The 576,716-nt window shown below is 42.5% G+C and overlaps 8 protein-coding genes and 1 long non-coding RNA gene across 38 annotated transcripts; 6 read left to right on the top strand and 3 right to left on the bottom strand.

The window, feature by feature from the left end:
• Positions 1-66,222: 66,222 nt before the first annotated feature.
• On the bottom strand, positions 66,223-95,908 carry LOC108584898. Its single transcript, XR_001900479.3, has 7 exons — positions 93,992-95,908; positions 91,299-91,602; positions 80,382-80,592; positions 76,264-76,389; positions 73,899-74,451; positions 67,361-67,527; positions 66,223-67,184 (listed from the first exon to the last, which is right to left on the bottom strand). It is a non-coding gene; the product is annotated as an uncharacterized LOC108584898 (long non-coding RNA).
• Positions 95,909-120,269: 24,361 nt separating this feature from the next.
• On the top strand, positions 120,270-132,559 carry ATP5PO (ATP synthase peripheral stalk subunit OSCP). The gene is given in 7 exon segments (NM_001168788.1): positions 120,270-120,305; positions 121,496-121,546; positions 123,296-123,406; positions 126,795-126,924; positions 128,578-128,690; positions 132,066-132,152; positions 132,446-132,559. Coding segments are annotated over 7 exon segments (642 nt in total).
• Positions 132,560-146,003: 13,444 nt separating this feature from the next.
• Positions 146,004-389,926, bottom strand: ITSN1 (intersectin 1). Of its 11 annotated transcripts, XM_009202312.4 has the most exons (40): positions 389,664-389,926; positions 316,120-316,179; positions 313,709-313,801; positions 312,335-312,398; positions 300,288-300,445; positions 285,238-285,417; positions 283,665-283,761; positions 280,460-280,560; positions 274,604-274,667; positions 270,023-270,160; positions 268,198-268,313; positions 263,698-263,960; positions 261,707-261,856; positions 261,475-261,615; positions 255,308-255,395; positions 254,716-254,855; positions 242,296-242,423; positions 239,104-239,333; positions 236,788-236,909; positions 234,294-234,308; positions 226,030-226,277; positions 223,234-223,393; positions 218,825-219,030; positions 217,671-217,753; positions 213,358-213,524; positions 210,145-210,190; positions 207,286-207,407; positions 202,615-202,732; positions 200,069-200,260; positions 179,459-179,580; positions 177,525-177,631; positions 171,200-171,383; positions 169,231-169,329; positions 160,974-161,141; positions 153,709-153,921; positions 152,524-152,645; positions 151,068-151,150; positions 150,667-150,750; positions 149,727-149,900; positions 146,004-148,050 (listed from the first exon to the last, which is right to left on the bottom strand). In XM_009202312.4, exons 2-40 carry the CDS (start codon positions 316,145-316,147, stop codon positions 147,902-147,904), a joined length of 5,163 nt encoding a protein of 1,720 aa, XP_009200576.1. In that variant the 5' UTR covers positions 316,148-316,179; positions 389,664-389,926; the 3' UTR covers positions 146,004-147,901.
• Positions 389,927-390,600: 674 nt separating this feature from the next.
• Positions 390,601-443,675, top strand: CRYZL1 (crystallin zeta like 1). 4 transcript variants are annotated; one of them, XM_021935093.2, is made up of 13 exons: positions 390,601-390,699; positions 400,195-400,266; positions 407,398-407,475; positions 410,686-410,758; positions 416,265-416,309; positions 419,435-419,503; positions 430,166-430,299; positions 431,352-431,463; positions 434,466-434,564; positions 435,998-436,119; positions 437,553-437,658; positions 441,824-441,869; positions 443,097-443,675. In XM_021935093.2, the coding sequence occupies exons 2-13, from the start codon at positions 400,201-400,203 to the stop codon at positions 443,194-443,196; spliced, it is 1,050 nt and encodes a 349-aa protein (XP_021790785.1). In that variant the 5' UTR covers positions 390,601-390,699; positions 400,195-400,200; the 3' UTR covers positions 443,197-443,675. The 4 variants fall into 4 exon arrangements, with proteins under 4 accessions (XP_021790785.1, XP_021790786.1, XP_021790787.1 ...); XM_021935094.2 differs by having other exon boundaries at positions 441,820-441,869; positions 443,097-443,555; XM_021935095.1 differs by lacking the exons at positions 441,824-441,869; positions 443,097-443,675 and adding an exon at positions 437,777-437,836.
• Positions 443,676-443,798: 123 nt separating this feature from the next.
• Positions 443,799-472,998, top strand: DONSON (downstream neighbor of SON). 2 transcript variants are annotated; one of them, XM_031664849.1, is made up of 11 exons: positions 443,799-444,694; positions 445,384-445,464; positions 446,820-447,023; positions 448,816-448,994; positions 449,910-450,088; positions 451,014-451,095; positions 451,208-451,312; positions 451,764-451,962; positions 453,300-453,512; positions 454,427-454,572; positions 472,184-472,998. In XM_031664849.1, the coding sequence occupies exons 1-10, from the start codon at positions 444,380-444,382 to the stop codon at positions 454,562-454,564; spliced, it is 1,695 nt and encodes a 564-aa protein (XP_031520709.1). In that variant the 5' UTR covers positions 443,799-444,379; the 3' UTR covers positions 454,565-454,572; positions 472,184-472,998. The 2 variants fall into 2 exon arrangements, with proteins under 2 accessions (XP_031520709.1, NP_001162257.1); NM_001168786.1 differs by lacking the exon at positions 472,184-472,998 and having other exon boundaries at positions 444,380-444,694; positions 454,427-454,564.
• Positions 456,402-488,914, bottom strand: SON (SON DNA binding protein; the record flags this gene model as incomplete). Its single annotated transcript, NM_001169043.1, is given in 13 exon segments — positions 456,402-456,461; positions 456,936-457,051; positions 457,164-457,235; positions 459,352-459,499; positions 463,705-463,821; positions 465,843-465,953; positions 473,364-473,552; positions 473,757-473,903; positions 475,817-475,977; positions 477,748-481,474; positions 481,477-483,365; positions 485,636-485,802; positions 488,838-488,914. Coding segments are annotated over 13 exon segments (6,981 nt in total), but the record flags the coding sequence as incomplete, so codon positions are not given.
• Positions 488,505-528,583, top strand: GART (phosphoribosylglycinamide formyltransferase, phosphoribosylglycinamide synthetase, phosphoribosylaminoimidazole synthetase). Of its 9 annotated transcripts, none has more exons than XM_009202304.4 (22): positions 488,505-488,594; positions 492,634-492,819; positions 496,747-496,842; positions 497,312-497,486; positions 499,249-499,360; positions 500,490-500,558; positions 501,163-501,288; positions 503,002-503,089; positions 503,323-503,408; positions 503,593-503,761; positions 506,957-507,188; positions 509,733-509,827; positions 510,764-510,873; positions 511,210-511,408; positions 514,137-514,388; positions 514,609-514,761; positions 520,512-520,718; positions 521,722-521,859; positions 525,814-525,944; positions 526,217-526,358; positions 527,405-527,520; positions 527,617-528,583. In XM_009202304.4, exons 2-22 carry the CDS (start codon positions 492,675-492,677, stop codon positions 527,806-527,808), a joined length of 3,033 nt encoding a protein of 1,010 aa, XP_009200568.2. In that variant the 5' UTR covers positions 488,505-488,594; positions 492,634-492,674; the 3' UTR covers positions 527,809-528,583.
• Positions 528,584-536,556: 7,973 nt separating this feature from the next.
• Positions 536,557-541,307, top strand: DNAJC28 (DnaJ heat shock protein family (Hsp40) member C28). 6 transcript variants are annotated; one of them, XM_021935117.2, is made up of 2 exons: positions 536,557-537,128; positions 539,655-541,307. In XM_021935117.2, exon 2 carries the CDS (start codon positions 539,686-539,688, stop codon positions 540,856-540,858), a length of 1,173 nt encoding a protein of 390 aa, XP_021790809.1. In that variant the 5' UTR covers positions 536,557-537,128; positions 539,655-539,685; the 3' UTR covers positions 540,859-541,307. The 6 variants fall into 6 exon arrangements, with proteins under 6 accessions (XP_021790809.1, XP_009200564.1, XP_009200563.1 ...); XM_009202300.4 differs by having other exon boundaries at positions 536,558-537,316; XM_009202299.4 differs by lacking the exon at positions 536,557-537,128 and adding an exon at positions 537,251-537,668.
• Positions 541,308-547,844: 6,537 nt separating this feature from the next.
• Positions 547,845-576,345, top strand: TMEM50B (transmembrane protein 50B). 3 transcript variants are annotated; one of them, XM_021935091.2, is made up of 8 exons: positions 547,901-548,018; positions 554,851-554,977; positions 557,222-557,361; positions 559,034-559,146; positions 561,051-561,118; positions 565,903-565,995; positions 570,953-571,010; positions 576,183-576,345. In XM_021935091.2, the coding sequence occupies exons 3-8, from the start codon at positions 557,263-557,265 to the stop codon at positions 576,226-576,228; spliced, it is 477 nt and encodes a 158-aa protein (XP_021790783.1). In that variant the 5' UTR covers positions 547,901-548,018; positions 554,851-554,977; positions 557,222-557,262; the 3' UTR covers positions 576,229-576,345. The 3 variants fall into 3 exon arrangements, with proteins under 3 accessions (XP_021790782.1, XP_021790783.1, NP_001162256.1); XM_021935090.2 differs by lacking the exon at positions 554,851-554,977 and having other exon boundaries at positions 547,845-548,018; NM_001168785.1 differs by lacking the exons at positions 547,901-548,018; positions 554,851-554,977 and having other exon boundaries at positions 557,263-557,361; positions 576,183-576,228.
• The last annotated feature ends 371 nt before the right edge of the window (positions 576,346-576,716 follow it).

Genomic DNA, 576,716 nt, shown 5'->3' with positions numbered 1-576,716 from the left:
TCTATTTTGATAAGTATTGAGTTTTTCAAGGAACGTCCCATTTCATTTTTGCATAAAGTTTCATGATCTCTGCACTCCAGCCTGGGCAACAGAGCGAGACTCTGTCTCAAAAAATAATAATAAATAATTAAATTGTGTGGTTAGGCGTGGTGACTCACGCCCGTAATCCCAGCACTTTGGGAAGCCAAGGCAGGTGGATCACTTGAGGTCAGGAGTTCAAGACCAGCCTGCCCAACATGGTGAAATCCCGTCTCTACTAAAAATACAAAAATTAGCTGGGCGTGGTGGTGCATGCCTGTAATCCCAGCTACTTGGGAGGCTGAGGTAGGAGAATTGCTTGAACCCAGGTGGAGGTTGCAGTGAGCTGAGATCATGCCACTGCACTCCAGCCTGGGCAACAGAGCGAGACTGTGTCTAAAAAAAAAAAAAAAAAAAAATAGAGTGTTAATATATGTACATAGTAAAAGTGAAACTATGAAGTTACAGTGTATTTATAAAAACTGTAGAGAAGGAAACAAGAAAATGAAATTAAAATAGAGAAGAAAACTACTTTTAGCAGGACCTAAGAAAAACCCCACCTTTTGCTACAAAGTCTGATGAATATTGTCCAGATACAGTGCAACATGCACTAACTTGAAGACAACTCCAGGAGCCCCTATACAATTCTACGGTGAACAAGTCTAGTGCAATGGGACAGGTAAACCGATTTGGAGAGCCACTGGAAATAGAAAAACATAAAGACGTTGGGAATACTGCAGAAAACATGAGGAAACTTTCAAAAATTCCTGGTTTTCATCCTTATTTATTTTTCCGAAGATTTTACATTCAAAATGCAACTTGCTATGCACATGGAGAATATCTCTCAGAAAAAAAATTCTAAAGTACATCAAAGTGACTTCAATGAGGGCACTGAATAGCAAAATGAACACTTCTGAAATTCAATGTACAAATAACTTTTAAAAATTCTCCAAAATTGCAAACCAAAGAAATAGACATTTTAAGACTAAGATATGAGACATGAGGCATAATCTAAGAGAGTCAGCCACTTAAGTGAGTTTCAGTAGACAATAATGTCACTTGGAAGAGAAGCCATAATGCAAAAAATAATAAAAGAAAGTTTCCTTTCACTAAAGGAAACATCAAAAGGACCCACCAAACACTAGGCAGGAATACTAAAGAAGACAGCCAATAAAACATGTCGTGGTGAAATTCCTCAATCTTGAAGATGAAGAGAAAGTTCTATACACTTCCAAACAAAAACAAAGGACTACGTATTGAGAACAACATTGACCAAACTTCCCAGTCAAACTGTGATTCATGTGTGATTGTAAAAGGGAGACAGGTTTGGACACATAAGATGAAGATCACATGTTTCTTCTGAAGAAGTTACTTAAACTTCTGAAAAGTTCTGAAGTTACTGAAGTTAAAGTTCAGAAGTTAAACTTCTTCTAAAGAAGATTACATATAAAGATGAAGACCCCATGTTTCTTCTGAAGAAGTTACTTAAAGAGTAATCCAATAGAAATGCATCAGAGTAAGAATAACCAGAAAGGGAAGGTTTTGTGTATTCTAAATATAATATTAGGTTGGTGCAAAAGTAATGGCAAAAACCATTATTTTAATGGCAAAAACTGCACTTACTTTTGCACCAACCTGATAGCTAACATTTATTGAGCATTTACTATGGATCAAGCATGTGATAATCAAAGGAAAAGACTTGGAATACAGGAAAGTAGAACATTCATTATTTTTTACCCTTTCTAAGAGTAACCAAATAATAAAAGAAGAAACAGAATGAAGACATCAAGGAAAAAAGTCTAGTGTGTAATTGTAGTAATAATAGCCAACATTTATTGTGGATTTACTCTGATTCAAGTACTATTCTGAACAACTCTAGATATAGTATCTCATTTAATCACTCCAGTATCACCTTGGAGTAGGTACTATTTTTATCCCTATTACACAGATTAGAAAACTTAGATATAAGAATAATTTGGCCAGATGCAGTGGCCCATGCCTGTAATCCCAGCACTTTGGGAGGCTGAGGTGGGTGGATCACCTGAGGTGAGGAGTTTGAGACCAGCCTGGCCAATATGACAAAACCCCATCTCTATTGAAAGTACAAAAATTAGCCAGGTGGTGGTGTGTGCCTGTACTCCCAGCTACTTGGGAGGCTGAGGCAGGAGAATTGCTTGAACCTAGGAGGCGGAGGTTGCAGTGAGCTGAGATCGCACCACTGCACTCCAGCCTGGGCCACACAGCAAGACTCTGTCTCAAAACAAACAAACAAACAAAGAAAAACAATAGGAAGACCAGTGTGGCTGGAGTGAAGATAATCCAAAGAAAACAGTGAGAAGTTAAATGAGAGTGGTGCCCAGGAACCAGATCGCCTAAGGTCTGCAGACCCCGTGTGATAAGAAACTATAGTAAGGATCACTTGGTCTTCAATTAGGAGACAAGATTATAGGGAGGTAAGAAGGAAAGAATCAAGACTGGTTAAGAGCCTACTGTGGTATTCCACGGAGGTTGCCATCAGCCGAAATTGTGCCATTGCACTCCAGCCTGGGCAACAAAACTGAAAATCCGTCTTAAAAAAAAAAAAAAAAAAAAAAAAGAGCCTACTGTGGTATTCCAGAAGTGTGGTGGTGCTCTGGGCCAGGACAGTATTCGTGAGGAACTGGAGATGTACTCTGAAGGTAGAACCAACAGGATTGAATTTGGGAAGCATGAGAGAAAGAGAGGATTCAAGTTTGATTTTAAAGTTTTCGACCTGAGTAACTGGATGCATAGGTGCCATTCACAAAGATGGAGAATGCTGGAGGAAGATCAAGTCTGGGGACAGAATCAAGAGTTTGATTTTGAACATGTTATGTTTGAGATGCCTATTGGACATCCAAGTGAACATATCAAGTTGACAGGTGGAATTTAGGAGAGAGGTTAACACTGGAGATATAAATTTGAGAATTATCTGCAAAGGGTGGTGGTCAAGGCCATGGGACCAGATGAGATCACCCAAGGTGTCAGATAACTGAAAAGAGAACCAGTGTGAGGACTCAGTGTTGGGCACGCCAATATTTAGGGGTGACGAACAGGAGGACAACCAAGCAAAAGAGAATGAGAGGGAGCCTCCAAGAGGTAAAAGAACACTGAGATTATGCGATATCACAGAAGCTACAGAAGTGGCTTTAAGAAACCAATACAAAAACCTCATTGACAGAGTAGTTGTACCATTTAATTTAAAATTGTTTAAACGAGGCTTAAAATAGAAGACATAATGTTTTTAAAAGTCCTAAACAGTCTGAGAGGTAGTTTGAGGTAGTAGTTAAGAGCTTGGGAAAAATAAGATAATGCTTATAAAACAAACATGATACATGGTACTTAACATTCAACAAGTAATAATTACAGATTCTTTTCATCATCATCATCATCAACAAAATCTAGATTGTAGAGAGGTGACTAGGAGAATGAAAGCATGTTAAGTTTCTTGTGTTGCAGAGATGATAGAAGGGAAGGAGGGTTACATATGCTGTTTCAACCTTGATGTCAATAGAGAAATGTAGATTAAAATAGATTTGTTAAAAATTTAATAATATCTGGGCCGGGCGCGGTGGCTCAAGCCTGTAATCCCAGCACTTTGGGAGGCCGAGACGGGCGGATCACGAGGTCAGGAGATCGAGACCATCCTGGCTAACACAGTGAAACCCCATCTCTACTAAAAAAATACAAAAAAAAACTAGCCGGGCGAGGTGGTGGGCGCCTGTAGTCCCAGCTACTCGGGAGGCTGAGGCAGGAGAATGGCGTAGACCCGGGAGGCGGAGCTGGCAGTGAGCTGAGATCCGGCCACTGCACTCCAGCCTGGGCGACAGAGCAAGACTCTGTCTCAAAACAAAAAACAAAAAAAAAAAAAAAAAAAATTAATAATATCTGATAGAATATATTGTCTTTTATTTAAAAAATACTTCATATTAAAAATTCAGATAGAGTCATATACTGTAAAATTCACCTTTTAAAGTTTACGATTTAATACATTTTAATATATTCACCAAGTTGTACAAGCATTATCATTATCTCATTTTAATCGCCACAGAAAGAACCTCCACACCCATTAGCAGTCATCTCCCATTTTCTTCTCTCCCCACGCCCAGGTCCTGGCAGCCACAAATCTTTCTGTATCTATGGATTTGCCTCTTCTAGACATTTTATATACAATAGTTCCCCTGTTATCCACGCTTTCCATTTTCTGTGGTTTCAGTTACCCATGGTCAATCATGATCAGAAAATATTAAGTAGAAAATTCCAGAAGTACAGAATTCATACACTTTACATTGCATACCATTCTGAGTAGCATGATTAAATTTTGCACTGTCACCCCTGGGACGTGAATCATCCTTGGTCCGGCATATCCATACTGCATACACTACCTGCTTGTTAGTGACTTAGTAGCCATCTTGGTTATCAGATTGAAAAACATCGTGTACATAGGGTTAGGTACTATGTGTAGTTCCAGGCATCCAGTGGGGGTCTTGGAATGCAGAAAAGGGGCGAGGGGCTACTGTAAATGGAATCATACAGTATGTGGCTGCTGATGTCTGGCTTCTTTAATTTAGCACAATGTTTTTAAGGTGCATTCCTGTTGTATCATGAATCAGTATTTCATTCCTTTTTATGGCTGAAAAATGTTCCATTAGATAGGTACACCACCTTTTGTTTGTCAGTTCACTAGTTGATGAACATTTGGATTGTTTTTATTTTCTAGCTATTATGAATAATGTAGCTATGAACATTCACATACAAGGTTTCTTGTGGGCAAATGTCATTTCTTTTGAGTGTGTCCCTAGGAGTGGAACAACTGAGTCATATGAAAACTCTATGTTTAACTTTTTGAGGAACTGTCAAACTCTTTTCCAAAGCAGCTGCACAGTTTTCTATTCCTACTAGTAATGTATGGAGGGTTCAGCTTCTCCATATCTTTGGCAACACTTGTTATTGACTGTCTTTGATTATAGCCATTCTAGTGAATGTGACGTGATATCTCACTGTGGTTTTAACTTCCATGTCCCTATGACTAATGATATTGAGCATCTATTCATGTGCTCGTTAGCCATTTGTATATCTTTACTGGAAAAATATGTATTCAACTATCATGTCCACTTTTAAACTGGGTTGTCTTTTTATTGTTAAGTTGTAATAGTCCTTTATATTCTAAAGGGAAGGAGAAAACGCTTCCCCCATCACCCTCTGAAGGTTTGCTGAAAATAAACTGACAAAGGCAGATTAATAGAAGAAAAAGGCATACAGATGTATTTTAACACAGCACAGTGGAATTGCAGGAGAATAATTACCCAGTAACCAAAAGGGATACAAATGCTTATATATCCTTCTTCATAGAGAAAAAAAACACAGGGAAATGTGGATGATTTGAGGGATAGTAAATGATTTTTAGGAGAAATGAATGGGCCTAATGCTCAGGCAATGGTTAGTAAATAGTTTTCTTTGGAAATTTAATGGGACAGAGAGCAGACAGTGGTTTGGGACAAAGTTCGTCTGGTGTTTAATTTTCAGTCTCTTCCTCCGTGTTATGAGTTTTAATCTTCTCTAGTTAAATTTCAGGGAAGGCAATTGTGTTTCTCTTCAGTAGGTTCAGTTTCTAGGTAGATAAGGGAAATTCAGTGAACAACTACATTCTGTGCTTTGACAGAGACAGAGGATTAATGAGGTGCAGGGACCAGGGAGGTCAGAGAGACCTTGAGAGCTGCTCCATGTCAAAGTGCCCTGTTTGGGGGTAATGTTTTCTGAGCCCCAATAATATATTTTGGATACTAGACCCTTATCAGATATGTGATTCAACAATATTTTCTCCCACTCTGAGACTTGTCTTTTTCCTTTCTTGATCGTGTACTTCGAAGCACAAATTTTTAAAATTTTGATGAGGTCCAATGTATCTATTTTTTCTTTGATTGCTTATGCTTTTAGTGTCATAGCCAAGAAACTTGCTTAATTAAAGGTAATGATGATTTACATCTCTGCTCTCTCCTAAGCGTCTTACAGCAAAGTCTTTGATCCATTTTGAGTTAAATTTTGTATATGGTGTAAGGTAAGGGGTCCAATTTCTTCTTTTGTGCATGTGGATATCCAGTTATCTCAGCACCATTTGTTGAAAAGACTATTTTTCCCCCCATTGAATGTCTTGGCACTATTGTTGAAAATCAATTGACTATAAATGTATGGGTTTATTTATGGACTCTTAGTTCTATTCCATTGTCTATGTCTATCCTTAGGTCAGAACCGCACAGTCTTGATTACTGTAGCTTATGTTTTCAAATTGGGAAATGTGAGTCCTCCAACTTTGTTATTCTTTTTCAGGATTGTTTTAGCTATTATGGATCCCTTGCATTTATATAGGAATTTTAGAATCAGCTTCTCAATTTCTAAAACAAAACAAAACAAAACAAAACCCAGCATCTGGAATTTTTATAGCGATTTCAATTTGGAGAAAATTGTCATCTTCCAGTCCATGAACACAGGAATGTCTTTCCATTTATGTAGATCTTCTTTAATTTCTTTCACCAATGTTTGATAGTTTTCAGTTAAAAGTCTTACACTTCTTTCATTAAATTTATTCCTAAACATTTTTGGATGCTAAGTGGAATTGTTTTCTTAATTTCATTTTTGTGTTGTTCACTGCTAGCTTACAGAAATAAAATTGATTTTCGTATATTGATCTTGTGTTTTGTGGATTCCTTAGGATTTTCTGTATATGAGACATTTTTCCCCATATAAGCCATAGTTGCCTTCAGTTTTTTGGGGGTTTTTAAAAAACATATTTAACAGAGCTGATTTAAGTCTTTGTATAGAAAACCCAATGTCTGTGCCCTCTTGGGGACAGTTTCTATTGAGGGTCTTTTTCCCTGCATATGAGACAGACTCTCTTGTTTCTTGGCATGTTTCATAATTTTTGGTAAAAACTAGACATTTAAAACGATATAACATAGCAACTCCAGAAATCAGATTTTGCCCTGGGTTTGTTGTTGTTACTGTTTAATTGGTATTGTTTGGTTGGAGGGTTGATGACGTTCCTGAACTAATTCTATAAAGGGTATATTCTTTGTTTTGTGTGGCCAGTGAAGTCTCTGACCAGTTAGCTTAGTGGTCATTTAGTGATTCAGCAAAGATTTCCTTAGATGGCCAGAACCAATAAGACTCTCAGTCTTTGCCAAGAACTTCTGTGTGTGTTTCCTTCAGCATCCAGTCAAGCACCTTACAGCTCCATCTTAGCCTTCACTTCCTGCTTGAGCAGAGGCTCAAGGCTGGCCAGAGGTGAGAGTTAGGGTCTTCCTGGATATTTCCTGGGCACACACAAGCACTGGGTGTCCACACAGTCCTACACATTTGTATGGCTTTCTATATTCCCAGGAAGATTGTTAGAACTTTTTAAAGCCCGCACTCCCTCCAAGGACATCCCATTCCTCTGCTTTTTCTTGTACATTTTTTGGTGAGCCCATTTTCTATCCCGCTTGTTATCCACTACCTCAGTCAGCTGTGAGGTTCAATAATTGACCCTACTCTCAAGGCTGCTTTTATTTGTGCTGGATGAGCTCTAAGTCAGCTTAAATAAAACCAGCCTTGCAAGTAGTGTGACCAGAGAGGTCAAATAATGACAATTCTCTGAGAATGGGCCTTGAGGAGCTCTACGCCCTTCCAGTGACTGCTGGGCTTTGCCTGTGGTCACAGGTTGTTTTGCAGGCTGTTGGATTTCAAGGCTAATGTGGTGCTGGGGAGGGTGGACATGGGAATACGGCAAGTTAAAGTGCCACAAAGCTCCCTGTTCTCACCAAGATTCTGCTGTTTTCTTAAATAAATGTTTCCCAGACTGCTGCAAGCCTTTGGTTAATTTCCAAAGTTCTGAAAACATTGATTCTGACATTTTTTGATAACATTCTTATTGCTTTTATGGAGGAGGGACTTTTCGGAGATCCTTATTTGCCATTTTGGCTGATGTCCTAGAATACAATTTTAATGGAAACTTTCAACCCTCTAGAAGTGCACCGTGTAGTGTAGCAGCCACTACTAGTACATGTGGCTTTCAAACCCTTGAAATGTGGCTGGTGTGAGCTAAGATATGCTCTAAGTGTAAAACACACACTGGCTTTCAAAATACAAAATATATATATATATATCTCCATATATATAATATATATACATATAATATATATCCACATATAATATATATACATATAATATATATAGCCATAATTTTTACTCTGAATATATTTTGAAATGATAATATTCTGGTTATATTAGATCCAGTAAAATGTATGGTTAAAATTAATCTGGGACCTGACGCAGTAGCTCCCACTGTATCCTAGCACTTTGGGAAGTTGAGGCAGGAGGATTGCTCGAGCCCAGGAATTCGAGACCAGCCTAGGAAACATAGTGAGACCCTGTCTCTATAAAATAATAACAATGAATTTTTTAAAACTAATTTTGCTTCTTTAAACCTTTTTTAATGTGTGTGGTAAGCAGGATTCTAAGATGATCCCCAATGAGTCATGCCTTCATGGCTGCTAGAAAAGTTTAAATCACAAATGTGGTCGTGATATATTTCTACTGGACAGGGTTGATCCAGGGGGAAAAAAATACAAAGCAAACTATTAATCTGTTAAAATGAAACAAAATTAAATCCATTAAAAATTAGAAAGAAACAACAAGCAAGAATAAGAAACAGAAAATATCAAACATGATTATAGGAATGAGATTAAACATATTGTTTGTTAGATTCCATACAGTGTGGAATGCTTGAAGATGTCAACACGATGAGCATTGTGTTAGACTGATTCCTGGGGAACATCTGAGTTGGAGGTTTGCAGGCTGGCGTTTTACTGGGAAAGGCCTTCAGGTACAATAAATACCTGAGGGAATGAGGGCACCAAGAGGGGACAGAAAGAGAAATCAAACTGAGATGCATGTGGAACGGGGCGGGGGGGGGTCTCAGCTGATCCCACAGGAAACACAGGAAACTCTGGAGCTGAGGAGCTTTTCAGAGGGAAGACTGAGCCTCTGTACTCCACATTGGCCAAATCTTGGATGTGAATTGTCCTCTGGAGAGAAGGTGTAACCTGGCCAATGGCAAATCCTGAGAAAGGGCTTAGCTGTGACCCATCGCCAGTCAGCTTCCTGATAGCCGGGGAATGAGTGCCTTCACTCTGAAGCAGCATCTTGCAGCACACCACGTCATCTGCTACAGAAGTTGTCTGCCATATAGTAAGTGAAAAGAAGCAGATTGTAGACACTATATGGTAAGCATTAAAATATAGGTTGATATTTAGGCATTAGAAAGGCCAGAAAAGGAGCACATGAAATCATTAATGAAGGTTCCCTTGGGGAGGATGAGGGGAAGGTTAGTGGTGGCTGAGATGGAGAAGAATATATCACATCAGGTGTTCAAATATTTTATATTGATCACATATTACCGGGAAAATAAATTACTGAAACTAATGTGAGGTTTCCAGTATGGGCATGCCTATGGTGATCAACTGTGGGTTCAGGATTGAAAACCTCAGAATTAGAATTGCTTTCTGAATTTTGCCTTCAATGTTTCCCTAGACTCTACAAATAGACAACAACCCCGGGCAGTTCTGACATTCATGAGAATTATGCCGCCATCACTAAATTCCTCCTGGGCCCGATGGCATCTGCCTCATTGTACAAACTTCATCTTTTTAAAGTCACATATCTACTTATTTTATCTGGTTGAGTTATTCCAGTAACTTTCTTGGCACCGGAAAAAGAGATAGCAAATATTAATTCTGCTCTTTTTATCATGTCAACGGAGTTTCTTCTCAACACTTGGTTTTCTCAGTCACCTAAACAAAAATAGCAGTTAGGGCCTCCTTTCATCCTGAAAGAGTCATGGGGAATTTTCCAGGGAAAGGAAGGCATGGCATCTGCCACCCCCTTGTTGGGAGAGGATTTGTTTTAATTGTCCCATAATCTGGGGTGTCAACTACTCAGCAATCAGTGTAATAACAGAAACTAACCAATTAGAATGGACACGAGCCCTTGGGGAGGTTGGAAGGTATCCAGGCAGTGGGTATTTGACAACCAGTATGAAAGTAGTTTAATATTTTAACTGGTCAAGATGTACCTGCCAAACACCAGTGCAAATGCAGGCACATGGTAGGTGAGAGAATGGGTTGATGAAGCTCATTGAGTGAACGAATGGCTCCAAATTGGCCTAAAACTCCACCATACTTAACCTCTGGAACATGTCGGCTGGATAGGAAAGCACGCCACGAATTCATCTGGTTCTGACTCGCCCACTTCTTCCCATGACCCAGCCTGAGTCACCGGCATCTGTAGGTTTATCACAGCACTCCACTCCAGGAAAGACAAAGGTACACAAAACAGAGGAACAGCCATCTCCCCTTGATTGAAAGTCCGTGTGTGTTCCAGTCTTCTCCAGAACACCAAGAGTGGGAGGCAGGAAAAGGATGGTGGGTTTTTTATTACACTTTGAAATGCCACCAGACTTGTGGTAAATTGAAACATTGTTTTAAGGAATTATAGGTATTTCCAGGCAGGAGAAATATGAGCTCCATTCGATCACAGTAATGTTGACTTTAACTAGGCTTCCTTGGGCAGAAATCTAAAATCAACATGGACAAATGGATGCTCTAAAACATCTAACTGTGGGCAGGGTACTGAAGATTTGTCCATGCCTCTGCTTTTTTATTTAAATGTGAAAAATTACACAAGTCACATTTTTCTCTCTCATTTGACCTCTGCCCTTAGTCCCCCCTCACAGCCTAAATCAGGTGATGAGACTCTCCAAGGTCCAAACTCTCTACTAGGTCCAACCTCCCCGCTGGTTACAACCTTCCCACTGGGTACCAGTCTCCCAGAGTGCAGCAAACTCCCTACTGGGTACCAAACTCCCCACTGGGTACAACCTCCCCCTGGGTGCCACCTCCCCACTGGTACCAATCTCCCCAGGAGGGTACAACCACCCCCCCGGGGAAAACCTTCCTCTGAAACCAGTCTCTCCAATGGGTACAACCTTCCCCTGGGGTAAACCTTCCTCCTGGTACCAATCTTTCCAATGGGTACAACCTTCCCCTGGGGAAAACCTTCCCCCTGGTATCAGTCTCTCCAATGGGTACAACCTTCCTCCTGGGTAAAACTTTCCCCCTGGTACCAATCTTTCCAATGGGTACAACCTCCCCACTGGATACAACCTCCCCAGTGGGTGCCAATCTCCCCAGTAAGTACTAATTTTCCCACTGGGTACCGTCATCCTCCCCGGATACCAACGTCCCTGCTGAGCACACCCTCCCCCTTGGGCGCAGCCTCCCCACTGGGTACCATCCTCCTTCCTAACAACCTCCTCACCGAGTCCCCACCTCGTCAGTGGGACTTCCACCTCCACATTAGTACAACCACCTCTCTGTATACCACCCACCTTGCTGGGTGCTAATCTCACTGGGTACCATTTTCTGCTAAAGACGAGTACTCTCATGTTGCCTGAATGAGTGTTACCCTCCCAACCAACAGCAAGAATCACCTGTATCTATAAGCCCATCGACAGTTGACAAAGCACCTTCATTCTCGTGTTCCCCTTTGACCTTTGATCCTCACCACTGCCTGGGATTCATATTCATACTCTTACCATTTTACTGAAATACCCTGTTCTTTTCATGATGCTATGCTGCACCATGGTACCCATGGGGTGTTGACATCTGTGCAAACTGGCTCAACCTGAGAGGACAAGCCCATGCCCATACCCCCTGCTGCTGTCATATCCCGGAACCACAGGGTTCAGGGTCTCTGGGTGCCTAGCTTGGAAGGCGATGGGGAAATGTAGGCGCTTGAAAGAAGTTGCACTGCTGTTTCTCTACCTACCTTCCAAGTATGGTGACAAGAGAAAGCGGTGATGTAGTTCGAGCATGTATTGTCATGCCTGGCACAACAAATGTCTGGGGCTGGTATGAGTCCAATACAGAAGGACACCTGGGAGAAAAGCCTCCTTTACACCCAGGGCAGCACTTTCATGCCAAGGTGGGTTAACTGAGTAGTTCCACCTCTTGCTTGGCATGAAGGCTGAGGGCTTGTCCAAATAATTTCTTTTGCAAAGTAATGCACTGAGCCTCCCATGATGTCTCCATGTCTGTGCAAACTCTTTCTAAACCTGCAGAGGACCAGGCATGTGCCTATACCGCATACTGTGCCCACATTCCAGAGCTCTTACATCTGCACAGCAGGGAGAGGACTTGTACCACCGTGTGCAAAGAGGGCTCCCAGGCCAACATCCGGCCAGGCCTGGCATGGGAACCCGTTCAGTCACTGCGAAAGACGCTGTCATTGAGCTCGACTTCAGGACTCACAAATGGATGGGTCCAGCCCCACTGATCTTGTACAAGACAACAGTCCTTGGCTTCAAAGGACCACTGGAGTCTTTAGTTTCCAGCACTCTCAGTGTGGCTAGTGGTCCACGAGAGTACATCAGGATTTCCATACAGGCTCAGTAGTTTCAGATGATGTCCACAATATAACACAGCTCATATGGAAGGAGGTGTGCTTGGTGAGCTATGCAAGGTATTACTACACAGGTATTATAAACGGAAGGAGATGAGAGGAGCTGATACGCCATTTTGTTTTGAGATATCTATGATCTGAACAAGTTTGAGAAGTTTGAGGGGTAAGGGGGACAAACCAGCTGATTTCCAGATTCCAGACCCTCTTTCAGGGGTCAAAGCTTGGCTCACCAAAATAGCATCTGGAAAACAACCATCTCTTTGTTCTTGAGCTTAACCTCAGAAGACTTCTGGAATCTAGTAGGATCTGAATTGGAAGGGGACCTGGTAAATTTTCTTTAGGTGAAAAAAAAGCAAAAATAACAAAACAGCTCCCTGTAACAGCCCCACCCCGGACCCCCTACCCCATTGCCCACCAAAAAAAAAAAAAGTAGCAGAAAAACAAAACCAAACAGATCCAAGGAGATTTTCCTCTTTCTCCCTGCTTCCTTTTCTTTGAGTGTTTTATCAACTACTGCAGTGGGTGGCATCTGAGCTACTGGTGTTTTTCTACTTAGAGGAGGAAAAAAATTCCATTAACTGAAGAATAATATGGTTGACTGCCCCACACGGCAGAGGCATGCAGCACACTGCAGACTTGTTTTCTGTGTCGCTTTCAGGACTCTGAGGTCTAGACTCACTGGCTCCTGTTCCCTGGGTTGTCCAGGTCCTTTCCCACCGGGAAAGGACAGTGCACGCTGAGGGGAAACACAGGGACACGGGAGGGAAGAAGAGGATGAGAGCGGTGTATCAGGTGAACCATTTCTTGCTCAAGAAAGAAAATAAAGAAAAACTAATCTAGGCACAAATCTGTGCTAGAGCTCATGCTAAGACTCTGGAAGTATAGTCAGGGTCTAGAATCATCCAGAACACGCCCACGGACTGACTCCCACCAGTCCCTTACCCTTTGGGGTGAATGACCCTAACCTTCCTGTTTTGTCTATGTGCATGTGTTTTGTTGTTGTTGTTTTGTTTCTTTGTTTTTTGTTTTTTGAGACGGAGTGTCACTCTGTCGCCCAGGCTGGAGTGCAGTGGCACGATCTCGGCTCACCACAAGCTCCGCCTTGCAGGTTCACACCATTCTCCTGCCTCAGCCTCCTGAGTAGCTGGGACTACAGGCACCCACCACCACATCCGGCTAATTTTTTGTATTTTTAGGAGAGATGAGGCTTCACCGTGTTAGGCAGGATGGTCTCGATCTCCTGACCCCATGATCGCCCACCTCGGCCTCCCAAAGTATTAGGATTACAGGCATGAGCCATGGCACCCGGCCGTGTGCATGTGTTTTTTAAGATGGTCAGGTCTCATACTGTTAAGTATAAAATGGTAAAACCAATTGAGAAAACTGAAAGTTTCTTATACAGTTAAACACATACCTACTGTATGCCTCTGAAATTCCATTCCTAGGTATATTTACCCAAGAGAAATGAAAGCATATGTCCACACACGTACTTGCATAAGAATGTTCCTAGCAGCTCTATTCAGAATAGTTCCAGACACCAAATAACCCCCATGTATCAACAGGTGCATGGATAAACAAATTGTGTTTAAAATTATATTAGTTTCCTATTGTCACTGTAACAAATTACCACAAAATTAGTGACTTAAAACAGGCTAGGCATAGTGGCTCATGTCTGTAATTTCAGCACTTTGGGAGGCTGAGACAGGTGGATCACCTGAGGTTAGGAGTTCGAGACCAGCCTGGCCTGATGAAACCCTGTCTCTACTAAAAATACAAAAATTAGCTGAGCACGGTGGTGGGCACCTGTAAACCCAGCTACTCAGGAGACTGAGGCAGAGAATCCCTTGAGCTGGGAGGCAGAGGTTGCAGTGAGCTGAGATCGTGCCACTGCACTCCATCCAGCCTGGGAGGCTCTGTCTCCAACAACAACAACAGCAACAAAAACAGTACAAATTTATTCTTTTTCAGTTCTAGAGGTCAGAAGTCTAAATTCAATTTCACTGGGCTAAAGTCAAGGTGTTGGCGGGGCCAGTTCCCTCTGGAGGCTCTAGGAAAGAATCTATTTCCTGGCCTTTCCATCTTCTGGCGGCCCCCTACGCTCCTCCAGTCTCTGCCTCTGTGGCCACATTGTGTACTCTTCTTCTGTAGTCAGTCTTCCTTGGCCTCCCTCTTACTTGTGATGACATCTAGGGCCCGCCTGAATAATCTGAGCTAATCCTTCATCTCGAGATCTTTAATTCAGTCGACGTCTGCAAAATCTCTTTGGCAGCATAACATTCACAGGTTCCAGGATTAAGACCTGTATATCTTTGGAGCCATCATTCAGGAATATACTGACTAGGAATAAAAAGGAATGAGCTGTGATACACACAACATAGATGAAGCTCAAAATAGAATGTGGAGCCAAAGAAGCCAGACCGAAAAAATAAAAAAAAAAAAGAGGCCAGCCATATGATTTCACTGAGATGAAGTTCTAGAACAGGTAAAACTAATCTATGTTGATAGAGATCAGAACACCGGTTGTCTAGGGGCAGGTGATTTACTGGAAGGGAACACAGAGAACTTTCTGGGGTGATGGGAATACTCTCTATCTTGATGATCTTGATGGGAGGGTTGATTACAGGGGTGTATACATTTATCAAAACTCAGGGAACTGTGTGCATTTCATTATATGTAAATTTTTCTCCAATGGGAAAAAAGTGTTGGGGGAAAAGTAAGTAACAACAAACAAAACAGAGAGAGAGAGAGAGAGAAGGGGAGGGAGGAGAAGGAGAAGGTAGTGGTGGAGGGAGGCGGGGGAAAAAAAAGCAAAGCTCAATCTATTTGAGGAACACACTGCACATTGTACATTTTCCTCTCTTATTACGGAAGGAGCTTTGACACAGAGGAGGGAAGGACTGGACTCTAACCTGCTTGAGGTCAGCTATTCCCCAGCCCCTTCCAGCACTTAAGGCACCTAAACCCATTAGCCCACCTTAGATAAATGTACAAAACAAGACACCCAAGGGGAAACTTGAAATGTATTGAACACTTCCTTCCTCCCACTAGAAGTGAGAAAATCATCATGTTTTTAATTTATCAGCTGTTTCCACTTTTCACACTCCCTTCTAGAATCCACACATATTCCTGTGTATTTTTTAGAGTGTTGTTATCATGGCAGAGGGATCACTTATCTTCTGCCTTTTTCATTTAACATCAGACAGACACATTTTCCCATTTTGCTAGGGAGGCTTCATAAACAACCCTTTGGACCATTGGATGGTATTTCACCAAGTTGATTGGTCTGTTATCATTTACTTAGCTTTTTCTGTCGTATGGACACTTAGGCTATTTCCTTTTATTTCCCCCATGGAAAAATAATACAGTGACAACTATGTGCACACACATGCTTTTGTTCTTTTTTTTAAAAAAAATTATTTAAGACATGAATACTGAAATAAGAAATAAATAAGGGGAAAAGGAAGTAGCAAAGAAACCCCTATCATAGAATTTAGAGTTCAAGACACCTCCAGAATACCTGGTGTAAAACCCTAATTGTATAGAAGAGGAAACTGAGACCGGGGCGTGTTTGAATTCACACCCCCAAGGTCACAGTGTGGCTAAGTCACAGACCTGCAACTCAACTGAGGACTTCTGAGTGAGGGCAGCGCTCTGTAATCCAAACAAAATAAGCACAAGCCCCGCCGTCTGCCTCACCTGCACAGCCAACGCCAACAGGAACGAATTACTGCTGTCTAACCTTGTCATAAAACTGTGTCGCCCAGCTCAGCTGTGAGAGAAATCACTTCAGCTAAAAAGAACAGTTGGTCAAGCCCGTAATGCTAGCATGAGATTCGATTTTAAGCCATCCTTTAGCTCAGCTGCAAAGATAAATACCTCCTCTGGAAATTGGAGAGGAAATTCCATTCTTTGCATTTGTGTGTTTGGGAGATGCTCTGGGTACATGTGAGTGAAAATGAAAGGTTGTTGACTCTCAATTATCTTCATGAATAGCAGGAAACCCTGTCATGGATCATCCAAAGCAGAAACTAATCCAAATATAATTTGCAATGTGCTTTACATAATTTTCTGGCAGCAGACTCACCTTCTTATCTATGTTTACCATAAAATTTGAGTTTTTAGAGTATTCATCTATTGAAAAGACTTGATCTATGTAACATACTGGAAGAAGGACTGCTATTTACAATGGGCCTGTTTTGTGCCAGGCCATAAACTAGACACTTTACATATGCTCTCTTGTGGATTGTTATCCTCAATAAGTAGGAATCTGAGGCTCGGATAGATTAAGGAACTTCCCCAAGATCACCCAGTGAGAGTTATAAAGTCAAACTTCCATTCCAACACTGTCTAAACCCCACTCATTTTCAATTCTACTAGGAAGATCAGATCAAACTTTATTCAACATTTTTTTTTTTTTTTTTTTTTTTTGAGACAGAGTCTCACTCTGTCACCCAGGCTGGAGTGCAATGGTGCGATCTCAGCTCACTGCAACCTCCCCCTCCCAGATTCAAGCAATTCTCCTGCCTCAGCCTCCCAAGTAGCTGGGATTACAGGTACCCACCACCACAACCGGCTAATTTTTGTATTTTTAGAAGAGACGGGGTGTCACCACATTGGTCACACTGGTCTTTAACTCCTAACTTCAGGTGATCCACCTGCCTTGGCCTCCCAAAGTGTTGTGATTACAGGCGTGAACCACTGTGCCTGACAAATATTTATTTACATCCCATCTATGTGTGGAATCCTGTTTGCTAGGTAACACAGGTATAAAAGTAAATAAGAGAAACATCTCCCTTCAGTACTGCACAACCTAGCAGATGAAGATAGAAACAATCGCATGTAGAAGGTCCTACAAAAGTACTTGATAAATAAAAGAATGAAGAATTAGAGAGAGGTTTGTAAGGCAGGTTACATCTGTATGGTCAGTCAATGACAGACTGCTTAAAATGCCAATCGACACGGTCATATTCTTGATTGTTTCTTATAGGATGTAAATGTCATGCAAATATTCAATTCTACCCTAACTCTGAGACAAAAAGTATTTTGATTCCCCTTTCCCACTGGGGTCAAGATTAAACAAGGTGAGTTTCCTGAAATCTAAGCAATAAACTAGATACTGTTCCACTTCTTTCCTATGATGAAATATAATACTCTAAGTATAATAAGTTGTTTAAGTAATGTAATTAAATTCATGGTTTCTGAATGATGCTAATTGTGGTTGTAAGTAACCAAAAAAAATTCCAATTCAAAAAAATTTGGCAATAGAAAAAATTATCTGTCTTAAAAAAAAAAAAAAAATCTACAGAAAGGAAAACCTCAGGCTGATTATATCAGCTGCTTAACGACGTCACCAAAGACCCAGGTTCTTTGCATCTTCCCCCGCTTCCATCCTCAGATGTCCGATTAGTTGCCCTCATGGTTGTACCATGCTGCCATAATTCCAGGCGTCACATGCTGGGGCAGAGGCTTGCACTGTGCTGACCACTTCATTCTTCCACCTCAGCATGCACGAAAACTACATTTCCCAGGTTCGCTTGCTGTTAGTTGAGGGCATATCACTGGGCCTGGCCAATGAGATGTACACCAAAGGGATGAGCCTACCTCCCTGTGAATGACCCACCCTCTTCCTTCTTCCGTAAGTCATATATCCAGCAGCATCATAAGGTGAAAGGAACCTGGGTCCCTGAATCTGCACTTGAGGAGAGCTGCTGACCCTCTGAACAATAAATAAACATGTATGAGTTTAGGCCACGAAAATCTTGGGGGTGTTTGTTACAGCAGAATTGCCAATATCCGGCAGAAGGAGAGAGGGGTTACCTTCCCTCAGTGGTGGATTCCTGACCCTGGGGCTTAGCCAGCAAGGAAAAGTGGGTGCGTAGGAGGGGCAGTCAGAATGTCTGCGGAACCGCGCTTCCACCTGGGCTATGTGTGTCTGCCTCCCAATCTTCTGTTTACCTTGTCAGCCCTCCCATTCTGGCCAGTGGACCACTTTGTTTTTACTTCTCAAGCCTCCCAGTGGACCTGCTCTGCCTGCCTTTAAGTTGGCCTTATGCTCAGGCTCCCAGAGAGCTGTCCGGCAGGAACCAGCTTGGTTTCCTGCAGCCAAACCTCCAGACCCACCTGTGCACACCGGTACTCTACTCTGGATCCTATAGACTTACCCCTTTTGGACACCTCGCTCGCTGACAGATTCTTCCCCTTTTTTTTATTTATTTATTTATTTATTTATTTATTTATTTATTTATTTATTTTTTGAGATGGAGTCTCACTCTGTCACCCAGGCTGGAGTGCAGTGGTGCAGTCTAGGCTCATCGCAACCTCCGCCTCCCGGGTTCAAGCGATTCTCCTGCCTCAGTCTCCCGAGTAGCTGGGATTGCATCTTCCCTTTCTTAAACAGTCATGTGCCGCATAACGACGTTTCAGTCAACACCGGGCTGTGTATACCACAGCTCCCATGACACCTTAATGGAGCTGAAAAATTCCTATTGCCCAGTGACATGCTAGCCATTGTAATGTTGTAGCACAATCACTTAATGTGCTTATAAATTTAGTTTAGCCATACAGTGTTTATAAAGTCTGTAACAGTGTTTATAAAGAAGTGGGCAGTAATGCCCTTCACATTCACTCACCACTCACTCAGAGTCACCTACAGCAAACTCCATTCATGGCAAGTGCCCTATACAGATGCACCTTTTATCTTTTACACCCTGTTTTTAACCTTTTATACCCTATTTTTACTGTACTTTTTCTATGTTTCGCTATGTTTAGATACACAAATACTTACCATTAGGTTACAATTGCCTGCAGTGTTCAGTACGGTACCATGTTGGGCAAGTTTGTAGCCTAGGAACAGTAGGATCTACCGTACAGCCTAGGTGTGTAGTGGCTTATACCATCTAGGTTTGTGTAAATACATTCTATGATGGTCGCACAATGACAGAATCACCTAACAACGCATTTCTCCAGACATGCCTTCACTGTTGGCCAGGCATGGTGGCTCATGCCTGTAATCCCAGCACTTTGGAGGCTGAGGCAGGCAGTTCACTTGAGGTCAGGAGTTCAAGACCAGCATGGTCCACATGGTGAAACCCCATCTCTACTAAAAATACAAAAATTAGCCAGGTGTGGTCATGGGTGCCTGTAATCCTAGTTATTTGGGAGGCTGAGGCATGAGAATCACTTGAACCTGGGAGGCTGAGGTTTCAATGAGCCAAGATCATGCCACTGCACTCCAGCCTGGGTGACAGAGTGGGACACTGTCTCAAAAAAGAAAAAAAAAAAAGAAAAAAGAAAAAGAAAAAACAACAACAAATATCTCTCTTATTAAGTGACATGTGACTGTATTTTCAGAAAATGTTTTCCTCTCCAATGGGTTCCCATCAGCATTTAAATCTAATCAAATCCTTATATGAAAAATAAAATCTCATCAGGGAAATGTGAACCAAAACCACAATAATATATCACCTCACACTGTCAAGATGGCTATTGTCAAAAACAGTGGTCCTCAGCCTTTTTGGCAGCAGGGACCAGTTTCCTGGAAGACAATCTTTCCACGGACCAGGGTGGGGAATGGTTTGGGGATGATTCAAGCACATTCCATTTATGGTGCTCTCTATTTCTATTATTATTACATTTAATATATAATGAAATAATTATACAACTCACTATAACGTAGAATCAGTGAGAGCCCTGAGCTTGTTTTCCTGCTAGATGGTCTCATCTGGGGGTGATGGGAGACAGTGACGGCTCATCAGGCATTAGATTCTCATAACGAGTGCACCACCTAGGTCCCTCGCATATGCAATTCACAGGAGGGTTCGCCCTCCTAGGAGAGTCTGAGGCCTCTGCTGATCTGACAGGAGGCAGAGCTGAGGCAGGAATGTGAGCAATAGGGAGTGGCTGTAAACACAGATAAAGCTTCACTTGCTTGCCTGCTGCTTACTTCCTACTATGCAGCCCAGTTCCTAACAGGCCATGGACTGGTACTGGTCTCTTTCAGAGAAAAGGGAACTCTTGTACACTTGGTGGAATGTAAATTAGTACAGTTACTACGGAGAAATTCCTCAAAAAACTAAAAACAGAACTACTGTATGATCCAGCAATCCCACTTCTAGGGATATATCCAAAAGAAATGAAATCAATATCTTGAAGATACATATGCACCCCCATGTTTATTGCAGTATTATTCACAATAACCAAGATACGAAATTAAACTAAGTATCCATCAACAGATGAGTAGATAAAGAAAATATGATACATACATGTCACATACACATACACTGGAATATTATTCAGCCTTAAAAAGAGAAGGAAATCCCTACATTTTGAACAACATAGATAAGTCTGGAAGTCATTACACTAAGTAATATAAGCCAGACACAGAAAGATAAATATGACATGATCTCACTTACGTCTAAAAAAAGTGGAACTCATTGCTGGCATGTCCACGCCTGTAATCCCAGCACTTGAGGAGGTCGAGGATCACCTGAGGCCAGGAGTTCAACACCAGCCTGACCAACATGGTGAAACCCGGTCTCTACTAAAAATACAAAAATTAGCTGGGCATGGTAGCTTGCGCCTGTAATCCCAGCTATTGGGGAGGCTGAGACAGGAGAGTCTCTTGAAACTGGGAGGTGGAGGTTGCAGTGAGCTGACATCATGCCACTGCGCTCCAGCCTGGGTGACAGAGGGAGACTCCATCTCAAAAAAAAAAAAAAATGTGAGTCACAAAAGCAGAGAGTAGCATGGTGGTTGTCAGGGGCTGAGGGGGCAGTGGGAGAAATGGAGAAATATTGGTCAAAGGGTACAAAGTTCCAGTTATAGAGCAATGCATTCTGGGGAGCTAATGTGCAGCATAGTGACTATAGTGAGTAATACTGTATTGAATATGCTAAATTTGCTAAGAGAGTTGATCGTTAAGTGTTCTCACCACATACAAACAGACACAAATTGTAACTATGTAAAGTGATGGGTATGTTAATCAGTTACTTAAAATAGATAGGTAGGTAGATAATGGATAGATAGATAGATATAGATAAATAGAAGATCGATAGATTAGATAGATAGATAGATAGATAGATAGATAGATAGATAGATAGATAGATACAGGGCTGGGCATAGTGGCTCACACCTGTAATCCTAGCACTTTGGGAGGTGGAGGTGGACAGATTGCCTGAGCTCAGGAGTTTGAGACCAGCCTGGGCAACACAGTGAAACCCCGTCTCTACTAAAATACAAAAAATTAGCTGGGCAAGGTGGTGTGTGCCTGTAATCCCCAGCTGCTCAAGAGGCTGAGGCATAAGAATTGCTTGAACCCAGGAGGTGGAGGAGGTTGCAATGAGCTGACATCACGCCACTGCAGTCCAGCCTGGGCAACAGAGTGAGACTCTGTCTCAAAAAAAAAAAAAAAAAAAAAAAGAGATAGATAGATAGATGAGATAGGTGATAGATAGATAGATGGATCATTTGATAAATCATTCGATAGATCTCATTGACACCTTCTAGCTACTGTAGTCTCCTTCCTCTCCCTGTGCAGCCAGGCTTGGGGAAAGACTTGCCTAGACCCAGTCTCCATTTCTCCCCTGTCATGAGCTTCACCGCCCTCTCCAGGCTGAGCCTCCCTCACTGCTAGACTAAGCTACTTTCACCATGGTTTCTTATGACTTCCTTGTTGCTACATCTGTGGACACTTTCTCTTCCTGTGTTAGTTTTGTAGGACTGCTATAACAGATTATCACAAACCAGGTAGCTTAAAACAGCAGAAACAGATTGTCTCACAGTTTGGAGGCCAGAAGTCTAAAATCATGGTGTTGACAGGGCCACACTCCCTCTGAAGGCTCTTGGGAGGGAGTCTTCCCTTCCTCTTCCTAGTCCTGGTGGTTGCCCTCCTTCCTTGGCTTTACTTGGGTTACGGTGGCATTACGCCAAACTCTGCCTCTGTCTTCACATGGTCTTCTTTATGTCTCTGTGTCCAAATTTCCCTCATTTTATAAGATTAGGGCCCATCCTAATCTAGCATGACCTCATCTTTACTTGATTATATCTGCAAATTCATGACCTCTAAATGAGGTCACAGGTACCAGAGATTAGGACGTCCACATTTTGTTTTGGGGGACACATTTTAAACCCATAACACTTTTATATCTAACTTGACCTGGCAAACCCTTCTCTCTTTGTGACACCATCTGTTCCTGGTCTTCCGTAGACCCCCCTGAAATCTTTTTCCCTCATTCCTTCTTGGGCTTCTCTCCTTCTGTCCATCCTTCTGCCGTTAGTGTCTTCTGGGACTTTTCCTAGGCCCCTCCTTTTCTCTCTTAGCTGGAAAATTCCAACCATCTATGGTTTCAGTCGCCATTTCCAGACTGACTCACACAGAAATGTTCACAAAACATACTCAGCTAAAAGATCCACACTGAAAACTCATCATCTTCATACCAAACTTGCTTCTGCTGCCGTCTTCCCCATGTCCATGAATGGCACCACCACCCATGAGGTCACTTGCATTGCCTCCACCCGATCACTGAGCTTCCCTCCCCTTCATTCCCCACTGCCAATCAACCGTCAGGGCCTGTCCCTTCTAATCCATTCTAATCCCTTCTAATCCCTCTCCCTATTGCCATAGTCCTAGTTTAGATCATCACTGTCTTGCTCCCAGACTAGGAGAAAAGCTTTCTCATGGTCTCCCTGTCCCAAGCTGTGTGGAAACTCAGATCTTATCATTTCCATATTAAATACTTCAGCTGTCCCTACAACCCTCAGAATAAAGTCCAAGCCCTTGAACTTGACTTACAAGACCCTTTACCATCCGGCCCTGCCTACTTCCCCAGTCTGATCTCTCCATATTCCACCTTCACATGTTAATACTCCAGCCAAACCAAGCCACCGACACTTGGTCTCCCGGTCTTTGCTTATGGTTTTCTGCTCCTGGAATATTATTTCCAGCTCCCCTGGCTGCCCAAATCACTCTTACATTTTATATTCATTTATTCAACAAGCATATCTTGAGTGCCTGCTATGTGTCATGAACTATCCCAGGCACGGGGGACGCAGTAGAAAACAAAACAGAAAAATATCTCACCTCATGAGCTTATATTTTGGTTGAGAGAGACAGACACGAAATATCAGTAAGTAAACACAGGGAGCGCATCAGATAGCGACAGAGCTTTTAAAAAGATAAAACAGGAGGGCAGGGGGTTAATTAACTAAGCAGGGCGTGAGAGTCCTCACTGAGGAGATGGCATTTAAGCTTGGCTTGAACACCACTCCCTCCCGGAAGCCTCCTGGAAATTTTCCAAGACCAGGGCAAGTGTCATCTTTATAAACTTCTATGAAGCTTGTATTTACCCATCACAGCACTTACCACACTTTAAAGGACTTTTGTGTTTACGTGTGTCAACTGTAAACTTTGTGAGGACAGAGACTGAGTCTGTTATTTATTGTATATCGACAGCCCCTTGTAGATACATGTTTCTTGAACAACTGAATGCCTTGACAACTTACATTATTTACAAGTTACTTTATATAAAAAAAATTTATGTAGTATTTATGGTAATGTCCTGTGTTACAAATCACTTTCTCACCCACTGTCTAGTTTGAGAGATGCAGGTCTTATTGTCACCTTTTAACAGACACTCAGAAGAGTTCCGTTTCTTGCCCAGGGTGTCACAATAAGGGCTAAACCCAGCTCAATCACAGCTCTCACATCTTCAGACCCAGAGTGCTTTCTAGAAAAGCCCCCTGCCTTCCTGCATGTTCTGAGAAAACACAAACCACTAACCTCAGGGTATTAGCCATCCTCAGCCAATTTTCACTGTTCCTCCCTGAGTTATCATATTCTCATCTCCCCAGAAAACTTCCACCAAATGCTAAATCCAACGTGTAAATCCAAAGGCAAAACCTTCTGGAATTCCTTGATGGAGCCATTGCACAGGCTGGCCTGTGTTCTCATACTAGCTTTCAGAACATGCCTTGCCCTCCTGCAAGTCCACATTTAGCAGACTCACTCAGACAACTACGGAGAGGGTTTCGATTGAATTCCTTTCCTATCTGACACTTTTGAGCTAAGATGGTCTTTTCCATGTGTTAATTTTAAAATGTGGCTTTCATAAAAGCTGCAGGCAGAACAGCAGATGGGAGTCAGTTAGCAGTCATTAATATCCTCTATTCATTGCCTGCCCCATTTGACAAAGTGTCACTCCACTTGGGCAACAGGGGCCAAAAAGGGAGCGAGGCACAAAACTTCACTGTTGAAGAAAAGCTCTTCTATGCAGCGAAGAGCTGGCCCCATCAGAGTGCCTGGGTCCTGCAGAATTTGGAGAAGTGAGCCTCAGCTACCCTCCCTGAGCGAGGTGAAGTTTGTTGCAGGAGTAACCGGACAGCTCTTGGTAGTTTTCCACTTGCTACTCATGAGTTCTCACCCTCTTTGGCTCTTTGTCACTTGGTCCCATGAAAACACCCACTGCAGGACGCTTGCTCATGCCACCCACCCACCAAATGGCATGTGGCAAAGAGGGTCAGAAGTTCACACACTCTTCCTCTTTGTTTTCTTGTGTTTCTTTCTGCATAAGCACCTCTCAACAGGCCAAATGGTTGTTGTTGCCACATAGATTTTTGTATTGATGATTTCTTGCCATCCCCTCGTTCTCAAGAGTGGGTGGGGGAAGAACAGGGGAGAGTTAACTATTTTGATGAAGAGCAGTTTATAGGATGAATAGGCACAGACAGCAGAAGTAAGCCTGGATGCTTTGAAATGAGCTGCTTTGTACTGAAGAGTTTGCTTCTGCCCTGCAATACTTCTTTGCAGTTGAATAGATACTGAAGAGAGTAAACACACTTATCTCTCTCAAGAAAAAAAAAAAAAAAAAATGTGTTCCCTGGAAGCTGGAAAATTCTCCTATAGGTATAAACATTTAGGAAAAAAGAGATAAGCCCCCTAATTCTAAAAACTAGGAATAACCAATTAGGTCATCTGTCCTCATCTCTGTCACTTCTCTCTAAGGCTTGTGGTGTTCAAATTCTGCTACCCTTAACTTTCTAGAAGGAGGGAGAAACACTTCAATTCCTTTCCACTCTTCCAATTCGGATGGTTCAAACAGCAGGACTTCTTAAAAAAAAATGACTTTAATCATGATAAAAACATATTACTTGCAACACAGAACAAACAGAAGAGAAAAATATTTTCTGTGATAGTTTTCTCTTTTGGTTTCTGAAAAGTGAGCAAAATTTTTAATTTAAAAAACCCATAAAATTGTCTTAGGACACTCTCGACCCAGATGAGAGAAGACAGTCATTAAAATAAATTACAGAATGGGAAATGGCACCATTACCATTCTCCACTATTTTTTTTTAGAAGCGTCTTTTGCCAAAAACCTTTTTGACATCTAATAAAAGCAAAATGTTTTAAGTTAGGAGTGGCTTTTCCGAGCGATATCCCTTTGCCTCAATGGTTACTAACCAAAATAAATGAATAAGATAAATCTGAATAAAAGCAAGAACGAAACCAAACTGAATTAACTTCTTCTCAGCCAGAGGTTAATTTTAAAGCATTAAGCTGAACCATCATTCCTAATGATTGTGGAATGAAGTATTTGGAAGTATACGTTTCATCAACAACTGGGAGACATGGAGTGTGGTTAGGAGAATACCTTGGAATTACACAGTGCTGGGTTCAAACCTGAATTGAGTCATTTCCTCATTGTGTCCTCTTGAGCAAGTTACCTAGCTTATCTAAACCTGAGTTTCTTCATCCGTAAACTGGGAATAATAATAACTGTTTCATTAATCACAAGGTCATGAAAAGGATTAAAAGATAATACAAAATGCTTAGAGATACAAAAGGTGTAGTAGGGTGTCTGGTGCCTTTTAAGAAAAGCTATTATTACCATATGGAATATTCAGAAAAACTACTAACTGCTGCACAATGCACACGACTTTTTCCTCCTGTGTGCAAGGACTTGAAACTAAAGAATAGAGTTTGGGATCTTCCCACATGGAAGCATGTTCATCATGGTCTCAAAACCAGATTGAACAATATTTGGTAAGTCAGTTTACAAAACTTTCACAGTAGCAGGTCACGTGGGATGGTTCTCAGGGTCCCGGGAGAGGGACTGGATTGTGTTGTCCTCAAAATTTATATGTTGAAGCCTCAACCCCCACAGTGAGATTGTATTTGGAGATAGGGCATTTAGGAGATAATTAAGATTAAATGAGGTCAGAAGGGTGGGGCCCTAACCCAATAGAATTGGTTGCCTTATAAGAGGAGGAAGAGAAATTCCTCTCTCTCTCCCTCACTCCCAACTCCCACCCCAGCCCTGCTATATGCACAAACTAAGGAAAAGCCATGTGAGGACACAGCAAGAAGGTGGCCATCTGCAAGCCAGGAAGAGAGCCCTTACTTGGAAGCCAGTCAGCTGACACCTTCACCTTCCTGCCTCCAGAACTGTGAAAAATGCACGTCTGTTGGTTTAGCCACACAATCTATAGTATCTTGTTACGGCAATCTGAGTTGATTAATACAAAAGAAAAGCTATCACCAATTGTACCCCACAACCAAAAATCGAAAACATGCCTTACTGAGCAGAGAATGCTTCCTCTCTAGGATACCCCTGTCCTACTCTTGAGAGTTGGCCAAATGTACATAAAATTGATGGCTTTATCTGATTTTGAAAGAGAAATACATCAAATCCCATTTTTTTTAAGTTAAGTAACTTTGACGGGGGGAAAAAAAGTTCACCTCCCAATGGAAAGCAAAATTTGTACAGTAGTCTGTTGGGGAATACATTTTGTTGCACAATTCAAACCTGTAGCCAGGATTGAGTAAGAAAGCAACTTCAATGATTTTGGAAGAAACTGCCCTAAAACCGGAAGGCTTAGTTCCCTTCTGAAATACATTTCTACAAGTAGTTCACCAGTTTAAAGAGAAATGCTACCACCAGTTATTGAAGTGATAGTTTCCTCAGGGAAATGGGCACTACCCAAGAGAGACAAAAATGTAGACAGAGAATGAGTAAATCCTCAAGTGAAAGCCCATAACGAAGTAACATTATGTTATAAAGGTATTGATATTTGTTATTGTCTGTTTCTCACACTGAAGAGAGCAAGTGGAGACAGTTTTTCAAAAGGGGAGTAATCATTTGGGTGAAATGCTGCTGAAGTTTGGGTAAACCAGGGACTCAGAACTGGTCATTGGGTTTGACAACAAAGGAGTCACTGGTGACCTTGATGAGTGCACTTTCAGAACAGTGAGGACAGGCCAGGTGCGTGGCTATAAAGGGAAGCACAGCAGTGAGGAGGGAGCAGGGAGGGGCTCAGGCTCAAGGGAGAAGGTTGTTGTGTTGTTAAGATGAAGAGGTTAGAGCTCAATTGCATAGAGAATGATCCAGAAGAAAGGTACAGTTGGATGTCATGATATAGGAGAGAGAGAAGTGGTTTTCCAGAGTGGCAAGAGGATACGGCCCCAGTGCCCTGGTGAGGTGCTCTCCTCTGCAAGGAGCAGGTCCAGTTCATCCCTGGGAACAGGAAGGAAGGCAGGGCCAAGGGGCAGAGATTCAGTTCTGGCAGAATAAATCAGTTCTCCTCCAATTGCTTCTATTTTCTCACTACAGTCAATGAGAAGCAATATCATCAGATGGGAATGAGGAAGGGAAGGAGTTCTAAGGAGAGATGAGAACATTTGAAACAGCCATCTCAGAGGTAAGAAATTTTCCTACTAGGACCCTTGGTCAGCCTCTGGCCAGCCTAAAAAATGGGCCCTTTGGGTTGGATGTCCATTTTGGGTGCAACCAGCCGAGTCAAGGGTTGGCCTTGGAACATGCATTACAGCCTGTTCGCTCTGCATAACTGCCTAGTTCTCCTTAGCCAGCAAGGGGCTATATGTTGAGTGGGGTAGTTTTCCTAAAATGATCTGTGGCCATAGACCCCTAGAAGGGGCAGAGAGAGGGAGTACCAGTCTGAGAGTAGGCCTGGCCAGATCCACTTAGCATCAGATGACCCTGATTTTTCACATGATAATGAAGTCCAGCAGCTGTATAATATTCAGTGCCCAAGACACAGTGCTGCCAAATCATGCCCTAGTTTTGTTTTTGCTTTTTGAGGCAGGATCTCACTCTGTCACCAAGGCTAGAGTGCAGTGGCACAATCTCGGCTCACCGCAACCTCTGCCCTCCGGGTTCAAGCAATTCTCCTGCCTCAGCCTCCTGAGTGGCTGGGATTAGAGCCTCCCACCACCACGTCAGGTATTTTTGTGTTTTTAGTAGAGACAAGGTTTCACCATGTTGCCCAGGCTAGTCTCAAACTCCTGACCTCAAGTGATCCTCCTGCCTCGGCCTCCCAAAGTGCTGGGATTACCAGGCGCGAGCCACCACATGCTGCCTGTGCCCTAGTTTTAAAACTTCGTGTACATAACTGTGCACCCTCTATCTGTACTGGAAGGCAATTTCGGTTTCGCTCTACCATCTAGTCAGTTGTTGGTATGTGTCAGGTACTGAGCTAACTAGCTCTTAAAATATAGCAACTTAGCCTTAAAACAACCCAGTGGTACTGTTGTTGATCCCATCTTACCAATGAAGCATCTGAAGTTGAGAAATGTGAGGCAGTCTGTCCAAGGACACATAGCTCAACGTATCAGTAGGTCTGTCAGACCTCAAAGTCCATACTCTCAACCACCAGTGTAGACTGAAAATACCTCTGATTCAGTTAGATGTTGGGTTGGACTGCAAGTAACAGACACTCCCAAAATATTAACTTACACAAATTAGGGGCTTTGCTTTTCTCGTGTAAAGGGCTGCCGTGGTAAGCCATTCAGGATTGGTATAGCAGCTGCACGACCCTGTCTACAACTGATGTTTCTTCGAGCTATTTGATTCCCTGCTTAGTTTGTGCCTTCATGCTCACAGTCACCATGTGACTACAAAAGGGCAACTCTACCTCCAGCATTGCATCAGCATTCCAGGGAGAAGAAATGGAACAACAGATGAAAAAAGGTGCATGCCAATTTATTCCCCGATCCCAACATTTTTTTTTCTGTCTTCTTTTAAAGAGTTTTCCTGGAAGCCCCACATGGTAACATCTGCTTACTTCTCATTAGCCAGAATTGCCAAAGATCTCCCCTGGCTACAAGGAGTCTGAGAAATATGCAATCTTAGCTGAGCTTATTGCCACCCTAAAGAAAATTGACACTCTGCCACCCCTCCCTTTTTTTCCTACAACCCCCTTGACAAAATTGCTGAAGCAATACAGACTTTTTAAGATTACAAGAGCCACGTGATTAATATTCCTGGAATGTTTTCATGAGTATAAAATGCGGTTGTCACAGAGAAGCTTCTACTCACCATCTTAAGGCAAACACCAAACTTCTTCAGAACAACTGATTCCCCCTACAAGGAGAAATATCCAAGGCCTTCATCCACCAGAAGAGTCAAATTATTGAAATTTATCAGGCCTTGCTCAGTGGCTCATGCCTGTAATCCCAGCACTTTGGGAGGCCAAGGCAGGTGGATCACTTGAGGTCAGGAGTTCAAGACCAGCCTGGCCAACATGGCAAAACCCCATCTCTACTAAAAATACAAAAATTAGCTGGATGCGGTGGTGCGTGCCTATAGTCCCAGCTACTCGGGAGGCTGAGGCAGGAGAATTGCTTGAACCTGGGGTGGGTGGAAGTTGCAGTGAGCTGAGATCATGTCACCGCACTCTGTCCTGGGTGACAAGAGTGAAACTGTCTCAAAAAGAAAAAAAGAAGGCTGGGTGCAGTGGCTCATCCCTGTAATCCCAGGACTTTGGGAGGCCAAGGCGGGAGGATCACCTGAGGTCAGGAGTTTGAGACCAGCCTGGCCAACATGGTGAAATCCTGTCTCTACTAAAAATATAAAATTAGCTGGGCGTGGTGGCGGGTACCTGTAATCCCAGTTACTCAGGAGGCTGAGGCAGCAGAATCGCTTGAACCCAGCAGGCGGAGGTTGCAGTGAACCGAGATCACACCACTGCACTCCGGTCTGGGTGACAGAGCAAGACTCTGTCTCAAGAAAAAAAAAAAAAGAAAAGAAAAAGAAGACTTTTTTCCAAAGAGCACAGCATGGAAGGGGTGGAGGAAGAGGAGCTTTGCACTAGAGAAGTCTGACGGGCACTATCTCAGCCAGGTCATCAAGGTCAACATCAACAGTGATGAATCTTGTAGGTGGTATGTATCCTTGACATGATTTACTGAAAACGACACTTCACGTCTCTGGTCTTCCCATAACTCCATAACCCCAGTGTAATCAAGAGAAAAACAACAGACAAATCTCAACTCCTCATTCTAACACATAGGTGACCAGTATGCCTCGGAACTGTCAAGGTCACCAAAGACCAAGAAAGTCCAAGAAACTGTCACAACCAAGAGGAGCCTAAAGAGGCAATGATTAAATGTAATGTGGTGTCCCCAGTGGGATCCTACAACAGAAAACAGGACATTAGGAAAACCTGAAGAAAATACGAATGAAGTGTGGACTTTAGTTAATAATATTATATCTGGCTCATTAATTGTGACAAATGTACTGTATTTACATAAGTTGTTAAAAACAGGAAACAGTGGACGTGAGGCCTATGGGAACTCTCTGTACTATGCTTGCAATTTTTCTGTAAATCGAAAACTGCTTTGAAATTTAAATTTTTATTTTTTATTTTATATTTTTATTCTTTTTTTTAAAAGGCCAGATCATGCCATTAAGTAAGTGACATTCCAGATTGATTACTGTCTGTATTTGCGGGGGAGGCAGTATAGAAAATGGAAAACAAAGCTATTTACAGTTCTCAACATGAGCTGTGTTTCCATAACAAATGTATTTTATAGATAGATTGTTATTCTAATAATAAATACTATATTTTCTTGCCTATATTAGGTCATTATATCCTCTTAAGAGTATAGCTTAGTACAACTCTCCATAGGCAGAGGCTGTTCCTTGAGAAGAACCGATATGAGTTCTTGAAGAGTCTCCAACTCAGTTTCGCAAGAACATCCTAGAGGAGAATTAACAAAAGGTGTGGCCCTCTTAGTGGCTGTCAAAGGCCATCCAGTTCCATTTCTAACCCCTGCTAGGACCACAGCACTGCCCCAGGTAGTCAAGCATGGTGGTTTCTGATAAAGATCTGCCTGTGACTTTTCTGTGTTTTTTTTTTTAACTTTCAATTTTTAATTTTTAAATTTTTTATAATTTATTTATTATTACTATTTTTTGGAGACAAGGTCTTCCTCTGTCACCCAGCCTGGAGTACAGTGGCATAATCACAGCTCACGGCAGCCTCCAACTCCTGGGCTCAAGGGATCCTCCCACCTCAGCCTCCCAAGTATCTGGGGCCACAGGCACATGCCACTACACCCAGTGATTTATCTGTGTTTTAAAGGTCATGGATCATCACCGTCAAGCAACAAAATGGTTCAGATGAAAAGATGCCATAAAGTAGGTGCGTGAGGTGACGGCCGGAGTTCCCCTAGTTCAATGACTCCCACCTTCGTCAGCCAGGAGTTGGTCCTGATGTATTCCTTACAGACCACTGAGCCAGTCAGATCCAGTACTTCTTCCCCTGTGCTGGTCAGTGGGGTTGATCCAGGCATATGGTGTTTTCCTGGCTTCCAGGTGAGTTTGGCTAAGCGGGACTTGGCAGGAGATTAAGAGTGGGAAGAAGGGAAAAGCCAGAGGATCTCTCCCCTTCTCTCTCCACCTCACCAGGCATCTCAGCCACTCCTGCAAATCCCACATGACTCCAGTTCTTCCCAGACATGCCCGCCATGGGTACTGAGTAACCCAGCTCCTGGCTCTGGCAACCTCCCCTCCTTTTGACTCCCAAGCCTAGAAACACAGTGGCTTCCTGCTCATAGCAACTTCTGGATTCCTCCACTGCCCTTTGTTTGGCCTCTCAGAGTTTTTATCACCCACTGAACCAATTCTTCATAGTAAATGAAACCGCCTTTGCAAAATTATGACCGAGACAGGGAAAGAGATCTAACTTAATCAGTTCCATCTTGCTTCTAACCTCCAAGCTGTCCTTGTTCATTCTTGGGTGTAGGCTGAACGAACTTTGGGAGAAACTCAGTTTATAGTTTAAAACAAAGATAACAGCCCTTTCTCAAAGCAGACCTCCTCCTTGTGTGGGGACTAGACTGCCTTTGTAGGACTAACATTAGCCACAAGATTAGAAAATATGGTTTAGGAGTCATGCAGCTGGAGATTACAAGATTCTCACCCTCCCTAAACCACTCCGAAGATCAGTGCTTGAGATATTTTGCAGACCCTGCACTTGTTGGATCAGCTGGCTCCACCCACATGGATAAACTGGCTCATCTGATCATGTGGCCCCTGCCCAGGAACTGACTCAGTGAAAGACGACAGCTTTGACTCCCTATGATTTCATCTCTGACCAATCAGCACTCCTGGCTCATTGGCCTCCCGCGCCCCAACTCACCAAGTTGTCCTTAAAAGCTCTGCTCCCCGAATGCTTGGAGAGACTGATTTGAGTAATATAAAAACTCTGGTCTCCCGCATACCCGACTCTGCGTGAATCACTCTTTCTCTATTGCAATTCTCCTGTCTTAATAAATAGGCTCTGTCTAGGCAGCTGACAAGGGGAACCCCTTGGGCAGTTACATAAATACCGTCTGTTGGCCAGAGCGGTGGTTCATATCTGTAACCTCAACACTTTGGGAGGCCGAGGTGGAAGGATCACTTGAGCCCAGGAGTTCAAGACCAGGCTGGCCAACATAGCGAGATTCTCCTTTAAAAAAAAAATAAATAAATAAATAAAAATTAGCCATGTTTGGTGGTGCATGTCTGTAATCCCAGCTACTCTGGAGGCTAAGGCAGGAGGAGCACCTGAACCCAGGACTTTAAGGCTGCAGTGAGCTGTGATGTGCCACTGCACTCCAACCTGGAGGACAGAGCAAGACCCTATCTCTAAATAAATAAATTAAATTACATACCCTCTATTTTTCCTGAGACAGGGCAGAGTGTTTTTTAATACCCTCTTTTAAAATACTTAGAGTAGATTTCAATTTCCTTGTTAAACCCTGCATGTCTTTTATTTATTTATTTATTTATTTATTTATTTATTTATTTTTGAGATGGAGTCTTGCTGTCTCCCAGGCTGGAGTGCAATGTCACAATCTCGGCTCACTGCAACCTCCACCTCCCGGGGTCAAGCGATTCTCCTGCCTCAGTCTCCCAAGTAGCTGGGATTACAGGCACCTGCCACCACGCCCAGCTAATTTTTGTATTTTTGTAGAGATGGGGTTTCACCATTTGGCCAGGCTGGTCTTGAACTCCTGACCTCAGGTGATCTGCCCACCACGGCCTCCCAAAGTGCTGAGATTACAGGTGTGAGCCACCACACCCTGCCTCTGCAATGTCTTAAGACCAGATTTTTTTTCATTCCCCTACACACACACACACACACACACACACACACACACACAATTTTGAAAGCACTTTGCATTTGTCTTCCTGATTTCATGTCATAGCAGTTAATGCTTCTTAGAAACATGGGAGTTGAACAAGGTGGACCCTACCGCTATGATTGAGCCAGGAAGTTGTAAGAGGACCTGGGAGAATGATCTAGAGGCATAGCTAGACTCTAAATGAACTTCTGGCCCAACAACCACAGCAAAATCAATAGATGTATCATCTCTAAAACTAACAAAATGTTGGCTACACACTTTTAAACTCTCTATGGTCATAAAATTCCCCTACACACACACACACACACACACACACACATTTTGAAAGCACTTTCAAAAGGGAAGCAACATTTTCCTTTGGTTACTACGATGGTGTTTCTAGATGGGTCACGCTGGTGTTTCTAGATTTACCAGGCAGACTAAAAAGAGACTTCGTTAAGGATAAAAGATTCCATTGTTCATAAGAAGAAACATGTTGACTTTGGTTTAGCACTGGCATCTTCATAGGGTCCTATCGACTTTATATTGTCCCTGGATGGAACAGTTTCGGGGAGTTTAGAGAAGTGTTTTGTAGTGATTTAGGAATATTTGGAATATTTAGGAATATTTGGTTAATGGTCCATTTGTCACTTGGCGTGTGGCTCATTTGTTCTCATTCCTGTCTAATGTAACAGACTTCGCCTAAGTTAACCAGATAACCATAAAGTTTGAAACTAAGAAGTTTAATTTGTCCTAAAATAAGCAATTTAGATCCACCCAAATTTGTGAGAAGACGAACAAAGCTCTATTCAACTCTTGCTGTGTAGATCTAATGTCAGTGTCCTTAGGCAGCAAATGTCATTCTAGATTCGTGTACAATGTAAATTCTGAAAACCACATACTTTGAAGACCAGGACACTCAGACTCTCTTAGGTGATAATGTATGCATGAATTCACATGTGAATACACAAGTACATATGAATCCTGTTCTGTAAGATGCTGAACAGTAAGTTCCACTGAACTGCTTTCTTATCACTCAAAAACTGTTTGGCTTCAGAGAAATGAGGTATTCAACAAAATGATTTTATTGCTTTTCTTTTGCTTTTATCAACATGTTGCAATCACATGTAATTGAAGGACAAATTCTTCCCCAGAAGATACAGAGAAACAACTTCTTAGAAATACTATTCTTGGCAGATAATGACCCATATTGCAAAAGGATGAGATACACGTATCAATCCGCAAAAGCAAAGGCTTAAAGTAGTCCCTGTCTTTTGTGGTTCAAACTTTCACTACCACAGACACACAATTAAATAAGTTCACATAGATGTGAGCAAAAGAAACTAATCTTATTGTCCTTCACAATTAGCTTTAATGGCTTTAAAATATATGAAGGGGGCCAGGTGCGGTGGCTCACGCCTATAATCCTAACACTTTGGGAGGCTGAGGTGGGCAGATCACTTGAGGTTAGGAGTTCGAGACCAGCCTGGCCAACATGGTGAAATCCCGTCTCTACTAAAAATACAAAAATTAGCTGGGCATGGTGGCTCATGGCTGTAATCCCAGCTACTCAGGAGGCTGAGACAAGAGAACGGCTTGAACCCAGGAGGCAGAGGTTGCAGTGAGCCAAGATAACGCCATTACACTCCAGCCTGGGAGGCAGAGCAAGACTCCATCTCAAAAACAAACAAACAATAACAACAACAAGTTTATGTATGTATATATGAAGGGTTTTTTACATCTAATGGCTCACAAATGTTGGGGTGTATCAGGATTTCCTGGAGCTTGGTACAATGACAATTCTTGGCTCTAGCTCCCACATATTTGGTAGGTGATTTGGTCAGAAATTTGTAATTGAAACACGTCCCCTGATTCTGATGTTGGAGGGTCTCCAGACCATGCTTTGAGAAATGCTAGGTGACATACTACTCAGGAGAAGACACAGCCCCAACCCTAAAATATAATATGTTTTTACCTTAAAGCCAATTGTATTTTTAATTGGACAGGTGCCACCAGTTCTACAGTAGTTGGATTCACTGCTTAAGGGCAGACATCCTAGCACAGGGAAAAAAATGTTTCTTTTGTTTGTTTGTCTGTTTGTTCGTTTGTTTTTGTTTTTGAGATGGAGTCTTGCTCTGTCACCAAGGCTAGAGTGCAGTGGCTCGATCTTGGCTCACTGAAACCAAGATCGGATCAATTGATTCCCCTGCCTCAGCCTCCTGAGTAGCTGGGATTACAGGCACCCACCACCACACCCGCCTAATTTTTGTATTTTTAGTAGAGACCGGAGTTTCACCATGTTGGCCAGGCTGGTCTCGAACTCCTGACCTCAGGTGGTCCACCCGCCTTGGCCTCCCAAAGTGCTGGGATTACAGGTGTGAACCACCGTGCCCAGCCAAAAAAAAATGTTTCTTACTTGGTCAATACACAGAAGCCCCTCAATACCTTTGCTTGTGTGAAACTCTTGGGGGACATCTGAGCACCTCTTGCACTTTTATTCCGGGTGCTCTTTTCCAAGGAGGGAAAGGTCATTTGAAGAACAAATCACTTGCCTTTCTCAGCCAGGGTCCCTGCAGAGATCCAGCCAGTGTTTTTCAGAGCCTGGCATTCTGCCCAGGGCTGAGAGGCACCTTTTGACTTGGTGCTCTGGACAAGATTTGACAATCTGGGCCAAATCTGGAATGGGTTTCTGAAAGCCAATATTGAAGCACTTGTGATTGAGACCTGCCAAATAATGTGTCAGGAATGTCCAGTTCCTTTCCCATGCAGAGTGGCAGTGTTTAATGAAAAAACACAGCTCTGAAAAATGAGATGTTTTGTGTATTATCCATATTCATTAAAACTGGAACCCAACCCCGGAAAATACAGATGACTTCTGTCATCAACACCTCACCTTTTTTCCTGTGGTTACTTAATATAAATGTCACAGAAGCTATTCTATAAGGACATGTCATGTGGCAGCATCTGCAGGCCACTGTCCCCTTTCTTCTTGTCCAGCCTGATGCTAGGCAGTGGGAGGGGAGGTATGGGGGTGGTGAATTAAACAAAATCTTTAAAAACAAGACTCTGGCTCTGACTTCCACTGCACAGATTACCAAGCGGATAGGCATTTTATTTTGCTAAATGAAAGGGCTAGTTTATATCTTCCCTGGATCATTTTCTAACCTAACTGCAGTGGAAACATTCTCAGAAAGAAAGACTTTCTTGTTTGTTTGCCCTTTATATAGCCACTGGTCATCCCACTTGGAGAATTTGGGCAGTGACCTGCTGCTTCTGCTTGGGGCCAGACCAGCAAACTCCTCTATGAGTTGGTCAACACAGCGTTTCATCAGATGATCGCAGCCAGCTCAGAAGCCCTCAGTGGCACCGTGTTGAAAGGTAGACCACGGCCGGGCGCGGTGGCTCAAGCCTGTAATCCCAGCACTTTGGGAGGCCGAGACGGGCGGATCATGAGGTCAGGAGATCGAGACCATCCTGTCTAACCCGGTGAAACCCCGTCTCTACTAAAAAAAAAAATACAAAAACTAGCCGGGCGCGGTGACGGGCGCCTGTAGTCCCAGCTACTCGGGAGGCTGAGGCAGGAGAATGGCCTAAACCCGGGAGGCGGAGCTTGCAGTGAGCTGAGATCCGGCCACTGCACTCCAGCCTGGGCGACAGAGCCAGACTCCGTCTCAAAAAAAAAAAAAAGAAAGGTAGACCACATTTCAAGCCCATCTTTCATGGATGGAAATGGCTTATCTCACTGGCTCCTCTAAGCAGGGAACCACATCTGACTCAAATTGTCTACATTCCACAAATTGGTCTTTTTGGTTGTTTGGGGTTTTGTTTTTTTCTGTCAAGCACGTAGCAGGAATTTTCCTCTGGAAGGAAGCCATGAAAAGATGGCTTCCTCAAAACGGTAGGAAATCCCTATGTGATGGTTAATTTTAATGTGTCAACTTAACTGGGCTAAGGGATGCCCAGATAGCTGGTAAAAGATTATTCCTGGGTGTGTCTATGAGGGTGTTTCTGGAAAAGATTAGCATTTGAATTGGTCAGCTGGGCAAACAAGATAGCCCCCAGCAGTGTGGGCAGGCCTCATCCCATCCACTGCCGGCCTGAATAGAACACAATAGCAGAAGAAGGGTGAATCTATTTTCTCATCTTCAACTGGGACATTCATTTTCTCCTGCCCTTGAACTTTGCAGCTCCTGGTTCTCGAGCCTTTAGAGTCTAGAACTGACACCAGCATCTTCCCACCACCTCCATTCCCAGGACTGAATTACACCACCAGCTCTCCTGGGTCTCCAGCTTTCAGATAGTAGATCAGATTTTGGGACTTCTCAGCCTCCATAATCATGTGAGCCAATTCTCACGATTGATTGACTGACTGATTGACAGAGAGAGAGAGAGAGAGAGAGAGAGAATGGATAGACAGATAAATAGTTGATGGATGACAGATGATAGATTGATAGTTAATAAATAGATGATTAATAGATAGATGCTAGATAGATAATAAATAGATGGCAGACAGTTTATAGATGAGAGATGACAGTTGATAAATAGATGATGAATAGATAGATGATAGGTAGATAGATAGATAGGAGAGAGAGAGAGAGATGACAGGTAGATAGATCCTATTAGTTCTGTTTCTCTGGAAACCCCTGACTAATACACCCTGCAAGTGGTTCCTAGTAAGATCTTCTCTTGCAACCAAACCCCACAGTTTGCTTCTCACAAAATAAAGATAAGGCGGTGGAGCTTGGCCAGCGTCTGCCTCTCCTGAGATCTGACAAAACCCGAGTGCTAATTTTCCCCCTTTCCTCACTTTCTCCTTCCTCCCCTGGCAGCGGTTGTGTGGCAGAAGCAGACTTACACTGCAAAGCGTTTGAATCTCAGTTCTTCTTCTAAACCAGTTAGCAAGTTTCTAAGCCATTCTGGGCCTCCTTTCCTCAGCTGATGAAACAGTCATGGAGAATACTTCAAAGCATTTGGGGGTGAATTCAGTGAGACGAGGAACACGAAGGGACCTGAAAGGATGGCGGCTCTCCCTTTTGGTTGTGTCTTTTTTCTTTGACAAGGGGAACGACTCGAGGATGGGAAGGAAGTGGCATTATTCACATGGAACTCAGAAAATCTCTTCATTAGTGAAATTTGAGGCTGTTCTCATTCTAACCACAGTTGTCGTGATGCTGAAGTCATTTCTCTCAGAGGTCTGCCTCTCCCACTCTGAGCGCTGCACAGACCTTCCAGACAGTGGCTTTCAGGACAATGTCAATGAAACCATTTCCTGCGTAGCGAAACACACTCATGGTTCTCACTCAAGTGATCTAATCTCACAGGGACATTCTTTATATACATTTTGAATGTAAATAAAAAGTAACCTTTAAAATCATCATGTTAGGGTTTCACGGATGGGACTTTAAGCAGTCCATGATACCCCTGGAAACTGCCTGAATGTTCATGGTTCCTGGGTATATAATAAAGTTTCAAAGACAGCCTCTACAGATGCACTGTTCAGTCAATACATAATGTCAGCCACATAGTTAATTTAAAGTTCTCTGGTAGTCACATTTAAAATTAACAAAATTAGGCTGGGCATGGTATAATCCTAACACTCTGGGAGGCCGAGGTGGGAGGATCACTTGAGCCCGGGAGTTCAAGACCAGCCTGGGCAACATGGCGAAACTCCATCTCTACAAAAAATACACACAAAAAATAAACTTGGCCAGGTTTGGTGGCACACACCTGTAGTCCCAGCTACCTAGGAGGCTGAGGCTGGAGGATCACTTCAGCCCAGGAGGTTGTGGCTGCAGTGAGCCGTGATCATGCCACTGCACTTCAGCCTAGGCCACACAGTAAGATCCAGTCTCAAAAAAAAAAAAATACTTTAAATAATATATTCAATTTAAGCCAAAATATCAAAAATATATTCAATATAAGAGATTTGCTTTTTTTTTTTTTTTTTTTTTTACTAAATTCACAATCTAGTGTGTATTTTACACTCATAGCACATCTCAATTCCAGCTAGCCCCATTTCAGCTGCATGTGGCTAGTGGCTACTATGCTGAAGAGTGCACGTTTATAGCTTTTGTCAGCTTTTGATAACAAGTAGCATCGTGACATTATAGAGGATAGTGAGAGATCATAGTGCCAATCACAGTTCAAAAGTCCCCTTAGGAGCTCACAAAAAGCTTTCAGGTAAATTATCTCACTGGATTCTCACTTTTAAAAACTCACAAAGTGGACATGGCAGATGTCATTTCCTCACATGAGAACTGAAAAATACTAAAGCTTAAAAAAATGAAATAGGTCGGGTGCAGTGGCTCACACCTGTGATCCCAGTACTTTGGGAGCCTGAGGCGGGAGGATCTCTTGAGCTCAGGAGTTGGAGAGCAGCCTGGGCAACATAGCAAGACCTCATCTCTACTAAAAATAAAAATTTAAAAATCAGCTGGGCGCGGTCTTCACATCTATAGTCCCAGATACTCAAGAGGCTGAGGTGAGAGGATTGTATGAGCTCAGGAGTTCGAGACCAGCCTGGGCAACATAAAGAGACTCCTGTCTTTATAACAAATTTAAAAATTAGCCAGGCCTGGTGGTGTGCAGCTATAGTCCCAGCTACATGGGAGGCTGAGGTGGGAGGGTCACTTAGCCCAGGAGTTCAAGACTGCAGTGAGCTGTGATCACACCACTGCACTCCAGCCTGGGCAACAGAGCAAGACCGTGTCTCAAATACATGAATAAATAAATAATCGGCCTCAAGTCCAACAGATGGAAGCTGAAGAGCTAGAAACGTCAACTGGGCCTGTGAACTCCAAATCCCCAGTTCTAGCTAAGAAAGGGATGGCCACATCCCACCGTCATCACAAGGCTGTGGAAGCAGCTCTCGTTTACATCCTCTGCCAGGTAATAAGGCCCAAAAGGGCAGGAATTGATCTACATTTTGTTCCTTGCTGCATTCCCAGCACCTAATAGTGCCTGGCACAGAGCAGGCACACGATTCCTCCTTGATGAATTAAATTCAACTGAATGAGGAAGAACGGTACAGAGCAGACACCCTCATAATCAGAATCCAAGTCACTCCATCTCCAGGGCCTTTTGGTGAAGCCAAAATCACAAAAGCCACCTTCACACAGAGGTGGCCTTTGTCCATCCTTTGACACTCTCTCCTTTCCCACCAGACACAAAAATATCTGCGCATCTTTTTCAGAGTAAATAACCTTAGCCATGCCTCTGTGTTAATGCTCACTTTGCATTTTTAAGTGGAAATTTACATCTCCAGTGCAAAATAGATCTTGAAAGTAGACTTAGTCTGGAGCAATCTGGATGCCAACCTCCGCCCCTCCTTCCACCCACCCAAGGTCACCTGGAGGGGCCCATGGACCACCCCAAGAGGCTGTGAAGCTACATTAGTACGAGAGAAACATCATATTGCCCCTCCACTTTGCCAGCTGTGTTGGGTTGAATCATGCAGGTCTGGAAGAGTAGTCAAGTCTGACTAGCGAGCTCGGAGGATGGCTTGAGGCTCGGTGGAAGCACAGCCCATTCCCAGCCGCCCCTGGCACAATCTGCTGCTGGCCCCTGGCTCACTTCTACACCCCTAACAGCAGCAACCTCCTGCACTGAAGGTATCTTTGCCTCCCTGTGTGGCAGCTCTGGCATCCCACATCTGGGTTGCTTTGCCAGGGTTTAGTGGAAACCTGGGCCAGGTGCTGAGAGCTTCTATCTTCCCGGTGGTGTTAGGATGTGGGGGCAAGGCAGAGATCCAGGACCAGCACATCCTTCCCATGCCCTCAGCTGCTGCTTTCTGCCAGCTTACCACTGGGCACCCAAGAGGAATGTAGAGCAGGGGCAGGAGCAAAAGCTGATTCTGAACTTTTTTATGAGTTCCTCAAATCTGACTGGCAAACATTTCACAGCCCAGGGCCCCACATTTACCCTTACCAAAGCAAACTAGAGTCTGACTGAGTCCCGTGCTATTTCTGTCAAATGTACCTTGTTTTTGTAAGTTTCTCCATGAATTAGTTTTTCCAGAGGACACCCAAAATTGCCACCCGTATTTTGGTTGGAGGAAAAACATCCTTTGTTAAATGAACGAACTGAGCTAAGTGCAGTGGAAAATTCAAGATTAATCCAATTAATAATAAAGGACCTCCTACTGCTGCAGGTCAAAGCTCTGGGCACTGGAGATACTAAGGTGACACTAAGAGGCCATAGAATCACTTGGACAGTTTACAATTTAGTGGTAAGGGGTGAGGACAAGGGGAGAGAGAATAAATCAGAAAACACCAATATGTAAGAGATTCTAATAATCATAAATGCTATGAAAACATTAAAATAAGTTATGGGGGATACAGTCGTTTCAGCCTAAGAAAGACCACTTAGAAGGGTGGTCTTCCTTTGGAAGCAGTGACATTGAGTCCGTGAGATGAGCGATAAGAAGCAGCCAGCTACACGAAGAGCTGGGGAAGAGTGTGTTGGCAGAAGGAAAACTGGGAGGCCTGGCACAGAGGCTCACACCTGTAATCCCAGCACTTTGGGAGGCCAAGACTGGTGGATCACCTGAGATCAGGAGTTCAAGACCAGCCTGGCCAACATGGTGAAACCCCATCTCTACCAAAAATACAAAAATTAGCTGGGTGAAGTGGCACATGCCTGTTGTCCCAGCTACTCAGGAGGCTGAGGCAGGAGAATCGCCTGAACGCTGGAAGTGGAGGTTCCAGTGAGCTGAGAGCCTCCACTGCACTCCAGCCTGGGTGACAGAGCAAGACTCTATCTCAAAAAGAAAGAAAAAAAGAAAAGCAGAATAGTAACTGGGAAGGCCCTGAGGCAGGAGCGGGTTTGTTGCATGGGGAGAGGTCCGTGTGGCTGGAGCAGAGTGACAAGGGGCAGTGGTCGTTAGGGACCAGATAGGATGGGGACAAGTATAGATTTTACTCCAAGCATCAAGTGTCTCCTTGGAGCGCTCCAAGCAGGGGAGTAAAACCCCTTAGATTTTCTGAGGTCTGCCCTGGTTGCGGCTGGGGATGGGCAGTGGAAGGGACTGGAAGGAAAGCAGAGAGTCATAGAGGCCACCCCAGAGATCTCAATCTAGAGAAGGAACAAAATACCTAGAACTCCAGTCAGGGTGACATATATTACAACAGAGCTTTAAACTAATGGCCAAGAGAGCCACCAGTTGAGAAAAAGTTATTCCAGCTGAGGAGACGGGAGGGGACTCTTGGGGGTGCCACTCAGGCCTGGGCCTAGGCTTTGGGTACAACCATCTTAAATTTAGTCTGCAATTAATTTACTTTTTTCAGTCACCACTTGAGGTTACTCTGATGCCAAATCACCATTCTCAATCTGCCCATCCCCACAGAGGACACAGTTAATGTCTTCTAGAACCTTATACTCTGGCCACAGGGCACAGAGCCAAGCTTTCAATAGGAGCAAAGTATTACTTTCCATGTGGGTAACAGCAGCAGGAAGGCATCTGATTTCTTTGACTTGAGGAGTTCAGAAGATGCTGGAAACCACAGAGAGGGAAGCCTTATTTCCTTGTTAAATACTAAGAGGTGTGTCTCTGGGTGGAACCCACCTTGGCAAACCTGTGAAGCTTTCCTGGTTTCAGGGATCAGAGCAGTTCAGAACTGCAAAGGATCTCACCTGTCATCCAGTCTAGCATCTCCCAAGTCCAACGGTGGTCCTGAAACAGGAAGTGATGGAAATGCAATCTCCAGTCTTCCCAGGCCTCATGAGCCAGAATTTGCATTTTCACAAGATCTCCAAGTGATGTGCATGCATATTATAGTTTGAGAAGCACAGCTCTGAAGATTCTCACCTTCAATGGGTAATAGATTCACCAGCACAGATTTAAAAAAAAAAAAAACAAAAAACAAACGCTATAAGAGATGTCTGGGCCCTGTTCTAGGGATTCAGTTTTAATTGGTCTGGGGTTAGCCTAGGCAGTTTTATGTAGTTGTTTTTTGTTTTGTTTGAAGTCCCTGATCATGCAGGGACATTAATCAGAGAATCTCTTATGTAATCCAAGGTCTTATTTTTACTGATATGAAGCTCTGGCTCAATAAATTGAAAAGATTCACATCTTATTCCAATGTAGGCATCTTGGCAAAAGTGGGCCCAAGATTCTGCATTTCTAACAAGCTCTCAGGTGAGGCCAATGCTGGTCCTCAAATCATACTCAGAATAACAGGTGTAATGGTTAATTTTATGTGTTGATGTGACTGGGCCATGGGGTGCCCAGATATTTGGTCAAACACCATTCCGAGTGTGAGGTTTGTTTTGGATAAGATTAACATTTACATCCATAGACTTTGAGTAGATCGCCCTACATTACGTGGGTGGGTCTCCTCCAAATAGTTGAAGGTCTGAATAAAAAACAAAAAGACTGGCCTAGCCTGAGCAAGAGAGGATTCTCCAGCAGATGGCCTTTGGACTTCATCTGCAATGTTGGCTCCTCCTGGTTCTCCTGCAGACTGCCTTTGAACTAGAACTAGAACTAAAGCATTGCTTCTCCTGGGTCTCCAGGCTGCCAGCCTACCCTGCAGATTTTTGACTTGACAGCTTCCATAATCTCACGAGCCAATTCCGTATAATAATTCTCTTTCTATAAAGATATACACATTCTATTTGTTATGTTTCTCTGGAGAAGTCTAATACAACAGGGTTACAAAGGTTGCTCTGCTGAGATTCCAATTTTTGCCAAGATGGAGAAGTCACACAAACCATTATGTGTCTCGCCCAGAGTCAACCTAATTGAGGTAGGAAACACAAAATTCAGAAACTAAAGGGAAAACTGTAAGAACACTGAAAGAGAAACTGTTGTGTGTGTGTGGTGGTAGGAGTGGTAAGGGTTGCAGCCTGGGATGAGCCAGCTGGTGCTGCTCTAGGAGGATACAGTAGAAAAAGCAACTTGAGTTCCACTCTTCTCTTCCATCATTGCCTTGGGACAATACTATCTTTCCTCAGCCTTTAGAAATTGGCAGTTGTGGCCCAGACTGCTGACACAAGAGTAAAATCAGGGCAGCCCAGAAGTCCCATTCCAGTGAAACCTTATAGAACGTAAGTGAAGGCTGAGTAGCCTCTGCATTCCCTGCCCTCCCAGTCCCAGAGTTGGGGATGATAAACTGTGCATGCCTATTCCTGTTGCTGCTTCTGCCTGAGGATCTGAAGAGGAAGCTCTGGCCTCAGGTATTGCTTGGTGGGTGATACCAAATGGGGGCATCTTATTTGGGGTTCTCTCCCAGGCTTGCCCATTCTCTCTCTTTGTTCATCCAAATGTAGCAATATAAAACAAGAACAGGGAGAAAATACAAGATATGGAAATTATATAATGGGAATAAAGAGCACAGTAAATTGTCTTCATGGTTGAATGGATACAGCTAAAGAATGAATTAGTGAATTGGAAAATCAGATTGAAGAACTCTCCAGAAAGCAAGCAGGGGAAAATTCAAATGTAGAAAATATAAAAGAAAAGTTAAGAGACTTAAAGAATGAAAGTAAAACCACCAGCATCCAGACAATAGGAGTCACAGAATAGAAAAAAAAAAAAATAGAAATAAAGAGAAGAAAATAGATGAAGAATTCAAGGAGATACATTTCCAAGCATTAAAGATGATTATATTCAAATTTTTTAAAAGAGTGCATAGAACATCAAAAGGAAAGAGAAGAAAATTCCACATCTAAGCACACTAGAATCAAATTTAGGAATACCATGCAGAATCATGGAAATAATTAATTAATTAATTTAGAAATACCAAACACAAAGAGAAAATTTTGAAAACTCTCAGAAGGAGCATAACACCTACAAAGGAAAAATAACTTTTTTCCTTTGTGAACATCATACTTTTTTAAAGTCACTTTAAAAGTGAACATCATGCTTTTTAACCACAACAGTGAATGCAAAAACATAATGAAGTGTGAGCTGTAAAGTGCTGAAGGGCTGGGAGTCATGGTGCATGCCTGTAATCCCAGTACTTTGGGAGGCCAAGGCAGGTGGATAGCTTAGTCTTAGGAGTTAGAGACCAGCCTGGGCAACATGGAGAAGCCCCACCTCTACCAAAAATACAAAAATTAGCTGGGAATAGTAGCACCGCAAGTCCCAGCTACTTGAAAGACTGAAGTGGGTGGGAGGGTCGCTTGAGCCCAGGAAGTTGAGGGTGAAGTAAGTTGTAATCATGCCACTGCACTCCAGCCTGGGACACAGAGTGAGACCTTGTCTCTAAAAACTATTAATAAATAAATAAAATACTGAGGAAAGTACTTTGAACTTAAAATTCCATTTCTGGCAAGATTGTCATTCAAATGTAGTGTGTAATAAAAATATTCTCAGGCATACAAGGCTTGAGGAAGTTTGTCATGCTATAATCCACATTTAAAAACACTTGAAGAAGTTATGCTCAAATAAGAGAAATAAATGCATCAAAAGCTGCAAGAAATATGTGAAATAAGGTTGGGCGCAGTGGCTCATGCCTGGTAATCCCAGCACTTTGGGAAGCTGAGGTAGGTGGATCACCTGAGGTCAGGATTTTGAGACCAACCTGGCCAACATGGCAAAACGTTGTCTCTACTAAAAATACAAAAAACAGCTGGGCATGGTATTGGGCACCTGTAATCCCAGCTGCTCAGGAGGCTAAGGCAGGAGACTCGCTTGAACCCAGGAGGCAGAGGTTGCAGTGAGCCGAGATTGAGAGCCACTGCACTCCAGCCTGGGCAAAAGAGCAAGACTCCATCTCAAAAAAAAAAAGAAGTATGTGAAATAAGGGGGAACATAGATCTTAAAAATTTTTTGTGTGTGGATATTAACATGAGAGATGGGATGAACTCAAAGGATTTGAAGGCATGCTAAAGCTATTTTGCTAAAGATAAGCTATAGATATAAAATTTTCTAAATAACAGCAGCAGCAATGTTTAGTTTTTAACTTTTTTGGACAGGGTCTTGCTCTGTCTTCCAGGCTGCAGTGCAGTGGTGCAATCACTGCTCACTGCAGCCTCTACCTTCTGGGCTCAAGCAATCCTCCCAGCTCAACTTCCCGAGTAGCTGGGATTGCAGGCACACACCACAACATCTGGCTAATTTTCTTTATGTTTTGTAAAGATGGGGTCTCCCTGTGTGACCCAACCTGGTCTCAAACTCCTGGGCTCAAGTGATCCTTCCACCTTTCCTCCCAATGTGCTGGGATTATAGGCAAGAGCCACTGCACTGGCCAATTTTTAATTTTTAATTTAAATTTAAATTAAGAAGGCAGAAAAAAGTGTAAATACATTTAAAAATCTGGCCGGGAATGGCGGCTCAGACCTGTAATCTGAGCACTTTGGGAGGCTGAGGCAGCCAGATCAACTAAGGTCAGGAGTTCGAGACCAGCCTGGGCAACATGGCAAAACGCTGTCTCTATTAAAAATACAAAAAGTTAGCTGAGCATGGTGGTGCGTGCCCGTGATACCAGCTACTCGGGAGGTTGAGGCAGGAGAATCGCTTGAATCCGGGGAGCGGAGGTTGCAGTGAGCCGAGGTTGCAGTGAGCCAAGATCACGCCACTGCACTCCAGCCTGGGCGACAGTGCGAGACTGTATCTCAAAAAATAAATAAATAAAACAATAAAAATAAAACAATACAAATGGTCTAAATTTGCTAACTAAAAGTCAGAAATCATCAGATTGGATTTAAAAAACAAAATCCACCTACATACTATTTATAAAACGTATATCTAAAGTATAAAAACATGAAAATGTTGACATTAAAAGAATGAAGAAAGATAACATATGTCAATATAGGATAAATATACTTTAAAAGAAAACACATACTTAGGGTTAGAGAGGATCACTGGATGCAGAGAAAAGGGTTCGTTCTCGGAGAAGACATGACAAAGCTAAACATGAATGCATCTAATGAACAAACCTCAAAATACAAAAAATATTGATAGAAATACATGGGGAATGCTGAATACATGATAATGCTAAATGTGAATGCATCTAATTAACCTTAAAATATATAAAACAAAAAATGGATAGAAATACACGGAGAAATGGACAAATCCACTATCGTCGAGAGAGATTTCAATTATTGAAAGGTCTCTATTATTGATGGATCCGGCAAACAAAACAGCCACACAAATTACAAGCTTGAGCTAACGATCATATATAGAATCCTGCATTCAACAATTAGAGAATGCTGTTTTATCATACATGCGTGAAACATGTATCTTTTTAAAACTTCTAATAATTAATAGAGATTTTAGCTGGTTTCCCAGACACCCACATAAAGACTACATCTCCCAGCCTCACCTGCCGCTAGGTAGGGCTATATTACTAAGAGCCAACTAACGGGATGTGAGTGGCAGTGATGTGTACAACTTCTGAATCAGGCCCTTAAAGGGCATCCTACTACCTGGATCAATAAATGATTGTGAGCCACTGTGAGTCCTGTAAAAGGCAGCAACACCCTATAGATGGCAAAGCAATATGGCAGAGGGAGCCTGGGGCCCTGACACTAAGGGCTGCTAGAGTGCTTATCCTCAGTCTCATAAGAAGGAAAGGGAATTCTATCTTGTTTAAGTCTCCTCTTGAAACGGAACAAGTTCCTTTTAGCTTTGTCTCTTTCAGGATCCCTAATACAGAGTATGTGTGGAACTGTCTACACACCAGACTAACCCCAGAAACAGAAGGCATGGATAAGGAGGAAGGATGAAAAACCAGCTTTCGCCTTGCAGCAAAGACCTTAACTTGCTGCTGGAGAATGTGAAGGGAGACCTGAAATGATCAGAATCTTCTGCCAGTCACTAGGCAGCCCCTGGTAGGAGGATGTCCTGGCTGCCCCTGTGCCCTCAGAGGAGGAAGGGCAGAGAAACAAAGAGGAACCAGGGGAGGAAACACAGGCTCTACTCTCATGAGGGCAGAATAGCAACTGGCACGGGGGAGCGGCCGTTACCTCGAGGAGACAGGCTTGTTGTGCCAAAACCATATTTATTTTAAATGGAATTGGAGGGAGGAGCACTCCTCCCTCCTTTGTAAAAATAACTAGTTTCTGAAGGCAAAAGGAAAACGGGGAGGCAGGTGGCAGGCTGAGGCCACAATGATAAAAACATATCCTCTCATCACAAATCAGTGAAGATGAGCAACACAAGACCAAGGGGAGGGGAGCTGAAGATGGGGGATGACCCGGAGTGAAAGAACTTCTGCGGTGACCTCTGCAGAGTCACAGGTCCACCGTTTCAGGGTGTAGCCAACGCTTAAGGACTCCTCCAGAGAAGCCCAGTGTTCCACGAGATCACACAGGAGTATGTGCCAGGAGTTCTAGATCCATATGGAGTGGAAAAGTACCAGGGTTAGATGGTTGTGCCATGGTTTCTTTCCAAGTATTTTCTCAGCAGGTGGGCACGCACCACCCACAGCAGGGAAGGGGAGAGGCTGGAGATAAGCGTGCCTGAGGTCTAAGGGCGTGGGCCTGCATAGCCGAGACCCAGCTCCCTACCGCTTCTCTTCTGGAAGCCTCTCCTACCAGCTAGATCTTTCTCTACCTTGTCCTCTGCTGTTTTGCCCCCTGAGGGTACCCAATGCTGTCATGCTCCAAACTCCTTCCAGAGCCTTCTTTCAGAGACCTCCCTGGGCACCATCTCCCTACCCCAGACAGGCACACCAGTTCTGCTGCATGTCTGGCAAAACAGCCATGGAAAGTCTAGAGCAGCACCACCTTCCCAGGGCTACTTACATCTAAAATAGGGCTCCAGATAACACAGGTGAAGCTGGGTGCAGTGGTTCACTCCTATGATGCCAGCACTTTGGGAGGCCAAGACAGGAGGATTACTTAAGCCCAGAAGTTTGAGACCAGCCTGGCCAATAAGGCAAGACCCCATCTCTACAAAATAAAAATTAAAAATTTAGCCTTGTGTGGTGGCATAACCCTGTGGTCCCAGCCACTCGAGAGGCTGAGACAGGAGGATCACTGAGCCCAGGAGGTCAAGGCTGCAGTGAACCATGTTCATGCCACTGCACTGCAGCCTGGGCAACAGAGAGACTCTGTCTCAAAAAAATAAAAAATGAAAGAGAGAGAGAGAGAGAGAGAACACAAGTGATATAGTTTAGGGACACAAGTGATATGTGTCCCTACCCAAATCTCATCTTGAATTGTAGCTCCCATAATTCCCACATGTTGTGGGAGGGACCTAGTTGGAGATAATTGAATCACGGGGGCGGTTTCTCCCATACTGTTCTCATGGCAGTGAATAAGTCTCATAAGAACTGATGGTTTTACAGGAGGAAACCCCTTCCGCTTCATTCTCATTCTCTCTTGCCTGCCACCATGTAAGACGTGCCTTTTGCCTTCTGCCACATGAAACTGAGTCCATTAAACCTCTTTTTCTTTATAAATTACCCAGTCTCAGGTATGTCTTTATCAGCAACATAAAAACAGACTAATACAAGTGAGCCTCCAAGTCAGTACCTCAACCCCAGGTAAAGCATCCAAAGCCCCCTGTGGAACTTTAGAAACTACAGAGTTTGCACTTCCTCTCCACATCCCAGTAAACAGAAGACCCAGGAAAGGGGCAGAGAGGAAGGCACTGGGAATGTGCGGTAAGGGTTTCTGCTGCCTGCCAAGGCTGAGAACCAGAACCCCAAGGCAAGATCCAAGAGACGTTTTGGAGCTCCAAGTTCACTAAATTGCAAGGTATAAAAAATTAAAACAAGGCCAGGCACGGTGGCTCACACCTGTAATCCCAGCACTTTGGGAGGCCGAGGTGGGCAGATCACGAGGTCAGGAGATCGAGACATCCTGGCTAACATGGTGAAATCCTGTCTCTACTAAAAATACAAAAAATTAGCTGGGCGTGGTGGCGGGCGCCTGTAGTCCCAGATGCTCAGGAGGCTGAGGCAGGAGAATGGCATGAACCCAGGAGGTGGAGCTTGCAGTGAGCCGAGATCGCACCACTGCACTCCAGCCTGGGTGACAGAGCGAGACTCTGTCTCAAAAAAAAAAAAAAGTTAAAACAAGAGCACAAGCATACCAAGACAAACATAAGGATTTGGCTTGTTCTTCTCTCCAGCCATCTCCCAGGTCTTCCTCCTCCTCCCTCTGCCCATCTGGACATGGAGTCCAGGTTCTCAGTTTGGAAAAGGGAATGAGGGAAAAGAAAATGAGAATGGAAGAGGCATAGCTGATGCCCTTCAGAGCCATCAGCACCTGCACCTTTCTGCTTCTCCCTCCTCCCCAGAGACTGGTAGTAAATGTCTATTTTTAAAAAGCAACAGCTATTAATAATTTCTCTACCAATTCAGGTAATGTTTAATCCCTTATTGTCAACCACAGTGGTTTGTGGACAAAGGACTTCTGATTTATTATAGTCATTACTTCCTTACTGTCAATTTTCTAAAAAAGTATTTTCATTTTATTTTTATTAGGGAAGTGCAGACTCTTTAATTCCTTGGCAAACCCAAACTCAATCAATGTATTTATTGTACTAAGTCTTCTAAAACCCAACAAATTACCGTCCCTCCTGTTAAGGGCCTTAATGAGTTTGCTAATAAGTATTCCCTGTTTAAGGACGTGATCCTGAACAAGCACACAGAAGTCATCAACCTCAAATGTAATTTTCATAGAGTTACCTCCTGAACCTGGCTGTGGCCTCCATCATGTCTCAAATTAAATTAAAATCACAATTCCCATGAAGGCTCTCCACCATCAGCCTCCCCTGGCCCGACAGCCTTCTTTTAGTGCTCCATTCCCCCAGTGGATATCTTCTCATTCCCTTTGCCTAGAATCTCCTTCCACTCTCTCTGCTACCTGGCAAGCTCTCAACTGTCTCTTAAGGCTGGCAATCAGTATCCTTTCTCTACTTCTAGGAAGTCTTTCAAATCCTCTCTAGCAGGATTGGCATATTTTTCCTCTGAGCCTGCTTCTACCAGACCTCAGTCATCCTGTTCTATAAAGTCTGTGCCTCCATGCTCCAGACTTTGAACTTCTCAAGTGCAAGAGATGAGACTTGGTCATCTCTGTATCCCCAGTGTCTTGCATAAAATCTGCCCATGGAAGGTGGCCCATAAATTCTGGATTAATTGAACGAATGTATAAAAGCAGCAAGCCCATCTGCAGTCCTCTACACAACACTCACTCTCTCCTCCATCTTTCCCAATGTTTATCCTTTTTCCAGAGTAATCTGAAAACCACACACCTACCATGAGGGCAGGAGGCATATCTGTTCTGTTCCCTGCTGTATCCCCAGTGTCTAGAACCCTACCTGAGATATTGTAGGTGCTCAGTAGACATTTGTTGACCATATGAATGAATTCTTCAAACTTATCGTTCAAAACCGACCTCCTCTACCCAGCTCTCACCATTCCCAGAGGACTGTCCTCCATCTACTCCCCTCCTCCTTTCTGAGGGAAAATTGCTTTCTGTAAATCTCTATTCATCACACCATCCTGTCTTTTTTTTTTTCTCCCCCTTTTTGATTTTTTTGAGACAAAGTCTCACTATGTTGTCCAGGCTGGAGTGCAGTGGTGCAATCTCAGCTCACTGCAACCTCTGCCTCCCGGGCTCAAGCAGTTCTTATGTTTCAGCCTCTCAAGTAGCTGGGACTACAGGCACACACCACCACACCTGGCTAATTTTTGTAATTTTAGCAGAGACGGGGCTTCACTATGTTGGCCAGGTTGGTCTCGAACTCCTGAACTCAAATGATCCACCCGCCTTGGCCTCCCAAAAAAATATATAAAACTTTGGGATTACGGGCGTGAGGCACCACGCCCAGCCTCAACCTGTCATTATCAAGAATTTTGGTGCAAATATACCGGTTTGGGGCTACATAAATTCTTACCAATTTGATACAATCCAGAAATCAACCATGTACCACGTATTCATTTTTTCCCTATGTGAAAGAAAAAAAAAAAAAAATCTGTCCTGTAAACCTTATGGGCCTATTTAACAATGAGATTTAGGTAACTATTCAGGTAGGCAGAACAGAGTATCCTGCTCTGTTCAACACTGTGGTCGATAGAGAATTGCAAACTGCAATTTACATCATTCATCCATCCCTAAGTTTCCAAGAATGAGAACACAGTAAAATGTGCTTCATGGTAAAAATCTACTGAGTAGAATCTAAACTTTCTTTGATGGTTTCTGGATCTACATAGCCCTAGGATTACTCTGAACATCAATATCTTTTTATGAAAGTTATACAGAAGCACGTCAGTCAAGAAGCCTTTTGCAAGAGTCTTGTGTGTGTTGGCTGGGGTACCCACCCCACACACTCCAGGTCGCTCGGTGCTGCAGTGCCCACCCATGAAGGATTTCATGTAATCAACCCCAGTGACCCCTCCTAACTGGCCTATTTGCTGATAAAACCAGCTGCTGAACTACCCCTCCAACTCTCCCACTTCCAAACTCCATCTCCTCCAAATTCCAGTGGGAAAGACAATTGTTTTATTCCATCTTAGTCTTTTAATTCTCTTCTTCTTCTATTTACTTTTCTGAAGCTCAGAGCTATAAAGGACTTTGGGTACACCCAACCAGACATTGCTATATAAGACTATATATATATATACACATATTAAAAGTTAGAGGGCCATCATACCACAGGATAAAACAGCAATAAGAACTTTATACTTAGAGCTTAGGTTAATCCTTTTAAAAGCACCTGCCTTGGTCGGGTGCAGTGGCTCACCCCTGTAATCTCAGCACTTTGAGAGGCCAAGGCAGGCGGATCACCTGAGGTCAGGAGTTCGAGACCAGCCTGGCCAACATGGCAAAACCCAATTTATACTAAAAATAACAAAAATTAGCTGGGCGTGGTGGCAGGAGCCTGTAACCCTAGCGACTCAGGAGGCTGAGGCAGGAGAATTGCTTGAACCCAGGAGGAGGAGGAGGTTGCAGTGAGCCAAGATTGCACCACTGCACTCCAACCTGGGCAACAAGAGTGAACTCCGTCTCAAAAAAAAAAAAAGCACCTGCGTTTTGAGGACTGTATCAGGACTCAGGCATCAAAAGCTGATTTGACCATCTGTGCTGGAGAGACAGGTAAAAAATTAGAAGCTCAATCTAACCAGGCCTTGCAGTTAGGCTTAGAGTTCATGACCGAGGTATCATAACATGATGCAGACACCATGTTATGGTGGCTATCATGAAATTTCTAATAATAACATCTACTATAACAATAATAAGGCTACCATTTTGTGAAATAGGCATTAGTATCCCAGTTTTGCTGACAAGAAAACTGAGGCTGGGACAGGCTGTATATCGCCAGGACTGAGAGAGAATAAGGGAGATTGCTGGTCCTCAGACCCATCTGTGTGATGCCAAATCTCATTCTCTTAACCACTCTGCTCATTCCCAGCCCTGCCCTGTAAACACACACACCCCCTAACATAGAGAATATTTGGAATTATCCTGGCCGCCCAGCATCTGAATTCCCTTCCTGGGTTCAGGGAATCCTCTATTTATGTACGAATCTTGTAGGAGGCAGGGCGTGGAGCCTCCTGGTACAGAAGCTGAGCCCCTTGACTCCTGCCTTTTCCAGCCTCCCTTGCTGCTGGGGCTCAAGCACATGACGTCGGTCCAGCCAATCAGATGCGCCTTCCTGGATTCTAGCTCAGGAACTGGTGGGGTGAGAAGGGGGCTCACGCGAAGCCCTTCTAGCAGCACAGGCAGCCTGTTCTGTGTGCTTGTTCAGGACCATGGGGGCAATTTCTCATGGTTTAGCACATCCCCTCGGTGCTGTTCTCGTGACAGTGAGTGAGTTCTCATGAGATCTGCTTGTTTAAAAGTGTGTGGCACCTCCGCTGCACCTTCCTCCTGCTCCAGCCATGTGGAGTGCCTCACTCACCCTTGGCCTTCCACCATGATTAGAAGCTTCCTGAAGCCTCCTCAGAAGCAGAGGCCACTATGCTTCCTGTACAGCCTGCAGAATTGTGAGCCAGTTAAACCTCTTTTCTTTCTAAATTACCCAGTCTCAGATATTTCTTTATAGCAGTGTGAGAACGAACTAATAAAAACATGTTCATGAAAAGACCTAAGGGAGAGCTGGTAAATGTCCCTTATGAATAGTCCTTAGCCGAATCAACCATCCCAATCATTCCAAAGATGATCCTAGTCTTTCTTGGTTTTAGATGCAATACACAAATCCTCTCATCCAAGTTTGGACAGTAGACACCATCTTTTCCCCAGAAAAATCGTCCATTAGAGGACCACAGACTCCCTGCTTCCCAGGAACTCCAATGCTCTTGGGCTGCACCCTCCCTGTGCCCTCCCCTATGTCCTTGTCAATCCCGCAGCCTCTGCAGAGGGTTTCTCTGCAAGGACATCAGATGCATGTCCTTTCTAAAGAAGCTGCCTCCACCCAGGGGCCGAGTCAGACTGGGAAATGAGAACTGAGTTTGAATCCAGAAGAACTGTGTTCAGTCTCCCTCGGAGGCTTTCTGACTGTGGGATCGTAGACAAGTCACGGAGGGCTCTTTTCCCAGCTCTAAAAGGGGAGTGGCATCTGCCCAGCCCTGCAAGGGAGCAGGAACCAGATGGGACACCGCATGGGGAGGCATCCAGGAACAGCGTAGAGCTCTACAGACGTGTGCAGCCTCCCCACTCCCATCCTGTCCTGCCCGCCGAGGTCCCACCCATCCTGCAGGGCCATCTTCGTGTGGGGGAGCTGGGGAGCAGGCAAGGGATGAAGGCCTGGGCTGTGTCCACAGAAAGCTCGCCTGGCTCTGCTGTGGGAAAGATCCATGAGGCCAGAGCTATGAGCCCTTTCAACCAAGGTTTGAAGTGTGCAGGTGGGAGCCCTGCCCTGATATGCCATGAGGTGCTTTGAGCCACAGGTGGAGGACAGGAGCTCAAAATGGAATGAAAAGTCCAGCTTGGCATCATCCTCGGGTTTATTTTTGTGAAATGCTGCACACCAAGGCTGGGGGGAGAATTTTTGTTGAGAGAGGAGAGTTTAGACGAGGAGGTTCTGTTGGACCCAGGGAAGAGAAAGCAACAAGAGCTTTCTATTTTCTGATAGAGGGGGTGGGCTGGGTGCAGTGGCTCACACCTGTAATTGCAGCACTTTGGGAGGCTAAGGTGGGAGGATCGCTTGAGCTCAGAAGTTCAAGACCAGCCTAGACAACATGGTAAAACCCCGTCCCTACAAAAAATACAAAAATTAGACAGGGTGGTGGCACATACTTGTAATCCCAGCTACTCAGGACACTGGAGTGGGAGAACCACTTGAACCCAGGAGGTGGGGTTTGGAGCGAGCTGTAGTCACACCATGGTACTCCAGCCTGGGTGACAGAGCGAGACCCTGTCTCAATAAAAAATTAATTAATTGACTAATGAATAGATGGGGTGTGGCTGAGGGTAATGGATGAGACGAAGGTATCAGTGGGTGACAGAGATCAGATAAAAAACAAATCCCCCCATTCTACATGAGGACCATGCCACTTCGGAGCACCCCAAGCTCAGGGACATTTTGAGTTGGTGGCCCTTTGCACTTAACTGTCACCTGCCACCAAAAAGTTCACTTCTCCCTCAAATTTTAATCAAGGCCCTTCTCAGACGTCATCACGTTCACGATGCCTTCCCAGAACCCCTGCAACAGGTGAAGCTTCGTGAGCACGCTCCCCCACCCCGCCATATCACTGGTTCTACCTCCTAAGAGGACCACACACAAAGCCTAAAGACCCAAGTTCCAACTCCAGCTAACAGTGTGATTTTTGTACAAGTTACTCCATCTTTTTGAATATGGGGACGAAAATTCTCTCCAGACCTTTCTCTCAAGATTGCTAGTTGTGAAGCCGGAATGGCTAATAAGCAGAAAAATGCTTTGGCCGCTCTGAATAGCCCCAGGCAATTGTCAAGTTTTATTGAGACCAGTTCTGTTCTGAGGGCCCAGGGACAAGTCCCTGCTTACCTTTGCACTCCTCCTAATTCTGAACACCTGACCTGGTCGACATCCTGGGCACCTTGACCTCAGAGTGGAAAGCCCCAGAAGGCAGGGAGCCCCAGAAGCAGGGAGCATGTACACCTGCTGCAATGGGGTGAACTGCGGCCCATGCCACCCAAATTCATCTTTGGAAGTTCTAACCCTCAGTACCTCTGAATGTGGCTTTATGTGGAAACAGGGTCGTTGCAGAGAAAAGTTAAGAAGAGATGGTATAGGAGTAGGGTGGGCCTCCAATCCAGTCTGACTGGTGTCCTTATAAAGAGGAAAAATGTGGACAGACACACATGGGGACAGCACCCCAGGTGAAGGTGAAGGCAGAGATCTGGGCGATGCTTCTAGAAGCCAAGGAACGCCCAGGATGGCCAGCACCCCCAGTGGAAGCCAGGGAGGGCCTGGGACAGCACCTCCCTCATAGCCTCAGAGGAACCCGCCCTGTTGCCACCTCCATCTGGGACACGTGGCTTCCAGAACTGTGAGGCAGGACATCTCTACAGGCGCAGGATGCCTCATGGTGCTTTGTTACCGCAGCCGTGGCAAACCGTGACACCGGCAAACGCCGGCCTGGGATTTACTGAATTTGCCAGGCAAGGAACTGGAGCTTCGAATCCTGGGAAATGCTGGTTATAATAAAAATGCTGCCACATGAAAGAGGGTGCCCGGGTAGAGACACCGAACACAGCCCTACTGGGTGTGAGGTGAGGATTGTGGTGTGTGGTGTGTGAGTACATGGTGTGAGGAGGGTGTGGAGTATGATGTGTGTGTGGCGTGTGTGTGTGGTGTAGTGTCTGGTGTGTGCATGGTGTTGTGTGGATGGTGTGGTGTGGTATGTGTAGTGTGTGGTGTGTGTGGTGTGGAGTGGGTGGTGTATGTGTGTGAGGTGTGGTGTGTGTGGTGTGTGTGTGTGGTGTGGTGTGTGTGTGCTGTGATGTGGGTGGTGTGGTGTGTGGTGTGGTATGTGTGTGGTGTGGTATGTGTGTGGTGTGGTGTGTGTGAGGTGTGGTGTATGTGGTGTGATGTGGGTGGTATGGTGTCTGTGTGGTATGGTGTGTGTGTGGTGTTGTGTGGTGTGTGTGGTGTGGTGTGTGTGTGGTGTGTATGTGTAGTGTGTGGTGTGTGGGTGTGGTGTGTGTGGTGTGTATGTGGTGGGGTGTGGCGTGTGTGGTGTGGTGTATGTGGTGTGTATGTGTAGTGTGTGATGTGTTGTAGTGTGGTATAGTGTGGTGTGTTATTGGTGTGTATGTGGTGTGGTGTGGCGTGTGTGGTGTGGTGTGTGTGTGGTGTGTATGTGGTGTGTGGTGTGTGGGTGTGGTGTGGTATAGTGTGGTGTGTATGTGTAGTGTGTGGTGTGTGGGTGTGGTGTGTGTGTGTGGTGTGTGTATGTGTGTGTGGTGTAGGTGTGAAGTGTGTGGTGTATGTGTGTAGTGTGGTATAGTGTGGCGTGGTGTGGTGTGGGGCGTGTGTGTGGTGGTGTGTGTGGTGTGTATGTGTGTATGTGTGGTGTGTGGGTGTGGTATAGTGTGGTGTGGTGTGTGTGGTGTGTATGTGGTGTGGTGTGGTAGTAGTGTGGTGTGTGTGTGGTGTGTGGTGTGTGTGGTGTGGGTGTGTGTATGTGGTGTGTAGTGTGGTGTGTATGTGGTGTGTATGTGTGGTGTGTGGTGTATGTGGTATAGTGTGGTGTGTGTTTGGTGTGTATGTGGTATGGTGTGGTGTGTGTGGTGTGGTGTGTGTGTGGTGTGTATGTGTAGTGTGTGGTGTGTGGGTGTGGTGTGTGTGTGGTGTGTGTATGTGGCGTGTGTGGTGTGGCGTGTGTGGTGTGGCGTGTGTGTGGTGTGGTATAGTGTGGTGTGTGTGTGGTGTGGTGTGGTGTGTGTGTAGTGTGGTGTGTATGTGTAGTGTGTGGTGTGTGGGTGTGGTATAGTGTGGTGTGGTGTGTGTGGGTGTGGCATGTGTGTGTGGTGTGGTATAGTGTGGTGTGTGTGTGGTGTTGTGTGGTGGCCGTGTAATTTGTGTAGTGTGTATGTGCTTAGTGTGTGGTGTGTGGAGTGTGAGTATAAAGTGTAGGGTGTATGGTGTGTGTAGGTGTGTATGTGGTGTAGTGTGGTATAGTGTAGGTATGTATATGTAGTGTGAATTGTGTGTGGTGTAGATTGTATGGTGTGTAGTGTAGTGTATGGTGTGCTAATGTGTGGTGTGTGGTGTTTGTGGTGTGAGTGTATGTGTGGTGTGTGGTGTGTATGTGGTGTGTGGCGTGTGTGGTGTGGCGTGTGTGGTGTGGTGTGTGTGGTGTGTATGTACGGTGTGTGGTATGTGGTGTGTGGTATGTGGAAGGTATGGTATATGTGTGGTGTGTGGTGTGTGTGGTGTGGTGTGTGGCGTGTGTGGTGTGGTGTATGTGGTGTGTATGTGTGGTGTGTGGTATGTGGTGTGGTGTGTATGTGTGGTGCGTGGTGTGTGGTGTGGTGTGTGGTGTGTGTGGTGTGGTGTGTGGCATGTGTGGTGTGGTGTGTGTGGTGAGTGTGGTGTGGTGTGTGGTGTGTGTGGTGTGGTGTGTGGTGTGTATGTGTGGTGCATGTGGTGTGTATGTGTGGTGTGTGGTATGTGGTGTGGGTGTGTATGTGTAGTGCGTGGTGTGTATGTGTGGTGTATGTGGTGTGTATATGAGTGTGTGGTATGTGGTGTGGTGTGTATATGTGAGTAAAGTGGTGTATATGTGGTGTGTGGTGTGTGTGGTGTGGTGTGTGAGGAGTCTGTATGTGTAGTCTCGTTGGGTGTGTGTGGTGTGGTGTGTGGCATATGTGGTGTGTGTGTGGTGTGTATGTAGTGTGTGGTGTGTGGTGTGTGGTGTGTATGTGTGGTGTGTGGTGTGTGTAGTGTGGTGTGGTGTGTGGTGTAGTGTGTGTGGTGTGTATGTGTGGTGTATGTGGTGTGTGGTGGTGTGTATGTGTGGCGTGTGGTGTGTGTGGTGTGGTGTATGACGTGTGTGGTGTGGTGTGTGTGGTGTGTATGTGTAGTGTGTGGTGTGTATGTGGTGTGGTGTGTGGTGTGTGGTGTGGTGTATGTGGTGTGTATGTGTGGTGTGGTGTGTGTGGTGTGGTGTGTATGTGGTGTGTAGTGTGGCATGTGTGTGGTGTGGTATGGTGTGGTGTGTGTGGTGTGGTGTGTGGTGTGTGGTGTGTGGGTGTGTATGTGGTGTGTGGCGTGTGTGGTGTGGTGTATGTGGTGTGTATGTGTGGTGTGTGGTATGTGGTGTGGTGTGTATGTGTAGTGCGTGGTGTGTATGTGTGTGGTGTGTGGTGTGTGTGGTGTGTGTGGTCTATGTATGAGGTGTGTGTGGTGTGTGTGGTATGTGTGGTGTGATGTGTATGGGTGTGTATGTGTGGTGTGTGTGGTGTGTGGTGTGGTCTGTGTATGTGTAGTGCGTGGTGTGTGTGGTGTAGTGTGTGGTGTGTGGTGTGGTGTGTGGTGTGTGTGGTGTGGTGTGTGTTGGGGGCAGCATGGTGAGGAGCAGAGGCGGCCCTGAGACACACAGCTCCTGCTCCCTCCCCCATTCCTCACAGGCCCCATCAAACCCAGCTACTTGGCTTTGCCTTCCCATCAGCCTGGAGCAGGCTGGAGGAGGAGGAGAGAAGAGGACAAAAGGACGAAAGTACGAATCCTTCCTAGGTTCTTCTCCATGTCCTTTTCCTCCCCTTCCTGCTCCCCCAATCCAGTGCCAAATGTCAACCAGGAGCATCGAGGTGACCTGACATTTTCTGAACTGGCAGTTCCCTTCTGGGCCATGCAGCACAAATACACATCTTCTGCATTTGGCTGAAAACAAAGTTGGAAAGACCTGACTACATTTAAAAAAAAAAAAAAAGAAAGAAAAGGTAAAAACAGATGACACTGTCCCTCCCACTATTTATGCCCCTCTCCAGATTGCTGTCTCCAAATACAAAATGCAGCATGGAATCCCGGCGGGAGCTCCAGCACAGCCTCAGAGACCAGAACAGAAGTTACCTGAAAATGAAGGGCATGCCTGTTTCAGATCTGAGCTGGCACTAGGATGTATCCTTCGCCTCTGGAATCTGGAGCCCGCACAGACTCCACAGGCAGGGCAGAGGCCAAAAGTCAGGCCTGGAGGCTGATTCCTAAGCAGACGGCCCAGCTCTCAGCAGAACACCTAGGGAAGGGCCGCGAAAATTATGCAGCCTCACGTGCCATGCCAGTCGGGCTCATGCACCTGCATATTTTGGGCCTTCCCTCAGCTGATGGGGACTGCTTGCATGGAATGACCTGGCGCCCCTGGGCCAGGGACAACTTTTTCAAAACATTGTTTCCTGTAACAGCTTGTGAAGAACTGAAAACCACAGATGGAATGCCCCCAGACACCAGAAACTCTGCACACCATCTCCCAGTCAAAGATGATGATTCTCGTGACATCATTATCTCCTCCACCTCTTCCTGTGGCAGGTACCTGTCCCCAAAGTGGTTCAGGCCAGGCCTGCACTTCCAGAATGGTGTTCTTCAAAGGATGTCCCCCCATGAAGGGCAAGAGGGTTACTTGGTCATCCAAGGCAACTGTGGTAAATGGCAAGGTGACTCCAGGCTGTCCCAGTGATAAAAATGCTGCCACATGAAAGAGGGTGCCCGGGTAGAGACACCTAATCCATCACAGTGATGCAGACACATGGCTCCCCTGGGGTTTTATCCCATGTAAGAGGAGAGGGAACAGGGATGGGTGCCCCAGGTCACACAGCAGACTGAGGGATCCTTTGACTCCACATTTTTTTCCAGCACACCAGAATATTGGGAATAAATGACACATTTACTGAGACATGCATTCCAGGTGGTTGCATGCAAATAAAGTTATTGTGGCTTACATGTGTGAGCTATTATGAGTTCAAGGCCATGTGTCTGAATATAAGCTGGGATGCCTTTTCTTCTCACCTGGGAGACAATAGAATGTTCCATGAGGATCAAAGAGCCGTGAGGGCCAGGCCAATGTGGGAGGAGTATGGAGAGAGGTGTCTGGGAAAAGAGAAAATCAGCAGTACCAGCAGGCCCATTAGGATAGAGTAAGGAGTTGCCAGAAGATGTGGGCTGGGAGCGGACAGACCCGCAGACGCAACTCCTCAGCCAGCAGCACCAGGCAAGAGGTGGCGAGGAAGTGGGAATTGATTCAGATCAAGTCCAGGAACCATGGGAACTGTCCCCCAGGCTGGCCAGAGCCATCCTCTGCTTCCACGACTGCCTGAGAGAGTCCAGTCACTGCACACTCGTGTCCTCACTGCAGGATCAACAGTGGCTCTGGAAGACCTGACTGAATGAGTATCCTGGTGACCCCCCAGGAGAAGTCACTGAGGGGATCAGAGTGGGTGACCCACTGGCTGCACCCAGGTCCTCTGACCAAAACAGGAAAGACAGAGAGCAAGCAGGCGGCTGGCCTGGGACACTCAGGCCAGATGCAGGAGGGGTTGGGGCATTTAATAAAAATGAGTGTTCAATCATTATCTGGGAGAAATTGGAAGCCCCATACATCGCTGGTGGGAATGCAAAATGATGCGGGTGCAGCCACCGTGGAAAACAGTTTGGTGGTTCATCAAGTTAAACACAGAATTACCTCTTGACCTAGCAATTCCACTCCTAGGTATATACCCAAAAGAATTGAAAGCAGATGTTCAAACAAAAATGTATGCAGAACATTCATCACAGTTCAGAGCAGCACTATTTATCATAGCCAGAAGATGGAAACAACCCAAACGTTCATCAATAAATGAATAAACAAAAAAAAATGGCATACCCACACAACTGAACACTATTCAGCCATAAGAAGAAATGCAATGCTGATCCATGCTACAACATGGGTGAATCTGAGAGCATTATGCTGAGTGAAAGAAACCAGACACAAAAGGCTACATGTGGTATGACTCCACTATATGAAATAGCCAAAATAGGGCCAGGAGTGATGGCTCAAGCCTGTAATCCCAGAACTTTGGGAAGCTGAGGCGGGCGGATCACTTGAGGCCAGGAGTTTGAGACCAGCCTGGGCAACATGGTGAAATCCTGTCTCTACTAAAAAAAAAAAAAAAAGAAAGAAAGAAAGAAAAAGATTAGTTGTGCATGGTGGCAGGCACCTGTAATCCCTGCTATTCAGGAGGCTAAAGCAGGAGAATCATTTGAACCTGGGAGGTGGAGGTTATAGTGAGCCAAGATCGCGCCACTGCACCCCAGCCTGGGTGACAGAGCGAGACACTCCATCTTAAAAAAGAGAAGAGAGCAGGGGAGGGGAGGGGAGGGGAGAGGAGGGGAGGAGAGGAGAGAAGAGATTCAAAATAGGCAAATCTATACAGATGGACACAGATTCATGGTAGCCAGGAACGAGAGAAGGGTGAAGAGCCAGGGAGAGGCTGCTAATGAGTATAGATATTCTATTTGGGATGATGAGCAAATTTTGGAACTAGAATGTACTTAAAGCCACTGATTTGGACACTTTGAAATGGTTAAATTGGTAGACAGTCCCCCGCCCCACCACCCGCCGAAAAAGATATCCAGCAATTTTCCTCCTTCCTAAGTTCACAAACTTTGATTTATTTGAAAAGAAACTTGATCCACAACAGATTAAAATCCAAGTTGCGAGCTTTTAGTCATTCTCTGATGTCAGATTTGCCTCATCTGGAAGCAACACTATGTTTGGAGACTGTGCTCTAAGAAGCTGGTCCCAAAGGAGAAGGACAATGTCTGACCAGCCTTGTCCAAGTCGCTGTCCAGTAATACCCCTTAGCTTTGCAGAGGACTTGCAAGACCTTGAAGACCTCACTTTTCACTTCTCAACCTCGCTTCTACATTGTGACGACAGACAGGGCCGTGGTTATTGATACAGAAGAAGAAGCTGAGGTTCTTGGGGATGAGGGCCAGTCGAAGGTCATCACAGCCTGAGGGAAGCAGCATCTAGACTCGGTCCAGTGCTGCTTTCCCCCACGAGCACCTCCCTGGTTTTGACATATCGTCTCAGGCTGAAAGCCTCAGAATATTTGGCAGAGAACCACTGTGAAGCTCCACAGTGGGTTGCCTGAGCGCAGTAGTGACATCAGAGAGACGTATTCTTTCTCCAGTTCTGCCCCTAGGGAAGCAGCTGGCCTGCCTGAAGCCAGCAGGGAGCGGTGAGGAAATGAAGTAAAACTCAGGGTCTTAAAACCAACACTAGAGTTTTTTTTTTTCTTTTTTATGTATTTCCGCAAGATTAGTCACCCAGCCACGTCCTTTTAAAAAAAATCGCAAGGGCCAGGCGCGGTGGCTCACGCCTGTAATCCCAGCACTTGGGAGGCTGAGGCAGGTGGATCACCTGAGGTCCGGAGTTTGAGACCAGCCTGGCCAACATGGTGAAACCAGTCTCTATCAAAAGCACAAAAATTAGCCGGGCGTGGTGGCAGACACCTGTAGTCCCAGCTGCTGGGGAGGCAGGAGAATGGCGTGAACCCAGGAGGCAGAGCTTGCAGTGAGCCGAGATCGTGCCTCGGCAACAAGAGCGAAACTCTGTCTAGGGGGAAAAAAAAAGTCAAGCAGCGGCCCTGTGGCTGTAAATGCTAAATATATCAGATGATCCACAGATTCCTGTCTCCAGCTCAGTTGTCTTCTGAGTTTCAAATACCTCCATCTATTCTACTTGGATGTAGAATGTGTGTTAGGTTTTTCAAACATAACGTATTCTAAATGCCACTTTTGCTCTCCCTCCCCACCTGATACCTATCCTATCCCTGTGGTTTTCAAACATCAGTATCCCCATCTCAGAATTTAAATAACCAATCAGGCAAGGTGCGTGGCTCACGCCTATAATCCTAGCACTTTGGGAGGCTGAGGCAGGTGGATCACCTGAGGTCAGGAGTTTGAGACCAGCCCGGCCAACATGGTGAAACCCCATCTCTACTAAAAATACAAAAATTAGCCGGGTATGGTGGCGCACGTCTGTAATCCCAGCTACTAGGGAGGCTGAGGCACGAGAATCACTTCAGAATGCACCAGAAACTCTGCACACCATTTCTCAGTCAAAGTTGATGATTCTCGTGACATTATTGTCTCCTCAACTTCTTCCTCTGGGCAGGTACCCGTCCCCAAAGGCAATTGGGTTCAGGCCTGCATTTTCAGAATGAATGGCGCAAGGAGGCAGAAGTTGCAGTGAACAGAGATCGTGTCACTGCACTTCAGCTTGGGTGACAGAGCAAAACTCCATCTCAAAAATTTAAAAAAAAAAAATTAATGAAAAACAGTATCTCCACATGATTCAGTAATTCCATTTCTGGGTACACATCCAAAAGAATTAGAAGCAGGGTCGCAAAGAGATAATTATATACCCATATTTAGAGCAGTATTATTCACTATAGCAACCCAAGTGTCCATCCACAGGTGAACAGATAAGCTAAATGTAGTCTATGTGTACAATGGAATATTACACAGTGTTAAGAAGGAAAGAAAATCTGACACATGCTACAACATGGATGAATATTAAGGACATTATGCAAAGTGAAATAAGTCCGTCACAAAAGGACACATACTGTGTGATTCCACTTAGATGAGATACCCCGAGTACTAACATTTACAGAGACAGAAAGAAGAATGGTGGTTGCCACGAAGGAGAGGTAAGAGGAAATGCGGATTGTTGAAATGGCAGAGAGTTTTAATTTCGCAAGATTCAGAAAGTTCTGGAGATGGGTTGAACAATAACGTGAATGCATTTAACACTACTGAAGTGTATACTTAAAATGGTGAAGGTAGGACATTCTATATTTTTTATTTTTGTATTTTAGATTTTGTATTTTGCCACAGTCTTTTTCAAAAATCCAATTCCTTCCTCGTTCTCTGTGCCCCTCTGTGATCGGGCCCCGCCTCCGTCTCTGGCCTCATTTTCTACGCCGCCTCCCCTACTCCCTCAGCTCCAGCCATTTGGCTTTCTGGCTGACACCCGTTAAAGCGTTTAACACCCCCTAAGGCATTTCCACCTGGAATCTTCTTCCTCCAGAGAGTCTCATGACTTACCCTTCCACTTCCACAGGGTCTGCTCAAGGAGACCTTCCCTCACCACCCTTTCTAGAACGGCAGTCACCCTGACTTTGTTCCTTTTTGCCACACTTCCTAACTTGACATCAGGTTGTTTATTTAGAGACAGGGTCTCGCTCTGTGGCCCAGGCTGGAGTGCAGTGGTGTGATTCACCTGCCTCAGCCTCCTGAGGCCTCTGGTCCCGAGGGACCAGAGATTCATGCCATCACCCCCAGCTAATCTTTTGAATTTTTGTAGAGACAGGGTCTTGCTATGTTGCCCAGGCTCATCCTGAACTCCTGAGTTAAAGCAATCCTCCCACCACCACCTCCCAAAGTGCTAGGATTATAGGAGTGAGCCACCACACCCGGCCGACATTATACGTGCAATTGTCTGCTTGTTTATTCTTTCTTCTTGTGAGAGCAGGAGTTTTTGTCTGCTTAGCTTACCACATAACTCCTGGCATACAGTAGGTGCTCAATAAGTGCACTGTATGTGCAATGAACTGCTGAGAGAATGTGAGCCCTGCAATACAATCTCACATAGAAAGACAAGGGTGGGGGTCCCCAGGGACTTCAAATCATCCTTCTCACTGCTCAGTAAATGCAACTTTTTCCCTGGACAATAAAGAATGGAATTGTATATGTATAATACTGAGAGTGCTTAGAGAAAATAGTGACAAAATTCATAGCAGCCCGCACACAGCAAAGCTCAGTGTTCATGGAATGCAGATCTTTAGTACTGGCATGATTTTAGAATCCAAACATAAGCTGTTTTTCCATGTTCTTTAACCACAAATAAGGCTGCTGGTCTGGGGTCAGGACACGGTGGAATCAGGAGGACTCCTGGGTCACTAGTGCCACCACTGACTTGCAGTGTGACCTTGGAGAAGCCAGTGTTCCCTCACTGGGCCTCCGTTTTCTTTCCAGTCCTATATAAGGACCAGGTTGCTTCCCGTGGGTCCCTTCTGACTTGAACATTTTTGCAATTTCGGAAAGTTGTAGTTCATTCATTCTTCAAGATTTCTGAGAGTTGAAGTTCATCTGAAACTGCTCCTTAGTAAGGCTCCTTTTTTTGTCCTTCCCTCAGTTGGCAACGCAATACAGAAAAACAGTTCTACCCAGGAGTAAAACCACAATGATTCATGTCATGTCAAACCCAAACGCAATGGGGAGGGGAGGGAATAGGGATATTTACTCATTCTTGGAATAAGAAGGAGTTTGAACTCAAAACTGCATTATTCACGGTAACATCATTCATCGTGACAAGCTGCTGTGTTTTTTCATGAGGTTGTAAGATGTAATTGCTCAGGCATTCAGATGGCATTAGAACGAGGGAGAGTCATCCTATCAATAAAAACAGAATAAACTCTGTCTTTGGGGAGGCCAAGAGTGAGGCTTAAGGGAAGGGCACAGCAAGGGAGACTGAGGCTGGGGCATTAAGCACCGGGGCTGGGGGTGGGGTGGGTGCTGCAGTTCCCCGCCCCCAGCGCGCCCTTCCTACAAGCCTGCCCTGCACTCACCGTCAGCTGAAATGAAGCAGGAAGTGGAGCAGGGGATCTGTGGGCCCCACAAGCTCAGAGGAAGGAGGGCAGCAGGAACTTTCAGTGCGTGGCTATAGGAAATTTACCAAGTGGAACAGGAGACTCCAAAGAGTTCATGTGCTTTTCCAAAGAAGGGTCCAAAGGCACTTAGACCAAAAATAGATGAATAGATGAGTGAGTGAGTGAGTGAGTGAGTGTACGTGTGTGTGTCAGTTCTGGTAATCTACAAAGACAAGACTAGCTCTCCCCAACTTAATCCTCCCACCCACCCCCACACCCCCTTCCATTCTTGCATGTCTGAGCCTGTCTGCCTGGCAAAGGGAGAGGTGAACTCAGCAGCCTCTAGGTAGAATTAGGAAGAGAAAATTAGGCTAACAAGTTTGGCCACCCCTGCTCCCCCCAAAAAAACTGCTATCATCAAAGGCGAAGGGCCATTACATTGAGAGTCTACTCTGGCCTCTGTGACCAGAATTTGTTCTTGTGGAATGTTGTTTTCACCAAGATATAAAAAGCTGTGACCCCAACCACGTAGGTGCCCACCACTGCCACTGCTCATCCACCCCACCCCACTGTCACTCATGCACAGATGGCCCTGTGGTCTCGTTTCCTGAGAACCTCAGCGGATGCAGAATCACTCCAGCCCTCTGAAAACTCCTTAGCGTCTTAGCATTGTGAGCAAGAGTGGCATTAGTCATTTGAGGAAGTGGTGGTGACCAGCAGGAGACAACCTTCATTGAAAGCAAAAATGAGGTGATTTCACACAGTTCTGCAGATAGCAGAGGCCTCTCCCTGAATGCAAAGGTCATCATGACAGGAGACAAACACATGGCAATTCCACTGGGTGATAGTGAACAAGTGTGCCCTCTGGGTATGCCCAGAAATAACTGGAGTTGGACATATTCAACGACAACCAGACATCCAAGAAAACAGGATGCCATGAGTAGGGCTAGCAGACAAAAGAAACACTCACAGGGGTTTCAGATATTCAACTCACTAGACACAGACTAAAACAATTCTAGCTACTCTATTCAAAGAAATAGTCAACAAGTTTGCAAATTCGAACCAGGAACTGGAAACTATAAGAAGTGTCACACAGTCACATAGTTGATATAAAAAAAGAATTCAGAATAACTTCCAGAGGTGAAAAGTACAATAACTAAAAATTAAAGAGCATATAAGTGGCTTTAACCACACTTTGAATCCAGCTGAAGAATTCATATACCAAAATTAAAGCAGAAGAAACATTGACATTACAGTATAAGACAGAAAGATTAAAACCAGAAGAGAGCGTAATAGAGTATATAGTGAGTCAACCTAACATGCATTTCATGGCGGTATCAAAAGAAGTAAAAGGAGGGAAGGCCCAGAAGAAAATATTTTAATAGGACAGGCGTGGTGGCTCACACCTGTAATCCCAGCACTTTGGGAGGCCAAGGCAGGTGGATTGCCTGAGTTCAGGAGTTTGAGACCAGCCTGGCCAACATGGTGAAACCCCATCTCTACTAAAAATACAAAAATTAGCTGGGTATGGTGGCAGGCGCCTGTAATCCCAGCTACTTGGGAGGCTGAGGCAGGTGAACCTCACTTGAACCCGGGAGGCGGAGATTGAAGTAAGCCAAGATCGTGCCATTGTACTCCAGCCTGGGCAACAAGAGTGAAACTCCATCTCAAAAAATATATATATTTTAATATTTTAATATGGAAGAAGGAAGGAGGGCAGGAGGAAGGAAAAAAGAAGGAAAGAGGGAGGAAGGGAGGATGGGATGAAGGGAGGGAGAGAAGGAAGGGAGGGAGAAAGGAAAGGAAGGAGGAGGATAGGGTGGGAGGGAAGGAGGGAGGAAGGAAGAAAACTTTTAAAACAGCCTTAGGAAGAAAGAGATCGCCTTTAAAGAGGCCATAAATAAACAGTCAGCTGACTTTTTTTAAAGCCACAGTAGAATCCAAAAGAAAAGCCTAGATCCTCTAGCCATGGAAAATATCCCTCAAGAGTGAAGATGAAATATAGACATTTGGGACAAGAAAAAAAAACTACAAATAAAACCCCAAGAGCATTCACCACTAGCAGATAATCATCTTTTAAAAGGAAAAGGAGTGTGGCACCCAGAGCTGTGTGGAATGTTGAAGTTGACATTTTACTTGGAGCTTCCAACAGGGAAATCGCTCCTTGATGACCCATGTAGATCAATGATCATGGACATCAGTGTGAACCAGATGGACCCCACACATGTTTGGCACCTCAGAGGCCCCTGGAATGTGTGTGTGTGTGTGTGTGTGTGTGTGTGTGTGTGTGTGTATATATATATACCTCCAGGGAAAACATGGAACCCCTAAAATGACATGGGAAAACAGTGGCTCGAAGCAGGAGCTAAATTCAGCTAGAGAATAGTAAAGTTATACATCTCGTGGTGCACAGACTACTGAAGGCAGGCTTTGCAGAGAGCTTGGAGACCTCTAGAGCTGCATCTTAGCCACCCTCCTGAGTTACTAAGGGAGTCAAAGGACATAAGTCCTCTTAAAGCACCTCAGAGGCAAGGAAAGCCATACAGATTTGAGGCAATGATCATACTTGAAATCATTCCCTTGAAGTGACCTAAAGAGTATCAGTAGGGCTCAAGCAATTAAACAATTGTCAAGTGCATCAAGCATCTGTGATATGAATTCACAGGCACGTCTGAGCAAGAGACCACCAGTAATTCTTCATGTTATGACTGGATCTTGGGAGGACCCTCGGAATTCCCTAGGAGAGCTCCTATCTAGGACTGGCCCACTCTCCTGGCTTCTCCTGCCAGGAGCCAAGTTCAGAGACTGAAGGACTGAGTTCCTTCTCCCTAGCTTCTCCCTTGTAATTCCCAACAACTCTGACCGCTGGCAGCTCTCCCCTAGAGGCTGGAGGGCTACTGATGATTCCAGGGAAGTGGCTGCTTGCACCGATCCTAACCCCTGATAACTCTAAAGATGCTGGGGAGGAATCTCATTCCCAGGATCATAAAACTTGGTGAAGAGGAGGGGTTTGAAAAAGAATAATAACGTGACCAGACTGACTTCTTGAAAACAAGGGACTGGTGTGTGTCTTCTCTTCTCATGTAACATCCCAACTGCCTAGTGAACAACCAGCTCGAGGAAAAGAAAAAGGAGATTTGCTGCTGTTGCTAGGACTAGGGCTCCAAATACATCAAGGCCCTTGATGGGGGAGTTAAGCCTGCCACCGTCCAGCATCATGGGGTAACCAAGCACTATCCGCTCTCTAAGTGGTAAACATAATTTTCCCACGTGGGAGACACTAATCCACATCATGCTGAAAGCAAAGTTATAAAGTGAGGCCGTCCCACCCCACCACCGCCCCCACCCCATCTCGGTCATGAGCATCCAGGTGCCTTTTCTTTTTAGAGACAGGGTGTCATTCTGTCACCCAGGCTGCAGTACAGTAGTGTGATCATAGCTCACTGCAGCCTCGAACTCCTGACTCAAGCCATCCTCCCACCTGCCTCCTGAGTAGCTGGAACCACAGGCACACACCATCATGCTTGGCTCAGGGGCTGTTTATTGAAGCTTCTTCCACCCAGCTCTGAGCCTTGCTCCTGAAGTCATCCTTCAACCAGGGCTGCTGGCACCTCAAGCCACTCTGGCCCCTGAACACCCCCCAGTCACATTAGTCCTGGCTCTCTCATTCTTCATGATGTCCATCAGGCGGAGACCAGCCAGTGGGAGGTCAGACCCACCCTCCTCCAAACTCAGCAACATGTGTGGGCTTTTACTATGTGCCTCTTCACAAATCTTTTTTCATTTTTGTGTCCCTTAGGATAGGAATTCCTAGCTCTACTTAACAGATGAGTGTGGGGCCAGGCATGGTGGCTCACGTCTGTAATCTCAGCACTTTGGGAGGCCAAGGTGGGAGAATCACCTGAGGTCAGGAGTTCAAGACCAGCCAGGCCAACATAGTGAAACCCCATCTCTACTAAAAATACAAAAATTAGCCGGGCGTGGTGGCAGGCACCTGTAATTCCAGCTACTTGGGAGGATGAGGCAGGAGAATCGCTCGTACCCGGGAGGCAGAGGTTGCAGTGAGCCAAGATCATGCCACTGCACTCCAGCCTGGGCGACAGAGCAAGACTCCATCTAAAAAAGAAAGATGAGTGTGGTGGGCAGAATAAAGTCCCCCAAAGATGTGCACCGCCTGACCCCTGGGACCTGTGAATGTTTCCCTCTGTGGCAAAAGAGACTTTGCAGACGAGACTAAGTCAAAGATCTTGAGATAAAGATATTATTCTGGATTATCATCGTAGCCTCTAAATGCAACCACAAGTGTTCTTATAGGAAGGAGGCAGAAGGAGATTTGACAGGAGAGAAGGCAATGAAACAAGGTGTTGCTCTGCTGGCTTTGAAGATGGGGGAAGGGGTCAACAATTAAGGAATGCAAGGAATGCAGCATTAGAAGCTGGCAAAGGCAAGGAAATGGGTTCTCCCAGAGCCTCCATGGGGATCTTGGTCCTACCAACATCTTGATTTTAGCCCAGTGAAATTGATTTCGGACTCCTGACCTCCAGAATGCTAAGAGAATAAATGTGTGTTGTTTTAAGTCAGCAAGTTTGTGGTGCTATATCACAGAGGCAATAGGAAAGTAATAAAATGAGTAAACAGAGACTCTTAATGCCTTGCTTCAAGTCACCCAGCAAGTCGGTGGAGCTGGAATTCACACTCTGGCTTTTGGATTCTAAGCCTCATATTCTTTCTGTTACACCATGCTGCTTCTGAGACTGCAGCAATTGAGAGTGTAATAATCAGGGAACAGATAAATTAGGTAAACTGTGTGTGTGTGTGTGTGTGCATGTGTGTGTTAGCAGGATTAGACAATAGGGTATGAAAGAGAACATGTCATTGACTTGTATTTATCTCTCAAACTATCCAATGGAAAATTGACAGACACCAAATACAAATTATAAAAAGGTGCCATTAAGCTCAACATTTTGCCTCTGTTTTTTCCGGTCTTCATATTGCAAAATAGTGATGCTCTTGTTCTGTCCACATGTTCACCTAAAGTACTGGTCTTACAGAAAGTCTTGAAAGAAAACAAATGGGCCAGGTATGGTTGCTCACATCTGTAATTCCAGCACTTTGGGAGGCCAAGGAGGGTAGATCACTTGAGATTAGGAGTTCGAGACCAGCCTGGCCAACATGGTGAAACCCCGTCTCTACTAAAAATATAAAAATTAGCTGGGCATGATGGCACACGCCTATAGTCCTAGTTACTTAGGATGCTGAGACAGGAGAATTGCTTGAACCCGGCGGATGGAGGTTGCAGTGAGCTGAGATGGCACCACTGCACTCCAGCCTGGGAGACAGAGTGAGACTCCATCTCTCACAACAACAACAACAAAAGACTGTTCCTTGTGAGCCCTATCAAATAACAGAAAGTGTATAGAATAGATACAAGCCGGGGCTTGGGTCCTGAAGGTCAGAGTTCAATGTTTGCATTTCCTAAAGGAAATCTAGGGCAAGCACATCTCTAATGGACAGCGGTCGCTTTTGTGCCAGTGATACGCCTTGAGCTCTTGTTCACTTGGTACATGTTGGATTTTCTCCTTCATTTTTAACTCCTCAGGAACCCCTAGAATGGTAAACTGGGAAGTCATCTCATTTAACTTAACAAGGAATCTGGGGCCCAGAGAGGTTAGGGGTGGCTCAGATGCTACTGGTTATGACCACAATCTGATGGGTCATCGTTACTTGAAGGGGTGAGTGGAGCTTCACTTAACTTCCTTAGGGCTCTCAATGGAAGAACCGCAAGTGTCTGCCCCTTTGTCATTTTCTGAAAAAGCAATTTATCGTGAAATCCTCCCTGTGGCTGAGCTATTCAGTACTTTTTTTACCTACGAAAACTCCACTCTGGTTAGTTGCTGCTTGGACATGATGCCATAGCATTATCTGAGAGGTCACAACACATTTTATGCCCTTGGTCAGAAATAGAAAAACAGAAGCACAAGACCCCTAGCCAGAAGATGACAGCATGCCGGAGCTTAGTGTCGCCAAGCTTTCCTTTCTATTTTTGGAAGCTTTAACTTATTAGGCAAACGTATCACCCAACAAACACTGGGAAATGTAGGTTGGAAAGGTCCCGCTAGTTGATTAAATTCCCTCATTCTCTTCCAAGGCTCCCCACAAAACTGAAAGCGCCTTATCAGCTCTCATAAGAACAATAGAAGGAAACAAGCACTTTCTAAGCCTTTGATCCTACTCCTGCCTAACCTCCTAATTCAGTCTTTACCCTTGGTTTTAAAGCCACCAACACCTCTCCTGCTCCCAGAACTTTTCTCTAGCTGGGACTCCCATCTGCTGCTTTAATTAGAAGATGTGGGTGAAGAGCTGTTTGGGAATCAATGTGGAATCAAGGTAGAATGTTATTGATGCCCAGGTAGCCATCCTCCACCTAAACAGGGTCCTGCCAACATCATTGTACTGCCCGGCCTGCTACAGCACAGTGACAAGATGTGCTGGTGGTATCTTTCAGTGGAGATTGTACCTTGCATTGGACAAGTCCTCACAGGTGCCAAACTCATGTCAGACAATAAAGCAGGACTTTAAATAGCATGGCAGTGGCAATCTAGAGCTATCATAAACTCTAATTATCTGAATCAGGGGACTTTGCTTATTTTGTCAATAACATCTACTGGCAGAGAACTCCCAGGCCAGGGAAGCAGTGGGACTCCCCACAGGGAAGGGGAGCCACCGCCTACTAAACATGCATGGTTTATCTTCACAGTGGACAGTTTGGTGGCCTTAGACATCATCTTCTACAACCACATCTACATCCTTCCTTTCTGTTTCAAGTTGTTCTCTTGAGAAACTGTTCAAATTTTGAGGAGCTGAAAATGTACTGCCTTAAATCCAACTCATGCCGAGATTTCCAGGTTTGCTTTGAGGAATCCACTGGACTGATGGTGACTTGTTTAAAATTCTTCAGCTCTTCTACTATGTCCAATTCAACAAATAGTTACTGAGTGATTGCCATAGCAAGTCTCTTCTGAGCTGGGAGACTTCAGGTTGTCTCGGACCTCATGGAGCTCCCAGTCTATCTGGGAAGACAAAGTTAAGAAATAATGAGCATTGCAAAGTGTATTATAAATAGCAAGGAGATGTTAGTCTAGAGGGCCAGCTGCTGCTGTTGCCACTGAAACAAATTGAAGCCAGAAAGAGAACCAGAGGAAATGCAGGAAATGTGCCTGAAAAAAAAATAATAATAGCGTGGTGGCCACCCACAATGGTGATCAAGTTTTTTTCCAAGTTCTAATGAAACATCCATTCATTTTTATTTTGTGAGATTGAAGCAGTAATAGCTGGGTATACAAAGAATTTCCTGTAGATTAATATGAAGCTGGAAGGAGTTGATAGACTTCAGCAGTGATTTGGGCTATTAATCCAAGCCAGTCATTCATTAACCCTCAGGAAGTTTTCTGTGCCAAAGTCATTATTATTATTATAAACTAAACCCCAAGCCCCAAATGGGTGTATGGCTACTTTTCTCTCCAGGATCCTGAGTGTTTGAGTCAGCCAGGGAGCCTGAATCATTTCCTGAATTCCCTTCTGGTTCATGGGGAGTTAGACTTTGTACAATGCACTTGCTGCCAAGGGAACCCAGCAAAGAGCCTTTTTGAGAGGTAACTATCACTCTTGCCTTTCTTCATGAGGTCCTAAGTGGCTATGGCAGGTGGCTGGTTGTCTCCCAATTTTTGTTCTTCTATACTTCTGTAGTATAAATTTTAGCCAGCAACATGGCTGCCTGGCCAAGGACTACATTTCCCAGTCTCCCTTGCAGTAGCCATGGTCATGTGACTAGGTAAAGCCCGCAGAAGTGATAAGGGTCACATCTTGATCTTGCTCTCAAAAAATTGGTAGTATCATCGACCCCTCCATGCCCAGTCCCTTCCCCACTTTCCACTGCTGGAAGGAGAGGAGGAGAACCGGGGTATCTCCTTAGACACAGAGATGGAAAGCACGTGTTCAGGATGTGGAGCTGCCCCAGCAGACCTGATCTGCTGACCTCCAGACTGTGACATGGAAACAGATCAACTTCTCTCAGTAAGTCACTGTACTTTGGAGCCTTTTTGTTACAGCAGCTAAGACTGTACTCCTACAAACACAGTGCCTACCAAGCAAACCCTGTGGCCCCAGGTCAGGGACCTTTCCATATTGCATGTTGATGCATCAAGGCAGTGGCTTTTTTTTTTTTTTTTTTTTTTTTTAAACATCTCAGGCTGGAGTTCAGTGGCACAATCTTGGCTCACTGCAACCTCTGCTTCCCAGGTTCAAGTGATCCTCCCACCTCAGTCTCCCGAGTAGCTGGGACTACAGGCAAATGCCAACCATGCCTGGCTAATTTTTTTGTATTTTTCTAGAGATGGGGTTTCATCATGTTGCCCACGCTGGTCTTGAACTCCTGAGTTCAAGTGATCCAACTACTTCGGCTTCCCAAAGTGCTAGGATTACAGGCATGAGCCACCATGCCCGGCCCACAGTGGCTTTTTAAATACATTGTCTCATTTAATTATCCCAGTAGTCCTATGTGGTTGGTATTATTGCGGTACCATTTTAAAGATCAGAAAACTGAGGTAGAAATAGATCAAAAAACTTGCTCAAGATTCCACAAGCAAGTAGGTAGGAGAGTGAAGACTCCAACCAGCCGTGTAACTCCCTGTTGCCTCTTCCCTGCCTTGCCATTCCCCTATAAGATGACTTGGTCACATCAACATTCCATTTGAGGTCCAGGTAAATACATACCCTGGGTTAAACAAATTCCAGAAAATAGTCTAACTTGGCTCTGTGTGGGTGTAACCCACCAATCTGGCTTTTTAAAGGCAACAACGATCGGTCACCCTCAAAAGCTCTACCTGGTGGTTCAATAGTTCAGCAGCTCCGCATTGACTGAATTCCTATTGTGTTCCCAGGCATTAAGTTTGACACTGGGGACATCAAAATGGATAACACATGGCCCTGGATCTCAAGGAACCTGCCGCCTGATGGAAAACAAAAGAGAGAGACACACTTAAATGGATGATTTCAGCATAATGAATGTGACAAGAGATACGATAAGGGAATGTATCTGGTATCACCGCTTTTCCAAGGCTTCTCCAGGGGTAAAAAATTACCCAGTGGGTATTTGAAGGAGAAAGTAAATAAAAGAAAATCTACAGAGACCTGTGCTATTTGGTAATATGTGTTATTTTATCTAATCCTTACCACAAAACTAAGAGGGGTATAATTTTATCTCTGTTTTACAAATGGGGAAAGTGAAGGCCAACAGGACCTAAGTTCCCAAGTTCCTACACTCCACAGGAGATGCAGTGTTGAAATCTAGGTTAGCCTGAGTCCAGAGACCACATTTTAGCTACTGTTCCCAAAATAAAGAAGTTGATCCTCTCTTTTGGGAAATTTTTCTTTTCTTGAGTCTTTTGACTGGAACACAAAACACCTGGAATTATGAAAACAGCTAAGAGAAAGGACTAGTTCTTTACAACACGGCGCTTTCTGTCAGTCTCAGGGAAAATGTCTCTTGTCAGCATGGAAAGAAAAGCAAGATTATAGGCAATCACTGTTTCTTTTTTCTGGGAGCTGCTTCTCCCCAAAGCTGACAGTATTGATTCTCGGGGGTTCAGTCACAGTTTCTGGCCCCCTTGAGGTCTGGCTAATCAGCCCCCCATCCTTCCTGCTAAGTCAAGGGCCCAAGGGATGGGCATGTGTCCAAGTAAGGCCAGCCCGAGCTCATCTAGGATTCGACATGTGACTGCTGGGAGAAGAGAGAAGCTCCTTTTGCCCCTCTGGGCATCAAGCCAGGAGGCCTGGAGGTGAGGCAGCGTGTTCAATCATAGAAGCAATCAACCAATCATTCAATCAATTTTCCTGAAGTCCTAAGCTGGGTTAGGTTCAGTTTCTTTTACTTGCCAATGAAACCATCCTAATACTGTGGGGAAGGTCTGAGTACAAAAAGCAAGTTTACAATGTAATTTCAATACTTACATTCCTTATGTTTATTTCTGATTTTATATGTCATATACTTTATATATATAATATTTTCAAATATATATACAATATATTATATTAAATAGATAATAAAGTCATATACAAAATATATAATATATTCATATATAAAATACATATGATTTTACATGTAGAATACTATATATATTTGTGTATTTATTATATTTATTGTATTTATTATGTATTATATTTTTACCTATTTCTTATATTTGTTATTTCAATGCATAGAGTTTCAACTGGGCATGATGAATTCTGCCTGTAATCCCAGCACTTTGGGAGGCTAGGATGGGAGTATCTCTTGAGCCCAGGAGTTCAAAACCTTGGGCAACATGAGAAAGACCCTCGTCTCTACAAAAAAAAATTAAAAATTGGCCACGATGGCATGCACCTGTAATCCCAGGTACTTGAGAGGATCCTTTGAGGCCAGGAGTTTGAGGCTGCAGTGAACTATGATTGCACCACCGCACTCCAGTCTGGGCAACAGAGTAAGACCCTGTCTCAAAAAAAAAAAAAAAAGTTAAGAGTTTTCGAAGTTCTGAGAATTTCAGGCACCCCACCATTTTCAAATGAAACCACACAGACACATGATAAGGTTAAATATTTGGAATCACCATCTTTTTATGTGGCTCCCACAGCAGAGGTTGTTCGTGCATTTCATAACTAAGGTCTGGTCCTCATTTTTATTTGTAAGTGACAGAGGATGCAGACAGTAACTTCTGGTTGAGTCACCAGTCCCACTCTACGAGATGTCAGCTGCACATACTTAAGAGTTGTTAAATTTATGTTTCCTCCTGAATTGCCATCTTTGTCTAACAAAACCCATGCTATGATAAGCTACTTCCATTTCTCCTTCTTCTAAAAGGTATTACTCAAAATGGATTTCCCCAGAATTTCACAGTTTTCTAGAATCTGTGACCAAAAGTGGGACTATTTTCCATCTCTATACTGGAGGCCTGGCCTGAAATGTAGGCAGGTTTAGGGGTACCTACATGGGGTGTCATCAGGGCTTTGGGGTTCCTGCCTCACTCCAGGGCCTTAACACCTGCTTCCTGAGGTCTAAGAGTCCGGAATTCCCCATGGAACAATCTCAATTAGAGATGCCTTCAGAATGTAATTCTGCCTGGGAGAGGTGACACATGGATAAATCCACAGTAAGAAACAAATAGGTGAGAGCCGATTCTAATTCTGCAGAGAGAAAGGGTGAAGTGAGAAAAGGTGGACAGAGGCTGCCTGATCCTGGGAGAAGCAGCCCACGAATGGGGAGTGAGGAGGAGGGATTCTGAAGGAGGAGACTGAAAGTATAGGACCTGCCCCCACAGCTCAGCCTGGCCAGCCATGGGATAATCCTGCCTGGGGCTTCCACTAGCCACATGACCTCAGGCAATGCCTTAACTTCTCAGTATCCTCATCTGGAAGTGGAGACAATCATACCTACATCACAGGGTGTTGTATTCCTAAAATCCCTCAAATCTATGGAGTGCGCAACACAATGCATGAGGTTTGCTATCAGTGGACAGAAATTTAATCCCTAAGGATGTCAGGTAAATATTTGTTGAATGTTAGTGAATGGAGGAATGAATAATCAGCCCTCCCTCCATTCAGTCAACCAATCAGTAACCTCTTATCTCACATCTGCTTTGAAAACCACCACATTCAACATTCATTCAAGAGATTATTTATTAAATGCATACTATGTGCCTGGAAGTCAGAACCCGCTCCGTAATTTTCCAGGTCCAGCATAAAATGAAAGAGGAGGGTCTTGTCCAAAATTTACTAAGGATTTCAAAATAGAGACAGCAGCACATGCAGCTGGCCACACCATCAGCATTTTAGGAGCCAAGGACACAACGGTGACAAAATAAACAAGCACTCTTACCCTTGTGGAGTTTACATTCTAGCAAGAAGAGATAGACAATAAACCAAATTGTTTTGTTTATGCAAGACGTATAAACAAATATATTAAATATATATATATAGAATGTTAGAGAGTGATTAGTCCTGGGGGGGGGGCGGAAATGGATGAGGAAAATGGGCGAGGGAGTGGAGTAGGGGTGTTATTTGATTTTAATGAGGATGGTCAGAAAGACTCAACTGAGAAGGGGAATCTGAGTGAGAACCGAAAGAGACAAGGGATGAGCTGAGCAGGTATCTGGGGAAAAGGCTTCCCAACAAAGGGAACAGCAAGTGCAAAGGCTCTGCCAGGAGCATGCTCGGTGTGTCCAAGGAAGAGCACGGGGCTTGGAGCAGCACCAGATGAAGTCAAAGAGGTAGAAGGTCTGAAGGACTCCATCCAAGGCTCCTGCGATTGTGCAAGTGACACACAGGGTGGCCTGACACAGAGTGAGACAGAGAGGTGGTGAGAAGTGAGGAGATTCTGGATGTCTTTGGAAGGCAGGGTCAAAGGATTTGCCAACACACTGAATATGGCGTGTGAGCAATAGAGAGGGGTCAAGAAAGCTCCAAAGTTGGGGGACTGAATAAAGCCCAAAGAAGAATAAAGCTGCCATTGCTGAGAGGATGAGGTGGTGGGGAGGAGCAGCTTTGGGGGCATCACAGAAGCTCGGTTTGGGACACTCATCTTAGCGGTTCAAATAGAGGTACCGAGTAGACAGAGATAGGAATTTCGTTGTTGGGGATGGGGACGTTCAAGCCGGAGGTACAAACGTGGGTGTCATCAACAGCAATGCAGGACATAAAAGGTGTCAACCTAAATAATGACAGAGAGAGACAGGATCTCCACAAAAAGAGCTTATTTGGGAATTGCAGAGGATTGCAACCTGGGAAACATGTGCTGGGATGAATCATAGGCATATCTAAAGAGATTGGGGCTAAAGAAAACTTTTACAGATCAAAAAACGGAGAATTCCACATAAGCTATTTGGAAACAAAGACCATTGATTACAGGAGTTGGCGACGTCGCATTGGTAGAGGCTGCCATTGCTGGGCAAGTGTCCTTAAGCCAATGACTTACCTCGAATCTTGCGTACGTGAGGAGTTCCTGGCATAGTCCCTATCATAGGCATATGTGCAGGGATTTCTGGTGAGAAGTCCTGTTACAGGCATGTGGGTAGGCTCGCTCTTCATGGTCTCCGCCTCCATTTTGTTAGGGTTTGACGGAAGTCACTCCATTCTGATATTGATAACCCCCACAAAGGAAAGGACTCCCAGGAGCTCCAGTTCACCTGGAGAGATGAGCAGGCAGTCACAGATGAGTGCAGGCAAAGAGCTGAAAGAGGGCATCAGAAAATGGACTCCGAATGTAGGGAGTGATATGAGCCAGACATGGAGGAATGGAGCCAGACTGACCAAGAAGAAGCCACAGAAAGACCTGAGCCTGAGCAGCGACCCCAGGGCATCTCGCGGAATTTGCCCGTCCATTCTACCTGCAGAATAACTACCAAATCAACCTGTTTCTCTCCAACTCCACTCCCAGCAGCCCAGGTTCTTCTGCTGTTGCTGAGATGACCACAGGTGGGCTCCCTTCTGCTCTCACTCCCTCCTGAGGCGTCCTCGTCACAGGAGCACCTGTTCTTAGAATGTAAATCATATCTAATCACTCCCTTGTTTAAAACCCACCCTTGGCTTCCACAGGTTTTGCATTTCAGCTAAGGAAAATCACGTGAAAACTTTTCAAGAAGTGGGGCTCCAACAGGCTGTTGAAAATCCACCGGAGGGCAACAATAAGCCTCGTTACTCCAGGCAAAAGGAATCATGGAAATCAGTGTCTCTCAAGCTTCTTTTGGCCAAAACCCACAATAATAAATATGTTTTATACCCACACGCTGTAACAATCATTACCCTAACTATACAAATTCACTTTTTAAAAATGCTATTCTGTTGTACATCATTTCATTACAATTTTTTGTAATGCTGGCCACAATAAACTCCATTGATTTCACCAGCCATTAATGTGTTGCAATCTGTGTTGTGTTGGTAGTAAAAGGCAAGGAATTAGGATGACCTGTAGTGGAATCAGTGACTTAGCCAGGTGAATCAGTCTAGCTAATAACAGCTCATATTCATTTGAACAAGTCCTATGTGCCAAGCATTTTGCCATTACTTAGGTACAATATTACATTTATTCCTCAAAATAAACCCTTAGTGTTAGGCAATGTTATACTTATTTTACAGTTGAAGTCTTCTGAGGTTTAAGAAAATTAAAGTCCTTTGGACATGATCACCAGGTAAGAAGTAGAACTTGAGTTAAGCAGTCTGATTCCAGATCCTCAGCTCTGGTCCCACACCAGGGACTAGAGGGGAAAAAGATGAGACATCAGTCTGGAACCGGGCATCTAAAGATCTTATATACCCATCTAAAGGGCATTGATTCTTTTTATTTTTAGTTGATATGCAATAATTGTACATGTTTATGGGACACAGAGTGATATTTGGATACATGTGTACAATGTATAATGATCAAATCAGGGTAATTAGCATATCCATCACCTTGAACATTTATCATTTTTTTGTGTTGTGAACAATCAAAATCCTCTCTTTTAGGCTGAGCACAGTGGCTCATGCCTATAATTCTAGCACTTTGGGAGGCCGAGGTGGGTGGATCACGAGGTCAGGAGATCAAGACCATCCTGGCCAGCATGGTGAAACCCAATCTCTATTACAATACAAAAAATTAGCCAGGCGTGGTGATGCATGCCGGTAGTCTCAGCTACTCAGGAGGCTGAGGCAGGGGAATTGCTTGAACCCGGGAGGTGGAGATTGCAGTGAGTCAAGATCATGCCACTGCACTCCAGCCTGGGCAATAAAGCGAGACACTGTCTTAAAACATGTATATAATAATAATCGCTACAGAGCTGCAAAGGCACAAGAGGCTGAGGCACAAGAATTGCTTAAACTCAGGAGGCAGAAGTTGCAGTAAGCTGAGATCACTCCCCTTCACTCCAGCCTGGGTGACAGGGTAAGACTCTGTCTCAAAAAAAAAAAAAAAAAAAATTCTCTCTTCCAGCTTTTTGAACATGTACATTTAATTATTGTTAACTACATTCACCCTAAAGTGCTATAGAACACTAGAATTATCCCTCCCATCTTGCCGTAACTTGTATCCATTAGCCAATCTTTCCTTTCCTCCTCTAGAGGACTAGAATATTTATGTAAGAAATCATCCAATCACCTTTTATTATTATTATGAATATTTCAAACATAGCAAGTAACAGAATTAACTCACAGGTATCTACCACTTGATTCTATCATTTCATCATATTTGCTTTATATTGTTTCCTTTTTTAACCTATGTCATATTTAAATTAGCTTTCTGTAGACAGTTTATATTTGAGTCTTTTTTGTCCAATCTGACTATCTCTTTTTTTAGCAGTATGTTTAGATCATTTACATTTAATGTAATTATTGGTATGGTTGAATTTATATCTATTATTTTATTATGTGGTTTCTGTTTGTCCTCTATGTGTTTTGGTTCTGTTTCATTGTTCCTACCTTCTTTTGAATTACTTAAAGTTTTTAGTATTTCATTTTAATGTATCTATTGGCTCTTTTGGCAATATCTCTTTGTGTATGTGTGTGTGTAGTGACTGTTCTAGATATTGCAATATGCATTCCTAGTCTTTTACAGTCTACTTCAAGTTACTATTTTACCAATTCAAAGTAAAATGTAGGAGCCTGACAAACATATACATACTTTTACCCTCCCCCTTTATGTTATAGCTGTTATGTTTATATCTATATACATTGAGAACCTCACCAACGTTACGATTTTTGCCTTCAACAGCTGTAAATATTTAAAGAATTTAAATGGATAAAAATAGGGTATTTTATTTAGCCCAATATTTACCATTTCTGTTGCTCTTCCTTCATTCCTGAGGGTATCATTTACCTTCAGCCTGTAAGTCTCTCTTTGGTATTTATTTTAGAGCAGGTTTAATATCAAAGAATTCTCTCACTTTTTCTTAATCTGAGAATGTCTTTATTTTACCATCATTCCGGAAGGATATTTTTTTCTGAATATAGCATTCTGGGTTAAAAGCTCCTTTCTTTAAGCACTTTAAAAATGTTATTCTACTGTCTTCTGGCCTCCATGGTTTTTGGTGAGAAATACTCAGTCATATGAATCATTGTTCCCCTATATATAATGTGTTACTTATTTCTGGCTGCTTTCAAGATTTTTCCATTATACCTGGTTTTCAACAGTGTGTGATGCATCTGGACATGATTTCCTTTTAGTTTATTCCATTTGAGACTTGCCGAGCTTCTTACATCTACAAATTTATGTTTTGCCCAAATGTAAGACATTTTCAGCCGTTAATTCTTCAAATATATATTTTTTCCTAATCCAATCTCCTTTCTCTTTCCTTTTGGTGCTACAAGAACAAGAATGTCAGACCTTTTGGTGTTATATCACAGGCCACTGAGAGTCTATTAATTTTTTTCAATCATTTTTTCTCTCTGTCCTTTAGACCAGATAATTTTTATAGATACATCTTCAAGTTCACTGACTCCTCTGCCATCTCCATTCGCTATTAAGCCCATTCAATGAATTTTGTTTTCAGATATTATAATTTTCACTTTCAAAAGTTGTATTGTATTTTTATAATAGTTTCTATTTCTTTGCCAAACACTTTTTTCTTTCCATCTTAAGGTGTTTACCTTTACCTCGTGGACTTGGTTACAACAGCTAAAGTATTTGTCTGATAACTTCAGCATCTGGGCCATCTCAGGAGTAACATAATCTATTGCCTTTTCCTTTGAAAAATAATCACATTTTCCTGGTTCTTTATGTGTCAAGTAAGTTTGGATTGTATCTCGTACATTTCTAATATTACTCCGTGAAATTCTAGATTCTCCTTGTAAAACTTCTAGAGAATGTTGGTTTCGTTTTGTTTAGCAGGCCATCAACCCTGCTGTGTTGAGATCACAGGTTCTGTCTTGCCTTCTGTTTGCAGGGTTCTAGTGTCAGGTCAGTTGTGAAAACCTTTGCAGTAGTGCTTATAGGTCTGTCCTGGGTCTATGCAACTTCAGGCTGAACCCAAGATTTGTGTTGGTCCATACACAGAGCTAAGGAATCCCTCTTTTCCAGCATTTCCCCTACTCCAGGAGCCCCCAGTCCCTGGGCCATGGACTGGTACAGGTCCATGGCCTGTTAGGAACCAGGCAGCACAGCAGAAGGTGAGCTGTGGGCAAGCAAGCAAAGCTTCGTCTGTATTTACAGCCACTCCCCATCGCTCGCGTTACTGCCTGATCCCCGCCACCTGTCAGATCAGCAGAGCCATCAGATTCTTATAGGGGCACAAACCCTGTTGTGAACTGCGTATGTGAGGGATCTAGGTTGTGTGCTCCTTATGATAATCTAATGCCTGATGATCTGTCACTGTCCCCCGTCACCCCCAGATGGAACCGTCTAGTTACAGGAAAACAAGCTCAGCACTCCCACTGATTCTACCTTATGGTGAGTTGCATAATTATTTCATTATATGTTACAATGTAATAACAATAGAAATAAAAGGGCACAATAAATGTAATGCACTTGAATCATCCTGAAACATCCCCCTACCCAGGTTCATGGACAAATTGTCTTCCATGAAACTGGTCCCTGGTGCCAAAAAGGTTGGGGACTGCTGCCCTGTTATCTAGTTCCCAGGGATCCATTTTCTCAGTCCTCTGGCCAGAAATACAGGGTTTTTCTCAGGATTTTAGGTCCACAACTAGGCTGCCCTCAGATCAAAGTTGGGAAATAGAAGGGGGGAAATGAGAAATTCAGTTCTGAACGGTTCATTCTTCAAGTTTTGACTCCTTTCCTCAGACTGCATGCTATGACTTTTCCAAGTCTTAAGAATTTTCTGCTTTTAAAAGTTTTAGTTATAATCAGTGGGAGAGAGAGAGAGAATTAGAGGTTCGACCCCTTCTGGATCAGGACAGGAAGCTGATCTTTTATGTAAGGTTGTTTTAAGCACTACAGATACCATTGAGGCCCCTAATATGTCCCTCCCCCATCCCCTTTTCCTCCTTCCAACTACAGCCTGAATTTAGGGTCTGTTGCTCCCATGTATTTTATGTTTTTTAAGAAGATAATATCCATGAATATGGCATAGTATCATTTTATAAGTTTTTAAGCTTTACATAAATAACTTCATGATATAAATATCTACAGCACAATCAAAATCTGTATATTTTCTGTATCTGCTTAGAAAAAATGTATATTCTCTAACTTTTTTGGCAGGTGGAGGCTGTTGTTGTTTGAGACGAAGTCTCGCTCCGTTGCCCAGGCTGGAGTACAGTGGCACAGTCTCGGCTCACTGCAACCTCCACCTCCCAGGTTCAAGCTATTCTCATGCCTCAGCCTCCTGAGTAGCTGAGATTACAGGTGCCCACCACCACGCCCAGCTAATTTTTGTATTTTTAGTAGAGCTGGAGTTTCGCCATGTTGGCCAGGCTGGTCTGGAACTCCTGACCTCAAGTGACCTGCCTGCCTTGGCCTCCCAAAGTGCTGGAATTACAGACGTGAGCCACTGCAGTTGGCCTATTGTCTGATTGTTGAGTGTAAAATTACACATACAATTATTGTTCAAGCTTCTTACATTGTTCATATGTTCCATAATCATACTAATTTTCTGTCTTCTTGGTTTATCAATTATTATGAGAGGTATGTTAAAACCTCTCACTACAAGTATGGATTTGTCTATTTTTCCTTCTAATTTTGTAAATTTTTGCTACCTATGTTTTAAGGTGATCTTGCTAGGTACAATGGAGGTGAATGTGTCTTAATGAACTGTTCCTTTTACCATATGTAGTGACTATTTTTCTCTTTAAAGTACTTTTATACATGTATAAAAAAGTCCATTTTGTCTGTTACTACTATAGCTGAACTAGCTTTCTTTTGATTAGTATACCCCTGGTGTGTATTTTCGAACTTTCTGCATCACTCGTATAAACAAGAGGCATACTAGAATACTAGATTGCATGTGCGTGTGTGTGTGTATGTGTGTGTGTGTGTGTTTAACCTACTGTAACAATCTCTGTCTTTTTTTTTTTGAGACGGGGTCTCACTGTGGTGTGCAGGCTGACTTCAAGCTCCTAGACTCAAGCAGTCCTCCCACACCATCCTCCCAAGTAGCTGGGACTTCAGGCCATGAGCCACCATGCCTAGCTTCTGTCTTTTAACTGAATAATTTATTCTATTTGTATGGATTATGATTACTCATATGTTTAGGTTTATTGCCATTGCTTTATTTTATACTTCCTACTTACTCTGTCTTTTCTTTGTTTCTTTTCTCTTTCTCTTGTCTTTTCTTTGTTTCTTTTCTCTTTCTCTTGGATTGTTTGAGTTTTACTGATTCCCCCTTTATCCTCTAAACTATACATATACAATTTTTTAAATTCCCACTCAAGAGTAATCAGTCTTACTAATTTTTAAGATTTAAGTCTTAAATCAATTATAAAAAATGTTCGCTTTGACTGCTGCCCTTCTTCCCCATTATCTATCTTTCTTTTTTTTTTTTTTTTTTTTTTTTTTGAGACGGAGTCTCATCTGTTGTCCAGGCTGAAGTGCAATGGCACGATCTCAATTCACTGCAGCCTCCACCTCCCAGGTTCAAGCGATTCTCCTGTCTCAGCCTCCTGAGTAGCTGGGATTATAGGCTCCCACCACCACGCTCAGCTAATTTTTGTATTTTTTTTTTTTAAGTAGAGGTGGGGTTTCACCATGTTGCCCAGGCTGACCTTGAACACTTGACCTCAAGTGATCCACCTGCCTTGGCCTCCCAAAGTGCTGGGATTACAGGCATAAGTCACCATGGTTGGCCCCATTATCTATCTTCTTACCTTCTGGAAATCCCATTATATGTATATTAGAATTTCTCATTCTGTCCTACTTGTCTCTTAATCTCTCTTTCATATTTTCCAACTCTTAATCTCTCTAAACTGCTTTCCATGAAATTTCCTCTACTGTATCTTCCAATTCCCTAATTCTCCTTCAGCTGTCTCTAATCTGTCCATTGAGTTTTTAGTTTTAATGACCATATACTTTTCATCTTTATTAATATTATTAGATTATTTTTCAAATCTGCCTCCTCCTTTTAATAGTCTTATTCTCTTTATCAATTTTCAATTCCTTTTTAAGTCTTTAATCATTTTAAATATACTTATTTTATAGTATATTTGATAGTTCTATTGTCTTAAGTTCTTGAAATATAATCCATCGGTTGCTTGGTCTGCTGACTCTTGCTCATGATAAATTGATTCCTCATATGTTTTGTAATTGGATTGTGAACTTATATTTAGTAGGACTCTGTTAGTAGCAATCTTGAACTGCCTGGATTGAGGGAATGTTCCTCTAGAGAAGATTTTTTTACTGCTTCTGACAGACATTGCAGGGATACCACTTGTATATTAATGTATAATATAGAAGTGATAACACTTCTATATTAATGTTTTATCTTAAGAATTCCCAAACCAAATGGGTTATATGCATTTTAACCTTGAACCTACATGAAGAATTTACAGTATGTTATGTACTGAATGTTTATGTCCCTCTAAAATTCACATGTTGAAGCCCTAATCCCCAATATATTGTATTTGAAAATGGGGCTTTGGGGAAGTAATTAAGGTTACATGAGGCCATGAAGGTGGGCCTTTCATGATGGGATTAATGCCCTTATAAAAGAGACACCAAGGAGCTTGCTCACTTGCTATCTCTCCTGACATCCCCACAAAGAAGATATCATGTGAACACATAGCAAGATGGTGGCCACCTAGAAGAATAACCCTCTTCTACACCAGGAAAAATGCTCACTAGGAACCAAATTGGCTGGTACCTTGATTTTGAACTTCCCAACCACCAGAACTGTGAGAAACAAATTTCTGTTATTTAAGCTACCTAGTCTATGTTATTTTGTTATGGCAGCCTGAACAGACTAATATATAGTAGCATCCAAAAAAATCACAAACCTAGATATTAACACAATGGAAGTTGTGTAAAAGCTCTACCATTCAATATTGGAAGATACAATATAATAAATATATAAACTCTCTACAGTCTGGCATATCTAGAGTTTCTGTGTAATTCTAATAAAAATCCCAGCGGGTTTATTGTGAATGTGCATGGAAATTGACAAGCTGATTCTAAATTTTATATGAAAATGTTAAGGGGCAAAAAGAACCAAGACAATCTTGAAGGAGAACAAAGTTGGAAGACTTTCCCTATTTGATATCAAGACTCATTATAAAATGAAGTAATAGTATACAATAAGATAATGTCACAAGGATAAACAAATAGACCAGTGGAACAGAATCCAGGATCCAGAAACTGACCTATAGATATATGGTCACTTGATTTACAGCAAGGGTGACAATGTAACACAATAAGAGAAATAATATTATTTTCAATAAATAGCATGGGGTCAGTTGGCTATCTAGATGTAAAAAAATTAATATCAACCTCTATATTTTTAAAAAACTATTTATACAAAAAAAAGAATTCAAGATGGATTGTAGTTCTAAATTTGAAAAATATAAAAATAAAGCTTCTAAAAAAATCACAGGAAAATATATGATTTTGGACAAAGCAAATATTTCTTAAGCAGGTCACACAGAGTAATAACTATAAGGAAAAAAGAGATTTGAACTTTAATAAAATCAAGGACATCTGCTTATCAAAACATCATTAAGAGAATGAAGCCAGGTGTGGTGGCTTATGCCTATAATCCAAGCACTTTGGGAGGCCAAGGTGGCTGGATCACCTGAGGTGAGGAGTTTGAGACCAGTCTGGCCAACGTGGTGAAACCCGATCTCTATTAAAAATACAAAAAATTAGCCAGGCATGGTGGTGGGCACTGGAAATCCCAGCTATTCAGGAGGCTGAAGCAGGAGAATCTCTTGAACCCAGGAGACAGAGGTTGCAGTGAGCCGAGATCTCGCCATTGCACTCCAGCCTGGGCAACAGAGTGAGACTCCGTCTCAAAAAAGGAAGGAAAAAGAAAAGCGTGAAAAGGCAAGCTAAAGAATAGGCGAAGATATTTGCAATATATTTATGGTCACAAGGATTTATATTTCAAATACAAATCTATAAATCAAGTATCAACTATAAATTAGTAAGAAAAGTACAGATGACCCATTAGAAAAAATGAGCAAAATACTTGAATAGACACTTCATAAAAGCAGGTATCAAATTGCCACAATAATTATGAGAAAGTACGCTCTCATTCATCATCCTAGAAATGCAAATCCAAGGCCCAGTGCAGTGGCTCACGTCTGTAATCCCAGCACTTTGGGAGGCCGAGGTGGGCAGATCACAGTCTCGATTAAGAGATGGAGATCATCCTGGCCAACATGGTGAAACCCCATCTCTACTAAAAATACAAAAATTAGCTGGGTGTGGTAGCACACACCTGTAGTCCCAGCTACTCGGGAGGCTGAGGCAGGAGAACCACTTGAACCTGGGAGGCAGAGGTTGCGGTGAACTAAGATCGTGCCACTGCACTCCAGCCTGCCAACAGAGTGAGACTCCATCTCAAGAAAAAAGAAAGAAAGAAAGAAAGAAAGAAAGAAAGAAAGAAAAGAAGAAGAAAGAAAGAAAGAAAGAAAGAAAGAAAGAAAGAAATGCAAATCCAACGAGAGTCATTAAAATAAGCCTGAGGAAAAGACAATACAAATTGTTGGGGAGGATGTGGAGCAATTAGAATGCTCCTACACTGTTGTCATTGCTGTTGGACTTTTTTTTTCTTTTTTCTTTTTTTTGATACAGGGTCTCGCTTTGTTGCCTGGGCTGGAATGCACTGGTGTGATCACAGCTCACTGCAGCCTCCATTTCCTGGACTCAAGTGATCCTTCTATCACAGCTTCCTGAGTAGTTGAAACTACAGGTGCACACCACCATGCCCAGCTAATATTTTAATTTTTTGTAGAGATGGAGTCTCACTATATTGCCCAGGCTGGTCTCAAACTCCTGGCCTCAAGCAATCCTCCTGCCTTGGCTTCCCAAAGTGTTGGAATTACAGGCATGAGCCACAGTGCCTGGCCCATATGCTGTTATTTAAAATGAACAACCACTCTGAAAATCTGTTTAGCAGTATTCTCCAAATCTGAGTTTATACATACCTAAATTCAATAATTTGTATCTTAAATATTTGTCCAACATAAATATCTTATGTTCAACAAAAACTCACATACCAGAATGTTCTAAGCAGCACTTTTCACCAACATCCAAAAACTGAGAATCACACAAATGTCCTGGACGAACTTTCAAACCCAAGTGCCCTGGTTCCCAAAACCAGCGTGTACACCCCCATCCCCAGGGAATACACCACATCAGTCATGCACTTGAAGCTCTGACTTCCAGTTTCCTCTTCATTTGGCCCCTACAGATTTGCTTTACTTTCTTATGAGCTCAGTTTTGCATGAAAGAGGCTGCATGTGACTGTCCATTCAGAATGTCAGGAGGTTTTGCAGCAGAAGTATTACGAGGTTACATAGTTCCTGATATACCTCATCATCTTTCCATGGCCCCGTCTAGCTGTGAAGATTCTTCCTGGCCCTGGTTTTGCAGACTAAAGATACTATTTTGTTGTAAAGTGGAGAGAGCAGAGAGGAAAAGAGGAGATACTTTTACTTAACACCCAAGGATCGGGGGAGCATGGTTGGGGTAGTGTCTCTCCCCTAGTTCATCTGCTGAGAGGCTGCAGTGAACCCTGTCCACATCCCACTGGAGAACCAAAGCCCTGCCTGGCTGGAAATCAACACCCTGGCTGTCCTAAGGGCTCATCTCTGGTTCGATGAGGTTGACAACTATTTCTGGAGCCTCCCATCACTCAGCTGAGCAGCTGTCCCCCTCCCTCAGTTCTCTGGGTGGCTCTGGGCAGGGCTGGAATCCAGCTGCCAGGCACCCCTGACTGTGCTGAAAGGGTTGAGCCTGGAGAGTCCCTCTCACCTTTTGCTTTGCCCTTGGATCCTGTATGGATGCCCTTGAAGGTCACACCTCTCTTTGATAGAGAACCCAGTTTAATCACCAGGTGCTGCTTGGACTTCTTGTGTCCTAATTTTCAAATATCCCACAAGGCCCCAAGCCACATGTTAACAGGCAGGGAAAACAGTAGCTCCTCTTGAGTGCTGCTCATGGCCCCAGAGGCCAGGATGCCCAGTTTTCTGCTGACCACTTCTTTGTGGTTGAGTAAAAAGGCTTTCACATTTCGGGATAGAACTGAGGTTCCTTAGGATCTACTGTCATCTTCAACCTGTGAGTAAAGAACAAGGGCTGGTGAACAGAGAGACGCTCAGGTCATAATAACTAAAAGAGATAACAGTGATGAAGTGTCCTACATGCCAGGCACGGTACACAGGGCTTTACATGGTTAGCTCATTTAATTCTCAAAACAACCTGAAAGATGGAGATATAGACAGACATACATATGTATATTTGTGTATATATACACATATATTATAAATAAATATATATTATAAATAATGTATAATTATATATTATATATAACCCCATTTGTGATTATTATAATCTCATATAATTATATATACACATTTATTATAAATAAATACATAATTATATGTTATATATATATTTTTTAATATATATATATAAAAAATTCCCATTTTTTTGATGAGCAACTGAGTCTGCAAGAGGTATGTGACTTGCTCCAAGTGACACAGTTAAGTGACAAAGCCAGGATCGAGCCCCGAAAATCTGGCTCACATCCTTGACCATGGTTCTAGATGTGATCTTCTGTCACTGATCCCAGACTCTACGTCACCTCTAGTGCATGCCAGGCACTGCCCCTGGCAGACCCTTTCCACCCTTCCTGCCTTGCTGTCTCAGTGGACCCTGCAGTGGGTGTGTCAGCGGGACAGGTTCACAGAACGCCTCCTTGGCAGGATCTCAAAGAGCCCCTCCTCATTTCCCTCTTCCACCAACGTGTCCCTCTCCCTGCCCTTGTAGCTGGAGTCTCCTGTGTGCCTGGGCCTTTCTGTCTCCTTCCTATTTACTTTGCCTGGCAACTACTATAACTATTCTTACCTGGCTCTGACCCACACAAACCTAGACCAATCCCCCTATTACCCTCTCCGCCTCCTAAAGAGTAGAGTGCCCAGCTGGACCATAACCCAGCTGCCTCGGGCCAGGGTCGAGGGGCATCCACTTGGCTCTTCCTTCACTGGGAACGCCAGACCAGGAATGGCCCCCCTTTCCTTAAGGAGGAATGGTTTCTCTGAGCAGAAATGGTACGTGTTCCGCAGGCACTAACCATCTTCAGTGGTTGTGGTTTAAAACTCAGAATAAGAAAGCCACCTTCAAAGAAGGCATGCCACACATTTCCTGTTTAGGAGCTCAGGCTAGACTAGATGAGTGGCTCACACCTGTAGTCCCAACACTGGGAAGCTGAGGCGAGTGGACGGCCTTCAGCCCAGGAGTTTGAAACCAGCCTGGGTAACACAGTAAAACCCCATTTCTACCAAAAAAAAAAAAATTAGCTGGGTGTGGTGGCACTCACCTGACTCACCTGTACTCCCAACTACTCAGGAAGCTGAGGTGGGAGGATCACTTGAGTCCAGGAGACTGAGGCTGCAGTGAGCCATGATCATACTACTGCACTATGGCCTGGGCAACAGAGTGAGACTGTGTCTCAAAAAAAAAAAAAAAAAAAAAAAAAGAGCTCGGCCTTAATCGGGCATCAGATTTAGTTCTTGCTTAATGGCCCAGAGCAGCATAAAGCATGAAGCATGACAGAGATGTCAAAAGCAGGCCTGGCAGAGTCATCCTCCCGGGCGCCTATGGGACATCCTTCACCCTGGCCAGGCCTCAAATTCAGTTCCAGGTCTTGACCACCACCAAAGCCCTGCAGTCAGCCAAAGGTTCCTGCCAGCCAGTTTTGTTCAGATATCTACTTTTTTTTCCCCCTAAACGACCCCCCAAAAATAAACAGACTGACTCTTCAGTTAAGGAGGGACATCAGTCCACTGCAAGGCCCCGACGCCAAGGGCTAATTTTAGGAAAGGAGGGAAACACATATCACAATATGTAATATGTGTGATATGTGCCCCAGACCAAACACCCCTGGGACAGGAGTGTGAACAGCGCCTAGAACCACCCTACCCTGGAGGTTCACCTCTGTGCGGCCTTTGGCCATCCATCCGGAGCCGCCCTGATTCTCCACAGGGAGAGCGGGGAATTACAGTTCCCGTCCCTGCTGGGCGGAACCAGATAACATCTTAAAGGCCCTTCCTACTGGGAGTCACTCCATCCTGGTAATATCTGCCATTGAATAAACACCATGGCCAGCCATGGAGATGCGCGATCATACTCAGGCACCCCAGCAACCCAGCCAGACTGTTCTTATGAACACCCTTTTCAGAAATGGGGACAGTCACGTGCCAAGATGCCAAAGAGGGGTGGGGGAAGAGAAAGGGTTTGGGTCCAGGTCTGTCTAACTGAAAGGCTGCCTCTGGCACTTCCCCAGCTCACGAAGCCTGCTGCCTCTTGACAGGAAGTCAAAGGCACAGGCAGATGGGGCTCTGGTGGAGCCCTGCCCAGAAAATGGCCACTTCCGGAACAAAACTGCCACAGCAACAGGCCTCATCAACAGCAGCCTCCAACCGTTAACCACAGGGCCGTCTCACCTCTAGAAATCAGCTCCCTCTTGTCCACGCATCCCTACACACAAACACTAACTCCATCACCCAGGAGACCGCGGAACAAAGGCAACGAGAGAGAGGGACAGAATGGGGCATAAATAAGGTGCTGGACGGGCAGACAGGAAAGAAACACTTCAAGGCAGAGCACACCAGGATGTATTAGAAAGGAATATTTGACATGCAGGCTTTTAGATGAAGCCTACACTCCTTATGTGGGGAGTATACACAAATGAGTCTGTATTTTCAAATACGTCACATGCACCGCCTTGTAACCCAAAACAGTATTTGTGCTTCAGGGGCTGCACTGCGCTGTTTTATACACAGAATCACCTGGCACAGCTCCTGTCCCTGAGATGCAAATTACTGTTCTCATGTGGCAGGGAAGGGGTCGAGAGGAGGCGAGGGGGAGGGGAGCAAGTGTGCTCTGCAGGCCACACTCAGGCACTGACATCGCTGGGCATGATAGGCGCCGCCAGCACTGTTGCTTAGCAACCCAATACCCTTCGAGAAAATCCAGCAGCCTCACTGGCTTGCAGAAGCAGGCAGAGCTGGTTCAGCATGGCATTGGGCATGGAAAGATAATCATAGGGGTTTTTTTCCAGTTATTAATAATCATTCTTCCTGATTTCCCATATAGATCACCATACCTGAGGGGACCCAAAGTCACCCACTACACTGGGGCTGGAAAAAGCCCAGGGTTTTTCAATTGCCTCCCAATCGGCTTCGGAGAGTAGTGGAATTTTACTGGCTGGCCCCATGACGCTCCTTCCAGCCCCGGCCCTCACCACAACACAAAGGCAGAGCTCCACGGTGTGACTCACCAGCATACCTTCAGACCGTTGTTTGTCAGCCCATGTCATGAGTCATGGTTTCTTCAGCTTTCTTTTTTCTCAAGACTGAAACACTTGACATTTTAGAATAGGGTTGGGGGGAGGCTTTTCATTTTTTTTTGAGCCACTCTGTGGCTTTGTGTGCAAGTGTAGGGGAATGTGGGAAGAGGTGAGTAATGGATGCAAGAACAGGTAAACATGAGCAAGGTTCTCCATGCTGTCAGCCACCTGGGAAGCCATCAGAGCTCGAGGAAGTTGTCATTTGTGTCGTGGAGGAATGGGAATGCTCCTGGGCTATATATCTTGGGAGAGACAAGGTGCTGGACAGCTTTCCGCCCTCCATCCGTTGCATCCCAGCAGTGTCATGCTCCCTCTATTCCCACACACAAAGAGGTCGGCTTCATTTTGTGCCGCGTGATAACAGCACCACGTAAGGCTTTAAGAAAAATCCTGCAGGAGTTACAAGAAACAAAATACACTGCGATGTAAGATGAGAAAACAGAAGTGGACTTGCCACACGGAAACTGTGCTGGGCCGGAGGGTTGGTTGGTGGGTCCCTGGCTTTGGATTCTGATTCTGACATAAATCAGGTGGGTGATGAGCTTCTGCTTATTTGCATGGCTCAGCACAACTTTCCTCCTCTCCATGAAGCCCTCAACCTCCAAATTTATCCACTTGACAGCACAGTCTTTCCCCTAGAGTGTGAAACCCTCAAAGTCGGCATCATTTTATAAATCTCTTTATGGTATCAACTGAGCGCATATCAAATACATACTAGATGTTCACTCATGCTTCCCGTCTGTATGGAGAGATGGAGAAACGAAAATTAACTAACTAAATCCAATTCACGTTTTGGAATCCTTGTTTGTTCCCATGCTTTACAGGATAGATTCAATATGCCCTGTCAAGTCCCAGGAAAATAGTGAAGACGTAGGAATGGATACAACAGAAAACATTTTGAATGTTACACAATTCGAAATGCCATGATGTTATAAAGCATTCTTAGAAAAGGTAATAGTTGACCGGGCATGGTGGCTCACTCCTATAATCCCAGCACTTTGGGAGGCCGAGGTGGGGGGATCACCTGAGGTCATGAATTCGAGACCAGCCTGGCCAAAAGGGTGAAACTCCATCTCTACTAAAAATACAAAAATTCCCCGGGCGTGGTGGCAGGCACCTGTAATCCCAGCTACACGGGAGGCTGAGGCAGAAGAATTGCTTGAACCTGGGAGGTGGAGGTTGCAGTGAGCTGAGATCGCGCCACTGTACTCCAGCCTAGGTGACAGAGTGAAACTCTGTCTCAAAAAATTTAAAAAGAAAGAAAAGGTAATAACTATCAGAAGCCTCCCCACAGTCAGGGATGAGGACCAATTCTATACATAGGTAAATTAGGGAAGGGGAAAGTTAGAACTAATACAAAATACTTCCCCTGTCAGATTGAGGTAGTGTCTGAAATTTCCACAATATTTGCTTCTTTAGATTAAGATATTGAAGACCCATGTCAAAATATAAATGTTCTCTAGCCACAGCAATGTATTAATCCATTATTAACCTCAAGTGCATTTGCTGAATTTATTAAATCCGCTCCCAGAGTGTAAGAGACCTAGGGATTGAGACTTGAAGCACGTAATTATGTTTTTACTTTTTATTATGGAAATGTCCAAACGTGTACAAAACTTGAAGTAATAGTATAATCAAGCCCTATGTGCTCATCAGCTAGCTTCAACAATTATCATCCTATCACCAACCCTGTCTTATCTACTTCCCCCCAAAACACACACACTGGATTATTTTGAAACAAATCCAAAACTTCACAGCATTTCATTCATACATATTGCAGTATATAACTCTAAAATATAAAGACTGACTTTTTTTTTTTTTGGAGACAGGACTCACTGTATTGTTCAGGCTGGTCTCAAAGTCCTGATCTCAAGCAATCCTCCCATGTAGCTGGAATTACAGTCCTGAGCCACCGCACCAAGCTAAAAACATCAGGACTTTTAAAAAACATAACCACAATACCAGTATCACACCTGAAAAAAAAAAAGTTTCTTTTTTTTTTCTTTATTTTTATTTTTATTTTTTTTTCGAGACAGAGTCTCGCTCTGTTGCCCAGGCTAGAGTGCAATGGCACGATCTTGGCTCACTGCAACCTCCACCTCCTGGGTTCCAGCAATTCTCCTGCCTCAGCCTCCCAAATAGCTGGAACTACAGGCATGCGCCAACGTGCCCAGCTAATTTTTGTTATTTTTAGTAGAGACGGGATTTCACCCTGTTGGCCAGGCTGGTCTCAAACTCCCGACCTCAGGCGATCCAAAGTGCTGGGATTACAGGTGTGAGCCACCACACCCGGCCAACAGTTTCTTAATATCAGCAAATATCTGGTCAGTAGTCAATATTCAAATATCCTTGTTAAAACAGTTCAGGGGTTGTTTTTAAATTAATGAATTTGAATTATTAGAGCAGTTTTAGGTTCACAGCAAAATTGAGCAGAAAGTACTCTTCCCATATGCCCCCTGCACCCAGACACGCACCACCTCCCCCCCCACCAGAGGACAACCTTTGTCACAATCAATGAACCTACACTGACACATCATTATCACCCAGCGTCTGTAGTTTACATTGGAGTTCATTCTTGGTGTTGTATACCCTATGGTTTGGACAAATGTATCATGATATGGATCCACCATTACAAAACCATACAGAATAGTTTGATGACCCCCCAAATTCTCCATGCTCTGCCTGTTGATCTTGCCCTCCCTCCAACCCCTGTCAACCACTGATCTCCATCGTTTTGCCTTTTCCAAAATGCCATATAGTTGGAATCATACATAACCTTTTCAGACTGATTTCTTTCACTTTGTAATCAGCATTTACATTTCCTTCATGTCTTTTCATGGCTTGACAGTTCATTTCCTTTTAGTACTGAATAATATTCCACTGTCTGGATGTACCACAGTGTGTTTATCCATTCGCCTACTGGAGGACATCTTTGTTGCTTCCAAGTTTTGACAACTATGAGTAAAGCAGTTATAAAATCTTGTGTAGGTTTCTGTGTGGATATGTTTTCAACTCATTTGGGTAAATACCAAGGAGTATAATTGCTGGATCATGTGGTAAGAGTATGTTAGTTTTGTAAGAAACTGCCAAAGTGTCTTCCAAAGTGTCTGTATCATTTTGCATTCTCAGCAGCAAAGAATGAGAGTTCTTGTTCCACTTCCTCGCCAGCATTTGGTGTTGTCAGTGTTTGAATTTTGGCCTTTGTGATAGGTATGTAGCTGTATCTTTTGTCATTTTTATTTGCAATTCCCTAACAATAAATGATGTTGAACATCTTTTCATATGCTTATTTGCTATCCGTGTATCTTCTTTGGTGAGGTGTCTGTTCAAATCTTTTGCCCATTTTTAAATTGAACTGCTCGTTTTCACTTTTTCTCTTTTTTTTTTCCTGAGACAGGGTCTTGTTCTATTGCCCAGGCTGGAGTGCAGTGGTGTGATGTCAGCTCATTGCAGTCTCCACCTCCTGGGCTCAAACAATTCTCCCACCTCAGCCTCCTGAGTAGCTGGGACTACAGGTGCACACCACCATGATTTGGAGTTTTTTTGTTTGTTTGTTTATTTGTTTGGTAGAGATGGGGTTTCGCCACATTGCCTAGGCTGGTCTCAAATGCCTGGACTCAAGTGATCCACCTGCCTCGGCCTCCCAATGTGATGGGATTACAGGTGTAAGCCACTGCACCTGGCCTGGACTGTTCCTTTTCTTATTGTTGAGTTTTAACAGTACAGTTCTGAGGTTAAAGTGGTCAGATTCAGAACATGGCCAGAGCTGGTCCTAAGAGTATGCCCAAGGAAAGACAGGATGTGAATTTCACCTGTTTCACTGTTTTGCTTTCTGTTTCACAGTTGTTGAGAGCAGTCCATGCATGAGGTAGGACATAGATGTGGAATTCAAAACATGAATTTATCTTCCTATCAGCCAATGACGCACAACAGCTTCCCCTAGTTGTTATAGAATAACAAAGAGCTGGGTTTTCTTAACCTGGCAGTAGCAGGACTTGATTATTTAATCCCATTGTCAGCTCTACCTGATCATGGATAAGCTAGATATCCTTGTCTGAGCCTCAGTTTCCTTGTAAAATGGAGGTAATAAAAGGACCTACCTCATACAGCTCTTAAGAGAATTAAAGAGGATAATGAATGTAAAGCACTTAGGAAAGCTCTTGGCACGGTACACTCATAATGAAAAGGAACTATTGTATTGTTAGTTCCCAGTCTCCCTGGAAACCAAAGCTGTGGGCAAGCTGATGCTTGATGAAGATCCTAATGGCCAATCATTGCCTCTCCTCTGTTTGACAAAACACTGAATTCGAAATGTTTCAAGCTAGTGTTCTCAATAAGTTTCAGACCACCTGCGTTCAAATCATAGCAAGCAATGATTTAAAATGTGGATCACTGGCTGGGGGTGGTGGCTCATGCCTGTAATCCCAGCACTTTGGGAGGCCAAGGCAGGTGGATCGTTTGAGGTCAGGAGTTCAAGACCAGCTTGGCCAACATGGTGAGACCAAGTCTTTACTAAAAATACAAAAATTAGCCAGGCATGGTGGCGCACACCTATAATCCCAGCTACTCCAGAGGCTGAGGCAGGAGAATTGCTTGAACCCAGGAGGCGGAGATTACAGTGAGCCAAAATCATGCCACTGCACTCCAGCTTAGGCAACTCCATCTTAAAAAAAAAAAAAAAATGTGGATTACTAAGACCTGGGCAATTCTTACGAACACTGACATTTGAAAACTTTGGCCTTAAGCTTGCCTTACGGGTTGTGGAATGCCTTACTCAACCAGAGAGAAACTGTGGTGCCCGAAAGTGTAGCAGAGGGGGCCCGGAACCTGGGATCATGAGGCTAGCAGTGGACCGTGGCCACTTGTGGAATGGAATTAATGAGAACTCCCTCATGGGGCCACAGCTAAATATATTCCATTAATTGATTAATGTACAATGTCACTTGTGTTATTATTCCAATTCCAAGAACCTAAATATAGAATTCCTACTTGGTGCTTCCAAAAGAAGACCATGTGGCCTAGTGATTTCCATAACAAAGGACATCGCTCATGAGCGTCTCATCCATTCATTCATTACCAAATATTTGTTGAGTGTCTATTCTTTGCCAGGCGCCATGCTGGCAAGAAAACAGGGAACAAAGTAGCCACATCCCCTACCCTCTTGAGTAGAGGGCTCTGAAATATCCACAAAGAAGGGATGGGAGGAATTTAAAACAAAGCTTACAAAATCCAAAAACTAGAAAAGGACCTTCATGGGTACAAGCTCCAATTCCTTCAATAGAACTGGTGAGGAGACACAGAGAAGGAAATGAAGCAACTCCATGCCCAACTCAAGTCGGCAGCTAGGAAGGCACCTGCCCCTTAGTTCTCAGAACTCTTTTTACCCTGTTTGTTTTGCAAAGAAGCAAAACAAATAGGGAGTTGCTCTTTCTCTGTGTCATTGGAATGTTCTCTCGAGTTGACAGCAGCAAAATTGTTCCCACTTAATGCAGTCCTATTACATTTTCATTTTTATCTTTATTTAACAGCATGATATAAAACAGTATACAGAGTGGAATCTCATTTTTGTAAAAAAAATATATATGTGGTGTTTGTGTGTACATAGAAAAATGGCTGTATCAATGAAAGATTATCAATAGGCAGCCCCTAGGAGCTAGGATTATGGGAGCTTTCAATTTTCTTATCTTCTTGGAACTTTCTCAGAATTTTCTAAATCTCCAGTGAACAGGAATTGCAGCACTTCTGTAAGAAATTAAAAGGTTGTTTCAAAAATCATGTTTGTTTTTTTTATTTTGAAGTCAGTGTGTTTTGCCTTTTTGACACTAAATCCAGTCTCATAAGAGGTTTCAAGAATCTTCTTATCCAGATTACATCCAAAAGTTAAACTCAGGAGAGACGCGGCACAAAATAGTGACCTGTTGCCAGAACTCCTCTAAGATACAGTATTTTTTGTGGGGGACGGAGCCTCACTCTGTCACCAGGCTGGAGTGCTGTGGCGTGATCTTGGCTCACTGCAACCTCCGACTACCTGGTTCAAGCGATTCACCCGCCTCAGCCTCCAGAGTAGCTGGGATTACAGGCACACACCACTACACCCGGCTAATTTTGTGTGTGTGTGTGTGTGTGTGTGTGTTTTTAGTAGAGACGGGGTTTCACCATATTGGCCAGGATTGTCTCTATCTCTTGACCTTGTGATCCGCCCGCCTTGGCCTCCCAAAGTGGTGGGATTGTGGGCGTGAGCCAGCGCGCCCGGCCTCCTCCAAGATATTCTTAGGTGTATCCAGGTGAAGACTAGCTGTGGTTGGGAATGGAATCAACTAATCTACAAATATTTCCAGACCCCTAACAAATACAAGCAATTGCATTGTGCCCTGTGTCAGGAGGTCAAAGGCATGATCCTGGTCTCCAATAAACTTGCAATTTGACTGAGCCACAAAGACATAAACATATACAAAGTAGATTAACAACATGTGCCCAGGAGCGTGATATCGAGACACACGCCGTGTGCTGGAGTGGCAAAGGGAGTTTGTTTAGGAAGCCATGAGAGCCAAGAAGTGGACAGAAGGTGAAGGAGGCTCCCAGGGTCTGAGCCTGAAGGCAGTGGGGAGCCACTGCGGGTTTTTTCAGCAGGGCAGTGACGTGATAAGATCTGTATTTCGGGAAGATTAGGTCAGCGGAATGTACAATCCTACTGGAGCAGGAAGAGACTAAAGAGAGAGAGGAAAACAATTGTAATAAAGGCCCAGTGGAAAGAACACTGGGTGTCAGGTCCAGCTCAGACACCAGGCAGGCCACTCTGAACATGCCACTTCTTCTGCCTGGCACCAGCTGCCCCCCCTGACAAGTGAGAGAGTTAGGCTAGAATCTTTAAGGTCCTTGTCAGCTGCTAAAATTCTTTAGTTCCATGATACAGGTAGGAACGCTAAAGGCCCGAACCAGTGTGCTGACAATGATGAGGGCAGAAAGGATTTTATTCCAGCAAATGCCTCACGGAGGGAGCTGCTAAATCATCTTCAACACAGACACCCACACAATGAAGTCATGTTTTTTTCTTTTACTCTTATTTTAACCCCATGGGAGGCTTTGCAGCACCTTCTTTTTACTGTTTTTTTAATTGAGATGTAGTTTACACACTATAAAATTTATCCTCTGAAAGTATACAATTTAGTGTTTTTAGTATAGTCACAAAGTTGTGCCACCATCACCTTTAATTCCAGAATATTCATCACCCCAAAAAGAAATCAACTAACTAAGGCTAGTAGTGCCTTACCCATTAGCAGTCACTTCCCTTTTCCCTCCCCTAGACCCTGGCAACCACTCATCTGCTTTCTGTCTCTATGGGTTTGTCTATTCGCTGACATGCCATATAATTGGAATCATACAAGTAGACTTTTGTGTCATCTGACTTCTGTTACTCAACATCACTTTTCTTTTCTTTTCTTTTTTTTTTTTTTTTTTGAGTCATAGTTTTGCTCTTGTCACCCAGGCTGGAGTGCCATGTCAAGATCTTGGCTCACTGTAACCTCCACCTCCTGGGTTCAAGTGATTCTCCTGCCTCAGCCTCCTAAAGGAGCTAGGATCACAGGCATGTTGGCCAGGCTGGTCTTGAACTCCTGACCTCAGGTGATCCACCCACCTTGGCCTCCCAAAGTACTGGGATTACAGGCCAGCATCATCTTTTCAAGGTGGTAGCATGTGTCAGTACTTCATTCCTTTTTATGGCTGCATAATATTCCATTGTATGGATATACCACCTGTTGTTTACTCACACATCCCTTGATAAACGTGTGAGTGGTTTCCACTTTTTTTCCAGTGCAGTGAATCTTATTATCTAGTTTACCAGTGGAAAGCTGTCACATGAGCTTCCATTATTTGAACTGTTTAAAAAGTGGAACTTGGGGGTGAAGGGGAGTGTGGTCACTTCTGGACAGAACAATCCCATCTTCATCTGCATTAATATTCATTCTGGTAAGTCTTACCAGAGATACTACTGGGGTAACTGAAACATTTGTACCTCCAAAAGAGCGTGTGACTTTAAGTGAAAATTGTTGAGCACCAAAGGCCATTCCACGGATTTTAAAATGCCACGGGATTAGGGGTAATCTTTAGCTTTTATGTTCTGCCAGCGAGAGGGCATTGAGTTTGTAGATTCCCAGGCATGACAGAAGCCAAGTCTCAGCTTCCGTGGGACTCACTTTTCATTCTGTAAACAACATACTCAGGCCTGCACATATCAGAGTTTCAGCTTTACTTCTTTTCCCACAGTCCAAGCTGTTAATTTCCTCACTGTATTTTTATGAGTTATAAAAACATGAAATATCACAGAACTGTGATTACAACATGACTCTAGATGTCCTTGTCTTTTCCTAAATCAAACTAAGTTAAGAATCAGGCCAACAAAACAATTATCCAGTTGACATGAGACCTCTGAGTTCAGACTTTTCTAAATGGAAGAGGAGGGGGGGAAATCCAACTCAGCTGTATGTTGTCTTCTTCTAGATGTTTAACATTTTTTTTTTTTTTTTTTTTTTTGAGACAGAGCCGTGCTCTGTCACCCAGGCCGGAGTGCAGAGGTGTGATCTCGGCTCACTGCAAACTCCACCCCCCGGGTTCAAGCGATTCTCCTGCCTCAGCCTCCTGAGTAGCTGGGATTATAGGTGCAAGCCACCATGCCTGGCTAATTTTTGTATTTTTAGTACAGACAGGGTTTCGCTATGTTGGCCAGGCTGGTCTCGAACTCCTGACCTCAGGTGATCCACCCACCTTGGCCTCCCAAAGTGCTGGGATTACAGGCATGAGCCACCGCGCCTGGCCTATAATTTTAAAATTATCATATATGCCAGCAAAAAGAGTAGAGAGTCTTAATTGAAAGCTTTATCACACACACAAAAAAATTACTAAGTACCTACTATGTGCCAGAAACAGTAATGAGTTCCATAGTCTCTTGTGATGTAATTGAAAAGATTTAACCATTAAAACCATCAGAATTTGCCAGGGACTGTGGGGAAGAGGGAATGGAAAGTGGCCGTTAATGGGTATGAAGTTTCTTTGGGGCTGAAGACAATGTTCCGGAACTAATGGTGACGGTTGTACAATCTTGTGAATATACTGAAAACCACTGAAATGTACGCTTTAAAAGGGTACAGAAATTTTATGGTATGTAGCATACCATAAAATTGAAAATAATTTGGAATAATTTGAAAAGTGAAATAATAATGACGCATCACAGTATCGTTAAAAGTAAAACTTCAGCCAAATTAAATCTAAACGAGTTTAATTGAGCAATGAACAATGCACAAATCGGGCAGCCCCCAGGATCACGGCCAATTCAGAGAGACTCCAGGGATGACTCGGGTCTGAACAAATTTATAGACAGAAAAAAAAAAAAGGAAGTGATGTACAGAAATCGGAGGTGAGATTCCAAAACAGCTGGATCGGTTACAGCACCGCGTTTGCCTTATTTGAACACAGTGTGAACACTCAGCAGTGTATGTATGAGTGATTGAAGTAAGGCTGCTGGGATTGGCCAAGACTCAGCAATTGTTACAGCTGCATACTCCTAAATTAGGGTTTCAATCTCGTCATACTCCTAAATTAGGGTTTCAATCTGTTTCAAAGTTAGGTTGCAGTTTGACCACAAGGACTCAAATATGGAAGTAGGAAGTCCGGGGCCAGGCACGGTGGCTCATGCCTGTAATCCCAGCACTTTGGGAGGGCGAGGTGGGCAGTTCACTTGAAGTCAGGAGTTTGTGACCAGCCTGGCCAACATGGTGAAAGCCCGTCTCTACTAAAAATATAAAAATTCAAAAAATTAGCTGAGCGTGGTGGTGGGCGCCTATAATCCCAGCTACTCAGGAGGCTGAGGCAGGAGAATCTCTTGAACCCAGGAGGCGAAGGCTGCAGTGAGCCAAGATCGTGCCTCTGCACTCCAGCCTGAGCGACAAAGCTAGACTTCATCTCAAAAAAAAAAAAAAAAAACAAAAAAAAACGAAGTAAGAAGTCCTTTTCAGGCCATATCCATATTTAGTTTGCTTTAGCAGTATTTTTTAAAGAGTTAAAAAACATGCCTGGGGGTGAGGTAGAGGAGAAATTCTCTTTCAAAACAGTTTTGCTACTGATCAAAAACTAGAGTCAATTTCCCTGTCCTGTCACCACTACCCAGATTGGCTGCAGCCCTCCCCTAGCTGTTCCCACTGTAGGCCTTTGGCATCCCCAAACCCCCGGCTTTCTCTGGTTCAATGGACACCCCAGTCCACACACTGCAGTGGAAACCGTCTTAACTGCTTTGCCCCCAAGGATGTATGTTTCGAGAGAACGCTGCCTGCCTTACAACGTGGTTTGGAAATACGCTGCTGGCTGTGTTTTATGCGTTTTATCAAGTGTTTTTAACTTTGTACTAGCTGGAACCATGAAGGGCACAGTTTTAGAAGGTTGAAGTTAAATAATAATTTCACACCAGAAAATGTTCAGCAGGAGCCACCAAGCAGCAAGCTGCCGGGCAATGGTCAATATTCTTGAACCCCGGAGGCAGCCGCACAGCCAGAGTTTGCACAGTGGCCACTGGTAGTTTGGGGTTGGGTAATATAGCAGTTAAGCCTAGGGTCTTTGGAGGCAAGCTAACTGATTGGCCATATAGTCTTGGGCAAGATCATTCACCTCTCTAAACCTCAGTTTCCTCATCTGTAAAATGGGGATGATTTTATCTATAGGTATCCTATAGGTTTTGGGAGGATTACATGAGTAAATGAGCATGAAGTGCTTAGGCAGTGCTAAGTAGACGCTGCTGTTAGAATTATTATGACTTCCTGAGCTGTTGTTTTCTTACTGTCCTTAAGAAAGGAAGGAAGGTGTTTGCCACATCTAATAACCTTCAAGGATGCTGGCAACTTCCTCGCTGGGTCTATTTTGATTGTCATCACACTTAGACATGTCACATTCTAAACTAAGACATTTCAGCTAAGGGGCATGGGTCCAGGGACATTCTGGGGGAACTTAGTTGAGATTCCAGGGTGAAACCAATAAACCAGGTCTTCACATTCTGCTACTGTTCATTGACTTTAGGCTTTAAGCAATCTAAGCCCCATTTTCAGGTTCTCAGAGACCCGTGCCAGATAGCTCAGAATCACATGAGGAGCTGGTTTAAATAGGAGATTCCTGGCCCCACCCAGGACTACTTCACCGAGCCTCTTGGGAGAGAATCTGCATTTCGACAGGCTCCTCGTTGCCTCTTCTGTGAGCTGGAGAGTGAGAACTGCAGCACTTGGGACAAACACAGTGGCTCACGCCCATAATCCCAGAACTTTGGGAAGTTGAGGTGGGAGAATTGTTTGAGCCCAGGAGCTCAAGACCAGCCTGGAGAACATGGCAAGACCCCAACTCTGCAAGAAATTAAAAAATTAACTGGATGTGGTGGTGCACGCCTATGGTCCCAGATACTCAGAAGGTTGAGGTGGGAGGATTACTTGAGTCTGGAGGTTGAGGCTGCAGTAAGCTGTGATCGCACCACTGTACTCCAGCCTGGGTGACAGAGCAGACCCTGCTTGACTCAAAAAAAAAAAAAAAAAAAAAGTGGCAGGGAGCAAAAAGAACTGCAGCACTTGGGCTTGAGAAACTGACCTCTACAGCCCAAGGGCATAAAACTAAGTGCCAGGCTCATGACAAGCGCTGAAGAGACTAACCTGACCAACATGGTGAAATCCCGTCTTTACCTAAAATACAAAAATTATCTGGGTGTGGCAGCAGGCACCTGTAATCCCAGTTACTTGGGAGGCTGAGGCAGGAGAATCCCTTGAACCGGGAGGTAGAGGTTGCAGTGAGTCAAGATCGTGCCACTGCACTCTAGCCTGGGTGACAGACTGAGACTCCTCTGAAAAGAAAAGAAAAGAAAAGAAAAGAGAAAAGGAAAGAAGAGAAAAGAAAAGGAAAAAAAGAAAAGAAAAGTGTGAAATGAGGGGGATCATATATAATTGTTAGCTCCAGGGACACTTTAGAATAATGTGTTTAAAACTGTTTTGTCTGGAGACTTAATGTATAGCATGGTGACTATAGTTAATAACAATGTATAATACACTTGAAATTTGCTATCAGAAAAGATCTTAAGTATTCTCACCATACACACACATCCAAAAGTAACTATGGGAGGTTATGAATATGTTCATTAACTTGATTGTGGTAAGCATCTTGCAATGTTTTCGTATATCAAGTCATTACATTCTGTACCTTAAATATATTCAATTTTACTTGTCATTTATGTCTCAATAAAGCAGAGGGCAATACAAATTTTTTTTTAATTTAGCATGCAAAAATTTTTTTAAAACAGTTTCAAAACTGAGTCCACAGTGTTGATTTTACTTGTACAAAATATTTCTGCAAAATTAATCCTATCACTTGGTTCATTCCAGTCCCGCCCTAGAAACCTGTCACACTTTCAGTTTAGGACCTACAGACCCATTGCAACCGGCCAGTTGTCTCTGCTGCCATGAGGGGAGGTCCCAAGTCATCAAAGGTGATACTGTCCCTAAGGTCAGCTGTAACCTTACATTGGAGTGTCTTCTTGTTATTATGAAACATAACTAAGGCTAGGGGGCGGAGGCTCACGCCTGTAATCCCAGCACTTTGAGAGGCCAATGCAAGTGGATCATCCGAGGCCAAGAGTTCGAGACCAGTCTGGCCAACACGGTGAAACCCCCGTCTCTACTAAAACTACAAAAATTAGCTGGGTGTGGGCCTGTAATCCCAGCTACTCGGGAGGCTGAGGCACCACAATTGGATGAATCCAGGAGGTGGAGGTTGCAGTGAGCCGAGATCACGCCACTGCACTCCAGCCTGGGCAACAAAGCGAGACTCTGTCTCAAAAAAAACAAAAAGGACAAACAGAAATCATTGCTCAGAAGCCACCGCTGTCAACAATTTTTGAGGTTATTTCTGGCCTTTTGTATAATGCATATAAATACACAATTATTTAACAAAAACCTCATTTATGCACAGGCGACTCCTTTTTGAATTTGAGCCTGCTTTAAAAAAAAAAAAAAAACTTAGCAAGGCATTCTGAATATTGTCTCAGGTCAACAAATTCTTTGTCACCACAGTTTTAAACGGCAGCATAGCGTTCCACCGTAGATATGCTGGGATATTTAATCCCTGTTCAATCACTGAAATTCAAACTCAACAATTAATTAAAAATAAAATAAGGGGGGGGACAGTGGCTCACGCCTGTAATCCCAGCATTTTGGGAGGCCAAGGTGGGTGGATCACCTGAAGTCAGGAATTAGAGACCAGCCTGGCCAACATGGTGAAATCCCAACTCTACTAAAAATACAAAAATTAGCTGGGTGCGGTGGTGCATGCCTGTAATCCTGGCTACTCAGGAAGCTGAGGCAGGAGAATCGTTTGAACCTGGGAGGCGGAGGTTGCAGTGAACTGAGATCGTGCCACGGCACCCCAGCTTGGGTGACAGAGTGAGACTCCGTCGCGAAAAAATAAAATAAAATAATAAAATAAAATAAAATAAAATAAAATAAAACATGGCAGATTCTAATTCCTTTGGTGGACATCTGTCATTTTTTAAGCTCTACAGTTGACTTCAATCAGTAACCAGGATTGATGGCTACCATGAAAGACTACTTTTAGAATATTCTCAGGAAACCTTTAGAATTGGAACACAAATAAGGAAAATTTCCAGGCCCTGAGGACATCAGCAAATCTGGATTATGTAAACCCCATTAATTCCAGGGTGAGCAGCGCTGTCACACATCACAAGAGGAAAGACTACTACTCCTTTTGTCCTTGTCACAAGTGGACTGACTTGATCCAATGCCCCTAAGATGCTGCCAACTTCATTTCTGATGAACAACCACTTTGAGAACGGTACCATGAGGCTCTGCCAACTGGAACGGCTTGTTTTTATCATTTTTTTCTCTCTCTCTTTCATTTAATTGCCAAGCTATGACTGGAGTTTGCTGTGTCTTTGGGGCTCAGGTGTACAAGGAATTCCTACAAATTAAAAGATATATTCGAGAAAGCTCGGAGTTTATGAAATTATATGCCGCTTAGCTTGATGTTAGTCTAATGCCCATCTCAGTGTCTTCTTGAATGTATAACAAAGAAAAGGTGATTTTTGAAAGTTAGAATTTGTTCAGGCCAAGCATGGTGGCTCACGTTTATAATCCCAGCACTTTGGGAGGCTGAGGCAGGCAGATCTCTTGAGCTCACGAGTTCAAGACCAGCCTGGCCAACATGATGAAACCTCATCTCTACAAAAACTACAAAAATTAGCCGAGTGTGGTGATGTGCACCTGTGGTCCCAGGTAATTGAGAGAGGCTGAGGTGGGAGGATGGCTCGAACCCAGGTGGTGGAGGTTGCAGTGAGCTGAGATTGAGCCACTGCAGTCCATCCTGGGCAATAGCCTTGTCTCAAAAAAAAAAAAAAAAAAAAAAAGTTAAAATTGATTCAAAGGGAGTTGGTGACAGCTCCTTATAGGGTCAGCCTTGGTTGCCTCTCTATTCCCTACAATTTCTATCATGATCTCACATAAGCCACACATGTTTGTTTAAAGAGGTCATGCCTGCATGAATGAATGAATAAATGAAGGAATGAACTAGGAGATGGCTTTCTATCCCATTTCAAGCCATACAATATAGATGATCTGAATTACTCTGCTGTCCTGCAGGTTTGGCCTTGGTTTCCAAAGACCACCCCAGTAATAACCCCCTGATTGCTTAAAAACTCAAAATAGCCAGTGCTTTTATCCAGCCCTACAATTCTAGCCACAGAACCATAAGCCCATAGAAATATGCTACCAGCCCAGTCTCCCCCAAGGAGGTGTCCCGCAAAATGAAAAGCATGGCATTCTTTACCACGTTCGGGTCGAGGGGCCATCTCCAAGGTCACACTCATTCATTTGCTACAGACACTGTGGCTGCCTTTAAATCCTGGGCGAGAAAAAGCCTCCTTTATTCTCCAGTCACCTCGTCTACACTTTTCCCAGCCTCTCCGTGGGGTCAGCGGTGGCCACTTCCTTGTACCAAACTGCACTGCCCCAAACAGAACGCCAGCCTGATTTACCAGGATCCACAAAGCAAGTGTTCCTTTCTGTGTGTTTTTTATGGATAAGAAGAAACAAAATGATTCCTCTGTCACCAAGCTTTGACAACAGTTTTTGGGGTAGTGCATCCCGCTATGGGGTCCAGGAAGATCATATTCCCTCTGGGGCATTTCAAAATCGGACTCCGCCACTCGCTGTCCCACGTTCCGGGAGCACTTCCCCACATCTGAATGTGTTTCCTTGCCCCAACTTTTACTTTCACTTTTGCTCCAGCTAAATAATTATATAAAGAACAAAAATGTATAATTTCTCTTTATTCTTTTACCATATAATTTCATTTTTCGTGCTGAACTCCTACAAAGCCTTAGCCGTTCTCACATTTTTGTTTGGACCAAACATAAATGCTCTTTTTTATAAAATAAATCGTGTTCTATGCTTGCTTGCTTGCCAATGTGCCCTGATTGCTGATTGTTCTAAAATCACTAGTCTGTCTTCCCTTGTAAACTCTCAGATGAAGACACCCACTTCTGACTCACTTAGCTGTGGTCCCCTGCAGCCAGGTGCCTCCAAAATGGGGCTGGCATTGACAATAACCATTTCCCAGCTTTTAGAAAGAGATAACGAAGCTCTGTTGTAGTGTCTGAGCCACAACTTAAGAAGGTAATGAAACAAAGCATTAACATTCCAAAATGGAAGGCTGGGGGCAGTAGCTCACACCTGTAATCTCAGCACTTTGGGAGACCAAGGCGGGCAGATCATTTGAGACCAGGAGTTCGAGATCAGCCTGGCCAACATGGTGAAACTCCATCTCTACTAAAAATACAAAAAAATTAGTCGGGTGTGGTGGGGCGTGTCTGTAGTTGCAGCTACTCCATAGGCTAAGACAGGAGAATCACTTGAACTCAGGAAGCGGTGGTTGCAGTGAGCTGAGATCATGCCTCTGTACTCATTCCAGCCTGGGGGACAAAGCGAAACTCCATCTCAAAAAAAAAAAAAAAAAAAAAAAATCCATAATGAAGAATGATCCATGTTTACATTCATCTTGCCTCTACTGAAAGACAAAATACTGCATTTAGAGGGGACTGCATCTTGGAGATGAGAGTAACAGCTCTAGTTTGTGGTCATCTCGTCCATCTGACTCCGTGCCCACACTGTGTTAAATGTTTTGCAGGTGTCACATAATTTACATGATATCTACCATCACTATCTCCATTCTCCAGGTGAGGAAATGAGGCACGGAAGTTAGGTGACTTGCCCAAGGCACACAGCTGGTGAAGGGAAGGGCTGTGATTCCAACCCAGGCCCTGGGGCTACAGAACCTGACCTGCAGGAACAACAGGATCATAACCAGATCCCAGTGACCCAGGCCCCCCAGGCCCCAAGGTTCGGTTGCAGCTGGAATTGCAGAGTACTTCATGACATCAAAACAGGGCACCAAGCAGGTCCAGTTTACTCTTAATGCATTCATTACTCATCTCAATTTATAGGCTGTTTTGATTCAAATCAATGAACAGAAGAATGTTCTGCTGTGTATCATTTGTTCATTCCTACTGTCATTACCGTCTTCCCCAACAAGGCACCCATTTAGTGGCATAACTTCTCCCTGAACTGCTCCAGCCCCAAAAGAAAAAGGACTTTGATAACAGAGTTACGGATCTGCTCCAATCCAGCAGCACTTTTCTGTGAAGCCTGTGGAGCAGATATGAAAACCTGGGCGAGAAGACCCCAACCCGGGTTGCTATGGGAAGTCTGAGGGGCTGGGTGGGCAGGGGCTGTGGAGCTGAAACATTAGAAGGGGTTTGTTTCTAGGGTTTCTAAGGCTAGAAACTCCTAGAAGGTTTGCAGCCAGGGGACAAGAAACTGTAGCTATCTGGGCTTGCAAACACCAGGAGCCCAGATTAGAGCATTTGGCAAGGGACCCTTTCATTTGCAGACCTCACAATACTCCGATTCTTTCTTGCATGGTAGCGAGCACAACACCGAGGTTTGGAGAACGAAAGCTCTAGAAGGAAATTCATCCCGACGTCAGAGGCTTCTTCACAATGCGAGGAGATGGCGCCCCCTAGTGTTGGGATGATCCTTCAGCACCTGGACCAGGCTGAGAGCCGTGACCTTGAGCGCTAAGCAGGTGGTGGCTTTAAGATGGGCTTGACCTGCAGTGGGGAGAGGCCTGGACCCCACGGTAGATGACCAGTTCCCACGGCTTGGGGTCCTCCGTCTGTCACCTTCCAGATCCAGGAGGTCTATACTACAGACCCTCCTAAAGCAGCTTTCTCTAAAGAGGCAAAAAACCACCAAGCTGTTTTTAGATATGCTAGATGCTGTTTTTCTCTAGCAGATGCACCAAATCCTAATGATAAACAGTTTAAAATGATTCAGTAACCTGGAATCCCATCGTCCATTTCTGTCAACACTTTTTTTGGTTGAAAGCCTGATCAGTTCCAGCCCAGCGACCTCGGCAGATTGGCATGACTCCCCTAAAGCCCCCTTTAGTGGGGTAAATGCCAGAGACCCTTGCTGAAAGCTGTCAAGGGCACTTTCCCATCCTTTGGGTTTAAACAGAAAGACCAGCTACATGTAAAGACCCATGACTCCAAGACAACAAGTGGCTCTGGTCTGCTAGAAAGGATTCATGCACAGTTTTTTAAAATGAACTCAGAAAAGGAAAGAACAGAAAGAAAGACAAAATTGAAGCGGAATTCACCCCAAGATAAATAAATACTTGAATAATGCAAACATTTCTCAGGTCCTTCTGGTGTAACAAAATGTATAGGGGCCAGACATGGTGGCTCACGTCTGTAGTCCAGCTACTCTGAAGGCTGAGGCAGGAGGATCGCTTGAACCCAGGGAGGTCGAGGCTGCGAGTGAGCTGTGATGGTGCCACTGCACTCCAGTCTGAGGGACAGAGCAAGACCCTGACTCAAAAAAAGAAATGCAAAGGGAAATTGTTGTTACCACTCTTTGCCCTAAACAAATACCATCCTTATCTGCATTCTGCAGAGCTAAAGAAAATTCCCCCAGGTTGGAGGAGTCTATGTTAAAGCTAAGCTTTGGAAGAAAGTTAAGAGGTAATCTGATCCTCAGTCTTTCATGGATCTCCTTAACTTGAGGCAATTGCCTTCATGTCAGAAGCTGTGTTGTCAGAAACCACAGCGGATGTATCCCCCCTTAAAGGGGGAGATAAGTGACAGGATCATGTCACCCTTGTTTTTCTAATTATAATAGTGACATGTGCTCATTGTAGAAAAATACAGAATGTGGTTTGTAATTTTTCCTCATGTCATTAAGCATTTTTATGTCATTAAATACTTTTTGAAAATCTCTCTCTTTTTTTTTTTTTAGACAGGGTCTCACTGTGTTGCCCAAGCTGATCTGGAACTCCTGGGCTCAAGTGATCCTCCTGCCTCGACCTCCCAAAGCACTGAGATTATAGGTTTAAGACTGTAGTCCTGCACCCAGCCCTGAAAAATCTCATTTTAGTGGCTACATAATATGCCATTTAAAAAGCCATTTTCTTATGTTCAGACATGTGTTTCTAGTTTTTTGCCATTTTAAAGCTGAGTGTGGTGAGCATTTTCCAGACTAACATTGGTTCAGAGTTGACTAGTATAGATTGGAAGAGTTCTTTCTGAGTTAAAGGAAAAGTCACTTTTGGCTGGGTATAGTGGCTCACACCTGTAATCCTAGCACTTTAGAAGGTGGAGGCAGGAATATCGCTTAAGCCCAGGAGTTCAAAACCAGCCTGAGCAACATAGTAAGACCCTCATCTCTACAAAAAGATAATGGAATTAGCTGGGGGCGTGGTGGTGCATGCCTATAGTCCCAGCTAGTAGGGAGGCTGAGGTGGGAGGATTGCTTGAGCCTGGGAGGTTGAGGCTGTAGTGAGTCATTATTTTGCCACTGCACTCCATCCTGAGTGACAAAGTGAGACCCTGTCACACACAAAAAAACATTCTTTTAAGTCACTTTTTTTTTTTTTTTTTTTAAGATAGAGTCTCACTCTGTCGCCCAGGCGGGAGTACAGTGGTGCAAACTAGGCTCACTGCAACTTCCGCCCCCCAGGTTCAAATGATTCTTCTGTCTCAGCCTCCTGAGTAACTGGGATTACAGGCATTCACCACCATGCCTGGCTAATTTTTGTATTTTTAGTAGAGACAAGGTTCCACCCTGTTGGCCAGGCTGGTCTCAAACTCCTGACCTCAGATAATCCGTCTCAGACCGCAGATGGCCTCCCAAAGTGCTGGGATTACGGGCATGAGCCTTTAAGTCACTTTTTAAGCCTTTGAGTCACTTTTTTAAAAGCATGTACAGTGAGGGTCTGATGCTGCCACACTGCTCATTTCTACCACTGCAAATGGTTTCTTTGTAGAGAAAATAAAACAGTGAGCAATATTTATTTTGAATTGAAGGTCAGTGTAAACAAAAACATCCAGCTTAGACGTCTGAGTTTTGCCCTGTGGCCGTGGGCAAGTGCCTTTGACTCCGTTGGCCTCAAGTACTAAAATATTAAAATAACTCATTTTTAAATGAGTTGAGTTTGTGCAGACAGGAAGTGCTATAACTGCAGAGTGCTAAGTCTCTTCCCTTCTTTTGTTTTTGAGACAGGGTCTCACTGTGTCACCCAGGCTGGAGCGCAGTGGTGCGATCTCGGCTCACTGCAACCTCTGCCCCTCAGGGTTCAAGTGATTCTCCCACCTCAGCCTCCCAAGTAGCTGGGTCCACACGCGTACGCCCAGCTAATTTCTTCTTTATTGTTTATTTTTTGTAGAGACAGGGTTTCACCGTGTTGCCCAGGCTGATCTTGAACTCCTGAGCTCAAGCCCATAAGCCCACCTCAGCCTCCCAAAGTACCTAGATTGCAGGTGTGAGCCACCGCGCCCGGTCTCTTCCCTTCTGTAGGACACAATTCTTGTCCCTTTCCAAATGCTGTGTCCTTGCATAGCAGAGGGTGTGGCAGTGTCACAGCTGGGAAGTTTCTGCCCGCTCCCTCCACACCGGAATTCGCACATGGCGCCCTGGCCTGACTTCGCAGTGATTTGCCTACAGGCGCCCAAAAATCCAAGCGCAGGCAGGAGGGAGGTGTGGCTACAGGGGTATCAGGCTTCAGGGCTTCTGTGTTTCTCCCCTTGCCCACACCACTAAAATACACCGGCTTCAAAATCCCATCCCAGAAACACGTCCTGAATGATTCACTTATTCAAATTCAACCACAGAGATGGAAAGAGATTGGACTTGGTGCAGGTGCCTGGGTTTGACATGCAAATTGCCATTTCCTAGACAAGCTACCTAAGCAGGACCCAAAACCTTTTCACCATCTGTAAAATGGGGGAATACCAAGCCCACCTACGTCTTGAGTCATGCTAAAACTCAAAATAAAAATGAAACCATATATGTGCAATCACTTAAATCCTAAAATTGAAATGACCATAAACTACTATTTTGGAGATGTGCAAGTGGCTGGAAATTATTCTAGATATGAAAAAAGTGTGTCTAAAGATGTTTAGAAGATTCAGAATTGTTTAAAATGTCAAAAAGTTGGGGGCAGGGCGCCAAGCTTGGTGGCTCACACCTGTAATCTCAGCACTTTGAGAGGCCACGGTGGGTGGATCACTTGAAGCCAGGCATTTGAGATCATCCTGGGGTAAACACAAAATACATAGAGGGCATTTCTCTGCTGCTGTGCAACCTTACAGTTTACTTATAATTAATTTTCTTTTTTTCTTTTTTCTCCTTATAATTAATTTTCCATGCAGCTTTTCAATTTTCTCTCACCAAGTTGTTCCAGTTTTGGAAATATATTTCAAGATTTTTCTAGATATAAAAAAAGATGCTTAGAAGATTCAGAATTGTTTAAAATGCAAAAAAAAAAAAAAAAAAAAAGGGGGTTGCCAAGTGAGGTGGCTCACACCTATAATCCCAGCACTCTGGGAGGCCGAGGCAGGAGAATCACTTGAGCTCAGGAGTTCAAGACCAGCCTGGGCAACATGGTGAAAACCTGTGTCTACAAAATAAAAAATTAGCTGGGCGTGACTGTGTGCATATGTAGTCCCAGCTATTCAGGAGGCTGAGGTGGGAGGATTGCTTGAGCCTGGGAGGCTGAGGCTGTAGTGAGCCATGATTGTGCCACTGCACTTTAGCCTGGGCAACAAAGTGAGACCCTGTCTCAAAAAATAAGCAAATAAATAAAATAAAATAAAATAGAAAAAAAAAACCATAAAACACAGAAACCATCTCAATTATATTCAGAGTCTAGAGTTTCCCAAGTATATTTGACCCTATAACTTTTTATTTGTATTACATCTGTTAACACCCACACTTCAGAAAACACAGGTTTTGCAGTTTAATTTCTCATAGAATATAAAGTTTATAAAGGTAGGCACTGTGTCTTGTATCCTGTTCTAGCTTCAGGGACTAGAACAGCTGTCTGCACATAATAGCTGCTCACTAAATTGTGTTAAATAATGTGCTGAATACTTTTCATTAGGCTTATTTGAAAATAATCTCTGAAAGTTTGCAAAGTAGAGTGAAACAAGGAATTTCATGTGCTGCTACAGAAACTATAAATTGATTAAAACTTCCGAAAAGCAGCTTAGCCTCATGCATCAGAGGCTCTTAAAGTATTCACATTCTCTCACCAAGTTGTGTAAATTCTGGAAATCTATTTGGAAATTTTCCTAAATAAGAAAAAAGAAAAAAAATGACTGGGCGTGGTGGTGTGCTCCTGTAGTCCCAGCTACTTGGGAGGCTGAGGTAGGAGGACTGCTTTAGTCCAGGAGCTCTCAGCTGTGGTGCACTATGCCGGTCAGGTGTCTATACAAAATTCAGCATCAATATGGTGACCTCCCAGGAGCAGGGGACCACAAGGTTGCCTAAGGGGGGTGAACCAGCCAAGCCAGAAACAGAATAGGTCAAAACTACCATTTTTAAGCCGGGCACACATGCCTGTAATCCCAGCACTTTGAGAGGCCCAGGCGGGCAGATCACCTGAGGTCAAGAGTTCAAGACCAGCCTGGCCAACATGGCAAAACCTCATCTCTACTAAAAATACAAAAACTAGCTGGGTGTGGTGGCACACACCTGTAATCCCAGCTACTCTAGAGGCTGAGGTAGGAGAATAGCTTGAACCGAGGAGGCAGAAGTTGCAGTGAGTTGAGATTGGGCCACTGCACTCCAGTGGGGGAGACAGACTGAGACTCCGTCTCAGAAAATAAATAAATCAGTAAATGAAAATAAAAATAAAATAAAACTCCCCTGCCGATCATTAGTGGGAACCATGCCTGGGAATAGCCACTGTATTCCAGAGCAACATAGCCAACACCATCTCAAAAAAAAAAAAAAAAAAAAGAAGGCTGGGCGTGGTGGCTCACGCCTGTAATCTCAGCACTTTGGGAGGCCAAGGCGGGTGGATCACCTGAGGTCAGGAGTTCGAGACCAACCTGGCCAATATGGTGAAACCCCGTCTCTACTAAAAATACAAAAAAAATTAGCCAGGTGTGGTGGGCGCATGCCTGTAATCCCAGCTTCTGCTTTGGGAGGCTAAAGAATGGGAGAATCAGCAGACAAGGGCCAGAGGTTCACAGTGGTGATCCACCATTGCACTCCAGCCTAGACAACAAAGGAAAACTCCATCTCAAAAAAAGAGAAAGAAAAAGAAAAAGAGATTTATGTCTAAATATGCTTAGGAGTTGATTATTGTTTAAAATGAAAAAAACCATTTGAATTATGTTCAAAAATCATAGAATAATTAAGTCGCAGAATATTCACTGGATGGACTGCCCTGCAGCCATTAAAATGATACTTAGAAACTTTTATAATTTGGAAATAGGCTTATATTATAAGCATGAATGCATAGCTCATATGTAATTTTGCATCCTTTTCTTTCTTGCATTAAAGAAAAAGGCAAAATATCAAGTTATATAAAGATTGTTAATCTGTATGTATAACAAAAGCAAACAAAATAAAGAACTAACATAACCAGGTGTGGTGGCATGCACTTGTAATCCCAGCTACTTGGGAAGCTGAGATGGGAAGACTGCTTGAGCCCAGGAGTTGGAGACAAGCCTGGGCAACATAGTGAGACCCTCATCTCTAAAAAAAAAAAAAAAAAAAATTTATTAGCCAGGCTTGGTAGCATGTGTCTGTAGGCCCAGCTACTGGGGAGGCTAATGTGGAAGGACTGCTTGAGCCTAGGAGGTCAAGGTTGCAGTGAGTCGTGATCACACAACTGCACTCCAGCCTCGGTGACAGAGCAAGGCATTGTCTCAAAAAAAAAAAAAAAAAGACCAAATTAATGAGTACCACTCTGTCAGGCAATTGTTCTAAGCACTTTACATATATACTTTTTTATTTCTCCTACTGACCTACAGGCAGATACTATTATAATACCCATTTTATAGATAAGAAAACTGAAGCACAGAGAAGTTATATAATTGGGCCGAGGAACTGATTGGGATTCAGGCCAGGGTAGTTCAGGCCACAGCCTAAACAAATGTTGAGAAACAAGACACCAAAATACTTACAACAATTGCCTCTGAGTGGAAGAAAAGAGGACAATTACATATTTATCTTTCTCTACATTTTAAAAAGTTTTTAGGGGGTTGGGTGTGGTGGCTCACACCTCTAATCCCAGCACTTTGGGAAGCCAAGGCAGGTGGATCACTTGAGGTCAGGAGTTCGAGACCAGCCTGGCCAACATGGCAAAACCCCATCTCTACTAAAAAGAGAAAAGTTAGCCAGATGTGGTTGTGTACACCTGCAGTCCCAGCTACTCGGGAGGCTGAGGCAGGAGAACCACTTGAACCCAGGAGGCAGAGGTTGTAGTGAGTTGAGATCACGCCACTGCACTACAGCCTGGGTGACAAAGTGAGACCCTGTGTCCAAAAAAAAAAAAAAATTGTAATAATGAGAAAACTACTCTCTAAAAGTGCAAAATAATGAATTAACGTGTTTCTACAATACATCTGAGCAGAGTACTTTTCTTTTAAGTTGATTACAGAACCCCTACTATTATAAACAGGAATACTGACCCTTGCTCTGCCAGCCAGTCTCTTCTCCGACAGAGGAGAAAATTTGACTGAGTTCTATTTAGAGAGAACGGGTTGAAGATAGGTTGTTTCTATGGATGAAGAGAAACTATATCCAAGGTTAGTATCCAGTTCTCAGTTTCAATATCAAATTTGTTCAAACCCGGGTTCTCCTATTTTAGGCCTGATGCTCGGATAGCCACTCTGCCCTAGCCATAATCAAGAATCTAGGTATCAGAATCCCACCTGCCCTCACACACCAACAGCTCAGTTCTATACTCAGGTGAGATGGGTGAGAGGGGAGGGGAATGGAGGGCCACAGAGATTCTTTGCTTTTGCTTGGCCAAACTTCAGTGAGGCTTCTGAACCTTCTCGGAGGCCTATCTATACACCTCCTTGTAAAATCCAGTTTTAGCAAAACTGCTAAGTCAGTTTAGCCAGAACCCCCAATCTTCGATAACCGATCATCTTTGATATTTGATCAGGGTCCCCATCCTTCACCATCCCCCAGGTGATGTCTGATCACCCTGACCTGTCTTCTACAAGATTCCTCTAGGTCATTTTAGCCAGAATCCCCCTTACCCCAGTTTCCTCTTAGTAATTTTCTATCCACTGACCCCCACACTGCTCCTTGGCCATAAATTCCCATTTGTCCGTGCTGCTTTCGGAGCTGAGCCCAATCTCTCTGCCCACTCCCAGACCCGGTTGCACGGGTCCTATACCCATCGCTATGGTCCTGAATAAAGTCTTCCTTACCATGCTTTAACAAGCATCATTGAATAATTTTTTATTTAACAATGAGTAGTCATGGCCCAGGTAAGAGGGACGTGGTGTACGCTCCTGGAGCTGCAAGGCTCCTGGGGGCTTTTTGTTTTGGTTTGGTTTTGTCTTTGTGTGCAACGTGAAAAAAAGCCATTGATTCAGGCTTTAGCATGCTGGGAAGGAAGAGTCAAGAATCCAGTGACACTGGTAATAACTGTGAAATGGAACAAATACCACTATATTTATCTAAATGTAAATTTTAAAACTGGGAACAGCAAATCCATTCTACAGTGAGGGCCGCTTGGCCAGTAACAATGATTTCATTTTCACGTGCAGTTAAAGCCCTCTGGCTCCACCGCAAGGGTCCAGCCCTTACCACTGCTAAGAACTACAACTTCCAGCCGGAGGGAGGTCTTTGCGCCTGCGGCCTGACGCCCTACGCCTACACTTCCCAGAGAACCTAGCGGTTACGCTAACGTGCGCGTGCGCTCTTGCGCGCCTCTCTCTTCCCATTCGGGTTTGACCTACAGCCGCCCGGGAGAAGATGGCCGCCCCAGCAGTGTCCGGTCTCTCCCGGCAGGTGAGAGAAACATGATCCTGAGAGCCAGTGGTAGGATCCCTGCTGGGGTGACCGGTACCAAACCCCGAGCACCAGGGTGCGATGCTTCGGTTGGGGAAGTCTGGCAGTCTTCAAGGTTATGGGACCCGGCGAGTGGGAGCGACTCAGGACGACCCAGCGTTTGTCCCCCGGGATGCCGCGGGGCTGTGCGTGCCGTGACCTTGGCATCCTCCGAGCACAGCCCCAAGAAGCTGCTAGCCTGAGGGGCGCAGGAGAGGGGGTCTGCCGTTTGCTGAATTCCGGGGAAGGGGCATGGCCTAGCCCCCAAATCAGCTTCCTTTGCCATTGTGGTAAAACCTGTCAGAGATCACTTACTAGTAATGCTAAGGAATATTTGTAAAACACATTTCACAGTTTTATAAATGAAATGAGGCCGAAAAGTTTAAATGAGTCTTTGACTGCTCAGCCAGTAAGTGGTAGAATTGAGATTTGAACCCACAGAATCACCCAGAAGATGGAGTTTGAAAAAATTGTATGCTCTTTGTACTGAATATCACCATGGTGCTTTACATATCATGACCCCTTCCTGGCATCTTAGGTAATTTTTACATAAGCATTACAAAGTCTTAATCCTCACAAGCAGTTTGGATAAAACACATTCCATAGCTGGAAGTATTTGAAGGTGACCTGTGATCTGTGACCTGTGCGCTTGCAGGTGATTTTTAAACTGTAAGACTGTCTCGCAGAGGTAGGGCCTCTTGTCACATCAAACTCTGCGGCAGTACTCAAAAAATTCATCCTTATTTTCAGATAGCATTTGGATTCCGAGAAGGGTACATCTGTTGCAAATGATCTGCTCAAGGGTGTGGTAATAGGAACGCCAGAATTTTGGTTAAATATTTTTGAAACGTGCACTCCTTGGAAGTTAGTGTTTTCTCTGTCATACGGGTGTGCTAGCCTTGGTCCATTCCTAGCGAGCTAGGAGGTTAGTGAGAAGGTGATTTCCCAAGCAACTTGGGATAATCCTCGTTGGGTAAGTTTACTCCTTAGTAATAATAAGTAGCTCATCCTCATGTAATATGTGAAGATACAAAGAGACAAAACTAATGCTTTTAAGGTCATTAAAAATTTGTTGTTGATGTTGTTACTGAGTTACGTGCAGAAATCCTTCGAGTAATCTTGTTTGATCTATTTTCCTTTATTGCTTCAAGGTGCGATGTTTCAGTACCTCTGTGGTCAGACCGTTTGCCAAGCTTGTGAGGGTATGTTAATTTATATTCTTCTGTAATGATAAGCACGTGAAAGTGTTAGTCAAACAGCGGTACAGTTAGGGCGTGGATTTTTGTGTAGTTACTATCTAAACCTTTCTGCACGACTTGCGGTTCCCAAAATGTGATGTGTGCGTAGGGTGTGGAAAGGAATGGTGTTGAATACTTGCTTTGTGACAGGCCCATGCATAATCTTTAAATATGAAAACTTTTTTTTCAATCATTTGTTTTTCCATTAACCCTCTAAAATAGGGAAGCTAACATTTACTTATTTTTTAATGAAAGAGGTTTAACAAAATGACATGCCCAAGTTATCACAGGAAATTATTACAGGAGTTGATATTAAAATCAAGGTACCTTGGTTTCTAATGCAATTCTGTTGCAATTCTCTATGTTCCATTCTGGTTAGGAATATTCATACTCTTCACACTCTTTCTTTCCACTAGGAGAGAAAGAAGGCTCACTATTTCAGAGAGTTGCCAGTCCCTTTCTTTTCAAACCGGAAGTAGTCCAGTTGACCCCAGATAAAGAGGACTATCAGTGACACATAATAAATGAAGCTCCCCAGAAGGCCCCCAGAAATGATACATGACTAACAGCTGGTAACAACCCTGTTGGAACATGAAGTCTGACTCCATTTCTGTGGGTTATTTTGAAATTCTTTATTTGATTAAAGAAAGTTCCTGTGTGATAGAGAATTGAATCAACTGTCAGGAAGCAGGAACTTCTCTAAGATGTGCTGGGTCAACTATCCTACCCACACTTTTCCCCACCAAATCAACGGTGAGCCAGTCCTCCCCTTGGAAAAATTTCGTAAAGGAAAGATCATAATACCAGCCTATGTCCTTAATGAACCCACATCAGGTGGGATTTAGGAAAATAATTATCATGTCCTGTCCTCATTACCAGCCCCAAATCTCAAATCAAATGATCAAAATCATTTTGTCCTTCATGTGAGAGCTTAAAAACCTCATAACAGTGTTCAGGAGTAACTGGTCTTCCCGTTTTACAAAAGGGGAAGCTGAAGCCCTGGGAAAATGTACCTGAGGTTACTCAGCTTAGTCCTAGAGCTGGACTGGAACTAAATCTTTCTCATCCAAGCTTGAGCTCTCCCACTACAGCCATACAGCACCACTAAGAATGTGTAGTTACACACTGATGGTAGAAAAAAAGTCTGTAGTTTACTGTGAAAAATAATTCAAGCATCAGGTTTTTTGTGAACTGCCAAAGGGCTCTGTTAAATTGAATATCGATAGGGAGGCTATGTAAGGGAAAATGTATAGTGTCAGTATGAAATGTATAAAAGTATATTTGTGTGTTTCATAAACACCTGTTTTCCTAGCTCTAACATACTCGAAACTGTCTATCAGTGTTCACAAGGTCCCATACTTGAAACTAAATAGTTACTGAGTTTAAAGGAAACATAAGCTCATCTCAAAATTAAAGTACAAGTAATTGATAAAGGTAGGTAAACCTGGAAGGGACTTTAGACCCTGCTTACTAAGTCCCTCATTTTACAGATGAGGAATTGGAGGCTTAAAGATTTGAGTGACCTGACCAAGGAAACATCCCTAATTTACTTGCAAATTGCCATTTAGGGCAGCTCTTGGGTGACACATTTAAACTGTTTTGTGTTAAAACGATATATTTTTAAAAATATAAATTTTAAATTCTGCTCTTGACAGTATACTATTAACTGATTTTCCTTTTTGCTTCCTCTCCTATTTCACCTTTTCTTTAAAGCCTCCTGTTCAGGTATACGGTATTGAAGGTCGCTATGCCACGGCTCTTTATTCTGCTGCATCAAAACAGAATAAGTTGGAGCAAGTAGAAAAGGAGTTGTTGAGAGTAGCAGTAAGTAGCTTTCCTATTCATTATATATTAAGTTCCTGTTTGTATATTTTTTCCTTTGGTTGTTTGACTGCATTCCTAATGAGGTGTATCCTACAAGAAAAAGAACTGGGAAAAAGCCATTTTCTGTAAACACGTTTTTAGTGATAATGTTGGGTTTTTGTTATTATAAGACATATAAAAAGAACAAATAGATACATATAAGGATATTAATATTAGGAACCAAGATTTGGGGCTAAGAAAAGATAGAAATGTAAAATTAAAATAGATGATAATTTAGGAAAATTGCTATTTCAGTGGAGAATTTAAAAGCTACCTTTAAAAATCTATACTCATAACTGGGCACGGTGCTCACACCTATAATCCCAGTACTTTGGGAGGCCGAGGCAGGTGGATCAGGAGGTCATGAGTTTGAGACCAGCCTGGCCAACATAGTGAAACCCCATCTCTACTAAAAACTACAAAAAATTGGCGGGGCATGGTGGTGAACACCTGTAATCCCACCTACTCTGGAGGCTGAGGCGGGAGAATTGCTTGAACCTGGGAAGCCGAGGCTGCAGTGAGCTGAGATCGCACCATTGCACTCCAGCCCGGGTGATGGTGCAAGACTATCTCAAAAAAAAAAAAAGATTATATGCTTCTGGGCTAGGTCTTTAGAATATATTGTGATTTGGTTTTACGGAGAATTTGTTTTCATAAAACCTTTGCCTCGGGTTTTAATTGCCATATTCTATGCTTGTAGAATCAGAGGAGGCTCAGACATGTCTTACAGGTTGTTTTCATTTGGTAGAGATGCTTTGCAATTGTCAGAACCCCAAAAGTAACCATGTAGACCTTTTCATTGTTATTTTGTTCCCAAAATGTGAGGGAAGAATGACAGGCTGGGGCACGCTGGGCAGCAGAGTTAGTAAAGGGGTATGGGCTTCCCAGGGGTAATAGAGGACTGACAGGCAAAGACTGTGAGGCTGCTGCAGGATGTTTATAACTTTTTTTTAAACATGAAAAGCAGAATAAATAAACCGTATTAACAGAAGCCTACATTGTAACTCAATAGGAGAATGTCTGCTTTCATTTTCACCGAATTTTCTAGTTAACAAGTTTCTACACATTCTGTTGCTTCTTTCTTTGATTTTCTGGCTGCTACCACTGGCAGTAAGGTCTGCATTAAAAAAGGTGAAGGAGATGCAGTCTGGTATATAGCCTCTTCAGAGGAAGTTTTGTTCTTCCTTGATTTTAAGATTCTTCATTCCTTGGCCGGGCGCAGTGGCTTACACCTGTAATCCCAACACGTTGGGAGGCCGAGACAGGTAGATCACGAGGTCAGGAGATCGAGACCATCCTGGCTAACATGGTGAAACCCCATCTCTACTAAAAATACAAAAAAGCCGGGCATGGCGGCATGCGCCTGTAGTCCCAGCTGCTGGGAAGGCTGAGGCAGGAGAATGGCGTGAACCCGGGAGGCAGAGCTTGCAGTGAGCCGAGATCATGCCATTGTACTCCAGCCTGGGTAACAGAACAAGACTCTGTCTCAAAAACAAAAAAAAGATTCTTCATTCCTTAATTCACATGTCCGTAAGTTTTTATTGTTTAGGAAAAGCAGTTCATAGGCCAGTTGTATAGAATAATAATTCTTATGTTCTATATTAATCATCGTGTGTATAGTCTATAAGTATTACTGTTCTGTACTGTTTATGTTTTATTCATTTTTCACTTGAGCTTCTGTTGGAACTTCCGTCTTAACAGGCAGAATAATTTTAGCTCCATATTCCTTCCTTGATCCATTTACCTCTGCAGATAATGCTTAAGGTCTTAGCTGGTGTGATAAACTCTTAATGATTCTCACAGAGCCCAGGAACCCAGCCCTGTTGTTGGAGACATTTGGAGGAAGGGCATGCAGGAACAGACGGGGTCTCACACAGGCGTTTTTGGAGGTGATGGTTATTGTCTGCTACTTGTCAGTTATGCCCATTTTAAACAGAAACAATCGTGTTTACAATGGAGAGAATGACTTGGATTGTGGGCATTAGAATGGAGTTTGTCTAAAGCCTGGAAGTCAGTCAAGACATGGAGAAAAAGGGAGGCAATTATCTGAAGACACTGAATATTAGCAGGGTTTTGGCACTAAGAGGGAAGGATAATGCAGGCATCATACTCACTGTCCTCTGGATGGTGCAGGAGACACAGATAAACATGAAAAACTAGGTAACCCAAATTCCAGAATGCTTTCAATCTGTGTATGCCTGCATTTATTATGGAAAAATGTCATTTCTGTGGGGTCACTCAAGTGGAAATGTTAGCATTGGATGATAGTATCTGACCAGTATCCTGGATCAGAGACAGGATTCTGGCCAGGAGCCTGGGAGGAGGTGCTAGGAGAGTAATTGAAAGGCATAGAGAGGTGTGTTAACTGAAGGTGCTTGACTGGAAGCTGCCATTGTTGGTTTGTTGGAACTCTGGAGCAACATGCTGGAAGCTGCACTTGGTCACTGAATGCAGATATTTGTGATATAACAAAATGAGAAGAAGGTCATTTCCCATGATGGTTGTGCTCCTGTTTTTTGTCCACTCTGTCTCCCAGACTCTTTGGGGCTGGCTGCTCTGGCAGCACCAGAGGTCTCGCAGAATCTGCTGGGTTCCCTGGACACTGTAAGAGGCAGAACCCCTCCAAGGGAGCGGTGAGGAGGCCTCTGCAGTCAGAGCACAGTTTTGAGGTCTGCACTTTAGAAATAGCACTGCTAGAAAAGCCAGACTATTACTCTCTTAAATACATTAAAATATGCAGTCAAGTGAAGTTTTGGCTGCTTAGTGTTTTATAATCTTTCTTGAAAAGCAAAAATAAATTTAAGAAATTTCATACAGTATTTTTAAGTATTTTTGAGGAACATCATTCTATCCTATATAAAATCCTGGTGCAGTGCAGTGTATTCTGAAAGGCAGTCAGAAAATTGTTTGATTATATTTTTGTCATAAGTTCTTTGGCAGTGCTAATTTAATTCATAAAATACTTAATTCATAAGAAAGTGTGTGTATGGCCAGGCACAGTGGCTCATGCCTGTAATCCCAGCACTTTGGGAGGCCGAGGTGGGCGGATCACTTGAGGTCAGGAGTTTAAGACCAGCCTGGCCAACATGGCGAAACCCCTTTTCTACTAAAAATACAAAAATTAGTCAGACATGGTGGCGCACACCTGTAATCCCAGCTATTCGGGAGGCTGAGGCAAGAGAATCGCTTGAACCCAGGATGCAGAGGTTGCGTGAGCCAAGATTGTGCCACTGCACTCCAGCCTAGGTGACAGAGCAAGACTTTATCTCCAAAAAGAAGAAAGTGTGTGCATGGCACATCCTTCATTTGTGCTCTAAAAAATTTAAGAAATTTTTTTTTATACTTTCAGCAAATTCTGAAGGAACCCAAAGTGGCTGCTTCTGTTTTGAATCCCTATGTGAAGCGTTCTATTAAAGTGAAAAGCCTAAATGACATCACAGCAAAAGAGAGGTTCTCTCCCCTCACCACCAACCTGATCAGTGAGTATTAGAACTTTTTCATTTGAGGTGTCTTAAAACCGTGACTGGAAATGTGGTCCATGGACCATGGGCATCAGCATCACCTGGGAGCCTGTTGGCAGTGAAGAATCTCAGGCCTCACCTGCTTAATCAGAGTCTGCATCTTAAGCAGCTCCCTAAGTGAATTGTTTGCATATTAAAGTGTGAGGAGCACTGTCTAAAGGATGCTAGGACCTAAGCGTGTCTAATTGCATAGTCAGTAGTTTCAACTGTGGAGGCAGCCAATATGATACCTGCCAAGAAAATGGTTTGTGGCCTGTGGGTATACCTTGATCCTTGGAGACATTTGCATTCTTGGGTACATTTGGACTGCTTTTCTCTCTCTTTTTTTTTTTTTCTTTGTTGAGACAGAGTCTTACTCTGTCACTCAGGCTGGAGTACAGTGGCACGATCTCAGCTCACTGCACCCTCAACCTCCCAGACTCAGGTGCTCCTCCCACCTCAGCCTCCCTAGTAGCTGGGAATACAGGTGCATGCCACCACACCCAGCTAATTTTTTGTATTTTTTGTAGAGATGGGGTTTCTCCATGTTGCCCAGCCTGGTCTTGAACTCCTGGGCTCAAGCCATCTGCCTACCTTGGCTTCCCAAAGTGTTAGGATTACAGGCGTGAGCCACCATGCGGCCTGGATTGCTTTTCAGATTGTCATAGCCAGCTCAAAATAAAAATTGCAAAGAGAGTGTGTTTACGGTATCATCTTTGAATTTGTAGCCAAACGTATAATCTGTAACGTAAATATGAAAATCAGATTGCAAGCTGAGTACAAGAAGTCTGTTGCAGACCTGTATGGGTGAGAACCCCCCATACCTACTAATTTAAATCCTTGTCAGTACAGTCTATTTAAAAAAACAAAATCGAATATGCATTTTAAATAACAAGTTGTATCTTCATTCTTTTTTTTTGAGACTGGGTGTCTCTTTCTGTCACCAAAGCTGGAGTGCAGTGGCACAGTCTTGGCTCACTGCAACCTCTGCCTCCTGAGCTTAAGTGATCCTTCTTCCTCAGCCTCCTGAGTAGCTGGAACTACAAGCATGCCCCACCATGCCCAGCTAACTTTTGAGGTTTTTTTTTTTTTTTTTTGTAGAGACGGGGTTTCACCATGTTACCCAGGCTGGTCTCAAACTCCTGGACGCAAGCTGTCTGCCCACCTCGGCCTCCCAAAGTGCTAGGATTATAGGCGTGAGCCACTGCACTCAGCCTCCATTCATATTCTTAAAGGACATTGAATATATTGTGATTTTAAGAGACAAGATCTTACTCTGTCACCCAGGCTGGGGTGCAGTAGGACAATCATAGCACACTGCAGCCTTAAACTCCTAGGCTCAAGCAATCTTCCTGCCTCATCCTCCTGAATAGCTGGGACTCTAGACATGCACCACCAAGCCCTAACGTTTTTTTGTAGAGATGGGATCTCGCTATGTTGGCTGGTCTTGAACCCATGGCCTCAAGCAATCTTTGCGCCTCAGCCTCCAGTAGTTGGGATTATAGGCATGCACCCCTGAATATGGTGTTTTAAGGCCACAAATCTAAGTTTGTTTTTTGGGTTGAGTATACGGCTTTATGAATAACTTGTTCAAGTGAGTTTCGTGTTACTGAGACACCTTCACTCTGCCAGATTTGCTTGCAGAAAATGGTCGCTTAAGCAATGCCCAGGGAGTCGTTTCTGCCTTTTCTACCATGATGAGTGTCCATCGCGGAGAGGTGCTTTGCACGGTGACCACTGCATCTGTAAGTAATGGGTTGTTGCTGCTGTGTTTGCCTTGATATTACATGCGCCACCTTTTGCAGGAAGAAGGAAAACACGGTAAAATCAAGAAATGGGGAAAGGTCACTTGTCACCTGGGATGTTTGTTTCATTTTTATATCAGCTTCTGTGACCCTTTGCTTTGGAAAAGCCAGCATGTATCTTATTAGTGCTTCTGTAACCAGTGATTTATTCATAAGGCCTGGGTTAAATGTAAAGTACATCAAAATGTGTTAGAAAAGAGTGGTTTAGACTCCATTATATGTTTGAATTATATTATAAATGCCGCTTGAAGTAGTTTACTGAAACTAGAGTTCTAGAGTTTTTTTTGAGACAGTCTCACTTTGTCAACAGGCTGGAGTGCAGTGACGTGATCACACTTCTGCAGCCTCAACCTCCTGGGCTCAGGTGATCCTCCTGCCTCAACCTCCTGAGTAGCTGGGACTACAGTGCACCCCCACCACACCCAGCTAATTTTTTTGTATTTTTTGTAGAGGTGGGGGTTTTACCGTGTTCTCCAGGCTTGTCTTGAACTTCTGGGCTCAAGTGACTCACCTGCCTCGGCCTCCTAAAGTGCTGGGAATAAAGGTGTAAGCTACCACACCTGGCCTGAAACTAGAGTTGCAAACCTTTCATCTTTTGTAGTGGTGAATGGGAAGGAGTAGAATGGGTGGGCCTTTGTATCTTATATAGAGTGGGCTATGATTAGCTACCATTTATTGAACCCTACTATATGCTGAGTACTTTATTATTTTATTCAGTATCAAAAGATTCATGTGAGATAGAAGTATAATTATCCTCATTTTACAGATGAGGAAGCCGAATGCAGGGAAATGCAGTCGCTTGCCCAAAGTCATACGAGGTGGGACTAGAATTTGAACACAGGCCTCAAGGCCTCTTGGAAATCCATATTCCTTTTACTACACTTCATTGCCTCCCTAGAATTAATTTTGTTATTGTCTTAAATACATATTTTCTTCCCTATGTAACTCAGTCAAATGTAATGTAGCTCACTCTACAGGAAAACAGGAGAGTGTGGTAGATTTACTTGGAATTTGTAGCACCTGACCTCATCCAGATTCATAGTTCTAAGTGTTTAAAGGACAGTCTGACCTTCTAGTTAGCACAGATTCAAGGAGAGGCATCCTAGCACATCATACTTATTTGCACATTTGTAGTTCAGTAGTTGGTGCCCCCAAAACATGTGCCTGGTTGCAAATCATTACAGCCCAGACATAGGCAGGGAGCCCTCTGTGGCTGCACCGGTTATCCCTAACAGTGTGGCGCAGATTAGAGATTCACCTGCCCCACTGCACCAGTTATCCCTAACAGTGTGGCGCAGATGAGAGATTCAGCTGCCCCACGGTCACCCATCATGAAGCACTGGTGCAGGGCATTCTTCAGTGAATACAAGGACATGATTTTCTTTTCTTTTTTTTCTTTTCTTCCTTTCTTTTTCTTTCTTTTTTTTTGAGACTGAGTCTCACTCTGTCACCCCGGCTGGAGTGCAGTGGGACGATCTCAGCTCACTGCAACCTCTGCCTCCCAGGTTCAAGCAATTCTCCTGCCTCAGCCTCCCAAGTAGCTGGGATTATGGCACCCGCTACCACACCCGGCTAACTTTTTGTATTTTTAGTAGAAACGGGGTTTCACCATGTTGACCAGGCTGGTCTCGAACTCCTGACCTCAGGCAAACCACCCACCTTGGCCTCCCAAAGTCCTGGGACCACAGGTGTGAGCCACCGTGCCCAACCACAAGGACATGATTTTCTTTTAAAGGATACTTACTTTTGCAAAAGATTTTAGAACCAACTGTTACTAATGCTTTTGATGTTGATACTACTGGGTCCGTGAGTCTGTACTGTTTGAAAAACATTATCTTGATGAATGACTAAGAGCACAGGCTTTAGAAATACACAGACTGGTTTTAAATATTGGGGCTAGTCTTCACTTGCTGATGTGACCTTAGGTGAGTTTCTTAACCACTCTGATCCTCAGTTCCCTCATACGTAAAATGGGAATAATAACCACTGGCCTTTCAGGGCTGCCCACATGAAGGGAGATAGTAGGTGTGAAATGTCTGGCATGGACAGGCACCTGGCAGTTTGTACAGGTCTCAGTGGAGGGTATGTATATTTCAGAATTCTGTAACCTTTTAGTCTCAGTAAATAATGTTTTGAATAAGAATAGACTGTGGCCAACACCACCACCCCTACCCCCAAAAAAGGATATTGTTAGATCTTTACAAAGACAGAAATTTTTTTGCTAAAATTTTTTAGGCTCTTGGAGGAGGGGCTAGGGAGGTAGGATTTATGACAAGTAAAAAAAAGGCCTTTGCAGCAGGGTGTGGTGGCTCACGCTTGTAACCCCAGCATTTTGGGAGACTGCAGCGGGTGGATCACTTGAGGCCAGGAGTTTGAGACCAGCCTGACCAACATGGTAAAACCCCGTCTCTACTCAAAATACAAAAATTAGCCGGGTGTGGTGGCACGCGCCTATAATTCCAGCTACTTGGGAAGCTGAGGCAGGAGAATTGCTTAAACCTGGGAGGCGGAGGCTGCAGTGAGGTGAGATCTCGCCCCTGTACTCCAGCCTGGGTGACAGAGCAAGGCTCGGTCTCAAAAAAAAGGCCTTTGTTTTAACAGCCTTTTTCATTTTCACCATTATAACACTTAACGCTATAACATTATAACTAACCAGGAGTAAGAGTTGGGGCCGAGAGGAGAGTGCAGTCTGCATATTTGAGGTGCTTGCTCTAAAGTAGATTATGGAGCTGAGCTGACTTCAGAAAAAGCCAGCTGCTCCAGGTTCTCTCACTGGGGTTCAGAGAGTGGAGTGGCCTGCCAGAGTTCCAGGTAGCTGTGGATGCGGGGAGATGAACAGCCAGCAGAGCTAGGGAAACATGAAGATGTAAAACCAGGTTAAAATGGCAACTTTTCACCCAAGGACATGATAGGTGCATGTTGTGACCCCAGGGCTGCCCCAGGAGGGGCCTGCGTCCTCCTGCATTGGTGGGGCTGTGTCTTCAGGCATTAGAAACTTGAGGGCCTTTCCTTGTGAATTCCAGGTTGTACTGCTAGCACACAGAGCAGAGGCAGGGAGGAAGTGGCATTTATAGGCAGTCCATGAACAACTGAGTGGGAGCTGCCCAGGTGATGCTGTGAGGCAGGGCCTTCCTGTGCTCCCTGAACCTCCAGCGCGAACAAGGAGTGAACACTGCAGAGCAGCTCCATGATGGGCCCAGGTGGCTAAGGGAGGCGCTCACAAGGCCTGTCTTGGTGATGTGGGCCTGGAGTCTTTTAACTCTGGAAGTTTCTGTTTTGCTTTATCTAAACTGAAAGGATGGTTTTGCCTTTCAGCCTTTAGAAGAAGCCACACTCTCTGAATTAAAAACTGTCCTCAAGAGCTTCCTGAGTCAAGGCCAAGTATTGAAATTGGAGGCTAAGGTGGGTTTTAAATTATTTATGGTATGTTTCCTCAGGTTCTTTTAAACTTAAAATGGCTACAGAAAGTACTAGTGAAATATTAGATCTAACTCTATACTAATTTTTCTGTAGTTAAAAGTTTGTCTTTATTTTAAATGTAAATGATGATCTGACTGTGCAGTTTTACTTTTGCCTTTTTCTAGGTGTAATTATAGCCTCTCACATTTGTGTAGCACATTGAGCCTTTCAGAACACTTGTGTATGTCCCATTTGATGAGTGCGTTTTCACACTTGCCGTTGATTTTCTTTTGTAGACTGATCCGTCAATCATGGGTGGAATGATTGTGCGCATTGGAGAGAAGTATGTTGACATGTCTGTCAAGACCAAGATTCAGAAGCTGGGCAGGGCTATGCGGGAGACTCTCTAAGTGTTGGTTTTCTGCCATCAGTGAAAATTCTTAAACTTGGAGCAACAATAAAAAGCTTCCAGAACAGGTCATATTATGTTCACTGTCTTTTAAAGTGGAGTGTAGAAGGCTTCATTTTTATGTCCTTTTTTGGTATCCCCTGAGTATAAAGGCCAAAAAGCCCTTTTGGCCTAGAGAATTTGGTTTGAGTAGATTACGTTTAGGAATTAATGGGTTAGACACAGCATCTAACACATGGTCACTCGGCAAAGTCTATCTGGTCCCGCCTGCCAAAATCCCATGTCTTTAAGGGCTTGTTCAGAACTCCTGGTCCCTGCTAGATCGTCGGATCTGTGTTTGCTCCAGAGTCCTCCAGGGAGACCTCTTCCTAATAAAATGCCCTTCATCCTGACATGAACACACCTAGTTGTAGGCTGCTCTGTAGCTTTCAAGGCCATTTCATGTACATCTGAAGCTTCGTAACAGCCTTGTCATATGGGTGGGACAGACATCACCCCACTTTACAAATGAGGAAAGAGATTGAGGGGCCCTGGAGATGTGCTCAGAGTCACCTGTCTGGACAGCTGGTTGTCAGGCCCTAGAGCCCATGTTTGTACCACTATGTAACTAACACCATGCACCGACACGTTACTGGAGCAAATGGACAAAAGTTACCTTAGGTAGGTCCCCTGCCCCTTCCCACTTTGTCCCTAAGATGCTCCCAATTCACCTTTTAACCAAAACCAGTTCCCAGGTCAGCTCTTCCCCTACATTTTACCTTTTGGGCTTCTAGAGAAAATAGAGTTCCCCAGGCAACAGCCCGCTCAGGTGCCTGTTGCTTGGTCAAACTCCAAGAGCTTTTGACCAACAAACCAGTTCCCTTCCCAGAACTACCCCTGGTTGGGCAGAGGCAGGACCATTGCAGCGAGGAAGTTCTCCAGAGCAATGACATGGCCCAGCGCTGCTCCCTGCGTGCTCATACTGGGACCAGCATGCCCTCCACGTGACAGGACACTCCTGGCACTCAGGCTTGGCTTCAACTCCGGCTTCCTCCTGGCAAAGTTTTTAATACATGATCACCAAATGTGACAACCAGCGGAGACACCATGTGGCCCCTCAACCTTTCCAGGAACCAGGAGTGCTGAGGCTGCTGGTTGGCCCAAAGACCATTCAGCCATCTTTTAGGTGGGCCTAGGGCTACTCAGCTAGAGACCACATTCCTGAGCCTCTGGCAGCACCTGACCGTGGTGCTGAGTTCTAGCAAATGGGAAAGGAGAGGAAGTGATGTGTGCCTCCCTGGACTGCCCTCTTGAGCAATCCTTAGTCCATCCCTCTGGCTAGATGCAGACAAGATGGCAAGTGATGCCAAGGGCACAGCCACCCTGCCAGGCCTTTCCGCTGCCCCTGGGCTGTTAAACACGATGAAGAAATAGACCTCTCTCCAAAGCCACGGGATATTGAGCTCTGTCTTCTGCAGCTGAGTTTGCAACCTAACCACGACCACGTTCCAGGTTCCCCCCGGCCCCCCAGCTCACTGCCTGCCTCCTACATGCAGTGAGGCCTGCTCTGCACAAGGTGGCGTCATACACACAATCACAGCTCTACAGACACGTGATTGCCAATGGACAAACTGTCTTTGCCGGAGCCTCATGCTGCTGATACCCAGATCCTTCAAAGTCAAACTCAGCAACCTTCCTGTTGATCAAGCACATACAATCTCGGGGAATGATGAGGCGCTTCATATGTTGCCTTACAAGGTCACTAGAGAGAACCCAGAGATCTGTGTACAATGATTTGTTTTTTGAGACAGTCTCACACCATCACTGAGGCTGGAGTGCAGGGGCATGACCATGGCTCACTGCAGCCTCAACTTCCTGGGCTCAAGCCATCCTCCCGCCTTAGCCTCCCAAGTAGCTGAAACTACAGGCGGTGTGACCACACCCTGCTAGTTTTCGTATTTATAGTAGAGACAGGGTCTTGCCATGATGCTCAGGCTGGCTTTAAACTCCTGGGCTCAAGCGATCACTGGCCTCGGCCTCCCAAAGCGCTGGGATTATAGGCGTGAGCCACCACACCCAGCCTACAATGATTTTCTTCACAATATTTTCTTTAAATCGAGGTGAAAGTTTTGCAGTACCTTGTGTATGGGATGTTTTCGATGCATATTAGCTATTAAATAGTACAAGAGGCCAAGTGCCGCCAGGGTGACAAAAGCGAGACTCCGTCTCATAAATAGATAGTACAAGAGTATTTAAAACGCACACAGAAAAAATACAGAAGTGAAGTGCATCAAAACTTAACCTTTATTTTTGTGTAGAACATCTCCATTAAGTGATTTTATTTCCTTTGTGTTTTTCTTTCCTTGCTGAATTTTCTGCATTAATAAGTATTACTTCTGTAATGAGAAGAAAAACTAAATATTTGAGAATAAAGTATTCCCTTGATTATGCTGGCTACTAATCATGGTTAAATAGGTATTAATTACATGTTTTCTACCAGTGATTCCATCCACTCTGGGCTCTGTGAGGGGGCCCTCATCAGACTTGGAGCGAACTAGGTATAGTCTGGGAAAGTTAATTATTGCATTTGTTTTTAATGGCATTTAACTTTTATTTTTAAAACAGGGTCTCACTCTGTCACCCAGACTGGAGTGCCGTGGCCTGATCATGGCTCAACTGCAGCCTTGACCTCCTGGACTCAAGAGATCCTCCTGCCTCAGCCTCCCTAATACCTGGGACCATGAGCATGGGCCACCATGCCTGGCTAGTTTTTTATTTTTTGTAGAGACAAGGTCTCACTATGTTGCTCAGGCTGGTCTTGAACTTCTGGATGCAAGCAATCCTCGCCTCAGCCTCCCAGAGCACTGGGATTACGGGTGTGAGCCACCATGTCCAGCCTTAACTTATTTTTAAAACTTCTAATAACAACCAAGAAAAGGGCATAAGATTTTTATGTTTTTCAAACATGGGGCATACTAGTTTTAAAAAGGCAAAGACATACTGCTGTAGGTCAACTTTTAAAAACTGTGCTATATAACAATTCAACTAGTGTCCAAGCCAGCTAGAGAATGTAAAGGACTCATTTATAGTCAGTTAAATCAGTGATGAAATAGGTAGGAATGGCCTTAAAACCAGAACAGGAGGAAGCAATCTAATAAAATTCAGTGTTGGGTTTTATAGAACTCAGAATTACAGATCACCCAGGTTCTGAACACGTGGAGTTACGTGTGTTAGAAACTTCTTCCTGGAAATTCAGTGACCCTTCTGAGTGTCTTTATAAGACAATCAGCTTTTTGCACCGCCCCCTCAACCCCAGTCACAGAATTTCTTACTCTGTACAACACAGAACTTCTCCTATTCTCACAAAGACTTTGTACAGAGAAATCTATTTCTGCTTGGTGTTAGCTAACATTTATCTACAGCCATAGGAGAGTTGAAAGGGTTGTGGGTTGGTTTTGTTTTCTAGGTTTATTTCTGCACAATTTTCCTTGCACAGCTACAACCTTATCTGTGGGAAGAGGAAGAGACACCATTTGCAGGGCTATTAGCTTCCTGTGCTCTCAGAAAAGAGTGAAGCAGAAAGAACCCAAAATAATCCACTATAACAGATTGACTTTTCTCATTTTATTCATGAACTATTTGAATTTAAACCACACAGGTCAAAATGACCAAAGAGTTGTTTTTTGTTTTTGTTTTTTTGAAGAGATTGTTCTTTTTAGGTTCAAGATACACAGGAACAGCAATTTGTACTGATGTTGCTACTGGTTTAAAGAAAGGTCTCAGTTACCATCATCTGAATGGATAAAATTTAACATTTCACACATAAGTTGCCAAAGGAACACTCAAACAGCAAAAACAAACCTCAGCTTCTTCCAAACAAAAAAGAAGAAACAGTGTTTTGGCCCTGCTTCATCAAACCCTTAGACAAATACATAAGTCTACAATTTATAATAGTGTCTAGTAATTCTTAGAATTCCATTAACATTACATATCAGACAATATAGTCTCTCTTTTATGGAAAATTAAACAGTACCATTATTTGGCAACAGAAGTATATTACAATCAACAGCACATCCATCAAGGGGCAGGCCTGGTCCTACCCCTGGGCAGGGCTGTGAGGGGAGCAACTTGCCACCAGCACTGTGGCCCACTTGTCACTGGAAGCACAAGGAGCTCACATTCTGATGGATTACATTCTTTTCCAAACAGGCAAAGGCTATCCGGGAGGGTTCGCTAGCACTCCTGGGAACGGAGGGCCCCATGTTCTAGCTTTTCTTGTCCCCAGACTTTTTTTGAAACAACCAGGGCCCAAGGGACAGTTGACTGGCTGACTTGTTCCCACTCACAGCCTTCTTGCCACCCCAGCCAGAGGGCATCGTTCTAAGGAAGGAGAGTCAGGGCCTGTTTGGGGTGAGTGAACCAGAACTCATCTCCTCTGCTGGCAGGCCTTAGGTGGCCTTCCAAGGCTGTGCCTGAACAAAGAAACCTCTAAACAGCTCCATCTTTGGGAATAAAGCCAGTTATGAACCACATGGACAGTACCTCTAAGTGATTTGCAGATTATTCATACACCTCAATAGATTCCAGGAAGCTTCCAGAAATCATGGCTTCCCATACTCCTGAAGTCAGGAGCTTTACCGGTTCGGGCCTCTCAGGAAAGGGGCTCCAGTTGCTGGTTGGCAGCATTAAGATGCACACAGCCTGTTGAAAGAAATGTTGAAAACCTAACACATTCTTCAGATGTCTTTTCAGACCACAGACCCTCAACCTTCCACCAGCAGTGTCACCCCCAAGTACAATGCGTTCAGATCACCAGAAACCAGCTCTTTTCGTTACTGCAGTATTTCCAGGCTGCCAGGGGAGGCTGGACTCCTGGGGTTGCCCCCTCCTGAAATCACTTCTGAATGCCTCTCTCAGGGGTTTAGACATTGAGTTTCATGGAACCCACCTTGGGTGGCCTAAGGGGCACTTCTGGTGGCCAAGTACAGAAAGTCTGCGCCCCAGAAGCAGCCTGGACTCCTGATCCTTTTCTGGGAATGGAGAGGGGAGGAAGGCGTCTTCCCCCTGGGGTCTCCATGGGAACATGGGCATCCAGAAGTCTGCCCCAAAATGGCTTAACCCAGAAACCCTAAACCATCCATCCACCCACCTGGCTGTGCAACAGTTGAAGACGGTGAGGATGCATCAGGAAATTTCATGGAAAACACAAACACTAATTAGGGATAAACTGAATCAATCCAGATAGAGAAATAGAAAGGGTGACCTCGAAGTTAGAGTGGGCTCTCTAGTGGGATAGCTGTGTCAGCCCCAGATCCCTAACGAGCCCACTAGAACCCAAGGAAGCCTGCGTGGCACATGGATCTGGTGAAAAACAGGCTCCCGATCCTCTCATCCTTCCTGACACAAGTACCCTCTCGGATATGTGATCTGCAAAAATCCATTTTTAATGCAACACCAAGGTCCCATGCGAGGTTATGGCTACAGGATACTTTTCATTTGATCACACCACCACCCATTACACTGAAATTTTTCATATTTCCTCCAGGCAGGAAAAAAAATGACTCCTTTGATTTCTAACATATACAACTTGGATTTTTTTTTTTTAATATAAATTTAGTTGAGTTGAACCCAAGTAATCTGATTAAGCATTTTCTACTCTTGGAATAGGTTTAAAATTTTTTTCTATAGTTTTATGCACTTAAATTAGATTCCTAAAATACTCTCATATACATACAGAAAAATAATCTCTCAATGACAAATCACATTTTACAATAACAAGTTAAATATTTTTGACTACAGAATCTGTGTTAGTTTATGCAACATTTAACAGCATACTCTTACATACCATATATACATTTAGTCATGGCCATTCCGTAAACACACAGCAGAGATTTCATGATGAACATGAAATGAATACAACCTTTTCCCTTTATGTAGTGGGAGTTCGCATTTTTCTTAGCTGGAAACAGCACAGAATGTAGAAAACTGGTATCATCCACGGGACATTTTTGTTGCAGTTTCTCATCTGTACACATGTATTTACACGTAAGTTCACCACTTATACGTGTGACGGTACAAAGCTGCTGGAGCTAAGGCAATACAACATGGGGTGGGCAGGGGCCAACTCCCCTATCTATGCAGGGCCACCAAGGGATAAGAAGGGGCCATGGAGAGCACAGACTCCGGCTTGCGGGGCTACAGCAGACGAGATCTGAGGTTGATTTCACAGTTCAAAGATACTTGGGCTATTGGCCGTGTATGCTTTAAATGCATGTCTAAAATTAAGTAGCATTAACATAGATCTTGCTAAAATATCTACTTTCTGTCACAGTGAATGTTTAGCAGATGACATTTTAAGGATGTTGATTTATAGAATTGTACCTCAAATGTTCATTAAAACTAATTCTGACATGCTATTAATGAAATGCCCCTGGAGAAAGAACGCTTGCAGAACTTCCCGTGGTCCGGAAGACTGCATGACGCACGAAAACAAAGCTATAATTTGTTATGTCATTCAAGGTGACTCAATCAAATCCAAGTGAGATGAGTTTGCAATTTCTGTTCAACTTTCTGTCAACATTTTTACTTAACAAATATAATCCCAGACAGAATCAGAGAACATAGCGAGGATTATTGCTCAATGTGTGTGGAGAAGGGGAAATGGAACTGCAAACATTTTGGAGTGTCCAGCCCAGGAAAAGTAAAAGCTCGTGAAAGAAAGCGACAACAGGAAGCCCAGCTCCATGCTCAGCTGCCTCCTGGGGCCACAGTCTTCTAGAACTTGAGGCTACTTACACAGAGGGTTCTTTTCTCTCCTACCATCCTCTAATTAAAAGCCACACAAGGGATCCTAAGGGGAGAGTCTAGCTGGGAAGTCACAGCCTCTCCGAAGCAGGTTCCTCCCAGACACCTGCAGACCAGATGACGTGGTCCAGCTGGGCAGGGAGGCGCTGGCGCCGCAGACTCCCCTTCTCTCCAGCGGGTGAAGGCTGGAGGAGCAAGTGTCCAGCCACTGGGGAAGGGACACTGAGCACTTCTATGACCCTGCTTCTCTTTGAAGGCAGAAGGTTGGAAAAGGCTTGCTGTTCTCCCAGGAAAGGGGAGAAAAGCTCCCGGTGGCTGACCAAGGCCAGAGGAAGGGTTTTATTTCCAAGCAGTGAGCTCACTGGTAAAGGCTCACAGCTGCTTGATGCCCTGTGGCCCATCCTGAACCGGGAACCCAGAGCTCCTGCCACCACCGGCAACCCCCTCTCCAGCTTTGGGGTGCAGCTGTGAACTAGGGGCTCAGTTCCACACCCTCTAGCTAGTCCAGGCCATTTGTGCTTTTAGGAAATAAATGCAGGCATTTAGAAAAGTATATCCACCCAGCTTGCCACAGCCTGCTGGGAGACCTTTTTAAGTGAGAAGACCTGAGACAGAGCCCATCTGCTTCAGGAGCCAGCCCAGAACAGTGTGGTCAGGGCCAGCCTCGTGGGTGTGCCGCCTGGCAGCCACACAGGGCCATGCACTCAGAAGGGACCTGAGCGGCTTAATGCTCTCCTGTCACTGTCTAGAAATGCTTCATCACCTGAACAAGGGGCCTCGCATTTTCATTTTGCACTCTGTCCACCAACCACGCGGCTAGTCCTGTCCAGGACGACAGGACAGTGGAGTAACGTGTTTCCTGTTTCCCTCTCCAAGCCACAGAGCCATGCATCCCCCTCAAGTGTGGGTAGGCACACACACACACGCGTGCACACACACACATACACACACACGCACACATGCACGCACATACAAACACACGCACACATACACGGGCGTGCACACACACGCACACACACGCACACATGCACTGCACATACAAACACACGCACACATACACGTGCACACACACATACACGGACACACAATGCACACACAAGCACGCGTGCACACACCACGCACTGAGCTGCTGCGTCCCACCAACAAAAATTCCCTTCCACCTAAAGTTCCAGCAGTCTAAGTCTGCAAGCAGAGACTCTGTAATCCAATCCCAGTAGAGCACACTGTAACTCCCAGAACGCTTGCCGGGAAGCAGGGCCTCCTCCAGGTCACCTGCCCTGTAGTCCACCCAGACGACAGACACTAAAGCAGATGCAGAAAGGGTGGGAAGGCTGAGGACCTCCGTGCAGCCCCAGCCTCAGCGGCAGGGAAGAGCAAGGTCTCACTGGAGACCCTTGGTGCGTTAGGCTCGAACCCCAGGATCGCCGCGAGCTTCCTTCCCACCCAGCCTTCAGTCTCTGCCAGGCCCACATTCCTAGCTCTGAGTCCGTGTTCCCGTCTTCCCCTACACCTCACATCACCAGCAACTCCTTCTGCGATCTACACAAGAGCGATGCCCAGCAGCTGCGGTAGGTGGAGCCGGCACCTTGAAATCCGCCAGTGAAAACAGCGAATTTCCTCCTCCTACAGGGAGACCCTCCACCCCCGCCAGTGACAGTGCACAGAACGGCAGCCGCTACTGCTCACCCAGCGCTACAAAGCCACCACACCCTTTCTTTGGTTCCTGTCTGCCCCAGGCCCCCACTCTGTTTAGATACAGGAACGGCAGGAAATAAGAGATTTGAGTTAAAAAAGAGAAATGCAAAGGCGAAGAGAAGCAGAGTTGCACAGGAATGTTATTCTTTCAAAAGATAAAAGCATCAAACCAGAGCTTCTGGAAGAAGAAAATATGCATTCTTACCACTGCCTAAAAAGAAGCCTTAGTTTCTGGTTGATCCTCAGGAAATATCAGAGAAACGCTGATTTTTCTTTTTTTTTTCAAGGCTGACCAAATAAGTCCACTTCTGAACACAGCTTTATTTGGTGGGCTTTGAATACTAAAATATTCATACTAGGCAGATGATAGTAGTAATATAGCCTGGTATAGAAAATAGAACAGAATCCTATTAAAACACAACTCACAAAACACCCCTGACATCCAGTAAGGGGAAACCGACCCTGAAATCTGACAAGCACACATAATGTCAAAAACATTATTATGTGGGTGTAATCTGGTTCCCCCAGGGCCAGGGTAAAGAGGGTTCCTTTGAATGGAGGAACTGATTGAGGCTGCATGGAACTAAAGAAGTTATTGGGAGGTGGATATGAACTTTTTTTTTTTTTTTTGAGACGGAGTCTTGCTCTGTCACCCAGGCTGGAGTGCAGTGGCACAATCTCGGCTCACTGCAACCTCTGCCTCCTGGATTCATGCCATTCTCCTGCCTCAGCCTCCCGAGTAGCTAGGACTATAGGCACTCGCCACTACGCCTGGCTAATTTTTTGTATTCTTTAGTAGAGACGGGGTTTCACTGTGTTAGCCAGGATGGTCTCGATCTCCTGACCTTGTGATCCACCTGCCTTGGCCTCCCAAAGTGCTGGGATTACAGGCGTGAGCCACCGCGCCCGGCCGAACTTTTTTTTATAAGCGTTGGGTCTTATTTTAATGACTTAAAGTTAGTTTGCCATTAAAAGCAATGGCAAAAACCGCAATCACTTTTACACCAACCTAATCCAATTAAGCTTGCTTGAATGCCACCAAGGCAGGCCCCGTCCGAGCTGCCTCCCAGCTTCTAGGAGGGTGACCTGGACCAGGATGGGGACTCCCTAAATGAACAGTGCATTAACTACTAAGATGTTTCTGAGAGATCACAACCCAGAGATGCACTGTCTAGTGTGCTGGTGTCTGGGTTTTAATGCTCCCAAGACAGACAGCTGTTAGATGTCTTCTTTCACTTGGACTAAGTTTCCATGCCTATCAGGAATAGATTTCTTTTTTTTCTGGCTCCTACAGACATAAGGTTATGTATCTTAGTTGATCCTGATGACCTGCAGACATATCCTGGATCTGATACAGTGCAGGGTGAGGAAACAGGAATTCTAGAACTTTCCTATCTTCTAGCTCAAATAAACAACTGCATTCCAAGTACAGAGAAGCAGGATCCAGAGGAAGCTGTGGGGTGCCACTAAGCTGACCAGCCAATTACTTCCTCCGTGTCAGGTCTAACCAGAAGAGGTCTACATTAGCTCTTTTTGTTTGTTTGTTTGTTTTGAGAAGGACTGTCACTCTGTTACCCAGGCTGGAGTGCAATGGTGTGATCTCGGCTCACTGTAACCTCCGCCTCCCAGGTTCAAGTGATTCTCCTGCCTCAGCCTCCTGAGTAGCTGGGATTATAGCTGGGATTACAGGTGTGCACTACCACCCCTGGCTAATTTTTGTATTTTTAGTAGAGACAGGGTTTCACCATGTCGGCCAGGCTGGTCTCGAACTCCTGACCTCAGGTGATCCACCTGCCTTGGCCCCCCAAAGTGTTGGGATTACAGGCGTGAGCTACCGCACCTGGCCGGTTTGCATTATTTCTCTGAAGAACCCCGCACAAAGCAACATTCATTGATCAGAACCATTCAAAATAGAATAAAAATATCCAAGGGCTCAAGGGAAACATTCCCTCTAGAAGTCGGGCCCTGCACATGAAGTACAAGTCACTGCAACAAGGAGAAGCAGGGACTGAGCCACATCTTCATCAGAAACCGGGCTGGCGGGCACGTGGGAGTATCAGGGGACACAAACGGGCCTAAGACTGCTTCTCCTGGAATGAGCTGACCTGGAGGTCCCACAGGAGGAAGTTGCAGGGAATGCATCCCTGGGCCCCCAGAACAGCTCTCATCAGGCTCCTTGTAAGCCTGTAAGGTCACTGGGCAGAAGAGCTGGAGGAAGCTGCCCCGTGAATGGCAGCTGTGGTTTCTTTGCACCCTCAGTCTTTCTGCTGCTTTACAATATCACCTCATGAGTGCAGCCTCCTGGCACTCATGGACAAGGAAAGCCCACCTTCCTCTAGAAGGGGCCCGGGCAGGTAGGCAATTACACTGTAGTTGGGAAAAGAAAGAAAGAAAGAAAATGCCCCCATTTGATCAAGCGTTGAACGTCTCTAAAAGGAACTGAGTGTCTACGTGCAGGAAGCTGCTAGATCAATGTCATGGGAATTCCTGAGCCTCCCTCACTCGTGCAGGTTAAGGCTGTTCTAGGGAAGCGCCTGCCACTTACATTTAATACAAGCCTGTTTCTGTCCCTGAGATCTGCCCCAGAATGTAGGCTGGCCTAAAAATCCTCATCTGAGCTCAGCCTTCCCAGAACTGGATTCATCTTCTGTGTCATTTGAACAAATGAACTGAAAACATAGAGAAACACAAGCATTTGGTCTCACTGGTCCACTCCAGGGAAAAGGAGGAGAATGAACATTCTAACGATATACGAAGCAGCCCCTGGGCCATTCCTGGAAGTAAGGGGAAGTCTCTAGCAGGCATGTCAGCACCCCATGGTACAAAGAGAAGGAGGTGTTAGTTTTCCCTAATGCCTCTTATGGTGGCTCAGACTACACTGAGGGCTTCATCATGCCACTGGTTTCTGGGCCTCCGGTTATGCTTCTGCCTGGTGTGAGCTAAAGCTCTTTTATCTAAAAGCAAAACAAAGCCATCCAGGTGCCTTTGTTTTTATCTCACTTTCTGGCATACGATGCTCTAAACTTGTAAACAAGTGTATCTGAATCAAACAGACCCACTGCTAATTGCACACTCACTTCAAGCCCGAAATGACCCTGTTATGTCCAAAGCACACCAGATATTCATGTAAAAGTGTTAGTGCCTGCTATAAAGCACATCGCTAACCTTGAAAAGGAAGGGAGAATTTAGAAATCAAATCAAATCAAATCATACTTTCTGATTCCAATGGAAATTCTTAAAGTTGTTACACATACAAAACACATTTTCTTCTTATCAATCAAAAAGCCTCCATCAACTGGAAGAAAAACAGCTTGGAGTAGAGATAGAGAAGTCTTTTTCTGCTTATACAGGTACTGGCCTACTCTAAAATATATTCCAACAGCTCCGCCTTTCCAGGAAAGCCAGAAGTGCCTTGTCCATTTCTGCCTTCATCTTGGGCCCCATCAGATTCTAGAACATCCTTGTTCTGTGTGGTCAGCGGCTTTACACTTGTCCTAGCCAGTTCCTGGAGAGACAGCCGGCCTGCTCAGCCTTGGAAGGCAGACCTGCAAGTGTCCTTCCCCGCTGGCGCGAGCACCGAATCCCTCTGCCACCCCGGAATACACCCCGGAGGACACCTGAGCTTTGGTACCAGGTCACCGAGATAAGATATAATGTGGGTGGTCAATTTACTCATTTTCTGATGGGATTTTTTTTTCCCCAGTTAACTTCAGGGCTACTCGACCAGATGAAATCAGTTACTTTCATACACTTAGGTCTTTAGGTTGTTTAAAAAAAAGCAAAGAAGAAAAAATGCCTCCTCTTACATGAATGTTCTTTGAGAGCAGAGCCCTTTCCTCTGCTATCAGAGGACAGAGACACATTATCCAAACAAACAAGGAAGTCTGGCTCTAGTTCCTCAAGCATTCCTGGTGACCTGCACCTAGAAAGGTCCCTCCTTCCAGATTAGTTCAGGCCTGGATCTGAATGAGCCACATCTTCAGGCTCTCACGGTCCCAGCAAACCTGGTTCCAGGAGACGATGCTGTCCGTCTACCTGCCAGCATGATGCCAGCAGCCAGAGAGGCCCTGTCCCAGAGGGACCAGGATGTGGACTCTCTCTTCTGGAGAACTGCTGTATGAAGAAGGCTCAGCCCAAGAGGTCTCCGGATAGTTCAGTTCTCAGGGATGACTGAGGGTTATAGCGTAACCCTATGACCAGGACAGCCCCTTCTTGGACTAAAGGAGATCAGAGTGTGCAGGAGGAGCTAGCAGTGTGGCTCAGAGCAGAGGAACGCTTGCAGGGGTGTGTAAAAGGCTGAGATCAGGATGCCAGGATGCAGTGGCCTACAGAACTCCTATATGTAGAAAAGGAAGAGCTCGGAGACAGACCCCTTGTTGGCAAGGAGCATATAATTTCTTTGAAATATAGCCCAGATGGTCAATAGAGGTGAAGGAACAGAGAGGCCCAAGGGTTTGAGACTCCATGCATCAGCCCTGTTCCTCAATCCCCTTGACACAACTCATGAATCACAGCTGGATCCGAGGGCCAGCCCGACTCCTCCATAAGGACGATCGGTTACGTTACAAATTACACCAGGAAATACAAGGACACTAATCCAGAACTTGCTACACAGCAGGAGCATCTCAAGGATGTTCAACAGAGTCACTTGAGGAAAAACAGTCACATATTGCTTTCTCATGCTACATTAATTCCAATAATAGGACACTATGAGTGGGTGACCTGGGACCTCAAACGATTGTTTGTCATTGTGCATACCATACGCTACCTACATGAACAATGATGTCCAACATTAACACGCAAATAAAGTCAATGAAGGAAAGACAGGACAGAAAACAAAAAGAGATTGGAATGGTGACCCACACTACGCCATTTACACATGGAATACTTTTTTTCTACCATGGTAACGTGTCTTTCATAAACACACTGAACAAACGGTATTGGTTATAGAAATAGGAAAGCATAAGTTGCATGTCTATTTATAGATTTAATTTAAAAGTTTCTTAACAACATCAAAAAATATAAACTTAAAGTTTTTTAACCATGTTTTCTGCTGGGAAATGGTAAACAAATGCATGCCTGAAGTTAAACTTGGTCTCTAACACGTTCAGTTGAAAGTTTCTAACTACAGGGTATATTTGCTTGTTTCAAAAAATACTTATGTCTGTTGTTCTTGATACAAAATTCTACACTATCTTCAATAAATAAATAATAAAGTATTTCTTAAAAGTATGAAATGTAAACTTTGTTGTCCTTTCCAACACACACTTTTAAAAAAAATTGCTTGAAGTATGACCGGGCTCTCATGGGAAATTATAACACTACACATTCAGTTCCCAGCAAAGGGGGTACTCCGCCACAAAGCTGATGCTATTATTTAGAAAGCGCTTTTATAACCCTAATTAAAGTCTAAGGACCTACAATCAAAGAGAACACCATCTAATACAGGAAAGCTAGACTCCGGTACCAACAGAACATGCAAAGGACATTTCATGACCACAACAAACTGGGATTATGAGAATATTAACATGCGAACAAAATACGGCCCCCACTTTTCATTAGCAAATCAAGTTACTATCTAACTAACCAGACTATCTCCTGGCATTTAAGGGAAAAAAAAAAAAAAAATTAAAGAACTCAAACCAAACAGCTTGACACATGGTCATACAGTCCTGACTCTTGGAACAAGCACATTACCGTGAGGTTGGGGTGGGTGCGGTGGAGGGTGGGAAAGTGTCTTAGGTCTTTGGCCCAGGATGTGCGGGGCTTGCATGCTCCTAGGGTCTTTCACCCACCACATAATGGACTGTCTTCATTTTCTTTCCCAGCCTCCAGCTTGACATTTTTCCTTTTCACGCCTTGGGGATCTAGGACGTGGCTTTTTGGGGAATGTACCAAAGACAGTTGTTGAAATTTCCTACAACAATCAGGATTCAGCACATCCAAGCACAGAACAGGGCACCAGCAACTAACTACTGCTGCCGTGAAATATCACAAGGCCTCTGAGCCAAAAGAGATTTTTTCCACCATGGCTGCCAATCGAGACCCAGTGACCCAACATTGTCAGGTTGCCTTTCCAGTGACCTGCAGTGATCTGATCCAGCAGACGGGTGACTTTCTAGATAATGGCTTTCTGTGACCATATTCCAAGCATGCCGGAAATCAGAACTGAATCCACGCAACAATACGCCGGTGTGTTTTCATTGACATATATTAATACAAGGCCTAGAGGGGGAAGGAACGGCTATAACGGTGCACATGCTGGAACCTTCCATAGACCAGCTCTTCAAAGAGCTAAGCCAGGGCCTGATCAGACCGTCTCACCAAGTGATCAGCTCCAGGCAGCATTTCCCTGCGGGGGAGATGGGATTCTGAAGCAACGACAGGACCATCATCATCGTTTCTGAACGCACACCAACGACTGGGCATTGTAAGCCAAGGAGTCTACTTGGGGCCTGGTGGATGTAAGAAATAGGAGGGTTACATGAGTTCTCCAAAAATATAGACATTGCATTTATAAATCTATTTTATAGTAACCAGACCCATTCTTCAAGCCCGGGAAGGCGCTAGACTCCCAACTGCACCCTGTTGAGGGTTATGGGATTTCAGCGACCCTAGAAGCCATAATGAGACCTGTAGTGAGGACAAAGGAAAACAGAGCTTTGTTTCATGAAAAAGGAAATTGTTTCGGGGCAGGGAGGATTGTCGAGAATGATTCCTAGAAGCTCTGAGGGGCCTGTCTTTGCCATCCCATATCCCTGTGACTGAACACCAAATGGTGGTTTCTTAGAAAAGGAACACAATTTCCAGACAGCATGTGCGGCCGTGGGCTGGGACCCTGCTGAGCACACCCTGAGCCCGCTGCCTACGGCTCATCAAACAACTGCAGGTCCAAGCGGACCACGATCTCTCCCGTGGGGACTTCGTGCAGCAGAAGACACTTCGTAACTGGACCCTTGGAGCCCTGGTCCTTTTTGATGTCCGCCACACGGATCTCCGTCCGACCCAAAAAATCTGAAAAGAGAACAAACAGACCCTGCTAAGAGGGCCCATTCCCTGTCTTCGAGGCACATGTCTGGCATATTGGGGACCCCCCGATGAACTGTTACATTCCGATGTAAACCAACACTACGATTTCCAACTCACTCCCCGGCAGAGTTGCCAATGTGTCATGGTATTTCATTATTTTAAAAAAACAAACCCAACCCCAATCTTTATCTCTCAGAATTAGAAGGTGGCCGGGCACAGTGGCTCGCATCTGTAATCCCAGCACTTTGGGAGGCCAAGGCAGGAGGATCACTTGAGTCCAGGAGTTTGACACCAGCCTGGGCAACAGAGTGAGACCCTGTCTCTACAAAAACATTTTAAAAATGAGCCTAGCATGGTGGTTCATGCCTGTCATCCCAGCTACTTAGGAGGCTGAGGCAGGAGGATTGCTTGAGCCTGGCAGGTAGAGGCTGCAGTGAGCTGTGATTGCACCACTGTGCTCCAGCCTGAGTGACAGAGTGAGACCCTGTCTCAAGAAAAAAAAAAATGTAAAAAAATAAAAAGAAAAAAGAATTAGAAGTTGACAGTGCACATAGTGGTTAAGAGCCCAGACTTGGGAGGCAAACTGTTCCAGTCGCACTCAGACATTTAACCAGCTACCACAACGAGTACCTAACTCACAATGAGATAATTCATATAAAAAGTACTAAAAGATGAAGGCCCTATGGAGCCATTTAAACCTTGTATAGATAATGAGAGTATTCGACCCTCACTCCTTTGGTTATAATTAAGTTGAGCATATAATCTTTTAACTTATTCTGTGATTTTTTTTTTTTTTTTTTTTGGAGATGGGGTCTTGCCCTGTCACCCAGGCTGGAGTGTAGTGGCACCATCACGGCTCACTGAAGCCTCAACCTCCCAGTCTCAAGCAGTCCTCCTGCCTCAGCCTCCCAAGTAGCTGGAACTACAGGCGCGTGCCACTATGCCTGGCTAAGTTTTGTATTTTTTTGTAGAGACTAGGTCCCATTATGTTGGCCAGGCTGGTCTCGGACTCCTGGGCTTAAGCGATCCTCCTGCCTCAGCCTCCTAAAGTGTTGGGATTCCAGGCCTGCATCACCATGGCCACCGGTGATTTTTACTGGGTTGAGGGAGAGACAGGTGGTTTCTTGGAATCATTGGGCCGAGACTATTCTTTTCCAGACCCAAGCAGGAACAGAAGGCTGGCGGAAGAAATGATTCATCCAACGTGACTGCATCCCTTTGCCTACTTAATAACTGCCACAAAAATGCCACCCAAAGGGACCTGGCCGATTCTGCGGCTCCTGTGCTGGGCTAACATCCTTGTTCCATTGGCCAGTTTCATCCATTGCCAGCATGGCTTTTTGCCAAGGACTGAAGAACTGTGCTGAGGCTCTTAAATATACCCCTCTCCACAGTCACCTGCTTTGGAAAGCAGAAGATGGTCGTGTTTGCCCAGGGCAGCTGGCACAATTCTAGACCAAGCATGCTCTGTCCACTTGCAGTGAGACACCTCCGGAAGACTCCTCCAGGGGAGACAGAGCCTCGTCTTGTGCCAGCCAGCCTCATCTCTCGGGAGGGAAACCCAAGGAATCCTGGCACCAAGTCTCCAGGTAAGAAAACATTAACCCACGCAAACGAGTGCCAGGGAAGGAGGCGTAACCACGGGGCCGCGTTCCACTCACCATCTGGTGAGAACTGGTCCCTCTCGAACACAGTGATGCAGAGGACTTCCTGCTCCAGGTCTCGGATGAAGAACTGGCAGTTGGAATTCCACTTGGGGTTCAGAGTGTCCTGGATCGTCTTGGTGATGTGGCACTGGGAACCCATGGTCACCTCGCAGTAGGGGTTGCTCTTTCCTGAAGGGAACAAAAGCCTTCGTCAGGTGGAACTCACCCCTCATTTTGATCCCCACTCTTTTTTTTTTTTTTTCTGATGGAGTCTTGCTCTGTTGCCCAGGCTGGAGGGCAGTGGTACGATCTCAGCTCACTGCAACCTCCACCTCCTGGGCTCAAGTGATTCTCCTGCCTCAGCCTCCTGAATAGCTGGTATTACAAGTGCCTGCCACCATTCCTGGCTAATTTTTTATATTTTTAGTAGAAACGGGGTTTCACCATGTTGGCCAGGCTAGTCTCAAACTCCTGACCTCAGGTGATCCGCCTGCTTTGGCCTCCCAAAGCACTGGGATTACAGGTGTGTGATCCAGGCCACTGTGCCTGGCCGCTCCCCTCTCTTAATAATTATTACGCTTAATAAGTGGCATTCAATGGAGAATCCAGGTGCAAACTCCCAGAAGTCAGCTTCATCCTTAAACTAAGAACACATAATTAATTGAGTGGGCTTTGAAACTCGGCCCGTCCTGTCTCCTCACTTTGGTCTGATTTTGTGTCATATCCACTGTGAATGCAGCCGCTCAGATCCCTCGGAAAAGCAGAATGGTAGAAAGGATGAAAAAAAACCCCACAAAACCTCCAGGTTTTAAATCAGTGCTAGTTAAACCAACTCTGGAAGGAGATTGGGGAGTATGGAAATAGCACATTTGATTTACATTCAGGTGGGGGTGCGGGGAACCCGGACCCAGCTTCCAACCCTAAGGCAGGAGGCGGGGGCGCCTCAGAGCCTTACCATGTGACCGACAGGGTTTCAACTCAATGCCTTCAACCACGTTCACCATCAACCTTCCAATGCCTGTTGCCCTTTGGGAACGGACTGTGACGGCAGGAAAAACACAAAATGCTTCATTTGAACGTGCCACACCGTTCCCATCTCTGTGAGCCTCACAATGCATTTCATGTACCTCTCCCGACTCAAAAGTAATTCTCCCCTCCCCTCCTTGAACTCTTGCTTCCTTGCTCCTGGAATTTGTCCTCCCTCCCCATCTGCATCCCACCCCAAGCTCACTTCCATCCCATCTCATGCCCCTCCTCTAGGTCCAGAGGACTCTTCTATTCTGAGGATTTTCAGCCCAGCCAAATGGCCCTCCCTCCTGCCCAGCGTGCAGGACACCCCGCGGGGCCATGCATTACCCAGGTACGCTTTCTCGCGCTTCTTTTTCTCAGTCTCTATATAGAGTTCAGAAGCAGCTTTGATTTTCTGCACCCAGGCAGTCCTTGGACGGAAAAAGACAGAAAGTTGCCAAACAGAAACTCAGGAAAAAGGCTTCAGGTCTGTTCAAACACTGTTGCCAGGACTCCGTTTTCTTTGTTCACTTGATTTTAACAACAAAGGCTTGGGAAAGAGAATCTGATTTTATGCCACATGATGCTAATACTTATTCCTGCCATCAATAAGAAAGGCATGAGGGCCATTTCCATGGATGTCCTCAAGACCTGCGTTCATGTCCCCGGGGAAGAAAATCTGTGATAGATGCTGTCTTGGAGGCAACATGGGGACACAACTCCTCTTCCTTCCTTACCGAAGAGCAGCACATATTTTCCTAATCCAACAAAGCCAGAAGGATCTTGCTTACGAAGTCACGCAAAGAAAGAACAAAAACCACTTCCCAGATTGGGAACCACTTCACAAGAAAGAGCAAAATGCCCTGGGGGAAGGCATTTGTGGCTGCGGTTTTCGCCTTCATTGTTTCTGAGAACCATATGCACGAAAGCTTTAGCCAATTTTCTTGCTTGGTGCAAACGCTCTTTGGAATGATGCTGGCCTTGTGTCAAGTTCACCCTTCAGAAAATGATCTATTTCACTTGGCTCCAGGGCAGTGTCTTGAAGACAGATTGAAGCAAAAAACCCATGGCCCTAGGCTCCAGAATGCCCATTTAAGTGAGCCAAGGTGAGGAGGGGTTTGGGTTTGGGTGGTCCTATTAACCCCCAAATTGCTTTCCTATTGGTTTCTGCCACCTGGGAAGCCAGGGGAAACTTGAGATGCTCCGTTTACCTCAAAGAATGCTAAACATTTCTGAAAAAAACAAAACAAAACAAAAAAACTGCCAGGTGCAGTGGCTCATGCCTGTAATCCCAGCATTCTGGCATTCTGGGAGGCCAAGGCGAGTGGATCCCTTGAGCCCAGGAGTTTAAGACCAGCCTGGGCAACATGGTGACACCCCATCTCTACAAAAAAAATAATAAAAGACGAGCCAGGCTTGGTAGCACATGCCTGTAGTCCTAGCTACCTGGGAGGCTAGGGTGGGAGGATTACTTGAGCCCAAGAGGTCAAGGCTGCAGTGAGCTGTGACCGCACCACTGCACTCCAGCCTGAGTGACAGAGTGAGACTCTGCCTTAAAAAACAAACAAACAAAAAAACTCAAGCAAAATTAGTTTCAATCCATGTTATTTTGGAAAGTGCATGCCATGTGTCAGATTTTTGAGAGGCTATAGAAAAAAGTAATAGCCCCATCCCCAACCCCAGCCAGGGGTGATGGCATTGCCACTTGGGAAACATTGGCACCTGCTGATTAATCACACGTCCCTTTTGTGCGCTAGAGCCGTGGAGCCCCTGGGGCCCATGCTGGGGAGGTGGCAGGTCTTACCGTTCATTTATGCTTTCTGCTCGGAGGGTGTAGACGCGGTCAATGTGGGAGATGTGGAAGATGGGCTCGTCTCCAGAAGGGTCAGTGGGTAATTTTACTAGAACCTCATTTAGGAAAATAGGCTGCAAAGTAACGCGAAGGCATTACAAAGCGAGGCTGGGGGTCTGCGTGCTCTGGTAAACCGTGAGTGTGTGAGCACGCTTATGAGACTGCAAGTCAGCCGTGTGTGCACGCCCATGCGTGTGTTTCAGTAACCTCGACTGAGCATGTGTGTGTGTTTCTGGGTGTGTTCCAGTAAACCAGACCAAGGGCGTGTGTGTTTTCCGGTAAAGAATCCCAGAATAATAATTTTGTGTTAGTACCAACTTTCATAGATTACAAATTATAGATATGGGTCTCCCCCACCCCCGATTTTGCAGGTATGTTTTAACTCCTTCAGAATGAGATCTGGCTGGTGTCGCTTTTCCTGGTGTATCCTAAACAGCAGTCTTCATCCACTTTACATCAAGCAATTCCCTCCAAAGATTTTCACATGAAGTTTCTAGTAACTATATAAATACATAGCTCTTTTTTCCCCCAAAATAAAGCTAACTGCTGCCTCAGAGAAAATCTTCTGTAAAAACGCCCCCATGGAGACAAATTTAGAAAAACAATGTCCCGTGACACGAAGACACACAAACACAGCCATGCACGTATGAACAGACCATATAAACAGCTGAGGGAAATTCTCCACTCATCAACTGTTTAGAGAGGCTGCGCTAGAAAGGGGAGGCCTCGGATGTTTCCAGCTACCTGGAGAAGTCTGGCCGGGGACTTAGGACTGTTTGGAGGCGACGGTGGGCCCTGGGTGCTGTTTTGCGCCTCTTCTCCCAGGCTTTTTCACACCTGCCTCATCCGTACCCTGGACTTCGCTCCTACAGGCTAAGGCATGCCTTTGTCACATCCCAGGGACCACAGGAGCCATTTGGCAGCCAATATATGTTCCACCGATGGCACCGAGTGTCACTGAAACTGCGGTGGGATACGGATCATCGTCCACTCCGGACACCCTAAATCGCAGTTCAACTCCCAGCCGTCTACTCCACGCCACGGCCCCAGACCCCGCTAAAACTCTAGCTCCTTTTTGGAAACTTCTTCCTCCCCAAACACGTCAACCCTGACAATGCAATCGGGAATCCAACTTACAGTTTTGTACATTTTATACTGTAGGTTTGATTTGGGGCTGAAGACTTTGTCGGTGCCAGAAGATCCCAAGGGCTTCGTGATCTGAGTCAGCAGGAGGAAGTCGTTGAAAAGGAAACCATACAGTTCCTTGTTGCTCTTGGCCTTGTAGAGCTTCCCGCTGTGCAGAAATTTGCGCGGCCCCAAGCAGTTGGTCACTGAATTGAACACAAGTTGCTGAGAAAGGAAAACAAAACCCAAAGTGTAACATTTTTTGTTTCTCCGCATCTGAAAGCATGGGCTCCATCAGAATCAGAGGCCAGGCCCCAGCGGACTCGGATCTCAGGCAAAAGTCAAGGATGGCTTTGAAGACTTTGGAGCCAAGAGATCAAAGTCAGACAAAGGCACAGTTCAGGGAATTCCAAGTATCAAGAAGAGTCTCAATGGTAATTTCTTTCTTTTTTTTTTTTTTTTTTTGAGACGGAGTCTCGCTCTGTCGCCCAGGCTGGAGTGCAGTGGCCGGATCTCGGCTCACTGCAAGCTCCACCTCCCAGGTTTACGCCATTCTCCTGCCTCAGCCTCCCGAGTAGCTGGGACTACAGGCGCCCGCCACCTTGCCCGGCTAGTTTTTTTGTATTTTTTTTTAGTAGAGACGGGGTTTCACCGTGTTAGCCAGGATGGTCTCGATCTCCTGACCTCGTGATCTGCCCGTCTCGGCCTCCCAAAGTGCTGGGATTAGAGGCTTGAGCCACCGCGCCCGGCCTCTCAATGGTAATTTCTAAGGCTTTTCCTCTAGGGGGATGCTAGTGTCTTATGGTGCAATTGGTGTGTTTTTTTCTTTTTTTTTTTTTTTTTGAGACAGGGTCTCACTATGTTGCCCAGGCTGGAGTGCAGTGGTGTGATCATAGTTCAGGCAGCCTTGACCTCCCAGGCTCAAGCAATTCTCCCATCTCAGCCCCCCAACCCATGCCTGGCTAATTTTTGAAAAAAACTTTTGTAGAGATGAGGGGTCTCACTACTTTGCCCAGGCTGGTCTTGAACTCCTGGCGTCAAGTGGTCCTTCCACCTCAGGCTCCCAAAATACTGGGATTACAGGTGTGAGCCACTGGGCCTGGCTGCTTCTCTTTTTAATTTACTGGGAAAACGGGGCAGCAGAAAGAAAAGTGCCCACCTGGCTCCCACCTTGGAGATTCTCTGCTCTGTGCAGGGTCTGTGCATGAAACAGCTCCAGGGAGAAGACCCCACACAGGTTCAGACAGTCCTTTGTGCTTCTGGAAAGCAGCAGCCCCCGTCTCTCTCCAATTCCACGGACAAATGCTGCCTTTCAAGGCACAACTGCAGTCTGGGCCCCTGGCATGTGTGTGACTATACAAATCAGTGGTGTTAATTTTTTTTTTTTTTTTTTGAGATGGAGTCTCGCTCTGCTGCCCAGGCTGGAGTGCAGTGGCGCGATCTCCACTCACTGCAAGCTCCGCCTCCCAGGTTCACGTCATTCTCCTGCCTCAGCCTCCTGAGTAGCTGGGACTACAGGTGCCCCCCACCACGCCCGGCTAATTTTTTGTATTTTTAGTAGAGACAGGGTTTCACCATGTTAGCCAGGATGATCTCGATCTCCTGACCTTGTGATCTGCCCACCTTGACCTCCCAAAGTGCTGGGATTACAGGCGTGAGCCACTGCACCTGGCTGTAAATCAGTGGTGTTGAGCGACCTCTCAATGCCAAACAGAATGGACACTGTACTGTGCACGTGAAACCTCACCCGACTCACCTGCTTAGCAAACAGGAAGGGAACAGCTCCCTCCCTCCACTTACTGACCCGTAGAGACACTGTGGGTGCTGAAATGCGGCTCTAACACCTCTTGGGGGTCTATCACCTCACTCCAGTAGGTTCTGAAGGGGCAGAGGGTACTGAGGTGGAGATGACCCCACAGAGGCCCCCTTTTTGACAGCAGGAGGAGAGGCCAAGGATAGCAAGGCCGTGGCTGCGTGCCAGGAGTAAGATGACCCAGTCAGAGGCCAGCCCCTCACGCTCCCCATCTGCCCACACAACTGGCCTGGGGGACGCTCCAGGGCTGTCTCCTGAGCTACGAGCCCTATGGACTTCTCTGAATAGGGTATATGTGAGGGAGTGACAGGTTCGTAACACGTGTCCCCAAGAGAAGCTGGTGGCCACCTGTCCATCTGCAATACGGGAGAAACAGTGGCGCCTCTGTGAGTGGAGAGCTAAAGGCAGCTGGAAACGGGCCACTGCACTCTGCTCTCAGCCACCACGAGGAAAAATGACCTCTGACCTCCCGCGGAGGCTCTGAGAGCCCAAGAAAGACCCAAGGTGTGGCCACAACAGGAGCCTTCAAAGAACATTCTTCACCTCTGCACTCCGGGCAGGGGCCTGGAGACCAACCAGCCCTTCCTGCTTGCCAAGACAGCGTTCAAGCCACTTGGGCACAAAGAATCCAGAGAAGGCAAGTGTCATTGGATCCAGTGACATAAAGGTGCTCTCGTTCATTCATACTCAAAGCCTCTACCTGGCCAGGATAACACTGAATATGCATGAACTGGGAGGAGTATTTGCACTTCTCTATCTTCAGACAGGAATGCCAAAGACAGCATCTGTTTGAAATTTAATCACTGCTGTGTGTCCAGACCTGGGCCACGCATGGTCCACACCATGATCCTAGGTCAGGAGACAGAAGTCAACACATCCCCTTCCCATCACCATGAATGTCATCAAGACAACAACGACGCTGTGCATGATAGCCAGGAAGACTGACCAGGACAGCCATCTGATGGCAAACGGGGGATTTAAGCCCAAAAAATCAAAGGACAAGAACTAGGCTGGATGCAGTGGCTCAGGCCTGTAATCCCAACACTTTGCGCCAAGGCGGCGATCACTCTAAGAGGTCAGGAGTTGGAGACCATTTCGGCCAACACTAAAAACCCCGCCTCTACTAAAATACAAAAGTAGCCGGGTGTAGTTCTGGGCCCCTATAGTTTCAGCTACTCGGGAGGCTGAGGCAGGAGAATCTCTTGAACCCAGGAGGTGGAGCTTGCAGTGAGCCGAGATCGCACCACTGCACTCCAGCCTGCAGGAGATGACCTCGCCTCAAAAAAAAAAAAAAAAAAAAAAAAGGATGACAACTAATTTTACTTTTTAACATCTTCAGATCCTGGCCTCACTGTGTCCCTCTGATGGCAGCTGTCAGAATCAGGGAAGGGCCCTTTCTAAGGTGCACATGGCTGTGTCGGCATTTCTGCCTGGCAGTGCAGGGGCAGCTTGGGTCCCTCGTCTTCAGGATCAAGTTAACGTTCCTTTCACTGGCCTTCCTCGGCTGGGCCTCAGCCTGCCCTGCAGCCCCATGGCCCATCATTCCTCTACAATCCTCACCAATGCCCTGCTCAGAATCTCAGAATGGTCCTCCATTCCTAATGCCCTACCCCGATCTTTTTTTTTTTTTTTTTTTGAGACAGGGTCTTGATCTGTTGCCCAGGTTGGAGTGTAGTGGTGCAATCACGGCTCACTGCAGCCTCAAACTCCTGGGCTCAAGCAATCCTCCTGCCTCAGCCTCCCAAGCAGCTGAGACTACAGGTGCATACCACCACACCTGGTTAATTTTCTAAACATTTTTTGTAGAGACAAGGTCTCACTATGTTGCCCAGGCTGGTCTTGAACTTCTGGCCTCAAGGGATCCTCCCGCCTTGGCCTCTCAAAGTGCTGGGATTACAGGCCTGAGCTATGGTGCTTGGCCTGCCTCCAATGCTTCATCCTGCCACACCCAGTCAAGTATCACCTCCAAGGCCCCTGAGAGTCCCCCGTACAACTGTCCCTTGCTCCCGTCACGTGTCCCCACAGCACTTGGCACCTAGCTCTGCCTCCTTACCCCTCACATCTTGTTGTAAATGATGGTTTAACCCCCAGCTTCCTACTGGACCGTAAGCTCCTTGAGAGTGGGGGCCACATCTTACTTGTTTTTATGTCCCAGGGTTTAGTACTGAGCCGTGGCACATGGGCGGATACTCACTAAGTGCTTATTGAATGAATGGATGATGAGCGAATAAATGACCCACCCACCGATTGCAGAGCAACACAAAATCCCAAAATGGGAGCCCACAGCTGTCCCCTCGGCTGCCACGGGGCTTCTTCCACAACTTTGCTCATCCCACACCAACACTGAAGGTGGACAGGAGGTGGGGCCGTGGAGGAACCAGTCATGGTGACTCCCTCAGGCGGTGACTGCCTTTGTAGCTTATGAGAGGGAAGAAACCACAGGGGGAGTGGATGAGGGAGACGCATTCTCGCTGGGCATTTTGGGAAACCCTAGTGAATGGTATATGTGTGTGCATACATGCATGTATGTATGTGTGTACATGCACAAGTGCGGGTGTATACAGAAACAGAGAGAAAAAAAATGGGCAAAAAAAAAAAAAAAAAGAATGAGACCAAAGGAAAGGTTAAGTGGAAAGAAGAAAATTAAAGACCAAATGAAAGGCTTCTGGCCAGGCATGGTGGCTCACGCCTGTAATCCCAGCACTTTGGGAGGTTGAGGCGGGCAGATCACTTGAGCTCAGGAGTTTGAGACCAGCCTGGGCAACATGGTGAGTCCTTGTCTGTACAAAAAAATAGAAACATTAGCTGGGCATGGTGGCCAATGCCTGTAGTCCCAGCTACTTGGAAAGCTGAGGTGGGAGAATCACTTGAGCCCAGGAGGTTGAGGCTGCAGTGAGCTGAGTTTGTGCCACTACACTCCAGCCTGGGCAACAGAGTGAGACCCTGTCTAAACACACACGCACACACACACACACACACAGAGGCAGGGGGGTGGGGGGCTTCTGTTTCTGGAAGTATAGTGGACTAGATACTCGGAATGACTCACCCAACAAAAACTTTAAAAAAACAGAAAAATGCAAAAATCCACTTTTTAACTCCAAGAAAACTGGCACAGAAAAAAAAAATAGAAACAAAGTAAGAAATTTGCAGAGGCTGAAAACAGAATGAAAATAGGAACCTGGAAGATCACTGAGAGCCAGTGCCACTATAGCTTTGAGGGTCTCTCTTGAATCTGCTAACGTTGACCTTGCATTTTACTTACTACGTAGGGTGCAGAAACAGGTGCATCCAGAGCCAACGTGAGGGGTCTAATAGGAGATCTTCACAAAAAGATGAACCCAGAGGAGGAGTGACAGGTAAACTCAAGCTCAGAGGGGATGAGCAATAAAACATTTCTGTTTTTCACCTTGGTGTAGTGAAGGAAAACATGCCCTGAGAATGTGTGGTTTATCAAGTAGCTCTCACGCAAGTTTACATCCAAAATTCACACAAGGGGTGTGATGCTCAACCCCCTCTAAACGTAGTTTTGGATAATCACGATAACAGTCCTCCCAGAAGGAATACAACTTCAGACAATAAAGACGCCTGCAGGTAGGCCAGGTGCAGTGGCTCACGCCTGTAATCCCAGCACTTTGGGAGGCTGAGGCGGGTGGATCTTCTGAGGCCAGGAGTTCGAGACCAGCCTGGCCAACATGGCGAAACCCCATCTCTCCTAAAAATATAAAACTTAGCCAGGTATGGTGGTGAGCACCTGTAATCCCAGCTACTTTTGAGGCTGAGGCAGGAGAATTGCTTGAACGCAGGAGGCAGAGGTTGCAGGGAGCTGAGATCATGTCACCGCACTCCACCCTGGGTGACAGAGTGAGACTCCATCTCAAAAAAAACAAAAAACAAAAAAGATGCCCACAGGTAAAGTTCCAAGGAACATTTAGTTCACAGTCAAAAATCATAATACGAGAAACAAGGTAAGTTTAGCAAGAGCTGGCAGAAACAACAGATAAAACAATAACACCCATAACTTCAGGTTATGGGTTCTATATCTATATCTATATCTATATCTATATCTATATCTATATTTGTTTGTTGTTTTGAGACAAGGTCTGCTCTGTTGCCCAGGCTGGAGTATAGTAGCATGATCATAGCTCACTGCAGCCTTGAACTCCTGGACTCAAGCAATCCTCCCACTTCAAGTGTGAGCCACCACACCCAGCTAATTTATTTTTTATTTTTTTGTATAGACAGGGTCTCACTCTGCTTCCCAGGCTGATCTTGAATGCACACTAGCCTCCTGCCTCCACTTCCCAAAGCACTGGGATTACAGGCGTGAGTCACTGCACCTGGCCAGGAATATCTATGTTTAAAATGTGTTAAGAAATAAATAAGAAGGATTAACATTTGAGCAAAAAACGAGATACAAGAAAGAAACCAGCATAGCTGGGTGTGGTGGCATGTGCCTGTGGTCCCAGCTACTTGGTATGCTAAAGTGGGAGGATCACTTGAGCTCAGGAGATCCAGGTTGCATTGAGCTGTGATTGTGCCACTGCATTCCAGCAGCCTGGGTGACAGAGTTTGCTTGAACCTTGTCGAAAGAAGAGAAGAGAAGAGAAGAAGAAAGAAAGAGAGAAGGAAGGAAGGAAGGAAGGAAGGAAGGAAGGAAGGAAGGAAGGAAGGAAGGAAGGAAGGAAGGAAGGAAGGGAGGGAGGGAGGGAGGGAGGGGAAGAAGAAAGGAAAGGAAAGGAAGGAAGGAAGGAAGGAAGGGAGAGAGAGGAAGAAGAAAGGAAAAGAAAGGAAGGAAGGAAGGAAGGAAGGAAGGAAGGAAGGAAGGAAGGAAGGAAGAACGAACGAACGAAAGAAAGAAAGAAAGAAAGAAAGAAAGAAAGAAAAGAAAGAAAGAAAGAGAAAGAAAGAAAGAAAGAAGGAAAGAAAGAAAGAAATCAGCAGACAGGAGAAAAGAAATATAACTTCTGGCAATAGGAAATGATATAATTTAAATTAAAAACTCAGTGGATGGCCAGGGAGCAGGGGCTCATGCCTGTAATCCCAGCACTTCGGCAGGCCAAGATGGGCAGATCACCTGAGGCCAGGAGTTCAAGATCAGCCTGGTCAACATGGTGAAACACCATCTCTACTAAAAATACAAAAATTAGCTGGGTGTAGTGGCATGTGCCTGTAATCCCAGCTACTCGAGAGGCTGAGGCAAGAGAATCGCTGGAACCTGGGAGGCAGAGTTTGCAGCGAGCTGAGATGGTGCCACTGCACTCCAGCCTGGGCGACAGAGCGAGACTGCATCTCAAATAAATAAATACTCAGTGGGTGGATGAAACAGCAGATGAGAAGCAGCTGGATGGAAATGAGGATGCTCTCGGCAGGGGAGGAGAATGGTTCATGCTTTTCTTTGTCCTCCTCCAGGCTGGCAGCCGAGGCTCTGCCAGGGGAGACTGGGGCCCAGCCCAAGGGTGGCTACCTCAGACAGGCCTTCACACTGCACATGGGCCTGGATCCACTCCAGCCGGTCGGAGTTCTCCTTCTCCCGCACCCCTTCGTTCACCTGGGAACAGAGCTCCTCTGCCTTCTCCAGAGCGTGCTTCAAGTGGCTGTGGTCCGGGTGGTTTTCAGGGGTGTTTTCCAGGATCTACACAGGAGAATAAAAACAACCACCTCCTTTTAGGCAATGTGGGTGGGCCTGTGATCCAGGGTCCTGCAGGACCAGGCCCAGCGGGGCAGGGCACCATCCTTTCATGAACAGCGCCCACTTAAGCCACCGCAGCTCTGAGCACCCACATGGCAATCACATAGCAGATGACAGCCACTCCTTGTTGGCTCCAGTGGGTGGCCTTGCGGGGGCCTCGCTTCTTCATGGGCCCAGTGGGGGCTAAGCCCCGACCAGGAAGCAGTGAACGGGCCCATCCTTGAGGTCTCAGTCGAGCCCCACACCCTGAATGTCCAGAGCAAGCTGTATGATCTGTCCTGCAAAATGCTAACATCACAGGGTGGACCCTGAGCCATACATGCAGACTCACAGGATCACAGCATGTACATATAACCATGGGGCCCTTCGAGTTTCTCTTTGAAAATATTCTCCCTTGGCCGGGTGCAGTGGCTCACGCCTGTAATCCCAGCACTTTGGGAGGCCGAGGTGGGCAGATCACGAGGTCAAGAGATCGAGACCATCCTGACCAATATGGTGAAACCCCGTCTCTACTAAAAATACAAAAATTAGCTGGGCATGGTGGTGCACGCCTGTCCCAGCTACTTGGGAGGCTGAGGCAGAAGAATCGCTTGAACCCAGGAGGCAGAGGTTGCAGTGAGCCAAGATCGCGACCACCGCACCCAGCCCAGGACAAAGGTCTGACCAAAAGAAAGAAAGAAAGAAAGAGAGAGAGAGAGAAGGAAGGGACGAAGGAAGGAAGGAAGGAAGGAAGGGAGGGGAGGGAAGGAAAGGAAGGAAGGAAGGAAGGAAGGAGGGAAGGAAGGAAGGAAGGAAGGAGGGAAGGAAGGAAGGAGGAAGGAAGGAGGAGGGAGGAAGGAAGGAAGGAAGGAAGGAAGAAGGGGAAGGAGGGGAAGGAGGGAAGGAAGGAAGGAAGGAAGGAAGGAAGGAAGGAAGGAAGGGTTCTCGCAGAGGAATAAACTAGTCCCTGAGACCAGGAGCAGAGCCCAGCCATCCCAGCCCCAGTTCCGTGTTGTTTTCCCACCTGTCCACTCGGGGAACTTACAATGCAATTCTGGCATTTGATGTACAGAGTGTTCCATTAACCCACTGATCTAAGAGCCAAAGGTGCCCTTGGAGGGCAGGGCTGGGACAGCGCGGTCTATGCTTAGCTTGCAGCCTGGGGCATAAGAGGAGCGGTGGCTGCAGCAAGGGTGAGGGCACCTGCACAGAGAATGGCTCCTTCCTGGGTCCACGCACCTCTGGAGCCACATGCAGATGGGTGCATCAGAGAAGTGTGTGCTTTTCTAAGCAGACCATTAGAGGTGGTGGCTAAGAGTGCCAGCTCTGGAGCTGGACCTCCTGAATTTAAATCCCTGCCCCACCACAGACCAGCCATGATTTGGGTTGGTCATATACATGTTCTTTTTTTTTTTTTTTTTTTGAGACACAGTTTTGCTCTTGTTGCCCAGGCTGGAGTGTGGTGGCACAATCTCGGTTCACTGCAACCTCTGCGTCCTGGGTTCAAGCAATTCTTCTGCCTCAGTCTCCCAAGTAGCTGGGACTACAGCCACCACGCCTGGCTAATTTTTGTATTTTTAGTAGAGATGGCGTTTCACCATGTTGGCCAGGCTGGTCTTGAACTCCTGACCTCAGGTGATCCACCTGCCTTGGCCTCCCAAAGTGCTGGGATTACAGGCGTGAGCCACTGCACCTGTAAATGTTCTTTTTGTCTCGCTCTGTCACCCATGCTGGAGTACAGTGGCACCATCTCGGCTCACTGCGACCTCTGCCTCCCAGGTTCAAGCAATCCTTCTGCCATAGTTTCCTGAGTAGCTGGGATGACAGGTGTGCACCACCACACCCAGTTAATTTTTGTATTTTTAGTAGAGACAGGGGTCTTGCCATGTTGGCCAGTCTGATCTCGAACTCCTGGCCTCAAGTGATCTGCCCGCCTTAGCCTCCCAAAGTGCTGGGATTACACGCGTGAGCCACCATGCCTGGCCCACGTAAATGTTCTGAGTCTCAGGTTCCTCGCATGAGAAATGGGGAGGTTAATAGCCTCCTTTGTATGGTGTGTGGAGAACTAAATGATACACGTGGACCTCTTGACAAAGTACCTGGCCCTTAGAAAGTGCTCAATAAACGAGGGTGATTACCATCAGATCTTCAAAGGACATCGAGGCCCCTAAAAACAGTTATCACCCTGGGCTGGAGAATGAAGAAAGACCCTAAGCCATATTTAAAGTGCACCAGGAGAATGCTGAGGGCATATTTGCCCAGGCCTTGTCCACATACAAATGACGTAAATAGCCCTGATTCTGAATAATATCTCATCCCAAAGGCATACCGTGGTTTAAAGTCCTAAGTAGATGCTCAAATGGAGAAAACACACTGTTTTCTATGTCCTGTGTGTCCACAAATCAATTCCAAGCAACAACCACAACCTCTGGGCCAATCCTGACTGTACATTAGAATCCTTTTGGAAAATCTGAGGCCTCATCCGTGACTAAATCGAAATCCCTGAGGGTGAAACTCAGGCTTCGGGGTTTTCTAGAGGTTTCCAGATGTTCTAAAATGCAGCCAAGTCTGAGAACCACTACTACAGGCTAGGAACCCACCCAGCTGGCTTGAGTAAATTCATTTGTTTTGTTTAGTTTCAAAATTCAAACAGGTTTATCAATTTTTCTAATTATAAAATTAATATTGTGCAATGTACAAAATTTAGAAAATTCAAAAAGTTATAAAGAACCTAAAAATCACCAATAATCTCTCCATTATTTCAAGAATAAAAATTGCTTTGGGAGGCCGAGGCAGGATGATCACTTGAAGTCAGGAGTTTGAGACCAGCCTGGCCAACATGGTGAAACCCCGTCTCTACTAAAAACACAAAACTTAGCCGGGCATGACTGTACATGCCTGTAGTTTCAGCTACTCAGGAGGGTGAGGCAGGAGAATTGCTTGAACCCAAGAGGGGGACACTGCAATGAGTTGAGATCGTGCCACTGCACTCCAGACTGGGTGACAGAGTGAGACTCTGTCTCAAAAATAAATAAATAAATATAAAAATAAAAATTGCATCATACTACCATTTTACAAAAACTACCATTTTACACTGTACTGTTTTGTACATTGCTTTATAGTACAATGTTCATTGTACTATAGTTCCATGTCCATTTCATATATATTATCATTTTTGAGGGTTTATAATATATTATTATTGGGGCCGATCCCAATAATGATAGAGCACATTATGGAGCACAATGCATCTAAGTAGCTACCTTCCCATGAAACTTCATGTTGCTTCCAACTTTTCAGTATTTCTTAAATTACTTCCTTAGAATAAATTCCTAGAGGTGGAATTGCTGAGCCAAAGAGAAATTATAGTTTGATCTACACATCGCCTTCCAAAAAAGGCTGTATCAATTTAACTTCCACCCAGATCTCTGCCAACACTGAGGACCTACAATCTTTTCAATATACGCCCATCTGGCAAGCCCAAATCAAAGTATGTTCTTGTTTTGTTATGTATTTTCTTTTATTGCCTGTGAGTTTGAACTTTTTGTACATTCAGTACATAAGTGTTCTCAATGATAAAACTAACATTTATATACTGCCTAGTATAAGCCACTTTGCATACATTAACTCAGTTAATTCTCACATCACTGTGCAGTAGGTACTATCAGTGTCCCTATTTTACAGACAAGAAACTGAGGCCCAAACTGAGGCCCAACTTGCCCAAGAGCACACAGCGGTAAGTACCCTGATTCAAACCCCAGCCATACTAGCTCCAGGCTATATGCTCTTCACTGCTATTCTATACTGCCTACTGCCTCTCAGCAACTCCCAGTTCTATATTCTACCTTTTTTTTTTTTTTTTTGAGATGGAGTCTCGCTCTGTCACCAGGCTGGAGTGCAGTGGCGCGATCTCGGCTCACAGCAACTTTCACCTTGCGGGTTTAAGCAATTCTCCTGCCTCAGCCTCCCGAGTAGCTGGGACTACAGGTGTGCACCACCATACCCAGCTAATTTTTGTATTTTTAGTAGACGTGGGGTTTCACCATGTTGGCCAGGATGGTCTTGATCTCTTGACCTTGTGATCTGCCCGCCTTGGCCTCCCAAAGTGCTGGGATTACAGGCATGAGCCACCATGTCCAGCCTTTTTTTTTTTTTTTTTTTTTTTTTTTGAGACAGAGTTTCACTCCATCACCCAGGCTGGAGCGCAGTGACTCCATCATAGTTCACTGCAGCCTGACCTTCCAGACTCAAATGATTCTCCCACCTCAGCCTCCTGACACACGCCACCATGCCTGGCTAATTTTTTTATTTTTATTTTTGTATAGATAGGGCTTTACCATGTTGCCCAGACTGGTCTTCAACTCCTGGGCTCAAGCAATCCTTCTGCCTCAGCCTCCCAGAGTGCTGAGATTACAGACATGAGCCATCGTGCCTGGCCTTTCCCTATTTTTCTATTAGAGTATTTGTGGTTGTTTTAAGGGTACTTGATATAGCTATAGATATTTATATTTTAGTACCTATGTATGTACAGCTAAAAATATGTTTAACCAGTTTATGTCTGTCATTTGTCTTTTCATTTTCTTTTTTTTTTTTTTCTATCACCCAGGGTTTTTTTCTATCACACCCAGTGATGTGATCACAACTCACTGCAGCCCCAAACTCCTGGGCTCAAGGATCTTCCTGCCTCAGCCTCTGGAGTAGCTAGGACTACACATACATGCCACCGTGCCTGGCTGAGTTTTTAAAAATTTTTGTAGAGATGGGGGGTCTCACTATGTTTCCCAGGCTGGTCTTGAACTCCTGTCCTCAAGCGATCCTCCCACACCTTGGTCTCCCAAAGTGCTGGGATTACAGGCATATGTCACCATACCCAGCCTGTCATTTGTCTTTAAACTTTGCTCATTATATTTTGTGGTGAGAACTTTTTAAGAAAAAATTTTATGTAAATAACACATTAGCACATTCTTGGTATGCAAGATTCAACCATTACAGAAATATGTACATTAAATGTAAAAATTTCCTTCACTCTCCTACCCCAGAGGTAACCACTGCCAAGAGACTGAAGGGCACTCCTTTAGATGCCCTTTATATATTTAATAGTTGCATGTAAAGTTTTTCCCCTCTTTTGGAAAAATGCATCATACTGTAGGATTGCTTAGTGAGTTTAGTGTTGCTTTTTCACATAACAGCGTTTTCTCAGTGTCTTTCCATGCTAATACATAGAGTAGAAGTTGCCCTGTATCTTTTAAAATATTTTCATAGTACAGATCTACCATAATTATTTAACCATTCCTATTAATGAACATATAGGTTGTTCCCTGGAATAAAATTTGGGTTTTTGCTTTTTGTTTTTTGTTTTTTTATTTTTTGAGACAGAGTCCCACTCTGTCACCCAGGCTGGAGTGCTGTGGTGCAATCTTGGTTCACTGCAACCTCTGCCTCCCAGGTTCAAGATATTCTCCTGCCTCAGCCTCCTGAGCAGCTTGGATTACAGGTATGCATCATGTAAGGAACATGGCTGTGCTGCAGCCAGGCAGGCATAGGCAGATGTAAACATCCTGCATGACTCAGCAGGATTAGAGCGCAGGTGCACAATTCCATGCATTATATAATCACAGCTATGTAGCCATAACATGGGAGGCTCATCACCTGGCTCTAAGCCACTATTGTGTGTGATGTATATAAGGGCAACACTGACAGTATGAAAGAGCTGCTGAATAAAGCCATGTCCCATCTACCTGCTGCCTCTCAAGTGTTCTTTCAGCTCCCTGACCCACATCCACCCACTCCCCTCAGACCTCAGCTGGGACTCAAACCTGACATGCCATCACTCCAAGCTAATTTTTTCTGTGTTTTTAGTAGAGACAGGGTCTCATCCTGTTGGCCAGGCTAGTCTTGAACTCCTGACCTCAAGTGATCCACCCATCTCAGTCTCCCAAAATGCTGGGATTACAGGCGTGAGCCACCATGCCCAGGTGAAAGTTTGGGTATTTTTTAGGTTGCTATGATCTAAATCCTTTAAGTTTCTGTCTTTGAGACCATGCTAAGAATTTCTCCACATCAGTATCATAAAATTATTTAGCCTTAGTACTTTAGTGTATTTCATACGTATCTCATAGCTGACCACGGTTTTCAGTTCTCTTCTTAGTTCAGCTGGTTTTCAGTTCATTCTTCTGGGTGCTCTAGAAGATTTTCAATTGTGTTTCTGCAAATAATGAGTTTGGTTTTTTTCCCTTTTTAATATTTGTGTCGTTCAGTCCTTTTCTTGTTTTAGTTTTTCTCCCATTGGCTAGATCTAGAACACCTATTTTAAAAACTTGTTTTCAACTTCAGTTTGCAATTAAATACTGGGAGAAAAAAGAGAAGTACTGAGCTAATTAAATAGTAACTGTGGCATTGGAAGAGAGAAAACAGTAGGTTGAAAGCTTATTTCAAAGCTAATTATTTAACTCAGCCAAAGATCTACAGTGTATTTTGTGGAGTTGAGCTGGGGCTGGACTGAGGAGATGGCTTATGTGGGAGGGAGATTTGTCACATGTAAGAAGACTGAGCAAATAAGGAAACATATTGAGGATAATGAGAGCCAAGCTCTTCACAGAGTAGGGAGTTACAAATGCATAAGGGGAAAGGCTGGAATAAATTCTGCAGTATTGGATTAGAATAGGAGGTATTGGTGTGAATTCATGAGTTCTAATATATATGGATAGATGGATCTAGAAATAAATATAAATATATGTGCATATACATTGCATATGTAAATATGTGTGCATGAAAAGACATTCATATATTTCCCAGCTCTGCCACGGAGAGGAACACAAAGCAAAATCACCCCAGTAGCAATGAGCACACCAGTGCCCACATCTGAATGTCTAAATACCATTTTCCATGAAAAGGAACCAGATCTAAAACCTCTTTCCAGGAGCTATACTCTGTGTGGTTTTACAAACATAGGCTCAGAGGACATCTAAATCCGTTTTACAGCTGGGGACACTGAAATCCTAATTTTGTTCTTTTTTTTTCTTTTGGTATTGGCTTTCTTAAAGTGACAGGAGAATAACAATCATCTAATATCAACACACAGTGTCTGATAATGGTTTGGTTGTGTCTCCACCCAAATCTCATCTTGAATCATAGTTCCCATAATTCCCACATGTTGTGGGAGAGACCAGGTGGAGATAATTGAATCGCTGGGGTGGCTTCCCCCATCCTGTTCTCGTGATAATGAGTGAGTTCTCACAAGATCTGATGGTTTTATAAGGGGTTTCCCCTTTGCTGGGCTCCCATTCTTCTCCTTCCTGCCATCACGTGAAGAAGGATGTGTTTGCTTCCCCTTCCACCATGATTGTAAGTTTCCTGAGGCCTCCCCAGCCATGTGGAATTGAGTCAATTAAACCTCTTTCCTTATTAATTACCCAGTCTTGGGCAGTCCTTTATAGCAGTGTGAGAATGGACTAATACAGTGTCTCACAATGGCCTTCTGAAGACAGATCGTAGCTTTATGTTTCTTTCTCTTTTCTGCTAAGAAAATCAAAGCCTAGAGGCACTGGGCCTGTCTTTAAGAAAGAATCAAGGGAGAAAGGCACAGACCACAGACTGTTTCTATGATTCCATGTTATTTTCTTCTAGAGAAAAAAATTAAAAAAAAAAAAAAAGAATCAAGGACTAAGCTCTCATTTTCTGATTTACAAGGTAGAAGCCACTTGGTCACACATCTGAAGGCTGTGCAGTATTAGCTCTCATTTTTTAAAAAATAGAAATAGGGTCTCATTATGCTGCCCAGGCTGGGCTTGAACTCCTGGGCTCAAGCGATCTGCCCGCGTCGGCCTCCCAAAGTGCTGGGATTACAGGTGTGGGCCACCGTGCCTGGCCAGCTCTTTGCATGATAAACCAGCTTTTCTTTCTGAGTTACCAAGCAGACCTCTCTGACACCTTATTGTCTTGTGCTTTCTACACAATAGCTACCAGGTGTGTTCGCTGGGAAACTTGTCCATGACCCCAGCCCCCTCCAATGCAGAGAAAGCATTCCCCTGCTTGAAAAGGCAAGACAGGTACTTACATTTTTAATGATCAGTGGGTATCTTGTTACCCGTTGCATAGGCTTCAGTATAAAACTAGAGAGTGGCATCCCTTTACACCGAGGATCCATTGCCAATCTCTGAAATAAGAGATGTTTTTAAACGTACTTAAGAAACTTGCAAAATCCAAAGTTAGTGACATCAATACTAACGACAGCGAGGACTCTCCACCCATTATCTCATTCATCTGGATGACAACTGAGAGACCTGGGGTTGGAAGGGCCTGACTAGTTACCCTGTCCAGGATGACACACTTTCCAGATGGAGAATGGAGACCCACAGACGTGACTCAGCCAGCAGGGTTAAGCCCTGCACTCCAGATTCAGCATACCTTCCATGGCATGCATAGTTCCTTATGCACAGAGATGAGATTCCGGCTTTACAGAGAATATTTTGTCTGGATGTCTGCAAAAACTTTATAACATTCCCAGGAACAAGAGTCACAAGACTATACGGTTAGAGGAAGAATTCCCCTCACACCCTAGGGCTGCTGGAAGGGCTAAATCTCATTGTCTAGTTTTGGGTGGAGCCTGCACGTGCCTCTGGGAGCTCCAGGCAGGGCTGAGAGAGAGGAGCTGAGACACCAGATGTCAAGACTCCAGTTTCAGGGTCTGGCCCCTTAGCTGTCAATGGCTGTGGTCCAGTTAAATGCCTTAGAAACAGGCAGCTGCATTGACTGGAGTCCGGAGTCCTGATAACTGTCAGCAATGGGACCTGCTCCAGCTGTGGACACCATCACTCCAGGAACACCTTGCAGCTGGCAACCACATGCCACACTCCCGCTGAGATGAGGTGGGGAGGGACAATGAGACCCCTGCCCTGGACTGGTGTCAGCACTTCCCTGAAGTTCAAGTGCATCCAACAATGAACTCATCTTGCTCGGGCCCAGGAAGAGCCCAGCCCTTGGCTGAAACCCCAGGTGATCCATGGCGCCCAGCAGCTCAGCGTCTGCTCTCTTGTTTCCATCCACCCAAGGCCTTCTTCTGAGCAATCTTCCTCCCCTTGGAATGACCTCAGAGTGCCCCCTGCCTTGGCTGGCAAGTTTAGGCTGAGAAACACCACAGGAGGCAGAAACAAGCAGCTCACACAAGGCTCTGACCAAGAAGAGGCCGTGCTTATGCCTCACCACAGTGAGTCCACAAGCACCGCTCTAGGGCAGGTGAGGACGGCCTGTCCCCAAAATGCATGAGATCCAAAGATATGCCTGTTATTATTATTTTGCTGTTTATCCATCAAAAGATACCTGTTTCATAGAAGCTATTTTATTCTTTTCCTCCTGTTTTTCTCCAGGAGAGGTGGGGGCTGTTTGAATGGACCAGCATGACCAGCAGAGACCCACCCTGACCAAGGCCAAGTCCCAGAGCTGCAGGTCTTCCAGCAGCATCCGCATTACCTCCCCAAACATCCCCCAGTGGACACCCAACTCTCCAGACCCCTGCTACCCCCAAGGAAGAGGTCCTGGCATCCCACACTGACTCCCACGGGCTGCCTAGGGCTGGATGCCATCAAGCAGAACCAACTGCAAAAAGAATGAAGGGGCCACTGGGAGTCCTGGCCATTCCCTCTGCAAGTGAGGGGCAGAGACTGGCAAAGAACTGAGGATGTGGCGATTAAACACAAGAGGAAATCTGAGACCTGCCTGGGCCTTGCAAATGAAATGAAAGATTTAAACAGGCATCCAAATAACACCACTAGCATCTGGAAAACAGATCCTTGAAGACACTTCAAAGTCTCCAAGCCCAGGGCTCGCCCCTCCTCTACAAGCCCACCCCTTTGGTGACAACCATACTTGCCAGTGAGTGCCAGTCCCCTAAGGCTTAGCCAAGACCCCAGGCCCTGTTGGCCTCTAGAGGGAACACGCTTGCAGACTTTTGAATTAGCCCCTCCCACGTCTAGCTGCCCAAAGATCGCCACTCTGGGGCCCAGTCTCTGCACAGCCTGGCTCCTTACTTTGACGAACTCCTTGAAGTCTGGGGCCTCGTCTGTCTTCTGCTGGATCAGGGCAGCCCCGTTGAGCTGGCGGCTGCAGAAGCGGATGTAGGGTTGCATGTGCGGCAGCTGGGCGCTCAAGATGTCACCAATCATCTTCACGGGCATCTTCTCCCCGGACATCTTCTTACGGACTCTCAACGCTCTGCACGGAAACACAGGAGGTGAGCCCCCCGCCTTCACACTGTCTGACAGCACCACGGCACACTTCTAGGTTGCACAGAAACAGAATGTGTATGAGGGGCACAGACTCAAGGGCCACTAAAGGATCTATTTGGGAGACAAGGAATGGAGAAAGAAATGAGTCTAGGGCTACAGAGAGGTGGCACCAGGGCACTTCTCTTTGGCAGAGTGGCTGTTTGTTACAATTTGTTTTTCTTGTGCAGAAATACGGAGATTTTTCTTGAACAACTCAAACGGGTCCCCTGTGTTGATGCCTCACTACACCGATTATCGGTGGTGAAAGCCCCAGGCTGATGTGGCCTGAGCACCGATCCTATTTCCAGGAGACACTTCTGCCCAAGGGAAGCTGCTATTGCCAGAGGATGGGGGAGGTTGATTTTTGGACTAAAAAGAACATAATTAAGATGGCAAAAGAACTGCCTTGGCAAAATAACCCCATGAGATTCAGCAAAAGCCAGGCATAAATGACTGTTTGAACTATCCCTGCGATTTGCTGCTTCATTGCTAGAGCTAAGTTAACTAAATTAAGAGGAGTTCAGAAAAGAGGTCTATTGCTATGATAATGGGCCAGTGAACCCAAAACATGTATCTCCTGGAATCCAGGAGAGGTGTTGATGGGACTGGGCAGTGTTTGTTCCGGGGTCTGCCTGCAGTGTGAGTGCTCAGAGCTATGGTAACTAGGACAGTGCTTCCGTTCTCCCAGCTTCAACATGTGAACCCTTAACAGCAGCATCTGGAAGAAGGGCATGGCACTGAGCTTATACACGGTAAGGACAGCAATGTACTACAGGCAGGACCACAACCTGAAGCCATGGGTGTGTTCAGCTATCCTAGTGAGTGATCATGGGTGGATGGATGGGTAGACGGAACAAAATGGTATAACCTAAGACTTTAACACAAGGCTGGGAGGATGTCCCTACTGAATGCCTTTGGCTGCTTTCATGGTCATGTTGGAGAAGCCTTTGAGGTATGGGGTGGGCTACTGAATTCCAAGGAAGCTCTGCAATATTTATATTAGGCTTTAAAAACTTCAGCTCACTTTCTTTTCTTTCTCCCACATTTTCAGCTAAAATAAAATCCCTTGGACCCAGCAAGCCAAGGAGACAAACTTAGGGACCATAAATGATGTGGTGTGAGCAGTCAGCGATTCCACCTGAAGTGGATGCCCTCAGGGGGAGATCAGCACTGGCTGCCTGGGGTGTGGGGAGCAGTGGCAGCTTGGTGTCCTCAGGATGGCCCAAAGGCCACTGTCCCATTGAGAGGTTGGTGTGAAATACCGCAACGTGCAGAAATGTGCTCAAGGGTGATGTCACCAATAATTTGGGGGAATGAGAGCCCTGAATAGCCATGTTACAAACTTGCCAGGAATGTAAACAGGAAGAAATTCCATCATTCCATCATTTTCCTATGAGGAGTAGTTTTTTTTAACAAGAGAATAAAAAGTACTTTCACCCTTTTCTTCTCCTGTTTTGTTTGAGACAGCGTCTCACTCTGTAGCCCAGGCTGGAGTGCAGTGGTACAATCCCAGCTCACTGCAACCTCCGCCTCAGCCTCCTGAGTGGCTGGGACTACAGGCACCCGCCACCACACCCGGCTAATTTTTATATTTTTAGTAGAGACGGGGTTTCGCCATGTTGGCCAGGCTGGTCTCGAACTCCTGACCTCAAACAATCTGCCCACCTTGGCCTCCCAAAGTGCTGGGATTATAGGCATGAGCCACTGTGCCCAGCCCCTGGCCTATGTTTTCTTAAAGGATGAAGGAGACAAGAAAAAAAGAAAAAGAAGAAAGATCATCTGCAGACAGTGATTGTCTTGAGGACTTAGTTCCTGGGTTCTGCAGACCCACACTTGTAGACTGGAGTTACCCAACCAGCAGACAGCCCTAAAATTAGGCCTGATTTACTATGGACTAGGCACCTATTAGATTCAGTCTTGGGTCTTCATCCAGGATGGTCTACTGTATAGGCAAAGACTTATGAGGACTGCAGGGTGTTACCAGGCCCAGGGATCACGTGACTCAGCTGCTGCAGCCACAGCCCTGAGAGGGGCCACTGGCGCTGCTTGTGGTGAGCTGATTGGCAGTCTCCTAGAAAGGTTTACAGATGAGAGGGCTTGAACTACAAAAGGCAGTTGACTGGCTAACGAACGATTCAAAGAGCGCTCAATGTTTGCTGAACACAAGTGTCCCTAACCCTCTGAAGTCTGCAGCCCAAGTGGACAGTCATGAAGTTAGCATTTATTAATGCTTCCTATGTGTCAAACACAGTTTTACATATATTATTATCCCCATTTCCTATTGGGGAAACTGAGGCACACAGAAATTGAGTGACTTGACTAAAGTCACAGAGCTAATAGGTGACAGAGGTAACCCTGGAACCCAGGTCTGACTCCGGAGCCCATGGTTGGAACCACAGCCTCAGAGGCCCTGACCCACCTCCTGCCACGACCGCCTCCAAGCTGCTCTGGGCACCTGCTCATCTTCCCAGATGCGGCTGCCCTGCTCCCGCCATCTCGCCCTCAGGCCTTTCCCTGCTGGTCCCAGCCTCGGCCTCTGTACTTTTCACCCTGCTGGACTTCCCACCATCCGCTCCATGCCCTCTCTCCTTCCCTCTTCTCCTTCTCCCAGCCCCACATCCTTTTCTTCTTTCTCACCATCTGTCTTTACCCCAAACTGATTTTTATTTTCTATTTTTCCTCCATTTTCTGCTTAAACAAGATAAAATGGAATCCATTCTTCTTAAGTTAAAAGGAAGATGAGTCAAATATTTAAGAAAAACACTTTTTTGAGACTAGTTTTTTTTTTTTCTCTTTTCTTTTCTTTTTTCTTCTTCCATCAAGGGGACAGGAAAGGCTCTTGATAAAAACCAGTTCCCCAAACCTGGGCTGGTCACCCCACCTCACTTCTGCTTCCCTTCTGCTATCATTTCTTTTTGTGTGTGCGTGTGTGACACAGTCTCACTCTGTTGCCCAGGCTGGAGTGCAGTGGCGCAATCTTGGTTTACTGCAACCTCTGCTCCCTCCCCAGGTTCGAGCAATTCTCCTGCCTCAGATTTCTGAGTAGTTTGTGTTATAGGCATGTGCCACCACGCCCAGCTTTTTTTTTTTTTTTTTTTAAGTAGAGATGAGGTTTCGCCATGTTGGCCAGGCTGGTCTCGAACTCCTGACCTCCAGTGATCTGCCTGCCTCAGCCTCCCAAAGTGTGGGATTACAGACAGGCATTAGCCACCATGCCCGGCCCTTCTGCTATCATTTCTGACAGCTGTCCTGAGGGCCCTGCTCCAGACTCTGGATATAAAAAGGTTCTAGACCTGTGTATCCTACCTTGTCTATGAAAGGCACATGTCTGAGGTCTCAGCTTCCTTGCGAGAGCGCCAGCCTTTCGCTGTAACCCTCAGTGAAGCATCACTAGTAGCAAGTCCATGTGTCCCAGTTAGCCCTTTTTATTTTCACATTATTTATTTATTGTTGACTCGTTTGACAACTGCCATGCCCCCTGCCCCACCCCAAATACAAGGCGTGTAGGATCAGGAGTAGCAGATATATGGCTGCTCACTGGTCGCAGTCCAGGGATTGCTGCCTTAACTTCTCCTTATCCTCAAATGCCTCCCTCTCTCGGCTGCCAGGAGCCTCGATCTCCCCTCATCACAGTTATTCCTCGGCATGAAGACATTATGTCTGTGCAGCCACGCAAATACAGCACAAAGTTCATTGTCCAGTTTATGATGTGGATGTTCACTCTACAATTCTTTCAAATTTTCTGTATGTTTGAGATTGTTTCTAGTAAAATGTAGAAAAGAAGAAAAAGAAATCAGGTCCCCAGAAAGCTCCAGTTAAACGCAAGATTTTATCTGGAGGATGAAGACATGAGCCAGTTAGTCTAAACTAGCTAATCCAGGAATCAGAGGAACGGGGATAGAGAACCTTGGGGTGGAGGGGAGCCGGCAGCCCCGTACACATCAGCGCCCCGATCGACGGCGTGCCCCTGGGACACCCGATCCCTTGCTCTCAGAATGACCCTGCGTGGTAGGCAGGACAAGCACCATGACTGCCATCTTAATGCCCAAAACAAGTTATGAGGGGCTGGAGCCCAGACAAAAACTTGGGATGTCTGACTTCTGGGTCCAAGTTTTTTTCCACGGGGGCAGGACTGGGCAGAGTCTCTATTCTGGGACCTAGGCATCATCCACAGAGCAGCCACCCTGCTGTGTGACTTTAGGGAAGTCACTCAGCCTCTCTGAGCTTCGCTGCTTCAGCTGTAACAGGGCTGTCAGTTCCCACCTCCATCGCTGTGGAGCAAGTCAGAGCCGACAGGAGGAAGAAGCACGCAGGCCTGGACCCCGCACGGCTCAAGAAAGAGGCTGCTTCTTCCCAGACAGGACTTAAAAGACAACAGAGAGGTATTGGGAACTGAGGCCAACACCAGTTTCCCTCAGGCCAACCCTGAAGCGTGGGAAGCCCTCTCTAAGGGCTGCTTGGGAACCTCAGACGCCTCTCCCGCCTCCCCCAGCCCCTACTGATAGCTGCCCAAGGAAAAAGGTTTTAACTTACAGGTATATTTTCTTTTCTTTTTTTCTTTTTATGAGACAGGGTTTCACCCCGTGGCCCAGGCTGGAGTGCAGTGGTGCGATCTTGGATCACTGCAACCTCCGCCTCCCGGGTTCAAGTGATTCTTCTGCCTCAGCCTCCCTAGTAGCTGGGATTACAGGCGCCCGCAACCACACCCAGCTAATTTTTGTATTTTTAGTACAGATGGGGTTGCACCATGTTGCCAATGCTGGTCTCAAACTCCTGACTTCAAGTGATCCACCCATCTCGGCCTCCCTGGGATTACAGGTGTGAGCCACCGTGCCCAGCTATCATCTATGTAAATGAGAATACTGAGGCCCAGGGACCAAAGTGGCCTGCCGGACGACACACAGCCAGAGGCAATAGCGGATGTGAGCCCAGGGGTCTGACGCCAGACCTAAGTTCGAAACTGACACCAGACCGAAGTTTGAAAGGTTTCCACAGCATCGGCGTGGGGGCCAGTGAAGTCCAGACCTTCTCTACAAGCCTGCCTGATGTCACCTTGGATTATTCGTCTTCTACAGCACCAACCAGCAGACATTATATATGTTTCTTTGTGTCCACCTCTCCACACCTCCTCTCCATCCTTTCATCCACTCCCAAACACACGCTCAGGAAAGCGGGGACCTGAAATTACTTTATAAGAACAATGCAGAGACCACGTTTAGGAAACGGTGGCTTCTTAAGGACACAGATGAAGATCAGGAATGGACGCAAGGTTCTGGGAGCCTACCCTCGATCCTCGGGCCCAGGAAGTGGGTGGCCCTTCCTCCCAGCAGGGAGTATCACGCGTCCTGGAGGCTGTGACTTACTCTCTGTTCTAGCAAGTGATGTTACAGTGAGAGCGTGGTGGATACAGATTTTGGGTTTTGACTTTTTTTCCCTAAGAATTGGAAGAGACGTTTGTGATGATCGAATCCAACCCCTTCATTTTACAGATGGGGAAACTAAGGCTCAAAAAGGAAAGGCAGTGAGTAAGTCAGAATCTAAACCCAGGTCTCTTGACTCCTGGCCCTGGAGCTGCCTCTGTAAACTAAAGTTGGAAGAAAATACAAGCAGCCTTGGGCCAGCTTCCCGGAGTGATCCTGAGGAACTGCTGGCGTCAGGCAGTGAACAGTTCCACACTTTTCCATCTGCAGGGCCAAGAATGCCTCAAAAGACCAATAATCCCCCATGGGATCCCGCGTCTGAGGGAAAGCGTGGAGCGGGCAGCCCCCCGCCCCAGGATGGAGCCAGCGCCATCAGGAGCCAGCCTCGTCCTAGCCCTGGAAATTCACCACCGCAGTCATTCACCCAACAGCAGGCTCTGGGGTGCCCAGGCGACCTACTCTCGCAATGAGAGATTCGGAGTGCGTTTCCAGAAAGCATGAAGGCACAAAAGGGTGATGGTGCTTGTGAGTGGCAATGAGCAAAAAAAAAAAAAAAGCCAGAAAGAAACACAGGGCAGCATGCAGGAAGGACACACAGACCCACAGAGGTGCTAGTGCGTGAGAGCCGAGGAGGCGAAGCCAGGCTGGGGATTAGAGGAGAGGCTTACTTCAGTAGTTTGATATTACACATAATCAGCTCCTTCCAGTTCACAAAAATCATAGCAACCTCTTTCTCTGTCAGCAGCTCAGACTCCATCAGGGGTTTTTGAAAGATCTACAGATGCAGAAAACGAAGCAGTTCAGAAAGCAGTTAGCTTAAAACTCACACACGCACACACCGATCCGCTGAGAGCAGGGAGAGGGCTCAGGTGTCTGTGCCTTGGCTGAGAGGCCCAGAGGTGAACGCCCGCTTTCCTGCAGTTTCTGAAGCAGAGAGCCCCTCCTCTGCCCTGGAGGCTGGAGGGGGGCCCCAGCAGGGCCTGCACTGTTTTACAGGGGAAGGAGGCCAGCTCAAATCTCCAGGAGACAGGTCTTAACTCCACCAGACAAGCAGGGAGGCCGGTACCAAGTCATGCACTCAGGCTAGGCAGTCTCACCTGCCCACTGGGAGGGGGTGGGCCGGTGTGAAAAGCAGGGCTTAAAGATGCCAGTGGTTATGGGCAGTCCCTTCATCTGCACAGGTAAGCCGAGGGCATTCTGAGAGGAGCAGCCCAGGCGGCAGGTCCTCTAATAAGCCAGTGGCCACCTCGGTGACTGACTCCATTGCTGCGTCCTCAGCCTCCTGGGCTGACCCTGGACAGACCCAGTACTTGCAGGCCCACTACAAGGGGTGGGTGCCGCCCTTCTCTTGGGCTCTGGAAAATAAGTGAGCCCCCTCCACGCTCTGTGTGGTTGGGCAACTCGTAGTAAATCACAGATCTCAGTGGAACCCCGTGTGGTAGAGCCCCCGCCTGCAAGGAGGTCATTTTCTCCCACGGGAGGCAGGAGGCACTTCGGAAGGCTCTTTAGGGAGGGGGACAGCCCATCTTCGACATAAACTCGGCTGGGCTGCGGCTGCTCCCTGGGAGCCCTATTCCACAGGAGTCCTTAAGCCGGCGTTGAACCTGGCATGTGCCAGGGCAGCCACATACGGTGGTGCGTTTTGCAGAGTGCACAAAGGAGCCGTATCTAACGGGTGACACTTGCACCCTGGACATCCTGAACTGTATATTTAATAACAGTCAAACACCTTGAGAAAAGGGTACCTTTTTGAATTTGCATCAATGCTTCCTAAGTGTTAACGGTGGTCCTGCGGCCAGCAACTCACCCTGTACTCCACCAACAGCGGCCGGCCCTGCTGTGTCTTTCCTGGATGTGAAGACTATCAGACAAGATGGTTTCACACCCATTTGGTGTGGTGGTGGTGGTGGTTTCCAGACTATCACAGCACTTTCCAAACTGCAGGTCCATCTCTGCAAATCCCTGTCTCCTAACATGGCACCTTCCCATGGATGTGGGGAAAAAGGCCTGCTGAGCAGCAGGAGCGCCTGGCTCTGCGTCTCCCCATGGTTCCGGCTGGGGTGGCCAGGGTCCTTCTGGGAGGACTGACAAGATGAGGAGGCATCACCTCAGGTCAGGGGGTTTTGTAGGGGCCTGGGAGGAATTCTCAGTGACAGGTTTGTCTCGGGGTAATATGTGGCAGGAATGACTTGAGATAGCAGCTAGATGGCCCCCATTTCCAGATGCAACACTGCAGGCCAGGAGGGCAGCGTGGCTGGCTCCATGGCATCCCCTGGTTGGTGGCTAAGCTGCAGCCACTCTGAGTAAAGCGCGGACTCCAGCTCTCAGTCCACATGACTTCATCCATCAACTGCTCAGGGACTCACTAGACCTTGGCTAAGTGATCTCTGTCCCTGTATGGGCATGACTCAATGTTGGCCATAGATAAGCAACAAACTGTCTCTATGGTCAGAATCTCCTATAGCATTTGCCGTCCGGATGCTCCCCAAACATCAGAAAGTGTCTTGAGCTCAGAACAGGATGCAGACCTCCTTGGCAGAACCCTCCCCACTCCCTCCCTCCTCTCTCCTTGCCGCACCCCCTGCCCCACCAGCTCCCTTACCTCTGTGACCAGCTGCAGGTCGTTCACGTAGTTCTCCTCTGTGACAATGAGCTCGTGGATGTATCCTTGTCGCTTTCTTTCAGTTGGGGTCAACATATCCAAGAGATGTAAGTCTGAACACCCTGGAAAACACAACCATTTGGGAGAATTTAGCACAGTCTCGGGAAGCCCACACTTCACACGGAAGATCCTTGTGGCTGCTGGGCCCCGAGGCCCCGCTCCAGTCCAGCAGGGTCGTGGGCTGAAGTGTGTCCTCCCCAGTAATATGTGGAAGCCCTACTCCCGATACCTGTGATTGTTACCTTATTTGGAAATAGTCTTTTCATATATAATCAAATGAAGACAAAGTCATACTCAGGGTGGGGCCCTGACCCTATAAGATCAGCATCCTTATGAGAAGAAGACACAGAGACAGACAGGCAGAACCTGGAGTGATGTGTCTCCAAACCAAGACACACCCCGAGCCTTCAGAGTGAGGCTGGCACCTGCCAACACCTTCATTTGAGACTTCTGGCCTCCAGGAATGTGTGGCAATACCTGTTGTTTTAAGTCCCTCCGTTTGTGGTGGTTTGTTAGGGCACCCTAGAAACTGACACGGGCGGCACACTCCTGCTTCATCAGAAACACGAAAATAATGTGAAAACAAAACACTCAGTGACGACTGGCCAAAACTCCTGAGGGCTCACGCCATGTCAGGCGGTGAACTGCATTTAATGCTCAAGTATTATACTAGAATTATCCCCATTTTACAGACGAGGACACTGAGGTTTACACAGGTTGACCGGCCCCAGGTCTCTCAGCTGGGAAGTGGTGAAGGCAAGAGCCGAACCCTGAGACTTGGGCTGCAGGGGCCGTGCTCTGTCCCCGAGCTCCAGGAGGCCACGGGTTATCTCTGTCGAGGTTGGTTTGTGGAGGGTGAGGTGGCTGTGCTGAGGCTCTGATGGTTCTGGGGACCAGGCGGATGCAGGGTGCCTCCCGACAGCACGGGGCACACTCTTCTGGACACGGCTGCTGCCTCGCCCCTGGGGCGAGCTTGCCACAGACAGGGTAGTCCCTCCCACTGCAGAGAGCCTGGCACGAGACCACCACGGAGGCCAGGGCTGCCCAAGGGCGAAGGGCTACTCCGCTGCCCTGAGACGGTGCCCGCACTGGAAGTGCGGCTAACTCATGACTCTGCTCACTTAGCTCGTTATCTGGGCTTTTGTTTGAATGTTTGAGCCTCCTGCCCCAGACACACTGAATGAGCAGGAGGGAGGCTTGGTTCTTGGGGGCATCCCATGTGCAGGCCTGGACCCACCTCTCCTTTTTGTCAGAGGTTCTTTATTTAATCACAGAAGCCAGACTTGGAAGACAGACCCAGAGGTGTCCCGAATGCAGGTGGGAGGGTCCGGGCTGAATCCCCTTTACTGGTTCTTCCCATCCTCTCTGTTCCCCTCAAGGGGGCGCAATGGAGCACAGTGCAAAAACCCCTGCTGGGGACCAGTGGCTGTCAAAGCGTGGTCCCCAGGCTGGCAGCATCAGCGTCACCCAGGCGCTCGCTAGAGATGCCCCTGCTGAAGTGACTCTGGAGTTGGGGGCTGGGCATCTGTGATGTAACAAGCTCTCCGGAGAATTTTGTTTTAGGCGCACTGATGTTCGAGAAGCCTGCTCTGGACTAGCAGGGGTTCCTTGAGTTTCCATCTTCCCTCGAGGGAGTTATCTGAGGTCATGACTAATCTAGCCTATATGCTGAAAGCTTCTGCAAATCGTATGATCCCTCTGGGGCAAATGATACCAGAGATTTCTTGGCAATTGCTTTGCTGCTGTAGAGGTTAACTCTCGGGTTGTGGTGCTTCCAGCCCTTGGTTTTGTCCCTTCTCTTGGCCAATTGTTCTTTCTGGATGCCGTAGCTTCTCTTGCTGGGACAGGAACATCCCAGGACCAGCAGGAGGATGCTGGGAAAGCGGCAGGAATGAGCCATCCCTACATCAACACCCTGACCTCACTCGGAGTCCCCTGCCCCGAGGTCAAGCAGAATTCCGCAGGACTGCGAGGTGAGCTCGCACCTTTGCACAGGTCTGCAGGTGCGTCTGAACTTGGGCCGTCTGCTCAGCCACAGGTTTGGCCCAACAGTTCTTCCTGCCTCAGGGCGTAGACTGTCTTTTATTAAAACAGCTGCGCCAACAATGCAGTCTCAGGAAGGAGGCAGGCCACGGGGCTCCCTGATTCCGTTCAGCCGAGCTGCTGTGTGAGCTCAGGTTTGCAGGAAGCTAAGTGATGTCTCCGAGTTCTTTGACTTTTACTGGGAAGGTCACCCAAGAGACACTCGAGTCTGGGGGAAATATATCTTGTTCCTACCCTTTTTCCCCCCACTCTCCCGTAAGGGAGTGAAAGGGCCCAGGCCTCAGGTCATTTCTTGTTAAAGGGCTGAATGCAGCCCCTGCGTTAGGCACCCGATGTCCTCTCACGGAAGCAGAGTCCCTGGTGCGTTCAGGACGTTCCCTTCTGCAGGGAGATTAGAATATTGGCGCAGAGTGGTAGCTCTAAAAGTCACCGCACACACACGGTGCAGTGACGTTTGCAGCCACAGAAACATCAGGCCAGTGGTGGCCGCTGGCTGGGCCAGTTTTCTGAATGTCCCTTTGAGGATGTCCCACCGTTGCCTTGGAGAATCTGAGGGATGTTATGGTTTCTTGCTGCAGCGAATACATTTAGGGCACACTTTTATCGGGTTCACAGGCCCTTTTGAAGACTGTTCATAGATCTTATTCATTCACTGGGCAACTATTTACTGATGTCCTACTATGAGGCTGCGACTAACCACTCTGGGTGCTGGGGATCCAGGACGGAAGAGGAGAGGCTCCTGCCCTCCAGGGTATAGCTAAGAACCTGGGGGTCTGGTGGTCCTCAACAGGGGGTGGTACTGCCCCGCCCTCTGCTGAAGGTGGTACTGCTCCCCACCATGCTGAGGTCAGTACTGTCCCCACTCCCCAAAGGCTGAGGTTGCACTGCACCCCACTCCAGCGCCAGGGCTGAGAGTGTGCTCTTGGTTGTCACGGTGGAATCTGCCAGGCTGGCCAGGGCTGCTAAATGACGCACACCACACAGGACACAGAACTGCCCACCCCAAATGCCAGTCGAGGAGCACCCTGTGGAGAAACACTGGCGTAACTTGAAACTGACAACCTGACCAGAGTTCCAGTCTGCAGCACGGAGGTGCGAGGGGCCAGCAGACACGCATAGAACGACGTGGAATTGGAAAGAAGGACCTTTGAGGAAAAGTCCTGACTTGCTTTGGATTTCAGAAGTTCTTCTGAGTCTTCAAGTTTTACACGGCGCAGGTTGCGAAGAAGCTCAGAGCCAGAGCAACAGCCGAAGGCTCAGGGTAAATTCGGGCCATTTGTCCAAGAATACTAGGAGCCTGGGGCCAGTTGGGGACAAGGTGGAGGGCTGCTGCGTGGCCTCCTGCTCCAGGTAGCGTTGGCCTGTGGTCCAAACACTTTGCAAGGCCCAAGTCAGAGTTGATGGAGCTTGGAGGTCAGGGGAGGCTCAGGGCAAGTCTGGGCTGCTTGCCCCCACCAAATTCCACCTCTCGCAGGTCCACCTACCACCCTGCCTGGAGACAGGGGGATGGTCCTGATGGCCTCTGCAGAACACAATGAAAAGCAAAGGTTTTGTGGGGAGAGTCTTCATTATGTGCCAACGATGTTGGCTTGGAATTGTCTTTTTACCCATCGGATTGACCCACGGGAGGCTGTTTCAAAACCTGCTGGTGAATGCCAGACCAAGAGAACCATTAAAGATTTGAAATAGGCACTTTGAACTCAAAAATATCCTTCCTTTGAAAATTTCATATTTAGAAAAACAAACGAGTTTAAAAACTCCATTATTCAAAGTAGGGTAAATGGAAAAGACATTTCAAATAAAAGCGTTTTCTTTAGGGGTGGAGGGATGTGGCCCTTCCCTCCTTTGGGTCCTAGGATAAACATGGTTTCTCGCCCCCTTTCCCAGGGAAAAATGAGAGGAGAAAATACATCAAATGGTTTTCCATGAACATCTTGGTGTGACGGAGGGATTCTCAAAACTAACTGAAGTCCACACGCAGCTGAAATAATATTGCAAATGACTCCAGGCGGTTACAAATGATCCCCCATTACAGCCCACATAAAATTCCTAATCTATGTGCCGTCCCTTAGAATGTTGTCTAGTTAGACACATTTACGAAATGGAGAGAGACGTGATGGCCTTCTGGAAGGATTTTTTGAGTCTAGGCCCTGGAGGAAATCATGGAAAAAAACCTTACCAGTAAAAGGTCATCTTGCTTCCCTCAACTGATATTCGTATGAACAGCATCATTTCAAGAACTTGTTTTATTATAAAAGTAATACACAAACACACGCTGATTATTAAAATTTCAAGGGCTACAGAGCATTCAGGGTAAAAAGTGCACCTCACCCATCTCCACACCTCCAATTATTCTACCTTTCCCAACGAGAAGCAGAATTTTGAAAATGAAGCCAGCCCCCGCAGCCAGTTGCCCATTGAGCAAAGCAAATAAACAGACCTTGTTCCTGTATGAAAGGGGCCAAAATATACAATAAGCTGGTCCATAAATATTTATTAAGTTCCTCTGAAGTCCAAGAGATGCAGAAATAAGCAAGATACTGTCCTTGTCCTCAGGCAAACTCACGGTCTTGGGAGAGACACAACAAGAACATTAAATTTAAAATATTAATAGCAAGCAGCTGGGCTTGGTGGCTTATGCCTGTAATCCCAGTACTTTGGAAGGCAGAGGCGGGTGGATTGCTTGAGCCCAGGAGTTCATGACCAGCCTGGGCAACATAGTGAGACCCTCATATCTACAAAAAATTTAAAAATTAGCCATGCATGTTCTTAATCCAGTCTATCATTGATGGACATTTGGGTTGGTTCCAAGTCTTTGCTATTGTGAATAGTGCTGCAATAAACATGTGGCACATATACACCATGGAATACTATGCAGCCATAAAAAAGGATGAGTTCATGTCCTCTGTAGGGACATGGATGAAGCTGGAAACCATCATTCTGAGCAAACTATCGCAAGGACAGAAAACCAAACACCGCATGTTCTCACTCATAGGTGGGATTTGAACAATGAGATCACTTGGACACAGGGTGGGGAACATCACACACCGAGGCCTGTTGTGGGGTGGGGGGTGTCTGGAGGGATAGCATTAGGAGATATACCTAATGTAAATGACGAGTTAATGCATGCAGCAAACCAACATGGCACATGTATACATATGTAAAAAACCTGCACGTTGCACACATGTACCCTAGAACTTAAAGTATAATAATAATTTAAAAAAAAAATTAGCCATGCATAGTGATACATGCCTGTAGTCCCAGATACATGGGAGGCTGAGGCAGGAGGATTACCTGAGCCCAGGAGATGGAGACTGCAGTGAGATATGATCACGCCACTGCACGCCAGCCTGGGCAACAGAGCAAGCACCTGTCTCAAAAGAAAAAGAAAAAAAGAAAAAAGAAAAAAGAAAAGAAACAAGAAAAAAAAAAAGAAATTAAAATAGCAAGCATTAAAAGAAGAGCCCAGGCTGGGTGCTGTGGCTCATGCCTGTAATCCCAGCACTTTGGGAGGCCGAGGCAGGTGGATCACATGAGTTCAGGTGTTCAAGACCAGCCTGGCCAACATGGTGAGACTTCGTCTCTACTAAAAATACAAAAAGTAGCTGGGCATAGTGGCAGGCACCTGTAATCCCAGCTACTTGGGAGGCTGAGGCAGGAGAATCGCTTGAATCCAGGAGGCAGAGGTTGCAGTGAGCTGAGATTGCACCACTGCACTCCAGCCTGGGTGACAGAGCAAGATTCCATCTGAAAAAAAAAAAAAAAAAAAAAAAAAAGCCCGTGTGCTGTGCTGATGGTGGAGACAGTAGGACCTCAGAAAGGAGCAACTCCTTGTGCTGAGGGGAGGCTTCCTCGAGGGCCCTCCTGAGGCTGGGTCTCCATATGGCTGGGGAGGTCAAGACCATGTACTGGGGGGTATGGCACCAGCAGGAGCAAGCCTTCACCCAGGTCAACACGGAGACACTGCAAGAGGTAAGGTGGAAAGGGGGGAAGGGCCAGATGACAGGGTGATGGGGATTGTGATGCCAGAACAAGAGTTCGGAAACAACATGTGGAAAGATCTGGAGAGACAGCAATAAGCAAGCCCGGGCGATGGCTGTCATCTTTAAGGGAAAGGATCCACCAACGTCTCTGGGGACGTTCAGCCCAAATCCTCCAGCTAAATGGCCCTGGATCAGCAGGATCTATGCTACTTGGGCTCCTGGAGGTCCTGTCTATACTGCAGGCTTCTCCCCATGGCACGAGTCTCTCCTGCCAGGTGAGCCCATGCACCCCAGGGCTGCACTGGCTTCTCCCGGGCAAATTAATCTAACTGCACTCCCTTCAACACCCTGGGCCTCTCCTGGCAGGTGTGGGGTGGCCTGTCGTGTAGGAAAAGCAGATGAAACCACGTGGATGTGACGTGAAGAAAGTTCTCTGGCCAAACACTATGTCCATTTACCCTGCAGCTGATGTCTGAAATCCCAGTGTTCTCCAAGCTGTGAAGTCGTGTCCTGCTGGGCAGCAGCATCCGCGCTGGGCCCTGGGGTTCGGTGAGAAGGATGCAGGCCGGGTCCTTGTCCTCTGGGAGCCTGCTGGTTGCTAGACCTGGGCGTCCTGGGCCAACTCGGATCCTTGCTGAGTTGCAGGCACTTCGCACAGGGTATCACGCCAAGTGGTTATCAGTCCTTGAGACCTCGGAGTTGCAAATCCTCAAGATGTGATTTTTATGGGGGTCTGGAGAAGCCGATGGGCACAGAGGTGAGGGGGAAGGAAGGCCGCCGATGGCACCAGAGACCCTCGTGGGTCCAGCAGAGCTCAAGCATCCACCCCAGCCTGTCCTGGGGATCCCCCTTGCCCCATGTAGCTGGGTCCTCGGGAGGCTTCCACTCAGATGTAGCCCAGATGCTTAAAGTGCCAACGTAACTCCAAATAAGCTTTGTTTTCTCCAGAGGAGGGGAATCCAGTCCACAGGGGTTACCAGGCAGTTTAATGACTGCTGAGAAGTGGTGAAGATCAAATTCTTCTTAGGGATAAATCATCTCTTAATTTTCCATAAATATGCACATTTCAGAGAGTGAAAGGGCGTATCATTCATAGCTTTATAATGGGTGCTGGAATTCCTGGCACGGCTCTCCATCCTCCATGGTAGGCATGCTTCAGCTCATTCCAGGCCCCTTTCATGTCCCACCCCGGGTTTTCCTTCTTCCTGACTTCCTGCTCTCATTGTGTCCTCTCCTGTAGTATGAGTAGCTCCTGTTAATAAGTTTCTTTGGTACAAAGGCAGACTGGAGTGTTATAATGAAAGTACAAATGCATTTTGATTGGAATATGAAGGAGGAGGCTGTTGGCTTTTGTTTTATTTGTATTTTTAACTTTCGTGGGTACATTGTAGGTATATATATCTATGGGGCACATGAGCTATTTTGGTTCAGGAATGCAATGTGTAATAATCACATCGTAAGAATGGGGTATCCGTCCCCTCAAGCATTTATCCTCTGTGTTACAAACAATCCAATTACACTGTTTTAGTTATTTTTAAATGTACAATTAAATTACTATTGTAGTTCCTCTGTTGTGCTATCAAATATTAGGTCTTTTTTTTTTTTCTTTTTTTGAGACACAGTCTTGCTCTGTTGCCCAGGCTAGAGTGCAGTGGTGCAATCTTGGCTCACTGCAGCTTCCACCTCCCAGGATCAAGCAATTCTCATGTCTCAGTCACCCGAGTAGCTGGGATTACAGGCATGTGCCACCATGCCCAGCTAATACTTGTATTTGTAGTAGAGATGGGGTTTCACCATATTGGCCAGGCTGGTCTCGAACTCCTGGCCTCAAGTGATCCATCTGCCTTGGCCTCCCAAAGTGTTGGGATTACAGGCATGAGCCACCGGGCCCGGCCAAATACTAGGATTTTTTTTGTTTTTGTCTTTTAGACAAGTTTTGCTCTGTTGCCCAGGCTGGAGTGCAGTGGTGCAATCTCAGCTCACTGCAACCTCCACCTCCTGAGTTCAAGTGATTCTCCTGCCTCAGCCTCCCGAGTAGCTGGGACCACAAGCACATGCCACCACGCCTGGCTAATTTTTGTATTTTTAGTAGAGACGGGGTTTCACCATGTTGGCTGGGCTGGTCTCAAACTCCTGACCTCAGGTGATCCGCCTGCCTTGGCCTCCCAAAGTGCTGGGATTACAGGTATGAGCCAACGCGCCCGGCCAAATACTACGTCTTATTCAAGGGGGCCTGTTGTTTTGATGAGCAGGATTTGAAAATATTTAGCAGGGGAGAAGGAATTTGAGTTGGACTTCAGCAGGCTAATATCGCTGTTGGGGGTGCTGCAGGCAGTGGTTAGGGATTCAAATGGAGGAAGAATGGGAGTAAACAGAAGTCGGAGTTGGGGGCGTGGAGCCTTGGCGGGCAGGGAAGCAAGCTCCGTGAGATGGCGAGTTCTGGGCGTTAACATGGAATGCCACTCGGAGCTCACAATGCCGGGTGCTGCACATGTGCGAACTCATGGAATCCTCACTAGGAATCCTATGTGGTAGCTATACTGTTGTTATTCCCCACTGAACAGACAAGGAAACTGAGGCACAGGGAGGGTAAGTCAGTTGATAAATGGCAGAGGGAGTCTGACCCTAGAGCTCAGGCTCTTCCCTGGAGACCTCTTCCTCCTCGCTGGTGCGCTGGTGCGTTAGTTTGCTCAGGCGGCCGTAACAAAGAACCACAGACCCAGCAGCTTAAACAACATGTATTTTTCTCATGGTTCTAAAGATACAAAGTCCAAGATCAAGGTGACAACAGGGCTGGTTCCTCCTGAGGCCTCTCTTTGGCAGGGTCTTTCCTCTGTGCATGCAAATCTCCAGCGTCTGTGTGTCCACATTTCCCCGTTATTAAGAGCACCCATCAGACCCTAACAGCCTCGTATTCACTTCATCACCTCTTCAAATAATCTATCTCCAAATGAAGTCATATTCTGATGTCCTGGGAGTTAGGGCTTCACCGTGTGAATCTGAGGGACACAGTTCAGCCCTAACAGGTGGGGAAGTCCAGTCGAGAATGCTCTGGCAGCAGAGCTGGGAAGGTCTTGGCTGGGTTGCAGGGGATCAGTGTGGCAGCTGTGTGTGGGTGGCATGGATGGGGTTGTGGCCCTGGAGTTTGGCCGCATACTGGGGTCACCCAAGGAGTTTTTAAAAATCCCAGTGCCCCTGCTGTACCCCAGACCAAGTAAACTGGACTGGCTGGAGTGCGGCCCAGGCATCTGCTATCTGTGAAGTTCCCATTGTGCAGCCGAGAGATCAGAGGAAAGATGGCCTGGAAACCAAGACACCTGGTGCGGAAAGGGAGTGGGATTTGGAACCCGATCTGTCCAGGCTCAGGGAGCATGAGAGCTGCCACAACTGCTGAGCTGAATCCGGCCCATGGCAGGCCACTCAAGCCATCGTCCAAGAGGCTCAATGGCTGTAATCACAGAACACCATCTCTCTGAGCCCAGAGACCATGCGACACTCTGCTCCTGGGGCCTTCTGAAGCTGCCCCTCAGGCCACGCTGCCACCACTGACCCCCAGGCCTGGGGCTATGGCTTCAAAGCCTACTCTCTCTGCTCAATGCCCTCATTTTATGAATGGAACAGCAGATCCCAGCGATGTATGGTGACCTTCCCTATCAGGAATAAAATCTATGCTGGTGATACGTCAGGAAATGGAATCATGAGGAAACCACCAGCTTTTCAAAGGGCAGGCCTGAGGGTGGTTCTTACGCTTTTCTCTCTCAGTAGATTCCTGCAAGGTCAGGCTAAGAGGATGTGCTTGTCCTTGGAGCCCAGGGCTGGTGGGGACTGGTGGGAGATGGCAGTGGACAGTCTAGGCCAAGGCAGTCAGGCCTTCTCTGAAAATGACCATTGGCTGACCGGTCCCTGGACAGCCCCAGCCCACGGGAAGTTCTAGAGGCCAGACCAGCTCTGAGCTGTCCAGAGGGGCAGATGGACTTCTCATCTCAATGGAACTTTCTTCAGAAGGGTCTAAGCACACATGGCCTGCTCCCTGGGGTCGGTCTCTCCTAACTTAGCAAACTGATCCCCTAGGAACTCAAGAGGCAACCTGAGCTGTGACATTTCCTGCTCATTCACGGCGGCTGCATAGATCCGCAGGGACCCCTGCTTTTGTGGGGCTTCCATTTTGGTGGGGGAGACAGAAAACCAAATACATACATAAATAGACAGTACTGAAGGTGGTTATAAGAACGATGAAGAACAATCCCTATGCTTCATAAGCTCACTTCCTGTTTTGAGGTCTTTTCATGAGAATTTATTCTTTAAATGATGGTGCCTCGTTTACCATTCCCTTTCCTCCTGGGGCGGGAAACTCAAGCACAGGTTTTGTGTTGGGTTCCAGGCTACACACAGCGGGGAGAATCAACACTGTGATGTGTTCTGCCCCTCACAGCCTAGCTGGGGACGAAGGACCAAGCCTGTGGAACAACAGGCAGGTAGAAGGGCAACCCAGGACTGTCTGCCACAGCACTTCCTGAGCAACTGGCAAGAGTGAGGTGCCAGGGGGATATGCACGTGTGGGAGGTAGGCCCTACCCTCTGGTTTATAATCAGTGGGGAGGCAGGGTGCCCTGCAATAAGACAACTATACAAGGCAAGGTACCATCGCTGTTCATAAGTGTTGTTACCATGGAGGTCTTAATGGGATGTAACAATCCACAAGATTTGGGCCCTGCCTCCATGAAGCTCACAGTCTAACAGGAGGTGAAAGTGTCTATGTATTTCTGTATCGGCCTTTCTATCTAGTCATCTTTCTGTGTGATAAGGAATTCAGGAAAGAGCTGAGTTGTTACAAGTTAATGGAGGAGGAGAGGTGGCCGCAAAATTAGGAGGGGTGAAGGCAGGTGGGCAGGAAAGGCAGGGGAGGTGGGGCAAAGGCATTTGCAGCTGGGGCGCACCAGTGGCTTAAATGAGACTCAAGAATCCTGCGGTGGTGGTGGAGGCTGACGTGATGGAGGGAAGGTTCTGGGTTGGGTGAGACTGCACAGAAGAGTGAGGCTAGATGATGAAGGAAGTCCCTGGACCCAAGCACCACCTCCCTATTGGACAGGTGGGAACCCAAGATCCCTGGGAGGTAGGCAAGGGGGGTTGAGTCATGCAGCCTCTAAAGCTGGGGGAGGCTCCTTGCCCACATTGCCTGCCTGCACCCCCATCACTTCCTGCTGACATGGGCCCAGGATGCCACAGTGGGCACCAGATGTGGGTTCTGACTCTCTGTGAGGAGGGACTCCCATGATGAAAGTGGATCTTTCCATAAAGTGGTTTGGGGATTTTTTCAACAGGGCCATTTGGAAATCCATGGGGGCAACAAAAGCCTGGACTTTCGTGACAGGTCATGACGGTGACTCAAAGGTGGCAGAAAAAAGAACACTGAGCGGGCTCCTGTAGAGCAGCTCCATAACCAGCCAGCCCAGTTTCCCCTCTGCAAGCACAGAAGAATGCAGGGGTGAGGGAAGGCTTCCTCCAGGAGGTGACAACTGAGCCGTGCTAAAATTCAGCACAAATAGGAATCAGTGAGAGGGAAGGCCAGAGGGCTGGAGAAGGGGGCAGATCAGGCAGGGCTTGCAGACCAAGTAGATTCGGGTCTTTTATCTCAGAGGACTGGGAATCCCCTGGATGATTTTAAGCATAAGAAGCGACGTTTTTAGAATAGCTCTCTGCCTGCAGCCTGGGGGAAGCCGGAAGGAGAGAGTGGGTGCGGAGAGACCAGGTCAAAGACTCAGCCATCCTTCTGCGAGGAGCAGGAGCAGCTCCTTCAGCCCTGGCCTTTGCACTTGCTGTCCCTTGGGCCGAGAAAGCTCCTCCCCCTTGATCTTTGGACATGCCTCCTTTGCAGCCAGGTCTCCATCCCCTCTTCAGAGGGCCTTCCCAGGCCATCCTCTTGGCTGGATCCCTGACCCCCCGTCACGCTCTATGCCACCTCATCCTTCACTAGCTGGAAACACCACTCATTTCTCTGCTGCTTGTCACCTGCTCGTGAAAGTTCTAGGCATCTCCTCTGCTTGTGTTCCACAGAGCACAGCCCTATGACCAGGAAGTTTCCATATACCTCGGCCACAACTCTCAATGGGCAGCGGGAGAGGTAAACAGGGTAGACCGGGCCCCTCCTGGGCTCACGGCCCACACAGCAGGAGGCAGGGAGAGGAGAAGACAGGATGCAGAATGGAAGGGGAGGCTGACAGGACTGGCAGATGTGCTTCTGTCCCTAGAGGATGGGATGGAGTGAGGCATCCCACTGGATATCAAGTCAGTGGAGGGCTGTTACTGAGGATTCAGTTGTGTGGGGCCTTGCCACGGGGCCTCAGGACTCCAAGGTAACGCTCCAGAGAGGAAAGAGGCATCCCTGGCCTGGTCCCCTCTGCTGGGGCAGACTACAGGCTTGCTCTGCTGGGGGCCTAACAAACAGAGCGGAACCGCAGGTCTGGATCTTGAGAGGCATCTTGGGGGTGCACGCAGTGGGCAGGGAGGGAATTAAGCGTGCCTGGGGCAGCAGCTCTGGAGACGGAGCTTTGGGGCAGCATCCCCCAGCAGCCCACGCCCTTTATCTAAGCTGGATGATTGCTTAAAAAATCCAGCAGCCGGCATCTCTAGGGGGGTGAACGTTCCATTCTTTGCTGGCAAGAGAACACAAGGCCACAGAATGCCGTGATGAGAAATAAAGGACCCAGTGACTCAACGCATTTGTGACAGGTTTATTGTGGAGCGCTGCATGGGCCTGCCAACACAGTCCAGACGTGACATTTAAAAGCCCTGCACATTCCATTTTCCCTGGTGGCCTCCCCACCGTCGACCGTGTGAAACACAGGCAGCTTGTCCACATCAACCAAGAGTCTGCTGAGTAGGCTCTGGTCTTTGGTCCTGAGGTCTCTGCACATTGCAGGAGTGCAGCGAAGGTGTTTAAAAAGCTGCTTGCTTCCACCGGTGGGCCTCCTGCTATCAGGAAAGGGGGCCAGGGTTCGTGCACAGATTGGTGCGGCAAATCTTGCAATGAGATAGCTCAAAGTTTTCAGGGAAGCTGTCCAATCTTTTCTCTCTGAAATTCCTAATCTATAAAAGCATGTTTTCTAAAAAGTCTTAAAAATGCACACAACCTACCTGCTGTTTTGGTTTAACGAAAGAAGCCACTTGATTGGATTCCGTGATGCTCACTGACCAGGCACAAATGCCTTTTCTCTCCAATAAAAACAACAGCAACAAAGCTACTATTCTCTGCTTATTTTCTGCTAGATGTCATCATTATCTCTCCATATGTAAAAGAGGTTACATAACTTGCCCAAGATCACACCACTAGTAAGTAGCAGAGCCGGCATTTGAACCTGTGCTCTGAGTCACTATCCTGGATTGCTTCTTAAGCCTCTATAAGGTCCCCAGATGCAGTTATGTGGATCCCCCCTCTGAATCACTATCTTCTTATAGGCAGGTGGCCTACAGGAAAATAGAATGTTCCAATAATGTAAGAGAAATGGAGTAAAATATTAGGCTGAGCTTGTAGAGAAGCCGTGTTGTTACATGCAGCACCATGTTTTTCTGGAGGCCAGGAATGAAAATTGAGAAGCTACAGCAGCACATGTTCTTATGTTTGGCTCAGACTGAGGGCGTCTTAAGCAAGCCTGAGCCTTTGGCAAACTCGCCCAGTGGAGGCGAGAAGGATGAACGGCTGAGGCGGGTCAGTATGGAGCTTGTGCATTGAAAATGTGTTGGAATCCTTACCAATGGCTCCAAACTCCCATGGCAACCCTAGCATCGAGGGAATCACATGAGGGAAGAGGGGCCCCTTCCTGATCTTTCCAAAGATGCAGCCACCAGTTCTGTGGAGGCAGGAGCTCTGGGACTATGGACACACCTGTCCATGTATGTATGCATCAAATGGTACACCTAGAACAAGGACTTGCCAGAGAGTTTGAAAAGCTGACTTGAAAACATCACTATGTTTCCCGAGACCCTCAGTGCCCTCAGCTGTAGGTGCAGGCCTTGTGCTCAGTGTTCTCTAAGATCTTGACTTCACTGAATAATCTGCAGAGAACATCCTGCACTCCACCCCAGCCCAGACCTTTCCCCACTTTCTGGGTGGGGCCTGGGAAGCAGCGCAGTGGACCAGCGTGCATGAGTGTGTGGGGACAGGTATCAGAAGGGGACAGGACAGCATGGGAAATGGGAGGGAAGGCAGGGGTGTCTCTCCCTGAGGGAAACAGCGTCCTTGATGAAAACTGGCAGACCAAGTGTCCTCCCCTCTTCCGGGTCAGAGTTCAGAGAAACCGCACCAAGAGAAGGAACTGTTCAGCTTTTAAAGACATGATAGGCTGAGTCAAAATAAGGAACATCTCTTTTGAGGCTTGCAACATCACTCAGAAGTGATGTGCCAAGCAGATGTGGAAATAGTAGCTGTCAGCCTTTGCCAGAATCTTCTATACAGCGGTATTTATCTGCCTTCTGGCTGTACCCTGAACTCACCGTTTGACCTACTGTTACCAAGCTACAGATGTAGGCATTTAAGTCCCCTGAAAGTTGCTGCTCACTGCCTGTCACACTCACACACACACATACATACACACACACACACACACACACACACACAGAGTTGACATCATAAAACAGCATGGTAGCTGGTAGCTTCTAAGAGGTAGTATGCCCAATATTGAGTTGCACGGACACTATATATATAGCTTATAGCTGATGCTCATTTTTTAATAAACAAAACATTTTTGTGAATCAGGTCACACACCTCAAAAATGCCCAGGGAGCTTTCAATTTAAAGAATAGACTATTCCTGAGAGTCTATGGAGCCCTCTGAAATGGAATAGCTCACTAGACATCAGGAGACACTCTGGAAGTCTGGTTTTTCCTATGTGGGGTTTTCTTGAAGAAGTGCCCAAGAGCGACCGGGTGCAGTGGCTCACACCTGTAATCCCAGCACTTTAGGAGGCCGAGGCAGGCGGATCACGAGGTCAGGAGATGGAGACCACCTGGCTAACACGGTGAAACCCCGTCTCTACTAATAATTCAAAGAAATTAGCTGGGCATGGTGGCAGTAGCCTGTAATCCCAGCTACTCGGGAGGCTGAGGCAGGAGAATGGCGTGAACCCAGGAGGCGGAGCTTGCAGTGAGCCGAGATCACACCACTGCACTCCAGCCTGGGCGACAGCGAGACTCCGTCTCAAAAAAAAAAAAAAAAAAAAAAGTGCCCAAGGGAACTCTGGCTGAAGCGAAACATTCACATAAGGCTACTGTGATCTTGGACTTCATTACATCTCCCTATCCTACCAGACCCAAAATACCAGACATTTCAAAGAAGGAGCTATTTTTCCTTGCATTTTTGGAACCATTGGCATCCAATGTTGTTTCCATAAAAATTCTCTTGGGTATTTTTGGAACAGAGAATGAATAGGATTAATGAAGCAGGACTGTGACTTGCTGTGCCCATTCCCCAACTGTTACCTGGGTGGGGTGCTGCCCCTGCCCTGTGCTGGAGTGGAGACTTGGCCCAGACAACCGTCCCTGGTCCTCAGCCTCCTTCTCAGACCAAATGAGCAAGAGACTCCAGGAGCAGCCCCTTCCAAGACCACTGTTGCTTTTGGGAAGCTCACATCTAAAGGAAAAGGAAACTGGAGACAACATGGTCTCCTCTCTGAGGTGACGTGGTCTGTGTCAAAAGCTGAGACTGGTGTTTTCTGTAGTCACTGGTTGATTTCATTCACTCATTCAATAGGCATTTTTTTTTTAACCTAACCTACCATGTGCCAGGTGATGATATATTGTACTAGGATGAATTATAGATTGCTGTTTTTACAGGTAAGAATTGACAATTTCATATGGTTAAACCTAATATTTAGAGTGTTTTCCTAAGTTAGTGTTACTTTTTTTCTTCTGATGGCATCAGCGAAGGCAGAGATAACCCAATCATTACTATCTGCTATGGCGGCCTGGGTCTGCCCAGGTTCCTTTCCAGAAACAGGGCAGACACCAGTTTCTACCATGCATGTAATGGTGAGATATTTTGTGACTTAATATAGGGCCGAGTTACTGCTTTAAATTGGCTTCTCCCAGACACCCTTTTATGCAGAGGCAGTTTGAGGCCTGGGCCACTTGGGGAGCTCAACCACCATGGCTCCCCAACTCTGCAGGCCCTGCTCTGCAGTGCGGAGAGGCAGCCGGCCGGAGGAGAGTGATTCGTAAGTGCGCAATGAAGACAATCTCTCTTGGACTCATCTTGTCTAATGCTACTGGAGCAAAACTGTACCCAAAGTTCACTTGCAAATATATTTACACAGACCAGTATGAAATTAAATGATTTAATAATCAGTTAAAAAACAAAAAACAAAAAACAAAAACAGGCCGGGCGTGGTGGCTCACGCCTGTAATCCCAGCACTTTGGGAGGCCGAGGTGGGTGGATCACCTGAAGTTAGGAGTTCAAGACCAGCCTGGCCAACATGGTGAAACCCTATCTCTACTAAAAATACAAAAATTAGACCAGGCACGGTGTCTCACGCATGTAATCCCAGTGCTTTGGGAGGCTGAGGTGGGTGGATCACTTGAGGTCAGGAGTTGGAGAACAGCCTGGCCAACATGGTGAAACCCTGTCTCTACCAAAAATACAAAATGCAGCTGGACGTGGTAGTGCACGCCCATAATCCCAGCTACTCAGGAGGCTGAGGCAGGCGAACCCAGGAGGCGAAGGTTGCAGTGAGCCGAGATCGTGTCACTGCACTCCAGCCTGGGTGACAGAGTGAGACTGTCTCAAAAAAAAAAAAAAAAAAAAAAAGCTAAAGAGCAAACAAACCAAAACCTGACACCTTTAAACTCTGAGACCATAGGAGATACCTAGTATCCCTTCACTAATTTATTAGAAGGTGCTTTCTTTCCCTTGTACTCAATTTTCTGTTAACCAGATTCTCTGTGAATATGATTCAAGTAGTTTAATACAGTACGAAAGTGCAGAGTATGGGAGATAATAAACAAGAGTAAGATTCTGAAATTTAAAAGAAAGGTTCTGAGATACTTTTGATGCTGCAGATACATGACATGAGCTTAAGTGATTAAATTTATTCAACAGGAGTTACCGGGGCAGCCTTTCTGGTGGCGAATAACCAGGTGAACATTAACCACAGTGGCCAGTGGGGTGAGACTTGAGCTTCTCAACCTCAGCTCTGGTGACATCTGGGGCCAGATCATTCTTTGTTGCGGGGACTGTCCTGTGCACTGCAGGATGATGAGCAGCATCCCTGACTCTACCCATGAGATCCCAGCAGCACTTCCACTGGCTGAGAATCACGGGGTCCAATGGATACAACCAAATGCAAACTCAATGATTTGTAGGGGGAAAGCACAGCTTCCTGGGGGAACAACCCGCGTCAGCTTCACAAAGCTGGAGGCAAGCCTGGGGGAATGGCCTATGGTGAGCGCACAGGGCCTCTGGAGTGAGTTAGGTAGAGTGTTATGGAGTAGTACCCACCTTGACAACTGCATCCCTTCCAGCCAAACTCAAGACTGGAGAACACTGGCTTACACAGCTGAAGGGGTCCTGGGGAAGAGACGGGACTTGCAGACTCAACCATTGCTCCGCAAGGGGGTGGCCTGGGGGACAGTGAGAAGGATCTCTCCACCCACCTCTGGGCCTTTGCATGTCCTGACAACTCCATCTACGATAGCCACACCTCTTCCCCCACCCCATCTGGCTCCTCCTTACTCTTCAGGTCTCAGCTCAAATGGCTTTCCCCGCCCCACCCCCTGAAGGTTCTCTGATCCTTTCCCTGCGGCCACCCTCCCCTGGCCCTGCCAGTCTGCTCAGTGGTGCCTCGCATCCAAACTTCTAGTGCAGAACTTGTCACCTTGTCACACACACACAGTGTATATTTATATGGATTGCAGGAGTTTGGTTTTCTGTTTGTTCCTCCCATTAAAATATGAACTCCATGAAGACAGGGACCCTGTTTCCAAGGAGTACCACACTCCTCCCAGAAGCCAATGGGGCACCCAACATATGGTAGACATCCGCACCCCCCACCAATTATCTGCTAAATTGATGAGGGAAACCACTTTTCCACTGAATGGCAGGAGAGGTCCAATAAGTGAAGCTCATGAGGATGGAATCAAGCATGTGGTCACCGCAGCAAACAGTGGCATCAATGTGGACGCTGGTTTATTTCTGCAAAGTGTGCCAGGCAGAAGCTGATCCCAGACAACAACGTGGGACATGTGCAAGTTTCTGTCTTTACCCACATATTTTTGGGGGTGTTCACCAGTACCTTATTATGATACATCTTTTGGACAAATGGTTTGTACCCTGAGCCCAATTACACACCCTCAATGTGTCGACAACTTATATCAAAAGCCTGGTGAGACAGTGAACTGCTAACCTGGGTGGTAGAGTTCTATGCTTCGAAACTGGTATTATAAAGAATGATCGTTTGCATATTGATCAGGGAGGGTGGAGAGTAAGGGGACAGGGAGGGCTGTTCAACAAAGACTCAGCGAGCCTCTGATTATGTCTGTATTTCAAAGAGCACAGGTCATGGTTGACACGCGGGCAGCAAGCACACTGCTGACATCTAGTCTGCTTGGTTCCTCACCACCACTGCCAGGTTCCAACATCAAGAACACAGAGACATTTCCGTCTAACTTTTATATGAAGAATTTAATTATCTATACACGTAACTAATTCAAAAGGTTGTATTACAGTTGTTAAAGCCGCAGGTTTATATATTTATATATTTTACATTCATATCCGTGAAAATACTGAAGCGCAACTGAACGAGGAGGAGAGGTCCTCACTCTCTGCACCATGTGAAAGGAGAAGGACCTCTACACGACCACCAGCACAGCCTCCCGACCGCCGGGAGAACGCGAGGGGAGCGCGCGTTACAGAGTCTTTAGGAGGACAGCTAGATTGTGCTTGAGGCTCCCCCTGCCCCATTTTCTGTGCCGTGAGCAGCAGGCATTTTTATTGAGAGCTTCCAACTAGTGTTTAAAAGACAAACAGGGCTTCGGCTACAGCGTATCTAACACACAAACGGACCATGAGCTCCATTTCATATTAATCTGTAGAAATTCCACAGTCTAGTTAAAAAATGTAAACATTGGAAATTAACTGCAGGGAGACTTCTATACATTCTTTCTTGTCAAGAAAATTACTTGTTCAAAATAGGTCATTCCATGAAAAGTAATTGGAATAAAACTTCATGTAACAGAGACTAAAAAGAGATTGTGGAGATCGTTGATCCTAACGACCTCAACGGTGTTGTCTACTGATTTTATGCGATGCAAACACGCAAAATTAAAAACCCCAAACAAAACACCAACTCAACCAGATAAATCTGAGACCAAACAAAAACAGAGTGCTTTCTCATGTGGCTACAGGGTCACTGTGCAAAATCAAATCAAATGCAGTATGATTAGAGCATCGTACAAGGTAATAGCTTTGCCATGGAAAGAACTGATTTCTTATGTACAGGATGTATTACATGCTCAACAAGGTACAGCTGATACACACAAACAAGCACAAACACCTTCGCTTTAATTGGGCTCATTCTACACGTCTTTAAAACAGAGATACTGAACTCCTCCGTACTTCTATAGCAAGGGGGGAAAGCCCCAAACTACACAATTTAGTTGGTAACACTGGACAAAATGAAAAAATACATCAAGTCTCAGATTTATGGACATTTGGAACAATTTTTAATAGCACATGCAGCATTCCTTGATAGTGGGTCTTTTTGCAAAACCAAAATAGCAAAGAAGTCATTTATTTATTTTGTTTATTAAAAGGCTAAAATATATATTTAAAAATAATTTTAAAACTATTGAAAGCACCTGTGCAAAGGTGGGGGAAAGTCAATTTGAGTAACTAGGAAAGCCACAAAAGGACCCACTACCCTGTGTGTTTTTGTAATTTTTGCTCCTATCTCTGCAAGTAATAACTCAAACATTGCGATCACATGCAACTAAGGTAAAATGAGGTAAACTGCTCTGCAGTGAGTTCTTCTACTCAGAAGGCAGTAGGTGATCATGCTGGAAGTCACATGATCAAGGCTGCATCTCCCATCATCCCTCTGGGCAGTGATATGGGATAGTGGGTCTCTTTGAGGACTTTCAAGCCTGAGGGGGGGATGGACAACATATGATTCCTAGAAAAAGGAGGAAAACAACACATAAGCAAAACAAAACAATGAGCAAAATTCAAGCTAGGAAAATGAGTCAGGCATGTAAACAGCATGGTGCCAAAATGATTTGGAAAAAAAAAAAAAAAAAAAAGGAAAAAGGAGGGAGGGGAGGGAGGGGACATGCTACAGAAGGAATGAAAATTAAAGAAAAATAAAACCCCACGAGTTAAACTCTTGCATTACAGAAGGTCTTCAAAGAGACGATTGCGAATGCAGCAATGGTCTAGCTTTAAGTTCTGCAAACAAAGCTCAGCAGAATCAGAGCAATGCTGCATGTTTTACCGGAAGATACCAGAGAGGCAAGGCGACAGAGCCACCAGGGCACTTACATTGCTGGCTTGGGTCCATGTCTGTGGTTAGCTTCACATAATTGGATGGGAAGAGCCCCACTTGTCCATTGACTTCCCCCTTCCACCAGTCGGGGTCCTCCTTGTTGAGGACGTTGATGATCTGGCCCTTGTTGAAGGCCAGCTCGTCGTCGTTCTGCGCAGTGTAGTCGTACATCCCAATCACCTGGCACACTGCAGGAGACAGGGCTGGGTGAGCGGCTGCACACCCACCGAAGAACGCGCAACGGGCACCGCGCAGCCGTTCAACATTCCCAGCTACTCTTTCTGTACTTTCAGAAGAGGGTGACAGTAGGTGGAACCGTTCTATTGGGCTTTTTGCAGTGTGGGCAATAGGGGAAGATGAAGAATTAAAAACCAAGACAACAGCAAAATTTTCACACTAAGTCTTTAGAGTTTTGTGTTGTTTTGTTTTTTGTTTTTTTTTGAGATGGAGTCTCACTCAATCGCCCAGGCTGGAGTGCCATGGAGTGATCTCGGCTCACTGCAAACTCTGCCTCCCAGGTTCATGCCATTCTCCTGCCTCAGCCTCCCAAGTAGTTGGGACTACAGGTGCCTGCCACCTCGCCTGGCTAATTTTTGTGTATTTTTAGTTAGAGACGGGGTTTCACCGTGTTAGCCAGGATGGTCTCAATCTCCTTACCTTGTGATCTGCCTGCCTCGGCCTCCCAAAGTGCTGGGATTACAGGCGTGAGCCACTGCACCCGGCCAGTCTTTAGTTTTTATAATATCATCCTCTTTTTCATGTTTACTTGTCAGCAGAAGATGTACAGTGCTAATCGAGGGCTTTCGTTTCGAGTGCAGTGGAACTCCTTTCTACCGCTGACTCCAGAAAGACCGGCCCAACCCCATCCCATCTTCTGCTGCACAGGACAGCTGTGTGTCATAGGGACTTTACTATCATTTTTCCTTTTTGGTTTAAAGTAGAAGGTAATCATCATTTGACCGCCAAGAATCCCAAATCTTAGGGAGAACTAAAACTAGTGATTGATTGATTTATTATTTATTTGAGACAGAGCCTTGCTCTGTTGCCCAGGCTGGAGTGCAGTGGCACGATCTCAGCTCACTGCAACCTTCACCTCCAGGGTTCAACCGATATCTGGTCCTTTCGAAAGAGGCCTCAGCCTCTTGAGTAGCTGGGATTACAGGCATGCACCACTATGCCTGGCTAATTTTTATACTTTTAGCAGAGACGGGGTTTCACCATGTTGGCCAGGCTGGTCTCGAACTCCTGGCTTCAAGAGAGCCACCTGCCTCGGCCTCCTAAAGTGCTGGGATTACAAGGCGCATGCCACCACATCATGCCTAAAACCAGTGTTTCAAAAGATTTTCCTGCTGCTGTATCTTTGCGTCTCAAAATGTTGTCTTGAAAGAAATCTCCACCCTCAAGAACAATTTTTCTTTTCTCATTTTCTCTCAAGCCTATAGGAGGTAAAACTGTTCTCATTCTTTGGCACTTCTACTTCAGATGAGTCTGCACCAACAGGTCACAGTCCCTGTGAATCTTTCTTAACCAGCCTATATAAATAGGTTTAGGCTTTTCAAATTCTCCAGCTAATTCAATCACTTCAGCAACTGATTTCATCGGGCCTGAGGAAGGGGCTGTACACGGAAGTGGAGGGATACTGACACATCTCCCCAGGGGACAGCAAACCCTGCGGGAACCACATTCCTCAGCTTACACGAGGCCACAGCTCAAGCAAAGAGGCCCAGTGGGAACTGGGGTTCATCACAAAGTTTGCCCATCCTTTAATTTCTTGAGAAGGCTGCCAGGTTTTAATCTTATCTCATTGGGTACATACAGCACAGATATTTAACCACAAGGTATTGGAACAAAAATTCTATACTTTCCACAAAAGCCAACCAAGAATGGGTAGCTTAAAGACCTAAAACAGAAACCTGCTCCCCTGACCTCAGCTCTCTCAGATCTTGCTGAAGCATCTAATTTGGTCCCTTCAATCAGAAAACAGCCAACTGGGCCAACTGCTGTGCTCTGTTCTTTTCCAGTCCTCCAGGAAAGTGTGTACAACATCCTGCCCACCCAGCGGAGCCCCCTCTGCCCACAGTGAATGTCACAGGGGAGCTATTTTGGTCTTCAGTGAACACCACATTACAGCCCCCAACCCCCGTGGCCCCCAGCTCCATCTCCTGACCTACTGAGACCCCAGCCATTTATTTTTGGGTGTCCCTTTCTGTCACCTCACCCCCTAGCCTAAACCCCAATGTAAATGGCTGGAAGGAAATCAAGAGGAAAATGTGGCCTTAATGCCACAGCATTCATGACTCCTGCAGGAAGAGCATTCCAACAAGGGTTCTGTTGTATGCAGCACAGAAAAGCCACTTAGATATCTGGTCCTTTCGAAAGACATATTCCGTATCACATTAGTTGGGTGTCAGTCCCAGCAAGTACAAGAAGTGCTTTAAAGCACATGCGAAAAACAACGTAAATATATTTAATGAGGAAATCAAGTGGGAAAACTCAAGTGACACGCAGACCATTTTCCAGTTAGAAACGGGAAACTCCTTACCTGCCGCTAACGCTGTTGACTTAGGTGGCTCTGTTGGAGTGATTTTGCTCGTCCCAGGGCTTAGAAGTTTTACATAATTAGCTGGGAACCAGCCTATCTGGCGCTTTTTCCCACGTGCCTGGTAAGAAAATAATTACATCAAACATTTTTAAAGGCTCATCTTTTATAATACAGCTCACTTTATAACAGAGCAGTTATGTAAAGCTTACATATAACTGAAAAACAAACGACATTAAGGGTAAAATCTATGGATTACTGTGTCACAAAGGTAAAACACCATAGCTAAAATTCAAATTGTGGCAATCACTGGTCAGCAAAGCCCAGAATGTTTTTGCTTGGGCTAGACCGTGTGGATCACAAAATCAGGATATACCATGGATTGTCTGGGATAGAAAATTCTGCTCATGTAATGCTAGCACTCAGCTGTTAATTTCAGGTAATGCAGACATTATGGTTAATGCCAACACTGTATATGGGTTTTAGGAACAATAATAATAATAATGATGATGGCCATCAATACCGAGTACTTCTTTTTTTTAAAATTAATTAATTAATTAATTTTTTTTTTGAGATGGAGTCTCGCTCTGTTGCCCAGACTGGGGTGCAGTGGCACAATCTAGGCTCACTGCAAGCTCCGCCTCCCAGGTTCACGCCATTCTCCTGCCTCAGCCTCCCGAGTAGCTGGGACTACAGGCGCCCGCCACCACGCCTGGTTAATTTTGTTTTTGTATTTTTAGTAGAGATAGGGTTTCACCTTGTTAGCCAGGATGGTCTCAATCTCCTGACCTCGTAATCTGCACCCCTTGGCCTTCCAAAGGGCTGGGATTACAGGCGTGAGCCACTGCACCTGGCCCTCACTGAGTACTTTTTATGAGCCAGGCCCTGTGCATTTAGGCACACAATTCCAGAAGGATAGTACTATCATTATTCCCAATTTCCAGATGAAAAGTTGAGTGACGGCCCCAAGGCCACAGGCAGTTAGTGGCAAGCCAAGATGCACTCATGTGTCTGCATGCTCCTTTATGGGTAATATACATCAAGATGACACACATGCAGTACACACAGAACCAAGGAGACTTGATGTTATTTTCACAAACCCGTAGGCCCATGTGATGGCTAAAGCCACATTTTTCACTGCCATTTCTTTCTCACTTAATTCAATCTGATTCAACACAAGATTCATCTATGCAGTGTTTCTGCACCATGCTGTTAGAAAAGGACAGTAGATGACTGTCCCTGTAAACCAGGGGAGTTTGCAACCAAGTTGGTGAGGCAGGGTTTGCAGTTAGGACACAATCCCATGAAAAGACTCGAGTTAGGGATCATGAGTCGGGCTTTGACTACCCTTCTGTACACCACCAAGAGAACCCAAAACTACTCGTGCATACACACGCATGCATACACACACACACGTCTAGAAACAAGGCTCTGATCAAAACAGCTGCCTCTGGGGACAAGGGTGGGAGGGAGACATTTATATTCCCTCATAACTTTTGAATTTTAAACCATGTGACTATAATTACCTATTCCCCAAATAAGGAAATAAAACAAAAAGAAAACTTCTACCACATTACCTGTGCCCTCCCACCTGCCAATTTATCAAGAGGGATACCTCTGGGTCACTTTGAGAACACAGAGCAGGCTTCACTTTTCCTTGAGGTCTGACAGATTTCATTCCCTTGGCTCAAGGACTAAAGCTTTTACGTTTGCAGTGAACCTGCCGATGACTGAAGCCATTTGGTTACGTTTCCACGTTTATCCACCGAGTGTATCACCATTCTGCTCGCAGTGACACCCTTTCCCACACCTCTGCAGCAGAGCACAGACCTCGCTGGTGTTTCCTCATTGGTGGATCCACACGGAGAGTCACTCTGGTGACAGCGCCAGGAGCTCTCCTGGGCCATGGCAACTCAGCCTCTTTATTGTGGATTCTAAGAACCACTCAAGCTCTCACTTTAGCACAGTGCTAGAGGTGTGGGGACTGAAAAATACGGCTGCTGCCTCCAAGGGGCTAGTCAGCTACATGTGGAAATAAGAAATGTGCACAGAAAGCAAAGTAATGTAAAATACTAAAGAGTGGTGCTGGCACGGGGCCACCGCTGGAGCTCAGGGGAGGGAGACGGCACTTCTGGTTGGGATGGTCACAGAGAGCTTCCAGAAGTGGGATCTGCCAGCTCTTGCGGGAAGTGGAGAGGTGGGAGTCGGCTGGCCCCTGGGGAGAAATGTCATGAACAAAGGCAGCGAGGCAGAAGAGCAGCGCGTGTTGGTGTTTCAAAGACGCTGGAGTGGAGATGTCATTGCTCAGCAGTAAGACGTGAGGCTACACTGGGGAGAGGGGCCCTGCAGGAAGCCTTCCCCTGGCAGGCAAGGAGGAAAGGCGATGGGAGTCTCCCATGTCTCCAGAACAGGACAGAGGCATGATGCTGGCAGGGCCAATGGGTGACACAGCACAACTCTAAGCAGGGAGTGGGACCTGAGGGTCTAAGGAGGCCTCTCCCTCCCCAGCACAGGAGAAGGCATGTTGATAAAAAGGAGTGGATTTTCAGGCCTCCAGAGGTCAGATTCCTGAACCAGTGAGTAGCATCTGGCCAGCACTCCTGGAAAGGACAATTATGGGTGTCCACCAGCGAGCTCCCCAGGGGAAGTTTCATCTTCAGTTACACTCCAGGTTGTGCCTTCTATTCTGGCCAAGATGCATTTCTTATATATTCAGCTCTCCAGTGTGGCTCTTCCTGTCCCGGCCTCAGGCTCACCTCCACAGAGTGGTAGATGGGACTGTGTGAGACCCGAGGCCTTCCCCAGCAAGGCCTTCTTCCTTCGTGCTCCTGCTGTTCTAACCCCCATTCCTCAGCACCCAAGGGTCTGTCTTCCGTGGCTAGCCCACTGCACGGCAAAGGTTTCCTGCCTCCCTCTTCCCCCTCAAACTTACATAGTTCCATACCGTCCTGCTCATGGGCAGACAAACACCAGCAGATTGGGGAAGTCAGTCTACAGGCCCACTAATGGCCATCAAAGGGTTCCCACAGGCCCCTTCCTCACAAAGCATTCCAGAAACCATTCCTTCCTATATCTGGTCAAGTCTTACTGAGGCCCCCTGTGTTACGCAGAGGCCCATGTTCAACAAAGGCCAGAGAGATGGACAGCTGCTGGGAAATTCAGCTCTTCCACAGGCCCCACATGGGCAAGCCAGGGAGCAAGCCCCGTCCTTCACTAAGCTATGAAGCAGGTGGCCAGGTGCCCGCCTGGCGGTCGGAGGCTGATCTTCACTTTGGATGGGGGAGGATGCGGGGAGGGAGACACACTTTCCATATGAAAAGTCAGCCGGCTTACCTCTCAAGTAACTGCTGTAGTAGTAACTTTTTAAAGGCAACTTTTTATTTAGAAATGATTTCAAACTCACGGAAAAGCGGCAAGAATAAGAAAAGCACACGGAACACCCGTAGGCCCTTTACCCGAATTCACCTGCTGTCAACACCCGGCAGGTGCCAGCTGCTCCCTCATTTGTGCGCTTTCTCTCTCCCTCCCCACCCTCTTCTCTGTAAGTTCTTTTTTTGAATCATCTGATTGCAAGCTGCTTACATCTTAACTCTTTACCCCTAAATACTTCAACGTGTATCTCCTAAAAATAAGAATATTCTCTTATATAACCACAGTACAGTTATTGCTTTCAGTAAATTTAACACCGGTACAATAATTTTGTCTAATCTAGTATCCATAACCCAATTTTGTCCATTATCCCAATATTGTCCTTTACAGCGTGATTTTCTTTCACACACGGTCTAGATACTGCACTAAGTCTAGATACTGCAGTCAGTCCTCATGCCTCTTTAGTACCCTTTCGACAGGTTTTGTCTTCTACGATCATGACATTTTTGAAGAACAGTCACTCCCTCCTCGCTCCCGGCACAGCTGCACACACATGATGTCCTCTGGTCTCCCCACTGCTCATCATTCTGATCACCTCATTCAGGTGTTGTCCTAGCTCTCCACTCTATAATGACTGTGTTTTCCCCTGCAGATCACGAGTGATCTGTGGGGGTCACTTCAAGACCATGCACATTTACTGCTCCTACTGAAAATTTTCCTGCAGATTTGGCATCCATCGATGATTCTAGGAAGTTTTACCATGAGAATTGTGTAACAGAAATCTTTTTAAAGCATCTTTGTCTCTGGAAATGAGACCTATAGGAAGTATCTGGAATGGTAAAATGTGTAACAAGATGATATGATTAACAATACACACACACGCGTGCACACACACACAGGAACTAAAAATACTGTGATGTATGGATGTGGCTTTGAATGCAAAGAAACCTGCTCTTGTGCCACTGAGGAAAAGCTCCACTCTCTAATGCCAAGGCACATAAGGACGATGCTATGCAGGCGTCCCTCATGATGATACGAGTTCTCACTATGCTGACACTCACTATCTGAACTCAGAAATGGAACAGATATGTTTTCATATGAGCTCCCAGCTCTCAGAAATCTGTTACCAGCTGTCTGAAACTTAGGAACTAAACAAATACAGAAAATTTGGCATCTCTCACTATCCAAATACAGAATTTAGGCAGTGAGGGGTGGTTTGTACTTTACAATAAAATAGCGTCCCTTTGAGATTTTGTGTATTGAAACTTGGATGGAGAATTGTAAATAAAGAGAAAAGACACTGACTTGCAGCTCTCCTTCCCACCATCCACCTGGGTTCTTTTTTCGGATCAAAATCAGCTGACCAGGGGCGAGAGTGAGCTGCTCGGGGCCGGTGGCGGTGTATGAGGCAATAACCTGGGCAATTTCTGAAAAACAAGATCAAACATGGCAGTGCACTGTTAGAGTCAGCAGGAGAAAAGGGCAAGAAGATGTGGGCGCCTCCCAGGTTCACAGATGAACACATCAAAACCAATGTATTGGGCTGGATTTCTACTCAACGAGTAAGGCTCCCTGAATCACCCCTGTTCCCAGAGCTACCAGGCAGACACGGCATTCAAGGGCTTGGCTGATCCTCGAGCCCTCAGTGGGCTGCAGACTCCCTTGTCACCCCGCGAAACTTACCAGCTTCCCTCCACAAAGTCCGCTCCTTGCCCACTCCTGGCACCTTCTGTCACACCCCTCCCATAATTACTGGGAATGCCCTGAGGCCACAGGTGGGGGCCTCCTTTGCCACCCACCCCAGCACAGCAGCACTCAATGGCTGAGCTGCCACTTTAAAGTGACTAGAGGACTCCATAGCTTTCCCAGCTGCCAAGTACAGCAGAAACAGAAGCCTGTTTTCCTCAGAAACCACTGGGAGCCCGGCAAGAGCTTATTTCTATGTTGTTGCTGCAGATTCTCACTCCCAACGACACAGCCTTCTTCTTTATGCCTCACATTTTGAGTGATCCCTGAATATCAGGTGCAAATCATGGCAGGGAAAATTTCTTTCTTTTTATTTCACGTTATAGGAGGGACCTGGAGTTAAGAAGGGAACTTTATGCAAAAACAATTCAGCACAGGGAAAAAAATGTAAACGGTTCTGTACTTTTCCTGAATGTGAAAAGTCCCATGGGAAAAATTCCAGCAGTACCACAGACCAGGCTCTGAAACACACATTTCCCCTGGCCCAGGAGATCGAGTATTAAAAAACAGAACCCTTCTCTGCCTGAGTTCTGGCACATCTGCAGCTACGCTTTCTGAACTTCTAGAAGCAATACAGAACAAACTGTTCTACTCCTCTACCCTTGCTCTCCAAGTGTGGTCTGTGAAAGAAAGGAGAAAAGAAGGAAAGAAGGACAGAAAGAAAAGAAGAAAGAGGGAATGAAGTAAAGAAGAATGGAAAGGAAGAACGCAAAAAGGTCCCAGGTTCTGACGAGACTGCCTACTTTTCTACTCACTCCAGGGAACGAGTAAGACTCTGGCCCTTAAGCAAGCCGCTCTCATCCTGTTCTGCATGCTATCAGGGGTTGGCCACCAGGAGAGAAGCACCCGGCAGTCACGGTGCAGGCCTGGCCCTGCCTGATGCTTTGGAGAGCTCAGGGCAAGCAAGAAAGGCCACAGCACAGTCTACTGGCCCAGCCTAGGCTCTGACTGGGAGCTCCAGTTGGGATGTCTGCACTGGGATGAGGACTCTACTGCAACAAACCAAAGACCAGCTCTTGGTTCCAAGAGTTTATGGCTTGAAGAAAGACCAAACTAGTGTTCTATTTGGCACTGGATGTTCTTGCTCCTCATGGGACCTGGCAGATGCAGCCAGCAATCTGCCCCAACATTCTCTGAGGTCTTTTGTGTCCTTTCTTGCTAGTTTCAGTGCAAAGTAAAGCCCACCTGGGCATCATCTATGAAATATCTGGACCCTCTGGAATGACAAATGTCCAAAACTTAGAAAACTTACACTTAAAACAGAGATTTGGTGGGTGGTCCAATGTATCTCCTTCCATTGACTGTATTTGTCTGACTAAAATAAAATCCTAGACTATGTGAAATTTCCCTTTCTTTTTCTGGCCATGTAAGCCCAGTTGGAGCTGGGCACCAGACAGACAAGCAAATCCGTCTTTTGGCATTTCAGTGACTGTTTTAACCTGTAATTTCCTAAGGATATGATAGCAAAAAAGCTCAAATGACCCAGACCAGGAAGACATGCCACAGAAACCATATTATTTCACATCCGCTTTCTTTTCTTTTTCTTGCTATTTATAGCACATGTGATTTTATTGAAATAAACTAAAACACTTTGGATTCAGAGGTGTGACTGTAATTTTGTACCTTCAATGTGTACTCAGGAAAACCATCCAATGGCTTCTAAATTAATAGGACCTATACTCACATATTATCTGTTGCTCCTCTAATCTTCTCCATTGTTTGTGTCCTGGGAATGCATTATTAGGAAATGAAAAAGGGCTAACCAAGCCTAAGAGAAGACGGAGAAGCAGTTGAGCCCATAATCCTACAGCTCCATGTATTATAACTTCCCAGTATCTCGCCTGAATTATTTATTTATGTATTTATTTTATTTTATTTTTTGAGATACAGTCTTGTTCTGTCGCCCAGGCTAGAGTGCAGTGGCGCAACCTCGGCTCACTGCCACCTTGGCCTCCCAGGTTCAAGCGATTCCCCTGCCTCAGCCTCCCGAGCAGCTGGGATTACAGGTGTATGCCACTATGCCTGGCTAATTTTTGTATTTTTTTGGTAGAGACTGGGTTTCCTCTGTTGGCCAGGCTGGTCTTAAACTCCTGACCTCAAATGATCCACCTGCCTCGGTCTTCAAAACTGCTGTGATTACAGGTGTGAGTCACTGCACCTGGCCTCACCTGAATTATTTCTCGACAACCCAAGAGAACATTCTGTCAGGTGACGTCTCCACTCTTCATGTGTGAAGCAACAGACGAATCTCATAACCAAGTGAAATTATTAATGGATTCCAAGGAAAGGACTTACTCTCACCACTCTTAGGAAAGATTCTTTTTATTTTAGGCTTCTGGCCCTAATACACAAAGATGGGGAGCAACTATCAATTACATTCAAAACATTGAAAAGTAAGCATCAGGGTTTGTAACTTACCAGGTTTTTTTCCTAAACTCCCTGTTTTCCCAGCAGTTCCAGAGCCCTTAAAACAGAGCAAAAGGTCTCATTTGCATGCTGAAGTTTTGATCATGCAATTTTAAAAACGATTAATGATGACACAAACCCGCTTGAGCCCCAAAGCCCCACTTTTCATTCTGGGAAAACACAGCACTGTATCACCTGACACAAGGATATAGATCAGGAAAATATGGGACAAAATAAGTACTTTAAAACATGTGGCTTTTACTTGTTTCTATAAGAGAAAAAAACAGCAGAGTATGGGGCCCTGTAAGAGCCCAGAGGGCTCCGAGCACAGGCACTTCTTGGACCTGGTCAAATCTAACAGGAGGTTCCAGGATAGGAAGACTGTTAGTTTACGTCCTAAATACTAAGCTCGGGCTTATTTTCACATGGTTAATTATGAAGTATTTCACATATGAAAAGTACAGTGAATATAACTCATGAGCCTACCACCCGGATTTAACACATTAAAATATTAATATTTTGCACATTTGCTTCAGGAGCTTTCTTTTTTAAAAAACTAACACAGTACAGGAACAACTGGAACCTCTCTTCCCCCATCCTATTCACCCCTCTCTATCCAAAGAGGCAGTGGCTGTCCTGTGTGGCCTTTCCACTCAATTTCACAGCGTTTATACACTGAAATTTCTCTATCAATGCAGAGAGGCAGAGCATATTTCTTCCCAACTATCAAGTGTTTAAAAAGTGCTCTGGGGTTGAATTCCTCTCTGGGATACTCATGGAATTTTAAACCAGCCAAGTAAGCCAACAACAGAGACCACGAGAGGCAGGACAGGAGCCAGAACGGAATCTGTTGTTACAAAGTGCTTTATTCTAAATTAATTTATGCTTGAGTCTATCTCGCAGTAAATTAAGTATTCCAATTAAAACAAAACAAAAGGCTTAGTAAACTAAACATGAGTTACTGAAAGAATAAAAATATGCCATTTATCTACCAGGAACACAACTTACAGTCTCTTTATTTTGCTTACTGAAATTTAAGAACCATTTACCAGGAAAAGTTTGGGTTAAATTTTTACACTGATTCTGCTTTATTAACAAACAAAATTATACAATAGCAATCTCTCACTATTTTTCAATAGGCTGCATATCAAAAAAAAGGAATACCAATGAAACAAGACTCCAGTGACCACTTAACTTGCCTAGTACAGGCTTAGAATCGACTCCCTATACTCCATAAAAAGAACAAGGCAATTGGCAGTACCCAACAGTAGAGTTCAAGTAGTTGCAATGTGCTCCCTTTGAAAAACCCCAGCCAGTCCCATAAGCTGGGATGCATTCAGAAGGCCATGTTCTGTCCTCCCAGCACCTATAAAGTCCCCCAGACTGTGCCCCAGACCTGCCCGTACAGAGAAGGGAAGCAGGATCGGACAACTCTCCCCATGCCCAGACATCAATTCTGGTATCTGAAGCTGGGTCTGGTGTTAAGTTTGGTCAGATATTTTGCTTTTACACTGAACTCTGCATTCAAGTAGGACGAAAGAGCTGAGTTTTCTAATTTTTTTTCATTATTATTGAATAGTATCGCTAAATGTATATCTAAAAATTTTTAGTACTGCTAGTTCTTCTGTGGCTAATAATTTAAGACTGTGGTTAAGAAAGTAGCTTACAACTCTACTTACCTTAAAAAAAAGTCACTGTGTTTTCCTAATATTTATTTCAGATGGTTTTATTAAAGTAGAAAACTGTAACTTATTAAAATACATTACAAGTAATAACTTTTGTATTTTAACTGATCCAAAAAGTCAAGTCACTTTAAGAGTTCTCATGCACGGTAGTAGAAATTAAGTTTGGCTTTTAGGGTTTTACCAACTCCCCTGAAATATCATCTATATGACTCTCACTGGACTCGACTTGCTGGCCTGGAGAAGAATTTAATTCTCTGTTTCCAGGTCTGAAAAGTCCAATATGCCAGCTGTCTCACAGGGCAAAATTATTTTCTTCCAGGCTTCTGCCAAATTCTCCAAGGGTGGGCAGACTTAAGTAAATCCATCCATGGGAATTCCACTTAGCTGCTCTCAAGACTGCAGCAAGAAAAACCAAAAAGCAAAACAATGCCACCCCTTAAAAAAACAAAATCCAAGCAAATAAAATCGTTTCTGGGAGCTGCAGGAGAGGTGAGCAGGCCAAGGGCAGGACTACTAGAGCAGGGCACCAGGCCCAGCCTCGCCCCCAGAGCAGCTCCGAGCACATGGAGCTGCACATGGAAGAGCCCAGTATACCCTCCACGACTGGCATTTGAAATAGAGAACTTTATCCTCTTGCTTACTCCTGAGAAAGCGGCCCCTACAGGCTCCCTGCCAGCCTTTTCTCTCTCAGTACCTATGAGGTATGAGGAGAAAAAGAAAATTACTGTGAATTGACTGTCAATGCTTTCAAAAATGAGTCAATTCTTGTTGGCTTTTTAAAATGTGCACTGGATCTGTTAAGTGACTCCATTTATACCCTGAAACTCTCCACTAACGTGCAAGTGGCTCCTACAAGACTGACTTCCATACTCTGTGGTAAGTCTACCCCACCATTCCATTAAACTTGCACTATCTTAAGACCACAGTTTATGCGATCAAACTTTTACGGGTCTATTTAACAATAGTGGGAGCCCTTCCAATTTATACAGATAATAGCACTTAAATTCAGTCCTGATCAACGGAGATTCTAAGGCCTAATCAAAAGTGTACCCATCTCTTAGATCTTGTGTCTTTCTGCTGTGTGGGCAAAACCAGAAATTCTAAAAACTTTCTAATACCCAATATTCTGGGGCGATTATCACCAGAATACTTCTGTTCATACAGGCAAAATATTGCTATCATTCTTGGGGCATTTAAAAATCAGTGACCATAATGATCTAATCAAGAAAGTTTACTCCAAAGCATAAGTCGGTTACACGCAGGAAGAGAGCTTAATACTGAACATGATCCTCCCAGCTGATGTGGACCAGCCCCATCACACTCAGCCTCCACTTAGCCCTGATGCGTTCTGCTTGGGGGAAGCCAATGCTTACTCCGCAGTGCCAAGTAACAAAATCAAACAATGACAGGTCACACTGGATTTACTGTCACATTCCAGAACTTAGTAAAACCCAACAAAGTTCCACTGTCAAACATCGTGACTCCCCGCAAAGAGAATCACCGCACAGAAAGGGAGAGGAAACAGTTAATGTGGGTTTACCTCTGAATCTTTAAGCCTCACATAGTTAGAAGGGAAGACTCCGGACTTGTCGCCCACTGTTCCTGTCCACCAGTCACCATCTTTCTTGGTAACCAAAATCACATCCCCTTGCTGAAAGGTTAAATCTCCTTGCTCAGAACTCTCGTAAGTGTACATGGCAATAAATTCTGGTGGGGAGAAATATTGAGATACGGAGAGAGCTTGATTGTTTAAAGAAATCCCAGACAGCTTTGCAAAAGCAAGTTTACGAATAAGGAAGTTAGGACAAGATCCATTCAAGAGAAAGGCTAGTCACAGATAAAATACAGAGCTGCAGAATACCCTGGGCTCCACATTCCCCCAGTGCACATAAAAGTTCAGTAGCTGCAGACAGGGAGACAATTCCTGGGAAGACCCAGACACAGCAACAAAAAACCCAACTGCATGTTTACCGACACTGGAGTATTTACGAGTGATCTGCCATTTAGCGTCATGATTTCTTTTTGAATGAAAATGGTTTTTACATTTATTTTTAACTAAGAGTTACACAATACCTACTCTGTGCTGAGCACTGGTTCAGATGCATTCAGATGCAGGCTCTTGGTAAGCATATTAAATATGTGTATTTCAGTTTTGAGGGTACCAAGTCACAGTTTTAAAAAATTGTTAGACAGCATAAATCCTTTGCGTAAATTAAATAAGACATACTTTTCATTATTCAACTGCCTGAAAACTTATGTCCTATTGTGCCATATACACAATATGATAGGAAGCTGTTAGAACACAAAATGAGTTACACATATTATTTAGTTAAAAATGGGCATCTAGTTGTCATTCAAGAGCACAGAGAGGACTGATGAGAAAAGGAATGTCCAACCCAATCCCAGAAAGCCTTTCAACAAGTTAAAAAGACAAATCCCAGTTTATCATATTTTATTATCCATGTCATTTAGTCTTAAAGAATAAGAACTAATGTTCCTTTGTGTCTTGAATTTGAAGGGTGTGCATTACAGAAAAAACTTTTCTTTTTAATTAGACGTAGAACTTTGCATCACTCTTGGTGGATTTTATTAAGGCTTAGAACCAAATCACACTCTCAGAAAGATCACCAGACACAAAATCCTACATGGAGGTTCTAGGTACAGGATAAAAGATTTACAGAAAGATGCACATGCTTCTTGTTTCCACTTTTTCTCCATTTTATCCTAGGCTTTTGTTTGTATTTTTTTAAAGCAACAGAAAAATCACCATTTACCCAAAAAGTTCATTTTTATGACGGACAACGTCTGTTTCTCTCTAAATCTCAGATGATGTTCCTTTAATGTCCAGCCTCGTGTTGAGTAAGAGGCAGGACTTTTGTATGGAGAACTCCTTCGGTTAATTATCAGAGCCTCGGCAGGAGGTACTAATGTAAACTAAAACAAACAGACAAAAACACAAAAACCTCTAACCCTTGTGCTCACGTGGGCAGCCCCTGGAGCAACAAGGGCCTCCTTCAGCGCCAGTGTTGACCTGTCAGCGCCGAGGCCAGCAGCAATTGCTGGTGGAGAGCACTGGGCCCCATGGCAGACACAGGTCATTCAAGCGTCCCAGGGAAAACAGAAGGCTCCCTGTCTTTAGCCCTGAGGCGCTGGTAACACACACCTCCACAGTGAAAACTGGAAAAACGATTTCCCACACAAGGAAATCAAAGTGTGGTGGCTTTAATAGGGTCATTCTTTCTTCATTAACAGACTCATTTTTCTGATTTCTCCATACTCTCACCCTTCCCTTTTCATTCTGCTCCCTGTTACTGTTCTTTAGATCATATTTGGCCATTTAAGACAGGATCCTTGGCCATCAATACTTTCCCCAGTGATTCCTCAGCTTCAAAGTTACTTTCTTTAAAATGGATCCAAATTTTGAAGTAACTTTCCAAATGCTTAAGAAACTTCAGAAACATGAACTCTGGCTGAACTTGGTATTGCAGTATAAAATATAAAGGAGACTGGGAAGACCGAGGCTGGCCTTGCCCTGCCTGCCTTGCACAAAGGCATCTGAGAGTGGCTTTAGGGTGACAATGAAACCCAGAGACGTGATGACGGATAGGCAGAGGTTCCTCTTCAGCTACCCCTTCTCAGGAGACATTTCACAGAGGGCACTGTCCATCCCCAAACCAGTATTTTAAAAGTGACCCAAGCCAATCACCTATTTTATCTGGTTTACAGTTTACTTTAAATTTGATTATGTTCAATGTGGTATTAACAAGAGGCTCATTAATAAACAAAAATAGCTTTTCTCAGAATTTCTAAGGTTAATGTCCTCCCACCCCTTCACAAAGCCAGCAAGCTTTCCAATATTTCTAATAACTAAGTCATTTCAAAACGGCTGTAATAAATACAAACTAAGATCAGAATTTAACTCCATCATGCTGCCCAATTTTAAGTATATGCGTGGTTCACTTGTGACCTATTTATTGAGGCCTCAGTACATGTCTCAAAACAAATAAGGCCGGGCGCGGTGGCTCACGCCTGTAATCCCAGCACTTTGGGAGGCCGAGGCGGGCGGATCACAAGGTCAGGAAATCGAGACCATGGTGAAACCCCGTCTCTACTAAAAATAGAAAAAATTAGCCGGGCGCAGTGGCGGGCGCCTGTAGTCCCAGCTACTCGGGAGGCTGAGGCAGGAGAACGGCGTGAACCCAGGAGGCGGAGCTTGCAGTGAGCCGAGATTGCGCCACTGCACTCCAGCCTGGGCGACAGAGCGAGACTCCGTCTCAAAAAAACAAAAAACAAAAAAAACAAAAAACAAAAAAAACAAATAAACAAACATTCCTCCACACTGCTATTGGATGAGGATGCTCATACTTTACGTGGCTTTACCAGTAATCCAGGGAATGAAGCAAAAACGACATAAAAGTAGTAGACATTTACTGAGCTTTGTTCTAAAGGCCTTCTGCATATTATCTCACTATCCTTGTAATAATTTCCTACCTCAAGGGGAGTTATCACGGCCAATTTACAGACAAGGAAGCTAAGGCATAAACAAAATAGTACTGTTACTAGATGGGTGAGTCAAGATACAAACTCCAGCCCTCCAGTGAGCCTTGACTAGATATAACACACCAAAGTTTTTTCTTTCTTATTTTTTGGTGAGGTGCATAATTTGCTTTTTACTAAACTAACTGCATGTGCTGTGTTTAAAGGAGCTTTTTGCCTTGTTACCCTAACAGTAGATAAAAAAGTCATTAAGATAATGACATTGTATAAAGGGAACTCTGTTAATCATTTTCACGGTAATAGCAAAAAGGAGATGCTGGATTGTTTAGTGATGATAAGGTTTTATAGCTATGCTATGAACTAAAAAAAATTTTTACTTTAAAAAATCCTCTTGAAAAAAGAACATTGTTACTGTGAGTCTGAAATACCACTATACCTTAATCCTTGCTGTCTCCACCTAGAACAGCTGTTTTAATAATTCTATTTTTCATTGGGCAAGGTTTCTAAGGAATGTAACAATCTCATTATGGCAGACAAACTAAATAAAACATTCTATTCTCATGTAATGTATTCAAGGAACCCATAAAGAATTACTATAGAATTGGTTAGTTATAGCATCTGTTAACTACAACATTGCTCAGACGTCTACACAGAAAACCCATCTAACTCAGGGAGCACTCTCCAGTTAGGATGTGATGATGGCTGTACTGAATGTAAAAAAGATGTGAGATTTTTACCATGAGGTTCTGGATTACACAGGTTTCGTTCGGTTGGCATCCATATAATATTTAGGATTATGTCAGCAAGTGGAGATTGAGAAAGAAAGCAATTATTTGTGTAATAAACACTCAAAATGATTTTTTTTTAGTCCTAAATTGTCTGGTTTGGTTGTTTTCATGGAGTACATAAATTGAGTTTCAGTTTCATTTGGGATGGTACAGATGGCATTCATGTTACTGTGAGAACTCTAGTGGTCTGCGTAGTTACTTTTAAAAATGAAATACTTATCTATGAAGTCAGATGAGACTAGACTATGTTAGATGAAGCAATGACCACAATTTAGGTATAGAGATGCTTGGAAAACTTGATTCTTAGTGAACTGAATGGGTCTCTTGTAAAAGTCAAAGGGCTCATAATAAAATATAATTAGAAAATTCAGTTTTTGATGATTAATATGTCTGACAGTATTTTCCATGAAGTACTCTGATTCTGTAAAGAGCTAAACTTTCATTTTACTGTAGTTTAATATACTGATCATAAATGTAGTCTATCTTAAGATGAAATTCAATCTCATTTCAAACATTTACGCAACGTCCTTGACCCTTCTGAAGAACATAATACAACTCAGGCCCTCACCTTCTCCAGAAACGACCGGCTTGGCTGCTGGAGAGGCTACTCGCTTTAGACTAGCAGGACTCTCTGAAGAACCAGACTCCATGCTGCAGTAAGGGAAGAAGAGAGTATTTTAATTTTTATCTTCGAAGAAAATAGTGCAACTGACACTGATTTTTCTGTTAAAACTGCTTAACTTTTAAAACTTTAAACAATTCACAGCTGAGCCGGGCGCGGTGGCTCACGCCTGTAATCCCAGCACTTTGGGAGGCCGAGGCGGGCGGATCACAAGGTCAGGAGATCGAGACCACAGTGAAACCCCGTCTCTACTAAAAATACAAAAAATTAGCCGGGCGCGGTTGTGGGCGCCTGTAGTCCCAGCTACTCGGGAGGCTGAGGCAGGAGAATGGCGTGAACCCGGGAGGCGGAGCTTGCAGTGAGCCGAGATCGCGCCACTGCACTCCAGCCTGGGCGACAGAGCGAGACTCTGTCTCAAAAAAAAAAAAAAAAACAAACAATTCACAGCTGAAATAGTTGTACTTAGCTAGTTTAAAAACACATAATTAGGTAATACAGAGGCATGACTCTAAGCTCGCATTCTTATTTTTCAGCACTTTGCTATACTGGACACATAGCTTATGTATTAGTTTGTTTCAAAGCAAGACTGACTGAGAGATGCTCATTGAATATTTTTGCTATATTCATCTTCTTAAAGCTCATAGTTTGTTTTGAACATTAATACAGTTGGAGGAATTAACAACCTTAGGTTCCATGCTATAAGACCCTAATGAAAAAGACAATTAAGTCCTCTGATCATTTCCCCAAATCCTTTGGGTTTCTAAGTATTCACACATATCTGGTACAGCACTGGGTAATAAGCATAAAGAGAGTCATAATCTCCAACTAATGCACAAGAGAGTTCCAGGTCTCAGAGCTGAATTCCTTCTTGCATAAGGCAATGAAAAACAAGGCACACAGGTTTTCACGAGGGAAGAAAGAATGCACTTATCTGTAAGAGGCTCCCTTTTGGTACTCTCTATACTCTAACTTTTGCAGTTAAAAGATCTAGAAGGCAAACTAATCCCGCAACGCCTGTCTGTGAATCTTAACTAGTGCAAACAGTAACTTAACACCTAATATTGTTTTCATCAAATACAAGCAGATAAATACAAAAATACCTGGTAGATTTCCTTATGGGCCCTGAAATGAGTTTGACGTAAGACTTGGGGAACCAACCCTTCTGACCTTGAACTTCTCCAAACCACCACATGTCTTGCTGTTCCAGGACGGTGATGACATCATTTTTGTTAAAATTTAAATGGTTGTCTTTTTTGGCTCTCCAAGGATACAGGGCTTGAGCTTGTAGCCCCTCCACCTTTTCACCCTTGTGTGGAATGACATAAAGGACCTCTCGTTACGTTGCAGTTTGTTATCAATTAGGGCAGACGTGAACATGGCACCTCTCCAACAAGCACAGGCCAGACAAGCACACACGGCCACAAAGGGCCCTGAGGCAGCACAGCAGGAGCGCTGGATGCTTCACTGTTTCCCAACAATTGTTTATTTCCAAAAGTGGAGGCAGAAGCCTGCCAGCCTCTTCACAAAGTCACTGTCTGACCATCTATAACTCTCTCTTTCAACAAGCCAGGAGGTCACAATTATTCTGTTGCATCTATGCGCCTTTTAAATTTTGGTTCTATTTTTACTCTCAAGTTGCCCAGGATGCCTCCCCATTTCCAATTTGACTGGTGTTTTTAGTGGAGGATTAATACTGGAGCAGAAATTTTATGAACTATCATGAGATCATTAACTGGCATTTTAGTTTAGGTGGACCCAGGGAAATAGGTCCTATCTGGATTATGCTTGTTTTAGTTCCTTTTCAGAGAAAACAGGGATTTGGTGAGCGTAAATTCATTGTAATTACCATTTATTGTACATCTACATGCACTGCTCCATGAGATTACAAAAATGAAAAAAACAGTCTTTGCCTCCCCCAAATAATTTAGGGAAAAGCACTTTATTAACCATAAAACACTATAAAGATGGGCAGTATTATTAGCAAGTAACTCACAAGTAATGGGGAAGAAAGAGATAAAAACAACCATGTGTACCACCTGGCAGAATGCAATATACTGAAAAGGAGTTCCTACTATTCACTGCAGGAATAAAGAGGAAAGAGGGATGAATTCTGCCTGGGGGCATCAGGGTAAATTTCATAGAGGGGGCAGCATCTGAGATGGGCCTTGAAGGATGAGAAGGACTTTGACAGCTAGGGCTTCGGAGGAAGGGCACTCCAGGCCGAGGGCGCAGCATGGGCAAAGGCCTCGAGGTGGAACACTGCAAGGGGTCCGGGAAGAGAAGCACAATCCGGGGCTGCATGTGGCCTAGTCTCATGGAGGGGTGGAGGAGGAGGTCAGGCTGGAAAGGCAGGGTAAGGCATTTATTATCTTTCAAGAAGCTATAGCATTAAACCATTACAATATTTTAAAGCATTTAGTAAAAAATGAAACACCAAGTTTCAATCATATATATGAACGGGCAAGAACAAAGGACAATGCCTAGAGAGAGTTACTTCAGAACCAATTTGTACTTGCCTTCGGAAGTTATTTATATTATACTGACATTAAGTTATGATTATGTCTGATAAGCAGAGAGAATTTACAACAGGTCAAACAGTTTCAGCATCTATGTTGATAACCTCTAATTCCTGGTCTTCATGGGTTCTTACCTTCTTAAACCCACAACATCCCTATCCTATTTCCTTCCACTTAGCTGTACATTCACTCTTTCAAGTCCCTCAGAGCTGAGGGGGTTTCCCTAGATTTTGAACACCCCTCAGATTGTATATTCTCGACCTTGCATTTTCCCCCTTGCAGCGGACCTGCCACCTACATAGCTCCTCATCCCACAGCCCTTCTGCACTGTCTAATCCTCTCGGCCCCTTCATTGACTTCTCTCCATATGGACCCCAGGGTCGGCCTTTCAACTGCGCCCTCACTGGCATTTCAGAATCTCTCCCCCTGAGAAATCTTCCCCGTGTCTGCTGTGTCGACCTTTCTACATCGATGGGCCCTAATGACCCCAGCCTGGGCTGGACGTGGACTCTGGGTTTGAATCCCAGGTCTGTCACTTACTAATTTTCTGGCTTTAGCAACTGTTTAATCTCTCTGAATCTCAATTTCCACATCTGTAAAGTAGAAATGATACTTTCTCCAAAAGGCTATTAAAGTGTAGCAATCCCACGGTAATGTAAGATGTGTGTAGGTGGGGAGGGGGCAGGAAGTTTAGTAAGATCCATGCACAGTATTGCTATGATAGAAATAACAGTGGTGAGCTATATAACTATTATTATTCCTAGTCCCAAGCTGTGAAGCACTGCTAGAGAAAGCTGAGGCAATGTGCAATGATCTATTACAGACTCAGGTTAAATTAAGCCAGGCAATTCTTCTTCTTCTTTTTTTTTTTTTTGAGAACTGAGTCTTGCTCTCTCACCCAGGCTGAAGTGCCGTGGCACAATCTCAGCTTACCACAACCTCCGCTTCCCAGGTTCAACCGATACTTCTGCCTCAGCCTCCCAAGTAGCTGGGATTACAGGAGCCCACCACCACGCCTGGCTGATTTTTGCATTTATTAATTTTTTTAGTAGAGATGAGGTTTCACCATGTTGGCCAGGCTGGTCATGAACTCCTGATTTCAGGTGATCTGCCTGCCTCCCAAAGTGCTGTGATAACAGGCATGAGCCACCGTATCGGCCCAATTCTTCATTCTTCTTTGTTGGCTCCCTCATTTGCCTGCTCCCAAACCTCTTCTACACTCCGCAGCCCCTCCGGGCTCCTTCCTCACTGAAAACAGTATCATACAGCCCAAGCTGAACATTTTTCTTGGCTTTATCTTCTCCAGTCTCTTTTCACTCTTCCTCACCCAGAAGAAAAAGGCTCCTGTCTTTTCTGTGCCTTTAATGTTGTCTGCCTTATACCAACTATATCCTCTGACACTTCACTTTTCTATCCCCATCTCCACTGGCAACATGGCTGGTTCTTGCTTTCCTGAGGCCCCTCCACTCTGGTCCTCCTCTTTCCTTTTGCAGATCTTTCCACTTCCTTGCTGCTCATTTCCTTTTACGCCCCTGCAGTGTGGTTTCATCCTTCTCCTTCCCAGGTTACAAAGCTCTACCTGTCACAATGAATGGTCTCTTCTTTGCCCTGACCACAGTACTTAATAACATAAGCAAACTCCCTCCCCCACCTCCACTTTCTGGAACAACCCCTCACCCCGTCACTGAGTCACTGTTAACTGAGCATGTGACACGTGCCAAATGCTGAGCTAGGACAGATGCAAAGGAAAGTACCATTTCCTGTTGAGTAGCTCTTCTTCTTCTTCCAGGCCACAGAACACACACGTACGTGCCTGTGGATTTGCTATTTTCTCCCTGTATTCTCTCTCCTTGGACGACCTCACACATTTCCTGAGATCCGATAACGTTCTCTACGGGAATGGCTCCCATCTATAATCCCGGTCTCGTGCTCTCTTCCACCCTCCAGATCTATGTTCCAACAGCCTGCTAGACAGGGTCCCACATTCACCTTCAACTCAACACAACTAAAACCCAACTCTTCCCTTTAACTGTGCATTTTCTGCCTTCCTCCTTTCCTCCTTTAAGGTGGGCCCTTTTTCTCAATCCCAGCCCTCTTCCCTTTCCTTCGGCTCCCATAGGCATTGTGACTCCAACCTCTTCACTCTTCTCTGCAGTCTCTCCCACCTGCACGCCTCTTCTGCTTCCACCGGCACCTCCCCACTTGGTGAACATGAACTCAGCTGGCTCCAGGCCTGCCCTGGGTCTCAGCTGGGTGACAGTAACAGCCCCCTGACTGGTGGCACTGTCCTGCCGGCCCTCTACTCTAATCTTCCTGCACACCACTCCTCCAGATGGATCTGCCTAGAGCCTGCGTTCCATCTGGGTGTTCTCAGATCAGAAACGATCCTGGAACCTCCAGTGCCTCCCAGAGGGGCACTTGCTGTTTGGCATGATTATTGATAGAAATTTCAGCATTTTATCATTATTGTATCAAGCAAAAGAGAACTATTCAGAATAACCACCTTTATCCTTTCAGACTTATTATTTCCGAGCAGGGCATTTCAGAGCCTCCCATTAACCTTTAATTGGTCTACCTTTTCCTGTAAAAACTCAGTGGTCTAGACAAATGGAGTGGTGCATGATTTTCCTTAAACACATTCTGCTTGTCTGCCTTCAAGCCTTTCTCCCAGCATTTTCTGTCTGATATGCTGGCTGTCTCCATTTTCTAGTAAGATCTTACCCACTGGTCAAGATGCAGCTCAAATGCCACTTCTGCAATGAAGTTTCCTTCATCAACCCAGGCAGGAGAAGTTGACTGTGCCCCACCCCCATCCCCAACTCCCAACTATTCACAGCAGATTTCTGGCTCCTGCACTGGATTCCCATACTGCCAGCCAACCAAGACATGCATAACAAGGCTTGCTTCTAGATGACATTGCCAAAAAGCATTTGCTGAAGTTGTTGGCACTAGATAGCAAGCTAAGTCTTCACACTCTCACTGGCTGCCTTTACCTGGCCTAGCACAGGAGACGGGGAGGAGCCAGTGGCTGTGGCTGGAGTAAAGGCGGATCTCTGCCTTAACTGGCCGGCACTTGGAACGGTGAGAGAGGGCTGGGCTGCCCATGCATCCCAGTTATCCGTTTCTGGTTTCTCATTCGTGCTGGTGGGCCACCTGGAGGGAAAAGCACAACACCATGAATAGCAAGCACTCCCTAACATGCCAGCTTTTTAACCACAGTAAAGTACCAAAAAAAAAAAAAAAAGAAAGAGAAAAAGAAAAAGAAAAAGATGGTAACTGATGAGCCTGTGCAACACAAACCTAGTATATTTATGTGGCTTTCTACAGTTAAAGAATGAGGAGGCTGGGTACAGTGGCTCATGCCTGTTATCCCAGCACTGTCAGAGGTCGAGGTGGGCGGATCACCTGAGGTCAAGAGTTTAAGACCAGCCTGACCAACATGGTGAAACCCCGTCTCTACTACAGATACAAAAATTAGCTGGGTGTAGTGGCACACGCCTGTAATTCAAGCTACTAAAGAGGCTGAGGAAGGAGAAATGCTTGAACCCGGGAGGCAGAGGTTGCAGTGAGCCAGGATCACATCACTGCACTCTGGACTGGATGACAGAGTGAGACTCGGTCTCAAAAAGAAAAAAAAAAAACAAAAACGCATTAGCTGGGTGTGGTGGCGGGCATCTGTAATCCCAGCTACTTGGTAGGCTGAGGCACGAGAATTGCTTGAACCCGGGAGGTGGAGGTGGCAGCGAGTCACCGAGATTGCGCCACTGCACTCCAGCCTGGGTGACAGAGCAAGACTCTGTCTCAAAAAGAAAAATAAATAAAAGAACAAGGAGGAGAGGAAAAGGCATTTGTCTGAATCTTGATTTCCTCAGTGATAAAATGGTAACAATACTGTGCCACTTAAGGTTAGTTGTGAGGGTCACATGAAATACGGGCCAGGGAAATACTCTGTAACTGTAAAGCACTGGAGAAACATCCTCACATGATCATTTGTAATAACAATAGTTAAATGAGAAAAAAGAAGCTACCTGCCACCTATGGAGCTGGAGCTTCTCAACACCACTTCTCAGACCCATGCATCCTATAGTAAGTACCTGGTTGTATGCCTAGATGCCACAGCAATTACAAATGGCATCCTGACAGCAACCAGTTGTCCTGGGTCCCAGGGACAGTTCTAGTTTTGTGATTTTAATAATTTTAGATAAACAGGCTGGGCATGGTGGCATGCCCTAATCTCAGTGCTTTGGGAGGCCAAGGCTGGAGGATCACTTGAGTTCAGGAGTTCAAGACCAGCCTGGGCAACATAGTGAGACCTCATCTCTACAAAAATCTTAAATACTAGCTGGGCATGGTGGCATGCACCTGTAGGCCCAGCTTCTTGGGAGGCTGAGGCAGGAATATTACTTGAGCCCAGGAGGTCAAGGCTGCTGTGAGCCATGGTTGTGCCACTGCACTCCAGCCTGGGTGATGAAGTGAGACCCTGTCTCAAAATAATAATAAATAATAATAATAATAAATAATTTTAGATAAATGTATCTGTGTGAGTGCAGATTTAAAGGCAATTTACTTTTTACATCTTTATAAGATATACAAACAAAACTGAAAACCAAAATAATTCCTGATTTTTCATTTGGAAAATAAGGTGCCCATAATTACAGCAAGAGAATTGCACACCATACATTTCATGAAGAAGAGGCATACTGATTTGATCCCCAGTAAAACAAATCCTGGAAAATACGGCATTAGTCTTCTATTTTAGCCTAAGCTTTAGTTTTAAAAACTCAGAACTTTTCAGTCAAGACCAAAAGAGGAAAGGTAAAGTTTCAACTTGGAAGTCAAGCTAATGGAAGGCTTTTTTTTTTCTTACAGCAGAGATTAGATGGGGGGACCTTCTTTAACACCTTCAGCCTTTTATGTGAAAATAAAGTATGAAAAACTTGCTATTCCTTACATCCTTCCCTCCACTTCCTCCCGCCCTGGGTAATTATTCTTTCTTCCCTCTCTTTGTTCCATCTGATCCTTCTCCAGCAATACATCTGGATTCCTTGCCTTCAATATGTTTCTTCTGAAAGATGATTAGACTTGAAAAAAAATTTTAAACACTTCTTATTCAAATCACTCATAATTGTATCCTAGTATAAAATATTTTTAGACAATTGCTCATCTCGGTCATGGCCCTATAACTGGAAGTTTGAACAACAATTTCATCTATCATTTCAAACCTCTGCTTATACACAGTTTTTAAAATGCCCTGATGAACCAGGGCACAGAACTAACCATGGCCAAGTGCAAACAACTCTTCATTCTATTCTACATTTGTATAAGATTAATGAAAGTGGAAAGCTTTAAAGGAAACAGCTTTCTATCTTATTCAGAACCACATGACTGAATTCAATTTTTGCTTCTGCCTGGCAAAAAAAAAAGTGCTATTTGCATGCAGGAAATGACTCTGAAAATTTGCTGACTGACATGGATGTCAAAACAGATTATTAGGAAACTGTATTTCTCCATTTCTTCCACAAGAATGATAGATACAAATACATTATTGAACAAAACAAGATAACAGGCTTCATTTTGTACCATGGTAAGTCACTGTTGGGCAATGACATCATTAAATCCAGTTCAGGGACTGTAATCTCCAATTTGGCAGCCAGAGAAAGGAGTATCGAAAATGAGCCAGCTCCCTCACACAGAAGGACAATCCAAGACTATGAAAATAGTTAAGAGGGGGGAAAAAATGACCAAATTGGGATTTCAAAAATCACCAGAAAGAGCCCACCAACACGTACGTGGAGCTGAAGTCGGCCCAGTTATTGGGGGTCGTGGAGGGCTCTGAAGAGGTTACTGCCAAAGGCGCAGGGGTCTCACGCAAGGCCAGTTTGGGGGCAGGGGCAGATGTCGAATCAGTCACTGTTTTCACTGGAACGGGAACCTCATTTTCTGGGATTTTCTCTGCATAGTTTGCAGGGAACCACCCTGTCTTTCCTTTTAATTCTCCTCCAAGCCAGCCGGGTTCTCCAGTTTGGCTTTCATCCACCTGTAGAAAAAGTCACAACTTTAATTTAAGTAGAACTAAATCAACCCGTGAAGAGACCCAGCACCCAACTACAGGGAAGTCCCAAGCCTCTGCCCTCTTTAGATTGACATATGGCATAGGAATTTCTTCATTTTAGTCCAAGTGTCTGGGAAAAGAGTCTAAGCAGTAATGCTGAAAAAAATGCACTATAATTCAAGTTCTTATTCTCTGTACTTTTTTAAAAAGCCTTACCCCATGCTTTCCTAATAATGGCAGTTGAGACAAAGTGCCTGGAGTCCTGAGGCATGGAATTTAAATATTATGATTTGGGAAGTGACTTGACAGGCTTCATCAGAAAGTCATGTCATTATTAAAAATAATTTGACTTGAGTTTATTACTTAAAGTTGAAAGCAAAGGGTGCAATCAATATAAATTCAGTACTCTTAAAACCTCCAATAACTAAGTAGTATTTATTTCAGTATAGGGACAAGGAAGATTTTTTTCAAAACCATGGCCTTAAACAGTTTCCACGGGAAGCAAAGCTGCCTGCTGCTGTGTTTAGGCATTTAAAAGCTCCACAGACACATGATGAGAAAATTAAGGAAGTGATTATTTACAGCAATAATCAATTTTATTAAGGTCCTGTAGTTTTCTTTCGTATACATTTAACTTGCATATTCACAAAAGTGCACAGGAAAATACAGAATTATACTGTTTAAAAATTTCACAGAGGCCATTTATTAATTTACTAATTTAAAAATTTCACAAAGGCTTTTAAGGTTTACATTTTAATTCTGACTCAAATGGATCACCCAAAATGGCCAAAATGATTCTACTTTTCTTTACGAGTTGTCCCTACTATTTTATGAGCAATAGGAGAATGACTTTGGAGGACAATCACATTTGCTATTAGGAAATTTATTTTTGGGCCGGGCACGGTGGCTCATGCCTATAATCCCAGCACTTTGGGAGGCTGAGGCGGGCGGGTTACCAGAGGTCAGGAGTTCAAGACCAGCCTGACCAACATGGTGAAACCCCATCTCTACTAAAAATACAAAATCAGCCGGGCATGGTGGCGCATGCCTGTAATCCCAGCTACTCGGGAGGCTGAGGCAAGAGAATGGCTTGAATCCAGGAGACGGAGGTTGCAGTGAGCTGAGATCATGCCATTGCACTCCAGCCTGGGCAACAAGAGTGAAACTCCGTCTCAAAAACAATTTTATTTTCATTATTATAATTCTTATAACGGTCTTATCTTATAAAACTTTATATCTTATTTTACCCCTTCCTATGCTGCCTGAGGAGTAAAACATCAAACACTTCACTGGACATTAAAGTTGCTTCTTAGAAATCAGACATGAGTAGGTAGGGTCTTAACAATGATTTTGGAAAAATCTGACAAAAATATCAGTTATCTAATCCATTCAAGTATTCAGTAAAAATGAATTAAAAATAAAGCAAAAAATGATTACATTAAAGAAACCAAATATCTATCTGCATGTACTCAGTGGAGAGTGAGTAATAGGGTTCACTACTTATTAGCTTATTTGAATTAACAAATGCTTGGGGTAGAGGTGGAGAAAACAGAATGCAAGGCAAGGCTTACTACTGAATTCTACCTGTTATTTACAAAATATTCAGCAAGTAGGGGATGCCTGATTGCTGCTCCACTTTAGGGAAACTTTATCATCACAGATAAAAGCAATTTTTAAAGCTGAGAATTCTCCAAACAACCAAAAAAGGAGTTCCCTTGCATAAAATGCAATAACACTTCCAAAGGTTGAATTTTTGGCTTCACAGCTCTTTCATTTCTGCTCGCACTCACACCCACATGAACACACCAGCCACTTTCCAGTCATTGTTTTGTTCTTACTGTTCTTTTTCTGGGCAGCCCCAACTGTTTCTCTAGATGAGGATTTAAGATAAATTCTCCCCCATTTGGATCTTCTTTTACGCTAAACTCAAATGGCTAGATGTCTTTCCTGCCTTGTTTACATTTTGGTGATATGGTGACACACTATAACTTTGCAGCTGCTCCATACTGGAAACATAGCCAGGTGCTGCCAGACTTCTCAGTAGGCTCAATAGTCAACACCAGCCAACTTGGTTCTAGGACCAAAGGTGATGTCAGGCAGGAGTGGGTTAGGAGCGTGAGCCAAACACACAATAATTTAGTGTCAAGACTGCGAAGTGCAATGATCAAGAACAGGGCTCTGCAGTTAGACCATCTCAATTTAAGTGCTAGTTCTACAATCTATTAACTGGTTGACTTTGGGCAAGTTTAATCTCGTGGCACCTCAGTTTTTTCGTCTGTAAAATGGGGATAATAAAAATACCTGTCTTCTTATAATGCTCACTGTGAGGACTAACAAATATTTACACCAATGCCTGGCAGACTAAAAGTGTTAGTTTTTGTTTTTGTTTTTTTTTTTTTGAGATGGAATCTCACTCTTGTCACCCAGGCTAGAGTACAGTGGCACAATCTCAGCTCACTGCAACCTCTGCCTCTTGGGTTCAAGCAATTCTCCTGCCTCAGCCTCCCAAGTAGCTGGGATTACAGGCACCCGCCACCACGCCGGGCTGATTTTTGTATTTTTAGTAGAGACGGGGTTTCACCATGTTGGCCAGGCTGGTCTCGAACTCCTGACCTCAGGTCATCTGCCCGCCTAGGCCTCCCGAAGTTCTGGGATTACAGGCGTGAGCCACTGCACCAGGCCAGATTTTTTTTTTTACATTCTCTCTCCTGCTGTCCGGCTCTGACTTTGTGCTATAGTTCTCTTCCTTGGGATTCTGTCCTGTTCTAAAAGCCTGGTCTTGACTTTACCTTCACTCTAGGTAACAATATCCTTCTCTGTTCAGGAGTTCCCTACTCTAACTGCCTGGTCCCCCACTCCCTCTAGGTTTCTCTAGGTTTACCTTCTTGTTATAAGCAATCCTTTAGGGGCTCAAGTGGATCCCTCGATTGATGGGAACTCCTACTCATCTGCTCATTTTGGATCTCCTCAAAGGTCAGCTGCTTTGCTTAATTATGTCCCATGATCTATTGTCACTCCCTTGAAACACAGGGTATTGACTGGTTAATAAGACTTTTAGGCCAGGCGCAGTGGCTCACTCCTGTATTCCCAGCACTTTGGGAAGCCAAGGTGGGTGGATCACTTGAGGTCAGGAGTTTCAGATCAGCCTAGGCAACATGGTAAAACCCCGTTTCTACAAAAAATACAAAAATTAGCTGGGCGTGGTGGCGCATGCCTGTAATTCCAGCTACTTGGGAGGCTGAGGCAGACAATTGCTTAAACCCGGGAGGTGGAGGTTGCAGTGAGCCAAAATCATACCACTGCAGTCCAGCCTGTCTCAAAAAAAAAAAAAAGACTTTTGGTGGACATCTGGAATGTGATCTGAAGCCCTGGGGAAATGTCCTCTCCCTCCAGTAAACTGATAGCACCCAGCCTGTCCCCAGATATGATAGAAAGTCTGCTGGTGCAATGTACACCTAGGAGTGAAGGAGGGGGGCCACATCAGCCTCTTATCTCCATAAGCAAGAGCTTCTCCCAGCCCTAAGGACAACAGTGAAATCAGCATTTCACTTTAAGCAAAGAAATCTGCTGGTCTCAACAGCCCCCCAAACAATAGTCTCAATTAGTTTAATTTACTCTTACAAGTATACATCATTTTTAATAAATTATTACAGTTTAAGGTTCAGGGGATGCAAGAGACATTGATTCTTAACACCCAAATTAAATTAACCACTTAGAAAGGTCAACATATGAAAATAAAAATCACTTCTTCCTGGATTTGGAAAACTACCCAAAATGTCAATCCAATTCTGGAAAACATAAGATTATGGCAGACCAAGAAGTAGGAACACAAATGGCTTTGTAATATGACTGGTTCCAACGTGGACTTTTTACACAATGTACATTTACTTACTGGGGGACTATAAGGGAGATGTTATTATTAACAATCTTGGTCTCAATACAATTTCATTTATCAGCCACACTGTAACACCCCAACGTATTTGGGGGTAATTCTAGTGAAACATCATTAAAGTGAAGTACAAACACCAGATATTGCTCACATTTCTGGGACTATGTTACAGAGCTGGTCTACAAAATGTTAGTAATTACACACTGCATATTGTAGCTCACTGATGCAACAGTCAAATATACAAAGCAGCCACTTCAGGTTCAAGTCCATTTGGCAAAGGCTGATAATATTACACCTCTTTTCTCAATTTTTATATGCTCAATGGCTGCCATCTTCATTAGATGAGATTAATATTTCTAAAATCTCTGATCCTGTCACAAAGGAGGGAAGCAGAAATTCCTTTTTCCCTCACAGAACACGATAAACAAGTGTAGCAAACAAGTTTAGCCTGTGTATTCAGACCAGCTGACAGTGGCTGCATGGGATGTGTTGAGGAGTGCAGGTAGCAAAACATTTTTCATGGATTCGGCGGTTTTGAAATATAAGATTTCTCCTCCAAATTCCTAGATGAGGATATTAAAATTCTTTCTTTTTTTTTTTTGGATGGAGTCTCGCTCTGCTGCCAGGCTAGAGTGCAGCGGCGTGATCTCGGCTCCCTGCAAGCTCTGCCTCCTGGGTTCACGCCATTCTCCTGCCTCAGCCTCCCAAGTAGCTGGGACTACAGGTGCCTGCCACCACGCCCGGCTTTTTTTTTTTTTTTTTTAAGTAGAGATGGGGTTTCACCGTGTTAGCCAGGATGGTCTCAATCTCCTGACCTCGGGATCCGCCCACCTCGGCCTCCCAAAGTGCTGGGATTACAGGTGTGAGCCACCGCACCCGGCCTTAAAACTCTTTCTAAAGCTCCAACCTGGAGGTTGGCAAATTTTGCCTCTGTTGCAACTACTCAAATCTGCCACTGTAGCACACAATATGTGAATGAAGGAGCCTGGCTGTGTTCCAATAAAACTTTATTACAAAACAGGCAGTGATTGGGCCAGATGTGAGCCAACCTTGTAATCATGTGTATACTGGTCCCTCAAAACCGCAGTGATATTACGGCCAATTGTTACTAAATGAGCTGCATTCTGATGTTTAATCTACGGAAATCTATGGAAGGTAGAGGAAAAAGGTATTGTTGGCTACATTTAAAAAAATATCTGTCAAGAGAAGAAAAGGAAAACAATGAGTTAAAAATTGGTATAAGAGTTAACACTAAGACAAACAATTTCCAGAATGAACTGACTAGCTAATGACTAATAACTACTAAAGAAGTCCATTCTTCCTTGGGTATTTTTAAGAGGATATTTTCTAGAAATGCTTTAGGATTAGTCCTGACATGAACAAGAGATTAAGTTAGATCAGTGGTTCCTGAAATTGACTCCCTAACAGAACCACCTGGTCGGACTTTTGAATGCTGTATATGCAGTAACGTTCCCAGAATCTCTGGGGATGAGCCCTGGTATGGTTATTTTTTGGAAGCTCCCTCAGCAATCTGGATACATTCAGGCCTGCACCAGTCCAAGTATAGCATTTAAACCAAGCTTGTCCAACCCACAGCCCACAGGCTGCATGTGGCCCAGGACAGCTTTTAATGCGGCCTAACACAAATTCATCAACTTTCTTAAAACATTATGAGATTTTTTTTGCGATTTTTTTAAAGTTCATCAGCTATTGTTACTGTTAGTGTATTTTATGTGTGGCCTAAGACAATTCTTGCAATGTGGCCCATGAAAGCCAAAAGACTGTACTGATTTAGACACCCAGCCTGTGTTCTCCAGATAAACTTCAACAAAACAGCAGTGAGCATAGGTCTTCTCGTTTCTTATGTTCTACTAATATGTGACAGATGTCAAACTTGATTTAATTCACCCTCCAAGAATTGAGACTTCCAGATCAAGAGAGGCCATATATTTTCTAAGCATCTAAGCCTTAGCCATCAAGGTCAAACTCAATCGGAAAGCATTCAGTCCTCGTGGAGCACATCACTTCACACAGATTCCTCTCCTCCTCTAAATTCCTAGCAGAGTTAGTGAATATCTATTGAGAGCTTAATCAAATATTGGCCTTTTCATGTGTTCCTCTAGATTTTTCTAAAAAGATTTTAACCATATGAATGGTAGACTTGATAATTTTCTATTATCAACAGCACTGAGAATAGTGCTATATACAAGGTATCACATTAAATTTTTGTTAACCATGAAAAATTATAGTTTTGGATAAAACCGGGCTAAGTTTTTCTACAAGCAAATTATTTTTAAGGCTAAGACTGCCTATATTGAAAAAGAAAACACTGTCACATTGGTAGACTTCTAAAAGTCGAACATATTATAGTAACCTATGTCCCAAAGATGTTTGAGGAATCTGAGAATCTGATGATGACTGTGCCCACGAAAGTAAAAGTGAACCCCGGATTTTTCAACCTAGAGAGACTGACAGTAATATTGTACTACATGTTTCATGCTCCTTGTTTGTTACCTGCAAAATTCATGAAATTAAAAAAATACAAACCTGTTGCTATTAGATGTCAATATCTATCTTTTTGCATTGATTGTTATCCTCACAATGATAACACAGTTGAATGGCACCTGGAGTATCACAATGCATTTTGTAGTACAAAACTGAAACACTGCTGTCCCTTCCGCAAGCCAACTAATTATGCCTAGTAGTACATTCTACATTTCATTACATATTTAGGAGGTCTGAGATAAAATAAACACTATTACAGTCCTGGGTAGATATTCTCTGTTATACTTGTCCTTAATTTATTTTTAGTTTTATTAAAAATTATAAATTAAATACATTTATAAAAATGAAAATAACATAGAAGTCTATAAAATTCAACATGAAAGCCCCTTCTTTACTGCCCAGTGGTAACCACTGTTACCAGTTTGATATATGTATTTCAAAATTGTTAACTATACATAAACACATGAATACATATATAGTTCTATTTCTAACCAAATGCAATTATGCTGCACATATTCTGCTTTTTTGATGGAAATCTTATATGTATATGTGATCTATATAAGTTTTAATCTTCATTATTTTTAGCTATATCATAATTTATTTAAACCATCCCTTTACTGATGGACACTGGGCTGTTCATTTCCTTTTACCAACACCACTGCAGTGAACATCCATGTACACACATATTTGTGCATGTGCCCAAAAGAGGAAGGAAAAGCATGAGAGGAAGGAGAAAAATAGAATTTCTGGGGCAGAGGGAATGAGAATTTTAAATCTAAACAGGCACTGCCAAATTGCCCTCCAAATCACTTAACCAATTTATACAACCATGCTAACAATGTATATTATATTCACAGTCCTATACTCTTGACAAAGCTGGATATTACCAGACTTTTAAACTTGCTCATTTGATAGAGGAACAATGCTATTTTGTTTTCTAACTTGCATTTTTCTGATCACCCAAGAAGCTAAGCATCTTTTCATGTATTTTTTAAATAACTGACTTTTTACTTCATCTGTGAATGTCCCTTCCCACCCTCTGCCAATTGTTTAAGGCTTGTGGGTGTCTTTCAAAGTTAACTGTTTGGAATCTTTATGTAACAGGGGTAACCCTTTATGTAACCCTTGGTCTCATATATTTTGAAATATAGACATTTTAATTTTTGCATATTGTCAACTGTCCATTTTTGCCTCTTACGACTTCTGGTTTTTATAGCTTAAAAAGGCCTTTCTTAGCCAGAAAATTATTCCAATAGTCTCCTTAAAAATTTTTGCTTCCCAGAATTGTTATCTTTTATGTTTAATCTACTTGGAACTCCTTTTTGTCTATGGCCTGAGATGAAGACTTGACCCAATTCCTTGCCAAACACAGAGCATTCAAGTTAGTCCTTAAAAGGAATCTAGCAAAAAGAAACCCAGTACACAAACTGAGAAGACTTATGACTTACTTTTTTTTTTTTAAAGCACAACCTACTACACAGACTCAAACACATTTTTACTGCCACAACAACACCCAGAGATATGTGCACTTACACAGAATTCAAGTGACTTAAAAGGACAAAACATTGAATAAGATGCAGACTTCCTGACAGTTAGGCAACACTTACCCATTCCCCTTTAACCTCCACCAGGAAAGCAAAGGTTTGAAAGCAAGGCAAAATATATGTTTAATGACATGCTTTATTCTTACAGCATATCTAAACTCTACGCATCTCATCAAGCTGGTGGTTAACTAGCCAATTCGAGGAAAAGGTTTCAACAGGCCTAGGATTATAGGTGAAGCCCAAATATGTTACCGAAAAAGAGCAACACTTTCTCATCAAGATACAGATCACCTGCAACATTTCCTTATCATAACATTTCACAACGTTCCCTTACTTTAGGATGAGAGCGAGCTGCTTCTCTGCACCTTGTGTTGCAAGAAAATCCAGTTTCAAAAATATTAGGCTGGTTTGTTTAACATTAAAAAAAATTGTAATGAGGTCCTCATTGATGTGACATTGTATTTTCAGAAATTTTAGATTCCTATTACATGGTATTTACATATTTTACAATTAATCTGCTTTACAGGATACACTACTTCAAATATGAGGCAGTATGAGTAAAGTAGCTTCAGGCTATTAGAAACCACGGTGTAGGAAACAGCAGGTGGTGAAGTCAGAGGAAAGCTGACAAACATGCCCTGCTGGCTCGAGTTACCGTTTGTGTGCGCAGAGTGGAGTGCCCAAACCCACAGTTCTTTCTGTAAAGGATGAGTAAGGCTGGCACCCAGCATGTTTCAGTCAATAACTGTGTGCTGAATGAAGCCATGGAGTATATTTGAAGAGGTTTTCACTATTGTTAAGGTGATTTTAACTTTTAAAGATCTGGAGCCTGGACAACATAGGGAGACCCTATCTCTACAAAAAAATAAAAAAATAAAGATTAGCTGGGTGTGGTGGCACACACCTCTGAGCTACTCAGGAGGCTGAGGCAGGAGGATCACTTGAGCCTGGGAGGTGGAGGCTGCAGTGAGCCAAGATCATGCCACTGCACTCCAGCCTAGGTGACAGAGTGAGACTCTGTCTCAAAAAAAAAAAAAAAAAAAGAAAAGAAAAGAAAAGAAAAGAAAAGAAAAGAAAAAATAATTTGGGATTTTTGGCCTTGCTTCTTCTAGCCCATGGTAATTACAGAGAAAACAGCGCCATTAGGAAAAAAGGGGACATAGGAATTGATTTCTCTAAGTGCTAAACATACTGTTATTTCTACGTATTTTAGCCTATTAAAGATCCACAGATATGATGTGTATATGGCAAGATGAATGCATGAATAATAGTATAATCACCTGTACAACACCCTTTATACTTCAAAGACATACAGTCCTTGGGCAAGAAATATGTTGTTTCAATTGTTAACTTTCATAGTTCTTTACAAATTCTAGGCCAGGCATGGTGGCTCATGCCTGTAATTTCAGCACTTTGGGAGGCTGACATGGGAGGATCGTTCGAGCCCAGGCAATTCAAGACCAGCCTGGGCAACACGGAGAAACCCTGTCTCTACCAAAAATACAAAAATTAGCTGGGCATGGTGGTGCACGCCTGTGGTTCCAGCTACTTGGGAGGATGAGGTGGGAGAATCGCTTTGCTTGAGCCCGGGAGGCAGAGGTTGCAGTGAGCCAATATCACGCCACTGCACTCCAGCCTGGGCAACAGAGTGAGAAGTTGTGTCAACAACAACAAAAAAAGCTAAATTATCTTTTAAAAAAAAAGTGCTAAGAGTAATGCAAAGTTGACGACTTCTAAGACTCTAAAAGTGAGTAACTAGAACAAGGAACTACTATTTTCTTTTAGAAAATGATTTAGATCAACCATGTTGTTTGATTTTCTTTCTTAAACTGGTTCCTATAGTTTTAGTCACATCATAAGATTGTTATTAATTAAAGGAAAGAAACAGTAACAAAGTAAAATTTTAAATTATTTTCTGTTTCAGAGTAGGAAAGCAGATTAACTGTGTAATTCATTACTCTTTTTACATAATTCAAAGTTCACATAATTAAAGGGAAAAAAGATGCTCTGATGCAAAGATACAAAAGTTATTGCAATTATGAGAATGATGATAGGTGTTCTGCACTTATAACTATTTCTTAAAGACTCCTGGCCTCCTCCCACCTTGGAGGATCCTAGTGTGTGTGTATATATATGTACATATGCACACTAGTATATATTATACATATAATATATATACACACGCATGCTAGTAATATAGTCTATACATCATATATAAAATATATGTATTACATATGTATTTATACTCATATATTTATACTCATAGTATATAAGTAGTAATCTAAACTCTGAAATTATCAGACATTTATAGATTTAAAAATAAGAACACATTGTCTTTACCAACTCAATTTTAAAGTGATGTTGGGATACATTTTTTAAATGCCATCTTTCATTTTAATAAAAAAGAAAGAAGACTGAGCTTACACTTTAAAAAACTAGATGCTGAATTATTGGGTTTCATACTCACTGACAATCTCACAATTGTTGAATAAAGTGAAACAAGAGGACAGAGGCTAATCTTCAACAGAAATGACCCTCTCACTGGAGTCTTTCTTACCATGACTATGTCTCCTGGCTGGATAGTGATTTCATCATGGCTTCTGGATTCAAAGGGGTACAGTGCCCGGTAATATACCACTTTTACGTTTTCCTGTGCAGAAATGGTAAGTGGACCTTTTTCTGTTTACAAAAAAGGTGGGGGGACAAAAATAAATAATTACAGAGAACATAAATGTATGACAACAAGCCAAACAACTAACCTCTCCTCTATTGCCTATCTTCACCTCTGAACTATTTCCCTCCATTCAAGGAATTTCTGAAACACATACTGACTGCCAAAGCAGAGCCAAATCTGACGTCAGCAACTCAAACCCATCAGAGAGTTCATTGGTGACTCCCTCTAAACAAAGGTCATTCCAAGGCTGAGTGCAGCCAGGCTGCCTAAAGGTCCCTTGTCTCTGCCTCTTGGCTTGGGCTCTAGCAGTGCAGATCTGTAAAGCATCAATACCCCCTCCTCCCTACCCAGCATGTTGAGTACAATGTAGCAGTTAGGATACGACCCAAAGTCTGAATCAGCCAAGGAGCAAACTTGTTTGGGAGGGAACAGAGGCACCAGTTTCCATACCAAAACATGAAAATGCAGATGTTTTAGGCTCTTTAACATGGTCATATAAAACCTAAGTGCCGATTTCAGTTATACTGATAATCCCCAATGAAGAAACTCTTCCTATACATTTCTCTGGGAAATAATGAGCCTAAGGATGAACCCTAGATGAAAATAATTTAGATTTTAAATGAAACAAAATGTTTAAAAATGCACATGAGCAGAGGATATTTTGCATTCTGGTTAGCAACAACTAATAACAGACCTTTGGGCATTTTTACTCAAGAGTTACAAGTATTTTGACATATAACTCTCTTATCCAGAAAGCAATGAGGGTAAAGTATTATCTCCACATGATTTTGAACTGTATGACATGCAAGATTTCCTACTGACTGAAGGCGAAAAAACAAATCTTCATTTTATACTAGGAGGACGCGTGAAGAACTTAAACTAACTGCCTAAGATCAATGGTGAAATTATTTTCAGATAGAAAAAAACTATCAAAAAATTGATTTGCCCCTCCTATGACATGGTTGCTACTGTGTAGGTCTGATGACCTGCCAGTCTTTCCCCTGGACTGCACGCATCTGAAGGCAGGTAGGTGCCTACTGCAGCTCCATACCTCACGCCCATCTCAGCCCACTATGCAGCTGGGAGCCAGTAAACCTTTACAGAATAGCTTGAAAGTGTTTTTTCTTTCTTTTCTTTCTGTATACTGCAGCACTAAAGAAGCACACGGATGACCAAGCAAAATTGGTATAATTTTCCACACAAAGAAAAAGCAACGACTTGCTTCTGCTGAGCATTATTTGCAAAACTGTACAATCACACAACCACACAGGAAACTTAAATACATTCTAGCTTACATCTGTTATTATAAAGGATAGCTTTTCCTAGCTATTCCAATTAGATCAGTCTTTCATTTATCTTTTTGTTCCGTCTTTTATTTATCCTTTTTTTTTAAAAAAAAGGCAAATTAGGCCAGGCATGGTGGCTCATGCTTGTAATTTCAGTACTCAGAAAGGCCAAGGTGGGAGGATTGCCTGAGGCCAAGAGTTCAAGACCAACCTGGGCAACAAAGTTAGAACTCCATCTCTACAAAAAAAAAAAAATTAGCTGGGCATGGTGGTGCACACCTATAGTCCCAGCTCCTTGGGAGGCTAAGACAGGAGGATTGCTTAAACCCAAGAGTTTGAGGCTGCAGTGAACTATGACTGTGCCACTGCACTCTAGCCTAGGCGACAGAGTGAGACTGTCTCAAAGAAAAAAGAAAAGCAAAGAGAAGTAAAGAAAAGAAAAAGCAAATTATGTTCAAAGGACAAAACGCTGCCACTTTTCAAAAAGTAAAAGCAGTTTTATGCAATGCAGACCGAAGACAGCGAATACCCCATCAGTGGAGGCAAGGGTGAAAGGTGCCACTTTCTGTTGCAGAAACAGCCCAGAAATTCCAGGGAGGGAAGTAACAAACCAGAGGAACAGCAGGTTCTTTTGCAGCATATACGACCAGTGGAACTTCACGCCACTTGTTAACTCTGTAGAGGACTCGTGGATGCTGGTGTAATGTGGGCCAGAGGCTGGCATGGTGATGGGAGAATTACACAGATCTCAACTGACCCTGGGGAAAGAAGAGCTGCCATGCTCAAAATAAGAGACTGATGTTCTCATCTGTTAATGTAGCCAAGACTGGTCCTGATGAGATATGGGCGTTTTTCAGGAGGATCTGGGAGAGAAGATGACTTATTTTCTAGAATTATTTTTGGCTTCTAATACCTGAAGTGGACCAGGGTGTCTGGACAGCTGGCTTAGCTGGTTCTTGGTGCTGATGGAAAAGCCGACCCAGCTTGTCTTGTGCTTCCTGTTTGCCTTTCTCCTCACCATCCTTCTTTTTGATACTCTCCTCCCTTTTCAGTTTTTCCTCCTCGTGGAGTTTTCTTGGTCGCTGATGCTCGTCCTCCTGCTGCACATGCTCCAGCCACTGCTTGTCCCTTTCCTGAGCTCGTCTGCCAACAAACACACTTGATTACAGCAAGGAAGCAACTCTAAGTTAACACTACTGTTGCCTCTTTTCACAAAAAAAGCTCCATCCAGTAAATGGGATGGGAAACATCAAGGGAACATTGTTCTTCAGACGGGGCAACTGAATCAGGGCTTCAGTTCTGAGTGAGAAGAAATCATATGATTTAGGAAAACACAGAAAATTTCTGATGTATTTTATAAAGTGGTTACAAGAATAAGAAACACACTTAATAATAAAGCTGGTATTACACTGACCAAACAGAGCCATAAAACACAGAGAACATAACTTCTATAAAAATAAAATACACCCAACACTGTAAATGAAATATCACTTAAAATAAGTACATGATCAATCAGATCACTAAAATTTCCCCCCAGCAAAGGGTACAACACATTTACATGCATACATGTTGCTCCCCAAACCTGAAGCTGAAAGCAAGGGATTGTTTTATTGACTTCAACTACTTTGATTTTGTTTTTCAAAGTAGCTACCACAAATAGATAATTGTAATTAAATCTAGGCCTTGTAATTTTTGATGGCCTCAACCTGAAACCCACAGTAAAAGACTGAGAATGATTTTTCTCATTCTATAATACTTTATAAAGTCAGAAAATACTTTAAATGAAACTAATATGTAATAACAAATGATATAATAATAACTAGCTCTCCATATATTAACTCCTTTAAACTGCGAATCAGGTAGGTAGTCTTAGTATTACTCCCATTTTACAAATAAGGAAGCTGGGGCAGAGATATTAAATGACTTGTCCACATCACACAGTCATATGTGCCTGGGCTTCAATCCCAGGCAGCCTGGTCCCAGAGTCTCCACCCTGAACTGCCATCCTGTGACATGGCTAACGCACACAGGTCATTGGCTAGAATTAGGAATTTGCCACGGGAACATAATTGAAACAAATTATACTTTTATTCTCCATTGTCAAAAAATTACATTTATTGCTACTCTGTATGAATGTGAAATTTTTATGCAGAAGTCTTCAAACTTAAATCTTAAACATTTTATTTACAATTTTTAAAATGTCTTTTAGGAAAGTATAAAAACATTTTTTGGAGGGGTAAGGACACTGTTATTCATGACAACAAAAAACCATAATAAAAACAGTGGCCAGGCACAGTGGCTCACGCCTGTAATCCCAGCACTTTGGGAGGCTGAGGAGGGCGGATCACCAGGTCAGGAGTTCTAGACCAACATGGTGAAAGCTCATCTCTACTAATAATATAAAAATTAGCTGGGTGTGGTAGCGTGCGCCTGTAGTCCCAGCTAGTTGGGAGGCTGAGGCAGGAGAGTTGGTTGAACCAGGGAGGCAGAGGTTGCAGTGAGCTGAAATCATGCCACTGCACTCCAGCTTGGGTGACAGAGTGAGACTCCATCTCAAAAAAAAAAAAATTACTTTATATTTTCTACCAATAAAGGTCACCATATATAGTGTACAACCATCTAATTTCTGAAGTTAATTTGGAGTAGTTTTTATCTATGTAATTGGAATATATATTACATATTATATTTTTATTATGCTATTTTCTGTATTATGCTATTTTATGTATTTTATGTATTTTTCTGTATTTTATGTTTATTTCTACTCTGTGGGAATTTAACAGTTCAGTGCAGTATAGTGTGAATAATAAAAGCATTTTATACACTGTGGAGGTAAGAAAAGGATGGAATTAATCAATACAACCAAGGAGGAGACCCTTAGTCTGACCCCCAAGAAAACCATAAAACAATCATGTAAATTGGTTTCGGACCCCAGATACCTCCCCACTGGCACTGAAAAACAAACAGACGACTCTACATACCCATAAGAAAGTATGCACAGCTCTCGGCAGGTTAACTGAACTCAGCCCACTAAAGTTAATGACTTGCCTCAAGTATCCATTTCGTCGTCTTTTTAATCTAATTTCTTTTTCTTTTCTTTTTCTATTTTTGAGATAGAGTTTCTCTCTGTTGCCAGGCTAGAGTACAGTGGCATGATCTCAGCTCACTGCAACCTCCGCCTCCCGGATTCAAGTGATCATCCTGCCTCAGCCTCCCAAGTAGCTGGGACTACAGGCGCGTGCCACTGTGCCCAGCTAAGTTTTTGTATTTTTAGTAGAAACGGGGTTTCACCACGTTGGCCAGGATGGTCCTAATATTTTGACCTCGTGATCCGCCCACGTTGGCCTCCCAAAGTGCTGGGATTACAGGTGTGAGCCACCGTGCTTGGCCTTAATCTAATTTCAGTTACCAACTTTTATAATTTACAGTCTGTCATTGGGACATTTGGTCATTTTTGTTTTGTGGAGTCTAAAATTAACTGACATTTAAAAGGCAAATATCCAGTAACAAAATCAGACACAAATTTCTACAATTTACCACAGTAAGTTACAAGTAAAAATAAAAACATCACAAACACAAATCTTCAAAAACAGATAAAAACATGTCTGTATCCTACGCACTAAGCAGCAGTGGCAAATTTCCCCCTTTTGTACTAAAGTTTAATTTGCAGTTGAAAAACAGAAGGGAAACAGAGGGGCCCACCCTGACCCTGCTGGAGAAGCCCTGTGTGGGGCGCTAGCTCAGTGGCTTAGATTTTAAACCAGGCATTCCAACCCCTGTTAGCTGTTAGTAAAAGGCTGTGAACTAGAAATGTTATTTTGGCCATTAACATGCAAATGAGCACACCAAGTGTCCCAATTTCCTTGTATAATTCCATTTATCTACATAGTAGTAGCTTAGAGAGCTCTGGGAACTAACCAAAAACTTCAGGGGGTACTGATATATGCAAAGATTTATATATACACGTGTTTGTGTTTACACTCACACTTCACACGCACACTAAAGACTGAAGGCTCTTTCTGGTGCAGTAAATACTTGGAGAAGCCAGGCAAAGAATAGTAAATCCCCAAAGTTCCTTCCAGATGAGTCCATAATCCAAATAACTCACCTTTGGGCTTCTTCTTTTTGTTTTTCTAATTCTATGATCTTTCGCTCTTGTTCTTTCTGTTTCAGTCGTTCAGCCTCCATCGACTTTTGCTTCTGGAGTTGCTGCTTATTATGTATTTCTCTTAGTTCCTATAATTAACCAAGAAACAGCTCATGTAGCGACATGAGTGACAAATACATCAACTATTTATCAGCATGCAACATTTCATAGTGGGAAGCCTAGGACACTTAGGAGATAACGTTTCAGAGTTGGAAAAAGTCAACTTGGAAAGCTAAAATCATACCACATTTTGACATGACTGATTTCCAAAGGCCACTTCAGATTACATTCTAATGAGCCATACACATTATACCATTTTCCATGATCTGCTCTAGAAGAAAGCTGCTAGCGAAGGGCAGGAGAGGAGCTCTACTGATAAGGCTCAGCAATCATAATGGAACGTAACCAGTTCCAAGATATGGCGAGGATCATGAATAAAACTTAAGCTTCTTTTGATTATCAGTCAACACCAACCTCTACTGACTTTGAAAATACACATGCCTCTTCTTCACTCACTACCTCCATTCAAACCTCACCTCCACCTTTCACTAAGCTGCCTTAGAACAAATGGACATCTCTTTGCTACTCAATTCTTTGACCTCAATTCTTCCCCCAAGGGTCTATTTTTCTTCAAATTACACCTCTTCCAGAGCATCTTTTCTTACTAAATCTATCCTTCAAGTTGCTAACTGCCCCAAACTAAACCAGCAATCAGGTTGAAAGTAAAAAGCTATAATTTGATGATGACTACCTTGGATCCAATTTCCTCACTTGATACTAGCTGCAGGAATAGCAGTAATTTCCTTAGCAGGCTACTGAAAATAAAATGCATTCTGTGATATTTAAAGTACTTGAGTCACAAGTTTAAACACCTGAAAATATAAAGAACAAGGAAACGTCTGCTGAGGAAGAAACTCCCTGATTCCACAGAAATCAAAAGGTCACCAATAGATTGAGTCACTGAAACTCGTCTTACTTGGGCCAACAATAAATCAGATGAGTCAAAGTGCCCAGTAGAGCTAAGGTATCTTTCCAGTTGATTTCTTGATCTAACCAGGGCTGGTCCTCCCAGTACATGGCCCAGGGATCTCTATGGGGAGATTTAAGGACTAAGGTTTGCCCTGTCCTCTATCGCTTTTCTCACTGGCGAGGCTAGATGGGCAGGTTTCTTCCAGGCCCTAAAATTCCTACCTTTCCATTCATTCAGAGATTGAAAAACAAAGATAGACCATTTGTCTGTAGGTCGTCAGTATTAAAATATGCACTTGTTACTGGAAAAATTTCTTAAGGGTTAGGCTAACCTTTTCCTACTAATTTTGCTAAGGTTAAAGTTAAAATGCATATACAAATGTTTTATAAACTGTAAGTGATGCTGAGTGGCTTTAAAAGAGAACAATGTGGCTTTAAAACAACTTTTTCTTTTAAAAGAGATAAAAGAAAAAGTTTAACCGGAGATTAGGAGGCTGGGGGAGGTACTTAGAAGAGGAAGGCATGGGAGGAAAAGGGGAAGGGGAAAGGGGGTAGAAGGAAAAAAAGGAAAGGAAGGAAGGGGGAAGGAGGGAAAAGAAGGGAGGAAGGGACTTCAGTGGGGGAACCTAGCAGATGACACTAGGAACATCCAGGCAGGACACAGCAGGAAAAGGTACCTTTGTAAGGCACAAATTGGACTGCTCCCTATGGCAGCAGACCTGACATGTGGAACAGAGGAAAGGGGAAAAGAAGGCTAAGACTGGGAAGCAATGATGAAGTCTCACACTGTTTAAAGTGCTGAGATCAGAAAATCAACCCTAGGGAGAAAGAAGTCCATTTTTCATTACCTTTCTCACTGCCATACCAAGGGATGTAAAACTTAAGTGTTAAAAAATCAGCAGTATTGGTTTTCTTAGTAACCCAGAATCAAGAATAACTAGCAATCAGTAATAACATGAATGAAAATTTCATTTTCAATACCATCAAATTCTTAAATAGGTTCAGAAAAAATAATTTACAGCAAAAGACTATACTTAAAAGGTACAGAACTGGGAATCAAGAAACCAGGATTCTAATCTCAGGTCCCTGACATGAGCTGGCAGATGAATCAGAATAGATGATCTTTAGGTGTTCTTCGAGTTTGGGGATCTGTTAAATCTTAGACATTGTTCATCACATGAGTATTTCTTTATTTCAGTGTCTGTTTTATTTAGAATTTTATTCCTAACTGCAAGAATGAGTGAAAAGAGCATAAGCAAAATAACCCTGAGCTGAAATTAAATACAAAGGAGTAAGAAATGATGGAAGAGAAATAACATTTCAGTTTGATGTTCAGGAATCTGATTATATATTAAATAAAGAAAAGTCCTTATTTCATCCAGGAAAAAATGTATTTATGAGTGATATTCAAAATATTCAACAACAGGTACTGCACAACCAGAATGGACCCTGGCCATGATGTATCAACATACTATAATAGATAGCCCATAGGCCCAAATGAAGATTTTTCATTTTTCCCCAAGAATTACACTGCACATTTCCTTTCTATACTAGGCTCTTGTAACTGGATATGGATTTACAGATCACTGACTAGTAGATGCAAGTAAAGCTAGTAATACATTAGGAGGCACTATAAAATTGAAAAACGTGTAAGAAAAAGTGATTTTGAAGAATACAGAAAAAAAAAACCCTACCTATGACACAGTTTCAAAAATAATTTTTAAATGTATCAAATACATAAAAAAGATGTTTAAATTTTTAAAAAACACTTCTTTTTGAGTTTAGCAGCATTTGAACCAATCTTAGGAACTGATTATGTCAATTGCAGTTTCAAGTACCTCCAAGGAATGGAGCTTGCAGGAACCGTAAAAAATAGATGACAAATAAGCTAACAGAAGGCTCTGGCACCTTATGATCCAGATTTAAAGATGGCAAGGTTTTTCTATAATTTCCTTCGTCCAAGTCAAACACTGCTGAGATACACAGTTGTAAGGAAATCAACGTGCTGCCCAGAGGCAGGTATTCTGGGTCTCCTCTTTTCTTGGACTTAGGAGTTTACTATCGCATTAATCAAAATAGGCAGAGCATGGATGATTTCTAAGTTGATAAGCTTTTTAAAAAGTTGAACTTCTGAGAAGGCAATCTATAGAAAGAAGAAATATACTCTTAAAAAAATGAGTGAATGGCTCTCCTTCCTTCGCCACAACAAAGTCCTTGCAGAACACCCAGTCCCTTCACACAGGGGAGCAGATGGCTACACTATTCTCTCATTCTTTTCCATACTATTAAAGAGACTCAAGTACTGTCACAGTTATTAAGAAGTATCCTTTTAACTCTTTCAGAAAAAAAAAAAATTCAAAGAGACAAACAAATCTGGTATCATTAAATTACGTATCTAGGAAATGAGCAAATTATTGGGGGAAATGGCTAAGGAAAATTTCATCACACTGAAAGTATCAACTTTTCCTGGTAGGCAAATTGATTAAAATGACTCTGCAAATTCTATTAAATCCACATGGAATTTGTCACAGTTATTTTGCTACAACAGAAAGAAAACAAACAAGAAATTACCACATATCAAAAGTCAGTATCTCACTTGGTTCTTCCTAAAATTAAGTGATTTTTTTTCTAAAACCAGTAATTCTTACAAAAACATGTTTCTTGGCTGGGAATTAATCTAGCAATATAGCACAGAGTATACAACTTTGATTTTTCTTTTATGAATTCTATTCAAGTGTGTGGTATGTTTTATACTAGGTAGAGTATGTAATAATTTGATATTATCTTCCAATAAAACATAATTACAGTACTTTCTTAAATAAGAAATTATTAAGTAGTCAAGAAATTTTAGCTGCATGTAACAAATACTTATGCAGGAAAAAATAAAACTATAAAATGTGTACTATATATACTACACACATATATTAAATATTAAAATAAGGTTTTGTGTTTTTTTTTTTTGAGACGGAGTCTCGCTCTGCCGCCCAGGCTGGAGTGCAGTGGCCGGATCTCGGCTCACTGCAAGCACCGCCTCCCGGGTTTACGCCATTCTCCTGCCTCAGCCTCCCGAGTAGCTGGGACTACAGGCGCCGCCACCTCGCCCGGCTAGTTTTTTTTTTTTGTATTTTCTAGTAGAGATGGGGTTTCACCGTGTTAGCCAGGATGGTCTCGATCTCCTGACCTCGTGATCCGCCCATCTCGGCCTCCCAAAGTGCTGGGATTACAGGCTTGAGCCACCGTGCCCAGCCAAAATAAGGTTTTTTTTAAAATCACAAACAACTTATGCAGAATTACTAAGATACAGAATTTCTTAACCAGGTTCCATGAATAAGCTTCAGCCCTGTGGATACTAGTTGCATGCAGACTTGGGGAATATGGGCATTTTTCTAGTGGAGAAAGCTCACAGCTTTTATTAGTATCAAGGGGTCTTTGATCAAAAACAGCTCATGAACTACAATAAAAAAATTATTGGCATATCAAGATTCTGTTTTGTATTAGTTAAGATAAATGAAAATCAACTTGCTTTTAATTTTCTTCCCTAGACCAAAGAGGGAAAAGTCACTTATTTCCCCTAAAGAACTAAGTTATTTGAACCATAAAACATCTTTGGACATCCTATGGCACAGAGCCAAAGTATTTCAAAAGCAATCTGTTTGACAAATTGAATACCCAAGAAGATCCAACTATTTTTCCCCTGAGAAATGTGGCTCACTTTTACTGAACATGGTTGTTCTGCTGCTATGCTAAAAGGCACAGAATCATTTGATTTAATAACTGTGACTGTTTTTCCTTCATCTGGTCTTAGAGACACTCAAAATACATGTATTATGTGAAACAATATTACTTGAAATATGAAGTAGCATGCACCTGAACAATATGTATAGGAGTCCTTTGAAAAGAAAAAAATTAACTAGCAACAGGGGTCTATGAAAGGAGACTAGCAGTTAATGGAAATTTATTTGCTGATTTCGATTATTTAACTTTTTTGAAGGATTTTGCCTTTGGTTCACCTCAGGATGTCTCTTGGAAATGAGAGACAAAAACAAACATAACTTAATTACTTAAAATTCATGAGCTCAACAACATAAATCAAGATAAAATTACTTAGCTCACATATACCATTTATAATAATCTTCATACTGTTAATATTATATTGTTTATATTGACCTCATAAAAAAATGATGTAGCTACCAGCATCAGAAATTTCAGGTGTTTATCTATAATATCATATCCATAAAAAGTCCGAAGTATAAGTGCTTTTCTGTAAATAAACATTATTTCTTACCTAGGGATAATATGTAGCATACAATATCAAAATTTATAGAAGGTCTTTGGAGTTTTAAAATACATTAACTTTTTCAAATTAGGTGGTTGTGAAACAAATCAAGAGCTATTAAAGAAAGCCTGTTAATAAACCCCACGAGGTGAGAACTTGTGCCTGGATGGAAAATTTTGAAAAATAACGATTTCAGAACACAGAAAATATACCCAAATCAAGGTAAACTGATAGCCCATTTATCACAAAATTATAAATTTATTCATTCATTTAAAAAATGTATTTATTTAGAGACAGGGTCTCACTGTGTTGTCCAGGCTGGAGTATAGTGGCTATTCACAGGCACGATCATAGCCTTGAACGTCTGGCTTCATGTGATCCTCCCACCTCAGCCTCCAGAGATACATGCCATTGTACCAGGCTACGTTTATTCATTCTTGATGCATTAAAAGTGAGAGGACTACACAGAAAAAGATAGATATACTGATTGGTCATTTATTTATTTATTTATTTATTTGAGATGGATGGAGTCTTGCTCTGTTGCCCAGGCTGGAGTGCAGTGGCATGATCTCAGCTCTCTGCAACCTCTGCCTCCCAAGTTCAAGTGATTCTCCTGTTTCAGCCTTCCAAGTAGCTGGGATTACAGGTGCGTGCCACCACACCCAGACAATTTTTGTATTTTTAGTAGAGATGGGATTTTGTCATGTAGGTGAGGATGGTCTCAAACTCCTGACCTCAAGTGATCCACTCACCTCGACCTCCCAACGTGCTGGGATCATAGGCATGAGCCACCACACCTGGCCTGATTATTTAAATTCTGAAATGGGATATAATGTTTGAACACATGTTCAAATATTTAAATTTGAAGTCGATATTTAACAAAATGATAAGACTATTTCCCATGGCACAAAATGGTAGTCAACATACCACAAGTGCTAAGGGAGATTGGAGCAAGGTGTATGTGTGGAAGGGGGTGGGCGGAAGAGCTAGAAGCTCCTGTCCTCTCTGCAATAGCAATAGGTAATTAGACACCTTCCACCATGAGGCTTTGGGAAGTACCCTCGGAAAGTATTACCAGAAAGAGAAAACTGATTCCAGTTTGTCCTAAAAAATCTGAATTTCCCTCAAAGTGTCTGCTTTAGTCATAAAGCAATATTCCATTAAGAGAAGAAAGGATTTTTTCAAAAGATTGAGTTCTTCTTAACCCTTTCCCAAATTACCTTTTATTAAATTTTTACTACCTTAAAAAGAAAAAAACCCCACGCTATAACTAAAAAACTCAACCAACCAGCTTACTGGTATGGCACAGAATCTGACAGAATGAGAGTTAGAGAATTTTATTACTTCTATGCAGAAGAGGTCTTTTTCAAAGGATCATATATGTAAAAATAAAATTTTTGCTTGAACAAAATGAAAGAACCAAACAATACTAATTATGAGAAATCAACATTGCTGTTTGAATCCATACTGATTTCTCTTGCTGTCTCCGTGCCTCCTCTTTCTGAGTCTTTCTCCTTCCAATTGTTTCTCTTCACAAGCATTTTTTCCCCTGACTTCTTACTCTGTCCTGCAGTTCTTTCTCCAATTCTTTTCTTTTTTCCTCTCGTTGCTAAACATTTTGCCTTTCACTGCCTTCATAATGAATAAGCCTCCCATGAAAGCAAGTGTCTGAAACCAAGAGTATAAAGGCTTTAGTTAAGCAAAGAACCTCATTTACTATAACTGGCCTTCTCATTTCAACATCGATTCAGTTCTTAGGAGCAATTTTTAGAACAGGTAGCATTATGGGGATAATTTATATTTCTAACAGCCTCTTGTGTCTAATTTTAGAAGCCTGAATTTCCCAAGTATACTAAGGAATTAAATCATAATTGTGAATTAGTCTTAAATACTCAAATTTTGCTAGAAAATAAAATGCTATAGACATTTGGAATAGTATACTGACCATAATATGTCTCCCATGATAGAAATATGCACATGACCCAAATAATAATGGAGCGCTTTCACATTTTTGCAGACAAGCTCAAATTCAATGATCTAAAATGCTTGTTAAAAAGACAAGACTACAGTATACAGTACCTTGTCCAGCTTGTAATTCAGTTTACACCACCATACACACATGCAACTCGTCAATAGGAAAGAATCAATCATACGCCACGATTAATAATAACTAATAATTAACTTTTATAAAGAAGGCTTAGTACTTCATGGTAAATGCTATCTTAGACACTGAGCACTCATCTGCGCAGGGGAAACTGAAGCACAGAGCTGGAGATGGTTCATCATTCTTAGTCTGAGAAAGATGTGCATTGCCTGAGTAGGGCATGGAGACCTTTAGAAAGAAGTCTAAGTGGATGACGCAGCCCAGGAGAACTGCCAGGCACTGCAACACTGCCTCCTCCATTGCCACTGACTGGAAGAAAGAAATGCTCAAATGTAAACGGCCATTCACATTAGGACTTGTCCAGTACACACTGACTAGACAGGAACCAACAAGGACTCAACTTTTCAACATGAAACATAAAATCTAGCCCCGTTGGGTGTTGGATTCTCCTTATTTGACCTCTTAAAGGAGCCTGGAAAACTACAAGCTGTACTCTGTGCTGCTGCTCCATGTTAGAGCTAAGACATTAAAATATGGAACATTAGGCTGTCAGTGCCAAGGAAAACTGCTACAATAACTACTGACATCACCAAGGTGAAGGTAAAGTCAGGTGCCACTGTCCAAAAAGTCCTGGCAGTAATGTTAGTTAACACTTGTTTGAATCATAATTTTATACCTATAGGTAAGCACTGTGTGTAAGAAAAACAACTACCCTTTTGGTACACAGAGTCTCCAAAAAAGTTGGGAGTTTTAATTTTCGTGTAAACTGAAGTAAAAGTCATAGATAATAATTTTAAATGGTTATTTCTAGAATGTGGATTTGACAAGACTACTGAACTGATTTCTTAATAAGGTATTTGTTACATATAGAACACATTTTAAAAGCAGAAATTTATGGTAAATAAATTTTATCCACTGAATTCAAACTATTTTAAGATGTACTAATTCATGCTAGCAATAATCACAATACAATTAATTATTCCTGATTAATTCACTGTTCAAATATTTCATCTGATAATCAAAAACCTAAAATTTCCCATGCATATCAAGGGCAGCATAAGTACAAAGGCTGCCAGTTGGGGAATTTGCAGCACAAGAGCTTCAATATTTCAAGGTGCTATCGTTTCTCTTCTCCCACCCTCCCCGTTTTTACAGACTTATTTACAACCCAAAAGCAAACTTTATTTGCTACAGTAAAATTCCTGTTTCCTTTCTCAAGTAATTATTGGTTTGGGTGGTAAATAGAAAGATATTTACGCCTTAGGATTTTTTTTGGAATATATAAATGTGACACCTACAAGGTAAATATCTATTAAAATGCATGGAAAAACAGCCTTTTTGGAAAACAAAAAATAAGCCTTCAATTTCCAAGGATTATGTAGAAACTTAAAGGCCCATGACTTTGAATGTGGAGCCATGTAACAGAAGACCACAATTAAAAGTATGCCTTATGTTTTCAATACGTTGCTTCCTATACAAAACAAATACCTATTAACCTGTAACTTTTTCGTCTTTAATTAACGCTTGGAGAATTTCTATCTGGGCTTATCAGATTTTGGGTAGGGAAGGGAGGAATGTAATTCTTCCTGAAGAAAATGGGAGAAATCCACAAAAGACAAATTAATCTGAGCAAGACATTCTAGAGGAAAGAACTAAATCAGATTGTATGTTAAAAGAAAAGGCAAGTATAAGTGTATTCAGTTTTTTGACTAAATACACTTCCTGTACTTCCTAATAACTGTCCTATAACTCAGAATCTGGGCTGAACCAGGGTACGATTATTCCCTGTATTACCTTTATACCTAACAAACTGGACATAACTCTGAACATGCATCAAAGTAAGTGAATGACTTCTTGCAATTTACCCAAAATAGTGAGAATCAGTTTGTGTTAAATGTTATCCTCCTTTGTGGAGCCAGCCACTTAATATAGATGTAGTATCCTGATCAACTAATTTTAAAATTCTGTACTCTGTAAGGTACTCCTCCAGTGTTACTGTACTAATCTATAATGAGGGAACTGCATTTCCTTCTTCCAGGTGAACAATCTATGTGAACATGAAATACAAAAGAATCGGAAGCCCGAATTTCTCTTCTGTACTCTCCAGCTGGCTTCCTTTAAGGGAAGGAAGGTTTAGGATCCTGCAGATTCACACCACCAGGTTAGATGTGTGAAATGACACATCCCAGGAAGGTAGAAGTAATTTTTGCATCATCAGTGTGGATGCTCTAAAGGCACTGCTGATCAAGAGGGACACTGAAGAAACTCCAAGGGTCAGGAGGCTGGCTCTGCCTGGTCTATCTCATCATCCAAGAAAACACAGTTGCTAACGGACACATGCTCTAAGGTTAGAAAAAAAGTACTTCATTTTCCAGTGTGGCTACAACAAAGAAAAGTGGGCAAATGACACTTAAGGGACTAAATGATAAATCCATCTCTGAGTTGTCTCAATCAAATTCTATAAATCTTTTGATTCTCCAATTTAACTGTTTGCTTTGGCTTTACCAGGTTTGAGAGGAATGCTAGAGATAATAAGCGTAACACAACATATTAACTAAGTCCTCCAAATGCGTGTTAAATAACAAAACAATATAGTTATACTGACCTGTGATTTGTTTATTGTTTTGTTTGTTTGTTTTTTGAGACAGCGTCTTACTCTGTTGCCCGGGCTGGAGTACAGTGGCACAATCATGGCTCACTGCAGCCCCGACCTCCCAGATTCTAGTGATTCTCTGACCTCAGCTTCCCAAGTAGCTGGGACTACAGGCACACGCCACCATACCCGACTAATTTTGGTATTTTTTTTTCTTTCTTTCTTTTTTTTTTTTTTAAGTAGAGACAGTGTTTCACCCTTTTGCCCAGGCTGGCCTTGAATTCCTGAGCTCAAGTGATCCACCTGCCTCCCAAAGTGGTGGGATTACAGGCACACGCCACTGCACCTGGCCTGACCTGTGATTTTTAAACTCATCTTATTAATTTAAATTTAAAGTTAATAAGAGAAAGCCAAAATTAAAATTAAAAAACAAGAAGAAATATTCTTATTTAAAAATAAGTATATTTGGAAAAAGGGCTAGTGGAAAGGGGGGCTAAAATTAGCCTTTATATAAGAAACTCTGTGATGCTGAAAGCAGCCATAGTCAATTAAACAAAGTAGGGGTGACTCACCACATATTAAGAGTGTTCTCTTTAGTAATGACAACAGCAATTCAATCACCAAAATTATTTAATCTACAGATCTTCTAGACATTTATCAAAAGTCTCACTAGAGTATCATTTTCTAATACCTGAACTTTGTTTTGGGGACTCAAATTTCTAGAAAAAGAATCTTAATGTGAAGGCACAAATCTGGACTACTACCTGGGTTCAGAAGATAGCTTAATATTTAACAGTTTATATCCCAAGAGACTATTAAAAAGCAATGTAGGTTTTGCAACAGTGCTATTTTCTTTTTTTTGCTTATAAAAGAGACAAGTGACAATGAAAGTTAATGTGAGCGTATTTTAACTGAACTTAATCTTTTTTGTTTTTTTGTTTTTAATTGTACTTATTCTTGAGATGGTTAATTTATAGCTGTACTTCCAATACTGACATACCACACATAATCATATATGCATGAATATAGAACATATATAGTGTACACACATACACACACTGTGTAAGCATGAAAGCAAAGTGAAGAAAAACACTAAGTTGGCTCAAATAATATTTCCCCTAAGAGCACTTTCCTGGAATTGTACAATTGAGAAAAGATCATTACCTAATACTCTGAAAGAACAGCACACATACCTCAAACTCAGATGTCTAGACAATTTGGCCTAAAATCTCAATCCAAAGGTCAACTATTATAAAAGTTTCAAATATGATTTCTAATTTTTAATTTTGTTTTTAGAATTAAAGAATAGGAGTTTTAGTTCTTCCTACTGTCAAAAGCTGAATTGGCCAGAGTCAAGTATAAAGAATTTTAAGTTAGATAAGGAAAACAAATATTTAGAGGGGAAAAAAGTATAACATCCAATTTCTTATAAGAATAACAAAAACGTTAATATCTACATACATCTAAAGTAGTATATGACTGTTTATAAGAAATAAACTGTGTTGTGATTTTAAGAATTAACATTCTTTTTTTCTTTTTTTTTGAGATGGAGTCTCGCTCTGTCACCTAGGCTGGAGTGCAGTGGCGCGATCTCGGCTCACTGCAAGCTCCACCTCCTGGGTTCACGCCATTCTCCTGCCTCAGCCTCTCGAGTAGCTGGGACTATAGGCGCCCGCCACCACGCCTGGCTAATTTTTTTTGTATTTTTAGTAGAGATGGGGTTTCACTGTGTTAGCTAGGATGGTCTCCATCTCCTGACCTCGTGATCCACCCACCTCGGCCTCCCAAAGTGCTGGGATTACAGGTGTGAGCCACCACGCCCAGCCAATAATTAACATTCTTAAGATGATACAGTTGTAAAGTTAAACCAGAAACACCAAATCTGAAAGAGGCTGTGATCTAACCATTTTACATTTCCTCAGAGTTTTGGCATTTTCCCAATTTTACTGTGCAAATGTGACAAAACCATACACCACTTCTGCCACAAGAGACAAAAGCAATTACTCCACTAAAACAGTAAGATTTAAAAATGTGAGGTAACAAAATAAAGATCTACATTTAAGCGCAATGAAGATAAGAAGTGGCAGAAAAATTCTTAGTTTTAAAAAAGAAAACAATCCCTTTTAATAGTATTCAAAGAACATAAGAAAGATAAAGCTTTTGGAATCAACTTGATGTGATTGCAAACAGACAAAAGAATGGAGATGTGTCAAAATATGATTCAGGTTAAAAATAGATGTCATGCTGGGGCCACTCATTGAGCCCTAATTTATAGATGCCAAATTCATTTTTGTATTTTCAAGGAGAAAAGTGCAATTTAGATTGTCTCACAATGGCATAATAAATTTTTCTGCCTGAGATTAAATAGCAACTAATCATTTGGACAGTTAAAAAAATTAAAGGGTAGGACATACATGTAAGCACACATAAAAGAGTTACCTTCAGCTGATTATTGAAAATATCAATCTCCTGTAGTTTTGATCTAGTTTCTTTCTCCACTTCATCCAGTTGGTCTCGTAGCTGCTGCCGAGCTAGTTCTTTTGCTTCTAAGGCTCTTTTAAGTGTAACAAGTGAATCTCCTATTTTAGAAAAACATTGCAAAGATAAGAAAAACTTTAATTTGCAGTGAGGAAAATGTTTTTTAATGTTCTCATTTCACTTAAGGAAATTCTTGCTGGTTATAAAATAAGAGAAGGCCAGGCACGGTGGCCTATGCCTATAATCCCAGCACTTTGGGAGACCAAAGCGGGCAGATCACCTGGGGTCAGGAGTTCAAGACCAGCCTGGCCAATACAGTGAAACCCCATCTCTGCTAAAAATACAAAAACTAGCTGGATATGGTGGCATGCACCTGTAGTCCCAGCTACTTGGGAGGCTGAGGCGAGAGAATCTTGAACCCGTGAGGCGGAGGTTACAGTGGGTCGAGATTGCACCACGGCACTCTAGTGGTGTGCCTGGGGGACAGAGCGAGACTCCATCTCAAAAAAAGAAAGAAAAAAGTAAAGGTCAACTTTAAAAATAAAACACCTACTGTGCAAACTGTTCTGCTGAACTTGTTTTAATTGGTCATTGAGTATCTGTTTTTCTGGAATAAGTCTTCCAAGCATTTGCTGAGATTCCTGGGAAGGAAGGAGGAAAACAGTAATGAATGACAGGGAAGGCTACCATGTCTACATTAAGTTCCAGGCAGAGCTTAAGTCAGTTTTCTCAGACTCTTCCCAAATCCTGTACGGTGAAGCTGCATTTAATCATTAGCTAGGTGAGGCTCCTGCTTTCTTGCTAATAAATTAACTGTTTGCCAAATGCTTTTCCCTAAAATAAAGTTAAGACAACTATAGCTTCCCTGATATTTCTTATATTTTTGTTGACTTACTGGATATTTATAAGCTTCAAAAAATGTACATTAAGTACCACTCCACAGAGATAAATTGAAGTAATGATCTTCCAATGGCACCGGGATCAAATGCAAATGCAGTGATCCTACTGTTTGTAAACTAACTCAGTGGTCTAAATAGGAGTTATCTTATTACTCTGTCCTGAACTTTGATACTTACTAAGGCTGAACTTAGGTTTACCATATACCTGAAGTTGGAAACAGAAATCAAAGATTTTTAACAACTAGAATCTTAGCTGCTGTATATATTTTTCCACCACACTGGATGGAATTTTAAACAGGTACACAAAAGTTTTGAAGCAACTATTTTTTTACTGACACAAGAAAAAAGTTAAGCCACACTGCACAGGCTGTTTGGAATTTTTGTGGTTAACTTGCCAAGCATAGTATTTGCTTAAATTTAGCTTAAAATATCCTGTATAGTTTCTGCACATTTCAGTAAATGGCAGCCTTCCCAGGTTATAATAAAGAATATTTGACTCTTATTTTTACCTTGATAAAAAATGAGCTCTATGTATTGACTTTTTCTTTGAAAAACTAAAAATGTCTTAATTAAAATTTTTCATCAGAAGCTAAAAACCAGTCCATTTTGGAATAACTACCTTTAGATACAGACTGGTTTACATGGAATAAATCTCTGTGTAATGTATGTCTAAATGGTAGACAGAGTTAATTCAATAGCAAGAATTTAGAAGCATCTTCTCCTATGAATAATCCATAACAGAAAAAAAAATCTTGATAAAACAGAATACACATATCAGATCTGACTTATCTCCAAAGCAAGTATCTGCTAATCCCTGTACAGAAAGGGAACCAATATCTCATTACCTACTACATACTTTTCTTTCTTCAAAGAATGTTTTATTTTTTACTTCATTACATTTTGGGGAATCCTGATTTTTATCATATTATCAATAAGTGAACATTCTAAGCATCAATCTTAAATAATAAAAATTGTACTTCGTCATATAGTATTAGGTGATAATACTTAGATAAATAAACCCATGGCCTTCATCCTTAAATTTTCCAGGAGAATATTTTATGGAACTTCACCTCAAGAGTTAATGAAAGACACTTAAAGAGAGTTAACACATAGAAAAATATACTTAGGCCAAGGTGGGCGGATCACCTGAGGTCAGGAGTTCGAGAACAGCCTGGCCAACATGGTGAAACCCCATCTCTACAAAAAATAGAAAAATCAGCCGGGTGTGGTGGTGCTTGCCTGTAATCACAGCTACTGGGGAGGTTGAGGAAGGAGAATCACTTGAACTCGGGAGGCGGAGGTTGCAGTGAGCCGAGATTGCGCCACTGCATTCCAGCCTGGGCAACAGTGAGACTTTGTCTCAAAAAAAAAAAAAAAACCATATATATATATACACACACACACACACACACACACACACACACACTTTAAAAAGGTGCATGTATTTTGTAATATTTTAAAATAATTTCCAGCAATCAACTTCTGATACTTTTTACTTTACAAATCTCAAATTTCAAATGTATAAGAACATTCTTAGGACTTCAAAGTACATGAAACAATAACTGAACAGAACAGAAATGAAAGGAAAATGGACAAATCCACAATGATCAGGATTTCAGTGTTCCACTCTCAGTAGCTAATAAAAGTAGTCACAAAATCAGTCAAGACATAGGAGACTTGAAGACCACCATGAATCAACTTGATCTAACTGACATTTAGGGGACACTCTACAAAACTATAACAGCATGCACATTCTCTTCAAGCGCCCATAGAATATTCCCCAAGACAGATCATATGCTGAGCCATAAATCTCAATAAATGTGAAAGAATTCGAATAAATTACAAAGAAAATTTTAAAAAGATTTTGAATTGAATATGAAAATGCAACATTTTAAAACTTTGTGGGATATGGCAATTTCAGTGTTTAGATGGAAATTTAAAGCTTAAAATGTTTGTATCAAAAATGAAGAAAGGTCCAAAATCAATTATCTAAACTTCCTCCTTATGAAGCCTGACAAAAGAAAATTAAACCCCAAATAAATAATTGGAAGAAACAAGAGAAAAAGAGCATAAATAAATAAAACAGAAAACAGACATACCACAGAGAAAAACAATAAAGCCAAGAGCTTATTTAAAAAAAAAAAAATCAATAAAGCCAAGAACTTATTTTTTAAAAATCAACAAACTCCAGATAGACTGATCAAGAAAAGGAGGAGGAGAGAGACAGTAGGAGAAAGGAGAGAAGGGATTAGGAAGGAAAAGGAGGAGGAAGCTGGAAGACAGAGTGAGATGACACAAATCACCAATATCAGGAAAGAAAGAAGGGACATCACTACAGATACTACAGACTTGCATACAATAAGAAAATGTTAGAAACAACTTTATACAAATAAATTTAGTAATTTAGATAATATAAACAAATTCATTGACAGATATAAATAATCAAAACAGATTCAAGGAGAAAAAGAAAATCAGAATAGCCCTATACCTACTGAATAAATTTTATAATTAAGTCTTATCACAAAGAAAATTCCAGGTCCAGAGGGCTTCACTGGTGAATGCCACCAAAATTTAAAGAAGAAATGCTATTTCAACACAAACATTATTAGAAAACAGAGGAGGAAGGAATACTTTCCAACTCATTTTCTTAGGCCAGCATTACCCTGATATCAAAACTAGACAAGAATATTAGAAGAAAACTAAAAACCAATTATCTCTGTTGAATTGAATTCAATAGATTTAAAAAGATCCTCAAAAAAAAAAAAAAAAAAAAAAAAAAAAAAAAACGGGAAATGGAATGTAGTGAAATATTTTAATAAAGGGTAATATACCATGATCAAAAGTGGTTTATCCCAAGAACGGAAGGCTGATTTAACATTCAAATGGCAATCCATGTATTTCATCATATTAACAAAATAAGAAAGAAAAAACATAATACTTATCTCAATAGATGCGGGAAAAAACATATGATCTAATTCAACACCCATTCATCATAAAAACCCTCAGCATAAAGGGAAGTCCATCAACCTGATAAAAGGCATTTACAAGAATCCTGGTTAACACTATACTCAATGGTGAGAGAGCTTTCCTTCATTGAGAGGGAACAAGGCTCTTCCCACTTCTATCCAATATAGTATGGGAGGTTCTGGTCAACAAAGTAAGATACACAAAGAAAGTTAGTTAAGCAATCATAGATATAAGGTCAATATACAAAAATAAGTTCTATTTCCATGTACTGGCACCAAACAACTGGAAACTAAAATAAAAATATGCAATATACGATAGCATCGAAAGCCACAAAATACTCAGGGATAAACTTTACAAAGTATATATACAAGACTTAGACACGGCAAACTACAAAACATTGCTGAGTGAAATTTATAACAACCTAAACAGAGATTTATGCCATAGATTTACTATTGCTAAGATGCCAAATCTTCCCAAATTGACTTATAAATTCAATGGAATTCCAACAAAATTCCAAGCATGTCTGGTAAGCTGATTCTAAAATGTACATGGAAATGTTAAGGACCTAGAATAACCAAAAACAATTCTGAAAAAAGAAGAACAATAACAGAGAATTCGTATCACCTGACTTCAAAAATCAGGTATCGACACAGTGAGATACTGGTAAAGGACAAACAGATCTAAAGAACAGAATAGAGTCCAGAATAGACCATTACAAATATGTTTAACCGATTTTCAACAAGCTACCAAGGTAACTCAATGGGAGAAAAGACAGTGTTTTTAATAAATCGTGTTATAACAACTGTGTATCAGTATGTAAAAAAAAAAAACCTCAACCTTTACCCTATATGCAAAAATCAACTTGAAATAGCTCATAGACCTAAACATGTAAGATACAACTATGAAACTTAAAATTTTAAAGTTTTTTTGCAATTTATAAAAACTTAAAACTAATTTTTTTTTAAACCCCAAAAACTTCTAGAAGAAAATAAAATATCTGCAATCATGGGGCAGTCAAAGATTTCTTAGATAGAACATAAAAAGCATGAACACCAAAAGAAAAAAAATGGTAAACTGAACTTTATCAAAATTTAAAACTTCTGCCCTTTAAAAAATGCCATTACAAAAATTAAACCCAAGCCAGATTGGGAGAAAATATTTGCAAAACATGTATCTGACAAATGACTTGTTAAGAACATAAAAAGAACTTTTACAAATAAATAGTAAGACAAACAGCCCAATAAAAAATGGGCAAAAGATTTGTTCAGACACTTCAACAAAGATATACAGTAAAAGATACTCGCCAATAAACATGTAAGATGATTCCCAACATCATTAGCCTTCAGGGAAATACAAATTAAATGATCAGAATGTAAAATGGTACAAACTCTGTGCAGTTTGACAGTTCTCTTGCTTTTCTTTCTCTTCTCTCTTTTTTTTTTTTGAACAGGGTCTCAGTCTGTGGCCCAGGCTGTCAGTGGCTCAATCATAGCTCACTGCATCCTCCATCTCTTGGGCTCAAGTGGTCCTCCTGCCTCAGGCAGGTACTACAGGTGAATGCCCCCATGCCAGCTAATTTTTAAATTTTTTTAATGTAGAGATGTTGGCCAGGCTGGTCTCAAATTCCTGGGCTCAAGCAATCCTCCTACCTTGCCCTCTCAAAGTATTGGGTTTACAGGTGTGAGCCACTGTGCCTGGCCTGACAGTTTCTTATGGGGTTAAATATATACTTATATGACATGGTAGTTCTGTTCCTAAAAATTTACCCAAGAGAAATAAACCATTTCCGCATAAAGACTTGTACATAAATGCTCACTGCAGTTTTATTCATAAAAGTTCCAAACTGGAAAGAACCTGAATATCAACCAATAGGTGAATGAACATATAAGGAAACACTACTCTGTGATGAAAAGAAACAAAGGAGTCATTCACTCAATAACATGGATATATCTCAAAAACATCATGCTGAGAAAAAGTCTGACATAAAAGAGTCACAGACAAATATGATCATCTGTAGGCAACATTTACATGAATTTGATGTTCAACAGTTGGTACCAAACCAGGTTATATCGTAACAACTTTGGACAGGGTTTAAAATGAAGACAGAACTACTAATAGTGCTCTGTGCATCTCCAACTATTTACTATACGTATAGCTCTCATATGACCCCCCTAAAATACTTAAGTGTACTTATTTATTATAATTATCGCAGTAAAGCCAAAGTCCTGTTGGTGGACTACAGGTTCTGTGTGATCCAGCTCCCACCTGCTCTAACCAGTAGTCTCCTTGCTGTAACTGGCATCTCAAGAGTCCTGCCATGGCCTCAGGACTTTGGCACTGCTATTTCTCTGCCTAGATCTTGCTCTACCAGATACCCACATGGCTTAGCCTATCATTAATTTCAAGTCTCTGCTCAAATGTCACCATCCAGAAAGACCTGTCTTGGCTACCTTAGTTAAAATCACCACCTTTCTTATCCCTAGGACTCTCTATTCCCTTCCCTACTCACTCTCCCTAGCACTTTTCATCTTCTAATACAGTACATACTTTATTTTGTTAGTCTCTGTTCCTCCTGCAAACAGAGAGGGTAAGCTCCCAGAAGACAGAGTGTCTGTCCCTGCTGTAGCCTCAGAAACTGCAAAAGCATCTGGCCCAAAGCAGTGCTCAATAAACATTTGCTGAGTCTGTCTCCTTGACAGGCTACTTTTCACACAAGGACCCTGTCTACTTCATTTTTGCTTCCCAGTGCCTAATACAAGATAGTTGCTTAATGTTTACTGAATAAATAAGTAAATGAAATGAATTAGAGAAAAGGATGCCAGTTTAATAGCATTTAAGAGGCATATTTCCTCACCTGTAATTGTTGCTGTAGATGGGTGATTTCGGCAATTCTCAACTCTCTAGATTTGTTTGTGCTCTCAATTTCTTGCCTTTGGGTGGTCAATCGACATCTGATATCTTGAAGTTTCCCTTCTAGTTGATGCTTTTTATCATTCTTGAACAAATGAAAGAGTAATAAAAAATTACTACTGTTTTTAATGGTTCCATCTTAGTATATTTCCAAAGTATAACCAAACTTCACTCACTAGAGCTTCTAATTCAAATTCCAATGTCTTTTTCTTTGCTTTCAGTACAACTATGTCCTCTTGTTCTTTGTTTCTTTGATTTAGTAGTTCTTGCCTTCGATTCCGTTCCCACTCAAGTTGTCGTTGCCTTTCAAGTTCCCGTTTTGCAGCCTGTGACATTTACAAAGAGACAAATTACTAATTTTTCAGTTCTTACACCACACAATGTCTCTTCACAAAAGTGACATCTAGTAAGTCCCTCCTTTTAGGGAGTAAATAATAAACATTACAAGAAATCACATTACAAACCAAAAAATAACTTATAAAAATACGGTATTCCTTCTATGGGAATAAAGGGAATATACAGAACTGGTTATTATATTTATGTAATATTATATTTATGTAAGATGACAGGATCATTTCCCCATTAGAATTCCATTCTTTATGCCTTCAAGAATGCTTGATGTACTAACTAAAAGTGCTCCTTCTTACTTACTGACACGCCAAGAAGGAAAATTTCTTTATGCAGTAAAATCAAACTAAAACACTCCTGAACAAAAACAAACAAAAGTTGATTTTACTCCACCAAAAGAGAAATTATTATTTAACTCCAGCCTGGGCGACAGAGTGAGACTCTGTCTCAAAAAAAAAGGAGTTATGGCTATAAGTTTCGTTTCTTTCTTTTTTTTGAGACAGGGTCTTGCTCTGTCACCCCGGCTGGAATGCAGTGGCCCTCCAACTACTGGCCTCAAGTGAGCATCCCTCCTCAGCCTCCCAAAGTGCTGGGATTACAGGCTTGAGGCACGGCACTCAGGCTATTTTTTTATATCGAAAAATTCCTCATTTTTATCTTCCATTCACATGAGAGAATTATGTGTTGCTTCTGCAGTAATGTACTAAAATTGGAAAGAGAGACAAGATTGGCTTAGTCCCTTTCCAGGTATGGTGCTAAATTTATGAAGACTTCCATAGAATATAGGGAGGATGTCCCACACATATTTTTGAAAGAGTTTAAAAAGAAGGTTGCACAGGCCGGGCGCAGTGGCTCATGCCTGTAATCCCAGCACTTTGGGAGGCTGAGGCGGGCGGATCACCTGAGGTCAGGAGTTTGAGATCAGCCTAACCAACATGGTGAAACCTAATCTCTACCAAAAATATGAAATATTAGCTGGGTGTTGTGGTGGGCACCTGTAATCCCAGCTACTCAGGAGGCTGAGGCAGGAGAATCGCTTGAACCCAGGAGGCAGAGGTTGCAGTAAGCTGAGATCACACCACTGCACTCCAGCCTGGAAGTGACAGAGTGAGACTCTGTCTCAAACAAACAAACAAAAGGAAGGTTGAAGAACAATGTAATTGGTATGACACTATTACAGTGGTTTTTTAAAAAATTGCACAACCTTATACTCTCCACCACATAAACCTTTATATTTTTATATAGGTGTATACAGAGAAAACAGTCTGGAAAAACACGTAACTGGTATCAGTGGTTTGTTACAAAATTGTATCATCAAAAACTTGTACATTAATGTTCATAACAGCATTGTTTATAACAGCCACAATGACCATCAACTGCTGAATGAATTAAAAAACATGGTATACCCACATAATAAAATATTACTCAGCCATAAACAGGAATAAAGGACTGATTCATTTTACAATGTGGATAAAACTTGAAAACATCATGCTAAATGAAAGCCAGAAACAAAAGTCCATATATTGATGATTCCATTTATAAAAAATGTCCTGAATAGGTAAATCTAGAAAGACAGAAAGTAAATTAATGATAGACAGGAGCTGGAGGGAGAAAGAAATGGGGAGTAGCTGCTTAATGGGTAAGGAGCTGGAGTGATGAAAATGTTCTGGAATTAGGGATGATGGCTGCACAACTTTGGGAATATACTAAAACTACTGAACTGTAAAAAGACAAAGATGGCATGAATAGATCACTTGGATAATTCTGAAAGGGGGTAACTGCACACTAACTCGGGGTGGCTCCACTCTCGCCTGCTTACCTCTCGCCTCTCAATTTCCTTCCTCCTTTCCTCCTCTCTCTGCCGTTCTAGCTCTCGCTGCTTTTCCAGTTGCTTCTCCAGTTCCAGTTGTCTTTTGCGCTCTTGCTCCTGGCGCTCACGCTCCTTCCTCTCCTGCTCTGCCCGCTCCAGCTGGGCCAGGCGCTCCTGCTCTTTGCGCTGCTGCTCCAGGAGAGCTTGCCTTCGTTTCTCCAGTTCCAGGTTGCCACGTTCAAAGTTCTCCCTCTTCTTATCTTCAAACGTTACTTCAGACAAGGAACACAGCAACTATGAAAGCTCATGATTTTCAACATACTCTTTTCAAAGGAAAACTCACCAGTGTATTTGAAACTTGTAGTACAAACCCAAACTCAGAACTCCCTAAGCTTCTGTGTCCTTGTTAATGAGCACAATAAAAACCCCCTTTGCCTAACCTCTCTGCTTGTATCTTCTCCTCCACGCCAAACACTGTTTCTAAAAGACCCTTATCTAGCAGTTCTACATCACTACCCAGACTCCTTTCCTTCCCTGTTACTCCATCCTTTCCCTTCTTCCCATGAGCTTCCCTTAGGAATTAACCCCCTCTCTTCTGGACCATGAGTCTCTGCCTCTCTCCCTCCTTCCCCTTGTCTTATAACTGTGCTGATGAGTCCTGTATTCTAACAAGATTTCTCAAAGCAGAGCTAAAGGTGAGCTTTTCACACTGAAGAACAAGCTGTGTCCTTATCCCTATAGAGATCACAGTCAGTCAACAATTTTTTCTAACCCATTATTCAGTTTCCTTCTTTGATACATCAATTATAAATTTAGAATGATTACTTGGTTCTATCATTTTTTCTCCAATACTTTGTTTATGTCCATTTTATTTCTACATTTTCTACAATCCCATCATCCGCGTCCCCTACTATCCTCAGCAGTGTCTATTTCATTTCCGTGTCGGCCTCACGCAATTCTCCTTGGTACCAACCCCAGCCAGGGGAGTGTTCATTGCCACCCTGTGCAGCATGCCAGTCCCTGGTCCACGTCTAAGAACCATCACTTCTCACTCTGCCTTGAGATCTGCAGCTGTGAGCATCCTTCTTTGGCTTCTTCCCACATTCCTGTTTGGACTTCACTGCTTTAGATAGACTTCCTTCACATACTGTAGTCAGCGATTAGAGATGAAAGAGGGCAAGTATGTATTGGTTTCCTTGCTCACCTTTGGTAATTTCAGAGGAAACGGTGTCCTCTATTCTGATACTTAAAGTTCAAAGTCCTGGCTGGGTGCAGTGGCTCACACCTGTAATCCCAGCACTTTGGGAGGCTGAGGTGGGCAGATCACCTGGGGTCAGGAGTTTGGGACCAGCCTGGCCAACATGGTGAAACCCCGTCTCTACTAAAAATACAAAAAAATTAGCCGGGTATGGTGGCAGGCACCTATAATCCCAGCTACTTGGGAGGCTGAGACAGGAGAATCGCTTAAAGCTGGGAGGCAGAGGTTACAGTGAGCCAAGATTGTGCCACTGCACTCCAGCCTGGGTGACAAGAGTAGACTCCATCTTAAAAAAAAAAAATTTCAAAGTCCCCCTACCACAGAAAGGGATGATGTAAGGTGATACATCTGCAAGGTGGATGAATCTCAAAAATATTGTGCCAAGTAAAAGATGTCAGTTATAAACAGTCATACATGATTCAATTTATATGAAATATCCACAATAGGTAAATCCCAAGAGACAGAAAGCAGATTGGTGGTTGCCACAGGCTGGAAGGAATGATGGATATGGAGTTTTGTTTTGGGGTAAGGAAAGTATCTTGGGACAAGAGAGGGGTTGTGACTGCAAGACACTGTGAGTGCATTAAATGCCATTGTTAGGAACTGAATGTTTGTGCCACCTCACCAAAATCCATACTTTTAAGCCCTAATTACCCTAATGTGATATTTGGAGATGGAGCCTCTGGAAGGTTAAGATTAGATTAGCTGGCCAGGCGTGGTGGCTCACGCCTGTAATCCCAGCACTTTGGGAGGCCGAGGCAGGCAGATCACCAGAGGTCAGGTATTTCAGACCAGCCTGACCAACATGGAAAAACCCTGTCTCTACTTAAAATAAAAAATTAGCCAGGCGTGGTGGCGCATGCCTGTAGTCCCAGCTACTTGGGAGGCTGAGGCAGGAGAATCGCTTGAATCCGGGAGGCAGAGGTTGCGGTGAGCTGGGATCGCACCATTGCACTCCAGCCTGGCAAACAAGAGCGAAACTCCGTCTCAAAAAAAAAAAACAAAAAAAAAACCCAAAAACCAATTAGCTGTAAGAGTGAGGCCCTTATGATAAATTAATTTCCTTATAAAAAGACGGGGACGGCCGTGCGCAGTGGCTCACACCTGTAATCCCAGCACTTTGGGAGAGCGAGGCAGGTGGATCACCTGAAGTGAGGAGTTCGAGACCAGCCTGACCAACACGGTGAAACCCCATCTCTACTAAAAATACCAAATCTGCTGGTGTGGTGGCGCATACGTGTAATCCCAGCTACTTGGGAGGTTGAGGCAGGAGAATCGCTTGAACCCAGGAGGCGGAGGTTGCAGTGAGCCAAGATTACGCCACTGCACTCCAGCCTGGGCAATAAGAGTAGAACACCGTCTCAGAAAAAAAAAAAAAAAAAAAAAAGGGCAGGGACAGAGATAGAGAAAAGAGAGAGAGAGAGAGAGAGCTGTCTCTCTCTGCATGCATGAACCAAGGAAATCCCATGTGAGCAAAAAAAAGTGAAGGCTGCTGTGTGCACGCCGGGAAGAGGGCCCTCACTGGGAACCAAACCTGCACACTGTGATCTTGGACTTCCAGCCTCCAGGACGGTGAGAGAGAAAATTCCTGCTGTTCAAGCCACCCCGTCTATGCTATTTTGTTATGGCAGCCCAAAAAGACTAAGACAGCCACTGAACTGTACATTTTGTATTATGTGAATCTCATCTCAATTTAAAAAACTCTCCAAGTCTCTATATATCTTTTTAATTCCAGCATCTGGCAATATTCCTAGTACGTAGAAGGCATACAATAAATGGCTGTTGAAAGAATGAATGCACAAATGAAATCTCTGATAATGTTGTTTCCTGTTCAAATTTTTAAATGAATGTCTACTAAAAACGGAAAAAGAAAATTCTGCATTCCAAGCATTCCTGTCCTTATTTGCCATTGAAACTTGATTCTCATTGTGACCAAAACCTGAAATATTCTCACTTCCACTTGTGGTGACCCTGTTCATCTTGAAGTCTCAACTCAACTGTGACCTCTTCCACAGACATTTAATTCCTCATATCTTCCCCAGTCTACACCAACCAACCATAAGTGAGGTCTGTTGTGCATCTATAATACTCTCCAGGAATTTATCCCACTCACGTACTGCTTAAGTGATTGCTTATATGGATATCTTAAATCCTCTAATACATTTTAAAGTTTCTAGAGAGTATGAACCATGTATTAGCATTTAGATTCTTTGCTCAACATGCAGCCTTGCACACAGAATATATCCAATAGTATTTCATCAGTGAACAAAGGGTAATTTAGTTCAGACAATAAACTGGGACAGCTAGTGTTCTGACCAGACCAATTAACTGCTGAGCATCTTAAATGCAGCAAAATGACACCGACAAAGTACTTATCATAAAAGACTCCATAATTTCATTTGCTTCTTAGTATCATTATCATCTCACCATTAATAATTCATAGCCACCTTAGAATATTTTAATAGTATGATGGATTTATCACTGTAAATGAGGACTATTTAAAATAGGTTCAGGCCGGGCGCAGTAACTCACGCCTGTAATCCCAGCACTTTGGGAGGCCGAAGTAGGTGGATCACTTGAGGTCAGGAGTTCAAGATCAGCCTGGCCAACATGGTGAAACCCTGTCTCTACTAGAAATACAAAAATTAGCCGGGCGTGGTGCACATGCCTGTAGTCCCCACTACTGCAGAGGGTGAGGCAGGAGAATCGCTTGAACCTGGGAGGCGAAGGTTGCAGTGAGCCTACATTGTGCCACTGCACTCCAGCCTGGGTGACAGAGTAAGACTCTGTCTCAAAAAACAAAATAAAATAAAACAGGTTCACATTAAATTTAAAATAGGTTCCTGTAATTAAAGGAGTTTCCAATTCTCTTATAACAACATGAGAAAATAACAGTAGATGATTTGACTTTCTATTTCTGCACTGGTGGTATTAAGCAATCACCTTAATACTCATCAATTTTTAGTGCTGTATATTCTATGGATAATATTTACATAATTTTTGTTTAGCAGTTTTATAATCAGATTTCAAGTTACAAGTTAGAACAACAGTGCATTAGCAGAGTGCATAATGTTCTTATTTCTCTATCCAGACCCAAATCCACAAGTAACAATATCTCTGACTAAGGTCAGTTAAGTTACAAGGCAAAAATGTCAAAAACTAAATTTATGTTTACCTCTTTGTCTTAGAGATAGGAAATCTCTAATTTCATTTAATCTAAATGATTTAACTCAATATAAAGGCTGCCTTACCAGGTAATTTCTTTTCTAATTGTTGTTGTTCATCTTCTAAAACTGGTTCCTCTGGTAGCCTCTGATCTACAGATGTTGAGCTTATGACAGATATACCACTGCCAGATCGAACTCTTCTGCAATTGTGGGGAAAAAGAAAAATGCATTCAGACAGAGCTGTCTGGGTGGAGTTGGACAAGTTATGAAGAAGAATTTTTAAAGATTTTACCATACCATGAGCAAATTTCATTTATAGTACAGAAGAGATAAAGATTTGGTCTTCTCTATTTACAAAGAGTTTTTTAATGAATATTTGAATGTCATCAGACTCTGAGTGCCAAGCTTGTTTAGGAATCACCACCAAAATTGAAATAATCCCAAAGGATGAAAGTAGTTAATAATCAAAAAGTAGTAAGAACAATGCCTGGGACATGGTGAGCACTAAGTGGGAGCTGCTATTTCCATTGCCCTCTCAAGTGACCTTAAATTCCTCCAAGAGAAGATCAGCAGCTCAGCTCACTGGGGGCATCTCTCTTCCCTTTCCAGTCTCTCCATTTCACCCCCTAAGAAACACATGCAATGTCTATACTTTACAGTTCGTAAAACAAATCACTTTCTTTACTAATTTATTTCACTTTACACTTTTATTTATTTATTTATTTATTTATTTATTTATTTATTTATTTATTTTGAGACAAAGTCTCACTCTTGTCCCCCAGGCTGGGTTGCAATGGTGCAATCTCGGCTCACCATAACCTCTGCCTCCTGGGTTCAAGCAATTCTCCTGCCTCAGTCTCCCAAGTAGCTGGGATTACAGGTTCCTGCCACCATGTCCGGCTAATTTTTGTATTTTTAGTAGAGACGGGATTTCACTATGCTGGCCAGGATGGTCTCCAACTCCTGACCTAAGGTGATCCACCCGCCTTGGCCTCCCAAAGTGCTGGAATTACAGGAGTGAGTCACCGCACCACTCGGCCCACTTTACACTTTTAACTTTGCTGTGTTTAAACAGTCTCCCAATCCTTTTTACGCATTTATTATCAGCCCGATGTTATAGTTGTGGGATTTCACAAAGTGCCTCAGCTACCTGTTGCTTCCTACATTGTCACAGTTTCCTCAGCTTGCTCCTGTACCACGTGTGTGCTGACAGTAATGGCTCTATTTCTCTTCATTTAAAGGGGATTTTGCCCCAGTCCTTCCTGCAGTTTGAGGACTCAGGACAGAAATCCTAATCTTTCTTTCATTCTCCTTTGTATTTGCAAGATCTCATATTCAGTTTTTAATGTTCGAACCCAGAAGACAGAGCTGTCCTGCACAGCGTGTGCATGCAGGAATGGATGTAAACGTGGATGCCAGTCATAATACTGGACCTCAGGTGACTCTCTTGCCATCTTTACTGAGACTTTCTTTCAGTCCAGGGTAATTTTCTTTAATTGTCTTCCTGATTATAATTTCTAGATTGCTAGCAGCTTTTGTTACCACTGAAATGTGTGGAATTTACAGGTGTGATCTCCTTGGTTTCTTCGCTATGCACACGCTCATGCAGTTTCTCTTTTGCTGCTGGCATCTGTCGTGAAAATTTCTGGTAAGCATGATGACATAGGTTGGTACAAAATCAACAATCTTTTGATGTCTTACTTCATTGTTTCACTAATATACTACAAGTACTCTGAAGAACAGAATGGGCCCAAGATTAACATAGATCTAGATAAGAGTCTCTAGAATTCACGAATACTTAGTTTCCTTGTCAGGGATGAAAATCAGGTAAGACACATAAGTCAATAAAGCCAAGTTTGGAATTCATATACTCTACACACAATTTCTGATCAGAGCCAATGTTCCTTACCTAAAGGAAGGTGGAATGTATTCTGGAGGCAGGACAGGTGGCAGTGGTTGGCCAGACATAGCTACATCAATGAGGTGCATTGCCAGGATAAATTCTTCTGCTGTAAGTTTTCCATCTTGATCAATGTCAGAAAGATTCCTATTCAACAAAAAGTTCGCTGTAATCCAGTTTCATGAAAATTCATGCTTTTTACTATTCATGAGTGATTTAAAAGTTCTGTTTTCTTATTGACCACAGGCCAACTGAGTCTCTTTGTCCCTCAGCTTGTCAAAATAGTACCTACTTCATACTGTTGCAAAGATAAAATTACAAGTAGTTGGGATAGTGTTCCTCATTCAACAAACGCTATGATTATAATGATACTCTTCCCCAACCTTTGCATATTTAAAATATAACACACTCATATTCCATGTATCTTTTTAAAGAGGTGAGCTCTCACTCTGTTACCCAGGCGGATGTGCAATGACATGATCATAGTTCACTGCAGCCTCACTGCAGTCATGATCATAGTTCACGACAGTCTTTCCGGGTTTAAGTGATCCTCCTGCCTCAGACTTCCAAATAGTGAGATTACAAGGTGTGCGCCACCATGCCTAGCTAATTTTTAAAATATTTTGTAAAGATGGGGGTCTCACTGTGTTGCCCAGGCTGGTCTTGATCTCTCCTGGCCTCAAGTGAGCCTACCAAATCGCTGGGATAATAGGCATAAGCCACCACACCCAGCTCTGTATCATCAAATGTTCTGCTCTAGACCAGGAAATGATAAACTATCAGTAAAGAGTCAGGTAGTAAATACTTTATAGTTTATAAGACATACAATCCCTATCCTACTGAACTGTCATTTTGGCAGGAAAGTAGCCATACAAACACATAAATGAATGGGCATGGCTGTTTGTACAATAAAAATTTTCTTCACAAAAACAGATGCAGGCCAGATTCGGCCCACTGGGCGTAGCTGGCCACCCCTTAATCTAGGCCTGCGGGGTGGATCTTTATGAACTCCAGCCACAGAGTCAAAGTGTTTCCTCTTCCTCAATCTCAGGATTCAATCTCCATCATTCTTCATAATGACTCCATCATTCTTCATAATGAACTTGCCCAAGTAGCTAATTACAGAAAACATTTTCCTAGCAAGTCCAAGAATGTGATTTTACTTAACAATTTCTGGACAGTCAAAAGAAGACACATGACAACACATCCGTTCACTAGAATGTCAACAGGACAAATGCAATGGTGAACTGGCTTTGCCAATGCCAAAATTTAAGAAACCTTCTTAATTCTGAAATTTCTTTTTTTTTTTTTTTTTTTTTGAGACGGAGTCTCGCTCTGTCGCCCAGGCTGGAGTGCAGTGGCGCGATCTCGGCTCACTGCAAGCTCCACCTCCCGGTCTCACGCCATTCTCCCGCCTCAGCCTCCGAGTAGCTGGGACTACAGGCGCCCGCCACCACGCCCGGCTAGTTTTTTGTATTTTTAGTAGAGACGGGGTTTCACCATGTTAGCCAGGATGGTCTCGATCTCCTGACCTCGTGATCCACCCGCCTCGGCCTCCCAAAGTGCTGGGATTACAGGCTTGAGCCACCGCGCCCGGCAATTCTGAAATTTCTTTAGGTGCTATAAACTTTTTTTTTATTGTTATAATTTCCATAAAGTAGTGTGCATACCTTCTAGAGTATAAGTCTGAGAGTTTTGACAAATATGAACCACAACATACAGAATACTGTCAGTTTAGCCTAAAATTCCATGTCTCTTTGTAGCAACTCCCTCCTTTGCCCCCAACCCCTGGCAACTGCTGATTTCTTTTCGGTTCCTCTAGTTTTGCCCTTCCCATATGCAAGACACCCAGTTTTAAAAAGAAATGCAATTGAAATAAAATGAAACCCCTGCCCGCTCCTTCTTATTCTCTGTTCCTTTTTGTGTCTCACCATCAGCCAGTCCTAGGTAAACCAGTTAGAAGGTGGTTGAAATTCTTACTTGTTTTTTCATCACACTTGCCTAAATTATGATTATAAGCATTTAAATAAAATATCTTTTGTAGTGTGTAGTAGCAGAATATAACATTCTAACAGGAGAAGCCTCAAGTGTTTTTCTCAAATCGGATAAGTTATACGTGAAAAATTTAAAATAAACATTTCAATATAATCTGGTATCATGAGAACAACACAACCTAATAAATTGTCAACCAACCTCCATTAATGTTAGATCTTAAGTTTGTATTTCAGGGGGTCCTAGGATACTGTTCAATACCCAGATTTAAAGAGGTCTGGGTGTGTCAAAGATATAAGATGTATATTAACTGGTCTAGTCTACTGCCAAAGGCAAGCTCTTTCATACAAAACAGAATGGAAGAGAAGGGCAAAGGGAGCTGCATTAGAGCTTGATCATTTGTGAAACAACCATATCAACGTGGCCTGCAAGAAAATCACGAACTTTGCAGTGAGCTTTGTAGACAAGGTTTATTTTCCAGGGATAATCACCAACATATAGCTATAACACGCACACTTCTTAAGAAACCATTCTGGTTAACATTTAAATTTTAGGAAGCCTGTAGGACCTAGGCAATGCTTATGGATAGCTATTCAAAATCATCACACAATAGAGAGATTATGTGCCTCTTGAGGAAAGTGCACAGAGACCTCTCTGGCATAGTCTTATCAAAAACAAAACAACAAAAACAAAAAATCAAATCTGACCCGCACTTCTCAACCAGGGATGATTTTGTACCCCAAGGCACACCTATCAAAGTCTGGAGACATTTCTGATTGTCATGCTGGGTGTGGAGCTCATGCTACTGGCATCTAGCATCTAGTGAGGAGTGGCCGGAGATGCTACTGAACATCCTACACTATATAGGACATACCCCCACAATGAAGATTTATCGGGCCCAAAATGTCAATAATGCTGGGGTTGAGAAACTTTGCTCTATATCTAATTACCAATTTACAGGAAATACAGAAACAAATTAGACAATCCCACAGTGATGCAATCTTCAAAAGTTAAGCCATTAAGAAACTATAGGACAAATGATCTGGTTTGTTTTTAACAGAGTTTGTTTGTTTGTTTGTTTGTTTTGGTTGGGGAGGGTGGCCTGGGGGACTTGAGAAAGGAAGCAGAGAACAAGACAAGGGGAAATTTATAGGCTAAAGGAGACATACAAGATGGAACAATCAAGTATTGCAAAATATAGGCTTATTTCAGTCCTGATTTGAACAAATAAACTATAAAACCATTTTGAGGCAATCTAAGGAATTTGAACACTACCTGATGAATGATAAGGATGACTACTAAAAAATTTAGGTGAGCTATTGGTATTAGGACTATGCTAAAAAGAAAATCGGTTGGGCGCAGTGGCTCACCCCTGTAATCTCAGCATTTTGGGAGGATAAGGTGGGCAGATCACCTGAGGTCAGGAGTTCAAGACCAACCTGGCCACCATGGCAAAACCCCATCTCTACTAAAAATACAAAAATTAGGCAAGCATGGGGGTTCTTGCCTGTAATCCCAGCTACTAAGGAGGCTGAGGCAGGAGAATAGGTTGAACCTGGGAGGTGGAGGTTGCAGTGAGCTAAGATGGCACCACTGCACTCCAGTCTGGATGAAAGAGCGAAACTCCATCTCAAAAATAATAATAAATTAAAAAAGGAAAATCCTTCTCTTTTGAAGATACGAGCTAAAATATTTGCAGTAGAAATTATATAATAACTAAGATTTGGCTTAAAATAATCAAAGAGGCTGGGCGCGGTGGCTCATGCCTATAATCCCAGCACTTTGGGAGGCTGAGGTGGGTGGATTACCTGAGGTTGGGAGTTCAAGACCAGCCTGACCAACATGGAGAAACCCGGTCTATACTAAAAATACAAAATTAGTCGGGCACGGTGGTGCATGCCTGTAATCCCAGCTACTCGGGAGCTGAGGCAGGAGAATCGCTTGAACCTAGGAGGCAGAGGTTGCAGTGAGCCGGTATCACGCCACTGCACTCTACCCTGGGCAACAAGAGTGAAACTCCGTCTCAAAAAAAGAAAGGGAGAGCCAAGATTGGTCACGAGTTGAGAACTGTTAAGTTGTATTATCACTTCTTGAGAACTTATTGCATTAATCTGCGTTTTTTTTTTTTGAGATGGAGTCTTACTCTGTCGCCCAGGCTGGAGTGCAGTGGCACAATCTCAGCTCACTGCAAGCTCCGCCTTCCAGGTTCATGCCATTCTCCTGCCTCAGCTTCCCGAGTAGCTGGGACTACAGGCCCCGCCACCACGCCTGGCTAATTTTTTTGTATTTTTAGTAGAGGCGGGGCTTCACCATGTTAGCCAGGATGGTCTCGATCTCCTGACCCCATGATCTGCCCGCCTCAGCCTTCCAAAATGCTGGGATTACAGGCGTGAGCCACCATGCCCGGCTGCTTTTGTATTTTTCAAAATCGAGACAGGAAATAGTATTAAAAAAGAGGCAATCATTACAACTCATTGAAATTAAGCAAATTCTACATATTCCCCCATAAAAAAGCGGTATTAATCTAAAACCCATGAGGCCACACCAATCTAAGCAAATTTCCACTTTATCCAAACCAAAGAACTTTTCATTCCTTACCATATTGAAGCCAGCTGAGCCTGTGGTAAACTTGATTGCATAAGAATAGTTCTTGCTTGGGGACCTAAACAGGAACCGGGGAAAGGACATACACATGAGCCAGCAAATACTCACTGTACAGGAGGACCAGGGTTCTGTGTATATGGACTACTCCATGACCTCATGCAATCACAATGCTTTAAATAACATTTGCTACCACTGCAGGGGCTTTGTAAAAAGGAAATTAAACTCCAATGAAAAAGGGGAGAAACACAGAGCACAGCATCTGACACATAATAAATTTTTGTTAAATGGATGTTTGATAAAGAATGACCATGTGAAAGATTTAGAGTTTCAAAATATAACCTGACCTTTTGTCCATATGACCATGTTTATTTGTACCAGGCTTTATTTACAAAGTTGAAACTTATTCTCTTCAAGTTTAATATCTTTTGCCACTGCTACCACCTGCTGCCTCCACCCTGCTCAACCTCAGGCAAATTCAGGGAAATTTCGGAGAATCTTAGAGGAGGAAGGGACCTTGGAGAGATCTCCGGGAAACTGTTTCACTAAACAGACTTAAAAAGAAAAAAAAAAAATGTTGCAGGAAGGGCTGACAGCCAGTATTAAAACACATTTCCAGCCTGCCGTGGTCGCTCACGCCTGTAATCCCAGCATTTTGGGAGGCTGAGGCAGGCAGATGGCTTGAGCTCAGGAGTTCAAGACCAGATGGCAAAACCCCATCTCCACCAAAAGTGCAAAAAATTAGCTGGGTGTGGTGGCATGAGCCTGTGGTCGCAGTTACTCGGGAGGTTGAAGTAGGAGGATCGCTTGAGCCCCAGAGGCAGAGGCGCAGTGAGCCAAGATTACGCCACTGCACTCCATCCTGGGTAACAGAGTGAGACACTGTCTCAGTTAAAAAAACCAAACAAATCACATTTTCTATGTTAGCCAAGAAAAACAAAAAACAAAACACACACAAAAAAAGAAGAATTCCTGGAATTTCAACTCTTCTCTCAAAATGAGCTCTCATTTCTTAAAATAATCATGAACATCTTCACTTCTGGTATGAAGGTGGCCTTAGACATCAGACAAAAGCACAGTAGGAGACTCTGTTTAAATAAACGAGGGTCAGCGAGGGAGAAATAAATATGTCTTCCTTTCCAGCACTGCCCCTCAAGGTGTGGTCCCAGGAAGACTGATGGACAGAGGAATGGAAGGCTGTGGCAATTCTGTTGTGAAGATTCTGGTATATATGCTTTTGCTTTTCGCTATTATTTCATTCTTCAAACGTCACCTCATCAAAACCCACAAAACTGGATGTGTTTTTGCATGGCCAGCAGTAGAGGTCAGGGAACCAAGGAGCTTAGGCTCTAGTCCTGGCTTAGTCTAGACTTTGCTGAGTGACTGGGAGAGGTAGTCTGGACCCTAGTTTGCTCATTTCAGATAAACCGGTCTATGATCCACTGGGGCAGTGAGCTTAGCATCACATTAGCACATGAAAGGTGTTCTAATGGCAGGTAACATTACTGACAATAGTTCAACTTTTATTTACATATAAAATCCTGACAGAAAAGCACACATATGGATACCTGTGGATATATACACGTGCACATGTACACAGCTGAATTGATTTTCCAAAATGAAAATACTCAAACACTATGGAGGTCATGAAAGAGAGTATAATCGTACCCCAGATGCCCCTCTTTGTCTCTCTTTTAGTATCACCTACCAGCAAGGTAGCCTAACTTCTACCCACTGTCTGTCCGCTGTTCCACCTGGCTTATTTTGCTCAGAGTTGTAGAACATTAATCCTCACTGCTATGTAGTGTATCATTGTGTCATTATATCCCAATTTATTGTCCATTCTACTGTTTTCTTTTCTTTTTTTGAGATGGAGTCTGACTCTGTCACCCAGGCTGGAGTGCAGTGGTGCCATCTTGGCTCCCTGCAACCTCCACTACCTGGGTTCAAGTGATTCTCCTGCCCTCAGCCTCCTGAGTAGCTGGGACTACAGGCATGCGCCACCACGCCTGGCTAATTTTGTTTTTTTTTTTTTTTTAATAGAGATGGGGTTTCCCCATGTTGGCCAAGCTGGTCTCAAACTCCTGACCTCAAGTGATCCGCCCGCCTCGGCCTCCCAAAGTGCTGGGATTCCAGGTATGAGCCACTGTGCCCGGCCTGTCCATTCTATTGCTGATAGGCATTCAGGTAGTTTTCAATTAGGGCTACTATTAATAGTGAGCATTCTAACTTTCGGTGAATATATGAACACATTCCTGCTGGGTATGTGTGGGTACATGAGCATGTGTGTGTTTTGGGAGCATCTAAGAATAAAAAATCTACTGAATTCATGTGAAGATTCTAAAGGACTGTGGTACAATGGAATAAGCAAAGTTCAGGCATCACTTTCTTTAGTCTGTAACACTACACCTAGAATGTTGGTAACAAACTGGAATTAACAAAACTTTAGTGGATGATTTAATTTACACTTGCAAAAATAGCCCTTACTCTGCAACGATATAAAAGGAAGTTAAATATTTTATCTATTACACATAAAAAGCCTAACAATAAATGTGAAGAACTAGCTCTAAACCTGGATATGAGGAGACTTGGATTCTAGTCCTGACTCCCTAATGGCATGTGGCATTAACAAAACTACTTTAACTCTAAAATGAAGTTTTTCCATCTGTGAAATGAGGAAAATAATCTATAACAGAGATTGGTAAAGTATAGCCCTTAAGCCAGCTCTGGCCCACAGCCTGTTTTCGTAAGCAAAGTTTTATTAAAACAGCCATATCCACTGATTTAAGCATGACATATGGCTGCTGTCATGCTACAATGGCAAAGTTACGTAGTTGCAGCAGAGAACATATGACCGATGAGCCTAATATTGTGCTATTCTTTACAGAAAATGTTTGCTGATCCCCACACTAGAAGATCACAATTATCTCTTGTAATTCTACTATTTGTCTATATATGTCCTAAATTGATGTTGCAGAACATTAGAAATAGACCAGCAACAGCTAAGATAGCATCTTAGCACATTTGGACAACACACAGTTGAGCTTTGAGCGCACAGAACTCTTCTGTTGAAACCTAGGTACATAAAGGGATATCAGTTTTGGAGTACTGGCTTATAAGGAAACATTGGAATAAAACCAGAAATCCCAAGCACACAAACCCCACTTCTGGCACCCATGTTTGGGCAGGGAAGTATGGCTAGAAAGGAGAGAGCAACTACATGAAATGAGCTTTATTTGAAATAATGACTAAGACTTTAGCTTTTCTAATTAACAGATGAATTACCAAATAGCATATTCATTGTTTCAGAATGCAAGAATAAAATACCTCTTTGAGAAGAGGGGCTAGCAGTAACAGGAATACCAAAGTTCTAGAGCTTCTCACATAACCTTAATTAAAGAATGATCCCTCTCTATAAGGCTGTCTCTTTTAAGGGCATGCAACAGTATACACATCAAGCCGTGAAGGAAGAACATGGTGTACAACAGGACGTATCGGCAAAATCAACCCAGGTAATCAGTGGGGTAAACAGTGCCACTGCTAAAGTCAGGCACTGTGGCTCACGCCTATAATCCGACCACTTTGGGAGGCAGAGGTAGGCAGATCGCTTAAGCTCAGGAGTTTGAGACCAGCCTGGGGAACGTGGCAAAACCCAGTTTCTACAAAAAGTACAAAAAATTAGCTGGGTATGGTGGCGCATGCCTGAAGTCCCAGCTACTGGGGGGCTGAGGTGGGAGGATCCCCTGAGCCTGGGAAATCAAGGCAGCAGTGAACTGTGATCACGTCACTGTACTCCAGCCTGGGTGCCTATAATCCCAGCACTTCGGGAGGACAAGGTGGTAGGACTGCTTGAGGTCAGGAGTTCAAAATCAGCCTGGACAACAAAGCAAGATCCCACCTCTAAAGAAAAATTTTAAACAAATTCAATTTCTATTGTTTATTCTCATTTTAAAATTTACTGTAATAAATTATTCTACTTGACATGACTATACAAAGGTCTGGTTCAAAAGTAAAATTCCCACCTTAAATTCTTGCTGGATCAAAGTAGCAATAAGTATGCAGATAAACAATATCAAAATCTGCCTTCTTTCCAGTATATTTCAAATTTTACTTTCTGCCTCAGATATTTAAAAGTTCTAAATGTTCAAGTGCCTGGGTCATTATATTTGGAATGTAGATACTGCATTTCATTCATAAAACACAAATCCTACCAAGAAAGAGGGAATTTCTCAATCAATGTCTCAATTCAATACTATTTTAATCAACTCAAAGCAAACACCAACAACGTTTTCAAGAAATATTTTTGGATTAATTGGCAATGTAGTTCTGGGTTTGTATGGAGCACTGGTGTCAAACAACCATGTAAAACAGTACTTAAAAATATGCTATTAAATATACCTTCAGTGGGCTGGGTGCGGTGGCTCATGCCCATAATCCCAGCCTAGTTTATGCAGGCTCTGCTTTTTTTTTTTTTTTTTTTTTTGCTTTTTTTTTGAGTTGGAGTTTCACTCTTGTTGCCCAGCCCGGAGTGTAATGGTGAGATCTCAGCCCACTGCAATCTCCACTTCCTGGGTTCAAGTGTCTCCTGCCTCAGCTTCCCAAGTAGCTGGGATTACAGACATGTACCACCACTTTGGGGGGCTGAGGTAGGTAGATCACCTGAGGTCAGAAGTTTGAGACCTGCCTGAGCAACATGGTGAAACCGTGTTTCTACTAAAAATATAAAACTAGCCGGGCTAATTTTAAATTATTAAATTATATATACAACTTGAAACAGCCACTCGGTCTATTGTGTTTATCCATGATTCTGGAAAAATAAGTATTTTGAGGGAAATGTTTATGATCTTAAAAATGGGAAATACCCATGGCCAAAAAAAAAAAAAAAGAGTGATAATAAAATAAATAAAATATGAAAGTTAGATATGATTATCTAGAGAAGTTCCTAGTTTACTATCATTGAGGAACTTTACCAGGCTGTTCCTTATGGATAAGGAGGGAGTGCAAGGGCGCGATTTTGGGTCACCGCAACCTCCGCCTCCCGGGTTGAAGCAAGTCTCCTGCCTCAGTAGCTGGGATTAGAGGTGCCCACCACTACGCCCAGCTAATTTTTGTATTTTTAGTAGAGACCATGTTGGCCAGGCTGGTCTCCAACTCCTGACCTCAGGTGATCCACCTGCCTCGGCCTCCCAAAGTGCTCAGACTGGGATTACAGGCATGAGCCACAGCGCCCAGCCTTCTTTACAACTTTCTAACAAGTATTTAACCCTTCATGAGAAAAATTTTGAACGGTATGTTAAAATTCCTGTCTATCCCTCTGATGTAGATAACAGAATCATTCTTCTTTTAAAAAAATCCTTTGAGATCACCTAAGTTAACTCTGGCCTTTTATATTACTAGACAAAGAAATATCCAAAGTGGTGAGCCCTATCTGGGCAGTGACAGAGTCATGTTCCCAATTCCCTGCTTTCACCCTGCCTGCTGCCTCCAACTCTAACCTAGTGAACAGACAGCTTCAAGTTCATCAAGTTCAAAGCTGGACTTCAGAAGCTGAAGCTAGTTTTTGTTCAAAGAAGTGTTTCTTTGCTAGTGCCTTGATTTGCATATCAGTGGTTTGCAGCGTACAGGAGTATCCCTGGTCTATGTTCCATTTTACCACGAAGCAATGGGGCATGAGAGAATGATATAACTACATAAAGAGTTATCAGTGGATAAGAACACGAGATAACAGAGACAATGAAAACACGGCTAAGAAATAAGCACATAGACATTTGGAAAATATCCATGACCCAATATCTAGAAACAGTTTGCGTTGAAAACAAAGATCATATTTCACTAATTTTTATTTGTAAATACCTGTTAAGTGTCCACTCATAGTTTTGTCATGACTATTGAATAATTGCCTGTATTTCAGTCTTGATGACTGAGGAACAGCCCATTCTGCCACTGGTGGGACACTGTGGGGAAAAGAAAAAGGAAAGAGGATTATCCATAAGGAACAGCCTGGTAAAGTTCCTCAATGACAGTAAACTAGGAACTTCTCTAGATAATCATATCTAACTTTCATATTTTATTCATTTTATTATCACTATTTTTTTTTTTTTGCCATGGGTATTTCCAATTTTTAAGATCATAAACATTTCCCTCAAAATACTTATTTTTCCAGAATCATGGATAAACACAATACACTGAGTGGCTGTTTCAAGTTCTATATATAATTTAATAATTTAAAGGTTCTATAAAAGTATGAAAAACCTCTTGTAACTGAGGTAATACAGTAATATCCAGGCTATTCTAATTTCGAAAACACTTTGTTTTTGGTTAAAAAGCAATGCTAAAAGCAAACCAGTAACTGCCTTTAAAGGTACTAATTCTCCAAAAATGTTTTAACTTTCTATACACGAATATACAGGACCCATTTCTTAACGAAGTGAAATTACTCCATTCTGTAAGTTTAAATCCAGACCCAATGGACAGTTTCCCATAGAGAGAGAGAACAGAACATTTCCAGGGTCATGACACATAAGCAGAGTGGGAATGGAGACAGCTTCACTTCCTTGACTACAATCCAATACTGATCTCTCCTTGACAACGTGCCACAATCCTGACCTGGCCCAAGGACACACCTGCCAGTAGTTCGGCTGGGTCTATACTTCTTTAGTGATTAGTTCCTCAGATGCCACTGTCCACACAAATATCACACTGGTACCAATGGCCTGTTAAGCTTCGACTTCTAAATCAAACCCAGTGGCTGAGCTCAGACAGTAAAAATGGCATTCCCCTTCCAGGACAGATTATAACTAATGCTCTGTTTGCAATTTCATTTCAACAAAGAAATCTATTTCAAATATGTAAAAGCAAAATCTTACTGAAATACTGAACTTTTTAATCATCATTTCCATGTGTCACCTATGCACTTACACCTATTATACACAGTTCAAGTATAGGAAATAGCTCCCAAACACTGGAGAAGTACTTATATGAATTCATCTTTTTCAATTTTTATGAATTTCTTAATAAAAAACACTTACCACGATCTACTCTGCTGTAGGTACTTCAGCATCAACTTTCTCATGTTAAACTAACTAGTATTTTGCTGATTCCAACTCCTGCCTATTTGTCAAGAAGCTAACTATCTAGTTCCTACATGCCAGGAATGCTGGGTGTTACACACAGAAGTTGTCCCAGATTACACTTATCACATCAGAGTTTTCTGCCAAATTCCTGAGAATTTAAATAGACTAAAAACTCATTAAGATGTACCCAAAAGTTCAATACTGCATTGCAAAAATTGGCTAGAAATTTAAGTTATTAACAAGGTGACAATTAACATTAAAAAAAAGTTGTTTTAATAGCACTAATGTTTGCTAATACTGATAGTTTATTCATTCTAATGTCACAAATCAATAAGGCAGGTTTCAAAATCGTTTCTGCAAAGTCATAATAAACTCAAAACTTCAGCATGGTAAAGGATAATTTTTTTTTTTTTTTTTTAAAGAAAGAATCTGGCCGTGTCGCCCAGGCTGGAGTGCAATGCTGCGATCTCAGCTCACTGCAACCTCCACCTCCTGGGTTCAAGCAATTCTCCTGCCTCAGCCTCCCAAGTAGCTGGGATTACAGGCGCCCGCCACCACGCCCAGCTAATTTTTGTATTTTTAGTAGAGATGGGGTTTCACCATGTTGGCCAGGCTGGTTTCAAACTCCTGACCTCATGATCTGCCCACTTCGGCCTCCCAAAGTGCTGGGATTACACCTGTATCCTACAATTAAATGAAGTTTTTTAGAGAAAACTTGCATAGTTAAGAACACACGCCTTAAAATCAGACATAACTCAGTTTGACTCAGCTCTGTCACTTCTGAGTTATGTTCTGTTGAGCGAGTTATATAATGTCTCTGAGCTTGTCCCTCATCTATAACGGAGAGTAACAGAATCATCTCATGGGGAAGAATGAGTTAATGTATATAAAGCTTTTGGCACAGTGCTTTTCAGTTTATGGATTTTCTTTAAATCATTTTTAAAAGTAATGAAGGCATCACTGACTTATATTCAACATGCTTTTCTCTTGAAAGTGGGAAAATGACTTGATTCACTTAACAATTTCCAGTGAGGATGACACAAGACAGGATAACTTCCAAAAGCTTTTTTTTTTTAAGAAAGGGTTAGGGTCTTGCTCCACCATCACCCAGGCAAGAGTGCAGTGGCACTATCACAGCTTACTGCAGCGTCAATCTTCCTGGCTCCAGCCATCCTCCCATCTAATTTTAAAATGTTTGTATTAACAAGGTCTCCCCATGCTGCCCAAGCTGGTCTCAAACTCATGGGCTCAAGCGATCCTCCTGCCTCAGCCTCTCAGAGGGCTGGGATTACAGGCGTGAGCCATCGCACCCGGCCCAAGTTTTGAGATGGCTTAAAAGAGACTTAATTTCTCATCTTAGTGTAGCAGTATGCAAGGGTAAAACATAGGAGTAAAATAAAATAAAAATATGAAAGGTAATAATTGAAACCAAGGTTGACCAAAACATAAGCAATAATTGAGCCATACGTTTGATTAATGTGAATTGTCCACAATCTGGATAATTTATTTCATAATAAATGGTCTTTAATTGGATGTTACTAACTACCCATACGAACTCTGTAAGATTATCTGAGATAGAATTAAAAATAAGGCCAACTATAACTCCAATCTTCATATAAAAATTTTATACATAAATTGGTAAATCATAAACACATAAAATAGTCCATGTGCTTTTTTCCCTTATACCCAGAATTTTATCTTACTGTTTTTAAACATTTTTTTACTATCCATTTATCCTCTTTAAAAAAAAAAATACACAAAGCCTTTAAGGAAATGTTACGTCCTTGATTTCTGTCATCTCCACAACAAATTAATGAGAAAAACTAGTGACACTATCCAGAAATTAAGAAAATTATTATTAGCACTCTACAAAAGCCTGCAAAAAAAGACAACAAAAAGAATATAGATGATTCATGGTCAAATTTACACTTTAATCAGGTAACGGCTTTAACCACACTTCCCATTTAAAAACAAGAAAAACTTACCTGGCCACGTCAAATGACTGTGCCTTTTGTAATTTAGTGTTTAGTTGTGACCCTGGACCAGATCTACTAAAGGAAGAACTCTTTGGCAATGTGGCGGCTGTAAAAATAAATGTTGAATAATTTTAATTCTACAAAGATAAGAAACTTGCCCCAATTTACAAAAATTAAAATGCACAGTCAACAAAATCTGAGGCAGAAATAATTCCCCCTTTCTTGCCAGCCTAGACCAAAAAGAGCTTTTCCTTCCTCACTCTCTGTTCTCCTGCCAAAAAGGTTTCTAGATTTACTTGTTCTACTGAAAATCACCTTACTATGTAGTAATACTGATTTCCATAAAATTTTACTCTTCATTAAACATTTAGTATCACCTTTTATAGGACCTATTCCAATAGTTAAAGAGGTAACAGCTTAAATATATAAAATGGTATTTTCTTCCCTGCACTGAAGGAGTTGAAGTATTACTTCCAGATGTAAGAGCCAAGAAGCCACAAACTGTAGTCTTGGCCCGATAACATGTGATGCTAGGGAAGGTCAGCTTTTGTGTCTGATTATCACTGGGGTTGGTTAGTTGTGTGTCAGAAAAAAAAATCACTCTGCGTCTCAGCCACATTCCCTCACCCTTGCCTGATGGCAAATGACTGGCAACTTCTGCCATTAGCCACAAAAGAATAGAAGACTCAGAGTGTGTGGATTTGCTTATACTCCTGGAAAAACAACTGCACACACTTTCTGGGCTACCATCATGTCCACAGTCATGGTCATACATGCCAAATGAACTACATGTGACAAGAAAAAAATCTAAAAAAAGGAGGTATATTTAGCTTATTTGGCCATAACTTAAAGACATATCCTGACATATATAACAAATTCAGGGGGCCACAGGCACAGAAACGTTTCAAGTATGATGCTAAAACCCATGTCGTCAATACTGAATTTACTTAGATGTAGTCAAAGTACTTTAAAAATAATACTTTCCATATTGATATGAATTCATTAAGATGTTAGACCAAGGCTATCTACATCTATAGTTTTATACTTTATTTTAACTAAAGACTTAATAAAGTCTCAAAGTGGAATTAATTAAACCAGAAACTTTGAAATCCTTTCCTTCAATTAAGCAGGCATGTAATACCATGAAATAGTATAAACTGTTCTTTTTTATTCTTTACCACCATCCCCAACATAATTCTATTCCTAGGGGATTGGCTTGCTTATTAGCAATTCATAGTAGCTAAAGAAAAGTAGTAACTGATATATAAAAATAGAAAATGTTCAAATACAGATCAACTTCGATTGCTCTTCTCAGCCCTTGAAAGAAAATTACATTTGTGGCTTTCACTACTAAGCTCACTTTTGCCCACAGTGGCACGCAGAAATCTGTAATTCTCTTTCACTCTCTCCACACTAGCATATCCCATTTAATACAGTGGAAAAAAACATGAAATTAAGTGAAAAAAATAAAGATATTTTCCTCTGGACTAAAACATCATTTAAATATAATTAGAGATTTTAATAATGAACAGCAAAACACCAGTAGTGAAAATTCAGCCTATGGTTTCAGCAAGTCACATACCAGGATGAGCAAATGCAGGCAGAGGTTGTATAACAGGGGGAGCCCCGTTAGCCAGGGGGGGCACAGCTGCTGTGGGAACAGAAGATACTAGGGGTGGAGACATTCCAACAACTGGAATGGATCCCATTGGCACTGGAGCAACAGCTGTAAGCGGTGGCATGCTGGCGATACCTCCCATACCTATGAAGAAAAAAAAGCCCAGCACAGTTCACATCCAATCACATTTCAACAGTGAATAATAATTAACCCAGTACTGCTTAAAGAAAATCGCTTTCCAGCTGTAATACATTCTAATTAAAATAGGGCTTCAAGTTAATCATTTTAAAGAGTAACAAAAATTATGTCAAGGATCACATCAAAAGGACTCAAGACTCAACCTGAAGACAGATCAAACAAGATAAGAATCAAAAAGTATAATAACTGCAGTGGACTTAAAGGCTCAAATATAATTAAATCCATGAGTTCAAAATTATATTTAAAAATAAACAAAATCCTAACTGGTCAAAAAAGGAGGACGCTAAGGCAATCAATTTACTACTTTGAAAACTACTAAATAAAAGGTAGAAAAATCAAACTGCAATCTACCTTTCCTATGTTTATTATACCTCAGCAAAACCAGATATTTGATGGGGAAAGCATCTTTATTTATTTACTTGAGATGGAGTCTCACTCTGTCACCTAGGCTGGAGTGCAGTGGCGTGATCTTGGCTCACTGCAACCTCCACCTCCTGAGCTCAAGTGATTCTCCTGCCTCGGTCTCCCAAATAGCTGGATTACAGGTGCCCACCATCGCGCCCGGCTATTTTTATATTTTTAGTAGAGATGGGGTTTCACCATGTTGGCCAGGATGGTCTCAAACTCCTGACCTCAGGTGATCCACCCTCCTTGGCCTCCCAAAGTGCCGGGATTACAGGCATGAGCCACTGCGCCTGGCCCCGGAAGCAACTTTATATAAAAATATTCTAACCAATAAAGAAGAAATGATAAAACAAAAATAAATGTTTCCAGCTGGGCACAGTGGCTTATACCTGTAACCTCACTACTTTGGAAGGCCAAGGCAGGAGGATCTCTTGAGGGCAGGAGTCCAAAACCAGACTGGGCAATATAGCAAAATTCCATCTCTACAAAAAATTTTAAAAATTAGCCAGGCATGGTGGTACCCGCCTGTAGTCCTAGCTATATGGAAGGCTGAGTTGGGAGGATCACTTATGCCGAAGAGGCTGAGGCTAGAGTGAGCCACAATCACACCACAGTACTCCAGCCTGGGCAATACAGTGAGATCCTTGTCTTAAAAAAAAAAAAAAAAAAAAGTAAAAAGCTTCCCTTCTTTTGTATTTCTCTGTCCTAACTTTAATACCTTCTCTCATGTTGAGGAAATAAATTTTAGTGTTTAAATGCCCCCTATTGATTTTTAAAAAATATTTTTGTTTGTTTGAGACAAGATCTCGCTCTGTTGCCCAGGCTAGAGTGAAATGGCATGATCATAGCTCACTGTAGCCTTCACCTTCTGGGCTCAAGTGATTGTCCCAGCTCAGCCTCCCAACTTGCTGGAACCACAGGTGTGCATCCCTACACCCAGTTTCACACATTTTTTTTTTTTTTGGTGGGGGGTGGTAGAGATGAGGTCTTACTACATTGCCTGAGCTGGTCTCGAACTTCTGGGCTCAAGTGATCATCTTGCCTCAGCCTCTCAAAGTGCTGAAATTACCGGCGTGAGTCACCATGTCTGACCTTTACTATTTTTTAAAAGAAAATTTTCTTTTCAACCAGAGAAAGCTAACTGAAAAGAGTATGATTACATAATAATAGTAATTAAAACATTAATTTTCTTTTTTTTCTTTTATTATTAGAGATAAGGTCTCACTCTTACCCAGGCTGAAGTACAGTCATGTGATCACAGTTCACTGTAACCTTAAACTCCTGGGCACAAGGGATTCTTTTGCCTCAGCTTCCCAAGTAGCTGGGACTACAGACACGCACCACCAAATGCAGCTCATTTTTTATTTTTTGTAGAAACAGGGTCATGCTATGATACTCAGTCTGGTCTCAAACTCCTGGCCTCAAGCCTCTCACAGTGCTAAGATTACAGGGGTGGGCCACTGTATCCATCCAAAAGTAATTTTCTATGTGCTTGTTGTAGGGATTAAAATCTCCAAATTAATTTATCATACTCAACTTCTAATGGCAGAATATAGAAACTTTACACAAATATAGCTCAATTCCCTTTCTCTTCTTCTGTGCTATTACTGTCACATACATTATAATCTTGTATGTTATAAGCCCAATAATAGTTATAATTATTACTTTATACAATCTTACATCTTTTAAACTTGAGAGAAAAGAAGAAAAATAGATTTATATGGTCTTTTAAATTAACCTACATATTTATCACTTCTGATGCTCTTCATTTCTTTCCATATATTACAGTTACCACCTTTTGTCATTTCATTTCATCCTGAAAGTCTTCCTTCAGTATTCCTTCTAAGGTGGGTCTACTAGTAATGAATTCTATCAGTTTTTGTTTATTTGAAAAGGTCATTATTTCACCTACATTTTTAAATGATAGTTTTGCTGAATATAGAATTTTGGGTTGAATTTTTTCTTGCAGCATTTTGAAAATTCCACTGCCTTCTAACCTCCATTGTTTTCAATTACAAGTCTGCTGTTATTTGTATCTATGCTCCCCTATCCATGATGAGTTTCTCTTACTGCTTTCAAGGTTTTACCTCTGTGTTTGGCTTTTGTAGTTTAACTATGATGTGTCTGGGTGTAGATCTCTTTGTATTTACCCTACTTGAGTTGCGTTGAACTTTTGATTGTGTAGACTATTGCTTTTCACCAAATGTGGCAAGTGTTTGGCTTTTATTCTTCAAATATTTTTTCTGTACCTTTCTGCCATGATCCTCCTTCTAAGACTCCCATGACACACATATTGGTAAACTTGGTCTTGTTCCATAAGCCTCTGAAACTTTGTTATTTTTTTTTTCAATCTTTTTGTTCCATATTCTTCAGACTGAATAATTTCTATTGATTAATCTTCAACTTCGCTGACTCTGTCTTTTGCTATATTGAATCTGCTATTGAGATCCTGTGGTAAATTTTTCATTTTAGTTGCTGAAATTTTCAGGTTTTGTTTTTGTTTTGAGACAAGGCCTCACTCTGTTGCCCAGGCTGGAGCACAGTGGCGTGATCTTGGCTCACTGCAGCCTCCTGGGTTCAAGTGATTCTCCTGCCTCAGGCTCCCGAGTAGCTGGGATTACAGGCATCTGCCACCACACCCAGCTAATTTTTGCGTTTTTAGTAGAGACGGGGTTTTGTCATGTTGGCTGGGCTGGCCTCCAACTTCTAACCTCAGGTGATCCGTCACCTCAGCCTCCCAAAGAACTGGGATTACAGCCGTGAGCCACGGCACCCAGCCTTAGCTTTTCCTATTTTGTGATGGAGTTTCACTCTTGTTGCCCAGGCTGGAGTATAATGGAGTATAATGGCACAATCTCGTCTCACTGTAACCTCTGCCTCCTGGCTTCAAGGGATTCTCCTGCTTCAGCCTCCCAAGTAGCTGGGAGCCACCACATCCAGCTAATTTTTTGTATTTTCAGCAGAGACAGGGTTTCATCATGTTGGCCAGGCAGGTCTCAAGCTCTACCTCACGTGATCCACCAGCCTCGGCCTCCCAAAGTGCTGGGATTACAGGTGCGAGCCACTGTGGCGGGCTGGTTATTGAACTTTTCACGTCAGTTTGTCATACTTCTCTCGAATTTCAATTTTCCTCTTTTTTGTAATTTCTATTGTTTTTTGGAGAGTGTCTGTTTGTTGATTCATTTCCATGCTTTTCTTTAGTTCTTCAGTTCTTTGAGCGTAATTGCTGCTTTGAAGCCTTTGTCTGCTAAATGAATCCAACAGCTGGATCAGAGACAGTTCCTACTGACTGCTTCTTTTCTTGAGGGTGAGACAATATTTTCCTGTTATTTTTTTAATGTCTCAAATTTAGGTGAAAATGGACATTCAGATAATACTATTCTGGCTCTGATTTTCCCCCTGAAGGTTGTTGTTTCTATCTTTATTTAGTAACTGGCATAGGCTAATTCAGAAAAATCTATCTTCCCGTGTTGTGCAGCCCCTGATGGATTTGCTCAGCGGGTTTTTAAAAAATTCGTTTTTATCTTGAAGCCCGGCTTTTTAGGGATTGCACCTGCATCTTTCTAGCACATTAGTCAGCCAATGACGGGACAGAAGTTTTGCTCAAACACCTCAAGTCAGTAAGGCTTCCTTTCTCTGCCAATCTGTCAGCTCAAAAATGCATTCAAAGTTCAGACCATTTTAAAGTCTTCCCCAACTTTAACATTTTGCAGGGCCTTTCTGCATATTCTCTATATGTGCATGCAGTTTGAGGGCTAGTCAGGAGTTTGCAGCTGACTCGGGCCCGCCCTGGTCTCCACGGCACATGTGCATAGCCTCAGTCAAGAATATACTTGCCCTGGCCATGACCACAAGTTCAGGCTAATAGAGTGGCTGGTCATACCTGCTCTTCTGTGGCCAAAATTGCCATTTCCACTGACAAAGCTGCTGGGCACAGGCATGACTTCCCACTCCCAAAGCAAGTAAACCCCCTTCAATGACAGTAGTTGAGACTGCTGGTATTTACAAACTGCCCCTCCACGTTACCAAGTTGCAGTGTTGGGGATAGGAAATGCCCAGGAAAGAATGCCACAGACTTCTGCTTCATATCTCAAGCTCAGCAGCTTTTCAGGCATAAATGATTCTCAGATGTTATATACTTTTGGTCAATTTCCGCAGCACTGAAATGGTTATTCTGTCAATTCTGTCCTGGAGGGAAGAATTTGCTGATCTCAACTCAGGCATGGTCGGAAATTTCACTGCAGAAATGTTTTTTAGGTTTCCTTTAATCTATAGGCCCCTCTCCATCCCAGTCTGGATTTTGCTGACTGCACTCTCATGGTGCAGTTCAATATTTCCCTCTATATTCTGTATTTCCTGCAAATAGGCACCTACATCCAAAGAATGGATCAGGCTGAGGATGGATCTCTTTGGCAAGACTACAGGAAGCACACAAAATGTAGCCATCTTTTTGTGATCTTGGCAGTCACTGATGCTTAATGTCTGTATTTATTCATTTATGGGGAGTTGAAAACAGTGATGTTCTAATCCTACCATGTCTTTGTCATTTATAAGCCGTAATACTTTTATAAAGAGGTGCTTCTAATGAGGATATACTAGTTGGCTATCCAGTCGTACAGCTCATATAGGAAAGGCATAATAAATGCCTCATTCTTCCCTTTACCTGTTTTCAAGGTAATGAACTGGTTTCTTAAGATCTTCTTAAGGTAAATTATTCTTGTTAAATACATTATTAAATCATTATTGAGTCATAAATTTACAAATATTTACTGAGTTTTAATTCATGGCTCATTATCATTCTTGAAATTAAAACTGTCTTCTCTTTGGTCAATGTGAGCCTCTTTGGGTTGGCTTCTGAGAATTTCTGGTATCTTCCTACTATTCTTTGATAGCTTCCTTGCTGACCAGTAATACAAGATGCATCCTTCAAGCTCTTCACATTTCATATCTAGACCTGGATTCAGCCATTTCTCCAAGAAACTCTGTTTTCTTTTGGTGAGAAATGGTATTTCAAGTTCACAATCTGGACGCTAAGGATGCTCAGTGCTGCTGGGGTAGATAATTGTATCTAGTCTTTTCAGTGAACACAACCAGAAGAAAAATAGATGAATAGATAGATGAAGAGAATGGGGGGTGTGGCAAGAGACGCCTTCTGAGTTCATATTAATACTTTCGATTTGAAAATTCAAATCCAAGATTCTATAGCTTTTTATTTACATTTGATACTATACATTTGTGTCTCCTTTCTTCCACACCAAGAATACAGATTTTCAGACATAGAAAATGACAGAATTAGACTATTCCGTAATTACTCATTTGTTTTTACCACATATCTCAGACAACAGTTTCAGAATAACAATACTAATACTAATTTCTGAAAGCATTAAATTATTTTATTTTACATGCAGTCCTGCCCCGCTTAAAGTTACATTGTATCCAATTGTCAATGCATGGAATTATATCCGATACTCTTTGCTCCTCAGCCTTCCTTCAGTCTTAGTTCTACAGCTAACTATATATTTAGTGCTCACCACCAGTCCTTATGCTGACCTAGCTCTAGCTATTTTGATTGTCTGAAGCACATTCTCTAATAGATTCCTTAAGAAAGGCTCATGTTAATAGACCCCGAGGCCTTATAAATTGGTAACATTTTGTCTGTTTTTTCTACTTGAAAGTCAGTTTTTCTGGACACAAAATCCTTGGCTTATTCTTTCCTTGAAAATTCTAAATATGTTACTCCATTTTCTTCTAGCAGAAAGCACTGCTGTCGAAAAATCTGAAGACAATCTAATTTTCCCCCTTGTAAGTCATATGCTTTCTTTTCCTACATGTCTAAACAATTTCTCCTTTAACTAGAATATATCTTAGTGTTGGACTTTTTAGATCGATATTCTTGGCCACATGATACTCTTTTAAATATAGTTTAGAATCTCTTATTTTAAGAAAATTGTCTTGAATTCATTTTTATCATTTGTTCTATTCCATTGGTTTAGTTTTCTTCCTCAGGGACTCCTGCTGCCCATACATTCAATCTTCTTTGTCTCAAATACGTGTTACTGTTTCTCAAATTCTTTTTATATCTTTTCCATTTTCTTTTATTTATTTAGGAGCCCTAGTCTCACTCTATCCCCAAGGCTGGAGTGCAGTGGTGTGATCTCGGCTCACTGCAACCTCTGCCTCCCGGGTTCAAGTGATTCTCATGCCTCAGCCTCCCAAGTAGCTGGGATTAAAGGCATGTGCCACCATGCCCAGCTGATTTTTGTAATTTTAGTAGAGATGGGGTTTTGCCACGTTGGCCAGGCTGGCCAGGCTGGTCTTGAACTCCTGACCTCAGATGATCCACCCATCTCAGCCTCCTAAAGAGCTGGGATTACAGGTGTTAGCCATTGCGCCTGGCCTCATTTCCTTTTAATTTAAATTTTTTTCCTCTTTGTAACTTCTATTTTTCTTCAGTTAGTATCCCCTGTGTTGCTTTGAGTTGCATCCTCATTTCTAGAATGAATTTTTCTTTTATTTCTCAGTCTTTCTGTCACCTTATTTCTGAGCCTTAAAAACTCTGATTTACGTTCATCTTTCAAGTCTTGTATCATTTCCATATTCTCTTCAAACTTGTTTTGAAGTAGTGATTTACTGGTGTGCTTTCACTGTCCACAGGGGTGTTATTTCTCCCTTTATTCTCTTTTTTCTAATAATAACTTTGTGTTATTTGACCTTGCTTGATACTTTCTGCAGTGGATTTGACCTTGCTTGCTCATTTTTATGTGAGCCTTGCTTCCTGGGAATTCCAGTCTCCGTTCTCCTCCCCTACTTTTGTCTGGACCATCTCTTTCCTTTGTATCCATGTCCCTGTACTGCTCAATTTTGATTCTACTCCCAGTTGTTTTTCCTGAGTATGAAGCCCTGTCCCAAAAGGAAGGCTTGTTGGGCCAGTCTTTTGAGTTCCGAGGGGCTGGACTGCTCCAAATCTCTCAGATCCTTTGTACTCAGTACTGCAGACAGCATAACCCTTTCCCATTTCTATTGCGCTCTCAGCCTGGTTGAACTTTCTTGCAAATACCTGTTAGCTCTTTTGGGGTTCTCCTGTCTCAAGTACACCAGGTACCCTAATTCTTCCCTCTTCCTCCTGCACTGTTACAAATGTACACAATTCTGTTCTGTTTGTATTTCTTTTTACTAAGAGTATGTATTGCTTGTGTAAGATTTTAAAAACAGGGCCAGGCACGGTGGCTCACGCCTGTAATCCCAGCACTTTGGGAGGCCAAGGCGGGTAGATCTTGAGATCAGGAGTTAGAGACCAGCCTGGCCAACATGGTGAAACCCCGTCTCTACTAAAAATACAAAAATTAGCCAGGCATGGTGGCACGTGCCTGTAATCCCAGCTACTGGGGAGGCTGAGGCAGGACAATCGCTTGAACCTGGGAAGCGGAGGCTGCAGTGAGCCGAGAAGGTGCCCCTGCACTCCAGCCTGGGGGATAGAGCAAGACTCCGTCTCAAAAAAAAAAAAAAAAAAGATTTAAAAAATAGTGTTGTTGAGCACAGCGGTCATCACTGGGTAATAGAATTAATAGTAATTTTTACTTTTTAAGTCTTTTTGCATTGTTGACTCACAATTAGCATCTATTACTTATACAGTAAGAAAATCAGACTATTTCCCTTTTTTTTTTTTTTTTTTTTGACACGAAGTCTCGCTCTGTTGCCCTGGCTGGAGTGCAGTGGCACGATCTCGGCTCACTGCAAGCTCTGCCTTCCCGGTTCACACCATTCTCCTGCCTCAGCCTACTGAGTAGCTGGGACTACAGATGCCCGCCACCACGCCTGGCTAATTTTTTTTGTATTTTTAGTAGAGACGGGGTTTCACTGTGTTAGCCAGGATGGTCTCGATATCCTGACCTCATGATCCGCCTGCCTCGGCCCCCATAGTGCTGGGATTACACGTATGAGCCACTGCGCCCGGCCTATTTTCATTTTTAAAAACAATGTTTATAGACACTGAAAATCCAACAAAGAGAAGAAACAAATTCTAACTTGGGCTTTACTGAGTAAAAGTTTATTAATTATAGTCATCTAGGTGACTGGTTTACAGTTCACATACATACTGTCAAGCACATTACCACACATCTCATTTAGAATCAGATTAACTTTACATATCCACACATAGCAATATGTATCAGGTTTACCTTGTCAAGTTTTAGAATTCCAAAATTTTCTAAGATTATTTGATAACTATATTTTTAATGTGTTTTTCTTTTTAAAAATTTGGGTTTTTTCTTTTGATAACTATAATGAATTATACTCCAAATCCTGGTTTTTGCTTAAGAATATCAATCTACTCAAGCAACAACTAAAAACAGATGGAAACAAACTAAAAAGTTTTCATGAGCTATCATTCAGACTTTCAAAAGGCCTGACACAGCATACTGTGCAACCAGTTAACCTTCAAGACACATACCCCATCTGTGTCACAGACCCCTAACCTAAAAGGACGCTAACCTCAAAAAGACACTGAGGAAAGGGACAAGTTTAAAAATACTGTTTAATCATCAGACTGGTAAAAGCATCTTTTAAGCTTCCAAATTTGTTAAAAATCTTCTCTTACAAAATAATTTTTCCTTTTTACAGAAATGGAAAAATTTATTAGCTACCTATCTATCTACTTACATTAAAAAAAAATAGAAATAGGATCTCACTATGTTGCCCAGGCTGGTCTTGAACTAGGAGCCTCAAGCAATCCTCCAGCCTTGGCCTCTCCAAGTGCTGTGATTACAGGAATGAGCCACCGTGCCTGGCCTACTGGGCTTTAAATAGCCACTGCAAAAAGACAACTGACTTTTAACAACTGACTACCTTTTCTGAATGAATGACTTTCTAAATAAATACAACTACCACAAGCCGTATTCTGGCTGCCATCACCTCTTACTGTGCTAAGTCTTAATTCTTGAAATTCTCTCCCCTCTTCCAAGCCTCTAATCAGGATTTTGTCCCTATCACTCTACTGAAACTGTCTGTCAAAGTCACTCACAAGTTCATAATATCAAATCTAATCACCACTGTTCTGCCATATTCTTACTAGATCTCTCAAAAGCAGCTCAAACAATGGAGCCCTCCCTCCTTCTTGAAATACTTTTTCTTGGTAGCAGGACACCAATCTTCTGCCATTTCACTTTTGTCACTCTTGGTTTCTGGCTTCTTCTCTTTTGCCTGGCCTTTAAATGTCACATCACACCAAGGCTTGGGTCTACACCTTCTGCTCCTTATAGCTAAGCTTGCCCCTAAGACATGCTCTCCATATCCAAACTGCCCCAGAGCTGATCGATACTTCCTCTGAGGTCCAGTCAAATGTCATCAACCCTGTCTCCTTAACATCTCCTTAACATCAGAAATCTACTAGGACTCTCAGAATCACCAAAACTCTTAATTTCTCCTTTAAAACCATTCCTCTTCCTGATATTCCCAACTCAGTATACAGTTATGCCATCCATCTAGTTACTGATGTGAAAAGCCTTAATTCTCCTTTTTCATTTCTTATTTCCAATCTACTGACAAGTCCTTTTTACTTTTTCTCCAAAATACAGGCTATAATGAATCTAATCTGTCCTCCACATTGATTATCACCACCAGATATAAATCATCATTGCCTCTTGCGTTTGGCAAAAGCCTCCTAACTGATCTCCAGGATTCCACTCTTGTCCCCTACATTCCAGTCTTCAGATAACACAGGTAAGTCTATCAACCGCATCACTCTTCCGCTTAAACAATCTGTTGCTTGCTTGCTTTTCCTTATGGGCTCCCCATGCTTCAGGGGGAGACTACAACGTCCCTCACACACCTTCCAAACCCCAAGCTAGTTTTTGCCTCAGGACCTTTGCCAGTGCAGTTCCTTTAGCCTGGAACGCTTCTCCCCTAGGTCTTGACATGGCTCTCATCATCTACATCAGTTCCAAAAGTCATCTGCTCAAAGAACTCTTCCCTGGCCATCTTGTTCTACTGATTTCTCTCTCTCTGTCTCTGCTATTACCCTGTTTTAATGAACTGATTGCACTTATTCTCACCTAAAAGTATTTACTTCCTTGCTCCCCACAATTTGAAAATAAGATCCACAGCGGTAGGAGCCATGAGGTCTTGCTGGGCAGCATGTTCCCAGCAACTAGGACACAGTGTAGGGGCGTATAGAACACTGGTTTAATCCAATAAAACCATGTATTCTGCCAAAACAAAAACCAAGCAAAAGAAAAACAGACTCCTCCTGTATAAGTTGGGTCCAGAACAAAAGAATTATGCTGAGTGCACACTGGTGAAAGAAGGTACCAAATCTACCCACAGAATTTCCTAGAATCAAAAATTCTATTTTCTGGGTGTTCTAAGGCAAGTCACAGCATCACTGCACCCCGTTTTTCTCTCTTCTCTGTAGAGGAGTTGAACAAAATCATTGTTCAGACCCCAGTCTGAGCCTTAATTCTACAGTGTGTGAACAACTACAACAAAAAAGATCTGAGGCTGGGTGCCATGGCTTATCTTGCAATCTCAGTATTTTGGGAAGCCAAGATGGGAGGATTACTTGAGATTAGGAGTTTGACACCAGCCTGGGCAACAGAGCAAGACTCTATCTACAAAAAAATTTTTTTAATTACTTCAGTGTGGTGGTGCATGCCTGTAGTCCCAGCTACACAGGAGGCTGAAGCAGGACGAACGCTTGAGCCTAGGAGTTGGGAGCTGCAGTGAGCTATGATCGTGCCACTGCACTCTAGTCTGGGCAACAGAGTGAGACCCTGTCTCAAAACAAAAAACCAGACAAGGAACCATGGAAGAGTGACACACCATGTCACCCAGTTAGTTTGGTGATAATGAAGGCAAGGAGAAGGTAATTTTAAAACACCTAAAGCCAGCCGGGCGGTAAAGCCAGGACTTTGGGAGGCCAAGGCGGGTGGATCACAAGGTCAGGAGTTCAAGACCAGCCTGGGCAAGATGGTGAAACCCTGGCTCTACTAAAAATACAAAAATTGGCCGGGTGTGATGGTGGGCGCCTGTAATCCCAGCTACTCGGGAGGCTGAGGCAGGAGAATTGCTTGAACCTGGGAGGCGGAGGTTGCAGTGAGCTAAGATTAAAAAAAAAAAAAAAAGAAAACCTAAAGCCTTTAGATAAAGGGAGTTTTGGACAGGTTCTACCTCCTTTGTTAGAAATACGGCCTTAAGCAAAATGTTCAATTTCTGAGAATCTCACTTCCCTCATTTATATAACAGGGCTAATACATTATGCATACTTTTTAGAGTTTTCATTGTGATCAAATAATACAAGTGAAGGCACATATAAGGGCAAGGAAATGCAGAGTCAGATTTTTGTTTTGTTTTTTGAGATAGGGTCTGGCTCTGTTACCCAGGCTGGAGTGCAGTGGTACAATCTCGGCTCACTGCAACCTCCACCTCCTGGGCTCAAGCCATCCTCCCGCCTCAGCCTCCCAAGCAGTTAGGACTACAGGCACACACCACCATACCCAGATAATTTTTGTATTTTTTGTAGAGATGGGGTTTTGCCATGTTGCCCAGGTTGGTCTCAAACTCCTGAGCTCAAGCGATCTGCCCACCTCGGCCTCCCGAAGTGCTGAGATTACAGGTATGAGCCACCACACCTGACCAATAATTTTAAATATTAATTAGAAAGCAGGCCAGGTGCAGTGCCTCACACCTGTAATCCCAACACTTTGGGAGGCTGAGGGGGTGGAGTTCAAGACCAGCGTGACTAACATGGTAAAACCCTCTCTCTACTAAAAATACAAAAATTAGCTGGGTATTATGGCTCGTGCCTGTAATCCCAGCTAATCAGGAGGCTGAGACAGGAGAACTGCTTGAACCTGGGAGGCAGAGGTTGCAGTGAGCTGAGATCATACCACTGCACTCCAGCCTGGGCGACTGTGTGAGAGTCTGTCTCAAAAAAAGAAAGGAGAGGGGAGGGGAGGAGAGGGGAGGGAAGGGCAAGGGCAAGAAAAGAAAACAATGACAATAGTAATAAATTATTTTATTCTCAAGTGGCTGAACGAACTCTATATATATATATATATATATACACACACACACATATATATATTTATTTATATTACCCTAGATTGAGCTGAGAGGTGGAACTAGAAAATACTTAAGTAAACTTGGGCAAACTTGATCAAAATCATGTACTAGTAACTTCTCCTATGTCCTGACATCTTTCATGGATTAGCCTCATCAAAATAATTTACTGAGAACATCGATGTGATGAGAACAAGGTGAGGAAAGGCAGGGAGAAGTCTGGGGGGAAGAGTGATGGGCTGCCTGGCAGAGTATCAGGTCAGAAATCCTGGCAGGTTCCCTTCCTAACAGCAGCAGGTTACTTAACGACTATAAAACTTTCTCAGCAGTAAGGTCACAACCTCCTGAAACTAAATCAGCAATAGCTCCAGAACTGAAATTCTGATGGCAGAATGGAATAAGAGAAAACAAATTAAATGGTACAGGAAAATTACTGACCCCCAGGTTTGAGTGAAAAAGAAGAAATGGGGTGCCTCTAGTCATCTGACCTTTTCTCCACTATGAGATTTCTTCTTGCAGCACTGGAAGAAAGCCAACAGAAAACCAAATACCATTGTTTTGTTTTGTTTTGTTTTGTTTTGTTTTTAGACAGGGTATCACTTTGTCACCCAGGCTGGGGTGCAGTAGTGTGATCTTGGCTCACCTCTTGTGCTCAACTGATCCTCCTGCCTCGGCTTCCCAAGTGGCTGGGACGATAGGCACCCACCACTGTGCCTGGTTAATTGTTAAATTTTCAATAGCAACGAGGCCTTGTTATGTTGCCAGGCTGGTCTCAAACACCTGGGATCAAGCAATCCTCCTGCTTTGGCCTCCCAAAGTGTTAGGATTACAGGCATGAGCCACTGTGTTTGACCCCAAACACCCTTTAATGATTTTAACACCTGGGTCCTGACCAAAGATTGGCTACAGAGACCTTCAGGGATTCAGAGCGAGTTCCACTTAAATTAGCTGGCTAACTAAAGGCTAAACATTGGGAGCACACACTGGACAAGACAAACAACGGCCCCAGTCATGTGGAGGCTGCTGCAGTGTTCACTTCTGCTCTTCCTCGCCTTTGCTCACACAAAGGCAAAAGAAAGATTTTTCTTTCTTTTTTTGGACCACTATCCTATTTGCCTAAAAATCTTTCCAAAACCTTTCCCCTTACAAAAACCAGCCTTGCGGCTAAAACTTACTAAAAGAAAGGCAATACATTGTTTTTAATAGGAAATCTAATAAGTAAAACCAGAGTATTTCTGTATCTTAGCTTATCGTGAATTGTATCAGAGACACCCTGAATTACTGCTGACTGCCCCCTCCCAAATCTATTTCACTTTATCACCTATCATCAGCTATTTAAGGATGAAGAGATGAAAAGAAACTCTAGCCACAATTTTCATGTTTTATTTTAAACTGTTAAACAATCTCCCCATGAATCAGATGTTAGATTTGATTACTGTGATCTTCAAATCAACCTAAATAATTAAATCTAGAACGAGAACAGAAATCAGAACTACTGATCTCAGTCAACTAATTAACCAATTAACTTATAAGAAAAATACCTGCTTGAAAGATAATTTTTTATGGAATCATGTTTGTTTGTTTTGAGATGGAGTCTCGCTCTGTCACCCAGGCTAGAGTACAGTGGCGCAGTCTTGGCTCACTGCAGCCTCCGCCTCCCAGGTTCTCCTGCCTCAGCCTCCCGAGTAGCTGGGATTACAGGTGTGCACCACCACACCTGGCTAATTTTTTTATATTTTTCGGTAAGATAGGGTTTCGCCACGTTGACCAGGCTGGTCTCAAACTCCTGACCTCAGGTGATCCACCTGCCTCAGCCTCCCAAAGTGCTGGGATTACAGGCGTAAGCCACCATGCCTGGCTGGAATTAGGTTTTTAATCAGGATAACAATGTTTATTTTTCTCTATCCCATTTTGTTCCAAGAAAGAATTTAATGTGGCCAAGTGACTCAATACTGTGATTCAAAATATGTATTTCTAGATGCCATAATCCAAAGGAATTGTTTATGCACAAGGAGAAACAGACATTATGGAAACCGAAAACCAAAAGGAAGAAGGATCAATGGAAGAACAAAAAAAAAAACCCAGAAGTCGCAGCAGCAGACTGTAAGTTTGTTCCTTTTCCCCTGACTGACAGCCTGCATCTCTGCTTTCATTTTGATTACTGTACATCCTAGGGTTAAAACGTGAACATGCTCCTTCTTCTCCCCAGCACTACCTTCCTGCAGGGGGCCATCATTTTTCAGACAGAATTACCTCCTAGAATTTCATAATGTTATAAACTGAGAGGGAAAAAAAGGAAAACATTTATTTTTAAAATATACAAGAAAACATAGAAACCAATTCATTTTCAGACTTACCAAATGCTGGTGCGCTAGAAATAGCTGGTTGCTGTTTCATGACAGGGGGAAGTGCAGAGGGTAGTTGATATCCTTGTAGCTTCAGTTTGATAAGTTTCATAGCTATGGAAAACTCCACTTGATCCATTCTTCCATCATTATTCATGTCAGCTAGTGCCCTGCAAACCAACAGCATGGCCTGAGAACAACTGTGACCATAAAAGAACCTTTCCAAAACCACCACTCTCACCAACACGAAAACAAAATAATTAGCACTCTTACCCCTAGAGAGAACAACAGAAACCATAACTGCTTACCAAGCTATGGGGAATAGCCTGTAAATACTCGCCACGTTTTATACAAACATAAAATATCTGTCACTCTGCCACTTTAGCAGATAATTTTCAGCCTCAGTGTGAGGATATGTACTTTAGATATCAAAAAGGGTTTCTTTCTGAAGTGATGAAAACATTCTAAAATTAGCTAACAGTGACTGTTGCACAACTCTGTGAATAAACTAAAACCAATGAATTAGACACTTTAAATGAGTAAATTTTATTATGTGAATTATTTCACAATAAAGCTATTAGAAAAGAAAAAGATTTAGAAACAGAGAATGTTAATATTGCTAGAGATACTCAGACTGCATTCTTTGTAGAGAGCTCTACAAACTTCAATGTGGGAACATGACACAGTACGCTATGCTACCTACTTATGCTATGCTAGGGTTACTCAACTATAATGCTACGAAACCTCTAAAGCTCTTGAAACTAACTTTTCTTTAGAATTGTGCCCCTTATCACTCAACAATTTTGTAACTCAGCTTACAAAATGTGTTTGCTATCTGAAAATGGTACTCAAATACATATGGTCCAATGCAGCCTACCATGAGCTTTAATGTAAAGTACTTTCTCAAAGAAGAGTAAGTAAAAGGAATCGCTTCTCGGCCTTTTGGCTAAGATCAAGTAAGCAAAACTTTGTCCTGGTAACTGGAAACTACATTATATCATCAAAACTGTGCATATTCATGACTTAAGCTCTTCTGCATAAAAAAGTTTTATTCAGATTTTATTTATTTTAATCCAGATATTAAAAGCATGAAGATTTTTTTAAACCAATGTTACAAAAAAAAGTATTTGAAAGATCTAAATAAGACAGTTCAATTAAAATACCACGATAAGCAATCGTTTAGACTGAGCCATATCCAGACAGTGTTCACAAAAGAAAATTAAGTTACACAGAAAATAATTCCGCATAGCTGGAATTAACTCAAAGAAAGAAAACATGTAACACAATAAAAAGCATGGCATAAGACAAAGATCAAAAAATCTCTAAAAGTGATCAAAACTGTAAAAGTCGGCACATTTTAGAAAATAAAGATCATAACGCAGGAAATGAAGTTCTGTGGTTGCAGAAACCTTCTTTTTGCCTCAGACAGGAGTTCCCCATTCTCCTGTAGTCATGGGCCCCTCAGCAATGAATTCAGAATCTGAACTCTTCTCACTACTTGGGAATTTAAGCATCACTTTTCTGTATTTTGTGGCCATTTGGATTTGCACTTCTCTGAACTGCTTATTCAAATCCTTTGCCAAATTTTCTGTATACTGCATGTCTTTTTGTTGTTAGTTTATAAGAGCTCGTAGTGTATCACAAATTATCTGCTGACCGCTGAAAGATTTTTAAAAATTCATTATCTGATTTATGTATATTTATGGCATAGAAATTCTAAATTTTCATATATAAAATATTTCTTTTATCATATGATTAGAAGGTTTTTAGTCCTTGATTTTCTAACATCGTATTATTTTATTTCATTTCAATCCTTAAACCAGTAATTGTGTGTGGGGGTGGGGTAGTTATTCCAGGGTCCAGTCATATTCTTCTACATGGATTCCTAGCTTTCCCACTAATATTTATTAATTAATCCCTCTTCTTCTCACTAAACTAATATACATTTTTATCATGTATCAAATGTTCATATGAAGTGAGAACTATTTCTGGACTATCTGTTCTGACTGAACAATTTCCAGGTCGATATTACAATGATTTGATCACACTGGCTCTCTAGCATATTGTGATCCGGGAAGGTCTGGGAAGGTTTTTCTTTTTCCCTTGGTTATTCATGGATGTCTATTTTCCTATGAACATTTAGATCATTTTACCTATTATACAAACAACCCTACTGGGATCCAAAAACTGCCTTAGAAGGGGATTTTTGGAGAACTGATTAAACCGCAATTGCTTTTGCACCAATAGTTTACCCAACCAAAGAAAAGAGAATCTTTCCAGTTGTTCAAATATACTAATATTTCCTTTAATAAAATTGTATCACTTTTTTCATATAATATGCTTTTCTTGCTAAATGTATTCTGAAGAATTTTATCATTTTTGCCAGATTTTAGATGAAACATTCCCCCCATTTCCATTTTTTAGGTGCTTATTTCAAGCATAGAAACATTTTTTATTTTAAAAAATTATTTAGTTTGCATTCAGCTATCCTACCAGACTCCTACAAGTCTTACTAATGTTTTAAAACTAAAATCTCTTGGGTGTACTAAGTATACAATCACATAACTAGAAAAAAATGAGCATTATCTTTCTTTTCCAATATTTAGGCTAATCTTTTTTATTGGTTTTACAGCCTCTAAGACATTACTGAATGCGTTCTTGCTCAGTTCTGAGTTTAAATGAAACAGTAGATTTACTAGAGCTAACAGTTAATAGAGTTCATTGTTTAGAGTGACAGTTGGTAGTGATTTCTGGAAAATAATGTAAACTAAAAACAAAATTTTGAGCCCCCCACCATCTGCACAGACCCCTCATCTCAGCCAAGGGCATTCCAAAGTTAACCTGAAAAACTAGTTCAAGCTATGACAGGAAGAGGAAGTCGGACATGCCTCATTATACCCTCCTCCCTTTTGGATTTCAGGCCCAAATGACCAGCATTAGCATCAACACAGGCCTTAAGACTGATAAAGGAAGCTCTTAAAGTCTGATAAGAAATACTTACCATCTATTTTCTCTGAAGTCTACTACCCAGAGGCTTCACCTGCATGACAAAACTTTGTTCTCCAAAACCACTTATGATAACCCACACATTCCTTTCTGTTGATTCCAGCTCTTTAGATAATAACTCTTTCAATGAAATGCCAATTAAAAAATCTTGAATCCACCTATGACCTGGAAGCCTCTGCTTCCAGTTGTCCCATTGTTCCAGACTGAAATAATGTACATTTTACATATATTGATTGATGTCTTACGTCTCCCTAAAATGTATAAAACCACGTTATATACCAACCACCTCGGGCAAATGGTCTCAGGATCTCCTGAGGGCTGTGTCACAGGCCATTGGTCACCATATTTGGCTCGGAATAAACCTTTTCAAATATTTTACAGAGTTTGACTCTTTTCATGGATAGTAGTCTCACATATTTAAGTAGTTTCCTTTCTACTTATTAGAAATGGTTACTGTATTTTTCATCAGGTGTCTAATCTGTAATTACTGATTCAATCACAAGTTTTCTTCTTCCTTTTTTCTGCTGAAATAATGACTAATGTTGATAGAATTTTTCGACTGACTCTAAACCAATCTTGCACCTCTGGCATAAAGTTGGTCATGGTGTATTCTTTTCACACATTGTGAAATTCTAATTGCTAAGATTTTGATTTTTTTTGCATCTATGTTCATAATTGAAACTGGTTTCTAGTTGCTTTATTTTTGTACTACCTTTCAGGTTTTATAAAGGAAATTAAGTAAATGAAATGGTGAACTTCCTTCTTTTGCTAAGTAGTTTTTAAAAATATACGCAATTGTTTAAAAGGGTTTGGCGGGGAAGAGTTTCCATTAATCAAAATCAACATCAACATGCATACTAAAACCAATCAATCAGTCAGGCAGGTGCCCACTTCCTATTCCCCACACCACTGCCCAATATGATCTATGGTGAGAAACAGGAATATCCAATGTGGGACGATGAGTAGGTTAGGGGAGAAGACTTTAGGTAATGGCTTAATTAGACTCTAAAGGCATCCTACAGAAGTGTTTCCATGGGTGAGGAGAAGAAATTTAATCATGAGGTTTTAGGGACTTGACTTTAAACCACACACCATAATCTCAACATTTGGTTGAAAATGTCGTGATACTCAAAAAATGCTTTTCTCAATAAACATAACTGTGGGGAATCCCTGGTAATGAAAACTCTAAGAAATTTATGGAAATATGGTAGTTACAGCTGGGCGCGGTGGATCATGCCTGTAATCCCAGCACTTTGGGAGACTGAGGCAGGTGGATCCCCTGAGGTCAGGAGTTCGAGACCAGTCTGATCAACAAGGTGAAACCCTGTCTCTACTAAAAACACAAAAATTGGCTGGGCATGCAGGTGCCTGTAGTCCCAGCTACTTGGGAGGCTGAGGCAGGAAAGTTGCTTGAACCTGGGAGACAGAGGTTGCAGTGACCTAAGATCGCACCTCCAGCCTGGGTGACAGAGCGAGACTCCATCTCAAAAAAAAAAAAAAAAAAAGAAAAGAAAAGAACAAAGAGCATTTATAGTAGGTTACCTTAATGTAAGGAGGAAGGGAAGTAATTTAAATATGAATACATACACATTATATACATTATGTACCTGCCTTTTTCCAACAAAAATAAACAAATGAAGGGTAACAGGAAACTAATACAATGGGTAGGAACAGGGTACAGGGATAGAAGAGGAAGTGACATTGTCTGAGCACACCTTTTGGTTGAGTTTTGGCTTTTAGAAACTTTTAAATCTGTTACGTATTTAAATAATAAATGAAGTCCACAAAGATGAGGAGTGATATCTAAATTAAATAAAAATGAAAATAAACCTAATGATATTATAAATAAGTAACATATCCACCTACGAGGTGGAAAAAAAAGCCTAGTCCAACTAACTTCACATAGCACTTTATATGTCCTCTGTTTAAAAACAAAAGGAACTACAAAGTAATCTTGAATTCTACTGTGAAAGGAAAAGAAACACTCAGGACTCCAATTCACTATGCAAAAGATAGAAAAGCAAGCTGAAAGCTGAGTCATGCAAGAAGCTGTCATTCCTTTTGTTCCTAAGCAGAGAGCTACAAATAAAAGGTCAAATATCTCTACAGGTGGCTACTTTATGTTCCATTTTATCTTATGTAAAGTGACGACTTACTGAGCACTTTATTGATTTACTATTACCTAATTGACTATTCCCCTGCCTGCTCCTTTTCTCTGGCAACATATGGATTACCATATCCTCCCTCTTTGCCCTCCAGCCTACCTGTTCCCTTTAAATACTGAAGCCATCAAAATCATCGTTGGACAAAGGTACAGACTGTTTCTGTGATTCTGTGCTTATTTCCTGCTGGCATGTCCTTAACTTTGGCAAAATAAACTCCTAAACTGATTGAGATCTCTTGTCTCAGATACTTTTTGGTTTACACTACTTACTAGGTTCGTTGTTTTCGTTTGCTTGTTTGAGACAGGGTCTCACTCTGTCGTCCTGGCTGGAGTACAGTGGCATGATCATAGCTCAATGCAGGCTTGAATCCTTGGCTCAAGTGATCCTCCCACCCCATTCTCTGAGTAGCTGAGACTACAGGCATGCGCCACCACACATGGATAATTTTTTTTTTTTTTAAGTAGAGATGGGGTCTCACTATGTTGCCCAGGCAGGTCTCAAACTCCTGGGCTCAAGTGATCCTCCTGCCTCAGCCTCCCAAATGCTGGGATTACAGGCATGAGCCACAGCATCAGGCCTAAATTTGTTGTTTGCAGTGGAGGTGAATGTAACAACTCTGAAACTACTGTGTGTGTGTTACAGGATGAAGGGATAAGGCCAGGCTCCTCTTGCCCTACCTCATTCCCCGCAGTGTTGGCATCTATAGATTCCTTTAAGAGCCTAGCTCATCCACAAAGGATGGCCTCAGGCTGCTCATCTCTCACCTGCGGCCACCTGGGCTGGAAGTGAGACCCAGCAGCAGCGCAAACTAAACCAGCTTCGTCAAACATTCATTCTCATTCATTCAAAAACCAATTATTGGGGGGAGGGGGGTGGGTATCTATCTGGAAATTGGGGTTACATTTATCAAAAAGACACAGTTCCTGCCACCACAGAGCTTATAATTTAGTGCAAGTAGAACTAATGAGAACAAACCAGATTACTCTACGTGGTGATAAGAGCTACCAAGGTAAAGGGAAGAGGTGGGCAGAGGGGACCACTTCAGACTAGTTGGTCACGGAATGCCACTTTGGGGAGGTGACATATGAACTGAAACCTGAAAGGCAATGAACCTGTGATGTGAGGAACTACAGCAACTGAATTATAGGAAGAGGAAACACTAAGTACAATGACCCCGAGGCAAGGAGAAGCCTGGCCCATTTAAAGAACAGGAAGAAGGCTGGGCAGGATGGCTCAAGCCCGTAATCCCAGCACTTTGGGAGACTGAGGTGGGCGGATCACGAGGTCACGAGATCCAGACCATCCTGTCCAACATGGTGAAACCCCGCTACTGAAAATACAAAAATTAGCTGGGCATGGTGGTGCGCACCTGTAGTCCCAGCAACTCGGGAGGCTGAGGCAGGAGAATTGCTTCAACCTGGGAGGCAGAGGTTGCAGTAAGCCGAGATCGCACCACTGCACTCCTCAAAAGATTATTCCTGGCGGACGCGGTGGCTCATGCCTATAATCCCAGCACTGTGGGAGGCTGAGGCGGATGGATCATCTGAGGTCAGGAGCTCAAGCCCAGCCTGGCCAACGTAGTGAAACCCCGTCTCTACTAAAAATACAAAAATTAGCCGGGCGTGGTAGTGTGCACCTGTAATCCCAGTTACTCAAGGTGCTGATGCAGAAGAATCACTTGGACCCGGGAGACGGAGGTTGCAGTGAGCCCAGATTGCACCACTGCCCAGCCTGGGCTACAGAGTGAGACTTTGTCTCAAAAAAAAAAAAAAAGTTTTTCCAGTTGCTGTTTGGAGACTAGAATCTAAAGGGGCAAGTGTGAAAGAGAGAATCCAGTCCACATGCTTGAACAGTGGGCCCAGGTGAGATGACAGGTTAGGATGGTAGCAGTAGGAAAGAAGTGGCCAGACTGGGGATAAAGTTGGTAAATGCAGTAATGTTGATGGATTGGGTGTGCAGGGCGAAGAAAAGAGAGAAATCAAGTGTGGTGCCCAGGTGTTGGTTTGGGCAGCCTGGTAACTAAGACGTCATCTTAGTTCAATGCCATGAACTACTGAGATGGCAAAGGCTCAGGAACGAGGGATGGAGGAGAGGGGATCAAGAGTCCAGGATGCCTTATTCTTTTTTCTTTTTTTTTGTATTGAGTTTAGCAAATTGATCTTGTTGGGGTTGAAGGCCCTTCTGACACATACTCAGGAGTGTCTTAAGTACAAACTATTAATATATGGCTGTTTGCTCTGACCCACCCATTCTGAACCAGATCATAAAGTTGATCTAATCCTTGCCTTCATGTGTGTGGTTCCCTTCTTTCCTCTCAGGGCCCATTTCCAGGTAGTGCTCCCTTGCTCCCTCTTTTCTCTCCATTTCTGCTGGCCCTCCGTCTCAGATTCCAGAGCCCTCATCCAGCCTCTTTACCACTGTCTCTTTTTCCTTCCTGTACCTTCTGGCTCTTGTCTATTCCCACTGCTTTATTCTCCTCCCCTCCACATCACAGCAAGGTTGGAAAAATTCTAAGCACTTCAATTGCCAAAAGGATATCTGCCAACCTCCTTCCAGCTCCTTATTAATAAGACAATTTCTAGGAAGATGTATCATCTTTGGCCACAGTTATAATTTGGCATTACACACAACTGACTTGACTCCATCCTCTGAGAATTAAGGTTTTCTTATATTCTTAATTGGAAATCAGCTAGGAGAGACAAGGAGTCCCCAAAGCATTAACAGATTACTGTTCAAAAGTTCACAAATTAGTTAACTGGAACTTATTTTCTACACAGAAATAAAACATAATAAAGGTTTCTAACATATACTGTCTATCAGTTCATATCACTCAAATATTTGCAACAAATTCCAGAAGAAAGTAAGTAAAGCTCAGAGAGAAACCAGACAGTTTCCAATTCTCAATCCAAACTTCTCTTCTTTGCTGAATGCGGTGGCTAATGCCTATAATCCCAGCACTTTGGGAGGCTGAGGCGGGCAGACTGCTTTAGTCTAGGAGTTCAAGACCAGCCTGGGCAACATGGCAAAACCCCATCTCCACATAAAATGCAAAAATTAGCCAGGCCTGGTGGTGCATGCCTGTAGTCTCAGCTACTCAGGAGGCGGAGGTGGGAGGACTGTTTGAGCCCAGAAGGTTGAGGTTGCAGTGAGCTATGATCATGCCACTGCACTCCAGCCTGGGTGACAGAGTAAGACCCTGTCTCAAAAACAAACAAAAAAGCAAAAAATTATCTTCTTCCCCAGATGACTGACACAAGGACTGCCTAAAACTTCAGAGTCAAACCCATTACTCTCTCTACTAAAAGGAGTAAGGACTTACCCTGGGACCCTACCAGAAAAATCACAGAAGAACATAAGAATAGTACGGGGTTTGGGAGGGCTGCTTCTTTAGATCAGCTATTATTAGTTGCAATTTTAAAAACCTAGGTTTGGCCGGCTGTGGTGGGTCACGCCTGTAATTCCAGCACTTTGGGAGGCCGAGGCAAGCAGATCACTTCAGGTCAGGGGGTTGAGACCAGGCTAGCTAACATGGTGAAACCCTGTCTCTACTAAAAATACAAAAATTAGGCGGGCATGGTGGTGGGCACCTATAATCCCAGCTACTTGGGAGGCTGAGGCAGGAGAATCACTTGAACCTGGGAGGCAGAGGTTGCAGTGAGCTAAGTTCATGCCATTGCACTACAGCCTGGGCGACAGAGCAAGACTCCGTCTCAAAATATAAACACAAAAAAACAAATAAAAAAATCCCCTAGGCTTTAAAAGATCAAGTACTGCCCAGGGTTACTATGTGAGTAAGTATCAGTCAGCTTAGTTGAAAGACAGATTTTGCTAAACTCATACTTTGCACTGCATTATTCCATCATCTGGGCAGGATATCAGTGGTTCATGAAATTTCCAATGACTTTTCAAAGGTACTTCTTTTGGGAAAAAGAGAGTTACAGACATTTTTTGATAGTAAAATATGCCATCACAAACTTATTTAGCAAAACGTAAGAAAAAAATTAAAGATTAATTGATTCAATCTAAGATTGCCAAATTACCATCTTTAATTAATAAAAATGGTCACTATAAAAACTTGACTTTGGGCCACTCAGGTAAAAATACTTTAGAAAGTTAAGACAACTGTTTTTATTTTTTAGAGACAAGGTCTTGCTCTGTCACCCAGGCTAGAAGGCACAATCATAGCTGACTGCAGCCTCGAACTCCAGGGCTCAAGCAATCCTCCCGCTTCAGCCTCCCTAGCAGCTAAGACTACAGGCATGCACAATGCCCAGCTAATTTAAAAAAAAAATTTTTTTTTTTGGCCAGGCACAGTGGCTCACGCCTGTAATTCCGGCACTTTGGGAGGTCGAGGCGGGCAGATCACAAGGTCAGGAGTTCAAGACCAGCATGACTAACATGGTGAAATCCCGTCTCTACTAAAAATACCAAAATTAGCCATGCGTGGTGGTGCAGGCCTGTAATCCCAGCTACTCAGGAGGCTGAGGCAGGAGAATCGCTTGAAGCTGGGAGGCGGAGATTGCAGTGAGCCAAGATCTGTGCCATTGCAATCTCAGCCTCCCGGGTTTACGCCATTCTCCTGCCTCAGCCTCCCGAGTAGCTGGGACTACAGGCGCCCACCACCTCGCCCGGCTAGTTTTTTGTATTTTTTAGTAGAGACGGGGTTTCACCGTGTTAGCCAGGATGGTATCGATCTCCTGACCTCGTGATCCGCCCGTCTCGGCCTCCCTAATTTTTTTAAAGATAAGGGCTCGTTATGTTGCCCAGGTTGGTCTCAAACTCCTGGGCTCAAGCAATGCTCCTACCTTGGCCTCCCAAAGCATTGGGATTACAGAAGTGGGCCACCACACCCAGCCAAATGTCACTTTTTTCAATTAAGACAGTTGTCTCTGCCAGGCATGGTGGCCACACCTATAATCCCAGCACTTTGGGAGGCAAAGGCAGGAAGATGGCCTGAGTCGAGGAGTTCCAGACCAACATGGACAACATAGCAAGATCCCATCTCTACAAAAAACAGAAGAAAAAAAATGAAATTCATTAGAGTGTATTTTGTTTTCCTCCATCACACTTACCACCATGTGACAATTTTTGTGTTGTTATTGTCTTCCTCCACTAGACTGTAGTTTCAATAAAAGAATGGATTCTGTCTATTTTGTTCATTGCTATATTCCAAGCACCTATTAACAGTCCCTGGCCCATAGCAGATATCTGATGAATAATTTTTCAGTGTTGAAAGAATAAATGAACTTTCAAAAACTGGGAATAGAACATAAAAGCATAATCCAGTGGAGGAAGTTAAGTTTGGGGAAGAAGGTTCCAGTGAGAGGTCCTGATGGTGTGAGACATGATCATGTATGAGGTGCGAAGCAAAAGAAGTTTGTTACGTTCACACAGGTGCCACAGGTCTTGTGTTTAAACTGTCACATTTAACTGACAGAACAGCACTGCTGTGCTCACTTGCGCATGACTTCTTTCTTGCAGGCTGTTTCTTCATCTGAGCCTTTTACTTTACTTAAACTGTAATTCCAAAACTGCTTGGTTATCTGATTTTTCAGCTCTAATAGATCAGAAGTTAGAATCAGAATGGCTTCAGAGGAGCAAGCACACTAGTTTAGAGACAGTCTGGCAGCCAATATGCTGACAACCAGGAAAAAGAAAATAAAGCGGACACCCAAAAAAAGCACACGGATCTGGTATCATTTCGTTTCAATTCAAATATATCCAAATACACACACACACACACACACACACACACACACACACACACACACACATATATATGTACCGTGAAAGTTTTGCTATTTCAGGACGAGTAACTGATTTTCATAATGATGACATTTCATCAAGAAAAGCTTAGACTGTGTTCTGTAGACTGTGCTTAAAAGAAACACAAAGCTCTATCAACCTTTATTAATTTCTATAAGATTATAAATGTAAAAGTTTGGTCATTTAAGAGGACGAAGTAATCAGCTGGAAAATTTAGTTATGTAGAATACCCAGTCCCTGGAGATGATAGCTTTTTGGGTTTTATTTTGAGGGTCTATTATGTGACAGGAGCCACAATAAGTCCTTGCTTTTTCTGGAATCTTCTCAACAACTTTCATAAACTATAAGCATTCCTATTTTCCAGATTAGAAAACTGAGGTAAAAGAGGGTAACTGTATCTCCAAATCAGACATACTGAACATGGTACATCTGGGATTCAAACTCAGGTGTAGACTACAAATCACATGCTCTTTCTTCACAGCGAGCTGCCTTCACATCACTAATTAACTCAGGGAAGTGAAGTATTCAGCACCCTTGGTGAAAAAATGAGACATCTTAGAGGACAACAGAATTCAGCATTGCTCTCCAAAGCCATGAGCCTAGAATCCAAACCTGTATTTGCCACCCTTTTTATTATACTCTCTGTATTTCCTGTGGCTTAAAAGATTGAATGCCTATTTGTGATAGTCGAAGAATTCAATATTATCTATTTATTATGGATTCACCATGCACTAACTCTAATATTTTCTTTACCCTTTATTCTTCAGTCAATGAAAGATAAAAAATCGTTCCATTATAAAGCAAGAAATGTGGGACATTCAAATAAATATGGGTGATATGGATGAAGCCAAAACTAACTGGTGAAGGAACACCAAAATTTAGAGGTCTCCATGGAAATTCAACTTTTTGACAGTGTTGTCATTCAAATATCACCACTTTTTTTGTTTTGTTTTAGTTCCATATGAGAAAGACACTTTTCAGACATCATTCTCTGGTAAGAAGTAACAAGATATTTCAGGCTAGAAATACATGTTCTCCTTTTAAAACATAAGAAATTATATTAACATATAGAACTAAATGATATTTTATTTTGCCTTATGCTTATGTAAAATTCCAACTTACCATATCTGTGCTAAAACAGGTTGAGGTAACCCAGATTGAAAAAAAAAGTTTCTAGCTTGATCACCTGTAAATTAAACGGAAAAAGTTTCAGGAAAAAAAAAAAAAAAAATTCCAACAGCTAACAGAAATCCTCTAACAGCAAAATTACGAAATTTAAAAAGAGGCTGGTAATACTATAAATACTGAGTTGAGTGCATTATAAAAGTCCAAGGATAAGCCCAAAGGCAACAGTAAAACAATCCATCAGCACTAACTTTAGGATTCAAAAAAATCATCTCAATAAAGGCCTACCATTTCCCAGCATAGATTTTCCACTTTAATTAATCTGCTATTAACTAAGGATGAATAGCTACCCACTGTGCAAAAGCACATCTATAGGAATCCTTAGGAAACTGATGACCCATACTTTCACTTTATAAAAAAAGTTATTTGCCATTCCCAATACCTATACTCCAAATTCTGGGTACTTCTGATATATTTACAGAGAATAAATAACAATGATTAAGAACCACACCTGAGGTCAGGAGTTCAAGACCAGCTTGGCCAATATGGTGAAGCCCCATCTCTACCAAAAATACAAAAAATAAGCTAGGCGTGGTAGTGGGTGCCTGTAATCCCAACTACTTGGGAGGTTGAGGCAGGAGAATTGTTTGAAACTGGGAGGCAGAGGTTGCAGTGAGCCGAGATCACGCCATTGTACTCCAGCCTGGGCAACAAGAGCGAAACTCTGTCTCAAAAAAAAATAGCAGGGCGTGGTAGCAGAACAATTCCCCAGGAAATAAAGATTCCATTTTTTCTAAAGTGAATTCCTGAAAAATAATCAAACAGGAAAATTAGTTTGTTTATTTTTTGAGATGGAGTCTCGCTCTGTCACCCAGCCTGGAGTGCAGTGGCGTGATCTCGGCTCACTGCAACCTCTGCTTCTTGGGTTCAAGCAATTCTCCTGCTTCAGCCTCCCAAGTGGCTGGGATTACAGGCGCTCACCACCACACCCAGCTGATTTTTTATTTTTAGTAGAGATGGGGTTTCACTATGTTGACCAGGCTGGTTTGGAACTCCTGACCTCAAGAGATCTGCCCGCCTCAGCCTCCCAAAGTGCTGGGATTACAGGTGTGAACCACTGGTCCTTTGATCTTAACAAATTCCCATAAATTATATGCACAAACCAGTGGTTTGACATGCACTAAAAATTGCAAACAAGGTATGATTCCATTACGTGTAAAAAAATTATAAAAGGAGAGGCACAAGGTTAAGGCAAAATAGGTAAATGTCTCTCCTTGGTCATATTTGCCCATCTCGGCTTTGCATAATAGAGTTTCCACAGACATCTGCACTACTGATAAGTAAAAATGAAAAAATGCTGACTCTGATTACCAGTAATGAATCCAGATATTGGCTTTAAACTATGGAACTGCTGATCATGCTTCGCTCTTTCCTCTACAGTTATGGCCCAGATATCCAGGCTGCCTAAAATCCAAAGAAAAGACAAACAAATTATTCAGCGAGAAAAGCAAAACAAAATGCTCTCACACACTATTTCCACAGCACTTCAATATTCTGTCTATGTATTATAAAGACTTGATAAAGTCACATCTGCTTGTCCTTGGAAGTTATGCATATAAAGTTAGAAAATTAAGTGTAAAACAGGACACAAAATGTAAGAAACAGAAAGAGAGAGAAAGGGAGGGAAAGGAAAGAAGAGGCACACATTCCTTTTTTAGAAACTTGTCTTATAAGTTAGCAAGATTATAATAAATTAATAATTTACTTACATAAACCCAAGCAACAGACTAAATTAACTTAAACCTAAAACTGTACCCTCAAGTGCCTTAAATGCCACAGGCAAAAGTAATGAAAGAAGAAGTTCAGTGTGATAAATATCCATGAAAATCTTTTGGGGGGTGATTAAAATATTAATATATTAGATTGTGGTGATGGTTGCACAACTATAAATTTGCTAAAAATTATTATATAGCTAAAGCTAGTAAATTTTATGGAATATAAATTATATTTCACTAAAGCTGTTTTTAAAAATAGGTATCTCAGTATGCAGGAAGCACAGTTAAAAAAAAAACAAGAGGGGCAGGGATGTCCTGATATGAAATAATAGCCAAAGAGAATGAGTTTTAGGTTTTCCTTCAGTTTCAGCTCTTAGGCTGACTACATGTCCACTCACGACTGAGATCTTGCTGACTTTAGTCCTAGGTCTCCTCAAATTGACTAAAATAATTCTAGATTATATACATGGAAAGCTTTCAAAAGCTTGGACACCTTCCACAAAACTGGGAACACACAATACGTATGTTTCACACAAAATGTGAATGTGCCCAGCACATCAGCAAAAACATCTAAACATTGCATCTCTCCTCTCTACCGGGTCTGGTATAACACTGACCGATAAAGTAAAAATCCATTCAGTCACTGGAAAAATATTTACTGTGGGGATGAAGTGGTGTCCAAGACAGAGATGACCCCTTCCCTCACAGGCCTTACAGGTCTGAACTTCTAGAAGAAATTTTCACTGCCCTGTCAGAATTCATCCCTGTAACTATAAACAAAAACCAAAAATTGTACAGTAATTAAAGGGAACAAAAATAAAATAGAATAGTAATTCTGAAAAGTTTACAGATCTCTGCACCAGAATCCCACAGAGACTTTTACTCTCTTCATGATGAGATTAGACAGCTTCCAAGAGTACTCCGTTAATATAAATTTGTAATAAGTATTTTTTAATAAGTACTACTTTTTAATAAGTATTTTTGTTAAAAAGTAACTTGGGTGTAAGCAAGAACAATTAACAATTTCCTAATAACATTAGGAAAAATTACCCACAAAACACATTTTATGCAGACTGATACGTTTCAAACTTATGTTTAGTTTAATTAAAGTAAAACAAACAAAAATGTCATGCTTCAAATCCAGGCTTTGAAAAAGTGTAAATGACCCCATCACTTCAAAAAATAACTTGCTGATAAAAAAACAGAGGAGTGGGGGAAAATTCACTAAGAGACTTGGGAAAGACATGGCCTAATTGCAATGTTTGTATCTTATTTGGATCCCAATTTAAACAAACAAATCATAACAAGAAATGTCTAAAGACTATCAGGGAAATGTCCGAAGACTATAAGGTACAGACTAGATATAGCAAACATTTTATAGGTACGATAATATGGTATTGTACATTTATTTATTTATTTTGAGATGGAGTCTTGCTCTGTCACCCAGGCTGGAGTGCAGTGGTATGACCTTGGCTCACTGCAACCTCCGCCTCCCAGGTTCATGTCATTCTCCTGCCTCAGCCTCCCGAGTAGCTGGGACTACAGGCGCCCCCCACCATGCCCGGCTAATTTTTGTATTTTTCATAGAGACAGGGTTTCACTACGTTGGCCAGGCTGGTCTTGAACTCCGGACCTCAGGTGATCCACCGGCCTTGGCCTCCCAAAATGCTGGGATTACAAGCATGAGCCACCACGCCTGGCCCGGTATTGTAAATTTTTATAGATGTGATAATGCCACTGAAGTTGTCTTTAAATGTTTTCTTATCTTTTAGGTACACATACTAAAATATTTATAGATGAAATGATATGATGCCTGGGAGTTGCTCCAAAAGAATCCAGATGAAACAATATTGGGCATGAGTTGATAATTAATGAAACTATATGATGGAATACATGAAGGTTGATTACATTATTTTCTCTACTTTTTAATTTTAAATTTGCCATAATATCAAGTTTTTAAAATCTGGTCCCAAAGTACATTAAAAAGAGAAATTTCTGAAAACTTACCACCAAAAGGTGTTGGAAACTGAGCCATGGTTCTGTTACTTTTACCTTGCTAATCGACGCCTGTAAGTGAAATGCAACATTTAAGTTTATGAAAACTTAATTCCTGTATAATCATAAACACACCAGCATGCTGTCTTTAATGGTCAGAGGACTAACACTAGAGCCAGAGCATAGCTCTACAATTAAGGAATTCATTCATTCACGTGTTACTTTTTAAATACAGAGTTGTCCCTTATTATCCCAGGAAGATAGGTTCCAAGACTTCCCATGGATTAAAAAAAAATCCGTGGATCCTCAAGTCCCTGATATAAAATGGCACAGTATTTGCATATAACCTAAGCAAGTCCTCTCGCATACTTTAATCTCTAGGTTACTTACAACACCTAATACAATGTAAATGCTATGTAAACAACTGTTATACTGTATGCTTAGAATTCCGTACATGTTTAGTACAGACGCAATTTTTTTCCCCCAAATGTTTTCAATCTGTGGTAGGCTGAAGCTACAGACTTTGTGAAACCGATGGATACGGAGGGCTGACTGTACCTTTTTCTTAACCATCTATAAATATCAGTCCGTCTACTTGATGGTTATAATCAAAGCTTCTTTTCATTGAGCACTTAGAACATGCTACACATTATACTACGTAATTCACAGGTCTTATCTCTTCTACTCATCATCACAGCCCTGTGAGATAGGTTACCATTATTACCATCCCCATATTATGGATCAGGAAAATGAAAATCAGAGGCGGTACGTGATTAGCGCAATACCATTCGTTTGGTGACCAAAGGCTGTGGAGTTAGCAGGACAGCTAACTCCACAGCCTTTCTCCACGAAAAACACGAAGACTTTGAGAAAGACTGTAAACAATGCATATTACACTAACATCTGTCCCAGAATACCAAACACAAATTTAATGCTCCAAAAATCTCCATCAGGCATTATTTATTCATGAACAGCCGATATGAAAAAAAGTCAGTCCTCTTCTCTAACTAAAAACAGAAATCCAGATTTAGGGCCAGGTGCAGCGGCTCAGGATATCAAGACCATCCTAACACAGTAAAACCCAGTCTCTACTAAAAATAAAAAAAAATTTTTTAAATTAGCTGGGCATGGTGGCGGGCACCTGTAGTCCCAGCTACTCAAGAGGCTGAGGCAGGAGAATGGCGTGAACCCGGCAGGTGGAGCTTGCGGTGAGCTGAGATCGCACCACTGCACTCCAGCCTGGGCTACAATGCAAGACTCCGTCTCAAAAAAATCCAGATTTAGTGAATATTTTTCCTTATGTTTAACAGGGTAAATGCACAGTTAAAAATGAGTATTGGCTGGGCGCAGTGGCTCACACCTGTAATCCCAGCACTTTGAGAGGCTGAGTCAGGCAGATCACTTGAGTCCAGGAGTTCGAGATTAGCCTGGGCAACATGGCAAAACCCTGTTTCTAGTGAAAATACAAAAATTAGCCAGGCATGGTTGCATGAGACTGTAGTCCCAGCTACTCCGGAGGCTGAGGCAGCAGAATAACCTGAGCTCGGGAGGTCAAGGCTACAGTGAGCTGAGATCACTGTACTCCAGCCAGAGCAACTGGAGTGAGACCCTGTCTCAAAAATAAAAATTAAAAAGATAAATAAATAAATGAGTACTACTCACAGATTTAAAATCTTAAATTTAGATTTTAAAAAATGACAGTCTCTTGCCCTAATACATCTCAATTTCATCTTCCAATTTGTCCACAGAAGTTTTTTCCAACTACCACATTTTTAAATTTCCAAAAGCACTTTCTCATTCTCTGTTCTTCTGTTTCTTGGATCACTGGATTCCTCTGGGTTCCTTTATCGTTCATTGGCTCGTTGACTGGGTCTCTTTCACTTTTTTTTTTTTTTTGAGACGGAGTCTCGCTTTGTTGCCCAGGCGATCTCAGCTCACTGCAACCTCTGCCTTCCAGGTTCAAGGAATTCTCTTGCCTCAGCCTCCTGAGTAGCTGGGATTACAGGCACGCCTCACCATACCTGACTATTTTTTGTATTTTTAGTAGAGATGGGGTTTCACCATGTTGGCCAGGCTGGTCTCGAACTCCTGACCTTGTGATCCGCCCATCTTGGCCATCTCTTTCACTTTTAAGGTTTTCCTCATATATCTAGTGATCCCCGGATGTGCCTCCATATTTAATAGTTAGTCACTAAAAAAATGCCCAAGCTCAGCGTGGGTGGCAGGTTTGTTGACTGATGGGCTTCTCTGTAAAACGATCAGGTATATTGGGTCCCCTTTTCATTGGGAGACCTCCAAATGTTCAGTATGTGGAGGTTTCTTCATCGAAGCTGTTAAGTTTTGCCAGACAGAACGAAGTGCTGGGTGGGATGCGAAGGGATCAACTCATGTAAGTGCTGCCTTGAGGAGTAGTGAAGGAAGGAAGGAGCAGGTAGGGTCCTACACTTCAGTGTGCAGACTTGTACAGGCTCACTTGACTTTCAATCGTGTGCTTCACCTCTCTAGTCTGGAGCACTTCTGGTTCTAATGCTCCTCCCATTTCCCCAGCACACAGAAGACTGAAGTAGTTACCCATCTGCTGGGGTATAGGAGAGAAAGGTCTAAAAGATCTGGATATGGATTTTTAAGGAATTTCCACTGTGAGCTGTAAAACTGACTTCAGCCTTTTGGAATATGTGGAGCCTCCAAGCACAAGGAACGCTCTCAAGATATCCCTGGGGCATGCTGATTTGTATCTCCGTAACTGATCTCTGCAGGTACTTAGGTGGTATCTTCCTCTGTGAACTCAGTTACTACTCCTCCATTCACTTTCTGTTTTGAAAAATTGTTAAAATCTTTGGTCATTGTCTCCTTTACTGTTATGTTTCTCCTTATGAATTAAGATTTTATTTATTTAGGTGTTTTATTATTTTATTTATTTTCTGAGAGTCTTGCTCTTTCCCCAGGCTGGAGTGCAGTGGCGCAATCTTGGCTCACTGCAACCTCCACCTCCTGGGTTCAAGTAAGTCTCCTGCCTCTGCCTCCCAAGTAGCTGGGATTACAGGTGACACCACGCCATCCGCCCGGCTATGAATTAACTTTTTACAGCTTCCTTTGAGATAACTGCAGACTCTAGGACACCATATCTAACCAGAGGTCTGTAAATCCAGTTGTGAATCAGACTACTTCTCACTGTAGATTCCCTTTAGAAACTGCAGCTGCCCTTCTTTTCCTCCACTATTTCTCATTCAATATACTGTATGGCAACCTTGATAATTCTCTTAAAAATTTTAGTGTGTTTTATCTCACTTAGTCCTCATAAAATCCTTTTGGAATCAACATGTCATATATATTTTTGTAGAGCTTCCCAAAAATGCTAAGCTCTGATTTTAAATGCATAGTATAACAGATATTTAATATATATGAGAATACATTCTGCTCAGTTTTACTTCCGTTTTTTTACTTTGCTGCAAAATGAAGAGGTTATTGATTTCTCTTCTTTGTATCCAGCTACTTTACCACACTTTCTTATTAGTGCTAATAGTCTCACAAATGAAACTCTTAGATTTCCTAGATGTATATCTTCTGGAAATAAAGAATTTAGCCTTACATTACTAGCCCAAAGCAACAATACTAAGCTATACACAACAGTTGTGATAGCAATAATTTTTGTATTGCCTGTGATTTTCACAGTGATAGTTTTGGTATTTCATATTTTAATAGGTTGTTGTTGTATTTTAGTAAAGATTATTTACCATATTTATGTAGTTTTCTTCTATTCCTATTTTTTATAATTTTATTAAGAAATGGCTAAATTTTTTTCAGAAGCTCTTTAAGCATCTAGTGAGATAATGAATTTCTCCTTTACTTACATTCTGAATTATAGTGACATATTTGCGAATACTGAATTATCCTAGAATTTGTACAATAGAACAATTCATATATGCATGTTATTCTTTCACTACACAGCTAGGTTTGATTTGTTAATATTTTCTTTAAATTTTTTGTTTAAGAAAATGTTATACATAATACTATGCAAGAAATGGCAAATCCAGAGGAAATGCATGCATTTCTATCTCCCTATAAATCTTGAAAATTATCTTAGGAAAAAATGATTTTATGAAGTTAGCATTAGCTTCATACTAAACTATGATACTGAAAGCATTAAAAAGAGACCATTTTTACTTATAGATACAATAATTTTACGCTTTACTTTAAATATTTCACAGCTACTGTGAGAGGATCACAGCAGCAAACGTAAGTATAACTCTTATGATTTAAAATATACTTTAGTCATTATCAGTTCCTGACAAAGCACCTAGGACTATTTGTTATTTATCATCCTACTCTAGAACTTAGGAAATAATTCTCACCCTAGGTGAATCTCTACCCCAAAAGCCTTCACCTCACTATGACCAATATTAGACTACATTTGCCTTCTGGCCCTTCTGACCTCCAACTCTACTTCTCCTTCATCTCTATCTCTTAAGTGACAACCAAAGGGACTCTACGTTCTCTCTCTTTCCCTCCCTAATTAAAGCCTTATTTCTTTAGTGTCATGTTTTCAGCTGGATGTGAGCAAAGAATCCACCTAATGAAAACTAAATTATGTTTATGTATGAATGAAGATGTACCTTTCAGACTTATTCACTAACACAATAGCCAAATGATGGTTTAAAGATGAGGCTGGAATTTTCCCACATAATTTTCTTCTAACCACAGGTCTTTCCAATGCCAATCACAGCGAGGTTCTCCCTGGTTCCTAAGGAACCCCAGACAATAGTAGTAACATGTAGACGAAGCAACATCTTTCAATCACATCTCCTTTTCTGTTCTATGCTACCTGGACAGACCATGGAGATGACATCTTGGCTTAAGGTGTTTTGTCCTACCGTTACACATGCTTGCTGTATGAATTACTATAATCTGAAAAAAATATAGTAATTTGTAAAAGGCTACCATGTTGAGACTGGGAATGGTGGCTCACGCCTTAATCCCAGCACTTTGGGAGGCTGAGGCGGGCAGATCACGAGGTCAGCAGAGCGAGACCATCCTGGCTAACATGGTGAAACCCCGTATCTACTAAAAATACCAAAAGAAATTAGCTGGGTGTAGTGGCAGGCGCCTGTAGTCTCAGCTACTACGGAGGGTGAGGCAGGAGAATGGCGGGAACCCGGGAGGTGGAGCTTGCAGTGAGACTAGATCATGTCACTGCACTCCAGTCTGGGAGACAGAGCAAGACTCTGTCTCAAAAACAAAAAAAAGCTACCATGTTGAAAAAGAATAATCACATATCCAAGACATTAAATAATGTCACAAAACCTGGTCGGGGGCAGTGGCTCCCACCTGGAATCCCAGCACTTTGGAAGGCTGAGGCAGGCGGATCACTTAAGGTCAGGAGTTTGCGACCAGCCTGGCCAACATGATAAAATCCTGTCTCTAATAAAAATAGAAAAATTAGTTGGGCGTGGTGGTGGTCGCTTGTAATCCCAGCTACTCGGGAGGATGAGACAAGAATCGCTTGAACCCAGGAGGCAGAGGTTACAGTGACCGAGATCCTGCCATAGCACTCCAGCGTGGGCAGCAACAGCAAGACTCAGTCTCAAAAATAAAAATAAAATAAAATGTCACAAACCAGAGTTCTGTTTCTGCTACAGCAGACAGAACACAAAATATAACTATAATACTTGAAGACAATAAGAAGTAAACAAAAGTAGGCAGATTTGGGAGGTGAGTAAAAAGTTTCTAAAAAGTGTCCTTTTCATGGAGTAAAAAGTTTCTTTTTCGTCTTTTCTCTACAACTCTGCCCCACAGGCGGGCCCCAGTCAGGAAGCTATGCAGTGAAGCACAGGTGCAGAGACTAAAACTCCAGCAGAAACAGTCTTTGTGGTTAAAGGAATTAATGAAAAAGGCACCTGTGGGCTGTAAAGTGTGGGGAAAACCGGAGAGGAAAAAGCTAGAAACGGGGACCTGCCATTGTGTGAATGAATTCCTGCTCATTTCAGGCTCACACCTGAGATATGGATATGCACGGCAGGCTCAAAGTAGCACAGCACTTGTCTTGAAAACTAAACTGAGAAAGGAACCCCTGTCTACAGACAACACAGAGAATTTATAGTATGGTATATAACCAAGGTAGATCTAACCAAGTTAGATACCTACTGAAACAAACAGCATTCTGCAGAGGATTACAACAGCACACAACATCTATACAACATGAAACTCACAATGTCCAGAATATAATCCAAAACTACTGGACATACAAAGAAGTAGGAAAATCTGACAAATTCTAAAAAAAAAAAAAAAAAATTGCAATCAACAGATGCCAACTCCAAGACAATGAAAATGTTGAAATTATCACACAAAGACTGTGGAACAGCCATTACACCTACTTTCCACGAGACAAACACAAATGAATGGAAATATACAAGTTATCAGCAGAGAAAGAAAAACTAGTTTAAAAAGAATCAAATGTAAATTTTAGAGAGAAACTGAGATCTTTAAGAATTAAGGCAAAGCAAAAGAAATTGCAAACATCTGACTAAATATAAAATTATTTTATATTATTAAGCTCTTTAAAATAAGGCAGGAGAATCACTTGAACCCGAGAGGCGGAGGTTGCAGTGAGCCGAGATCACACCACTGCACTCCAGCCTGGCGACCGAGCAAGACTCTGTCTCAACAACAACAACAAAAACTTCCCCCAAAAGAAAGCCGTAGTCTGTTTCACTGGTGAATTCTTTCAAAGAAGAAATAATACAAAAATCATGCAAAGTTTTTCAAACAAAAAGGAGATCACTGCCCACCTCACTTTTTAAGGTCATACAACTATCAAGCTCTTTAAAATATGTAGACTGTTGAAAACAAATATTGTAACCCTTGTAGTAGGGTTTCAACATAAATATAACACATATGATAACTGTAACATAAATGTCTCTGGGGGGAGAGTAAAGGGACTTATATGGCTGTAAGCCTTCTACATTCTACATGAAGTGATAAATTATTAACTCTAAGTTGATTATAAAAGGTTAAGTAAATATATTTACCACCTGGAGCAATTACACAACACACACACACACACAGAGAAAAAGATATGGCCAAAAAGTCAAGAGGCAAATGAAAATGGAATGTTAAAAATCCAAAGACATCAAGAAAAAAGAAACAGAAGAAAGAAAGAAAGAAAAAAAAACCAGAAAGGACAAACAAAACCAATAATAGGAAGATGGCAGGTCTAATTCCAACAACCGATAATTACATTAAATGTTAATACTCTAAACAATAACAGAGAAAAAAACTTGGAAAAAGAAATGTAAACCAACAATAAGTAGAAGAAAGGAAATTACAATGATATGGCAGAATGAATAAAAATTCAGACAATAGAGAAAATCACAAAATCAAAATCTGGTTCTTTGAAAAAATTTATGAACCTCGAGCTAGAGACAGAGAAAAAAAATCATAGAAATAAGGGGCATCCCCATCAATCCTACATTTAAAAAATAATACATAGTAAAAACAGCTTTATGCCAACAAATTTGACAGTGTAGATAAAATAAACAAATTTCTTGGAAAATAAAGCTTACTAAAATTGATACGAGAATCTGAATACTCCTATATTTATTAAAGAAGCTGGTTTTATCATGAATAACCTTCCCCGGCCAGGAGCCGTGGCTCACGTCTGTAATCCCAGCACTTTGGGATCACAAGGTCAGGAGATCGAGCCCATCCTAGCCAACGTCTCTACTAAAAATACAAAAATTAGCTGGGTGTGGTAGCACGTGCCTGTAGTCCCAGCTACTCGGGAGGCTGAGGCAGGAGAATCACTCGAACCCGAGAGGCGGAGGCTGCAGTGAGCCGAGATCATACCACTGCACTCCAGCCTGGCGACCGAGCAAGACTCCATCTCAACAACAACAAAAAAACTTCCCCCAAAAGAAAGCCATAGTCTGTTTCACTGGTGAATTCTGTCAAAGAGGAAATAATACAAAAATCATGCAAAGTTTTTCAAACAAAAAGGAGATCACTGCCCACCTCACTTTTTGAGGTCATACAACTATAACACCAAAACCTCACAGACATTACAAAAAATAAATAATAGAACAAGATCCCTAAAGAAGATAGATACAAAAATCATTCACGAAAATTAAAAATTGAACATCAATATCATACAAAAAGCATACTAAAATATAACCAAACAGTTTATCCTAGAAATGCAAGGTTAAACCATTCGGAAAATGTAATATACCATATTAGCAGAGTAAAGCAGAAAGCCCATATGATCATGTGAATAGATATCTTTTTAAAAGCTTCTGACAAAAACTCAGCCTTCAATCATGATTTTAAAAAAACCTCTCAGCAAATCAGAATTAGTAGGAAACTTCTACAGATACAGGGCACCCATGAAAAACCTACACCTAACATCACAGTTAACGGTTAAAGACTGAACTTCTCAGCCTGAGATCAGGAAGAAGGCAAGGATATCTGCTTTTCCCACTTCTATGCAACATGGATGTGGAGATTCTACTCAATAAAGTATTAAGGTAAGAAATAGCAAAAAATAGGCATAAAGATTGGAAAATAAAAATAAAGCTCTCCTTATTTATAGATATCACTGTTTATAAAGAAAATCCCAGAGAATCTAGAAAACAATGACTATATTCAATAAGTGAATTTAACAAAACTGCAGGATAAAAGGTTAATGTATTAAAATGAACTGAATTCTTAAATACTAGCAAGCAAAAAATTGTAGAGTGGAATTAAGAAAAACAACTGTTTTCCAGTAGCATCAAAAAATGTAAAATTTCTAAATGTAAATTTAACAAAAGACAGGCTGGGCATGGTGGCTTACACCTGTAATCCCAGCACTTCAGGAAGCCAAGGTGGGCGAGTCACCTGAGGACAGGAGCTCGAGACCAGCCTGACCACTAAAAATACAAAATCAGCCAGGCATGGTGGCACATGCCTGTAATTCCAGCTACTTGGGAGGCTGAGGCATGAAAATCGCTTGAACCTGGGAGGCCGAGCCTGGGCAACAAGAGTGAAACTCCGTCTCAAACAAACAAAAAAACACATACAAGGCCTCTGCACTTAGAACTACAAAATATTGCAAAGAAAACTTAAAGAAGACCTAAGTAAATGGTACTAAGATACTAAGTTCATGGGTTGGAAGATTAAATATTGTGAAAATGCCATTATCTCCAAAGGGTTTGTATATTCAATGCAATCCCAATCAAAATTGCAGCAGGCTTTGTGGCAGAAATTGGCAAGCTGATAGCAAAGACCTAGAATAAGCAGAGCAGCTTTTTAAAAGAACAAAGTTGAAAGATTTACCCTGATTTCAAGATTTACTATAAAACAACAGTTGTCCAGGCCTTCTGTGATTGGTGTAAAGAGACAGATCAATAAAACAGAAAAGAAGAGTTCAGAAAGACCTACCCGTTTGGTTAACTGATTTTTGGCAAAGTTGTAAAGACAAATCACTGGAGGAAAAACGTCTTTCAACAAACAAAGTAGATTAACTGGATATCCAAGTGGAGAGAAAGACCAACACTGACACTTTACATAACACACAAAAATAAATTCAAAACATGTCCCAGGCCTAAATGCAAAACCATGTATGCTTCATATAAAAATCTTAAAAGATGGGAGAATATCTCCCTGACCCTAGGCTAGACAATTTCTCAAAACACAAAGAAGTATGATTTATAAAAGAAAAAATTAGTAAACTGGGCTTCAAAGTAAAAAAAAAAAAAAACAGTTCTTCAAAAGATAACCATTATGAAAACAAAAAAATAAACCACAGAGACAAAGAAAACACTTGCAACACGTACATTAGAAAAAGGACTTGTATCCACATAAAGAACTCTTAAAATTTAAGAATAAGACAGCTCGGTGAGGAAATGGTTGAGATGTAAAATGACTTCTAGAAATGGGCAATAAACCCATGAAAAGATGTTCAACATTATTAACCATCAGGGAAACACAAACTCAAATCACACTGACATGCCACTTATATTTCCACTAGAATGACTAATGTGAGAAAGAATGACCACATCTAGCGTTGGTGAGGACGTGGAACAGCTCTACACATTGCTGGGAGGAATGTAAAATTGTACAAACTTTTAAAAATATAGTTTTCTTAAAACATTACACAGCTACCACTCCACCTAGCCACTCTACTCTAGGTATCTGGCTAAGAGAAATGAAAATTTATGTCTACACACAGATTTTTACACAAATGTTCTATCAAGCTTTATTTCTAAGAGCCAAAAACTGAAACCCAAATGTCAATCAACTGATCAATGAATAAACAAATGGTGATCTATCCATACAATGAAATGCTACCTGGCAATAAAAAGGAACCAACTGTTACACATGCAACAACATGTATGAATCTCAAAATTATTATGCTAAGTGAAAGAAGTCAGGTTAAAAAAGAAGTATATATCTATGATTCCACTTTCAGAAAAATTCTAGAAAATGTAAACTAATTATAGTGACAAAAACCCCATCAGTGGTTTCCTGAAGATGGGAGGAGAAGAAAGGACACAAAACAGAGAGGCATAAGAAACTTTCGGGGGAACAGAAATGTTTGCTCTCTTGGGAAGGATGATTTCACAGGTATATGCTTATGTCAAAACTAACCAAACTGTACATTTTAAATATATGCATTTAAAGTGCAGTGCCTCACATCTGTAAGCCCAGTGCTTTGGGATGCCAAAGTGGGAGCATCACTTTAGGCCAGGAGTTCAAGACTAGCCTGGGCAACATAGTGAGACCCCCCCCGCCCCCACAAAAAATAAAAAATTGAAAAAACATAAAAATAAAAAATAAGTATATGCATTTAGCACACTTCAATTACATATTAATAAAGTTGAAAAGAGAGTCACAAGCCACAAAGAAAACACTAAGTATAAAGAGTCAAGAATACAGCATTTGTAACAGTTCACTATAAACTAGAGTATCCATGCTGATGGAACTCACATCTCTCCCCCAAGAGATGTAGCAATTCTTGATATGTCTCAACACAGATTTTAACTTTTAAAAAATAACTCGTTTAAGCTCAAGTTAAAAACTGAATTGAGGCCGGACGCAGTGGCTCACACCTGTAATCCCAGCACTTTGAGAGGCTGAGGCGGAGTTTGACACCAGCCTGGCTAACATGGTGAAACCCTTTCTCTACTAAAAATACAAAAGTAAGCTGGGCATGATGGTGCACGCCTGCATTCTTAGCTACTCAGGAGGCTGAGGCAGGAGGATCACTTGAACCCAGGAGGCGGAGGTTGCAGTGAGCCAAGACTGTGCAACTGCACTCCAGATAAATAAATAAATAAAACCTGAATTGAAAGGATGGAACAAATGATGTGGACCATAAGGCTTTTGAGCAAGTTAAGTGGCAGATCTCAGATTATGAATAGGAATCCTTAATGACATTATTTACTAAAGCTGACAAAAATAAAATTTCTTTTTAAAAAAGGTTTTCTTACAGAAGTGAGGTAGGGTGAAGCATTAGTCAATGTTGAATCCAAAATGCTTTACTGGAAAATACTAATTACTCATTTTAAGTTCAATATATCCAGTGGTTTTTATTTTTGTAATAAATGCCTTTTATTAAAATTCTAAGATCAGTGATTTTCCAAATACCTTTATGACCAAGTAACAAGTAACAGCTATATTCTCATTTTAAACTTCATGTAAGTGGGGAAAATGTCTGGAAAGTATAAAATATGAGATATACTTTAAAATGCCATCAATTAAAAACTTGGCCAGGCCTGGTGGCTCATGCCTGTAATCCCAGCACTTTGGGAGACTGAGGTGGGCAGATAACTTGAGGTCAGGAGTTCCAGATCAGCCTGGCCAACATTGTGAAACCCCCTCTCGACTAAAAATATAAAAATTAGCCAGCATGGTGGCACAGGCCTGTAATCCCAGCTACTCGGGAGGCTGGGGCAGGAGAATCACTTGAACCCAGGAGGCAGAGGTTGCAGTGAGCTGAGATTGCACCATGGCACTCCAGCCTGGGCGAAAAGTAATATGAACAAAATTCAAATATAAAAGATGATATGAAACTTCACAGACATCAGCGTTTGATTTGTATAAATATATATACATCAAGAGGCAAGCTATAAAGGCCTCCAATATCAGTAGGCTTTCAGAAAAAAAATTAAAACTGCTTTTATTGCCATAACTCACTAAATATATAGTCAAAATGAAACATCAATTTAGAATGATAGGAGAAATGAACTTCAGTGCCGCCATTTCCAAAGCAAGAGCATTTGACTGAATATTTTATTAATGTCTTTCCATTTAAACTTCTGGAGAATATTTTGGATTTAGCCAAATTTTCAACTGTTAAAAACAGAATTGAAAAAATGTAGGTTTTAGCCGGGCGTGGTGGCTCACGCCTATAATTCCAGCACTTTGGGAGGCCGAGGCGGGTGGATCACGAGGTGAGGACATCAAGACCATCCTGGCTAACACAGTGAAACCCTGTCTCTACTAAAAACACACAAAAAAATTTTGCTGGGCATGGGGGCGAGCACCTGTAGTCCCAGTTACTCGGGAAGCTGAGGCAGGAGAATGGCGTGAACTCAGGAGGTGGAGCTTGCAGTGAGCTGAGATTGTGCCACTGCACTCCAGCCTGGGCAACAAGCAAGATTCCATCTCAAAAAAATATATATATAGGTATTAACTTTTGAGTCAGAGCACTAGTATATTAAATATTTTCATATTCTTCTTTTTTATAATCGTATTATCATTTCTATTTAGAGCTTACTTTAAAAAAACCTTAATATCTTTCCTACGTCTTATTAATTTACTCAGGAAAAATTTTTATTTCCATGTACAGTACAAAGTTATACTGATCCAATATAAAAACAACAGGCTGGTTCATTGATTTTTATCTCCTCACTAAAGCATTTTAAGATTGTCTTTATTCTTTGAGATGGAGTCTGGCTCTGTCGCCCAGGTTGGAGTGCAGCGGCCGGATCTCAGCTCACTGCAACCTCTGCCTCCCGGGTTCACACCATTCTCCAGCCTCAGCCTTCTGAGTAGCTGGGACTACAGGCGCCCACCACCACGCCCGGGTAATTTTTTTGGGTGTGTATATATGCATTTTTTTTTAGTAGAGATGGGGTTTCACTGTGTTAGCCAGGATGGTCTTGATCTGCTGACCCTGTGATCCACCCTCCTCGGCCTCCCAAAGTGCTGGGATTACAGGCATGAGCCACCACGCCCAGCCAAGACTGTCTTAACAACTGATTTTGAGGCCCTTATCTCATTCAAATAACAGCTTAGCCTTACTTCCAGAATCAAAGATAATAGTCGACGATAACATTATGCCAAAATAATGAAGTCAACTTTGGTGAGGATTTATTGGCATGATCCTTAATAGTAATAGTTTATAATAACTAATGGAACGTTTAAATGCTTGGAAGTACACCTGACCGATATTAGCCAATTTAATCCTATTAACAAAGCTATGAATTAAATAATACTAGTATTCCCTCTTACGGAGACTAAGGCACAGTTTATACAGTTACTAAACAATGGGAGAGAGAGTCTGGATTCAGAGCCCATGATCACAACCTCATATTTTTAAGAATAAGAACTTCACCGAAGAGGCACAAAGTAGTTAGCCTGGTAAACTAACCAGGGTGAAGCTGTGGATGCAGGGGATACTTTTCCATGCAATAAAGGCACTGGAAAACAAAAGAAAGAAGAAAGATAAACTAATTTTTTTTTTTTGTAATGTCATAGCAGATCACAGAAAGAAAGTGGGGGAATTAAGATTAATAGAATGCTGACATGTAAGTCCAATGAGCTTCTACTTCTTACACACAAAAAGGAAAAGCTTCCTGACGTGTAAACATTTACCATATAGAAGCAGGAAGTCATATATTTTTTAAAAATGTAACAGAAAGCCTACAGCAGTTAAGAAAAGAAAAAGGTGAATGAAATCAGTTCTATCTCTATGAGGGGACTTCAGCAGCATAAAGTAGGTCATCTACGCTGAAAACAAACAGAAGCATACCTAAAGAAAAGGAAAGGCATTCTTCTCTCTGAGGTCCCCAGCCCTGTGGCCTAGAAAGCAGGAGGGTTACCCAGGAGTGCAGGAAGCTGAGCCCCAGGTAGAGGCAGCACCTCAGGGCTAAGGGCCCGGAGCTCTTCAGGGAGGAGACAACACAGAGAGAAGGGCAGCACCAAGTAGGCAAATAGGCGCGGTCCCATTTACTAGTTACCATTTCGTCCCTCTGAAATACTTCTGTTTTACAACAGGGCCTACGTGGTGACTGCTTACACTTTCCCCCTTTAAAGGTTATAGGAGACAACTGTGGGAAATTTAGAAAACTGAAAAGATAGGTGAAAAAAAAATCCACAATTCCACTCTCCGAAGGCAACCTCTATCAACAGCTCGGTATTTCTATTTCCTTTTAGTCTTTTCCCAATGAAAGTACAATTGTGTCCTTCTTTGGCACACTTTACACAACATACATGCTTTCAGCAAGTTATTAAAACCTTTCTAAACATATTGCTGGACCTAGATATTTTATGGAGACAAACATTCCTTATTTAGGTACAAAAAATAGAAAAACACAGAGACTAAATATTAAGCAATGAAGAAACAGGTAAATAGTTTCTTCAAGTTTGGATAATGTTCGGATTTTTAAACCAAAGCTAGAATATGTTTAAGAAGTCTTTAATCTTTCTTCATTTCAGCTTCAGGAAAAAGAGCCAATTAGAGAAAGTCAAAAGAAAAAATACGGATGATCCTTAATTTTCGTACTTACATTAAAATCCCTAATGTTGACATAGATAAGTAGAAGGCCTCTAATAAACATGTATTTATAAAATAGAATGACTATCCTTAAAACAACTTTCTTTCTTTATATACACATATATATATTCTTTATATATACATATTTATTTATATATGTATATACGTGTATACATATGTATATACATACATAGATGGAGTCTCGCTCAGCCTGGAGTGCAGTGGTGTGATCTTGGCTCACTGCAACCACCATCTCCCGGGTTCAAGAGATTCTCCCATCTCAGTCTCCTGAGTAGCTGGGATTACAGCCACCAGCCATCATGCCCGGCTAATTTTTGTATTTTGGTAGAGATGGGGTTTCACCATGTTGGCCAGGCTGGTCCTGAACTCTTGACCTCAGGTGATCTGCCCGCCTTGGCCTCCCAAAGTGCTAGGATTATAGGCATGAGCCACCGCACCTGGCTAAAACAATATTTATTAAAATGTCATTCTGCAGGACAAAAAAGTACATTGAAACAGATTTGTTATTTCAGTTCCAATGTCTTGCTATCATAAATACAGGAAGATTATTCAGAAAATATGCAACAATTCCAAAAAATCAAAATCAAAACATAAATAATTAGGGATTTTAGGTTCTAGCACATAAATACTAAGTTTAATAGTTAAAAAGGTAAAAATTTAACCATGTGGAATAAAATATCTAAAGTCTTAATTACTGGCGTAATTTAAAACAACTTTATATCAAATAATTAAACTGTAATTAGTCTTTTAAAACAAGTATGTCACTGTGCTGTTCTTTCAACTTTCCTGAATGTTTGAAAATTTTCAAATATTTTTGGCCAGGTACGGTGGCTCACGCCTGTAATCCCACCACACTGAGCTAATTTTTTTTTTTTTTTTAAACAGAGAGAGGGTTTCGCCACGTTGGCCAGGTTGGTCCCAAACTCCTGGCCTCAAGTGATCCACCCACCTTTGCCTCTCAAAGTGCTGAGATTACAGGCGTGTGTCACCATGCCCAGCCAAATTTTTTAAAAAATAAAGGGAAGCACGCAAGATGAAATGAAGTAATTCAAACATATTTACAGGCCAGGCACAGTGGCTCACACCTGTAATCCCAGCACTTTTGGAGGCCGAAGCAGGGAGATCACTTGAGTCCAGATCAATTTCCCACAGTGGTCACAAGAGTTCAAGGCTGGCCTGGCAAAACCCCATCTCTACAAAAAATACAAAAAAACTAGCTTGGTGTGGTGGCATGTGCCATTAGTCTCAACTATTTAGGAGGCTGGGGCGGGAGGATTGCTTGAACCTGGGCCTAAGCAAGTCTAATCCATTTATAAACGTTCCATTATATTCAAAATACCCTTTCTACCAACAGTAGGTTCTTAACTACTGAGACCAGGCATGCTGTGGTTGTGACTCTAGCAAAATGGATTGGTGGCATTGCATGAGCTGAGATTGCACCACTGCACTTCAGCCTGGGCAACAGAGTGAGACCACAGCTATTTAAAAAAAAAAAAAAAGGAAACACACACACACACACACAGAAAAAAACAATCTTCTACATGTACTACAGATCATCAGCAGATTTCTAATACACCAAAATAGGCTAATCTAGGCTTAATGACCTAAAGACTAAAAGGTGATTATGAACATACATCATCTGTTTTTCACTTAATTATTGACCATCCCCTCACAAAAATCTTATAATCCTCTTATATAAATGAAGAAACTGGGCCCAAACAATTAGTGACAGGCAAAGGTTACAGAAGGGGAGAGCGGAGGCCCAGACTGTTCAGTGTAAGATGCCAGCAATCCATGCTGCTGGAGTCACAACCAAAGCATGCCTGGTGTCAGCAGTTAAGAACCTACTGTTGGTAAAAAGGGTATTTTGTATATAATGGAACATTTATAAATGGATTAGGCTTGCTTTCTCCCTCCTACTGTACTTACAGTCACAGAGTTTCAGCAGCTCTCAACTGTGAACAACTGCATCTGTCTGCCTCCCCTCCAAAGTAAGGCAAGATGGCTAGAAGGTATTAGAGGACAGAGGAATAAGGACAGCAGAGACCTCTTCATCCTCATATTTAAACAATTCAGGGCCAGGTGTGGTGGCTCACGCCTGTAATCCCAGCACTTTGGGAGGCTGAGGCAGGTGGATCACCTGAGGTTAGGAGTTTGAGACCAGCCTGGCCAACATGGCAAAACACCATCTCTACTAAAAATACAAAAATAAGCCAGGCATGGTGGCGGGCACCTGCAATCCCAGCTACTCGGGAGGCTGAGGCAGGAGAATTGCTTGAACCCGGGGAGGTGGAGGTTGCAGTGAGCTGAGATCATGCCATTGCACTCCAGCATGGGTGACAGAACAAGACCCCATCTCCAAAAAACAAAACAAAACAAAAAACAATTCAGGCAGGGAGGGTGGCTCACACCGATAATCCTAGCACTTTGGGAAGTTGAGGCAGGAGGATCTGTTGAGGTCAGGAATTCAAGACCAGCCTGGGCAACACAGCAAGATGCTGTCTCTACAAAAAACAAACTTAAAAGTTTGGTGTGGTGGTGCCTGCCTATAGTCCCAGCTACTTGGGGAGGCTGAGGCAGGAGAAAATCCTTTGGTCCCAGGAGTTCGAGGTTGTAGTGAGCTATGATGGCACTACTGGCACTGCAGCCTGGGCGGCAGAGTCAGACACTGTCTCTAAAAAATTAAAATAAAATTCCCTTTGGGCTTGCTGATTTATTTATTGTATAGATTTCTGAGATGGGATCTGGCTCTGTCACCCAGAATGGAAAGCAGTGGCACAATCTCAGTTCACCGCAACTTCCACCTCCAGGGCTTAAGCCATCCTCCTACCTCAGTCCCGGCTAATTTTCATATTTTTGTAGAGACAGGGTTTCACCATGTTGCCCAGGCTGGTCCTGAACTCCTGAGCTCAAGCAGTCCGCCCGCCTCAGCCTCCCAAGGTGCATGAGCCACCATGCCCAGCCAGCTGGACTTGCATTTTAACAGGTCTATTTCTAAACCCACTTCATGGTATCCCTTTCCAATCTTCAGACTCATTTATTTGAAACAGATTTTTATTATGGTACTAAGGTAATAAGTGTAATTCATCATTTATAAAGAAGTATTTTTAAAAATTTGTTTTAAAGTTGCTCAAAAGGTTGAATTCCAGCTTGAAGAAACTATAGGATAGTAAGATATAGAACACAAGATTAAAATTGGTAGAAATGTGGCATCAATGAAACACAGAGAGGAAAAAAATGTCCAAAAGTGGCAGAAAAACAAAAATGTGTATATTTTAAACATCTCAAAGGATATAAACACATCCTCAGAAACATAAAAAACTATTATCTGATATTTGAGAGTTTAGTTAGAGTTTGGTTTCAGGTACTAATCTATGTATATCTGTCCTTGATCTAGAAAAACAATTAAAAGAAACCTCAAACAAATACTGACTCCACATATTACCCTTTTAAAGGCTTTGCGTCTATAAAAATTCAAAATTGGAAAACATTAAAGAAAAATACAAGGAAATCTCTTATTTAAAACAAATCTGCAATGAATGAAAACACCTAGAAGAGCCTATGTCCCTGTTCTATAAGTGAGTCTTATACCAGATTCCCGTCTTGAGATGACTCTTAGAGCAGGAAATGAATGAAAAAGAAGAAAGCTGCCCTGTAAGATTACACATAAAGGCAAGAGGTACACAAAGCTCTTTTAAACTACAGAGAAAAGGCACTGAAAGCCAGACAAAAAATGGACAAAGGAACTGACAAATCCCAAACATATAGCCAACCTGATCAATGCCCTATTGTCATGTCTGAAGCCCTGAGCCTCAAATGTGGCTTTTACATGTGCTATTTGAAGTAGAAGAACAAGATGACCTAAAAGGGACATGCAGCTTGTTCATAAGTAATATTTTAAAACTGCATGAAGGATAAAGAACCTGATAAAAAGAAGAATCTTATTACTAAAACTGAAAAAGGTCAAAGACATTGTCCACATTATATCTGACAAACTATCGTGATGACTCAAGTTGTCCTCGAAACAGGGAACAGGCATTCCTCCCAGAATTTCTGTTGTTGTTGAGGGGAGTGGCAGCAGGGATGGGAGGTGAAAAGGGGACACTCAGGAATGACCACTGTCCAGCAATCACTGTCAGGTACAGCTGTCAGCACATCACTTGGCAACACTCAATGGCATTTCGGACTATTTGTCCCTTTACTCCTGCTTACTTTCCACAAAGAGAAATGTCAGGGCATCTAGCCTGGAGAGCTTCAACAGGCAGATTTTAATCTCAGTTCTTCTAAATCATCCTTACTTTAATATTGGCAGAAGGAGAGAATTCATCAGGGAGCTAATAAAACCAAACCCTAATTACAGCATAAAGGTGAAAAATAAGGGACAGCAATGAGAGACAGGAAAGGAATTCCTGTTTAAGAGATTAATGGAATTAACAGTCCCCTCCTCGAAGCTCTTTTTTCTTCTTACAGACCACCAACTAACCTGCAAAGTAACATCTGAAAAGTTATTATCCATAGTTTGTCTATTCATTTGGAAAAATCAGATTGTAGAGCCCTACAGCTGCAGATAGGAGAGCCATTCATAAAGCTTCAATAAAGTGAAGGACTTTATTTCTTCTAGAAGGTTCTATTTTCCAGTGGGTCATCAAGAATAAAACATTATATCAAGTTCCTGAAAGCTAAAAAAGTAATTCCTGGAAAAAAATATAACTCTAAACAGCAAACAATAAATTTAAGAATCACTGATTGAGATAAGTGTTTCAAATCAAAATTTTATTTTAAATATAAGTTATGGAATAGTTTCAAATTGACAGCCAAATTAATAATGAGATTGTATAAGTTTAAACTATATTCAACTCACATGACTTTCCAGTACCCTCTCAAATATAAATTAATAAGTGATGAAATAATTCACAAATAATTGCAAACACTTTGTCACATGAAAAAAAAATGTAATGACCCAGGTTACAGGAAAACAAAATGTTGTCATCTGTGTAATGTAGATATATACAGTCACTAAAGAAGAGACAATCTAGGCCAAGCATGGTGGCTCACACCTGTAATCTCAGCACTTTGGGAAACCGAGGTGGGCAGATCACCTGAGGTCAGGGGTTTGAGAACAGCCTGGCCAATACAGTGAAAGCCCGTCTCTACTAAAAATACAACAACAACAACAACAACAACAACAAAGGCCGGGTGTGGTGGTGCACGCCTTGGAAGGCTGAGGCAGGGGAATCACTTCAACTCAGGAGGCAGAGGTTGCAGTGAGCCGAAATCACTCCAATGCACTCCAACTCAGGCGACCAAAAAAAAAAAAAAAAAAAAAAAGAGACAATCTAAAAGTTGTCTTCCAAAACTTCCAAATAAAAACTCAAGTTTCAACACATTGCAAAGCCCATACATAAAGGAAAACATTAAAATAAATTTCCATGTTGTAGCATAAGAACTTAAATCACACTTAGTCTTAAGACAACACAGTGTACTAATTTACTACTCTCACCTTTATCTCTGGGTAATTAAATTGTATACCTCTAAATACAGTCAGCAACCAAGTCTGGTATTATCAGCTCATCAGCACAAACAGTGGTTAAACATAGGCAGAGAAAAGTTTTAGAGATATGGCCCTTCAGCTTTAGGAAGGAAGAAACTACATAGAAGGTACTTAACTGTGTAGAATAACACTGCAACACCGAAAAGGGCAAAAAAGTAGGAAAGCCTCCTGCCAGATTTTTAAGTCTTCTTCAACAAAACAGTGCAAGAGCTGCAAATGAATGAATTAAATATGGGCTGAAAGACGGTAGTAAAAGAAATGAAATATGCACATACTGTATAAAAAGTCATAAGCCAGTAATTATAAAATGCTCTACATTTAAACATATTCATCAAAATTAAACTGGCTACACGTAAGCCTTGACAACGAGTAAGTAACTGAGAATCCAGTGAATACTTCACATGTCTGACATCTTCACAGTGGTAGTGCCACAATGGGCAGCAAAAACAGTAAGACTTTCCTGTCCAATACAACTGACTCCTTTTACCACTTCGAGTTAGCGGAAAGCTCAATGGATAGACTTTGCTAAGGACTGTTAAGTATTTGCCAAATCAGGAGATAAAGGCAATCTGCACAGGTACATACTGATAAATCTGATCCGCACACAGATGCTGGCTACCTCCTGCTACAGCTGAAGATTATTTACCAATGTGCAAAGAATGGGAGAAGTCCAACAAAAAAAGCCTTACTGCAACATCAATGAAAAGTCACTGCGTATCATGAATGAGAGCAAAGGACAATGCAGTCATTAACAAAAACCAACTGCGCTCTGCTAAGTGACCTATAGGGGACTTCTATGCACAAGATTTATCACTACTAGAAGTTTTAGAACTAAAAACCATTCAATAACATTAGCATCACTAACACACTAAATAGACCGCAGTCAACAGAAAGCCAGACCATTTTGGAAGGCAACAGACAGACGACTCAAATATTTAATCTCACTTGACTGAGGTGCACTAAAATATATTCAAGCCTGAGGAAAGGGAGAAAAGCTGAAAAGAATCCTGCTGCTGGTCATCTTTCCTGGGATTTCACTCCTTCTCTTTACATGGATCTGGCTGCACCATTTAAGTACAGAAAAGAAAGTTCACGTTAAAAATCACAAACACACTGAGATCCAAAATAAAAGGAAAAAAACCCTAGATTTCCTCAATTTCTTATTTTCTTTAGAAAGGTTCACCTTCTACTCGTAATATAAAAAACTTTCTAAAGGCCCACTTATACTCAAAATGTGTTCGGTTTATAATCTAATTTATCCAGAATTCCAGTTTACGTACGTTTGCACATTCGAATTTGACTGTGTTTTAGTTTCATGCTTGCAAAATCCAGCAGAGGTATTAAGCTTTAACATTCCAAATAGCATGGAGAAGATTTTTAAAAGATAACAACTGTTACTGAAGAACCGTTCACGCATTCAATATGTACTTCACTGAGTAACATTTCCCTCTCTAACAAAGCTTTTCCTATTTCCTTGACACTCCAACTTTTCAAATGGATCTTATCAAGTTTTTGTTAAAGGGAAATTTTACTTGGGAATCTAAACCAGTTTACTTTAGGTCAACCTAATTCAGAAAGTTTACCACAAGGAAAGAAGTAAGGCCTCAAAATAAATAAGTTTAATACAGATATCTGATATTAATACTGTTAGAGCAAAGAGACCCTGTCTCACACTACTGGTGGGAGGGCAAACTGTTACAACTCCTTTGGAAAGCACATCACAGGATAAGTATCAAGAGTAGAAAAATATGGCCGGGAGTGGTGGCTAACACCTATAATCCCAGCATTTTGAGAGGCCAAGGCAGGAGGACTACTTGAGGCCAGAAGTCTGAGACCAGCCTGGGAAAGATGGTAAGATCCCATCTCTACAAATAAAAAAAATTAATACAGAAATCAGCTGGGCACGATGTCATGCACCTGCAGTCCTAGGAACTGCTCAGGCAGGAGGATTGATAGAGCCTAGGAGGTGGAGGCTGCAGAGAACCATGATCGCACCACTGCATTGCAGCCTGAGTGACAGATGCTGTTTTTTGTTTTTGTTTTTTGTTTTTTTGGAGACACGCTTGCTCTGTATCCAAGGCTGGAGTGCAGTGGTGTGATCTCAGCTCACTGCAATCTCCGCCTCCCAGGTTCAAGCAATTCTTCTGTCTCAGCCTCCGAAGTCGCTGGGATTACAGGCACCTGCCACCACGCCTGGCCAATTTTTGTATTTTTAGTAGGGACAGGGTTTCGCCATGTTGGCCAGGCTGGTTTTGAACTCCTGACCTCAGGTGATTCGCCTGCCTCGGCCTCCCAAAGTGCTGGAATTACAGGTGTGAGCCACAGCACCTGGCCAGACCCTGTCTCTTAAAAAAATAAAAAAGAAAGGGAAAATGTTCTTTCCATTTTACCCAATAACAAAACTCCTGGCTGGACGCAGTGGCTCACACCTGTAATCCCAGCACTTTGGGAGGCCGAGGCGGGTGGATCATGAGGTCAGGAGATTGAGACCATCCTGGCTAACACGGTGAAACCCCGTCTCTACTAAAAATACATAAAATTAGCCGGGCATGGTGGCGGGCACCTGTAGTCCCAGCTACTCTGGAGGCTGAGGCAGGAGAATGGCGTGAACCCAGGAGGCGGAGCTTGAAGTGAGCCAAGACTGCGCAACTGCACTCCAGCCTGGGCGACACAGCCCTGTAAATCTGCCATAAGAAAATAATCCAAAATACAAAGATATATGTCCAGAGGCATTCACACTATGACTTTATTTTTAACAATTAAAAACTGAAATAATCTTAATTGTTCAATAGCATAGGAACAGTTAGGTAAGTTATAAAACCAGCCAGGCATGGTGACTCACGTCTGTAATCCCAGCACTTTGGGTGGCCAAAGTGGGAGGATTCCTTGAGCCCAGGAGTTTCATACTAGCCTAGGCAACAAAGTGTAAATAAATAAATAAATAAATAAAGACCAAAACATTAGCCAAGTATGGTAGCAAATGCCTGTAGTTCCAGCTACGGGGGAGGCTGAGGTGGAAGGATCGCTTGAGCCCAGGAATTGGAGGCTGCAGTGAGCTACGATCGTGCTATTTTGCACTCCAACCTGAGCAAAAGAGCAAGACTCTGTCTCCAAAAAAGATACATCTGGCTGGGCGCGGTGGCTCACGCCTGTAATCCCAGCACTTTGGGAGGCCGAGGCGGGCGGATCACAAGGTCAGGAGATCGAGACCACAGTGAAACCCCGTCTCTACTAAAAATACAAAAAATTAGCCGGGCGCGGTGGTGGGCGCCTGTAGTCCCAGCTACTCAGGAGGCTGAGGCAGGAGAATGGCGTGAACCCGGGAGGCGGAGCTTGCAGTGAGCCGAGATCGCGCCACTGCACTCCAGCCTGGGCGACAGCGCGAGACTCCGTCTCAAAAAAAAAAAAAAAAAAAAGATACATCCATATAATGAAATACATGACAATTAAAAATACAAAACTTTATAAGAGGTATTTGTCCATCGTGTTTTTTTAAGATACAGAAACAAAATATATCAAAAACTTGTAAGTTGGGTAAAGTGTTGTAGATATTCTCACTTGTATCTAAAACTTGTACTATGATAGAGTTACTCCTTTCGTACACATTGTATCAGATGAGATAACCCCGTGCCCTTCCACAGGACTGCGAAAGCCCAGAGTAAAAACTACCAACCCTGACTGAGAGAGTAAGAAATCACTGCAGAATGGCAGTGTGTATGATTTAAATTAGGAGTACTAACTATATAGACACAAGCGAGAACAGTATTGCAGTTATTAAAACATAGCAAGAACGGGCTCACGCCTGTAGTCCCAGCATTTTGGGAGGTCGAGGAGGGCAGATCAACTGAGGTCAGGAGTTAAAGACCAGCCTGACCAACATGGTGAAACCCTGTCTCTATTAAAAATACCAAAATTAGCAGAGTGTGGTGATGCATACCTATAATCCCAGCTACTTGCAAGGCTGAGGCAGAATTGCCTGAACCTGGGAAGCGGAGGTTGCGGTGAGCCAAGATCATGCCATTGCAATCCAGCCTGGATGAGAGTAAAACTCCATCCCCCCCAAAACAAAACAAAACAAAACAAAACAAAAAACAGCAAGAAGTGTATGAGCAAAGCACTATACACAAATACAAAAGGTATCAAGACTAGTCCTGAAGAGAAGAGCAGCTATGTATGTTCTTTTATTTTTCTTAGAAAATTGAATAAAATCACACAAAAAATTGTCAGATTTCATGTATTACTATTTAGAAAACAGTTGATTCATAAAGCTTACAGGGTTCACCTATATTTGAAGAGCCTTTCCTAGAAATAGATTACTGGGCTGGGCGCGGTGGCTCATGCCTAATCTCAGAACTTTGGGAGGCTGAGGTGGGTGGATCACATGAGGTCAGGAGTACGAGACCAGCCTGACCAATATGGTGAAACCCCATTTCTACTACAAATACAAAAATTAGCCCTGCATGGTGGCATGCAAAAATCAGCCCAGCATGGTGGCATGCCCCTGTAATCCCAGCTACTCGGGAGGTTGAGGCAGGAGAATCACTTGAACCTGAGAGGTGGAGGATGCCATAAGCCAAGATCGTGCCACTGCACTCCAGCCTGGGTGACAGAGCAAAACTCCGTCTCAAAAAAAAAAAAAAAAAAAAAAAAAAAAGAAATAGATTACTGACAATATTTAAAATTATCTTTTATGTTCAAACACCTGAAATCCTAATTTTTATATTTCCTTCCTTCTGTGACTATATTTAATGGATGAGATTCCATTAAATATAGAAATTTGTAGTCAAATTTAGAAATTTGATGTAAAAGAAGTTATTCTGTTGTATAAAGAAATTAGAAATGTATATAAATGAGATACACGTCTATTTTAAATTTCAAGAAAGCTGCTAACATGTAAATGTTACCTAGTGTTGTAACCTAAGTATGTTGCTCCAGTGGAAATCACAGGATTGACAGCACTTAAGGGCAGCAAGACCACGAGTCATTTTAAAGCAGAGGCAAAGTCCCACTGATTCTCACTGCAGGTTAGCAAAAGCAAATTGAGCCATCACAGGCAGGGTCCAGATGATCAACAGTTTAAAGTTATGGAACAGAAAGCATGCCAGCTAGAATCCAGGTAGGGTACTTACTGGTCTGGACCTCGTGAGTTGCTTAGCCTCTTTCTAAGCCTCAGATTCCTTGTCTGTAAAATGCTAGTATTAATAACACCTAAGTTAAAAGGCTCCTAACAGTGACAAAGACCCTCTCCTTGACCAAACTCAGGCTCCTCTAAGCCCTCCTCAACTAAGCTGCGACCTCCTCCAATCCCCTCCTGTCTTCAGCCTGCCTAGCTCAGTTTTACGAAGAATCCTGCTAAGTCAGTTTAGTGAGAATCACCCCATCTAACTGATCACCTTTGATATTTGATCAAATTCCTCACCCCCACCTTTGATGTATAAATTCTAGGCCTGCCTTCAGCAAGAATCTTGTTAGGTCAGTGCCATGGACCAAACTGTGTCCTCTCAAAATACATACGCTGAAGCACTTATCCCCAAGGCCATGGTATTTGGAAAGCAAGCCTTTGGGAGATAATTAAAGTCATGAGAGTGGAGCCTTCATGACTGGGATTGGTACCCTTATAAGAACAGACACCAGAGAGATGATCTCTCTCTCTGCCAGCAGGAAGGTGACTGTCTGCAGACCACGAAGAGGGCTCTCACCAGGAACTAAATCTGTCGGCATCTTGAGTTAACCCCCAGAACTGTGAGAAACAAATTTCAATTGCTTAAATCTAGTCTATAGTAGTTTGTTACAGCAGCCCAAGTGGACTAAGCCAGTTTTATTAGAATCTACTGACCTTGATGTCTCCTCTTAGCAATTTACCATTCACTGACCATACTCTGCTACTTGACTATAAATCTTGATTTGTCCTTGCTGGATTCAGAATTGAGCTGGATCTCTCCCCCATCACTGCAATAGTCTTCAATAAAGTCTTCCTAACTATTAAAACAAGCATCAGAGTAATTTTTTAGCAAAGATAATTAAATGAGTTTTAACGTAAGTAAAACACTTAGAATTGTCCCAGGTGGAGTAAAAAGCTTAAAAATGTTTTTTTTCAGTCACCATTATCATCCAGTAAATGTAACAAAATTAATGTTTAAGTATTACATTGCTCAGCTTAAATCAAGTATTGACCGTTTATTATATGACAGTTACTGCAATGAACGTAAAGGTCCAAAGAAAGACACAGGTCCTGCCTCCAAGAGCTCATATTTAAAACATGAACAGAAAGTAAACAATTTTGGCACAGTGTGTTTCATACAACACCTCAGAGCAGGCCAAAGAACAAAGGAAGCAGAAAAGAGAAACTGATTTAACTGAGCATGGAGGAAAGGCCACCAGACTACGAAGGATGAAGAGAAGTTCACACAACTGCTTTCCAGGTGAGGGTGAATACTCAGGAGGAATGCAACAATCCCAAGGGCAAGGATGTGAGAGTGGAAACAGGACTTGCCTATGACCCATTGGGATGATGGAGTCACTGCAAGATTTTCAGCAGAAATTGGTCTTTTATTTTCTTACCTTTTACTTTTATTTATTTATTTATTTATTTGTTTATTTATTTATTTATGTTTGAGGCGGAGCCTTGCTCCGTCGCCCAGGCTGGAGTGCAATGGCATGAGATCTCAGCTCACTGCAACCTCTGCCTCCCGGGTTCAAGTGATTCTCCTGCTCAGCTTCCCCAGTAGCTGGGATTACACACACCCACCACTATACCCAGCTAATGTTTATTTATTTTTAATTCTTTTTGAGACAGTCTCGCTCTGTCACCCAGGCTGGAGTGCAGCAGTGTGATCTTGGCTCACTACAACATCCGCCTCCCAGGTTCAAGCAATTCTCCTGCCTCAGCCTCCTGAATAGCTGGGATTACAGGCATGTACCACCACACCTGGCTAGTATTTTTGGTAGAGATGAGGTTTCACCACGTTGGCCAGGCTGGTCTCGACGTCCTGACCTCAAGTCATCTGCCTGCCTTGGCCTCCCAAAGTGCTGGGATTGTGAATGTGAGCCACTGCACCCGGCCTTATTTATTTATTTATTTATTTGAGATGGAGTCTTGCTCTGTCACCCAGGTTGAGTGCAGTGGCACCATCTCAACTCACTGCAAACTCCACCTCCCGATTTCAAGTGATTCTCCTGCCTCAGCCTCCTGAGTAGCTGGGATTACAGGCGTGCGCCACCATGCCCAGCTAATTTTTGTGTTTTTAGTAGAGACAGGGTTTCACTATGTTGGCCAGGCTGTTCTCGAACTCCTGACCTCGGGTGATCCACCAGCCTCAGCCTCCCAGAGCGCTAGGATTACAGGCATGAGCCACCGCGCCTGGCCTATTTTTTATTTTTTAGAGATAGGTCCTTGCTACCAGGCTGGAGTACAGTGGTGCGATCATAGCTCACTGTAGCCTTGAACTCGAGTGCAAGCAATCCTCCCATGTTAGCCTCTATGGTAGCTGGGACTAGAGGTATGTATATGTCACTATGCCTATTAATTTTATTTATTGTTTTTTTTTTAGAGACAGGGTCTTGCTACCAGGCTGGTTTAAAACTCCTGGACTCAAGTGATCCTCCCACCTCAGCTCCCAAAAGTGCTGGGATTACAGGCCTGGGCCACTGCGCCAGGCTCAAATTTACCTTTTAGAATGCTCGCTCTGGGGCTACACAGATGCTGCATTTGGGAAGGGGAAAGCTTAAACCTACATAGACACAAATTACATAACTGTCAAGAGACTGTAGACACTGTCCATCGACAAGTTCAAAATTGAAAAGAAAAATTGAGCACTGGTAGTTTGTAGAAACACACCAAGGGAATGATATTCTAAATCAGTAAGTCAACATTAGGCAATCCTGAATATTTGATTTACTGTAGAACTTCTTCAGATTAATAACTATGATCAATAACTAAGATTAGTGAACTGGCTAGGCACAGTGACTCATGCCTATAATTCCCAGCACTTTGGGAGACCGAGGTGGGTGGATCACCTGAGGTCAGGTGTTCAAGACCAGCCTAGCCAAGACGGTGAAACCCCGTCTGTACTAAAAATACCAAAATTAGCCAGGCGTGCTTGTAATCCCAGTGACTTGGGAGGCTAAGACAGGAGAATTGCTTGAACCTGGGAGGCAGAGGCTGCAGTGAACCGAGATCGTGCCACTGCACCACCGCACTCCAGCCTGGATGACAAGAGTGAAACACCATCTCAAAAAAAAAAAAAAAAAAAAAAAAAAAAAGAACCTAGTGAACTATTCTTAGAGAATTGAATTTATTCTTTGCAGAACACTGCCCAAGCTCCCTCTCTGTCTTTCCTCTTTTCTTGCCATTCTAAACTTGGGCTACAGGTCCTACTTGAACCCTAGAATGTTCTCAGTGGATTTTTTCTGTTGTTCCCTCTGCATGCTCTAAGCCTAGAACTAGATCTATTGGAAACTGATATTCATTGTCTGTTTCTCAGACAAGACTATGGTCCCCTGAGAGCAAGAACTGCATTCTCAGCCTCTGTTACATGGTTTGGCCCGTAAAAGGTAAACAAACCATGTGTATTCAATGAATGCATTTTAGAACTAATAAATTAAATGCTGAGTAATCTCTGTGTTCACCCTTCCACCTTCAATGGTCACTTAGTCCTCTTCCACATAAACTCAGAACTAAACAAGGAGTGTTTTCTATTCAGATTCCTGCTAGAGTATAGTCCTACAAATATTTGGGAACAAATTTTAATTCCCCAAAGAGACAAATACCAAAACAAAGAAGAAATAATGATTTTGATCTTGAACCCACATATGTTCCAAGGAATACAACAGAAATGAGCCCTTAGTTTCCCAAACTTCACTGTATTATATTAGCCATGTAAGTTTCAAGTGAGTTATCCAGCGTTCTAATAGAAACACATGGGCCGGGCGTGGTGGCTCAAGCCTGTAATCCCAGCACTTTGGGAGGCCGAGACGGGCGGATCACGAGGTCAGGAGATCGAGACCATCCTGGCTAACACGGTGAAACCCCGTCTCTACTAAAAAATACAAAAAAACTAGCCGGGCGAGGTGGCGGGCGCCTGTAGTCCCAGCTACTCGGGAGGCTGAGGCAGGAGAATGGCGTAAACCCGGGAGGCGGAGCTTGCAGTGAGCTGTGATCCGGCCACTGCACTCCAGCCTGGGCTACAGAGCGAGACTCCGTCTCCAAAAAAAAAAAAAAAAAAAAGAAACACATGAAATAACAGTCCAACGAATAAGGCTGATGCTTAAACACATGTCTTTCCAAGAAAAAAAAAGCAACCAAAACAGTGATGATTTTTTGGAAACTTTATATTGTAAAATAGGCAAGGCAGCTTTTTGAAATTTCAGATAAAGTAGGTAATCATATTCTAGAAATCTGCTATTTTGGAAGCCACAATCAAAATTCTTAGGAGGTTCCTCTATCTGTACAAAGCACAAGTTTTCCTAGAAACAGTCTTTGTATATTCAGCCTGAAAAATCAAACAAACTCAGCTCAACATCAAAGGTGTGCATGTTTATTTTATTTACTCAGTCTCAAAGTATGTTATGACTCTTTGTTAAGCACCTTTTAAAAGCATAGTGATTGTCAATGAATGCCAATTCAAGTTGTATGATGTGAGGGGCCATTTTCAAACACTCCAGAAGCTGCGAACAACTGCCCCTAACTATGTATTTGGAATGCTGTCCTGAGAAGGTCATTTCATTTGTTCCTGAACGTGATTCATTTTCAGACTTTACATGTTTGAGTAGGTCAACATAACATAGACCACTTTTAAGATGGAGTTTTGCTCTTGTTGCCCAGGCTGAAGTGCAATGGCACGATCCTGGTTCACTGCAACCTCTGCCTCACAGGTTCAAAGCAATTCTCATGCCACAGCTTCTTGAGTAGCTGGGATTACAGGTGCACGCCACCAAGCCCGACTAACTTTTTTTATTTATTTTATTTTATTTTATATTGAAACAGAGTCTCACTCTGTCACTCAGGCTGGAGTGAGGCCTAATTTTTTTTTTTTTTTTTTTGAGACGGAGTCTCGCTCTGTCGCCCAGGCTGGAGTGCAGGGGCCGGATCTCAGCTCACTGCAAGCTCCGCCTCCTGGGTTCACGCCATTCTCCGGCCTCAGCTTCCCGAGCAGCTGGGACTACAGGCACCCGCTACCTCGCCCGGCTAGTTTTTTTTGTATTTTTTTAGTAGAGACGGGGTTTCACCATTTTGGCCAGGCTGGTCTCAAAACTCCTGACCTCAGGTGATCTGCCCACCTTGGCCTCCCAAAGTGCTGGGATTATAGGCGTGGGCCACCGTACCCAGTTGAGGCTTGAAGGTTCTTTATTAGTTATAAGGTTAACCAAAAGAAAAAGACCATTCTGTAAAATATATATGAAGCATGTCCAAATCGTGTTGAAATATCGACCACATTGGCCACGGACAAACAAAACCACCAACCAGACAAAGAGAACAATTTCATCCATAAACACATAATGGAAACCCAAAAAAACTGAGGAGTCTGGTGATCTAGCTCTAGTCTCAGATCTGTTCACACATTCATTCTATAATTCTCTAATTTATGCCAGGTAACATGCAGGACCTCATTTTGACTTTATTAGATGGCACCAATCTTCCCTGGAGTGGTTAGACAAGCAGATCATCCATCTTGAAATGTGATGTATAAAATGGAAAGGGGAAATGAGACAAAAATTGAGCTCAAGACAGCCAGGCAATAGGTGAACTGATTCAGACTGGTCGGTCACACAGACAGTGAAATGTGTCACTGTAAACAGTAACTCTACCCTGAAAATGGAGAGGCCAGAAGGATACACAGGCGAGCACTTAGCACAGTTCAATTACCTTGCCATTAACTTACCCACCCAGCCAGCCTCATCACTTGCACTAAAAATAGGACATAAATGCTTTTCTAGCATTCCAGCTATGAAAAACTTAATAAATTTCAAAACACTTATCAGAAAAATATACCAGGAAAAGAGAAAAAGCAATATATATATTTCCAGTGTCAAAAACACAAATTGAGAAAAATGACATTAACACGTTGCTTTTATATAGCACCTTGCTTTTATATAGCACCTATCTGTAAAGAAGTTTAAATACTTTTGCAAATTAAAAAAAAAAAATCTAGAGTAATTCTAATAACATCCCTATGAAATAGGTAGAATGTAAACATATAATTATTTCTGTTTAGCTACTGAAGACACGTAGACACACATTTCCCATTCACAGATAATGACACTCTTGAACTAGCTCAGTCCAGCACTTTAAGCATACCATAGAGCCAAGTCATCAACTATCTTCTAAGCTGTAATAAAGCAAAATATAAACGTGAACCCCACAGTTTTCTATGTTTAAGAAGTAAACTCTAAGAGTGCACAAACAAGTATGGCAAAATTGGCTTTAGCTTTAGAAGGAAAACAAGTATTCAATTCAGTCTGATGAATTTACTTCTTTTAGAAGTAAAATTGAGAAAGTTATTATGATTATTATTAAAACCACTTGAAATGTAGAAATTATAGGGAAGAGTGAAAACTCAGTTTCCCACACTCACCCACAGGAACTGAGAGCTTTATGTCTCCCTCAAAGGACAAAAGCAATTCAGTTTAAAGTGCAAGGTCAAAGTATACAAAAAGACACACAGTCCTGAGAAACCAAGAGGTTTAACAACAAAGAATGAGTCAACCAATACTTGCAAATCTTGAGCACTCAAAAAGAAAAAGAATTTTTTTTTTTTTTTTACTCAAAAAGGAATTAATTTGTCCCACTGATGGCTAGGAAAAAGGATCACCTCTAAGTGTTTTGTGTTTTTAAGAGCTATTATGAGGTAGCTTTAAAAGTTAGTATATCATTACAGCGTTAAAGGGGTACTTCCTAAATATACCCAATACATCTAACTCATTTCAAGGCCAACTCTTGGTGAAGTAATTCTTTCTTCCCTTCAACACTATTTAGATAAGGCACCACCAAAGCAGTACAGAATGACTAAACCTGAACTTGCTACAGGAATTTCCAAACAGATAAGAACTTGCAAATACATCCCTATTTAAAAGACAAGGGAAATTTGAAGAAAGTCTCTGATTCCCTGAACACTGAGTATATCCAGTGAAAACATAAACTCCTTTCTTAAAACATAAGTTCTTCAATGCCTACACTGTCTCCTTAAAATTGTATTCAGCCCTTAGCACCTGTGCCAAGAGTAAATGGCTTCTACTGTCACTATCAAAAGCAACTTGCTTTAAGAAAAGGAAGTGATATCTAGAATTTGCTTCAAAATAATCTGGAGTGGAGGGTGGCAGGATGGAAACAAGATTAGCTGAGAGTTAACAGTTACTGTAGCTGGGTAACGATATACTACTTTCCTTTCTTTTGTAGATGCTGGAATTTTTAGATGTTGAAATTTTTCATCATGAAAGGTTAGAGACAAAGAAAAGAAAGCTAGTTTTAGGAAGTAAATCCCCTTTAACTTGCCAATTTATTTGAGAGTTACTTAACAAAGAATTCACAAGGACAGCAATTTAATCTCTTAAATGCTTTAAAGTTATAAAACTATTACAATTACTCTCCAGTTCCTCTGTAGTTCACAAAAGTGGAAGAAGCTGAACTAGGAAATTACCTACTCTAGATTAATATGTTTTCTCTCCCTTATATGTCATGAGAATTAAACCTGATTTAAAAGAATGACGGATCATTTTTTCCTTCATCCTAGTAAGAGATCCTCTTTCTGAGATAATTAAAGGAAATTATAAGTACCCTAGGAAAATTGTTTCTATTCCCAAACACAGGCTTTAAGTAAAGCTTAACAAATTTTTAACTATCTCTTATATCAGTTCCTACAAGCTAACCTTAGATTAAACTGAATTAACTTTTAAACATATTGCCTTAACCTTAATAAATGTCCTCATTAATCATGCTATTCCACATTTTAAAAATTTCGTTCTTTCGGATCCTGCTAAGAATTACAACGCAAAAGAAACCAACCCCTTGACTGTCTTTTAGTGTGAATCGATACTCAGAAGAGTGTCATTAAGATCAATTTAGTCTCCAGCAATGAGTTGAGACATTTGACAATTAAGATTAATGTCTGACCTGTGAGTTGACCCTAATGGACACCTTCCTTAAAGCAGATGCATGGCAGATTAGATAAGTAGCCATATGGAAACAAGGTTATTACTGAATCACATTTCTCTAAGGAGTTATTAGCATTCTACTTATACAGAATTAACCGAAATGCTTTAATGGAACAGGAAAAATAAAACTAAATCATGGCATGGGAAACGAAGACTAACTCGCAGGGCTCACATGAGTCTCTGACAGATGTTACATGGTGGCTTCATTCTCCTTTTTTCCCCCTTTCCTCTCTTTATCTGGTCGCTTTACTTAGGGACACTGGCTTCAATAGCAAACATGCACATTAGTGAAGCTGTCATTCTTGCACACATTCCTAACCTACTTGGCAGAATGGATATTTCCAAAATGGAGAGCACTTACAAATATTAAAATAGAGAAATTCATCAAAATGCAAATGAAAACTGGTCACTGAGTTCCCTAAATCTACATTTAGTATTATTTGGAAATTGCATTAAGTACAGGAGTTATTCAAAAGAGTTTAATAAATAATCATGTCACCTATACCCCAATCAGATCTCTGTAAAATGGACACAAAAGGTACCTTTTAGTAACATATTTACAAGGAATTAAATCTGTTCATTGCAGGAGACAAACCAGTTCTCAGAGCTCTACTGAGAACAAAAAATATTTCACACATTCACCTCAGCAGGGTGGATTTCCAGCACTGGGAACAGCCAGATGACTCAAGACTCAGTCATGTTTCCACGGCTTGGAGAAAAGATGATTAATGATGCAAAACAACTAGGCATGGGGAGCTTGTACAATGGCTTGTGTACCCAAGATCAGCTGCCAGCTAAAAAATGCTTCAACCTCTGATAAACAGGGCCCTCAAAGGACAGGTTCAAGCAGGGGCTTGGTTCTTGAATGACTCACATTAAGCTTATCTAGTACATCCATCACAAAAAGATAGTAGGACTAAAATCAACTTCTTATCAAGCTCTTCACTTTTAGATCATTCAAATGACTGCACAAATCCCAAAATATGAAAAGATGGTCTCTGAGTAAAAGAAGGAGAAAAAAAAAAAGTCAGCGCCTGCTTCCCCAGGAGTTGATTATCCAGTCTGAGAATCTCCAAGGCACCGTATTTTCTCAGGCCAGCTGTTTACCTTCCATCATTCTGGTTGCTTTCACTCTTGCCATGGTGAGAGGGAAGAGAAAGAGAGCGTTTGGTTAAGTAAATAGTTCATATATTTGAAAGAGGATATCAAGAAGAGGAAAAGAGAACAAGGGTAAGTTAAAATTAATCTTATAAATACTTGTCTATTTCATCTATGACCTTTATAATTATTGATTGGCAACATAACAAATAAAGCAATAGATACTACTAAAAGTACAAAAATAAGTGATCCTAATGTGACAATAAACATAAATAATGTTCAGAAACTATATGGAAAAGAAAAAAAAAAGGGCCAGGGGCAGTGGCTCAAGCCTGTAATCTCAGCACTTTGGGCGGCCGAGGTGAGTGGATCACCTGAGGTCAGGAGATCAGCCTGGGCAACATAGTGAAACCCCGTCTCTACTAAAAACACAAAAATTAGCTGGGCATGGTGGTGCGCACCTGTAATCCCAGCTACTCGGGAGGCTGAGGCACAAGCATTACTTGAACCCGGGAGGCAGAGGTTACAGTGAGCCAAGATGGTGCCACTGCATACTGCATTCCAGCCTGGGCAACAGAGCGAGACTCCATCTCAAAAAAAAAAAAAAAAAAGAAGAAAAAGAAAAAAAGAAAAGAAAGGAATTATATAGGAGGATATATAACAAAACACCAATAGTTGTTCTGAGTAGTCAAATAGAACACAACCTCTACTTGCTTGTATTTAATGCATATTTTAAATTTTTTCTGTAATTAGTATGTAGTTTTTTTTTAAAGCACATAATCTTTTGGTATGGCAAAATGAGCCCCCCAAGAAAGCACTTTTCATTTTAAATATAAAAGGTGTTATTGTGGGAACTGCTCTATAAAACTGGTTCCAAGTTAAGCAAAGGCACCGAATAGCATGAAAATAATCTGTTCACTTTTTTTTTTTTTGAGGCGGAGTCTCGCTCTGTCGCCCAGGCGGGAGTGCAGTGGCCGGATCTCGGCTCACTGCAAGCTCCGCCTCCCGGGTTCACGCCATTCTCCTGCCTCAGCCTCCCGAGTAGCTGGGACTACAGGCGCCCGCCACCTCGCCCGGCTAATTTTTTGTATTTTTTAGTAGAGACGGGGTTTCACCGTGTTAGCCAGGATGGTCTTGATCTCCTGACCTCGTGATCCACCCATCTCGGCCTCCCAAAGTGCTGGGATTACAGGCTTGAGCCACCGCGCCGGCCTTTTTTTTTTTTTTTTTTTTTTTTTTTTGAGATGTAGTCTCACTCTGTCACCCCGGCTGGAGTGCAATGGCGCGATCTCAGCTCACTGCAACCTCTGCCTCCCGGTTCGAGCAATTCTCCTGCCTCAGAATCTGTTCACTTTCTTGCTATTTTGTTCACTAACTCAACAAACATTTATTAAGCAGCTACTATGCATTAGACCCACTGTATGCAGAGATGCCAAAAATGGTAATAAATATGTAACTAGTAAATTCTTGTTCTCATGATGCTTGATACCATAGGCTACAGGCTGCAGAGCTTCCTGCCTGCTCCAACCTCTCAGCTTCAATATCCCTCAAAAAACCTAGGAAACCTTCTTAAATATCACTCCATCCAAACACACAATACCGTTATCCAAATATTTGCTGCCCTTCCTTATCAGACCCTTTCCTACCTGTCCATCACTGGAGGGGAAATATTTCTTGCTTACTGAGGCCATGCGTGAGCATGTGACTTGCTTTTGGCCAATGAAGTGTGAGTAGAAATGGCACATGCCACTTTTGAGGTTCTACCATGGCATGAAGCCCACAAAGAGCCTTAACGTGAGAAACAAAGTTTTGTTGTTGTAAACTACTGAGATTTGGAGATTGTTACCACAACATAATTTAGCAAAAGCTGACTAATTCATATACCCCTAACTAAACTTTGATACAATAGAGAATATTAAACCTGCGAGCAAGGGGTACAAATAAGTAATCTCCTCCCTGGCTGTGACGACTCTGGTTTACAACTTAACGTTCTAAGTGGCAGATGAGGATAATTTGGTCCAGAAACCATGCAGTCATTAACCTACTGATTGCTTTGCTGTGTTTTCTCTCCAAAAGTCTGGGCAGGACCTTTTGCCCAGACTTTTGGAACCTTTTGTTCAGACATTTGGAACCTTCCTTAAAGAAAAACGCAGAAAATATGGCACCAGGCCACGCACAGCGGCTCATGCCTGCAATCCCACCACTTTGGGAGGCTGAGGAGGGCGGATCACTTGAGGTCAGGAGTTCAAGACCAGCCTGACCAACATGGCGAAACTCTCTCCATAAAAACACAAAAATTAGCTGGGCGTGGCAGCGCATGCCTGTAATGCCAGCTACTCAAGAGGCTGAGGCATGAGAATCAAGTGAACCAAGCAGGCAGAGGTTGCAGTGAGCCGAGATTGTGCCATTGCATTACAGCCTGGGCAACAGAGCAAGACCCTGTCTCAAAAAAAAAAAAAAAGAAAAAAAAAGAAAAGAAAAGAAAAAGAAAATATGTGCACCAATGAAAACGTTCTGAATGAATGAAAATATGTCCTGAGTTACAGAAAGAAAAGAACAAAAACAAAAAGAAAATATTCCACAGGACACAAGACAACAAACATTCAGAGAAATAAAACCCTCACTGCTTCCCCTTGAAATAAATTAACTAGAAGTTATTTTTCTTAATTAGAAGATATTTGCTTCACAAACAATAAAATGCAAAAGAACATTATACCTAATATGTAGGAATAAGGTGTTATGAAAAAGCAGGCCAAGCGAACTAGAAATGCACCTAAAATAAAAAGACAGATTAAAAACAAAAGGATGAGTAAGGATCAAAAAACACACAAAAAGGCCAGCCACGGTGGCTCACGCCTGTAATCCCAGCACTTTGGGAGGTCGAGGTGGGTGGATCACAAGGTCAGGAGTTCGAGACCAGCCTGGCCAATATGGTGAAACCTCGTCTCTACTAAAAATACAAAAAAATTAGCCGAGCGTGGTGGTACATGCTTGTAATCCCAGCTACTTGGGAGGCTGAGGCAGGAGAATTGCTTGAATCCGGGAGGCAGAGGTTGCAGTGAGCCAAGATCGCATCACTGCACTCCAGCCTGGGTGATAGAGCAAGACTCCATCTCAAAACACACACACACACACACACACACACACACAGGAAGGACTGCTAAATTTAACAAGCATTTCAAGGCAAAAACTGTAAATATTTTCATAAAACATATAATCCACAATGAAAGCAATGGTTGTAAAACTTTGTACTCCCAGTAACAACCTGAAAATACACGTAACAAAAACTAAAGGCAATCTCTTTGTATTTACTGATAAAAATGTAGAAAGCAATAACTTAAAATACAACTGAGATGCGTTTCTAATTAACTGAGTAGCCAAAAACTAAAATAGTGAAACTTGTCCAAGGACAGATGTCACAAAGTCAATGAATATCTGGGGAGCAGCAAGCCGTACACATCAGAGTACCCATGCAGTGAAGAGTTGCAATGGAAGCACAGACATTATCAACTAGAGTGCTTACAATAAGAGAACACAAATGCTATGCATATATATGCATATAGATACACACACACTTCAAAGGGAATAACACACCTAAAACATAAATATTTACATAATAAGGTTATACAAAGGCTTTGGCTTGTGATTCGGGAAACACTCTTTAAGAAGGGTAAATATAAGATGATGTAATCTCATAATTTTTCTAATTATAGGATAAAACAATCTATGGTATGTAATTCAACATGTAAAGAAAAAGCACTCTTGGGCAGGAACTGTGAAAAATCAGTATGCTATATTCATGCTTATTCCTTCAGGTTAAAAAATCCAGAACCGTATCAACAATACATTATGAAGTAGATGGAACACTGACAGAAACGTCAAATTAAAATTTCTGCTTCCATGAAACCCTGTCTCTACTAAAAATACAAAAATTAGCTGGGCATGGTGGCGCAAGCCTGTAATCCCAGCTACTCAGGTGGCTGAGGCAGGAGAATCGCTTAAACCTGGGAGGCAGAGGTTGCAGTGAGCCATGATTGCACCACTGCACTCCAGCCTGGATGACAGAGCGAGACTCAGATCCCTAACCCAGAAAAAAAAAAAACAAAAAAACTTTGCTTCCTCACATATCCTTAGAATAAATCCTTATCTTCTAAGAAAATCATCTCCAGGCTTTTGTCAACCAAGAAAACTTTCTGTAAACAAAACCTCCCACTGAAGCTCAAGATGTAAAAGTTGAGCTGCTGTGATTAAAGTGTGAACGGAGGCCGGGCGCAGTGGCTCACGCCTGTAATCTCAGCACTTTGGGAGGCCGAGGCGGGCGGATCACGAGGTCAGGAGATCGAGACCATCCTGGCTAACACGGTGAAACCCCATCTCTAATAAAAATACAAAAAATTAGCCGGGCGTGGTGGCAGGTGCCTGTAGTCCCAGCTACTCGGGAGACTGAGGCAGGAGAACGGCGTGAACCCAGGAGACAGAGCTCGCAGTGAACTGAGATCGCACCACTGCACTCTAGCCTGGGCAACAGTGCAAGACTCCATCTCAAAAAAAAAAAAAAAAAAAAAGGATGAATGGAGGCCGTGGGGTGGGAACAGTTCCAAAAATGGTCACCTCGTACTTACCACCAAACGACACAGGCAAAGCATGGGGTTAAGTGCTAGGGATTCAGAAGTGAACAAAACAGAGTGTCCTTTGGGAGCTTACATTCTCAAATGGAAGACGGCTAATAAACATGTAAACAAATAAAGATGATCATTTCACATACAGAACCCCACTCTAAAGAAAATAAGTAAGGTTAATAAGATAGATGGTGACTAGAGGGGGTGTTTGGGACTTCTTCATGTGCCTGGGGGTAGTCAAGGAAAGTCTGTCTGAGAAGACATCAGAGAGAGTTTCTGGTTAGTTCTAGAGGACGTTCAGCCACTATAAAGATCCAACGAAAGAAAAGAACCTGTTCAAGGGATAGAAAGAGACAAGTTTGGCTACCGCAAAGTAGACAAGGCGAGTGCAGAAGGAAGAAATTGGAGAAGCACAGAGGCCAGACAAATGGATCTTTTATAGCAAGGCTTGGACTTTATTTTAAGTGTAATGGGAAGTCTTTGAAAGGTTTTAATCAAGGGAATAACATGATCTTATTTACACTGTAGAAGCTATTGTGTGAAACGGATTATAGGGAGACAAAGTGGAACCGAGAAAACATCCAGGAGACCACAATAAACACCCACGTGAGAGACAGTGGTGGCCTAGACTAATGTTTTAACAGTGGAAATGATTAGTTAGGATTGGTCAGACTCAGGATATATTCCGGACAGACAGTCTACAAGACTTCATGATGGAGTAGACATAAAGTGGTGGAACAGAGCGGAATCAAAGATACCTTTGAAGTTTCTGGCCTGCCTAACTGGGTGTTTGATGGTGCTATTTACTAAGACGAGAAAGGACTGGGGTGTGTGCATTAGGGTGGGGACAGCATCAAGAATTCCGCTTTGGGCTGGGCGCGGTGGCTCAAGTCTGTAATCTCAGCACTTTGAGAGGCCAAGGCGAGTGGATCACTTGACAACAGAAGTTTGAGACCAGTCCGGCCAACATGGCAAAACCCTGTCTCTACTAAAAATATAAAAATTAGCTGGATGTGGTGGCACACAACTGTAATCCCAGCTACTCAGGAGGCTGAGGCAAGAAAATCCCTTGAACCAGGGAGGCGGGGGTTGCAGTGAGCCAAGATCATGCCACTGCACTCCAGCCTGGGTGATAAGTGAGACTCTGTCTTAAAAAAAAAAAAAAAGAAAGAAAAGAAAAAGAAAAAAGAATTCTGCTTTGGCTATGTTTGTTAATTTTGAACAGCTTATTATTAGATGCCCAAGAAGATCTGCCTACTAGACAGCTGCCCATCTAAGCCTGCAGTTCTTGGGAGAAGTAGGAGCTAGAAATACCCACACACTTGTTCAGCTCTCCCCTCTCCCGACCTCCACTTCCATGGCAAACTCTTTAAGCCTTCTCAGAATTCCCAGTGCTCCTCAGAACAGTGTGTCACTTACGTGGCTTTTTCCAACTTAATACCTAAATTTGCCCAATGTTTGCACAGTGCAACCAAAATAATTCAATATTTAAAAATGTAAATTACATGTGGCCACACTAATATAAATTTATCTGCTTGCATCAAAACAAACTACAGATAGTTTAAAGACCCTAGTGAACAAATGAAATCATGGAAGTGTGGCAGAGGCCGGGCGCAGTGGCTCACACCTATAATCCTAGCACTTTGAGAGGATGAGGTGGGAGGTTTGCTTGAGCCCGGGAGTTGAAGACCAGCCTGGGCAACTTAGCAAGACTCCATCTTTAAAAACGTTTTTTAAAAAAGAGAAAGTGTTGTAGAAGAAAATTCAGGATAATATTGGTAAAATCTTGAAGTGACAGGGGATGTTCTCATTTGACACCACGAGCAGAAATCCTTAAAAATGGAAAATCAGGCCAGGCGTGGTGGCTCACGCGTGTAATCCCAGCACTTCCCAGCACTTTGGGAGGCCGAGGTGGAGGGATCCCCTGAGGTCAGGAGTTTGAAACCAGTCTGACCAATGTGGTGAAACCCCATCTCTACTAAAAATGAAAAAATTAGCAGGAATCGCTTGAATCCAGGAGGCAGAGGTTGCAGTGAGCTGAGATTGTGCCATGCACTCCAGCCTGGGCAACAAGAGCAAAACTCCGTCTCAAAAAAAAAAAAAAAGAGGAAAATCATAGTGGATGGCACTTCTATGAAACACTTAAACACTTCTATGAAAGAAAAAAAAATTCCACAAGTTAAGTTTTAAAAGCAAATGAAACTTTGGAAACAAATATCTGAAGCATATGTCATAAGGAATTAATGTCCCTAAGTATGAAGAGTTCATACAAATCAAGAAAAAAGATTAATCCCAAAAGAAAACGTGACAAGGACAAGAGCAGAAATTCAAAAGAAAAGGAATTTAAATGACCAATTGACACATGAAAAAAAAGTGCTAAGCTTCTTATCAGTAAAAGAAGTGAAAGAAAAGATACTATTTTCACCTATCAGGCCGGCAATTATTAAACTGGCAATGAGCATAGACTTGGGGTCTGGGTACAGGCACGCAGCCATTAGTGGGAACAGAAACTACTATCCCCTTTGTGGATATCCGGTAATACGTATCAAGATTTTTACATGCTCTTTGATCTACAAATTCCTAGTGGAGAAATTAGACATGGGAGGGGCCAGTGGATGAAAAGCATCAGGGACAAATAAGTTTTTCAGAGTAAGATACTCTGTGCCTAAAAACGATGCTTCAGAATTACATCTAATGATACGAAAAGATAGTAAGTGAAAAAATTAGGTTATAAAACCATATAGTCAAGGTAATTCACATAAATGGATACACTCACATAAAGGGCTATCTAATAATAAACTTCAGGATGTTATCAGTATTGTGTCTGGAAAGATTGAGTGTTCTTTATGATCTTTCTTTTTCTTTCATTATAATGAGCATATATTACTTTAACAATAAAAACTTCATTTCATGACAAAACAAAAACGAAAGTCCTACACAGAAAAGAGCTACTGAATGGACATTGCCAAAAAAGTCAGAAGATACTTTGGGGAAATTTTTCCTCTCTTTTAGAATAGAAATGTTTCTGTATTTATGACGCGTTCCATTATGGGCATGCATTACTCCTATAATAAAAAAGGTAAAATATACTTTTTAAAACTAAATTATTTCGAAATCTCTTTTCCTATCTTAATTTTAAGGACCACTGCAACTATCATACAGTATTTTCAAAAGCTTATGTCTATTTTCCTTCTTTTCAGGTTCCAAAATCAGTTTTTCTTTACTGCTCTATTGTCTTTGGAGAGCACAAAGGGATCCTGTTCCCAAACACACTGGGCCCCATTTCCCCTCCCTATTATTACTTTTAGTTGTCTTCCACACTTTAGCCCAATAGTTCTCAAAGTCTGGTCCCCAGACCAACAGCACCAGCATTAATGGGGAACTTGTTAGAAATGCAAACTGTTGGATCCTGTCCCAGATCTAGTGAATGCATGCTAGATTTGAGAACCACTGTTTCAGCCTATAAGCTGTGGGCCTTCAGAATCCAAACTCTCTTGAAAACAGTCAAACTGCATTTCAAAGTAATTTTCAATAGTAACACATTAAATCATTCGAACAGACTGAGTTGCTACATCTCTAACAGCTGAAAAACTTTTGACAGAAAAAAAGAATCCACAGTAAAAGAAAATCATACCTGTAGAGATGCCTTAAAGGTACCAATGAGTCCTAGAGACATGGCAAGCCTTCAACAGTTCTGAGGTAAATACACCTGGTTGCCTCAAGGAACACATTAAATACAAACTCATTTAATTACATATGTCAAAGGCAGAGCTATACAATCAAGCATTCAACCAGATTCCTGAGTAATAACCATATCCAAGCCCAATCTAGAAGAAATACAACAATCAGGTGTGCTAAAAACTTCAAAATCATTTTATCCTGAACGAATAAATGATCCCATTTGGGGCAAGATGTACGGAAGTTTGATGCAACAATTAGCATAGCTGTTTACCTCTGATGGAGGTTTAACCATGATAAACATGAAATGAAATTTATTCACAGTCCAACACCAATAGCAAATTTTCTGCCACATTCATTTGTTCAATAAATTAATGAGCCAGGTCCTGAGCTGGTGGTGCTAGGTGATGAAAAGGTGACATCCTGGCTGCTCTTGGGAAGCCTGCAGTTCAGTTAGAAATGACCTGAGGACAAATAGCTGGGATTACCCCCACTGAGGGGTAGGTTCTGACAACACACAGTTTCTCTAATACGTGTTACAGATAAGAAAACTGAAGGTTTGAGAGATTAAGTCACCAAGGCCACCTAACTCTCCGCAAGTCCATGCTCTGTCCTCGCCCCTTCAAACCTCTTCTTTATTGTATATATCGAAGGTATATGACATGATATTTTGATATACATATACACAGTGAAATGGCTACTACAGTCAGAAATAATATATCCATCTCCTCACATAACTACATGTGTTAAGAGCACTTGAAATCTACTCTCAGCAAAATATTCCAATACAATATCAGCCAGAGTCATCACGCTACATATTAGATCTCTAGTTTTATTCATGCTATGTAACTGCAATTTTGTACCTTTGACCTACATCTCCCACGTCCCCTTCCCCTGATAACCACTGAGCCACTCTATTCTTACAAATTTGGTTTTATTTCAGCTTCCACATATAAGTGAGATCTTGCAATATTTTTCTTTTCTTTTTCTAGTTTATTTCACTTAGCACCATGCCCTCCAGGTTCATCTATGTTGTCATAAATGGCAGGATCACCTTTTTTTATGGCTGAGTAATATTTCATTATGCCCCAATTTATTTATTTATCAGGCTACAGATATTTACTAAATCGTTTCCGCCAGGCATGGTGCTCACGCCTGTAATCCTACCACTTTGGGAGGCCGAGGCGGGTGGATCGTGAGCTCAAGAGATCAAGACCATCCTGGCCAACATGGTAAAACCCAGTCTCTACTAAAAATACAAAAATTAGCTGGGCGTGGTGGTGCACACCTGTAGTCCCAGCTACTTGGGTGCCTGACGCAGAAAAATTGCTTGAACCCGGGAGGTGGAGGTTGCAGTGAGCTGAGTTCGCGCTACCACACTCCAGCCTGACGACAGGAGACTCCGTCTCAAACAAACAAACAAAAAAAATCGTTTCCGTATCTTGTCTATTGGGAATAATGCCACAAGGCACATGGGCGTGCAGATATCTTCCCAAGGTGCTGATTTCATTTCCTTTGGGTATAGGGATTGCTGGGTCATACAGTAGTTCTATTTTCAATGTTCTGAGGAATTTCTATATTGTTTTCCGTAACTGCTTTACATCAATTTACATTCCCACCAACAGCATACAAGGGTTCCCTTTTCTTCATATCCTGGCCAATTCTTATTATTTCAGTCTTTTTCATAATGGCCATCCTAACACGTTGGAGGTGATATCTCATTGTGGTTTCATTTGTACTTTCCTAGGTAGCACCAGTTTTAACGTTAAAAAGAGACTTATGAGTATACATTGTTTGCATCTTACATGAGATAGTACTAATTGTATGATCAAATGAAGAATAAAACTGATTTTGTTATGATTCTTAAAAACACATGTGAATTAGGCAAAATTAGCATCAAGACATCAATTCTTTTTTTTTTTTTTTAGACAGTTTCCCTCTTGTTGCCCAGCTCACCGCAACCTCCGCCTCCCAGGTTCAAGCAATTCTCCTGCCTCAGCCTCCCAAGTAGCTGGGATTACAGGCATGGGCCACCACGCTGGCTAATTTTGTATTTTTAGTAGGAGACAGAGTTTTTTCATGTTGGTGAGGCTGGTCTTGAACTCCCAACCTCAGATGATCTGCCCACCTTGGCCTTCCAAAGTGCTAGGAATTACAGGCGTGAGTCACTGTGCCCGGCCAAGACATCGATTCTTTTTAAATTTTAAATGATCCCATTTTTGAATGGAAAAAAAACTACAAATGTACAAAAGAGGGCAAGAAGGATATACAACAAAATATTAACACTGATTAATGGTGAGATTCAAGTAATTATTATTGTAAGTTATTTATTTATTTTTTGAGACAGAGTCTCGCTCTGTTGCCCAGACTGGAGTGCAATGGTGCAATCTTGGCTCACTGCAACCTCACTCAAGTGATTCTCCTGCATCAGCCTCCTGAGTAGTTCAGATTACAAGCGCACGCCACCACGCCTGCCAATTTTTGTATTTTTAGTAGAGATGGGGTTTCACCATGTTGGTCAGGCTGTATTGTTAAGTTATTTTTTAAATTATCATTGAACTTAAAAAAACAAAACAAGCCAGACACAGTGGCTCATGCCTGTAATCCCAGCACTGAGGTCAGGAGATTGAGACCAGCCTGACCAATACGGTGAAACCCGTCTCTACTAAAAATACAAAATTAGTCGGGCTTGGTGGCTGGCGCCTGTAATCCCAGCTACTCAGGAGGCTGAGGCAGGAGAATCACTTGAACCTGGGAGGCAGGGGTTGCGGGGAGTCAATATCACCACTGCAATCCAGCCTGGGTGACAAGATCAAAACTCCATCTCAAAACAAACAAACAAACAAACAAAAACAAGAAAGAAAAAAAAAAACAGCCAAGATTCCATTTATCAGTGGTTCTTACTAGGTATGCACCATTCCCTAAGAGATGTTTGAAAATCTGTGGGGGCATTTTTGGTGATCTCATTTGCTGGGAGGCACCACTGGCATTTATTTAACAGGCTGTGCAGAACAGTCCCATATAAGGAATTGTCTCCTATGACTTTTGAATGTTTCTCTAGATATTCATGTAGGGGGAAATCCCATGTGTAATTATCTGAACCTAAAACCTAATTCCATTTCACAGAGAATCACAAAAGACTTTTTTCAAGTTTTACTACACATTCAATTTGCTAGGAATATAATTACCACATAAATCAAAAGACTGTTTTGTATTTTGCCAAAAGTTGCTCACAGTTTCAGAGAACATGTCATTACCTCTAATGCCCTTACTGATATCTGAATCACCAAGTAATGTACCCCTACCAGTGTGCATTTGCAGCCACTGCATTCTCAGTGCACCTGACCTAGGGAGCATGTGATCTAGTGTAGCTGAGATAGCACTGACACACTGAACTACTATCATGTTATTATGTTACATTCATTTTTTTCTTTATAAAAAAAGTAGGGCATTACGTTGATGTTTTTGAAATTATGTGTCGGTAGGTTGCATGAATTTATTTGAATTCTGAGATGAATATATTTCACAAGAATAAAGGAAGTATTACCAAAGACTTACTACAAAAAGAGAGTGTTGTCTGACACGGTTGAGACCTGACTGTGATGACTCATGCATGTATGCCCTGGATGAGAAACCCTTCTGTCCAGCCAGACATTAAGGTCTGCAACACACAGGTGAACCATGGCCAGTCTTCGGACTACATTTTACTGTTGTTGTTTTGAAAAAAAAACGATTTTCATTAAAAAGCTATGCATACTAACTTGAAATGGGTTTATTTTTCATTTTAAATAAATAACCAAATCATAAATTAGGGAATAAGTAATTTCCCCGATTTGGTTTTGTTTTCTTAGACAGTGTCTTGCTCTATAATCCAGGCTAGAGTGTCATGACGCAATCACGACTCACTCCAGCCTCCAACTCCTGGGCTGAAGCAATCCTCCCACCTCAGCCTCCCACATAGCTGGAACCACAGGCACATGTCACCACTCCCGGCTAATTTTTTTACATTTTGGTAGAGGCAAGGTCTCACTATGTTGTCCAAGCTGGTTTTGAACTCCTGGGCTGACGTGATCCTACGACCTGGGCTTCTCAAACTGTTGCGATTATAGGCATGAGCCACTGCACCTGGCCTCTCAGTTTTAATCAAAAAGTTTGACAACTACTGCTCTAATGGAAAAAGATATGGAGAGTGCAAAACTGGCTGGTGACAGAGCAGGTATGAGGCTAGGGCAACACCTGAGTGAGAGTGAGGGAAGTTCCAGAACTAAGCCAGATCAATAGTGCACAATTAAATCAGGTGTAAGGGGGAGGAAGGAATTCAGAATAAAGTATAAGCTTTCAGGCTGGGCACATGAATAAATGATGAAGCCACTCAAGAGAGATCTCAACACCAACACATGTCACTTTCTGAGATTAAAAAAAAAAAAACAACGATGTTTTCTACCCACAAACATATAAAAACTTAAATGAAAAAAGTATTGGCACAGTTACCCTTTTGCATGCAGATATAATAATACCAGTTTGGGCCAGACATGGTGGCTCACGCCTGTAATCCTAGCATTTTGGGAGGCCGAGACAGGTGGATCACTTAGGGCCAGGAGTTCAAGACCAGCTTAGCCAATGTGGTGAAACCCCATCTCTACTAAAAATACAAAAATTAGCCAGGTGTGGTGGTGCACACCTGTAACCCCAGCTACTCAGGTGGCTGAGGCAGGAGAATGGCTTGAACTCAGGAGGCGGAGACTACAGTATGCAGAGATCGCGCCACTGCACTCCAGCCTGGGCAACAGAATAAGACTGCCTCAAAAAATAAAATACCTTCTTCTCTCTCTGCTTCTGGAATACATATACAAACCAGAATGTTTGGACAGGAGTCTTGAACCTGTGTCCGCCACAGGTGGAAAGGAGCCCTGAGGGAGGCCATCCACTTGCCACACCCCCTTCAGCCGCCTAGGCATCTCTACAGTCCCATACACATTTTCTTCAAATATTCAGCTTCAAAAACCTTTTAGGTCAGAGGTTGTCAAAGAAGCAGGAGGGAGGAGCCACCTACTGCCCTTTCACACATTTCCCTGGAATTCCTGTGCCAAGTGCAGGGTCACTGACCTGCAAGGCTGAGCTTGCACCGTTCCACTGGGAAGGTTTGGGGCTCCCATGCACAGAGAGCTAAGGACAGTTACAGATATGGCCACAGAGTAAAGAAAATCTCTTGAGGTAAGAGCCTTTAACTCAAAGTACAAGTGGAGAAGTAAGTACCAGAAGGCCTAATCTTTAATACCAATGGAGCCGCTCCTTCATGCAAACTGCCTGGAGCACCGCCAGTCCCCATCCTGCTTCCCACTTTACCCAGCAAGGGTTGTGGACCTAGAAAGTGATCTGCGGTAGTGAAGACTGATAGTAAGAAGAGCAAAAGGGAAGTAGGGGGGGACATCTTGCAGCCCCAGTGCAGATCTCTTGGCAACACTCCCGGTTTCTAGCCCGTAGCTGGAGGCACCGGCTTACTCCTCATGGCAGAGAGCCCATCCTAACCTCAGTGATGGCATGCCCTGGGGGAGCTCACACCACAATGATGTGACCCTCTTAGGGAGGCTGACAAATTGTGTTTTAATAATATGAATCCTAAAGACTCCAATTTGTACCACTTATCTTTTGAATACCATCTCCCTCTTCAACTTTTTCTTTCATTTCTAGTTGATAGTAAAACCCTCAGAGAAGTTCAAAGGCAGTAAGTGCTAGACTCAAGTAAAGAGGCTGGGAGAAAACTGTGAAAATGCATCTTGCTCCAAAGGGCTCCAGAAGGGGAAGAGGTCCTATTATAAAGCCATAAGTGGAGCCAATCTCTAGGAAGGAAAGGTCCAATTTTCAGACCGGACCAGAAATATCCTGGGCAGGAGGTCTGGCCCCTATAGCGGCCCATCCTCCTATCCTTGCTCCCTATCTCTCCTCCAACCATCTGCTTGCTGGAGCCCCTGCCTTAGGCTCCAGAACCCAACCCACCTCACAATCACTGCCACCACTATCAGTGCAGTACTATGATGCCAGCCTTCCAAATGGGAACTTCACACATACATTCCCAGGGAGTTATTATTATACAATGTACATAAGGAGAGGTATTATACTGATCGCATACTGTGAACAGCGCAGACTCAGGAAACAGACTTCATGGATCCAAACACCAGATCTGTCACTTACTAGCTGTCAGATCACAGATAAGTTACTTAAGCATTTTGTGCCCTGGCTATAAAATCCAAGTATCCGTACTACTCCGCAGAGCTGCTGGATTAGAAAGTTCAAAACTACAGACTTAACCAATACCTGACATCCTTTTTTAAAACTGGAAACCTACCACATCCCAAAAAGAACGCTTTGGTTCCAAATCTAGTAACCTCTGAGCAGTAAAGATGATAAAAGCTAAGCAGTCAACAGAGTCATTTGGCTTACAATTTGTTTTCCTTCTATTTTCAAAGATATATAATACAAGCAGTTCGTATATTCTTTTTCATTATTGGCACATACATCGGCCAAGACATTTTGTTCTCAAACTTTTTGGCTTCTGGACTCTTTTATACACTTAAAAATTACTGAGGATCCCAAAGAGCTTACCTTAGAGAATTGTTTAAAAAAAAAACAAAAAACAAAAACCTCAGACATATATACAAGTGCATAGACCATTAGCCAACAAAGAGACTACACCATCATATATTATATAGCGTTTGGAAAACTACACTGTACACCTGTGAAGAGAAGAGAGTAAAAAAAAACCAAATAGGCTGGGTGTGGTGGCTTATGCCTGTAATCTCAAAATTTGGGAGGCCGAGATGGGGCCGGTGGATCACTTGAGTCCAGGAGTTCAAGACCAGCCTAGGCAACATGTGGCAAAACCCCATCTCTATGAAAAATAAAAAAACTAGCCAGGCATGGTGGCATGTAAATGTAAAACAATGCCTCCCCAGAGTCCCACCTCGGAGGCTGAGAGGCAGGAGGATCACTTGTGCCCAGAAGTCGAGGCTGCAGTGAGCTGTGATTGTACCATTGCACTCCAGGCTGGGGACAGAGCAAAGCCCCATCTCTAAATAAATAAATAAATAAATAAATAAAATTTTAAAAAGCAAATAACTCTCAACAATTATTATGAAAATAACCTGAACCTGCAGACCCTCTGAAAAGGTCATAAGGAGCCCCAGGGGCTCCACAATACCCTTTGAGAATATTTGCACAAAGCGAAGACATATTTAAAACTCTCATGACTTTCATTTTTCACCTTTTCTAGATTTACAAGATAATAAAACAACTATGATACATTTCATCAAACTATCTATAAAGTGCAAATGATCTTAGCTTAAAATTACAATAAAATGGTTTAAGAAAGTATTTTGGCAAAATTACAACTAACGTAAACTTGGAATAAATGTCATGCCGAATTATTATTTTTTTAAAATTGCAGCATAACACAAATAACATAAAATTGGCCATTGTACTGATTTTAAAGTATGCAATTCAGTGACAACTCAGACAATCATGATGTTGTGCAACTGCCACCAGTATCTAGTTCCAGAACATTTTCATCACCCCAAATAGAAATCCCATGCTCTGCCCCAGCTTCTCATCTGCTTTCTGTCTCCACAGATTTGCCTATTCTGGGTATTTCATATAAATGGAACCATACAGGCCAGGCGCAGTGGCTCAAACCTGTAATCCCAGCAATTTGGAAGGCCAAGGCAGGTGGATCACTTGAGGTCAGAAGTTCGAAACCAGCCTGGCCAACATGGTGAAACCCTGTCTCTACTAAAAATGAAAAAAATTAGCTGGGCATGGCAATGGGCGCCTGTAATCCCAGCTACTTGCGAGGCTCAGGCACAAGAAGACCTTGAACCTGGGAGGCAGAGGTTGCAGTGAGCTGAGATCATGCCACTGCACTCCAGCCTGGGCGACAAAGCAAGCCTCCCTCTCAAAAAAAAAAAAAAAAAAAAAAGGAACTATACAGTATATTGCCTTCTTTCACTTAGCATGTTTTCAAGGTACATCTATATTATACATGTTTTAATGTTTATTGTACATGCTTTCAAGGTACATCTATACTGTACCATGTATCATTCATTTCTTTTTATGGCTGAATCATATTCCATTATATGAATACGCCACATTGTCCACTGATGCACAAAAGTTGATGGCCATTTGGGGTGTTTCCACCTTTTGACTATGGTAAATAATGCTGCTATGAACATTATGTACAAGTTTTTGTTTGAACACCTGTTTTCTTTTGGTATATAGCTAGGAATGGAATTGCTAAGCCTTATAACTCTGTATTTATCTAATTGAGGAGCTGAAAAATTATTTTACACAGCTGTGGCACCATGCTACATTCATACCAGCAATATATGAGGATTCTAGTTTCTTCACATCCTTACCAATATTTGTTATCTTTCTTTAAAAAAAAAAAAGCCATACTAATGGTTGTAAAGTGGTATTCTCATAGTTTTGATTTCCATTTCCCTAATGACTAACAATTTTGAGCATCTATCTGTTCATGTACTGGTTGACCATTTGGATATCTTCTTTGGAAAAATGCCTACTCAGGCCTTTGCCCACTTTTTAATGACATTATCTTGCATTATGTCTAATTTTTTTTCTTTCCTTTTTTTTTTTTTGAGACAGAGTCTCATTCTGTCACCCAGGCTGCAGTGCAATGGTGCGGCCTTAGCTCACTACAACCTCCACCTCCCGGGTTCAAGCAATTCTCCTGCCTCAGCCTCCCGAGTAGCTAGGATTACAGGTGCCCGCCACCACGTCCAGCTAATTTTTTTATTTTTGGTAGAGACAGGGTTTCACCATGTTGGCCAGGCTGATCTCAAACTCCTGACCTCATGATCCACCCGCCTCGGCCTCCCAAAGTGCTGGGATTACAGTCGTGAGCCACTATGCCCAGTCGTGTTATGTCTAATTATTTTTTATAAGTAGATGAGAGCAATTTAAGCCTATCATGCATCTTTTCCTCTCATCTCTTCAAAGCTTAAAACAAATGACGAAGCTTCCAAATGATGGAAAGAGCAATTGAGAAATTAAGAGAGGTCATATAATCACCTGGTAACAAAACTGCATATAATAACTTCATTTGTGTCTTAAATTATAAATTCCAGGCTTGGATTACAGATGGTAAGATAGTAACAGTCATTTCTTATACAGTGTTTACTATTTAGTGAGGCACTGTGCTGTTTTAGCATCCTCACAACAATCTTATGAGATAGGAACTGTGATCTACCTCATTCTATAGATGAAGAAACTGAGGCACAGAAAAGTTAAATAGCTTGCTTATGGTTACACAGTTAGTAACTGCTACTTGTCCCCACCAAATCTCAGATTGAAATTCGGTCCCCATTGTGGCAGCGCAGGGAGGTGGGGCTTAAAGGGAGGTGTTTTCAGGTCCTGGGGTGGATCCTTCATGAATAGATCAAGGCCCTCCCCAAGAGTAAGTGAGTTCTCACTCTTAGTTCTCACATGAGCTGGCTGTTAAGAACCTGGCCCCTTCCCATCCCGCTCCTGCTGCCTCTCTCTCTCATCATGTGACCTCTGCACTCTCTAGCTCCCCTTAGCACAGCAGCAGCACTGTGCTACATTCACACCAACGATGTATGAGGATTCCAGTTTCTTCACATCCACATCACATTCAGGAGTCCATACTAAGTGGAAGCAACCTGAGGACCTCACCAGATGCTCAATCTTGACCTTCCTAGCCACCAGAATTCTGAGCCAAATAAACCTTTTTTCTTTATAAATTACCTAGCCTCAAGTATTCTGTTACAGCAACACAAAGTGGGCTTAGACAGTTGCTGAGCAGCTTGGCTCCAGAGTCCCTTGGCTATGCTGCCTGTCTCTCAACCTTGTCCAACTGCCTCACTGAGGACTTTTTAAGAAAATGCTAGTATCTACATAGCTGACGGGTCATTTTCAAGTTCCAACCCCACTGTCTACAAAATCTTCTAAGTAACTCTTGGTTTTAGAATTTGCTTCTTTAATCAGGTTAGGTATGTCACAAAGAAGTAAGCCCAAAATCAGATGGGTGAATATCATTTTATCGTCCCGATTCAGAGATGTTCTAACATTTTGAACCTACAAAACAATATTCAGGATATTCTGACTCAATGGTCTATTACTAAGAGCGTCTGGATTACATTTTGACTGCAATCATAAAAGGTTACAGTTGCCAGCAAAGCTAGGGCTTAACGGCCCATCTAACTAAAGCTTATAATTTACAGTATAATTTTATAACAGTTAATGGCTTTGTAAACTAAATCTAAAAAGAAAATGGATCTCATAAGAAGAAATCTAAAAGGTAATATATCTTATAATAAAACCAGTATGAACATAATGCTAGAGTTTACATAGTTTGTTTCTGAGCAGTAATTACAGGAATAACTTCCTGGTATATCCAGCAATTGCTACAGCTGTCTGAAGAGTTATGAGACATTAGAATTTGAAGGAATTTCAGTATATATCCAAAACAGTGCTCTATAAATAATTCCTGCTCCTTCTAGAATTATAAGGTAGACTAATGCCTGAGATGTGTCTATACTGATAAAAGCTCATTTATACCCAACCTTGTTTTATAATGTCATAATACTATTATTTATGTGGTAAGTCAATGATTTTTTATTTAAGTTCGGCTACTCGTTATTCCATTTATGTTTTCATTACACAAATGGCAGCAAATTTGAGGTCCTCATCTGTAACACAAGGATCTTGCCATCTAGCTCACAAAATTGTGAAAAACAAATTTTCGATGGCATATGTGAAAGACCTGCAGAATCCCTGCAACATGACAGGCACTCAGTACTCATCCCGTGTACATGCAGGAGCATGTGTGGCATGAGGGGCAGTGTGGGTCAGATAATAGCAGTAGTCCTTCTAAAGCACATTCTATATGAGCTGAGCACAACTCCAACCTGTCCTTTATCTAAAGGCCATCTAACTGATGAACTCAGCAGCATAAAACCCAGTACCTAGATGATACCAAGAAACCTTCCTAATTAGGCAAATGGGTATCATTGAAATAACTGTTAAAAGAAATCAGTTTTTTCCCTGGGCTAGACCTACCTATAACGCCATTTCTGATAGAACAGAAGACTCCAAAAAAGGCAATATCCCATCACCTATTTGCTCAAGTGTTTCATTTAGTTAGGTATAAGAAGGTTCAAAATGAAAAATATTAGTACAAATTAAGTTTAAGTCACAAGAGGGATGTAAAATGCTTTCCTGTTATAATGGGATTTATAAATTCGGAACTTTAAATCAGAGGTCCCCAGAAAACAGATGGAAAGAAGTAGAGCCAAAGGTTCAGTGCTGGAAATCAAAGGGAAAATGACTCATAGCTGCGGCAGGTACGGGTATTTTCACTTCAGTAACACCCAGTTAGGCCTAAAGGATAAGTAAGGGACAGATCGGGGGAGGCAGAAGGGAAATAAATTGTAAAGCTGACATGACAAAAGAACATTCTGAGGTGCAGGTAGCCAAAGTGGGGAATGGTGAGGTCCAGATAGAAGAGAAATAGAAGAGGAAAAGGGGAAGGTCAACAGGGATACAGCATAATGCACTATAGACTGTGAGTAAAGGTTTAGATTTTATCCTATAAGGCAGCAATTTTCTATGGTCTGTGGATCCCTGGGGGTCCTAAGACCCTTTCACGGGCATTCAGATGGTCAAAATTCTTATGTGTATTAGTTCATTTTCACGGAGACTGGGTAATTTATAAAGAAAAAGAGGTTTAATGGACTCAAACAGTTAGGTGGCTGGGGAGGCCTCATAATCATGGTGGAAGGCAAAAGGCCTCTCTTACATGGTGGCTGCAAGAGAGAGATGAGAGCCAAGTGAAAGGGGAAACCCCTTAGAAAACCATCAGATCTCCTAGGACTTACTCACTACCACAGGAACAGTACGGGAGAACCACCCCCATGATTCAATTATCTCCCGTCAGGTCACTCCCATAACGCATGGAATTATGGGAGCTACATTTCAAGATGAGATTTGGGTGGGGACACAGCCAAACCATATCATCATGATGGTACTCAGACAAGAACTGCTGTTTTTCACTGTAATTTCATTTACACTGATACAAAAGCAATGGTGGGTAAAACTGCTCCCACCTTAGCAGTGGCACCAAACTGTACCAGTGTGGTCATTGGATTCTTCACTGCCAAACATTCACATTAAAAAAAAAAAGTCAGCTTTACAACAGGATGTCTCTGATTAATCATGAAAAATTATTACTTTATTAAATCTCAGCCCTTGAGTACACATGCTTAATATTTGTATAACTACTCATATTTTTGTGGTACACCAAACAACAATGTCCAAGAAAATCGCTGTGCAATCATATGAGTCATGAGCTAAACTGGCCATTTTTTTTTTTTTTACTGGAACCCGATTTTTATTTGGCAAAACAAAACAGAAACTATGATTATTCAGATCTGGGTATTTGGCACAGTTTCTCAAAAATAAAGCAAGCCTGAGGCTGCAAGAAAAAAACTGACAGTACTTGCTGTTAATGATAAAATTTGAGTTTGGGGTGAAAATTCCAATTTTGGGAAACTTGTATCTGCCATTAAGAGCTAGTCTGCTTCTCAACATTTAAAGAATTGTCTAATAAGATGGGTGGTGATAATAACAAATGCGATTTTATGATATTGTTTAATGAAATGTGTCAACATTTGTAAGATCTATATAACTCAGTGACCCAGTATTTTCCAAATGACCAATGCATGATGTTGTATGTATTGGTCAAATCAAACAGGGGTAAAATAGTCATTCAAAGTACAGGATAGATCAGTAAATGTTATTGTCACAGAGGATAAAAAGTTCATTCATATGACTTCAGATTCTACACTGCAACCAATCCTTAAGAAACTACCCAGTGTCAAGTTTGGGTACAGTATCACAAAATAACCACAATTTTCTGGAAACGCCACCAAAAGACTCCTTTTCTTTCCAACTACATATCTGTATAAAGCCAGATTTTCTTCAACTATTTCAACCAAAACAACGTTTCACAACAAACTGACTACAGGAGCAGTTATGGAATTCAGCCATCTTTTATTCAGTCAGGCATGAAAGAGATCTGCAAAAAATGTAAAACAAGGCCATTTTTCACTAAATTTTTTTGTTTTGTGAACGGTTTTCATAAAAACGTTATTTATGTTAACATGTAATAAGTTTATTATAGCTATTTTAAACATAAATGTCTCGGTTTTAATTTCTAATCTGGCAGATAATGATAGACAAAGATCCACATGAAGAAAAGTTCCTTGGGGTCCTCAATTGTTTAAGAGGACACAAGGGTTCTGATATCAAAAGGCTTGAGGTCCACCACCTTAGGAGATAAAAGCACAGGGAAAGATCTTATTGTGGGAGCAGCACATAACGAAGATCATTTCGGCAACGTGTGAGTGTAAAATGAAGTGGAATAGAGAAGCCAGACGAGTCAGGAAGGAGCAACCATTAAGAGCAAAGTAGTAAAGTGAAAAAAATATACAAAGGCCTGGACTAAGACCAGAGCAGTGGGGCTAGAAAGGGTGAATTTGAACAATCTTTCAGAAGCTGAATTGACAGAATCAAACCACCAACTTCAGCATCAGATAGAATCCAGGCTGGGTGCAGTGGCTCACACCTCTAATCCCAGCACATTGGGAGGATGAGGCGGGAGGGCTGCTTGAGTCCAGGAGTCTGAGACCAGCCTGGGCAACATAATGAGATCCCATCTCTACAAATTTCTTTTTTAATTAGCCAGGTGTGGTGATGTACACCTGTGGTCCTAGCCACTTGGGAGGTTGAGGTGAGAGGACTGCCTGAGCCTGGGAGGTTGAGGCTGCAGTTAGCCATGATCATCCCACTGCACTCCAGCCTGGGTAGCCTGGGTGACACAGCAAGATTTTATCTCAAAAAAAAAAAAAAAAAAAAAAAAAAAGTACAGGCTGCTGACTTAGTCCATGAATAGCTTACACAGCTAAATTATAATTGCTTGTTCACCTATCTAGCTTAAGGGCAGGTACTAAGTCTATACAGTATATAGACACAATATACAAAAACACTATAGGCAGACTGAGTTCTAAAAATGTTCTCCAACACTAACTGGGTGTCCTACCATTCATTTCACTTCTGAAACCACCGGAGTTAGTGCGGACTCCTCAAGTTAAGGGCTTGGTCCCACAAGACTTCCCCACTTCAGATGCCAGCCTCAAGTCTTGCATATCCCCAGGCTACCAGCACTTCTGCCAGGCTGACTGCAAATTTAGGGGTTCCCATAACTCCACTTTGAGTTCAGTAATTGACTAGAACAACTCACTGAACATGGAAAAGCTCTGTGCAACTCAGGAACAGCCAAATGGAAGAGACTCACAGCGCGAAGTATGGGGGAGGGGAAATACAGAGTTCCCATGCCCTCTCCTCTGGGCAACACAGGCACCCACCTTTCTGCACATCATGGGTTCACCAACCCAGAAGCTCTCTGAACCTCACAGTTTCAGGGTTTTCGTTTGCAATTTCATTGCATAGGCACGATTGAGTAGATCACTGACCACGTGACTGAACTCAATCTCCAGTCCCTCTCTCTTCCCTGGAACTGGTGGTGGTGGAGGGCTGAAAGTTCCAACTCTCCAATCCAGCAGTTTCCTGACTGCTTCCTCCGAACAGCCCCCATTCTAAGGCTGTCCAGCCCCTCATCCCCAGGAGCCATTTCATTAGCATGAACTCAGAGAAGATCCAAAAGGGCTCATTATGAATTACAAGACACTCCCCCTGCTCAGGAAATTCCAAAGATTTTGGAAGCTATGTCCTAGGAATCAGGAATAAAATGATATAAAATTATACAACAGACTATCTGACACGCAGAAAGTAATCATTAAATAACTGCTGAAACAATGAACAAAAGGATAATAGCATCATTCACCAAGATGGGATATACAGAGGAAGAGGTTGGTTAGAAGAAAGGTGGCAGGTGAGCAATGTTCTAGACGTGTTGAATTTTTAAGGGCCCAATGGATCCAGTAGGTACAGTCATGCAGCCAGTAACGTTTGAGTCAATGACGGACTGCATATACAATCGTGGTCCCATAAGATTTTAACAGCATATTTTTACTGTACCTTTTCTATGTTTAGCTATGTCTCGATACACAAATACTGCTGTAAATACTTGTGTTACAGCTGCCTACAGTATTCAGTATAGTAACAGGCTGTAGTGGTTTGCAACCTAGCAACAAAATAGGCTATACATATAACCTAGGTGTATAGTAGGCTATACCAACTATGTTTGTGTAAATAGTTTACCCTTGAATAACACGAATTTTAACTCTGTGGGTCCACTCAGATTCAGATTTTCTTCTACCTTTGTCACCGCTGAGACAGTAAGCCCAACCCTTCCTCCTCTTCCACAGCCTACTCAATGTGAAGACAATGAGGATGAAGAATGTTATGATGACCCACTTCCACTTAATGAGTAGTAAATATATTTTCTCTTCCTTACAATTTTCTTAATACTATTTTCCTTTCTCTAGCTTATCGTAAGAATGGAGTATATAATACATATAGCATACAAAGTATGTGTTCATCAACTATGTTACCAGTAAGGCTTCTGGTCAACAACAGGTCATTAGTAGTTACGTTTCTGGGGAGTCAAAAAGGGTATATATATATTTTTTAAGACAGAATCTGGCTCTGTTGCCCACGCTGGAGTGCACTGGGCCAATCACAGGTCACTATAACCTCAAATTCCTGGGCTCAAGCAATCCTCCTGCCTCAGTCTCCCTAGTAGCTGGGACTTACAAGAGTACACCACCACGCCCAGCTAATTTTTAAAATTTTTGTAGAGATGGGAGTCTCACTTTGTTGCTTGGATGGTCTCAAACTCCTGGCCTCAAGCAACCTTCTCGCCATGACCTCCCAAAGTGCTGGGATTACAGGCAAGGGCCACCGAGCTCTGCTTATATGTGGATTTGACTGTGTTGGGGATCAACACCCTTAATCCCTCCCTTGTTCAAAGGTCAACCATACACTTTATGATGTTTGCACAATGACAAAATCACCTATCAGAACATCACCATTACATGATGCAGGGTTAGAAAAAAGACACTGCTCCAGGTATAGACAGACAACAGAGTGAAAATGACTGTCGTGGAAGATCAGGGAAAGGTCAAAGGAGGGTATGAAAAGCCTTAGCGACAGCAACATTTTAAGGATAAGAAGCCCTCAAGGGGAATTGGGAAGTCCTAAATGTAACAGAGCAACAGGGCAAGGAAATAGCTGAAATGACCCATGCTGAGGTCACAGCTGCTCATGGAAAGAAATGAAACTAGGAGGAAACTGACAATCAGAGATAAAAGGAGAAGGTCAAGAAAGCTTCTGCAGAAAACCAAATACTGCATGTTCTCACTTATAAGTAGGAACTAAACACTGAGTACACACTGACACAAAATTAAGAACAATCAACACTGGGGATTCCAAAATGGGGCGGGGGTTGAAAAACTACCTATCTGGTGCTATGTTCACTACTTGGGCAACTGGTTCATTAGAAGCCCAAACCTCAGCATCATGAAATAAATGTACATAGCAAACCTGTGCATGTACCTTCTAAATCTAAAAATTAAAAAAAGGCCGGACACGGCGGCTCACGCCGGTAATCCCAGCACTTTGGGAGGCCAAGGCAGGTGGATCACCTGAGGTCAGGAGCTCGAGACCAGCCTGGCCAACATGACGAAACCCTGTCTCTACTAAAAATGATAAAAATGCTAAAAATGCAAAAAATTAGCCGGGTGTGGTGGCAGGCGCCTGTAATCCCAGCTACTTGGGAAGCCCAGGCAGGAGAATTGTTTGAACCTGGTAGGCGGAGGTTGCAGTGAGCGGAGATCATGCCATTGCACTCCAGCCTGGGCGAGAGAGGGAAACTCTGTCGAATGAATGAATGAATAAATAAAACAAGTGGCAGGCCACAGAACTGACCTACCTACTCTGGGGGCTGAGGTGCGGGGACTGTTTGGACCTAGGAGGTAGAGGATACAGTGAGCCGAGATCGCACCACCGCACACTCCAGCCTGCGTGACAGAGTGAGACCCTGTCTCAAAAAAAAAAAAAATCTTGTTTCAGTGGCTACCTACACACTTGAAGAGACTTCAGACTCACCCCCTATACAGATGCACACAATACTGTACACTGTGAATGTCCCTAGTATTGGTTTTTGCATGAGGTCAACATTTTATATTTATGTGAAAGGAAATGACACCACTGAAATTCTACAAGATTTAAGAGTAACTTCAATTACTAATTATTAATTTGTATGACACTGATCACACACTGAGTAAAGGCCATCTGTTTTGCCTGCCTAGCATTTTTTTCTCCTCATAACAGATCCTACTTCTCTTTTCCCCTTTCTGTTAATTCCAGGAGTTTAGGCACTGATCTCACCAATTGGGGGAAAAGGTAGACCCAAGGCCCAGGAGAGCCAATGAGAGTACACATTTCCCTTGGTCATATCATGGGTTCAGACACACGATCATGCCAGCCCAATCAGAATCCTTGGACTTGACAGGTATGTGAGTCAATATATTTTAATGCTGTGGTTCTTCCACTTGCAAATGAAAAAGCTCATACAAATACAGTTATGACTAAAGAAAACTGTGGCAATAAAGCAACCTTCCTTTTTCTTCCTTCTCTCTCCTACAATCCTTTTTTTCTCTCCCTATCACTTTTTCCACCTCCCCACCCAACTGCATTTAGATAGTGGACTACTTAAACTTATCACTGAGTCTTTTTTAAGTTAAGGATTCCTGATATATGACATCACCATGACACAGAAAGCTAATCTAAAAACTAAGCCCAGCCCCAGGTAAACTATTCTGTGATTCAATTTCTTGGTATTTAGATAGCACACTTAAGAGTCTTGTTTCAAGACCAGGCACGGTGGCTCACGCCTGTAATCCCAGCACTTTGGGAGGTCAAAGCGGGTAGATCACTTGGGGTCAGGAGTTCAAGACCAGCCTAGCCAACATGGCAAAACCCCACCTCTACTAAAAATAAAAAATAATTAGCCAGGCATGGTGATGCCTGTAATCCTACCTACTCTGGGGGCTGAGGTGGGGGGACTGTTTGAACTCAGGAGGTAGAGGATGCAGTGAGCCGAGATTACACCACTGCACACTCCAGCCTGGGTGACAGAGTGAGACTCTGCCTCAAACAAAAAAAAAAAAAAAAAAATCTTGTTTCAGTGGCTACACACTTGAACAGACTTCAAACTCATCCCCCATACAGATGCACCCAATACTGTACACTGTGAATGTCCCTAGTACTGGTTTTTGCATGAGGTCAACATTTTATATGTATGTGAAAGGAAATGACACCACTGAAATTCTACAACATTTAAAAGTAACTTCAAAATTTCTTCCTTCCTGTTTTCCCTCAGCTAGAGATCTACACCGGTTTAAAACAGGTCAGCGCCAGAGTCCACATTTGTAAAACGGCCTTTCCAATCAAGTTGTGATTATCTGAACTAGATTAAATTTTGGTACTTCCATGTTTCTTGCTGTCCTTCATTGTTGATGTTATTATATGGAGAAAATAATAACAAATTCACAACATCCCTAGACAGAATGAAAAAAAAAATGAGACAAGGTAGTATCATAAAAACAGAATGGTGCTAAGAATGAGGAGAATGTTTAGTTCTCAGTAATAGAAACCTCAGCTACCTAAATCAAAAGGAAGGAGGTAACCTTAAGAACTCAAGAACAAGAATGCAGCTGGATCAAGAACAGACTGGAAGAAAGTGGCTTAACACTGCCAGAGAGTCAGGTAGTGTTCTCTTTCTGCTTCTCTCTAGACAGTTGCTTTATTCTCCCCATCCATAAATCATCTTTCTTGGTCCCCAGACAGCAGAACATAACTGCTTATAACTCCCAATCCTTTACTTAGGGTCCTTGAGCATATTAAGAACAAATCCTTCTCTACTGAGCCTAGTTTCAAATTTCCAGGGAACGAACACTGATCGGGCCAGGTTGGTCAGGTGTTCAACACGAGTTCAATGTATTATGTCTTTTGCGGGGAGAAGGAGGTAGGAAGAAATTGGATGTGTAGGTTGATGGGCAGTTAAGGGATCTGTGTTGGGTCAGACATACATTCCAAAGGTTCCCATCACACAGTCCCAGCTTTATACCTTGTCTCATAATCCAAATACGGAACTAACAACTCACGTCGATTCTAGACTCTTGCTAAGAGACTGGAGTACAACAGAATTTAAGCTAATTAAAGTGAATTTAAAAAATCAAAGGCCAGGTGCAGTGGCTCATGCCTATAATCCCAGTATTTGAGGCAAAAGGGCCACTTGAGTCCAGAAGTTTGAGACCAGCCTAGGCAATACAGCAAGATCATCTCCACCAAAAAAAAAAAAAAAAAAAATGCAAAATTAGCCAGGTGTGGTGGTCTGTGGCTGTAGTCAAAGCTACTTGGGAGGCTGAGGTGGGAGGATTGTTTGAACCTGGAAGGTTGAGGATGCAGTGAGCCACGGTCATGCCACTGCACTCAGCCTGGGTGACAGAGTGAGACAAGAGAGAAAGAAAAGACAGAAAAGAGAAAAAAAAAAGAGACGAAGGAAGGAAGGAAGGAAGGATTAATTAAAGGGTAACAAGCATTCATCACTATTTTAGAAGTTCTATGCCAATAAACAAATACAACTTATAGTGGCTCACGTCTATAATCTCAGCACTTTGGGAGGCTGCAACAGGAGAACTGCTTGAGCCCAGGAGTTCAATACCATCCTGGGCAATATAACAACACATCATCTCAAAAAAAAGAAAGTTAAAAATAAATTATAAATTCTAGGAATGAAAATGGTCCTTTATAAACATTATGGTCTATTTGAAAAACCCAAGATAATTTTTTTAAAAAGCATAAAAGTCTTAGAGGGCTGAGATTCTGCCTTGGTTCAAGGCCACTCACCTAGAGCAATGCCAGGTACATACAGTATGTGCTCAAACATTCACTGAACAACTAACTACACTCAGAACTTCCCAATCACAGCTGGGTACGGTGGCTCATGCCTGTAATCCCAGTGCTTTGGGAGGCCGAGGAGGGCAGATCCTCCTCACCTGAAGTGAGGAGTTTGAGACCAGCCTGGCCAACATGGCGAAACCCCATCTCTACTGAAAATACAAAAATTAGCTGGGTATGGTGGCATATGCCTGCAGTCCCAGCTACTCGGGAGGCTGAGGCAGGAGAATCAATTGAACCTGGGAGGCGGAGGTCGCAGTGAGCCAAGACTGCGCCACTGCGCTCCAGCCTGGGCAACAAAACATGACTGTGTCAAAAAAAACAAAAACAAAAAAGAACTTCCCAGTCACAGTACTTTAAGTGGATTATAGTTGTGCCAAAGATACTGATGCCCTCAGTTTTGGGGAATGATGCCTACAATTAGTACTAATTATTGCTATTAACACAGTACTAATATTATCTGGAATCACAAAGATTGAGAAGCATTGAATGCAAGACCAAAACATTGCTGGAACTTAGAGTTCCAGCAAGGCAGGCTGGTTACCAAATAAATTTGTATGAGGCCAACAGGCATTTAACAATCATTCACACTCATTGGTAATAGAGAAAATAATGCAAGTTAAAACCAATAAAATTGGCTAAGATGTTTTTGGAGATGGTTTTACCCAGTCCTGGTAAGAGAACAGGAAACAGGTACCTTTTACATGATAGGGGGAATGCATCTGAAGGCAGCATGCTGCGAAGGCTTTACAAACATCTTTTGGTCCAAGAATTTCACCTGTCTTTATTAAAAAGCAAAAAGACAAAGAATCTATAGGTCTAGCAATAAGTGACTGATTACATATATGATGATGTAGCAAAAAAGGCTGCAAATACAACACATTAAGTGAAAAACACAGGCTACAAAGCTGTATGTACCTGAGGTTACAAACCGGCAAGGCAACAAAGACTGAATCCAGCCCTCAGGTATGCTTTGAACCCCAGTGCGTTAACAAAAAAAAAGTGTGGCCCACATAAAAATCAGAAGATTTCATATTAAACCCACATTCTCCTAACTCATTCTCCTAAATAACTAGAAGGTGCAGTAACACCAGGACATATCCTCCCAGAACCACAAAGGTCTGGGTTGACTGGCCCTGGACTGTCCTGCCACCTTCAGTGCTCCTGGTCCCTAACACGCCTTCAAGTTTCCCGGGCTGAGCAGCTTCACACCAGGCACCTGCTGGGTAATTTGAGCATGTTGACCTTCACAGGGTATTAACAGTTATTATCACTGGATGGTAAGATCTTGGTAGGCTTTTAGTCTTCTTTCCTTATACATGTTTTCGAAAGTTTTCTTCAATAAACATGTATTCCTTTTGTAGTAGGAAAAAACATGTTATTTTTTAAATTACCAAATCACAATTGTAATATCACTTCATCTACCAAGATCAAAACAACTAAAGATAACAGATAATGACTGTGGTTTAAAACTAATTGAACTAAGAAGTAATGTAAGGTTACAATTACTGCAGGATTTCCCTCCCCTTGATACTAATTAAAACTCCAGATTGGACAGACAACGGCAGTATTTTACAAAACAGATCTTCGTCAAAGAGGGCAGCTTCTACAGACAGTGCAAAAGCCTGCTATTTTAAGGATTCATTCCCATACATTTAAGATTTCTTTCACTAAAAAAGGAAACAGAAAATCTCTCCTATAGAGACCTATATTCATAACCTCAATTAACTTGTTTATAAAGCTAAATAATTCTTGATCTTTATTTTACACTGCTTTTTCATTTGATCAATAGTAAGAATTTTATGGGGTTCTCTTTTCCTCAGAGAACTCCAGAAAGTTTATACAAATTGCCATTCATCTCAAACCATTCCTGAGACCTCACAAAGTAAACCATATTGTCCCCATCGCAAAGATAAAGTAGAAGGCTAGGTAGAAACGTCAACATCCACACAGCTGGAAGTGGAGTCCATGCAGTGTCCCTCTCTACCCCTCCTCCAATCCACTCCCACATGACACCTACTCCCACAAGATACCCCGAGGGAGCTTTTTTTTTTTTTTGAGACGGAGTCTCGCTCTGTCGCCCAGGCTGAAGTGCAGTGGCATGATCGTGGCTCATCTTGGCAAGCTCCGCCTCCCGGCTTCACGCCATTCTCCTGCCTCACCCTCCGGAGTAGCTGGGACTACAGGCGCCCACCACCATGCCTGGCTAATTTTTTTGTATTTTTAGTAGAGACGGGGTTTCACCGTGTTAGCCAGGATGGTCTCCATCTCCTGACCTTGTGATCCGCCCACCTCGGCCTCCGAAAGTGCTGGGATTACAGGCGTGAGCCACCGCGCTGGGCCCAAAGGGAGCTTTTTAAACAAAAGCACATTATGGGACTCCCCTGCTTAAAACTTACGTTAGCTTCCTACTTCCCAGACATTCCGAGTCAGGTCCCAAGTGGGCCTCTCTCCTTCACTCCTCACCTGTTTCTCTTGCCCCCAGCACTGGCTCTGCACCAGCTCAGAGCCCTCTGGCCCCCAGGTTCGAAGGGCCTCAAACACTCCTTGATTTAATAAACCAACAAATAACCCTTTCGTGTCTGCCAGGCAGCAGGCACTGCTCTAGGGCTTGGGGCCAATTCCCTGGACAACAGCGATACACTCCCTGCCCTCATGGAGCTAACATCCTGGTAACCCCGCTACCAAGTTCCCTCCTCCTGTAATCTTTTAAAGAGCATTAAAACAACAATTGTAATAACCGTATCTGAAGGGGTCTAAAAAAACCAGTGCTACCTATAAGACAGATCTATTCTCATTTAATGACTTTGTTTAATATTAGCTCTTTATATTAAGTGCAGGAAAGAGGAGAAATAAAGGCAAAGGGAACTACTATTCATCGAAATCTGCTATATACCAAGAATGGCACTCATTTTCTTGTCAATTTTTCAGGGTTTCTCTCATTGCTAGCTATATAGCTTTTATTTATCAGAAGCCAAAATGTAACACTCCAATTCTGCAAGATTGGGGCAGCTGAGTTTCAGATAACTTCAGAAATTGAAAGATAACTTGGTTTTAAAATCCACTATCTTAAGTTCACAGCAGAAATGAATGGATTTTTATAAAACATTGGATCCACAATGAACACACCCATTATAGATAACACACTGGAATGATATATGTGTTTACATACATTTTGTCTGTGTTAGAACAATAAAACTGCTCAGGAAATCTGCCTTGCAGAGAAGTAATTAGCCCTACACACACAGACAAACAGGCAAACAGACACACACACACACAAAACGAATGGCTCCAATGGCTTCTCGTTTCAGTGCTTTTATGGTAAGAGTCAATGTCCTTCTTAACTAGGTTGGTTAAAGCCTGACAAAAAAGCCAGCTGACCTCGTCCATGTCCATGAACTGTATCCATGTCTTGCAAATGCATGCCACCAGACACCAGAATGATTTGCAGACATAATGCAAGGAGGAACACATCAAATGCACACCAGTGCAACAGAGGGGCAAGAGCACTGTCCTCCTGTATGAAAAAGAGGATGTTTAATTTTACCACCAAGGGGAAAACTCTGCCCACTTGCTGTGTTGCTATGACCTTGTTACTTATTTATTTATTTTTTTCTGAGACAGAGTCTCACTCTGTTGCCAAGGCTGGAGTGTAATGGTGCGATACTGGCTCAGTGCAATCTCCACCTCCTGGGTTCAAGCAGGGAATTGAAGCAATTCTCCTGCTTCAGCCTCCCGAGTAGCTGAGAGCTGGGATTACAGTAGCATGCCACCACGCCCACCTAATTTTTGTATTTTTTAGTAGAGATGGGGTTTCACCATGTTGGCCAGGCTGGTGTCGAACTCCTGACCTCATGATCCACCCACCTCGGCCTCCCAAAGTGCTGGGATTACAGGTGTGAGCCACCGCGCCCGGCCAGACCTTGTTATTTTCACATTCGAATTCACTTGAATTCAAAACTCTGTCACAGCCCTCAGTTCAACTCCTGGCTGCACCACTCAATGAAGAGCCAAATGCACTACCACACGGCTCCAGCAGACCCCATACCACACAAAAACAATGACAGGTTTTGGTGACCAACTGAAAACTGAGCTAGGCAGCACAAACTCAGTCCAGAGAGCTGAAGCCAAAACAATTTCACCAATGTTCTCTCTGGGCAGTAAGCTAATAAAGCAAGCTAACTATCATTAATTCTACTAGAAAAACGCTGAAACAGCAGTGATGCATTCAAATAGATTAACTTGCTTAAAATTCACTTTCTTAGCTACAAACTTTAGGAACAAAACCTGAGTGACATTCTACCATCACATGTATTAATAAAAATGTTTTGGTTTACTTTTCAGTGATCCCCCAGTGGATCTGATATCTCTCTACACTGAGGCCTTCACAGTCAGGAAGCAAACTTCCTTAGGCCACGTTCTGTCTCCAAACTGGCCAGCATGGAACTATCTGGACACACACCCAGCTGTCTCCCTCATCACACTTCTGTACAGTCTTGCGTTTCTAAGACAAGTCCACATCACAAGTGAACTGCCTTTTCAAACTTCACTAGTCTTCTCTATCACTCTAATCCTGTTTTTCATGCAGCGGCACTTTAGGAAAACCACTACAGAGTAAAGGATAACAAGACTGCTTTAAGGATGAATGCTGGACAGTTGACGAGGCTAATTTTCCTCTCTTTCTTTCTGCTTCCTTCCTTCTCTTTCTTTTTCTTTCTCTGTCTCCTCTTTCTTTTCTCTCTCTTGCCCTCCCCTCTCTCTCTCTTTGTTGACAAGGTCTCACTATGTTGCCCAGTCTAGAGTGCTGTGGCATCTGCAGCCTCCAACTCCTGGGTACAAGCAGTCCTCCCACCTCAGCCTCCCTAGTAGCTAGGACTACAGGTGGGCATCACCTCACCGGGCTACTTTTTAAAATTTTTTTTGTAGAGACAGGGTCTTGCTATGTTGCCCTGGCTGGTCTGGGACTCCTGGGCTCAAGTAATGCTCCCACCTTGGCCTCTCAAGTATTGGGATTACAGGAGTGACCCACAGCACCAGTCCCAAGGCTAATTTCTGAGCTAACTTATGTGAGTTCAGTGAAACGGATTCAAATTTGTGCCTCACCCAGTTTATACATTAGTACATGTCAGAGAACCTCTTAGTTACTCCACAACAGAAATCGAGAACGTAAAAAGTACCCAAATGCCTATAAAATATGTCTAGGAAACAGGCTAAGAGTTTTGGACTCTACAGTTAAATTTGATTCTGCAAATTCCATTTGTAGAAATTTATCCTAATGAAAATAATCTCACAAGTATATACAGAGACATATGTAGAAGGACGGTCACTGCAGGGTTATAAGTAACCGTGGAGGAAAAATAAACAAACTAATGTCTAATAAAAATAAATTGGCTAAACCACCAGAGATCCATGGCTGGGCACGGTGGCTCACGCCTGTGATCCCAGCACTTTGGGAGGTTGAGGCAGGTGGATCACCTGAGGTTAGGAGTATGAGACCAGCTTGACTAACATGACAAAACCCCATCTCTACTAAAATTACAAACATTAGCCAGGCATGGTGGCAGGCACGTGTAATCCCAGCTACTCAGGAGGCTGAGGCAAGAGATTCATTTGAACCTGGGAGGCAGAGGTTGCAGTGAGCCAGGACTGTGCCACTATACTCCTGCCTGGGTGACAAAGTGAGACTCCGTCTGAAAAAATAAAATTAAAAAAAAAACAAACTATCATAGATCCATAAAACGGAATATTATTTGGTTACTGAAATTGTTATAATGCAATATACATATATACAGGAAAAGACACTCATGACAAGACGTTAAACAAAAAAAAAAAAGGCCGGGCGTGGTGGCTCACGCCTGTAATCCCAGCACTTTGGGAGGCCGAGGCAGGCGGATCACAAGGTCAGGAGATCGAGACCATCCTGACTGACACGGTGAAACCCCGTCTCTACTAAAAATACAAAAAATTAGCCGGGCGTGGTGGTAGGTGCCTGTAGTCCCAGCTGCTCGGGAGGCTGAGGCAGGAGAATGGCGTGAACCCTTGAGGCGGAGCTTGCAGTGAGCTGAGATGGCAGAAATTGTGTATGAATAGCCACATGCATACACACAAAAGGATTTGAAGATATATGTATGCAGGTAGTAGACTTGTGGGTATTTCATAGTTTTCCACTTTATACTTTTCTGTATTTCAATTTTTCTACCATAAAACATACAATTATCTTTTTAAATACAAAGAATATTAGTTGCTCATCATAAACTATATTTTAACCTAAAAGTGATCATGAGATTTAGTATTTATTTTCAAAAACTTATAGTTATTAATACATATTTGGTAGCTTATTAAATACTTTTAATGTTTAGTCTAGTCATTCAATTAAAAAAATTATACATAGTGCCAAGGAGTTAGCAAGAAACTTTTTTTTTTTGGAGACAGGGCCTTGCTGTGTCACCCAGGCTGGAGTGCAGTGGCGCAATCATAGCTCACTGCAGCCTTGATCTCCTGGGTTCAAGTGATTCTCCCACCTCAGCCTCCAAAGTAGCTGGGACTACAGACGCACACCACCAAAGAAACTTCTTTTTTAAGCAACAGATTTCTATTTACTATCATAAAGTACAGTAGTACAATAATTAAATGGGTTAGCTTTTGAGTTTTACATATTTTTATACACCCCAATTGTTTATCATCCCTGTAACTACCATTTATTAAGTGCGTGTGTCTCAAAAACTTATGTAAGCACTTAGAAGTAGGTGAACTTTGTTATTACTATTCCTATTTTCAGCTGAGAAATGAGGCATTGAGAAGGTTACATCAAACTCACTGACTGTGTAGTCAAACACAATATTCTCCAGAGTTTGCGCTCTTCACTGCATAATATCTACGGTGTCCTGTGGTGAACTCTTGAAAAGAAGGTGTAAAGGTCAAATTTTATTAGCATGAAAAGTTGAAACTGGAAAATATAACAATTTTCTCTATTTGTTAGAAACCAATTTTTATAGCAGTATGTTGGACTTATGGTTTATAAAATGATATTTTGATATAAGACAATATACCAAATGTAACTTTGATATATGATTTACCACTACATTGTGACTTAAATTTACATTTTGACTCTCTAAGCAAATGCTTTGCTCTGAATCTTCTTTCTGGCTAATCACCTTGAGCACACTATGTCTGGGAAAGGCTCTCTCCTTTCTAAACTAACCAAACTTACAGAAGTTACTGGGGTATAGTGCTTATGGCTCCTAATTTAAAATCAGTGACTACTAACTGATAGATTAATTTGACAAGTAAACTTTTAAAAGATTGGTCTCACTGCAATGTAGTTCACATATTCACTCAACAAATGTTTGAGTTCCTCCAGGCACTGTTTTAGGCCCTGGAGGTACAGGGGTGAACCAAAGCCTCTGCCATCTGAAAGGTGTATGACAGGTACAATTACACAGCGGAAAGTCATGGTCAATTGTTTTTTATTAGCAGCCTAAGGCATAAAACTTAATCTGCCACTTGAAAAACTTTCTATCCACTTCAGGAGCTGGTCTCAGGAGATGCTCAGTGAGAAGGAAGCTAGTGGTTTCCAACTTCCCTATGCAGGAGAAATTCCTAGAGAATGCATTAAAAATACCAATTCCAGAGCCCCACCTCCAGCTGTCTGATTCTGAGGTGAGGTGACAGAAACCTGTGTTTATTTTTATGTATTTATTTACTTACTTTTTGGACACAGGCTCACTCTCTCTGTCGCCCAGGCTAGAGTGCAGTAGGGCAATCACGGCTCACTGCAGCCGTGATCTCCTGGGCTCAAGTGAACCAGATCCTCCCACCTCAGCCTCTAGAAGAGCTGGGAATATAGGCACGAGTCACTAAGCCCAGCATATAAAAAAAAAATTTTTTTTTTAGAGACAAGGTTTCCCTATGTTGCCCAAGCTGGTCTCAAATTCCTGGGCCCAAGCTATCCTCCTACTTCAGCCTCCCAAAGTGTTGGGATTACAGGCTTGATCCACCATGCCCCAAACCTGTATTTTTAACAGGTGCCTCCATTAATGCTGATGTAAGTGATCTGAGGTCCACACTTTAAGAAACCCAACCAGTAAGTGGAGCCAGTCAGGAGGAAGTGATCATTCAGAAGGGAACAGCTCTATGGCAGAAGAATTTGAGGTGCAAACATAATCCAAACTCTCATGTCATCAATTCTCTACAACTCCCAAATTTTAGCAAATTAAAAAAAAGATTTAGAGTAGAGAAATTTGGACGAGGCATGGTGGCTCATCCCTCTAATCCTAGCTCTTTGGGAGGCTGCCTAGGTGGGAGAATCGTTTGAGGCAGGTGTTTTAGACCAGCCTGAGCAACATAGAGAGACCCTGTCTCTAGAAAAAATTTAAAAATTAGCTGGGCATGGTGGCGTGCACCTGTGGTCCCAGATACTCCAGAAGCTGGGGTGGGATCACTGGAACCCAGGAGGTTGAGGCTGCTGCCATGACTGCACCACAGCACTCCAGCCTGAGTGACATAGCCAGACCCTGTCTCAAAAAAAAAAAAAAAAGAAAAGAAAAGAAAAGAAAAGAAAAAAAAGAAAAAAAGAAATTACCAGCAGCTCCTCCTTAACCTCTTACAGGAGGTTTGACAGTTTGCCCCAATCTAGGTATTTGGGGAAAAGATAAACTTGAGCAGAGGTTCTACTACCAATATTGAAGATAAGCCTTAGGGAAAAGAAAATTGCTAGTGGACTGCCAAAAAAAAAAAAAAAAATCTAAGAAGGACAAACATTTCACAGAACTAACTTGCTACCACTCATTTTATGCCCTATTTCACAATGCTTAGTATCTGAGCAATCCACAGGGTTCCAAAGTACATTAAAAATTTGTTCATTTCCTCTCTTACTCAGGCAGAATAATAATAGAGTTTTGTGAAGGTACCATGCGCCCCAGCAATTTCAACAGAAGCATTCCTAGATAATGAAATACCATTTTTTAAAAAAGATCATACTATGAGAAATGATCTTTACTGGACTACTTAAAGGTGTCTGAAATAATTTTAACACCAGCATCAAATTAGTGTCCCTCACTCCTTAATTTATATGACTTCAAAGTCCCTAGATTCTTTACAAACCCATCTGCACTAGCGATTTTTCTTTCATATGTATGTAATTTTTAATGTTTTTACTTACAAGGAAACTCCCATCAAAACAACGTTTCAAGCACACCAGTAAAAGAAATTTTAAACAGAAGCATATTTTATTCTCAGAGATAAACTAAGAAATAACAACTATGAAGGGTGTTTAAGCTTCCGCACTCTCAACCTTCAAGTCATCTAAAAATAAAGGTATCCCAACAAATACATTCCTCCTATTCAAATTTTGGGGGTTTAGAGTGGCACCATGCAAACCAGCTGGCCTGCTGTGTCCTGGCCCCAGTTCCTGCCCTCACATCCTGTCCACTGCATAATCCATGAGGTATCTGTGCCTTTCTCTTCATCCATTCCACGGGATTAGCAAAACTGCCTCCCCGCTGACAGAACTGAGAATTTCTAGAGGCATTTGTTTGTATGGGATTTGCTGTTATTAGCCACCCTTTTCATTGGCCTTGTTTTTATTATCTGTACATTTTGATCAAGGGCAGCAGCAAGAGAAGAATGCCAACAGACAAGCACAAAGAAACGCATCTGGCCGGAGCCTGCATATATTTAAATTCCCAGGTTGCTGCTGCCCTCAGAATAGCACTGATGATGGCAAAGTTCTAGAGGAAACTTTCATATTGAAGAGGCTATAAAAATCTCTATAGCCTCCAACCCCACAGAGAAGCCGCTAATCTATTTCTTCCAAAGCAAAGCCTTCTTGAGTCTGAATCACAACAAAAGATTGCCCATAGGAAATGTAATCTCCGAAGTTGTTTTCTAACCCCAAAGCAAGCAGACGCGCAGGAAGGTGCGGCCGATTCCTCGCCGGTTTCCTTTTTTTAGGAATTCTGATTGCATTCCCTCGTGCAAGCAAGGGACTGCAATTGTGCCTCAGGTCCACACCACAAAACCGTGCCGGTGCGTAAGAAGGCAAGGGACGCGGCGGACCCGGGGACGCGCTCACAGGGCGCGGGAGCCGCTCTCCGTTAAATGCCTTCAGGGGCGGCCCCGCGGCGCGCCCTGGGGCCGAACTGCATTGCCTGCCCTTCACTGACCCGCGATTCCGCAGGCTTGCGAGCGAGGGAGCGAGGAAGGAGCCGGGGCTCCAGGCAGAGGCGACGCCGCTCCCGCCAGCGCGGGTCCCCGGGAGGCCGGCGGGAGGCGAGGCCGGGCCGCCCCGCGCCGGCGGCCGAGGGCAGCGAGGTCAGCCCCGGAAGGAGCGGACGCCCGGGGTCCCCGCGGCAGGAGGGAGCCCGCTCCGCGGCGGGGCCGCGGCTCCCATTCATCCCTACGCCCGTCCCACGGCCACCACCCCACGGCCCACCGCAGCCCCCGGCCTCCCAGTGCGGGTCCGCCCGCCATCCCGCCGCCGCCCCCGAGGACGGGAAGGACGAGGCAGAGGGGCGGCCGCTGCCGTCTCCCAGGCGCGCGGCGAGGGGCTAAAGGCGGCCGGGGGGACAAGCGCCGGGCGCGGGACGGACGCCCCGGGCAGCCATCGCGCCGACCCCCGCCCCCGCCGCCGCTGCCCGCGGTCCAGGCCGCCGCCGTGCAGCCCTCTCCTCACCTCATCTCCGGGCAGGTCCGCGCTGCCGCCCCAGGGACAAATCAGTGTCGCTCACGCGCCGCGGGGAGGGACGCAGGAGCCGCAGCCCCGCACACCATCCCCGCCCGCCTCTCCGTCCGTCCCGGAGCCCGCTCGGGATTCTTCCTCGCGAGCCGCCGTACTACGGAGCAACCAAGCTGTGCTCCCTCCCCTGGCGCCTCCACTCCTCTCTACCTCCTTCGCTCCCTCCCTCGTTCCCTCGCTCCCGCCTATCTCCTCATCTCCCTCCGCTGCCTCCCCCACCCCCCATCCACCCTCCGTCTCCGCCCATAAGTAGGTGGGGAAACCGCCTGCCAATCGGAAGAAGGGGCCCGCACCTTCTCACCGCCCCCTACCGCTGGCCCCGCCCACCGTGCGAACCCGAGGAAGGGGAGCCAAAGAAATGTAAGACGACAGAGTGACAAGCTGAATGAGCCAGTCAGCAGGCGCTGAGTGGGGGCAGGATTAGCACTCTCCCCCTCTTCCCCACGTAGGCGTAACCGGAGATTTCTGGTCTGAGGTTGCCTATCGTGGTTTATGGAGATTTTGTTGCACGATTTCGGTGCATCTGCTCGTTGCCGTGCGAGGCACTATATAGAATGCACTTAATTGACTTAATTATTGGAGGTTTTAAAGGAGAGAATAATGTGGAAAGGATAAAGGAGGCGAAGCACAAGCCAGAGGGGTTGGCCGGGCCCATGGTTGGAATGAGGAAGGGTGTGATCTTCGGTTAGGATTTGCATAAAACGGAACCCATCCAGGCGATTCCAACTTCGCCCATTTATTGGTAGTCCTTGGGGCGGTGCCTCGCCTCTTTCTCCGCCCCCGAGCGGAACATCACGGGAGATGTAGTTCCAGGACTGGTTGCCATGGCGTTCTCGACAGCCTCGCGAGTCCGACCCCGCCCTTCAGGAGTGACGAGCGGCCTGACCAATGGGAGCAGGGGGCGGGCTCTCTGCGGAAGAACTTGAAGGTGGCGGTGGTGAAGGTGCAGGCCGTTGTGGCGGCTCAGAGGCAGGTGAGCCCCGGAAAAAGCGTCCTGTGTCTTGGGAAATGGGACTTTAAGCGAAAGGTGGAGAGATGCCCCGCGGAACCGTGCAGCCCTGGGGAGGATGGTGGTTCGCGTCGAACCCCAACCTGGGACTTGTTCGGGCCCAGGCCTAGCTTAGCTGAGGCCGCTGAGGGGTGGGTAAGACTAGATTTGAGGGACAGTTTCCTTGGACCTTGACGGGTTTTTATTGTAGGTCTTATCGCAGTTTGCATCTCCCTGCACTTTTATGGAGGTAGAGGTCTGGGAGTGCCCTTCCACTTAATCTCCCAGGTTGGGTTTTTCTCCTCTGCTTTTTGTTCCTAGAATTTGAGTGTCTTTTTCTTTCTCTGTTACTTCTTCTCAGCTACTTTTTTCTTCCTCATCACTTTGCTGTTTTGGGAAAGCAGTTAGTAGTTATTCGCTGTATGTGGCTTTTGAGCCACATCGGCCCTCTTCATTACGCTAAACAGCGGAATCATCTGGAGCGAGATGGAAGCATCGCCTTGGCATAGGTCTGGGTGCGGGCGGAACATCTGCGTTTCTAACAAGCCCCCAGGTGCTGCTGTCCACGTTTTGAGTAGCAAGGTTTTACCTGAACTCTGTCCAGTGCAAATATAATGCGAGTCCCTTATGTCATTTTAAATTTTGGGATAGCTACATCTAAAACGTGAAAAGAAACGCGTGAAATTAATTTTAAGTATATGTTTCATTTAGCCTAGTATATCTGAGACATTACCATTTCAACGCTTAATCAAATATTTAGAAATTGGGATTTTACATTCTTTTCTTCGTACTAAATCTTCAAAATCTGATGTGTATTTTCCACTTACAGCGCATCTCAGTTCCAACTAGACACAGTTGGAGTGCTCAGTAGCCACCTGTGCTAGTGACTGCTACAGTAGCCTACTGCAGAAATTAAAAGGTGTGAAAAATAAGGCTGCATTGACCAAACCCTTTGCAACTCTATGAGATGGGATTCAGAACTACTTTAGAGATTCTCTGTAATTGAGATGTGCCCAATTTACAGAAATAATAGTCAAAATAGCCAACATTTCTGAAAGTATGATGTTGCGCTGAGTGCTTTGCATGTATTATTTAATCCTTACGGCAACCGTTTGAGATAACTGCTATTATTATCTAAGATATGGGGTCTCAGGCCCAGAAAGGTTAAAATTAAGTAGTCCAAAGTCATACAGCTAATAAGTAGGAGAGCCAGGATTCAAGCTCAGGTCAGTTATGACTTCTAAATCAGATCCAGCAGCCACTGCAGTGTATAATTACTACCTTTTGTCACTAATTTCCCTTATTGATGCCTCTTTTCCGGCTTACAGTAGGGGATAAGACGTTTAGATTTGCAACTGGGGTAGTTCCCCATACAAGATCAAGCTGCCAGCCTTGTGCAATGAAATATTTCTAAGATAACTATGCTCTTCTTGTAGACCCAATGAACAGTACTACATTGAGCTCAGGAGAGTTTTATGAGTAGAAGAGCAAAAATACACATATTGGCCAGGCGTGGTGGGTCACACCTGTAATCCCGGCACTTTGGGAGGCTGAGGCAGGTGGATCACTTGAGGCCAGGAGTTCGAGACCAGCCTGGCCAACATGGTGAAACCCCGTGTCTACTAAAAATACAAAAATTAGCCGGGTATGGTGGTGCACGCCTGTAATTCCAGCTACTCAGGAGGCTGAGGCAGGAGAATCGCTTGAACTCCGGAAGCGGAGGTTACAGTGAGCCAAGATCACAACAGCACTCCAGCCTGGGCAACAGAGTGAGACCCTGTCTCAAAAAAAGATCCACATATCTACATACGCTAAAATATGGTATTTTACAAAAAAAAAAAATTCTTCCATTGTGTGCATAATAAAGACATGAAATTATTTTCTCTTGATTTTTGAATTAGTAAATATTTTATCAAAATTACAATTCGTATTTTTCATTTGAAGCAAGGAGTGGTTTCTCCACAATCCTATAGTGAACTGGAAAATTAAGCATTTACAAACTTCAATCATGTTAGTAGGTGGAAAAGAAAGTCAGTTAAATGGATTGGAGGGGAGCAAGTAACTGTGGTGTGGTAGAGTTTCGGGAGGATCCCTCAAATAGTCATTCTCATCACCAGGGACCTCCACCTGCATTGTTCCAGAGTCACATGATTAAGCCAGCTTATAAAGGAAAGACTCATTCATCACACCATTTGCTCCCTTGTTCCCCAGTGGTATGATATGAGAAAATATAATGCTCATTCAAAAATATAAATGAAAGTTAAGTTTCTGTTGTTCTGGATCATGTTATATTAAATAGCCCTACATTGAATAGCAACTGGACCAGAGATTTTCAGATCTTTGGGATAATGACCATCCCACGTCTCCAACCTCCAGAGACATGGGTGGGAAATTGGTCATGTAAGAAACCCTAGACTCTTAAGTGAAAATACCATCTGAAAATCAACAGATAATAAAGCCCTCATGGAGATGGTGAGGCATCAGAAATTCTTTTGAGATCCAAAAAGTTCTTTATTGAGAGCCACTGTACTAGATAGGCAAAAAAGAAGCAATTTTCCTTTTCTGCTCCTTTATCTATCTTTAGATCTCAGGTTGCATACGATGTAGAGATTGTGCTACACATGTATAAATTCAATCAAATATGCCTTGATAATATTTATCAAGATTGTCACAATTAGAACAGAACTAAATGGTCATTTGATCCACCTGTCCTGCTCAGTTGATGCTGGAATCTCCTTTATGAAGCCCCTGTAATATGTACCCAGCCTCTGTTTCAGTCCCTCTGGTGATAGGGACCATCTAATGTTACGCATTTTCCGTTTAGTTTTAAATTATAATACCTAAAGTTCTTGTATTATTAGCTGGAATTGCTTTCCAAGGTTTAGCCAGATATAAGCCACTGTCACAGGATCTCCTGTGCCCATCTTATGTAATAACAGGCACAAAAGAGCACTGCAGTTGTACGCAGCAAAACACCTGTAGACTCATTGCTTGTGCAAAGTGTCCTTTGAATATACAGATTTCTAGAGACTGTTGACTAGACCATGTAGAGATATCCTCAACTGTTATGACCATGCATTCACTACCCTCTTTAAGAGGCAGGCCAGGCACGGTGGCTCACGCCTGTAATCCCAGCACTTTGGGAGGCCAAGGCGGGTGGATCACGAGGTCAGGAGTTCGAGACCAGCCTGGCCAACATGGTGAAACCCCATCTCTACTGAAGATACAAAAAAATTAGCTGGGTGTGGTAGCATGCGCCTGTAATCCTAGCTATTCGGGAGGCGCAGGAGAATCGCTTGAAGCCGGGAGGTGGAAGTTGCAGTGAGCCAAGATTGCGCTGCTGCACTCCAGCCTAGGTAACAGGGCAAAACTCCATCTCAAAAAAAAAAAAAAAAAAAAGAGGCAGACCTGACCCGTTAGGACTACCATCCTCCACAGCCTGCAGAGTATAATATTTAAGCCAAACCTCCAGCTAGTTGCTTTGATTATGGTGACTATATTCTTTTTAATCAAATATTTAGGCATATTTATTTTTCCAATGTGTGGATATGTATGAAAAGCCTCAGATTAATGTGAACATTGTTAAAACGTAATATTAATTCACCTCTTCACAAATGATCAAAATATAACTGAAGATTTCCCCTTAACAGTCTAGCTAGTAGTATAATGCTGTGTGCAGGTGCCAATGATGGAATAGGGTATTGGATACTCTAACAGCCCGAGAGAGCCTGGCATGGTGACCAGGTTGAGCATACAGGGCCACATTTCAGAGTTGACTTCATCTGTTTTTCTCTTGTCTAGCTGTTTACATATATATGTGCTTTTCTCTTGTCTAGCTGTTTATATATATCTTTGCTTTCCTTAAAATAAAAATGAAGGTAGGTTAGAAACATTATAACCGAACTCTGAGCCTGAAATGGCCATAGTATTATAAAGTTTGTGTTGGGGAATAATACAAATTTGAGCATGTAGGAAGAGGAGTTTGGACTTTCAGGAATTAAATTAGCCATAGGGGAATAGACAGGTTGAATGCGGGAGAGTATTGAAAGCATTTGGCAACCTATTGCCACAACCCAAGCCTGAGGCATTGAGGTGTTCGCACATCACCAGAGTGAAGGTGATGGGATGGATCTAAGGTATTCTTGATGACTAGAGACTACAGCAAAATCTTGTTTGGGGGAAAGATGAGTCCAGCTTTGTGTCTGTTGAATTTGAGGTTGGTCTGATGCTCAGAACACTTTTGGCCTGAAAGTGTAGGTAAGGAATGATTTGTAGAGGTTTTATTTACAATAAAGAATAGATGAGTTTCTTGGGGGATTGACTGTAACAAAGGAGCAGGTGGAGTTCATGTTGCTATTATAAGAAGGATGAAACCATTTGAAACTACTTCCCATTGATTTTTTAGAAATCCCTTAGCAGATCAGTATCTTTATTAACTACTTTCTTGAAGTGTTGATAGTTAAGTGTTTAATTTATGCAAAGTTCTTGTTCTGCTTTTGCTAAAAATTATTTAAAATTGGTATTATCTTCTTAATTTTTGTTTCCCCAGATTTTTTAGTAAGTTTACTGTGTGGCCATTATAAAAATTTATAGTGGCCAGGCGCAGTGGCTCACGCCTGTAATCCCAGCACTTGGGGAGGCCAAGGTGGGTGGATCACGAGGTCAGGAGATTGAGACCATCGTGGCTAACATGGTGAAACCCCATCTCTACTAAAAATACAAAAAAATTAGCTGGGCGTGGTGGCGTGCGCCTGTAGTCCCAGCTACTCGGGAGGCTGAGGCAGGAGAATGGCGTGAACCCAGGAGGCGGAGCTTGCAGTGAGCCGAGACCACACCACTGTACTGGGTGACAGAGCGAGACTCTATCTCAAAAAAAAAAAAATTTATAGTGCTGCTAACGTAATCCTCAGTTTGTGGATTAATTCAAACATTTTAAAATTCCAATATACCTGTAAAAATGTAAATTTTTAATGCTTTTCACAGGCTATATCAGCCTACATTTTTAAACAGGTTTATTGTAATTAAAAAGTTTTGTGTGTTTAAGAGACAGGGTTTCGCTCTGTTGTCCAGGCTGGAGTGCAGTGGTGATCATAGCTCAAAGCAGCCTCCAATGCCTAGATAGAACTACAGGCGAGCGCCACTACACCAGGCTTATTTATTTATTCTAAAAGACAGGGTCTTGCTTTGTTGCCCAGGCTGTCGAACTCCTGGGCTCAAGCAGTCCTCCTGCCTCAGCCTCCCAAATTGTTGGGATGACAGGTGTGGGAGCCACCACTCTGGCCAAAAAGTTTTATATCGTATTTTTTTGATATAGTAAAATTTATAGTAGAACTTATAATTTTGAAGTTACATGACTTTTCTTAGAAATGTCATAAGTATTATATATTTTATTTATTTATTTATTTATTTATTTTTATTTTTTTGAGACAGAATCTCACTCTGTTGCCAGGCTGGAGGCTGGAGTGCAGTGGTGCAATCTCAGCTCACTGCAACCTCTGCCTCCCAGGTTCAAGTGATTCTGCTGCCTCAGCCTCCCAAGTAGCTGGGACTACAGGCATATGCTACCACGCTCAGCTAATTTTTGTATTTTTAGTAGAGACGGGATTTCACCATGTTGGCCAGGATGGTCTCGATCTCTTGACCTCATAATCCACCTGCCTCGGTCTCCCAAAGTTCTGGGATTACAGGTGTGAGCCACCATGCTCAGCCTATATGTTTTAATGTATATTTTTATTTTGTAAAATGTTTAATACTTTTATGTCCTGTGTGCAAATGTGTTTAAGTCAATACAAATTTTATTAAATAATATGAGACTTGGCAGAGTGTGAGACAAAAAACAAAAAATAAAATGAAATAAAATTTTGTTAAATAATAGACTTTTATTTAATCTGACTAGGAAACCATGTGGGCCTTGAACACCATCCATTCTACCATTTTCCTAGTACTAGGAACTCAGTATTCCTTTTTTGGGTTTGCAAGAAAAATATTTCCTCAGTTTTCTTCTGGCTACGTTTGTGAAAAAAACACCTCTCTTTCTTTACTTTGTAACTTTAAGGATATTTTTGTTCCCATACAATTCTTAATTGGACCAACTGAACTTTACTTTTTTCCACCAACCAGGGCAATTTTCACTTAATTTAGAGAAACTAGTTAGGATGATGTGACTAAAAATATTGCCATTATTATATACACAATATTTGTTTTAGGGGATATTAGGGGTGCAAACAAGCAGTTGTCCTCCAGGGTCTTTGAAACTGGGGCACAGTCTAAGGTCCATGTGACTGCTTATCTGGGAGACATGCCATATATTTCAAGATTCAATGGGCAGAGAAAACAGTAGTGTCCAATATCACAAAGCAAAATGCTTTGAAATCAAGACGTTGATATGTAATTGTTCCACTTCTCAAAAAGGCAGTTCTAGTAACTCCAGACTGAGTAGGAACGGAGATTTTTTTTTTTTATTATTTAATAATAATCGATGTCGATTTTCCCAGGCAATGGTGGGTAAAGCACTCTAGTTAGTAAATAAAGCAAAGTTTTTTTAGTATGTAATGACATTGGGAAGCATGGAACAAACGGAGTGAGTCACTGGGGATGATTCCAGAGAGGGGGTATAACTTGAACTTTATTTACTTAGCAGAATCTGTAAATTACAGCATTCTGTCAGGAAAGAGGCCATGCCTAGAAGCTCTGAGATGGGGTAACCATATGATGTGAAGTCATACTGACTAGATAGACAGAGGGTATGTGCTTGAAAATTGTGGAAGCAGTAAGGTAGAGTAGGAAGAGTGAGTATGCGTTTTAGAGAGCCTTCAAAGGTAGGCAAAAGAGGTTAGATTTAATGCTGGAGGGAATACGTAACTGCTGTATACATGCTTAGGTTCTCCCCAGCCCCCAAAAACATTGACACAAACACCTTCTGCAACCAAAGGGTTAGAATTAATCATTTGACCCAGCTTAATCCTGCTTTTATATACTTCGTTGATACATGCTACATACATAATTTCTATATATATCTTGAACGTGTATTCATTTCTGTTAGTTCCAGCATTTGATTATCACATCCAGGAAACCAGCAACCATTGCTCAACTACACTCTGTAAAAACTCTTTACGTATTTGGATCCAAGTAGATCCATTAACATTCAATGCAGAGAGCTGGCTTTATGGGCATGTGGCCTATGCAGTCTCACTGACCTCACATTCAGAAGAGACTTTTGCTTGATTTCATGCTCTGCTATCTTGAAATTTTAATAATTTCTAGACAAGGCTTCCCACATTTTCATTTTGCACTAGGCCCTGCAAATTATGTAGCCAGAACTATCAACAGGTACTTAATAATTATCTTTAAAGTATTCCACTTTAGGCCAGGCGCGGTGGCTCATGCCTGTAATCCCAGTATTTTGGGAGGCCGAGGTGGGCGGATCACAAGGTCAGGAGATCAAGAACATCTTGGCCAACATGGTGAAACCCCATCTCTACTAAAAATACAAAAATTAGCCGGATGTGGTGGCGCGTGCCTATGGTCCCAGCTACTTGGGAGACTGAGGCAGGAGAATTGCTTGAACCCGGGAGGCAGAGGTTGCAGTGAGCCAAGATAGATAATGAGCCAAGATTGTGCCCTCCAGCCTGGCGACAGAGCGAGACTCCATCGCCAAAAAAAAAAAAAAAAAAAAAAAAAAAGGAGTAACGACTTTGGAATCAGTAGCACCTAGTTTTTATCCCAGTTCTGGCCCAGCTTTTGCTATGAGACACCAACTATGTGCTTTAAGCTAAGACTCAGTTTCCATAAACAAAATAATAGTACTTTCACCAAAAAGTATATACAAGAATGTTTTTAAGAGAACAATTCATAAGAGCCCCAAACTGGAAACAATTCAAGGGTCTGTCTATAGTGGAATGGATAAATAGCAATTTGTTTATACAATGGAGTACTATGTAGCAATGCGGGATGAATAGAATACAACTACAAGTAACTGACGTGAGTGAGACTCACAAACCTAATATAGAAAGAAAGAAAACAGACATTAAAGAATATAATTTTATTTATATAAAGTTCAAAAGCAGACAAAACTAATCCGTGTTGTTAAAACTTAGGATATTGGGTCTCCTTAGGAGGAGAAGGGGACACAGGGAACTTCTGGAGGTATACGATGATGTGTCTCCTGCCGTGACGTGGACTTATTCACACTGTGAAATTCAACAAGTTAGGCGCTTCAAGGATTTGTGTACTTTTCTATATTTTATACTTCTGTAAAATTTGCATAAAAAAGTCTTACCATATAATTACTCTGAAAATTAAAGAAACACTTGTGGAATCTTTAGAGATGCCTCAAGAAGTTCACAGAATATAAGCTTATTTGTTTTTTTGTTTGTTTGTTTGTTTTGAGACAGAGTCTTGCCCTGTCGCCCAGGCTGGAGTGCAGTGGCGCGATGGCGGCTCACTGCAAGCTCCGCCTCCCGGGTTCCGCCATTCTCCTGCCTCAGCCTCCCGAGTAGCTGGGACTACAGGTGTCGCCACCACGTCCGGCTAATTTTTTGTATTTTTTTTTTTAGTAGAGACGGGGTTTCACCGTGTTAGCCAGGATGGTCTCGATCTCCTGACCTCATGAGCCGCCCGTCTTGGCCTCCCAAAGTGCTGGGATTACAGGCTTGAGCCACCGCGCCCTGCCTATTTGTTTTATTTTATTATTTTTTTGAGACAGAGTTTCGCTCTTGTTGCCCAGGATGAAGTGCAATGGCATGATCTCGGCTTGCTGCAACCTCCGCCTCCTGGTTTCAAGCGATTCTCCTGTCTCAGCATCCTGAGTAGCGAGGATTACAGGCGCGCACTGCCACGCCTGGCTAATTTTTTTTCTTTTTTTCTTTTTTTCTTTTTTTGGTAGTGATGGGGTTTCTCCATGTTGGTCAGGCTGGTCTCGAACTCCCGACCTCAGATGATCCGCCCGCCTTGACCTCTCAAAGTGCTGGGATTACAGGTGTGAGCCACCGTGCCCGGCTGTAAGTTTAAATACTTCCATTAAATGGTTTATAGACTGACAGAGAAGAATTAGGGCCACAGTTTGAACCAGTGTCTTGGCTGTTCGCTTTCTCCTTTTTAATGACCTTTAAGACTTTGAAAGCCTTTGACAAATGGTAAATAAAGGAAAATTTAATAAAAGGTAAATAAAATTGAGTTTCTCTGGCCATCATAAGACTTCTTTTAAGTAATCTTTTTTATTGTATAGGAAAGTAAAATGAAGCATGTTTGCCTTTGTAGTACAAGGTTGAACTGTAAACACATTCTCGGTAAGACAGGTGCCCAGAGAGTGTTGCATATTCTCTTATTTGATCACTTTGAGAAAGATTTTCTAAATGTACTTATTTGAAAACTACATTATAGTTGTCATTTTATCCTTTGCCAGCGCTGTTTTTCCATTTTTGCTTACATTTAGTCTGGAAGACTTGTTATTTTATTTCATGTATACGTATTTATTTTTAGGTGACTATGAAAGGCTTATATTTCCAACAGAGTTCCACAGATGAAGAAATAACATTTGTATTTCAAGAAAGGGTAAGAAAAAATGTTTAATCATTAAAGAAGTTACTGTATCTTTATATGCAATAAACCCACTTTTAAATGACATGTTACTTTGAGTAACATGAGACTTTGAGACTTAATGAAGAAAAATTACTTAAATGAAACTCCTCAAATTACAGTACTTTCCTTTAAATTTTATGTGAAAATGGTGGCTCATATTGTAGTTTAACTGTTTTTTAAGTTTTATTTTGTTTTTAATTGACACATAATTGTACATATTTATGGGGTACCATGTGATGTTTTGATTCATGTATAAATTATGTAATGATCAAATCAGGGGCCGGGCGCGGTGGCTCAAGCCTGTAATCCCAGCACTTTGGGAGGCCGAGACGGGCGGATCACGAGGTCAGGAGATCGAGACCATCCTGGCTAACACAGTGAAACCCCGTCTCTACTAAAAATACAAAAAATTAGCCGGGCGTGGTGGCGGCGCCTGTAGTCCCAGCTACTCGGGAGGCTGAGGCAGGAGAATGGCGTAAACCCGGGAGGCGGAGCTTGCAGTGAGCCGAGATCGCGCCACTGCACTCCAGCCTGGGCGACAGAGCGAGACTCCGCCTCAAAAAAAAAAAAAAAAAAAAATCAGGGTGATTAGCGTATCCATCAGTAAAATACTTGCCATTTTGTTGTGTCACTCAAAATTCTCTCTTCTAGCTATATTGAAGTATGTAATACATTCTTAACTATAGTTACCCTACTGTACAATAGAACACCAGAACCTATGCCTTCCATCTATCTGTAACTTTGTACCTGTTGACAAACCTCTCTCCCCAGCTCCTACCCCTTTAATCTCCGCAGCCTCTAATAACCATTATTGGACTCTCTAAGTCTATGCAATCAACTTTCTAGGATTCCATATTTGAGTGAGATCATGTAGCATTTGTCATTCTGTGCTTAGCTTATTTCACTTAACACAACATTCTCAAGATTCATCCATATTTTCACAAATGACAGGATTTTTTTCTTTTTATGGCTGAGTAGTATTCTGTTGTGTATATATACCACATTTTCTTTATCCATTCATTTGTCGATGGACACTTAGGTTGATTCCATATCTTCGCTATTGTGAATAGCTGCAGTAAACATGGAGGTACAGCTATCACTTTGACATGTTGCTTTCATTTCCTTTGGTTGTATGCATACCCAGGAGAGGGATTATTGGATTACATGATAGTTCTTTTTTTTTTTTTAATTTTATTTTATCTTTTAATTGAGACAGAGTCTCACTGTGTTGCCCAGGCTGGAGTGCAGTGGTGCCATCCCAGCTCACTGCAACCTCTGCCTCTCAGGTTCAAGTGGTTCTCCTGCCTCAGCCTCCTGAGTAGCTGGGATTACAGGCATGCACCACCATGCCCAGCTAATTTTTGTATTTTTAGTAGAGACAGGGTTTCGCCAGGTTGGCCAGGCTGGTCTCAAACCCCTGACCTCAGGTGATCCACTCACCTCGGCCTCCCAAAGTGCTAGGATTATAGGCATGAGCCACTGCGCCCAGCCTGGTAGTTCTATTTTTAATTTTTTGAGGAACATTCATATTTTTGTCCTTAATGGCTATACTAATTTACATGACCACCAATGGTGTTTAAGAGTTCCCATTCTCCACATCCTCACCAGCATTTGTTACATTTTGTCTTTTTGATAATAGCCTTTCTAATGGGGATGAGGGGATATCTTCTTGTGGTTTTGATATCTATTTCCCTGACAGCTGTGTTTGAGTGATATTCAAACCAGGGATGCAAGGATAGTTCAACATAAGCAAATCAATAAATGTGATACATCACATTAACAGAATGAAGGACATAAACCCTCTGATCATCTCAATAGATACAGAAAAACCATGTAATAAAATTCAACATCCCTTCATGATGAAAACCCTACATAAATTAGGCACAGAATGAATATATGTCAATATAATAAAAGTCATGTATAACAAACCTGCAGCTAACATCATACTGAACAAGAAAAAGTTGGAAGCTTTTCCTCTAAAATCTGGAACAAGACAAGGATGACCACTTTCACTGCTTCTATTCAACATAGTACTAGAAGTCCTAGCCAGAGCGATTAGGCAAGAGAAAGAAAGAAAGAGCATTCGAATTGGAAAGAAGAAAGTCAAACCATCCCTGTTGTTTGCAGATGACGTGATCTTATATATAGAAAACTCTACAGACTCCACCAAAAACCTGTTGGAACTAATTAATGAATTCAGTAAAGTTGCAGGATACAAAATAAAAAATCAGGAGGCAGGGCGCGGTGGCTCACACCTGTAATCTCAGCACTTTGGGAGGCCGAGGTGGGTGGATTGCCTGAGCTCAAGAGTTCAAGACCAGCCTGGGCAACACAGTGAAACCCCATCTCTACTAAAAATACAAAATATTAGCCGGGCGTGGCGGTATGTGCCTGTAGTCCCAGCTACTCAGGAGGCTGAGGCAGGAGAATTGCTTGAACTTGAGAGGCGGAGGTTGTAGTAAGCCAAGTTTGTGCCACTGCACTCCAGCCTGGGCAACAGAGCAAGCCTCCGTCTCCGAAAGAAAAAAAATAATAGCAGTTCTTTTTGTAGTTGTTGTTTTGTTTTTCTGAGACAGGGTCTTGCTCTGTCACCCACACTGGAATACAGTGGTGCAATCTGGGCTCACTGCAACCTCCCCCAGCATCAGCTCCCACCTCAGCCTGCTGAGTAGCTGAGACTACGGGCATGTGCCACTGTGCTTGTCCGACTGACTTTTTTTTGTGTTTTTGTAGAGGCAGGTTTCGCCGCGTTGCCCAGGCTGGTCTCGAATTCCTGGGCTCAAGCTATCCTCCCACCTCAGCCTCCCAAAGTGCTGGAATTACAGGCGTGCACCACCGCGCCTGGCCAAGTAGCAGTTCTCTATACCAACAGCAAACTATCTGAAAAAGAAATTAAAAGGCGAGGCGCCTATAATCCCAGCACTTTGGGAGACCGAGGGTGGAAGATCACTTGAGCCCAGGAGTTCAAGGTCAGCCTGGGCAACAAAAGGAGACCCTGTCTCTACAAAAAAAATTTTTTTTTTAGTTAGCGAGGCATGCTGGCTGACACCTGTAGTCCCAGCTACTTGGGAGGCTAAGGTAGAGGGATCACTTGCGCCCAGGAGGTCAAGGCTGCAGTGATCCATTATCTTGACACTGCACCCCAGTCTGGGCAACAGAGCAAGACTTGTCTCAGAAAAAAAGAGAAAGAAATTAAGAAGGCAACCCCATTTATAATAGCTATAAAGAATAAAAAAATAAAATGCCCAGGAATAAATTTAACCAAGGAGGTGAATTATCTCTACGATGAAAACTATAAAATATTGATGGAAGAAATTGAAGAGAACAGTCATAAGTGGAAAGATAGTCTGTGTTCATTAATTGGAATAATTAATATTGTTAAAATGTCCATACTACCCAAAGCCATCTACAGACTCAATTCAATCCCTATTAAAACGCCAATGGCATTTTTCACAGAAATAAAAAAATAATTGTAACAATCATATGGAACCACAAAATACTCTGAATAGCCAAAGCCATCTTTACCAAAAGAATAAAGCTGCAGGCATTACACTACCTTACTTTAAAAAATATTTTTAAAAGAATTGCTGCAAAAGAGGTTTTAGTTCCTCAGGTTGGTAGCGTAAAAGGTATTAGGAGGACAGAACAAACTTAATAGTCTTACATGTTGCGAAATAACATGTAATACCACAATAATGCAAGTTTTCAGAAAGTAGCTATATTTCAGAAAAGACCTTGTCTTGGCCAGGCACAGTGGCTCACACCTATAATTCCAGCACTTTGGGAGGCCAAGGCAGGCGGATCACGAGGTCAGGAGATCGGGACCATCCTGGCTAACATGGTGAAACCCCGTCTCTACTAAAAATGCAAAAAATTAGCCAGGTGTGGTGGCATGTGCCCATAGTCCCAGCTACTTGGGAGGCTGAGGCAGGAGAATGGTGTGAACCCGGGAGGCGGAGCTTGCAGTGAGCGGAGATTGCACCACTGCATTGCAGCCTGGGTGAGAGAGCAAGACTCTGTCTCAGAAAAAAAAACAAACAAACAAAAAAACAGACCTTGTCCCGTATGTGAAATGGAAGAGGTAGAAAAATACTGTTTTCCATACACATTTCAGAGATTGCCAAAGTTACCTCATTTACTAAGTTTTAAATGATCACTCATACTCAGATTATCACCAAGTTTTTTATTACTTTAAGCATAGATAGTAGAATTTTCATATATAGTATTGGTGATTATTAGAAAGATTTGTAGCAAGCCAAAATCATTCTTCCATAAATTTAGGGATTAAAAGTAAGTGCTATATGTTAATCAGTATTTCATAATAATTATGAGAGTTTGGATCGTGAACGCAATCCAGTTTTCTCTCTTGTCTGTCACTAACTCCTAAAACATTTAGGCCGTGCACAGTGGTGCACTCCTGTAATTCCAGCACTTTGGGAGGCCGAGGCAGGAGGATCACTTGAGCCCAGGAGTTCAAGACCAGCCTAGGCAAAAAAAGTGAGACCCCCATTTCTACCAAAAAAAAAAAAAATAGCTAGGCGTGGTGGCACCTACCTGTGTAGGTCAAGGTTACAGCGAGCCGTGTTCACACCACATCACTCCAGCCTGGATGATAGAGCAAGACCCTGTCTCAAAAAAACAAAAACAATTAGGCCAGGGCTCTGTGTTTCAGACAGCTTGACTTCTGTCATTGATCAGGATGAGGGCCAGGGGTTGATTGGTTCTTGGGAAGAAACATCTCCAGGTTCACAAGATCGTGAGTAAAATTCACAGACTCACCAATATTATTGAACATCTTCATATTATCACCAAGTTTTGTCAAAACTGAGATTTAAAAAGATGTTCTCAGATTGTGTTCCTGATAAATAAAACACAGTGATCCCTGTGATACATCACAGGAGGGGCTATATAAGTGGCTATTCTTGGCCAACTTTTGATCTAATCGTGGGCATATTAGGGGTAGAGGAGACTGATTTAATTATCAGTACCAGGTACAGTTGTTTAGCGGAGGTGATATTATATTTAATAATATAGGTGGATGACATTGAGTGTCTGAATTTGGACTATGTTTGCCTTTGAATTTCTTTTGTTCTTTTCTTTTTTCTTTCTTTCTTTTTTTTTTTTTTTTTTTTTTTTTTGAGACAGGTCTCGCTCTGTCACCCAGGCTGGAGTGCAGTGGCACAATATCAGCTTACCGCAACCTCCACCTCCTGGGTTCAAGCGATTCTCCTGTCTCAGCCTCCCAAGTACCTGGGACTACAGGCGTGCGCAACCATGCCCAGCTATTTTTTGTATTTTTAGTAAAGACCAGGTTTCACTATGTTGGCCAGGCTGGTCTCAAACTCCTGACCTTAAGTAATCCATTTGCCTCGGCCTCCCAAAGTGCTGGGATGACAGACGTGAGCCCCCATGCCCAGCCTTGCCTTTGAATTTCTATCTAGAAGTGGAATCTGAGAGATAATTAGGTTCAGTTGCATTGGTATGTTGACCCCAGAATCCCATGGGGCATGGTGAAATGTCCAAGACACATATTAAGGAAGAGTTGAATAAAGGAGTGTAAGGAATTCCACTGGCTGGCCAGTCTCACTGGCTTACGCCTGTAATCCCAGCAATTTGGGAGGCCGAGGTGGGCAGATCACCTGAGGTCAGGAGTTCAAGACCCCAACCTGGCCAACATGGCGAAACTCCATCTTCTACTAAAAATACAAAAAAAAAATTAGCCAGGCATAGTGGCTCATGCCTGTAATCCCAGCTACTCAGGAGGCTGAGGCAGGAGAATCACTTTAACCCGGGAGGCGGAGGTTGCAGTGAGCTGAGATTGTGCCACAGCACTCCAACCTGGGTAACAGAGAAACTCTAGCTCAAAACAAAAAAAAAAAGGAAAAAATAATTTTACTGGCTGGACACAGTGGCCCACACCTGTAATCCCAGCACTTTGGAAGGCTGAGATGGGAGGATCACTTTAGCCCAGGAGTTCAAGACCAACCTGGGCAACTCAGCGAGACACCATCTCTATTTCTTAATTATATTTTTAAAAAAGAATTTCACTTATAGCATTAAAGAAAATTTAAGGTCTGGGCACTATGTCTCATGCCTTTAATCCCAGCACTTTGGGAGGCTGAGGCATGAGGATTTCTTGAGCCCAGGACTTAAGAGACGAGCCTGGGCAACATAGCAATACCCCAGTCCTACAAAAAAAATTAAAAATCAGCTGGGTGTGGCGGTGCATGCCTGTAACCCCAGCTACTCAGAAGGCTGAGGCAGGAGGATCACTTAAGCCCTGGAGGATGAGGCTGCAGTGAGCTGTGATTGTGCCACCACACTCCAGCCTGGGAGACAGAATGAGACCCTGTCTCAAAACAAAACAAACAAAAAAATAAAATTCTAAAAATTAGTAAAAGCCGGCCGGGCACAGTAGCTCACACCTATAATCCCAACACTTTGGGAGGCCGAGGCGGGTGAATCACGAGGTCAGGAGATTGAGACTATCCTGGCTAACACGGTGAAACCCCGTCAATACTAAAAATACAAAAAATTATCCAGGTGTGGTGGCAGGCGCCTGTAGTCCCAGCTACTCAGGAGGCTGAGGTAGGAGAATGGCGTGAACCCGGGAGGCGGAGCTTGCAGTGAGCCGAGATCGTTCCACCGCATTCCAGCCTGGGCAACAGAACAAGACTCTGTCTCCAAAAAAAAAAAAAAAAAAAAAATTGTAAAGGCTCTAAGTTATGTGTATATGTGTTTAAGGATATCTTTGTAAACATGAAGATCCGATGTTCTGAGATTATTTAGGTTGGAATAAAGGAGTACAGTATTTGCTGCTTTACTTTGTTATCCTAACTTTATTGTCTACACATATATCCATATTGTTATTTGAGTACTTTTAAAAATATATGTCCGAAAGCTTTTTTAAAATTGTACCCCCAAATTTTCTTTATTCTTTTTTTATTATATACATTTCTATAATTACTTATAGTTGTTAAAATTAGCTGTGAGATTTGGGGTCTGATTAATTTTGTTTAATTATGTGTGAAAATTTTCACAGCATAAAGAAGTTCTCATAGGAATGTGTGAATAACATATTCTTTTATTATCCTTTGGTTCTAGGAAAATCTTCCTGTTACAGAGGATAACTTTGTAAAACTTCAAGTTAAAGCTTGTGCTCTCAGCCAGATAAATACAAAGGTATTGGTTCTTTTATTATGGCGCAAAGTAAAATGAGAGTTTCTTAGTGTATTTAGTGTATAAATATAATGATAACTGACATCTCAATGTGAAGAATTTATTATCATCTTGATTTTTATTAACTTTTTTATTTGAGACGGAGTTTCGCTCTTATCGCCCAGGCTGGAGTGTAGTGGTGCAATCTCAGCTCACTGCAACCTCTGCCTCCTGGGTTCAAGCAATTCTCCTGTCTCAGCCTTCTGAGTACCTAGGATTACAGGGGTACACCACCACACCCAGCTAATTTTTGTATGTTTTTTAGTAAAAATGGGTTTTGCCGTGTTGGCCAGGCTGGTCTCAAACTCCAGACCTCAGGTGATCCACCTGCCTTGGCCTCCCAAAGTGCTGGGATTCCAGGCGTGAGCCACTGCGCCCGGCCTACCATCTTTAGAAGAATAGAACAGCTAGGGGAGAAAATTTAGTGTGCTTTTGTATATTTCTGTATAAGGGACATTATTAGTCTGATTGAAGTTACATATTTTATATGAAAATACAAATATTTTATAAGAAAATAGAAATATTTAATGTAAATATTTTATAAACTCCTTTACATTGCAGAAAACAGTTTATAATTAACAAAGTCTATTATTAAGGAAGAAATAAATAATAAAATAGAAACTAGAAACCTAATCAGTTTATTAGCTACCAATTAGATATTTAATTAATATCATTAGTTATGGTTCATCTTTCTCTTGTCATTTCTTTTTGCGTTGCTCTCTCATAAACATACATCTCTACCTCACACTGCCCTGCAGTAATCTTTCATTATTGACCATGAAATACATAGAACGTTTTCAGTGGTAAATAAACTGTGGTTAAATGTGCCATGATAAATTGAGCAGGTCTGGCCGGGCGCGGTGGCTCAAGCCTGTAATCCCAGCACTTTGGGAGGCGAGGTGGGTGGATCCGCGAGTCAGGATCCGAGAGAGACCATCCCTGGCTAACATGGTGAAACCCGTCTCTACTAAAATACAAAGCTAGCCCACAGAGGCGTGGTGGCGAGCCTGTAGTCCCAGCTACTGGGAGGCTGAGGCAGGAGAATGGGCTGAACCCAGGGCCGGGCTTGCAGTGAGCAGGATCAGCGCCACTGCACCCAGCCTAGGCGACACAGCAGAGACTCCGTCTCAAAAAAAAAAAAAAAAAAAAGATAAATTGAGCAGGTCCATTTACTCCGTTTTTTTGTTTGTTTTGTTTTTTAGGATTAATGCCATAGTTTACATGACCCATAACTTATTGGATTATAATGTGACTATAATTTTTAGGAATCTAAAAGTCTTCTTTGATAAAGTCACACTTAGGAAATTACAGACCGGGTATAGGCTTTCATTGGGCAACTCTGTAACATGGGCATGACTTGACAAATGCATTAGTGGGATCCCCTGAAGTCTTTTCACAAGAGTACTAGTACTAGATCTTGTCTGCAGATTTCTGTCTTCAGATGTTTTTTTTAGAACTGAAAAATCCATTAAAATCCAAGCCTTGGAAATAATCTCCTTGTCTAACAGAAATAAATAGTAAATTATGGTAAAATCAGTTGAATGAAATATTGCACATCTGTTAAGCATAATGGTTATGAAAACTGTGTGGGTAATGTAAGAAACATGAGTAAGTGGAAGGAGCCAGGATGTAATTATAAAAGTATAGTTTTTTTGAGGCGGTCTGGCTGTATCACCCAGGCTGGAGTGCAGTGGCGATCTAGAGCTCACTGCAAGCTCCGCCTCCCAGGTTCCAGGCCATTCTCCTGCCTCCCAGCCTCCGAGTAGCTGGGACTACAGAAGCCCGCCACCACGCCCGGCTAGTTTTTGTATTTTAGTAGAGGCGGGGTTTCACCATGTTAGCCAGGATGGTCTCGATCTCCTGACACCGTGATCTGCCCGCCTCGGCCTCCCAAAGTGCTGGGATTACAGGCTTGAGCCACCGCGCCCGGCCTAAAACCATGGTTTTAACTCCATACAAATGTGCATAAAAGAAATACTGTGGCCAGGCACAGTGGCTCACACCTGTAATCCCAGCACTTTGGGAGGCCGAGGCAGGCGGATCACAAAGTCGAGAGATCGAGACCATCCTGGCCAACATGGTGACACCCCGTCTCTACTAAAATTACAAAAATTAGCTGGGCATGGTGGCGCGTGCCTGTAGTCCCAGCTACTCGAGAGGCTGAGGCAGGAAAATTGCTTGAACCTGGGAGGCAGAGGTTGCAGTGAGCTGAAATCATACCACTGCACTCCAGCCTGGTGACAGAACGAGACTCCATCTGAAAAAAAAAAAAGAAAAGAAATACTGTAAAACACCCAGTACTTCTGTAAGAATGTCATATGAACATCTTAAGAAAAGTATAGTGTTCCATATTGAATAAGAGACTTCTGACAATCAGGTATACATACAGGAGATCAGAAAATTGAAAAATAAATATAGAAGAGAATTATTTCAATTTCTTTTTACTTACTGTTCCTAAAATATTATGGTATCTACAGATACGTTCAGCCTCTCTAATGTTAAGTGCCAGGAGCTTAAACCACAGGCTTATCTTAGTACACCGTGTTACTTCAAAAGACAAGTACTTATAATTAATTTGGTCACAGTCTAATAAAATACCAATCTCTTAAAAATGTAGCCTTAACGAAAAGAAACTCCAGTCACGATGAATCTGAAATTATATGGTAGATTACTGTTAATATTCAGCACTACTTCTCACCCACTCCCTAACCCAACGCTTTTAACAACTCAGGTGATTTTAAAGGGTATGGGAATGGAGAACCCTTTGTTCTCATTGGCCACACCCCCTTATTCAACAGTATTCTCTCCAGACTACCCTCCCTTCACCTGAATAAGATGACTGATAGTGTTTAGACAACCAAGAAATGTTTTGGCCATAATTTCCCTTCATACTTGGCAGAGTAAAGATGTTAAACAAAGGATGTTAATGGTAATTTGAATAAGAATATTCATTCCTAAGTCCTGCAGATCAACTAATGCCTCAGTAAATTCTTCGTTTCCTACCCTTTAGAGAAACCTATTTTGTGAAGTTATTTGCTTTGTCTTAATTCCAAAACTTGAACCATATTTGCTCTTTCTGTGATTTGACTTTTGCTCTTGCTTTCCTCACACATTAAAATAGAGTCCAGGATTTCTTCTGATGATAGTATGTTAACAGCCTTTGTCATGATTTAGCTTCTGGCAGAAATGAAGATGAAAAAGGATTTATTTCCTGTTGGGAGAGAAATTGCTGGAATTGTATTAGATGGTAAGTATACAGATGTGAGTATATGTATTTATTTTCTAAGGTAAAAGAAATTAAATGGTAGCTAATTGGTTTCCTGGTACATAAAATTATATACAGCCTTTGAAATTTAAATTTAATTATATGAAAATGTCCTTTTTTATTTTTATTTTTATTTTTTTGAGAGACAAGGTCTCTCTGTGTTGCCAAGCCTGATCATAGCTTCAGCCTTAACTCCTGGGTTCAAGTGATCCTGCTGCCTCAGCTTCCTGAATAGCTGAGTCTACAGCAAGCTTGTCCAACCAGCATGCGGCCCAGGACAGCTTTGAAGTCAGCCCAATACAAATTCGTAAATTTTCTTAAAACATTATGTGATTTTTTGACCAGGCGCGATGGCTCACGCCTGTAATCCGAAGCACTTTGGGAGGCCAAGGCGGGCGGATCACAGTCAGGAGATCAAGACTAGCCTGGGTGAAACCCCGTCTCTACTAAAAATACAAGGCCGGGCACGGTGGCTCAAACCTGTAATCCCAGCACTTTGGGAGGCCGAGACGGAGGCGGATCAGGTCAGGAGATCGAGACCATCTGGCTAACCTGGTGAAACCCCGTCTCTACTAAAAAAAAAAAAAAATACAAAAAATTAGCTGGAGGCGTGGTGGCGAGCGCCTGTAGTCCCAGCTACTTGGGAGACTGAGGCAGGAGAATGGCATGAACCGGGAGGTGGGCTTGCAGTGAGCGAGATCGTGCCACTGCACTCCAGCCTAGAAGCGACAAGTGGGAAGAACTCTGTCTCAAAAAATTAATTAATTTTTTTTTTTGAGACGAAGTCTTGCTCTGTCACTTGAATCTCTGTGGCCAGATCTGGCTCACTGCAAGCTCCGCCTCGGGTTCATGCCATTCTCCTGCCTCAGCCTCCCGAGTAGCTGGGACTACAGGCACCGCCACCTAGCCGGCTAGTTTTTGTAATTTTAGTAGAGATGGGGTTTCACCGTGTGTTAGCCAGGATGGTCTCGATCCTCCTGACCTCGTGATCCGCCGTCACCGGCAAAGTGCTGGGATGCTGAGCTTGAGCCACAGCGCTCCCGACTATTTTTTTAAATGTGATTTTTTTTTTTTATTCATCAGCTATCATTTAGTGTTAGTGTATTTTATGTGTTGCTCAAGACAATTCTTTCTCTTCCAATGTGGCCCAGGGAAGCCAAAAGATTGGACACCCCTGGTCTACAGGTATACAACATTATGCCTGGCTTTGTCTGGCTTTTTTTTTTTTTTTTTTCTTTTCAGACAGAGTCTCACTCTATCACCCAGGCTGCAGTGCAGTGGCATGATGTCCACTCCACTGCAACCTCCGCCTTCCAGATTCAAGCGATTCTGCCTCAACCTTCCAAGTAGCTGGGACTACAGGCACTCGTCACGACGCCTGGCAAATTTTTGTATTTGTTGGTAGAGATGGGTTTCACCATGTTGGCCAGGCTGGTCTCGAACTCCTGACCTCAAGTGATCTGCCCACATTGTCTCCCAAAGTGCTGGGATTACAGGCATGAGCCACTGTCCTTGGCCCTTTTTATTTTTAATTGAAAAGAAAAATAGGACTTAATTGGTATTTTATAATTGAAGAGCTTATTACAGTGTAGTAAATGTTTAGGGGTTATATATTTAAATCCATAAGTGATCATATATTGAATAGAATGACCAATATTGTCTTTTTATGATGAAATAATGATCTTAACATACAGAACAGTAAGCCTTACATCAGGCTTTTGATATAATTTATTTCTAAATAGACCTATACTTAATATTCACTAACAGGTGGTTCATGATTAATGTGTTTGCTCTTACCTCGTATGCGAATGAATAAATGTGTTATGTTAGACTATATTTGAGTTTTACCTGTGATTTTAACATATAATAGATTTGATACTCTATGTAATCTTCTGACAAAGCTAAATGATAATTGTGTTTCCTTTTTTCTCAGTCTGTAGAAAAATAAATATAATAACCAGATGATCATTCATTCTACATTTAGTGAGCAATTGCTAAGTGCTTAGGATATAAGTGAAATGAAGTCCTTGCCCTTAAACAGTTCACTCTCTAGGGGAGAGACAAATACATACGTGAGCAGATTATTATGTAAGCTCCGAAGAAAGCTGCTTAACCCGGCCAGAAGAAACAGGAAAGGCGTCTTGGAGTAAGATGTCCAAATAATAAGGGGCAGGCAGATGGAGAATCACACCCAGCAGGGAGGATATTATGAGCAAAGACAAGCAAGTGAAAGTGGGATGTGTATAAGAATTACAAAGAGTTTGGTATTGCTAGAGCAAGATGAAGTCCTGGGCAGGCGTCAACAGCATGGTACTTGGTAGCAGAGAAACATTTTGTCAAGAAAATTCTCCTCCTGGACTGGGTGTGGTGGTTCACACCTGTAATCCCAGCCTTTGGGAAGCAGAGGTGAGAGGATCGCTTGAGCCCAGGAGTTTGAGCCAACAGAGTAAGACCCCGTCTCAAAAAAAAAAAAAAGAAAAAAGAAAAAAAAAATTCTCCTTCAAATATTGCAGAATAAAAGATATTGCACAAAATACTTTCATGATGATGTGAACACTAATTCCTGCCTTCCAAAAATAAAGCAGGAGGATAGACAAGGGCCAAGACCTTTAGTTGAGACTTAGGTATCAGATCGTACTTTAGGGAGATTATTAGAGTAGCCATTTGAAGGAAGGGTGGATGTGAGGCAAACAAGTCTATAGGTGAGAGGACTGGTTGGGTTGTAGACCAAGAGGCAAGAGACAGCAAAGTTCACAACCTCAACAGTGCTGGCAGAGGTGGAGAAGAGGGATGGATTCAAGACATATTGAGGAAATAAAGTCAGCAGAACCTAGTAATTCATTGGAACTGGGAAATTAAAAACAGATGAGAACCAGGAATGGCTTACAGAATTCTGGTTCAGGCTTGAATTGGAACCAACATTTGATAAAGGAAGAGATCCGTCCAACATCTTAGTGAGGCTGCAGTGTCTGCTGCTGCTCTCCGAGCTTCACAGTGCCGCCCAAGGAAGACAAGAAGAAGAAGGATGCCGGAAAGTCGGCCAAGAAAGACAAAGACCCGGTGAACAAATCCGGGGGCAAGGCCAAAAAGAAGAAGTGGTCCAAAGGCAAAGTTCAGGACAAGCTCAATAACTTAGTCTTGTTTGACACAGCTACCTATGACAAACTCTCTAAGGAAGTTCCCAACTATAAACTTATAACCCCAGCTGTGGTCTCTGAGAGACTGAAGATTTGAGGCTCTATGGCCAGGGCAGTCCTTCAGGAGCTCCTTAGTAAAGGACTTATCAAACTGGTTTCAAAGCACAGAGCTCAAGTAATTTACACCAGAAATACCAAGGGCGGAGATGCTCCAGCTGCTGGTGAAGATGCATGAATAGGTCCAACCAACTGTACATTTGGAAAAATAAAACTTTATTAAATAAAAAAAAAAAAAAGGAAGATGATCCATTAGGAGGAACATTATGAGTTCAGATTTATACTTACTGAGTCAAGGTACTTAAGTGACGTCTCACTGGCAATATCTAGTAAGCAATTAAATGAGTTTAAAGCTCAAGGGTGAGAGATCTATGCTGGAAAGTATCTATTTGAGAAATGTCAGCATGTAGGTTGTATTTGAAATAATAGAGTTGATGAATTCTCCGAGAGAGAGTGGAAAAGGATGAGAGATGTAAACAAAGAACCCTTTGGAATGCACTGTTTGAGGGTCAGTTAAAAGAAGAGGAGTATCAAGGACAGCAAGAAAAAAAGAGTCAGAGTGACCTTAGGAGGACAGGGATCAGCAGTAGAAGGGAAAGAGAAAAGTACAGTGAATCAGAAGCCAAAAGGATTCGGGGATGATGGCACAGGAGGGAGCCAAAGAAGGAGCAAACTCCAAAAGGAGGGCTTGAAAGTAGAAATACCAGGCTTCAAATTACTTGCTAGTGGCAACAAATGCCTTCTGGGGCCATTTTGTTGACAGAGCCAGTCGAAGGGACCATTTCCAGATTCAGGTTTCCATCTTACTTCACTGCTTCACCTCAGTTCCTTTTCTGTTAAATAGAAGTAATAATACCTACCTTATTGGTATATTGTGAAGTTTAAATGTATAAATACACAACAATGCTGGGCACAAGGAGGCATTCAATAATATTTGGGTTTTTTTCCTCCCTTTTCCTCTTGTAACTCTTTGAATGAAACTACTCAAATGAATTGACTGATAGTCAAGGCTTTTTCTCTACATATGCAGAGAAAATGTAACTATATCATTTCCATAAAGTTGCAGAAAACTTCTTGGTATCAACCTGAATTTATTTCCCAAATCAAAATCATTTTAATGTCACTCTTCTTAAGGGAGGAGACCACCCCTCATGTTGTCTTATGCCCAATTTCTGCCTCCAAAGAAAGAAGAAGTAAAAACTAAAAGGCAGAAGTGAAATCCACAGGCAGACAGCCCAGTGCCACACCCTGGGCCTGGTTAAAGATCCACCCCTGACCTAACCAGTTATGTTATCTATAGATTCCAGACATTGTATGGAAATGCGTTGTGAAAATCCCTGTCCTGTTCTGTTCCATTCTGATTGCCGGTGCATGCAGCCCCCAGTCCCATACCCCCTGCTTGCTCAATCGATCACGACCCTCTCTTGCGGACCCCTTTAGAGTTGTAAGCCCTTAAAAGGGACAGGACTTGCTCACTCGGGGAGCTTGGTTTTTAGAGACATGAGTCTTGCCAAAGCTCCCAGCCGAATAAAGCCCTTCCTTCTTTAACTTGGTGTCTGAGGGGTTTTGTCTGCGGCTTGTCCTGCTACATTCTCAGAATTCCCTGTTATATGAGATTCGGCAACAAAAGTAAAGATAGATTGGGCTAGCCACAGAAGGAGTAGAAAACAATATAATTATCATAGAAGCTATAGATTATTTTCCTTTACTCCTTCTTCCTTAAAGTCAGCTAAATAGAGGCCAGGCACAGTGGCTTACACCTGTAATCCCAGCACTTTGGGAGGCCAAGGCAGGTGGATCACTTGAGGTCAGGAGTTCAAGACCAGCCTGGCCAAGATGATGAAACCCTGTCTCTACTAAAAATACAAAATTAGCCAGGCATGATGGTGCATGCCAGTAGTCCCAGCTACTCGGGAGGCTGGGGCACAAGAATCACTTGAACCTGGGAGGCAGCGGTTGCAGTGAGCCGAGATCGCGCCACTGCATTCCAGCCTCAGTGACAAGAGCAGAACTCCGTCTCAAAAAAAAAAAAAGGTCAGCTAAATAGGCAAAGAGAGACGTACTTCTGGTCTCAACAATCGCATAGTCCAAATATCTAGAGAATCCAGATTTGAAGTGTATATCCTGTAGTCCTTATAGACCATCAAAATGTTACTAAAATTTTTGGCCTTTTTTCTAAGTAAAATAAAATCAGTCTTTTTACAAATCCACAGACTTTAAAAATGTATTTTAATAGTTAAGAATTACGTTTAATAAATTTGTAATATTAACTATTAATTTTCTTCACTCTTTAGTTGGAAGCAAGGTATCATTCTTTCAACCAGATGATGAAGTAGTCGGTAAGTTATAGTTCATAGTCTTATTTCAAATCATCTATTTTACTGTCATCTCTGTTTTTTCTATATAACTATTAATGTTCACTGTGACCTTGCTTCATATAGAAATACTTTCCAGGCCAGGTGTGGTGGCTCACATCTGTAATCCCAGCACTTTGGGAGGCCAAGGCGGGCAGATCACCTGAGGTCAGGAGTTCAAGACCAACCTGACCAACATGGAAAAACCCCGTCTCTACTAAAAATACAAAATTAGCCAGGCGTGGTGGGACATGTCTGTAATCCCAGCTACTCAGAAGACTGAGGCAGGAAAATTGCTTGAACCCGGGAGGCAGAGGTTGTGGTGAGCTGAGATCGCACCATTACACTCCAGCCTGGGCAACAAGAATGAAACTCCATCTCAAAAAAAAAAAAAAAGAATTTCCTGGTTTTTGAAATTTACTGTCCAATTTCTATTGATGATAAAAATTGGGACCTTGATTGCAATAGCAGAACATTTAAAACTTTTTAATATTTAGCTGTAGAACAATGTTACAGATAAAAAGATAAGTCATAGTTTCTATAGTACTTGGTGTAGCCTAGATTTTCTGGCAGATGCTTAGTCTGTGGCCAGACTGAAGTCTTTAGGGAAAATGAAAGTCACAAATCACGTTCTTGAAGGCTGCTGACTGACTGGGCCATATAGAAGCTCCATGCACCGTTTCAACTGAAATCATACAGAGCTTTTCTCTTACAAATCTTGTAAAACTAAAAATTGACTTGAAACATTTAATTTATTGTTTTTTTTTTTAAATCCATAGTATTTTTGAAATTTGGCAACCTGTAGGCTAGACAGTCACACAAACATAGGCTATGACTTTTATAGTTGCAACCTGCATCCTAGACAATAACACAAATATAGGGTATGACTTTTATAGTAGTCTTTGAAATTTCCATTTCTCTGTGGAAGACATAAAGTTAGAAAACATTTATATAACATGTATTATATAGGGCCATATAACATATATTATGCAGTGGCTCACACCTGTAATCCTAGCACTTTGTGAGGCCAAGACAGGGAGATCACTGGAGCTCAGTAGTTCAAGACCAGCCTAGGCAACATTGCGAAAGCTTGACTCTACAAAAAAAAATACAAAAATTAGCCAGGTGTGGTGGTACACACCTGTAGTCCCAGCTACTCGGGAGGCTGAGGTGGGAGATTGCCTGAGCCTGGAAGTTTGAGGATGCATTGAGCCATGATCACGCCACTGTACTCCAGCCTGGTTACAGAGAGAGACCTTGTCCAAAAAAAAAAAAAAAGAGAAAGAAAAGAAAGAAAGAAAAAATATTTAGGCTTATAGCATGCTTGAAATTCTTAAAGGATAGATTTGTAAGAAGGTTTTCATCATTTTATGGTATTGCCTTTGACTCAGGCATTATCCTGGAGAATCGATTATTTCTTTCTTATCTTTTTATTCTGCTCAGGAAATCAGTGGCACTCTGTATTATTCAAGATTCTTTTTGTAAGAAACCAAAAATAGGCCGGGCGCGGTGGCTCAAGCCTGTAATCCCAGCACTTTGGGAGGCCGAGACGGGCGGATCACAAGGTCAGGAGATCGAGACCATCCTGGCTAACATGGTGAAACCCTGTCTCTACTAAAAATACAAAAAACTAGCCGGGCGAGGTGGCGGGCGCCTGTAGTCCCAGCTACTCGGGAGGCTGAGGCAGGAGAATGGCGTAAAAACCCGGGAGGCGGAGCTTGCAGTGAGCTGAGATCCGGCCACTGCACTCCAGCCTGGGCGACAGAGCGAGCCTCCGTCTCAAAAAAAAAAAAAAAAGAAACCAAAAATAAAATCAGACTACCTTAGAAGAAAAATGGGATTTTATTAGAAACATACCCTGGCCGGGTGTGGTGGCTCATGCCTGTGAACACTTTGAGAGGCTGAGGTGGATGGATTACAGGGTCAGGAGTTCAAGACCAGCCTGGCCAACATGGTGAAACTGCGTCTCTACTTATAATACAAAGATTAGCCGGGCATGGTGGTGCATGCCTGTAATCCCAGCTACTGGGGAGGCTGAGGCAGGAGAATTGCTTGAACCCAGGAGGCAGAGGTTGCAGTGAGCCAAGATCACGCCATTGCACTCCAGCCTAGGCGATAGAGCAAGACTCTGTCTCAAAAAAAAAAAAAAAGAAGAAAAATACTGAGGTATGTTACGGAACCAAACTATAGGAAGGTAGCCATGCATCAAGGATAATTTTGTTTGTTTATTAGTTTGAGACACAGTCTTGCTCTTATCCCAGGCTGGAGTGCAGTGGTGTAATCATGGCTCATTGCTGCCTTGAACTCCTAGAGTCAAGCAATCCTCCTGCCTCAGCCTCCTCAATAGCTAGAACCACAGGTGCACACCATGACACCCAACTAATTTTTAAATTTTTCTTTTGTGGAGATGAGGTCTCACTATGTTGACCAGGCTGGCTTTGAACTCCTGGCCTCAAGTGATCCTCCTGCCTTGGCCTCCCAAAGTGTTGGGATTACAATTGTGAACCACCTTGCCCAACCCATCAGGGACAATTTTTTTTTGGGGGGGATGGAGTCTCGCACTGTCACCCGGGCTGGAATGCAGTGGCGCAATCTCTGTTCACTGCAACCTCCACCTCCCAGGTTCAAGCAATTCTCCTGCCTCAGCCTCCCGAGTAGCCAGGATTACAGGTACCCGCCACTATGCCCAGCTAATTTTTTATATTTTTAGTAGAGACAGGGTTTCTCCATGTTGGCCAGGCTGGTCTCGAACTCCTGACCTCATGATTCACCTGCCTCGGCCTCCCAAAGTGCTGGGATTACAGGTGTAAGCCACCACGCCCGGCCCATCAGGGAGAAATTTAGCAAGGAGTCCAGATGCTCCCAAGACTCTGACTTCGTTCTATAACATCAGCCATCATCTTACTATCACTCAGAGGGGAAAGAAGAAAGAGATAGGAGGAGTGGCACAGAGCACTTCCCTATTTCTGAATTTTTTCTTATCCACACTAGTAATTACTGGAACCTTCCTCAAAATTCCACTGAATAAAATTTGTAATAATACTTACTGGCCTCTCATTAGGAATGAATTTTTGACTTATATCCCTTAAATATCTTATTTTGATTTTTAGGAATTTTGCCCCTGGACTCTGAAGACCCTGGACTTTGTGAAGTTGTTAGAGTACATGAGCATTACTTGGGTATGTAGCAATCCAGTACTTTGGAGCTCACATAAGTCTTACTTCATTGACATATGGTTTAATAACATTTTAATTTTTTTGAATCTACCATGAGTGTTGTACTTAATAAAGTATCATTAACCAGTCATGTATATAAAAAATGTTGGCTGGTCATGTGAATACTTCTAGCTTATAATTAGTATTCATAAAATTCTTATTCAGACTAAACAATATATAGACCTTTAAGTTTTACTAACACTGCTCATGGTAAGATCTTTGAAAAGTGGTTTCTCTCTTGGCTGTTAAATTATATCCCTAATCAGAATTTTAAATTTTTTTTTTTACTCTTGGTTATTGATTGAAACAAAAAATGTACAAAATTTAGACAGTACATGTAGAGTTTGACACAGGAAAGAATCGAGAACACTCATCTCAGGCTGGGTGTGGTGGCTCACACCTGTAATCTCAGCACTTTGGGAGGCCAAGGTGGGCGGATCACCTGAGGCCAGGAGTTTGAGACCAGCCAGGCCAATATAGCAAAACCCTGTCTCTACTGAAAAGACAAAAAAATTAGCTGGGCCTAGTGGCACAGGCCTATAATTCCAGCTACTCAGGGGGCTGAGGCATGAGAATCGCTTGAACTCTGGAGGTGGAGCCGAGATTGCACCACTGCACTACAGCCTGGGTGACAGAGCGAGACTCTGTCTCAAAAAAGAGAAAAAAAAGAACACTCATCTTTGGTTTCTATTGCAAATATCTTTTGACTAGTATTGAGTTTAACTGAAATGTTCATTTTTAATTTTTCTTATGGTTATTTACTTTTTGGATATTTAACGTACACACACACACACATATACATTTAATGAAACCATATTAAACGGTTGCTTCATCTCCTAAGTAATCGGGAAAGCAATTAAAACCACTTTGAGATAACATTATGCATCCACTAGACTGACAAAAGTTAAAAAGTCTGACCATCAGCCAGGCGCAGTGGCTCACTCCTGTAATCCCAGTACTTTGGGAGGCCGAGGCGAGCAGATCATTTGAGGTCAGGAGTTTGAGACCATCCTAGCCAACATGGTGAAACCCCATCCCTACTAAAAATACAAAAAATCTTAGCTGGGCTATTGACGCATGCCTGTAATCCCAGCTACTCGGGAGGCTGAGACAGGAGAATCACTTGAACCCGGGAGGTGGAGGTTACAGGGAGCCAAGATGGTACCACTGCACTCAGCCTGGGTGACAGAGACTCCATCTCAAAAAAAAAAAAAAAAAATCCGACCATCCAAAGGATGGGAAGGATGTGGAATGATGGAACCTTTCATGCACTGGAATGTAAGTTGGTACAAATATGTTAGAAAATAATTTAACATTATCTAATTAAGGTAATGATGTATATACATCAGATCTGGTAATTCCACTCATAGTTACGTAGCCTATGGAAATTTGATGTGCACTAGGAGACACACTGTATAAGAGTTCATAGCAGCGTTATTTGTAATAGTGAAAGAAACTGGAAACAGCCTAAATGTCCATCACCAAGCAAATGGATAGTTGAAGATATTCATAGAATGAATTTCTATATAGCCATGAAAATGAGTAAGAGCTAAACATATCAAAGTGAATGATTCTCACAAACAATATTGAGTGAAAAAAGCAAGTTGCAGAAGAATACAAACAGTCCCCATACCATTTATTTATATACAGTTCAAAAATGTACAAAATGAAGCATATGTTATTTAAGGATGTAGAGAAAAGGTAGAGGATGGAAAGTTAAGTGGAAGTTACCTGTGTGAGCAGGGGAGGAAGATGTGGTCAGTGGACACACCAGGACTGCAGTGGTATAGCCAGCATATATTTCTTATGCTGGGATTCATTACGTTCTTCATACCATATCCATAGGTGCAAATACATTCTTTTATGTTCTTGAACTATTGAATTAAACCTTTTCCTAGGTTCTTTTCTTAAATAATGTAATATCTAATCAGACCTTTTGGGGACAGAGGCCAATTTGGATTTGGGTCTTCCAAAAGATACATGCACACGTATGTTTATTGCGGCACTATTCACAATAGCAAAGACTTGGAATCAACCCAAATGTCCATCAGTGACAGACTGGATTAAGAAAATCTGGCACATATACACCATGGAATACTATGCAGCCATAAAAAAGGATGAGTTATTGTCCTTTGTAGGGACATGGATGCAGCTGGAAGCCATCATTCTCAGCAAACTATCGCAAGAACAGAAAACCAAATACCACATGTTCTCACTCATAGGTAGGAGTTGAACAATGAGATCACTTGGACACAGGAAGGGGAACATCACACACCGGGTCCTATTGTGGGGGTGGCGGGATAGCATTAGGAGATATACCTCATGTAAATGACGAGTTAATGGGTGCAGCACACCAACATGGCACATGTATACATATGTAACAAACCTGCATGTTGTGCACATGTACCCTAGAACTTACAGTATAATAAAAAAGAAAACTAGTAATCTTACTCAGTTGGGTCCATACAGTAACTCAAGCTAGGCTAACAAATCTTTGACATTTCATTGCTAAAATTATAAATTTAAAGTAATTTTTATTTAAATTAATGTCATTATATCTAAAATTTCCAATAATACTGTATTATTTTATTAAAAATTAATTTCCAAACGACACTTTTTCAGAGATCTGAGGCCTGTACTTATTGGAATGTACATTAAACCTAGATAAGGAGCCAAGTATGTGTCTTCCTTTGAAAGATAAAGATCTCTTTCAAGTACCATGCAGTGAAAGTCTCTAATCCATAGCTATTTTGAAATTGTGCAGTTTGAAAATTGAGGATTGCCACTGGCTCCTTTACAGGAAACTATCCTGTTTTTGGCCCCAGAGTTTCCTTGGATGGTTGGCCTTATTGCCCTGTTCTTTTGAGAACGTCGTGAATATGGAGTCTTTTCTTTAAGTAACCAAAACTAAATTGCTATAGAAGATAAATTATTAAAAACAACAACAATTGGCTGGGCGCGGTGGCTCATGCCTGTAATCCCAGCACTTTGGGAGGCTGAGGTGGGTGGATCACCTGAGGTCAGGAGTTCGAGACCAGCCTGGCCAACATGGTGAAACCCCGTCTCTACTAAGAATATAAAAACTAGCCGGGCGTGGTGGTAGGTGCCTGTAATCCCAGCTACTCGGGAGGCTGAGGCAGGAGAATTGCTTGAACTTAGGAGATGGAGGATGCAGTGAGCCAACACAGTGCCACTGCACTCCAGCCTCGGCGACAGAGTGAGACTCTGTCTCAAAAAAAAAAAAGAAAAAAAAAACCAACAACAACCAAACAAGGCCCATTCCTTTAGGCACTGATGAACACCGGAAAGTTATGACATGGACCAGAAGGAGAAAAGCAAATTAGAGCATCCATTTTCTAGCTATGAAGTTTAAGCTAAGACAGGCAAACCACACAAATGACCTTTTTCTTCTAACTTATTTATAAATTAGGAGGATGGATTAAAATCCAGAAATCCACTAAAGTATATAGAGAAAACAATTGCAGATATTCCTTGAGGAAGAAAACACAACAAAATGTTTCTTTAGAAGAAGTACGACAGGCACGGTGGCTCATACCTGTAATCCCAGCACTTTTGGAGGCCAAGGCAGGTGGAACCCCTGAGGTCAGGAGTTTGAGACCAGCCTGGCCAACATGACAAAACCCCGTCTCTACTAAAAATATAAAAAATTAGCCGGGTGTGGTGGCGTGCACCTGTAATCTGAGCTACTCGAAAGGATGAGGCACGAGACTGGCTTGAACCCAGGAGACAGAGGTGAGCCAAAATTGCGCCACTGTACTCCAGCCTGGGTGACAGAGTGAGACTCTGTCTCAAAAAAATAAAATAAGATAAAATAAGTACTTTAAGGCTGGGTGTGGTGGCTTACGCCTGTAATCCCAACATTTTGGGAGGTTGAGGTAGGAGGATTGCTTGAGCCCGGGGGTTCAAGACCAGCCTTGGCAATTTGCTTGTCTCTACCAGCAAATAAAATTTTGAAAAAAAAGAAAGAAAGAAGGAATACTTTAAGAATGGGCAACATAGCAAGATCATCTCAACAAAAAGTTTGTTTTTTAAAAAAAGAAAAAAACTAGGCCAAGCACAGTAGCTCACACCTATAATCCCAGCACTTTGGGAGGCCAAGGCAGAGCCAGTCGCTTGAGCTCGGGAGTCCGAGACTAGCCTGGACAACATGGTAAAACCCTGTCTCTATAAGAAATCCAAAAAAAAAACTAGATGTGGTGGTATGTGCCTATAGCCCCAGCTGCTTGGGAGGCTGAGAAGGAAGAATTGTTTGAACCTAGGAGGTTGAGGCTACTGTTAGCTGTATTTGCGCCACTGCACTCCAGCCTGTCTCAGAAAAAAAAGTAGTACTTTAAGAAGGACTTCTTACACAGCAAAGGAAACAGCAGTGTGCAGAGACAGCCTACAGACTGGGAGAAAATGTTGATAAGCTGTACATCTGATAAGCGGTTAATATAGTGATATATAAGGAGCTCAGACAATAGCAGGAAGAAAAAAACAAGTAGAAAAGGGTCAAAGGACCTGAATAGACGTTTCTCAAAAGAAGACGTGAAAAAATACGCGACATCAGTAATCATTAGGGAAATGCAAATTAAAATCACAAAGAAAGGCCGGGCGCGGTGGCTCAAGCCTGTAATCCCAGCACTTTGGGAGGCCGAGACGGGCGGATCACGAGGTCAGGAGATCGAGACCATCCTGGCTAACACAGTGAAACCCCGTCTCTACTAAAAAATACAAAAAAAACTAGCCGGGCGAGGTGGCGGGTGCCTGTAGTCCCAGCTACTCAGGAGGCTGAGGCAGGAGAATGGCATAAACCCGGGAGGCGGAGCTTGCAGTGAGCTGAGATGTGGCCACTGCACTCCAGCCTGGGGAACAGAGCAAGACTCCGTCTCAAAAAAAAAAAAAAAAAATTACAAAGAAATACCATCTCATACCTGTCAGAATAGCTGCTATCAAAAAGACAAAAGGTAAGTATTGGCAAAAATGTAGAGAAAAGGAAAACTTTGTACGCTGTTGGTGGGAATGTAAATTAGTACAGTCATTATGGAAAGTGTATGAATGTTCCTCAAAAATCAAAACATAGAATTACCATATGATTCAGCAATCCTCCTTCTGGATATTTTCCCCAGAAACTTTGAAATCAGATGTCTGCACTCCCATGTTCATTGCAGCAATATTCACAACAGCCAAGTTATGGACTCAACCTAAGTGCCCATCAACAGATGAATGAATAATGTGTGATAGATATATACAATGGAATACCGTTGAGCCTTTAAAAAGCAGGAAATTGTGTCATTTGTGACAACATGGATGGAAATGGAGAGCAGAGCACTATGCTGAGTGAAATAAGCCAGGCACAGTAAGACAGATACAGCATGTTCTCACTTCTGTGTGGAATCTAAAACAAACTCATAGAGGCAGAGAGTAGAATGGTGGCTACAGAGGCTGCGGGCTGGGGAGAATGGAGTGTTGGTGGACAAAGCGTATAAAATCTCAGCTAAACAGGAGGGATATGTTTGTATTTATTTATTTATTTATTTATTTATTTTTGAGACAGAATTTTGCTCTTATTGCCCAGGCTGGAGTGCAGTGGTGCCATCTCGGCTCACTACAACCTCCGCCTCCCAGGTTCAACCATTTCTCCTGCCGCAGCCTCCTGAGTAGCTGGGACTACAGGCGCCCGTCACCATGCCCAGCTAATTTTTTGTATTTTTAGTAAAGCCGGGGTTTCTCCATGTTGGCCAGGCCAGACTCGAACTCCTGACCTCAGGTGATCCACCCACCTCGGCCTCCCAAACTGCTGGGATTACAGGCGTGAGCCACTGCGCCTGGCCAAGGGGTACGTTTTTATTTTCAGTTCTTTGCACAGCATGGTGAGTATAGTTAATAATAGAGTATTGTACATTTCAAAATTGCTGAGAGTAAATTTCAAATGTCTTCATCATAAAATATGTTAAGTATTTGAGATGATGGCTATGTTAACTTGCTTGATTTAATTATTCCACATTGTATTCATAAATCATAGCATCACTTTGTGCCCCATAAATTTATACAATTATAATTTGTCAATTTACAATGTAAAAAAAAAAAAAATGATGACTAACAGAGTGACCTTTAGGCTAGATCCTAGGCACGCTGACTGCGTCTATAAATGAGGACACTCAGCTAAATAACCTCTAATCTCTGTTGTAGCTCCAACCTTTTATAAAAGGGAATAATTTCAGTTTCCCAGCAAGTTTGTAGGGGGAAATTTTCAGTTCACTACAACTCTATTTTAGTTTCTATTACTTGCGTGGTGATTTTTCTGTATATAATTTGTTTTGTTTTTTTTTAATTTGTCTTTGGTGTTTTGTTTTTTGTTTATTTGTTTATTTTTGAGACAGGGTCTCCCTCTGTAGCCCAGGCTGCAGTGCAGTGGAATGATCACAGTTTGCTGCAGCCTCATACTCCTGGGCTCAAGCAATCCTCCCACCTCAGCCTCCCAAGTAGCTAGGACAATAGGCATGCACCACCATGCCTGGCTAACTTTTTTTTTGCAGAAACTGGTCGCGCCATGTTGCCCAGGCTGGTCTCTAACTCCTGAGCTCAGGTGATCTTCCCGCCTTGGCCTCCCAAAGTGCTGGCATTACAGGTATGAGCCACTGTGCCTGGCCTTCATGATTGTTTAATGAGTGCTCAGTGCTCAGTCACTTTCAACTCAAGTAAGTCTGTTCTTTACCAAACCAAAGAGCTATGTTTCAAACATTCCCCCAAAACGTGATGTTAGTCCTGTTTCTCAAACATGATAATAGAGTTGAAGAGTAGAGTAATTCTTCCAGCTCTTTTGTACTTTTCAGTTCTTCAGCAATTCTGTCAAGCCTAAAACTAGTTTTATTTTTCATTCAAAATTTTGCACATATTTTCAGCATTGTTGTTTTTATTCCTTTGGACCTAAACTAGAAAGAAATCAAATTATAATTCTTGGATGCTGAAATATGGCTCTCATTTATTTGTTTAATTTTTTTTTTTGGTTTTTGGTTTTTGGTTTTTTGAGACAGAGTTGCATTCTTGTTGCCCAGGCTGGAGTGCAATGGCGTGATCTCGGCTTACTGCAACCTCTGCCTCCTGGGTTCAAGCGATTCTCCTGCCTTAGCCTCCCAAGTAGCTGGGATTATAGGCATGCGCCACCATGCCTGGCTAATTTGTTTATTGTTAGTAGAGACGGGGTTGCTCCATGTTGGTCAGGCTTGTCTCGAACTCCCAACCTCAGGTGCTGTGCCCCCCTTGGCCTCCCAAAGTGCTGGGAGTACAGGTGTGAGTCACTGCACCTGGCCTTATTTGTTTAGTTTTTATAACATTATAAACACCTGTGGACCCCCAACACAAAAGCAAGTGTGTTGATATTAACCCACATCTAACCATGCAATTTTAGAACTGTTGAAATTTTAAATATTATTTTATTGCAGGTAGTAATTTTTTTTTTTTTTTCCGAGACAAAGTCTTGCCCTGTCACCTAGTCTGGAGTGCAATGACACAATCTCGGCTCACTGCAACCTCCAACTTCAGGGTTCAAGCGATTCTCCTGCCTCAGCCTCCCAAGTAGCTGGAATTACAGGCGCCTGCCACCATGCCTGGCTAATTTTTGTATTTTTAGTAGAGACGGGGTTTCACCATGTTGGCCAGGCTGGTCTCAAACTCCTAACCTCAGGTAATCTGCCAGCCTTGGCCTCCCAAAGTGCTGGGATTAGAGGTGTGAGCCACCGCGCCTGGCCGCAGTTAGCATTTCTTTAAGGACAACATGATTGAGTTTTTAATAAAAATATGATAGTTCCAATCCTTTTGATAGAAGATGTTCCCAGTAAGTAAATTATATGTTGACTGATGAAATAGATGTGCTTTAAAGTCATATATTCACCTTATGAGCTATGTGGCATTAGACAATCAATTACCCTGAACCCTATTTCATAATCTGTAAAATTGGGAGAATAGCTGTCTTAAAGAGTTACCTAAGGAATAAAGTACTGTGTGTGCTATCACCTGGTGCTTAATATGTTTTTACTGTTTAAATTCTCGGCTCTTGTCTGAGCATTTCAACATGCATGTTTGAATGCTCCACTTCCCCCACTAGATGGCACTAGTTGCTAAATGCAGTGCTGACTACTCTGCCTAGTCCACGGGAATCATTGGTATTAGAGGAAACATTTGAAAGAGCTGGTAAAGACTGTGAAAGTGTTATAAAGTTGATCTTAGGTAAAACAAGAAAGAATTTCTTGGCCAGGCGCGGTGGCTCACACCTGTAATCCCAGCACTTTGGGAGGCCAAGGTAGGCAGATCACCTGAGGTCAGGAGTTTGAGACCAGCTTGGCCAACATGGTGAAACCCCGTCTCTACTAAAAAAATACAAAAATTAGCCAGGCATGGTGGCACACACCTGTAATCCCAGCTACTTGGGAGGCTGAGGCAGGAGAATTGCTTGAACCCAGGAGGGGGAGGTTGCAGTGAGCCAAGATTGCACCACTGCACTGCAGCCTGGCGACAGAGTGAGACTCCGTATCAAAAAAAAAAAAAAAAAAGAATTCCTTGTATTGTGGAAAAATCACATCAGTGTACAGCATAAACACAAAACAAAAATAGCGAAAGGAAAAATCACATCAGTGTACAGCATAAACACAAAACAAAAATAGCGAAACATGTTAAGGAATAGTTTAACAGTCAGATCATGTGGAGCTTTTTAAACTATATTAGGAGTTGCATTTGGTTCCAAGTGCAGTGGAAAGCCATTGATAAATTTTAAGCAGAGAATTGTTAGGATATCATTTATCTTTTTAAAATACCATTCTGGTGCTTCTGTTTTTTAAAGATACTGTTAAAGAGATTGAAAACAGAAGACACAAAGTTGAAAATAATATTTATAGCACATAAACGACTTATCTACAATATATAAAGAATTCCTGGCCGGGCGCGGTGGCTCAAGCCTGTAATCCCAGCACTTTGGGAGGCCGAGACGGGCGGATCACGAGGTCAGGAGATCGAGACCATCCTGGCTAACACGGTGAAACCCCGTCTCTACTAAAAAATACAAAAAACTAGCCGGGCGCGGTGGCGGGCGCCTGTAGTCCCAACTACTCGGGAGGCTGAGGCAGGAGAATGGCGTGAACCCGGGAGGCGGAGCTTGCAGTGAGCTGAGATCCGGCCACTGCACTCCAGCCTGGGCGGCAGAGCGAGACTCCGTCTCAAAAAAAAAAAAAAAAAAAAAAAAAAAAAAGAATTCCTGTAAAGCTCTAAATAAGAAAAAGACAAAACAATAGAAACATTGATAAACACTTGAAAAAGGAATTCACAGAAGGAATTCCAGATGGGCAATAAACATGGAAAGATGCTCAACCTCTTTCAGTAGTCAGGGAAAACAAATTAAAATCATAGTAAGAAACTATTACCTACCTTCATAATTGGTAAAAATGTATAAATGTGATCATTCCACAAGTTGACAAGGACATTCGCAGCAACAGGACAGTCCTGTGGGAAAGTAAATTGATGCAGTCACTTTGGAAAGGTGTAGTTAAGGAACAGGTAATATACCCTGGGACCTGGGATTTCCACTCCGATTTAAATATCCTAGGAAAAACCATGCACAGTGTAACAATATCTTTCATATACGAACACACTTAGCAGCATTGTTTGTAACTGACAAAAACTGGAGACAACACAAATGTTCATCAGCTAAACAATGGATAAGCAAATGAAGGTGTTTTTAATATATTGGAATGCTATAAAACAACAAGAGTGAAAGTGATCTAACAGCGTCATCCACAGAAAGGATGCTTTAAAAACGTAATGTAGAGCATAAAAAGCAAGGTAGAAAAGAATGCATATGGTATGATTCCGTTCAGATAAAGTTTAAAGCCTTGGCAATACAAAATTGTTTTTTGTTTTTTGTTTTTGAGACGGAGTCTAACATTGCCCAGGCTGGAGTGCAGTGGCATGATCTTAGCTCACTGCAACTTCCACCTCCCAGGTTCATGCCATTCTCCTGCCTCAGCCTCCCAAGTACCTGGGACCACAGGTGCCTGCCACCACACCTGGCTAATTTTTTGTATTTTTAGTAGAGACAGGGTTTCACCGTGTCAGCCAGGATGGTCTCGATCTCCTGACCTCGTGATCCGCTGGCCTTGGCCTCCCAAAGTGCTGGGATTACAGGCGTGAGCCCCTGCGCCCAGCCACGAAATTGTATTGTTTAGAAATGCGTACTTGAGTGATACAAATGAGAAATTGTATGAGAATGGTGGTGACCTCTGATGAGGAGAGAAGAGGCTGCTGGGGTGATGGCTGTGGTCTTTCGCCACCAGGATGGTAGTTAACTTTGCATATTTTCTTTATATTTATTCATCCAACTGTATTTTATATTTTACATACTTTTTCTGCATGTGTTTTATTTCACAATATAAAACATTTTAAAAATACACACACACTGACTCCTATGTGGAGAATTGTTCATGGGCAATAATGGAAAGTAATGTAGGTGAGAGAGAATGGGAGTGGGGGCTTGGACCAGGGCCATGGTAGTAGTAGAGATGGAGAGAAATAGATCCAGGAGGTAGGACTCATGGGACTTGCTAACAGATTGTTTCTTCCTGTTCTTTATGATAGTTCATAAACCAGAAAAGGTCACATGGACGGAAGCAGCAGGAAGCATTCGCGATGGAGTGCGCGCCTATACAGCTCTGCATTATCTTTCTCATGTCTCTCCTGGAAAATCAGTGCTGATAATGGATGGAGCAAGTGTAGGTGCTAATGGTTTTGTTAAGAAACAGAGCAGCATATAGTAAACTTAGGAAATTTAGCAATGAGCCATCCGTTTGCTAATATAATTCTTTGCCAATAGGTTATTGATTGACTTTTTTTCCAGTGTCCTATTTTGTTATAATAAGCAGCTTTTATCAATAGAAGATCAAAGTTAGATTTAGTGTGATTAGTTTATGACTTTGAATCTGCTGGTACATTAAAAAGCAGACAAGCCATTTTTATTCACTCTTGTTAGACAAAGCCTAAGATACCGCATGAGCCCTTGAAGTCATAGTCCAGAACTCCCTACCAGCTTTGTAGCCTATTTCCCACCCAATGACCAAGTATTGGCATTTTATATATAGATGGATCACACAAAAGATCAGCATGTCCTAATTTAAACATATTACATATACCAAAACATAGTGCAAGACACTAAAACAATACGTAAAATACTGTCATCTAAAAATGTCAAGAAAAACTTGAAATTAACTTATAGTTCTCTTTTCTAACTGGCTTGTGATGAAATGCTTTCTTCCTGCTTTTCTTTGAAGAAAAGGCAGAGCTGTCTTCAGCATTGGCTTCAGCCTGATGTCCAACATCAGGATAGTAGTGTTTCCCCGAACTTACCCCATGGGTCTGAACGGGATGGAGCTTTTGAAGTGTTTCGATCTTCAAAGAGAGGTAGCTGGACTCCCATATATAGTATATAATTAGCTTAGACCATCACACTGACAAGGCCCAGTTTTCTCTTTGCAAGGCCATGTGTCTGAATGTGACCCTCCATCCTTGAAATTATGTGCTGTGGTCAGACCGAGTGACAGCTTGTGGCATGCAGCTTTTCTACCACCCCTTGTAAAGAAGAAAGTCAATCAAATATTTCCACTATTAAAATTGCCCATAACTTTGCTCTTTTCCTATTAGATAACATTTTAAAATATACTAAAGTAACACTAAAGAATTACACTTTATTAAATAATATAAAGAAATCAATTTGATATGGCCTCTGCCCTATAACCATACACCCACTGTATATTTTTTTTCTACACAGGCATTTGGTACAATAGCTATTCAGTTAGCACATCATAGAGGAGCCAAAGTGATTTCAACAGCATGCAGCCTTGAAGATAAGCAGTGCCTTGAAAGATTCAGACCTCCCATAGGTGGGTAGTATTACAAGCACAGACTTTAAAACAAGGAATTTTGAAGGAAAATCACCTTTAAAAATGTACTTATAAAACCAAGTACAAAATCCTTGGCCAGGTGCAGTGGCCCACGACTGTAACCCCAGCACCTTGGGAGGCCAGGGTGGGAGGATCACTTGAGCCCAGGAGTTTGAGATCAGCCTGAGCAACATAGAAGACCTCATCTATATATAATCTTAAAAAAAGAAAAAAAAAAAGAACTTATAAAATCCCAAACGAAAGTCAGTTTGAAAATGCAGTGTATGTGCTATCTCCCAATTTACTTTTTTTTTTTTTTTTTTTTGAGACAGGGTCTCACTCTGTCACCCAGCTGGAGTACAATGGCACAATCATGGCTCACTGCAGTATGGACCTCCCCAGGGACAGGTGATCCTCCCACCTCAGCCACCTGAGTAGCTGGGACTGCAGGCATATGCCATCACACCCGGCTAATTTTTTGTGTTTTTTGTAGAGATGGGTTTAGCCATGTTGCCTAGGCTGGTATCAAACTTCTGAGCTCAAGCAATGCACCCACCTTGGCCTCCCAAAGTGCTGGAATTACAGGCATAAGCCACCATATCCAGCCCCAATTTACTTAAGTGATAGTTTTAATTTTAATTACTTATGTTTTTTGTAAACTTACATTTTTCAGTTTTTTCCTCTTTGCCCCATTGTTTTCAACAATTTACTCAACTTTGAATTAGGTGAACTTTGATGCAGTTTAGAAACACCTGATGCAGGCTGGGTGCGGAAGAACTAGAGACGAGCCTCAGAGAACTAGCTTCTCCAAGGATATACACCTAGTAAAGGACTGGAATGAGATTTGAACCCAGGCCTGACAGTAAAGCTCACATTAATTTCCATTGTTACATTATGCTTGTGACAGAGATAACCAAGAAATAGAAGGAAGGCAATACAGGGGCTGAAGAAAGGAAGAGAAAAGGAAAAAGAAGAGATTTGAAAATAGAATGGAGAAAGAGAGCATACGCTGGGCGTGGTGGCGCACACCTGTAATCCCAGCACTTTGGGAGCTGAGGCAGGTGGATCACTTGAGGTCAGGAGTTCAAGACCAGCCTGGCCAACATGATGAAACCCCATCTCTATTAAAAATACAAAAATTAGCTGGGCGTGGTAGCAGATGCCTATAATCCCAGCTACTCAGGAGGCTGAGGCAGGAGAATTGGTAGAATCCGGGAGGTGGAGGTTGCAGTGAGTCGAGATCATGTCATTGCACTCCAGTCTGGGCAACAGAGTGAGAGTCCGCCTCAAAAAAAAAAAAAAAAAAAAAGAGCATGAATGGTCCGTGGCTTACACCTGTAATCCCAGCACTTTGGGAGGCTGAGGCGGACAGATCACAAGGTCAGGAGATCGAGACCATCCTGGCTAACATGGTGAAACCCATCTCTACTAAAAATACAAAAAAAAAAATGAACCAGTGTGGTGGCGGGCACCTGTAGTCCCAGCTACTCGGGAGGCTGAGGGAGGATAATGGCATGAATCTAGGAGGCGGAGCTTGCAGTGAGCCAAGATCATGCCACTGCACTCCAGCCTGGGTGACACAGCGAGACTCCATCTCAAAAAAAAAAAAAAAAAAGCATGAATGGTGTGAATAAAAAGAACATGAATGAAGGGAAAATTTCTTATTTGTTAATTTGCCTTTCCTAGATTACTTTGTCCCCTTTCCCTTTTGTCCTCTTCCTCCTTCCCTCCAAATCCTAGATTACTCTGTTGGACTACACCACTAATCTGGGCAGCTCTAAGAGGAATTCTCTTCAACTAGAAGGTCTTAAAAGATACAGAAAGAAAATACAAACATGTTGTTACTTGCCAGTTCAAAATTCTGAGAATTATTTTTAATTCTGTCAATAATTTATATTCTATTAATATGATACTACTAATATCCTTTAATGCAGCCAGTTAAAATCTATTTAATTTGTACTGACTCTTCTAAAAATCATGTTCGTTTTCCTTAGCTTTAAGATTTTTCTTCATTTGGGAGAGTAAGTGGGGAAGAGAGGGGGATTTCTATGACTGAGAAATGGTGAAACAGCCTCTAGCAGATAATTACCTTATTATACAAATACAGACTGTTCCCAGCTGACAGTGTTTTGATTTAGGATTTTCAAAATGTTACGATGGGTTTATTGGATATTAAGTGCATTTTTGACTTACGGTGGGTATATTGGGATGTAGCCCATCGTAAAGATGAGCATCATCTGTATATTTTGATGCTTTTTAGCTCTAAAGACTATTAAATATGAACATACTTGAGAACCTACTTAATCTAGCTGGGGGTGGTGGCTCACACCTATAATCCCAGGGATTTTGGAGGCCAAGACAGGAGGATCACATGAGGCCAAGAGTTCAAAAATAGCTTAGGCAACATAGCAAGACCCTGTCCCCACAAAAAAATTTAAAAAAATTAGCCAGGCATGGTGGCATGTACCTGTAGTCCTAGCTTCTTGGGAGGCTAGGGCAGGAGGATTGCTTGAACCCAGGAGTTGAAGGCTACAGTGGGCTGTGATCACGCCACTGCACTCTATCCTAGGCAATGGAGTGAGACCCTATCTGGAAGAAAAAAAAAAAAAAAGAAACTGACTTAATCTTCCAGTTCATGTCTTATTATATATGTACCTCTGTGTTTTCAGATTCTTAATTCTGGCAACATACCCTATAGCTGTAGAAAATAGTGCTCTGTGTCAACAGACCAGCCTTGGATCACCTTCTCCTCAAAATGTTCACATTTTAATTTTATTAAATATATAGGTCTCTTTGTTTAGACTGCTATATCCCATATTGGGTTAGATGAGAAAAAGTATAATTTAAATTGACTTTCTCCCTTTAAATTCAGTAATTGTTTGAATTGCTTAACTCATTTCAAAGAATAGATATTTATTTGCTTTTCTTTTTCTTTTTCCCTGATTTGTTTGTGTTGATCACATACAGAACAGTACAATTGCCTGATTTCCTGTCCTTTACAGCCCGAGTGATTGATGTATCTAATGGGAAAGTTCATGTTGCTGAAAGCTGTTTGGAAGAAACAGGTGGCCTGGGAGTAGATATTGTCCTAGATGCTGGAGGTAGGTACCTTACGAAATTAGTAGCCTGTGTAGTTTTTTTAGTTTGATGAATTTAAGAAAAAAATTTAGGGCATAATTATTAATGCACTTATTAAACTGGATGTTGAGTTTTGGGTTTTGTTTTTAACTAAAGACTTTTTAATTTAAATTGGAACTTCTACTTTATTCTCATTGTAAGTACTGTATGTAAGAGAGAACATGCTTATCTTTTACAGTGTAGACCAGGGGTGTTGCTTCCCTGGCCACGTTGGAAGAAGAATTGTCTTAGGCCACACATAAAATACATTAACACTAATGATATCTGATGAGCTAAAAAAAAAAAAAAAATCTCAAAAATGTCTTACAATGTTTTAAGAAAGTTACGAATTTGTGTGGGCCGCATTTAAAGCCATCCTGGGCAGGCTGCGGGTTGGATGAGCTTGGTGTAGACATTAGAGTAACAAATGACATATTGCTACAAGAAATCTAGAAACATGGCCTCCTCGGTAGTTCCCAGATAACACAGCATCATTGCGATGCCTTTTCAGTCCCATCTGCTGTGTGAGGCTGCCTTCTATTGGATAGTTGATGTCTGCAGTCTCTATTTGGAAAATGCCAAAGTTTGTTCCAGTTTCACTTTCTTGAATGCTTTTAGTTTAACCAGTATTTTTTTAACACTTACTCTGAACACACTTAAGTAATAGCATGACTCCTAAAGGGTAGGTTTTACAGGCCTGCAAAGTGCTTCTGTTTATACTTTGGTAGAATTTATCTTCTAATTTGAGAATCATGGATGAATATGGTTATGACTATCTTGTGGTTTTTTAAACCAGTATTTTCTAAGATTTGAAAATAGCTCAGGATAATCTGTCAGTGGAAGTAAATACATACTTTATTGCATCATTTTTTCACATGGACATTTCAGTAATTATGTTAAGACTATCCTGAGTCTGAGTTTTTTAACTGGGAATCAGCATCATCTCACTATATTAAGCTATCAGTGTTAATTATCAGATTTGGTTATGTGTTACATTACCTTGCCTGGTTTTCAAATGAAGATAGACTTTTTATCTTTATTTATTTCTATAATAAATAGATTTACAATAAATTGTAATTAAATGTAGAATAAATTTTATGATCAGTTTAATGCAAAAAGTAGATTTTATGGTGTCAGAATACATTGTGTGTGGCTTTTTCTAAGAAAAATGTTTCCTCATTCGTACATTAAAAAGTAAAGAGAGTGCCGGACACAGTGGTCTGCGCCTGTAGTCCCAACTACTCATGAGGCTGAGGCTGAAGGATTGCTGGAGTCCAGGCCAGCCTGGGCAACATAGTAAGACTTTGTCTCTAAATAAATAAGAACTTGTTTGAAGAATAAATTTTTGTCAGATTTTTATAAAATATATTTCTTCTCTCTCTCTCGTTTTTTTTTTTTTAAACTATTCCCTTGCAAGTGAGATTGTATAGTAAAGATGATGAACCAGCTGTAAAACTACAACTACTACCACATAAACATGATATCATCACACTTCTTGGTGTTGGAGGCCACTGGGTAACAACAGAAGAAAACCTTCAGGTATTATCAGAAACCATAAAGCATTACCATTACACCAAAGGGGTATAATTAACAAACAATAAAGTCTAAGTTATTTGAGGCAAAGAGTGTGACTAAATTAGTATAAAATCTGGTCCAGGTGCGGTGGCTCACACTTATAATTCCAGCACTATGGGAGGCCGAGGCGGGTAGATCACTTGAGGCCAGGAGTTCAAGACCAGCCTGGCCAACATGGTGAAACCCTGTCTCTAGAAAAAATACAAAAATTAGCCAGGCATGGTGGCGCAGGCTTATATTCCCAGCTCCTTGGGAGGCTGAGGGCTGAAGCACGAGAATTACTTGAACCTGGGAGGCGGAGGTTGCAGTGAGCTGAGATTGCACCACTCTACACCAGCCTGGGTCACAGAGCAAGACTCTGTCTCAAAAAAAGAAAATCTGAATCATAAAGAAATTTACCTTTATTTTTCATTCCATATTTTATATGTAGCTACATATTTTATATGTAGAAATGTAGCTTTTTTTTTACTTTAGCAACATGTTGGCCAAATTGTTGAAATACTGCCTACCAGAGACATATTTTCAGCAATGAAGTATAATTTTATTTAGTGATTTAGACATGTGACTTATGATTTTTTTTTTGGAACGAAGTTTCACTCTTGTTGTCCAGGCTGGAGCACAGTGGCACGATCTCAGCTCACTGTAAACTCTGCCTCCCGGGTTCAAGCAATTCTCCTGCCTCAGCTTCCTAAGTAGCTAGGATTACAGGCGCCTGCCACCACGCAAGGCTAATTTTTGTGTATTTAGTAGAGACGGGGTTTCACCATGTTGACCAGGCTGGTCTTGAACTTCTGACCTCAGGTGATCCACCTGCCTCGGCCTACCAAAGTGCTGGGATTACAGGCGTGAGACACCACGCCCGGCATGAATTTTTAATAGTATTTCAGATAGCATTTTTGCTATCTGAACATCGTTGACATATACTTAGCAAAATATTTCCATATAAAATTATCACAATTTCCTAATTATTCAAACTGGAATTACTATACATGTTTATGTATGTTATCTCTCAAGGTTATCTTTTTCAGCATTCTAGTTACATATTTACATGATGGCTGATATGCAAATACCATAATTCTCACATACCAATCTTCACTGATTTTCCAACACCCTCATGAAGATGGCGAGAAAAGACACACACACACCCCTCCCATTTCATCACCAGGATTCTAGATCGGCCTTGCATCTGCCATGTACTTATCACCTCGCTGTTTCATCGTTCTGGACCATGAAATAGAAAATATTATCATTTACATGTTATTAAATGTTATTTATGTGCATATTTTTGTGATTTGGACATCATTTAATTTGTGTAGAAGTTTTTCTGACTCAAGATACCAATCATCCTGCTGTTAAACTCACAATAATTGATTAGTCTTTGTTTTATTCTATCCAAGCTGGATCCTCCAGATAGCCATTGCCTTTTCCTCAAGGGAGCAACGTTAGCTTTCCTGAATGATGAAGTTTGGAATTTGTCAAATGTACAACAGGGAAAATATCTTTATATCCTTTTGATCGACTGATTTGAGTTTCTGGCTTGAAACCTTGTACTGTACTAAGTTCTTTCATTACGATAATAGGAAATAATAATAGCAGTTAAGTTTCCTTAAGTATGCCAAACAGTGTTCCAAGTGCCTTGCAAGTATTAATTTACACATTAAAGCAGCCTTTTGAGATGTAAGTCCTGTTACCATCCCTATTTCACAGGTGAAGAAGCCGAAGCGTAGAGATGTTGATACAGACTCAAGGATGCAGCAAGGGGCGGAACAAGAATCACACTCAGGCAGTCTCTCTCCTTTCTGAATGGAGAGAAGCCATAAGATACGTGGAAAATTTTGTTTTTAACCTGACGTTAAGGAAATTACACATCACCTTGAAAGATTGCACACTTACTCCTATGATGGTGCCATTGCACAGAAACATCTCAGAATACTTTTCTAAATTAAAGAGTTTGTGGAGTGTTTTATAAATATCAATGCTAGTAAATCTTTATCAAATGAAGATGGGTTTGAGTTTTGAAACAGAAGTCATTCAGAGATAAGTCTGGTGTGATTGAAGCCAAATCATTCCAGTTGAGTAAAAATAATAAATGTTTGGAATATGCCGGGCGCAGTGGCTCACGCCTGTAATCCCAGCACTTTGGGAGGCCGAGGTAGGCGGATCACGAGGTCAGGAGATCGAGACCATCCTGGCTAACACGGTGAAACCCCATCTCTACTAAAAATACAAAAAATTAGCCGGGCATGGTGGTGGGTGCCTGTAGTTCCAGCTACTTGGGAGGCTGAGGCAGGAGAATGGTGTGAACCCGGGAGGCAGGGCTTGCAGTGAGCCGAGATCGAGCCACTGCACTCTAGCCTGGGAGACAGCAAGACTCCGCCTCAAAAAAAAAAAAAAGTTTGGAATATACAAACAATTTCAAAAAGAAAGGTCCAAACCTCTTTAGAGTAGGGTCAACTTAAGAATTCCTTTTATTTCTAAAATGTCTGGCTTAGAGGCAGCAGCACTTGCTAAAAGTTTTAATGTATTGGATAAAAAAAAATAAGTTATCATTACTTGATAGAGCATATGTGTGTTTCTGAAGATTTATATAGCCTTACACTTGTCTCTAGTGAATATCATACTTTACATTTCTTAAATGTGCCTAGTCATATATGTGTGATACATATAAAGGCCAGTTCCCTCCGGGAGCAATGACAGAATTTATTCAGAGCTTTAAAATAGTTATGTAGGCCGGACGTGGTGGCACGCGCCGCGCCTGTAGTCCCAGCTACTCATGAGGCTGAGGCAGGAGAATCGCTTGAGCCTGAGAGGCAGAGGCTTCAGTGAGCTGAGATCGTGCTGCTGCACTCCAGCCTGGTGACAGAGGGAGACTCCTCTCAAAAAAAAAGTTACGTAATTAGTATGCTGCATGTATTGAGTTTTAAGGAGTAGATTTCAAAACCCCTTCTTGTAGTGCATGTATGAATTTAAAGTTGTTTCTGATTAAATATTTCCTATTAAATTTGAAAATTAGATTTAACTTTCTAAAAGGATTTTTAATTAATGTCATTTTTTAAAAAGGTACACGGGCTGGTGCAGTAGCTCATGCCTGTAATCCCAGCACTTTGGGAGGATGAGGTGGGCAGATCACGAAGTCAGGAAATCGAGACCATCCTGGCTAACATGATGAAACCCCCGTCTCTACTAAAAATACCAAAAAAAAAAAATTAGTTGGGCGTGGTGGCACACGCCTGTAGTCCCAGCTACTCTGGAGGCTGAGGCAGGGGAATTGCTTGAACCTGGGCGGCGGAGGTTGCCGTGAGCTGAGATCGCGCCACTGCACTCTAGCCTGGAGACGGTGCGAGACTCCATCTCAAAAAAAAAAAAAAAAAAAAAAAAGTATATGTCCAATCCAATAACATTGTAATTATTAGGAATAACATTGTAATTATTAAGAATAACATGGAGTGATGCTACAATGGAGAATACCACGTGGCTATTAAAAGTAACATTAGTTAATATTGGAATACTATGTAGCTATTAGTTTTGAATCTTACATGTTGGAAACTAGACTGACTGCTTTGCTGTATATAACTTAATTCTCTCAAACCACCTCTCCCGATAAGAAGGCAATTTTAACCTATTTGACAAATCCTTGGACCATGTTGAAACATGACATGTGTATATGAAATACTGTACATTTTCCAGAATCAGAAATATATGCTATGCACACAGGTGAGAATTTTGTTAACAGCAATAGGAAGGGAACTTGCAGGGATGTGAATTAGTAAATTTATATTCTTCAGTTTTCTTTTAAAAATATTTTTAAATGACTTATATTTTCTAATTTGCATTTTCTTTTTCTTTTTTTTTTTGAGACGGAGTCTCGCTCTGTCACCAAGGCTGGAGTGAAGTGGCGCCATCTTGGCTCACTGCAACCTCTGTCTCCCACGTTCAAGCAATTCTCCTGTCTCAGCCTCCCAAGTAGCTGAGACTGTAGGCGCATGCCACCATGCCCGGCTAATTTTTGTATTTTTAGTAGAGGTAGGATTTCATCATATTGGTCAGGCTGGTCTCGAACTCTTGACCTCAGGTGATCCACCTGCTTCAGCCTTCCAAAGTGCTGGGATTACAGGTGTGAGCCACTGCGCCCAGCCCTAATTTGCATTTTCTAAAGTCCTGAATCATACTGTAGTCCTCACTTGTGTAAACCCTCCTCATTCAGTTCATACAAGCTAAGTTGCTGCTTGTGATTTAACAGAGACATCTCCTTCCAACTGTGTCATTCTAGGCCATAAATAATTCAGAAGTACTGGCAATTACATAGCATTTTGATCTTAATATTATAATTTCAATTAAATTAGCAAGAGAGATTTTTCTTTGATTTTTACATCATTTTCTGATTCTCTTAGTGACATACAGCCCCCTGTATCTGAGGGTTCCACATCCAGGGATTCAACAAATCAAAGATCAAAAATATTTGGAGACCGGGGGCAGTGGCTCATGCCTGTAATCCCAACACTTTGGGAGGCTGAGGCAGGAGGACGGCTTCATCTCAGGAGTTCGAGACCAGTCCAGGCAACATAGGGAGACCCTGTCTATACAAAAAAATAAAATAAAATAAATTAACCTGGTGTGGCAGTGAATCGCTGTGGTCCTAGCTACTTGGGAGGCTGAGGATCATTAGAGCCTGAGAGGTTAATGCTGCAGTGAGCATGATCATGCCCTCTAGCCTGGGCCACAGAGGGAGACCCTGTTTCAAAAAAAAAAAAAAAACAAAAAACTCTGAAAAAGTAATAATACAACAATTTAAAAAAAAAAGTATAACCACTACCTACATAGTATTTACATTGCATTAGGTATTATAAGTAACATAGAGATGACTTAATGTATAATGCAGCTGTGCCTCGATTATACGCAAATATGCCTTTTTTTTTTTTTTTTTTGAGACAGGGTCTTGCTTGTTGCCCTGGCTGGAGTGCAGTGCTCATTCCAGCTCACTGTAACCTCAAACCCATGTGCTGAAGGGATCCTCCTGCCTCAGCCTCCCCAGTAGCTGGGGCAACAGGCACATGCCACCATGCCTGGCTAATTTTTTAATTTTTTATAGAGAGCCTTGTTTTCCAACCTGCTGCGCTATTTTCTGTAAAGGACTTGAGTATCTGGAGATTTTGGTCTTCATGGGGGTCCTGGAACCAATCCTTCATGGATGCTGAGGAATGACTGTATATCACACACACACAAAGTTTACTGGCTTCTGCAAACAAATTTTGAGCCTATTACCAAACAGCCTGGTCAACAAATGTACATCTAAAGTAAGATATGTAAGTGCTAAAATTGTTTTTAACTTAAAATGCCATATGTAATATAGAAATGAAAACTAGACACTATTTCATTCCCATCCATTGAGATAATAGTGGTGAGCACTTAGGATAAGCACCAGGCTTGAGTTGCTGCTCTTGTCACTTGTTCTTGGAAATTTAGGCTCTGTTACACCACCAACTCTCAAATCACTTCCCTGCTGTAGAGCTAAACTTGACGTCCTCCAGAATTTCTCTAACTTAACATGTTGAATCTCTGAGAGTACAAAACTTGAAACAATAGAGTGATCTGCCTGGCATCCTCTGTTTATTGAATGGTTTTATTTAATTCTCCTTTACATTGCCACCTTAACAATCCTTCCAGCTACGTATCTTAAAGGATGTGATGGAGAAGTTATCAACTGGTGTTTTCAGGTACGCTAAAGTAACCAAATCATTGTTGTTTTTCTATTTTCAAGGAGCTAAGGCAGGCAGTCCCACTTTTGTTTTAGCTCTCGCCATGTGCCTGTTGCCTCCATATTTTATTATTAGGTTGGTGCAAACATAATTGTGGTTTTTGCCATTGAAAGTAGTGGCAGAAACTGTAATAACTTTTGCACTGACCTTATATTTCATTTAGATAAATAGCTGCTCTTTAATATTTATCAAAGTATATCTGGTGGCACACCAGTAGGTACTCCCAGAAATAGAAGTGGCTTGTGAGTTTTCCTCACTTCATTATATAGTGTACCTCACCCTTTGCTTTTCCTCATCATCCCTCCCAAAGCAACTTGAAATAACCAATAGCTTGAAGGAGAGAAAACCATGGTATATTTGTTTAAAGTTGAATGTTTATCACTTATAAAAGAGGGAGTAGGCCGGGCGCAGTGGCTCACCCCTGTAATCTCAGCACTTTGGGAGGCTGAAGCGGGTGGATCACCTGAGGTCAGGAGTTCGAGACCAGCCTGGCCAACATGGCAAAACCCTGTCTCTACTAAAAATACAAAAATTAGCTGAGCCTGGTGGCAAGCACCCATAATTCCAGCTACTGGGGAGGCTGGGACAGGAGAATTGCTTGAACCTGGGAGGTGGAGGTTGCAGTGAGCCAAGATCTCACCTTTGCACTCCAGCCTGGGCAACGAGAGAAACTCTATCTCAAAAAAAAAGAGGTAGTAAATAAAGAAGATAATTTTTTTTCCTTCAAAACTTAACCACTTTTAACATTGGAAACACTAATGGGCAAATTTGTTTGAATTACTTAAAGTAATAGATTTGAGGCTGGGTGCAGTGGCTCATGCCTGTAATCCCAGCACTTTGGGAGGCTGAGGTAGGCGGATCACTTGAGGCCAGGAGTTCAAGACCAGCCTGGCCAACATGGTGAAACCCATCTCTACTAAAAATACAAAAATTAGCCAGGCTTGATGGTGCATACCTGTAATCCCAGCTACTAAGGAGGCTGAAGTATGAGAATCGCTTGAACCTGGGAGGCAGAGGTTGCAGTGAGCTGAGATCGTGCCACTGCACTCCAGCCTGGGCAACAGAGCCAGAGTCTGTCTCAAAAAATTAATAAAGTAATAGATTTGAGCACTAGCATTTGTCATATACCACCCCATTTGTTCTACTTTAACTTGACCTGACATTTCTAATTTCATTCCTTCTCAGACCTCAGTTGGATGAACCCATTCCACTGTATGAGGCAAAAGTTTCCATGGAAGTTGTTCAGAAACATCAAGGAAGAAAAAAGCAAGTTGTTCAATTTTAATTTTCTTCTTTCTCAGACTTCAATCGGATGAACGTATTCCAGTATTTGAAGCCAAAATTTTATTTGGAAATTGTTGAGAAAAACCAAGGAAGAGAAAAGCAAGTTGCATTTTTAAGCACGTTTCCCTGCTAAGACAAGATGCTCAGTTGACACATTTGAAAAGTGTTTGAAAAATTCTTGTGCAAATGATCAAGATAATTCTATAATTAACATCTTAAGGGAATTTTCTAAAGGCCTTTTCATTGTTTCTATATATTTTGCCCCTGCTATAAAATTCCTTCCATGAAGAAAACTGCTTTCAGCAAAAGCCACACTACTCTATTGATAAAGCTGTTGCAGGCCTTTGCTAAGCTATCAAAGTAACGTATTAATTTTCTGTCAACTCCGTTCTCAACACCTTCCTTAAGTCTTTGCTGTCATCATTTAAGCATTTGAGTATATTTTGAAGTCTTAAAGGACCTAGCCCATAGGCACTTAAATTTTGTGTTTTCAACTATTCATTCACTCCGGCTTTCCCCAGGATCAAAGAAGAGGATCTCATTAACTTGCCAGTGGCCGCTGCCTGGAAGGCTGAGATGACCAGGCACTGGGAACGGGGAAGGGAGGTTGTCGGGAGGCTGCGCTGGCATAGGAAGCGTGCTGACGTCTTATCTGAGTTCTCTATTTGGGGGTTGAGGAAGGTGGCCTAGTCCCCTCTCCTTGCCTATTGAGAGCAGCAGCCACTGCCCTCTCTCAAGTTTGTGGAAGCAGCAGCCCATGGCCGCAGCTCAAGTTTGTTTCCTTTTCATCCAGGCGCCAAACCCTGGGCTGATCACATCCCTGCTGCGGGCTTAAATAGCGTTCAGCTATTTCGGTGCCCCACAGGGTAGTGCACATCAGCGCCCTGGATCGCACGCTTTCCAGAAGCGTCGCTGAACCTGGAGATTGGACTCCTGTCGAGGACCCGGCAGAAGCGCCAGGGCAGGGTCACCGCTAGGACAGTGGGCGTTGACGGCCTCCGGGGATCGCGGCCGTGGGCTGGGTCTCGCGGGCTGCCCGCTGCGCATGCTCCGCTAGGAACCGGCGGGGGCGGGGCGGGGCCGCTTCGGGGACTGGAGCGAGGCGCGGCGCCACGTCGGGGGCGGGCCCGGCGAGCGCGGGAAGGCTCTGCGGGGCGGCCAGCCGTCCTCAGCCTTCTCGCGTCATGGCCCTATCGGTTCCCTGCTACTCACCGAGCTTCCGAAAGCCGCCCGAGGTAGTGCGGCTCCGACGGAAAAGGGCCCGGAGCCGTGGAGCTGCCGCCTCCCCGCCCCGTGAGCTGCCGGAGCCGGCGGCCCGCCGAGCCGCCCTGGCGGCAGGGCTGCACCTTCGCCCTTTCCCTGCCGCGGGGGGCAGAGGCGGTGGCGGCGGCCCGGCCGCTGCCCGGAGGAACCCTTTCGCCCGCCTGGACAACCGACCGCGGGTCGCCGCGGAGCCCCCCGACGGGCTGGCCCGCGAGCAGCCGGAGGCGCCGGGCCCGGTGAGTGTCTTGTAGCCTGGCCGCCAAGGGGCTCTGTCATGGTTTGAGCCAGCTGTGAATCGGGGGTGGAAAGTCCTCGCGTTGGAGGCAAGGAAATGGGCGCGAAGACTTCGGCCGCCCGTGGCTTTAGGGTGCCCCGCGCTGGGAGCCGCGGCTCTGGCAAGGCCGGATTTGCGGGAAGAGCGCGCCTCCGGCTGTCCCGCTGCGGGCTGTACTCACGGGACGCATTCCCGAGGAAAGTGAGGGGCCCCTTGGAGGACTTAAAGGTGACTTAGAAGAGAGCTCGAAAAACCCTGAGACCCCCATCTTGCAAGGACGCTGTTCGATGGGGCAGGTGACAAACCCTGCTTCCCCCGTGATTCAGGGCCTCCCTTCTCTCACGCACTCCAAATTATTGTGGGGATGGGGGAATGTTGAGGATTCGTGGGGTCAGAATTCCCTAGCATTTGTCCTATCCAAAGCCTTTTGGATCTTTCTGTTGGAAACACCGGTCCTTGTTCCCCTCAATTTTGATACTAAAGTTCAGGCACAAAACTGAAGTGTTGAAACTCATAGATTGGATGGGGTGTGTCTGAATTTGGGTGCACTTGGATTTATTGAGAAGCGTGTATGCCAGGTGAGGCTCTGTACATACTTAATGCAAACTTCAGCATCCTTTAAAATTTAAAGGACAATATTTTTAACCTCAGTTTTTAGATTCTAATCAAGAAAATGATTTGCTATGGGAAGAGAAGTTCCCTGAAAGAACAACTGTTACTGAATTACCCCAGGTAATACTTTTTAAATATCATTAGAATGTGTATTTGTATAAACTTTTTTTCCTAGCTAGGATTTGAGCCAATTTTTAAAACTACATTTATACTTCTCAGAAGCATTTTGCTTGGAAAGTAGTTTTACAGAGAGGCTTGATCAGGGGTGAAAATACGACATCAGCCAAGGTAAAGGAGTTGGTTTGATACAGTAATGATGACTGTAAAGATAGCCAGTGCTAAAATAGGCCTAATAGACATGGGGGTTGTCTTTTACCCTCTAACAGTTTTTAATACTCTTCTTTGGGCAGTTGACTTCTCCAGCTCATCACTCAGAGCCAGCCCTCCTGGCCCACCTCCACAGGTTGTTGCATAGCACTGAACCTCGTTGCTCCCCTGCGCTAACATACACACACGTTTCCATTCCCCAGGCGCTACTGTTGTGCTGTGTAGTTTGATAAATGCGATTTGTCCTAATGGGAACAGGCTAGAAGAGTTCTCCAAGACCCAGTTTCTCTTGTAAATAAGTGACCTTCTTATGGTCTATCAAAGATAGTTCCCCCTTCTCTGATATTTTATTGTGATATAAAAGAATCCTTGGCCGGGCATGGTGGTTCATGCCTGTAATCCCAACTCTTTGAGAGGCTGAGGCAGGCGGATCACCTGAGGTCAGGAGTTTGAGAACAGCCTGGCCAACATGGCGAAACCCCGCCTCGACTGAAAATACAAAAAAACTAGCCAGTCGTGGTGGCGCATGCCTGTAGTCCCAGCTACTGGGGAGGCCGAGGCATGATAGTCGGTTGAACCCAGGCGGTAGAGGTTGGCACTGAGCCGAGATCACACCACTTCACTCCAGCCTAGGCGACAGAGGGAGACTCTGTCTCAATTTAAAAAAAAAAAAAAATTCTTGTATCGTGGAGAATGTTGACATGAAAGGACAGCAGACAGATTGAGGGGAAATACATGAAGTCAGAAAATGTTTCTTAAATATGGGCTTTGTTAGCCCTGGATGCAGAGTTTCAGAGGCTTAAAAGATCCAAAATGTTTAAACACTTGGAATATTTCTACTTCAATACAGACATCTATACTACCATGAAGAACTGTAAAAACTAAAAAGTGAAATCTGCCCGTCCACAACCCCTACCCCCAACAACAACAAATTCCCTCTTCCCACAGATAACCACGGTTAAAAGTTTAGTGTGACTCCTTTCAGACTTTTTTTTACAGTGTGTAATATATTTTTCATATTATTTATTATACAGTTTATATGATTTTTACTTTTCAGTGATCATGAGTATGTTAGCTGATAAAATCTTTAGGTTGAAGGTTTTTTTCTTAATACTCGACTAATTTTTTGCATTCTTTGTTTTCTAAAGACTTCGCATGTATCGTTCTCCGAGTCTGATATTCCGTCCTCAGAAAATACTGAGTTACCTGTGGACTGGAGTATTAAAACCCGACTCCTTTTCACCTCTTCTCAACCCTTTACCTGGGCAGATCATTTGAAAGCACAGGAAGAAGCTCAAGGTCTTGTCCAGCATTGTAGGGCAACAGAAGTTACTTTGCCTAAAAGTATACAGGTAACTCTGAAATAAAATAGTTATGTGTTAAAGTAACAAATTAAGTGTGAAATGATCTCCTTTGCAAAATAGCAGAGATACTACCTTCCATTAAGTTTTTCTTTGGAAATTTAAAGATACAAAGACTTAGGAAATTTTGTCTTTCCCAAATGGTGCTTATGGTGCTTTCATGCCTTTTTTTTTTTTTAAGTCAGATTGAGTAATTGCTCATAAATTTAGAGACTTGTACTGCAAATTAATCAGTGTTGCAGGCAAGAATTGTTAAATTATTTTTCTCTAAGGCTTTTTGAGAAAGAAAATACAAAGAAAGAAGTGAAAAGCAATTGAGTGGGATTGCAAGGGCTGATGGATTTACTGATTTTCTTACCTGTATAAGGAAAATTTTATAAATTTTGGGGAGTTTGTGAGTTCTAGAATAGTTTTAGCGAAATACATTTTGATTGTTTTAAAGCGTCAACTCAAAACTGGGAGGCTGGGCACAATAGCCCATGCCTGTAATCTCAGCACTTTGGGAGGCTGAGGTGGGAGGATTGCTTGAGACCAGCCTGAGCAATGTAGTGAGACCCCGTCTCTACAAAAAAAAAAAAATAGCTGAGAATGGTGGTGGGTGCCTATAGTCCCAGCGACTTGGGAGGCTGAGATGGGAGGATTGTTTAAGCCCAGGAGGTCAGGGCTGCAGTGAGCTGTGATTGCGCCACTGTACTCTAGCCTCAGTGACAGAGTGAGACTGTATCTTAAAAAATTTTTTTTGAAGTCTCAAACTAGGTTAAAAAAGGATTACCCTGAAAGAGATCTTGGTATATTATACATCGTTTCAATAAATAGATTAGGATGATTTGTGATTTGCCATATCAGTGTTTACTGGCTACTTTTAAAACAGCATTTTGGGCCGGGCGCGGTGGCTCAAGCCTGTAATCCCAGCACTTTGGGAGGCCGAGACGGGCGGATCACGAGGTCAGGAGATCGAGACCATCCTGGCTAACACGATGAAACCCCGTCTCTACTAAAAGATACAAAAAAAAAAAAAACTAGCCAGGCGTGGTGGCGGGCGCCTGTAGTCCCAGCTACTTGGGAGGCTGAGGCAGGAGAATGGCGTGAACCCGGGAGGCGGAGCTTGCAGTGAGCCGAGATCCGGCCACTGCACTCCAGCATCTGGGCGACAGAGCTGAGACATAGTGTTACCTATACGCACATGTCCACCCCTATTCCTCATGATAAAAAAGGTAGTGAATTGGCCGGGCGCGGTGGCTCAAGCCTGTAATCCCAGCACTTTGGGAGGCCGAGGCGGGCGGATCACAAGGTCAGGAGATCGAGACCATCCTGGCTAACACGGCGAAACCCCGTCTCTACTAAAAACACAAAAAATTAGCCGGGCGAGGTGGCGGCGCCTGTGGTCCCAGCTACTCGGGAGGCTGAGGCAGGAGAATGGCGGGAACCCGGGAGGCGGAGCTTGCAGTGAGCTGAGATCTGGCCACTGCACTCCAGCCTGGGCGACAGAGCGAGACTCCGTCTCAAAAAAAAAAAAAAAAAAAAAAGGTAGTGAATTGTCCTTAAGAATGGTAGAAACAGGCAGATGTTCCCATCTATGTTTAAATGTTCTGATACTGTGGTTTAACATTACATCTGGCCCAAATAAGGATAAATTGTGTTTTCATTCCTATAACAGTTATTAATGCTTTCCTATAGAAAGCAGTAAAGATTCTTAGACCTAAGTGTTTGGTATGTATTATCTTCAAAAAAATTCTGTATTTCTCAATGGGCAAAAACTCTCCACTGTCCCCTTTGGATTTAGGATCCCAAACTCTCCACTGAGCTCCGTTGTGCCTTCCAGCAGAGCCTTATCTATTGGCTCCACCCTGCTTTGTCTTGGCTACCACTGTTCCCTCGTATTGGAGCTGATAGAAAAATGGCTGGAAAGACAAGTCCTTGGTCAAATGATGCAACCCTGCAGCATGTTTTAATGAGTGACTGGTAAGATTAGTAAGAAAAATTTGTGTAATTCAATAGTGAATTTTTATTTTAGCAGTATTCTCTATCATATTTGTGACTGGATACGTTAATGGCAGAAGGGTATCTAGATCCTTGTGAATTTTATCTGAACCTGTTAATAACCAACACGTAAACTGTTTACTTTTTTGTTGTTGTTTTTTAGCTGTTATTCATTCTTTACCCAATTGTGGTAGAATATATGTAAGTGTTGGTTAAATATATACAGACCGACAGGCCGGGCGCGGTGGCTCACGCCTGTAATCCCAACACTTGAGGAGGCCGAGGCGGGCAGATCATGAGGTCAGGAGATTGAGACCATCCTGGCTAACACGGTGAAACCCCGTCTCTACTAAAAATACAAAAAAAATTAGCCGGGCATGGTGGCAGGCGCCTGTAGTCCCAGCTACTCAGGAGGCTGAGGCAGGACAATGGCATGAACCCGGGAAGCGGAGCTTGCAGTGAGCTGAGATCACGCCACTGCACTCCAGATCGCCCCACTGCCAGCCTGGGTGACAGAGCGAAACTCTGTCGCAAAAAAAAAAAAAAAAAAAAAAATACACACACACCCCTAATTCTTTAATGCTACTTCTTGTCAGTCTCTACTTTTTTATCAGCAGCTCAGAGAAAGTCAGCAAGCAATTCTCAATTAAGTTTTGTTTAAAGACAAAGTAAGTGTTTAAGTGGTATACACTGTTAAAGTATTGAGAAGTCATCAGCGAGTCCTCATAACCAATTTCAGTCCTTTAAAGCTAAGTCATACATAACCACAAAAATTCAAACCATTATCTAAAATATTTGTGCTGTATTTTAAACCAGGTATCAAACTGAATTATACAGAATTATAAACATTGCATTAAATGTTTAATAATACCTAAAGAAAATGTTTTTACTTCATAGGTCCGTGAGCTTTACTTCTCTATATAATTTGCTGAAGACAAAACTTTGCCCCTATTTCTACGTTTGTACCTATCAGTTTACTGTCCTCTTCCGAGCAGCAGGATTAGCTGGAAGTGACTTAATCACAGCTCTCATATCTCCTACAACTCGAGGTTTAAGAGAAGCTATGAGAAATGAAGGTAAAAGTTTAGGTTTAAAGTGAGAATACTATACTATATAGTAAACTTGTTTTAGCCTAAAAGTATTTGAATTTAAAATGCCTTTTACCAGTTAATTAGCAACATTAAGAAATATATTATTTCTTTATTTCTAGGTTTTTTTTTCCTCCCCCACAATTATTTAATCCAGCAGTCCCCAAACTTTTTGGCACTAGGGATCAGTTTCAAGGACGGTGGGGAGGATGGTTTCGGGATGAAGCTGTTACACATCAGATCATCATTCTTATAAGGAGGGCACAACCTAGATGCCTCACATGTGCAGTTCACAATAGGATTCGTGCCCCTATGAGAATCTAATGCGACCACTGATGTGACAGGGAGGTGGAGCTCAGGCAGTAATGTTCACTCACCAGTCGCTCACCTCCTGCTGTGCGGCCCGGTTTCTAACAGGCCATACGGTACCAGTCCACAGCCCACGGGTTAGGGACCCCTGATTTAAACTGTTCCTTCCACATAGTGTTCCCTTCTCTGATCTCTAAAATAAAACACATATTGGGCCAGATAGTCACCATCTGAATATACTCTTCTACAAATTCTTATGTAGTACCATTTACCCTTTTAATAACATAATTTTCAAACTGAGGAAACCCATTAGTGGGTCATAAAATCTGTCTAATGGGCCCAATCAGTGCTTTTTCAAAAAGTGAACTGGGATACAGTGTAACTGACAAAAGAGTGTCACATGTATGTGTTGTCTCCGGAACCTCTTTCAAGGAGATATGTTTTATGCATGTATGTAGGTTTGTGAAGAAAGCTTGAAAACTCTACTGCCTTAATAAATCATTTATAAAAACCAACATTTCAAATTTTTTACACTCTAAAAGTGCAGCTTGCCTGTTAAATACTTTACATGAAAACTCAGTTACATTTTTTTTTCCTCATGTAGGTATTGAATTTTCTCTGCCTTTAATAAAAGAAAGTGGCTATAAGAAGGAGACAGCATCTGGAACAAGCTTGGGATATGGGGAGTATGTGATTAAAATAACTTTTTATGTCATCCACTGACTTACGGACTCATGAAATAGATTTGTACAAGAGCAGCTTTGAGAAATAGGGACTCTAACTGTAGCAATTTCCTAGGGAGCAAGCCATCAGTGATGAGGACGAAGAGGAAAGTTTTTCCTGGCTGGAAGAGATGGGTGTGCAAGATAAAATTAAAAAGCCAGACATACTTTCTATCAAGCTGTATCCTTTCAGTTGCTGTTAATTAGAATTAATTTTCATTGAATGACGTTAGTGAGAAGTTTAACATTGGCAGTTTTATATGACTATAATCTTGAATTATCTTCAGATCATATTAAAACTAATTGTCCATTGTAACATTAAATAAGCCCCTAAGTAATAAATGGTGAACTGTTAAACCTTTTTTAATCAAAACGTTCAATTGTGATTCTTTGTGGGAGAATAGGTGTGTTTTGACTAGAGAAGAAATTAGGTTCAGGTGTCAGTTTGTAGCAAATTCAGATTGTTAACATTTTGATTGAAACATATGCCTTATGATTCGGTAAAGAGAGGTAGCAAGAGGATTTCCATTTCTTTGTGGTGAAAAGGAGTCTTGGGTGATTCAGAATCAAGATAACTGCTTTACACATTAGGTGAGATTTGCTTTTGCAATTTCCTTGATTGTCATCTTCAGTCGTAAAGAGAAACATGAAGTACAGATGGATCACAGACCTGAGTCTGTTGTGTTGGTAAAAGGAATCAACACCTTTACATTGCTCAATTTTTTGATTAACTGTAAGAGTTTAGTTGCTACCTCAGGTCCACAGGCAGGACTTCCTCCAACCCTCTTGTCCCCTGTTGCTTTCCGAGGTGCCACAATGCAAATACTTAAGGTAATAAAAATCTCCATAACCTAGCTGTTAATACAAAGTACTTTACTTTGTTTGATAGGATAAATTCTTGATTTAAAAAAACAAAAAAAAAACCTCGCAGCATTTTTACTTGGTACATATTTTCCTTTTGCTTTCCTCCCATTAAAAAAAAAAAATTTATAAGACAGTTACATCAAAGAAATTATGTGGAAATATGTAAATTATATGAAATCCTTTTTATTTTCTTTTTGAGACAGAGTCTTGCGCTGCTGCTCAGGCTGGATGGAGTGCAGTGGCATGATCTCAACTCAGTACAACCCCTGCCTCCCGGGTTCAAGTGATTCTTGTGCTGTGCCTCAGCCTCTTGAGTGGCTGGGATTACAAGCACACACTACCAACCCTAGCTATTTTTTTTGTTTTGTTTTTTCTTGTTTGTTTGTTTTAAGAGAGTGTCTCACTCTGTCACCTGCTGGAGTGCAGTGGTGCGATCTCAGCTTACTGCAACCTCCGACTCCTAGGTTCAAGCGATTCTCCTGCCTCAGCCTCCTGAGTAGCTGTGATTACAAGTGTGCACCACCACGCCTGGCTAATTTTTTTTTTTTTTTTTTTTGCATTTTTAGTAGAGACAGGTTTTCACCATATTGGTCAGGCTGGTCTTGAACTCCTGACCTCATGATCTTCCCTTGGCTTCCCAAAGTACTGGGATTACAGGCATGAGCTGCTGCACCTGGCCGCCCTGCATTCATTCATTCATTCATTCACTCATTCATTTAGAGACAGTCTTGCTGTCACCCAGGCTGGAGGGCAGTGGCTTGATCTTGGCTCACTGCAAACTCTGCCTACCGGGCTCAAGCAATTCTTCTGCCTCAGCTTCCCAAGTAGCTGGGACTATAGGCTCACACCACCATCCATGCCTGGCTAATTTTTTTGTATTTTTAATAGAGACAAGGTTTCACCATGTTGGCCAGGCTGGTCTTGAACTCCTGACCTCAAGTGATCTTCCCACTTTGGCCTCCCAAAGTGCTGGGATTATAATCATAATAAATTTAAACTTTAAATTTTTGTTTTTCCAATAGTCTGCATTGACAATGTGTTATTAAATCAGACAAAATACCATATGAAAAAGTGGTATTCTCTGGAATATACATCACCTGAAAATCTCATAATATGGAGAGGATGCTGAAAATTTACTAAGTATTTGTACTCACGTAACATTGTTTTGATGTCTTGGGAAATAGTTTTGTTCCATAATTGTTAAAGAGAGGAAACCCCAAATGGAAATATATTGAACATATTTTTGGCTAGACAAAAGGTTGAGAGATGATCATAATTTTCCTTTTCTTTAAATTTTCATAAAGGCACGAAGTGTAAATGTGAAGACACAAGCTCTTTCTGGATACAGAGACCAGTTTAGTTTGGAGATTACAGGTCCTATCATGCCTCATTCTCTGCATTCACTGACCATGCTGCTCAAATCTTCACAGAGTGGGTCTTTCTCTGCAGTACTATATCCACACGAGCCAACTGCTGTATTTAACATCTGCCTGCCAGTGGACAAACTACTTGATATGGTAAGAAAGACACCTACGAGCAGACTGTTTTAGTTGTTTAACTAGCTGGAGGGAAGTGAGTCATTTATGCTGAGTCACTTTTGTGTTTCAAGTAATTAAACTGTTACTTAATTATGAATTACTAGAGAAAAGAATAATGTCTATAAGTTTTTGTGAGGTAGCTTTCATGAATTCAGTCCAAGTACAATTTTCTTTTTTTTTTTTTTTTTTTGAGACGATATCTTGCTGTTGCCCAGGTGGAGTGCAGCTGCGCGATCTTGGCTCGCTGCAACCTCAGCCTCCTGGGTGCAAACAATTCTGCCTCAGCCTCCCAAGTAGCTGGGATTACAGGCATGTGCCACCATATCCGGCTATATTTTGTATCTTTATTAGAGACAGGGTTTCACCATATTGGCCAGGCTGGTCTTGAACTCCTGACTTTAGGTGATTCACCTGCCTCGGCCTCCCAGTGTTGGGATTACAGGCTTGAGCCATGGCGCCCGGGCTCAGTCCAAATACAGTTTTAACAGTGACTGAAGAACTTCGCATTTCAAAAAGGTACAACTTTTATTTTCATTTCCTCTTGGATCCAAAACTCAATAGTACCTGATTCCTTTATAGTTTAAGGAAACATGATTCACTGTGGGTATTTATTTAACCATATTTGCCTTTAATTTTGAATATACTTAAGGTTTTTAGAGCTAGAATAATTAAGACCTTTAAAATTATCTCATGCATCTCAGTTGGCTAGACTTATAAAAATAACCATTAATGTTTTGGGATTTTGTCACTACAAAAATTCTTAGGATCAACTTCTGTTGATAGGATGAATCACGTGAATGAGACATTTGTCAGTCTCCGTAGTAATTATTTGAAACTCTTTTGTGTTTAAAGATTGATGTGCTTTTTACTGACTTGTATACACATTTCCACAGGAGGTTGTTCATAAGGAGCTTACTAACTGTGGTTTGCACCCTAACACTCTGGAGCAACTTAGTCAAATACCATTACTTGGGAAATCATCTTTACGGAATGTGGTGCTGAGAGACTACATTTATAATTGGAGATCCTGAACACCAAAGTAAGCCTAAAAGGAATCTTTGAGGAAAAAAGCCTTCTAGCAAGGAAATTCAAGATTCTTGAAGTTGAAGGAATATACTGACATGTTATAAACATAACTTTTATTACAGTAGCATCTAAGGTTTTAAATCAGTGTTTTCTGCTTTTACTATTTTCAGATTAGATTTTTAGATACAAAGATGAAAAACTCAGATAACTCAAATGAGCTATCTGTATCCCTACAACCTAATTGTATATTGAGTAGAAACTGAATTAATGTTTCCTTGCAAATGGGTAATCACATAGCAGTTACCTCATGGCATTGTGACTAATGGCATCAGGGCAAAAATATGTTACTTTACCATTTACCTAAGACTGTTAGCAGGTTCTTGTTTCATAAAGGTAGAAAATAAATATAGATAACATCTACTGAGCTAGCTGATTGGTGATGCTTCTACCTTAATATCTTTCCTACTGATTTATAATTCCTTTATTTTCACATATACTAAAACTCTAATGCATGTTAATTCAGATAAAAAGGCATTTTGTATTCCACATAGAATAGTGTTAAGAATTGTGAAGTACACACTGAGCTGTCATGGCAAAGTAGTATTTAATGTGCTTATAGGGTGTGGGGGGGTGTGTGTGTGTGTGTGTGTGTTGTGTGTGTTGGGATTGTATAATTCACATTTTTAAAATAAAAGTGCTTAGAAATCAAAAGCATTGGGTAAAGAAATAATAGTATCTAAGTATTTGTTCACTTTATAATCCAGAAAATAAAACACCACGTTTATTCCAGAGAAGTTTGTATTTGGGCCTTAAGCTTTTGAAAATAAAGTTTAGAGACATAGCATATGAATACCACTGTAATACACATGAAATATTCTATCGGACCCTAAAAATTAACATAAACTTTAACTTTCTCATAGTCAACAAAATAGTGGCTGGTTGCCAATTTTATTAGATAAGTTGGTTACAGCATTTTAATTATCATTTTACGTCTATCTAGGTGTAGCTGAAATTCAAAATGCACATCAAAGTAAAACTATATCACAACTCAATGCCATACTAAATGTACTTGGCCTCTGCAATAGTAGAATTCTAGTCAGACTTCATTTTTTACTCCCTTCTTATGACCCAAGTGGCTTTAACAGGAATGCAGGACTTAGTGCTGATCATCACACAACATACCACTTTCTTTTTAGAACCTCTACAAAATTTTGAGGGGAGATGGTGGCAATAGCCCTGTGGAACAGATCTTGATCACCTCAATAACACTGGCCCAGTATCTGTCCAGCAGAACCCATTGTGAAATAGTACAAGGTGCACAGCCCTTCACTGATTACAGGCAAGTGTTACAGTAGCCTAGCCATAAGGAAGGGGAGTTACATCATAGTACAAAATACAGTATAAAAGCGTTATTTAACATTCCACACTGAAGATTACTCTGATGCCTTCAAACAATCGTTTGGATGTTAGCCACTTAAACAAATACATCACTAAGGTAAACAATATAAACATACCAAAACCCTGTATGGTTAAATACAATTTCCATGGTACAAAAATCAAAGCCTGGAGATGTTTTTACAGATTGCTTTTTACACAATGTCTTAAATTGCCAAATATTTACAACATTAAAGAGGAAATACATTGTGATGCAGAGTAAAATTATCTGAAATGATTATTATAAAACCTCAATCTATCTACGTGAGGCACTCCTGAAGCAAGTGGCATTAGCCATGAGGTCCTTTGGTACAAGGCCCATTGCTTGAAGAACCACAGTAGCTGCTGTGGCTTTAGCATGCTTCTTATTAGGGCTGGCAAAGCTGGGCTGGTAAGCGCTTCCATTTATCAATACCTATTCAAGAAAAACATACAATTGGGCTGGTAAGGGCTTCCATTTCTCAATACCTATTCAAGAAAAACATACAATAAGAACAGCATCAAACTTTAATATCTATTAGCTTTGTATTTTTTCACTAAATGCTAGAAAAATAATTTACAAAAATATAAAACCCATACTATGTAAGTCAAATTATAATCTCAACCCAGAAGCAGCAAATCATTTGGGAAAAGGGACTGCAAATTAAAAGCAGGTCTCCAAATTGAGAAAAAGACTGATAAAAGTATTAAATTAATTCCCCACATTCAACTAGAAAATAACAAATTGTATACTATATTTTGCCCATTTTTTTCCAATTTTTTTAAAAATAGGACATTGACAAGTCATATGAAAGCACCCTTCAGTTTAAAAACCCCACCACTTAACTACAAATACAAATCCCCCACCCATGAACAGAACCTTAATCCTGTCATGTTTACCCCTCACCCTCTAAGTCATCACATTAATAAATATATACAATTAGTGCAGAAATTCATATTTACCCTAAAGAGAAAATGTTTGCGATGATCAGGGCCACTATCATGGACCAACAGAAATTCAGGTGGTTGCCACCTTCTCTTATTACAGATTTCCATCAAAGCAGACACAGGATGTTTGCCTGCAGTGGGGGAAAAAATATCCAGTTTTAAATTATTTCTACCAACTTCTGCAACAAATAATGAATTCAAGGTGGGATTAGGGTAAGAGGAAATTCAAAAATGTGCTCTCACCTGACAGATCTTTCATTGCAGCAGAGAAGTTCCCAGACCTCTTTTGTGCTCTTTCTCCTACTGCAACAAGACCTTTAAAAAAAAAAAAATTGTTCACTAAATAACTTTCAAAGCACCATTTTAAAACAAAGATTCCTCTGTAGGAGTCTGACCCTCAAAATGTATGCCTTCAGATAAAATCAACAGATTCCTAGTACACTTGATTTCTCTATCAATCTTCTCTTTCTTCTCTTTTACTGTTTTTCAGCATATAAATTTATATTTAATATTCATAGACTTTGGTATGAGAAATTGTAATACCAAATGTAAACAGAAAACAAAAATTTAAGTATGGACAGAGGCACGGTGGCTCACGCCTGTAATCCCAGCACTTTGGGAGGCCGAGGCAGGTGGATCACCTGAGGTCAAGAGTTTGAGACCAGCCTGGCCAACATGGTGAAACCCCGTCTCTACTAAAGAAACAAAAATTAGCCGGGCGTGGTGGCAGGCGCCTGTAATCCCAGCTACTCGGGAGGCTGGGGCAGGCCAATCGCTTGAACCCAGGAGGCGGAAGTTGCAGTGAGTCAAGATCGTGCCATTGACAGCCTGGGCAATGAGCAAAACTCCATCTCAAAAAAAAAAAAAAGTTTATTGCCAAATGATTTCTGCAGATTTACTCTCTCAAAAAAGCCTCAGTTAAGACTCTTCCAAAAAAGGTTAGGATTTTAAGCCACCAAAAAGGTGAAAAAAGCGGTTGTCTCCAAATAAAATAGGTCCCTTTTTTCCTAGCAAACTCTCCTCTCCCTTCCTAACAAATGGGAGATGTTCTCAAAATATGAACATAACCTTTCTACATAACCTCCCTCTCCATAGGCTTATTACAAAGGGGATTAGCTATATTGCTAAACCCAAACACTGCTTTCCCAATTCCATATACAGGTTGAGTATTCCTTATCCAAAATGCTTGGGACCAGAAGTGTGTCGCATGATTCCAGGTTTTCAAATATTTGCATTGTATTTACTGGTCGAGCATCCCAAATCTGAAGAGGCTCAAATCCAAAATGCACCAGTGAGCATTTCCTTTGAGCATCATATCAGGATTCAAAGAGTTTTCTGCTTTAGAGCATTTCAGGTTTCCAGATGTGGGGTGCTCATCTTGTATGTTACAGGAAATTTTTCAACCTTTGCTAAATAATTCCGTGCTAATACAAGCTTTTCCAAACCTATCCTGGGAAATCTGTGGTTCTCCGAGAGCTTACAGTCAGGCCATGTCCCACAATTCCAAGGAGAACGCTTCCTGAAATTGTACAATACTTACACCAAAGTATTTGGTGCAAAGCTAGTTCATTTCCAAATTCATTAACACAGATTAACTGTTGAAGTTAGCTTCAACTTACTATTTGATTACAAAGATGAAAATAAATCCCAGTTTTACATTTGCCAGCTTTTATAAATGAGGTTTAAACAAGCTATAAAAAAATCATACTGAGCTGGCAAGCCTCTCGTGATTCCACTTACATTATTCCAAAGGAAGAAGTTATTTAAAAGATGCCAATTAGCTATTATCTGTGGGAACGATTAAATACTTAACAACTACATACAAGCTACATGGAAGACACAGTGCTGTCCTGCCCAGGTATCTGAAGGTAAAAGGAAAATACAGTCAATGCTAATGGTTCCAAAATGCCTTAACACCAGGCAACAGGAAGAAGTAACATTATTGTCAGCAGCTGGTCTACTATACTCTAACCCAACTAAACTACTGAGCTTGTAAAAAACAAAAAAAAAAGCAAACAGGGTTTATGAAATCTAGACTAAACAGCATTGTAATAGGAAATAAAAAATAAACCAAACTAGAAATAAGGATGGTTCTTTGTCAAGAGAAAATAAAATGGAAATCCTGTTTTCTAAACATGAAATCTGGTTGAATTTGGAGGTGTAATAATATAATTAGATATATACACATTTCCATATTTAGCAACTAGCATAACAAAAGGTGCCTTTTAAAAGTTCAAACTGGTGTCTCTATCCATAGTTATATAAAAGTAAGCTGCTTCTGTGAACCCCAAAAGGGGTTATTGTTTTTTCTGACAAATAGCTGTATATATACAAGAAATGCCTTCAGTTCAAGATCACTGGGTTCAAAAGGATATATTAAAGGTAACGTTAAAGGAGGTGTTAATAAACATTTCAAAAAAGAACTTATTACCTTTTCGGTCTGTCTTAAAATCAACTAAAATGGGTTCCTTATTGCCTTCTTTGTTTTTTCCTAATCCTTCTCCTTCTCTCCAGCCCATTTTTCTCATCAAAACGGCTCCCATTCCTCCAGTTACCGGGGCTGCTCTTAAGAACTGATCCTATCCAAAGAAAGAAAGGTAAAATGTCCCCATTTTACAGTTAGAATGTGGTAACAGATTCATTGTTTACTTTCGAAAAAGAGGAATCTTATTTTACTTCTAGATCTGTTATAGCAATTAAATGTAAATTCCTCTATATACATACTGTAGTGTGTATGTTCTGATTATTTTCACATTAACGTAATAGTATTTTAGAAGTTAAATAAGACAAGTAAATGGCAGTTTTGAAACAGTAGCCCTCGTGCCCCCCTCAAAAAAAAAAATTAGAACACTCCTGTTTTCGTCCACTATTTAGGTTCACTGGTATCTCTTCTTAGCTTGCAAAATAAAAAGAAGGCAATGTTAAAACAATCAATGATATTAATTGTCCCAGGTGTACCTAGTTTATGAATAAAGCCCAAAAATCACTTAGAAATAGTTTAGACACTGAAGAAGCATACTGTTGTCATCCAAAGTTTTCTTCCCCATTCTACTATAAAGCAAGTATAAATATTTTACTTTAGAAAATCCCTAAAGCAGCCAAAAAAAAAAAAAAAAACCTCCTGAAATTTACACAGTAACAAATAGAAAACAATCACATAAAATATCCTGTAAGTATGCCAAAATGAATTTGAATTCTTTTAAAACCTAGCTTGATGTTAAAAGACTTTTAAAAAACTCCTTAAATGTTTACATACCTAGGCCTCGGTAGCAGCAATGTTGTGAATAGTACGGCTGGCACTGACCGGGGCAAGAAGACAGCTACAAGGATTTGGCCCTGAAACAAGTTTCCATACAGAGGGGTGAAAGTTCACAGGTTATTCTGTGAACAATCATCTCTCTTGTATCCAACCCACTGAACCATAATTTCCATCAAAGCAGCAAACCACTTAATGTCCTAAGATGCACAAGTATATACATTAGCATGATCAACACTTATTTTTACAGGTTAAGAAATATTCAATGCCTCTTATTAAAGGGCATCCATGTACATATAACAAACAGTATTAAATTCTACTGTTGATCTTTATGGCCACTTTTTAAAAATTTGAAACATGTATCTCCAGATCATGCTTTATTTTCCCCTTGTTACTAAATTTTAGGTTTTTATGTTCTCTACCAAATATATATATAAATATACATATAGCAAAAGTCATTAACTTATCAACAGAGTAAAAAAACTTTGGTAGCTCAGGAAATAGTATGTATTCACATCTCCTATATTGATAAGTTAATACTGAATGTAAAAAAAAAAAAAAAAAAAAAACATGTTTGTATGCAGTAGTAAAACTATCATCTTTTGTTTCCCAGCTTTATAATTAAATGCTGGGGAGAAAACATGCCAGTGATGTGTGACTAGACATTAAGTTCATCAAGATGCTCTGATGGAAGGAGGCAGCTGTGGAGGTAAAAACATACCCCTGGTTCAGTTCCTTATTTGGTGCAGGCCATGCAGTGTAGATGTATAAAGAGAAAGCTGATGCTTGGATATTAACTGCCTTGATGCTACACACCTAGAATGTCTTTTACTTACTTCCAGGTTCATCCGTCCCTCTTTTCCAGGGAACACTCCTAAAAAAAAGGGCAACTGTGCAGAGTACAATACAAATCCCCAGATAACCCAAGTTTCCAATTTTGTTTCCATTCCCTAGTATCGTCATCTGTTTCTTTACCCCAATGTGAAAAAGCTGATTAATTTAATGAGACCACAATAATAAACTCTATTTATCAGGTCACATCCAAATCATTCCATTCCAGAAATAAAAGTTCTTTTAAACCAACTATTTTAAGTGTTTTACTGATTAATGAGAATACTGATAAAACTTTGCTTTTTTAAAAATCTAAAAATATACTGCAACAAACTAAAAAGAACACAGAGGATGTTGGTATTCCATGTGTTTTTTAACACATAGGTGGATGCTGGACTATACTAAAGAAGAGCCAAAATGATCGTTTGACAGGTTTTCTAAACACAATTACACATTTAATTAATAGATAATCTTTGTGGTATTTAACAAGAATGATACATGTTAAATTTTCAGCTGCCTAATGACTTCTACATATTGTGGTCCATGTTTAATTTTAAAAAGTTTCTTTTTTAGTTGATACTAGCATCAAATATTCTTCAGTAATTCTATACAAATGAATCTTTTCCTGTAAGTTCTACTTTTAACTATAATTTAAAATTTGGTCTGATGAGCATATCTTTATTGCATAGTTTATCAAAATGATTTGCTTCCCAAAGTGTATCTTATATAAAATATGAAGTCAAAGTCTTTTTTAAAGGTGCTACTAAAATTTTAAAATTATTTACTCAAAGTCTGTTAACTGCCTACAAGACTGCAAATACCAGAAGAAATTGGTTTTAGGGGAAAACCAATTGAGTCAGTAAAAGATTCACTTTTTAAAAGTTATTTAAGTTATTAACATATTTAGAAGTATACAAATATTATGGATCAGCACATCATTAGATAAAGACCAAAATTTTGTAATGGAAGCACATTCAGAAGTTTCTACCTAGTAGTGAACATTGCCTGTATTATGTGCCTATTTTAACACCCATAAGCTTTATTTCTAACTTCCTGAAATATCGGCTGAAGCTTCAAGACTAAACAGTATTAAAAAAGTAAAACTAAAGAAATAGATGTACATTTATAGTTCTGCCCAAGATGTAAGACATTTTTTCAAATAGTATATAAATCACTTTCATACTAACTATAATACAGAAGTCCAAGATTAATCCAATCTTTAAAATATTTTTCTATATATATTTTCACCTTTATTCTAACACCAACTCTCAGCAAACTACAGAAATTGTAATTTCTTAATGAATCTAACTGTGTACTCACTATACACATCAGTGCAACTACTTCCCAAAAAAGGCAGGCATAGTGAGTATACATGATGTTTCATATTAATTTGTTAGTAAGATCAACAAAGATAAAGCTATCAAAATTGAAATAAATGTTACAAGATTAAAATACCCAAAGCAACCAATGTCTCATTTTTCAGAAATTCAGCTCATTCACTGGCACTCATAGCAACTCTCTATAGGTAACCATCACATTACTGATTACCACTAGACACCTCGGAGACTTTGAAATTCCAAAGTTACTTGCCCACGATCACACAAGGAGTCAGGAGTACAACAGGATAAAGAAACCTTCCCAATCCATTAGACCACGCGGCCTCCCAGTTTCAGCACTGCTATGCTGCCAGTACTCCTGTAACAAATTTCCCATCACCCATCCAACCAATCTTTGTCCCTTCACCAGAAGGTGTTTCTTCAGAATGCCCTTCTTAGCCACCTAAGACTCCCCCAGTGATGAGGCAGCCGTAGGTGGAGTTCACAGGTCTCACTGCAGAATCTGAAACCAGATGCACCTACATCTTCGTAGCACGAGGCGTCCATCCTCTCCCTTGATTTTAGGTCTTACATATCTGTTTTGTCATGAAATTAGTGGTTCTCAAATTGAGCCTGTGGATCACCAGAGGCCACTAGGGCCTAAATGGTGGTCCACAGATTAATCTCCATCCCATCCCCTTCACCACAGCCCACCCCACTCCAGCCATCCTCCCTCAGCCTTCCAGTCCCATGGCAAGATCACCACATGCAGAGCTAATACTAGGGCCTCCCAACCACTTGCTGTGACCAGCAGCTGACAACCAAAAGGACCTGGGCCACAGGTCACAAGAGGAGTAAGGAACAAGGGCCAAGAGATCTTACAAGAAGGCACAGGCACTAATGAAGCGGGTGGGGTGCAAGGACAAAGGAATAGAGGAATGGAAAATTAAGGTGGTAGAGGGCTCTTGGGGGCAGTGATCCACCAAAAATAAACCTGTAATAAAGCATCCCATGATGAAGAAAAATTTGAGAACCACTGCTTTGAAATGATTAGGTTAGTAGTCCAGCAGGAACTGTGGAATATTCTGAACAGCACCTGATACGCTGTTAGCGTTCAAAATATAGTTAAATCACCCCTTCAAAAGCAGCAGTAGCAATTTTTAAAATAACCTTATAAATTAGTGGCTCTTGAGCCACATTTATACATTTGCCATTTTCTCATGAATCCAGTCCGTCTTCAGTGTCCGCCCTGGAGCATATACACATAGCAAATTTACTCGGAACTTTGGTTAGAGTCACTGGTCTTTTCATGCAGTTTTAATAAAGTTTCCAAAAAATTTAAACTTTGTTTGACACTTTCATATGTGCATATACTGTGTACCTTTTTAATCCAGGCTTGGGCACCAGTATTGGCCAACTGTTCTTGTGTCAAAACCTGTACTCCTGTACTTCCTGTGAACTGGCCAGGAATAGAGTTCAGCTGAGCCCAGGCATCAATCTGAAGAAAAGTAGTAGTCTCAGTTAACTAAATAAAATTACCTGATTAAAATGTCACTGGTAATAATTCGCTAAAAATGGCTGAAAAGCAGACTTAAATATTTAACTTTTAAACCATATTTAACATTAAATGTTTGCCTACTTTCTAAATAAGCAGTTTGACAACATTTAGTGAATTCTATTAATAAGATTTTGAAATGTATCTAAAAGCACGGCTACTAAAAAATACAGCTGTTAATATTCTTCAAACTGTCACACAGATAAACTAAAAATGCAAATAAGAGCTCATATGGCAATGGGTCCCCACCCTCCCTTCCTACCTATCTCATACAAATGTATTATAGTACATGTCATGACAGCCTGGATTCTTAATTACTTCCTTTGAGACATTATAAATACAGACTAAATTCATGACACAGGTTTAAAGAGTTTAAATACAGGAAACTGTCCACTTGAATACATAAAACAACTTTTTTTTGAGATGGAGTTTCACTCTTGTTGCCCAGGCTGGAGTGCAATGGTGCAATGTCTGCTCACTGCAACTTCTTCCTCCCGAGTTCAAGCGATTCTCCTGCCCAACCTCCAAAGTAGCTGGGATCACAGACATGCGCCACCATGCCTGGCTAATTTTGTATTTTTAGTTGAGACAGGGTTTCTCCATGTTGGTCAGGCTAGTCTTGAACTCCTTACCTCAAGTGATCCACCCACCCCGGCCTTTCAAAGTGCTGGGATAACAGGCGTGAGCCACTGTGCCCAGCCATAAAACAACTTTTTAAAAAAGCTTGTACACTTTTTTTCAGTCGCCAACATTTGTTGTGATAAAGAATCAGCTATCATTCACACAAATTAGATTTACTAAACACCTTGCTATATCAGCAACGTATTTCCTGTCTGAACATGTACTTACTGATTTACCATAAAACAGTAGGAAATGAAATGGAGAGGCTGTCCATTGTTAAAAGCACAGACTCCAGATTCAGATTGCTTGGGTCTGAATCCCAGTTCCCCCACTAATTAGTTGTGTGACCATGGATATCACGTAATCACTTTTTTTTTTCTTTTTTTTTTTTTTTTTTTGAGGCGGAGTCTTCACTCTGTCGCCCAGGCTGGAGTGCAGTGGCGCGATCTCGGCTCACTGCAAGCTCCGCCTCCTGGGTCCGCGCCATTCTCCTGCCTCAGCCTCCCAAGTAGCTGGGACTACAGGCGCCCGCCACCGCGCCCGGCTAATTTTTTTTGTGTTTTAGTAGAGACGGGGTTTCACCGTGTTAGCCAGGATGGTCTCGATCTCCTGACCTCGTGATCCGCCCACCTCGGCCTCCCAAAGTGCAGGGATTACAGGCGTGAGCCACCGCGCCCGGCCACTCTTTTTTTTTTCTTTCTTCAAGACAGTCTCTCACTCTGTTGCTCAGGCTGGAGTACAGTGGCGTCATCTTGGCTCACTGCAATCTCCGCCTCCCGGGTTCAAGCAATTCTGCCTCACCCTCTTGAGTAGCTGGGATTACAGGCGTGCGCCACCATGCCCAGCTAATTTTTGTATTTTTAGTAGAGACGGGGTTTCACCATGTTGGCCAGGCTGATCTCGAATTCCTGACTCCTTGTCCCCACCTCAGCCTCCCAAAGTGCTGGGATTACAGGCGTCAGCCACCACGCCTGGCCTTAACCACTCTTTACTTCAGTTTTCTCAGCTGAAATATTGCAGTTATTACTACCTACACATTTCATAGGGTTGTAGGCACTTAGTTGTTTTTATACACCAGATTGTAAACTCCTTGAGGACAGGGAAATTTTTCTATTTTGTTCTCTCAAGAAACAGTTCCTGCCACATAGTAAACAATAAACATTTATTGAATAAATGATCAAGCCTCAAATCACTTTCATTTAAAATAAGACATTTAAAATAAGGTAAATGATGTTACAACTTAACTAGTTAGCGAAATTCTTATTTAGACATTAAAACTGGTACATTGGTGTGAGCTGGCTGAAGGTACATAATAATTTAAAAAAAAAAAAACTGCTACATACCCTTTCCTGAGCTCTATTTAACATGCTCATGGCTTCAAGGTCAAATGCATTCTCACTGAGTCTTTTCTGAGCAAGTGCTCGTTCACTCATTGCTGTAGAGATGTCCACAGGCTACGAAAGAAAACACAGATAATTATCTCAAATTACCATAGTCCCCTAAATTCTGAAAAGTACTCATATCTTTAGTTGCTACATGTCAAAAACAAAATAATAGTCTTATATACTAATAATCTTGGAAAATAGGGAGAAGACTCAAAAAGAGAAAGTAGTCTTGGAAAACAGAAGAGGATTAAGATAAATTACAAAGTATCACACAGGCAGCAGAACTGAACCCAAAATCTGACTGAATTTAGTCAGTTTTCTATTATATATATCAAACTATAATCATAGACGATTCCATTAAGAACTTAAAACTCTCTACCCTTCGTGATTGAAAGCCATTTATAGTAAACTGCAAATTTTTTTAACTGTGGTAAAGGTTATTACATTCCTTAGCAGTTTTCATTTTACTCATTAGCATAACCTTCAGAAGCAGTAAGCAAAATTATTGAATAAGCAAGCAGAAAATCATTATGATCGCTCTTTTACTCATCAGCGTATCTTTAACATCTTCCCGTTGTGGACACTTTGGTCTTAAGAACCCAATTTCTTTAAACAATATATTCAGGATATACATAAGCAAACCATGTTTTCAGTTTATACATACTACTTAAGTATAATATTATACTATTTATAATTATAATACTTCTGTGGAAGTCCATAACATCAACTGAAACACTTTTAAGTGTCTGAAGTCGTAGGTCTTTCTTTTCAAAGCTCATATTCTACCTTTTAAAACCTTATGGCAAGTGGAAGAAACTTTTCTTAAAAAAGTAATCTTTGGAGCCAATTCTTAATTTGTCAGATTCGTGGAAGGTTTAACCACAGAAGGAAAAACACATCAACATAAGTATTTGGTACTTTTTTTGTTCTAAAATTAAAAGCTCGAGTTGATCTGTATCAACTCATTTCTTGGTTTTTGTTCTTAACATTATTAATATTTCCTAGTTATCTCACACAATAACATTCATTTTTGTAAAATGCTTATCTGACATGGAAGGTTTTGCTGTTTTCATATACAAAGAGTAAGTAGACACTGCATGAACATAACAAACATGGGTAAGTCAGTAAAGAGCTAACAGCTATGGATTTTCTTTTTTACAAGTAGAGGCTAGTTGTTATTAAGACTATGTATCATGTATAAAAGACTTCTTTGAAGAATAAGACCTGTCTAGTAGAGAAGGCTGTATGACTATGAGAATAATTATAACTCATGCATAAGGATTCACCAATCTTTCTTACCTTCAGAACCTCTAATCCTCCAGAACCTCTAATCCTCCATAATTCTTAGTTACCTTGCTAATGAACTAATATTCCTTTAGCTAACTCAAGGTTTTTCTTTAAGAAAGTATGGATTCTGATATAATGCCTTCTTAAAATGAAAACAAAATTAAATTTTTCTGTAATTAGGCTGTTTAATATATAATCTTTCTAGAGATCTATAAACAGTCTAATAAGCAACTGCAGAATACATCTTTCAAATTGAATCTCAACTATAATTTCGCTAAGTCGATTTAAGTAAATCATCACACAAATTAGAATATTTCTAAGACCTATTAGAAATATTAATCTAAGCAAAGTGAGACTGAAACACTAAGAAACTTAGTATGTTCGTCTTTTACTTGTTAAGTCTGTTTGATTCTTGGGACTTTACATGAGAATGCAGATATTTCAGGTGAAAATTCACGTACCCCTAGGCCTACCTTAAGATGTTTTGTCAGCTAGGATTATCAAGGTAATTTTTGAAGGCACACCATGAGACAAGTACTGTCTCATTAACCTTGTCACACTTACTTTGCTTTTCCTAGCAGCCTCTATAAATCTAAGTGTTAAAGTGTGCTTAGACATAAATAATAGGCTTTTATTCTAAAAACGCTAAAATCTGAGAGGATACTGGGGAAAATGTGTCTACCCACTATCCCAACTCCTGATCCCTAATTTCCAACTATAAATTAGCCACAAATCTATTCAGATGGCTCTAAAATATAACTTCTAGAATAAAACTAATTCTTTCCAAGTAGAAAGCAAACTATTATACCTGTGAATATTTTTCTCTCTTAGCCCTTATTAAACAGGTAACCTAAATGCCTCACCATTTATCCCCAGAATGGAACTCTTCAAATCTTAGTGTTTCATATTAAATTCATGTGACTCTGAAAGGAATTTTACTATAGCAACCTTGATATTTAAATAAAATTACAACTATGTTTTTCCTGAGGTAGTAAAACATTTATTCTTCAACAGACTTACCAAGGGAGCTGCAAGTTCATGTCAAAAATGTATTACCAAATAGTAATTTGACTATTAGTTTTATATATATATATATATATTTTTTTTTTTTTTTTTTTTGAGATGGAGTTTCGCTCTTGTTGCCCAGGCTGGAGTGCAACGGCACAATCTTGGCTCACTGTAACCTCCCGCCTCCTGGGTTCAAATGATTCTCCTGTCTCAGCCTCCTGAGTAGCTGGGATTACAGGCACGCACCGCCAACCCCTGCTAATTTTGTATTTTTAGGAGAGACGGGGTTTCTCCATGATGGTCAGGCTGGTCTCGAACTCCTGACCTCAAGTGATCCGCCCCGCCATGGCCTCCCAAAGTTCTGGGATTATAGGCGTGAGCCACTGCACCTGGCCATATTTTTATTTTTAAATGCGAAAACACACTCAAAGTAGAATGACTCAAGATTATCTTAACCTCGTAAGGATCCTCTAAAGTTTACATCAAAAAGCCTGTTTCCAGCCGTTCAAGGTAACACAAGTTATACAATAAGGCATAAAAAGCCAATACAATCCCCAAAGCAGCAATTTTTAAGGGTCAGACCCGATGTTACTTATCAGTATCACTCATAATAGCACAGCTACCCTTTAGAGCAGCATTGCCCAGTACAACTTCCTGCAGTGATCACTACTGAGCACTTGAAGTGTAACTAGTGTGATTAAAAACCTGATTTTTCACTGGCTGGTAACTGCTATATTGGACAACAGAGCTTTAGAATCTTAACTATCCTTTAATATTCAGAAACTGGAAATGTAAGAAAGGCACCAAAATTATGGTAAAAGGCCCTTCCAAAAACTGGTAAAAAGAATCTTTAATCTGTAGAATACAATTATCAAGTTGTCATCAACAAGCCTTAGTTTTTACCAATACACTATAGACTAGCACGTTACCTAATGTATAAAAATAATTCTGTAGTAATATTCTAATAATGGGGGAAATGTTTACTGACCTTTCACCTTTGCTCTAAAAGGTGAAATTTACATAAAAAGTGTCCTGAATTACAATTCTCAGATTAATAAAAACTGCCCAAATTCTTCACTCTTTCTCCCTCAGCAACAAAGCAGACAACTACTACTTATAAAACCCACAAAGGTGTCTGAGGAATAATGAAATTATATAATGCAGTTGGCACCATATAACATGCATTTCATGATCTATATTGTACATGTAAGGGCCTTTTACATTTTTATTTCTCATTTAGGAAATTCTTCTAAATCAATTTACTCCTTTTGTTAACACAACTGTTGACATAAAAAGAACAAGTATCTTAAGAGACTTCTTAGAGTATCAGTGAAAGGATATAAAAGAGCTAAAGATAATTGTTAGGATGGGGTGAGTCAGATAAGGAAAATACCTATAACCAGAAAATTATTGTCCATTATTGGTAATCACAGATACCTTAAAAGCAGGCATAAAAGGCAAACTATAATTATAAGAAAATAGACCTAAAGAAAAGCATCTGGCCTGTATATAAAACATGATTTTAGAATATTTAGCAAATATTAAAATATAAAGAGGTTCATGCATACAAGAGCAAAATGACAACTATAAAAATTTAAGCCACAGAAGGTCCCCATTATGTGTTTGGTTGGCTTTAAAAAGTGAATTACAAATCTTTTTATTGTATCATACAAAATTATCTAGTGTATAATAGACTAAATGAAGTACAAGGGGAAAACAAATAGATAACCTACTAAATGGTTCAGAGAAATTCAGCGTTAACCACATAAGAGAATCTAGGAAGAAAAGAATTAGTAACAAGGCTGTATATTACACATTCTAGCAGTGCCAGAACCTATGTGTTTAATTTCCAATTAAAATTTTCATTTTACTCCAAGTTTTCCTATACATTTAGAGCTTATAAATTTTAAAAAAATTTAATTCCATTGGGATGTGGAAATATGATTTGGTAATACAAACCAGCAAACTGCTTAAGATAAAGATGATCTTAACATCTAAGCATTCACTAGACCTTAACAATACTACCTCTGGACCCCTAAAACATTTGATTGGTACTAAATCCATGGTAATGGTTGAGTAGAGTTATTACTGCACTTATGTCAAAGATTACATCCTAATCTTCTACTCAATAAACCTCTGCTAACTTTATTACCAAGAATTAATGCTCCTGAGGACTATTTTCAAAATACTAGTTTTCCAACTTTTTTATTTCATTGTTTATAAATCAAATTCACACAAATACAGTCAAAGTTCTGTAGTCACTCCTTACTGAGGATGATGCTGGCTGGTTTCTGAGTATGAAGACGATGCTATGGCAGTACCGCACACAGTCTGATGAGTTGTTTTTCCATAAGAAATGGATTTATGCAGCTTCATCCACAATGTCTATCCATTCATACTCATGTCAAAGAGCATTCATATGCAAGACAATTGGTGGGATTAGGGATTATAGCAAAGCTAATTCAGCCCTCTTATGGAGATAAAATCTGTGATCTTTGCCTAAATGTTTTATGCTCAAGAACAAAGAACCACAAACTCCATTTATATTTATTAAAATGAAAAAGGCATAGATAAAAATTACTATTCATTTCAAAGGTTGACCATTTAAAAGAACTATCTCCTTTTACTCTAGAAGCCTTTATTTCAAACTCTAACAAGGAATCAAAAGGGTTAATGCTCCCATAAAATGTTACCAAAAGTATTTCACAACATTGGTATATATAACACTAACTGTATAAATAATAAATTCATTACTTTTACCTTCTATATATACAATATAGTATATTTAGATGGTAGCTAAATAACCGCAACTAAACATTTTAAATTGTGACTATTTCCTCTACATGTTTTAACATTATTGCCAGGTAAAAGTGCAGATATGAAAGCAAAAGGCAATCCTGTCTCTTTGCCCCAGTATTTTGGGATTCTTCTCTTTAGAATTAATCTGTATGTTCTTTTCAGTCTAATCTTGTAAGTAGCTTTAAGAGGTTTTATATCAAATAGTTACATATATTGTCCCAAAAGAGACATCATCTGCTTTATTCATTTAGCCCTTTGAAAAGAATTGTAAAATAATTTTACCTTCTAGGATTCTTCTTTGGTAAGAAAAAAAATTTTTTTAACAAAAAATAATAATGTCACCATTATTTGAGTACCTTTCTCTATCAACTTTTCCCACCAGATTTAAGAATAATTCTCCTCAACCTTTAAAATCTGACAACTTTTGATGACAAACAAGGCTAAGGCACCACAGTGTTGAGATTGAAAATGGCTAAGTACTAAATTTCAAATACACATACATACACACACACACACACACACACTCTCTCTCTCTCTCTCTCTCAAAAAAGTGTAAGCATCAGGAGTTACTAAGCACTTTCCCCATGATTGAACTGAAGAAATTCAAAACAGTTATGCTCACTTATCTTCTCAGGAAGATCCCTTGGAATTCTGCAATATTTGTTAAGTCTTCACTTCACTGGAAAATATTTGTCATACAAACTCTCTCCTTACCTATTTTTTTTCCTAACTCTTTTTTAAATGCTTAATCTGCAGGAAATTACTAAAAGCATACATATTAGGATTTCTAAGTAAGTCTGTTCAACCCTCTTATCATGGTTTATATTCAGCTACAAGAAGATTATGTCAGCTGCAAATGTCAGTTAACCTTTCCCTCTTGAGATATGCAGGTAGCCTGATTTGGGAATTAACAACTCAAATGGTCTCACTAAAATATCCAAACCAACTCTCTCTCTCTCTCAACTGGTGATGGCATAACTTGCTTCACTTGTTGAATCCCATGGGAATACAGATTATCACCAGTAACTGTAAGTTGCACTGGCTAGTTATCATGTCCAGCTTCACTCTATAGAACTTGTTCTCAAAATGCTGCAGGTCAAACAAAAAAAAGTGAAAATGTCACCAGTGAATAGCTTGGGGAAAAAAGTACTGCTATCAGAAAGTTTCTGATTTGGGTTCTGTTCACGGTCTGATTTTATAAACAGGTTTTATTTGTTGAATTGGAGGTGTTTACTGGAAGATGATGATACGGCCAAGCCAAGGAAGGGAACCTGCCGTGAAGAGTACAGGTGTCTCTGACCTACATATGCAAGAACTGCAAGAAAAATGTCCAGATGGGCATCAGATACCTAGTCCAGTCCTTGGCAAAAGTCTGGGCTTTGGAAACCAAGGGCAAGAGGTGATGACAACTAATCTGTAGTATTTAAAACTCCCACCCCCCTATTAAAACTCCACCCTCCCAGATCCCCCAAGCGTGATTTTGCACAACAAGTTAAATAAAAGTAAACTGTTTATTAAAAGATACAGCAAAGGTACAGATACAGAGATACATACAAAGATACAGATATATATATATATTTACATATATATACAGTCTTGCTGTTTTCATGTGCACTATATTTAGCAGCACATTATTTAATCAGGCGGCATATTAATGGGGTTGTTTTGACACTTGGCATTATTAAGATACAACTATAGCCCCGTGGAAATTTCAACGTGTGAATTCCACTTCTCCGACTTTTAATAGTAGCAAAGGGGGGAAGGAGAAGGGAATGGAGTACCAAGGCTGAGCATTAGGTTAAACACAAGAATTTAAAAGGGCCAAGGTAGCAAAGGGAAGGAAAAATAATTAAAACTAAAGGCTATCTGACAAACACCCCAGAGAAACAGTAAGAAACCATCATTAAGGGCAATGGGCTATGTACCCAAGATGCTCACATCAGCCTACAATGACCTTTTCCAATCCAGTTCTTGTGTTGAACCTGAGGATCTGCCCCTCTCCGCTCAATCCCTCCACCCGATAAATTTGCTACCACCAAAATCTAGAGCTATAGAGCCTTGAAGCAAATCGGGAAGCTAAATAGTTGTACCTTGGACTACCTTCCCACAAGTGCAGGGAGGGCCCAATGTTGGGTAGGGATGTGATAACACTGTTCTCTGCAATTCGATGCTTTTCACTTTGTGGCTTGGTTCCACAAAGTGAATTGCATCGAGTTACTGTCAAATGAGAAGCTGCGGGTTGTTTCATCTGTCGTCTAACCCGGCCCTGCCGTTTAACCCGGCCCTAAGAAGAGTGAAACAGAATCCAAATCAGATATAAAATAACAATGAAATGGCAGATTCAGGTATAAAAAAGGAAAAATACATAATATTCCTCCTACTTACCTCTGAGGGCAAATTGCTGCTGAAAACATTATCATCATCTTTGTTTTCTTCACCATTTTTCTCTACAGGAACCCATTCTCCATAAACACTATCCGCTTCTTTTTTCCGATGTTGAGATCCAGATGATACAGGGAATTCTTTTGTTAATGTTACCTGGCTTTTTGGTGGAGTTGGTTTTGCTGCAGCAATCTAAAAAATAAAGTGTTTCTTAATTAAAGTTCAATATCTGCATTAAATGGTTTCTGAGATTTTCGACATCTGAAGGAAATGATACTGTACATTATTTCTCACAGTATTTAAAACAAAAATTAATAAACTAAATTCGATTTGGGTTTTATTTAAATAGTTCCACAAGTTACACTGTTTTACCAATCCATAAGCACTAATACTCACATTCAGATTGAAAAAAATAGGTTTGGGTTCACTGAGTTTAAAAGGATGATGATAAAAAGGAGGTTCTTCTTCCTCTTCATCCGAAACATGAGGTTTATTCACTATTACATCATCATCTTCTTTACTCTGTGCGATCTGTTTACATTTCTTTAAAAGTAAAAACAAACAAAAGATAAATCTTACGCTTTATGTACAACATGTAATTTCTTAGAATCAAAACCACATAAAAGCAACTTTCCAAAGTTAAACAAGATTCATGATAGGTTATAGATAAACATAACTTGGCATATTAACTAATATTTAAACACACTCTGGCTGGTCAGTCAACAACATTTATTGAGCACCTACTATGTGCAGAGAGCGCACTGTACTGGGCACTGTCTGGGGAATACAAAAAAAAAAAAAAAAAAGAAGAAGAAGAAGTAGAAGACATGGTCCCTGCTCTCAAGGAGCTTACAATCTAGTACAAGAGAAGGAATACATATACATGAAATAATTGAACACTTTTACAGAGCAACACAATTAACAAGTGCAAACTGATATAATACAAACTGAGTACATAAGTGCTAAAAGAACAAAGGCTTGAGAGAGAATAGAGTCAGGCAGAGTTAGAGAATCAAGGAATATTCCTTGAAGAGTTCTAAGCCAGATTTTCATAGTGAAGAACAAAGACTGGTAGGGAAAGGAAAAGTCATCCTACTCAGGTGGTGGTAAAAAGGTGAGAAGAAACTTGGGACAAGAAGGCTGAAGATGGGGCCAAAAACAGCAAAATATTAACTGTCCATAGCATTTTGGATAAGGAGCTTGGATTAGGTAAATAAGCAATAGAAGCGTTTACAAGGTCCTCAACTTTTTTTTAAAAAAGTTGTAATTCATATTGTAATAAATCTAAGCGAGGAAACAGATTCAGAAGCTTTACATTTTCCCAAATGTATGGCAAAACAAAAGATCTGAAACATTTGCAACAGGATTAGATAGCAACATGTCTCTCCATAAATGTTTTGTGGGTTGAGGAGAACTTAGGAAAATAAGGCATGATGGAGAGGGTGCAATTGATGAGGTCTGATACATAAAGCAAAGTCAATTCCTTCCTGAGATGCAAAGGAACAGACTCCATTACCTGGCTTTATAAAAAGGTCAAGAGTAAATTTGGGTAGACCTGTCTCTATACAAGCAGTAGATTTAATGACATCTATTATCAATTGAAAATATTACAATAGGATAAAAAGCTCATTTCGCCAAAAACACAAGAGTATATTAAGCTTGTAATCAAGGGGAACAGAATATATTGACAGTGGCAGGCTGGCATAAGGCTAGCCAATAACAAGTTCCAATATATGAAACAGTGTGGTATTTCTGGATCCTAGCAGCAATATTTTAGCATCTCCCCCCTCCCACCCACACCAAAAAAATAGTAGTAAAACAAAGCCCCAAAAAAGCCTCAATTGAAAAGATCAAACTTTTAAAAACAAAAATAAGTGTGTTTAAAATATATATGTTACTGCCAAAACCCGAACCGCAGGAAGAACTGATAATGGCCGGCCATTATCGCCAATGGCTGGTACCAAACAGCCAAAACCCGAAATGTTGATGCGAAAGAAGTTCCTTTCAGGCAATGGCCAGCTATTCTTATTAATTTCCAAGCTCCGGTGGCAAAAGATCATTTCTGAAGATTGTCTGTGTCTTTGCGTATATGCAGTATACTCGTGGCGATCAGTGAACGCGTCGTGAATGGAAACGAAACTGTAGGCGAGCTTCTGCGTGTTGCTCACTCAACACCTCCTCCATTCAAACGAACCGTCCCACTCCTCAGTCAGTTTGGCTTCTAAAACTGGAAAGCAAAAGTAATGGGAAGTAACTTTTAGCTAGCGGAGCTTAGCCATCCCGGATAATGGCCTGCTAAACAGAGCTTCTGCCGCTGCCACATCTGTATTTCGGGTTTTGGCCACTCGGTGCCAGCCATTATCAGTTCTGCCCACAATTCGGGTTTTGGCACGCTCCAGAGTCAACATCACTGGAATAATCCATTTAAGAATGAAAACAAATTCTGTCTAGCTTACCTCAGTTAGTTCTTCTATAGTAGCTCCTCCTGACTTTTTAGCAACTTTCTCTTCTATAGTAGGTGGAGGTGCAGGCTTTAGGTTTGGCGGTAAAGGGACACCAGCCTTAGCACACATGGCAGCTGCATTAGCTTTGGCTATTTCAAGTAATTGAGCCTTATCTGTAAAAAGAAAAATACAAGCTGCAGTTTTCCTAAAAGGCTGTACATTTTGTATCACCAAAAGTCTAACATACTAACAAAACTAAAGGCATCCTAGATCCACTGAAGAACTTGGGTATCTAATAAAAAAGAAAAAAAAAGGAAAAAACTGTAGGCATCAATATTCTGCTCTATTATACCTGTGATCAAACCACTGGCTCAAAGTTTTTAAGCAGTGGCCTCATTCAAAGAATTGAGTCCACATATTGAGTTTCCCATTTGCATATTACAATACGTTACTACACAACTATAATGATCACCCTACTACACATACTCTAAGATATAAACCTGCCAAAGCCAATTTTATTTCACAAAATTATCACGACCCTACTCTCTTTCTAATCTGACACCTTAAATCACTCTTTGAGCCCCAGTTAAAGTGCCTCTTTTTTTTTTTTTTTTTTTTTTTTTGAGACAGAGTCTCACTCTGTTGCCCAGGCTGCAGTACAGTGGCGCCATCTTGGCTCACTGCAACCTCCACCTCCCGGGTTCAAGCGATTTTCCTGCCTCAGCCTCCCGAGTAGCTGGCACTACAGGCGTGTGCCACCATACCCAGCTAATTTTTTGTATTTTTAGTAGAGACGGGGTTTCTCCATGTTGGCCAGGCTGGTCTCGAACTCCTGACCTCAGATGATCCACCCGCCTCAGCCTCCCAAAGTGCTGGCATTACAGGCATGAGCCACCGCGCCCAGCGTAAGTGCCACCTCATCCAACAAGTTGTCATTAAGTCAGAATTAACATTCCTTTTCCCACTGCATTCCTAAAGTACCTCACCTCTATCAGTATTATAGCAATTACATTCTGTTCTTTCTTAGTGTTACTATTTGGTAAGAGAGACATATATGCATTTTACCCATATCTCCTCCACCAACTTGTAATCACTTGAGGAATTACATCCTGTTCCACTGCTGTGAATAAAAAAGAACTCAGAAAACTTCTGTTGAACTGAATGCAGATTCTCCCTTTTTACTCTTAACCTCTTTTTCTTTAGTCAATCCTGGCCTAGAAATGTCCAGTATACTGGGATAAGGATAAATCATCCATACATATTATAGGTAATCATGCATATCAATCAAGTTTTAATCACCTCTGTACACTACTTAAAATCAGGGGAAATTAGAGCAGTTATTTTTAAAGTAAAGCAGAACGGGTTATTAAAAAATCACTCTGATCTAAAATATTTAACTTTATTTAGCTAGTATCACCTACCCAGTTAAATAACCCCCACATGCAGAATTCCCTACTCACTTCCATTACCAACTATACCAATCGGAATTACCTTCACTAACATTTAACAGTCCTATAATGCCATTTTAAGATATGTTAACTTATTTAAAAAGGAACATTGTAATTTTAGGCTTATTTGCAAGGATGTGAACACATAAAATAACAATCTGAGCATACACTTAGCTTGTTTTTAATTTAGCTAGAGTTCTACATCTGCTTCTGCTTTCCATTTTTAGCTATGGCAAGATAACTGAAACAAAATAAAACATTCAAGTATGGAAACACCTTGATTCTACTATACTCCGACACAGGACTTTTTAACTCTAATTTCAATACACTGATCCCAGTACTTCCTAAATACAGTACCATTTAATCATAAAAACTTAAAGACAGAAACATTGATCCTAAACCAGTAAGTAAATATTTCACTTGACTCAAGATCAGAAAAAATTAAGGTTTAAAACATTTTCTACCACCATCCCATTAAATTTTAAAATGACTCACCCAAATCTGTCAGACGTTTGGGTGATCTGCCTCGTTCAGAAGACCTGGATCTTTTACGACGGATGGGAGATCTGCTAAACCTTCTTCTCAAGGGTGTTCTTGATCGCCTTAATCTGACTGGTGAAATACTGAAGCTTCGTCGTCTTACCACAGACCTCGATCTTCTCCGGCGGCTTGGGGTGCGGCTCCGACGGCTGGGGGTGCGGCTCCGGCGGCTGGGGGTACGGCTTCGACGGCTGGGGGTGCGGCTCCGGCGGCTGGGGGTACGGCTGCGGCGGCTTGGGGTGCGGCTCCGGCGGCTTGGGGAAATGCTAAAGCTCCTTCTCCTACCCACAGATCTAGACCTTCGTCGACGACTTGGAGTATGACTCCGACTCCGGCGACTTGGGGTTCGACTTCGAGCTCTAACTGTCTTTCGGTTATCCCTGGAGCTTGATCTTTTTCTTTTCCTTTCCCTAGACTTGGATCTGTGCTTTGGAGATCTTTTGCGCTTCTCTTTTGATACAGATCGTCTTCCTCTAGACTTTGATCTTGATCTGCTGCTTCTCCTCCTGCGTCTTGAACGTGACCGTGAACGTGTTTGAGAGCGATGAGACTTGGACTTAGATGATCTCTTCCTTGCCCGAGAACGAGATTCACTGGTACGCTTGCGTGATTTGTGTTCAGAAGACTTGGAACGCTTACTTCGAGATCTTAATGAAGAGTCTCTTTTCTTCTCTTTCTCACCCTTATCGCGGTTCTTATTTTTCTTGCTTTTTTCATGAGTGTCCTTAACTTTTACAAAAATTTCATAATCATCTTTTTCCTCTGAAGACGACTCTGAAGCTCTTTCTGGCATACTACTTACAACTGGGCTGGCAGCAGATTTGTCACGTCCAACATCACTTGCAAGTAAAGGTCCTTCAATGCCAGCTCTAAGGCTTGTAAGACGTTCCATGTCCTTAGGAAGTAATGGTCTCACTAAATCTGCTTCATTAATATCCTCAATATTGGCAGAAAATCCTGAATCAGACAGTGTCTCTTTAGGAGGGGGAGGTACTTCTTTTTCTCCTCCACTACTTTCTTTAGGGCTGAGCAGAGCTGCTAACGTCTGGTCACTCTCTTTTACAGGTAATGGTTCTTCTGTATCCTTACTAACAAGGTTATTATTAGATGGTAAATCAAGATGAATATCTTTAGCAGGCAAAGGCCCTTCAATGTCAGCTTCACTACCACCACTAGGACTGGTGGAAATTACCATGTCATGTTCAGTATCTTGAGTAGTTAAAGATACATCAATATCATATTTATTAACTGAACTGAGAGTAGATGTTGTGATAAATTCAATACCCTTACTAGTTCCTGTTGCATCAGGTTCCAGAGCAAGAGGACCAGTAGAAGATAGAGTTTCTCCTGCATCAGCTTCACTAACACCAGGGTAGGTATCCAATACTGTGCACTGTTTAGTCTCACTGGTGGGCAAAATTTTCTCTTCACCAATTTCCCCAACAGGACTAGTACTAGCAGCACACACTGTATTATGTTCCATTTCTTTAGCAATTAAATGATTATTTATATTAAGGTCTATATTTATACCATGTTCACTTTCATAAGAGTCACTCTTCAGGTGTACCTCAGCATGTGGCTCTTCACCTGAATGCAAAGGAATCTCCTGCATGCCAATCTCTGGAGCAAGATTTTGATCACCAGAGGGTAGATTAATTCCTTTCATAACATGTGATGACATGATACTAGATTCCAGTATCATTGGTGTGGACTCTATAGCCACCTCAGTTGGTATTACTTGAGTCTGCTCTGAGACAGTGACAGCAGGCTCTGAAACTGTCACAGTAGACTCCTGGACAGAAACAGATGGTTCTGAAACAATCATAGAAGGTTGAAGGACTGACACCGCTGGTTCCAAGACAGGCACAGAAGGCTCCAGCACAGAAACAACTGGCACAGGAATGGTAATATAGTCTGGCTCAGCAACAACAGGAGGCTCCGGGACAGTCACAACCGAAGGCTCCAGGACAGTCACAGTCGAAGACTCCAGGACGGTCACAGTTGAAGACTCCAGGACGGTCACAGCCGAAGACTCCAGGACAGCCATAGCCGAAGACTCTGGAACAGCCATGGCTGGAGGCTCCAGAATGCTCTCTGCCAGCACTGGAGTAGTTACTGCTGGCTCCAACAAGGATGTAGATACCTCTGAGGCAACATATCCTGAGGCTCTCATGGATTCAAATGTTTCTGCTGTCTCTGACAAAACAGGAGGCTCTGATGCTAGCACAGTTGGTTCAGCTGACATTGTGGGAGTTTCAGACACCATACAAGTCACTGGTCTCTCTGGAACAACTTCATGTTCTTCTGCTACTACCGCAGACTCTACAGGTGTTGATGTAATTGAAGATTCTGGCTCTGGCGGTGGTTCTGGAACAGTCACAGAAGCCTCTGATACTAAAACTGAGGGATCTGATGCTGACATTGAATAATCAGTAGGCACTGCTGAAGGCTCTGAAATCTCACTTTGACTCACAGGAGGCTCAGGCTGCGATACAGACTCTTCAGAAGGTAATGATGGCACCTCTGCAGGCCACGTATTTTCAGCTGTTAATGCTGACTGCTCAGTGGGCAATGCTGGACCCTCTGGTGGTTCCTCAGGAGGCAACGGTGGTGTCATTGGTGGCTCCTCAGGTGGCAACGGTGGCATTGTTGGGGGCTCTTCAGGAGGCAAAGGTGGCACCATATATGCCTCTGTGTATGTGTCAGTGTAAGAATCGGTGTAAGAATCAGCAGCCATAGACATCATTGAACGATCAGCAGTATAAGATGACATCATAGATCGGTCAGCTGCAGAGTACGATGACATCATAGACCGGTCAGCAGCAGAGTATGACGACATCATAGACCGGTCGGCACCCATGGACATCATAGATCGATCAGCCATTGGGGACATCATGGAGCGTTCATAAGCTGACATCATAGAGCGTTCATAAGCTGACATCATAGAGCGCTCAGCCATAGGGGACATCATAGAGCGCTCGTAGGCTGACATCATTGAGCGCTCGTAGGCTGACATCATAGAGCGCTCAGCCATAGGGGACATCATAGACCGCTCATAAGACATCATAGAGCGTTCGTAAGATGACATCATGGAACGTTCTGCAGCATAGGACATCATCATAGAACGTCTAGATGCTAACATCAGGGGTCTAGGTGCTAACCTATATGGCCTGGGTGCTATTCTATAGGACCTGGGTGCTATCCTATAGGGTCTAGGTGACATCCTATAGGGATCAGGAGTTAGTCTGTAGGGATCATGGCCTAATCTATAAGGGTCCTGTCCTAACCTGTAAGCATCATGACCTAATCTATAGGGGTCATGGCCCAACCTATAGGGATCCTGAGCTAACCTGTAAGGATCCTGAGCTAACCTATAGGGATCAGGAGATTTTGAACCCAACATAGCAGAATCTTGGGTACTAGACGCTAACATCTGGGCATCCATGGTACCAGACGCTAACATCTGAGCATCCATGGTGCCAGAAGCTAACATTTGAGAGTCCATAGTGCCAGATGCTAACATCTGGGAATCCATTGAGCTAGTTGCTAACATCTGGGAGTCCATGGTGCTGGTTGCTAACATCTGAGAATCCATGGTGCTGGTTGCTAACATCTGGGAGTCCATGGAGCTGGTTGCTAACATCTGGGAGTCCATGGAGCTGGTTGCTAACATCTGGGAGTCCATGGGGCCATCAAGGGATCCACTCCTACTGTTACAGAAGTCTCCCCCACTAATGTAGTAGGCAGCTCCTGTGCTACCGTATTATAGGATTCCAGCGCTGTCGTCGAGGGCACCTCCAGGGACTGCGACACGGTCATCGTTGACAGCTCCGATGTTGTCACCACAGACTGAACAGAGATCTCCAGCGCCACAGTTGCCACAGGCTGCCCAGGCAACTCTGGCGCCCCAGGCTGCCCTGGCAACTCCAGCACCCCTGTTGCCAGAGGCTGCCCCAAAAGCTCCAGTGCTCCAGCTGCCCCAGACTGCCCCGAGAACTCCAGTGCCCCAGCTGCCATGAGCGGCCCAGGCAACTCTAGTGCCCCAGTTGCCACAGGCTGCCCCGACAACTCCAGTGCCCTAGTTGCCGAAGGCAGCCCTGGCAACTCTGGCACCCCAGTCACCGAAGGCTGCCCCGGCAACTCCAGCGCTGTTGTTGCCACTGGCTGTCCTGGCAACTCCAGCACCATCGTTGCCTCAGGCTGCCCCAGCAACCCTGTTGCCGTTGTCACCTCAGGATGCCCAGGATGTTCCACCGTTGTCATCCCCACAGGCTGCTCCAACTCTGTCGTCGTCACAGGTTGTTCGGTCAACTCCATTGCTACTGTTACCGCAGGCTGCTCTGGCAACTCTACTGCTGCTGTCACCAAAGGCAGCCCTGGCAACTCCTGTGCCATCACAGGTGGCTCTGGTACCTCCTGTGGTGGCTCCAACCCCATGGATGGTGCTGGAAGCCCTGGCAATTCCTGCGACAACTGTGGCACTGGTGTCACAGAGGGCCCTGGCAACTCAGGCACTGCTGTCGCAGGGGGCCCTGGCAACTCAGGCACTGGGGTAGAAAGGGGCCCTGGCAACTCTGGCACCGGGGTAGCAGAGGGCCCAGGTAACTCCAGCACTGGAGTCACAGGGGGCCCCTGCAACTCCGGCATGGAGGTCGCAGGTGGCCCCGGCAACTCCATCGCTGAGGCCACCGACGACTCCTGCAGCTCCAACGCTGTGGTCTTAGGCAGCTCCGGCAACTCCTGCGGTCTTGTCATGGATGAATCTGCAATCTCCGATGGTACGTCTACAGGCTGCTCTGGCAATCTTAGCGCTTCAATTGCAGATGACTCTGGAAAATCCATTGTTGTTGATGTGCTTGGCTCAGGGTACACCTCAGTAGGTGTCTCTGATGATACCACAAGGGTTTCTGAAGGCTCTAACACTTTTGCTACTGGGGGCTCTACCAACATGATCTTGGATGGCTCTGGAGATGTGCTCTCCACAGATTTCAGCACAGACTTCATCTGATACTCCACTGACATTGTTACGACTGGCTCAGATGACTTCAACACCACTGTTGTAGTAGGCACTGGTGCTGCTGCAAAGGAATCCAGAATCTTTGTCATGGATGGTTCTGGCGTTACTGCCACAGACTGCTCTGACTGCTCTGAGATTACTGATGTAGATGCAACTGACAGTTCTGCAGTTTTTGTAGCTGGCTTCAGAGTTTCTAAGATGTGTGGCTCTGGTACCTCCACTGATACTACAGGAGGTTCTAGCACAACTGCAGGGGATTCACTGGTCTCAGACAGGCCAAATGCTCTTGTAGGAAGCTCCAGCGCCATCGCTGAAGGTTCAGAATCAAACTTTAAAAAGGAATCAGATTCTAAATCTATGTTCCCATCATGATGAGATTTCGTCTTTGACTCAGATTCTTCTGGCTGTCTTTTATATTTTTTTTCCTTTTCTTTCTTCTTTTTCTTCTTTTTGTTTTTATGCTTTTTATGCTTCTTTGACTTTTTAGTGGGAATTTCATCAGTAGGATCTGTTTGTACAGATACACATCTACTTTTTCTGGAGGCCTCTTTCAAGTCTGAAAGTAATAGAAATTAATTTTGTCAGACATTCCCCAAACTAGACTTAGATTAAATTATATAAGCCCATATTTACATTCCATGTTAAAATACCGTAGTACAGGCCAGGTGCAGTGGCTCACACCTGTAATGTCAGCACTTTGAGAGGCTGAGGCAGGTGAATCACGAGGTCAGGAGTTCAAAACCAGCCTGGCCAGCATGGTGAAACCCTGTCTCTACTGAAAATACAAAAATTAGCCAGGCATGGTGACATGCACCTGTAGTCCCAGCTATTTGGGAGGCTGAGGCGGGAGAATCACTTGAACCTAGCAGGTGGAGGTTGCAGTGAGCTGAGATTGCACCACTGTACTCCAGCCTGGGCAACAGAGCAAGACTCTGTCCAAAAAAAAAAAACTCATAGTATAACACCTCACGTTAAATTAAAAGTTACCCAATAAACTATTTTTCATAAAACATCCTGGAGACTGCTACTTTTCTGATACTTCTTTCCACAACTAATGCCTGGTTTAAAAATAAATTATTAGTTTAACACCAAAACTTACTTTGAATTACATTAAGATATGTTTCACGAAATTCTATAAAATAATTATTTCCTCCAGCTCTCAAATTATAGCAAAATTACTTTTAAACTACTTTCGTCAAGCAATATATTTCATGTTATTAGTTGCTACCATTCCTATTAAAAATATCCACATAATATAATTTTTGCGATTAGTAACCCTTGTTTACACAGGAAGCAATATGGCACTGGCTCTGAAACAGACTGCCACTTTTGAATCCTCAATCATCACTACTAGGTTAATGGTCTTGGCCAAATTACTGACACACATGTTGTGTCTTCTAGAGTTAGAGGATAAAGTGAGTTAAAACATGCAAAGTACATCAAACAATGCCTGGCACAGAATAAGCTTTCAGCAAAGGTTAGTGATTGCTTCTACAGAGTATAAAAATATCTGAACAACAAATATAAAATATTCAGAGAACTCAAATTTTACCTTATTATGCCTATGTTGTCACATTCTAATAAAAATAACATTTTCCCCCAATACTATTCTAAAACCACTAATAAATAACTTTTTAAATGTTTCTATTTTAGAAAATACTGATTTTAGAGAGGAAATTCTTAGTCCTTAATTTATAACTTAAGAAGGTCTGAATTTACATACCCTAAACAGATGGGAGTATTCAACTTTAACAACCAAATGAGATTTATTTACTCTAATGCCAATATCAAATTAGATAAATCTTAGGGATCCCAAAAAAAAGCTCATCAGAAATCTGAGCCATTAAGACTACAGAAAAAAATAAATCAACAAATCAACACTTGACATAGGCCGAAGCAAAACTAATCATTTTCTATTGTTTCATAATACAAAATGTTAGCTAAGTTATACTTCAATCAAGGTTGTTAGAGTCATGAATCTAAGGATAGCTAAAGTCTGTGAGAGTCATGAACTTTATTTACTTTAGCACAGCTAAAGTTCCCCCCAAAAAAGAGAAGGACAAACCATATTACAAACTTGATTCCAGAACTAAATCAAGGTAATGACTGTTATTTTTGTGGCTAAATCCTTCATTTCTAAACAATGATTAATCAATTCCAAAAACAATAAATATTCAAGCAATGACTCCTCTTCATCCACTGCAGTTTAAGTGTGATGGATGTTTTTACGCAACTGTTTAATAAAAATGCATGCTCAAATTCCTGATACTAAGAAACTGAATCAAATAAACTGAAACTAAGTCAAAGATAAAAATTGTAATCTACCAGCAGAGCAAATAAGTACATCAATGTTTGTGTTTCAGTGGAAGTATGGAGAATTTAAACAAGCAAATCTTCATTAAATCAATTTTTAAAAAGCTTAAATTTACTTAATTTTTTTTTTTGAGACGGAGTTTCAAAAAATAAAAATAAAAATCTCAGCTCACTGCAACCTTCGCCTCCTGGGTTCATGCGATTCTCCTGCCTCAGCTTCCAGTAGCTGGGATTACAGACACCCACCACTACACCCGGCTAATTTTTGTATTTTTAGTGGAGATGGGGTTTCTCCATGTTGGCCAGGTTGGTCTCGAACTCCTGACCTCAGGTGATCCACCCACCTCAGCCTCCCAAAGTGCTGGGATTACAGGAATGAGCCACTGCACCCAGCCTGAAGTTTTTAATTTAATAAATATCGTAAATACTAAGGTCAAACACTAGTATTAACCTTCAAATTTCAAAAAAATCTTAAAAGAAAATTTTTGAGACAGTTAATTATCTCCAACTTACCTGGCTTATATCGTAGTTCTGTATCTAAGACCCCAGAAAGTACTTCCTCTATCTTCTGCACTATTTCTTCATTTGGTAGACTCCTGGCAGAGGCAGCTGCATCACCCGCCTGGTTTCCTTCAATGGGTGTATTTGTTTCACCATTCAGCTGGCCTTCATTCCTTCCACTTGACATGAAAAGTTATCGAAATTCATTAATATTTTGTCATACCATTAATAAAAAGAGTAATCCAATTAATTACAATAATCATATGTTGTACTGACGGTCAGACATTTTACCTTTTTCCTATTTTAGATATTCACCACTAATAATGCATCCTTAACAGGATCTACTTATATTTAGGACATTTCACTTTATACAATTAAAGTTTTCAGAACTATGAAAACTAAGAAAAACTCTTTAAAACAGGTTTCTAAGTATACTCTTATTTAAACAAAATAAATTCAGAAATCTAACTTTAGGCTTTTGGGTTGCCCATATATTTCTCTCAGGGGAGAAAAATTAATAAGAGCCCAGTCATAAATCAAAAGGCCTAACATTATGGTAGAAACCATGGCTACATTAAAGCCACACCTGTGCATAAATCACAATCACCATCAATAGTATCAAGGAACACAAAAGCTAGCCACAGGCACACTGAATAAAAAGGGTAACCTGTAACCTCTGTCCAGGCTTACATTGTTATTGAAATGCCACTAAACTTAAAAAGGAAAATAATTTATGTAATTTTTACACAATTATCAAGAACCGTGGTTTAAAAAACTCACATAAAACAAGTGGCATTTATACCAACAGTAAAAGCATAGATGGCTTAACACATTTTCCATTCACAGGGCCAGAGAAATCTTTAAATAGGTAAGAACATGTCATTCGCCCAGTAATTTCTACTATTTTCGTGTGACTTTGCAAAATTTTGAAAAATCAAATAATTTCAGCAACAGTTTGATTTTAACTTCAATTTTAGCTAAATGAAAACACATAAAACAATTATGCTTCACTACCTGATAAAAGTCTGAATGATGAAAAACCAAAAAAAATTCAGGAGTTACCTAAATGTTATCAAGGAACATCTGGTTTTCTAATACAATGAATTGTATAATTATAATTATATTAATTAACATTTATTGACTACTAGCTAGTGTCATACTGTTCTACATTAACTCATTTAATCCTAACACAACTCTAAGATCACCACTATTATTCTTTTATAAATGAAGAAACTTAGCTGAAGGTCACACAGCTACTAAGAGGTGAAGCTGGTACTCAAACCAGAGGCCATATTCTTACACACCATCTATAACAGAAGTTTGATAACTTGTTTTAACTATCTGTCAGCCTCAATACTCTAATTTACATAAAAGCAGATGAGAAAAAAAATAGCTCACTGAAATGGCAAATAATCAAAAACTTGTTTGCAGACTGATAATGCATTGTGTGTTGCTTGAAGAGAAACTGCATATTCCTCTAGTAATAAAGTGCTTTGTCTACTATTATTTTTAGATATTCTTTTCTGTAGCACTTTATTTTACAATTTTCCTAAGCACTTATACATAATTATGACAAATCTGAAAATCAGAAAAGTAATTATGGTTTTAAAAGTTAATCTACAAGGAAGTAATGATTTCATCTTAAAGCTACCAACTGTTAACTGCATTTACTGAAAAGCAATGAAAATTTCAAACCACCTAAATATGCAACAATATATTCCTACAACGGGATTCTATGCAGCCATGAAGAAGTCCAAAAGACAGAATGGGAGGGACAAACTTGTTAACAACGTATTAGCTGGAAAAATGATCAATACAAGATGATCACATATCACACAATACATGGGGGGGAAAATGACATAAGAATATCAATAATGTGAGTTTTTTCTTTTCTTTTTCATTTCTTCTATATTCTCTATAATAAAACACTCATTTTCTAAAGGAAAGACTAGCTTTTAAAAGCTACAAAAACACAGCTTGTTAAACTAAGCAAACAACTACTTAAAGCATCCAGCAAGATTTGTCAGGAAAATTATATTCTCTAAGCTCGGGTCTCTTCTCATCCTAAAACACTACTAGCAATATCACAGATATTTAAAAAGCAATGTGAGTGGATCTATTTCCACTTAAAAAACAAAACATTCTGCAAAAGTGATGATTCTAGCAATAATACATCATTGCCCTAATAATCCTGTATTACTTTGGGCACTTACAACTGGTTTTCGGCCCATTTTCAAATTCACGTACTGCTCTTGCACTCAACTTTTAAAATACAATTAAAAACATTCGAACTCGGAACATTTACGTTTCAAGATCTCTTTCCTACCTCTGTACTTTAAAGAACTGAGTATCTTATACAAAGCTAATACCGAAAGACAACCGCTGAACATGATACACTATTTTCCTGACTAAACAACCATTTCTTTAACAACCTCTTCGCCTTCAAATTTTGTGAAGCCAAGCGCAAATTATGTAAAGTCTACCAGCAACGACAAAAATAGCGTGTCAACTGGGGCAGGGGTAGCAAGAAAATAACAGACCTACACACAAAGTCCACTTTCACTTGCTGTAATTAATCACCACCATTTCAAAGTCCCCTTCCATCGTCATCTCGAGTATTTTAACAAAGTAACAAATATTAGTTTGAGTTAGTTTTAATTGAAACATTTAACTATTAGAACGGCTGATAGACACTACAGGACACTAGGCTCCGAATAATCTTATTAATAGATCCAGACCCCCAAGCGCTCTGAAGCTCGCAATAATAAAGAGGATTTAAGATTACTCAAGAAACGGCCGTTAGAGACCCTTTCCGGTCATAGGCACCGGCCGGCAAAATCCGCGGAGGCGGAGAGGGGGAGGGGATACGCGGCGGCGGAGGAGGAGCTGAGGAAGGAACTAGGCCCGTCCCTGGCGGACAACCGGGCCTACGAGTAGCTAAACGGCAGGGGAAACCAAACAGGGGAGAAGGGTGAGCATCTTAACTCGGTTCTAAAACAGGGACTCTGGGGTTACCTCGGAAAAGGCGAAGTTCCTCGAGGGGAAAGGAGGGAGCGGCTGGGGGGGCGGTTGGGGGGGGGGCCCGGAAAATGGATCCCAGGCCCAGGCGGGGCCTGAGCCGAGGAACGACGGCGTCTCCGAAGAAAGATGCCAAAGAAGGCTAGGTGAGGCCCTAACGGTCCACTGGGAGCAGAAGAATCTGGGAGGCGTTTACCTGGAAAGCTCCTGTTGAATTTCCCGGAATTTGCTGACCACGAAAGACCTAAAAATCTGCTCGATGTTGGTCGCCATGGCGTCCGCTCCGTTCTCTCAACTCCTCCTCGCTAGTCCTCCAGGCTCCCAGCATGCCTCGGGAGGAGGCGCAGCGGCCAATTCGGTCTCTCGCCTTTCTGATTGGCTCCAAAGGGAACGCCCGGTCCGGCCCGCTCCACCGAGGGACCAATCAGTGAGCACGGCCCTGCTCTCCTCCGCTGTTTCTGAGCGGCTGGGGTAGAGGTGCTGACGTTTGCGCCGCGCACGACTATGTCCGCCATGTTAGTGTCTGACGCAGGCGCCATTACAGGAGCCGTCTCTCTTGAGGCGACTGTGTCCGCCTAAGTTGTCAGTACCCAGCAGTGTTTGGAAGCCTTAAGAGGCTTGCTAAGCGCCTGAGATTAAAGGCCAGGAGGAAGAGGAGCAAGAAGGGCAACCCAGTGTTTAACATAGGGCTTCCAGGCGCTCGCAGGTGGCGCCAAGTTCAGTTTCGACAGGGATATGCATCCGGGAGAAAATTTTTCAGCCCCCGCCCCCGCTGGGATGCGAAGGAAGAACTCGCTGTAGCCCTGTGTCTCCCCCAGTGCGTCGTATAACCAGCCTCATTTTAGGCCGGATGTCCTAAGTGACCGGCATTCAAAGTCTGGTTTATTTTACTCTCATCAGGAGTCAGGCGTGTCACGAGATTTTTCCGCGGTAGCTGGTCAGCTCTGACTCGTGAGCGGTGCACAATTGGCTAAGAATGGGTTTAGCATTTTGGCGCTCCCCCTCGGAGCTCCTGGAAACACTGCGTGGCACCCCATACCACTGTCACATTATAAACGTGCTAGGGCTTGGGTGTCTTGGCTGGGGAGCAGTCAGGCCGCGCCCAGGGCGGGAGGGAATCGCTAGATTCTCGTCGCGGAGACCCAGGGCCGCGCGGACCAATGGGGCAGGGAAGCCGCCGCGGGGCGGGGCGGTGAGGGGCGGTGCCGAGCTGGTCCCGCGCTGGTCCCGCGCCGGTCCCAGTGGGCCCACTTCCGGCGAGCGGGTGAGCTGGAGCCAGGTGGCAGCCTGGTGTCGGTGCGTAAAGCCCCCTCAGCTTTTACACAGAGCGCGCTTAGGCTTTGGTTTGGGGATTTAAGATCGGGAACTGAGTGAAACCGTAGAAACTGGTTTGTAGAAATTTTCGTGTTGTTTGTAAATGCGGTGGGTGGGGGTTGACCATGTGCTTTTCACTTGTTACTGTTAGGCGAAGTTTCTGTTTGCTCTTTTACTCTTCCTGTTTTCTAAGATGTCAAGGCCTTTTTGTGTCTTTATGCATTTTTAGAACATAACCCTAAATTGGTGTACTTTGTCAGATTTTCTCTTTATGCACCCGTTGTCTCTAACAGATTACTTGGTTAATTTTGTAATTGGTTTCTGCTTTATTCTCCGTATCCTCCGATGTGGCTTTATTTGCCTGTCTTATTCTCTTTGTGTTACCCATTCTGATGAATGAGGCCCAAGGTTAGTGAAGTCCCCCAGAGTCTCCCTGCTAGTGTGGGGCAGGGTTTCTACCCAGGCCAAGGCGCTGTGTGTGACTCTGGAGCCCAGGCGTCCTCACTACTGGGTCGTAACGCTGTTTTTATTAAACAGGAGAATTTTCCCACTCTACTAGTATATTCAAACTAAAGATGTAACATTTGCTCTAGATTTAAACATCTGTTTGTTTCTGGCCGTATGTGATATAATCCCAGCACTTTGAGAGGCCAAGGTGGATTGACCACTGGAGGTCAGGAGTTTGAGATCAGCCTGGCCAACATAGTGAAACCCCGTCGCTACTAAAAATACAAAAATTGGCCAGGCGTGGCGGCGCACTCCTGTAATCTCAGCTACTTGGGAGGCTATGAGGCAGGAGAATCGCTTGAACTCGGGAGGCTGAGGTTGCAGTGAGCCGAGATCACGCCACTGCCCGGCAGCCTGGTCGACAGAGCGAGACTCTGTCTAAAAAAAAAAAACAAAAAACTGTTTATTTTAGATACGCATGGCAAGTAAAATGTGTTTTCCCATTACACTAAAATAGCTTTTCCTTCCGAGACTGTAATTTAACAGGGTTTTTTTTCCTTTCTCAAATTTTTAATGATCATCGTTTCACTTGAGAGAATCTGAAGCAAAATTGTTTCTGTTAGGCTCTACCCCCTCTTACCTGTGTGACCTCCAGCAAGTTATTTACCTATCCGGGCCTCCTTGTCTTATCTGCAAATATGTGATAGTCATAGTATATCCTTCATAGGATTCTTTCATGACAAGCATTTTACCCTGCCCAAGGTAAGTGCTCAAAAAATGTTAGTTGTATATATTGTCAGCTTACATTTTTCTTAATATATGTAATCTCAACATCATCAAAAGAAGTTTTCAATTTTCTTTTTCTGTTACCAGTTTGCCTTGTGGTAAGTAAATGTAACAAGTTAACATTTACTACTGCTGAGTGCTAGATTGTGCTTATTTATAAATACCATTTCAGTTAATCTTCTAGGTTACACTGCTGTTGTATCCATCCTTCTAAGTCTCAGGTGCCAGAACTAAAGCGAAATGAGTTGTAATTTGATTTTTGCCTTCTCTCTCAGTTTTCTAGCATATTGCACTATTTGAATTAGGAATCAGCAAACTATGGCCCACATACCAAATCCTGCTGCTGCCTGCTTTTGTACAGCTCACCAGATATGAATGATTGAGAAGAAGAACAGGAAATAAATGAGGTTTTTGTGACATGTGAAAATTTTATGAAATTCAAATTATAGTCTCCGTACCTAAAGTTGTATTGAAAGCGAGTCATGCTTATTTGTTACAAACCTTTGATGGTTTCCTACTACTTAAAGTACTGATAGGCAACAGTGACCTCTGACCCACTGCCTGTTTATGGGTCAATTAAGTTTTCCTGGACATTGGCACATTGATTCATTTATGTATTATATTTGGTTGCTTTCCTGCTAAGGTGGCTGAGTCGGGTAGTTTGACAGAACCATGTGGCCCTTTTTGTGTAAAGTTGCTTACCCGTTTTCAGTATATCCTTCAATTTATGATAATCTGATTATCGTTAAGATTTCAAGGTTTAAAAATTGATACTTTGTAATACATTTTGAGTCTAAAACATGAAGATTCATTTCATAAGTAAGGCATGATGATTATTAAATCTTTTTGAAGTGAAGCCCAGAGAAGGGAGATTATCACATAAGGAGCTGAGAGTCATCATTTGACTCCTTAACCTAGCTCTCTAGGCCAGCCTGCCTTCTTTTTGAAATACCTCCCTTACCCTTGTGACCACAGTCATATTTCTCAAATTATCAATCCCAGTTTTTCAAAAATGAATCATTGGATGAAAATGTAATTTGTATGAGTACAAATGATTACTTAAATTATATTTACAAATCTGGATTTCTTTCTTTTTTTTTTTTTTTTTTGAGATGGAGTCTTGCTACGTTGCCCAGGCTGGAGTGTAGTGGCGTGATCCTGGTTCACTGCGATTTCTGCCTACTAGGTTCAAGCAATTCTCCTGCCTTGGCCTCCTGAGTAGCTGGGATTTACAGGCACCCGCCACCATGCCTGGCTAATTTTTATATTTTAGTAGAGATGAGGCTCTGCCATGTTGGCCAAGGCTGGTCTCAAACTCCTGACCTCAATGATCCACCCGCCTCGGCCTCCCAAAGTGCTGGGGTTACAGGCATGAGCCCCCATGCCCATCCCTGGGTTTCTAAAATGTGCATCCTAAGATACCAACTGTGGTTTTCTTTCTGCAGGTTTCATTTTCCTTTGGAATTTCTGCTTTACAGACAGAGCAATGGCAGCCCGAGTACTTATAATTGGCAGTGGAGGAAGGGAACATACGCTGGCCTGGAAACTTGCACAGTCTCATCATGTCAAACAAGTGTTGGTTGCCCCAGGAAACGCAGGCACTGCCTGCTCTGAAAAGATTTCAAATAACGGTAATCATGTTTTAAAGTGGGGAGTAATTGTTACGATTTGTTATTAATGGTATGCTGTCAACCATATCTGTGCTTTATGATAATAAAGATAGGCCGGGCACAGTGGCTCATGCCTGTAATCCCAGCACTTTGGGAGGCCGAGACGGGTGGATCATGAGGTCAGGAGATCCAGACCATCCTGGCTAATACAGTGAAACCCCGTCTTTACTAAAAGTACAAAAAATTAGCTGGGCGTGGTGGCGGCTCCTGTAGTCCCAGCTACTTGGGAGGCTGAGGCAGGAGAATGGTGTGAACCCAGGGGGCGGAGCTTGCAGTAAGCCGAGATCACGCCACTGCACTCCAGCCTGGGCGACAGAGCAAGACTCTGTCTCAAAAAATAAAATAAAATAAAATGTAGATTGCTATTCAGGGTTGAGTGCTTTCCTTGACCTTAAAATTTATTTGGTAATTTGAATGCTTGTCATATGTTATAAACTTAAGGTAACCTATTGTTCAGAATATGGCATTTCCTTATCTTAAACTGTTGTAAACCTGATAAAACACATCCATTGGAAAAGTAATAAGTGCCTAATACAGATTAAAGGCATTTTTGATGTGTATTTTTGTACATGAAAAGTTTAGTATTGCTATTAAATACAACTTTCTGGCCACGTGCAGTGGCTCACACCTATAATCCCAGCGCTTTGGGAAGCCAAGGTAGAAGGGTTTCTTGAGCCCAGGAGTTTGAGACCAGCCTGGGCAACGTAGTGAGACCCGATCTCTACAAAAAAAATACAAAAATTAGCCAGGCATGGTGGTGCCCATCTGTAGTGCCAGCTACTTCGGAGGCTGAGGTGGGAGGATTGCTTGCACCCAGGAGGTCAAGACTGTAGTGAGCTGTGATCTTGCCACTACACTACAGCCAGGGCAACAGAGTAAGAGAGACCGTGTCTCAAAAAACAAAGTTTTTAATAGTTGTAACTCTAATAGATAGATCTCAACCCTTATCTCTCTCTCTCTTTTTTTTTTTTTTTTTTTTTTTTGAGACAGAGTCTCACTCTGTCACCCATACTGGCGTGTAGTAGCATGATCTCAGCTCACTGCAACCTCTGGCTCCTGAGTTCAAGCGATTCTTCTGCCTCAGTCTCCCGAGTAGCTGGCACATGCCGCCACACCTGCCTAATTTTTTGTATTTTTGGTAGAGACCGGGTTTCACTATGTTCATCAGGCTGGTCTCCAACTCCTGACCTCAGGTGATCTGCCCGCCTCGGCCTCCCAAAGTGCTGGGATTACAGGCATGAGCCACCGTGCCCGGCCTCCACCCTTATCTCTTAATTGACAAAAATGAAAAAATGGTCAGTTCATATCCTACATTAAGCTTGTCAGTGGCTTCAGAAACTCCTCAGTACTCTAATAATACTTAGAATAAAACTCAAACTCCTTTCCATGCCTTACAAAGCCCTTCGTGCAGTCTGTGTTCTGCCTGCTCTTCCAGCCTGATCTTTTATATCCCTTTTTCTCTTTTCAGTGTACCCTATCAATGCTGTCCTACCAGTTTCCCAAGCAGAAGCTTGCTGCCTTGGACTTTATATTTGTTCCCACCCTTTACCATGACTGTCTCATTATTCAGAGTTCCACTAAAATGTTAGCCTCCTTAATTATATCTCTCCTACAGTTTCCTACTAAAAGCAAGTGTCCATCACCATTTCATTTGTTTATGATCATGAATATCTGTGTTTGTTTTTACCTCACTATTGTCTGTGTCCTATGTTCTTTTCCCCCACTAGAATATAATCTCTAGAATGTAAGCTCCATGAGGGCAAGGAACTTGTCTGTCTTGTTTTGCATGGTGTACACAGTGCTTAGTTCCCTATGTGGCACATAGTATTTATGGAAAAAAGAGCATGGACCTAGCAAGCCACAAACTGTGAGAGAATAGTGGCATGTATATAAGACCAAAAAGAATAAGAAAAAGACAAATTAGAAAATACCTCCTTTTCTGGGATCTTAGTTCTAGGGGTGAGGTATTATATCTGTTTATTAGAGAATTGGGACAGTTTATGTGCAATTGAGGTCATACAGGCCAGCCCGTCAAAATCTCTTAAGATTGTCATGAGACTACTACAAGTAGTCTTGTAAGACTACTAAGAGACCTCTTCCTCTTGTTGCCCTCTTCTATACTGATATAGTTGACCCTGCTCAGCCTAGTTGTGTTCAGGACCACTAATCCAAAGTGCATGGTACTCCATCCTAATCACAGTCAGGTAGTTGCTACAGATTGAGGACCCTACCTTTTCTGGACTTGGACCCTATACAGTAGTCACCAGCCTATCCACAATTTCACTTTCCACAGTTTCAGTTACCCACAGTCAGCTGTAGTCCAAAAATATTCAATGGAAAATTTCAGAAATAATTCATAAATTTTACATTGCACACCAGTCTAGCATAGCATGATGAAATTTTGTGCCGTCCAAACTGATAGGTGAATCTTGTTGTCCAGCATATCCATGTTGTTACTTAGTCACCCTGTCGGTTATCAGATTGACTATCATGTTATCTCAGTGCACGTGCTCAGGTAACCCTGTTTTACTTAATAATGGCTCCAAAGCTGATGCTGGCATATAGTTATAATTGTTCTATTTTAGTATTAGTGATAGTTAATCTCTTACTGTGCGTAATTTGTAAATTAAACTTTATCATAGGTATTTATATATAGGAAAAAACATACTATATATAGGGTTCAGCACTGTGGTTTCAGGCATCCACTGGGGTCTTAGAATGTGTCTTCCAAGGATAAGGAGGGACAAGTGTACCTCACAAATATCGCTTCTTGCACTCTACCAATGGCAGAGTGTTTGCAGACTTCAGCTAACTTAACAAATGGTGGTCCAGACACAGTGAAGCAGGAGAGCACCTATGGAGCCAAACGATGTTCAGTTGTGGTTGATTCTACCACTAGTTACTTAGAAGTCCACAGAGGAAAATTTACCTGACTTGTAGGTTGGAAAAGAGAGGTTCCTCTTAAAAGTGTCATTGAGTTCTTAGCTTAAACAGCTCTGCCCCAAAGAGATCCCTCCTGTCTCAACCTGAAATAGCCTCTCAATTCTCTCCATATCAAATTTGCTTAATTTGTTCATATTTGCTATTCTTTTGTTTGTATATTTATTACCCAGCATTCCTACAGCAGATTGTAAACATGTTAAGTATAGGGACCTTGCTTGTGTTGACATCTTTTTTTTTTTTTTTTTGAGACGGAGTTTCACTCTTGTTACCCAGGCTGGAGTGCAATGGCGTGATCTCGGCTCACTGCAACCTCCGCCTCCCTGGTTCAAGCGATTCTCCTGTCTCAGCCTCCCGAGTAGTTGGGATTACAGGCACTTGCCACCACTCCCAGCTACTTTTTGTGTTTTCAGTAGAGACGGGGTTTCATTATGTTGTTCAGGCTGGTCTCAAACTCCTGACCTCAGGTGATCCACCCACCTCGGCCTCCCAAAGTGCTGGGATTATAGGCGTGAGCCACTGCACCCAGCCGTGTTGACATCTTAATACCAGTGCTGAAGATAGTACCTAGCACATAGTGGATTTTTAGTATAATTGAATGATTGACATTAAAAGACCAATTTCTGAATATATCTTATGGTATGTTTTTTGTTTAATACGTGATCAATATTAGTGACATGAACAATATCATGGAGATGGTACTTTGTGGCTCTTTTGGGAAGTTTATTGGTGTTTTCATCTGTCTACAATGAGAACTGAGAACTGAGCTTTGTTGGTTAGCCTAATGCACCCTCGTCTGAATTTCAAATGTTGAAACTGTCATCTCTGCCATTATAAGAAAACCAACAGATAACAAGCATACAAAATTACAGAACTTTGTTTTTAGTGAGACTCTTAGTTTACTTAAGAGGAATGTTTTTGTAAATGCAGTGTTTTTTCTGTTTACAGCCATCTCAATCAGTGACCACACTGCCCTTGCTCAATTCTGCAAAGAGGAGAAAATTGAATTCGTAGTTGTTGGACCAGAAGCACCTCTGGCTGCTGGTAAAGTTTGTTTCTGTTTATTGTTGCAGTATATTCAGTGCAAACAGGAGCTTAGGGATCATCTAATCCAATTTAGTTTACAGATGAGAATTTGTAATATTATATTGGAAAAAGAACTTTCACTCTCGAAATTTATGGAGTCTAGATTTTTTTTCCCAAGCATCAATTATATGATGAGTTAGAGATCAAATTTGCAGCCATGGAAAACATTTTATATGTCTTTATTCTGCTGTATTCTGGTGTGTGTTTAATAATCCATATATGCAAATATAACAACTTTTGATAGATTTGAATAACGTTAGTAGCATTTTATGTCTATCCAGTAGACAACATGAAAAAGTTAGTTATCCTCTGCCACCAGTCATCTGCCTTGTCTAGATGTAGATATAGTCTGATACTAATTCATCTTCAGGCTGAAAAGTTCCTGGGGAGACCTTGGTTCACCTAAGGCTACTGTTTTCATCCATAGGGATTGTTGGGAACCTGACGTCTGCAGGAGTGCGATGCTTTGGCCCAACAGCAGAAGCGGCTCAGTTAGAGTCCAGCAAAAGGTTTGCCAAAGAGTTTATGGACAGACATGGAATCCCAACTGCGCAATGGAAGGCTTTCACCAAACCTGAAGAGGCCTGCAGCTTCATTATGAGGTAGGTAAATGGTTGCCTGTGAAGGACAGTTGTTTAGTTGTGATATTTAAATACACAGGTCAATGGCCAGGTGCGGTGGCTCACCTGTAATCCTAGCACTTTGGGAGGCCGAGGCAGGTGAATCACTTGAGCTCAGGAGTTAGAGACCAACCTGGGTAACATGGTAAAACCCTGTCTCTACAAAAAATACAGAAAAAAAAATAGCCAGGCATGGTGGTGTGCACCTGTAGTCCCAGCTACTCTAAAGGCCAAAGTGGGAGGATCACTTCAACCCAGGAGGCGGAGGCTGCACTGAGCCAGGATTGCGCCACTCCACTGCAGCCTGGGTGACAGAGTGAGAGCCTGTCTCAAAAAAATTAAATAAATATACAGGTTACTTCTGTGTTGAAAATGTAATGCTAGGTCCTTAGGCTGTCACAAGATTATGGTAAAATAATTATGGAAAAAGCTTTCTCAATAAATATTATGTGGGTTGTCTTTTTCCAGAACCAAAATAAAATGGGATTCTATGCATATAGAGTTTATACGATCTTGTGGCCTTGCAGGAAGGTGACATGTTTAATAAAATCTGAGTAGCTCCTCGGGAGTAAAATACACTTGGTTCTGCAGTTTTGCTCTCTTTTCACAGCCATGTTTTTGGTTTTTGGGTCCCCGCCCCCACCATCCCCCCAGTCTGAGATGGGGTCTCTTTCTGTCACCCAGGCTGGAGTGCAGTGGTATGATCTTGGCTCACTGCGACCTCTGCCTCCTGGACTCAAGCAATCCTCCCACCTCTGTCTCACAAGTAGCTGGGACAATGGGCACACACCACCACTCCCAGCTAGTTTTTGTATTTTTTATAGAAGGCTGAGTTTTACCATGTTGCCCAGGCTGGTCTCAAACTCTAGAGCTCAAGAGATCCACGTCCCTCTGACTCCCAAAGTGCTGGGATTACAGGCGTGAGCCATCACACTAGGCCTCACAGCCAGATTGACAAACATGGTGGCATCTTACAACATAAAGAACATTGATTTTTTTTTAATCATAAATAATTAACCAGAGTGAGTAATCATCACTTGGTCATCTGCCACCACTATTGCAGTTTTAGATTTCAAAATTAAGCATCCTTTGTTCTCTACTACGTGGAAAGCATTGAGCAATTAATGAGTGTTAGTAGACACATGCCTTTGCCCTTTTTTTGTTGACATTTCTGCTACCTGGTATGTTTTCCTTTCAGTTGTATCAGTTTCATTTTTTTCCATTCATATCCTACAGAGTTTCTTAAACACTGAATATTATCATTTCCTAGTAGCCAGATGCCTTGAGCAAGTAACAGTTTTGTTACTTACTTTGGGTAAGTCTCCTTCCAGACCCCCAGGCCCACTTGATAATTTAGTATGTGTACTCCCAGAAATAGTCTGTGTATGCTTGTTGTTATATAGCTGCATTTTCTACTTGAATGAGAGTACTGTTTGCTACTTTGTATCTTAGAAATTACACCATATGTACTCTATACACCTATTCTTCAAAGATATTGCCTATATAATCTCATGATAAATGAAAAAAGCAAAGTTATAGGTACTGTATGATTACAACTATAAAAAAATATGTAGGGGAAAACATCCTGGTGGGAAGCACATCAAAATGTGTTGGAATGATAAGTAATTTTTTTCATTCTGCTTTTCAGTCATTGCTATAGCTTATCGTTACAAAATCCCACAGCATTTTAAAATCTTGAGTTGTAGTAGTTTGTTGGATGTTGAAGATTACTCTGTCTTTACAGTGCAGACTTCCCTGCTTTGGTTGTGAAGGCCAGTGGTCTTGCGGCTGGAAAAGGGGTGATTGTTGCAAAGAGCAAAGAAGAGGCCTGCAAAGCTGTACAAGAGATCATGCAGGTAGGCTGAGTCTTTTGAAAAAATTTACCTTTCTATTCATACTGAATAAATACCCTTTTATTTATTTATTTATTTATTTTTTTTTTTTTTTTTTTTTTTTTTTTTGAGACAGAGTCTTGCTCTGTTGCCCAGGCTGGAGTGCAGTGGCCGGATCTCAGCTCACTGCAAGCTCCGCCTCCCAGGTTCACGCCATTCTCCCCCCTCAGCCTCCCGAGTAGCTGGGACTACAGGCGCCCGCCACTTCGCCCGGCTAGTTTTTTGTATTTTTTAGTGGAGACGGGGTTTCACCGTGTTAGCCAGGATGGTCTCGATCTCCTGACCTCGTGATCCACCCGTCTCGGCCTCCCAAAGTGCTGGGATTACAGGCTTGAGCCACCGCGCCTGGCCTAAATACCCTTTTAAGTTTAAAAAATGTTCCTCACAATAAGGAAAATCTATTTTGCAAACACATGGGTAAGTTATTTTTTATAATTCCATATGTTAAAATCCATCTCTACAAAATAGTTATTACAGATTTACATGGTAAACTAAACCATGATTGTATTATTTTGAAGTAAATCGTAACATCCTTTGTTGTCTGCCACTGAAAGAAAATCCTCAGACTCTAAAACATATAAATAAATTATGTCCATCCGTGAGGACAAAAGTATTTGTCCCATGTGTCCCGGGTCTAAGAGAAGTAAATTAATGAATGAATATGCTTTGTCTTTCGTGATCGATCTTTGTTGTTGTGGGTTTTCTGTCCTTGTAGAAATCTACTTTCACAGGCATTCTTTAGTATAGTTATTACAGCCAAACATGTATAATTATAATCGGAAGTGAGGATTAAGTGGTGATAATGAAAACATCTGTTTTTCCCATACGTTATTTGAAACTGGATCACCAAATCTTCAGGAGAATATTAGAGATATGTTTATTCCATCTATACCAGTGTTTGCTACACTATTGCCACATTAAAAATAGGAAACATTTATATGTTCCCTTTGAGTCTTTCTGAAAGGGAAAGAAAAATTGCAGTACCCACTGGTTCATAATACAAATGCTGGATAATGCTAAAAGTCAACTAAGTAAATATTGAAAACTTACCAAACCTCTTTTTTTTTAAAAAAAAAAAAAAACTTACAATCAGGAGAAAGCCTTTGGGGCAGCCGGAGAAACAATTGTCATTGAAGAACTTCTTGACGGAGAAGAAGTGTCTGTATGTATATCCATCTTTTTGGCTTTTATAGTGTGTAAGAAGCTGTCATCTGACCTATGTACCCCAGAAAAGACTTGATATACTCTGGTTGCTTCATCTAGAAACGTAAACCCAGCAGTTACAAAGGAATTTGTATACCTTTATTGTTGGGGGGTGCAAATGAAAAAAGAATTGATCCTCTGTTAGTCATCCCTAGTGTGTTAGTGGGGCACTTGGACTTATATCACACATTATTGAGGTTCTGAATTAATTCAAACATTCATGCTTTTTCTTTCACATACAGTTTATTGCAAAATAAATAAAGTCACCTTAAACCAAGTTTTAATGCCTGGAAACTTAAAGTGGGGAAAAGGTTGAAATCTTTTACTTTGAGAGTAGCTTGGTTTTTTTCTGACTTACCTCAAAAATTACAAATCCTTCAGAAGTTGAGTACATTGTGATTCTTGATGTATGTAGCTTAATGTTATTGATGTTTTAGTTCATTTTTCTGTTTAAAAAAAAAACTTTTCCTCAAAGAACTAAGGGACATATAGTTTGCGTTACTAAATTTCTTTTTTTACTTTTTCACAGTTAACATAAATGGACTATTTTGTTTTCTTTATAGTGTCTGTGCTTCACTGATGGCAAGACTGTGGCCCCCATGCCACCGGCGCAGGACCATAAGCGATTACTGGAGGGAGATGGCGGCCCTAACACAGGGGGAATGGGAGCCTATTGTCCGGCCCCTCAGGTACTTCCTGAAGACTCTGCTGAAGTCTTGTAGTAGTTTGATTTTCTCAGAGAACTCTTAGATGATACTTTATATTTTGTTTTGTTTTGTTTTCTGTTTGTTGCTATAAATTGTTACTAATCAGCAATTAAATGAAGAGTATCTTTTCTGGTCTCTAAAAATAACTTTTCCTAAAAGCCTTTTTTGAAGAACCAAAATAAGCCAATCTGTAGTGTGGATTGAATAGATCCTCCTATTCCCTCCTCTCTACACCCAATTTTTAACACATGGGAGCCTGTTGTGGTCTTGGATTCATCTTTGGATATCCGTGGTTCAGCACAAAAGTGTTGTCTGTGTGTATCTGTGTGTGTGTGATGTGAATTGAGAACCAAGTCAGATCAGAATTTGTTCTGATCTTTCTACTTCATAACAGAGAACACGTTTCCAAACAATTTCTGCACAGTTTTTGTTTTTGTTTTTTGAGACGGAGTCTCACTCTGTCACCAGGCTGGAGTGCAATGGAGAGATCTTGGCTCACTACACCCTACACCTCCCGGATTCAAGCAATTCTCCTGCCTCAGCCTCCCGAATAGCTGGGACTACAGGCACACACCACCACGCCAGGCTAATTTTTGTATTTTTAGTGAAGGTGGGGTTTCACCATGTTGGCCAGTGTATGGTCTCGATCTCTTGACCTTGTGATCTGCCTGCCTCGGCCTCCCAAAGTGCTGGGATTACAGGCGTGAGCCACCACGCCTGGCCTTCTACACAGTTTTTATTAGGAATTTGTGTTGTTGGCATATATTACCAGTAGGTTAGCAATCCAGAAACTCATCTGTTCTTTTCATTGATGATACTCATAATTGTTTGTGCTAATATAGTGCCCCTTTACATATTTTTCTTGCTTAAAAGATTAAAAATAGGCTGGGCATGGTGGCTCACACCTGTAATCGGAGCACTTTGGGAGGCCGAGGCGGGTGGATCACCTGAGGTCAGGAGTTTGAGACCAGCCTGACCAACATGGAGAAACCCCGTCCCTACTGAAAATACAGAAATTAGCCAGGCACGTTGGCATATGCCTATAGTCCCAGCTACTCGGGAGGCTAAGGCAGGAGAATCACTTGAACCCAGGAGGCGGAGGTTGTGGTGAGCCAAGATTGCGCCATTGCACTCTAACCTGGACAATAAGAGCAAAACTCCACCTCAAAAAAAGAAAGATTAAAAATAAACTTCTTTTTTTTTTTTAAAGACTTCATAAGTATAGGCCAGCCAGGCATGGTGGTTCACACCTGTAATCCCAACACTTGTATTAAAACTACCATTTGGTAATAGTGGATTCTAGGAACTATCTCGGGATCTAATTTTTACAATTATTTTCATAAGTCCAGATTCTTAACCTATATAGGCTTATGAAATATGCAGCATATACTGGGAAAGATACAAAGAAGCCTTAGGGTAGGAGAGAACTTCTTTCATTTCTGTTAGGTTTTGGGAAATTATTTTTGGCTAGTTCTTTTAAAGGTGTGTGTTCTTGAAAATCATAAAGCTAAAATACCTACTTGATGTCATTGTGAAGGTTGAGAAAGTTTAAATCTTTCAAGTTCAAAGTGCTCAGCCTGTTTCAGGTAGTAAAAAAATGAGTTATCCTCATCATCCCCTTCTGTTGTCCCATGTAATACCTCTTAGACTTTTTAAGTTACCTGTTACATTTAAGTGTTTCTGCATGTTCTCCAGGTTTCTAATGATCTATTACTAAAAATTAAAGATACTGTTCTTCAGAGGACAGTGGATGGCATGCAGCAAGAGGGTACTCCATATACAGGTAGGCCCACTCACGTTACTATGGAAGCCACCTATAGAGTAACTTTGCACTTTTGATAAAACTTATTTTCCATTCTCTTTTTTTCACCAGTTTTTAATGGACCATTTTTTTAATGTTTATGATTTTTCCTAAACTTTGATTATTAGAAGTTTATGTAGTAGATTTTATATTTGTAATACAGTGTCTTCATTATCGATTTTCTTTCTCTCTCTCTTTTTTTTTTTTTAATGAAGGTATTCTGTATGCTGGAATAATGCTGACCAAGGATGGCCCAAAAGTTCTAGAGTTTAATTGCCGTTTTGGTGATCCAGAGTGCCAAGTGGGTAAAAATATCAAAGTATTACTTAGTAGAAGATATGTGTTATTTTAATCTTGGAATTTATCAGCCTGGAAGTAATTACCTTTGGGAAGTTCGTGCAAGTTCTGCTAGTACCCCAGTGAATACAATGTTTAAGGAAAACTAACATTTATCTCACCTGCCATGTGGATTATGTTTTTTCCAGGTAATCCTCCCACTTCTTAAAAGTGATCTTTATGAAGTGATTCAGTCCACCTTAGATGGACTGCTCTGCACATCTCTGCCTGTTTGGCTAGAAAACCACACAGCCCTAACTGTTGTCATGGCAAGTAAAGGTTATCCTGGAGACTACACCAAAGGTGTAGAGATAACAGGTGAGTGTCAGGGAGCAAGAGGTTGGAGTACAATGTGACAAGTGCCAGCACCACAGCAGATCTGCCTCTCACACTAAGGCTTGCTCTTGATAAGAGTGTGAAGCCATCAGAAACCTTTCAGAGGGTCCTAACCTAACCATGTTGCTTATTGGATATGTGTGTTCAAATATCCACAATTACTATATTCAAAGAACCGTTGATTTCCCTTCCTGTGCAAGGAAGACATAAGTGGCAGAACCATATCTCCAGAGTGTCACCCAGTGCAGCCTTCCAGCTGCCTAGAGCCAGGGTAATAATGAGATTCTCTGAGAGTCAGAGGGACATTAGTGCAAAGTATATCAATAAGATACATTTTGGAGATTAGGACTCTGAATTATCACAAATGCATACAGTCTTGTGTGGTTTGACACCCAGTTTACAGTGCACCCCATAGTCACTTGGATGGTAAAATTCAAACAGTTTCAGTTTGTCCTTTTTTTTTTTTTTTTCTCTTTATAGTAGGTGAAAAATCTCGTTAAATGATGTTAAATCTAAGGTCCAGTGCCGTAAGTCCAAAGGCAGACCTCTGTAACCCCTAGCAGGCTATAGTTTGGCCACTCTCAGTGCTCCAGTAGTGTATTTAGGGGCTTCCTTTTTTTTTTTTTTTTTTTTGAGATGGACTCTAGCTCTGTCGCCTAGTCTAGAGTGCAGTGGTACGCTCGGCTCACTGTAACCTCCCCTTGGGTTCAAGTGATTCTTCTGGCTCAGACTCCCAAGTAACTGGATTACAGGTGTGCACCACCAGGCCCAGCTAATTTCTGTATTTTTAGTAGAGATGGGGTTTCACCATGTTGGCCTGGCTGGTCTTGAACTCCTGACCTCAAGTGATCTGCTCACCTCATCCTCCCAAAGTGTTGGGATTACAGGCGTGAGCCACCGTGCCCAGCCTCCAATAGTGTATTTAATTCAACAACCCCATAAACTGTCTTGCCCAGACACCAAGTCCATTGCCTTATGAATCCCACGCATGGCAGCTAGGCAGTTAGAAACTGATTGCTTTTGAATATGGACAAAGAAAGAAATGGGCCAGAACCAAGATCCCTTGCATTGGTGAAATTTCCCTAAGATTGAAATAACGAGTGTGTAATAGTTGTACCAGAGCAATATTGAGTTTTACTGATACTGGCAGGCAGAGTAGCCATTCAGAATCACTAAATGGCTTTCTGTTGTAAAAACACTCACGGAAGAGGTATATTAACAAACTACCAAATAGGACGCCGAGAAGAGAAATAGAGATGGAAAAAGAAGACCACCGGGAGATAAAAGAATGTTTTTCTAAAAATTAAGAAAAAGTGTTATCTTTATATAAACTGTCCCCTTTGGCCACTTTAGAATTTAGAATACATAGTCTAATAATATTTTAAGTATAAAGCTGTATCTGAGAGCTTAAAATAATTCAAAATACAATGAAGCGGTAGGAATTTGGGGCTGACCCCAAAACTTAAGCCGAGTTTGTCTTAAAATGGTACAAGTGTTATATTACTGAAAAGATTACTTATGTTTTGCATTTTACTGATCATATTGGTTATATTTAAAAGAAAGAAACTTAAATCTCATGGTCTGGTTAAAAAAAAAAATTGAAAAAGAAAAAAGAAGCAGCTTTAATTGAATAACTATGATGAAAACAAGTTCCTTTACAGGCCAGGCACTGTGGCTCACACCTATAATCCTAGCACTTCAGGAGGCTGAAGCGGGCGGATCACTTGAGGTCAGGAGTTCAAGACCAGCGTGGCCAACATGGTGAAACCCTGTCTCTACTAAAAATACAAAAACAATTAGCCAAGTATAGTGGTGCATGCATGTAATCCTAGCTACTCAGGAGGCTGAGGTGACAGGATGGCTTGAACCCAGGAGGTAGAGGTTGCAGTGAGCTGAGATCGCACCACTGCACACTCCAGCCTGGGTGACAGAGCATCTCTCTCAAAAAGAAAAGGAAGTTCTCTTAGTCTTAAGGAAAAGATTAATGTGATCAGATGCAGGATTTTTCTTTCTTCCTCATTAAACAATTGCTTTTATAATGAGATTTACGATAACACGAGAATTTAGGTTGTCATCCTAAAATAGCAGACAGTTCTTAGGAGAAAGATCTATTTACTATTATATTGCATTAAGACCTGTCAGGGCCGGGCGCAGTAGCTCACGCCTATAATCCCAGCACTTTGGGAGGCCAAGGCAGGCAGATCAGAAGGTCAAAAGATTGAGACCATCCTGGCCAACATTTTGAAACCCTGTCTCTACTAAAAATACAAAAAGTATCTGGGCACGGTGGTGCATGCCTGTAGTCCCAGCTACTCATGAGGCTGAGGAAGAATTGCTTGAACCCAGGAGGCAGAGGTTTGCAGTGAGATCGCGCCAGTGCATTCCAGCCTGGCAACAGAATGAGACTCAGTCTCAAAAAATAAAAGAAGACCTGTCTGATAGGGAAGGTTCTTTTAAGTGAGATAAAGATCCTTAATTTTTTTTTTTTTTTTTTTTTTTTGAGACGGAGTCTCGCGCTGTCACCCAGGCTGGAGTGCAGTGGCGCGATCTCGGCTCACTGCAAGCTCCGCCTCCCGGGTTCACGCCATTCTCCTGCCTCAGCCTCCTGAGTAGCTGGGACTACAGGCGCCCACCACCGCGCCCGGCTAATTTTTTGTATTTTTAGTAGAGACGGGGTTTCACTGTGGTCTCGATCTCCTGACCTTGTGATCCGCCCGCCTCGGCCTCCCAAAGTGCTGGGATTACAGGCGTGAGCCACCGCGCCCAGCCAAGATCCTTAATTTTTAATTTTTATGTATTTATTTATTTTGAGACAGGGTCTCACTCTATTGCTGCGTTTGGAGCAGTGGTGCGATCACACCTCACTGCAGCCTCAAACTCCCAAATTCAAGTGATCCACCTCAGCTGGTGTGTGCCACCACACTTGGCTATTATTTATTTATGTATGTATGTATGTATGTAGAGGCAAGGTCTTGCTCTGTTGCCCAGGCTGGTCTCGAACTCATGGACTCAAGCAATCCTTGCCTCAGCCTCCCAAAGTGCTGGGATTAGAGGCCTGAGCCACCGTACCTAGTCAAGTTTTAGAAAAGAGAAAAAACTTGTGGAAATTATAAATCACTTCACAGTGTGAAATACCGTTGCTATTTCAAATCATATGTCAAATATGCTCTCTTCTAGGGTTTTCCGAGGCTCAAGCTCTAGGACTGGAGGTGTTCCACGCAGGCACTGCCCTTAAAAATGGCAAAGTAGTAACTCATGGGGGTAGAGTTCTTGCAGTCACAGCCATCCGGGAAAATCTCGTATCAGCTCTCGAGGAAGCCAAGAAAGGACTAGCAGCTATAAAGTTTGAGGGAGCAATTTATAGGAAAGACATTGGCTTTCGTGCCATAGCTTTCCTCCAGCAACCCAGGTAAAACTCTAAGCAAGTTAGCTGTAGTGCCATTTCAGAAATTGGCCTAAATGGCTGTGTAGAACACTTCATTGACCGTATAATAAGTCATTCAGTATTCTTTTCTCTCTATGGGACTGATACGATCTTGGTTTATATTTTGTTTGAATCAAAACTGGTTATAGCAATATTCAAATTAAATGGGAAAAACTTCATGATGGCTTAAGTTTGGAAAGTTTAGCAAAATCACAGTGGTACTGATTTTTATTTATTTTGTATTTTTTTAATTTTTTTTAACTTTTTGAGACAGGGTCTCCCTCTGTCACCCAAGTTCTCATGCCTCAGCCTCCCAAGTAGCTGGGACTGCAGGCGCAGGCCACCACACCTGGCTAATTTTTTTGTATTTTTTGTAGAGATGAGGTTTCACCATGCTGCCAAGGCTAGTCTCAAACTTCTGGGCTCAAGTGATCCTCCTGCTTTGGCCTCCCAAAATGCTGGGATTATAGGCATGAGCCACTGCACTTGGCCTGATACTGATGTTTATTCCTTGCTTTATCACATAGTATTGTATTTGAAACATAGTTCATGGTTTTATCAAAGAACTCGAGATGAGAATATTGGTCATCTAACTTTGCAATTTGATTTGATTATACTATAAATTTTGACAGTCTCATTTTATCATTGCGTTTGTATCTGTTACTAAAATGTATTTTTTGACCTCTTACTGATGCATTGTTGGTATGTACAAACTGTTGACTTGTAAAATCAATAAAGTCTTAGTTGGAAATGGGTATTTTGATTTCTTTCTTTCTTTCTTTCTTTTTTTTTTTTTTTTTTTGGAGACAGAGTTTTGCTCTTGTCACCCAGGCTGGAGTGCAGTGGCGTGATCTCGGCTCACCGCAACCTCCACCTCCCGGGTTCAAGTGATTGCCCTGCCTCAGCCTCCCGAGTAGCTGGGATTACAGGTGCCTGCCACCGTGCCCAGGTAATTTTTGTGTTTTTGGTAGAGATGGGGTTTCACCTTGTTGGCCGGGCTGGTCTCGAACTCCTGACCTCGGGTGATCCCTGCCTCAGCCTCCCAAAGTACTGGGATTAACAGGCGTGAGCCACTGCACGTGGCCTGATTTCTTAAAAATATATCACATTTACTATTGTTCATGAAGTTCATTTACGGATAATGAATAAATTTTAAGACAAAATTTTTTACCAACTTAATTCAAGCTATACTGTTACCAAGAGGCAGATACTGTAAAGTTTAAACATTTTCCAAGAATCGAGAACATTAAAATGCCATGCTAAAAATTTATTTTTCATTTAAAAATGACTAGAGTCCATTGAAATGACCTGTTTGAAGGGACTGCAATCTCAATTCTAGTCTGAATTATTTAAGTTATAAAGATGAAAAAATTGAAATGCCACAGTGTTAGTTGCTACCGGAGAAAAAGTTGCTACCGGAGAAAAAGTTTTTTAAAATCAGTCTTTGTTTCCTATCTGAGAGTGACCTTGGGCTGCTGTCTTTATTTGAGTTAACTGCCAATGCACTCAACTGTATTCTGGCACCTTGTTTTTTTAATTATTTTTTTTTTATTTTATTTTGTATGCTTTTTAAGAAGACACTTCTATAAAAGCAAGCCAGCTTGTTTTTAATAAAACACATATTTATTCATGTATCACTGCATCCCAGCAGGCCAGAGTTCTCATTTTTGCAAGTCAAGACTACAAAATCTACAGTGTCATTCACAGATTTGATCTCTAAATGTGCTGCTCCAACTTGTAGGTCCTATACAGAAGGAAATGTGATGCACTGAATATCTTTGCCTGGTTTTGCTTTTGTCATAGTGTTTCTTACTGTCCTCAGCTATTAGGAAACAGATACAGTTATATATTATTGCAATTAAGAACTCAGTTTATTTAGGGATACTTGTGTACAGTTTTTACAAACCTGATTTTCATTTTTTTGACTTGATTAGGCATTCCTCTTGTTCATACCAAAAGTAAACTGAGAAAAGTTGTAGCAAAATATCAGTATGTCTACTTTTAAATAGATGGTTGCTAGGGTCTGGGGGTAGTGGGGAATGGGGAGTTATTTAATTGGGACAGAGGTTCAGTTTTACAAGATAAAGGGTTATGGAGATGGATGATGGGGCTGGGTGCATAACATTATCATTGTATTCAATACCATTGAACTTAAAAATGGTTAAGATGCTGAACTTTATGTTGTGTATATTTTACCTTAATAAAAAAATAGTTTAAATCAGTATATTTAGCAGCCTGTGAGAAGTACTTCTGGAAGAAATAGGTGATTGAGTTAGAATAGCGGTTCTTGGGGATGATGTAATCAAATCAGCTGGGGAGATTGTTCAAACTCGTTTCAATTCCCAGAGCCTGCCCTAGACCAGTTAAATCAGAATCTGTATAGATGTGGGCCCAAGCACTGACTTTTAAAAATTTTAAGCACTTTAGGGGATGTGAAAATCGCTGGGGATACCTTCTGCTTTAAATAATATTTTAAGATAAAATAATTTTCCCTGGTGTTTAGGTGATGACTTGTTTTTAATTCTTTAGGGGTTTGACTTACAAGGAATCTGGAGTAGACATTGCAGCTGGAAATACGCTGGTCAAGAAAATTCAGCCTTTAGCAGAAGCCACTTCCAGATCAGGTCAGTGATCCTATACTTTGCTAATTCATTAACGTTGATATACATTGTGAATGGATTTGGGTTTTATATTTAACAGGAATTTTTCCAAAGTAATATTTGGTTACTGTAAGTTTTGCCCCGCTTAAGCCAAACCCAGTCTTCTGCTTTCTTATCTTTAATATTAAGGAAAGTGTTTATCATCTGTGATGTTAAACTCAAAAGGATATGTATGCTCCTTTACTCTTTTTTTTTTTTTTTTTGAGATGGAGTCTTGCTCTCTCTCCCAGGCTGGAGTGCAATGGCACCATCTCGGTTCACTGCAACTTCTACCTCCTGATTTCAAGCGATTCTCCCTCCTCAGCCTCCCGAGTAGCTGGGATTATAGGCACCCACCATCATGCCTGGCTAATTTTTGTATTTTTGTAGAGACATGATTTCACCATGTTAGCCAAGCTGGTTTTGAACTCCTGACCTCAGGCGATCCGCCCACCTCAGCCTCCCAAAGTGCTGGGATTACAAGCGTGAGCCACCACATCTGGCTGGTCCTTTACTATTTAATTACTGTCTTAATCAATTCTTTGAGCACATGGTGCAGTCTCTCATGCTCAGGAAAGGCATCTCTTGTTTCAGCCATTCTTATGAAGAAGTGGTATGTTTATATGTTATATAAACATTAACATATTGTATGTATGTTATATAAACATATTAACAACATATTAACATATTGTATGTTAATATGTTTAACCTATTAACATGTTACATATTAATTAAATTATTACATTCTCCCAGTTGATTTGATTATGTCATTTCTGAGAACAGCTGTTTCAATCATCTATTTCTTCCAGAAGTATGTCTCAGGCTGCTAAATATACTGATTTTTTTAAACTAGTAGACATTTAAATCATTACACGTTTAATCTATTAAAATGTAGCAAGTAATTAATTTCCTCTCCAACAGGCTGTAAAGTTGATCTTGGAGGTTTTGCTGGTCTTTTTGATTTAAAAGCAGCTGGTTTCAAAGATCCCCTTCTGGCGTCTGGAACAGATGGCGTTGGAACTAAACTAAAGGTAATCAGACACCTTTGTGAATAAAGGCCTTTTATGAAAGATAAGAGGAAGTTTACTGTATGTCAAATATATATTTTTCTTCTCTTGACATAATATGAGCTAAAAAGGACCATGTAAAATGGCTAAAATATCTGCACATTTCTAATAACAAATTATTATTTAGATTATATTTGGATGGAAAGGTACTTTAGAGGATAAAGGGATACTTTTAGACCAAGCAGCTTGTCAGAATTTCGTGTTCTTTTGTTTTTAGGTGTTAAAAGCAGCTAGCCAAATGGATAAGATACAATTTTGAACTTATTCCCTAATGTGGATGTTTATATTGTTCTTATATAGATTGCCCAGCTGTGCAACAAACATGATACCATTGGTCAAGATTTGGTAGCAATGTGTGTTAATGATATTCTGGCACAAGGAGCAGAGCCCCTCTTCTTCCTTGATTACTTTTCCTGTGGAAAACTTGACCTCAGTGTAACTGAAGCCGTTGTTGCTGGAATTGCTAAAGCTTGTGGAAAAGCTGGATGTGCTCTTCTTGGTATGACCAGCCATTTTAATCAATAACATATCTTTCTTATTGTATTTTAGCCCTATGTAAAAATGTGATTGGTGCCAATATAACTAGCAAGGGAGACTGTATATCACAAGATGCAGCAAATGAAATATAGGTAAAACTACTTGAATTAAATTTAGAGCCTGCTACCTTCAAAGCCCTCCTCAAGGGTTTGTCCACTAGACCCGTACTCCTAAACTGTCAGGCCTTATCTTTCTTCCCAATTTTTGGCCACCTTTTAACATCCGCATCAGTCTCAGTAGCCTCCTCAACAAACAGGTCTAGGAGTTATTTCCTCCTTATTGGCCCTACGGTAGAGGCAGATGGGTTCCTGGCATTCCGGATCTTAACTAAAGCCAAATTTTCCCATAGAGTGACATAAATAATATATGCCCAAGTTTTATAGAAGTATCTTTAACTATACATGAAATATTTGAGCAAAATGAATCTATAGGTTGATCAAGAAACAAAACAACCACTTTTTTTTATTTAAAAAAAAAAAGGGTCTGTCTCTGTCACCTAGTTTGGAGTGCAGTGGTTCAATCACAGCTTACTGCAGCCTTGACCTCCTGGGTTCAAGGGATCCTCCTGCCTCAGCCTCTCAAGTAGTTGGGAGCTACAGGCATGTGTCACCACACCCAGCTAATTTTTGTACTTTTTGTAGAGATGGGGTTTTGCCATGTTGCCCAGGCTGGTCTTGAATTGCTGGGCTCAAGCTATCTGCCCATCACAGCCTCCCAAAGAAACTGCCTCTTTTATATGACCATTTCAACCAGAAATTGTGCCATCTTGCATCCCCGCATGTGTGCACCTAATCTCAGCTGCTCTACCCAAGACCCCTTGAGCACCACCCTAGTCCTCCACATGACCCTTTTCCACTCTGACAAGATGAAAGAAACAACCAAACTAGAGGCACAATTACGTATTGATGGAAAAGGAACAAAAAGAAGGTGGCTCAGCTACAGCAGATGACAAAAACTTCAGTTCTCCTTAAGAAGTTAAGGGTAAACGGCCGGGCGCGGTGGCTCAAGCCTGTAATCCCAGCACTTTGGGAGGCCGAGACGGGTGGATCACGAGGTCAGGAGATCGAGACCATCCTGGCTAACACGGTGAAACCCCGTCTCTACTAAAAAATACAAAAAACTAGCCGGGCGAAGTGGCGGGCGCCTGTGGTCCCAGCTACTCGGGAGGCTGAGGCAGGAGAATGGCGTAAACCCGGGAGGCGGAGCTTGCAGTGAGCTGAGATCCGGCCACTGCACTCCAGCCTGGGCGACAGAGCCAGACTCAGTCTCAAAAAAAAAAAAAAAAAAAAAAGAAGTTAAGGGTAAACAATATCTCTGGTATTGAAGAGGTGAGTATGTTTACAAATGAAGGACCAGTGATCCACTTTAACAACCCTCAAATGCTGGTAGCATTTCTCTGGGGCAGTAAACACTTTCACCATTACAGGCGATGCTGAGACAAAGCAGCTGACAGAAATGCTACCAGCATCTTAAACCAGCTTGGTGCAGACAGTCTGACTAGTTTAAGGAGACCGACTGAAGCTCTGCCCAAACAGTCTGTGGATGGAAAAGCACTGCTTGCTACTGGAGGGGATGATGATGATGAAGTTCCAGATCTTGTGAAGAGTTTTGATGAGGCTTCTAAGAATGAGGCAAACTGAATTGAGTCAACTTCTGAAGAAGAAAAAATGTGAAGTAACTAGGAGCTGCTATTCTACATTATGACTGCTTTCTAAAATTGTTTATGGATCTCATAAAATCTAGATTTCTAATATTTTAAGCCCCATTCCCCTTGGACACTGCAGCTCTTTTTAGTTTTTGCTTATATATATGTTTTTTTCTTTTTGAGATGGAGTCTCGCTCTGTGGCCCAGGCTGGAGTGCTGTGGCACAATCTCGGCTCACTGCAACCTCCACCTCCCGGGTTCAAGCAGTTCTCCTGCTTCATCCTCCCAAGTAGCTGGGATTACAGGCATAAGCCACCACACCTGGCTAATTTTTGTGTTTTTAGTAGAGACAGGGTTTGGCCATGTTGGCCAGGATAGTCTCGAACTCCTGACCTGATCCACCTGCCTCAGCCTCCCAAAGTGCTGGGATTACAGGTGTGAGCCACCACGCCCAGCCCACAATTTATTCTTTGTAGCTAATTAAGCTAAAGAAGCCTGGGAATAAAGTTTGAAACAAACAAAAATTGCCTTTCAACCACCATTTAGAACACAGTTTCTAATTTGGAGTCTGCCTATACCTTACATCTTGACGTGATATAATTGCAAGTAAAATGCTATACTTTTTAAGCTAGGGTATTTGGAGTTGGGCAGTCCTGGTTAAGTCACTTCTTTAAGGCTGTACCATCAGCTGAAAAATGGACTGATTATAAAGATCAAATATATATGAAACAATTTTGAAACTAAACAGCTATAGAAATGATATTATATTCAACTGAGCATTCATTCTGTGAAAGTGGTGTTTGGAGGCTGCATACATGCTTGCAGAGGTGTTACCTAATCTCACCCTTTGTGGAATCGAGCGCTATTTCTCCTGAAATCTTGCTTGGTGGAAAGTTCTGTTAGACAGCTGGTAGAGTACATTTTCTTAAATGTTTGCGGTACATAGCCATGTGTTAATTGTTCATGTTAACAGTAGCCTGTGCCACTGTTTCCTAGACAGATTTATAGATACTCTGATTTGTTTGCTCTTGTCTTATCCCACCAGGAGGTGAAACAGCAGAAATGCCTGACATGTATCCCCCTGGAGAGTATGACCTAGCTGGGTTTGCCGTTGGTGCCATGGAGCGAGATCAGAAACTCCCTCACCTGGAAAGAATCACCGAGGGTGATGTTGTTGTTGGAATAGCTTCATCTGGTCTTCATAGCAATGGATTTAGCCTTGTGAGGAAGATCGTGGCAAAATCTTTTCTCCAGTACTCCTCTCCAGCACCTGATGGTTGTGGTGACCAGACTTTAGGTAAACTCCCTCATGTTTAAACTGGCCTGCTTGGACATGTCTGAGGAAGGAAGCATTTAGTGGTTTTAGTCTCTCATTACTTAGAGCTAAAAGGGAGTGAATTACCTTAGTTTGCTACTTGGTCATTATTGTAGAACTGGTGTCATTCTCCAGAGTTGATTTTTATGTTTTGGTTTTCTATTCAAAGGCTAAGTTTTTATCTTCTCTCTTCAACATACAGGGGACTTACTTCTCACGCCAACCAGAATCTACAGCCATTCACTGTTACCTGTCCTACGTTCAGGACATGTCAAAGCGTTTGCCCATATTACTGGTGGAGGATTACTAGAGAACATCCCCAGAGTCCTCCCTGAGAAACTTGGGGTAGATTTAGGTAAGATCACTAAAACAAACTTCTGTTCAGAAAATTGCTAAGGAAAAAAATGCATTGTGCGAGAAAACTATGGGTAGTTAGTGTACACATGATTACACATGGAAAATTCTTAATCATTGGGGGTTTTGGGAGGGAAAAACTCATTGACCCTTTTCTATCTCCTTTTGCTTCATTATCTGTATTTATAAGACATAAAATATTGTCATGTAATTGGTTTACATAAAGTTGAAGTACTCTAAGCAGATCCTCCAAGGGGGTTGGTAACTTCAAGCTCTAGTAAGGTGGAGCCCTACACACCGGGAAAGGAAATGTTAGCTATTAAGTAATCCATATGCAAGATAAAAGCACCTAAACCAAGGCATAGAGAAGGGAGGCACATTGGAGAATCATTTTATGCTTAGAAGTAAAAAGAAGTCTCAGGTTTCTAGTTAAGCAGGTGAGTAGGTGATAACATCATTAACATAGGAAGAAGAGTAAGTTTGGAGTAGAAGGTTTTTAAATCTTCAGTGTGTTTATTCCAAGGTGACTGTGAGCAGAAGTTGAAGTCAGGCTGAAGATAAATTGGGTGGTTATTTGCACATAGTAATAGTTATAGCCAAGAGAATGAGGGAGACCAAAAGGTTGTTTCTCAAAGTAGAGTGACTGTAAAGAACAGTCCAAAGCAGAGGGTAAACCATGTAAAAGTATTATCATCAAATCAACTTGGATTTTTTTTTTTTTTTTTTTTGAGATAGAGTCTCACTCTGTAGCCCAGGCTGGAGCGTAATGGTGCGATCTTGGTTCACTGCAAACTCCACCTCCTGGGCTGAAGCACTTCTCCTGCCTCAGCCTCCCATGTAGCTAGGATTACAGGCACCCACCACCACGCCCAGCTAATTTTGTATTTTTAGTAGAGACAGGGTTTCACCTTATTGGCCAGGCTGGTTTCGAATTCCTGGCCTCAAGTGATCCGCCCGTCTCAGCCTCCCAAAGTACTGGGATTACAGGCGTGAGCCACCACGCCCAGCCCCAAGGTAGGATTTTAACGTGACACTGGTCCATAGTGTCAGGTACAGCACAGATATCTAGAATAAGCACTAGAAAAAGACTGGTGTATTTTAGAGTTAGGTCAAAAGGCAGTTTGCTGGACATAGATACCACCCACTAGATTGTTGTGGCAGAGTTGTGGAGACAGTGGGTAGAGATTTCTGTTTGAAGAAACATACTGGTAAAAGGGAAGTGGAATAATTTTATGCATGCAGCAAAAGTGAGGGACAGAGTCCTCCCTCCCTGTGTTTTTGTTTTTGTTTTTGTTTTTGTTTTTGTTTTGTGATGGAGTCTTGCTCTGTCACCAGGCTGGAGTGCAGTGGTGCAATCCCGGCTTACTGCAACCTCCGCCTCCTGGATTCAAGTGATTCTTCCGCCTCAGCCTCCCAAGTAGCTGGGACTACAGGCGCCCACCACCACACCCAGCTGATTTTTGTATTTTTAGTAGAGGCGGGGTTTCACCATGTTGCCCAGGATGGTCTAGATCTCTTGACCTAATGATCCACCCACCTTGGCCTCCCAAAGTGCTGGGATTACAGGCATGAGCCACTGTGCCTGGCCCCTCCCTTCCTTGTTTTTGTAGAATAAAGTCAGAGAAACTTTTCCAGCTATAGTCAACTAATACACATTGGCTTGAAGGAGTAGAAACTGAGGGAGTTTACATAAAATAACTTCCCTGTGAAGTATTAGTGAAATGAGCAGGTCTGGGCTGGAGCTTGAAGAGAGAAGTAGATAAAGCAGTCAAGGTCAAACAGGAATGAGACAGCGAACAGGACTGAAGGCACAGGTGAAGCTGAAGCTGCTCATGTAGTTTTTCTCCCAGAGTAAAAGCCTGTATATAACCTTGAAGCAAGAACAGAGAAAAATAGATTGGTTAGGTTGATCCAGCTGAAGTAAGCAGGTATTGGGGTCATTCATGGGGGAGAAGCAGTCAGAGAGAGAGAGGTGAGTAGGTTTGGTGAGCTAACCCAAGAGTCAGCGTATGTGAAGCTCGGAGAGAACTGAAGAGTCAGAGGTAGGTTGTGTGGAAGTGAGGAGATCAGCAAGGGAAGCTGGGAGAGTCGTCCCAGCTGAAGACGGGATTTCAGCCTAGTCAGGGAAGCAAAACAGACAGGCCAGGCCAGGCTGAGTGGCAGTCTCTTCCAGGTCCATGGACTGAGCATAGTAAGGAGTTGAAGGATTCATAGGAGGGTGAAACTAGGGGTTTAAGACCTTCCTTGGGTAGAAATGCTTTCTGATGAGCATATATAAGAACCTTAATAAGTTTTTCATTCGTCATCCTTTTCAAGTAGTTAAAAACAGTGGCCTGCTGATGAATGGGGAAAGGAGCAGGACTGATTTGTGCATTTGCCAGTTTCTGTGGTATAAATACTCCCATCATAGCTGCTTTAAAAATGGCTGTTTAACAGTCTCTACAAGCTGGCTCTAGCACAGCACTAGTTAAAAACAACATAGTAGTCACCTCATTAAGAAACTGAAAGTTGATACAGCCATATTCCTGAAAGCAGTTATATTTTGAGTTACGCAAATGTCTGTATTCCAATAAAAGCCACTGCACAACTCCTTGCATCCAGCCTCTAAAGTTTCTTCCAGGAATCATACTTTGACAACAGATTAAGTAAGGGCTTCTGGGGTTTTTTTGTTTGTTTGTTTTTTATTGAGACAGAGTCTCACTCTGTCGCCCCAACTGGAGTTCAGTGGTGCGGTCACAGCTCACTATAGCCCCAACATCCTAGGTTCAAGTGATCCTCCCACCTCAGCCTCCTGAGTAGCTGGGACCACAGGTACACGCCACCACACTTGGCTATTTTTTGTATTTTTAGTAGAGACGGGGTTTCACCACAGTGCCCAGGCTGATCTCAAATTCCTTGGCTCAGAGCAATCTGCCCACCTCAGCCTCCCAAAATGCTGGGATTACTGGCATGAGCTACCACACCAGGCCAGGACTTTTTGACATTAAAATTACAACTTACATTATTCATGAAGTACTTGTTTATTTATAGAAACTAGACTCTTAGTCTGTCAATGTTTTTTCCTATAAATACTTTGTAAAACTTCACTAAAACAAGATCATAGTTTGGTAATCTGCTACTTGCCCTGCCATTAAATATATCATCACTATCTACCTGTCTTAGTAGCATCATTTTTAATAACAAGTATTCCATTTTATAGATGTACCATTATTTAGTTTTAAGTTGCTATTGACTTTTAACTATTGAAAGCATAGTGAACAATGTAGTTACTAAATCTTCTGAGAGCTCAACTATTAAGAGTGGACATTTCCCAGCTACTATAAATGGAATTGAATCTAAGAGTCATAGACATGTGATTCATTTTTATGTTTATTTTTATTTAATTTTAATTTTAATTTTTTTTTTTTTTTGAGACGGAGTCTCGCCCTGTCACCCAGGCTGGAGTGCAGTAGCGCAATCTCGGCTCACTGCAACCTTCACCTCCTGGGTTCAAGCGATTCTCCTGCCTCAGCCTCCCTAGTAGCTGGGATTACAGATGTGCGTCACCACGCCCAGCTAATTTTTGTATTTTCAGTAGACACGGGGTTTCATCATGTTGGCCAGGCTGGTCTCAAACTTATGACATCGTGATCCTCTGGCCTCGGCCTCCCAAAGTGCTGAGATTACAGGCGTGAGCCACCGCACCCGGCCTCATTTTTAAAATTATATCAACTCCAGGCTGGGTGTGGTGATGGCTCACCCCTGTAACTCCAGCACTTTGGGAGGCTGAGGTGGGTGGATCCCCTGAGGTCAGGAGTTCAAGACCAGCCTGGCCAACATGATGAAACCCTGTCTCTACTAAAAATACACACACACACAAAAAGCTAGGTGTGGTGGCACATGCCTATAATCCCAGCTACTCAGGAGGCTGAGGCATGAGAATAGCTTGAACCCAGGAGGCGGAGGTTGCAGTGAGCCGAGAGATCATGCCATTGCACTCCAGCCTGAACGACAGAGAGAGACTCTGTCTCAAAAAAAAAAAAAAAAAAAAAATTTATCAACTCCAAAGTATTAAAAAACTGATCATCAGCTGAGCATGATGGCTCATGCCTATAAGCCCAGCACTTTGGGAGGCTGAGGCAGAAGAATTACATGAGCCCAGGAGGTCTAGACTGGGCAACATGGTAAGACCCTGTCTCTACAAAAAAAGTTTTTTAAATAGCCAAGCATGGTGTCGCATGCCTGTAGTGCCAGCTACTCAGAAGGCTGAAGTGAGAGGATCACTTGAGCCTGGGAGATCGAGTGAGGCGTGTTCATGCCACTGCACTCCAGCCTGGGCAACGGAGCCAGATCCTGTCTCAAAAAAAAAAAAAGACCAGGCACGGTGGCTCACGCCTGTAATCCTAGCATTTTGGGAGGCCGAGGCGGGTGGATCACAAGGTCAGGAGATTGAGACCATCCTGGCTAACATGGTGAAACCCCGTCTGTACTAAAAATACAAAAACTTAGCTGGGCTTGGTGGGCACCTGTAGTCCCAGCTACTCGGGAGGCTGAGGCAGGAGAATGGCACAAACCCAGGAGGTGGAACTTGCAGTGAGCCGAGATTGCGCCACTGCATTCCAGCCTGGGCGACAGGGCAAGACTCCATCTCAAAAAAAAAAATTCCAGTAGATAAACCAAATAAATAGGCAGAACTGATCGTAAACCTTATTATTTAATAAAAAGCTAAGTTCACATTGGCTTCCCTTTCTTAAGAGCATCATAAATAATTTAATTTGGTATAGTTTTTTTTAAAAATCAGATCCCATAATCATAGATCCCGAAGAACTATCCAGATTCTTTTTAAATTCAGAAATGTTGTGTGTGTGTATATAGGCCTTTACCTAAAAATTTTTATTAGAGATTTTTGTTGTATTATTTGTGATAAGAGAGAATGTACTCTTTTTCTTTTTCTTTTTCTTTTTTTTTTTTTTTTGAGTTGGAATTTCGCTCTGTCACCAGGCTGGAGTGCAGTGGCGCCATCTCGGCTCACTGCAACCTCCACCTCCCAGGTTTAAGCGATTCTCCTGTCTCAGCCTCCCGAGTAGCTGGTACTACAGGCACGCGCCTGGCTAATTATTGTATTTTTAGTAGAGAAGGTATTTCACTATGTTGTCCAGGATGGTCTCAATCTCCTGACCATGTGATCCGCTTGCCTTGGCCTCCCAAAGTGTTGGAATTACAGGCATGAGCAATCGCGCCCACCGAGAGAATGTATTCTTATAGCAGACCTAGGAAGTCTAAATTTTAAAATGAGTGAGAGGGAGAGGGTGTTGATCTGCATTCCATTAGCATGACTTTTCCTGAGTAGTATATGCATTTTCTCTAAATAAGTAGACAAGCCATCTAGTTTTGCATTGTACTTTGGGTGCATTTTGGTCATCGCAAAGACTCAGCCAAACATTCGCAAAAGGATGGTATACTGGCCTTTGCTGGAATTCAGCTACTAGCCTTATCTAATCCACTAGGGAATGTCTAAGGGTCTAGTTCATTAATGTAGCACAAAACCTCATTCAATTGTAAGTACTGGCGAAGTGTGTCAACAAAAAATGTTCTTAATGTCTAAGGTACCAGTGGATCCCCAAATAAAAAGTTCTCAGAGGCCAGTTTATAGTTTTACTCTACATAAAATAGCAGAGCCTGATTATAATTTCCATATCTTTGAATATGTGCATACTTTTGTACTCTGTGTGAGAAGGTAGGAAAAATCAAACAATTCATGTCTATTTTCAGATGCCCAGACCTGGAGGATCCCCAAAGTCTTCTCATGGTTACAGCAGGAAGGACAACTCTCTGAGGAAGAGATGGCCAGAACATTTAACTGTGGGGTTGGCGCTGCCCTTGTGGTATCAAAGGAGCAGACAGAGCAGATTCTGAGGGATATCCAGCAGCACAAGGAAGAAGCCTGGGTGATTGGCAGTGTGGTTGCACGAGCCGAAGGTACTTGCTCCTTATTCATTTTTAGGTATATAATTTTAGCTGTATAATATTAGCTATACCTCAGCCTTGCCTCACAAGCTTTCTGCCCACCTTTTAGTGCAGCCATCGCTATGGCAACTATCTTTACACAGATGTAACATGACAGCACCCACCCCAGCAATACCACATATCTCTTCATTTCTGCCTCAGAACTCTGAGCATTCATGCATGCACAACCACACCCCACAGGATCACTTCCCAAAGTAATCTCCCCACACACAAGACCTCATGGTTCTGCTTTGTCACTCAGCTCAATTCAAGGAATAGCGAGCACCCTGACAAGTACTGGATCAGTCAGGACTCTGCTAGAAGTGCTAGAACTTGGCAGAGGGGCAGAAAATCCACTCAGATTCACTAACAAAGATGTCACATGCTCGCTTCGGCAGCACATATACTAAAATTGGAATGATACAGAGAAGATTCACAAAAATAAAAAACAGAAAAAAAAGAGTCAGACCTTGTTGACTTCACCTATGTCTGCCTTTCTTTCCTCTATTGTGTAGGATTCATTTTCAAGCGGGTTCTCCAAATGCCGGAAAGATAACATCCTTCAGCTCACATTACAATAAAAACATCCCATATCAAGTCTTTAAATGGTTTTGCTGGGTCACATGCTTATCCCCCAGACCAGGAGGTCATGGCACTACTGTGGGTGGTCTCACTAGGAAGATTTGGGGGATAGGGGCAGAATACTGGCAGGCAGTTGTATATATCCACTATGTGCTTCAAGATAGTGATGTGATCTGTAGCTTTTAGTTGAAGTAATTACGTATGTTCACCTTTTGGAAGTTTTTATGAACGAATAGTGTTAAGTGATACAAAGGTGTTGTTCATTTTAGTCTTTGCATTATCTTATTTTCAGGATAAAATATACCCTAAAGTTTTCATAAAATATTTTTCTTTCCATTATTCCTGTTAATTCACAATTGTTCTTTACTTATTTATGAATATGTTTGGAATGAAGGTTCTCCACGTGTGAAAGTCAAGAATCTGATTGAAAGCATGCAAATAAATGGGTCAGTGTTGAAGAATGGCTCCCTGAAAAATCATTTCTCTTTTGAAAAAAAAAAGGCCAGAGTGGCTGTCTTAATATCTGGAACAGGTGAGATATGGCTTCCTTTTCACTGTAGAGCTGTTGACTGCCCTTCCTTTCCTCCCTGCACTTTTTGAGATTGTAAGGATACTCTAGGCAGAGTCTAGGGACTACAGGGAATCATGAGGGTTGTCTTTGTCTTTTCAGCATTCTTAGGCTTTCCACTTTTCTTAGGAATTTGAGACGGCTCCCAAAGAAAAAAGTAGAGGATTTCAGAAAGCCGGTTAAAGAGAAACCAGAAAAGATTGAAGTTCCAGCTCATTTTGTATCATAGCTTTGTTGTTGAAAAGTCTGAAAACAGTTGAGGAATTTTTTTTTTTTTTTTTTTTTTTGGAACGGAGTCTCGCTCTGTAGCCCAGGCTGGAGTGCAGTGGCCAGATCTCAGCTCACTGCAAGCTCCGCCTCCTGGGTTCACGCCATTCTCCGGCCTCAGCCTCCCGAGTAGCTGGGACTACAGGCGCCCGCCACCTCGCCCGGCTAGTTTTTGTATTTCTTAGTAGAGACGGGGTTTCACCATGTTAGCCAGCATGGTCTCGATCTCCTGACCTCGTGATCCGCCCATCTCGGCCTCCCAAAGTGCTGGGATTACAGGCTTGAGCCACCGCGCCCGGCCGAGGAATTTTTATTGTTATATTATTAAGAAGAAGTTTATGTTTGACCTTTATGGATAAAGGGGTAAAGTAATGAGTATTGTATTCTCTCAGATGGATGTAGCCTGATTTTTTTCCCTCTATTGTAAGTAACATTGCTATGAACATTCTTGCAAATATTCAGTATGTTCTTAAATGCATATCTGATTTTTTTTTTATTTGATGGCCAAGATCATCATGATTCTTTTTGAGACAGTCTTGCTATGTTGCCCAGGCTAGAGTACAGTAGCTATTCACAGATGCAATCATAGTACACTGCAGCTTCCAGCTGTGGCCTCAAGCAATCCTTCTACCTTATTAGCTCGCCGAGTAGCTGGGACTGCAGGCATGCAGCACCACACCCAGCTCTGATATTTCTTCAGGATTCATTCCCAGAAGTTTAATTGCTTTACAAGTCGATCTTAAGGTTTTAATGTATTTTAGGCCCAAGTTGATAATAAAGCAAAGAAACTATTGTAAGGTGCAGCCATAAAAAAGAATAAAACCACATCATTTGCGGCAATATGGATGGAACTGGAGGCCGTTATCCTGAGTGAACTGCCTCAGAAACAGAAAACCAGATGTTGCATGTTCTCACGAGTAGGAGCTAAACAGTGGGTACATGTGGACATAAAGATGGAAACAATAGGGCCGGGCGCTGTGGCTCATGCCTGTAATCCTAGCACTTTGGGAGGCTGAGGCAGGCAGATAATGAGGTCAAGAGATCTAGACCATGCTGGCCAACATGGTGAAACCCTGTCTCCACTAAAAATACAAAAATTAGCTGGGCATGCTGGGGCACGCCTGTAGTCCCAGTTACTCTGGAGGCTGAGACAGGAGAATCGCTTGAACCCGGGAGACGGAGGTTGCAGTGAGCCAAGATCGCACCACTGTACTCCAGCCTGGTGACAGAGCAAGACTCCATCTCAAAAAAAAAAAAGAAAAAGAAAAAAGAAAAAGATGGAAACAGTAGACAAAACAGGGAAGTGTGGGAGAAGGGGTGAGGGTTGAAAATTTTTCTATCAAGTATAATGTTCACTATTTAGGTAATAGGTACACTAGAAGCCCAATCCCCACCATTATACAATATTCCCATGTACTAAACAAGCGTGTGTACCCCTGAATCTAAATGTAAAAATAATTTTTTTAAAGAAACTATTGTAATGGTCATAGCATAGTGGTTCTTGAGAGGGTCAATTTTTCTTGCTTAATTAAGCAGCTTATTTCTCATCAGTCAGTTTTGACATAATGTTATACTGTTTCTACTACAATGCTAGATCATAAGATACAATATTTGTAGGAGCAATTACATATCCTAAACCACATCATCTGCAGCAATATGGATGGAACTGGAGGCCATCCAGGAATATCCGTGCTTTTCACAATCTATTAATCCATTATCCCAAGAGGAAGGGAATTTTTTTAATTTTTAATTTTTATGGGTTCATGGTAGGTATATATATTTATGGGGTACATGAGATCTTTTGATACAGCCATACAACCTGTAATAATCACGTCCCGGTATTCATCACCTCAAGCATTTATTCTTTCTTTGTGTTACAAACAATCCAGTTATATTATTTCAGTGTGTTGTTTGTTTGTTTGGTTGGTTTTTTGAGATAGAATCTCACTCTGTCGCCCAGGCTGGAGTGCAGTGGCACAATCTTGGCTCACTGCAAACACTGCCTCCCAGTTTCAAACGATTCTTCTGCCTCAGCCTCCTGAGTAGCTGGAATTACAGGTGCCTGCTACCATGCCGGGCTCATTTTTTGTGTTTTTAGTAGGGATGGGGTTTCGTCATGTTGGCCAGGCTGGTCAGGCTAGTCTCGAACTCCTGACCTCAGGGTGATCCACCTGCCTTGGCCTCCCAAAGTCCTGGGATTATAGGCGTGAGCCACCGCGCCCAGCCTCTTTCAGTTATTTTAAAATGTGTAATATATTATTGTTGACTATAGTCACCCTGTTATGCTACCAAACACTAGATTTTGTTCGTTCTAACTATATTTTTGTACCCATTAGCATCCCCTCTCCCTGTCTCTCCCAGTACCCTTCCTAGCCTCTGATAACCATCATTGCACTATCATCATGAGTTCAACTGTTTTAATTTTTAGCTCCCACAAGTAAGTGAGAACATGTGAGGTTTGTCTTTCTGTGCTTGACTTATGTCACTTAACTTAATGATCTGGTGTTCCATCCATATTGTTGCAAATGACAGGATCTCATTCTTTTTTATGGCTGAATAGCACTCCATTATGTGATGTACCACATTTTCTTAATCCATTTGTCTGCTGATAAACATTTAGGTTGCTTCCAAATCTTGGCTATGGAGAATAAACATGAAACTGCAGATATCTCTTTGATACACTGATTTTCTTTCTTTTGGGTATATACCTAGCAATGGGATTGCTGGATCATATGGTAGCTCTTTTTTTTTTTAATTTTTGAGGACCCTTCAAACTGTTCTCCATGATAATTGTACTAATTTACATTCCCAGTAGTGTGTGATGGTTCCCTTTTCTGCACATCTTCGCCAGCATGTTATTGCCTGTCTTTTGTATAAAAGCCATTTTAACTGGGGTGAGACAATACGTCGTTGTAGTTTTGGTTCGCATTTCTCTGATGATCAATGATGTTGAGCACCTTTTTATATACCTGTTTGCAATTTGTGTGTTTTAAGAAATGTCTATTCAGATCTCTTGCCCATGTTTAATCAGAGTATTAGATTTTTCCCTAATAAATTGTTTAAGCTCCTTATATATTCTGGTTATTAATCCCTTGTCAGATGGATAGTTTACAAATATTTTCTCCCATTCTGTGGGTTGTCTCCTTACTTTGTTGATTGTTTCCATTGCTATACAGAAGCTTTTTCCATATTTACTTTAGTTGCCTATGCCAAGAGAAAGGGAATTTAGAAGCCTCACATATCACCAGTCTTTTCCAACACATTTATTCAGAAAATTTGACAGTCCCCTATTCAAAACAGCACATCTCTTTTTTTAAGAAGTGTGAGTCCGGGTACAGTGGCTCACGCCTGTAATCCCAATACTTTGGGAGGCCAAGGTGGGCAGATCACCTAATGTCAGGAGTTCCAGACCAGCCTGGTCAACATGGTGAAACCCCGTCTCTACTAAAAATATAAAAAAATTAGCCAGGCGTGGTGGCACATGCCTGTAATTCCAGCTACTTGGGAGGCTGAGGCAGGAGAATTCCTTGAACCCAGGAGGTAGAGGTTGCAGTGAACCAAGATCGTGCCACTGCACTCCCAGCCTGGGCGACAGTGAGACTTTGTCTCAAAAAAAAGTATGAACTCACTGTTGTTTTTCTCCCTTCTCAGGATCGAACCTGCAAGCACTTATAGACAGTACTCGGGAACCAAATAGCTCTGCACAAATTGATGTTGTTATCTCCAACAAAGCCGCAGTAGCTGGGTTAGATAAAGCGGAAAGAGCTGGTATTCCCACTAGAGTAAGTGACTTGGGAAAATATCTTTCCTGTGGGCCATATTTAAGCTCATAATCTGCCCTCACTGGACCTTGGTCTGTGGGGCACTTATTCTTTGGACTTCTGCCATTGTCGGTGGGTGCTGGCCTTGCCTTCTCCTTCATCCTGTCCCTTTCTTAATAATCTATCAGGTATATCTTTACAAAGAAGTGAAGTATGGGCTGTGTAAAGGTTGAGTTTTTAATTATTTTTGGTAATTCATTGAAAAAGGTTGTGCTTATCTTTTTCTGTTACAGGTAATTAATCATAAACTGTATAAAAATCGTGTAGAATTTGACAATGCAATTGACCTAGTCCTTGAAGAGTTCTCCATAGACATAGTCTGTCTTGCAGGATTCATGAGAATTCTTTCTGGCCCCTTTGTCCGAAAGTGGAATGGTAAGCAAAAATTATTTGATACCACATTGAGAAATCAATTGAAAATGGTCTCCAGAACAGTTAACTTGCCAGACAATCCCAGTAGTGAACACCCTTCCCAGAAATCCAACTCCTGTTTGACTGTGATATTTTATTAATACTTCAACACAGGTCACAGTTTAATTTCCTTTGTTTTACTCTAAAGAATGACCCAATGATGATTTATTAACCTGCTCTCTATCCATTTACTTTGGCTTGCTGTAATTAATCACTTTTTCTAATGTAGCTTAGTTTTGTTTCACATTACTCCAAAGATAATATTTCATCTTCTGAATAAATATTCGGAACCTTCCTTTACTTGTTTAGAAGCAAAAGAGAATGATTCCGTATGTCCCGAAAGGAAGAGTCCATCCTCTCTCAGGAAACATAGACCATTGCCAGACGTTGGCAAGGAGGAGGTTATTGCCAGAAAACACATACTATCTATGTTACTGCCTTCTCCCCAAAAGCCTTGACTGCATCCTGTTTGTGTATGTGTGCACACAGTTGGTCACACAGTTGGACAATAAATGCATTTTCCCTCCAAAGACTTTATGTATTCTTAGGTGAATGTAGTTAGGAGCACTTGTGGTGTGATATAAAATCAACAATGCCTTTGGTGACATGAGCCACACAGAACTAATCTAGCATCTGTCTGGTGGACAGGCCATTTTGTGGTTAGAAGTCAAGCACGTAGACACTATGTAAGAACCTCTTGCTTCTTTTTAATAGTATGTGCCAGCAACAAGCTGGTATCAGCTTGAACTCCCCACCTTCCTGTCACCATGAGTGTCTGTTCAGAGCATCCCAGCATGCCTTTGGCTGTGCAAGGCGGGTACTTGCTACTTCCGGGAGCTTTGTGGATGAGAACTTACTTCCTTTTACCTCATTTCTGTGTTTGGCAAAGAAAACATCCATCCCAGAATCCAACTCCTGTTTGACTTCAGATCTAGATAGAAAAACATATTCCTTTAACAGAATACCCAGGATTTTTAAATTCTGACCGCTATGCTTTTTTTAATTTTTAGGAAAAATGCTCAATATCCACCCATCCTTGCTCCCTTCTTTTAAGGGTTCGAATGCCCATGAGCAAGCCCTGGAAACCGGAGTCACAGTTACTGGGTGTACTGTACACTTTGTAGCTGTGAGTATGTCTTTTTCTACCAACATAATATTAGTAGTCAGATGTAAATTACACTGGCTAGAAGGTAATGTTCAAAACTTTTGCTTACTTTTCCAGGAAGATGTAGATGCTGGACAAATTATTTTGCAAGAAGCTGTTCCCGTGAAGAGGGGTGATACTGTTGCAACTCTTTCTGAAAGAGTAAAAGTAGCAGAACATAAAACATTTCCTGCAGCCCTCCAGTTGGTGGCCAGTGGAACTGTACAGCTTGGAGAAGATGGCAAGATCTATTGGGTTAAAGAGGAATGAAGCCTTCTAATTCAGAAATGGGGCCAGTTTTGAAAGAATTATTTGCTGTTTGCATGGTGGTTTTTTATCATGAACTTGGCCCAAAAGAAAAACTGCTAAAAGACAAAAAAGACCTCACCCTTACTTCATCTGCTATTTTTTAATAAATAGAGACATTAAAAACAAGACTGGTTAATGTAGCATATCTGACACATACAGGTATCTTGGTCTTTTTTATGCTCTTTTTCTGACCGTCACCACCTCTTTTTTGTTGTTGTTGTTGCTGCTGGTATTGTCTGACAACATGAGGAATCACCTCCATTTTTGTAAGTTATGTGTTTTCGGCCGGGCACGGTGGCTCACGCCTGTAATCCCAGCACTTTGGGAGGCCGAGGCAGGCGGACCACAAGGTCAGGTGATCGAGACCATCCTGGCTAACACAGTGAAACCTCATCTCTACTAAAAATACAAATAATAGTTAGCTGGGCGTGGTGGCACGCGCCTGTAATCCCAGCTACTCAGGTGGCTGAGACAAGAGAATCGCTTGAACCCAAGAGGTGGAGGTTGCAGTGAGCCACGATCACGCCACTGCACTCCAGCCTGCGCAACAGAGCGAGACTCCGTCTCAAAAAAATAGTAAGTTATATGTTTTCTAATCTTTGATCATATGCTTTTGAAGCCATGACTGCTGGATGTATCTGAGTTAAAATGGGGAAAAGAAACATGAGGACAAGCCTAAGTGTATCACCTGGGTTCCGTTTATAATCTTGGTTATAAATTCCACTGTGTAAAAGTTGCCCAGCCTCCTTCTGATCAGCGTCAAGTGACTTACCTCTTCCCCAAGTCTAACGAGGCAGTATCTCTTCCTTATATTGTATATCTGATTTGAGACTTTTCTGATCATCGTGATCATAATCTGGTGTGTTAAGATTTCTGTATAGCTCCCATTTCTGAAGGATAGTATCCTTTATGCTTTGAAGTATCATTAAACGTTCCTCTAATTATTGACAGTTTCTGTAATCCCCAGATTTTAGCTTCAGTAAAGTTTAGTTATCCTGTGGTTTATAAAGATCCATACTTCTCTGTAAGTCACTAGAGGATTAGAGGGAGAGTTGGTGGCTTCTAGATTCAAGCATAAAACTAGGCATGTTTCTCATCCACTCTCTCTATTCCCTCGTCGATTAAAGTAGGCAAATGTCATTCATACAGTTGTTTTGATGAGACAGTCTCGCTCAGTCGCCCAGGCTGGGGTGCAGTGGCACAATCTCGGCTCACTGCAACCTCTGCCTCCCGGGTTCAAGTGATTCTCCTGCCTCAGCTTCCTGAGTAGCTGAGATTACAGGCGTACACTGCCACACCCGGCTCATTTTGTATTTTTAGTAGAGACGGCGTTTCACCATGTTGGCCAGGCTAGTCTGCAACTCCTGGCCTCATTTGATCTGCCTGCTTTGGCCCCCAAAGTGCTGGGATTACAAGCGTGAGCCACCACACCCAGCCTCTTTGTTTTTTTTGGTTTGGTTTTTTTTTTTTTTTTTTTTTTTGAGACGGGAGTTTCACTCTTATTATCCAGGCTGGATTGCAGTGGCACGATCTCGGCTCACCGTAACTTCCACCTCCCTGGTTCAAGTGATTCTCCTGCCTCAGCCTCCTGAGTAGCTGGGATTACAGGCATGCACCACCACGCCCAGCTAATTTTGTATATTTAGTAGAGATGGGGTTTCTCCGTGCTGGTCAGGCTGGTCTCAAACTCCCAACCTCAGGTGATCTGCCCACCTTGGCCTCCCAAAGTGCTGGGATTACAGGCGTGAGCCACTGCACCCGGCTGACCTCTTTGGTTTTTAAGTGGAATTCAGACTTGAACCTGACCCTAGGACCTCTAAGTGTCTTTCTATGATAATATGGCATTCCAGCTGCATCACTGTGATGGTTCCCTAACTTTTCCTACTGCACTCTCCCTTCTGGATATTTGTTGGCAGGGGCTAGAAGTGAAGAAGGATTCTAACAAAACTCTCTTCTACTGGTAATCGGCAGGCCCCAAGAGTACCTCCTATAGTAGTTGTTTTTTGTATTTGCCAGGATTCTTTGGATTATAAGCGAGAGAATTGAAGTAAAACAAATTGGAAAAAAAAAAAAAAAACTTCATTAACTCATGTAATGTTGTATAAAAACCCCCAGACTCAGACTGTAAGAAGATTTGGCTGTTTGACTGCGCTGGGTGTGGTGCTTCACGCCTGTACAAAGCCAGCAGCACTCTGGAAGGCCGAGGTGGGAAGATCGCATGAGCCCAGGAGTTTAAGACCAGCCTGGGCAATATGTCGAGACCTTATCTCTACAAAAATGACAAAAATTAGCTGGGTGTGGTGGCTTGTGCCTGTAGTCCCAGCTACTCAGGAGGCTGATGTCAGAGGGTCACGTGATTCCAGGAAGTTGAAGCTGCAGTGAGCTGTGATTGTGCCACTGCACTCCAACCTGAACAACAGAGTGAGACCTTGTCTCCAAGAAAACAAAACTTGGCTGTATATAGCAGCCAGGTGGGAGATTTTTTAATACATCAACATTAAAAGCTTTCTTTATAATCTAAAACTCCCTGTAGGATTTTCCTTGAGTTAGTAGGAAGAAGATTCTAGTAGGGAAGATAAACCTTGGGAAAAAGCCCTTTTTTGGCTTTTTTAAAACCAAAATTGTCTTTATCTCCCAAAGTGTTTTTCAGCAATTCTAATGCATACACTTGCCTCCTCCACTGTTTAAAAGACACCATCTCTGACAGTCGTTCTTTCACAAGCCATATAAATTTGACATTTACCACAATGTTAGATCATTTTCCTTTATCTGGAGCCAAATGTTAATTAACAGTTAAAAACCGATTTATAAGTGGAGTCAGTGCAAATGTTCATCAGCAAATGAACTGATAAATGTATGGATAGCTATATCCATAGATATATCCATACATTGAATGCTATTCAATTATAAAAAGGAATGAAATACTAACACATGCTACAGTGTGGGTGAACCTTGAAACATTATGCTAAGTGAAAGAATTCAGTTATAAATGACCACATGTGGCCAGGCATGGTGGCTCACACCTGTAATCCCAGCACTTTGGAGGGCCCAGGTAGGAGGATCAGTTGAACCCTGGAGTTCAAGACCAGCCTAGACAACATAGTGAGACCCCCATCACTACAAATAAAATAGAAAAATTGGGCATGGTGGCACACACCTGTAGTCCCAGCTACTTGGAAGGCTGAGGTAGGAGGATTCCTTGAACTCAGGAGGTCGAAGCTTCAGTGAGCTGTGATCGCACAACTGTACTCCAGCCTGAGTGAGACATTTTCTCAAAAAAAAAAAAGACTAGCTGGCCTTGGTGGCTTACGCCTGTAATCCCAGCACTTTGGGAGGCCGAGGCAGGCAGATCACCAGGTCATGAGATCAAGATCATCCTGGCCAACATAGTGAACCCCACTTCAGTCACTCAGGCTGGAGTGCAGTGGTGCGATCCCAGCTCAATGCAACCTCCGCCTTCCGGGTTCAAGTGGTTCTCCTGCCTCAGCTTCCAGAGTAGCTGGGATTACGGGCAAGGGCCACCACTCCTGGCTGATTTTTGTATTTTTAGTAGAGACAGTGTTTCACCATGTTGGCCTGGCTGGTCTCCAACTCCTGACCTCAGGTGATCCACCTGCCTCGTCCTCATGTGTAACCTTATTTAAGAAGCTAACTCCTAAGCCCACCTGTATTCTGAGCATTGCAATAAAGATGTGAAGATTTTAATATTACAAGTTGATTTTGCTTTATAAAACGAAAGTTTCATGAATTGAAATATCTATGGACACTGAAACCTCAACAACAATTTTTTTTTTTGAGGCAGAGTCTCACTCTGTCACCAAGGCTGGCGTGCAGTGGTGCCATCTCAGCTCACTGCAACCTCTGCCTCCTGGGTTCAAGCAGTTCTCTGCCTCAGCCTCCCAAGTAGCTGGGATTACAGGCACGCACCACCACACCCAATTAATTTTTGTATTTTTAGTAGAGATGGGGTTTCTCCACGTTGGTCAGGCTGGTCTCGAACTCCCGACCTCATGTGATCCGCCCACCTTGTCCTCCCAAAGTGCTGGGATTACAAGCATGAGCCACTGTGCCCGGCCTCCCAGCTAATTTTTATATTTTTATATTTTCAGTAGAGACAGGGTTTCACCATGTTGGCCAGGCTGGTCTCGAACTCCTGACCTCAGGTGATCCGCCCACTTCAACCTCCCAAAGTGCTGAGATTACAGGTGTGAGCCACTGCGCCTGGCCCTAAACAGCATTTTAAATTTCCTACATCACCAAACTCCAGAAAGTCACAGGAAAAAAAAAATAGTTGTTATAACAGTATCACTCAACTCCTTGAAAGCTTCAATTACATGCACCAGGAAAATATACCATTGAAAATCATTTTAAATGAAATATTCAGTTGAGGAGTCTATTAGATCCTCCTTTACTTTTGTTGAAAACCAATTATTGGAAACCATGCAATTTTTTTTGAGAGGGAGTCTCACTCTGTTGCCCAGGCTTTAGTGCAGTGACGCGATCTTGGCTCACTGCAACCCCCACCTCGGCCTCCTGAGTAGCTGGGACTACAGGCTCGTGCCACCATGCCTGGCTAATTTTTGTATTTTATAGAGTTAGGGTCTCACTGTGTTGTCCAGACTGCTCTCCAACTCCTAAACTCAAGCAATCCTCCCCCTTTAACCTCCCAAAGTTCTGAAATTACAGGTGTGAACCATTACACCTGGCCAAACCATCCAATCTGTAAAGGATTAATTTCCCTTCTTTAGCACCCACAGTAAATCAACCTTTTCAATTGCGCCTTTGCTGCCTGGAAGGTGTTAACAGTCTGGGGTAAGTGAGAGGTGTGCCTTTCTTTTGCAAAATGAGGGAGGGATGATGCTCAGAGGGGAGGTGGGACTTCTTGTACACCTTGAGGGATTCCTGTATTCAACACTGTAACACCACTCCGGGGTCAATCATTAGCTTCGAGGAGGAGGTTTAGGCATTGGCGTTGGCAAGAGAGAGTAGATCATGAACATAACGTAGAGGCATGGAATCACCAATCGCGTGAGAAGGGCAGAGCCGGCCAAGGACACTGGGTATGAGTAGGCTGTGCAGTAGGGGGACACAGAAGAGAGAGAGACGCCACGAAGCTTGAAGAAGCCTGTCTCAAAGAGCGGAGAACGAGCTTCTGGTGCGTTTCTCTTAGAGGCCAACTACAGCAAGAAGAGAGAAGAGTCCACGCCATCCGCACAAGCACCCTTCAGCACACCCGAAATCTCAGAATCAGAAATTCCTGTCTGTCTTCGGATGAGGAGGCTCTGCCCCACATCCCACCCCCAGCACAGCTCACCCAAATCCAAATCTCCACGGTGGCAGAATGACTCCGAAAGAGGAAAGCAGGAGGCAGCAGCCCAGAGCTCGTCCTTCGGGGCAGGGTGTATTCAGCAAGAGGAAAATGAGGGGGAAAGCTTCTGCCTGCTTTCAGAGTTTTCCATCTGGGAGGAAACAGTTTGGGTAACACAAATCCCTGGGACCTACTGAAGGGACGTATAAGGATCAAAGATACCTGCTGTGTTGGTTTGGTGGGGCTGATGTGACAAAGCACCACAGACTGGGGCTTCAACAACAGGAGACCGTTATTCTCCCATAGTCCTGGAGACTGGAAGTCCAAGATCAAGGTGTCTGCAGGGTGGGTTTCTCCTGAGGCCTCTCCTTGGCAGGCAGATGGCTGCCTTCTCCCTGTGTCCTCACAGGGACTTTGCTCCGTGTGTGCACAACCCTGGTGTCTCTCTGCAGCCAAATTTCCTCCTTTTATAAGGACGCCAGTCAGATTGGATTATCACCCACCTTAACAGCCTCATTTTAACTTAATCACCTCTTTAAATAACATCTCCAAACGCAGTCACATTCTAAAGTACTGGGGGTTAGGGCTTCAATATGGGGGGCACAATTCAGCCCAAAGAGTGGAGAAGTGACCAAGTCATCTGGAGGGAGACAGCTGTGTGAACACCATCTTGATTTACCCACCTCCTTGTGCAAATGCATCATCAAAATAACCAGTGTTTATCCCACCAGCTTTGTGAACTAGAAGGATGGAGAGCAGTAATTCCTTACTACCTTAGTAATTACAATAAAGAAATCTTTTTTTTTTTTTTTTTTTTTTTTTTTTGAGACGGAGTCTTGCTCTTGTTATCCCGGCTGGAGTGCGATGGAGTGATCTCAGCTCACTGCAACCTCTGCCTCCTGGGTTCAAATGATCCTCCTGCTTCAGCCTCCCAAGTAGCTGAGATTACAGGTGCCCACCACCACACCCGGCTAATTTTTGTCTTTTTAGTAGAGATGGGGTTTCACCATGTTGGCCAGGCTGGTCTCGAACTCCTGACCTCAGGTGATCTGCCCGCCTCGGCCTCCCAAAGTGCTGGGATTACAGGTGTAAGCCACCGCACCCAGCCAATAATTACAATAAAGGAATCTTAAGTGTGTGTGTTGATATACACCTATTAGACTGCAAAGATTAAAAAGAGACTACTGTGTGTTCCCAAGAGTGTGGAGTAACAGACATTCCCAAATATGTTGGTGGTGTAAATTGGTCCATCGCTTCTTGAACATAGTTTAGCAATACCTATTTATTCACAAAACATAGTGACTACCTTTCCGTGGCTGTATCTACCGAACCATGTCATTCTTTTTTTTTGTTTTTTTTTTGAGACGGAGTCTCACTCTGTCACCCAGGCTGGAGTGCAGTGGCGCAATCTCGGCTCACTGCAACCTCCGCCTCCTGGGTTCCAGCGATTCTCCTGCCTCAGCCTCCCGAGTACCTGGGGTTACAGGCATGTGCCACCATGCCCAGCTAATTTTTTGTATTTTTAGAGAGACGGGGTTTCTCCATGTTGGTGAGGCTGGTCTCAAACTCCCGACCTCAGGTGATCCGCCTGCCTCAGCCTCCCAAAGTGCTGAGACTACAGGCATGAGCCACTGTGCCTGGCCTTATTTTTCTTTTTAAAAATTTTTTAGTGGCCAGGTCTCACTCTGTTGCTTAGTTTGGAGAGCAATGGTACGATCATGGCTCACTGCAGCCTCCAACTCCCGGGCTCAAGTGATCCTCCCACCTCAGCCTCCTGTGTAGCTGGGATTACAGGCAGACACCATCACACCTGACTAATCTTCTTAAAAGTTTTGTACAGATGGAGTCTCACTATGTTGTCCACACTGGGAGTACAAGCATGAGCCACTTCACCTGGCCTGTTTTTATTTTATGCTGTTTAAGATGCTGCCTAGAAGAGTTAACTTGTACAGAAATCCTGATTTTTTTTTTTTTTTTTTTTTTTTTTTTTTACGGAGTCTTGCTCTGTCGCCCAGGCTGGAGTGCAGTGGCACAATCTCGGCTCACTGCAAGCTCCGCCTCCCGGGTTCACGCCATTCTCCTGCCTCAGCCTCCCGAGTAGCTGGAACTACAGGCGCTCGGCACCACGCCCAGCTAATTTTTTGTATTTTTAATAGAGACGGGGTTTCACCATGTTAGCCAGGATGGTCTCGATATCCTGACCTTGTGATCCGCTGTCTCGGCCTCCCAAAGTGCTGGGATTACAGGCGTGAGCCACCGCGCCCAGCCAGAAATCCTATTTTCTTTCACATGAGGTATTTTGTTGATTGTTTTCTTATAACTAAAGCCCTCTGAATCAGAGTTTATACTGTATCTTTTTCTGTGCTCCTACATAGATGGCAATAAATGATTATAATGTTTATGATGCGGAAGCTGAGAAGGCTAATACCTATTCCTGGCTCCTTTTAGGAGACACAGTCATAACAAAAAATATTGCTTAATGTGCGAGGCACAGTGCCAAGTGGTTTACATCCATTGTGTAATTTCTCCCCCTAAAAAAGTCAATGAACTTGATACAATTATTATTTCATTATATGTAAAATAGGGAAAATAACAGCATTTATCTTAGAGGGCTGTTGTAAAGATTAAATGAATGCCTGTAATTCCAGCACTTTGAAAGGCCGAGGCAGGCGGATCACCTTAGCTCAGGAGTTCGAGACCAGCCTGGCCAAATGGTGAAACCTGGTCTCCGCTAAAAATACAAAAAAATTAGCCGGGCATGGTTGTGAAAGCCTGTAATCCCAGCTACTTGGGAGGCTGAGGCAGGAGAATCGCTTAAACCCGGGAGGTGCAGGTCGCAGTGAGCCGAGATCGCACCACCACAGTCCAGCCTGGGAGACAGAGCAAGACTGTCTCAAAAAAAAAAAAAAAAAAGGAAATGAGAATATACATAAAGCACTTAGCACAATGCCATACCATTTACTATAGTTTACTATTTATTGCAACTCTCATTTTGCAGGTATCTTGCCTAAGGTGCAAGCAGAAGAAACAAGATTTTCAACCCAGATCTGAATACTCCCAAGCCTCAGGCCGGGCGCGGTGGCTCACGCCTGTAATTCCAGCACTCTGGGAGGTCGAGACGGGCGGATCACGAGGTCAGGAGATCGAGACCATCCTGGCTAACACGGTGAAACCCTGTCTCTACTAAAAAATACAAAAAACTAGCCGGGCGTGGTGGCGGCGCCTGTAGTCCCAGCTACTCGCCAGGCTGAGGCAGGAGAATGGCGTAAACCCGGGAGGCGGAGCTTGCAGTGAGCTGAGATCGGGCCCCTGCACTCCAGCCTGGGCGACAGAGTGAGACTCCGTCTCAAAAAACAAAACAAAACAAAACAAAAAACTCCCAAGCCTCTGCCTTTTCCTTTCTTTTTATCCTTTTTCTTTGTCCTTTTTTAAAAACTTGCTTCCTGTACAGAGAGGGGAAATGTTCAGTCCCCACCTCAGTGGTTGAAAACTCGAAGCCAGAAGATCCTTATTTTGATTTTGTCCTCTGGCCTGTCGCCAGCCCCTCAACAGTACTTGAATTAATAAAGGGGCAGGTTTTAAGCCTCATATATCATGGCTCCTTCTGTGACTCCGAAGAAACCTGTTCAGGTCCCGTTCCGGGGAAACAGTCTTGCCTTCCCCAGCCCCCAAAAAGTTACCTTCGCCCTCTGAGCCACAGCTCCCCCACGCCGCCAACTCGGTCTTTGCATCATTTTCGACGCTCCCTAAGTCCCTCCCGAGAGGCGTAGGCGCACATCGCCCCTTCTAGCAAACTACATCTCCCACAATCCCAATCGGCCGACCACCTCCGCTCGGGGCGGGGACGGAGGCGGAGCTGGTCGTCCCAGGCCGGGACGAAGCCTCCTGAGGTGCCCTGCATGCGTTCTCCGGGGTAAAGTTCGTTTGACGAAAGATTGTCCGTTTCCCTGGTAAGGTCACCTGTCCCAATCAGGTACGATTCTGCCTTCCGTACCCGCTGAGCCCCTCAGGGTAAAGTGGCAGATGGTCTAGCCTGGCGGAGGCACCAGCTGGAGACCGCGCGCTGCACAGACACCGGGAGTGACGGGCGGCCGCGCACGCATGCGCAGAGACGCGGCATGGGCGCGGGAGCCGCGGAACCCCTACCCAAGGGCTGCGCAGGTGAGGAGGGGGCGGGGCAGGACCGACCTCCCTTGCCATGATAACCACCTTCGCAGCGGGCTCCCAGACCGTTGGCCCCGATTGTCTAGAAAATAGGGGGTCTCAGGAGCTCCGTTTTAGCGTTTATATATCCCAATTCCAATTAAGCCACTTCCAGTGTTTTTTGGCCATTGTCAGTGTACAAGTCTTCCTCCTCTTCGAGACCATGTTATTGCAATAGCAGCAAACGTGTTGGGAGGCCTCACAGTTCATCGTGGTTTTTCTGGCCTCTGGCAGATGGCTCCTTCCTAGCGAGTTGTGGAGCTTAAAGTCTTTTGGACACTTGATTCTATTCAATCCAGTGTCAGACCAGGTACCTACCTTGTCCATAAGTCGTCTTATGAGAAGACTCCTTGAGATGATGCAGACTCTCGGTGCAGTTTATAATCGGCTGGAGGTATAGACAGTTAAGCAAGCCTCCTTTTTTACAGTGCCCAGCGCTAACCATTTTGCTTACACCTTGTTATTGGACTTGGTTAAATTGCTTAACCTTCCGGACCTATGTTTTGTCATTAAACGAAAAGATTGGATTAGATGATCTCTAAGAATTTTCCGCTAGTAAAATATATGGTTAGTGAGGGGTAGAATCCAGATTATATCTATCTGTCTGTCTATCTATCTATCTATATATTTTTTTCTTTTTTTTTTTTTTTTGAGACAGAGTCTTGCTCTGTTGCCCAGGCTGGAGTGTAGTGGCACGATCTCGGCTCACTGCAACCTTCACCTCCCGGGTTCAAGCGATTCTCTTGCCTCAGCCTCCCGAGTAGTTGGGACTGCAAGCGCCCAGTTAATTTTGTATTTTTAGTAGAAACAGGGTTTTGCCATGTTGACCAGGCTGATTTCGAACTCCTGATCTCAGGTGATCCACCCGCCTCGGCCTCCCAAAGTACTGGGATTACCGGCATGTGCCACCGTGCCTGGCCCCACAATATATTAACACTAAACTTCATCAACTTCCATTTTTCTGCCCACATCAGTGAAATATAACTATAACAATGCAGCTGGTGCCTGGCGCGGTGGCTCAACCCTGTAATCCCAGCACTTTGGGCAGCCGAGGCGGGAGGATCACAAGGTCGGGAGTTCGAGACCAGCTTGACCAACATGGTGAAACCCCGTCTCTACTAAAAATACAAAAATTAGCCTGGCATGGTGGCATGCGCCTGTAATCCCAGCTACTCAGGAGGCTGAGGCAGGAGAATCGCTTGAACCTGGGAGGCGGAGTTTGCAGTGAGCCGTCACACTACTGCACTCTAGCCTGGGCGACAGAGCAAGAGTCCGTCTCAAAAAAAAAAAAAAAAAAGAATTCAGCCAGGCCGGGTGTGGTGGCTCACGCTTGTAATCCCAGCGTTTTGGGAGCCTGAGGCAGGCAGATCACCTTATGTCAGGAATTCGAGGCCAGCCTGGCCAATATGGTGAAACCCCATCTCTGCTAAATATACAAAAATTAGCCAGGGGTGGTGTTGCACACCTGTAATCCCAGCTACTCAGGAGCTGAGGCGGAAGAATCGCTTGAACTTGGGAGGCGGAGGTTGCAGTGAGCCGAGATCGTGCCATTGCACTCCAGCCTGGGCAACAGAGTGAGACTCCGTCTCAAAAAAAGAAAAAAAAGAATGTGGCCGGGCACAGTGGCTCACCTCCATAATCCCAGCACTTTGGTAGGCAGAGGCTAGCAGATCGTTTGAGCTCAGGAGTTGGAAACCAGGATGGGCAACATGACGAAACCCCATCCCTACAAAAATACAGAAATTAGCCAGGTGTGGTGGTGCACGCCTGTAGTCCCAGCAACATGAGAGGTAGAGGTGGGAGGATCGCTTCAGCCCAGGAGGTTGATGCTGCAGTGAGCCATGATTGTGCCACTGCACTCCAGCACGGGCAACAGAGCAAGACCCTGTCTCAAAAAAAAAAAAAACTAGGCGCGATGGCTCATGCCGGTAATCTCTGGGAGGCCAAGCGGGTGGATCACCATGTCAGGATATCCAGAGCAGCCTGGCCAACATGGTGAAAACCCTTCTCTACTAAAAATACAAAAAAATTAGCTGGGCGTGGCTCTGGAGGTGGAGGTTGCGCTTGAACCCTGGAGGCGGAGGCACCACTGCACTCCAGCCTGGCAGACAGAGAGACTCTGTCTCAAAAGGAAAGAAAAAGGGGGAAAGAAAGGAAAATGTTGACAGCAGCATTCAAAAGAACTGCCCCTTGTTGTACTTGTAAATTCATGCCGTATCTTATACCTTATTGTTGAAAATAAGAAATTAACTGATAATACAACTTTGTTCAACCTATATTTGTTGTCGTTTTATAGATCATTGCTAGGAAGAACTCTGGGTACAATAATGAATACAACGTACGTGATGATGGCTCAGATCTTAAGATCTCACCTGATAAAGGCTACAGTGATTCCTAATCGAGTGAAAATGCTTCCATATATTGGTATCATTAGAAATAGAATGATGTCAACCCATAAATCCAAAAAGAAGATCAGAGAATATTATAGGCTGCTGAACGTGGAAGAAGGCTGCTCTGCAGATGAAGTCAGGGAATCTTTTCATAAGCTTGCCAAGCAATATCATCCTGACGGTGGCTCTAATACGGCTGATTCGGCAACATTTATAAGGATTGAAAAAGCTTATAGAAAGGTGCTCTCCCATGTGATAGAACAAGCAAATGCGAGTCAGAATAAAGGTGAAGAAGAAGAAGAAGAAGATGTAGAAAAATTCAAATATAAAACACCCCAACACCGGCATTATTTAAGTTTTGAAGGTATTGGTTTTGGGACTCCAACTCAACGAGAGAAGCAATATAGGCAATTTAGGGCAGACCGTGCTACTGAACAAGTGATGGAATATCAAAAGCAGAAACTACAAAGCCAGTATTTTCCTGATAGTATAACTGTTAAAAATATAAAACAGAGCAAACAGCAAAAGATAACTCAGGCTATAGAGCGTTTAGTGGAGGACCTCATTCAAGAATCCATGGCAAAAGGAGACTTTGACAATCTCAGCGGGAAAGGAAAACCTCTGAAAAAGTTTTCTGACTGTTCTTACATCGATCCCATGACTCACAACCTGAACCGAATACTGATCGATAACGGATACCAACCAGAATGGATCCTTATGCAAAAGGAAATCAGCGATACTATTGAGCAACTCAGAGAGGCAATTTTAGTGTCTAGGAAAAAACTTGGGAATCCAATGACACCAACTGAACAGAAACAGTGGAAACATGTTTGTGAGCAGTTTCAAGAAAACATCAGAAAATTAAACAAGCGAATTAATGATTTTAATTTAATTGTTCCCATCCTGACCAGGCAAAAAGTCCATTTTGATGCTCAGAAAGAAATTGTCAGAGCCCAGAAAATATATGAGACCTTTATAAAAACAAAAGAAGTCACAGATGGAAACCCAAATAACCTTGATCAAGGAGAAGGAGAGAAAACACCTGAAATCAAGAAAGGTTTTTTAAACTGGATGAATCTGTGGAAATTTATTAAAATACGATCATTTTGATGTTTACTATCATAAATCATTCTTAGTTCCACTGACACTTAACATGGAAAATGAGATTTATTGCTATATTAAGAACTGTGCCATTGTACTTTTCACAAAACTAATCACATACCCAATGATGTGTGAGTGAGACACCGATCAGGTTTGTCCTGAGGATATAGCAAGAAAATAAAATAACCTACTAAAGAAAATAATTTAGTTCATTCCAGTGTTAAAGTGTCAGTCATCTAGTGAAATGAGCTAGGATCAGGTTTCTTAGGAATCATACACGAATTCCAAAAGTTTTAGTGCAGTTTTGAGCTGTAATAACTAACTTAAAAGCAGTCACTGTTGCCATTTTCAAACATAGGTACTTAACAACAGGGAAACCGAAAAATATGTTATCAAAAGTCACAAAACTTAAGTGTAATGAAATTTAACCAATTAAACCTCCAGATGATTTTTTTAAACACGTTTGCTGGATTTATACCCCTGAGCTTATTAAGGCTCAAAACTGTTCCAAGACTTTTGTAACACTCTCCATATGGGTGGAAATTAGCCTACTGGAATTACTGCCTTTTCTTTTTATGAGGGCCTTCTCTGTGGGTACTGAATGAAAAACATACCAACCATGCAGATTCTACTTTTTCCTGTCTAACTTGATGGTTTATTGGCAGCAGAAATCAGTGAAGCTAGTTGATTTAGCAATTCTAGAAATAAACTCCAGTGTCCACTTTTTTTTTTTTTTTTTTTGAGATGGAGTTTCACTCTTGTTGCCCAGGCTGGATTGCAATAGTGCAATCTTGGCTCACTGCAACCTCTGCCTCCTGGGTTCAAGTGATTCTCCTACCTCAGCCTCCTAAGTAGCTGAGATTAGAGGTGCCTGCCACCAGCTAATTTTTATATTTTTTTTAGTAGAGATGGGGTTTCACCATTTTGGCCAGGCTGGTCTCGAACTCCTGACCTCAGGTGATCCACCTGCCTTAGCCTCCCAAAGTACCAGGATTACAGGCGTGAGCCACCATGCCAGTACAGTGTCCACTTTTTTTTTTTTGAAATGGAGTTTCACTCTCATTGCCTGGGCTGGAGTGCAATAGCACAATCTCGGCTCACTGCAACCTCCGCCTCCTGGGTTCAAGCGATTCTTCTGCCTCAACCTTCCCAGTAGCTGGGATTATAAGCATGCGCCACCATGCCCAGCTAATTTTGTATTTTTAGTAGTGACGGGGTTTCTCCACAGTGTTCACTTTTTAAAAAGTGTGAGTGTATTTCTCACCTTTCAGGAGGTGATAAAAATCCGTGGGCTCAGTGGCAATGTAAAATTTCACTTCTAGCTTCATCTTTTATCAGAGATTGAAATGTTAGATTTCCATAAAATCTACCCTAAACCTCCCTATGTCTTGAATCAGACTTCCCAGTGGCTTTGTAGCCATATGACGATTCTAACTTAATTGCCTCATGGACCAAATTTCCTGTCTTAGTGACCCTTTGATAAACAAAGACAAGATGTCTGAATTTCCTGCATCTGCATCTTTGGCAAATGATGAGGTTAATACTAATGAGATAGTTGTGTCTCATCTGCTTTCAGAAAATCTGACGTTTTAGGTTTGGATAATTGCTTTTGTCACACAGAATTGGCAACTAGAAGAATGTGAAGTGTGGTCAAAGAGGCCGGTGTGTTTCCTTCTTTAATCCACAGTCCTGTGTTACAGAAGTGGTTCAGAAGTGAGGTACTCATAACCTGCATTTTGGAAGCACGTGTTATTTTGTACAATGTGTGATAGTTAAAACAACAAACAAAACTACACCTTCAAAGGGCCGGGCGCAGTGGCTCACGCCTGTAATCCCAGCACTTTGGGAGGCCCAGGCAGGCATATCATGAGGTCAGGAGATTGAGACCATCCTGGCTAACACGGTGAAACCCCGTCTCTACTAAAAAATACAAAAAACTAGCCGGGCGAGGTGGCAGGTGCCTGTAGTCCCAGCTGCTCGGGAGGCTGAGGCAGGAGAATGGTGTGAACTCCGGAGGCGGAGCTTGCAGTGAGCTGAGATCCGGCCACTGCACTCCAGCCTGGGCAACAAAGCGAGACTCTGTCTCAACAAAAAAAAAAAAAAAGAAATTTTGGGCCTTTAGGTTAGATGCTGCAGCATTAATTGGCATAATATGTGATTATTTTATTGAATGAGTTGTCATTTGACTTCTACAATGATAGCATCACTGTAAATAAAATTGTGAACAGTATGGAATGTTGCTTAATAAGAGCTATAGTTCCAAAAACATTTTAGAAGGCAGTAGTTTTGTGACTTTTGTTAAAAGTGGGAATTAGAGGCCGGGCGCAGTAGCTCATGCCTGTAATCCCAGCAGTTTGGGAGGCCGAGGCGGGCAGATCATGAGGTCAGGAGCTCAAGACCATCCTGACTAACACAGTGAAACCCGTCTCTACTAAAAATACAAAAAAAATTAGCCAGGTGTGGCGGCGTGCGCCTGTAGTCCCAGATGCTGGGGAGGCTAGCAGAATGGTGTGAACCCAAGAGGTGGAGCTGGCAGTGACCCGAGATCGCGCCACTGCACTCCAGCCTGGGTGACACAGCAAGACTCCATCTCAAAAAAAAAAAGTAGAAATTAGATGTAAGAGGCGTAACTGCATTACAGCAACGTAGATGAACAAAACCATTTTCCATACTGGTCAATGAGAAGGTAAGGTTACCAGAAAATGTCGGTACATTTTTAATTTCAGCACAGTGCACTTTATGTTTGTAAATGTTGTCTATGTTAATAAAGTTATTATAATGATTATTCAATGGTCCTTTGTTATAATGGTAATAATATTTTGGGCTAGGCACCTAATTTTTTTTTGTGACAGAGTTTTTCTCTTGTTGCCCAGGCTGGAGTGCAATGGTGCAATCTTGGCTCACCACAACCTCTGCCTCCTGGGTTCAAGAGATTCCCCTGCCCCAGCCTCCCAAGTAGCTAGGATTACAGGCATGCGCCACCACGCCCGGCTAATTTTGTATTTTTAGTAGAGATGGGGTTTCTCCATGTTGGTCAGGCTGGTCTCGAGCTCCTGACCTCAGGTGATCCACCCGCCTCAGCCTCCCAAAGTGCTGGAATTACAGGCGTGAGACACCGCACCCAGCCCTAAATGCTAAATGCATTTTTTTTTTAAATCTTTTTGATTGGCCAGGCACAGTGGTTCATGCCTGTAATCCCAACATTTTGAGAGACCAAGGCAGGAGGATTGCTTGAGCCCAGGAGTTTGAGACCAGCCCAGGAAACATGGTGAAACTCTGTCTCTACCAAAAAAAAAAAAGAAAAAGAAAAAAGCCAGGTGTGGTAGCACATTCCTATAGTCCTAGCTACCTGGGAGCCTGAGGTGGGAGGATCGCTTGAGCCCAGGAGGCCAAGGCTGTAGTGAGCCCTGATCACACCACTGCACTCCAGCATGGGCAAGAGTAAGACCTTGTCTCAAAAAAAAAACCAAAAAACAAATCTTCCAGGCTGGAGTACAGTGGCGCGATATTGGCTCATTGCAACTTCCTGTGTCCCCCGGGTTCAAGCGATTCTCCTGCCTCAGCTTCCTGAGTAGCTGGGACTATACAGGTGCCTGCCACCACACCCAGCCAATTTTTTATTTTTAGTGGAGACAGTTTTACCATGTTGGCCATGGTGGTCTCGAACTCCTGACGTCGTGATCCGTCCTTGTCGTCCTCCCAAAGTGTTGGGATTACAGGCGTGAGCCACTGTGCCCAGCTCAGGTAATGTTTTTACAGCAGTGTGAAAATGGACTAATATAGTACCCCAATGTAAGAGTTTTGAGGAGACATAATCACTCAGACCATAACACCCATGGTAACGCTGATCCTCCAGTTCCATGAGCCACAGAATCCTCCTCATTATTTAAGCCAGTTTGAGATTTTTTTTCTGTTACTTATAACTGAAAGAGACCAACTGACAAATGTATCCACTGTCTTCAGGGTCTAGATGTGGAAAGAAGTGTTTCCTCTTCTGCTGGAGTCAAATTATCTTCCAGGCCTTAGTTTTTTGTTTTCCATCTAAAGATCAACCTTTTCTCCTAAATGACTGACACTGAGTAGCCATCCTTTCAGGAGAGAGTCCATTTCAGACCCACAGGAAGTATGACCTTAGTCTTAAGACATCTTTATCAAAATACAACCGTTCTAATAGCTGCCTAAGACTTATTCAGATGAAGTCTTTTTGCTTTATAACCACATAAGCATATGGAGAAAGAGAATATTTTGGGAAGTACCTGTTTATGCAACATGTTTTAGCCTTTCAGATAATTCCCATGGTACACATTTGGCTTGTACACTCAAAAGATGGAAGTGAATACTACTCTATCAGAAGTTCATGAAGCAGCCCTGAGAGAGAACAAACTAGAACCCATGGGGCATAGCGTGAAGGACAGCCTGAATTGTTCCTTTCTCTTAATAGACTTGTACCAACTGGACTGCATTTTCTGTCCAGTTTTAGGTGAAGTAGATCTTTCAGAACCTGTCCTGGCCCAAACCTGAAAATGGTCCTGAAGTCACAATGTCTCCAGAATCTAGGCGAGCCTCTCTGAAGTGCTTAGGTAACAGGAATTTAACAAAACATATGCTTCAGTAGCTACATGGTGGAACTGAAGCAGAAAATTGTGTTTTTTTGTTTGTTTTTGTTTTTTTTGAGACAGAGTCTCACTCTGTCGCCCAGGCTGGAGTGCAGTGGCGTGATCTCGGCTCACTGCAACCTCTGACTCCTGGGTTCAAGCAATTCTCCTGCCTCAGCCTCCTGAGTAGCTGGGATTAGAGGTGAGCGCCACCACACCTGGCTAATTTTTGTATTTTTAGTAGAGACGGGGTTTCACCATGTTGGCCAGGCTGGTCTTGAACGCCTGACCTTGTAATCCGCCCCCTCGGCCTCCCAAAGTGCTGGGATTACAGGCTTGAGCCACCGCGCCAGGCCATGTGTGGTATATTTTAAAGGCTGATTTACAATTCTACTAAAGACTTGACAGTGAAATGTTGACATCAGCAACTTAATTCCAATATCTTTCTTTTTTTTTTTTTTTTTTTGAGACAGAGTCTCACTCTGTTGCCCAGGCTGCCTAATAAACCAGTCTGCCCTTTGGGATGCCTCCCCCACCCCCTCCAAATAAGTGATGAGATTTGGAAACTTCTAATTGTCCCCTAATATCTAGTTTTCTTTTTTTTTTTTTTTTTTTTTAGACGGGGGCTCGCCCTGTGTCACCCAGGCTGGGGGGCGGGGGGCGGGACTTGGGCCCACTGCAAGCTCCGCCTCCCAGGTTCACGCCATTCTCCTGCCTCAGCCTCCGAGTAGCTGGGACTACAGTCGCCCGCCACCACGCCCGGCTAGTTTTTTGTATTTTTAGTAGAGACGGGGTTTCACCATGTTAGCCAGGATGGTCTCGATCTCCTGACCTCGTGATCCACCCGCCTCGGCCTCCCAAAGTGCTGGGATTACAGGCTTGAGCCACCGCGCCCGGCTAGTTTTCTTTCCTTAGTACTGAAACCCCATTTTCCAGGCTTCTTCGCAATTTGGTGTAGTCAAGTGACTATTTTAGTAGCAGAATGAAAACAAAAATGGTACATGCAACCCCCGCCCCTTTCAAAAGGTTCTTAAAGAGAGGAGAGTGTTCCCTTCTGTATCCTTTCTTCTGGTGGAATGCCAGCATTGTGACATATTTCAAAAGTAACTTATTCAGCACATATTTATTGAACACCTAGATCCTAGCCCATGTATAAGAGCTATAGGAGAACATTATCCAGGATGGCGTTTTTGGTGATAATTCCATGATGCAAAACCTTTAACTTCATTGTACCTCAAGTAAAATGCTTTTTAGATTTCCATTGATAATTACTTGGCTGGGCACAGTGGCTCACGCTTGTAACCCCAGCATTTTGGGAGGCGAAGGCGGGTGGATCACCTGAAGTCAGGAGTTCGAGATCAGCCTGGTGAAATCCCGTCTCTACTAAAAATACAAAAATTAGCCAAGCATGGTGGCGTGCACCTGTAATCCCAGTTACTGGGAAGGCTGAAGTGGAAGGATCGATTGAACTTGGGAGATAAGAGGGTGCAGTGAGCCAAGATCACACCACTACACTCCAGCCTGGACAACACAGCAAGACCCTGTCTCAAAACAAACAAACAAAGCACCCAAAAAACAAAGGTCAACTTTTCCCCAAACTACTAAATGGTTATACGCATTTCTGTAGGAAATTCAGACGGGGCTTCCAAAGGCTGTTAAAGTTATGTTGAAAATCCAAGAGGCTGAAAGATACCTGACTATAAGAAAAACAAACAAACAAACAAAAAGATATCTGACTATAAGAAAGACAAAAAAAAAAAAAAAAAGACAAAAATCTGCGTGAATAGACGGGAAAGCGCCGAACAAAATCAGAAGACTAGTTGTATTGTGAGGATCACCTCGGGTAACCAGCAGTCGCTGAGTAGCCCTGGTTGACTAACTTCAACTTTCTGGGGCTCAATTTCTGAATTGAGGGGATTAGAAAAAGGCATCTCTAAAGACCCTCCGTTCCCTTCGAGAACCCTCCCGAAGCACCTTCCCTACTCTGGGCAGCTCGCAGACAAGGCTGATCGCCCATAGGCGAAGGGAGACCCTGGTCCCCCGAGTCTCGAGTTCCGTCCGCACGTGATCTCACGGTACTGCACTTCAAGTCTGCGTGCAGAAACGCAGCAGTGGGAACCCGGCGGCGGTCGCCCACCCGCAGGGGATAGGAGACGCCTGTCTTACTCTGTCCCCAACCGTAGGTAGTTGGGTCTGGACCCCGGCTCCGGGAGGCCAGCAGAGCAGCGGTCCCCACCCCACCGCTCGGAGCTCGCCCTGCCCCCGGCCGGCCACTTGCTGCACGCGGATTGGTCGCTGAGCAGCGCCCGGCGTCCAGCTGCGCCCAGCCAACGCCCTCTCCCCGCCCCCTCGCGTCCCGCCCCGCCCCCCGCCGGCCACTTGCTGCGCTCCGATTGGTCGCTGCAGAGCGCACGGCGCCTCGCCCCGCCTCACGGGCGCCCTAGCCTCGCGCCGGCCTCCAGCTCCCGGCTGCCGGGGCTGAGGTGGAGCCGGTGGACGGCTGCCGGGCTGTGGCGCAGCAGTGTCCTTTCTGCGCGCGCGCCTGAAGTCGGCGTGAGCGTTTGAGGAAGCTGGGTGAGTCCTGTCTGCGGGTCTCCGGCGCCAGGCAACCCTAGGGGGTTCGCGCCCGCCGCCCGCGCGTAAGGAGGCGCCCTAGTCGGGCCCGACCCAGCCTTCGGGGGGCTGTGGCGCCGCCCAGCCAGGTTTTCCCTGCGCTCGGCGCAGGCCTGCAGACTCGGGCCCGCGGAACCCCCGCCGCCCCTTCTTGCCCCTGCCCGCTTCCCTTCGGGCCGGCGGTGACCGTGGCGCCGCGGCGACCCGCAAGCAGCCCGGAGAGGCCTCCCTGCCGCTCTGTCGCGCCGTCAGGTTGCGTTCCTGGGGAGGGCTGGAGAGGTTCCATCTCGTGCCTTTCACCTTCTCGGGCGGCGGGCAAGGAGGCGACGGTTTTCGGGACGCCCTGCTGCGGCCGCGACGCCCTCCCAGGGCCGGAGCGAGGGACCCGGGGGAGCTCCAGCCCTTCTTCGCCCCTCTCGTTTGCCCCGAACCATTGCTAGGAAGCTGCCCGTGTTTTCTGCACTTTTCTGATTTCATACTTAACCAGAGTCAAGTACAGAGGCGGGAAGGGAAAGGGAAGGGGAACAACATTCTTTCGAGAATTGTAAGCCTTGGGCCCCGTTAAATAAGTAGCAGCAGAGCATTGTCACTGGAGCAGTGGTAGTCGCGGGTAGGACCGTTTCGGTTTTAGGCCGATAAGCTGGTTAAAGGTACTTAAAACAGTACGTTAGAAGGTGCTGAAATTCTAAAATAAATATGTAACCTTTCAAAACCAAAGCAGTGAGACGGCCTGGGCTAGGCTGCTCCCCGCTGCGCGTGCCTGGGTCGGGGGGTGCGGAGGGGCAGGGAGTGGAGGCCTCTGATGGGACGGGATGGGAGGGAAGTGGCATCTGCATCGTCGCGCTCTAAGACCAGACTTTCTCTTTTCGGAGGATCCCACCTCCCCTCTCAGACTCTTCATCCTACCTGCACTGTGGATCCCTTGACACTTTCAGAGGCACTGAACTCTCAGGCCGGTCACACTTTTTCATCATTTTGTCTCTTCTCGTCTTTTAAACCTGCATGCATTTCAAACGTAGAGCAAACATTAAACATTTTTTTTTAAACTGAGGATAGTGGTGCAAGACTTCTTTCTTGAAAGGCAAACCAAAAGTTATCTTGAATATTGATCGCGCTGGAAAAGCAGGTTTAATCAGACTGAGGTGGGGACGTATATTTCTTCTTCCAGAGACACAGCCTCACCACTCGCCACCCCAATCCCTCCTCTCTGTCAACTAGGGTTATGGCGGCTTTACACTGGCTAGTCTTTTCTGAATTCTGAATTCACTTCTGGGGTCCAAGGTAAAGAATTTATCTTATTTTATCCTCATTTTCCTTTTTTTTTTTTTGAGACAGGGTCTCACTCGTTGACCAGGCTGCAAGTACTGTCGCTGTCGCCTAGGCTGGAGTGCAGTGGCGCGATCTTTGCTCACTGCAACCCATGCCTCTAGGGTTAAAGGGATTTTACAGTCTCAAGCCTCCCGACTAGCTGGGATCACAGGCGCCTGCCCCCATGTCCGGCTAATTTTTATACTCTTAGAAGGGAGGGAGTTTCACCATGTTGGCCAGGCTGGTCTTGAACTCCTGACCTCAAGTGATCTGCTCGCCTCGGTCTCTCCAAATGCTGGGATTACAGGCGTGGGCACCGCGCCTGGCCTTTTAAAGTTTATTATTATTTGTTTATTTATTTTTTGAGACGGAGTCTCACTCTGTCGCCCAGGCTGGAGTGCAGTGGCGCAGTCTCGGCTCACTGCAAGCTCCGCCTCCTGGGTTCACGCCATTCTCCTGCCTCAGCCTCCCAAGTAGCTGGGACTACAGGCACCAACCACCACGTCAGGCTCATTTTTTGTATTTTTAGTAGATACGAGGTTTCACCGTGTTAGCCAGGATGGTCTCGATCTCCTGACCTCATGATCCACCCGCCTCGGCCTCCCAAAGTGCTGGGATTACAGGCGTAAGTCACCGTGCCCAGCCTAAAGTTTGTTTTTAACTTATTTATATGTATATATTTTTTTGAGGCAGAGTTTCGCTCTTGTCACCCAGGCTGGAGTGCAGTGGCACAATCGTGGCTCACTGCAACCTCCGCCTCCCAGGTTGAAACGTTTCTCCCGTCTCAGCCTCCCAAGTAGCTGGGATTACAGACGCCCCCCACCATGCCCAGCTAATTTTTGTATTTTTAGTAGAGGCTTGAACTCCTGATCTCAGGTGGTCTACCTGCCTCGGCTTCCCAAAGTGCTGGAATTACAGGCGTGAGCCACCGTACCTAGTCCATTTTCCTTTTTAAATGGTTAAAGTAACATTCAGGTTGTTTAAAACATTTAAACATGACAGAAGAATATCAAGTAAAATTCAGCGCAGAGGTATGTCAAGTTAGGATTCCTTGTTTCTTCACTTTTCACTCTTTACATCCTCAATTCAATTCCCTAGGAGGATATTATACTATAATATTGCTCGGCAGCTGATGATAATATAAGGACAATTTCCTTCTTAAGCACGTAGAGACCTAACTCATTTCCCTGCAACCCCACCCCTCACTTTGGAGACTGGGTCTGACTGTGTTGCCCCGGGTAGAGTGCAGTGGTTCCCTCACTACTCACTGCAGCCTTGGGGCTCAAACGATTCTCCCACCTCAGCCTCCCGAGTAGCTGAGACTATAGGTGAGTGCCACCACACCTGATTTTTGTAATTTTTGTAGAGATGGGTTCCTCATGTTGCCCAGGCTGGTCTTCAATTCCTGAGCTCAAGCTATCCACCTGCCTCAGCCTCTCAGAGTGCTGGGATTACAGGTGTGAGCCATCCTGCCTAGCCAACCTGCCTCATTCTCAAAATGTAGTGGGGTATACTGTTGTTTGGATGTACCCTAATATACATTTTTTGGTTCCTTATTGATGGGCATTTTGGCTGTTTCTGGGTTTTAGCCATTAAAAGCATTGCTTTATGAAAATCTTTTTGTCATTGTAGGGTAAGTTTCAGGTAGATAATATAAACAGATGATTGTACTTTGATATAATTTTATTTCACAAGGAATCTTTTTATAACTTTAAGTTTGTTTTTTTTTTTTTGAGACGGAGTCTCGCTCTGTCGCCCAGGCTGGAGTGCAGTGGCACGATCTCTGCTCACTGCAAGCTCCACCTTCCCGGTTCACACTATTCTCCTGCCTCAGCCTCCCGAATAGCTGGGACTACAGGCGCCTGCCACCACGCCCAGCTAATTTTTTGTATTTTTGGTAGAGATGGGGTTTCACCATGTTAGCCAGGATGGTCTTGATCTCCTGACCTCATGATCCACCTGCCCCAGCCTCCCAAAGTGGTGGGATTATAGGCATGAGCCACCACGCCTGACATTATAACTTAAAGATTTTATAATTTAAAAGCAGTAGCTAAATCTATTGGAATTAAATGCATTTCTAATATCCATATATTTTATTTATTTAGAGACGGAGTTTTGCTCTTGTTGCCCAGGCTGGAGTGCAATGGCATGATCTTGGCTCACCGCAACCTTCATCTCCCAGGTTCAAGCAATTCTCCTGCCTCAACCTCCCGAGTAGCTGGAATCACAGACATGCGCCACCACCCCGGCTAATTTTGTATTTTTAGCAGAGACGGGGTTTCTCCATGTTGGTCAGGCTGGTCTTGAACTCCCGACCTCAGCAGGTGATCCACCCACCTTGGCTCCATATATATCTATATATATATATATATTTTTTTTTTTTTGAGACGGAGTCTCGCTCTGTCGCCTAGACTGGAGTCCAGTGGTGCAATCTTGGCTCACTGCAAGCTCCGCCTCCCGGGTTGACGCCATTCTCCTGCCCCAGCCTCCTGAGTAGCTGGGACTACAGGTGCCCGCTACCATGCCCAGCTAATTTATTTGTATTTTTAGTAGAGATGTGGTTTTACCGTGTTAGCGAGGATGGTCTCCATCTCCTGACCTCGTGATCTGCCCGTCTCGGCCTCCCAAAGTGCTGGGATTACAGGCGTGAGCCACCGCGCCCGGCTGCTTGTTCTTTTTAAAAGTAATTTCTTCCTGGGCGCGGTCAGGAGTTCAAGACCAGCCTGGCCAAGATGGTGAAACCCCGTCTCTACTAAAAATACAAAAAAGTAGCCAGTTGTGGTGGTGGGCACCTGTAATCCCAGCTACTTGGGAGGTGGAGGCAGAGAACTGCTTGAAACCAGGAGGTGGAGGTTACAGTGAGCCGAGATGGTGCCACTGCATTCCAGCCTGGGCGACAGAGCGAGACTCCATCTCACACACACACACAAAAAAGTAATTTCTTTTATTGCAAATTTTATCTCAGGTACAAAAAATATAGAAAACATGTAAAATTTAAAGAATACTATTGCAATGATCATTATGTATCCACTACCAAATTAAGAAACAAAATGTTGGGCCAGGCGCAGTGGTTCACACCTGTAGTCCCAGCATCTTGGGAGGCTGAGACAGGCAGATCACTGAAGGCTGGGTGTCGGAGACCCACCTGGCCAACATGTGAAATCCTGTCTCTACCAAAAATATAAAAATTAGCCAGTCGTGGTGGTGGACACCTGTAATCTCAGCTACTCAGGGGGCTGAGGCAGGAGAATTGCTTGAACCTGGGAGGTGGAGGTTGCAGTGAGCCCAGATCACGCCACTGCACTCCATCCTGGGTGACAGAGCAAGACTCCGTCTTGGGGGTGGCGGCGGTGGGGGAACAAAATGTTTGCATTTTTTTCTTCCAGAGGTAGCCTCTGTCCTGATTTTTGTGTTTATCTTTCTCTTGCTTTTTAAAATAAGCTTTATGCATGTATACATAAATTCATAAACATATAAATTCATGTACATATACATTTATACATATGTGCATAAATGTTTACAAATATATACATAAATTTGCAGACACACTCCTATATCCTAAACAGTGTATTTAGTGGTTTTTTTTTTTTTTTTTTTTTTTGAGACAGAGTCTTGCTCTGTTACCCAGGCTGGAGTGCATTGGCGCAGTCTTAGCTCACTGCTGCCTTCGCCTTCTGGGTTCAAGCGATTCTCCTGCCTCAGCCGCTGGAGTAGCTGGGATTACAGGTGACTACCACCACACCTGGCTAGTTTTTTTATTTTTAGTAGAAACCTGGTTTCTCCAGGTTGGCCAGGCTGGTCTTGAATTCCTGACCTCAGGTGGTCCATCTGCCTCGGCCTCACAAAGTGCTGGGATTACCGGTGGGAGCCACCTTTGTTTTGAATGAATAGTGTTAGAAACACAATTCTCATGCGGATAGTTAAGCAGTGTGTTTCAGTTTTGTTTTACTGTTATTGAGAGGTTTTTTTTTTGTTTTGAGAGCTGTGTTTTTGTTTTGTTTTGAGTTGGAGTCTGGCTCTGTCACCCAGGCTGGGGTGCAGTGGCATGATCTCAGCTCACTGCAACCTTCTCCTCCCGGACTCAAGCAGTTCTGCCTCAGGCTTCTGAGTAGCTAGGATTACAGGCGCCCGCCACCATGCCTGGCTAGTTTTTGTATTTTAAGTATAGATGGGCTTTGACCATGCTGGCCAGGCTGGTCTCAAACCCCTGACCTTAGGTGATCTGCCCACCTTGGCCTCCCAAAGTGCTGGGATTACAGGTGTGAGCCACCGTGCCCAGCCAAAGAGCTGGTTTTAAAAGGATATAAGGAATCGGTATTTATGCAGTTTGTAGGGAAAGACAAGTCTCAATAGTATGACTAAGTTAGTTTAATTGGTTAATGTTCCACAGGGCAACAAAATCATAATATCTTTGGGATTGATTTTCTTACCAGGCTATAAAATCATAACACCTCATTAATTTCTGCAGTTAAACCCCAGAGGGCTATAAACTGTCTGCATCTTTATTAATAGTGGGTTGTTCATTAAATAAACTGTAATAACAAAGTTCTGTCCCTGAGAGCATAGATGAAGTCCAGACATACTTATTAGAAAATGCTGGAGCTTTCTTTTTTTTTTGAGATGGAATCTCACTCTGTCACCCAGGCTGGAGTGCAGGGGCGCAATCTCGGCTCACTGCAAGCTCCGCCTCCTGGGTTCACACCATTCTCCTGCCACAGCCTCCCGAGTAGCTGGGACTACAGGCACCCGCCACCTCGCCTGGCTACTTTTTTGTATTTTTAGTAGAGACGGAGTTTCACCGTGTTAGCCAGGATGATCTCGATCTCCTGACCTCGTGATCCGCCTGTCTCGGCCTCCTAAAGTGCTGGGATTACAGGTGTGAGCCATCGCGCCCAGCCTGAGCTTTTTTTTGAGACCGAGTTTCGCTCAGTTGCCCAGGTAGAGTGCAGTGGTGCCATCTTGGCTCACTGCAACCTCCACCTTCCAGGTTCAAGCAATTCTCCTGCCTCAGTCTCCTGAGTAGCCAAGGTTTCAGGTGTGTGCCACCATGCCCGGCTAATTTTTGTATTTTTAGTAGAGATGGGGTTTCACTATGTTGGCCAGGGTGGTCTCGAACTCCTGACCTCGTGATCCACCTGCCTCGGCCTCCCAAAGTGTTGGGATAACAGGCATGAGCCACCATGCCTGGCCTCGTTTTGTAATTATAAGGTCAAACTTGACTAAGGAAAGGATAGCCACTTAGATGAAGGTTTTCAAGTAAAGATGAGCTGAACAGAATGACTTCAGATCCCTTACCTGTTTACAGGGGGCCTTTCTGAGGAAGTTTATGTGCTGTGTTATGAGTCCTAGGAAAGGGGGGTCACCTCAGTCAGGGTATCTGGAAGGTTCTAGTGGACCACGTAATGGAAAGACAACAAAAATAAGGTCGGAAGGAGTGGGCTTCTCTGCATTTTCTGCTTCTTAGCTCACCATGGCCTACCTGTAGTTAACAGGGTAGGTGAAAGCAGAACCTCTCTGTGGGGGAAGTGAGTGTCGTCTGCTGACGAAGGCTGCACGCCTTGCAGGAGAGCAGGAACTGCATCAGCATATGCTCAGGATCAAGCCAAGCCCCCGTGAGTACAGATAGGCTCTGGGCCAAGTTCTTGGAGCATTCAGTCCTCAGCTTCAAAAGCTGCTATATTCCAGTGGATTTTTTTAAAAGATTGTTTTTTATAAAGGCACAAAATCCCCCACAAAAAACTGCTATACCAGCCAGGACGTTATCTCCTGAGTTACACTGCTGCAGTCTGGCCTGATTATCTGCTGCTTCTGGGGCACAGCTGGATTCTCTTTAGTTCTTCTGTGCAGGATCTTTCCTGTATCCCATATTCTCTTTTATTAATTCACTCTCCCTGTTGAAGCTCAAACTCCAGTAGCTTCTTGACAAGAATAGTTACATTTTTTGGAGACCTTGTGTGTCTGAATATTTTGTTGTTGTTGTTTAAATAGAGACGGGATTTCGCCTTGTTGGCCGGGCTGGTCCTGAACTCCTGGCTTCAAGTGAGAGGCCTGCATTGGCCTCTCAAAATGCTTCTGAATATGTTTTGATGCTATCCTCATACTTGATTCATATTTTGACTGGTAAAAATCTTTTGCTTGGAAATAATTGTCCTACAGAGTTTTGAATTTACTGCCCCATTGTCATCTTGCTTGTGGTTTTACTGTTAAGAATTCCAAGCTGAGGGCCAGGCATGGTGGCTCACGCCTGTAATCCCAGCACTTTGGGAGGCTGCAGTGGGTGGATTGCTTAAGTCCAGAAGTTCAAGACTAGCCTGGGCAATATGGCAAAATCCCATCTCTATAAAAAATTAGCTGGGTGTGGTAGTGTGTGCTTGTAGTCCCAGCTGTTCCGGGGGCTGCAGTGGGAGGATCACTTGAGCCCAGCAGGTAGAGGCTGCAGTAAGCTGTGATCATGCCACTGCACTCCAGCCTGGGTGACAGAGCGAGACCCTGTCTCTCTCTCTGTCTGTCTCTCTCTCTCTCTCTCTCTCAGACACACACACACAAACACACACACGAATTCCAAAAGCCTTTGTATGCGACCTGGTTTTTTTCGTATCTGCAAACTTATAGAATCTACACTTTGACCTCAGTGTTTTGAAATTTAAAATGAAGTGTGGGTTTACTCCATTACTTAAGTATTCAATGGGTACTTTAAATCTGGAAATACAAGAACTTTTATTCTGGGGAAATTTTCTTGAAATATTTTGTTGATTCTTTTTTCTCTTCTGTTTCCTGTGTAGTTTCTAAAATACCTGTGTTATTTATATGTGAATCTTTTTTACTGGTCTTCTAACTTCTTTTCTTTTTTTGGAGACAGAGTCTCGCTCTATCACCCAGGGTGGAGTGCAGTGGCAAGATCTCAGCTCACTGCAACCTCCGCCTCCTGGGTCCAAGTGATTCTCCTGCCTCAGCCTCCCAAGTAACTGGGATTATAGGCATGCGCCACCACTCACGGCTAATTTTGTATTTTTAGTAGAGACGTGTCTTTACTCACATGTCTGGCAGTTAGTACTAGCTATTAGCTGGGACCTCAACTGGAACTGTGGGTCAGAACACCTATAAATGGTCTCCTTACAGCATGGTAGCCCGAGCATTAGTGTTCCAGAGAACCAGGCAGATGGTCCGTTGCCTTCTGTGACCTGATCTTGGAAGTTGCATGGCAGAAGTTACTTAGCATCACTTCCTCTACTCTACTGGTCAACTAGTCTTTATTGTTGACCCAAATTCAGAGGTAGGACATAAATCCACCTCTCAATGGAAGAAGTGTCAAATATTTTGGACATGTTTAATTTATTTCATTTATTTATTTATTTTTGTGACAGAGTCTTGCTCTGTTGCCCAGGCTGGAGTTCAGTGGCATGATCTTGCACTGCAATCTCTCCTTCCAGGTTCAAGCAATTCTTGTGCCTCAGCCTCCCAAGTAGCTGTAATTACAGGCATGTGCCACCAGGCCCAGTTAATTTTTTGTATATTTAGTAGAGTCAGGGTTTCATAATATTGGCCAGGCTGGTCTCAAACTCCTGGCCTCAAGTGATCTGCCCACTTCGGCCTCCCAAAGTGCTGGAATAATAGGCGTGAGCCACGTCACCTAGCTCCTAGACATGTTTTAAAACCACAGTGCTCATTTATCAAATAGCAATCTCCCCCTTGTGTCCTAGCATAGTCCTGTATACATCTCAATTAGGTACTTGTTGAAGTATTGAATTTTTCTTAACTATAGTAGAATAGGACCTAAAGTAAAGTAAAGGAGTAAGATATTTTACTTTTAGAAAACATTGTCTTGGGTTGATTAGTTTTTGTCTTTCTGTTTGTAGGATACAGCATTTAATGAAACATTTATGCTTAAGAAGTAAAAATGGCAGGCTTCCTAGACAATTTTCGTTGGCCAGAATGTGAGTGTATTGACTGGAGCGAGAGAAGAAATGCTGTGGCGTCTGTTGTCGCAGGTATATTGGTAAGTGAGAAAGACAGGTTGGTGACATTTATCCCTTACCTTTTGCCCTGGAAATCAATGCCAGTTCCTTTGAACTGAGAATGGCTTTCCAGAACTATTTATTTCACTGCTGTTTTGTATAGATAATTATCAGAGTTCTAGATACTATTGCCAAGCAGAGTATGGTAGGCCCTGGATTCATTTTGACTTTGTAAACGTGTACTTAATATCTTTTCTTCAGTTTCAGTGATAATATAATTATTATAGGCAATAGCATTTTTAACTTAGTGATACAATGTATATAAGTACTTTAAGATCCTTAAAGGCTCAGGATTTAATGTAACACAAAATTATTGTTGTGACTTATTGAAGGTCAGACAACAGTGACAGTACTCTGCAGATAATAGTGACAACCTTAGGCTCCATTAGAACTGAAGCCCTACAGCGGCTCTAGGGAAGAAATACCATCTCTGTTTCCCCAGCTGCAACACCAGGGAAATATCAGAGGAAGACATTTGTGAAGGAAACTATTGTTTAATTTTCTTTCCATCATTTTTTTTTAACTTTTTATTATTGAAAATGACAAGCATAAAACAAAAGTAGGCAGAATGTTATAAAGGTTCCGTCTCCTCCTTTATCCCATGTATCTATCATCCAGCTTAAAAAAAAAAAACACCACCACCCCAAAATCAGGACCTGTCTTGCTGTATAATTCCATCAACCACTCCCTGGCCGCACTTTTTTTTTTTAAAGAGACAAGGTCTTGCTATGTTGTACAGCCACTGGAGTACAGTGGCTATTCACAGGTATGATTGTAGTGTGCTACGGCTTCAGATTCATGGTCTCAAGCAATCTTCCTGCTTCAGTCTCCCAAGTAGCTGGGACTACAGATTTTCTACACTACCATTTCTGGCTCCCACTGCATTTTTTGGAAGCAAATTTCTTTATTTGTTTACATTTTAAAAATTCATCTCTTTGAATGTACAGTTCTACACTTAAGTCCAATAGAATGAAATAAAGCAGAGCAAGAACTAACGATAATTGTGAAGCAGTCTGCTCACTGCAGCCTCTGCCTCCGACTTCCCAGGTTCAAGCAGTTCTTGTGCCTCAGCCTCCGAAGTAGCTAGGATTAGAAGTACATGCCACCATGCCCAGCTAATTTTTGTATTTGTATTTGAATTTTTTCGAGACAGAGTTTCACTCTGTCATCCAAGCTGGAGTGCAGTGGCGTGATCTCAGCTCATTGTAGCCTCCACCTCCTGGGTTCAAGCGATTCTCCTGCCTCAGCCTCCTGAGTAGGCAGGATTATGTGTGCCTGCCACCCTGCCTAGTTAATTTTTGTACTTTTAGTAGAGACAAGGTTTCACCATGTTGACCAGACTGGTCTCAAATTCCTGACCTCAGGTAATTTGCCTGTGTTGGCCTCCCAAAGTGCTGGGATTACAGACGTGAGCCACGACGCCCAGCCTTGTATTTTTAGTAGAGGTGAGGTTTCACCATGATGGCCAGGCTGGTCTCGAACTCCTGACCTCAAGTGATCCACCTGCCTCGGCCTCCCAAAGTGCTGAGATTACAGGCGTGAGCCTTTGTACCCGGCCCATTTATATGATCTGTAGGACAAAAGGAATGTTAAAAAGCAGGTATTGTGCTAGCAAGAGTTTCAGTGTTTCAGTGACTTGGGCTGTGTTTTAAGTTTTTTACAGGCTGGTGGATAATGATTGATGCAGCTGTGGTGTATCCTAAGCCAGAACAGTTGAACCATGCCTTTCACACATGTGGTGTATTTTCCACATTGGCTTTCTTCATGTAAGTATGATGATAATTCTGTAATCAATATGATTTTTCTAAAAATACTTTCCTGTTAATGTGCAGTGCTTTCTTGAATAACTTTTTGATTTATTTGATTATTTTTTAACATGATGCATACATAATTCCCATTTTATTACGATTTTTTTTTTTAACCAAGAATGAGTGTTGGATTTGGGCATATATCTTTTTAGCACCTATAACGATTATCTTGTGATTTTTTTTCCTCATATTTTTTAATCTGGTCAGTTACATATTTTGTCAGTTCCAAGATCTACTTTTTTGCATTTTAATACCTCTGAATATCAGGATGCATCTTGCAGTCAGTATATAATTAGTATATTTAATATAATTAGAATTATAATTGATAACATTTTTATTTCTTGTCAGCATTAAAAATTAATGGTGTATCTTAAAACTCATGGCCTCTGAGATTTAATGAAACACGTTACATTTCTGTATTTTTTAGTAGTGAATCGTCCATAGGTGTTGTAGTACACTCAACTTTTACCTTGCAGTATTATTATTATTTTTTTAATGTGCTACTTGGCTGTGTTTGCCAGTGTTAGAGGAAAAGGCAAGACTGATCTCAAAGAGATTTGTTTGTAGCTTTTATTTTAAATTATTTTTAAGTTTATGTTACCTCATTTCATAAAACTTGGAAGCTTTTTATGGATGTCTTTTAACAATTAAAAAATATTAAACATTAAGATTACATCATTTCCTTATACTGTCAGGAGGTTTTATTATTATTGTTTTTTTTTGAGACAGAGTCTTACTCTGTTGTTTGGCCTGGACCGCAGTGGCGCGATCTCAGTTCACTGCAACCTCTGCCTCCTGGGTTCAAGTGCTTCTCCTGCCCCAGCCTCCCAAGTAGCTGGGATTACAGGTGCCTGCTACTACACCCAGCTAATATTTTGCATTTTTAGTAGAGACGGTGGTTTCACTGTGTTGGCCAGGCTGGCGTTGAACTCCTGACCTTGTGATTCACCTGCCTTGGCCTCTCAAAGTGCTGGAATTACAGGTTTAAGCCACCACACCTGGCCAGGAGTTTAAAAAGGTTATATTATGGGAATTGGAACTACTTATATCCATTGTGACTGCTAAAAAAAGGAAATTCTGGCCGGGCGCGGTGGCTCACGCCTGTAATCCCAGCACTTTGGGAGGTCGAGGCGGGCGGATCACAAGGTCAGGAGATCGAGACCACGGTGAAACCCCGTCTCTACTAAAAATACAAAAAATTAGCCGGGCGCGGTTGTGGGCGCCTGTAGTCCCAGCTACTCGGGAGGCTGAGGCAGGAGAATGGCGTGAACCCGGGAGGCGGAGCTTGCAGTGAGCCGAGATCGCGCCACTGCACTCCAGCCTGGGCGACAGAGCAAGACTCTGTCTCAAAAAAAAAAAAAAAAAAGAAATTCCTGCTACTAATTAATGTACCTTGCTCTAACAAAAATGAAAGGGGAAGCTGAATAAAGTGGGCATATTACATAAACTACATTTTCTCTGAGCTTAAGGAATGGATCATAGAAAATCACTTGACTTTTAACACAAGGAGAAACTGTTTAACTCTTGATAATAATGAGAACCTTGAAATGGGATAGCAGTGAGTCATTCATGTATAAATGTGAAATAGACAAAGAAACCAGAAAACTGGCCCCTCTTGTATAATCTCTGCAGACAAGTGATAGAAATCTCTTAAAATAAGTGTGTTTTCTGGGTGTACTTTATGAAAAATAAGACTAATGTAACATTTCTATCCACTAGCATTTTTATTAGGTTAAAAGATGTTAAATTATTCATATATTGATTTTAGTTATGAAATAATCTGTTTTCTAAGTGATATATAAATATTTGAGTATTTTAACAGCAAATACTGAAATTCATTTAATGATTTTGTACTGTTCTAGGATAAATGCTGTATCCAATGCTCAGGTGAGAGGTGATAGCTATGAAAGCGGCTGTTTAGGAAGAACAGGTAAAGATATTTGGAGCTGTTAATGTGTGTTAACAAAATAGAAATTTGTCACCAGAAAAAAAGCCTCTCTTGTGAGTCTTTATTCAGGACTGGTGATGATTATATGGAATATTTTTTATTTGCTTTAAAAACAAGTTTTAGTGTTATTCAAATCCTTAAGAAAGTAAGTTATTGCTGGAAGTTATTATTTTTGTCATGTTACACTGCCCATGATATAGATAAAAAATGTTGCTATTCAGATGGATCTTGGACTCCAGTGCTAATGATGGATTTATTCTTATCCCAGTTGTTGACCAATAATGCTACTTACAAGATGGCTGACTGTGATTATTAACGGAAAATAATGAACACATTAGGGGATCGAACCTAGGACTACAGTGTCTTTACATTCACTTCTGATCACCTGAGTAGCCACCCACAGACTGCAACAAAATTGTTCAGAAGAAAGATGCTATTTGTCTACACATAAATTAGTTTTTTTAGTTTGAATTCATTTGAATTATCATCCTTTTTTTTTTTTCAGATGGAATTTCGCTTTTCTTGCCCAGGCTGGAGTGCAGTGGTGCGTTTTTGGCTCACCGCAACCTCCACCTCCTGGGTTCAAGCAATTCTCCTGCCTCAGCCTCCAGAGTAACTGGGATTACAGGCATGCGCCACCATGCCTGCCTAGTTTTGTAGGTTTAGTAGAGATGGGGTTTCTACATGTTGATCAGGTGATCTGCCCACCTTGGCCTCTCAAAGTGCTAGGATTACAGGAGTGAGCCACTGTGCCTGGCCCAATTGTGTTTTTTAAAAATTTACGGCCGGGCATGGTAGCTCACACCTGTAATTCCAGCACTTTGGGAGGCTGAGACGGGTGGATCACCTAAGGTCAGGAGTTTAAGACCAGCTTCGCCAACATGGAGAAACCCCGTCTCTACTTAAAAAAAAATACAAAATTAGCCAGGCGTGTTGACTCACTTCTGTAGTCCCAGCTACTTGGAAGACTGAGGCAAGAGAATCGCTTGTACCCGGGAGGCGGAGGTTGCAGTGAGCCAAGATCACCTCATTGCACTCCAGCCTGGGTAACAAGAGCGAAACTCTGTCTCAAAAACAAACAAACAAAAAAATTTACATTATAATATGAAGAAATTAAGGTACAGTGGGCTTAAATAATGTGTCCAAAGTCACAGAGCAAGTAAGTGGTGGAGCCAGGATTGAACACTGACAGTGATTGAACACTCCAGAGCCCATGCTTTTAGCCACCATGCTGTACTTGTTTCCCATCTAGAACCATTTGGTCACTTTGTCTGGTTTGGTACCACGTGTATATTTTTTCTTTTTGTCAGTTTAACTGAATATAATTTAAGTATAATATAATTCACTATTATTTTATGAAATTTTTTTGAGATAGAGTCTCTCTGTCCCCCAGGCTGGAGTGCAGTGGCACAATCTTGGCTCACTGCAGCCTCCACAGCCTGGGACTCAAGTGATCCTCCCACCTCAGTTTCTCAAGCAGTTGTGATTATAGGGACATGCCATCACGCCCAGCTAATTTATTTATTTTTTGTAGAGACAGGGTTTTACCATGTGGTTCAGGCTGGTCTTGATCTCCTGGCCTCAAGCTATCCACCTGTCCTCATGTTATCAGCCTCCCAAAGTGCTGGGATTACAGGCATGAGCCACCACGCCTGACCAGAATCCACCAATTTAAAGTGTACAGTTTGATGAGTTTGAACAAATGTGTACAGTTACAGTTGTGTAACTACCACTACAATCATGATATAGAACACCAAAAAGTTCCTTCATACCCCTTTTTATAGTTAATCCCCTTCCCCTCACCTCCTGGTCACCACTGATATACTTTCTATGACGGTAGCTTTGCCTTTTCTGCTCTTTCATATAAATGGGATCATATGGTAAGTATCATAGCCTTTTAAACCAAATAAAGCAGCTGTGAAGAGCTTAGCTTGCTTTTCTACTTGGCGTCTTATTTTTTTAATTTTGTATGTATTTTTTTTGAGATGGAGTCTTACTCTGTCACCCAGGCTGGAGTGCAGTAGTGTAATCTCAGCTCACTGCATCATCCGCCTCCCAGGCTCCAGCAATTCTTCTGCCTCAGCCTCTTGAGTAGCTGGGATTACAGGTGCCCGCCACCACGCTTGGCTAATTTTTGTATTTTTAGTAGAAACTGGGTTTCACCATGTTGGCCAGGCTGGTCTCGAACTCCTGACCTCAGGTGATCCACCCGCCTTGGCCTCCCAAAGTGCTGGGATTACAGGCATGAGCCACCATGCCCAGCCTTCTACCTGATACTTTAATGCTGATGTAGATTTTATAACCTCACTTCTACTGGAATCCATGGAGAATTCGCGAGAGGATATAATGACAAATGACAGATGAACCTAAGTTTAAAGTGTGTGTATGCGCATGCAATTGCGCTCACTTTTTAGCATATCCTGTGTGTCAGCCTCAGCAGTAATGTCAGGAATGAGGGAAGGTAAAGAAAAAATAATATATATTAGCAAGTGAAGATGTTGTATGTAGAGCATACAATAATGTACTCCATCATTTTTCTTTAAAGAATATTCCACGGACATTGCTGTGAATTATGTTACTATTATCTTTTTTTGAGACAGGGTCTTGCTCTGTCACCCAGGCTAGGGTGCAGTGGTGTGATCATAGCGCAGAAAAGCCTGGAACTCCTGGGCTCAAGCAGTCCTCCCCCTTCAGCCTCCAGAGTAGTTGGGATTACCCGTGTAAGCCACTGTGGCTGGCCACTATTACCCGTTTTTTATAGGAAGTTTCATTGTAACTTATCCAAAGTTTTTTAACTTAAAAGTGGAACCTGTATTTGTCTTTGGTCTGTCTGGTTCCCAGGCCCATCGTTTTTACCCTCACTAAGTGATTATTCTATGATATTCCCTATTCTGTTAAAATTAACAGTGCAGTTTATATATTGTGCATATAGTGCAGTTTCTGTCTAGTGCTTCAGAAATTAAGGACAAACTGTCTTAGAGTCATGCCCAGGTGTTGCTACTCTTTAGCTTTTGTACTCCTTAAGTGGTTTATTTGTAAACCATCTCTATTTAGTTCCCAGAGGAATTAATAGGAAAGTATCAAAATAATAAATATACTATAAATGAAACAGGTAAATAATAAAACCATAAAAAGGAACCAGAACTAGGTAGAAAAATGATCGTTGTACTTAGAACCTGGGACAAGATGGATGCTTTTAATTGTCATTAACCTTAGCTCAGAGCTTCCTTGTAGCCAGAGCAAACGAGAAAATATTATAGTTTTATTTTTTTGCTAAACAAAAGCATACTTCTTTTTCTTTTTTTTCTCTTTTTGTTAATATGCCCTCAGACGTACTTATTTTTCAAGAGAAACTTTTTTCTTGTTTAATTCTATTAGAAAGTTTAATGTATATAGCTATAAATAAAGGACATGATGGAAAATAATTGTAAGGTTTTGTTTTTTTTTTTTTTTTGGCGGGGGGAAACAGAGTTTTGCTTTGTTATGCAGGCCAGAGTGCAGTGGCAGGATCTTGGCTCACTGCAACCTCTGCCTCTCAGGTTCAACCAATTCTCTTGCCTCAGCTTCTTGAATGGCTGGGACTACAGGCACCTGCCACCACGCCCAACTGATTTTTTGTTCTTTTAGTAGAGATGGGGTTTTACCATGTTGCCAAGGCTGGTCTCAAACTCCTGAGCTCAGGCAATCCGCCCACCTTGGCCTCCCAAATTTCTAGGATTACAGGTGTGAGCTACTGTGCCCGGCCTTTAAGGATTTTTAATAGTTCCTTTTATTCACATTAGATAAAAGCTATAATTGAATATAATTTAGAGATTGTATTTCTCCAAAGCATTAAACATTACTGTTTTTATTTCTGGAGATCTGCTTAGTATTGTAATAAAATTTAGATAATATAGAGATCTGTTTCTCTCAAATATCAGCTGTTCTAACCATCATGAACTTTGATCAGTGTTTCCTCCTTATCTAGTGTCTAAAATGAATCTATTCAGTGGTAACAAAATATTTGCAACTGAGGCAAATTTAGTTTTCTGTTATGGAAGTTGGCTAGGATTTTATTTTTACTTCAGTGGAGCTTTGTTCCCCTTGCAGAGGTGATGGGGCTGTCAGTATACCTGTGAACAGGGTCTGGTGCAAGTGTTAACCTGCTTTCCTAAAAATGTGTTGAATCTACTCGGGTGTCCAGATGATTACATTATTGACATCTAGAATTTTGTTCAATACAGGGTTGAAGAGATGCTTCTGATTTTGAAGTTTTCATGAATATGTGGTACAGATTGGCTGCCTCAGCAATAAACAAGCCTGAATATACTCTAAAGAATGGCCATTATTTGTACTATATTGAGTAATGGTGTGATTATAGAAGCTTATTATTGATTAAAAAGGGACATATTAGTCCTTCTTCATTTGACGTCTCTCATTCCTTTGTGATGATGGCTATCCAGAATGCATATGCTACTTTTAATAGGGCAGTTATTTTGATAATATATACAGCAGCGTAATTTTTTAGTTAGGGCATTCATTTCTCTAGTCAGTAAAAAGGTAACTTACTTTTTTTCCTTTTCCATGTATGGTTTAACTTCTTTTAGTTTTTTTTTTTTTTTTTTTTAATCATCATTCATTTAACTTAGAGCAGATTTATATAAATATATGACTATCTTTGATATGCATAATACATATAAGGCTAACAGGGCTTCTAGTGTTATGTATTCCTAAGACGTTATAGGGCTGTAAAAATGAACAAAATCATAAGCCTCTTCTCCACACAGGTGCTCGAGTTTGGCTTTTCATTGGTTTCATGTTGATGTTTGGGTCACTCATTGCTTCCATGTGGATTCTTTTTGGTGCATATGTTACCCAAAGTAAGTATTCTTCCTGTATTTTATAGGAGAGATTCAGATATGTCTTTTATATTTGGCTAACTCTACCTTGAGTACAATTTAGTATCATTACTCAGTTAGATTGAAGATACTACTCTGTGTGAAGATACATGAGTTGTTTAATAAAACTTGTCAGTGGGAACACAGTGCAGTAGGATAGCTCTGGTTAGGAAATCCAAGCCACTGACAAAGCCGGTATCTCTCAGCCATCTCCAGACTTTCTGCTTTCCTTCCTTACCTTAGGATAGCCAGGATTTTATGCTAGAGGCCCATTTACTGGGAGTTGCAGTAGAACAAGTGAGAAAGCAGTACAGGTGTACAGTCCCTTATATATAATTCTAAAATCCACAAAATGCTGAAAATCAAGTTATTTATAACTAGTTTGGCAGCAAAACCTGACCTAAACTGACACAGGGCTCACTGTTTTCTTTATCCCATTTAGTGTCAGTATTCAAATGTTTTGTTGTAGGAATGAAAATAGATGTATTAGGTTATAGGATGCTTATCCATACCCAGCTGGCAGTGCTATGCAGTATATGTGCTTTGCCTTACTGTTCTTAAATCTGAAGAATTCTGAATCCCAAAATACATCTTGCCCCAGGGATTTCAGATAAGGGGCATAGACCCCTTATCTGATAATCTATGGATTATCAGTAATCTTTCTTTTCATAAACACCTTCTCTGTCCAACCTAATCTTGTACTTTTTTTTTTTGGAGATAGAGTCTCGCTCTATCGCCCAGGGTGGAGTGCAGTGGTGTGATCTTGGCTCTTTGCAACCTCCACTTCCCAGGTTCAAGTAATTCGCCTGTCTCAGCCTCCCAAGTAGCTGGGATTAGAGGTGCGTGCCACTATGCCCAGCTAATTTTTGTATTTTTTTTTTTAGTAGAGACAGGGTTTCACCATGTTGTCCAGGCTGGTCTCAAACTCCTGACCTCAAGTGATCCACCCATATCGGCCTCCCAAACTGCTGGGATTACAGGTGTGAGCCACCGCACCCAGCCAAACCTGTTATTTTAAGTCACGGGTACAGAGGGAGTTTTTTAAGGGCAAGACTGAAGATATATACGTGTACCCTTCATACAGAAACAGTTGATGGAGTGGGATGAACTCTTATTACACCATGCTGAGTTTTCTGGATGTGCCAGGTGCCATAGCTTTTCATTCACAGTAGTGTTGAAAAACAGAACCCAGCTTCAGAAGTGTCTCTGGAAGCGTTGGAAGACTATTTCACTGGCCGTCTTCCTTTGCTCCAAAGACAGGAGTCAGAGAACACAATTTATTCATCCTCTGACTCCTCTGCCTCTGGAATCTCTTTGTCAGCCTTCTTTGCTTAACTGTCACATCTCCTTGTCCTGACTCACAGCTGATTTTTGAATACTTTTGATCGTATCATTTAAGTCTCATAGTTTGATCAGTGTAAGATCTTTGGAATACCTTTGTTTTTTCTTTGTCTTTCACTTGGTACAAAATAAGTCACATTACAAGAGGACAGTGGTTGGCTTAAATAACATTGGTCACTAGCTGTGTCTGAAATGTGTTTTTTAGTTAATTAAAAATACTACTAGAGCACATAGTTCTGGTATGAAGTGTATCTGAAGGAAAATGCTTTTTTAAAAATAGCTTCATCGAGATGTAATTTGCATACCATATAATTCAGCCATTTAAAATATGCAGTTGAATGTTTTTAGTATTTTCACAGAATTATGCTACCATCACCACAATCCAATTTGAGAATATTTTTATCACCACCATACCCATTAGCAGTCACTCCCCATTACTCCTTCCCATAGCCCTAGGCAGCCACTAATGTACTTTCTGTCTCTATAGATATATCTATTTCATACACATGGAATCTTATAGGAAACTGTTTTTTTGAGACAGAGCCTTGCTCTGTTGCCCAGGCTGGAGTGTGGTGGCGTGATCTTGGCTCACTGCAACCTCTGCCTCCCAGGTTCAAGCAATTCTCCTTTCTCAGCCTCCTGGGTAGCTGGGATTTCAGGTGCATGCCAACACGCCTGGATAATTTTTGTGTTTTTAATAGAGATGGGGTTTTACCATATTGGTCAGGCTGGTCTCGAATTTCTGACCTCAGGTGATCCACCCACCTCAGCCTCCCAAGGTGCTGGGATTACAGGCATGAGCCACTGTACCCAGCCAGAAAGTGTGTTTTTTTTTTTTTTTTTTTTCTTTCTGAGACAGAGTTTTGCTCTGTCGCCCAGGCTGGAGTGCAGTGGCGCGATCTTGGCTCACTGCAAACTCTACTTCCCAGGTTCCCGCCATTCTCCTGCCTCAGCCTCCCGAGTGGCTGGGGCTACAGGCGCCCGCCACCATGCCCAGCTAAGTTTTTGTATTTTTAGTAGAGACAGGGTTTCACCGTGTTAGCCAGGATGGTCTCAATCTCCTGACCTCATGATCCACCCACCTCGGCCTCCCAAAGTGCTGGGATTACAGGCATGAGCCACTGTGCCCCGCCAAAAGTGTGTTTTAAACTCATTTTATCCCTGACTAAGAAGGGTGGGCTGCTGTCACTGATTTTCTTAAAAGGTCTCTATAGTTATGTTAAAGAAAAACTTTAGATAAATTAACAATTTGAGCAAAGAATGATTCATGAATTGGGCAGGACCCAGAACGAAGAAGAGGTTCAGAGAGCTTCACCCAGCAGCATGAGCAGCTGTAGGCTGAACACAAAGCAAAGACAAGAAATTTTTAGATTGTCTATAGCTATGTTTGTCTTATTTGTGCATGGTCTCATCAGTTGGCTGCTTGGGATTGGCTAAAGCTTAGCTGTTTGTGATTGACTAAAATTCAGCTATTTATTACAAAAATATAACCCTAGGTTTCAGTTTGTTTACATAAGTTAGGTTGCAGGGGGTGGGGTCACACAGGAACTCAGAGTGGGGAGATAGCCTCAGGTTAATGGCCACCTGCTTATTTACTTTAGCACTTGAAGTGATCCATGAACTTTACAGTTTCTGTAGTGAAAATAGGAATAAAGTGCCATTTCTCTAAGGTATGTAGGGAAATATTGTTTGTAAAGGCTGTACTCTCGTTGAGTGTATCTTTTTTTTTTTTTGAGACGCGTTTCACTCTTCTCGCCCAGGCTGTAGTGCAATGGCGTAGTCTTGGCTCACTGCAATCTCTGCCTCCTGGGTTCAAGCGATTCTCCTGCCTCAGCTTCCCGAATAGCTGGGATTATAGCCATCTGCCACCACTCCCAGCTAATTTTTTGTATTTGTTGTAGAGATGGGGTTTCAACATGTTGGCCAAGCTGGTCTTGAAGTCCTGACCTCAGACGATCCACCTGCCTTGGCCTCCCAAAGTGTTGGGATTACAGGCATGAACCACCACTCCCAGTCAATTGTATCTTAATATTTAAAGAACTAGTACATATTGATAAATTTCTTGGTTGTGAATTTCATCTGTCTATTTCAACAGCTTTACTAATTTAAATATACTTTTTTTTTTTTAAGATGGAGTTTCGCCCTGTCGTCCAGGGTAGAGTGCAGTGGTGCAGTCTTGGCCCACTGCAACCTCTGCCTCCTGGGTTCAAGTGATTCCCCTGTCTCAGTCTCCCAAGTAGCTGGGATTACAGCCATCCACCACCATGCCCGGCTAATTTTGTATTTTTAGTAGAGACAGGGTTTCACCATGTTGGCCAGGCTAGTCTCAAACTCCTGACCTCAAGTGATCCACCCACCTTGGCCTCCCAAAATGCTAGGATTACAAGCGTGAGTCACCACGCCCAGCCTAAATATTGTTTTTTATTTGTAAAGTGAATATGACTTTATTTCAGAGAGCATTTCTAGGGCATGTTTCCAGTCTTTTATTGTGCAGATTTGCTTGAACTATTAATATTCATAATGATAGCCAACTTTTATATATTACTTTATAGGCTAGATATTGTTCTAACACTATATAGAGTCACTCATCTAATTCTTACACTCTGGAGTAGGTGCTATTACAATGCCTGTTTTACAGGTGAGGAAATGAAGATATACTGAGGTTAAATAATGTGTCCAAGGTCATACATTTAGTCATTGGTGTAGATAGGATTCAAACCTGGGTCTGGCTCAAATTTGGAACTCTTAACCATGGTGTTCTTTGTTTGCTATGATATCAAGAGCTCAGAATTGAACCAGTTTCTTCATCCTCTCCAGTATTTTTTAATCAACATTTATAGTTTTACAAAAGTTAATCATCTACAAAAATTTAAGTAGTTTCCATTTTGTTTCTTTTCTCTTCCTATAAAGATAGTAACCATTTCCTCCAGGATAGATTCAGTGAGAGAGAATAATGATAAATTATAACTGTGTTATTTATATCTGACATGTTTGCATAATAAAACTCCTGGATTGAGAGCCAGGCACTGTGGTGTGTGCCTGTAGTCCCAGCCACATGGGAGGCTGAGGCAGGAGGATCACTTGAGCCCAGGAGTTTGGACTGTAGTTTGCTATGATAGTGCCTGTCAGTAGCTGCTGCACTCCAGTCTGGGCAATGTAGTGAGGCCCCATTTCTTTAAAAACAAACACAAAAAACTTCTTGAATTCATGAAAGAAAATAAATTAACAGACTGTTTAAAAGTCAAGAATTTAATTTGTATATTTTTACGATTTTGTATTTCATTGTTGGCCATAGGAGGCAAAGGAACAAGTTACTGCTTCCTCAGCAGTTTTGATGTAGCTAGAACCAGCAATTACTTTAGACTAAAAGAAAACTTGATTAAGTTCATTGACTTTTATCCAGAGTAAGAGCAGTCCTTTGCTTTGGGGGAATTAAATTGGCATTTTCTTCTTTCAGTGTCATTATAGATGTCTTAGAGTTAATGAATAATAGTGTTATGTTGTAATATACAAAATGTATCATTATGAATGATATTGATACTTTATTAGTGACGTTTGCCTATATAACCTTCTAATCTGTTTTACTTTATGTATGTAGATACTGATGTTTATCCGGGTCTAGCTGTGTTTTTTCAAAATGCGCTTATATTTTTTAGGTAAGTTGCCTAATTTTTTAACTACACCTGTAACATTTACAGAAATGTCAGCTTAATTAAGGCAGCATATACATGAAACACATATAAATCCCATGGACTGGTTACAATGATAGAACTTCTTTTAAAGGGTGAGAATTCCACTGTTACATAAGAGCAGACAGGCCTTTTAAATAGGGGTCTTGCTGTGTATCAAGACTTTAGCTGGATCCTTTATATATTTTACCTTTTAAATTCCCATTTAGACCAAGTGCAGTGGCTCATGCCTGTAATCCCAGCACTTTGGGAGGCTGAGGTGGGTGGATTGCTTGAGCCTAGGAGTTTAAGACCAGCCTGGGCAACATGGCAAAACCCTGTCTTTACAAAAAAATATGAAAATTATCTGGTTGTGATGATGTACAGTGCCAGCTACTCAAGAGGCTGAGGTGGGAGAACTGCTTGAGCCCAGGAGGTTGAGGCTGCAGTGAGGCAAGATTGCACCACTGTACTCCAGCCTGGGCAATAGAGTGAGACCCTGTCTCAAAAATAAAATAAAATAAATAAATGAATAAATAAATTCCCATTTAATTATTTTAAATATATGTCAGGTGTTATTCCCATTTTATTTATTTTTATTTTCATTTATTTATTTATTTTTGAGATGGAGTCTCACCCTGTAGCCCAAGCTGGAGTGCAGTGGAACAATCTCGGCTCACTGTAACCTCTGCCTCAGGGCTCAAGCGAATGATTCCCGTGCCTCAGCCTCCTAAGTAGCTGGGACTACAGGTGCACACCACCACGCCCAGCTAATTTTTTGTATTTTAGTAGAGACGGGGTTTCACCATATTGCCCAGGGTGGCCTCAAACTCCTGAGCTCAGATGATTTGCCTGCCTTGGCCTCCCAAAGTGCTGGGATTATAGGTGAGAGCCACTGCACCCAGCGTTATTCCCATTTTATAGACGAGGAAATAAAGTTTAGAGCTTGCTTTAGGATGCCTAGCTAGTAATTGAGAAGCTGGGATTTGAATCCAGACTGCTGCTTCCATAGCCTGTGTTTTGTTAAAAAACATATCAGACCCGTTGTTTCTCTTAACTAGCCTTTTGAAAAAAAAAAAAATTAACGACAACAACAGGTAAAGTACCTTTATTAAGAAAAAAGGAAAAACCAGAATTAATACATAGTGGCCAGGCGTGGTGGCTCATGCCTGTAATCCCAGCACTTTGGGAGGCTGAGGCAGGTGGATCACCTGAGGTCAGGGGTTCGAGACCAGCCTGGCCAACATGGTGAAACCCCATCTCTAATAAAAATACAAAAATTAGCCGGGCATGGTGGTGCATGCCTGTAATCCCAGCTACTCAGAAGGCTGAGGCAGGAGAATCACTTGAACTCGGGAGGCGGGGGTTGGAGTGAGTCAAGATAGTGCCACTGCATTTCAGCCTGGGTGACAGAGCTGTATCAAAAATAATAATAATAATTAATACATGGTATGCATGTTATATACAAAACCTGTTGGGAAATTGTGTTTTCTGAATGCCTTTTTAAGAAAACTTAAGTGGAAAAATAAACCAATATTAAAAGTATTTTTTAGGAGCAATCTTCTAAAAATATCCCCCAAATGAAGTCCATATTCTATGATTTTTAGAATGAATGTCTTTTTTTTGAGGCGGGGGGGCTGGATTCTCGCTCTGTTGCCCAGGCTGGTGTGCAGTGGTGCAATCTCAGCTTAGCGTAATCTCTGCCTCCCAAGTTCAAGCAATTCTCGTGCCTCAGCCTCTTTAGTAGCTGGGATTACAGGCACGCACTGCCACACCCAGCTAATTTTTGTATTTTTAGTAGAGATGGGGCTTTGCCATGTTGACCAGGCTGGTCTCGAACTTCTGACCTCAAGTGATCTGCCGGCCTCAGCCTCCCAACGTGGTAGGATTACAGGTGTGAACCACCATGCCCGGCCTAGAATGAATGTCTTTTAATGTCAACATAGGATATTTAGGTATTTATTTATAAAATTTTATCTGCCTCTGTCCCCACCCCCCATAAATCATTAAGTAAATTCTAAGCCTTGAAAAACTTTGTTTTTGTCACTGGTTTTAAGTAATTTGATTATGATGTACTGTGGTCTAGTTTTCTTCATATTCCTTTCACTTGGTGTTTATTGAGTTTCTTGGATCTGTGGGTTTATAGTTCATCAACAAATCTAGATTCTTTTCAGCCATTATTTCTTCAAGCATTTTTTGTATCCACTCCACCCTTCTTCTGGTATTTCAGTTGCATGTTATAACAGACTGCTTAAAGTTGTCTCACAGCTCGCTAATGGTCAGATTTTTTTTTCCTCTTTGTGTTTCAGTTTGGATAGTTTCTATTGTTACATTTTAAAATTAATCTCTGCTGGGCATGGTGGCTCACGCCTGTAATCCCAGCACTTTGGGAGGCCAAGACGGGTGGATCACTTGAGGTCAGGAGTTTGAGACCAGCCTGGCCAACATGGTGAAACCTCATCTCTACTAAAAATACAGACATTAGCTGGGCATGGTGGTGCATGCTTGTAATAGCTACTCGGAAGGCTGAGGCCGGAGAATCACTTGAACCCAGGAGGCTGAGGTTGCAGTGAGCTAAGATCGCACCATTGCTGAGCAACAGAACGAGAATGAGACTTCATCTCAAAAAAAAAAAAAATTGCCGGGCGCGGTGGCTCAAGCCTGTAATCCCAGCACTTTGGGAGGCCGAGACGGGCGGATCACAAGGTCAGGAGATCGAGGCCAACCTGGCTAACATGGTGAAACCCCGTCTCTACTAAAAAATACAAAAAACTAGCCGGGCGAAGTGGCAGGCGCCTGTAGTCCCAGCTACTCGGGAGGCTGAGGCAGGAGAATGGCATAAACCCGGGAGGTGGAGCTTGCAGTGAGCCGAGATCCGGCCACAGCACTCCAGCCTGGGCGACAGAGCAAGACTCCGTCTCCAAAAAAAAAAAAAAAAAAATTACTCTCTACTTCTGCAGTGTCTAATCTATGCCATCCAATGATTTTTTAATCTCAGACGTTGTATTTTCTGTCTCTAGAAGCTTGATTGGGTCTTTAGAAATATTTCTGATGTCTTTCTTTAACATGCTCATGCCCTCTTCCACCTTCTTGAACACACAGAGTATATTTATAGCTATCTCAGGGTCCTTGTCCAATTGTCTGTGTCATTTCTGCATCTGCTTCTATTGATTTTCTTCTGCTTCTGTTTGCTCTTCATTTTGGACCTATTTTCCCTTATTTGGTGCTTTGCATACAATTTGTTGGGACTGGATCTTTGTTAGTCCTTTAAATGTTTTTGAGCTTTGTTTTGGGATGCAGTTAGGTGACTCAGAAACAGTTTGGTCCTTTTATGTCTTTTAAGCTTTGTTATAGGCAGGACCAGAGCAGCTATAGCCCAGGACTGATTTGTCCGCTTACTAAGGCAGTCATGCCAGTACTTTGAGTGTTTCCACGGTCTGATGCTTCGTGTATTCCAAGGTTTCTCTACTCGACTTGTGAGAATGTGAACTCTCTTCCAGCCTTGTGGTAGCTCTGGGATGTGTTTTTTCCAGTGGTTCTTTCCTTCACTTGGGTAGTTTCCTCTTATGTATAGACTGATCAACACTCAGCCACAGACTCAAGGAGCACCCCCTGCAGATCTCCTGCGTTCCCTCTGTGTGGCTGTCTGTATGCTGTGTGGCAAACCGTAGCCATGTGGTCTCCCCCAACTCTCAGACCACCCTGCTCTACCTGGATTTCTCCTTATGGCCTTGACATTCTGGTTTTGAAAGATGTTTGGCAGTTTCTGCTGTCTTACGTGCTGTCAGTCACATGTCTTTGGCATGTGACTGACAGCCTTCTGGTGATATGATAAATTATTATGAAGACATTTGAGGCAATCTTTATAGATTAAGTTTAAGGTCAGATTCAACGCTTTGTGGTGGTAGATGAATCCACTTAAATGACTGTTGGATGAACAGAAACCTTGTATGCTCAGGTGGACACAGCTGACAGCCATGTCAACTATGTGCTCTGCCCAGAGGCTGGCAAGTTATCAGGCAGTCTGTGTGCTTCCTCTGTGCTGGACCTGTTCTAAGCTCTGGGGTACAGCCTCTTTTATTTACATCTCTGGTCACTCCTCTGTTTCCCTTGCAAGCTGATCCTCCACTCCATGCCTACTACGTTTTGAAGTCTCTTAAAGCTCTGTTCTTGGCCTTAAGAAACTCCTTGTTATTTTTCTGTCTCTGGGTGAACTCATGTATACTTAGGACTCCAGTTATTGCTTATATGCCAGTGAGTCACAGATGTCCCTTTCCAGGCCTAAACCGTATATCCAGATTCCTACTTCACATCCCTTCATGGGTTGCTGACATTTCAAATCCAAAACATTTAGTACGCCCACAGCTCAATGCGTGGCCCTGGAGTGTCCCATCTCTCTGTTCCCACCTCCTTATCCCCTCTCTCACTTTGCCGAGATAATTCCCCCTCTTCTTTGGGATCTCAGTTCAGTCACCACTCCTCAGGAAAACCTTTCCTGACCTCTCTAACTAGGTCTGATCCTTATGTTTCACTCTTAGGACACTGCACCTCTCATTTATAGCGTTTTTTTTATAGTTGGAATTTTATATTTATTTGATTGTCTCCTTATTAGACCCTTAGCTCCATTAGGGAGCAAGTTTGTCTGGACTCAAAGTCTCATCCCAGCACTTAGGTGCTTGGTACATAACCAGTTTTCAGTGCACAATAATTATTTGTTGAAGGAATGAAGAATTACAGTATGGTCTGTTGTAGGGTGCTTCAGTTACTGTAGTTTAGATATGGTAGGCTCCTGGAGACATAAAATGGCCCTAATGCCTGTCACTATGAGAATGGTCTCTCTCTCTCTTTTATTTTTTTTGATGTATTGATTCATTTTTTTTGTTTCTGAGTCATAGAGAAATGTTTCTTTTCCTTACAAGTTGCCTATTAATAACTTTCCAGGCTTTAAGAAAGAATACAGTTATGCTCAGCCATCGTGGTTAACAGACTGCTTTACAAAATAAGCAAATTAAGACCAACACTGCCATGATGTCTAATTTAATTTTTTAAATTGATAGAAAGGAATCAGTGAAGTACCTGTCAAAGCATATTGAGAAAATGAATTTTGTGTTGCTTGTTCCATCTGTTTTTTCCTCATGATTTGTTTTCCTATCTTTCTAGCACTCTGATCTACAAATTTGGAAGAACTGAAGAGCTATGGACCTGAGATCACTTCTTAAGTCACATTTTCCTTTTGTTATATTCTGTTTGTAGATAAGTTTTTTATCTCTCAGTACACATTGCCAAATGGAGTAGATTGTACACTAAATGTTTTGTTTCTTTACATTTTTATGTTCCGAGTTTTGAAATAGTTTTATGAAACGTCTTTATTTTTCATTGCGTAGACTGTTAATACTAATATGTATATAATACAAGACTATATGAATTGGATAATGAGTATCAGTTTTTTATTCCTGAGATTTAGAACTTGATCTGTTCCCTGAGCCAGGGTTATATCATCATGTCATTTCAGAAGTAACCACTCTCTCTGGCTGGGCACGGTGGCTCATGCCTGTAATCCCAGAACATTGGGAGGCCGAGGCAGGCGGATTGCTTGAGGTCAGGAGTTTGAGACCAGCCTGGCCAACGTGGCGAAACTCCATCTACTAAAAATACAAAAATTAGCCAGGTGTGGTGGTGTGTGCCTGTAATCCC

The sequence above is a fragment of the Papio anubis genome, chromosome 4, assembly GCF_008728515.1.
Source record: "Papio anubis isolate 15944 chromosome 4, Panubis1.0, whole genome shotgun sequence".
NCBI classification, from domain to species: Eukaryota; Metazoa; Chordata; class Mammalia; order Primates; family Cercopithecidae; genus Papio; species Papio anubis.
The sequence above is the reverse complement of the archived record's forward strand: the minus strand, read 5'-3'. Positions and strand labels throughout refer to the sequence as shown.

Bases quoted from the DNA above. Each gene is read 5' to 3' on its own strand.
- ITSN1 (XM_009202312.4), bottom strand. From the start codon at position 316,147: ATGGCTCAGTTTCCAACACCTTTTGGTG. The intron at 213,525-217,670 runs GTGAGGGCCTGA...TCTCCCCACCAG, and splicing joins GCCGGTCGTTTCTGGAGAAG to AATTTATTGCCATGTACACT. The intron at 202,733-207,285 runs GTCAGTGTCTTT...TTTTCTTACCAG, and splicing joins GGTGGGAAGGAGAGCTGCAA to GCACGTGGGAAAAAGCGCCA.
- CRYZL1 (XM_021935093.2), top strand. From the start codon at position 400,201: ATGAAAGGCTTATATTTCCAACAGAGTTCCACAGATGAAGAAATAACA. The intron at 407,476-410,685 runs GTATTGGTTCTT...GTCATGATTTAG, and splicing joins TCAGCCAGATAAATACAAAG to CTTCTGGCAGAAATGAAGAT. The intron at 416,310-419,434 runs GTAAGTTATAGT...TTTGATTTTTAG, and splicing joins ACCAGATGATGAAGTAGTCG to GAATTTTGCCCCTGGACTCT.
- DONSON (XM_031664849.1), top strand. From the start codon at position 444,380: ATGGCCCTATCGGTTCCCTGCTACTCACCGAGCTTCCGAAAGCCGCCC. The intron at 444,695-445,383 runs GTGAGTGTCTTG...TTTTAACCTCAG, and splicing joins AGCCGGAGGCGCCGGGCCCG to TTTTTAGATTCTAATCAAGA. The intron at 451,096-451,207 runs GTATGTGATTAA...GCAATTTCCTAG, and splicing joins ACAAGCTTGGGATATGGGGA to GGAGCAAGCCATCAGTGATG.
- GART (XM_009202304.4), top strand. From the start codon at position 492,675: ATGGCAGCCCGAGTACTTATAATTGGCAGTGGAGGAAGGGAACATACG. The intron at 503,762-506,956 runs GTGAGTGTCAGG...GCTCTCTTCTAG, and splicing joins CAAAGGTGTAGAGATAACAG to GGTTTTCCGAGGCTCAAGCT. The intron at 520,719-521,721 runs GTACTTGCTCCT...TTTGGAATGAAG, and splicing joins TGTGGTTGCACGAGCCGAAG to GTTCTCCACGTGTGAAAGTC.
- DNAJC28 (XM_021935117.2), top strand. From the start codon at position 539,686: ATGAATACAACGTACGTGATGATGGCTCAGATCTTAAGATCTCACCTG.
- TMEM50B (XM_021935090.2), top strand. From the start codon at position 557,263: ATGGCAGGCTTCCTAGACAATTTTCGTTGGCCAGAATGTGAGTGTATT. The intron at 559,147-561,050 runs GTAAGTATGATG...GTACTGTTCTAG, and splicing joins TCCACATTGGCTTTCTTCAT to GATAAATGCTGTATCCAATG. The intron at 565,996-570,952 runs GTAAGTATTCTT...TTATGTATGTAG, and splicing joins TGGTGCATATGTTACCCAAA to ATACTGATGTTTATCCGGGT.